The sequence below is a fragment of the Hyla sarda genome, chromosome 1 (genome assembly GCF_029499605.1).
Source record: "Hyla sarda isolate aHylSar1 chromosome 1, aHylSar1.hap1, whole genome shotgun sequence".
NCBI lineage: Eukaryota > Metazoa > Chordata > Amphibia > Anura > Hylidae > Hyla > Hyla sarda.
In genome coordinates, this window is record NC_079189.1 from 217,198,337 (window position 1) to 217,618,594 (window position 420,258).

General features: G+C 42.8%; 1 protein-coding gene and 1 long non-coding RNA gene across 9 annotated transcripts; one reads left to right on the plus strand and one right to left on the minus strand.

The window, feature by feature from the left end:
• Positions 1-141,431: 141,431 nt before the first annotated feature.
• MAPK10 (mitogen-activated protein kinase 10) lies at positions 141,432-412,989 on the plus strand. 8 transcript variants are annotated; one of them, XM_056568752.1, is made up of 15 exons: positions 141,432-141,745; positions 177,552-177,638; positions 262,052-262,123; positions 295,903-296,072; positions 322,744-322,873; positions 328,375-328,433; positions 329,077-329,215; positions 333,329-333,494; positions 335,849-335,920; positions 375,043-375,225; positions 381,409-381,533; positions 387,863-387,925; positions 393,672-393,735; positions 397,362-397,439; positions 409,789-412,989. In XM_056568752.1, exons 3-15 carry the CDS (start codon positions 262,058-262,060, stop codon positions 409,929-409,931), a joined length of 1,458 nt encoding a protein of 485 aa, XP_056424727.1. In that variant the 5' UTR covers positions 141,432-141,745; positions 177,552-177,638; positions 262,052-262,057; the 3' UTR covers positions 409,932-412,989. The 8 variants fall into 8 exon arrangements, with proteins under 8 accessions (XP_056424727.1, XP_056424728.1, XP_056424729.1 ...); XM_056568753.1 differs by lacking the exon at positions 177,552-177,638 and having other exon boundaries at positions 262,052-262,150; XM_056568754.1 differs by lacking the exon at positions 177,552-177,638 and having other exon boundaries at positions 262,052-262,140.
• LOC130363996 (uncharacterized) lies at positions 373,319-407,912 on the minus strand. Its single transcript, XR_008891885.1, has 4 exons — positions 406,533-407,912; positions 403,287-403,372; positions 387,838-387,872; positions 373,319-373,480 (listed from the first exon to the last, which is right to left on the minus strand). It is a non-coding gene; the product is annotated as an uncharacterized LOC130363996 (long non-coding RNA).
• Positions 412,990-420,258: the final 7,269 nt, after the last annotated feature.

Genomic DNA, 420,258 nt, shown 5'->3' on the forward strand with positions numbered 1-420,258 from the left:
CATGCTTCATCCACACACAACACACTGTACACATTATATACTGTACATGCATGCTTCATACACACACAACACACTGTACACATTACATACTGTACATGCATCCTACAAACAACATACTGTACACATTACACACTGTACATGCATGCTTCATACACACAACACACTGTACACATTACATACTGTACATGCATCATACACACATACTGTACACATTACATACTGTACATGCATCATACACACACATACTGCACACATTACATACTGTACATGCATCATACACATACACACTGTACACATTACATACTGTACATGCATCATACACACACACACTGTACACATTACATACTGTACATGCATCATACACACACATACTGTACACATTACATACTGTACATGCATCATACACACACACTGTACACATTACATACTGTACAGGCATCATACACACACACTGTACACATTACATACTGTACATGCATCATACACACACACTGTACACATTACATACCATACATGCATCATACACACACACACACACACTGACTGTACACATTACATACTGTACATGCATCATACACACACACTGTACACATTACATACTGTACATACATCATACACACACAACATACTGTACACATTACATACTGTACATGCATCATACACACACACATACTGTACACATTACATACTATACATGCTTCACACACACACAGATACTGTACACATTACATACTGTACATGCATCATACACACACACAGTACACATTACATACTGTACATACATCATACACACACAACATACTGTACACATTACATACTATACATGCTTCATACACACACACACTGTACACATTACATACTGTACATGCATAATACACACACTGTACACATTACATACTATACATGCATCATACACACACACACACTGTACACATTACATACTGTACATGCATCATACACACACAGTACACATTACATACTATACATGCTTCATACACACACAGATACTGTACACATTACATACTATACATGCTTCATACAGACACACACTGTACACATTACATACTGTACATGCATCATACACACACATACTGTACACATTACATACTATACATGCATCATACACACACACTATACACATTACATACTGTACATGCATCATACACACACATACTGTACACATTACATACTGTACATGCATCACACACACACACACACTGTACATATTACATACTATACATGCATCATACACACACACACTGTACACATTACATACTATACATGGATCATACACACACACTGTACACATTACATACTGTACATGCATCATACACACACTGTATACATTACATACTATACATGCATCATACACACACACACACACTGTACACATTACATACTTTACATGGATCATACACACACACACACTGTACACACTACATACTGTACATGCATCATACACACACTGTATACATTACATACTATACATGCATCATACACACACACATACTGTACACATTACATACTGTACCTGCATCATACACACAGATACTGTACACATTACATACTGTACATGCATCATACACACACTGTACACATTACATACTATACATGCTTCATACACACACAGATAGAATAGAACAGTGCTTCTCAACCAGGATGCCTACAGAGGTTGCAAAACTACAACTCCCAGCATGCCCAGACAGCCTTTGGCTTTCTGGGCATGATGGGAGTTGTAGTTTTGCAACAACTGGAGGCACCCTGGTTGGGAAACACTGGTATACACACATGCACTTTACATATAGTCATCCACAGTAGTAACACACACACAGACACAGTACATAGACATACGTACACACGTATATATCCACACACATGCTTATACACATATATATCCACACACTACACACACACACGCTTATACAGAAATACATGCAGGGACACCTATGTTAGTCAGGCCCCATGTTGAACAGCCTCTGCGGTCTCCTTTCCTCACAGCTCTCTCCTCCCCCCCTCCCCCTCCTCCTGCTCAGATGGCTGAGAGAAGAGTTTGGGCTGAGGGAAGATACCAAGTGCAGCGGGGGTGGGGGGAGCGTGATTGTGGTGAGGTGAGAAGAACTCCAAAGCTGCAAATTAGTTTATTTTAAAAACATGTCAGACATTCGGGGGCCCTCTTGTTTGGGTGCCTGGGGCCCGGAGCACAAACTCCAAGAGCAGGATTGTTAATCGCTACAGGACGGGCAAGCACTGGCTGTGCTCGGGGGCCCCAAGCCAGCTCGGGGCCCCAAGCAATTGCTTGGTTTGTCTGTCCTGTAGTGACGGGCCTGATGTTTTGTTACCCAGAGAGCACCAGGTGACCAGATGACCCGCAGCTAGCCTATGGGCTCCTTGCTCAGCCCCCCTTTATAAGAGGGGGAGGTACTACAATCTCTCTGTAATGTCCATTTATTTGTTTTTGTATTTTTCTGTTTCTGTTTGCTATTTTACCAGGGAATAGTTAATGCTCTGAACGAATGAGATCTCGGATGGAGTTATTTAGCCAGAGTTCTCCTGCATTCTGGTGCTGGTTATTGAGTGCATATAGCCATGGTTATATAGCATGCTCCTTGTATTTTAGTCTGTGTTACATTAGTCGGTTTTAGGATTATGTTTGTTCATTCTGCTCTGTCTGTGTTCACACTGTGTCTGAATCTAGCTTGTACCCTGTGCTCTGTATGTTATTTTTGTTCGGTATTCTGGAGTCTATTCAGACTCATCCGGTTTTAGTCTAGTGTTTCATGTATTATATTTCCGTTTCCTACTGGGTCAGCATTTTGTCCACACAGTGGAGTGTGTCCGCTGGCCAGTAGCCTATTTGGCTTTATTATTAATGGCTACTCCTATAGTGGAGTGGGGAGTCCAGTTTGCATGTTCTTTTTCCCAGTGTGAACAGTGTCCTATATTTATATCCTGTTTGGTGGATCTGTTCTTTGTCCTTTGTACTTGTACCGGTTTGTAAACAGTGTTCTATGTTACCTGTTCAGTTTAGTGTTTTGGCTCTAAGTTCTTTTTGTTTATCCCCTTCATCTCCTGGATTCTGCTGTATACTCATATCATGCATAATCTTGTTCATTTTATCATTTCTGCCATTTATCTGATATCCGGTTTATGAACTGTTTGTTAATTCACTATATTCTGCTCCATTTGCGAATTTGTCAAGGACCTACCAGGGGACAGGGAGAGTGAACCATAAACTGACCCTAAAATTGCTCTCCCTGCCTACTTGTCCATACACCCTAAACTGGGGATTGACAACTGGGCGCGGGTCCCTCCCTGAGCTTAAGTGCAGGGGCCTAACAAAAACGCATACTAATAAATAGTGGGTCACAAACCAGAAACATAACAGGAACATAGAACTCAATAGTATAAGTTCAGAGGACACAGATCAGTGAGCAGCCCAGGGGAAACACTGGGGATCAGCGGTCATGAACAGAGGACACTATAGATCAGCGGACATGAACAGAGGACTCAGTGGTCATGAACAGAGGAGACTATAGATCCGTGGTCATGAACAGAGGACACTATAGATCAGCAAGATCTGAAATAAAGAACTAATAAAAATAGTTCAAAACACCAGACAGGAAAATGGATAAGTCAACAGACTTTAGGAACAGACAGGAATATAGCATAATCCCCCAGAACATCCAGAAACAAAGTCCCCATGGACCAGAAACAGCGATCTATCGCTAATCAAGAATATTTGCATTCCCTATGCAAAACCTCCAGTAGACACAAAGTCCCCATGGACAGGTAACAGGGATGCCTAGATACACAGGATATATTTATAGAACACTGTTCACACTGAGCACAAGACAGGAATAATCGCAATCCCTTCACAACACCTCCAGTAGACAAGTAGTCCCATGGAGCGGTAACAGGGATGCCTAGATACACAGCAGGGGTGTGGGAAAAAAAAAACAAACTACTTGTCCAAGGGTCTAAAGTGGAACACAATCTACTTGTCCCTCAAGAAAATCCACTTGTCCTAGTAGATAAAATAATTTCAACCAAAATAGTACGATCCACCCCACTAGACCACCAGGGATGGTTATAAGATCCCTTTAGACACTGCTGTCAGCTTAGACAGCGGTGATCTAATGGTTTAATAGCCGGCCACGACGATCGCAGCATGCCAGACTATTAGCGGTGGGAGAGCTGTAGCTAGCTCCTTTTTATGCCCGAGGCCAGCCCCTCCATCTGACCCCTGTAACTCCAATTTTACCATATATGCAGGGATGTATGAGGGCAATTTTTGATCACCTTATAAAAAAAAAATTCTCATATGAAGTGACCAAAAATTAGCAATACTTGACTATTTTTTTACATTTACACCATTCACCGTACGGTTTAATTAACATAATATTTTAATAGCCTGGACATTTCCACATGCAGTGATACCACTTATGTTTATTTTTGTACATTATTTTTATTTAAAGAAAATTGGAAACTTTTATTAGGAAAGGGGCTTATTGACATATATACGCACTTTTAAAAATATTTTAACCACTATTTTTTTTATTCTTCTTAGGGACTTCATAGGAGTCTTTTAATTGGAAAACACTGAAGAACGCTGTGTTACTGGGGTGTTCTGCTTCTCCAGTTTATGTGGTGCATTTTATTTACTCTAATTTATGTGTGGTAGCTTGGGGGTGTAGGCAGTGGCGTTGCTAGGGTTGGTGTCACCCGGTGCGGTAGAAAATGGTGTCACCCCATACCTACCCCCCCCCCTCCACTTAATAAAGTTTTTAGCCTGTTGTGACGGATACCACTAGTGTAGCGCATTGTGAAAAATTCCAGTATAATAATTAAATATACCAATTGCCACAGAATGGAAAAGCGCTAAAGAGGTTTCCACCATTTAAAACTACAACTCCCAGAATTACTTAAATGGGTACTCCACTGGAAATGATTTTCTTTTGAATCAACTGGTGCCAGGAAGTTAAAATCTGAATCCTTCAAGTAAGTAATTTACAAACCTGTTTAACTTTTTGGCACCAGTTGATTCAAAAGAAAATGTTTTGCAGCTGAGTACCCCTTTAAGCAGTGGTGAGGTTATGCTGAGAGTTAAGTTTCACTCATCTTAACTGCAGAACTTACAAGTGACTACAGCTCTGATAGGACATAGTGAGGAGAATACACAATGATATCAGTGACTACAGGTGCCGTCTTCTCTATAGTGAGGAGAATACACAATGATATCAGTGATTACAGGTGACGTCTTCTCTATAGTGAGCAGAATACACAATGATATCAGTGACTACAGGTGACGTCTTCTCTATAGTGAGGAGAATACACAATATCAGTGACTACAGGTGACGTCTTCTCTATAGTGAGGAGAATAGACTTATATCAGTGACTACAGGTGACGTCTTCTCTATAGTGAGGAGAATACACAATGATATCAGTGACTACAGGTGACGTCTTCTCTATAGTGAGGAGAATACACAATGATATCAGTGACTACAGGTGACGTCTTCTCTATAGTGAGGAGAATAGACTGATATCAGTGACTACAGGTGACGTCTTCTCTATAGTGAGGAGAATACACAATGATATCAGTGACTACAGGTGACGTCTTCTCTATAGTGAGGAGAATACACAATGATATCAGTGACTACAGGTGACGTCTTCTCTATAGTGAGGAGAATACAGAATGAAATCAGTGACTACAGGTGACGTCTTCTCTATAGTGAGGAGAATACACAATGATATCAGTGACTACAGGTGACGTCTTCTCTATAGTGAGGAGAATACACAATGATATCAGTGACTACAGGTGACGTCTTCTCTATAGTGAGGAGAATACACAATGATATCAGTGACTACAGGTGACGTCTTCTCTATAGTGAGGAGAATACACAATGATATCAGTGACTACAGGTGACGTCTTCTCTATAGTGAGGAGAATACACAATGATATCAGTGACTACAGGTGACGTCTTCTCTATAGTGAGGAGAATACACAATGATATCAGTGACTACAGGTGACGTCTTCTCTATAGTGAGGAGAATACACAATGATATCAGTGACTACAGGTGACGTCTTCTCTATAGTGAGGAGAATACACAATGATATCAGTGACTACAGGTGACGTCTTCTCTATAGTGAGGAGAATACACAATATCAGTGACTACAGGTGACGTCTTCTCTATAGTGAGGAGAATACACAATGATATCAGTGACTACAGGTGACGTCTTCTCTATAGTGAGGAGAATACACAATGATATCAGTGACTACAGGTGACGTCTTCTCTATAGTGAGGAGAATACACAATGATATCAGTGACTACAGGTGACGTCTTCTCTATAGTGAGGAGAATACACAATGATATCAGTGACTACAGGTGACGTCTTCTCTATAGTGAGGAGAATACACAATGATATCAGTGACTACAGGTGACGTCTTCTCTATAGTGAGGAGAATACAGAATGATATCAGTGACTACAGGTGACGTCTTCTCTATAGTGAGGAGAATACAGAATGATATCAGTGACTACAGGTGACGTCTTCTCTATAGTGAGGAGAATACACAATGATATCAGTGACTACAGGTGACGTCTTCTCTATAGTGAGGAGAATACACAATGATATCAGTGACTACAGGTGACGTCTTCTCTATAGTGAGGAGAATACACAATGATATCAGTGACTACAGGTGACGTCTTCTCTATAGTGAGGAGAATACACAATGATATCAGTGACTACAGGTGACGTCTTCTCTATAGTGAGGAGAATACACAATGATATCAGTGACTACAGGTGACGTCTTCTCTATAGTGAGGAGAATACACAATGATATCAGTGACTACAGGTGACGTCTTCTCTATAGTGAGGAGAATACACAATGATATCAGTGACTACAGGTGACGTCTTCTCTATAGTGAGGAGAATACACAATGATATCAGTGACTACAGGTGACGTCTTCTCTATAGTGAGGAGAATACACAATGATATCAGTGACTACAGGTGACGTCTTCTCTATAGTGAGGAGAATACACAATGATATCAGTGACTACAGGTGACGTCTTCTCTATAGTGAGGAGAATACACAATGATATCAGTGACTACAGGTGACGTCTTCTCTATAGTGAGGAGAATACACAATGATATCAGTGACTACAGGTGACGTCTTCTCTATAGTGAGGAGAATACACAATGATATCAGTGACTACAGGTGACGTCTTCTCTATAGTGAGGAGAATACAGAATGATATCAGTGACTACAGGTGACGTCTTCTCTATAGTGAGGAGAATACACAATGATATCAGTGACTACAGGTGACGTCTTCTCTATAGTGAGGAGAATACACAATGATATCAGTGACTACAGGTGACGTCTTCTCTATAGTGAGGAGAATACACAATGATATCAGTGACTACAGGTGACGTCTTCTCTATAGTGAGGAGAATACACAATGATATCAGTGACTACAGGTGACGTCTTCTCTATAGTGAGGAGAATACACAATGATATCAGTGACTACAGGTGACGTCTTCTCTATAGTGAGGAGAATACACAATGATATCAGTGACTACAGGTGACGTCTTCTCTATAGTGAGGAGAATACAGAATTATATCAGTGATTACAGGTGACGTCTTCTCTATAGTCTTTCCTTATCTAATTCAGATGGAACATACCACCAGGTCCAGCTAAATGTTCTCTCTGCAGAACGTGACGCCCAGACGGCTCCTCACTATGTCAGCGCATTCTCATCCTCTATATGAAAATAATAATAATTATTATAAACCTGCCAGACACTGTATCCTCTAAATATAATAAACTAGTATACACTAGGGCTGCACGATATATCGCAAAAACAATCGAATCGCGATTTTTGCTTTTTTGCCATATATCGATATGGCCCCCGGGAAAATTTGCGATTATCTGCCCGGGCGGATCCCGTGTGTGGCTGCAGCGCGGGCCGGCCAGGGCAGATAAAAACAAATTTAAATATTAAAAGTCTGTGTTTCCCAACCAGGGTGCCTCCAGCTGTTATGAAACTACAACTCCCAGCATGCCCGGACAGCCAAAAGCTGTCCGGGCATGCTGGGAGTTGTAGTTTCACAACAGCTGAAGGCACCCTGGTAGAGAAACACTGATCTAAGTAAAGGGCGCAGGGATAAAAAATATTAAAAACATTATGCTCACCTCTTCCTGATCCCTGCATCTGTACACCTCCGTGCGGTTCCGGTGTCTCTATACAAGCTGTAGGACCTTTACCTTCAGCCAATCACTGGCCGCAGTGGTGTCACATGTCAAGCCAGTGATTGGCTGAAAGGTAAAAGTCCTCAAAGGTCTGCAAACACACACAAACCTAGCGTGTGTGCTGCCGGGGAGGAGGAATGTGACTGGAATATGTGACAAAGGGTGGAGGGGGCAGAATGTTAAAGGGGGGGAAAGGGGGAATGTGACAGGGGGGCAGATTGTGATGGGGGGGGGGCAGAATGTGACAAGGGGGGGGGGGAATATGTGACAGGGGGAGCAGGATGTGACAAGGGGGGGGGAATATGTAACAAGGGGGGGATATGTAACAAGGGGGGGCAGAATGTGACAAGGGGGGGGAATATGTGACAAGGGGGGGGGATATGTGACAAGGGGGGGAGGGTGAATATGTGACAAGGGGGGGAGGGGGAATATGTGACAAGGGGGGGAATATGCGATAAGGGGGGGGAGGGGGAATATGTGACAAGGGGGGGGGGGGAATATGTAACAAGGGGGAGCAGAATGTGACAATGGGGGGAGATGTGAAATGGGCGGTGGGCATAAAATGGGTGAATAGTTGTAAAATTGAGGAGATTGGACATGACATAAGGGGATTTCACTATTTATTTATTACATTTCATCACATATCGAAATCACAATATTTAGGCCATAATCGCAATCGCACATTTTTCCCATATCATGCAGCCCTAGCATACACTACACTCTATGAATATAAACCTCACACACCGTGCCCCCAGCAGTAGCACCCCCATCATCCACCAGCTGATGCTATTACCACAGAACAGGGGGGTAGGGGGAATGGGGGGCGGGGGGTGCCCTGGCAACACCCCCCAGCAGTAGCACCCCATCATCCACCAACACCCCCCCCATTCCCCCTATGGTAATAGAATCAGCTGCTGGATTATGGGGGTGCTACTGCTGGGGGAGGGTGCTGGTGGATGATGGGGGTGTTACTGCTGGGGGGGCGGGTGCTGGTGCATGATGGTGGTGCTACTGATGGGGGGGGTGCTGGTGGATGATGGGGTGCAGCCTCATCATCCACCAGCAACACCTCCTCCCCCGGAAATAGCACCCCCATCATCCACCATGATCAGCAACACCTCCCCCCAGAAATAGCACCCCCATCATCCACCAACACCCCCCCCCTGCTGGATGATGGTGGTGCTACTGCTGGGGGGTGCTGGTGTATGATGGTATGCAGCCTCATCATCCACCAGCAACACTCCCCCCCCCCCCCCAGAAATAGCACGCCCATCATCCACCAGCAAACCCCCCCCCATTCCCCCTATGGTAATAGAATCAGCTGCCGGATTATGGGGGTGCTACTGCTGGGGAAGGGTGCTGGTGGATGATGGGGGTGTTACTTCTGGGGGGTGCTACTGCTGGGGGGTGCTAGTTGATGATAGGAGTGCTACTGCTGGTGCACGATGGTGGTGCTACTACTGGGGGGTGCTAGTGGATGATGGGGTGCAGCCTCATCATCCACCAGCAACACCTCCCCCCAGAAATAGCACCCCCATCATCCACCAGCACCCCCCCCCCCTTTCTGGTTGATGGTGGTGCTACTGCTGGAGGGGGTGCTGGTGTATGATGGGGTGCAGCCTCATAATCCACTAGCAACAACCCCCCAGAACTCCCACAGCACCCCTTTTTCTCTCTACCTGGCTGACTGGTGCAGACTGGTTGCTGGCTCGGCTGCTCCAGCTGTCCCCGAGCTCACTAGTGTGGGCGGCGGCGCGTCATGTAAGCGCCGTCCATCTAGCTCCGCCCGCTGACGTCCCGTCACAAGCCGGGACGTGTGCCGGAGCTAGGGTGGGGGTGGAGTTTGGTGCTGTCAGGCGGGGGTGCTGTCAGCGGCTGAGGATCAGGGGGGGGGGGTGCTGTCAGCGGCTGAGGACCGGGGGGGGGGGGTGCTGTCAGCGGCTGAGAACCGGGGGGGGGGGGGGTAGCTGTCAGTGGCTGAGGACCGGGGGGGGGGTGCTGTCAGCGGCTGAGGACCGGCGGGGGAGGGGGGGGCTGCTGTCAGCGGCTGAGGACCGGGGGGGGGGGGGGGTGCTGGCAGAGTGGTGTCACCCCATCAGCCTGGTGTCACCGGGTGCGGTCCGCACCCCTCGCACCCCGGTCGCAATGCCACTGGGTGTAGGGTATTTGGGGTGTAGCTGTGCGGTACTTTAAGGGGGTCTGTTTAACCCTTTCTACTCGTGATGCCAGGGTGAGGGCTCCTCTGCAATGCTTGTCCTACCACCACCCTTCCCAAAAGCGATAGGGAGGTATGAAATAATTGAATGTCCACAACCGGAGAGTTTTCTGAAAACAGTCGGAACTTTTACTGAAGATTTTATGCAAGCTTTATAACCGGTCTCTGTACAAGCAAAGTCTTTTAGATATTGACAGTGGCTGGGACCTTAAGCGTTTTAGAGTCCGTAGACTGATATGCGCTGTTCCGCTGGATTTAGGGGATTTAGTTGAGGTCCAGCAGTCACACTAGCTTTAGCGGGGATTCAGTTTAAGACTCACGTTTTGAGTTCACGCTGAGACCAGCAGGCTTCTGGCCTAGTTTGCCTTGGAAAGTTGCGCAGATCCATCCTAATAGTCCGGCATCCACGAGAGCAGCAACCCAAGAGAGCGATCATTGGCTGCAGCTCCCTGATATGGGCAGGGGCTGGCCTTAAGCTGATTGGTCCAATACTTCTGTCAATTATCTGTACAAAGAGTTATGGGTAATTATGTGACCCAAGGACCTCCAAAGGTCCTCCAACATACTATAGAGGAATTAACAGTCACATGACCGAAGGTCCTGCGACTGTACCAAAGTAAGCATACTAATATACATTATATTAAATATATACATTTAAACATTACAAAATTTAGAAAAGAGAAAGGCGACTAGGGGATGTCCCACCTGGGGGACCCTACCTGAACGTAGTAACTCTGACTTTGGGGACCACCATAGAAGGTACGGTATGCAATACGGTACCGGGACACCACATATGTGTCAGAAAATGCTGGAAGTTGCATTTAGTTACTAGATAACTACAACTCCAAGCAAGCCCTGATACAACCTATGGTTCTGTGGGTGTTGCAGCATGTTGCACTGTATAGTAGTACAGTTAAGGTTATGGTGCAACATACTGGAAATTGTAGTTTTGGGCGTGTTTGCGTGCATCTGTGGGGCTCTTGGTCGGCGGGCGAGTATGAAGGGGGTGGGATTCTGGTGGTGCAATTTAGTGCAGGTAGCCAGAAGCCACAAAAAAAAATGTTAAAAAATTAGAGAGCACAACTGGCGGTGGCAGCAGCAGAGGGCCCCCTCCTCCCCCGTGACACAAGCCCTTGGGCACTGCCCTAGTTTTCGTGTCAGTCCGCCCCTGTACAAAGCATACATACACATATCATACATACACTGGCCACTGCCCCCATATCATAGATTACATACATACACACATCATACATACATACACACCCACCGCTGCCCCCCCATCATACATTACATACACACATCATATATACACATCATATATACACATACACACATCACACCATACATATGCACACATCATACATACACCCGCCTATGCCCCCCACAACATACATTACATCACACATACAGACATCATATGTACACACATACACACATCACTCCATACATATGCACACATCATACATACACCCGCCACTGCCCCCCCACATCATACATTACATCACACATACAGACATCATACACACATCATATATACACATACACACATCACACCATATATATACACAACCACCCTTGCCGCCGCCGTCCGCCACCTGCATGCTCGGCCTCCTCACCTGAGCCGGCCATGAGTGAACTGTAGTCCCGGCACTCAGCCGCTTGCAGCTAGGCCGCATGAACTCTTTTCACCCACAATAAAGATCCGCCGGCCGGCACTTCAGGGGCTAAGAGCAGACTTGTGCACGTCTGCAAACCTGCTCCCAGCAACAATTCAGTAGACAGGCCTGTAACACAGAAATGCCGGCAAGGGGGGGGGGGTGCTCTGAGCAGCATCTTTTTGGGGTCAGTTAGGGCTTACTCTCCCTGTCCCCCCAGTCCATCATGACACTCTCTCTTGTGTTGGTCTTAGATCCTGAGGTCAAGTCCAGTCCAGACGTCTCAGAGCTAGTGTCCAGCACATCTGGAGGCCTCCAGCCTAAATTGCAAGTGAAGTCATATTTGGCTGCTGTCACTATCTTCAGTCAAGTCAGTTATAGTCAGTGTGGCTGCGCTAAAGTCTGTCAAGTCACTGCAAGTCCCAGCAAGCTGCGAGGTCCCCTGTGTTACTGGTCACCTCTCTGTGATCCTGGTCGAGCTGTTAAAACTGTACCATCTGTCTACCTCAGTAAAAGCTACTGTTAATCTTAACCTGGCCTTGGACTAAAATTTGCCCTGCCTAACCCAGGACAAGCGGTGCTACCTTCGGGTGGTTACATAGGCAAACCACGCCCTGGCATCACAAACACTAATGGGTTAACACCATCTACCCCTGGGCAACACCATCTGCCCCTACACTTCACATGGCACCCCGTGGCTCATACCAATCTTTGGGGTCATGAACAGGATATGGGTGTGTGCCATATGCCACAAAGCCACAAGTCCTCCCCCCTAGTCTGAACTATGTCCCAGAAAAATCGAATGCCGTTGCGAAAAAGTTTGCGCCAGAAACTTTTCTAATTGCAATGTGTTTTACTAAAGGCGCTTGTGAAATAGTGGGGGAGAAAAGGAGTTCCCACTCAATGGCGTCGGACGAAAAATAAAGTTATGGCTGTTGAAAAATGAATGTCAGAAAAAGAATTTTGCTCAGAAAAGGAAAAAGAACATAGAAAGCTATATAAAATGGGTATCGCCATAATCGTACTGACCCTCAGAATAAATATAACATCACTTTTACCGCACAGTGTACACCATAAAAATAAAAATAAAATAAATTGGAATTTCACGTTTTTCACAATATTTTGGAGTTTTTCACAAAAAAATGCTGCATGTGTCAACAAAAATGCACCACATATATAAAGTACAATATGTCACGAAAAAACTATCTCAGAATTGCTCAGCTCAACAAAAAGCATTCTAAAGTTATTACCATTTAAAGAGACACATGTCAAAAAAAAAAAAAAAAAGAGCCTGGTCATTAAGGTAAAAAATGGGTCTGTCCTTAAGGGGTTAATCAATTTAAAACCCTTCCCAAAAAGAATAGGTGATAACTTTTGGTAATGAGATTACCCCTTAGAAGCCTCACTAAGCCTAGAAAGTTAAAGGGGTTCTCCGGTGCTTACACATCTTATCCCCTATCCAAAGGATAGGGGATAAGATGCCTGATCGCGGGGGTCCCGCAGCTGGGGACGCCCGTGATCATGCACGCGGCACCCCGTTTGTAATAAGTCCCCGGAGCGTGTTCGCTCCGGGTCTGATTACGGGCGACCGCAGGGCCGGCGGCATGTGACGTCACGCCTCCGCCCCCGTGTGATGTTACGCTCCGCCCCTCAATGCAACCCTACGGGAGGGGGCGTGATAGCTATCACCCTTAGGCCCTGTGGTGTCCCGGTACAGGACATGGTCCTGGACCCTCCCTAAGTCCCCTCAGGAAGAGTCCCTGCAGTCCATAGGGCTCTCCTCATGGGTACAGAAGTACAGAAGTCATGTGAAACACTGTCATGTGACATACCCAGAGTGCCAGGGGCACAGGAACCACAGGCTTTGCAGCCAATGGGCTTTAGTTCCAGCCTCCTTAGTATTTAAGGGGCTGTAGTCTCTAAACTCGTTCTCTTATCTCCTGGATTTCAGCCAAGCACAATACCTGTACTATCTAAATTCATCTTATCTAGGCCAAAGCCTAAAGGACCTGCAGCCACTTCCAAACATGAGTTATCAAGCTCTATCTACAATTCTAGTGACTACTACTCAACTCAAGAATAATATTAGGAGCACAGTGGCCTGCATAGATATTCTCAATACTACAAGTCCCAGCAAGCCTGCGAGGTAGACAAATTGCATAACTGTAAAGACTGTTTCTTAAGAATTACAAGTTCCATTTCTTGCATAGTTCCTGCTGTGGACATTCCTTTATTGAAAACCGTTTTGGGTTGGTTGACGACGGTTACCATACCGGAATAACCACATCCTGGCATCACAAACTTTAAGGCTTTAAGGTGTCAACAACATCTTGCCCCCCCCCCCCCCCCCCCCCGGGTTAAGACCCTGGTACACTATAGCAACACCCCAGCTCACCACAGCCCCATTCACACTATAGAAATTTTCTTGTGGAATTTGATTCTGCTGGAAAATTGAACATGTTTCATTTTTCTGCTTAAAGGGGTGGTCAGGTGAAAACTTTTTTTTCATATCAACTGGCTCCAGAAAGTTAAACAGATTTGTAAATTACTTCTATTAAAAAATCTTAATCTCTCCAGTACTTATCAGCTGCTATATGCTCCAGAGGAAGTTGTAAAATTATTTTCTGTCTGACCACAGTGCTCTTTTGCTGACACCTCTGTCCATTTCAGGAACTGTCCGGAGCAGGAGAGGTTTGCTATGGGGATTTGCTCCTACTCTGGACAGTTTCTGACACTGACAGAGGTGTCAGCAGAGAGCACTGTGGTCACACTGGAAAGAATTATAATACTTCCTCTGTAGTATACAGCAGCTCATAAGTACTGGAAGGATTAAGATTTTTTTTTATAGAAGTCATTTTCAAATCTGGTTAATTTTCTGGAGCCAGTTGATATGGAAAAAAATGTTTTACACCAGAGTACCCCTTTAATCTGCTGGAGAAGTCTCTGCACTGCACTGTAGTAAAAGGAAAGACACTATTTCTAGACATGGGGGGGGGGGGGGGAGTTATGATTGGTTTTACCCTGGTTTTGTGAAGTAAATTAGTTGCATAGTTTGTCTCAGATGCTGTTTAGAGACGTTTCATTGCGACTTTTTCTTTAAAAGGTTTTTTCTAAAAGAACATACCAAACTGTGATTTCAGGTGATATCATGCAGTGCAACTTATGATGTGCAATGATGTGCAACTCTTCAGTTTGTCATTGCATCTAAGATGCAAATCTACACCAGCTCTGACTTGGCTTACAATAATGGCTGTTACACATTTTGTTGCATGGGGCACTGAAGTAGGAAATGTGATCAGCACATTCTGGAGGAGGCTGTTCCATGTGAAATTTTCTCAGTCTGCAATATTTATGTCCTACTAGGAATAGAGCCTTTTTCTGATGCCAATTGTCTTGCCGCAAGAAGATGTATCGGGGTGGGATGGCTGACTTCCTAGGAGTCATAAAGAAGAATTGCTGTAAATTTTTCTACATTTAAAGTCTAGTATAAACTGAGCAATATCACATTTTCATGTTTTTTCTGTTTGCTCTGAAATTTAGAGAGAAGTACTCTTCTGAAAGAGAATAACAGATGACAACGGCACTGTGCGATCTTGGCTATCCCTTCCAAACAGTCAAGCGTTTGGATGAAAATAATATAGGATGCAAGAGTTGTATTCCGCAGCAGTAATTCCACTGCTGAAAATCAGCTGTGGACCGCCGGTGGAGAGCCCGCCTCTTTCAAACTTGCAGCGGGTTTCTTTGAAACAAAATACGCTTGTATGAACGAGCCCCACGGTGGAAAGCAAATCTTGGTCCATTTACCCTAGAAAAATGGGAAATCATATTGAAAGGATACAAACCATGGGGGAGATATTTAAAAACCTCTGTAATTTCTGTTCCAGTGACATTAAACTGTTTTTTTTCTCCTCACATTTTCCAAGGTCTCTTGTGCTGCTTTGAAAAGATGTGAGCGTTCATTGTCGTGCTACTTTTGTTTACTTTTTTTTTTAGCCAAAATTGCCAAATTTGGCACCAAATTCTTTTTGTTGCCGCCATATTAGATTTTTTTGCTGCAAAATTTACGATTTTGGAGCCAAATTTTCAATCCTTGAAAATTCTGGCAGAAACATTTCACGTGTTTACTAGTGCCCATACAAGCGATAACTGTATAAATAGAACATTTCTGTTACACCTTGCTCTCTGGCCACTTCCCCTGGCCATGAGCGGACTGTCCCCCTCTCCCCTGCTGTCATCGGGGCTGGGATTTGCATCGCGGAACGCGCCCGCATGCGGATCCCAGCCCGTCACTTACCACGCTCCTCTGCTGCTTCTTCCTTTGCCTCTCAGCTCCGGCGCACGCGTCCCCGTCTCCTAGGGTGCACGTGCGCCAGAGCTCTGAAATTTAAAGGGCCAGTACATCCATAATTATGTCAAACACCTGACACTATTCTATAATTCCCTGCACCTCCAACTCTTCCCAGCCGGATCTTCAGTGCCATTTGCCTGAGATTAAGCGTTCCATACTGTCTGTTTGCCTTGCCCGTGTTCTGACTCTTCCGCTACGTTATTTGACTACGCACCTTTGACGCCTGCCTTGACCTTCTGCTAAGACTGACTACGCCTCTGCCTCATCCTGCTGTACTTCGCCTCGCCCAGCTACCTGTGTGGTTGAGTCGTATTGGGGGTAGCGACCTGGGTGTCGCCTGCCACAGTAAATCCATCCTGCCTTGTGGTGGGCTCTGGTGAAGACCAGCGGCACGTTAGACGGCCCGATACGGCCAGTGTCATCAGCCACTCAGGTCAGTGGATCCCCATCCAGCACCGTTACAGCAAGATCCGGCCATGGATCCTGCTGGGGAACCTCTGCCTGAGAATCCGGATCTCTCCACCATAGTGGCTCTTCTGTCACAGCAGTTGGCCCAGCATGCGCAGCAGTGTTAAACCAATTGTCCGACATGATGCATCAGCTGCTTACTGCCCAGCAACAACTGCAGCAGCCTCAGCTTCCTCCTGCTGCGGTAATGGCTCCCGCTCCAGTAGTCACCATGGGATCCAAGCTCAGTTTGTCTCTTCCTGAGAAGTATGAAGGGGATTCAAAGTCCTGCCGTGGATTTGTGCTCCATGCACATAGAGCTTATGGCAGAACAGTTCCCTACAGAATGAGCGAAGGTGGCCTTTGTTGTCAGTCTGTTAACTGGAAGGGCTCTGGCCTGGGCAACTCCGTTATGGGATCGCAATGACCCACTCACAGCCAGTCTTCAGGCTTTCCTGATGGAATTCCGAAGTGTTTTCGAAGAACCTGCACAAGCATCTTCCGCTGAAACGGCCTTGCTGAGCCTTTCTCAGGGTAACCCCTCTGTAGGCAAATATGCCATCCGATTCCATACCCTTGCTTCAGAGTTATCAGAGAATAATGAAGCTCTTTGCGCCACTTTCAAAAGAGGACTCTCTAGCCATATTAAAGATGTCCATGCTGCCCGGGAATTGCCATCTACCTTAAAAGATCTTATACAGCCGGCCTCCCGGATTGATATCCGTTTCTGTGAGCGACGTGAGAAACAGCGTCAAGAAAGGGAGTCTGCACTACCTTGGCGCTTTCCTTGCCTGGCACCAGTCTTCCAGCAACCTTCTACGTTGCCTCCCGCAGTGGAAGCTATGCAGGTGGATCGGTCTTGCCTGACTCTGCAGGAAAGAACTGCCGACGAGCTGAGAATCTATGTCTCTACTGTGCCAGTGCAGATAATTTCCTCAAAGATTGTCCAGTCACAGGAAAATGCTTGCACCAAGGGTTTGTGGGAGATTACTCCCTAGGTGTGAACACCACCTCTCCATGCTTGAATTTGTCGGTCCACCAAAAAGAGATTATTTCCATTCTTGCCTTCCTGAATTCTGGTTTCACTGGAAATTTTATTGATGCCTCCATGGTACATAGGTATCATCTGCCGGTGTCTTGCCTTTTGAAGCCCTTGTACATCTCTACAGTTAACTGAGAAAATCTGGACTGTGCCGTGCTATACCGCACAGAACCGAAATCAATGCAGGTCGGAGTCTTGCATAAGGAAAACTTGTCCTATGTGCTTCCTCACTGTACCTCTCCTCTCCTGCTTGGCCTTCCTTGGTTGCAACTCTATGCCCTGCAGCTGGATTGGAAAACTGGAGAAGTTCTCCATTGGGGACCTTATTGCAACAATCACTGCATTCATACTCGTCCGTTTAAATGGGTGCCATCTTCTACTCCTGTGCCCGGTTTGCCTTCGTTTCTTCAGGACCTTGTTGGCGTCTTCAGTGAGAAACAAGCTGAAGTATTGCCACCTCATCGTCCCTATGATTGTCCTATAGACTTATTGCCTAGGACCACTCCTTGTCAGGGAAGAATTTACCCTCTGTCTATTCCTGAAACTCAGGCCATGTCTAAATATATTCAAGAAAATCTTCAAAAAGGCTTTATCAGGAACTCATCTTCCCCTGCCGAAGCCGGATTCTACTTTGTAGAGAAAAAAGACGGTTCTCTGCGACCCTGCATTGACTATCACGGACTGAATAAAATCATTGCCAAGAACCGCTACCCTCTTCCCTTGATCTCGGAGTTATTTGACCATCTCCGTGGGGCGAGGACCTTCTCCAAACTAGACCTTCGAGGTGCCTATAACCAGATTCGCATAAGAGAAGGTGACGAATGGAAGACTGCATTTAATACTTGGGATGGACATTTTGAGTATCTGGTGAGGGCGTTCGGACTATGTAATGCTCCAACAGTCTTACAGGAGTCCGTTAATTATATCTTTCGTGACCTCTTATCGTGTCGTGGTCTATTTGGATGATATACTCATCTACTTGGCAAATCTTCAGACTCATCGTTCCCGCATCCACCAGATCTTACAACGTCTTTGTGACAACCATCTTTGTGCTAAACTTGAGAAGTGTGTTTTCGAAAAGTCCAGTCTTTCTTTTCTGGGTTATTTTGTTACCAGTCATGGTCTACAGATGGATCCTAACAAGTTGTCAGCTGTACTGGACTGGCCCTGACTACCAGCTTAAAAGCTATTCAGCGTTTTCTTGGTTTTGCCAATTACCATCTGCAATTTATTCTGCATTACTCCACCTTGGTAGCGCCCATTGTCACTCTCACCAAGAAGGCTTCTAATCCCAGGGTCTGGACTCCAGAGGCTGAAGATGCTTTTAAACAGTTAAAGTCCGCCTTCGCTTCAGCTCCGGTCCTGTCTAGACCCGACTCTGGCAAGCCTTTTCTTTTGGAGGTGGAGCTGTCTTAACACAAAAGTCCTCTAAGGGAAGAATTGTAACCTGTGGCTTTTTCCCTAAAAGCTTCTCTCCCGCAGAGAAAAACTATTCTATAGGAGACCGTGAACTCTTGGCTATAAAGCTGGCCTTGGAAGAATGGTGTCATCTCTTGGAAGGTTCAGTACATCCTGTTACTATATATTCTGAGCACAAGAACTTGCTTTATCTTCAGACAGCCCATTGTCTCAACCCCTGGCAGGCCCGATGGTCTCTGTTCTTCTCTAGATTTGACTTTTACATCCACTTCCGTCCTGCAGAGAATAATCTTCGAGCTGACGCTCTTTTCAGGTCTTATGATGTGCAAGACTGAGAATATCCTCCACAACATATTATTCCTCCTGAGTGTCTCATCTCCACAGTGCCAGACTTACATGTCTCCCCAATTAAGACTGTGAGTCTTGAAATGGGGCCATTCCTCTCTTCTGGCTGGTCATTCTGGAACTCGTAAGTCCTTACAGCTCATCTCTAGACAATATTGGTGGCCTAGTTTAAGATAGAATGTCATTTATTTTGTCCGTTTCTGTTCGGTCTAAGACCCCTCATTCTAAACCTGCAGGTCTTCTACAGCCTTTGCCTTTTCCAGAGCTTCCCTGGACCGATATTGCTATGGACTTCATTACTTACCTTCCGTCTTAGGGAGGCAACACTGTAGTTTGGGTTGTAGTGGACCGATTTTCTAAAATGGCTCATTTTGTGCCACTGCCTGGACTTCCATCTGCACAACAGCATGCTAAACTGTTCCTTTGCCACATCTTCTGTTTGCATGGTTTGCCCTCACATATTGTATCCAACCGTGGAGTCCAGTTTGTCTCTAACTTCAGGCGGGCCCTCTGCTCACGTCTCCAAGTCAAGCTGGACTTATCCTCAGCCTACCACCCTCAATCCAATGGACAGGTTGAGAGGGTGAATCAGGTCTTAGGGGACTATCTTCACCATTTCATTTCTGCTCGTCAAGACCACTGGGTCAATTTACTTCCTTGGGCAGAGTTCTCAAACATTCATAAGAATTCTGAATCTACTGGAACTTCACCTTTCTTCGTAGTTTATGGCCTTCATCCTTGTCCTCCTCTTCCTTTTTTTTACAAATATATTTTTATTGATTTTTAAGTACATAGAACAAAATTCCACATAAATATGGACCTCTCTCTCCAAAATTACAATTCATCCCAATCACCCATTCTTACAACACACACATCTGCATGGCTACCCTGCTTCTCTTATATATAAGGCATAACTTTTAGCATTAAAGCGTCTTTATCTAGGGGATTCAAGTAGTTTCTTGGTGGTTCCATAATCTCCATCTGTATTCAAATAAGGGAGTAACACACTTTCTATGAGCCACCATTTCCTCCATTTTATAATTCCTATCTACTATCTTCATAACTGTTGTGACTCTAGGTATATCTTTTGATTTCAATCTCCTAGCTATTTCATTTCATGCCACAAAAAGCGTATGGACAGTTATCATTAACACCGGTATAGATAGTATATTTAAAGTTAAAGAGAGCAGGGAAACCTCCGGTCCCCATGGAATTTGAACTTTCACCTTTTCTTGAACCACTGCTTTTAGTTCTGTCCAAAATTCAGCTAATTTCCCACACTCCTACCAAATATGCATATATGTGCCTGGGGATTGATCACATCTCCAGCACTGATTGGAGTTCTGTGGGGACATTTGACTCAATTGGTGTGGGGTTAGATACCATCTGTAGATAAGTTTTCTTGATACCTCTAGATGGTTTAGGCAATGAGAAACTTTAATTGGCAATTCAAATGCAAATTTCCACTCATCCCTAGAGAACTTTCTCCCCAAATCTCTTTCCCATTTTAGCTGAAAGGGAAAATTTTGTGGTGTCTCCAGAGCAATCAAATTGCTGTATGCTAATGATAATCCTTTACAGTTTTTATCTGGGTCTACGAAATATTTCCCAAAGAGGCGGGGCTTCTGCTGGGTCTTCCACTTTACCATTGACATCATGTGTCTTAATTGTAAAATTTTTTAAAAAGTCCTGGGCTGGTAAATCGTATTTGTCCCTTATTTCTTCAAAAGACCACAAGGAAATACCATCCAAGATATCTGACACTTAAAGAATTCCTCTGTTTACCCATTGTTTAAAATCTGTATCTAATACATTTTCGAGAGCCAATAACAGGGTCTCCAGGAAGGTGAATAGGTTGCAGAGACACCTAGTGGCCACTTTTCCCCACACTGACAAACAAGCAGAGACAGTGGGACTTAACGACTTAATCGTCTTTCTAGACAGAGCCTGGGCCCACAAACAAAACCTCATAGAAGCAACTTTCATAAGATCTGTTTCTATTGCGACCCAGGTTCTCTGTTGGTTATTGTGCCACCAATCCTTTATTTGATTTAAGATAGCTGCTTTATAGTATAGCTCAATACTAGGGCATCCAAGCCCACCTTCTACAATGGGAGCATACAGTACTGTGGATTCTATTCTAACTTTACCATTCTTCCAAATAAATTTGGCTATCAAACCTTGTATCTGCTTAATTGTTGCTAGAGGAATTTTAACAGGCATATTTTGAAATATATATATGATAACTTGGGTAAAATAAATATCTTCTTCAGATTTATATATCCTAGCCATGATGTCGGTACCTTAGTGTATCTAACCAGGTCCTCTTTAATATTGCTAAGTATAACATTTAGGTTTACTGGAACTAACTTTGAAGCATTTTTACTAAGAAATAACCCCAAGTTTTTAATGTATTCTATGGCTCTACGAGTGAATAGGTATGAGAAATGTGTTTAATAGTACTTGATTGCAGATTGATTGGTATGAAAAGTGACTTTGTTTTATTTTCTTATAATAACTTACTGCTGAGAATTATTTTAATATATCCATTAATGGTGGTAATGAACTGAGTGGGTGTGAAATTCCAATGAGAATATCATCTACAAAAACTCCTCCTCTTCCTTTATCCTCTTCTTCCGGAGATCCTGCGGTTGCTGAGCAAGTGCGGAACTTTTCCACCATCTGGCAGAAGACACGTTCTTCCTTTTTGCATGCCAGTGAAGTCTCAAGCAGACACAAAAAGATGTTCCCTTCCCGAGTTCTCTCCTGGTAACAAAGTCTGGTTATCTGCCAAGTATATCCGCTTCAGAGTACCCAGTTCTAAACTGGGCCCTCGCTATCTTGGTCCCTATAAAATCAAGAAACATTTAAATCCTGTGGCCTATTCTCTCCATCTCCATCTCAAATTCCTTCCATGTCTCCCTCTTGACACCTGTCGTCCACAACCGCTTCTCTGAAAAAAGACATTTCACCTACTCCCATCTCTGGTACCTCTGATGTTTATGTTGTTAAACAGATTTTGGACTCCAAGTTTATCAGAGGAAAAGGCTTTTATCTTGTGAATTGGGAAGGATTCGGTCCGGAGGAGAGATCTTGGGAGCCTGAAGAAAATATCCTGGACCGTGACCTACTCAGTAAATTTCTGAGCTCCAAAAAGAGGGGAAGACCAAAGGGTGCTGTTGGTGAGGCTGGGATTCGCATCACGAGACGCACACCCGCATGCGAATCCCAGCCCGTCACTTACCACGCTCCTTTGCTGCTTCTTCCTCTGCCTCTCAGCTCCGGTGCACGTGTCCCCGTCTCCTCCACGCGCGCCGGAGCTCTGAAATTTACAGGGCCAGTATACCCATAATTATGTGAAACACCTGACACTATTCTATAAGTCGCTGCACCTCCCACTCTTCTCTGTAAGTCCCTGCATCTCCCACTCTTCCCGTCCTGCTTTGCGGCGTGCTCTGGTGAAGACCAGCGGCACCTTAGACTCCGCTCCCAGATATGGTCCGTGTCATCAGCCACTCAGGTCAGTGGATCCACATCCAGCATTGTTACAATTTCTAAGGCTTAAATGTGAGTTCAGGCACATTAGACAATGAAAAAAAAATGTTTTAAAATGTTTTTTTAAATAACATTATCCACTAATAATTATATATTTTTCAATAATTGATTAAATAACACCTTTTCCCCCAAAAAACTAACGAAAAAAAACAAAAACTAAAAAACTCCAAACATTTCAGTGGTTTCTACATATTACATTTTTTATGTAAAATGGACCCTTACCCCTTTGAAAATATCATGTAAAACATGAAATTTACTTAGCCATGCCTACTTTTGCAAAACTTGTGTGACTAGTGTAAACCTTGGATAATTCTCATGTAAAACACTTTGGATATCTGATGTAAACTTTTTTGCATCAAAATTTTGGCACAAAATGCAACATTTTTGAATATGACCCAAAGTCTCTCTACAATGAAAACCATTAGCCTAAACTGTAATTTATTTATACTAATATGTAAATGATGATATGTTTGTCAATATCATGTTGGCGATGTTTGCCAACAAAATATTGTGAGAAATTTTGTAAAAAAATAAATACATATAAGCAACTAAAAAAATATATATGTAATATATATGTATATAATTACATTCTAAATTCCCATTTGCAACCTGTCATTAGAAGCTTATGATATATATAGAGCACACTATTTGTTTGAGTAGCAGCCATGGCTTTGGCGCAGCACCAGGTTACATTAGGGAAATTGCTTCCCTCCCAGTAGGAAGCTATTTGTACTGAACTATTTCCTCAGCTGCTGCTGAATGCTGGAATAAGGTTGAGGCACTGCAAAGCTGTGAGACTTAGTGTAGAGGCAGCAGTAATGACAGGAATAATGGCTTCTGTACAAGAAGTGGTTTGCAGAACTAGAGATGCTGATTTTGTAAATTTTTTACTCAAAATTTTTATTTTTTATGTTTGCTAAAAAGAATCATGTGGGTAACCTAAATAAAATGAGGGTACATTAAAATGATGCAGTTTTAGAGCCAAAATTAGGATTGCATAAAAGGGGTCAGAGAAAAAGAGCAGAGCACCACTGATGTGTTTGGCGGCAGCTACATCTGTATAAAGAAAGGGTAGTTTCACACAAAGATTTTTGTGGCATTTTTTAAAATGTATTTATTAATCTTTTTGAGCCAAAGTATATTAAAAAAAAATATATGAAGGAAGGACTTCTACTCCTTCTTGCTTCATCCACTTTTGGCTTTGTATAAAAAACCTGAATTAAACAAATCAAATCATTGAAAGCTCTTTTCGTTGTGGGATCCATTTATTGTTTTGGCTGACATAAAAAACAAAATAACTTAAAGCATTAAAAACTCCAGTGGCAGTTTTCCAGACACTCTGTGTGACAGTACACATTTTAAGCCTTATTTTGGTCATTAGTGACAGATATGGAAAACTATTATGGAAAGATCTGCATATTTTTCAGGGCTGAGGACCTACTTCTGGTTTTGGTAAAAATACTGCTTAATATTAAGCCCAAAATAAGGCTGGGTTCACACAGTGTAAAATTAAAACAAAAATACTACATTAAAATAGATGTAAACAGCGTCAGTATTTTTAATCTTTTAATATTTCATTAAAGGGAATCTAACACCTTGTTCACTTGCACTAAACACAATATTTTGGGTTATAGTGCAGGTGAACAGCTTTACAAAGAGGGTCACTTACCTTAATCTGTTCAGTATATGCAGAGTTCTGTCACTGTAAACTTCCTGCTGCATTGCTATCCAGGGTGCAATGGAGGCAGGGAGCCAGCTCCTCCAGCTCCCCTGTCTCCTCCATATTCTTTGTCTGCCCTTCCCCTGTTACGCCGAGCGCTCCGGGTCCCCGTTCCTCCCCGGAGCGCTCGCCTCATCCTCGTTGCTGCAGCGCCCCGGTCAGATCCACTGACCGGGTGCGCTGCGGTACCGCCTCCAGCCGGGATGCGATTCGCGATGCGGGTGGCGCCCGCTCGCGATGCGCACCCCGGTCCCCGTACCTGACTCGCTCTCCGTCGGTCCTGTCCCGGCGCGCGCGGCCCCGCTCCCTAGGGCGCGCGCGCGCCGGGTCTCTGCAATTTAAAGGGCCAGTGCACCAATGTTGGTGCCTGGCCCAATCTTCCCAATTACCAATTAGTGTGATCACCTGTGTACTTCCCTATATTACCTCACTTCCCCTGCACTCCCTTGCCGGATCTTGTTGCCTTAGTGCCTAGTGAAAGCGTTCCCTTGTCTGTTCCTAGCCCGTGTTCCTGACCTCCTGCCGTTGCCCCTGACTACGATCCTTGCTGCCTGCCTCGACCTTCTGCTACGTCCGACCTTGCTTCTGCCTACTCCCTTGTACCTCGCCTATCTTCAGCATCTTCAGCAGTCAGAGAGGTGAGCCGTTGCTAGTGGATACGACCTGGTCACTACCGCCGCAGCAAGACCATCCCGCTTTGCGGCGGGCTCTGGTGAAAACCTGTAGTGGCTTAGAACCGGTCCACTAGCGCGGTCTTCGCCATCCCTCTCTGGCACAGAGGATCCACTACCTGCCTGCCGGCATCGTGACAGTAGATCCGGCCATGGATTCCGCTGAGGTGCCGCTGTCAAGTCTTGCCGACATTTTCACGATGATCACCCAACAAAATCACCAGCTGGCATACCTGTCCTCCGTGGAACAGCAACTGAAGTCACAGTTACAGCAGCTGCTGCCACTGACACTGCAGCTGCAACTGCAACAACCATCTCCTCCGCCGTCTCCTGCAACTCCTCCGCAGCGTCCGGCCATGGATTCCGCTGAGGTGCCGCTGTCAAGTCTTGCCGACATTTCCACGATGATCACCCAACAAAATCACCAGCTGGCATACTTGTCCACCGTGACACAGCAACTGGAGTCACAGTTACAGCAGCTGCAACTGCAACAACCATCTCCTCCGCCGGCTCCTGCAACTCCTCCGCAGCAACCGGCCGCTCCTAACCCCTGCTTGTCTCTGCCGGACAAATTTGATGAGGACCGCAATGATCCTGCCACAGCCACAGTCCAGTCCTTCTTCGCTGAGGTCCGTGGTGTCTTCGAGGAGCCTGCCCGAGCTTCTTCTGCCGAGACTGCCCTGCTGAACCTGGCCCAGGGTGTTTCTTCCGTTGGCGAGTACGCCATTCAGTTCCGTGCTCTTGCTTCCGAGTTGTCCTGGAATAGTGAGGCTCTCTGCGCGACCTTTAAAAAAGGCCTATCCAGCAACATTAAAGATGTTCTGGCCGCACGAGAGACTCCTGCTGACCTACATGAACTCATTCATCTTGCCACTCGCATTGACATGCGTTCTTCCGGATGGCGTCTGGAGCTCCGCCTGGATATGGACTTTGTTCGCACGAAGCGTTTTTTCTCCCCGGCTCCTCTCTCCTCTGGTCCTCTGCAATCCGTTCCTGTGCTTCCCGCCGCGGAGGCTATGCAAGTTGACCGGTCTCGCTTGACACCTCAAGAGAGGACACGACGCCGCATGGAGAATCTTTGCCTGTACTATGCCGGTACCGAACACTTCCTGAAGGATTGTCCTATCCGTCCTCCCCGCCTGGAAAGACGTACGCTGACTCCGCACAAAGGTGACACAGTTCTTGATGTCAACTCTGCTTCTCCACGCCTTACTGTGCCTGTGCGGATATCTGCCTCTACCTTCTCCTTCTCTACTATGGTCTCCTTGGATTCCGGATCTGCAGGAAAATTTTTTTTGGCCTCTCTTATCAACAGGTTCTACGTCCCTGTGACCAGTCTCGCCAGACCCCTCTACATCTATTGTATTTACAATAAAAGATTGGACTGTCTCATGCGTTTCCGCACAGAACCCCTCCTAATGTGCATCGGACCTCATCACGGAAAAATTGACTTTTTTTTCCTCAGGTTCTTTGGCCCCAAGAAGAGGGGGAGACCCAAGGGGGGGGGTACTGTTACGCCGAGCGCTCCGGGTCCCCGTTCCTCCCCGGAGCGCTCGCCTCATCCTCGTTGCTGCAGCGCCCCGGTCAGATCCACTGACCGGGTGCGCTGCGGTACCGCCTCCAGCCGGGATGCGATTCGCGATGCGGGTGGCGCCCGCTCGCGATGCGCACCCCGGTCCCCGTACCTGACTCGCTCTCCGTCGGTCCTGTCCCGGCGCGCGCGGCCCCGCTCCCTAGGGCGCGCGCGCGCCGGGTCTCTGCAATTTAAAGGGCCAGTGCACCAATGTTGGTGCCTGGCCCAATCTTCCCAATTACCAATTAGTGTGATCACCTGTGTACTTCCCTATATTACCTCACTTCCCCTGCACTCCCTTGCCGGATCTTGTTGCCTTAGTGCCTAGTGAAAGCGTTCCCTTGTCTGTTCCTAGCCCGTGTTCCTGACCTCCTGCCGTTGCCCCTGACTACGATCCTTGCTGCCTGCCTCGACCTTCTGCTACGTCCGACCTTGCTTCTGCCTACTCCCTTGTACCTCGCCTATCTTCAGCATCTTCAGCAGTCAGAGAGGTGAGCCGTTGCTAGTGGATACGACCTGGTCACTACCGCCGCAGCAAGACCATCCCGCTTTGCGGCGGGCTCTGGTGAAAACCTGTAGTGGCTTAGAACCGGTCCACTAGCGCGGTCCTCGCCATCCCTCTCTGGCACAGAGGATCCACTACCTGCCTGCCGGCATCGTGACATCCCCATTCATTATAATGCTAATAAATGCCGCAGGTGAGCACATGGAGAGTAGGGCGATAATCTGCGACATTCATTAGCATATTAATAAAGAGTGCGTGGCAAACAGAGAATATAGAGGAGGCAGGAGAGCTGGGTGAGCCTGCCCCCTGCCTCCATTGCACCCTGGATAGTAATGCAGTAGGAAGTTATCAGTGACAGAACTCTGTATTATACTGAACAGATTTAGGTGAGTGACACCTCTTTGTAAATCTGTTCACCCACACTATAACTCAGAATATTGGCGAACAGGGTGTCAGATTCTCTTTAAAGTCTATGGAAAAGGAACCATTAGTGCACACATTGGGGGGCCTTTTTAAAACTTTACCCGCCACTTTTTACCAAGTTTGACAAAAAAATAAAATTTTGCTCAAAACAATCACACTACATTTTTATACCAAAAAAACTAAAGTTTACACATTTATAAATATTTCACTCCTCATATCATTTTCAGTATGTGAAAAAACATATTTTATTCTTTACTTTTAGTTTTTTTAGTATTCGTGTTCTCACTCACACGATTGGATTTAGATTCTGGTCTTGTAGATAAATCTCCTTCAGGCTAGGTTTCCACTTATTTTTATTTTTTTTTACACCAGAAAAAATGACAGAAAAACTGCCAGTGATTTTCCTTGCATTTTTTTTCTGCCGTTTAAACTCTCGTGGAAATTTTTTGCTCCTTTGGCAGGCTTTTTTAAGAATTTTGTTTGGTACCCAAAAAAATAAAATAAATAAATAATGCAGTAGGGATGGAAAAAAATGTAACGCTATCATTTTTAGAACAAAATTTTTATTAACCGCTTCCCTCTTTGCCGATTTTTCATTATTGCACTTTTGTTTCTCCTCCTCACATTCCAAAAATCATAACACTTTAAATTTTCCACCTAAAAATCCATATGAGGGCCTGTTCTTTGCGCCAACGATTTTACTTTGTAATACCAAATACCATTAATAATTTCACCACAGAATCTACTGCGAAACCAGAATCATGGTAGGGATCCTCCTCAAGTTTGATCGCCGTGTCTGAAGTGTTAATGCCGGGCATCAGCATGATCGGCGATGTCCAGCATTGGCCATGGGTCCCGGTTGTTTATAGCAACCGGGACCCACCGGGTATGATGCGCGCGTCATACCTGGGGAGCTGCAAATGGACGTGAATATATGCCCATTTACGTTAAGGGGTTAATTTTCAATCAGGGACCAATTTATGTGAGTTTCCAGGGGCATAAAAATTTTGCCATCAATATAAAAAATGGATAATGGGGCCATTTAATTGTAAAAATAATATATATTTTTAATAAATTTTGTGAAACTTTTTAATAATAATGTATTTTAATAATGTGTTTTATAAAGTGTGTGTGATTTTTGCTTCCTTTCAACTTTATTTGGTATATTTCCGACATTATTTAGGTACCACTTCTCCCACCATGGAACAGACTGTTCCATGCTGGGAGCTGTAGTATCTGCACTACACTACTGTAATTGCAGCAGGTGTCACTCCTGATTCCTGTTGCGATCGTCCTTTATAATCTGGAGAAGTGTCCTTTATAATGCTTTATAGAAGCATCCTTTATAATCTGTAGAAGCATCCTTTATAATCCTTTATAGAAGCGTCCTTTATTATCTGGAGATTATTGGCACCATCCGGCCAATCACAACTCTCAGCGACAAATATGAATCTGTGATGTGAAGAGAACTTCACATCACAGAGTACAGTGGTGGGCAGGGGAGCGGAGAAGTGTGCCAGGCCACCCGCTTCTCCAGATTATAAAGGATGATCGCAAGGGGTGTCAGGAGTGACACCTGCTGCGATCTGTCTATTAATGCAGGTACTAAACCTCGCAGCATGGAACAGTACCTAAATAATGTCAGAATTATACAAAATAAAGTTGAAAAGTAGTAAAAATCACACACTTTATAAAATACATTATTAAAATACATTATTAATAAAAGGTTTCACAAAATTAATTAAAAAAATATTTTTCAAATTACATGGCACCTTTATCCATTTTTATGTCCCTGCCCGCTCACATAAATTGGTCCCTGATGGAAAATTAATAAAAAATGTGTTCAAAATAATATAAATATCGTTCCCTACAATTTTTTCCATCCCTTCTGTGTCTTTTTTTTTAATAAATTTTTTTAATGGTAGCCTTCAAATGTTAAAATCTACATGGCTTTTTTTTTTTTTTTTTGGGGGGGGGGGGGGGGGGGGGGGCGTTTTTTCACTCCCATAGACTTCAATGGGATAAAAACGCCAAGATTTTCACGAAAAAACACAAGGGAGCCCAAAATTGCAAAAATATTCCAAAAGGTTTAAAGAAACACCAAACTGAAAAACGCCAAGTGGATCTGGAATTTTGCAGTTCCCTACTGACTTGCAGCTAACATCTGGCAGCAGCGTTTTTTCACAGAGAAGACGCCATGTGGCAGAATAGGCGTTTTTATTGCTGTTTTTTGCAAAAAGGATAGGTTCTGGAAATGTATCCTCAGTGAATTTTTTTTTTGTGTTTGCCTTTTTGTTTTTTTTGCATATTTACATTTGCAGTTTGTGAAGATGGTGTGTTGGTAAAAGTCGGTGCAGTGTTGTTTTCTTCATTGGTTATAGCTCATAATAGATTTTGCATACATTTTTCAAGCATTCTTGCCATTTCAGCAGGAACTGCTAATTCAATGTATCTAATATGACCTTGAGCCTGTGTTCAAATGTGGAGATTTATTTGCGGTACTACCATGTTACCGTTATGTTTTTACCTGGATTTTTTTCCAAAGAAATTTTTGTAAATCAGGGCCAACATATTTTGTTAAATTTTTTGGGCTTTAAAAGCTCACAAAACTGCACAAAAACCAGGCAGAAATAGTTTGCTTGTTTTTTTTGCTAATTAGTTCTATTAATTTACATGCCCTTTTTATGTAAAAAGGTCTTTTTTTTCATGAAAATCGCATAACTCTTTTACAAGTAAAAATACCATCCGTAAACATCGTATGAACATGGGTTTAATCTGAATGGGACACTTTAACCTCCTGCAGTTCATCAGTAATGGGCTCTAACCACTAGAACATAATACAAGAGCAATAAATCTTATGTATTGTGGCCTTGGTTATTAGTCATGCCCAAGTTAGGAAAAGTAAAAGAAAGTGACTATGATCAAACAGTATATATCAAGGACTAGAAAAAATAAATAATAATAATTATTATTTTTATAATAATGTATGACTAACGAATTTATAAGATGTGTGATCAGTAGTAGAACACTCCTATGTGAAGGCTGGGTATGCTTGGATGCAACAACTACTTCACCAAGAGACAGGCCGCCATAGAAGTAAATTTGTGCATAGTGAAAAAAACACAAAACTCAAAAACAGGAATAACAGATATGATTATGGGAAGTGACTGTACAGAGACTAAAAGACACAATGTAAAGATGTTTTATGTAAAATAACCTTAGTTTTGTTTTCAGCCACGCATATTTATAATCAATTAGCCCATGTATGCATTGCTGGACAAATCTATGGCCAATATCTTTTTTTTCTCTTTTTAGTTTTTTTAAAGGTAGAGTCACACATAGAGCATTCACAGCTTATTTTACGCTGCGGATGCGCTGATGACCAGCGCTAGAGTGAGCTCCCTCACAGTTTACTCACAGACATCGTGGTCGCTCCCCCTGCTCCCTGAGCTTGTAGGTTACCTGGCCGCATAGGCTTAGGTAACCCTGACTCATCAGCATCGAGCGAAGGTCCCTCCATCTGTTGCGGGTGGTTGTTGGACCACCAGGCAGTCCCTGCCACTGGCACGACTTAGCCCTAGCCCCCCGTGTGTTGCTGCAGGCGGGCGGAGGGACCGAGCTGCGGTGCTCAGCAGGGTTTTGGGCTTGGCGCTGCTACTGCCCCGGCCTGGGACTTAGCTCCTCCCTTTCCAGCACTTCCATGAGGCTCCCAGCAGTTAGCAGCGGGTACAAGCGCCGAAGTGAGGAGTAGTGTGCCAGCCAGTATGGGTGCCGGAGAGTGTCTGCCTTCCCAGGCATCCTCGTTGACGGATGAGGTGCCTGACTGGCAGGTATCTCCGGCTCCAGTTAGGCGGGTATCTCGGGTCTGGGCGGACGTCCACAAGGAGGTCTTCTTTTGTGGGTTTAGCTCTTTGGGTGTACATGTTGAGGAGGCAGTTAAAGAAAAGATTTAGGGTAACCAGTATGTGGACTTGTGGTCATTGGTTTCTGTGGACGCGCATACCATAGATAAGGAGCGTAAGCCCCAGTCTGATAAGTCCTTTTCCTGTTATACTTCAGGTTGCCAAGATGATGGGGAATTGGTTGCAGGCATTTTCTGTCTTGGGTTGTATTATGGTTGAGAGGCATCCGGAACGCTGTTCAGAGCTTTTGTGTATATGGACTTGTGTATATGGACTTGTACAATGCCTATAAAGCGCAGGGGGGGGGGGACTGCTTGGTGGCGGTATGACGAAGAATTTCATCGCCGTTTGGCGTTGATGCCAGAGGTGGGTTGCAGTGTCAAGGCAACTGATGTGTGGTTGCGCTTGATGATGGCCCAGAGGGGGCCATTCTTTCAGTCTGGGGCCGCTGGTCAATCAGGGGTTGCGGGGTCAGAGGCCATGTGAAGGCCCGGCACCTGTTGGCTGTACAATGAAGGGCATTGCAGGTTACTCAGCTTGTGCAAGTACAAGCATGAGTGTTCCTTCTGTGGAGGAGGACACGAGGTCGAGGGCAATTTGTCTGTCTCTCTGCTTGGTGTGGTTCCGAAGAAGGAGGTAGGTAAGTTTTGTCTGATCCACCGCCTTTCGTATCTGAAAGGTTCCTCGGTGAATGATGGCATTCCTAAAGAGGATGCTTCCGTCTCTTATGTCTCTTTTGATCGGGCGATGCGGGGTGCTGGGGAATCTGCTTTGATGGCATTTCGGTTGTTGCCGGTTCATCCGGAGTGTTATCATCTGCTAGTGTGCCGTCTGGATGGCCAGTTTTATTATGATGTTTGCTTGCCCATGGGTTGTTTGATATCGTGTCACTACTTTGAAATGTTCAGTACATTTCTGGAGTGGGTGGTGCGTTTCAAAGCGGGTAGTACCTCTATTATTCACTATTTGGATGACTTTTTGTTTGTTGCCCCTGCAGGACCTTCCAGGTGTTGGTTTTTGTTGGATTCGTTTCGTTCTCTCATGCAGCGATTTGTTGTTCCTTTATCGGTGGATAAGACTGAAGGCCCGGCTACAATGATTTCCTGTAGTAGAGATTGATTTGTCAACATGGTTTTTCGGCTCCCGACTGAGAAGTTGGAATGTTTGCTCCAGTTGGTGGAGAGTTTCTGCGAGGTGTGCACGGTCACGCTCCGCCAGCTACAGTTAATGGCTTGTCTTCTTTTCTGTGTTGTCCCTCCTTAGGCATTTGGTCCTTCGGTGCTTGGAGCTGAATATTTGGTTTAGGGCTCAGCATGTCCCGGGGGTTGACAATGTTATTGCTGATTCTCTTTCCCGTTTTCAGTTTCAGGAATTTCAGAGCCTGTGTCTGGCTGAAGCATTGGAGGGCCTCTCCTGCCCACTGTTGGTGTGGTATTTGGTGACAGACGCTTGATGCCCCTTACTTCAGGGGCGGCGGCCACCTGGTCTAGGCACGGTAAGGCGTGGAATGAGTGGTGGATGGCGGTTGCAGGGTGGAACATGGCTGTGAGTGCGGAGGCCCGGTTGTCTGTTACTGTGGATTATTTGTTATCCTTGCACGATGCGAATGTCTCGGCATTGGTAACGCGGCGGCGGCTGTCGGGAGTTTTGGTGTCTGAGATTCAGCGTATGGGGCACTGGCACTCTGCTTGCTACGTGGGATATGTGCGTCCTGAATTGTTGCTTTAATCTGTTTTCTTTTTCAGATCCTCCCATGGCTACAGTTTTCTATTTGCGTCATTCCTATTTCCACCGGGCGGCACCGAGGGCAGACTGCCGTCCCAATGGTAGATTGCTGGGCTTTGGCCACGTCGCTACGCATTGATGTGATATTCCAGTAATGCGATAGCTGCGGTCGATATTGCCGGGAGGGTTAGCTCTGGAGGGATTTTGGTCGTCCACGCGGAGGGAACGACCTTTGCTATTCAAGAGTACCAGAACTGATCACTGTCATGAATGCGGATGTGGAACGGCTTGAGGGCTTTTTCTTCGAGCTCGTGCTGGTATGGTCTGAGATCGTGCCACAAGTCAAGTGGCAGGGGGCTCGTGATGCCGAGGCCATTGAGACGTCTTGCTGTTTGGTTAATTCCAGAATGGCCAGGTTTGTGAGATTCAAGGGTGGGGTGGTGGTCCGTCAACGAGAGCTCAAGGGTGACAATAGGAGGTTCATGGTTGCGAATGGGGTCCACCTCAATTAGATCGGGCTGGATATCTTTTTGTCGGGACTGCAGGATGTGCTGGAGCAGGCGATATTCCTCCTAGGTGGGGGTCGGAGCACCGTGAAGGGGTACCCGGGCTCCTCGGTGGAGAGTATCAACCTGGATGAAAAGGGCCTTTGGAACACATGCCCGTAAGGGACCCAGCCGCTGGCATACCACTTCGGCTAAAGTAGTAAGGCAACTGGTGTTGATGATATGTTTAATTTAACTGCAATGCAGTGGTTTACGGTTATGTATTGTATATTAGAGTGTTATTTATAATAAAGGAGCTGTGACCATCACCCAGCCCAGTAAAATTGTAAACAGTTGTTATGTCTTGATTTGTATAGAAAGGGGGAGAAAAAAGGGGGTCTTTATGGAAAGAGGGGTGTTCCATGTAGTCAGGCCGCAAGCTGCCACAATGTCTGAGAAAAAACTCTACATGCATGTGCAGTTTACTACAGACTTGCAGAACATTTTTTATGTTTGGAAATGTCTCCTCCACTCCTAACATATGGATAAGTAAATAAATAGATAGATAGATAGATAGATAGATAGAAAGATAGACAGACAGACAGATTATAGAAAACACAGACGGTGTTGTAGCTCTATGAATACAGACATGTAAACATCTCTATGCACCAGCAGATGGCGATCTTAACTTAGGAATCAAGCATCTTAAAAAAAAATGTATTCAAAATGATACTAAGTACATAAGCTAAATTGAAAAGATATGAGCAGACATACCTGCTGGATATGTTCTGATCCAATAAGGGAAAAAGGTAGGTCTAGCCTGAGGGAAATAGAAGGTCTCTCACTGTTACAGAGATGCTTGTCAATAACCATCATGATATGATATGCTGTAAAGCAAGACCTTTCTATTGCATCAGTTCAAAGACAAACACAAAACAGTTGAAAACAAATAAATATTTTGACTTTTGCATCACGGCAACTTTGGATATACACACTCACAAATATGTATTCATATTAAACACTACTGTAAGACTGGAACACTTCCCGTGCTCTCTACTAGCTTGATATGTCTGTGGTCAAAGATTACAGTATCATGCTGCCTGCATTGCTGCTAGGGTATATTGGCTGACATCTATCATTGTTTTTAGACAGTTTTTTGTGTCTAGAAAAGGCGTAAAAAAGGCAGAAGCAGGGTTTATTTTGGCAATACACATGATTTATGAACTGTGCCTTTTTGTGAAAAGGTGCAAAAAAGGCGCAAAGACACTGAAAACTCTCTAAAACGACACCAGCCCAGACTAAGCTTAGCTTTTTGTTTTATGTCAAGAGAGAAATTTCAGAAAATGTGACCTGCACAAAATTCATCAAATGCTCTGTGACCATTTAATAAATGTGGTGCTCCTACACATTACCAGCACACAAAAAAAAGTGTAGAAAAATGCTTCACCTAATACTACAATGATAAATGCCGGCCATTGTGTTGCGACACGCTAGTTGTAATGTGATCCTTGAAAGTCGCTGTGCAGTCCAAGCCTTAAAGAGTACCTGTCATCAACAAAAACTTTTAATATGTTGTTCATAATCATTAATGAAGAGATATTGTAATATATCTTCATAAAAAAATATTAATATTTATACCAGTTTTTTCATTTTATACTTTTGGCCACTAGGGGTCTCTCTTCTATGCCTGGTCTGCAAGCAGCATCCTATGCTTTTCATAGTAAGTGTACAGCTTTTAGGACTAATGCTGAAAGGGCTCTGGTCCTTCCACAGGAAATTCAGTACTCTCAGCTCAGGACTCGCTCCCAGCCTGAAGCAGCACTGCGAGCTACAAGCCTGCACATGCCTCTCATATAACAGAGGCCAGTCACCTCCCCCTCCCCCCTGCTCTGTGTTCTCCCTGCCCCTCACCACACGCTATCTTATACATTGTATTATCTCACTGCACTCCCTGCTCTGTGCCCCCCCCCCCCGACATTCATCTTAATTACTGCCTCTGTAATTGCTCCCACCGCCCCTGGTTCTCAGCATTGACTTTTTAGTGCAGAGAGACACAGGAGAGAGAGAGACAGAGGCTGCCATCCCTCCGCTGTACTTAGTCTGTATGCACACTGCAGAGCAGTGTTTCCCAACCAGGGTGCCTCAAGCTGTTGCAAAACTACAACTCCCAGCATGCCCGGACAGCTGTTGGCTGTCTGGGCATGCTGGGAGTTGTAGTTTTGCAACAGCTGGAGGTACCCTGGTTGGGAAACACTGCTGCAGAGGGAGAGCAGCATACAGGAAGACTGGCAGAAGCAGAGTCACGGCCAAGTTTCATGTGACATCATGCCTGACGGGACCCGCCTCCTTCCACCCCTCAGAAAGTCAGTGCTCCTGAGCTAATGAAGAGGGATAAAAAAAAGGTATTTCCACAGCGTTTTAAACCTCAATAAACACAGGGATAGGCATAGTTAGAGTAAGGGACAGATGGGGAGGGGGATCAGGAAAAGTTTAGTTGATGACAGGTACTCTTTAAATCACATATTTAATGGATATGGTAGTGTAATAAGTTAATATTTTAGGCTTATTCACACAGCAGAATATCCACATGGAACAATTGCTGGCGGACATTCTGTGTGCGTCAGACTCCAAATGAATTAGGGAAATTCTGCCACAGAAATTCTACTCTATGCATGGTCCAGCAGAATCCCTAAAAAACAATGAAAGGATGCTGCAATGAAATAAGTGAGAAGAAGGGGTTTGTATCATCTATAATATGCTAGGTATAATACAACTATTGCCTTGTTAACAGACCCTGCATGATACTGCTCCTATCTGACTGCACAGAGCTGTTTTAGCTGCTTGAAAGATACTGCCAGTGGCTTATTTACCAATAGGCCTAAGGCAACAGTTTAAAGCGCAACTGTCACAAAATTTTTACCCTCCAGACTTCTACCCAAATAGTACTGATGTCATAAAAAAAATACAGCCATACCTTTGGCTGTGCTTGTTCATTTTTTTCATGTTTAACATCTTTATGTTCTGCGACAGGGCTTTGCGAACCCCAAGCCAAGTCTATCCGACCGGGTGACTGTTGTATCCTCCTTGTCAGCGCTGGGACCACGGTGTAATAAGACAGTGGTTCGCAGCTCATGCACCCTTTCGTGCTCTGACGTGCGCGCGTGAATTCACAGATCGAGCGAGCGCCGTGTGAAACCTCCATGCGCATGTGCAGTGCTAAAGGCAGGGAGCTCTGTGAATTCCCTCATGCACGCATGTCAGAGTCAGCAGGCGTGCATGCACTACAGACCACTGTGTTACACCGTGGCCCCAGCGCTGACAAGGAGGATACCACAGTCACCCACAGTTAGATAGACTTGGCTTGGGGTTAACAAAGCCCCATCGCCGCCATGCCTATTCGACTGTGGGTGACTGCAGAAAATAAAGATTTTAAACATTTAAAAAAAGATGAACAACTGCAGCCAAAGGTATGGCTGTATTTAGTTTTATGACATCAGTACTATATTGCAGTTCAAAGGTATGACCAGCTCACCGCTTTAGGCCGCCACTCGTCGCGTCACGGACCCAGCGCGGACAATGCTGGCAGACAATGAATGAAAAGTAAGAATATCCAGCGAAACGGAAGCTTGAATGCAGGAAATATTTATTCTGATACAGAAGCACACAGGTAAAATGAACAGCAGTGACGCATTTCAATCGCCTAAGCGATCTTAGTCATACTGGTAGTAGTTTGGGGGATGAAAAATTAATGACATTTGCACTTTAAGGGGGGCGGCAGAAATGCCTCATAACACCACAGATACACCGCTTCTTCTGCAGCCTTCTGCCACCAAGTGGGTGCTGTGCATACCTCATTGGTGGGTGTATGGAGGGAAGAAGTGGAGGCTGGCAAGAGCTGCACAGAGGTATGTGGAGGTGGCTGCGGCTTAGTGCAGAGGCATTGCTAGGTTTCAAAAAGATCGAGGGCTAGATTTCATAGCCCATGCCATATCCCTAACAAAATCCCTAAGTTCCATCCCTAGCCAGGCCCTCGTCCATGCCCAATCACACACAACTTCCTCCTTCAATGTACTCAGTATTACCAGCGGGCAACTGTACAGTGTGATTTCAGCAATCCTACTCCTATCATCCTCAGGTCTCAGCATGTACACACTGCCTGAGAGTGATAGGATTGTAATTGCTGCAATCACACTCCTATCAACCTCAGGCAACCTGTACATACTGAGAGCTCATAGATAGTAAGAAACTATTATTTTAGAACAAAGTAAAAAGAAAAGTAAGAAAATATATGTAATGTTAACATACATCGACCAAATCCAGTATACTGACCCCAATATTACCAATAATACCAGCATACAAGGAAGAACATCATCACCATACATATTACCATCATACTGTTACTGACCAAATCCTGTATACTAAGACCAATAATACCAGTATACAAGGAGGAATATTATCACCATATATACATATTACCATCAAACTGTTATTGACCAATTCCAGTATACTGACACCAATATTACCAATAATACCAATATACAAGGAAGAATATTATCACCATACATATTACCATCATACTGTTTCTGACCAAATCCTGTATACTGACCAATATTACCAATAATACCAGTATACAAGGAATAATATTATCACCATACATATTATCATCATACTGTTACTGACCATATCCTGTATACTAAGACCAATATTACCAATTATACCAGTACACAAGGAGGAATATTATCACCATACATATTACCATCATACTGTTACTGATCAAATCCTGTATTTTGGGACAAATATTACCAATAAGACCAGTATACAAGGAGAAATATTATCACTATACCTATTACCACCATATTGTTACTGTCCAGATCATGTATACTGTGACCAATATTACCAATAATACCAGTATACAAGGAGGAATATTATCACCATACATATTACCATAATACTATTACTGACCAAATCTGACTAAAACTAATAGTACAAAAAACTAAAATGGTCATTATCTTAAAAAAAAATGAAATACTGTATGTGCACAGGTGCACACTGCTCATTATGTGGTTTACCAATAAAGGACAAATAATAATGCCACACCATGACCACCAGAACCACTGGCTAATATATTGTTACTAAAAAAAAATCTACTATACAAAAGACCAATATTCCCACATACATTCATCGTATAGTGGTATATACCAGCTGTGGCAAAAATAGATATAATGCCACACACAAGATTCTCTTTTTTTCATAAATATGCTTTCATGGAATACACAATCCAATTCGTATAAAAAAAATAGTAAAAACATACAAAATCACCCAAGGTGCACCTTCCGGACATAGCAAAAAATGGGGCCACTGGGGACCCCATCAATGTACCCTGCAACTGTAAAAAGTAATCTTTACCAAAACAAAAATAATTTTTGGTTAATATCATCTCCAAAAGGTCCCAAAAATATCTAATCTTAGAATTGTCTAGGGTGACATCTTTAATCAATTCTTCTCTTACCGCTTATAGACCCTCCTCTGTTGGTATATTAGTATACAGGTATCCTCTGTAACCATGTATCCTCTGTAATCTGAACATTTTCTATGCGATCCAAAAAGTCATTTGTATCACGTAGACAATTTTTAAGAGATTGCACAATATTCTGTAATAAACCGGCAAGTGTATAAAGAATGGAGTCCACTCGGGAGAGGATGGGATGTCCCAGGGGGCTTTCCATATCTTTGTGCACTTTAGGTAACAAGTACAGTATGGGCGTTCTTGGATAATTGTTAGTCAGAGCTCAATGTATGTTTGCATCAATAATACCAGTCTCCAGTGTCTCCTGTAACAACATACATATTTCTTTTCTAAATTGGGAAGTAGGATCACCTTTACGTTTTCTATAAACCTTTTTATCTTTACATTTTTCTGCCTCTATCAGATATAGTTGTTTGTCCCATAGCTCTGTAGCCCCCACCCCTTTATCCGCATTCTTTACAACCACCCTGTCATCTCTAGCTAGTTCAGACAGGGCCTGTTTTTCTGATGGCGTTAAATTAGGAGCACATCTGGAATTCACCTTATCCCATTTCTCACATACATCATTAACAACCGCTTTTTGAAAACTTTCAAGTAACGGGGAGTTCACATTGGGATCAAACTGGCTGCGTTTTCTAAGGGCCATGGGATTTCATTGGCCATATCACTATTTCTGGGCCTTCTTGCTCTATTCGTATAGTAGAAAAAAAAATTAAGTCTCAAGGGTCTACAAAACTTGAAAAGGTCAACTTTGAAATCAAATCCATCCAGTTGGTGTGTAGGTACAAAACCTAGTCCTTCATTAATGACCTTTTTCTGACTCTCAGATAGTTCTACCATAGACACATTAATCAGGAGCTCACCTCCTTGCTTTCCTGATGTTTCTTGGCGCTCCTTGTCTTTCCTTCTTTCGGATTTGGATTTTGATCTTGATTTTTCTTCTGTTTTTTTTGCAGCTGTTCCTTTTTAGCGTGCACCTAAAATATCTTTCTTATTTCTCTGTTCTTGCAGAATGTTCCTTTTAACCACCGAACTTGTGTCACTGTCTGAAGAGAAGGTTTCACTAAAGGAGTGTCTTTCAATGTTCCATTTTTTTCTACGGGCTCTGCGTCTTTCCTTCGCCACGATCCAATTGATAATCTCGAGTATCCCTTTCAAACTTGTATAACTTGGTCTGTAATATAGAAGACCTTCACTTAGAGATCGACTCTTCCAGCTCTTTTTGTGTGTTCTCAATCACCTCTAACGTAGATTTTTTTCTTCTTCTATTATTTGATGTCTGGAGATGCTGGACTGTGAGAAACATGAGGTCAAGGGAGTGGCTATTGCAGAATGCATATCACTTCTGTAGGTAGTCACGATCATCAGTGAGTAGGACAGGTGTTAGCGGACTTTTTAGCCCCCGGGGGATCGGCTGGACTTTTAAGTATTCTGTGAGTGTTGAAGCAGGCAGGAGTAGGTTGACTTCCTTTTTCTTTAATTGTAACAACTTTTTAGCACTTAAAAGTGATCCTACTTCCCAATTTAGAAAATAAATATGTATTTTGTTACCGGATGCGCTGGAGACTGGTATTATTGAGGCAAACATACATCGAGCTCTGACTAAAAATTATCCAAGAACGCCCATACTGTACTTGTAACTTAAAGTGCACAAAGATATGGAGAGCCCACCGGGACATCCCATCGTCTCCGTGATGGACTCCATTCTTTATCCACTTGCCGTCTATATAGAAGTTTTTTTTACAGAAAATTGTACAACGTCTTAAAACTTCTCTACGTGATACAAATTACTTTTTGGATCGCATAGAAAATGTTCAGGTTACAGAGGATACATGGTTATCTACACTCGACATAAAAAGCCTGTATACTAATATACCAACAGAGGAGGGTCTATTAGCGGTAAGAGAAGAATTTGTCACCCTAGACAATTCCAAGATTAGATTTTTAATGGACCTTATGGAGATGATATTATCAGAACCTATAGGGTTAAAAGGTTCTGACATCTTCTTTGTTGTTTTTTGTTGCTGGGTTATGCCCGGCTGTCTAGATTGGTCAGCTGACCTTGATTTCAGCACCTGTTCTGGCTCCATATAACCTGGCAATCTACTCCCAATCAGTGCTTGCTATAGAGCTCAGTTTGTACTCTTGCTAGCTGTCTTCTGGATTGGTAATATCTGGCTTTTTGAACCTTTGGCTCCTCACTCTGACTATTCTCTCTGGTATTAGCGACTTTGTACTGTGACATCTCCTGGCTTCAGACACAGATAGTTGACATTGGACTTATGGTGTGAGTGTTTAGTCTTCCTTTGTTAGTCTGTCTGTTCCTACTGTCCCCAGACCTAGTTTGTGTCATTGTAGTTTATTATTTTGACAATTATGCCTCTCATGTATATAGGAAGGGACTGTCTTCGTGATTCTGGACCTGTTGTTTAGGGCAGGTACGTAAGTAGGCATGGACAGGGGAGTGGGCGAGATTAGAGTGCACTCTTTCCCTGCCCATTCCTGACAGATATTAACCAAAAATTACTTTCGTTTTGGTAAAGATTATTTTTTACAATTAAAGGGTACATCAATGGGGTCCCGAGTGGCCTCATCTTTTGCTAACATCTTTATGACTAAATTTGAGGAGTTATATGTTTATTCGTTTCCATCTAATATTTACATCACCACATGGGTATGGATATGTGGATGATGTTTTTATGTTATGAACTGTCACGTGATAAGCTAGAGGAATATGTAGAGTTATTGAATCAATGTCATAAGTTAATGTGTTACATTAGAGGCACATCTCCAAAAGATGCATTATTTAGATGTCGAGGCATATAAGGAGGGGACAGGACTAGCATCCACTCTTTATAAGAAGGAAGCCTACAGATATTATTTACTGTCAAGACAAAGCTTCCATGCACCCCAGACTTTTAAAGGTATCCCCAAAAGCCAGTTCATAGGAGCCAGAAGAATATGGATTATGGTTGAAGAATATGTAAAAAACTAAGAGATGCTGATTAAAAAGTTTGTTGAAAGAGGATGCAGTATAGGGAAGAAGTAGTGAGGAGAGTAGGAGATGAAGTACAGGAGATTCCGAGGGAACAATTAAGGTTGAAAAAGAGAAAGAATAAAGAAAAAGAAATCATGAGCTAGTGTATTTATCTACGTATGACAAACATGCCCAATTTATTTAAAATACAGTATCAAAATATTGGGGATTACTTAAAGCAGACCCAAAGTTTGGTAAGATGTTTAGCAAAGCTCCTCGTTTCACATACAAGAAAGGTAAATCGTTGGTCAATAGTCTGGTCAGAGCATGTATATGAAAAAAATAAAAAAATCTAAACAAATGTTTTAGGGATCAAAAAACAAAGGGACATTTCCATGTCTTGTTCGAATTGTTCTAGCATTATTAAAAGTGATCATATCCTGCATCCATTACATGGGACTAAATTTCCTGTTAAGGGATGGTATAGTTGTGAGACCAAACAGGTAGTCTACCTACTAAAATGTCCCTGTGGAAGGATTTACGTAGGCCAGACAATGTAGGCCAGACAATGCGGTGTGAAATTCCTGATCAACGTACATCATTGTGCAATTCGGAATTCACTGTTCCAAGTCCCAGGTAAAAAAGAATAAATAGAGGAGAGTAACAAGTATGGAGAGACAGGGGTTGCCAGACATTTTGCCGAACAGGGCCATCTAGTAAGTGAGTTACGCTGGATGATCATAGAAGAGGTACAAGGGACAACACAGGAAGGGGTTCAGAGAATATTGTTACAGCGAGAAGTTGGATTGAAATGCTGAACTCTCTTAACCCAGATGGAAGTTAGGTAGATGGTTAGGCATCCAGGTATGTAGGTAGGTAGGTAGCCAGGAATGTAGGTAGGTAGATAGGTGGCAAGGAAGTTAGGTGTCCAGGTATGTTGGTAGGTAGTCAGGTAGCCAAGTATGTAGGTAGGTAGTTAAGTAGTCAGGTATGTAGGTAGTTAGGTAGCCAGGTATGTAGCTAGGTAGTTAAATAGCCAGGTAGTCAGGTAACTAGGTAGATAGCCAGGTATGAAGGTAGGTAGGCTGACTTCAACTCCCCCATCCCCCTTGTGCCAGGGGAAAAAAATGAAAACAACAAAATGAAAACAGATAACCTTTTATCCAATGCAACGATCAGCAGAACAGTCTGGCCGTGTCCTTCTCCCTTCACAGACCAGGTGCCACTGAGTGATAGCGAAGGTCATGGGTCCCCTGTGAGTGTAAGACCCCCCCCCCCCCTTCCCTCCCGTCCTTCCGGCAATGCCACTAGCTTGGTGTAAACCATGAGCACCCTCCAAGGGGTAACACCTTAACTAAAATAAAGCAAAAAAAAAAACCTACACGTTTCTGCCACCAGGAGTGGTGACATCATCAGGGGAGGTAACTTATACCGATGGAATAGGAGATGATCCTGCAATTCAAAAGAACATACGGCTTTATTAAATGTTTTCAGATAAAATCTTGCATCAACTTAACATCACAAATGCCAGCTTGACTCGTTTCGAGCGCTTGCGCTCTTTGTCAAAAGGGGTGACTTATACACAGGGGAATAGGAATACAGGTCTTGATGTTAAAGTGTGTGCATAGGCTGTTGGTTAAGTATAGCATCCATACCACATAGCATGTACCATAAAACCATGTAGTGAATAGGCAAATCCTTACACTTCACAATGCAAAGACCAGATTACAGATACAATGCAGTTTAGACTTGCAGTGCTCATCGTGACCGTATGTCCCATCACTCCACCACAGTGACAAATGCCGGTGTCCTGTCGACAGCTGTGTCCCAGTCTGGAATACTGTTTGATGGTCAGGGTATTCACTCAGCACTGCAAACTGGTCAGTTTGGCGTCTTCACACTATCAGTTTCTGCGTTACCACTCCTGGTGGCAGATATGCTTAGGGAGTTTTTCACTTTATCTTGGTTAAGGGGTTGCCCCTTGGAGCGCACACAATCTAGTTTATCATTCTCAAGGAAATGTTATGATTTAGATATACTTGAGACAATATCTTGGTCACACTACAGGATTGTGGATGAGACCATATTTTATAGGTCCAGGTGATACCAAATATGGGTGCATTCACACCACGATTTCTACATACGGCTGCCGGATACGGCAGGAAAATGTCTAAACCGGCTGCTGCAGTAAACACCAGTGCCCCGCATCTCATTTATTTAAATGAGCTGACCGGAGTCATTTAAATGAATGAGTTGTGTCGCAGATCCAGCAACCGTACAAAGAAATCATGGTGTGAATGCCCCCTAATTATGACTTTTGTGGACGAATTTTAGACTTGTGACCATTAAAAGTTTGTTTTATTTAGGCACTTTTCTTTGACTCACATTATCATTTATAACCCTGCCTGGTAAGAGTAAAGTGTGCTGAAGGGAGAATCAAAGAATAGCAGATAGCAGCAAGAAAGTTAACCCCTTAACCCCTTAAGGAAGCAGCCCATTTTCAGCTCTAGGACGCAGCCCTTTTTTGCACATCTGACCACTGTCACTTTACACATTAATAACTCTGGAATGCTTTTACTTATCAATCTCATTCCAAGATTATCTTTTCGTGACATATTCTACTTTAACATAGTGGTAAATTTTTGTGGTAACTTGCATCCTTTCTTGGTGAAAAATCCCCAAATTTGATGAAAAAATAGAAAAGTTTGCATTTTTCTAACTTTGAAGCTCTCTGCTTGTAAGGAAAATGGATATTCCAAATAATTTTTTGGGGGGATTCACATATACAATATGTCAACTTTATTACTGCATCATAAAATGTACGTTTTTTACTTTTGGAAGACATCAGAGGGCTTCAAAGTTCAGCAGCAATTTTACAATTTTTCACAAAATTTTCAAACTCGCTATTTTTCATGGACCAGTTCAGGTTTGAAGTGGATTTGAAGGGTCTTCGTATTAGAAATACCCCATAAATGACCCCATTATAAAAAAAACTGCACCCCCAAAGTATTCAAAATGACATTCAGTAAGTGTTTTAACCCTTTAGGTGTTTCACAGGAAAAGTAGCAAAGTGAAGGCGAAAATTCAAAATCTTTTATTCAAAATCATTTATTACACTTGCATGTTCTTGTAAACCCAATTTTTGAATTTTTACAAGGGGTAAAAGGATAAAATTTATACTTGAATTTGTAGCCCAATTTCTCTCGAGTAAGCACATACCTCATATGTCTATGTAAAGTGTTCGGCGGGCGCAGTAGAGGGCTCAGAAGCGAAGGAGCGACAAGGGGATTTTGGAGAGTACGTTTTTCTGAAATGGTTTTTGGGGGGCATGTTGCATTTAGTAAGCCCCTATGTTGCCAGAACAGCAACCCCCCCCCACACACACACATGGCATACCATTTTGGAAACTAGACCCCTTGAGAAACGTAACAAGGAATTAAGTGAGCCTTAATACCCCACAGGTGTTTCACGACTTTTGCATATGTAAAAAAAAAAAAAATGTCACTAAAATGTGTGCTTCCCCCCAAATTTCACATTTTTGCAAGGGTTAATAGCAGAAAATACCCCCCAAAATGTGTAACCCCATCTCTTCTGAGCATGGAGGCACCCCATAAGTTGACCTGAAGTGCACTACGGGCAAACTACAATGCTCAGAAGAGAAGGAGTCATATTTGGCTTTTTGAGAGCAAATTTTGCTCGCATGTTGCATTTAGGAAGCCCCTATGGTGCCAGGACAGCAAAAAAAAAAAAAAAAAAAAAACACATGGCATACCATTTTGGAAACTAGACCCCTTGAGGAACGTAACAAGGGATAAAGTGAACCTTAATACCCCACAGGTGTTTCACGACTTTTGCATATGTTAAAAAAATATATATTTTTTACCAAATATGCTTTGTTAAGCAAAAATTTTACATTTTTAAAAAAAGTAATAGCAGAAAATACCCCTAAAAATTTGAAGCCCAATTTCTCCCGATTCAGAAAATACCCGATATGGAGATGAAAAGTGCTGTGCTGGCGCACTACAGATCTCAGAAGAGAAGGAGTCACATTTGGCTTTTTGGAAGCAAATTTTGCTCTGGGGCATGCCGCATTTAGGAAGCCCCTATGGTGCCAGGACCGCAAAAAAAAAAAACACATGGCATACAATTTTGGAAACTAGACCCCTTGGGGAACGTAACAACGTTTCACGACTTTTGCATATGTAAAAAAAAACATTTTTTTTTATACTAAAATGCTTGTTTTCCCCAAAATTTTAGATTTTTACAAGGGATAATAGCAGAAAATACCCCCCAAAATTTGTAACCCCATCTCTTCTGAGTATGGAAATACCCCATAAGTGGACGTGAAGTGCACTGGGGGCGAACTACAATGCTCAGAAGAGAAGGAGCATCATTGAGCTTTTGGAGAGAGAATTTGGCCATGTGCATTTACAAAGCCCCCCGTGGTGCCAGAACAGTGGACTCCATTTTTAAAACTACACCCCTCTCGGAATGTAATAAGGGGTGCAGTGAGAATTTACACCCCATTGGCATTTGACGGATCTTTGGAACAAAGGGCTGTGCAAAATAAAATTTTATTTTTCATTTTCACAGACCCCTGTTTCAAAGATCTATCAGACACCTGTTGGGTGTAAATGCTCCATATACCCCTGGTTACATTCCGTGAGGGGTGTAGTTTCCAAAATGGGGTCACATGTGGGTATTTATTGTTTTGCGCTTATGTCAGAACCGCTGTAAAATCAGCCACCCCTGTGCAAATCACCAATTTAAACCTCAAATGTACATGGTGCACTCTCCCTTCTGAGCCTTGTTGTGCGCCCGCAGAGAACTTTGCGCCCACATATGGGGTATCTCTGTACTCAGGAGAAATTGTGTTACAAATTTTGAGGGCTTTTTTTCTTTTACCGCTTGTGAAATTTAAAAGTATGGGGCAACACCAGTATGTTAGTGTACAAAAATGTTTTTTTTTACACTAACATGCTGGTGTAGACCCCAACTTTACCTTTTCATAAGGGGTAAAGGAAGAAAAAGCCCCACAAAATTTGTTAGGCAATTTCTCCCGAGTACGGCGATACCCCTTATGTGGCCCTAAACTGTTGCCTTGAAATACGACAGGGCTCCAAAGTGAGAGCGCCATGTGCATTTGAGGCCTAAATTAGGAATTTGCATAGGGGTGGACATAGGGGTATTCTAAGCCAGTGATTCCCAAACAGGGGGCCTCCAGCTGTTGTAAAACTCCCAGCATGCTTGGACAGTCAATGGCTGTCCGGAAATGCTGGGAGTTTTTGTTTTGCAACAGCTGGAGGCTCCGTTTTGGAAACACTGCCGTACGATACGTTTTTCATTTTTATTGGGGGGGAAGGGGGGGGGCAGTGTATGTGTGTATATGTAGTGTTTTACTCTTTATTTTGTGTTAGTGTAGTGTAGTGTTTTTAGGCTACATTCACACTGATGGCGGATTACACTGAGTCTCCCGCTAGGAGTTTGAGCTGCGGCGGACAATTTGCCGCAGCTCAAACTTGAAGCGGGGAACTCACTGTAATCTGCCGCCAGTGTGAATGTAGCCTGTACATTTCACATGGGAGGGGGGGGGGGCAAAACTACAACTCCCAGCATTCACTGACAGAACGTGCATGCTGGGAGTTGTAGTTTTGCAACAGCTGGAGGCACACTGGTTGGAAAATACTGAGTTAGGTAATAGAACCTATTACCTAACTCGGTATTTCCCAATCAGTGTGCCTCCAGCTGTTGCAGAACTACAACGCTCAGCATGTACTGATTGCCAAAAGGAATGCTGGGAGATGTAGTTATGCAACAGCTGGAGGCACGCAAGTACAACTCCCAGCATGCCGAGACAGCCTTTTGCTGTTCCTGAATGCTGGGAGTTGTAGTTTTGCAAGATTTAGAGGGGTTCAGGCTGGAGATCACTGACAGTGGTCTCTAAACTGTAGCCCTCCAGATGTTGCAAAACTACAAATCTCAGCATGCTAAGACAGCAAACTGCTGTCTGGGCATGCTGGGAGTTGTAGTTTTGTAACATCTGGAGGGCTACAGTTTAGAGACCACTGTCAGTGATCTCTAGCCTGAACCCCATCTTTCAAAACTACAAATCCCAGCATGCCAAAACAGCAAACAGCTGTCAAGGCATGGTGGGAGTTGTAGTTTTGCAACATCTGGAGGGCCACAGTTTAGAGACTACTCTCCAGATGTTGCTAGGCAACAGACTCCCGGACACGCTGCCACCATACTCACCTCCACCGCCATCATCTGGAGCTCCGCCGCTGGGTAAGTGACCGCCGCTGCTACTATACGGTTCCCCCCGCTGTGCCCGGACACCGATGGGTGGGCATAGCGGGGGGAACCGAACTTTAACACCCCTGCCCCCAGTCTGCTATTGGTCGGTCGCTCCGCCGATCAATAGCAGGGATAGGAGGGGGTGGCACCCCTGCCACCTCACTCCTATCTCTTCAGGGGGATCAAGGGTGTCTTGGACACCCCCGATCCCCCTTATTTTATTGCGGCGCCGCCATTGGTGGGCAGGGGGAGAGCGCTCCCCCTGCAAACACCATAGATGCCGTGATCAGAACTGATCATGGCATCTATGGGGTTAATGCTGGCGGCCCCGGCAGCTGCGGTGGGACTCCGGCTGTGATTGACAGCTGAGTCCCGCCGGCGATCTCCTGCGCTGCCTGCGGCAGAGCGGGAGATCATTTGGACGTATGCATACGTCCACTTGCGCGAACGTGTAGGACGTCCAATAGCGGGAAGGGGTTAAGGACACCTCCCATTTTGGCCTTGAGGACAGGATGTTTGTATTTTGGTCTTTCTTAATCGAGGTATAACTCTTGGCTAAGATCTAGTGTAGTATCTGTTCTTATCAATTCATATCGGTGGATCGGGCACCACTGATGTGGGACTGGTGAGGATGAGTGCTGCATGGAGGGGACAGGTGTACCAGGTAGTTCCGGGGCTGGTTCTGAGGAATCAGCTCAACGGCTGCCGCGATGTGACTTGTTCCCTCCGGGTCTCGCCATAAGGCTGGGAGGGTCTAGAGCCGAAGTACTTTAGTGTCTCGGGGAGTGGTGACCCCGAGGTGACGAAACTCACTGGGTGTACTGGCTCACTGAGTGGAAACACTGGCACCATGAACTCTTCACCTTGTGGCACTCACCTCTTGATTTTCGGCCTTCTGGCTAGGATCAGATTCATTTTTTTAGAGATCCGGACGGATGTCAGGGCAGTATATTTGCGCACATTCACTTATTTATTTATTTTTGTCACTGTGTACCTTTTTGCGTGTTGTGTGTCCACAGGATTGTTAGGATGCAGTAGCCTTTCTGGGTGTCCCTCCTAGCAGTCTAGGGGAGGTGTGTGTGGCCATTAGGTTCCGCACCTCCCTGCAAAAAACCCTGGGTATTCCTGCATGGGCAGGGTACCGACCATTAACGGCTCTGCAGGGAGATACCTTGGTCAAGGGGGATGCCGGGAGCATTTGTGGTCCCTTAGTAGCTTCGGCGAAATGGGACATCGAACCTGGAACCTCGCAGGTACCTTTTGGACCGGAGGCGAAGTGTAAGGTTTGTTGGGGTGCCTGTCGGGCATGCGATAGACCATATCCTTTGTGCATTTTGTTTTTTGTGTAATACGTTTTGCACTTTTTCTTGCACTTTGGGTGATTCGAGAGCACGTTCCTCGGCTCTTAGATAAAAAAATAACTCTTTTATTTTTCCATCCACAGACCCATATGAGGGCTTGTTTTTTGCATGATCAATTGTATTTTGCAATGACACCTTTCATTTTATCATAAACAATTTAGCAACTTTAAGTGAGAGCGGGGTGTCATTTTTACGAAGTGAACTTTATGGTAAAACTGACATGTTATCTCTATTCTGTGGGCCAATAGATTATAATCCAACCCTAATCCAAACCCATATTTACAAAGCCTTTGTATTATTGTACTATTTTTAAAAAGAGTCAACCTTTTTTGACAAAATGAGTATGCTTAAAAATGCCTTTTTATGACCCCCTATAATTTTTTTGTTTTCGTGTATGGGGCTATATGAGGGATATTTAATTTTTTTTTTTTTGCTCTGTAATTTTTGTTTTCTCCCTACCATTTTTGTTTAAATTGGACTTTTTGATCACTTTTTATTTCTATTTTTTTCAGTTATATGGTGTTCACTGTACAGGATCATAAACATTGTATTTTAATAGTTCAGACATTTTCGCATGCAGCCCAAACAAATATGTTTTGTTATAATTTCATTTTTTTTGCATCAGGCAACAGAAACACTAGAATTGACCCTAAGTGTAACCCCTTCCTTTCTGTGCTGCTGCGGTATGTACAAAGTGTTTCCTCTTGTATTTAATCTACCTCCTTCATTTAAGGTGCAGCCTTGTCTTCAGCAGTAGTTCAGTGCTTAGTGTAACTCCTTCCTTGCTGTGTTGTCTTGGAAGGGACTGTCAGGGCCCAATAACAAGAGTAAGAGCAAGAGTAAGAGCACTAACTTCACATTGTCACTACTCTGAAGAATTAATCTATCCAAACCATTTTTATTTGAAATAACAAAAGCAATAGGTAATTTTCAGTGGACAGATTCCCTTTTGGACACATTATTTAAAGAGACATAAAGAAATCCCATCACTGAGCATTTCCATGTAGTGAAATAAGCACCTACTGAGTTCATTCTGCTTCGTAGACTGATATGATATTCACAGCAATTCCACAGAAGGAAGAAGCAAGTGGGGATACTAGAACGATGTTTTGACAAATCTGATAGGCAGGGGACAGCTTCAGGCTACTGCACACTTGACACCTACTGCTTCTGAATTAGAATTCACTTGCAAGTGCTTCTTGTGAGAAATATATCAACATGACGACCCATCTCATTGGGTGTGTGGGCTGCGTTTGATGACCTATTTCTTGTCTGTTAATCTATATTAAAACAGGAATTCACTTAAAAAGTGTTATAGTGCACATGGAAGGACAAAGTAATGTATTGCACTTTAAAAGCAGGCCAGTTCAATATGATCCGATCTGGCTAAATCTAAAACAATTAACTAGTGTCTTTCATTTGCCACATAAATAAGCAATGCATTTAAGACATTTCAACATTTTTCTCCAACAGTGTTGATGGAGATTTTTATCAAAATTAGTTTTGGACAGTGATTGGAAATTTGTTTTCCTATCTCATAAAATAATGTCTCAATAGGATAGGCCATCGCCCTATGATCAGTGGGGTCTGACATTCTTAGATATTCCCTGGATAGCAGGGCATTTGGGCCACCTGACTGTGCAGGGAACTTCAGCTAGCCCCAAGTAAATGGGGCCATCATACAGGGGACACCCCTGTCTCATTCAGTTTCCTATGAAAAATTCACAAAACCCTTGTCATTGGGGAAGAGTACAAAGAAAAATTAGCTGATGAGATATTACCTTCAAACCCCATTTGATGAAGCGAAGCACGGAGAAAGCAAACGACCATCGGAGGCAGTAGAATGCCTTCTCTGCATTTGGAGCAAGCATCACTGCTGGTTCCTTATTCTTCTTAATATAATGCCAAATATTTAAAATTCTCCTCGAGTGGTCACACCCCTGGCGCCCAGCTACAAAACCTTTTTGGCCGAGTGCATCCTGGAACGGAACGTAGCTAGTCAAAATACAAAGATTTGCAAAAATCTTTATGTCTCCATCTAACAGGGAGAGAGGTCTAATATTTTGTGGTTTATCTAAAGTTTTATCTGCTTTAGGTAGGGTAATAACTAATACTTGTAGATTTTCCTTACTCCGGTGGAAAACTTTTTTTTTTTTTTAAATGAACTGGTGCCAGAAAGTTAAACAGATTTTGTAATGACTTCTATTAAAAAAAATCTTTATCCTTCTAGTACTAATTAGCAGCTGTATGCTACAGAGGAAATTATTTGCTTTTGACCATCAAACGATGAAGCTTTATTGAAGATTCATGTAATACAAACACAGTATAGAAACATGGGTAAGAACAGAGGATCCGCAGATCCAACAATAAACAAACATTCCAGGTTTGCATAGTTAGATAGTAATATAAAATCCACGGAGCGGATTACCCGCATCAAATACAAAGAACATGAAAGGACTCGTGGCGTTCAGGTGAGTAGTGACATCATTTAAACAAAACATACATACTCCCCCCAACCCCCCCCCCGGCAGACCCCGGCAAGCCTCAATAAAGCGTAAAGGTATGGGACATGTTGGGACAGTATGAGGAGGCTAACCATGGTTCCCACAGAGTATTAAAGCCCTCTACCCGATCTTCCCTTATGGCCGAAAACTTTTCATTGAGCATGATAGTATTAATTCTGTCTATCACTATAGAGAAGTGTAAATCTGCTTTCTGCCACTGCGTCGCAATATGGATGCGGGACGCCATAAGGACATGTTGGGAGAACTTGAATGTGCGAAATACCATTTGGGAGGGTTTATGACTCAACAGGCAAAAAGCAGGGGTGCGTGGGATCCGAGCCTCCAATATGGAGGAGAGCATGTCCAGAACCTGCGACCAGAATGACTGCACCACTGGACAGGTCCACCATGTATGGTGCATTGTACCCCTGGACTGACAGCCCCTAAAACACAAAGGTGAGATTAAAGGATAGATGGCATGTAGGAGTGCAGGGACTTTGTACGTGCGGTGAAGTATTTTCAACGATGTCTCCATCAGGGATACCTGCCAACTGCCCCTAGTTATAGCCGTACAGCACTCTCTCCACTGTGACATCGTTAGAGACATATTGGTATCCCTCTCCCAATCCAACATAAATTTCAACTTCGACTCTGCCGGGGGAGAATTAAGGTGGGCATACAGGAGGGAAAGTAAACCCGTCGCAGCAGGAGTGTACAACATATGTCTCTCAAAGGAAGTAGCAGTGACGGGTGTGCGATGTGGGATACAAGAGTTATAGTAAGAGAGAATCTGGCGGGCCCTAAAAAACTCTGACATGGGTAACTCGTAGTGTTGGCGCAAAGATTCCAGAGTATGCAATGATTGACCCCTCAGGAAATGGTGCATACAGAATAAGCCCTTCCCATGCCACCACCGAAAGGAGAGGGGAGTACAGCCAGGAAGAAAGGAATTATTTGCTTTTGAATTTCTTTTTTGTCTTGTCCACATTGCTCTCTGCTGACACCTCTGTCCATGTCAGGGACTGTCCAGAGTAGCATAGGTTTGATATGAGAATAATTTCCTGCTGTGGACAGTTCCTGATACGGGCATCAGGTGTCAGCAGAGAGCACTGTAGACAAGACAAAAAACATAGAAGAATTTCCTCTGTAGCATACAGCTACTAAAAAGTACTGGAAGGATAAAGATTTTTTAATAGAAGTCATTTACAAATCTGTTTAACTTTCTGGCACCAGTTGATTTAAAAAAAAAAATGTTTTCCACCGGAGTACCCCTTTAAAGGGTAGCTCCCACCACCCTATTTTTTTTTCTGTCCCTGCCTATTGCCTATCTATCCCTAACCCCCTCCCTGCTTTTAATTTAAATTTTTACTATATTAAAAATGCCTTTTGTCTGCCTGGCAGTGTGCTCACTACCAGGCAGACTTCCCCAGCAGGCACCACGTCACTGATGCCTGCTGGGGGGGACTTCCGCCCTTAGTTCATCTACACAGGGTGCCTCCAGCTGTTTCATTACTACAACTCCCAGCTTGCCCTGACATCTATTGGCTGTCAGGGCATGCTGGGAGTTGTAGTATTGAAACAGCTGGAGACACCCTGTGTACATAAACTATTAGTTAGTTACATGCGGCGCTAGCCCGTCCCCTCCGTCTCCCTCCCCCCCCGCGCCATACCCCGTTCCCTCCATCACCACCCCCCCCGCATACCCCGTTCCCTCCATCACAAACCCCCCTCCCGCATACCCCGTTCCCTCATTACACTTACTACAGAGTCCGGCAGCGGGCGTGCAGGGACAGCGGCGGCAACGAGGCGGAGGCGGCGGCGATGTGCAGGAGGAGTGGCCTCCCAGCCAGTGGCCGGGGAGCCAATGCGCTCGCTCCCTGCCTGTCTGATTGACATACAGGGAGCGAGTGCAGCCTAACTGAAAAAGGACTGATTGCCAGGCCAAAATCAGTCCTTTTTCAGGTGTGACGTCATGCCAGGCTGCAGCCGGCCACTTGGAGGGAGACCCCTAGTGGCCAGTTTTCAAATGTAAATTAAACCATTTTAATTAAAAAAATAAAATGAAAGTATATTAGAGATATGTTGTAGTACATAAGTACTACAACATATCAAAAAATAAAGTTGGTGACAGTGCCCATTTAAGTTATTCCTTGAATAAAATTGAAAAAAATAGGAGCTAGAACATTCCCAAAGGTTTTATAATATCTGTTAATAAACCCATGGGGCCCAGAAGCTTTATGGAGGGGAAGAAATGTAATCACTTTTGCCCGAGACAACAAGAAATAATTAAGACAAATAATAAGATATATCAGTTTCCACTGTAGAAGAGTTTTATATTATTATCTAAATGATATAATTTTGAATAATAATAAGAGAAACCCTTAATAATTTTACTTGCTAAGGGTGCATTCACACCACATTTTTGCAATATAGTTCACGTATACGTTTTCAATGTGAAAACCGTATAGAACCGTATTGAAAATCGTATGCATTGACTCTCCATTGAAAACCGTATTCCAAAAGATGCATCAGGTTGTGTCCTTTTGCATCCAGTATGGTTTTGTCAGTTTTTTTTCCTGTAGCCAAAACCGTAGTCTACCACGGTTTTTGGTCCGGGTGAAAAACTGTATTAAACCACATACGTTTTTTTTAAAAAACATGGGAGTCAATGGAAACCATACAGAACAGTATGTGCATACAGTTCCATACAGTTTTCACCATACGGTTTTTGACTTTGCACAGTTTTTTTTCTTGGAATTTCAATCAAACAAGTGAAACTTTATTGAAAATGGAGTGAAAAGTTAAAAACGTATACGTTTTTTCTTTAAAAACGGATGCAACCGGACATCATTTGTCAAACCGTATACGTTTTTTAACTGTGCACGTGTTGAAATTTGTACACACGTTTTGATACAGTTTAGTCAGGTTTTGAGGAATCCGTTTTTCATCAAAAACCTGATGCGGGAACTGTATTGCAAAAACGTGATGTGAATGCAGCCTAAGTCTGGGCTAGGTGTTGATTTGTTGAGGAGTTGTGTTGCTTTAGGATGCCTACATTCTCAGCTCCTGCCAGTCTAGTTGCAGATCAGTGACTGGGCCACAAGGCAATGTTTGAGTCTGGTTAGGTGAACAAGCCACCAGACACCGGGTACTTGACTCATTCATTGTCAACCAAATAACATACAATAACTAAAAAGGACAGTATTACTCAAAATGTGTAGCAAAACCTGAATGTGATATCTTCAGTTTTGCCATGGACATTTTCCAAATCTGACAATGGATTAGACCCTTGGAAATGCAGATCTGCAGCAAAATATTGTAACTTACAGCACATTTTTCTCTAGAACCTGTGAATAAATTGAATTACTATATATACTCGAGTATAAGCCGACCCGAATATAAGCCGAGGTCCCTGTTATCATCCCCCCCTTCATCATTACCCTGTCATCATCCCCCCTTTATCATCACCCCCTGTCATCATTACCATGTCATCATCCCACACCACCCCCTTCATCATCACCGCTTGTCAATGTCTGATTTAACAGTGGTCCTCAACCTGCGGACCTTCAGATGTTCCACAACTATAACTCCCAGCATGCCCGGACGTTCATGAGCAACGTCCCTGTGCGTCGTCGTCAAGGCAATGCCATTATTCCGGGGCCGGGCCCGAAGCGCGGAGAAGAGGCACCCCCGGTGAAGATGGACAGCCCGGAACGACTATCCCTCCCCACCGGACGGTCCCTGCAGCACAGATGGCCTGGACCAGTTCACCCTAACTGAGTACAAAACTAAAAGGGGGAGGGGGTCTGGATGACGACGAAGGCCTTGGCAGTGGCCTTCAACCTGCGGACCTCCAGATGTTTCAAAACTACAACTCCCAGGATGCCCGGACAGCCGATGGCTGTCTGGGCTTGCTGGGAGTTGTAGTTTTGGAACATCTGGAGGTTCACAGGTTGAAGACCACTGAGGGAGGAGAGTTCACTAGAGTATAAGCCGAGGGGGGTGTTTTCAGCACGAAAAATCGTGCTGAAAAACTCGGCTTATACTCGAGTATATACGGTATAGTGTATTTTGAATGTATATCCACAGATTTGCAGCATTTAAACACATCCTTAAACTTCTTATCTTGTTCTTATAAGTTATTTCTTTTTTTGTAGCCAGCATTTTATCTCACTGCAATAACCCACTCGTTTCACTCAAGCAAAATGGAAGGCGCGATAAATCAAAGAGACTATGTCTGAACTGCAAGGATTCTGCTCATCATGTCTTCAAATAAGTGTCTATAAATATTGAAAGTAATTATACAGTAAATAAATGAAGGCTACAAGGGCTGACATTCAGTTATGAATCATACTATGGGATGATGCATGGTAGATCTTTAATAAATAATAATGGTTTCATCATATGTCAGCTGTGCCAAGGGAAAGAAGATATAAGAAGCAGTTGAACTATAGATTATTTGTGTGTTCCTGCCATAACCACACATTGACTTAACTATTTTCTCATACCAAATTGTATTGTAATTGAATTGAAGTGTCTCATAACAGTAACCCCATTACGGTTTCTCAGGGCTGAAATGATTTTGCATATATAGAAAAGTGCACTTTGAATAGTAATTTCTGAGACTAGTCATGTGAAACAGGCACGGTATGGAGCTACTGAGTTTCAAGGTTCATTAGAGAGCGTCATTGAATATCATTCCCATTTGTTTGCTCTGGTTTCTTGCAATGCTTATTTCTTTGCAAAACTATTAACTGAAATAGTATTGTTGCATATTCAGCACCACAAAACTAAATGTTTACTTACTTTAAGAAGACATGGTACAAAAAAGTGCTCACAGGCTGTGTCAGATACTGCCTCTAAGTCGTATTCATTCTAATTTAGACGATGTAATTAAAACAAATTTTTGCTATTGCACTCCTTATGGTAAATAAAAAATCTTTCTAATGTACTTTGTTTAAAAAAATAAAGTTTTCTATGTTTTATTTGTGTTTAAAAAAGCTGCCACTAGGTGTCTCGCTCTGTGACTGCTGGCAGCGCATCCGCAGCGTCAAATACGCTGTGGATGTGCTTGTGTGTGTCCCAACCTTTTAAAGAGCTTTTCTCCTGATAATAAAAAGGCGAACAGAAAGCAAAATTTGGGGCCCTATTCTGAAGATTATGGGGGTTTCAACTCCCCCAAGCAACACCTGCTCAGACACTTATCCCTGTGGATAGGGGGTACCTTTTTAAATGCTGTAGTACCCCTTTAGGTTTACTCTGACTTATTCAGTTAACTTTTATGGAGATTGTTTCTAAGAAGAATGTAGAGAAAAATCTTGAAATTAGGTATTACCGTAAGTGCTATTAACAATTTAAGAAGACAGCTGGTTACAGTAGGTCCTGACTCTCAATGTAATTGCTATGTCAGGGGAAGGAGAAAGGTTGGTAACAACTACAAGTAAGCAAGACTTGTCAGACAGGGCTACTTATTAATGTGAAAATAATGCTTGAATGCTTCACCATTGGAGCTAATGTGATTATTAACATGCAGTGTTAATTGGTTGCTATATTTAGTATACTTAGTGTGGCACATCTTCTTGGTCAGAGAAGATGTATTTAGTGTTTGGCACTATTCTTTCCAACATTTCGATGAGACAAGGTAAGCTTGGATTAATGATAAATTATTTAAAATTTATATATTAACTAAGGCTCCACTTACATGACCTTTGTCTCCATACAGTAACCTAACTTGACAGATTTACATGAAAGATTTTCTTCATGTCATATAGTGAAAATGTGCTCAATTTATTAAGAGGCTTGCACTATTGAGATTCCAATATATCAAAAGCGTGGTAGATTTTTATTGTTTGTTATTTCCATTTACGCTTAAAGGAATACTGTAGTGGAATATAGATTGCAAGGGATCTGACCGCTGGGACCACCACAATCTCCTGTACAGGGCCGCAGCAGTCCGCATGAAGGGGGAATTTCGTCCCCGCATGACGTGGCAACCGACACGCCCCCTCCATGTATCCCAGTTATAAGTTATATTCCACTGCAGTATTCCTTTAACTTTGTAAATTTAGCCTAACAGGTGAACTAGAACATGCCTATGGTGACTATAGCTAGTGGTCTGTTAACTTAAACTCCTTTGGATAGAGGATATTTAGGGGCGGTGTATCCCTTATACGTATATAGTGTATCCACCATTTCTGGTAACTTTTCAGGACTAACTATGATTAGTGTACATGAATAATTGCACTATTTCTGACCATTATATTACTTATATTTGGCATTTAGCATCAGATTTTTGCTTTGCTGGCTTAATCTCAAATGTTCTGCTGTCCCTGTGCTAAATGGTAGAACCTAAAGTCTATGGTGCCCTCTATACAACACAATCACACAGAAGAGATCTTGCTCTTCTATGTCTCCATGAACACCATGAGAAGAATTCAAACAAAGTGTCCAAGTAATATTTGCTTGTTTGATAAATAATTCAATGCATAAATAAGATACATAGAACTCACCCTTGATTTTCTCACTAGCTTCATCTTGATTTATTGTTACATTCTCATTCCATAGACGGCACTGGTTTGGCTGACACGCCAGGAAGAATCCAAGTGTCTCCCTGTGTCTCTGCTCTCTGAACTCACTTTCTCCATATCCCTTCCCTCTCTATAGACTGGTACAGGGAGCATTTTATGCCATCAGGCTGGTGTCAGGATCAGAATAGTAGCTGAGGCAAGTAGGCAGAAGAAAATGGTCTCTTTTGTAAAAGTGTTAGTGTGCACAAGTAAGTATTGAGGATATGCATTACGTAAAACTTAACTTTTAATAATATGCTTAGGATAAATTACATGGACCCAAATTCTTTTTTTTAAATCAAACAAAAGGAAAGGTGTGCAAAAAACACCATGTGCCACCTACACCACCAAGTATTAATGTGATGTAAAGACCTCTAAAAGGTGAAAGGGAACAATGTATGGTCCATTGTAACCGTTGGGGGTAAAAACTTCCCCTGTAAGGCCCTACTCTCGACCTTTTAATTCCCTTCTTGGCAAGTGTTACTCACCCTAAAAAGGGCCGCCCCACATAGGAAACTCTCTCTATTTCCACCTAAAAACCCTGGGAAATGGCAGTGTTTGTAGGGGGAAATTGGGAGAGGTTCCTGTGTGGGGCTGCCCTTTTTAGGGCGAGCAACACTTGCCAAGAAGGGAATTAATAATGTGAGAGTAGGGCCTTACAGGGGAAGTTTTTACCCCTACCGGTTACAATGGACCATATGTTGTTCCCTTCCACCTTTTAGAGGTCTTTGCATCACATTAATACTTGGTGTTGTGGGTGGCACATGGTGTTTTTTTTATCTATTTTTTTTTTTGCACACGTTTCCTTTTGTTTGATTTAAAAAAAAAAATTTGAGTACATATATTTTATCCTAAAAAAAGTTACGTTTTAGCTAATGCATATCCTCAATACTTACTTGTGGTCTCATGGCGAGGAATATCTGTAACTGGGGAGGTGTTTTTCACTATCCATATTTGTGAAGTGTTGGTGTGGCACCGTGGTAAATCTACTCTGATGCATCAGGCATTGGTGGGTGGAAATCCTGGCTGATCCATGCCTCATTCATCTTCACAAAGGTCAGTCTCTCCACATTTTTGGTGGACAGACGAGTTCTCCTTGGGGTTACTATGGCCCTCGTCACACTAAACACCCACTCTGATGGCACACTACTGGCTGGGCATGACAGCTTTTCCAGGGCAAACTCTGCTAGTTGCTGCCACAAATCAAGTTTGGCTGCCCAGAAGTCCAGCGGATCTTCAAGGTATGTTGGCATGGTCATGTCAAGGTATGCCATCACCTGCTGGTTCAGGTCCTTCTCCAGGTCTACCTGCTGCTGATGAGTTGCTTCACTATGCGGGGGAAGAAAGATACTCATCAGCGACTGTAGACTCAGGATGCTGTTGATGGAGCAGCCCCTCCCCTCCCTCCCCAGCAGCCATGGCAGTGGAAGGTTAGCACAGTGTGCCCCCCGAGTCAGACCTGCGAGAGGATGGACAGAATTAGGGTTATTTAGTTTAGAAAAAGAAGGCTTAGGGGAGACCTAATAATTATGTATAATTATATCAGGGGACCGTACAGTGATCTCTCCCATGATCTATTTATACCCAGGACTGTATCTATAACAAGGGGGCATTCTCTACGTTTAGAGGAAAGAAGGTTTCTACACCAGCACAGACGGGGGTTCTCTACTGTAATAGCAGTGAGACTGTGGGTCTGGATGCATTTTTGGAGAGTAATAACATTACAGGTTATGGATTTTAGATTTATAGGGACAGAACATTGATCCAGGGATTTATTCTGACTGCCATATTTGGAGTCGGGAAGGAATTTTTACCTCTAGTATGAGGGTTTTTTGCCTTCCTCTGGATCAACTCAGTAAGGACTCATTAGGGATATAGGTTGAACTTGATGGACTTTGGACTTTTTTCAACCTTATGAACTATGTTGCTATGTTACTATGACAATGGCGCAGATAGGCATCGGCCAACTGACTATGTAGGATGTCTCTGTAGTAGGTCAGTTTGTCCTTCCTCTCAGTAGGTGTGAAAAAGGCCCCCATGTTGTGCCAGTAGCGAGGGTCCAATAAGGTGGAGAGACAGAAGTGATCCCGCAACTGAATGGTGACATGCATCGTGCCATTTGTGCAAGTGACTCGGAGGGACTCCCTGCCTCCATCTCCACTGCATACTGCCATGGTGTGTCTGGGTCCTGTGTCTCGCCTTCCTCATAACCCTCTAGCTCCTCTAGCTGCTCCTGCTCCTCCTCTGCTGTCAGGTGACTAGAAAACCCACCCATCTTGCGAAACCTAAACTGTCCTCCACTGCCACCTTCTGCCTCCTCCTCTTCCAGTTCAGCCCCCACAGGGACCAGGCATTGTTTCCAACACGTGTTGTAGTAGATGAAGCAGTGGAATCACATTGTTCATCCCGTAATCCTGGCAACTGACTAATAATGTGGCTTCCTCAAAGGGCCTGAGCAAATGGCAGGTGTCACGTATGAGCTGCCAATGATTGACATTGAAGTTACACAGGGGAGTCCCCCTATCCACTTGGATCGTCAAAAAATCGGTGATGGCTTTTCTCTGTTCGTATAGTCGGTCCAACATATGGAGGGTGGAATTCCAACGTGTGGAAACGTCGCAAATCAGACTATGTTGGAGGATGCCTATCTGACGCTGCAGCTCAAGAAGGGTGTGCTTTGCGGTGTACGAGTGGCTGAAAAGTTTCCTTCCCATTTTTAGGATGTCTTGCAGATAGGGGAAACACTTCGGGAACCGCTTGGCAACCAGATTGAACACGTGTGCCATGCAGGGCGCATGGCTCAGGCTTTCTTGTCACAGCGCAGACAAGATGTTCTTCCCTTTGTAGCTTACCATGGTTCCCATTTCCAGTTTCCGTGGAGTAAGCCATGATTCGATTTCTGACTTTTTCTGATATGAATGACTTTTAGCAGTTCCTTCTCTGTGTGACTTCGTTCGCCACAGCAAACCATGTGAAGAACAGCGTGACACCACCATGCCCTGCACAAATGGTATGCTGGAGGGGCACTGATATTTGTCCATGCAGTGGAGGCTGAGGAGACGATGGAGAATGAGGAGGCGGAGTCACAGACTGTCACAGGTCCAATGGCCTGAGAGTGTGGAGGCAGAAGCGGCGTGACCAGTCCAAGTTGCTGTTGTGGCTGTCCTGGAACCACATTTACCCAGTGGGCTGTAAAGGACATGTATTGTCCATGACCGTAGTTACAGCTCCACACGTCGGTGCTGCTGTGCACTTTGGTACACACCGACAGGCTCACGGACTAGCCCACCTTCTGTTCCACAAAATTATGCAGGGCTGGTACTGCCTTCTTCGCAAAGAAATGACAGCTTGGGACACTCCACCTCGGCTCGGCACAAGCCATCAGTCCTCTGAAAGGTGCAGAGTCCACCACTTGAAAAGGGAGGGACTGCAGCACCAGCAACTTGGACAGGAGGACATTCAGCTTCTGCACCGTTGGATAAGTGGGCGCATACTGTTGTCTCTTGGACATGGCTTTGCCGATGGATTGCTGGCGGAATGACTGACTCAAAGTTGGAGGAGCAGGAGCATCTGGAGAGACAGAAGATGGGTATGACACACAGCTCCCTTAGGCTGAGGTAGTGTAGCCTTGGCTGGCTGAAACAAGGAGCAGCGTGCCACTGGGTGATGCAGCAGGCTGGACCACGACATCGGAGCCACGGTTCTCCCAGGCCGCTTTATGGTGATGCTGCATATGTTGACACAGGGCTGTGTTGCCAAAATTGGGACCCTGGCCACACTTCACCTTCTGCCGACACATCTTCCATGTGGCCATGTTAACCTCCTCCGGAGGCTTGATGAAAAACTGCCACACCGCCGAGTAGCAGATTTTCCCACCAACAGTCCGCACTGATTGACAGCTACTGCCGCTGTCTCCAGGACCCCCCATTCCACTACCTCCTGGGAAGGTAGGCTGCCGCAAAGCAGGTGGTCTACCCCGGGCAAGTTTGGCTCCAGACTTTCCACTTCTGCCACCATGCTGACTGCCAACCATGCTACCACCTTGTTGGCTCAGCTGCTGCCTCACGGCAATCTGCAACCCTCTTCTCCTGATGATTATGATGATGAACCCCCTTCTGCACCCGGCTCCCAAGTGCGATCGGCTTCATCATCATTGAGTTGTGTCTGCATGTCACTGATGTCCTCCTCAGGTTCCTCAACAGTGTCTGCTTCAGGAGCCTGAATGCTCGCAACACCACCTCCCACGCCACTCTCCTCATGACTACTTGCCCGCCTAGCGGAGAAAGCAGTGGATGTCTCCTCCACTTCTTGGCTGAGCAGTAGCTGCTGACTGTCCTCTAGTATATCGTCCTCACTAAATAGTGGAGCTGAACCCACAGCGTAAGATACTTCTGTGGGGGAGGGAACAGCATGGGACAGAGGCATTGGGAGGAGAGGGACTGCTCCTGGGCCATGCCAACTGAGGGTAGTGTCTGAGGAACCCACTGACTGTTGACTGGAGGTGTCAGATATCGCTTGTGATGAAGTGGATGACCGTGTTAAACAGTCGACGACGGCAGATGGGTTGCTGGTACCGGGAGCTCAGGCCTCTTTCTGCGACTCCTGCTGTCACTCACCCCTAGTCTGCTACGACCTCTGCCTGATGAATTTAGGCCTCTGCCACTCCTCTGTGCACGTCCTGGCACTTCTCTGCCTGACATAATTAGAGCGTATATGAGGGGAGGACAATACACTCCACTATGCTTAAAAAAGTATTTATGTACAACACCAGCCGGTGTGCACTTTTGCCTGGCCTTTCACAGTATCTAGGCCCTTGAGACTTTAACAGGAACAAAATAGTACACCACTGAGATGTATGTATGTGGTATGCACTTATGAGGGGAGTATAATGCACTCCAGTACGCTTAAAAAAATTTTTGTGTGCAACACCAGCCGGTGTGTACTTTTGCCTGGCCTTTCACAGTATCTAGGCCCCCTTAGACTTTAACAGGAAAGAAATAGGACACCACTTAGATGTACGTATGTGGTATGCACTTATGAGGGGAGTACAACGTGCTCCAGTATGCTTTAAAAAGTATTTGTGTACAACACCAGCAGGTGTGTACTTTTGCCTGGCCTTTCACAGTATCTAGGCCCTTGAGACTTTAACAGGAACAAAATAGTACACCACTGAGATGTACGTGTGTGGTGTGCAATTATGAGGGGAGTACAATGTGCTCCAGTACGCTAAAAAAGTACTTGTGTATAAGACCAACAGTACACACTAGTAGTGCAGCACACAGTCGCTGTGTACTACACCCAAAATTGCACTTTCTCTCTCAGTCTCACTCCCTTCCCTATCAGTTCTTCTAGGCAGGATTTGGGCTTGAGCTGAATCGCTGCTGTTCTGTGCAACACACTGTGCAACCCATTGCTCTCTGTCCCTCTGTACAACAGAATGCTGTGGTGACTAGGAGGTGAATCGCTGCTGGAAAAAAGCTTTTCTGGCCAACACACAGCTCTGTCTGTCCCTATCTATATCTCTGCAATGAAAAGCTGAAGTGACTGGCCGCAATATGGCTGCCGATCACAGGGGTGACTGGCTGGTGATAGGCTGCATGCTGCATGTGATTCAGGGTCATGCCGCCTACCCTTGTTCCCGCCTTCCCCAGCTTCCTTGCCCAATGTTCTCACATGTGGATCTGCCATTTTAGATTCCCTGGAGCCTGTACCGCACTAAATGGAGTTTAATGAAGTGATTTGTGCGATCGAATTGCAGTGATATTCGCATTCGTTGCTAATCAAATTTTTCCTGAAATTCGTTACGAATTTGGATTTGTCAGATTCGATTTGCTCATCCCTAGTATCAATAATTTTTGTGGACATAGTATTCCAGCTGTGGTCTCACTGGAGCTCTATGCAGTGGGATTACAATTTCCCTCGTCCTACTGGTTATACTTCTAGCTATGCAGCCAAGCATTCAAGTAGCTTTCCCTACCTCCTAGCTACACTGTTGATTCATTTTGAGGATGTGAGAAATCACTACCCTTAAATCCTTCTCTGAAGTATTCACTTACACTGAACTGCCAATAATATACTCAAGCAAAGCATTCCTTCTCCTCAAGTTCATTATTTTACATTTTGAAACATTGATTTGCAGTTTCTATAGTTTTGACCAATTATTTACTAAAACTACAGTAAATCATTTTCCATACACCTTCAGGAATATTAACCCTATTGCACACTTACCTTAAACGGGTACTCTGCCGAAAAACATCTTATCACCTATCCAAAGGATAAAGGATAAGATGTCTGATCGCATGGGTCCCACCGTTGGGGCCCCCGTGATCTCTGGGCCAGAAGCGGTGGTGTCCGGAACACGGAAGCTCCCTCCATGCATGTCTATGGGAGTGGCGTGACGGCCCCCTCCCATAGAGATGAATCGAGGAGGCATGGCGGCTGTACTCGCCAGTCATCTGGCATGGAGCGGAGTTCTCTCCATGCTCGGATGACTGGGGTGCCGCTCCGAAGATCGCAAGGGGTGGGATCCCCGCAATTGTACATCTTATCTCCTATCCTTTGAATAGGGAATAAGATGTTTTTCTGTGGAGTACCCCTTTAAGCCTTACCTACCAAATCTTCTCCTATGTCACTTACAAACATACTATACCCAGAACAGACCATTGTGACCACTCGTACATCATTGACCACAACTCTCTGATGAAAAATATTCACCCCTTAAGGACTCAGCCCATTTTGGCATTAAAGGGGTACTCCGGCCCTAGACATCTTATCTCCCTATCCAAAGGTCCTGCTGGGGACCCCCGCAATCTCTCCTGCAGTATCTCTGTCATCAGCCTCACAGAGAGAAGATCGCTCCGTGTCTGATGACTCACGATACAGGGGCCGGAGTATTGTGAAGTCACGGCTCTGCCCCCTAGTGACATCACGCCACACCCACTCAATGCACGTATATGGGAGGGGGCGTGGTGGCCCTAGATGTCTAGGGCCGGACTACCCCTTTAAGGACAATTTTTGTTTTTGCACTTTTGTTTTTTCCTCCTCAATTTTGCACCTACAGACGCATATATGATGCGCCTTACTGCCTCCGATCAACCGGGTGAGTTGCTCCGCTTTTCTCTTTTGTGATTCCAAAATAAAAAAGTCATTTTTAAACTTTTGGGGACTTCCTTTTCTACGCAGTTCACTTTTCAGTAAAAATGACACCTTATCTTTATCTTTTATTCTGTTGGTTCAAACAGTTAAAAGGATACCCAATTTATGTAGGTTTCATTTTATTTTAGTACTTAAAGAACAAATGATAACTACATGCACCAAAATAAGTATGTTTAACCCCTTGGGAAAGAGGGTTTTCCAGTTTTTGCACTTTCGTTTTTTCCTCCTTACCTTTTAAATATCATAACCCTTTCAATTTTGCAGCTAAACATCCACATGATGGCTTATTTTTTGCGCCACCAATTCTACTTTGTAATGACATCAGTAATTTTACCCAAAAAACTACGGTAAAACATAAAAAAAAATAATTGTGCGACAAAATTGAAGAAAAAATGCCATTTTGTAAATTTTGGGGACTTCCGTTTCTACGCAGTCCATTTTTTGGTAAAAATGACATCTTATCTTTATTCTGTAGGTCCATACAATTAAAATAATACCCTACTTATATAGGTTTGATTTTGTTGTACTTCTGGAAAAAATCATAACTACATGCAGGAAAATTTATACGTTTAAAATTGTCGTATTCTGACCCCTATAACTTTTTTATTTTTCTGCGTATGGGTTGGTATGAGGGCTCATTTTATGCGCCGTTATTTGAAGCTTTTAGCGGTATCATTTATGTATTGATCGTACTTTTTGATCACTTTTTATTCATTTTTTTATTATATAAAAAGTGACCAAAAATACGCAATTTTGCGTGTACGCCATTGACCGTGCGGTTTAATTAATGATATATTTTTATAATACGGCGATACCACATATGTTTATTTTTATTAACCCAGTTTTTTTTTAATTGGGAAAAAGGGGGGGGGGTGATTCAAACTTTTATAATGGAAGGAGTTAAATGTTCTTTATTCACTTTTTTTCACTTTTTTTTTGCAATGTTATAGCGGTTATGCGGCGATCGGACAGCATGGAGGAAGGTAGGGACCCTCCTGCTGTCTTTACAGCTGTTCGGGATGCAGCAATTTCACCGCGGACATCCCGAACAGCACCCTGAGCTAACCGGCAGTGCTTTACTTTCACTTTAGACGCGGCGTTCAAAGTTGAACGCCGCGTCTAAAGTGAAAGTAAAGCACTGCAGGTTAGCTCAGGGTGCTGTTCGGGATGTCCGCGGCAGAATCATTGATCAATGGTTTCTGGTCTAAAGGGCTAATAGCGCGCGGCACCGCGATCAATGCCGTGCGCTATTAGCCACGGGTCCCGGCCATTGTTAGAGGCATGGCCCCGCGTTATAGACAGGGAGTTGGCTGAGGGCATATAGGTATGCCCTCCGTCCCCAGGGAGTTAAAGGACGTCTGCAGAAAAAGACAACTTATCCCCTATTCACAGGATAGGGGATTAGTGTTTGACCTCAAGGGCCACGGCTCTGCTGCTGCTCTCCCGTGCAGGAGGCATGATGGCCACAGCATTACGCCATGGCCGACACGCCTCCTCCACGTTCGTGCCTCCCCACCTGTCCCATAGAACTGTATGCGGAGGGGCTGTGGCCACATCGGGCCGTTGCAGGAGATCGCAGGGTTGTGGGGATTGTTTTCTTAACATTTTAGACGCTGCACTCCACTTTGATTTCGGTCTCTAAAGGGTTATTGCTGAGCAGCAACCCAATTGGCAATGTCCAACATTAACTCTGGGTCCTGGCTGTTGATAGCAACTGGGACCCACTCAGTATAATGTGTGTTCAGATCGTGAGCACGCTTCAAACCCCAGTAACAGGACCATGGCATACAAGTATGCCCTGCGTCTTTACATATCAGGATGCAAGGGCGTACCCATACGCCCTGTGTCCTTAACAGGTTTATCTGATTGAGAATAAAACTAATCCACTCTGCAAGCTTCAATTTTAATTTTCAGTTGTCTCTGAGATAGTAGGTGAAGACTGCTATGATGACTGCCATATGCTTTATACATACAGAAGAGGAGATCCTGCTTCCTTGTCTAACTGTAGCACACACTCAGTAGCAGCAGCATGAAGGACATTATAGAACCACTCAATTAGAGAGAAAAATAGGCATCTGCACTACTTCATGGGACATATACTGTTCACACCATGCAGCAAAGGCAAGGCACTGACACAGCCGTCCAGTCAAGTAACCGGTGGTGCTCATGCACACAAATCAGTACAGTAGCAGATAGAAATCATGGCAATCACTCCACTCTGGATAAACCTACATATGCTTTAGTTAGCTTCTGGCAAGACAGGTACACACAGACATGCAAGGGTGTCTCTGGGCTACAGCTGTATCATGCCGCTCAGGCGCTTTGTCTAGCCCATGCAGTGCCGAGTTGTTTTTTGTCTGTTTAGTTGCACATATTGTATTTTTAAGGTATTTCACTTTAGGTTTTGTTTCCTAAATGATTTTATGTCTTCCTTGTTCAACCCCTATATTTTCCATTTTGCAACATTTCTATTTTGTTATTATTTGTGCAAAATTTTTATACACCAATGATTAGGAACAACCAATATCTTTTGTTCTATTGCATGCAGGATTTCCATCTTGAAGGAGTTATTCTTTTTATTGCTTCAAATGACAACTTGTAAGGGCCATGTTTTTTTTTAAGTGTCCAAATCTATAAGCACTTTTAATTAGTGACTAGCTTGTATTTTATGACTTGTGACTGTGTTTCTTTTAGTGAAGAAAAGCACAAGATCATGCTTTGATTTTTTTTCCCCGACATTAAAAGATCCCTGATATTTTTTCTTTTCTTAAACTGGAAAAAACATATGTATTTAAAGGGGTATTCCAGCCAGTATTTCTTCTAAATAGTTATACTGAAGTTGGTGGAAAATAGGACAAATCCTTTGCTCACCTTCTCTGCTCAGCTATTGCCATTGTTCTCATGGAACCTGGTTCTTTTGCGTAGCACTTCCTGGGGTCGATATCGGCATAAAGAATTCCCCAATCACTGGCTGAAGCGGTACACCACTGTAACCACTGCTTGGCTGAGTGGGCAGTTACTCAACTCCAACCCCAGAAAGTGCTCGCTGCTGGACCAGGCTTTTTGGAAATGGAAACTGCAGGGGAACAAAGAAGCTGAGTTTAGAATTTTTTTCTATATATTTTTTTCTATATTAATTAAAAAAACTGTCAGAAATATCCTTTGATCAAAAATTATTTCTTTATAATTTTTTTTCATTATTTTTCATTATTTTTCATTATGCGCAACTAATATATTACAAAATAAACAAGCTGGGTGACCATTCTGTGATTATGATAATTCCATAATATTTGCCAGAGGCTGTATAGGTTAGTATTTTTATTTCTTTTGTATGTATGGAGATTTAGCAGAGGCCATGGAACAATTTTTCCATTAAATTTGTTTTGGTCAATTTTTGCTTTATTTATTATAGTCATAGTTCATCCAGCAAGTATACATCAATCAGAATATTATAAAATACCCAGTTCCAAAACATCAGTAAAATAAATGACATTGAGATCCCTGTTGAAATAATTACCATGGCATATAAAACAGGCAGTGGACCCAAGTCTTGTAAATAATTTATGTTGTGGAGAGTCTTTGTATTTCTATAAGAAGAAGACTCATGTTACTGCTGCTCTTCTGCCTGTCAATGTCTTAGGGGCATCTTTCGGAAGGAATAAAGCCTATTAATGGATATGTCCTTGTGGATATGGAGTCTCATGTCTTCTAATGTTTGGAACTGAGTGTATTAAAGTGCACAGTTCACCAAAGACGAAACTCCTGTTCTTAAGGCCGAAGAGAACAAAAGAGGCCATGATTCATGGATAAAATTCTAGTATTTGTTTGACATAAATACTACAAATAATTGGTTATTTTCTGCATGTGTAATTGATGTTATTGTTTAATATATATTATTTAGTGGGTAATGTGACATAAAGCATAATTGTATCTGTAGCAAACATGAGCAGCAAATAAACCCAAATCACCAAAAATCTAATTCACAATTTGGTCTTCTCAAGTCTACGAGTGTCCCTCTGCACGAGGTTAGGTTATGAACATTCATGTTATACTAGTGAATGAGCGCCATTCTACTATAGTTACCACTAAATCTAATAACATATCCAAGAATCAAGATTTGAGAGAAAGATATATTTGAGAAAATATATTTGTATTACATACATTTTTTTATATTTTCTTAATGATCTTTTAGCTGGTGTAGATAATGAATTATTAGGTCATACCTAAATAACCCATCAACTATAAGCTAAAATGGAGTTTGGCTACATAGAGTATTCTCTGTTCTAGAGGACTAATGCATGAGTATTCAACAGTCAGTCCACTGATTTTAAAGGGAAAAAAGTATAGTGCCCCATATGCGCTGTGTAGACAAACAGGAGTTATTTAGTGCTGATACTGTATAATAAAGAACTTACACCAATCAAAAAAGCTAATGCAAAAAAATAAATAAATAATAATCGCTATTACATAGAAAAAAAAGTGTAAAGCCCCATTTGCTCTGTGGTTGTGCTACTGGGATATTACAGGGGTTACCCAGGAAAAAACGTTTTTTATATATATCAACTGGTTCCAGAAAGTTAAAAAGATTTGTAAATTACTTCTATTAAAAAATCTTAATCCTTTCAGTACTTATGAGCTTCTGAAGTTGAGGTTGTTCTTTTCTGTCTAAGTGCTCTCTGATGACACGTGTCTCGGGAACCGCCCAGTTTAGAAGCAAATCCCCCTAGCAAACCTCTTCTAAACTGGGCGGTTCCCGAGACACGTGTCATTAGAGAGCACTTAGATAGAAAAGAACAACTTTGACTTCAGAAGCTCATAAGTACTGAAAGGATTAAGATTTTTTAATAGAAGTAATTTACAAATCTGTTTAACTTTCTGGAGCCAGTTGATATATATATATATATATATATACATTTTTTCCGGGAATACCCCTTTAAACACTTAGGGGGAGATTTATCAAAGTTGTCTATGTCCCGCATCAATATAGACCAACCTACAGAGGGTTAGGCCGGTCTATTGCGCGCCTAATTTATCAAAAGTCACATGGCTCTTGATAAATTCTGCGCACAGACTGCGGGATCTATGCTTTAGACTGTATTTAAACCGGCTCCAGTATGGTCTGACATTTCAGCGTACTTTCAGCCGATGCGACTTGTCGCCGAAAAGTCGCTTTTGATAAATTCAGCACCAATGTATTTTTCCGTCTAAAACAGACTAGAATGCATCATGTACTAAAAATCCTCTAAAGCAAAAGTCGCAAAAAAGTTGCATATATTTAGACTGCGACTTTCTGTGCGACAATTTTAGACGGGAAAAAACTGTCTAAATCCTTTGATAAATCTTCCCCTTAGTGCCAGGTTCTCCCAAACATTACAACAAATTGCTGAGAGTACCCGCAGCTGAATAACATGATAATCCTCTGATTGGGGCTTTATTCATTTTCCCAAGAAACTCAATGGTTTTAAAATGGAAATTTTTTTTTTTTTAAATCAACTGGTGCCAGAAAACTTGATAAATTACGTCTATTTAAAAATCTTAATCCTTCTTGTACTTACAAGCTTCTGTATACTGCAGAGGAAGTGTATAGTTCTTTCCAGTCTGACCACAGTGCTCTCTGCTGCCACCTCTGTCCATGTCAGGAACTGTCCAGAGTAGGAGCAAATCCCCAAACCTCTCCTGCTCTGGACAGTTCCTGACACGGACAAAACTGTCAGCAGAGAGAACTGTGGTCAGACTGGAAAGAACTTTCTCTGTAGCATACAGCATCTGATAAGTACTGGAAGGATTGAGATTTTTAAATAGAAGTAATTTACATATCTATATAACTTTCTGGCACCAGCTGATTTGAATTTTTCCCCCCCACTGGAGTACCCCTTTAACCCCTTCCCAACCAGGTCATGTAAATTAACAGACTGCTAAACTGGTGCCCACAGAATATAAATTTACATACTTAGTGAGCATGAACCTAGAAAACCCAACGCATAAATTAATTTAGATTGTATTGCATTTATATTTTTGTAAATACATTTATTTATGGGGAAAATAAATTACTTATCCAATGAGCATGTGAAAACTCAGTTAAACATATTGCACCATTTGGCAATTGTAACTACATGACAGTAATGTTTTGGAAAAACTAGAGTATTTTGGTGCGGAAAATGCTTTAGCCTAAGAGTTTTTACCCCAGGACAACGGGATCACCAGTTTAAAAAAAGAAAAATAAATCTTAAAGGGGTACTCCACTAGAATTTTTTTTTATTAACTGGTGGCAGAAAGTTAAACATATTTGTAAATTACTTCTATTAAAAAATCTTTATCCTTTCAATACTTATCAGCTGATGTATGATCCACAGAAAGTTCTTTTCTTTTTTGAATTTCCTTTCTCCCTGACCACAGTGCTCTCTGCTGACACCTCTGTCCATTTCAGGAACTGTCCAGAGCAGAATAGGCTTTCTATGGGGATTTGCTACTACTCTAGACAGTTCCTAAAATGGACAGAGGTGTCAGCAGTCAGCACTGTGGTCAGGCAGAAAGGAAATTCAAAAAGAAAATGACTTCCTATGGATCATACAGCAGCTGATAAGTACTGGAAGGATTATGATTTTTTTTTTTTATATAAAAGTAATTCACACAAATCTGTTTAACTTTCTGGCACCAGCTGATTAAAAAAAATGTTTTCCAGTGGAGTATCCCTTTAACCCCTTAAGGACATGCGCTGTAAATGTACAGAGCTGCATAGCGCTACTTAGCGCACAGCGCCGCGAGCGCAGGAGCTGCGCTTACTTCATTCACGGCCAGTCCCGGTGGTAATGGTGGACATCAGCGATTGCGCTGATGTCCACCATTAACCCCTCAGATGCCGTGATCAATACAGATCATGGCATCTGCAGCAGAACGACACTTAAAATGGCTGATCTGATCGCCCTCGGCACTGCCGAACCCCCCTGCACCTCTCATCACTCCCATAACCACCCTACACCTCTTATCACCCCCATAACCCCCCTGCACCTCTCGTTACCCCCTGCACCTCTCATCATCTCCATAGCTCCCCACACCTTTTATCACCCCATAACCCCCCTGCACCTCTCATCACCTCCATAACCCCCTGCACCTATCACTCCCATAACCCACCCCTGCACCTCTCATCACCCCCATAGCCCCCCTGCACCTCTTGTCACCCCATAACCCCCCTGCACCTCTCATCATGTTCCCCTGAACCTCTTATCACCTCTATAACCCCCCTGCATCTCTTATCACCCCCATAACCCCCCCTGCCCCTCTCATCACCCCCTGCACCTCTTATGACCCCCATAACCCACCCCTGCACCTCTCATCATCCCCCTCCACCTCTCATCACCCCCATAACCCCCTGCACCTCTTATCATCCCCATAACCCCCCCTGCACCTCTCATCACCCCCTGCACCTCTTATCACCCCCATAACCCCCCTGCACCTCTTATCACCCCCATAACCCCCCTGCACCTCTCATTACCCCCCTGCACCTCTCATCACCCCCATAACCCCCCTGCACCTCTTGTCACCCCATAACCCCCCCCTGCACCTCTCATCATGTTCCCCTGAACCTCTTATTGCCTCTATAACCCCCCTGCATCTCTTATCACCCCCATAACCCCCCTGCAACTCTCATCACCCCCTGCACCTCTTATCACCCCCATAGCCCCCCCGCACCTCTCATCCCCCCTGCACCTCTTATCGCCCCCATAACCCTCCCCCCTGCACCTCTCATCACCCCTGCACCTCTTGTCACCCCTATAACCCCCCTGCACCTCTTATCACCCCCATAACCCCCCTGCACCTCTCATCACCCCCTGCTCCTCTTATCACCCCCATAACCCCCATGAAACTCTTATCACCTCCACAACACCCCCCCGACACCTCTTATCATCCCCATAACCCCCCTGCACCTCTCATCCCCCCTGCACCTCTCATCACCCCCATAACCCCCCTGCACCTCTCATCACCCCCTGCACCTCTTGTCACCCCCATAACCCCCCTGCACCTGCCAGCATGTCCCCCTGCAACTCTTATCACCCCCATAACCCCCTGCACCTCTCATCACCCCCCTGCACCTCTCATCACCCCCATAACCCCCTGCACCTCTCATCACCCCTCCTGCACCTCTTATCACCCCCATAACCCACCCCTGCACCTCTCATCACCCCACTGCACCTCTCATCACCCCTATAACCCCCTGCATCTCTCATCACCCTCCTGCACCTCTTATCACCCCCATAACCCCCCTGCACCTCTCATCACCCCCTGCACCTCTTATCACCCCCATAACCCCCCCTGCACCTCTCATCCCCCCTGCACCTCTCATCACCCCCATAACCCCCCTGCACCTCTTATCACCCCCCCCCTGCACCTCTTATCACCCCCATAACCCCCCTGCACCTCTTATGCCCTCCATAACACCCCCCTCCCCCCCTCTGCTGCTGTTCCTGTCACTGCACGGGGAGGATGCTGGAGATCTTGCGGGGACGTAGGCAGGGACAGGTCAGGTGATTGGAGTAGACGTGCGTGCCTGCTACTGAGAGAGTAGTGGATGCATGGAATAGCCTTCCTGCAGAAGTGGTCGCTGCATATACAGTGAAGGAGTTTAAACATGTATGGGATAAGCATAAGGCTATCCTTCATATAAGATAGGGCCAGGGACTATTGATAGGATTCAGATTATTGGGCAGACTAGATGGGCCAAATGGTTCTTATCTGCCGACACATTCTGTGTTTCTGTCATCTTGTGCAAGGAGCGAGCTTCGCTCTGTGCATGATGACTAGGCGCCGGAGGAATGTGACAGGGGGCCGGGGGAACGTGACATCATGGCCCCGCGCCCTCATGACGTCACGCCCCGACCTCTTAATGCAAGTCTAAGAAGATAAGATTTCTAGGGACGGAGTACCCCCTTAAGGCTTTTGGCTGTGGAAGAGGCAGGATATTTTCACTTCCATAGGAGCTGAGCTACAGTTACCTGGCACCACCACTACACAATGAATGACACAGGGCTTCAAGCCCCTATCCACCCCTTTTTATGTTGCTTATCCAGTGTAGGACCAAACAAAATGTACAGAGATTGTCATCATCGACATTTCCATAATGTCTCACAACCTAATTTTTCAACCTAATCTATCCAGGATCTCACATAAGTGAGTACACCCCTCACATTTTTGCAAATAATTTATTATTTCTTTTCATGTGACAAAACTAAAGAAATTACAATCTACTACAATGTAAATTAGTGAGTGCACAGCCTGTTTAACAGGGGTTATCCAGGAAAAAATTATATATATGTATAAACTGGCTCCAGAAAGTTAAACAGATTTGTAAATTATTTCTATTAAAAAATCTTAATCCTTTCAGTACTTATGAGCTGCTGAAGTTAAGGTTGTTCTTTTCTGTCTAAGTGCACTCTGATGACACCTGTCTCGGGAACTGTCCAGAGTAGAAGCAAATCCCCATAGCAAACCTCTTCTACTCTGTGCAGTTCCCGAGACAAGCAGAGATGTCAGCAGAGAGCACTGTTGCCAGACAGAAAAGAACAACTCAACTTCAGCAGCTGATAATTATTGGAAGGATTAAAATGTTTTAATAGAAGTAATTTACAAATCTGTTTAACGTTCTGGAGCCAGTTGATATATATAAAAAAGTTTTTTTCCTGGAATACCCCTTTAATGTTGTGTCCCCATTAAAATTACTAAACACACAGACATTAATGTCTAAACCAGTGTTTCCCAATCAGCGTGTCTCCAGGTGTTGCAAAACTACAACTCCCAGCATGCCTGGACAGCAAAAGGCTGCCACAGACTGTCCAGGCATGCTGGGAGTTGTTGTTTTGTAACACGTGGAGGCACCCTGGTTGGGAAACACTGGTCGAAACCTTAGCAACAAAAGTAAATACACCCCAAAGTGTCGATATAGCCCAGTTAGCCATTTCTGTCCCTAGTGTCATGTGACTCGTTAGTATTACAAGGTCTAAGGTGTGAATGCAGAATAGATGTCTTAAATTTGGTGCAATAGCTATTGCACCCTATAATACTGGTCACTGGAAGATTAACATGCATAGCAAAAAAAAAAAATATATAGAATTTTTGCTGTACATACAGCCTAGGCTATAGGAAGATTGCCAAGACCGTGAAATTGAGTTGCAGCACAGTGGACAGGACCATGCAGTGGTTTCACAGGACAGGTTAAACTCAGAACAGGCCTCTCCATTGTCGACCAAAGAAGTTGAGTACATGTGCTCAATGTCATATCCAGAGGTTGTCTTTGGGACCAGACCATACACTGCATGAAATTGGTCTGCATGGCTGTTGTCCCAGAAGGAAGCCTCTTCTAAAGATGATGCACAAGCTGGCTAAGGACATGGACTAACATCCACGAGGAGTGGAAGAGGACTCCATCTGTATAGCCCTGGTAAACTTCATGCCCAAGACACTTAAGGCAGTGCTGAAAAATAATGGTGGCCACAAAAAATATTGACACTTTTGGCTCAATATAGACATTTCCACTTAGGGGTGTACTCCCTTTTGTTGCCAAGGTTTACACATTAATGGCTGTGTGTTGTGTTATTTTGTGGGGACACAACATTGAACACTGTTATAAAGGCTGTGCACTCACTACTCTACATTGTAGCAGAGTGTCATTTCTTCAGTGCTATCACATAAAAAAATATAATATTGTAGTTTACTCACTTATGTACCTACCTACTTGGCTACCTACCTAGCTACCTACCTGGTTACCTATCTACATAGCTACCTACTTGAATACGTACCTACATAGCTACCTAGCTACTTACCTACATAGCTACCTACTTGGCTACCTACCTAAATACCTACCAGGCTACCTACCTACATAGCTACCTCCCAATTGGTATGAAACAGCTGTCGCTTATCCACGCTCTCCACTGTGTTTTCTACTCTCCCGCTATGCCTTTTTGTATTTTGTCTTGAACAGATGAACAATAAAAGAATAACTTACTCTACAGACATTGAGGATCTTGCATAGTATGTATATTAATAAAAAGCCATAACTCTTGCAACTTTTACTCTTGCCTCATACTAGATTATGAAAAAAGAATAAGTATCAGTATCTGGTTTTAATTGGGAAAAAATATATAGATAATATAGTTTTTTTCAGAAAAGTTCTGTCTGACAATGTTAATGTACAGATACAGTTTGTGAGCCTTCTGCTGGCTCATTTCAGTAGGATATGCCATAAATAATTGGTGAAATAGCCTCTTTATGAGTTTGAGCAGAGCTCCACGTTGTGCGTATGTCAGTTATTGGTTCTGTTTATATCTAACCAAATAAGCAGTGCACTGGACACGGACAATGAACAGCTGTGTATAATTACAGATTTCCTGAATTTGATAAACTGACTTGATCCTCTTGTTGTAAATACATGTTATGTATCTCTGTGCCTGCAACAATCCAGAATCTTCTATTTATTAGGCACATTTGCTTTATACCAGATCATGGGTCAGTTATTACACTATGAATAACTGTTTATAGAGAGTACAAACAATTTAAACACTTCTGGATGTGATAACTGAGACTCATCAATTGAAATAATAACCCTCGTGAAGTGGAGATATTTTCATTATTACGTATACTAAAAGCATTTACCCTTCTGACCTCTTTTCCTTCTCCAATAGTAATTCCCTTATAATGTTATTAGCCTGCCAGTCTGCCCTATAAACACCAGTTGACATGCTGAACAACCCTTAAAGTGAATATCCAGCAATAGTTTTCTAGCTTGATGATTGGTTAAAGGGGTACTCTGCCCCTAGACATCTTATCCCCTGTCCAAAGGATAGGAGATAAGATGTCAGATCGCCGCGGTGCCGCTGCTGTGGAGCCCCTGGATCCCCGCTGTGGCCCCCCGCTATCATTGCTGCACAGAGCGAGTTCGCTCTGTGCATAATGACGGGCGATACAGGGGACGGAGCCGCATGACGTCATGGCTCTGCCCCTCGTGACATCACGGCCCGTCTCCTTAATGCAAGTCTATGGCAGGGAGCGTGACGACCGCCGCGCCCCCTCCCATAGACTTGTATTGAAAGGGGCGGGCCGTGATGTCACGAGGGGCGGAGCCCTGATGTAACGATGCTCCGGCCCCTGTATTGCGCGTCATTACGTGCAGAGCGAACTCGCCCTGTGCTGTAATGATAGCGGGGTGCCGCAGCGGGGATCCCAGGGCTCCCCAGCAGTGGGACCCCGGCGATCTGACATCTTATCCCCTATCCAAAGGATGTCTAGGGGCGGAGTACCCCTTTAACCTCTTAAGGATGCAGCCAAATTGATTTTTAAAGTTTTTTCCTCCTTGCCTTTTATATGCCATAGGTAAGAGCCATAATACCCCACCAATATTCCACAAGAGGACCGCACTCCCAGTGAATGATGTGGGTGCAAGCTGGCCAGGCCTGGGTCAGAGGCCCCCACAGATAACCAGTTGAACAGAAACAGCAGCACACCGGTCTAGATGAATATGTGTCAGGATTTATTCATCAGATGCAGCGACATTTAAACCGTCTCACACAGTCTTTGTCAAGCTTGCTTGAAAAGGACCATGTGAGACGGCTGAAATGTTGCAGCATCTGATGAATAAAGCCTGACAATATTCATCTAGACCAATGCGCTGCTGTTTCTGTTGAACTGGTTAAGAGCCATTATATATATTTCCATTAGCCATATATGGGCTTAGGGAACTAGAGGTACTATTTAATAATATATTCATGTAACCATAAAAATATTGGCAGAAACAAGGAGATGCAGGGGATGAACTGAATGTAAAACACTAACAAGCACAAGACTAACAGTATGAACACAGACTAACATAACAAGGTTAAAGCAGAACGGACATACTAAAAGCCGATAGATGTACTTAAAACCAAGAAAACTAAAATCAATATCATAAACAGGAATCAACCATGGTTAAAACTCAGTCAAACAGACATAGCAAAGATAAAACTACTAACCAGCACCAGAGTTTAGCAGAGCGCCGGTTTAAATAGCCCCACCCAAGTTCCCATTGGCTAATAGCATTAACTATTCCCTATCTGGGGGAATGGCAGATAAAATTGATCACAAATAAAAACAACAGGGTCTAAAACGGAAAAATGCAAAAACACGAAAAACTGACATTACAGTATCCCCCTTTATCCCCTTAACGACCACAGACGTAAATGTATGTCCTGTTGCGGCGGTACTGATGCAAGCACACCAGGACGTACAAATTTTGTCCTGTGTACGACAGTGAGCATTGGAGCGGTGCTTGCATCATAATCTGCAGGTCCTGGGTGCTATTAGTGATCGCGCGGATGTCCGCCATTAACCACTCAGATGCCGTGATCAATACAGATCACAGGATCTGTGGCAATGTGCATGTTAAAATAGATGATTGGGCGGGGCTTGGCTTGGCACCGACGAGAATGGCCGCACATTGAAGTAGTTCCCGCTCCTTGGGCTGTTTAACAGCCAAATACCCGCATTGGTGACCCAGCACCCCAATGGGGAAACACTCCAGACGCCCTAGAACATCTTCCGTACCTGCCAGGCTCTCTGTTCTGGCCCCTGGACCCCTGCAGCGTCTGTGGCGACTCCCTCCTGCTTCCGCTCTGAACTCCAGACCCGCCATTACAGGCCCTGCTCTAGGCCTGCGATCCTGCTCCAGCTGCCACCTCTCCACAGGACGGGACCCATCTCTGGACGGCTGCCCGCCACGATCGGAGACCCTGGGCTCACCTCCGCTCCTGGTCCCGATCGCTCCTTCTGCTCCTGCTGTGCCCGGACCCCGGACCCCTCCGCTGGTGTGCGGCGCTCCTGTGCTGGACACGGGTGCGCTCCTGAAGCCTGCAGTAAGGCTTCAGGGTGCTCCACGCTGGTGGTGGAGGGCTCTCCCTCACTGCCTAACGCTCTCCCTCCTGCTGCATCACCACCCCTCCTGAGGGGGTTGCTACCTGCTCCTCTCCATGGTCTCCCCCTGATCCCCTGGGGCTCCCTACAGCGCCTCCTCTGGACCCCCTAGCAGCCTACTATATGCCTGTTTGCTCTCTTAGACCGCAGAGGCCCCGCTTTGCTGCTCAGATGTCTACAGGATCCGTACGCCAGTCCCCTCCTGGGACCCCTGGCCACCTGCCTCGGCCTCCCCTGACTCAGAGGTGGCGCCACCTTCACCCTCTTGGGATGCTCTCCTTGGCTCTGGCATACCCTGCTCTGGAGGTTCCCTGCTGTCTGCCACTATTCCAGAATTAAGCCAGTTACTTTCCCAAATCCCTTCGAAGGAGGACTTTCGCTCCCTTATTGGGAAAGTCAAGGAGACCTGCTGGGCCGAGATCTCCGAAATGCGCCGGGATCTCCAGCATGTCTCGGACCGGGTGGATGACCTGGAAGATGCCCATGATCAAACGCGGGAATATATTGCCCAACTCCACTCCACCATTGCTTCCCAGAAGGACTTCTTGGGTGATCTCCACACCCATGTCGAGGATCTTGACAACATGGGGAGACGCAATAACATCCAACTGAGGGGATGGGTTTGGTGTCGAGGGAGAGGAGGAGAAAATACTGCTTTATGCAGACGATGTTGTATTGTTTGTCACAGATCCAGGAAGAAAGCTTGTTAGCATTATTGATTTGATAAAGGATTTTGGTAAATATTCTGGCTTTCAGATAAACTGGAATAAATCAGGATTATTAATGTTGTCAGGTGATAGCCAGGGCTGCCAGAGAGTGATACATGTTTTGCAGGAAAACGAGGCCCTAGAATACCTAGGAATTAAGATTTCGAGAAATATAGAAGAGTTTGCCCCGTTGAATATTACCCCATTGAGACAGAAAGTAAAAAACAAAATTCAAATATGGAAAAAGTTGCGTATGAATATGGCTGAAAGAATTACTCTGATAAAGACAATTATTTTCCCTATGGTTTTGCATGTGATTAGAGCAGCACCGGTTTGGTTAGGGGAACACCATTTTAATAAAATACAGAGTGAGATTAATGATTTTTTATGGGATGGGAAACAAACACGGATGAAACACACATTTTTGAGTCCTCCTTTGAGTAGTGGTGGTTTGGGTATACCAAATATGCAACTGTATTATATAGCGGCACAAATTGAATACGTGATAAAGGAAGATGATGTTTTAAAAGTTCTTTTTCTAAACTAGGTATTAGGGGGGATAGCACTTTGGAATTAATTGAAGGGGGAAGATGTATGCACAGGGGAAAAATCCCCACTTGTAATATGTTTAATAAAGTATGGAGATTCATGAGACGTTTATTAGGGATTAAGGGTAGTATGCACTACACACTAATGTGGGGTAATGGAAATTTTCCAGAAATGCTGAAACTAAAGGAATATGTTAACTGGGAAAGAAATGGGGTTATTAGAGTTAAAGATTTTGTGATAGAAAGCACGTTAAAAGAGTGGAAACATTCAATAGGGAATTTAGTATTAGTCAGAGCGAATACTTTGCATACTTACAAATCAAAAGCGCTTTTGAGAAGGAGAAGAACAACCATAGATGGGCAATAAATAGACATGAGTTAATTGACTATATGTTTGGGCTTCGGTCCTGCTCGACAAAGGTATTAGGTAACTTATATAAGGGCCTAGTTAGATTTTCCGTTGAAAAATTTCCTCCAAAGAGTAGGGATAAATGGAAGCAAGTAGTAGGTCAGATCGATGGGGAAGAATGGAGGGAAGTATTTATAAATATTTCCCAATCATCTCTCAATATGAACCATAAAACCTCTGTGATAAAGCTGATACATAGGATCCCATATACGCCGGGGTTCTTGTATAAGATAGGAAAAAGACTTGACTCTGAATGCCCGAAATGTAATATGGAAGGTGCGGATTTGTCACATATGGTGTGGAGCTGCCCAAAACTGCTTTCCTTTTGGACAGGGGTATACAAGATGGTAGAAACGAAATTGGGTACTAAGATAAGCTTTGATATTAAACCGGCCATTCTAGGGATAGGACTTAGGATGCAGTGTAAGAACAGTGTTCTGATAAAGGCTTTCGGAATAGCTAGAATAATTATTCTTAGGAGATGGTTTGCTCCCCAGGGCCCATGTTGGGTTGAGTGGCAGAGGGAAGTTCAACAAATGAGAAGATTTGAAGCTATTTACTATCAGGGAAAAAAGATAGGTCAAAAAGTTGAAAACGAGTGGAAGAAATGGGATGAGGCATCCTAGCTGGTAGTGGGTGGGGGGATAGGGGTGTGGGTGGGATTATTTATATTGTGTAAAGTGAATTTTGAAATGCATTATTGTAATTTTGTAATTTGAAAAAAAAAAAAAAATAATAATAATCCAACTGAGGGGGCTGCCGGAGGCTACACAGGAGGAGGACCTCTTCATCACCTTGGAGGCCATCTTTAATAGGATTCTCGGTGAACCGCCATCACATAAGATTAAACTGGACAGAGCACACAGAGCACTCCGCCCCAAGTCTGCCACAGGCGCTCCTCGAGATTTTATATGCTGTGTCCATGATTTCCAGGTCAAAGAGGCCATCATGGCTAAAGCTAGATCCCTGCGCAATTTCGACTTTGATGGGGCACCTGTCCAGCTTTTCCAAGATCTGTCCTGGCTTACTCTCAGAATGAGACACTTGCTGCAACCTCTCCTGTAAATACTTCGCTCCCATCTTGTGCCGTACCGCTGGACTTTTCCGTTTGGCCTGCAGGCACGCAGGGAGGGATGCTCTGCTGTTCTTCGCTCTTTTTCTGACCTCCAGGCATTCTGCAAGGCTCTGGACCTACCGACTCCGAAGATGGCAGACTGGGACCTGATGTCTCCCCCACCTCCCCTGCCCCCAGTGTGGCAGCCTGTCTGATCATGCCAGGCTGGTGGCCAGCATAATCCCCCTCCTCTACCCTCGAGGGGGCCCCGTCAGGTTCCCCCTTGAGAAGCTGGTCCCGCTTCCTGGCTCCTCCATGTTGGACTCTGCTGGACTCCTCTTGTCCTCCCAGGCCCCCCTGACGTGTGGGGTGGACTTTCCCTGAGATGTTGCATACATGTCCTGGATTGCTTGGGGATGTTCTAGATTGGACTCCTCATCTGACTGTGGGTTGCCTCTTTATTGGGAGGCCAGCACTGATGTTTCTTCATGGTAATTTTTGCTTCTTTGGTGTTTTCAAATTTTTTGGTCACCTGTGGGTTTTTGTATTACTTGTTCTCTTGCCACGGCCTTGGAGTTGGGTGCCCAACTTTTTTGGTGGTTGTTTTTTGTTGGCCTCCTTCCATATCCCATCTTGAGGCTGTGGCAATGGTCTGCCCATGCTTTGGACCATGGCCCACTTTGCTGGTCCTGGCCTCCACATTGGCTTTTTGGTCAATGGTTTATTTCACTGATTATTGTTGTTTTTTTTCTTTGTTTTGAGGTGTCCTGTCTGGTCGTGGTTTGTTTGTTTTCCCCTTTGTTTCTTCTTGTTTTGTCCCTTTTTGCCTCTCCTTTCCTACCCTTTTCCCCTTTTTTCTTCCTGCCTTAGGTTGCCTTCTCTTGTCCGAATAGTTGCTGGTTACTGCTCTTTTAAGGTTCCCATGGAGGTTCCTGTGCTGCCGGCTGTGTCCTCCCGGACTGTTTTTGTGAGTATGCTTCTTATTAGCTGTTTCTTTTTCTCCTTTCATCCGCCATGGTCAAGTGCGTCTCCCTTAATGTTAAGGGGCTTAATTCCCCTACTAAGCGACGCCTACTACAAAGGGAGTTGGTTAGTCTACATGCTGACATAGTTTTCCTTCAGGAGACGCACTTTGACCATTCTGGATCCTTTCAATTTCTTCAATACCTGTTCCCCCAGTCTTACTCAGCTACCACGGATAGGAAGAAGTTGGGGGTGGCTATTCTGGTTTCTAGGTCCTGCCCATTACAAGTCTCTTCCTCTCTTCTTGGTCCTATGGGGCGGTATGTCATACTAGAGGGTACTCTGGGCGGGGTCTCCCTTTTGCTTTGTAATGTCTATGCACCTAACACTTCGTAAGTCCCTTTCCTGCGTAGGGTTTTTACTAAACTCCAGAAGTTTCCCCCGTCTGCATGGTTAGTGGGTGGAGACTTCAATCTCATTTTCTCCCCATTCTTGGACCGCCATTCAGTCACTAGCACTCCCCCTACACCTGCGCAGCTGCGTCTTGCCTCGATTTTTCGACATCTCATCTGTAACTCCTCGCTCTACGATTTGTGGCAGATTGGCCACCCGACGGAGCGCTCTTTTAGTTTTTACTCGCACCCACACAAGTTGCATACGCATATTGACTATTTTTTTGGGAATCTTCCGATGGTGCGCATGCTCTCCGACACCTCTCTGGATCCTATTTCTTGGTCTAACCACTGTCCAGTTCTCCTCTCTTTCTCCTCTACCCCTTCCTCTCTGAGATCTTGTCATTGGAGAATGAATGACTCTCTCCTTAAAACTCTACCTTCCCGCGAGTCGATTCAGCAGTGTATTACTGACTACTTTGCCACTAATGAAGGGACAGTGTCCTCACAGGCTATCCTTTGGGAAGCCCACAAGTCTGTGATCCGCTGCCATTGCATTGCTTTGGGCGCTGGTCTTAAGCGGAATGCTCTGAATCGCTCTCGGGAACTTCGAATGGAGATTGCTCGTCTGGAAGCTCTCTTGCTGTCTTCTCCTTCTGTTTCGACACTGAAGGGGCTTGGTGGTGGCAAGGGCACGACTGGGCCACCTGGCTCTCCATAGAGTTGAGAGGCAATTGCTTTATGCTAAGCAGCGCTTCTATGAAAAAGGCAATAAGGCTCACACTATGCTGGCGAGACATTTACGTGATCGGGCTGCTGCTCAATCCCCCTCTGCTTTGAAGGACCCTAAGGGGGTTCTCCATTACCACCCCGCTGATATCTCTCGTCTTTTTGTTGACTATTACACTGATCTTTACTCACTTCCTTCCCAGTTGCCGTCGGTATTTCCTTACATGATAGGGAATTTAAGGTTTGTCTGTTTGCTGACGATGTTTTTCTTATGCTTTCTCCCTCTACTGTCTCTTCCTTCTCTCTACAGGGTTCTTCATGAATATGGGGTGGTTTCTGGCGACAAGGTTAATCTTTCTAAGTCGGAGGCCCTTCCTCTCAACCTTCCCTCTTCTCTTTCTGCTCTTTTACGCTCTGACTATTCTTTCCGGTGGTCTCCCTCTGCTATTAAGTACCTGGTGGTCTTGATCTCCTCTAACTATTCCTCACTTTATTCCACCAACTATCTCCCCCTCTTTAGGGAACTCCGTGCCCTTATGGAAAAATGTCGCTCGCAATACATCTCTTTTTTTGGTCGCATTGCCGCGGTTAAAATGACTGTTCTCCCGAAGCTCCTCTACTTTTTTGAAACCCTGCCAGTTCGGGTCCTGCTGTCTGCCCTGCACTCCCTACAGGCGGCTATTTTTCGGTTTATTTGGGATGGGAAAAGATATCGGCTCCCGATGTCTGTGATGATGGCCGGGCGGGCATTTGGGGGTTTGGCGGTCTCGGATGTGGTGAAGTATTATTGGGCTGCCCATTTGCGCCATGGTCCACCTATCATGCCTACAGCCGCTGGATGGAGCTAGAGATGCTCTCCTTTGGACCCTTCCTGCCTCTGCTCCTTTTCTTTCCCCTCTCCTGGGCCCTATGGCGTTTTCAAAATATGTGTGGGGTTACTGTTCTGTCAAATTTAAACTACTGTCTGCCTCTTCCCCTCTTTGATCTTTCCTTTATTATCCTAGCTTTCCCCCGGCCGGACTTCTCTTATGGTGAGGGAATGGGGGTCTAGAGGCCTTTTTTGCTGGGTGGATGTGGTTGATCCTTTGTCGCGAACTCTCTTGCCTTTTTCTCAGTTGCAGTCTCGTTGGGATCTCCCCTGAGATCTGAGCATTTTCATTATTCACAGCTACAACACTTTATGTCCTCCACACTCGGTTCCCTGGTGGTGTCCTTGCCTAGGGGCTTTGAAAGGCTGTGTCGTGGTGGACCTTAGGCGAGGGGTCTTCTCTCCGATATTTACTCTTTGCTTATCCAACCTATGGGGGGTGTCCAGATATCTCACCGATATATGTCTCATTGGGAGGAAGCGCTTAATATGGCTATCACTCTTCCTCAGTGGAAAATAATATGGGAGTGGGCCTCTAGGGCATCCATATGTACTGCCTATAAGGAGACTCAATACAAACTGATTATGGGTTGGTACCATACCCCAGAGTTATTGAATAGGCTGAATCCCGATATCCCCCCCCCCCCCCCCCCCAGTGCTGACGTTGTGGGGTGGGATTGGGTACATTGTTTCATATTGTTTGGTCTTGCCCTCCCATCACGGGGTATTGGGAGTTAGTTAATCGCTTACTTTCTGATGTTCTTGGATTATCGGTCCCTCCTGACCCTCAGGTCTACCTTTTGCACCTCTCACACTCTGCTCTACCCAAGAAGCTATTTAAACTGGCTATGCACATATTCTTGGTGGCTAAGACACTAGTTGCTAAATGCTGGAAGATGACTCTTCCTCCCTCTGAGTCAGACTTATTCTCGCGTATAAGTGAAATACGCTCTTTAGAATATCTCACCGCCTCTTTGAATAATACTATCCCCGCCTTTCTTTCAGTTTGGGAACTGACAGGCAACCTCCTTAAGGCGAAACTGAAATCTTGAGGCGATACTGAAAAAAAAGTTGAAAATGTAAAAATAAAATAAAATCCCCTCCGCCAATAAAAACGAAAATGAAAACTTTTTCCATTTTACCCCAAAAAGCGTAAATTTTTTTCTTTAGAAACATATTTGGTATCGCCACGTACGAAAATGTCTGAACTATCAAAATATAATGTTAATGATCCTGTACGGTGAATGGCGCAAACGTAAAAAATAAAAAAAATTCCAAAAATGCTGCTTTTTTGTCACATTTTATTTTAAAAAAAGTTAATAAAAAGTGATCTAAAAGTTTTATATATGCAAATGTAATATCAATAAAAAAAAAAGAACAGATGATGGTGCAAAAAAAAGAGCCCTCATACCGCCTTATATACGGAAAAATGAAAAAGTTATGGGTGGTCAAAATAGGGCAATTTTATATTACTGATTTTGTACAAAAAGTTTGAGATTTCTTTAAGTGGGACAAAAATAGAAAAGTATCTAGCCATGGGTATCATTTTGATCATATTGACCCACAGAATATCATTTTTACTGTAAAGTCTACAGTGTGAAAACGAAACCCTCCAAAGTGTGCAAAATTATGGTTTTCATTTTAATTTGCTCCCTAAAAAAATAATTCTTTGGGTTCGACATACATTTTTGGGTAAAATGAGAGGTTTCATTACAAAGTACAATTGGTCATGCAAAAAACAAGCCCTTATATGGGTCTGTAGATGGAAATATAAAAAAGTTATGGATTTTAGAAGGCGAGGAGGAAAAAACGAAAACGCAAAAATAAAATTGGCCTGGTCATTAAGGTCAAAATGGGCTTGGTCCTTAAGGGGGTTAAAGAGGGGCCACAAGTAAAAGATTTAATCATAATTTTTTTTTTACAAAACCACCTGGGCGCCCAGGTGGCTCCACGATTGCCACGTGGATGCAGATGCTTGGCTCAGGGATGGAGGTACGCCATACTACAGCTTCCAGGACAGGCCATAGAAATCCTTGCATCTGGTCCACTTCAAAAAGCAGAAAAGCAAGAACATGGAAAGTGGCACCAGAGCAAGTGGGTGGGTTGGTTATTCTATCATGACCGGGGGTTGGCAGGGGGTAGTCCCTGTTTCTAGGAACACCTTAGGGCTCACTCTCGCCTGTCCAACCCCAGTCATGACACACTCTGAGGAAGGTAGCCTTAGTAGACAGACATGGAACCTGACCCCATTAGACATAAGGGGCAGGTATTCTTCACGTATCTCTGACTGGACTCTACTACTGCTAAATAACTAACTCCTCCCCATCTAGACAGACCTGGGAGGCCCTGATTTGCCAAAGTGCACATGTGATTCCCTATGCATCCTCCCACACAGTTACAGTTAACACTTTGCATAACAATGAAAATATAAAAACATTAACTGGAGGAAAATACTTTGACATAAATCACATCACATTTAAACCTGGAGCAGTAGGCCGTATCAGACACAATGGAGGACATATTCAAAATTCTTATGGGGAGATTTATCAAAACCTATGCAGAGGAAGAGTGGTGCAGTTGCCCATAGCAACCAATCAGATTTCAATTTTAACCCTTTAAGGACCAGGCCATTTTACACCTTAAGGACCAGAGCGTTTTTTGCAATTCTGACCACTGTCACTTTAAACATTAATAACTCTGGAATGCTTTTAGTTATCATTCTGATTCTGAGATTGTTTTTTCGTGACATATTCTACTTTAACTTAGTGGTAAAATTTTATGGTAACTTGCATCCTTTCTTGGTGAAAAATCCCAAAATTTGATGAAAAAAATGAAAATTTAGCATTTTTCTAACTTTGAAGCTCTCTGCTTGTAAGGAAAATGGATATTCAAAATAAAACATTTTTGTGTTCACATATACAATATGTCTACTTTATGTTTGCATCATAAAATTTATGAGTTTTTACTTTTGGAAGACACCAGAGGGCTTCAAAGTTCAGCAGCAATTTGGAAATTTTTCACAAAATTTTCAAACTCGCTATTTTTCATGGACCAGTTCAGGTTTGAAGTGGATTTGAAGGGTCTTCATATTAGAAATGCCCCATAAATGACCCCATTATAAAAACTACACCCCCCAAAGTATTCAAAATGACATTCAATAAGTGTATTAACCATTTAGGTGTTTCACAGGAATAGCAGAAAATTGAAGGAGAAAATTCACAATCTTCATTTTTTACACTCGCATGTTCTTGTAGACCCAATTTTTGAATTTTTGCAAGGGGTAAAAAGGAGAAAATTTTTACTTGTATTTGAAACCCAATTTCTCTCGAGTAAGCACATACCTCATATGTCTATGTTAATTGTTCGGCGGGCGCAGTAGAGGGCTCAGAAGGGAAGGAGCGTCAAATGGTTTTTGGGGGGCATGTCACCTTTAGGAAGCCCTTATGGTGCCAGGACAGCAAATAAAAACCACATGGCATACCATTTTGGAAACTAGACCCCTCAGGGAACGTAACAAGGGGTAAAGTGAACCTTAATACCCCACAGGTGATTCACGACTTTTGCATATGTAAAAAAAAAAAAATAATGTTTTACCTAAAATGCTTGGTTTCCCAAAAATTTTACATTTTTAAAAAGGATAATAGCAGAAAATACCCCCCAAAATTTGAAGCCCAATTTCTCCCGATTCAGAAAACACCCCATATGGGGGTGAAAAGTGCTCTGCTGGCGCACTACAGGTCTCAGAAGAGAAGGAGTCACATTTGGCTTTTTGAAAGCAAATTTTGCTCTGGGGGCATGCCGCATTTAGGAAGCCCCTATGGTGCCAGAACCGCAAAAAAAAAACACATGGCATATCACTTTGGAAACCAGACCCCTCGGGGAACATAAAAAGGGGTAAAGTGAACCTTAATACCCTACAGGTGTTTCACGACTTTTGCATATGTTAAAAAAAAAAAAATTTTTTTACCTAAAATGCTTGGTTTCCCAAAATGTTTACATTTTTAAAAAGGGTAATAGCAGAAAATACCCCCCAAAATTTGAAGCCCAATTTCTCCCGATTCAGAAAACACCCCATATGGGGGTGAGAAGTGCTCTGCTGGCGCACTACAGGTCTCAGAAGAGAAGGAGTCACATTTGGCTTTTTGAAAGCAAATTTTGCTCTGGGGGCATGCCGCATTTAGGAAGCCACTATGGTGCCAGAACAGCAAAAAAAAAAAGCACATGGCACACCATTTTGGAAACTAGACCCCTCGTGGAAGGTAACAAGGGGTAATGTGAACCTTAATACCCTACAGGTGTTTCACGACTTTTGCCTATGTAAAAAAAAACATTTTTTTTTTACCTAAAATGCTTGGTTTCCCAAAATTTTAACATTTTTTAAAAGGGTAATAGCAGAAAATACCCCCCAAAATTTGAAGCTCAATTTCTCCCGATTCAGAAAACACCCCATATGGGGGTGAGAAGTGCTCTGCTGGCGCACTACAGGTCTCAGAAGAGGAGGAGTCACATTTGGCTTTTTGAAAGCAAATTTTGCTCTGGGGGCATGCCGCATTTAGGAAGCCCCTATGGTGCCAGGACAGCAAAAAAAAAAACACATGGCATACCATTTTGGAAACTAGACCCCTCGGGGAACGTAACAAGGGGTAATGTGAACCTTAATACCCTACAGGTGTTTCACGACTTTTGCATATGTAAAAAAAAATAATAATTTTTTACCTAAAATGTTGGTTTCCCAAAAATTTGAGATTTTTAAAAAGGGTAATAGCAGAAAATACCCCCCATAATTTGTAACACAATTTCTCCCGAGTACGGCGATACCCCATATGTGACCCTAAACTGTTGCCTTGAAATACGACAGGGCTCCAAAGTGAGAGCGCCATGCGCATTTGAGGCCTGAATTAGGGACTTGCATAGGGGTGGACATAGGGGTATTCTACGCCAGTGATTCCCAAATAGGGTGCCTCCAGCTGTTGTAAAAGTCCCAGCATGCCTGGACAGTCAGTGGCTGTCTGGTAATACTGGGAGTAGTTGTTTTGCAACAGCTGGAGGCTCCGTTTTGGAAACAGTGGCGTACCAGACGTTTTTCATTTTTATTGGGGAGGGGAGGGGGGCTGTGTAGGGGAATGTGTATATGTAGTGTTCTTTTACTTTTTATTTTATTTTGTGGTAGTGTAGTGTAGTGTTTTTAGGGTACAGTCGCACGGGCGGGGGGTTCACAGTAGTTTCTCGCTGGCAGTTTGAGCAGCGGCAGAAAATTTGCCGCAGCTCAAACTTGCAGCCGGATACTTACTGTAATCCTCCGCCCATGTGAGTGTACCCTGTACGTTCACATTGGGGGGGGGGGGGAACATCCAGCTGTTGCAAAACTACAACTCCCAGCATGTAGGGTCTATAAGTGCATGCTGGGAGTTGTAGTTTTGCAACAGCTGGAGGCTCCGTTTTGGAAACGGTGGCGTACCAGACGTTTTTCATTTTTATTGGGGAGGGGGGCTGTGTAGGGGTATGTGTATATGTAGTGTTTTTTTACTTTTTATTTTATTTTGTGTTAGTGTAGTGTTTTTAGGGTACAGTCGCACGGGCGGGGGGTTCACAGTAGTTTCTCGCTGGCAGTTTGAGCTGCGGCAGAAATTTTGCCGCACCTCAAACTTGCAGCCGGATACTTACTGTAATCCTCCGCCCATGTGAGTGTACCCTGTACATTCACATTGGGGGGGGGGGAACATCCAGCTGTTGCAAAACTACAACTCCCAGCATGTACGGTCTATCAGTGCATGCTGGGAGTTGTAGTTTTGCAACAGCTGGAGGCACACTGGTTGTGAAACACCGAGTTTGGCAACAAACTGAGTGTTTTGCAACCAGTGTGCCTTCAGCTGTTGCAAAAGCTACAACCCCCAGCATGTACGGACAGCGGAAGGGCATGCTGGGTGTTGTAGTTATGCAACAGCGGGAGGCATACTACTTTGGCTGGGGATGCTGGGGATTGTAGTTATGCAACAGCTGGAGACACACTGGTTTGCTACTTAACTCAGTGTGCCTTCAGCTGTTGCAAAACTACAACTCTCAGCAGTCACCGACAGCCAACGGGCATGCTGGGAGTTGTAGTTATGCAACCAGCAGATGCACCACTACAACTCCCAGCATGCACTTTAGCTGTTTGTGCAAGCTGGGAGTTGTAGTTACACAACAGCTGAAGGTACACTTTTCCATAGAAAGAATGTGCCTCCAGCTGTTGCAAAACCATAAGTCCCAGCATGCCCATAAGTGCATGCTGGGAGTTGTGGTGGTCTGCCTCCTCCTGTTGCATAACTACAGCTCCCAGCATGCCCTTTTTGCATGCTGGGAGCTGTTGCTAAGCAACAGCAGGAGGCTGTCACTCACCTCCTGCTGCTTCTTGATCGCCGCACAGGTCAGTCCCGCCACCTTCGTCGCTCCTGTGGACGTGAGCGGGTGCGGGACGTGCACCCCTGGTGCTGGGGACCCTGATCCCCGGCGTTAATGTTGGGATCGGGGTCCCCAGCACCAGGGGTGCACGTCATGCACCCGCTCACGTCCTCCGGAAGAGGGGCGGAGCGGGTGCGGGAGTGACACCCGCAGCAGGCGCCCTGATTGGTCGGCCGGGAATCCGGCCGACGAATCAGGGCGATCGTGAGGTGGCACCAGTGCCACCTCACCCCTGCAGGCTCTGGCTGTTCGGGGCCGTCTCAGCCAGTAATTCCGGGTCACCGGGTCACTGAAGACCCGATTGACCCGGAATCGCCGCAGATCGCTGGACTGAATTGTCCAGCGATCTGCGGCCATCGCCGACATGGGGGGGCATAATGACCCCCCTGGGCGATATGCCGCGATGCCTGCTGAATGATTTCAGCAGGCATCGGGCACCGGCTCCCCTCCGGCAAGCGGCGGGGGGCCGGGAATGGACAGGACGTACTCCTACGTCCTCGGTCCTTAAGGACTCGGAAACGGGGACGTAGGAGTACGTCCATTGTCCTTAAGGGGTTAAACACCTGGGCCTGGGAAAAAGGAAAGAAGCAAACTGATTGGATGCTATTGGCCATCGTTTGTCGAATCCATCGTATGTTGAGGGATTCGTGCAATGTAAAGTATAGGAAGCGGTACTCCCCTGTCCCCGCCGCTCGAGATGGTGTCCCCGCCGCTCCCAATGGTGATCCCGGGCCTCTGCTGGGCTCATCGCTGTCTTCTCCGGTCCTCCGCTGTCTTCTCTGGTCCTCTTCTGTCTTCTCCGGTCCTCTTCTGTCTTCCGCAAGGCCTTACTGGGCCTGCGTAGCGACGTCATTACGTCATTCCTATTGGATGGCGTGCGCAGCAGCGTATTGACGTCATCGGAGAGGGCCGAGAAGACACCGGAAGGCCAGCGCTGGACCCGGAGGGCACCCCGGAGCATCGTGGAGGGGTCAGTAATACTTACCGCACCACACGGGGAACATTAAGCTGCTATCCAGCAGCAGCTTAAGCATTTGGCGCTGCCGGATAGCACTTAATGCGATGGCATCGACATAAAAAAGCATCGTATGTCGATGCTGACATCGACATGTGATGGCCTCTGAGAGGCCATCGTATGTCGATTTCATCATATGTCGGGGCCATCGTAGGTCGGGGGGTCACTGTATAGTGCACAAAACACAAAAATGGTAGTTTGTTTTTTGTGGGGAGGGGGGAGTGTTAGTTATTCAATGATTAAAATATTAATTATTGGCAAATGATAATAATAATAAAAGAAAAGTTCCCCACAATCACTGCACCTACTCTCACATTTAACTCCTGGACATGTTTCATCCACATGATCATCGCTTGTCTGCACTCTAATAATCATGGAATATTATGTGAGATGCTTCTGCCAGAATTTTCTGGGATTTAAAAAAATGTTGGCACCCAAAAAAAACAAGAATGGCGCAAAAAAACATAAAAGTGGTGCGAAAATGAACTCTCACATACAGTATTTTCAAAGCAGCATAAGGGACCCTAAAATGGATTTCGAATAAAAAGTGAGGTTGATCTTATTCTAACAGAAATTACAGTAGTTCTTGAATATGTCACCAAATGTGTTGCAGAAGTCTATTGCAATTTGATGGTCCAAAAGGTCCAAAGAGCTTGGAGGATCATCTGTACTTAACAGGGTTGGTGCAAGGATTTTTGCCACTCTAGGCAAAAGCTAATTTTGATGCCCCCTTGACATGCCCCGCCTTACTACTGGAGTGACACACTGTAACAAATCCCCTCCTCATGTAATCACCTTATTAATGGGGTGACACACTGTAACAAACCCCCTCCTCATGTAATCTCCTTACTACTGGGGTGACACACTGTAACAAACCTCCTCCACATGTAATCTCCTTACTACTGGGGTGACACACTGTAACAAACCTCCTCCTCATGTAATCTCCTTACTACTGGGGTGACACACTGTAACAAACCCCCTCCTCATGTAATCTCCTTACTACTGGGATGACACACTGTAACAAATCCTCTCCTCAAGTAATCACCTTACTATTGAGGTGAAACACTGTAACAAATCCCCTCCTCATGCAATCTCCTTATTACTGGGGTGACACACTGTAACAAGCCCCCTCCTCATGCAATCACCTTACTACTCAGGTGACACACTGTAACAAACCCCCTCCACATGCAATCACCTTACTACTGGGGTAACAAACCCCCTCCACATGTAATCACCTTACTATTGGGGTGACACACTGTAACAAACTCCCTCTTCATATAATGACCTTACTACTGGGGTGACACACTGTAACAAACCTCCTCCTTATGTAATCACCTTACTACTGGGGTGACATGTGACCTCCTCTACAGCTCAGCCCCGCATCCTCCGAAGCATCACACAAGTCCTTCAGCCACCATTTCTCTTATCCTGCACGGCTCAGCTCCACCCCAACAAATTACTGATCACATGATGGTGCCATCATCATAGGTCCTATACCTTCAGCCTCTAGAGGGCCGAGGTGAGGGGAGGAGGCAAAGGGAGGGGGTGTGCATAATTCTATGTTCATATAGTCATGCCCAGGAAGAGCATACAACGGCGGTATTATGTAATTCTATGTGGCCTGTATTCCATCACAGCGGCACTGCATTCCTCTACCAGACCGTAACATGAAGCTGAGGGAAGAGAGAGATGAATGGTTGCTGTCAGGATCTGTGTCTTTTTTGCACCATGTGCTTTTATGAAGATGGCTTCTCAGCGTTTTGGCGAAGATCAAGTATAGTATATGTTCATACCACTGGATCAGGCACCACTGATGTGGGACTGGTGGGGATGGGTGCTGCATGGAGGGGGTAGGTGTACCAGGGCGTTCCAGGGCTGGTTTGGTGGAATCAGCTCAATGGCTGCCCCAATGTGACCTTTTCCCTCTGGGTCTCGCCATGAGGCTGGGAGGGTCTAGAGCCAGGAGTAGTGACTCGAGGTGCTGAAACTCACTGAGGGGATGGGCTCACTGAGTGCATGCACTTGCACCAACCTCTACACCTGTGGAACTTACCTGTCTGGGATCGGAGAATTTTTTATAGATTGGGACGGTTGTCCGGGCAGTATATCAGTATAATGCACACATTCACTTATTTATTTATTTTTGTAGTCACTTTTTCACTTTTGCTTGTTTGTACAGAGGATTGGCAGGATGCGGTAGCCCTTCTAGGTGTCCCTCCTGGCAGTCTGGGGGAGGTTTGTATGGGCATTAGGTTCCACACCTCCCTGCAAAAACCCCAGGTACTCTTGCATATGCAGGGTACCGACCATTTAACGGCTCTGCGGGTAGATACCCTGGCTAATGCCTAGGTTGATGCCGGGAGCATTTGTGGTCCCTTGGTAGCTTTGGCGAAAAGGGACATTGAACCTGGAACCTCTCAGGAGCCTTTTGGCCCAGAGGGCAAGGTTTGATGGGGGCCTCTCTCCTTTCGGAGAAGGGCTTGCGATAGACCACATCCTTTGTGCATATTTTTTTATTGTAACACGTTTGCACTTTTCTTGCACTTAGGGAGATTGAGAGCATGTTCCTTGGCTCTTAGATAAATTCATGATGCTGTCAGGACCTGTGTGGAGAGTGTGCAGTAACATTCTTGCAGCAGGCAGAGCAGCACCCCCATCAAGAGGGTGCTCTAGGCGGCTGCCTACTTTGCCTATAGGTGGAGATGGCCCTGGTACTTAAAGGGGTATTCTGAATTTTTTTTTTATTTGATGATGCTATAGGGGCTGTAAAGTTAGTGTAGCTCATAATATAGTGTCTGTACCTGTGTTTCATGGTGGTCTCGCAATTCTTCTGTGATTTTTTTACCCCACTGTTTATTTTTAACAGCATACAAAATGAGTGTTTTCCCAGGTTGCCCGAGACATTGCACCACTAGTCAGGTTTTCAGAGGGAGCCTGTCTTTGCTTCAATGGATGGAGTGACAACAAGGTGGGAGGGAGATCATTCTGCAAGAATTGTAGTTTTGCAAAAGCTGGAGGCACTTCAGTCAGAAAACACTGGTCTATTGCATGGAAAAGATTAGGTGTGTTTCAATAGGTGGGGTGGCTGATGTGTGGTAGGGAGAAAAGTGACCTTACACTTACAAACAAGGAATCAAGGGATTTGTTGTTTGAGGGAACAACTCTAACAGAAAATAGCCAGTTCCAAAAAAGATAGCCTTAGCATTATGGTAATCTCACATCATAGTCATTTAGCTTCAAGACAAGCACAGATCCTTCCTAAGCATGTCCATTACTGTCTGGCAGGTATGAACTAAAATCACCTTATGGTGGATAACCCCTTTAATGTATGCTAAAATGGTAATTCCTATACCTTCTAAGTAAGTGTCTCCTAACCAGGGTGCCTCCAGCTGTTGCAAAACTACATCTCCCTGCATACCCGGACAGCCTTTCATGCTGGAAGATGTCATTTTGTATGAACTGGAGACAAACTGGTTGGGAAACACTGAGGGTGCTTTCAAACCATGTTTTCAGCCTATGGCTGCCAGATGCGGCTGGGGGAGGGGGAAACTGTGCGCTCCCGTACCCCAGCCGAACCGGCGGTGAAATCCATCGACTTTAAAGAGCCGACTGGAGTCACCGTTTGACTACCGTCAGCTCATTTTCAACCCGTATCCGGTTTTCTGACCAGTGCTGAAACTGCAGTATACTACGGTTTTAGGTCCGGTCACAAAACCCGATACGGGGCAGAAATGAACCGACCGTTAGCTCATTAAAGTCAATGGATTTCAGCGCCGGACTGGCTGGGGTACGGGAGCGCATGGTTTTCCCCTCCCCCAGCCGCATGCGGCAGCCGTTGGCTGAAAACGTGGTGTGAAAGCACCCTGATCTATGTAGTGGAATGAGAAGGTTTGTGTGTTCCCTCTTATTAAAGAAGTTTTGTAGCACTTTCAGTACACTGTCTGTACTGTTGCTGCATCTCCATGAAATATATAGTAAATGGGATTTAGTGGTAGGATATAACCTACACAGAGAGTATGAAAACAAATATTTAACTGTTGCTACTTTAATATTGCGTTGTGTTATTGCGTTGTGTGTCTTAACAGTGTATAAAAGCTCAATGCACTGAACAAATAACAATAACCGGAGCATGTTTACTCTGCTTACATCATCACGTACACAGCTTTCTCTTCTTGTCTATGGAATTCTGTTTTCATGGATAGACTTATGATAGAGAGACTGCAGGACCACATAGAGACTGTTTAATATGAAAGCACTAGAGTGAAGTTAGGTCCTCTTATGCTTTGCCTCAGGCAGATTTTTACAATTCAATGAGATACCAAAAAAGTAGTTAGGAGTAGAAATTAAATAAAACAGTTTATGTTTTGGTACGAAGTGCACGCTATGCATATACTTGGATGTGCTAAAAAAAATCTAAAAAATCAAATCAGTACCTAATCCTGCATATCATTTTTTATGTGTCTAGCACCTATATTTCTCTTGTAAATATCCTATATCTCTTACTCACTTGGTTTACATCTTTTCTTGTGGAGGGGGCGTGTCCTCACTCTGTATGACTCATCTTCCTCCCTGAGTCTGCTGTGCTGTCCTGGGCAGGGGCGGACTGACCAGCCGGTCTGATTCGACTGCCGCTGCTACTGAGGATTGGGACACTCATCCCGGATCCCCAGCAGACAGCACTGCCTTCTCCTGTATGTGCGGTACACGCACATACAGCAGAATGCGTCTCCTCTGTGTGAGCCGCATCTGCAGCTTAAACAGAGGAGACGTGACCTCCACCCCCCACGCATTGCAGGCGCCGATAACGTCACTCATCGGCGCCTGCACTGTGGAGGGGAGAAGACGCAGGCTCCTGCTGCTGAGGAGATCGCTGTGTGGGATATCAGTTGAGCATAATTTTTTTCAACCATTCAAGGGGTGGGGGGCTTAACTGTTGCCTGCGCCTATGTAGGGGGGGGGGGGCGATTAAATGCTGCCTATACCTAGGGGGAGGGGGGATTAATTGCTGCCCCTACCTATGGGGAAAGGGGGGGTTATCTGCTGCCTACTATACCTATGGGGAAAGGGGGGGGGGGTTAACTGCTGCCTATACCTATGGGGAAAGGGGGGGGGGGTTAACTGCTACCTATACCTATGGGGAAAGGGGGGGTTAACTGCTGCCTATATCTATCGGAAAAGGGGGGGGGGGATTAACTGCTGCCTATACCTATGTGGAAGGGGGGGGGTTAACTCTGCTCCTATACCTACAAGGGAGGGGGGTTAACTCTGCTGCCTATACCTACAGGGAAGGGGGGGGGGGCTACCTAACTTTACACCTGGGTGTCTAACTACTTACCTACATACCTGTCTACCTAACTATGTGCATACCTGGCCTTCATACATAGCTGTCTAACGACCTAGCTAGCCCCCTGCCTACCTACCTGGTTAGTCACCTACCTACATATCTGGCTTCCTGATCTACCTACCTAGTTACCTCTTTACCTGGCTACTTACCTACCTGCCCTTTTACTGTACAGGACACCAAGGAGGGCATTATTACAGTTTGTGGGCCTATAGATGGGCAGATTTTGTAGAGGAGGGGAAGACACTGAAAAAGTGTAGAGTCTGACAGAGGATGCCGCTGATCAGAAAAGACATAATTGTGAGTCCCAAAATGTAACTGTAATCACTTATATGGTATACACATCCTGTGTACAGCTGATATCTACCGCCATATCGTCTTGTATATAATCTCTTATATAGTATACAAAACCTGTATAGTATATTGGTCTGTGTATAGTGGTTTTATTCAGTACAGTATGGCGGTATTATCCAGTTATCGTGTAGCGGCATATATTTACTCCTTGTATATCAGTATTATTGGTCATGGAAATTTACCTACAATAAAGTGTTTCTTACATAAATAAATGTAATTTATTGTGTATGGGATTTCTGTGGAATAGGGGCACGGCAGACGTTTGGCAAGCTGCGGAGCCTTGCAAGGGGCCCTTGCCTTTTCTTTGTCCAGGGGCCCCGAGTGTTGTCATTCCGCCCCTGGTTCTGGGTCTCTTCCTCCAATCACTGCAAGATGCTCTCTAACCCCCTCATCTCTATTTTCATGCTGTACATGTTACACAGAGAGGAGGATTATTGGAGTTTACCTGCAGTATACCTATAACACTATGGTAAGTTTATAACAGGGTAAAATGTGTAAATCTTCCTAAATTAGTGAAAAGGTTTATTATGCATACATTTTCTATCTGTTCGATTCTGTCATTCAGCTTTATCAGACTGGTGGTAGATGGTAGAGAAATTGTTCTAATACAGTGTTTTACAAACGCAAACACAGCCTTCACACATATTGGCCCTGATGTATCAAACTGCATCAGAGAAAAACTGGAGAAATTTTTCCTTAACAACCAATCACAGCTCAGCTTCCACTTTACCAGAGCACGTTAAGATAGGAGCTGTGATTGGTTGTAATGGAAAAATCCCTCCAGTTTTTCTCTCACACAGTTTGGCCAGTCATGGCCATTATTGAGAACTGTGATGTATGCTCCATTAGCTGCTGCTCTGAGCTGCTGACAGGTCACATGGTTAGGGAGCAGTGAATATACATGAGGGAGAAGTGTATGGCCTCAGCCAATCACGCTGAAGAGTGAGCCTGTACTGCACAGATTTCCTATACTGGATACCAAGTCTGTATGGAAGAAGATATATGACTCCTAGTGGTGGCAATTGTTATGATTTTTTTAAAGATATAACTATATATTTAAAAAAGTAATGTTACAATTTAGTCAGCACAATATAAAATGTTTTTAATAATGACAGTGCCTCTTTAGGCTAGGATTCCACTTGGTTTTTTTCTGGCAGTATTTGGAAAACTGCCACTGAAGTTTTTGAGAAGTGAATCCATAAGGGAGGAGAAGTGTAATTCCTTCCTTTATATGTCCCATTCCTTTTGCATACACTTCTGGCTTTGGCTCAAAAACTGCAGTGGCAGTATTCCAAAAACTGCCAGAAAAAAAAAGTGGAAGTGGAATCCTAGCCTTAACATGTCAAATTCCTTTTGGGCTGCCTGTAAATAGGAACATCCAGAAAAAGGAAGCATCAGGTAAACAGAAATAATGTTTTTTTTCCCCATAAAATTTTAAATAAAAGTGAACAAATTCAAAAATCAAAGGGGTACTCGGGTGGAAAACTTTTTTTTTTTTTTAATGAACTGGTGCCAGAAAGTTAAACAGATTTGTAAATTACTTCTATTAATAAATCTTTATCCTTCCAGTACTTATTAGAAGCTGTAGGAATTTCTTTGCTTTTTTAATTTATTTTTTGTCTTGTCCACAGTGCTCTCTGCTGACATCTCTGTCCGTGTCAGGAACTGTCCAGAGTAGCATAGGCTTGCTATGAGGATTTTCTCCTGCTCTGGACAGTTCGATACAGTCATCAGGTATCAGCAGAGAGCACTGTGGACAAGAAAAAAAAGAAATTCAAAAAGAAAATAATTTCCTCTATAGCATACAGCTGCTAAAAGGTACTGGAAGGATAAAGATTTTTTAATAGAAGTAATTTACAAATCTGTTTAACTTTTTGGCATCTTTAAAGGATACATAACCTGCAAATGCTAGTGGCACTGAGAAGTATGGCATGCTTCTATAATAAGGATGAGTGCCTCCCCGATACTCCGGAAACTGAGATTTCCTAGGAGAAGGATGACACAGGTGGATCCTGTCTGCTTGGCAACACCAGCTGTGGACGCAGCATAACTATACTGCTGACATATTAAAGTACAAAAATATTTTCCGATTGTGTTTGTTGCATCACAGAAATAGAAGACATGTCAATGTTTTATTTTATTTTATATTATCATGAGAATTTGAGAAGAACTAAAAAACCTAAATAACACATAGTTTCCCGGTACCAATGGTCCAGCTACTATTCAGAAGAATTTGTGTGAATGAGAGAATTTATTTCTGCAACTTGCATGAAAGAGTATGAAGTATTGGTAGTTTATTACATGTGTTAAGGTTAACTGAAGGGGCAACTGTCCCTACTTAAACCCAGAATATTTTCCTTACCGGCAACATCATCTTAGCATGCCTGGCTGGTCTTGGTTTGCAGCTTTTGGCACTTTGAATTTTCTATCATTTCTGCGGAGCTCCCGTGCCAGTATCTCTGCTGGGAGCAGCATGTACAGCAATGGGTCATGGTAAAATTCACACTGTTTGAGGCAAATGTTGCATGCCGGGCCATGGTGGCTGCTGTAAGGGTATAAAATCTTCCCTGCCCAATGGTCAGTGGGTACAGGGCATCTTTCAGAACTCTAAGTAGGCTGGTACTGGTCCACAGTGGCAGCATGGCTGTTCCTGTATCTGGCACAAGTTGCACCCCAGAGCCTTCTTTCACAGCCGCCTGTACTTACCCCCTGGCAGGGACCCACAAATGCCAGAGTTAAATCTGCAGGAAAGCCACAGTAGCTCCTGCTGAGGGGCAGATACTTGTGGCACCGGGAGTCAGTAAGTATGATTGCTGTGTTGGGGCTTGAATCATGCTGTGTCAGACAGGGCTATTCCCTGCAGCATCTATATTGGAGGAAGATGTGGTGCAGGAAGCTGCAGAGGTAGCTCAGTATAGAGGCTTGTTTTTCGGCGACCTAAGCAGGTGTACATATATGTATATGTGTATATACCATGAACAAGTCAAGCAATACAGATATATACAATAGATATGCCACCAAATTTTGATATTTATATACATCACAAAAGACTTTTCATTTTCCTGGGGACTAATGCCGTTTCGTGTTTTTTAATTTTCTAATTTTGTATTATTGGCAGCCCGGATTCACATCACTTCCTAATAGAAGCAACAGGATCTTTCTTTTAACGCAGTGTTGGCCAAGGTGAATAATATTTTGCTCTCAAAGAAGCTATCCGCCATGACAGAGGATGGGGTAGTACGTACCTGGCAGGCAGTAATGGACATGCTTAAGAAGGATCTGCGTTTGTCTTGGGGCTAAATGGCTATGTTGTGAGATTACCATAACGCTGTGGCTAGCTTTTTGTGAACTGGTATTTCCTGTTTGACTTTTCTTTTTTTGACATAATTCCCACAATTCCATTTTCCATCTCCAGAGATCTAGATTTGCCTTTGTCCACAGTGTGCAACATTATCAAGAAGTTTGCAACCCATGACACTGTAGCTAATCTCCTTGGGCATGGACGGAAGAGAAAAATTTATGAAAGGTGTCAATGCAGGATAGTCAGTAGGGTGGATAAGCAGCCCCAAACAAGTTCCAAAGATATTCAAGCTTTCCTGCAGGCTCATGGAGCATCAGTGTCAGCGTGAACTATCTGTCGACATTTACCGTAAATTAAATTAAACGCTTTGGTAGGAGACCCAGGAGGACCCCACTACTGACAGAAACAAAAAGCAAGACTACATTTTGCCAAAATGAACTTGAGTAAGCCAAAATCCTTCTGGGAAAACGTATTGTGGACAGAGGATTACAGAAAACGGAACAAGGCCTACAAAGAAAAGAACACAGTACGTACAATGAAATATGGTGGCGGTTCAATTATGTTTTGGGGTTGTTATGCTGCCTCTGGCACTGGGTGCCTTGAATGTGTGTAAGGCACCATGAAATCTGAGGATTACCAACGGATTTTGGGTCGCACTGTACAGCCCAGTGTCAGAGTCATCTTCCAGCAGGACAATGAACCCAAACATTAGTCAAAAAGCACCCAGAAACATTCCGACTGAGCGGCATAATAAGCTTATTGATGGTTATAGAAAGCCACTGATTTCAGTTATTCAAATATTAAGTTAGGGGGCCAATAATTTTGTCCAGCCCATTTTTGGAGTTTGGTGTGACATTATGTATAATTTGCACACAAATACACACAAAGGGAATAAACGTGTGTATAGCAAAACATGTGTTACTGCAATCCTTTTCTGAGAGAAATACTTCATTTTCCAGAAACATTTCAGGGGTGCCAACATTTACAGCCATGACTGTGTGTATATATATATATATATATATATATATATATATATATATATATATATACTGAGTTATGAAACAGAAACAGCCTAATATATTGGAATGATTTATGCTACTGTATTCATTCCTCAATTTATTGCTGTAGTTTTTGTGTAGTAAACACTGCAAAAATGGAAATGTAATCCTGAGCTGTCACTCTATTCCACGACTTGTCTATCAGGCCGGCTACATCAAATCATAACTCTTGTCATGACAGCTAAGGGAACCAAAAAAGGATAAGGCTAGCCGTTATAAAAACTGACTTGACTTGCACCACATTTATCATGTGTTTTATCTGGAAACAAACATGACTCAATTTTAAAGGTGGCTTGGCAAAAATGCTATGTTGTGTGTCCAAAATGCACCATCATTGTGGTGCCTAATTTTGGTGTGAAGTTAGACTATATGGTGGATTCACATATGTATGGTGTTTGGCTCAGCCTAAACCGCAACTGATGACAAAAGTGCATCCAGCATTCCATATTGTGCATACTGGACTGGGAAATGCAGCAAAATGTTCCTCGCCCATCTGGTGTGTTCCACTGTCCAACGTGTAGCTTGAGATGCCAGATAAGTGTGATCAAATGAATGGGATCAGTTCTGCAATCAGTTTCCCTCCATTACTTTTTCTAGAGCAGAGGAGGTAAATGCTCTGGACAAATGTGATAGGGGTCTTAGACTAGACAGCCTACAGATGGGCTTTTGGATTCTGAGGCTAGATACAAGATTTCCCGACTTGAACTATCATATTGATTTAACATATATATACTATTCCTTTCTTTTTATTTGAAAATTTATGGTATGCTATGTAAATCCCCTAAACTAGATTACATTCAGGAGCATTTCTATGTAAGGTGGATTTTTTTGATAATAACTAGAACATATAGGGTTAATGCTTCAATTCCCTCAGTGGTGACTCTCAGCTGAATGTAAATGCAGCATATGAAGTTACCTTAGGGGTGTTCACCTTGTACAAACGTCTTTCTGATCATATAGTATATAAGTTGTTGTCAGGATCCGGACTGGTATGCAGAGAGGACACTGGAGGTGGATCCTCTTTGTCAGTGAGGTGATGGCATGGGCCGTACCAGGGGAACGGAATCTAAGGGGTTGCTGGTTTTCACCAGAGCCCGCCGCAAAGCGGGATGGACTTGCAGCGGCAGGTAACCCCCAGGTCTTTCCACCCGATAGCTACTAAACCTCACTGACAGCTGAGTCAGGCGCGGTACAGAAGGACAAGGCAAGAGCAAGGTCGGACGTAGCAGAAGGTCTGGGCAGGCAGCAATGTTTTGTAGTCAGGGGCAACGGCAAGGGTCTGGATACACAGGCTTGGGATTCACAAAACGCTTTCTCAGTGCACTAGGGCAACAAGATCCAGCAAGGACAGGAAGGGGAAGTGGGTTTTTATAAGTATTGAACTGATTGGGCCAGGCACCAATTAGTGGTGCACTGGCCCTTTAAATTTTCTAGAGCCGGCGCGCGCGCACCCTAGAGAGCGGGGCCGCGTGCGCCGGGAGGGCAGTGAAGGAGGACTTGGTGGGTGAGAGACACGGGGCGCGATCCGAGAGCGGGCACGTCCCGCACCTCGGATCGCGTCCCCACCGGGAACATGGAAGCAGCGCTCGCGGTCAGCGGTGCCGACCGGAGCGCTGCATCCAGAAGCACGCCGCGAGTGCTCTGGGGAAGCAGCGGGACCCGGAGTGCTCGGCGTGACAGTTGTAGTGCTGCCACTGTACTAATTGCCATGACTAAGGACCTATAGGTTTGAAATGCGTTAGGAGTTTTGCATAGTTTTAGCATTTCTACTTTTTCTATACTTTTTAATATGACTTAATACATTTTTGACATTTTAATCTATCTTTTTGGGAGCTGGATTATATGTTTTTTTCCTTTTCAAGCTTTGGGGTTGTGCTATCCCGGTTCCTTCACCAACTCCTTACTTTTGTTGTAGGGTCTGTATAGTACTCCTTTTGGTTATTTCTTTATTACTCTGCATGATTTTTGGCATGCACTGCACATAGCACTTTATACTACCAGTAGCTTTTTATGCATGTTACTAATTGGTTGTGTGTTTATTTGTGCTGTTAATTTCCAGTACATAATAAGTACCGTATTTATTATTTTGTTGACATTAGTAGCAACTATACCATATATACCCTGTTATATTTGTCCTTACATGATACTGTGCAGGTTTCCGGTGATGTCGCCCTGTTTTTGATGTATGTATTCCTCCTTTCATATATACTTTTTATAATATGATTTTTCAGTAAAGAGTCATATTTTGTTCTCTTTCGGTTTACGTGTCATACATGGAGTTCACCATACAATGCTGGGTACTTTACAGGGGCTACTTTATGATTATCATTTCTTTAAACTTTCCCTGTTATTCTGTCTGTACTTTTGGTTAATCTGGATCAGATTTGTAGACTCTGGAGTCCAGTCCATCAGGATTAATGGCCCCCTTTTCAGCAGTGACAAGGGATGACAAGTGATGTGCTCACTTACTTAGCTTTGAAAGGAACAGTCAGTTACCAGCTGTATGATATAATATGGAGAAAAATGTCAAGCTTTAGAGATCTCATAAAAGACATAAAAAACATGGCTTTTCTTAACCCCTTTTCTGATTTCTTAGTCTAGTATGCAGCACATACTAGTTCTATTTAGAAGCAGTTTTCTGCTGACTGGGACCAGGTAAATAGTTTCAATTACCAGCTTCTCATCCGAACATGTTTCAGAAAACGTCTGCAATGCAGGATTCTTGTGTTTCGTAAGGTTTGGGTTCTGAAATCTGTAGTTTGGCGAAGATGTTTAATATCACCGAAAACATTGATTGAGATATACGGTACATATGACGCTGGCCCATGGTAAATCTATGCTCGGATTTTCAATCTTATTCTTGTTTTGCTTCAGAAATTTCCCTAAAAGATTTTTTTTTTCTGCAACGTAATCCTCTGAAACAGAAGCGACTGCAGATTCTTTTCCTTGATGTCAGCAATATTCACACTGCACAAGTCGTGCAAATCAGCTTTAGAGTTAATGTATATGTCGGATGATTTTGTATCTACTAACAGAAATAAGTTAGCTTTTCAAAATATTTGATATAAACAAAATTCCTTATCTTGTCAATAAATGTTTAGCCAAATTTGTTTAATGTAAAAGAGGAAAATCTTACAAATTACATGGTGGTTACTGATGTAGGAGCATGGTCTTCCCAATCCCAGTGATCTCATTAATGTTATGTACACACCGGAAAAAAACAAAAAAAAAAAACTAATCTGCTTTGAGACCATTTATTCATCTTAGGCCAGGTTCACACCGCGTTTTTCCAGGCGCATTTTCCTCGTGTAAAGTTGTGGGCGTACTTTGGCATTCCTAATTTTGCATTTATAATTTGCGTCTGTATTTTTATTTTACCTTATGTTACTTTTCATCTATAGCTTTAAAGGGGTACTCCAGTGAAAAATATATTTTTTTTACATCAACTGGTGCCAGAAAGTTAAACAGATTTGTAAATTACTTCCATTAAAAAATCTTAATCCTTCCAGTACTTGTCATATATAAATCCCTGGCGGTTCAACCGCTGGGACCCCCGCAATCTCCTGTATGGGGCCCCTGTAGTCCGCATGAAGGGAAAGTTTCTTCCCTGCATGACGGAGCGGCTGACACGACCCCTCCATGTATCTCTATGGGATACGGGCCCCCTTCCTGACACTGCCGGGGCCTCGCACAGAAAATTGCGGGGGTCCCAGCGGTTGGACCTCCTGCAATCTATAGTTTATCCCCTATCCTCGGATAGGGGATAAGTTATATACCACTACAGTTTTCCTTTAAGAGATTTTTTTTCCACCGGAGTATCCCTTTAAATGTATGTCATGAACAAGAAGCTGGTAGGGACTTAAAAAATGCAAAAAAAAATAATTTAAAAAATAAATAAATAAACATACTTTGTATCACTGTCTGTGGAAAGGGCCGTACTATTAATAAATAATGTTAATGATCCTGTATGTTGAATAGTGTAAATGTAAAAAAAAAAAGTCCAAAAATGTTAATTTTTCATCACATCCCATAAAAAATGAAATTAAAAGTGATCAAAAAGCCACATATGCGCTAAAATGGTACCAATACAAAATACAGATAACAGTGCAAAAGAATGGGCCCTCATACATCTCAGTATATGGAAAAATAAAAAAAAGTATAGGGGTCAGAATGAGGCAATTTTAAGCATGTTTATTTTCTTACAAAAAGTTTTTCTTTTTAAAAGTAGTACAGTAACAGAAAAGCATGTAAATGTAGGTATCATTTTAATCATATTGTCTCACAGAATGAAGTGAAAATGTCAGTTTTACCATGAAATGCCCGAATCCCCCAAAATTTGCCAAACTGCTTTCTTTTTCCAAGTAATAGTTTTTTTTCATTGCACTGTACATTTTAAGGTAAAATGAAAGGAATGATTACAAAGTAAAATTTGTTACACAAAAAAATAAGCCCTCAAATAAAAGCGTTAGGCCTTTTAAAAGGTGAGAAGGAAAAATGTAAACTGGCTGTGTCCTCAAGGCCAAAATGTCCTTAAAGGGGTACTCCGGTGGTCAACGTGTTTTTCCTTTTTTGACTTACCCTATTTGTTTTGTTTCATTTCTATTCTTGTTGTTTAGGCGACTCTCTTTACGTTCTTGTTGTCTTTTTATCCCCCACTTTGTTTTCCTATCTTTGCTTCCATTTCCTGTTTCTTGCTGTGCTGAAAACTACAAATCCCAGCATGCCACATGCCTTGCTGGTTTGGGGCGGCTCCTTTTTTTTTTTTTTGTTCCGCCCTTTACCCACCCTACTATTTCCCCCTTATACACAGCACACTAATATAATCAGCCCTGGTTGGGATACACTGGTATACACACACAAAAGAGACTACAACTCCCAGCATGTGTCATTCAGGAGTCTTCAGTCTGTGGTATAACACCAGCATGCTGCCTCTGTAGTCTCCTGTGGGTTGTAGTTCACCACTGAATAGGCTAGGCCAGTGTATCCAAATCAGTGGGCCTCCAGCTTTTGCAAAACTACAACTCCCAGCATGCCCAAAGACTGTCCGGGCATGCTGGGAGTTGTAGTTTTGCAACAGCTGGAGGCACACTGGTTTGTAAACACTAGCATACACACACATAACAGGGACTACAACTCCCAGCATGTGTCATTCAGGAGTCCCCCCCCCCCCCCTTCACACATAGAAATCATCCCCAGTCCGAGATTTATTCCCCTGCAGTCTATACATCCCCAGCCCTTGCACTTTGTTATCCTCCCCTTCAGATAACACTCTTAGGCGGCATTCACACCACGTTTTGTACATACGGGTGCCGGATCCGGCGGGGGGGAGGGGCAAACCGGGCTCTCCCGTACCCCAGCCGAATCAGCCCGTGACTCCATTTACTTTAATGAGCCGACTGGAGTTAAACGGTGACTCTGGTCAGCTCAGTTTTGACCCGTATGGGTATACTACGGTTTTAGGTCCGGTCACAAAACCGCATACGGGTCAAAACTGAGCAGACTGGAGTAACCGTTTGACACCGGTCGGCTCATTAAAGTAAATGGAGTCACGGGCTGATTCGGCTGGGGTACGGGAGTGCCCGGTTTGCCCCTCCCCCCGCCGGATCCGGCACCCGTATGTACAAAACATGGTGTGAATGCAGCCTTATCGTCTCTGTCTTCTGTCAGTGCAGACCTGCGTCCTCAGAAGTATGTCCTCTCTCCCACAGCTCTGGCTTCTTTCTCTCATGCACACCTGCGACCACCTGGAGGGGGAGATGAGGGGCGTGGCTTATTTCTCTCATGCAGTTCTGAAAGAACAGAGAAAAAAAAAGCCATGACATGTTGTCCACAGCCTAATCCTAACACGTGGACAAGAGATCCAACACAGAACTACAGAACTTCCTGGCCCACAAACAGGTAAGAAAAAAAGACACATGCTACACAAACATATAATACATATCAATTGCAAAAGAAACATGAACATTGAAAGAAGATGCAATATAGCCAAAAATCTTAACCACCGGAGTACCCCTTTAAGGGTTTTCATTTTTGGCATACTTATATTAAAGTGATGCCCAAAACTGGGTTCCCTGGTCAATTAGCTACCCCGCACATCATTATAAAATCAATGCCCCTTTTTATATGCTGTGTGCAGAATGACATTCCCATAGAATTACATAATACAGAATTACACATACCGTGTATACTCGAGTATAAGCCGACCCGAATATAAGCCGAGGCCCTAATTTCACCCCAAAAACCCAGGAAAAGTTATTGACTCGACTATAAGCCTAGGGTGGGAAATACATCATCCCCCCATGTCCTCATCCAGACCCCTGTCATTAACACCCCCGTCATCATCACCCTGTCATCACCCCCCTGTCATCATTCCCCCCCCTCCCCTTCATTATCACCGCCTGTCAATCCCTTTAGTGGTCTTCAACCTGTGGACCTCCAGATGTTTCAAAACTACAACTCCCAGCATTCCCGGACAGCCATTGGCTGTCTGGGCATGCTGGGAGTTGTAGTTTTGAAACATCTGGAGGTCCGCAGGTTGAAGACCACTGCCCCAGGCCTTCATCATCATCCAGACCCCCCCTTTAGTTTCCTACTCACCTCCCCTCGGTGGGAAGGAAGGGTGAGCTGGTCTGGCCCATCTATGCTGCAGGGACCATCCGGTGGGGAGGGTTAGTCGTTCCGGGCTGTCCATTTTCACCGGGAGGCCCTCTTCTCCGCTCCGGGCCCGAACTAGTGACATTGCCTTGACGACGATGCACAGGGACATTCAAGCGCAGGGACGTCCCTGTGCGTCGTCATCAAGGCAACGTCACTAGTCCGGGGCAAGAGCGGAGAAGAGGGCCTCCCGGTGAAAATGGACAGCCCGGAACGACTAACCCTCCCCACCGGACGGTCCCTGCAGCATAGATGGCCCGGACCAGCTCACCCTTCCTTCCCACTGAGGGGAGGTGAGTAGAAAACTAAAGGGGGTGGTCTGGATGATGACAAAGGCCCGGGGCAGTGGTCTTCAACCTGCGGACCTCCAGATGTTTAAAAACTACAACACCCAGCATGCCCAGACAGCCAATGGCTGTCCGGGCATGCTGGGAGTTGTAGTTTTGCAACATCTGGAGGTCCGCAGGTTGAAGACTACTGAAAGGGATTGACAGGGGTTCACTCGAGTATAAGCCGAAAAATCGTGATGAAAAACTCGGCTTATATTCGAGTATATACAGTAATTGTGGATAGAGATTTTGCCAATGCAATTTTAAAATAAATATGCCTGGAAATCCACTGTATGACCATAGCCTTACATTGGAAAAAAGGACATAAAGCAAAAAACGGACCTCATACCTTTTTTTTAAGCCATTTACGGTGAAAAAATGGCCAGTTTTTCGGTGTGTGACTGTGGCCTAAGGCTGGTTATGAATAATCTATGAATTTATCCTTGCTCAATGGTTTTACTGCAGAGTAGCCACAGCTTTTGCGCTCTAAGGAAAATCAGCGGCAATCTTGCAACATAATGACCATGCTAAGAATAGCACAGCAGACCTAACAGAATGGAGAATAGCGCTATTGTGAAAATAGCCTGACTACAACAAAGTCATGGCAGAAGGGAAATAATAAATGGAGCCAGTTCACATAGCCCTGGGACACAGTAGAGTCGAATGATTCAGGGTTAACCGAGCAATTTCTGTTAAACTGTCCACTTATAAGAACTTGTGAAGTCGATCAATCTTTCCCTGTGGTTAGATACTCTATAGTTTTTCTTCAGCTTTATAATGGCCTTTGCCTAATACTATTAATAATCCAATGACATACAGATCCTCCAAAATGATTATCAGGCCAGGTGAGCTAATAGATTATTATAATAAGCATGGCGTGATCTACCGGCAATTACTTGTGTTAGCTGACATTTTCTTATTGTAGTGAATTCAATCCTTCAATAGATAGAAATGTTAATTACCTGCGTGATGTCAACCTGTGTCAGGGAGTTATTAAGAAAGCTGTATTAAAGGGGTACTCCGGCCCTGAGACATCTTATCGACTATCCAAAGGATAGGGGATAAGATGTCTCACCGCGGGGGTCCCCAGCGCAATCTTGTATTCGCCACCCACCTGTTTGAGCTGCACGCCACGGTGCCAGCTCACAAACAGCCGGGTGGCGACCACAGGGCCGGAGTATCGTGACGTCACGACTCCGCCCTGTGTGAAGTCACTCCCTGCCCCAGCTATGCAAGTCTAAGGGAGGGGGCATGACGAATGTGTACTGATTGTTATGTATGTCAAGATTTTTAACCCCTTAAGGACCGGGGTTTTTTCCGTTTTTGCATTTTCGTTTTTTGCTCCTTACCTTTAGAAAATCATAACTCTTTCAATTTTGCACCTAAAAATCCATATGATGGCTTATTTTTTGCGCCACCAATTCTTCTTTGTAATGACGTCAGTCATTTTGCCCAAAAATCTACGGTAAAACGGGAAAAAAAATCATTGTGCGACAAAATTGGAAAAAAAAACGCTGTTTTGTAATTTTTGGGGGGCTTCCGTTTCTACGTAGTACATTTTTCGGTAAAAATGACACCTGATATTTATTCTGTAGGTCCATACGATTAAAATGATAACCTACTTATATAGGTTTGATTTTGTCGGACTTCTGGAAAAAATCCTAACTACATGCAGGAAAATTAATACGTTTAAAATTGTCATCTTCTGACCCCTATAACTTTTTTATTTTTCCGTGTATGGGGCGGTATGAGGGCTCATTTTTTGCGCCGTTATCTGAAGTTTTTAATGGTACCATTTTTGCATTCATAGGACTTATTGATCGCTTTTTATTCATTTTTAAATGATATAAAAAGTGACCAAAAATGCACTACTTTGGACGTTGGAATTTTTTTGCGCGCACGCCATTGACCGAGCGGTTTAATTAATGATATATTTTTATAATTCGGACATTTCCGCACGCGATGATACCATATATGTTTATTTTTATTTACACTGTTTTTTTTTTTTTTATTGGAAAAGGGGGGCGATTCAAACTTTTAATAGGGGAGGAGTTAAATGATCTTTATTCACTTTTTTTTTGCAGTGTTATAGGTCCCATAGGGTTTCTCATAAGAAACCAGAGATCAACGATTCTGCCGCATGAATCTCAGGCACTGAGGCAGTCATTCGGCGATCGGACAGCGAGGTTGCAGATAGGGGCCCTCCCGCTGTCCTGTAAGCTGTTCGGGATGCCGCGATTAGCCGCAGCTATCCCGAACAGCCCGACTGAGCTAGCCGGGAACTTTCACTTTCACTTTTAGCCGCGCGGCTCAGCTCTGAGCGCGCGGCTAAAGAGTTAATAGCGTGCGGCGCGCGATCGGCGCTGCGCGCTATTAGAGGCGGGTCCCGGCTTCACTATGATGCCGGGCCCGCCGTGATATGACGCGGGGTTACTGTGTAACCCCGCGTTATATCAGAAGAGCTGGACCAAGGACGTACCGGTACGTCCTTGGTCCTTAAGGGGTTAAATCAGTTCTGCTTGCTATATAGTTAAAAAAAAAAAGTTATGAAAAATAAGAATAGCATGATGGCCCGTCCAGTGAAGGGAACCAGCCCCAATACCTTGAGTGGTCATCCTGACATACAGAAACAATGCTACTACAAGAAGGCACGATGGTATTCAATGGACAGGGTTCAATATATAAATTAATATTTTATTTTTACAGAGTATATATCTTGTACCAAATGTTGTATATATAAAGTCATAAGCAGTTAGATAGATGCCTTTAACATAGTTTTGGCCAATAGAAACTTAAAGGTACAGCGCTGAGAAATGGTCCTTCTTTTCTACAGATGTAATGTGGGTGTCATATTTGTTTCCTAAAATGCCAGACAAAAATGAGTCATATAAGACAACTGATGCCTCCTACAAGTTAATGGCTGAGATCACAGAATTAAAAATGAGAAGACAAATTTGTCATTCTCCCTAGATGCATATTATGTCAACACATGTGATTCATTGACAAAAGAAGGTCGGCACTTCAATAACTAGTAACAAAAAATGAAGACGAAGACTAAAAACAGAGCTTTAAAAACGTTCCTTAAAGGGGTTGAGAGGGGGTAAGAAAAATAGGTCTAAATTGATGAATTATGTGAAATTAAAAATATTTCAAGTGTACAAGCATTTCTCAAAATGTACTGTTGCAGAGACATTGGGGAGGATTTATCAAAACCTATGCAGAGAAAGAGTGGTGCAGTTACCCATAGTAACCCATCAGATTGCTTCTATCATTCTTCAATGGCCTCCTTAAAAATGAAAGAAGCAATCTGATTGGTTGCTATGGGTAACTGCACCACTATTCCTCTACACAGATTTTGATAAATCTCCCCCTGAGGACCCAATAACACATGCTCCTAAAAGTAATGGCAGTTGGTATGCACTGTATGGTAGGGTCACACACAGTGTATTCACAGCAGATCTGATGCTGCCGATTTCCCTCTAGCAGTCACAAGCTGACACACAGAGTGTTAATAGTTTATTTTATCAATTAAAAAAGGCAAAGTGAATGAACAGAGAAATCTTCAAGGTAAACCTGCAGACATTTTCTGAAGGAACTTGGCAAGGAGGTTGTTTTAAACATCTTGGACTCAGCACAGATCTTCTTTGGATGTAACCTCCATGATTGTATTCAATGACGAATAAGTGTCTGCCTGTATTTCTTAGCATTGAGGACATCATTAATCCTATCCAAGTCCCCAACTACATTTGCTGAAATGCTGCCCCAAACTTGCAAGGAAGCTCCACCATGCAGGGGTACTCCCCTGGAAAATATTTTTTTAATATTTATTTATGTCCTGCGTCAGCTCCCGCGAGATAACGTGTCATATCGGGTCAGTCCTGGCGGCCATCAACGGCCGGGACCCGCAGCTAATACAGGACATCACCGATCGTGGTGATGCCCAATATTAACCTTTCAGACGCAGCAATCAAAGTTGACCGCCGCGTCTGAAGTGAAACCGAAAGCATCCCAGCAGGTCAGACTGTTCGGGACCGCCCCGGTGAAAACGCGGCGTCCCGAACAGCTTGCGGGACACCAGGAGGATCCCTACCTGCCTCCTGGTGTTCGATCGCCGAATGACTGCTCCGTGCCTGAGATCCAGGCAGGAGCAGTCGAGCGGCGATAACACTGATCAGTGCCATGTTAATGCACGGCAGTGATCAGTGTAGGAAATCAGTGTGTGCAATGTTATAGCCCCCTATCGGCTATAACATTGCAAAAAACATAAAGTGAAAAAAAAGTGTTAATAAATGTGATTTAACCCCTTAAGGACCGAGGGTTTTTCCATTTTTGCATTTTCGTTTTTTCCTCCTTGCCTTTATAAAATCATAACTCTTTCAATTTTGCACCTAAAAATCCATATGATGGCTTATTTTTTGCGCCACCAATTCTACTTTGTAATGACGTCAGTCATTGTGCCCAAAAATCTATGGCGAAGCGGAAAAAAAAATCATTGTGAGACAAAATTGAAAAAAAAAACGCCGTTTTGTAAATTTTGGGGGCTTCCGTTTCTACGTAGTGCATTTTTCAGTAAAAATGACACCTTATGTTTATTCTGTAGGTCCATACGATTAAAATGATACCCTACTTATATAGGTTTGATTTTTTCGGACTTTGGGAAAAAATCATAACTACATGCAGGAAAATTAATACATTTAAAATTGTCATCTTCTGACCCCTATAACTTTTTTATTTTTCCGCGTATGGGGCGGTATGCAGGCTCATTTTTTGTGCCATGATCTGAAGTTTTTAGCGGTACCATTTTTGCATTGATAGGACTTATTGATGATAAAAAGTGACCAAAAATGCACTATTTAGGACTTTGGAATTTTTTGCGCGCACACCATTGACCGAGCGGTTTAATTAATTATATATTTTTATAATTCGGACATTTCCACACACGGCGATACCATAAATGTTTATTTTTATTAACACTGTTTTTTTTTTATGGGAAAAGGGGATGATTCAAACTTTTAATAGGGGAGGGGTTAAATGAGCTTTATTCACTTTTTTTTTTGCAGTGTTATAGCTCCCATAGGGATCTATAACACTGCACACACTGATCTTCATCATTGATCACTGGTTTCTCATAGGAAACCAGTGATCGATGATTCTGCCGCTTGACTGCTCATGCCTGGATCTCAGGCACTGAGCAGTCATTCGACGATCGGACAGCGAGGAGGCAGGTAGGGACCCTCCAGCTGTCCTGTAAGCTGTTCGGGATGCCGCGATTTCGCCGCGGTTATCCCGAACAGTTCCCTGAGCTAACCGGCATGCTTTCACTTTCACTTAAGACGCGGACTTCAACTTTGAACGCCGCGTCTAAAGGGTTAATAGCGCGCGGCACCGCGATCAATGCCGCGCTCTATTAGCCACGGGTCCCAGCCGTGGCCCCGCGTTATAGATCGGGAGCGGACACATGACATACCGGTACGTCATGTGTCCTTGAGGGGTCAACCACTTCCCTAATAAAAGTCAAAATCATCCCCCTTTTCCCATTAAAAAAGAAAAAATATGTAAATAAAAATAAATATAAAAATATGTGATATCGCCGCGTGCATAAATGTCCAAACTGTAAAAATATATTGTTAATTAAACCGCACGGTCAATGGCGTACACGTAAAAAAAAAATCCAAAGTCCAAAATAGCTTATTTTTGATCACTTTTTATGGCATTAAAAAATTTATAAAAAGCGATCAAAACAAAAATGATACCGTTAAAAACGTCAGATTACCGTGCAAAAAAATGAGCCCTCATACTTCCTCATATGTGGAAAAATAGAAAAATAACGTTATAGGGGTCAGAAAAGGAAATTTTTATACGAATAAATTTTCCTGCATGTAGTTCCGATTTTTTTCAGAAGTATGACAAAATCAAACCTACCGTATATAAGTAGGGTATCATTTTAACCGTATAGACCTACAGAATAAAGAGAATGTGTCATTTTTATAGAAAATGCACTGCGTAGAAATGGAAGCCCCCAAAAGTTACAAAATTACGTTTTTTCTTCAATTTTGTCGCACATTTATTTTTTCTGTTTTCTGTTTCGCTGTCGATTTTTGGGTAAAATGACTAATGTCACTGCAAAGTAGAAATGGTGACACAAAAAATAAGCCAGTAGATGGATTTTTAGGTGAAAAATTTAAAGGGTTATGATTTTTTTAAATGTAAGGAGGAAAAAACGAAAATGCAAAAACTGAATAACACTGAGTCCTTAAGGGGTTAAATCAACTGGTGCCAGAAAGTTGAACAGATTTGTAAATTACTTATATTTAAAAATCTTAATCCTTCCAGTACTTATCAGCTGCTGTATATTACAGGGAAAGTTCTTTTCTTTTTGAATTTCCTTTCTGTGTGATCACAGTGCTCTCTGCTGACACCTCTGTCCATTTTAGGAACTGTCCGGAGCAGGATAGGTTTGCTATGGGAATTTGCTCCTGCTCTTGACAGTTCCTGACATGGACAGAGGTGTCAGCAGTGAGCACTATGGTCAGACAGAAAGGAAATTTTTTAAAAAGGAACTTCCTCTGTAGTATACAGCAGCTGATAAGTACTGGAAGGGTTAAGATTTTTTTAAAAGAAGTATTTTACAAATCTGTTTAACTTTCTGGCACCGATAAAAAAATAATTATTATTATTTCCAGTGGAGTACCCCTTTAACTGCCTGCAGATCTTTGTACCGCTGTTCAGTCATTCACAGAACATAATGCCTTCAGTTATAGTCAAATATTTTACATGTTGACTGATCAGTCCAGAGCACCTGCTGCCAGTTTTCTGCATCCCAGTCACTGTATTTTGTGCATAGCTGAACACTAAGGCCCCGTTCACACTACGGAATTGCCGCAGAATTTCCGGGAGCAATTCCGCGGTGTGAACTTTAACATTAATGTGAACGGGCCTCCGCGAGACCCATTCACACTGCGGAAATTCAGTGGCGGACATTTCCGCCGCTGAAAGTGTTCCGCGCAATGAAAGAACATGTTCATTCTTTGCGTGGATTCCGCAAGCACTGCATAGCAGTCAATGGTGATGGCTCAGTGCCCCGCGGCCCTAGCGCCGAAGCATCCTCGGCGGCGGCCGCCAGGCGGAACCTCAGCTCGCGGTATTCAGCCGCGAGAATTCTGTAGTGTGAACGGGGCCTTAGACTTCTTTACAAGTCAAAACGTATGACCTTTTGGACGCTTTTTTGACCACTTTGGGCCAGACCTCTCCAAATAGTACAGTCATGGCCGTAAATGTTGGCACCCCTGAAATTTTTCAAGAAAATGAAGTATTTCTCACAGAAAAGGATTGCAGTAACACATGTTTATTCCCTTTATGAGTATTGGAACTAAACGAAAAAAGGGAGGAAAAAAAGCAAATTGGACATAATGTCACACCAAACTCCAAAAATGGGCTGGACAAAATTATTGCCACCCTTAACTTAATATTTGGTTGCACACCCTTTGGAAAAAATAACTGTAATCAGTCTATAACCATCAATAAGCTTCTTACACCTCTCAGCCGGAATGTTGGACCACTCTTCCTTTGCAAACTGTTCCAGGTGTCTCTTATTGGAAGGGCGCCTTTTCCCAACAGCAATTTTAAGATCTCTCCACAGGTGTTCAATGGGATTTAGATCTGGACTCATTGCTGACCACTTCAGAACTCTCCAGCGCTTTGTTGCCATCCATTTCTGGGTGCTTTATGACGAATGTTTGGGGTCATTGTCCTGCTGGAAGATGACTCTGCCACTGGGCTGTACAGTGCGACCCAAAATCCATTGGTAATCCTCAGATTTCATGATGCCTTGCACATATTCAAGGCACCCAGTGCCAGAGGCAGCAAAACAACCCCAAAACATCATTGAACCTCCACCATATGTCACTGTAAGTACTGTGTTCTTTTCTTTGTAGGCCTCATTCCGTTTTCGGTAAACAGTAGAACGATGTGCTTTACCAAAAAGCTCTATCTTGGTCTCATCTGTCCACAAGACGTTTTCCCAGAAGGATTTTGGCTTACTCAAGTTAATTTTGGCAAAATGTAGTCTTGCTTTTTTTTATGTCTCTGTGTCAGCAGTGGGGTCCTCCTTGGTCTCCTCTCATAGCTTGTTTGTGGCTGCTTATCCAACATCCGGACTATCCTGCATTGACACCTTTCATCAATTTTTCTCCTGTAGATTAGCTACAGTGCCATGGGTTGCAAACTTCTTGATAATGTTGCGCACTGTGGACAAAGGTAAATCTAGATCTCTGGAGATGGACTTGTCACCTTAAGATTGTTGATACTTTTCCACAATGTTGGTTCTCAAGTCCTCAGACTTTTTGTTGTCCATGCTTAGTGCAAAGACTAAGTGAACTTCTCTCCTTTTTATCTGCTTTCAGGTGTTATTTTTATATTGCCCACACCTGTTACTTGCCCCAGGTGAGTTTAAAGGAGCATCACATGCATGAAATAATCGTATTTTTCCACAATTTTGAAAGGGTGCCAATAATTTTGTCCAGCCCATTTTTGGAGTTTGGTGTGACATTATGTCCAATTTGCTTTTTTTCTACCCTTTTTTGGTTTAGTTCCAATACGCACAAAGAGAATAAACATGTGTATAGCAAAACATGTTACTGCAATCCTTTTCTGTGAGAAATACATAGAAAAATTTCAGGGGTGCCAACATTTACGGCCATGACTGTAGATGGCTCTACCTGGGTACCACTTATTTCTGCCATCCCGAGCTGTAGACGCTGTAGATCACTGTGTCGCCTGTTTCTTTGTGCTGCTTGTGACATGTTGCTGTGCTGAATCTTGTCATGATGTATAGAGTGGTTACACCAAATATTGATTACATTTCAATTTGTCTACTATTCATTCACTTTAAATTGTGTAAATAAAAAAATAAAAAAAGCTATTAACACTTCTATTTTTTTAAGTATTCTTACCTTGCAGCATTTCTTCATGTGCTCGGTTCCCAGGCCATAGAACAGGAAAACAAGTATACCCTATCATTCTACGACAATGTGTGACTGTCCAGATGATGTTTTTATTGGTAAAAGCTATGTTATGGCATGAGCACTTGCAGTTATAAGCCATGTGAACATGTTCTTAGATTTAGTTTAGATTTAAACAATAGCACCATCTAAATGGCAGCTACAGTATAGATTGGTGGTGGCGTGGTCTGGATCCTCTGCCTGTGACACGAATGTGGACAGAAGAGCCTAGGTTGCTGAGACTGTGATGAACTTGGTTTTGCTGGACACCGAATGTCTGATATTGGAAACGCTGTTCTGTATGTACCTAGGGCCTTTGCATACGGAGAGGCAGTGCCGTTAATCTCTGAATGGTAACTCTCCATACAACAAGTCTACACAAACTGTATTAATCTCTCTGCCTGTGGCACTGTTTAGCATGGGGCAGCTATAAACCTCATTCTTTCCTAAATGCCCCCGTTACATTTACTGCTTCCTTAGCATGACACACCTCAAAAACCACACTGCCACAAATTTGTGTCACAATCCACTGTTCGTTGGGCCACGTGTCCTGATCCTCTCTGGCCTTTCCTGCACATGTGATCTTAAAATGTGACTGGAAAAGGGGTATTCTACACTCACTTTCACACACACCTATCACTACAGGCCCAAAATGAGTTACGCACACCCTAAAACTCACACCAGATGGCAGACAGGACACGTCAGTTCACATGTTAACATACTTGCACTCTGAGCTCACTAGCACTTAAACAGTAACATAGGCAAGCCACAATTTATTCATTATGGCACAAGATTCTTTAGGATACAGCCCATTTTGGCCCTGAGGCCAATGCAATGTATGTCCATCCAGTATATGACTACAATCTACATATATGTAAATACAATTAGTGTAAGTCCATATAATATAGACGTACAATCTACATATACGTACACACAATGGGGGACATCTATCATTATGTGTCTATTGCAGACACAGATCTACCCCTTTAACCCCTTAAGGACTCAGCCCATTTTGGCCTTAAGGACGATTTTTACGTTTTCAGTTTTTCCTCCTCGCCTTCTAAAAATCATAACTCTTTTATATTTTCATCCACAGACTAGTATGAGGGCTTGTTTTTTGCGCGACCAGTTGTCCTTTGTAATGACATAACTCATTATATCATAAAATGTATGGCGCAACCAAAAAACACTATTTTTGTGGGGAAATTAAAACGAAAAACGCAATTTTGCTAATTTTGGAAGGTTTCGTTTTCACGCCGTACAATTTATGGTAAAAATGACGTGTGTTCTTTATTCTGAGGGTCAATACAATTAAAATGATACCCATTATTACATACTTTTCTATTATTGTTGCGCTTGAAAAAAATCACAAACTTTTTAACCAAATTAGTACGTTTATAATCCCTTTATTTTGATGACCTCTAACTTTTTTATTTTTCCGTATAAGCGGCGGTATGGGGGCTCATTTTTTGCGCCATGATCTTTACTTTTTTTTGATGCCACATTTGCATATAAAAAACTTTTAATACATTTTTTATAATATTTTTTAAATAAAATGTATTACAAAAGTAGGAATTTTTGGACTTTTTTTTTTTTTTTACGTTCACGCCGTTCACCGTACGGGATCATTAACATTTTATTTTAATAGTTCGGACATTTACGCACGTGGCGATACCAAATATGTCTATAAAAAATTTTTTTTTACACTTTTTGGGGGTAAAATAGGAAAAAACGGACGTTTTACTTTTTTATTGGGGGAGGGGATTTTTCACTTTTTTTTTACTTTTACTTTTACATTTTTTTTACATTTTTTTTACACTTGAATAGTCCCCATAGGGGACTATTCATAGCAATACCATGATTGCTAATACTGATCTGTTCTATGTATAGGACATAGAACAGATCAGTGTTATCGGCGATCTTCTGCTCTGGTCTGCTCGATCACAGACCAGAGCAGGAGACGCCAGGAGCCGGACAGAGGAAGGAGAGGGGACCTCCGTCCGGCGTTCTGAATGATCGGATCCCCGCAGCAGCGCTGCGGGCAATCCGATCATTCATTCAAATCGCGCACTGCCGCAGATGCCGGGATCTGTATTGATCCCGGCACCTGATGGGTTAATGGCGGACGCCCGCGAGATCACGGGTGTCGGCCATTGCCGGCGGGTCCCTGGCTGCGATCAGCAGCCGGGATCAGCCGCGCATGACACGGGCATCGCTCCGATGCCCGCGGTTATGCACAGGACGTAAATGTACGTCCTGGTGCGTTAAGTACCACCGCACCAGGACGTACATTTACGTCCTGCGTCCTTAAGGGGTTAAACTGCTTGTCTAATTTACATTCTTGTTCAAAATGTACAAAAGTATCACATGTCTTTTGATAAATTTTACGCAAATATAGAAAGGCCCCCCCCACCACTTCGTTCTACCATGCACTCCTTCTCTACCTCAGACTTCACAAAACTGTGGCACTTTCCCGCGGTACACTGCTCACATAGCTAGAAGTGTCAGAGCAGCAGTGCATGCCAAACAAAACTCTGCATAATAGTAAAATCATAAATTTTTATAAAGTACACAGAATGTCTGTGTTTACAAAATATGTAATTATACTAAACAATCTGTCCCCTTACCTCTATATCAGTGTTTACCAACGAGAATGCCTCCATGTGTTGCAAAACTTGACATGCACCAAAGCTGAGTGTGTGATCATGAACAGCAGAAATTTGTGTGCGGCATGTGTTTGGAGCAGAGCTGAATGTGTGATTATGTGTAAGCATGACCACGCACACAATAAACTCTGCTGCATACACACAATCACACACTCAGCTCTGCTGCATACACATAATCACACACTCAGCTCTACTGCATATACACAAAATGACACACTCAGCTCTGCTGCATATACACAATCACACACTCAGCTCTGCTGCATATACACAATCACACACTCAGCTCTTCTGCATATACACAATCACAAACTCAGCTCTGCTGCATATACACAATCACAAACTCAGCTCTGCTGCATACACACAATCACTGAGTATAGTACAGTCCATGAAGTATGCATACACAGTGTATGTCCATAGTACAGTCCATGCAGTATGTATACAAAGTGTATGTCTATAGTACAGTCCATGCAGTATGTATACACAGTGTATGTCTATAGTACAGTCCATGCAGTATGTATACACAGTATATGTCTATAGTACAGTTCATGCAGTATGTATACACAGTGTATGTCTATAATACAGTCCAGGCAGTATGTATACACAGTGTATGTCTATAGTACAGTCCAGGCAGTATGTATACACAGTGTATGTCTATAGCACAGTCCAGGCAGTATGTATACACAGTATATGTCCATAGTACACACCATGCAGTATGTATACACAATATATGTCCATAGTACAGTCCATCCAGTATGTATACACAGTGTATGTCTATAGTACAGTCCATGCAGTATGTATACACAGTGTATGTCTATAATACAGTCCATGCAGTATGTATACACAGTGTATGTCTACAGTACAGTCCATGCAGTATGTATACACAGTGCATGTCTATAGTACATTCCATGCAGTATGTATACACAGTGTATGTCTACAGTACAGTCCAGGCAGTATGTATACACAGTGTATGTCTATAGTACAGTCAATGCAGTATGTATACACAGTGTATGTCTACAGTACAGTCAATGCAGTATGTATACACAGTGTATGTCTACAGTACAGTCCATGCAGTATGTATACACAGTGTATGTCTACAGTACAGTCCATGCAGTATGTATACACAGTGTATGTCTATAGTACAGTCCAGGCAGTATGTATACACAGTGTATGTCTATAGTACAGTCCATGCAGTATGTGTACACAGTGTATGTCTATAGTACAGTCCATGCAGTATGTGTACACAGTGTATGTCTATAGTACAGTCCATGCAGTATGTATACACAGTGTATGTCTATAGTACAGTCCATGCAGTATGTATACACAGTGTATGTCTATAGTACGTCCATGCAGTATGTATACACAGTGTATGTCTATAGTACAGTCCATGCAGTATGTATACACAGTGTATGTCTATAGTACAGTCCATGCAGTATGTATACACAGTGTATGTCTATAGTACAGTCCATGCAGTATGTATACACAGTGTATGTCTACAGTACAGTCCAGGCAGTATGTACACACAGTGTATGTCTATAGTACAGTCCAGGCAGTATGTATACACAGTGTATGTCTATAGTACAGTCCATGCAGTATGTATACACAGTGTATGTCTATAGTACAGTCCAGGCAGTATGTATACACAGTGTATGTCTATAGTACAGTCCAGGCAGTATGTATACACAGTGTATGTCTATAGTACAGTCCATGCAGTGTGTATACACAGTGTATGTGTATAGTACAGTCCATGCAGTGTTACATAGTTACATAGTTACATAGTTAGTACGGTCGAAAAAAGACATATGTCCATCAAGTTCAACCAGGGAATTAAGGGGTAGGGGTGTGGCGCGATATTGGGGAAGGGATGAGATTTTATATTTCTTCATAAGCATTAATCTTATTTTGTTCCAGGAATGTATCTAATCCTGTTTTAAAGCTGTTAATTGTTCCTGCTGTGACCAGTTCCTGAGGTAGACCGTTCCATAAATTCACAGTCCTCACGGTAAAGAAGGCGTGTCGCCCCTTGAGACTAAACTTTTTTTTCTCCAGACGGAGGGAGTGCCCCCTCGTCCTTTGGGGGGGGTTTAACCTGGAACAGTTTTTCTCCATATTTTTTGTATGGGCCATTAATATACTTATATACGTTTATCATATCCCCCCTTAAACGTCTCTTCTCAAGACTAAACAATTGTAACTCCTTTAATCGCTCCTCATAGCTAAGATGTTCCAAGCCCCATATTAGTTTAGTCGCGCGTCTCTGCACCCTTTCCAACTCCGCAGTGTCCCTTTTATGGACAGGTGACCAAAACTGAACAGCATATTCCAGGTGAGGCCGTACCAATGCTTTATAAAGGGGGAGTATTATGTCCCTGTCCCTTGAGTCCATGCCTCTTTTGATACATGACAATATCCTGCCGGCTTTGGAAGCAGCAGCCTGACATTGCATGCTATTCTGTAGTCTTTGATCTACAAGTACACCCAGATCCTTCTCTACCAGTGACTCTGCCAGTTTAATCCCCCCTAAGACATACGATGCATGCAGGTTATTAGTACCCAGATGCATAACTTTACATTTATCCACATTGAACCTCATTTGCCAAGTGGATGCCCAGACACTTAGTCTATCCAAGTCATCTTGTAACTTATGCACATCCTCTATAGACTGTACCGTGCTACAAAGCTTGGTGTCATCTGCAAAGATAGAAACAGAGCTGTTAATACCATCCTCTATATCATTGATAAATAAATTAAACAACAGCGGTCCCAGTACTGAACCTTGGGGTACACCACTAATAACCGGGGACCAATCAGAGTACGAATCATTGACCACCACTCTCTGGGTACGATCCATGAGCCAGTGTTCAATCCAGTTACAAACTAAAATTTCCAAACCCAAAGACCTTAACTTACCTGTCAGACGTCTATGAGGGACAGTATCAAATGCTTTAGCAAAATCCAGAAACACTATATCCACAGCCATTCCTCTGTCAAGGCTTCTACTCACCTCTTCATAAAAGCAAATTAGATTGGTTTGACAACTTCTATCCTTAGTAAACCCATGCTGGCTATCACTTATAATACAATTATCCCCTATGTATTCCTGTATGTAATCCCTTATAAGTCCTTCAAACAATTTACCCACAATGCACGTTAAACTTACCGGTCTATAGTTTCCTGGGGAAGACCTAGAGCCCTTTTTGAAGATTGGCACCACATTCGCCTTGCGCCAGTCCCTTGGCACAATACCAGACACCAGAGAATCTCTAAATATCATGAACAGGGGTACAGATATTACTGAACTTACCTCTCTAAGAACTCTTGGGTGTAGTCCATCCTGTCCTGGGGATTTGCTTACATTTATATCACTTAACTTACCTTGTACCATCTCTACATTAAGCCAGTTCAGTACATTACATGATGTGTTACCAGCACTGACCTGGCCAATGTCAGCTCCTTCTTCCATAGTGTATACAGAACTAAAGAACCCATTCAGTAGCTCCGCCTTCTCTTGATCGCCTGTGACAACCTCCCCATTATCATTATTAAGGGGTCCTACATGCTCTGTCCTTGGTTTTTTTGCATTTATATATCTAAAAAAATATTTAGGATTAGTTTTGCTTTCTTTGGCCACCTGTCTCTCATTTTGAATTTTTGCTGTTTTTATTACATTTTTACAGATTTTATTAAGCTCCTTGTACTGTTTAAATGTTATCGCTGACCCATCAGATTTGTATTTTTTGAAGGCTATTTTTTTGCTGTTTATTGCTCTTTTAACCCCTTAAGGACCAAGGACGTACCGGTACGTCCTTGGTCCTGCTCTTCTGATATAACGCGGGGTTACACAGTAACCCCGCGTCATATCATGGCGGGCCCGGCGTCATAGTGAAGCCGGGACCCGCCTCTAATAGCGCGCAGCGCCGATCGCGGCGCCGCGCGCTATTAACCCTTTAGCCGCGCGCTCAAAGCTGAGCCGCGCGGCTAAAAGTGAAAGTGAAAGTTCCCGGCTAGCTCAGTCGGGCTGTTCGGGATAGCCGCGGCTAATCGCGGCATCCCGAACAGCTGACAGGACAGCGGGAGGGCCCCTTCCTGCCTCCTCGCTGTCCGATCGCCGAATGACTGCTCAGTGCCTGAGATCCAGGCATGAGCAGTCATCCGGCAGAATCGTTGATCACTGGTTTCTTATGAGAAACCAGTGATCAACATAGAAGATCAGTGTGTGCAGTGTTATAGGTCCCTATGGGACCTATAACACTGCACAAAAAAAGTGAAAAAAAAAAGTGAATAAAGATCATTTAACTCCTCCCCTATTAAAAGTTTGAATCACCCCCCTTTTCCAATAAAAAAGAAAACACAGTGTAAATAAAAATTAAAATAAACATATATGGTATCACCGCGTGCGGAAATGTCCGAATTATAAAAATATATCATTAATTAAACCGCTCGGTCAATGGCGTGCGCGCAAAAAAATTCCAAAGTCCAAAATAGTGCATTTTTGGTCACTTTTTATATCATTTAAAAATGAATAAAAAGTGATCAATAAGTCCTATCAATGCAAAAATTGTACTGTTAAAAACTTCAGATCACGGCGCAAAAAATGAGCCGTCATACCGCCCCATACACGGAAAAATAAAAAAGTTATAGGGGTCAGAAGATGACAATTTTAAACGTATTAATTTTCCTGCATGTAGTTATGATTTTTTCCAGAAGTCCGACAAAATCAAACCTATATAAGTAGGGTATCATTTTAATCGTATGGACCTACAGAATACATATCAGGTGTCATTTTTACCGAAAAATGTACTACGTAGAAACGGAAGCCCCCAAAAGTTACAAAACAGCGTTTTTTTTTCAATTTTGTCGCACAATGATTTTTTTTCCCGCTTCACCATAGATTGGTGGCGCAAAAAATAAGCCATCATATGGATTTTTAGGTGTAAATTTGAAAGAGTTATGATTTTTTAAAGGCAAGGAGCAAAAAACGAAAATGCAAAAACGGAAAAACCTCCGGTCCTTAAGGGGTTAACATCATGTGTCAGCCATGTAGGATTTAGTTTCAATCGTTTATATTTGTTCCCCTTTGGTATATATTTAGCTGTATAGTTATTTAGAGTTAATTTAAAGATGTCCCATTTACCTTCTGTATCAGTATTTGAGAACACTTCCCCCCAGTCTATGTCCTGTAGTGCAGCCCTCAGCCCAGGGAAATTTGCCTTTTTAAAGTTATATGTTTTTGCCTTCCCCGCCTGTCTTTGTTTTCTACATTTTAAGTCAAAAGTAACTATATTGTGGTCGCTATTACCAAGGTTTTCCCGCACAGTTACATTACCAACCAGCTCTGCGTTGTTGGAAATGATCAGATCCAACAAGGCATCACTTCTTGTTGGGTCCTCCACAAACTGGCCCATAAAATTATCCTGCAATAAATTTAGGAATTGTCGCCCCTTTGTAGTTTTAGCCAACCCCGGACCCCAATCTATATCTGGATAGTTAAAATCTCCCATTATTACCACTGTACCTGCCCGGGCGGCCCTCTCTATTTGTTTATGAAGCCGAACTTCTATCTCTTCAGTGATATTAGGGGGTCTGTAGATTACCCCAAATATTATTTTTTCAGTATTTCCCTCCTTTTGTAATTCTACCCACAATGATTCCACATCCTCAGAATCATCACACACTATGGCATCGTTCACACTGACTTTCATACCACTTCTTACATACAGACAGACTCCACCACCTTTTCTGTTCATTCTATCCTTGCGAAACAATGTAAACCCCTGCAGATTGACAGCCCAGTCATGCGAGGAGTCCAGCCATGTCTCAGTGACCCCAACTATATCAATATGTTCCTCCAGTATCAAGGCCTCAAGCTCCCCCATTTTATTTGCTAGGCTTCTGGCATTTGTGAACATACACTTTACATTTCCATCCTTTATGTTATTGGGGTTAATGGGATTCAAGGGTGTAAGTTTTATTTTCCTATGAAGCCTATTCCTATTAACTATTCTAACCCCTCCCTCCGCTCCACCCCCAGGTACATTTATAATTCCCACCTCTCTATCTACACTATCTTCCCCCTCTTTGCTGTAGGTTCCCTCCCCCCAAGTCCCTAGTTTAAACACTCCTCCACCCTTCTAGCCATCTTCTCCCCAAGCAAAGCTGCACCCTCCCCATTGAGGTGCAGCCCGTCCCTACGGTAGAGCCGGTAACCGACAGCGAAGTCAGCCCAGTTCTCCATGAACCCAAACCCTTCCTTCCTACACCAGCTTCTGAGCCACTTGTTTACCTCCCTGATCTCCCGCTGCCTCTCTGGTGCGGCTCGTGGTACTGGTAGTATTTCAGAAAAGACTACCTTGGAGGTCCTTGCCTTAAGCTTGCGGCCTAAGTCCCTGAAATCATTTTTAAGGACACTCCACCTACCTCTTACTTTGTCATTGGTGCCAATATGTACCATGACTGCTGGGTCCTCTCCAGCCCCGCCCAACAACCTGTCAACCCGATCCGCGATGTGCCGAACTCGTGCGCCAGGCAGACAGCACACTGTTCGGCGATCCCGGTCTTTGTGACAGATTGCCCTGTCTGTCCCCCTAATAATTGAGTCCCCCACCACTAGTACCTGTCTGGCCTGCCCTGTACTCCTCCCTCCCTCCTTACTGGAGCAGACACCCCCCTGGCGGTCAGAGGCGGTATCCTGCTGCAGTTCTGCTAGCTCTGTAATGGCATCCCCCTCATCTGCCAAGCGGGCAAACTTGTTGGGGTGTGCCAGTTCAGGACTAGCCTCCCTGACACTTTTTCCCCTACCCCTCTTTCTAACTGTAACCCAGCTAACTGCCTGACTGTCCTGCAACTCCGTCCCACTGTCCTCCCCCACCTCTATTCCCGAGAGTGCCTGCTCAGTGAGCAGGAGACTCCTCTCCATGTTGTTAATGCTTCTCATTGTTGCCAGTCGCCCCTCTAGATGCAGGATCTGGGCTTCCAAACGGACAACTAGCACACATCTCGCACAACAATATGCACCCTCAAACTGTTGTTCAAGGATTGCATACATTGAACAGGATGTACATTGGACTGCATTTTCCAACATGGAGGCCATCTAATTATGGGGATTTCACAAATGTATAGGAAAAAACAGACAGTCAAAATGACACTTAAAATTTTTTGTAGACCTTGTGGGTTCAAAAATTAAAACTCACAGCGATCTCAACCTCCTGCTTTCAAACTCCAGTTTTTGAAACTCCTCTTTCACGCCCCCTGTTACACAGCAACACTCAAAAAGAGCAAGCTCTCAATAAGAGTCCCAAGCTAAGATTTATACACCTGTGCCCAATCTACTCCTCCTCCCCCTAGAGGTGGAACAGAGAAAAAAAAAAAAAAAAAATGAAAAAGGGTGTTTAAACTCTAACAGTTATCCCACTATGTGCAAAAGAGAAAAACTTACCCAAAATAAGAATGTGGGCTATAAGCAGTCGCACCCACTCCACAGATTCACTCCGCACAACAGATAATCACAGTTTTTGAAACTCCTCTTTCACGCCCCCTCTTACACAGCAACACTCAAAAAGAGCAAGCTCTCAATAAGAGTCCCAAGCTAAGATTTATACACCTGTGCCCAATCTACTCCTCCTCCCCCTAGAGGTGGAACAGAGAAAAAAAAAAAAAAAAATGAAAAAGGGTGTTTAAACTCTAACAGTTATCCCACTATGTGCAAAAGAGAAAAACTTACCCAAAATAAGAATGTGGGCTATAAGCAGTCGCACCCACTCCACAGATTCACTCCGCACAACAGATAATCACAGTTTTTGAAACTCCTCTTTCACGCCCCCTCTTACACAGCAACACTCAAAAAGAGCAAGCTGTGTATACACAGTGTATGTCTATAGTACAGTCCAGGCAGTATGTATACACAGTGTATGTCTATAGTACAGTCCAGGCTGTATGTATACACAGTGTATGTCTATAGTACAGTCCAGGCTGTATGTATACACAGTGTATGTCTATAGTACAGTCCAGGCAGTGTGTATACACAGTGTATGTCTATAATACAGTCCAGGCAGTATGTATACACAGTGTATGTCTATAGTACAGTCCAGGCAGTATGTATACACAGTGTATGTCTATAGTACAGTCCGGGCAGTATGTATACACAGTGTATGTCTATAGTACAGTCCATGCAGTATGTATACACAGTGTGTGTCTATATTACAGTCCATGCAGTATGTATACACAGTGTGTGTCTATAGTACAGTCCAGGCAGTGTGTATACACAGTGTGTGTCTATAGTACAGTCCAGGCAGTATGTATACACAGTGTATGTCTATAGTACAGTCCAGGCTGTATGTATACACAGTGTGTGTCTATATTACAGTCCAGGCAGTGTGTATACACTGTGTATGTCTATAGTACAGTCCAGGCAGTATGTATACACAGTGTATGTCTATAGTACAGTCCAGGCTGTATGTATACACAGTGTATGTCTATAGTACAGTCCAGGCAGTGTGTATACACAGTGTATGTCTATAATACAGTCCAGGCAGTATGTATACACAGTGTATGTCTATAGTACAGTCCAGGCAGTATGTATACACAGTGTATGTCTATAGTACAGTCCGGGCAGTATGTATACACAGTGTATGTCTATAGTACAGTCCATGCAGTATGTATACACAGTGTGTGTCTATATTACAGTCCATGCAGTATGTATACACAGTGTGTGTCTATAGTACAGTCCAGGCAGTGTGTATACACAGTGTGTGTCTATAGTACAGTCCAGGCAGTATGTATACACAGTGTATGTCTATAGTACAGTCCAGGCTGTATGTATACACAGTGTGTGTCTATATTACAGTCCAGGCAGTGTGTATACACTGTGTATGTCTATAGTACAGTCCAGGCAGTATGTATACACAGTGTATGTCTATAGTACAGTCCAGGCAGTATGTATACACAGTGTATGTCTATAGTACAGTCCATGCAGTATGTATACACAGTGTATGTGTATAGTACAGTCCAGGCAGTGTGTATACACAGTGTGTGTCTATAGTACAGTCCATGCAGTATGTATACACAGTGTATGTCTATAGTACAGTCCATGCAGTATGTATACACAGTGTATGTCTATAGTACAGTCCATGCAGTATGTATACACAGTATATGTCTATAGTACAGTCCATGCAGTATGTATACACAGTGTATGTCTATTGTACAGTCCAGGCAGTGTGTATACACAGTGTGTGTCTATAGTACAGTCCATGCAGTATGTATACACAGTGTATGTGTATAGTACAGTCCAGGCAGTATGTATACACAGTGTATGACTATAGTAATGTCCAGGCAGTATGTATACACAGTGTATGTGTATAGTACAGTCCATGCAGTGTGTATACACAGTGTATGACTATAGTAATGTCCAGGCAGTATGTATACACAGTGTATGTGTATAGTACAGTCCAGGCAGTATGTATTCACAGTGTATGTCTATAGTACAGTCCAGGCAGTATGTATACACAGTGTATGACTATAGTAATGTCCAGCCAGTATGTATACACAGTGTATGTCTATAGTACAGTCCAGGCAGTGTGTATACACAGTGTATGTCTATAGTACAGTCCAGGCAGTGTGTATACACAGTGTATGTCTATAGTAATGTCCAGGCTGTGTGTATATACAGTGTATGTCTATAGTACAGTCCAGGCAGTATGTATACACAGTGTATGTGTATAGTACAGTCCAGGCAGTATGTATACACAGTGTATGACTATAGTAATGTCCAGGCAGTATGTATACACAGTGTATGTGTATAGTACAGTCCATGCAGTGTGTATACACAGTGTATGTCTATAGTACAGTCCAGGCAGTATGTATACACAGTGTATGTCTATAGTACAGTCCAGGCTGTATGTATACACAGTGTATGTCTATAGTACAGTCCAGGCTGTATGTATACACAGTGTATGTCTATAGTACAGTCCAGGCAGTGTGTATACACAGTGTATGTCTATAATACAGTCCAGGCAGTATGTATACACAGTGTATGTCTATAGTACAGTCCAGGCAGTATGTATACACAGTGTATGTCTATAGTACAGTCCGGGCAGTATGTATACACAGTGTATGTCTATAGTACAGTCCATGCAGTATGTATACACAGTGTGTGTCTATATTACAGTCCATGCAGTATGTATACACAGTGTGTGTCTATAGTACAGTCCAGGCAGTGTGTATACACAGTGTGTGTCTATAGTACAGTCCAGGCAGTATGTATACACAGTGTATGTCTATAGTACAGTCCAGGCTGTATGTATACACAGTGTGTGTCTATATTACAGTCCAGGCAGTGTGTATACACTGTGTATGTCTATAGTACAGTCCAGGCAGTATGTATACACAGTGTATGTCTATAGTACAGTCCAGGCTGTATGTATACACAGTGTATGTCTATAGTACAGTCCAGGCAGTGTGTATACACAGTGTATGTCTATAATACAGTCCAGGCAGTATGTATACACAGTGTATGTCTATAGTACAGTCCAGGCAGTATGTATACACAGTGTATGTCTATAGTACAGTCCGGGCAGTATGTATACACAGTGTATGTCTATAGTACAGTCCATGCAGTATGTATACACAGTGTGTGTCTATATTACAGTCCATGCAGTATGTATACACAGTGTGTGTCTATAGTACAGTCCAGGCAGTGTGTATACACAGTGTGTGTCTATAGTACAGTCCAGGCAGTATGTATACACAGTGTATGTCTATAGTACAGTCCAGGCTGTATGTATACACAGTGTGTGTCTATATTACAGTCCAGGCAGTGTGTATACACTGTGTATGTCTATAGTACAGTCCAGGCAGTATGTATACACAGTGTATGTCTATAGTACAGTCCAGGCAGTATGTATACACAGTGTATGTCTATAGTACAGTCCATGCAGTATGTATACACAGTGTATGTGTATAGTACAGTCCAGGCAGTGTGTATACACAGTGTGTGTCTATAGTACAGTCCATGCAGTATGTATACACAGTGTATGTCTATAGTACAGTCCATGCAGTATGTATACACAGTGTATGTCTATAGTACAGTCCATGCAGTATGTATACACAGTATATGTCTATAGTACAGTCCATGCAGTATGTATACACAGTGTATGTCTATTGTACAGTCCAGGCAGTGTGTATACACAGTGTGTGTCTATAGTACAGTCCATGCAGTATGTATACACAGTGTATGTGTATAGTACAGTCCAGGCAGTATGTATACACAGTGTATGACTATAGTAATGTCCAGGCAGTATGTATACACAGTGTATGTGTATAGTACAGTCCATGCAGTGTGTATACACAGTGTATGACTATAGTAATGTCCAGGCAGTATGTATACACAGTGTATGTGTATAGTACAGTCCAGGCAGTATGTATTCACAGTGTATGTCTATAGTACAGTCCAGGCAGTATGTATACACAGTGTATGACTATAGTAATGTCCAGCCAGTATGTATACACAGTGTATGTCTATAGTACAGTCCAGGCAGTGTGTATACACAGTGTATGTCTATAGTACAGTCCAGGCAGTGTGTATACACAGTGTATGTCTATAGTAATGTCCAGGCTGTGTGTATATACAGTGTATGTCTATAGTACAGTCCAGGCAGTATGTATACACAGTGTATGTGTATAGTACAGTCCAGGCAGTATGTATACACAGTGTATGACTATAGTAATGTCCAGGCAGTATGTATACACAGTGTATGTGTATAGTACAGTCCATGCAGTGTGTATACACAGTGTATGACTATAGTAATGTCCAGGCAGTATGTATACACAGTGTATGTGTATAGTACAGTCCAGGCAGTATGTATACACAGTGTATGTCTATAGTACAGTCCAGGCAGTATGTATACACAGTGTATGACTATAGTAATGTCCAGCCAGTATGTATACACAGTGTATGTCTATAGTACAGTCCAGGCAGTGTGTATACACAGTGTATGTCTATAGTACAGTCCAGGCGTTGTGTATACACAGTGTATGTCTATAGTAATGTCCAGGCTGTGTGTATATACAGTGTATGTCTATAGTACAGTCCAGGCAGTATGTATACACAGTGTATGTGTATAGTACAGTCCAGGCAGTATGTATACACAGTGTATGTCTATAGTACAGTCCAGGCAGTATGTATACACAGTGTATGTCTATAGTACAGTCCATGCAGTGTGTATACACAGTGTATGTCTATAGTACAGTCCAGGCAGTATGTATACACAGTGTATGTCTATAGTAATGTCCAGGCTGTGTGTATACACAGTGTATGTCTATAGTACAGTCCATGCAGTATGTATACACAGTGTATGTCTATAGTACAGTCCAGGCAGTATGTATACACAGTGTATGTCTATAGTACAGTCCAGGCAGTGTGTATATACAGTGTATGTCTATAGTAATGTCCAGGCAGTATGTATACACAGTGTATGTCTATAGTACAGTCCAGGCAGTGTGTATATACAGTGTATGTCTATAGTAATGTCCAGGCAGTATGTATACACAGTGTATGTCTATAGTACAGTCCAGGCAGTATGTGTACACAGTGTATGTCTATAGTAATGTCCAGGCAGTATGTATACACAGTGTATGTCTATAGTACAGTCCAGGCAGTATGTATACACAGTGTATGTCTATAGTACAGTCCATGCAGTATGTATACACAGTGTATGTCTATAGTACAGTCCAGGCAGTATGTATACACAGTGTATGTCTATAGTAATGTCCAGGCTGTGTGTATACACAGTGTATGTCTATAGTAATGTCCAGGCTGTGTGTATATACAGTGTATGTGTATAGTACAGTCCAGGCAGTATGTATACACAGTGTATGTCTATAGTACAGTCCAGGCAGTGTGTATATACAGTGTATGTCTATAGTAATGTCCAGGCAGTATGTATACACAGTGTATGTCTATAGTACAGTCCAGGCAGTGTGTATATACAGTGTATGTCTATAGTAATGTCCAGGCAGTATGTATACACAGTGTATGTCTATAGTACAGTCCAGGCAGTATGTGTACACAGTGTATGTCTATAGTAATGTCCAGGCAGTATGTATACACAGTGTATGTCTATAGTACAGTCCAGGCAGTGTGTATACACAGTGTATGTCTATAGTACAGTCCATGCAGTATGTATACACAGTGTATGTCTATAGTAATGTCCAGGCTGTGTGTATACACAGTGTATGTCTATAGTAATGTCCAGGCTGTGTGTATATACAGTGTATGTGTATAGTACAGTCCAGGCAGTGTGTATACACAGTGTATGTCTATAGTACAGTCCAGGCAGTGTGTATATACAGTGTATGTCTATAGTAATGTCCAGGCAGTATGTATACACAGTGTATGTCTATAGTACAGTCCAGGCAGTATGTGTACACAGTGTATGTCTATAGTAATGTCCAGGCAGTATGTATACACAGTGTATGTCTATAGTACAGTCCAGGCAGTGTGTATACACAGTGTATGTCTATAGTACAGTCCATGCAGTATGTATACACAGTGTATGTCTATAGTAATGTCCAGGCTGTGTGTATACACAGTGTATGTCTATAGTAATGTCCAGGCTGTGTGTATATACAGTGTATGTGTATAGTACAGTCCAGGCAGTGTGTATACACAGTGTATGTCTATAGTACAGTCCAGGCAGTGTGTATATACAGTGTATGTCTATAGTAATGTCCAGGCAGTATGTATACACAGTGTATGTCTATAGTACAGTCCAGGCAGTGTGTATATACAGTGTATGTCTATAGTAATGTCCAGGCAGTATGTATACACAGTGTATGTCTATAGTACAGTCCAGGCAGTGTGTATACACAGTGTATGTCTATAGTAATGTCCAGGCAGTATGTATACACAGTGTATGTCTATAGTACAGTCCAGGCAGTATGTATACACAGTGTATGTCTATAGTACAGTCCAGGCAGTATGTATACACAGTGTATGTCTATAGTACAGTCCAGGCAGTATGTATACACAGTGTATGTCTATAGTACAGTCCAGGCAGTATGTGTACACAGTGTATGTGTATAGTACAGTCCATGCAGTATGTATACACAGTGTATGTCTATAGTACAGTCCAGGCAGTGTGTATACACAGTATATGTCTATAGTACAGTCCAGGCAGTATGTATACACAGTGTATGACTGTAGTAATGTCCAGGCAGTATGTATACACAGTGTATGTCTATAGTACAGTCCATGCAGTATGTATACACAGTGTATGTCTATAGTACAGGCCATGCAGTATGTATACACAGTGTATGTCTATAGTAATGTCCAGGCTGTGTGTATACACAGTGTATGTCTATAGTAATGTCCAGGCTGTGTGTATATACAGTGTATGTGTATAGTACAGTCCAGGCAGTATGTATACACAGTGTATGTCTATAGTACAGTCCAGGCAGTATGTGTACACAGTGTATGTCTATAGTAATGTCCAGGCAGTATGTATACACAGTGTATGTCTATAGTACAGTCCAGGCAGTATGTATACACAGTGTATGTCTATAGTAATGTCCAGGCTGTGTGTATACACAGTGTATGTCTATAGTAATGTCCAGGCTGTGTGTATATACAGTGTATGTGTATAGTACAGTCCAGGCAGTATGTATACACAGTGTATGTCTATAGTACAGTCCATGCAGTATGTATACACAGTGTATGTCTATAGTAATGTCCAGGCTGTGTGTATACACAGTGTATGTCTATAGTAATGTCCAGGCTGTGTGTATATACAGTGTATGTGTATAGTACAGTCCAGGCAGTATGTATACACAGTGTATGTCTATAGTACAGTCCAGGCAGTATGTATACAGTGTATGTGTATAGTACAGTCCAGGCAGTATGTATACACAGTGTATGTCTATAGTACAGTCCAGGCAGTGTGTATATACAGTGTATGTCTATAGTAATGTCCAGGCAGTATGTATACACAGTGTATGTCTATAGTACAGTCCAGGCAGTGTGTATATACAGTGTATGTCTATAGTAATGTCCAGGCAGTATGTATACACAGTGTATGTCTATAGTACAGTCCAGGCAGTGTGTATACACAGTGTATGTCTATAGTAATGTCCAGGCAGTATGTATACACAGTGTATGTCTATAGTACAGTCCAGGCAGTATGTATACACAGTGTATGTCTATAGTACAGTCCAGGCAGTATGTATACACAGTGTATGTCTATAGTACAGTCCAGGCAATATGTATACACAGTATATGTCTATAGTACAGTCCATGCAGTATGTATACACAGTGTATGTCTATAGTACAGTCCATGCAGTATGTATACACAGTGTATGTCTATAGTACAGTCCATGCAGTATGTATACACAGTGTATGTCTATAGTACAGTCCAGGCAGTATGTGTACACAGTGTATGTGTATAGTACAGTCCATGCAGTATGTATACACAGTGTATGTCTATAGTACAGTCCAGGCAGTATGTATACACAGTGTATGTCTATAGTACAGTCCATGCAGTATGTATACACAGTGTATGTCTATAGTACAGTCCAGGCAGTATGTATACAGTGTATGTCTATAGTACAGTCCATGCAGTATGCATACACAGTGTATGTCTATAGTACAGTCCATGCAGTATGTATACACAGTGTATGTCTATAGTACAGTCCAGGCAGTGTGTATACACAGTGTATGTTTATAGTACAGTCCATGCAGTATGTATACACAGTGTATGTCTATAGTAATGTCCAGGCTGTGTGTATACACAGTGTATGTCTATAGTAATGTCCAGGCTGTGTGTATATACAGTGTATGTGTATAGTACAGTCCAGGCAGTATGTATACACAGTGTATGTGTATAGTACAGTCCAGGCAGTGTGTATATACAGTGTATGTCTATAGTAATGTCCAGGCAGTATGTATACACAGTGTATGTCTATAGTACAGTCCAGGCAGTATGTGTACACAGTGTATGTCTATAGTAATGTCCAGGCAGTATGTATACACAGTGTATGTCTATAGTACAGTCCAGGCAGTATGTATACACAGTGTATGTCTATAGTAATGTCCAGGCTGTGTGTATACACAGTGTATGTCTATAGTAATGTCCAGGCTGTGTGTATATACAGTGTATGTGTATAGTACAGTCCAGGCAGTATGTATACACAGTGTATGTCTATAGTACAGTCCAGGCAGTATGTATACAGTGTATGTGTATAGTACAGTCCAGGCAGTATGTATACACAGTGTATGTCTATAGTACAGTCCAGGCAGTGTGTATATACAGTGTATGTCTATAGTAATGTCCAGGCAGTATGTATACACAGTGTATGTCTATAGTACAGTCCAGGCAGTGTGTATATACAGTGTATGTCTATAGTAATGTCCAGGCAGTATGTATACACAGTGTATGTCTATAGTACAGTCCAGGCAGTGTGTATACACAGTGTATGTCTATAGTAATGTCCAGGCAGTATGTATACACAGTGTATGTCTATAGTACAGTCCAGGCAGTATGTATACACAGTGTATGTCTATAGTACAGTCCAGGCAGTATGTATACACAGTGTATGTCTATAGTACAGTCCAGGCAATATGTATACACAGTATATGTCTATAGTACAGTCCATGCAGTATGTATACACAGTGTATGTCTATAGTACAGTCCATGCAGTATGTATACACAGTGTATGTCTATAGTACAGTCCAGGCAGTATGTGTACACAGTGTATGTGTATAGTACAGTCCATGCAGTATGTATACACAGTGTATGTCTATAGTACAGTCCAGGCAGTATGTATACACAGTGTATGTCTATAGTACAGTCCATGCAGTATGTATACACAGTGTATGTCTATAGTACAGTCCAGGCAGTGTGTATACAGTGTATGTCTATAGTACAGTCCAGGCAGTGTGTATACACAGTATATGTCTATAGTACAGTCCAGGCAGTATGTATACACAGTGTATGACTGTAGTAATGTCCAGGCAGTATGTATACACAGTGTATGTCTATAGTACAGTCCATGCAGTATGTATATACAGTGTATGTCTATAGTACAGGCCATGCAGTATGTATACACAGTGTATGTCTATAGTACAGGCCATGCAGTATGTATACACAGTCTATGTCTATAGTACAGTCCATGCAGTATGTATACACAGTGTATGTCTATAGTACAGTCCAGGCAGTATGTATACACAGTGTATGTCTATAGTAATGTCCAGGCAGTGTGTATATACAGTGTATGTCTATAGTACACCATGCAGTATGTATACACAGTGTATGTCTATAGTACACCATGCAGTATGTATACACAGTGTATGTCTATAGTACAGTCCAGGCAGTATGTATACACAGTGTATGTCTATAGTACAGTCCAGGCAGTATGTATACACAGTGTATGTCTATAGTACACCATGCAGTATGTATACACAGTGTATGTCTATAGTACACCATGCAGTATGTATACACAGTGTATGTCTATAGTACAGTCCAGGCAGTGTGTATACACAGTGTATGTCTATAGTACAGTCCAGGCAGTATGTATACACAGTGTATGTCTATAGTACAGTCCAGGCAGTATGTATACACAGTGTATGTCTATAGTACAGTCCATGCAGTATGTATACACACAGTGTATGTCTATAGTACAGTCCAGGCAGTATGTATACACAGTGTATGTCTACAGTACAGTCCAGGCAGTGTGTATACACAGTGTATGTCTATAGTACAGTCCATGCAGTATGTATACACAGTGTATGTCTATAGTACAGTCCAGGCAGTGTGTATACACAGTGTATGTCTATAGTACAGTCCAGGCAGTATGTATACACAGTGTATGTCTATAGTACAGTCCATGCAGTATGTATACACAGTGTATGTGTATAGTACAGTCCAGGCTGTATGTGTACACAGTGTATGTCTATAGTACAGGCCATGCAGTATGTATACAGTGTATGTCTATAGTACAGTCCAGGCAGTGTGTATACACAGTGTATGTCTATAGTACAGTCCAGGCAGTATGTATACACAGTGTATGTCTATAGTACAGTCCATGCAGTATGTATACACAGTGTATGTGTATAGTACAGTCCAGGCAGTATGTATACACAGTGTATGTCTATAGTACAGTCCATGCAGTATGTATACACAGTGTATGTCTATAGTACACCATGCAGTGTGTATACACAGTGTATGTCTATAGTATAGTCCATGCAGTATGTATACACAGTGTATGTCTATAGTACAGTCCAGGCAGTATGTATACACAGTGTATGTCTATGGTAATGTCCAGGCAGTATGTATACACAGTGTATGTCTATAGTACACCATGCAGTGTGTATACACAGTGTATGTCTATAGTACAGTCCAGGCAGTATGTATACAGTGTGTGTCTATAGTACAGTCCAGGCAGTATGTATACACAGTGTATGTCTATAATACAGTCCAGGCAGTATGTATACACAGTGTATGTCTATAGTACAGTCCAGGCAGTATGTATACACAGTGTATGTCTATAGTACACCATGCAGTATGTATACAAAGTGTATGTCTATAGTACAGTCCATGCAGTATGTATACACAGTGTATGTCTATAGTACAGTCCAGGCAGTATGTATACACAGTGTATGTCTATAGTACACCATGCAGTGTGTATACACACAGTGTATGTCTATAGTACAGTCCATGCAGTATGTATACACAGTGTATGTGTATAGTACAGTCCAGGCAGTATGTATACACAGTGTATGTCTATAGTACAGTCCAGGCAGTATGTATACACAGTGTATGTCTATAGTACACCATGCAGTATGTATACACAGTGTCCTGATGGCCTCCATGTGATGCTCCTCTGACCAGTCCTCGATGATTCCTCCCTCTCAGTCCTGTGTGCTGTGGTGCAGCCTTCAGTCTCTTCTTCCCTCCCCCTGCTCTCCCACCCACCGCACCCCCTGAGACCTCAATGTGTGACGTCATGTGTGCTCCTTTCAGTTGCCATAGCTACTCCCTTCCCCAAACCCCTCTGCCTGTCTCCTCTGGTAGCTTCCACAATGGTACAGGCAGCAGCATCACGCCGCACAATGCTGTCCGGGCAGTAAGGAAGGTGATTCAGCAGCACTCCGGCTCCCATGCCAGCTTCTTCCTTTCTCTCCATTGCTCTGTTCTGCCTGTGCCCCAGCCCCATCCTGAGGAACCCTGAAGTCACCTGGTCATTCTGATCCCATCCCCCCGTCTGGAATGTGGTGGAAGAAGGACACATAAACGAGCGCAACCTCTGCATCTGGATCCTGGCATTGCGGGCACGGAATGGTGAGTAACCCCCTTAGATGGGCACTGGGTGGGGTGATAGGTACGTGCTTCTTAAAGCAAGATGCTCCATGTTGTTGAGGGGGATGATCAGTCAGTGACATTGCCTGTCATCCTGCTGCACTCCCTATAGATAATCTATATATAATCCCTATGTACAGACATGTATATGGCATCACACATACATGGGCAGGGGGGTGCAGTAGGTGCTGAGCCAGCTGCTGCCCTACACATGAGAGCTGCTGCTATTGATGTACAGACAGGATCTCCTCCTCATTGCCTTTTCTTCTATATGGCCTAATAGCCAGGCTTTCCTAGAGCTCTCCTCCTATGGTCCATTCTGTCAGCCTCAGATGATGGTATTACTGACACACCACTCTTTACATCAGTGTTTCCCAACCAGGGTGCCTCCAGCTGTTGCAAAACTACAACTCCCAGCATGCCCGGACAGCCGTTGGCTGTCCGGGCATGCTGGGAGTTGTAGTTTTGCAACAGCTGGAGGCACCCTGGTTGGGAAACACTGCTTTACATTATCATTGAAGAATTGTATCTCTCTCTTTATTTTCCTATTTTCCAAATAGAAAGCTATTCAGACATAAATACTACCGCAACAGGACCTTCATGTGGAATGCGTGACAACATATCAAAATATAGCCTGGCATCCAAATATGGCAGTTCTTGGCCACATTGTTATTGTAGTACTTCATGACAGGCAATGAATCTAGTCAGATGGCATCTCCAGTGTTTTGCTGCATTGCTTCCGCATCCTCTGCCTCCTCTTCTGTGCTTACCTGCTGACTACCAGCCATACTTATGTACAGGACTGGTAAACAGGTGACCTGAACCAATGGAAGGCTGCGATAGGGAAAATAAATGACAGCTTGCTGCCAACCGGTAGCATGGCACAGTCCACAAGGCCAGAGCCTTGGAACAATATAACGGATGGTAGTTACTGCTGAATTGAAGCCTCCAGTCTAGCGGATTGGCAGATCCATTGGCAAACGTTAGACGACGCTGTGCGGTATGCAGCAGGCCTCACTCCAGCATGGTCTGGGTTAATAAGGAGACTGTGGTGGCTGCAGCATAGTGACGGGTTGTCTTTTCTTAGCTCTGTGCCAAGAGTGCAGCATAAATACCCAATTGGTTTCTCACCAGCTATCCCTACAGCACGATGGACGGGGTGCTGCCCATACATATAAGCAAATGTATCCCTGACAGAACTGATTTGCTGCCTTTTGTTTTTTTTTCTAAAACGTGTCGCCGCTGTACCAATTCTTTTCCTGTCTGCCATGTTTACTGCACAGGTTGCAAACATCTTGCCCTTGGCATTGTCCTGGTACGTATATTTGCTTGTTACTCCCGTATATACTATGCTAGGTTCACCCTCCGATTATCGGACCATAAAATCGGATTGCAAAAAATCGTATGTAAAAATTTCTTTGCTATGCGATTTAAAAATCGTATCCAAAACTCTTACAGATGAAAATTCCATCCGATTTTCAATAAAAAGCTGCTCCTGTTTTCAAAATGAATATGTAAGCCAACGGCGATAAAGTTTTATATATTTGAAGTGTATGTGTTTTGAAGTCTACTGCGCATGCGTACAAAAAAAAATCACGTGCGATTAATCTGATCGCACAGTCACACGATTCCATACGATTTACATAGACATCAATAATAAATAAAAAAATCGGACACGATTTCGATCCGATTTGGAATCTGCCCGCAAAAATCTTGGTCAACCGCGATTTAACCTCCGATCTAAAATCATGCAAAATCGGATGCGGATCAAAACTGCTGCATTTGTTGTCTATCATTAATGAATGGAAGTCAATGGATACGACTTGGCGTGCAGATTTGTACCATTTCAAAGTTAAAAATCGTGAGAAGAAATAGGATGGTAAAATCTAGATGCGAATGCACCCTATGGGGGAGATTTATCAAAAACTGTGCAGAGGAAAAGTCGTGCAGTTGCCCATAGCAACCAATCAGATCAGTTCTTTCATTTTTCCCAGGCCATTTTAAAAATGAAAGAAGCGATATGATTGGTTGCTATGGGCAACTGGGCAACTTTTCCCCTGGACAGGTTTTGATAAATCTCCCCCTAAGTGTTTATTTTTGGTGCCAGGATCATGTCCGTGCCCATCAACTTAATGATATTTTGTGGGAAATATTTGCGCCAATGTTTATTAAGACCGTAGGGGTTAAAGGCAGGCGGGCATAACGCTGTTTTAAGATAAAAGGGGTAGGATGTGGTCAATATGTTGGATGGGTTCATTCTATGGCTATGCAGTGCCAATGAACTACCCTCTCGTCAGAGGCAAGCCAAATTTGTAGCTTTTTGTTCTGCTGTTTCATCCTGGCAGCCGAATTAGGTGACTAGCCTTCATGTCTTCCCTTCCCCCATTAGAATGCTAATCTATTCGGCTCACGGGGGAATTGACAGCTGTCAAATTCTAATGTGTGATGGTGCTGTTGTGTCTTTGCTGGTACAAGCATTCTGCAGCAGACACAAAAAACAAATGGGGTCCGCATGCTGTTCACAAATGAGGAGACTCCATGGATATACACACTAGGGTGAGCTACTATTCCCTTTGTTGTCCCTTTCAAGGATTTTTGTGGATGGGACTGTCCATTCTCGGTGAACAACAACAGATATTACAATTATGGGACATTTCTGAGGTCAACATGTAGCTATAGGCAGCTTTCCCTTTTGTTAGAATTTAACGCATATTCCAATGGCTGTCAATGAATTCACTGAGGAGAAATCTTTAGTTTTTGTTAACCTTTTTTATGTTTAGTTTTTTTTTTTAGGACTTGTTTTCAGGGTAATAATAATGTTTAAAGGGGTACTCCGGTGGAAAACTTTTTTTTTTTTTTAAATGAACTGATGCCAGAAAGTTAAACAAATTTGTAAATTACTTCTATTAAAAAATCTTTATCCTTCCAGTACTTATTAGCAGCTGTATGCTACAGAGGAAATGCTTTGCTTTTTGAATTTCTTTTTTCTCTGTCCATGTCTGGAACTGTCCAGAGTAGCATAGGTTTGCTATGAGGATTTTCTCCTGCTCTGGACTGTTCCTGAAACGGACATCAGGTGTCATCAGAGAGCATTGAGGACAAAACAAAAAAAGCATACAGCTACTAAAAAGTACTGGAAGGATAAAGACTTTTTAATAGAAGTAATTTACAAATCTGTTTAACTTTCTGGCACCACTTGATTAAAAAAAATGTTTTCCAGCAGAGTACCCCTTTAAGGCCTTATGCATGCCCATACTGGTGATTCTATGTAAGATATATATATATATATATACTGTACATAGTCATCAGTATACATGCACATAAAACTTTGAGGAGAATTACTGCTCCACTACTGTCCATGGCCTAACTTAGTTTGTCCCTATTGACTTAGATAGGACAAAACTGCGGTATCAAGTAGGTCCCATAAGCAAAAGTTGTGCTGTTTATGGAAACAAAAATAAAATAAAATAGATGTACGTTTTTGCATCTGTATTATAGACAGCACTCCTGGCCTGACCACGGGTTTGATGACCCAAATTGACAGCTGACAGTTCTAATCAAAACTACGGTCAGGCCAGGGTAGTGTCTGTAATATGGATGCAGAAATGTGCATGTTGTGTGAAACCGGCCTAAATAGATCACTACAGTCCCTTGTCTGTAGTTGTCACAGGTCATCCCACGGGTGCTACTTTCTCATACTGTAGTATACACAGGCACACTGCTGGCCACTACAATTGCAGATCAAGTAGGTTGGCACTTGTTTATGGAGCCTATTACATGACTTGACTATTTTGGTGATAGGACCAGTGTGAACTATCATTGGAGGGTTTATGCAGCCCATTACTTTCATCATTGGTTGCACATGTTCTGTTACATGGGGAGAAATGTGGACATCAATTTTTTTTTTTAACAGCTTAAAGTATACCTGTCAGATCCAACAAAATATTTTTTTTTAAATATATCACTCAGTACCTAATCCTGATCATGTACATCTAATTTTTATGTGTCTAGCACCTTTATTTTTTTCTTACACTTTTAATTTAGCTCACTAGTCTCAATTCCTCTCCACCCCCTCCCTCAGTTTGCTGTCTGCTCACATTTCCCCTAGCATTAGCAAAACTACAACTCCCAGCTTGACCACACTGACAGTAGCGGGACACAAGCTGACAGTGGGAGGATTTATCCTCCAGCTGTGAGCCCTGCACTCACAGCTGTCAATCAAGGAAGTGTGTCCATGACATAGGTGATGATGCATGGACACAGCAGGACTAGTATGTGTCAGGCAGGGGGGCAGTTGTGTGACTGGCTTTTTCATTATGAACTACTGGAAATTTTCTAATGAATGCAATTGCAAAACCTATTGGTTATACATGCTTTACAAGATATCAAAAGTTTTTGTATCTGACAGTGCCCATTTAAAGGTAAGGTCACAAGTAGTGCATCCACCACATATTTGACGCTGCAGATGCGCTACTAACTGCCCCTAGAGTCAGCCTCCTACTATGCCCGGTTGGCCAGGTTGAGCTCAAACTGAGCTGCGAGTTGCGCATGTTGAATGTGCTCAGACATCGCGGTCGCTCCCTCTGCTAGGCCAAGCGACCCCAATGTCTGTGAGTATGCTCAGTCTGTGTCTGCTTGTAGCGGGGGATAGACCATAAGGGTGCCTTCGCCCGTGTATATTTTCTGCTGCATATCTACTGCAGAAGGCCAGCACATCTGTAGCAGATCTACAGCAAAATTCGAAAATGTAAACATACCCTTAGGGTACCTTCACACATACAGGATCTGCTGCATATCTTTGCTGCATATTTTGTGCAGCTGATTTTGCTACCCATTGAAGTTTATGGGTAGCAAAATCAGCTGCGCAAAATATGCAGCAACAATTTGCAGCAGATCCTGTATGTGTGAACGCTAAGGTTGTATTCACATGCACATTATTCTGTGCATATTTGATGCACAGGATTTGAAGCTGTGTTTAGTTCTTTAGTTTACATTGAAATCTTCAGCATAAAATCTTCATCTTCAAATTCTGCACATTAAATATGTGCAGAATACTGTAAATATGAATAGACCCTTTGGGATACAATCAGCTAATGAAGAAGTGTTTGCTCATTCGTCAGCTGATTGCTGGGCCTACTGAATGGGGCAATATCAGCCTGTTTGCCCAGTGATCACCTGTGAACGAGGGCCCACATTCTCTGTGTCAGACCTATATTTAAAGGGGTACTCTGCTGCTCAGCGTTTGGAACAAAGTGTTCCGAACGCTGGAGCCGGGAGCTCGTGACATCATAGCCCCACCCCCTCATGACATCAAACCCTGCCCCCTCAATGCAAGTCTATGGGAGGGTGCGTGACAGCCGTCACGCCCCCTCCCATAGACTTGCATTTAGGGGGTGGGGCATGACATCACGAGGGGGCGGGGCTATGACCTCAGGAGCTCCCGGCTCCAGCATTCGGAACAGCAGCAGAGTACCTCTTTGCTCACTATCAAAAACCAGGATGGTACCAGCAACAGAGTTTAGGACCCACTCAATGACTATATAAATTGTGATATAATGTGTTAAATATGCACGGTAGATTCACCTATACTATTTCCACGGCTAACCTCTAAACATATCATGTCTCTATGTTTACTTTCCAAACGCACTACAGATATTTTCAGTGACCCATGTATGACATTGAAGTTAAGGACATTTGATCAAGGAGTCTTCAGTTTGGGGTATTGAATGCATTTCTAAAACACTGAAAGTTCATCAGGTCAGCAATATATTTCAGTATATTTAGCAGGATTTTGAGGTAAAAACAAAACAATAACAAAATGATAAATGAAACCCAGTGTCCCCCTATGGAAGAGTGCCAATCCCAGTTCCCCATCCTTATGCTATGTTCACGTACTGTCAGTATTTTTGTTAGGGCCCTATTAGATGACCTGACGCTCGCTGAAATGAGTGCGGATCTCATAGACTGGCGCGGAGAGAGCAGCCCTTTGCCATCATTCATTGCTGCTGTTACAAGTGAAGATGTATGGCTGAAGGCCGATGATTTTGTGATGGCTCAATACAACCCTGATCTCTGGCCCCAACAATTGGCCTGTGTAATAGGCCTTTAGTTTTGACAAGAGTAACACAGCATGGGGAGTTAATCCTCTGCTAAGGCAACTGAAACCTCAACAAAACCTGATAACTTAGTTGGGTCGTTCGTGCGCCATTTAAGCCATAGTGCAGATGTGAACAGTACAGGAAATTACAGCAATAGGGTAAGAAGACTGCAAGGTCATTCCACACAATAATAACCCTAACCCTACATCTTTTTTTTTTATCACACTGGTGGTCCCTATCTGCTCCTTCTTAGTGTGGCAAGGGTAGGCCCATGTGGGTAGCAGAATACAATTCCCATCATGCATTGCTGATATCTACCCCAGGTTATTTTTTTCCCCTCTACCTGTGTTTCCTTGATAAAGAGCATGTCTACATACTATAGTGTGGTTCATATTGTGCAATCTCACTGCTGAGATTCTAAGGGTACGTTCACATGAGCGGACCCCCAGGACCGCCGTATGCTGCCTTTACAGGTGCCTGCTTGGAGCGGCAATACGCCACTACGAGCAGTGGCGTATTGCCGCTCCGAGCAGGCACCTGTAAAGGCAGCATATGGCGGTCCTGGGGGTCCGCTCATGTGAACGTACCCTTAGAATCTCAGCAGTGAGATAGCACAATATGACACACTGCGATGTGCGAATTGCGCAGGATTTTCGCACATCGTGGCAGCTCTCGGCCTAGCTCATAAAGCATGAGGAGCGGCTGGGATGTGTGCGAGTACACCGCGCATGCGTAGCGGCTCGCACATCCCTTCAGTGTGTCTGCTTGTAGCAGCGTATTGCCGCTCCGAGCAGGCACCTGTAAAGGCAGCATACAGTGGTCCTTCAGTGGCGGATCCACAGCATAATATACACTGGGGATCCGCTGGTGTGAACGTACCCTTACATTAGTTCCTAGTTCTCATCCTCGTCTGTTTCATAGATAAATTTGCTTACCCTCCTATAACTACTAGTGCTGTAACTCTAGGAAATCTAAAGCTAAACTATAAGACGTACCCTAGATAACAAAGGTAACAAGCTATTAACATCATATTTTGGACCAAGAGGAGGTGAAGATTTTGTAGGAAATTACTGAAAACATTTAATTACTATATATTAAGGAGTTTTACTTTATCATATACTTCAAATGGGGGTCTATGAAGTTTTGTATACCGGAACTCCCTTATAATAGTGGCTGATACAGTGTCCACTCTATAAAGATGACATATATTGTCAGGAGGTGAACATTTTAGCTGCAGAAGCGATCCCTATAGTTTGCAGGCAGGTTGGTCACCGGGCTGTAGGCTGTGAGCTTGACATACTTATTGCACTGACCAAAGAGGTTTCCTGGGATTTAAAGGAAATGACATGGTAGGGCCAACATACTCCAATTTAAAAAATATTCAATAACATCATATCTTGATAATTCAATATTGACATTTTGTCTCAGTGGAATGAAATAAAATATTTATTCAGAGTTGTAATTCTCTTAAAGTGCAAGAAGAATAGACAAGGTTGCAAAAGCACTAAATTAAAGGCTATAAAGAAAACCTCATCACTGATCAGTTAGGTAGGGTTGGCAAAGTAATGGCAGAACATTGATCTATAAAGGAGTAGTCTTGTGGAAAAAAACTTACCTCCTATCCATAGAATAGGGGATATATATGTTTTAGATTACGGGGGGTCTGAGCGCTGGGGTCCCCCGCGATCTCCTGTATGGAGCCTTGGCTCTCCCCTGGAGCAGTGCGCTGTTCTGCTATCTTCGGCTCTCCCATAGAGATATATGGAGGGGGTGTGGTGGCCTCCACCTTGGGCGGGGGTCATGGCGCGCTGCTCCAGGGGAGAGAAGGGACTCCATTCAGGAGATTGCGGGGGTCCGAGCCCTAGGGCCTACGGATAGGAGGTAAGCTTTATTGCATAAGACTGCTCCTTTAAACAGTAGCTATCACTAAATTAAATTTCCCTCTTCCCCCTCCCCATCTGTCCCTGACACTAACTACATCTATCCCTGTCTTTATTTGTCCCCAAATCCACATAAAATTACCTTATTTTGCAGAGCTGCAGGAGCTTAGAGTTGAGCTCTCTGGTGAGGGCAGGAAGTGGGAAGCCTCGGCAGGCGCAACTTCCTCTGAAGCCTGGCCGGGGCTCTCTTCCACCCGTCTCCTCTCTCTCCTACAGCTCATGCGCTGCAATGAATGAGGAGAGGGAGATGCAGGGGGGCGAGGATATAGGAAACAGGCAGAGAACCGTCCCAGTGCGCACACAATTTAAATATCCCCGCCCCCCTGCATCTCCCTCTCCTCATTCATGTGAACGTGCATTTCGGACCACGCTGTACCACGCTACCCGGCCAGCATTGGTCCGAATGTAATCAATATCAGGGGTGGGGGAAAGTAATCCTGAGCCAGGTTTACAAATGTAAAAAACACATGTAAAACATGATTTTTTTTAAAATAAAATATATTACAAAAATCTATCTTTTTACATAATGTATTTAATAAAAATTTTAACCCATTTAAGGTTAAATGTTCTGCCATTACTTTGCCAACCCTACCTAACTGATCAGTGATGCTGTTTTCTTTATAGCCTTTAATTTTTTTTATTTATTTTTTTTAGCGAGATTACTCCTTAAGGGTCTATTCACATGTACAGTATTCTGTGCAGATTTGATGCGCAGGATTTTCTGCTGCAGATTTCAATGTAAACTAAATGAACACAGCTTCAGATCCTGCGCATCAAATCTGCGCAGGAAACTGTACGTGTGAATAGACCATTAAGGCAACACTTTTTTTTTTTTTTTTGCAGATGCTGCCTAGTACTGACATGTGAGATGTTTAAAACACATTCATTTTCTTCCATTATTTTCAAAGTTTCATGTATTTTAAAGAGACTATAACGCCAGTTTATTCTACCCTCTGGTAAGGCACCATAGACTTAGTGACAGAGACGATTTATCACATCCTTTTCTCAGATATCATTAATGGTCCCAAGGACACCAAGTGCAGGGAGGTAGTCCTTGTTATTATGTGCACACACATGGTAGTGTTCGATATTAAAGACCTGCAGCCCACATACTGTGTATAGAGAGACACCTGCCACTCAACATCTGGTAGTCGGAGGGAGCAGGAAATGTTCACGCACATCTGAGGAACAGCTGTATAATACAAGGTAAGTAATGCATAAACCTAGTGACAAAATCCCTTTAAAGTTACCAAAAATGCTAATGATACCTGGTAGATCACCTCAACATCCCAGAGAAATCATTTAAGAACTGTTCTAAGTAAATCTTTCATTGTAAAATCCCGATCATGTCAAGCAATGGAAGACTACCTTCTGTGTGCACTGGGGTCAACTGGAAGAAGTGACCTGCATTATTTTCAATTATACAGTATTATGGAAAGGAAGCTAAAGCAATAAAGTTTTGATCTCGCTCTGTTGGTTGACTATGACATTTTCTATGCTATGCTGATTCCATTGTTTGCAGCATTGGAAGGGCTCACAAGAATTCCTTAGAGTAAGGCCTCGTCTGTAAAACTAATAGGTGTACAGTGAGCCAGTGCGTTTCTTGCCTTCCCCCTATGACTTCCTTACTGACTTTGGTTGTACTATAAAATATATTTAACATGTTTTATTAAGAATAACTGCATGGTTTAAATTACTGTATATACTCGAGTATAAGCCGACCCGAGTATAAGCCGAGGCCCCTAATTTCAACCCAAAATCCCAGGAAAAGTTATTGACTCGAGTATAAGCCTAGGGTGGGAAATACATCATCCCCTCTGTCATCATCCAGACCCCCGTCATTAACATCCTCATCATCATCACCCTGTCATCATCCAGACCCTCATCATCATCACCTGTCATCATCCCCTTGTCATCTTCCCACACCCCCCCCTTCATCATCCCCTTGTCATCATCCCCACCCCCCTTCATCATCCCCTTGTCATCATCCCACACCCCCCCTTCATCATCCCCTTGTCATCATCCCCACCCCCCTTCATCATCCCCTTGTCATCATCCCACTCCCCCCCTTCATCATCCTCTTGTCATCATCCGCCCTCAGTGGTCTTCAACCTGCGGACCTCCAGAGGTTTCAAAACTACAACTCCCAGCAAGCCCGGGCAGCCATCGCCTGTCCGGGCTTGCTGGGAGTTGTAGTTTTGAAACCTCTGGAGGTCCGCAGGTTGAAGACCACTGCGGCCTTCGACATCATCCAGCCCCCTCTCACCCCCTTTAGTTCTGTACAGTACTCGTCTCCGCTCGGTGCTGGTCCGGTGCTGCAGGACTGTCCGGTGAGGAGGTCGTCCGGTGGGATAGTGGTTCCGGGCTGCTATCTTCACTGGGGGCGCCTCTTCTCCGCGCTTCGGGCCCAGAATAGAGACGTTGCCTTGACGATGACGCAGAAGTACATTGGTAATGAACGTACCTCTGCGTCGTCGTCAAGGTAACTTGACTATTCTGGGGCCGGGCCCGAAGCGCTTAGAAGAGGCCTCCCCGGTGAAGATAGCAGCCCGGAACCACTATCCCACCGGACGACCTCCTCTCCGGACAGTCCTGCAGCACCGGACCAGCGCCAAGCGGAGGCGAGTACTGTACAGAACTAAAGGGGGTGAGAGGGGGCTGGATGATGTCGAAGGCCGCAGTGGTCTTCAACCTGCGGACCTCCGGAGGTTTCAAAACTACAACTCCCAGCAAGCCCGGACAGCCGATGGCTGCCCGGGCTTGCTGGGAGTTGTAGTTTTGAAACCTCTGGAGGTCCGCAGGTTGAAGACCACTGCGGGTGGAGAGTTCACTCGAGTATAAGCCGAGGGGGGTGTTTTCAGCACGAAAAATCGTGCTGAAAAACTCTGCTTATACTCGAGTATATACGGTAGTTTGTAATGATTAGGTAAAAAAAATCTTGGAATAGTGAACACCTGAGATAGGCTTTGGAGATTGGAAGGAACTGGCGACAATTTTATGTATCTTTTGCCTAAAACGTAAAACAGTTAGCAAAATATTTACATACCTGTTTAGATGAATTGATTGAGTAATTAAAGGAGAATTCCGGCGAAAGTAAACTTATCCCCTATCCATAGGATAGGGGATAAGTAGCTGATTGCGGTTGGTTTGAGCGATCTCCGGGACGGAACCCGAATTCTCTCAGAGAGGAGCGCATGTCATCTACTGGTAGACGGCACGCCCCCCATTAATTTCTATGAGAGTGCTGATAATTACTGAGTGCTGTACACGGACCCCCCAACGCTCGGACCCTTGCGATCCTGTGGATAGGGGATAAGTTTATTTTTGCTGGATATCTTCTTAAATCTTTGAGAAAGGAAGTCACAGTTGACATACAGTATTGTTCCCGATCTGTAAATTGAGCTTATTGTCTGTGCTCTAGTGGAAAATGCAACACCAGCAATAAAATGTAAAAGTTTTCTTTAAAACTAGACTTAACTAAAATATTGGTAACTGTTGTTTTTTTTTTTTTATCCTTTCTAAGGTAGATGGCCAGTTTTACGCAGCCCACACACAGACTCTGTTCTTTAAGATGGCCAGTTTTAAGCTAGCAGCACAGCTAGTATAAAAGTTTCTGTGCCCATTTGCTTTTAAAAGTTAAAGGGGTACTCCGCTGCTCAGTGTTTGGAACAAACTGTTCTAAACGCTGGAGCCGGCGCCGGGAGCTTGTGACGACATAGCCCCGCCCCCTCATGATGTCACACCCCACCCCCTCAATGCAAGTCTATGGGATGGGACGTGACGGCGGTCACACCCCCTCCCATAGACTTGCATTGAGGGGGGGGGGCATGACATCATGAGGAGGCGGGGCTATGACATCACAAGCTCCCAACGCCGGCTCCAGCGTTCAGAACAGTTTGCAAGCGCTGAGCAGTGGAGTACCCCTTTAACTACAGTCTACAAAGAACTCGCAATCTCACTTATATCTCCCAAAATGTTCTCTATAGAAAAATCTAGAGAGAGGGAGGAAGGCGCCTCATGTGCGGGATCAGTAGATCTTGCAGGTGGGGGTAGGGGACGGTAATTCCCAAGCCGCTTACCAAAGTTGGTTGTGCGCCCACACACAACAAGGTTAAGAGCAGAAGAGATATAGAAGAAGGTCCACTGCAGCCCTCCTGGGTAAGAGTAAAATCAAAACCGAATGACCAGGAAGTCAGGAGTATATCTGGCGCAGAGAGGAACCATCAGGCAGCCAAGTAAAATCAATGGATTTATTAGATGCAACGCGTTTCGCTGCGCATGCGCAGCTTCATCAGGCAATGCCTGATGAAGCTGCGCATGCGCAGCGAAACGCGTTGCATCTAATAAATCCATTGATTTTACTTGGCTGCCTGATGGTTCCTCTCTGCGCCAGATATACTCCTGCAAAAACTACAAAATGACCCAAAAGGGGGCTATGAGGCCAAAACAATACAATTAACCAAACCCCAAGGCCGTAGCCTGGGGTGCAAAACACCTCAATTTTTCCCCTAAAACATAACTTTTAATAGTGTATATCTAAAAAGTAACAATTCCAGAAAGTGATAGTTAAAAAATGCAATGTCACATGGGAGGATAATAGTTATTGGAGCAGCATGGCTTCCAGTATACAGGGCTCAGCAGAAGCCCAAACTTCCCAATAGTGACACTAGTTAAAACACAAAATTGCCGCCTCTACATGTTTCGCCGTCACACGGCGTTCTCAAGAGGCAATATGTGGCAACATCACTCCAAAATGGCGGCAGGGGGTATTCATAGACCATTCCCCCATCATCATCAGTCAGCGACATCTCTATCTAGCCTATCACAAGTATTCTAGTATTGCTCCAATCACGATCCAATAGATATGATGCACTTCCCGAATGCTTCCATTTGGGAACCAATGGGAGAACCTAGAGAGCTCCTTACCTCATCTTCCCTCATCATTCCGATATGTCATGTGATGGAACTACGTAAGCGGGTTCTTCCGCATCATAACAGTGCGCCGCGCACGCGCAGTCTGTTTACCAGTATTACCTTGTCTTCTGTCGGCCGCGAATGAGTCGGCGCATGCGCCCGCACTTAGACACTGTATCGCCTACAGGAGGGCTAGTGCGCATGCTCCTGCACTTAGATGACAACCTAATATCTATAGTGCAACTGCACTTATGTGGAGAGGGGGAGCGAGGTAAAGGAACCTCTAATAGGAGTATGTATAGAGATAAAACCTTAATAGTGATATTAAATAATATTATAATATAATAACCATAGTACATCACAACCATAATGGGTCATATCTTGCGGAATATAAGAAATACAGCGCTAGTATATTAGATTCCAGAGTAGGTTGGGAATATGTCGATAAGTGAAATAAAATAAGAATAAAATAAAATGAAATGAAATATAATATAAATACCCAAAGTGCAAAGATAAAAATAAGACAATAATAATTTATGAATATAAGGTGAATAAACAATCCAACTGTGCAAAGGTGAGTATAGTGATAAAAAATATATTGATAAAAAAAATATATATATGTGATAAGTGGTTTAATTAGTGCAAAGATAGATAAATATGAAGACATAAGTGTAAGATGAGTTTAGCCACAATTTCACACCAATTTTTAAATGTGATAAGTGCTTTATTTGTGTCTGGCCACATATCAACAATTCCCAACCCTCCATATGAATATATAGAGCTCTCAGTCTGAGATGATGAAAATGATAAAAATATATTACAACTAGCAGACTACCATTATTTAAATAGATTGCCATTAGGACTGTGAATTTACACAATCTGGATGTAACATAAATAAATCCTGAATCAAAATAAATAAAAAACAAAAAATATTAAATAATGCTACAGAAATGCTGAAAAAGAAAACCCTTCATTAAGGCCATTTTGATTCAGGATTTATTTATGTTACATCCAGATTGTGTAAATTCACAGTCCTAATGGCAATCTATTTAAATAATGGTAGTCTACTAGTTGTAATATATTTTTATCATTTTCATCATCTCAGACTGAGAGCTCTATATATTCATATGGAGGGTTGGGAATTGTTGATATGTGGCCAGACACAAATAAAGCACTTATCACATTTAAAAATTGGTGTGAAATTGTGGCTAAACTCATCTTACACTTATGTCTTCATATTTATCTATCTTTGCACTTATTAAACCACTTATCACATATATATATATTTTTTATCAATATATTTTTTATCACTATACTCACCTTTGCACAGTTGGATTGTTTATTCACCTTATATTCATAAATTATTATTGTCTTATTTTTATCTTTGCACTTTGGGTATTTATATTATATTTCATTTCATTTTATTTTATTCTTATTTTATTTCACTTATCGACATATTCCCAACCTACTCTGGAATCTAATATACTAGCGCTGTATTTCTTATATTCCGCAAGATATGACCCATTATGGTTGTGATGTACTATGGTTATTATATTATAATATTATTTAATATCACTATTAAGGTTTTATCTCTATACATACTCCTATTAGAGGTTCCTTTACCTCGCTCCCCCTCTCCACATAAGTGCAGTTGCACTATAGATATTAGGTTGTCATCTAAGTGCAGGAGCATGCGCACTAGCCCTCCTGTAGGCGATACAGTGTCTAAGTGCGGGCGCATGCGCCGACTCATTCGCGGCCGACAGAAGACAAGGTAATACTGGTAAACAGACTGCGCGTGCGCGGCGCACTGTTATGATGCGGAAGAACCCGCTTACGTAGTTCCATCACATGACATATCGGAATGATGAGGGAAGATGAGGTAAGGAGCTCTCTAGGTTCTCCCATTGGTTCCCAAATGGAAGCATTCGGGAAGTGCATCATATCTATTGGATCGTGATTGGAGCAATACTAGAATACTTGTGATAGGCTAGATAGAGATGTCGCTGACTGATGATGATGGGGGAATGGTCTATGAATACCCCCTGCCGCCATTTTGGAGTGATGTTGCCACATATTGCCTCTTGAGAACGCCGTGTGACGGCGAAACATGTAGAGGCGGCAATTTTGTGTTTTAACTAGTGTCACTATTGGGAAGTTTGGGCTTCTGCTGAGCCCTGTATACTGGAAGCCATGCTGCTCCAATAACTATTATCCTCCCATGTGACATTGCATTTTTTAACTATCACTTTCTGGAATTGTTACTTTTTAGATATACACTATTAAAAGTTATGTTTTAGGGGAAAAATTGAGGTGTTTTGCACCCCAGGCTACGGCCTTGGGGTTTGGTTAATTGTAGATATACTCCTGACTCCCTGGTCATTCGGTTTTGATTTTACTCTATAGAAAAATGAAGTTTCTTGAAGTGCTATGGCTCAAAGGACATTTCAGTTCTATGCCCGCTCTTCTGAAAACTCAACCATTGTATTTAGCTAATTTCAACAACCAAATTTGTTATCCCTTCCCCAAAGAGGTCATATTGACTTTAAAAGGCCATACTAAAGAGTGCTGTGATAGTCCTATACGTTTAGAACCCTATGAACTATAGATGCAGTCCATTCATCTTCAACAAGGCCTAGCTAAGGTTTATTTTAGCCACCTTTCTTATATTAACTTGCACAGAGATTTAACACTTCACAACCGTGACTATGCTAGCAACCAAATGAAGGTGAAAAAGATAAGAGTAATGTCATTTTCCTGACCTACAAATGAATTTAGGAAAGGGAATGAGGCTATCATGTCACACGATAGTGTGGTGAAAGAAATAAGCATAATGACCCCCTATCCTTATGGCGTTATATTTTGTTTGAGGATGAGACCTCCTTTTTGTAGAGGGGGAAGAAAAAAGTCTGCCAATATAGATCTAAAAGTTTGTGGCTCAGTCAGCTGCCTTAGCTTCTTCTTCTTTTTATTTTTTGCATTTTTACTTTCATTGCTAGTTCTTGAGTAGAAAGTGACAGGATTAAAGGGGTACTCCACTAGCCAGTGTTTGGAAGTATAAAGAAACTAGTACTAGTACAGCGTCACACCCCCTCCCATAGACTTGCATTGAGGGGGCATGGTCATGATGTCGCAAGGGGCGTGGGCAACCCCCGCAGCGCGAAAACAGCGTTCGGAACATTTACTTTCGAACACTGGCCATTGGAGTACCCATTTTAGGACCAGCCCAAATATTTATCTACTACCTTCTAGGACAGAACTGAAGTCTCCTTGGTAATACAGAAACAATTATTCTCATTGTATGGCTTCTTTTTCAAACTATAAATAGTATTAAACCTACCAAATGATGGTATTTTTTTATTTAAAAAAAATGCAGATGATCATTTAATATATGATGCATGTGACACAATGACATTGGTGAAGTATGTTATCTGGAACCATCACAGATCTGCAGAATGGTCGGGCTCTTGCTATGACAATACTTTATAAAGGGAATGTGTCATCTGTTTCACCTGCAATAACCTGTTAGTACAGGCTTGTAGTGTGGGTGAAACTGATGATAATGATACTTGCTTATCTTCGATTCGTTGCCCCGTTTGCCCATTATCCTCCTTATTGAGACGCATGGTGGGTACTCCAGTTGCATACTACAGCTTCTACTTTTTTAAGTCTGCTCACAGCCGGGCTAAGTGAGAAAGCAGCAGCCATGATGTCACCCGTGCACCAATCCAGCTGCCCGATTAAGGAGGATAATGGGCAAACGGGCCGATGGATCCGGGATAGGTAAGTATTGTTATCTTCAGTGACACCCGCACTACCAGCCTGAACTAACAGGTTAGTGCGGTCGACACTGATTATAGATTCCTTTGAAATGAGATCAAGGTGATGCCTTAAATGAACTTTACATGTGATTTTTAGTGCAAGAACTAACATCTTCCCAAACGCTTTATGTGGGGATGAGGTCATGGAAAGTGATGATTTGAATTCTTTAAACCAGAAGAGTGACATATTAGGGCAGAACTGTAACACAAGGTATCCTTTATCTAACTAGTCAAACTCTTCCCTAAATGATGGAAGCATACAGTTGTCTAACATGTCTTGCTATGCTGTATCGTTAAGATTTTCCTGCATTAGAACTAAGCTGTCTAGGTCAACCCCTAAAAAAACAACCCAACAGCATGATTCCTCCGCCACCAAACTTTACAGTTGGCACAATGCAGTCAGGCAGGAAATGTTCTCCTGACATTTGTCAAAACCAGACTAGTCTATAATGCAGCCAATAGTGTCATTCTTTACACCACTCCATCCAATACTTGGCATTGTGCTTGGTCATGGAAACCTATTCAATGAAGATTCCTGATGATTAGTTCTCGTGCTGATTTTAATGCCAGATGAGGTTTAGAACTGTGCAACTATTGAGTCAGCATTCGGTGACCCTGCTCTGTAACTGTACACGGTCTCTACTACACTACTAAATTATTTGCTGTGGTTTCTAAATGGTTCCATTTTTGAATAATACTACTTATAACCAATGGTGGAAGATCTAGGAGGGAGGAAATTTCCCCACCTGACTTGCAGCGGGGACATCTTTTCACAGTACCACAGTGGAATTCTCTTTAGATGACCAAATGTTTGTAAAGGCAGGCTACCTTGGTAGATGCTGGACCTTTTTACACCTGTGACAATTGGACTGAATGAAAAAGCTCATCTCAATGATAAAGAGATGTGTCCCAATACTAGCGTATCAACTTAGGGCAGTGTTTCTCAATTCCAGTCCTCAGGGCCCCCTAACAGGTCATGTTTTCAGGATTTCCTTAGTCTTTCACAGGTGATATAATTGTGATGATGCCTGATTCACTGACCATAATTATGTCACCTGTGAAAGACTAAGGAAATCCTGAAAACATGACCTGTTAGGGGGCCCTGAGGACTGGAATTGAGATACACTGACTTAGGGGAACATATTTTAACATGCTGCACGTTACCTGCTGTACAATAATGTTTGATTCCTGAACAATCCTTAGTCTGACATATTTAGCAATAGCATTGGTGGTGGTACGCAATGATTGTTATATGGCCTGAGCTCCATATGCAAAGGTCTGTGAAATGCATACCTGCATGAAAGTGCTGGGGCCTTGGGTTCAAATCCTACTAAGGACAACAATAAATAAAGACTTATTATTATTATTATAATAACGTCAGCAAAGAGCAGTGTGTTCGTGATGTCATCAGAGAGCATTCCAAAAAGAAAATAATTTCCTCTGTAGTATTCAGCAGCTAATAAATACAGGAAGGATTAAGATTTTTTAATAGAAGTAATTTACAAATATGTTTAACTTTCTGGCACCAGTTGATTTAAAAAAGAAAAAAAAAATTGTTTTTCAACCGGAGTACCCCTGTACATACCTGTACGTCATGGGTGGCAAGGTGTTCCCGACCCATGACATACAGGTACGTCATGAACATTTTTGCCGCTACTCGCGGCATCCCGCAGCGCCCGGAAAGATGGTGGCTATCACTGATAGCCAGCCATCTTACCATGCGACCACGGGGGGTTTCATCCCCCACCCCCCCCCCCCCCAGCGATCGCTGCTATCAGCTGGTCAAATCTGACTAGCTGATAGCAGCGTTTCGCTATGAAAATACTTAGCAGCGCGGTGTGTGAGTCCCGATCACGGGGATCGGGACACACACCGCTCTGCTAAGTGTCCCTGACCCGTCCCCCGGCGTCACTTACCCGTCCGAGCGGTGTCCCGAGCGGTCCCGGCGTGAGCGACGTCCTCCATGCGGTCCCGGCGGCGCTGCGTCCCGGAGGTGAGTTTCCGGCAGCAGTGCGGCATCTTCATTGGCAGCAGTGAGATCGCCGTAAAGCGATCTCACTGCTGCCTCTGGGAGTTTCAAAACTGCAACTCCCAGCATGCCCAGACAGCCTTTGGCTTTCTGGGCATGCTGGGAGTTGTAGTTTTGCAACATCTGGAGGTCCTCTGTATAATGGTCTCCAATCTCTGCTCTTCCAGATGTTGCAAAACTACAAATCTCAGCATGCTCAGTCTGTCCAGGCATGCTGAGAGTTGTAGTTCTCTAACATCTGGAAGAGCACAGATTGGAGACCATTATACAGTGGTCTCCAAACTGTGGACCTCCAGATGTTGCAAAACTACAACTCCCAGCATGCCCAGACTGCCCAAGCATGCTGGAAGTTGTAGTTCGGCAACATCTGATCCTTCAGATATTGCCGAACTACAACTTCCAGCATGCCTGGGCAGTCTGGGCATGCTGGGAGTTGTAGTTTTGCAACAACTGGAGGCACACTTGTTGGGAAACATTGTCCGTTTCCTACCTCAGTGCCTCCAGCTGTTGCAATTGTGGCAAAACTATAACTCCCAGCATGCACTGACAGACCATGCATGCTGGGAGTTGTAGTTTTGCAACAGCTGGAGGCACACTGGTTTGGAAACACTAAGTTTGGTTGCAAAACACTTGAAAGTTTATTACTTAACTTAGTGTTTCCAAACCAGTGTTCCTCCAGCTGTTGCAAAACTACAACTCCCAGCATGCACGGACAGCCAAAGGGCATGCTCGGAGTTTGCAACAGCTAGATGTTTGCCCCCTCCCCCCAATGTGAATGTACAGGGTACACTCACATGGGCGGAGGTTTACAGTGAGTGCTGCAAGTTTGAGATGGCGCAAATTTTGCGCTGCAGCTCAAACTTCCAGCGGCAAACTTGCTGTGAACCTCTGCCCATGTGACTGTACCCTAAAAACACTACACTACACTGACACTAACCTAAAATAAAAAGTAAAAAACACTACATATACACATACCCCTACACAGCCCCCCTCCCCCAAAAAAATGAAAAACGTTTGGTACGCTACTGTTTCCAAAACGGAGCCTCCAGCTGTTGCAAAATAATAACTCCCATTATTGCCAGAAAGCCATTGACTGTCCAGGCATGCTGGGAGTTTTGCAACAGCTGGAGGCACCCTGTTTGGGAATCATTGGCATAGAATACCCCTATGCAAATCCCTAATTCAGGCCTCAAATGCGCATGGCGCTCTCTCACTTTGGAGCCCTGTCGTATTTCAGGGCAACAGTTTTGGGACACATATGGGGTATCGCCGTACTCAGGAGAAATTGCCTTACACATTTTGGGGGGCTTTTTCTTCTTTAACCCCTTATGAAAAGGTGAAGTTGGGGTCTACACCAGCATGTTAGTGTAAAAAAAAAAAATTTTTTACACTAACATGCTGGTGTTGCCCTATACTTTTCATTTTCACAAGAGGTAAAAGGGAAAAAAGACCCTCTAAATTTGTAATGCAATTTCTCCCGAGTACGGAGATACCCCATATGTGGGCGCAAAGTGCTCTGGGGGCGCACAACAAGGCCCAGAAGGGAGAGTGCACCATGTACATTTGAGGCGATTTGCACAGGGGTGGCTGATTGTTACAGCAGTTCTGACAAACGCAAAACAATAAATATCCATATGTGACCCCATTTTGGAAACTACACCCCTCACGGAATGTAATAAGGGGTGCAGTAAGCATTTACACCCCACTGGTGTATGACAGATTTTTGGAACAGTGGTCTGTGAAAATGAAAAATAAAATTTTTGATTTGCACAGTCCACTGTTTCAAATATCTGTCAAACGCCAGTGGGGTGTAAATGCTCACTGCACCCCTTATTAAATTCCATGAGGGGTATAGTTTCCAAAATGGGGTCACATGTGGGGGGGTCCACTGTTCTGGCACCATAGGGGCTTCCTAAATGGGACATGCCCCCCAAAAACCCTTTCAGAAAAACTCACTCTCCAAAATCCCATTGTCGCTCCTTCCCTTCTGAGCCCTCTACTGCGCCCGCCGAACACTTTACATACGCATATGTATTTCCTTACTCAAGAGAAATTGGGTTACAAATTTTAGGGTGATTTCTCTCCTTTTACCCCTTGTAAAAATTCAAAAATTGGGTCTACAAGAAAAATGCGAGTGTAAAAAATGAAGATTTAGAATTTTCTCCTTCACTTTGCTGCTATTCCTGTGAAACACCTAAAGGGTTAAAACACTTACTGAATGTCATTTTGAATACTTTGGGGGGTGTAGTTTTTATAATGGGGTCATTTATGGGGTATTTCTAATATGAAGACCCTTAAAATCCACTTCAAACCTGAACTGGCCCCTGAAAATTTACGATTTTGAAAATCTTGAGAAAAATTGGAAAATTGATGCGGAACTTTGAAGCCCTCTGATGTCTTCCAAAAGTAAAAACTTGTCAATTTTTTTATGCAAACACAAAGTAGACATATTTTATATGTGAATCAATATGTAATTTATTTGGAATATCCATTTTCCTTTCAAGCAGAGACTTTCAAAGTTAGAAAAATGCAAAATTTTCATGAAATTTTTAGATTTTTTACCAAGAAAGGATGCAAATATCAGTGAAATTTTACCAATAACATAAAGTAGAATATGTCATGAAAAAACAATCTCGGAATCAGAATGATAAGTAAAAGCATTCCAGAGTTATTAATGTTTAAAGTGACAGTGGTCAGATTTTCAAAAAATGCCCAGGTCCTGAGGTGAAAATGGGCTGGGTCATGAAGGGGTTAAGGACCAGGCCAATTTTATTTTTGCATTTTTGTTTTTCCCCCCTCGCCTTCTAAAAATCATAACTCTTATATTTCTATCCACAGACCCATATGAGGGCCTGTTTTTTGCGTCACCAATTTTACTTTGTAATGACATCACTTATTTTACCATAAAATGTACGGCGCAACAAAAAAATATTATTTATATGAGAAAATTGAAAAGAAAAGCGCAATTTCGCAAATTTTATAAGGTTTTGTTTTCACGCTGTACACTTTACGGTGAAAATGACATGTTTTCTTTATTCTGTGGGTCAATACGATTAAAATGATACCCATGTTATATGCTTCTCTATAATTGTACCACTTCAAATAAAATCTCAAACAATTTTAACAAAATTAGTATGTTTGAAATTGCCCTAATTTTACCACCTATAACTTTCTCATTTTTCCCTATACAGGGCAGTATGAGGGCTCATTTTTTGTGGCGTTATCTGTTATTTTTATCGGTATCACTTTTGCTTATATTTTTCTTTTTATATATTTTTTATTATTTTTGGGGGGAATAAAATGTGACAAAAAAAAATGCAATTTTGTACTTTTTTCTTCTTCTTATGTTTACACCGTTCACCATACAGGATAATTAACAATATATTTTGATAGATCATACTTTTACACATGCGGCAATACCAAATATGTTTATTTATTATATTTTTTACGCTTTTTTGTAAAATGGGGAAAACGGATGATTTACATTTTTATTAGGGGGAGGAGACTATTTTTTTTAAAAAACTTTTTTTATTATTTTTTTACACTTTCATAGTCTTCATAGGGGACTATTTATAGCAATCACTTGATTGCTAATATTGTTCAGTGCTATGCGTATCTTCTGCTCTGGTCTGCTCGATCTCAGACCAGAGCAGAAGAGCCCAGGAGACGGCCGGAGGCAGGTGAGAGGACCTCCGGCCGCCATGCTGGATGATTGGATCCCCGCGGCAGCGCTGCAGGCGATCCGATCATCCATTTAAAGTACTGCACTGCTGCAGATGCCGTGATCTGTATTGATCTCAGCATCTGAGGGGTTAATGGCGGACATCCACATGATCGCGGATGTCCGCCATTACCGGCGGGTCCCTGGCTGCTAGTAGCAGCTGGGACCTTCTGCGCATTACCCGAGTACCGGTCCAGTGTTCGTGGTCATAGCGGAGCGTAAATGTACGTCATGGGGCGTTAAGTACCACCGCCCCATGGCGTACATTTACGTCCATTGTCATTAAAGGGGTACTCCGGTGGAACACTTTTTTTTTATTTTTTTTAAATGGACTGGTACCAGAAAGTTAAACAGATTTGTTAATTACTTCTATTAAAACATCTTAATCCTTCCAGTACTTATAAGCTGCTGAATACTGCAGAGGAAATTCTTTTCTTTTTGGAACACATAGCTCTCTGCTGACATCACAAGCACAGTGCTCTCTGCTGACATCTCTGTCCATTTTAGGAACTGTCCAGAGCAGCATATGTTTGCTGTGGGAATTTTCTCCTACTCGGGATAGTTCTTTCTGGCACCAGTTGATTTAAAAAAAAATACGTAAATACAACTTACCTAGGGGAAGGGTACCCGCTAACTTTTACTAATAAAGGTGTTTTATATATATATATATATATATATATATATATATATATGATGCCTGCTATTGCTTTACCTCCTAATGCAGCCTTAGACCTTTTCACAGACTATATACATATTAGAACATTAATGGGAAGGTGCTGGCCTTTGCACTTACTGCTCTTGCTGGCATGTACAGCCGGGAAGGCTTTGGGCGTAAAAGCTTCATTAGAAATGAATCTGTATCCTTGTAATTGTGTCTATTGTGTCTCCCCCTGCCCCATCACATCTATAATGCATACAGTCTGTAAAAAATGTATAAATGTATATATATATGTGTGTGAGTTCTGTATATAAGAGCTTATTTGCAGTATAAGATCACTGACCATCCGGAAATTACCAATAATTTGTTCTTTAATGTTTATCAAGTAATTCAGCAAGGCCGTCACTGTGATATGGACTTGTATAAATGATACAGAACATAGCGGTATGTCAGAGTCGTACATGTACATAGTGATGCTGTCTGGTTGGGAATCGGCAGCTCTCTCGGAATCTAGGCTACGGACAGTCTGACCTATTTCCAGAAGCACTTGCAGTACATGAATGAATTCCCACACATCCTTACATTCTATGGTAGCCATAACAACTTGAAGCCTTTCTGAGGCCAAGCAGTTCGGCAATATCCCTGAACCATATGGACACTTTTAGTGTTGCGTTTTTGCAGCTAGTAATGTCTGGAAGTTTCTGGAATGAATAAATGTTGGAGTTTATAAAAAAAAAACAACAACAAAAAAACAACAACAAAAAGATTTCAGCTTTCATTTTTAGTGCAGGTTAAAAGCAATGTTATAATTGGTTGCTATGGGTATCTGGTAAACTTTTTGTCTGTGCTAATATTATTAAATAGGGTATAGTGCTTTTTTTTCATATTGAACAAAACACAAACTTCTTTAATAATTAAGCATTTCGGGTTCCATGCAAAATAACATGCCCGATTCCATAATCTCATGGCCATGGAGTGGGGCGGTAAGTAAACACACAGCTAATTTTCACATAATCTCTTTACTGCACCTCACAAATCTACTTTCCTTAAATTTAAATTCATCTGTCCCTTCCCTCGGCCAGAGCCTTCCATCTCTAGGTGGATTACAAAGGTGTTTTATAAATATACTCAGGTGCTGAAAATGTTTTATTTATTTGGGAAATACATTAAAAGATGGTTTCTTTTTTTTCTAAATAAATAAATCCTTTGGATCGGGGATTAGTTATGTTTCACTGCACTCCTCCTTTAAGTGTGCAATATCAAACAGGGGTTATTACATGTGAGTGAGTAGGTGTTATTATGTTTATTGCCTTAAAGAGTACCTGTCTCTAAAGAAAACTTTTAATCTAGTGTTCCTTGTGTAATTAGCAGACACTTTCCCATTCACTTGCTTTTTAAATTATCTACATAAATATGTTTAAAATGTAATAGAAAAAACGGCCAATAGGGGACTCTGTTCTGCTCCCTGCCACAATTAATACAGTGAGTTTGGTCTCCTTCCAGCCTGGCAGGAGACCAAACTCAGGAAGTGCTTCTTTATGCTCTGAGCTTGATTGACTGCTGCACAGAGCCTCACTGAAAGCTGAAAAGAGCCTCACTGAAACATGCACAGAGCCTCACTGAAACATGCACAGAGCCTGAGGTCTTCTATTCATCACAGCACTGCAACAATGGGAGGGCGGAAGTGGTCCTCCAGCAGGCTTCAGTGATGTCATGCCTGCTGGGAAACGCCCACCTTCTCCTGCTGGGAGATTTCACTATGTAAGCAAGAATAAAGGTAAGATACATAGCTTTTTAAAGCTCTAAAAAAAATAAAAAATAATTAAGAGTGGGAGGAGTTTTAGGAGTAGTTAGGGAACATAGCCTGAGTTAGTTTAGAAAAGTTTATTTGGTGACAGGTACTTTTTAAGTAATGCTTCTTTTTCTTAAGTAAATATTTTCCATAATTAAAGATATATTTAGAGCTTTGCCTGTTCTGCTGTTGCTCACTCCTCCATGTATCCTTATCACCCTTGGCAGACATATTGAGATGAAGGAAGAAGGCAAATTGTTGCTCATGTGGCCTGACCTGAGAGGCATTTATAGCAGATCACAGAAAAATGCAGCAATTCGATAAAATCTTATCTATTTAAAATTAAAAGCAAAAAAACAAAAACTAAAAACATGTAAATTAAAATTCACAGTGTTTTCTCGCTCTGTGGTTAAAAGAACACGTTGCATTTTCCTAGCAATTTCCTTCTCCTTGCACAACTAGCAATCATCAAAAATGTATTAGCAACATGATGCTGCCGTCCTTTTCTATGAAGCAGTATTGATGGGGCTTCTTAATGTCATTTCTTGGAATTGATTCAAAGCTGCATAGCCACTGAGTACATTTGATTTAGAGAACAGTAACGTATTTTCATTCCTTTTTAAATATAGCAGCTTGATGATATTGTACATTGATTGATAAGGCTGAAGTAATTTCCCTGCTATTGCATTCATGAGTCAGCATGCTTTATATAGGTTACATTATTTTATAGGGACGCATGTCGGCCTCTAATGATGTAAAGTCATTGATGAAATAGATATCTTGGTAGTAGGAAAATCAGACCAGAGTGCTCTGAATAACAGCCAGGCTTAAAGGGGTACTGCGCTGCTCAGCATTTGGAACAAACTGTTCCAAACGCTGGACCCGACGTCGGGAGCTTGTGATGTCCCGCCCCCTCCCATAGACTTGCATTGAGGGGGCGGGGCGTGATGTCACGAGTGGGCCGGGCTATGACTTCACGAGTTCCTGGTGCCTGCACCAGCGTTCGGAACAGTTTGTTTTAACCCCTTAAAGACGCAGGACGTAAATGTACGTCCTGGTGACGTGGTACTTAACGTACCAGGACATACATTTATGTCCTGAGCATAACCGCGGGCATCGGAGCGATGCCGGCATCATGCACGGCAATTCCCGGCTGTGGATCGCAGCCAGGGACCCGGCGGTAATGGCAGACACCCGCGATCCCGCGGATGTCCGCCATTAACCCCTCAGATGCCGTGATCAATACCGATCACGGCATCTGCAGCATCGCGGTCACTTAACGATCCGATCATCCTGCACGGCAGACAGAGGTCCCCTCACCTGGCTCCGCTGCCTTCCGGGAGTCTTCTGCTCTGATCTGCCTTCCCGCAGACCAGAACAGAAGATGACCGATAACCCTGATCAGTGCTATGTCCTATACATAGCACTGAACAGGATTAGCAATCGAGTGATTGCTTTAAATAGTCCACTATGGGGACTATTAAAGTGTAAAAATAAAAGTAAAAAAAGTAAAAAAAAATTAGTAAAAAAAATGTGAAATACCCCCTCCCCCAATAAAAACTTAAATTGTCCCATTTTCCCTATTTTACCCCCAAAAAGTGTAAAAAAACATTATTTTATATACATATTTGCTATCCCCGCGTGCGTAAATATCCGAACTATTAAAATAAAATGTAAATGATCCCGTACGGTGAACGGCGTGAATGTAAAAAAAAAAAAAAGTCCAAAATAGCTGCTTTTTTATAACAATTTATTCCAAAAAATTTTTAGAAAAAATGTAATAAAAGTTTTGTATAAGCAAATATGGTATTAATAAAAAGTACAGATCACGGCGCAAAAAATGAGCCCTCATACCACCGCTTATACGGAAAAATGAAAAAGTTATAGGTCTTCAAAATAGGGGGATTTTAAACCTACTAATTTGGTTAAAAAGTTTGCGATTTTTTTTAAGCGCAACAGTAATAGAAAAGTGTATAATCATGAGTATCATTTTAATCGTATTGACCCAGAGAATAAAAAACACATGTCATTTTTACCATAAATTGTACGGCGTGAAAACAAAACCTTCCAAAATTTGCAAAATTGCGGTTTTCTTTTTAATTTCCCCACACAAATAGTATTTTTTTGGTTGCGCCATACATTTTATGATAAAGTGAGTGATGGCATTACAACGGACAAGTGGTCACGCAAAAAACAAGCCCTCATACTAGTCTGTGGATGAAAATATAAAATTATTATTATTATTGTTATGATTTTTTGAAGGGGAGGAGGAAAAAACGAAAACGTAAAAATAAAATTGTCTGAGTCCTTAAGGTCCAAATGGGCTGAGTCCTTAAGGGGTTAAAAGATAAAATACCATTTGGAGGTCCTTAAAGGTGTACTCTCATGAAGACACCATAGAGAGGAGATAAATAAGAGTGGCTTCCATTATGTTGGCTCAAGTTGTCCTTGTATTACACAGATGTACATTCATGTGAGTGGTTGCCATGTTATACTACATTCAAAATGACCTGAATGGTTGCTTGAAGGACAGTCAGGAATTTGGCTATTGCTATCAAAAAGCTGAGATATATTATAAAAAATGACGCCAAACAGAGAAAATAAAGTCCAACAATGCCGGTTGGTTTAAAATCCACTCTTAGTCTTCATTTAAAGTCTACAGCTATAGGCAGCATAATACAGGAGACAGCTCAGCTGACGCATTTCAGATATTAACTCTTTTTCATAGACCTGTCTGAACTATGCACGCGGTTTAAAATAGTACATGACACGTCACATGACCCCACGACACCTGATCATGAACCAAAGGTAAAAGGAAAAACAGGATAAATAGAGTCTAAGCCTGATTGCTTGTAGGACAAAATGTTTTTCACAAAATCATATTAAGACGTTACATAACTACACACTAGTAATTCAATGGCATTTATTACAAATGTAACCATGTTTTGAAAAATAAGTATCAAATCATGTCAGACATTGAACCCCTTAGGCTGCTAGTCACAAGAGCAAAAATATCCAAAATCTCTACCATTTAAGAAGTTTCTTATGTTGGTCACCACCGTATAGTGTAATATTCAATATACACCACATTAGGGGTGCCACCAGTTTATAAAAATTGTGGATCCTATAGCATTTAGCTGTAGCATAAGATTAAAATGTATCACCCTTGACCATAAATGAACTGGGGATGAATCGTGTACGGTGATAGGGTGCATTCACACCACGTTTTTGCAATACAGTTCCCGTATATGTTTTCAATTTGAAAACCGTATGGAACCGTATTGAAAACCATATGCATTGACTCTCCATTGAAAACCGTATGCCAAATGATGCATCCAGTTGCATCTTTTTTGCATCTTGCACGGTTTTGTCTGTTTTTTTCTTATATATACTTTTTTTTAACATGGGAGTCAATGGTAACCGTAGAGAACTGTATGTGCGTACGGTTCTATCCGGTTTGCACCATACGGTTTTTTACTTTATTCATAATGAAGTGAAAAGATAAAAACATATACGTCTTTTTCTTAAAACCGGACATCATTTTTTAAACTGTATACGGGTTAAAATTTGTACACACATTTTGATACTGTTTAGTCAAGTTTTATGGAATCAGTTTTTCATCAAACCCCTGAGACAGGAACTGTATTGCAAAAAGGTGGCGTGAATGCAGCCATATTTATAATTTACTACAGAAGAAAATTGCATTCATAACTAAAACACGCTATAAAGTAAAATTTTCTCATGGAGCTGCTCTCCATTCTGAATTATAGAGGGGCTTCCAAGTGGACAGACCCCATCTATTATGTCTATATGGCTTAGTAAAGTACAGTGACCACCCGAACTACGATGGCCCCGACATACGATAATCTCAGAGGCCATCGCATATTGAAGGCAGCATCAACATACGATGCTTTTGTATGTTGGGACTATCGCATAAACGGCAGCGCAGACTGCTTCAGCTGCCACCGGATAGCCGATTAAAGTGCCCCGTGTGGTCCGGTGATGATCACCTGTCCCGGCTCTCCGGACCGTCCTCTTCAGGATCCCCTGCATTGCCGTCGCTCTCCTTTGTCGTCATCACGTCGCTGCGCACGCCGTCCCGTCATCCAATAGGAGCGGCGTGCACAGCGATGTGATGACGGTGATGAAGAGCGACGATCCCGGGCAGCAGGGACGGTCCAGAGTGGCGGGGACACCCCGGCGACGCGGCAACAACGGAGGAGGGCGACATCCAGGGCAGCGGTGACGGTCCGGAGGGGTGGGGACAGGTGAGTATAACTTCCTATACTTTTCATTGCACGGATCCCTCAACATACGTTGGATTCAACTAACCATGGTTCATTTGGAACGAATTACCATCGTATGTTGAGGGATCACTGTATATAGACAGGGTTTGTCTTCATGAGATAACCCTTTTAATATAGGGAGTTAAACTATATTTATGCCCTTACCCAAATCTGTTCCTTTACATGCATGATGCAGATGTATAGGTATCAGCTATTTGCAAACAACCCAGTTCACCAATTATTTATACAGTGAATTTATGACATTTTCTAGTTTTACCAAATTTTCCTGGATGAAAATGGTGTTACAGCACCTAACATGGCTAACAAGTTGAAAGTCGAAAATATGCAGAAGCATGATATGCTTTGGTTAGACTTTTTTAGCCTTTGGTTCTTGCCCCGTCTCATAAGAAACAGGCCGGATGAACCTCTTAGCAGAGATTAGCTGAGATCCTCTGTTATTGTTGAAGAGGTTATATCCGTTCTGATTTTCATCATGGCTTCTCATTTTTTGTGAGTTAATAAAATCATCTGCTTTTAATGACCTCCACTTTTCCTGTCTAGTTACATTACAGTGAAGAGGTGTTTTGTTCATCTGATATTGATGTGAGATGACTGATGTTAATATACTATAGTTTTCATTCAGCCGATCTGACGCACCTGGGTTCCCAGTTTGCCCTTAATGTCTCGTACCATTTGTAATAAGGGGATTAATGAGGATACACATGGTAAATACAAAACGCAGTGCAGTCAATAAGATCAAATAATATAGAGAATTAGGTAGTTACTGGCAAATGGAGCTTTGTCACAGGAGATGCATTCAACCCAATGAGAATCTTATTTAGGGCTTCACTTAACCATTAATTGCACAATTGTTTTGTTGTCAATAAATTAATCGATGAATTTAGGAAAAACAGCAAAATGACCAAAAAAGGTTTTTTGGGGCTTTACTTAAAAAAAATATATATATGTACAGTAGGCATACCAAAACAAGTGAACAAGGTTTTTACGTTTCCCCTGTGCCCCTAGTATTATTTGGCACAGGGTTTCTCAACCAGGGTGTTGTTTCTCAACCAGGGTGCCTCGAGCTGTTGCAAAACTACAACTCTTAGCATGCCCGGAGAGCCAAGTTGTAGTTCAGCGAGCGGAGATTCAGCCTGGCATCCGGCGGCAGCGGTAGGACCGTGCGGCACTGCCCCGTCACCATTGATTTCCGCGTAAAGAATGAACATGTTCTTTCTTCGCGCGGAACAATTTCAGCGGCGGAATTGTCCGCCGCTGAAATTCCGCTGTGTGAACAGGTCTCGCTGAAGACCCATTCAAACTGATGCTAACGTTCACTGTGCAGAATTCCACTCGCGGAATTCCGCTCAAGCTCCAGGTCGGGGAGCAGAAGGAGCAGAGTGCCGCCTGCAGAAGTGCAGCGCTAACCCAAAAAATTTGTAACAAATGTCATAATGCCGTTATGTAAATTCACAGTAAGTAAAAATGAAGGGAAAAGTTTTTATGTATCTAATTATTATATCTGAGGCACTACTCTATAGGTCCAGGAGTCTCTTTCTGTATGAGAAAATTCTGGACATATTGCTGAAACGCCATTTGAGTCTTCATTTCTACTTTTGTCAGAGAAGTCACTTTTGACGACAGAATAGACTTGACATCGAAATGAAAGAAACCATGGTCGAACCTCAGCAGACCCCATTCTAGGTCACCAGGGTCCATTGCACAACAGGTCTGTCATAGCATCTTGCATTCCATTTTGGAAGCCACAATTTGACAATAAACAGAGCTATTAGCTAGTAGAGTTGTTTTACTTGTGCCTTGTGATAGAAAGTTATTGGGAAAGATATTCAAAGGGAAGATTGGCTTTTGGTCGTAGACTGCGCCAAATTTGCAATTAAATTGGTGTGTGGTATGTACAGCCCAAATTCAAAAAGGTAGCGCCCTGCTCACCACCTCCCAAAAAAAGCAATGTGGCCAAGCATATTACGCCTACACCGATGTATGTTCAAAGCATTACCAGACATTTTAGGAGTGGATCAGTGTCACCGTTCATACCATCCTGTAGTTGATGTAAATAGTGCACATTCAGAAAAACGGCTTCACTGGCTCCATTTTTTCTTCTTCGTGACTTCGGATTAGTGATAGAAATTATAATGTCATCCTGAGCGGATGTTGTTTTATGTTGTTTGTTTGGATATTTTATTTATTTTTATACTTTGTTTTGGAATACTGTTGATATTCTTATTATTTGCATGATGTTCCCATGATTTGGATGATGCTTCAAAGGAGTTATAATTGTGAACTTGGTATGGAACATTGAACTAAATGACACCTGATGCTCTCTGCCACTGAATATGTTGGCATCACTTACTCGGTGGTATCACCATTTAGTGCTGGGATGTAAACACTAAAGCAATATGAGCATAGCTGTGCACCCTCTGGTAATTTTGCTGTATTTATGATTAACTTTATAACTTAACTTAAATTCTGGCCATGATGTCCCTTAAAGGTAATTATATTGATTTATTGGCTGCGGGGGAAACATACAGGGGGAGATTTATCAAAACATGTGCAGAGGAAAAGTTGGCCATGGTAACCAATCAGATTTCGTCTTTTATTTTTGACAGGGCCTATGCAAAATGAGAGAAGAAATCTGATTGGTTGCTATGGGCAACTGGGCAATTTTTCCTCTCCACAGGTATTGATAAATCTCCCCCATATGGTTTGGCCGCATAATCTTTAACTGAGTGTTAAGCACTTGTGTTAAGGAAGGCAGAACATTATTTAGTCTTGATATTGTTGTTATTGGAACATGTTTTGTTTATGTTATAATGGCTGGAATATATTTTATGTCACTCCTAAAAAAAGCTTAAATGGGCACTCTCATTAAAACAAATTTTTGCTATTGCACTCCTTATGGTTAATAAAAAATCTTTCAAATGTTATTTGTTTTAAAAAATTAAGTTTTCTATGTTTAAAAAAGCTGCCACTAGGTGTCTCCCCACATTCCCCCCCCCCCCCTTCCCATCTCTTGCACAGACTTTGGACTCCTTCTGACCTGGCAGAAGTCCAAAATCAGGAAATACTGAAGGGGGTGTGTGCAGCCTTAGCCAATCATAGCTCATCTCACACCTGAACTGCTCTGGGCTGTGTGTAGCAGAGTTTGGACGTTCTCCCCTGTATGGCTTCAGATGATGTCACGCCTGCTGGGTAACGCCCCTTCCCAGTCTGTGAATATGAATGAGACTGAGCAGAAAATACAGAGCAATATCAATGTAGAACACTAAAAAATAATAAAAATAGAGGCAGGGGGTGGTTTATCATGACAGGTACTCTTTAAGTTCCTAAGTAATAATTTTTTGGACAAGATTCTATTCCTTCTGTGACGTAAGAATGAACACTTGTCCTGCTAGCCACACATTTAATTTCCCTTTCCAAAGGCTAAACCAGTTATAAAGCATTTTTTTGGGAAAAAAAATAAAAAAGGTATAATACATCCTGGAGTGCTATAGAGGCGCTTTGAAAAATGTGGAGCTTTTTGTTTTCTTTTTTTGGCCAAAACGGTGGCGTGAATAGCAAACAATTTAGAAAATGACCCCAATTGTCTCTATGCTGCAGATATTTAAAGTCTACCCATACTTTCAAAAGAATAAGAAAAAACACAGATTTTTTTTTTTATATTAAAGCTTCAGGTAAAGAGTGTTTACAGGTGATTTTTGGGTTTCTCTTTTTGTTGACCATTGATAGAAGCACGATGGCACTCTCCCATAAAGGTATTTATGTTTATTGATAAAAATCTATCCTTAAGGGATAAAGGCCGAAGGGCCATTTCTCGCCATGCAGGGCGCTTAATCGTGACCTCTAACAACAGCATAAACCCCTCCCCTTATATATGTAACTTAATTAGTAACAAAACATGAATAACACAGCATGAAAAAACGTAATTTTTCTGTATCTTTCATTCATCTTGTTTCAGGGTTCATTGCACTTTCTGTATTCTCTCATGTATGTAACTATACCTAGAACATAATAGTTCACAACTAGTTAACACTGTTAGTATCCACAGATAGAAAGGAGAAGCATAGGTGTGTTTGGATTAATTAACTCGCACCTGTTATTGAGCAAAGACGCTCAGGTCTCCTCGCTCGTTCAGACTGAGAGGACCTAGGGCGTCTGTTCTAAGTATTAATTCGGTTTCTTATTGCAAAATTTTACATTAGCCAGTATAGATGTCGAGAGCCTATTTCGTGTTTTGGTAGTAATAAAGTTTCATATATAAGGGGAGAAGTTTATGCTGTTGTTAGAGGTCACGATTAAGCTCCCTGCATGGCGAGAAACGGCCCCTCGGCCTTTATTGATTTTTATCAATAAACAGAAATACCTTTATGGGAGAGTGCCATCGTTCTTCGCTTCTATCAATGGTTGGTGAAATCTTCACATCAAGATAGAGCACCTCTCAAGGTACATCTTGGACTGTTAATGTGAACTGTTCCCTTGTCTAAGGTGCACATCACAAGTTAAGGCAGCAGTGCCGACTGTGTGTTTTTCTGAACATTGGTTCTCTTTATATTGACGTCCCGAGTGTCCTCTTCTTGGTATACAGCTATTTCTCATCCACACCATTTCTGGAGTGATGACCAGAGATTGTATGTAAAGCAGAGACGTATTTTATTGCACTTGTGTTCAGTAGTACTTAAGCCTGATCACTAGATGGCATCTACTGGAGCACATCTATGCCTTTTTATTATCTTGTTCCCACAGCACCCTTACTTGACAACCACTACAACATTTCCGGTAAAAAAAATACATTGGAAGAGATTTAGCAATATTATTGTAAAATGTAAATGACATTTGGCATTAACCCCATTGCGATCTAGTCTGTCATGTTGCTCCTGACTCGAGCTCACTCCATTCTTGGTGACCCCTCAGCAGCATCTTCAGCATGGGGGCAGCTCTTTGAACCCCCGCCCCCCACACACAGAGCAATCATGGAGGAGCGATCCAATATAGAGGAGGACTTACCTCTCTTCATGTCCTGGAGCGCAGACTAATAAAGTGTGAAATAAGTTTAATAAAGATTTAAAAAACACATTAACCCCTTTCATATTAAAAGTTCAAATTACCCCCTTTTCTTATTTTCCATGTGAAAACACATGTAAACATAATAAAAATAAACATATTTGCTATTGCACATGAGTAATTGTTCGAACAATTGGCATAAATGGCATAAATGTAAAAAAAACAAAAACAAAACATCAAACCTCAGAATTGAGATTTCTTGATCACGTCATGTTCCCGAAAAAATTAAGGAAAAAGCGATTAAAAAGTCCAATCAATATGACAATGGTACAGATAAAAATAGCAGTTTACAGCGCTCATACAGCCAGATATGGGGGGCAAAAAAAATAATATTTTTTTTAATGTTTATCTTTTTTTTAATTAGTAAAACATGATGGAAACCATAAAATTTGGTATTGCCGTAATCGGGCTGACCGAAAGTATCACAACAATTTGTCGGTTTGACATGGAGAACGTCATAAAAAGAAACTCCCCAAATGTGCAAACCTATCATATCGTTCTTCTTGCCCACATAGTGCAATCTCCCAGCAGAAGAAAGTGCGTGTTTCCCAGCAGGCATGACTTCACTGAAGCCAGCAGGGGGACCACTTCCGCCCTCACATCTGCAGTGCTGTGATGGATAGAAAGCATCAGGCTCTCTGCAGCTTTCAATGAGGCTCTGTGCAGCTTTCAGTGTGGCTCTGTGTAGCTTTCAGTCTATGCAGCTTTCAGTCTGTGCAGCTTTCAGTGAGGCTCTGTGCAGCTTTCAGTCTGTACATCTTTCAGTGAGGCTCTGTGCAGCTTTTAAACTGTGCAGCTTCCTGAGTTTGGACTTCTGCCAGGCCGGGAGGAGACCAAATCCACTATTGTGGATGATTCCTTATTTTTACATTTATATATGTTGCTGGATTAGCAAATTCAGTTCCTTTTGCAAATATTGTTCTGGTTTCGACAGTGTTCAATTAAAACACATATCGTTCATTGTGATGCTAGAGCAGTACTTTCCCCTGTATGACAGGTTCATGAGAACAATGGCACTGAGCTGGAATAAAATCACCCTGACTGAATCAGGTTAGTGTTTCCACAGTTCTAAAATATGTATTCGGAATAATGGGAAATTACATAAAACTATTGTCTGCGGTAAAGTAAATCAGAAAAAAATTATATGAGACTTAACTTTACAAAGCAGCATTACCTCAGGGGAAAGCACAAGTAAGAGACTCCTAGTACAGTAAAACTCAGGCCAGCTGAACAAGTGCTGGAGTTGTGGTTTTTCTGGACCAATAGAAATGTAATGATAGAGTACTATGATATTTACAGATGTTGTCTCTGGCATGTGTCCAGTCCCTGCAAACATATCACCACTACTCCAGGCTGAACAGATGCTACAGTACATATACTTTGTACCACGTTCAATGATCAGTAACTATCTTTCTACTTATTGTCCTGTTTCATTCCCGGTCAATTATAGTGTGCAGAATATATACCAGTGAAAAAGGCTCACGTGTATTAAATGTGAAAGACAAGAGTTGTCAGTGAGAGGACATTATTGCAGGAGGTAAGGAGTCTAAGGACAATTCTGAGGTATAAATTAGATGTGATGTAAACTTTGACTAAGGGATTTTTACTGTATAGCTAAGTGAGTGTCCAAACCCACCAACTTCATTAAGTCTGGCTGGGGATAAATGATTTGGTACATTTAAGTTTGTTCTCAAGGCAGATAAGCCACTGCCAACTTACTACCCTATTGGCCGAACCAAGCATGCATGTGATTGGAAGTTAATTAGTTATAGCTGTTGGCCAAACAAGCGTGTATGGCCTCCTTTACTCAAATAGTGTTAAAAGCTATTAAGGAAAGGTCAGGCAGTATCAGTCTCCTTCCCCCTCTGGCATCTGACAATATTTTCTCTTTTTATGTCTCCTGCAGACAGAGTTTTCTTAGCTACACTATATTTTATTGCAAAAGCTCTGCCACTTTTCGGATAAGCAGGTTAGATTGCTATTTTTATTGGCCAATCTACTACGTGTCAAAGAGGTGGGGCCTAGCTGCTCAAGTGCCACAGCTTTGCATGCTTCCTTGCTTTCTTTCATCTTTTCAACCCTCCTTGGTTGACATACATCAGTTAAGAAAGGATTGGTAGGTGAGGAAAAGCGAGGAGGCGTGCCAGGTTGCGGCACTTAAAGGGGTACTCCGCTGCCCTGCTTCTGGAGCTCCGCTCCCCAGCGTCCGGAAGTTTATTGTTCCAAACACTGTGTGCGGGCTTCCGTGTTCAGGGCCACCCCCTTGTGACGTCGCGCCCGCCCCCTCAATGAAAGTCTATTGCCATAGACTTTCGTTGAGGGGGCAGGATGACATCATGAGGAGGCGGGTGTGACATCACAAGGGGGGCTCTGAACACGGAAGCCCGCATACAGCCGTCGGAACAATAAACTTCCGGATGCTGGGGAGCGGAGCTCTGGAAGCAGGGCAGCGGAGTACCCCTTTAAGCAGCTTGGCCCTGCTTCTTTCCTAGGTTTGGCAACCACTATCATCTTCAGGGAAGGTGCATTTTGCTTTTATAACAGCTATCTAACAGTGTCTGCAGCTGAGACAGCTGAGAGATTACTTTTAAAGGGATTGTGTTTACATCTCAGCTTCTTTATTCTTCATTGTATATATGTATATATGAACCTGCAAATTTGGATGTTGACTACTAAGAGGGTGCTTAGAATTATTCATTGGGATGAATGAAGAATTTCTTAATAAATAAGGAGTAGTTTCCCTCTATATAAATTGTATTAGCCACTGGCTTTGTCATGTAGTATTACTCAAGCCACATTGGAAATTCATTGAATTCCAAAAAATGCTAATGTACCAGCTTCAGAAAAACATAATAAATAAATGTACATTTACATACATAAGAATGCATTATGGTTGTTGTATCTGATAACGGTTTCTTATTTCATACAAGGTTTCTTGTAACATAATCTATAAATATATCTGACATAGTGAAAAAAAGAAATTCTTTTATTTTACATGCCAGTGTAGATAAGAGAATAATATTTTATACATAGTCCCTACTGACGTCCAGATAAACAGGAACAAACAATTGCTAAATTCATGTGAAGCTGGTAATTGATGAGATTCTCATAGCCATAGCTAAACTGGAGAGAAACTGCTTGGTTAGATTTCATTAAATTCATTTTTATTTAAAGAATAGCCATGGGTATTTTTGGTCATGTCATGTGTACCAGCTAACTTGTTTAAAGGGGTTATCCACCATAAGATGATTTTAGTATGTACCTGCCAGGCTTTCTTTTTGTGAACTGGGTATTTCCTCTTCGGTCTCTTAAACTATGCATACATTTTTCATTTTCACGGACCACTGTTCCAAAAATCTGTCAGACACCTGTGGGGCGTAAATGCTCACTGTACCCCTTATTACATTCCGTTAGGAGTCTAGTTTCCAAAATGGGGTCACACGTGGGGGCGGGGGGGTCGATTGTTCTGGCACTATGGGGGCTTTGTAAACACACGTGGCCTTCAATTCCAGACAAATTTTCTCTTCAAAAGCCCAATGGCGCTCCTCCTCTTCTGAGCATTGTAGTTCGCCAGCAGAGCACTTTACATCCACATATGGGGTATCTATATACTCAGTAGAAATGGGGTTACAAAAATTAAGGGTAACACCAGCATTTTAGTGAAAACATTTTTTTTTTCTCATTTTCCCTTCCAGCTTTAACGAAAATTTGTGAAACACCTGTGGGGTGTTAAGGCTCACTATACCCCTTGTCACATTCCGTGAGGGGTGTAGTTTCCAAAAGGGGGTCACATGTGGGTATTTATTTTTTTGCGTTTATGTCAGAACCGCTGTAAAATCCGCCACCCCTGTGCAAATCACCAATTTAGGCCTCAAATGTACATTGTGCACTCTCACTCCTGAGCCTTGTTGTGCGTCCGCAGAGCATTTTACGCCCACATATGGGGTATTTCCGTACTCAGGAGAAATTGCGTTACAAATTTTGGAGGGCTTTTTTTTCCTTTTACCTCTTGTGAAATAAAAAGTATGGGGCAACACCAGCAAGTTAGTGTAAAACTTTTTATTTTTTTACACTAAAAGGCTGGTGTAGACCCCAACCTTTCCTTTTCATAAGGGGTAAAAGGAGAAACCCCCCCCCCAAAATTTGTAACGCAATTTCTCCTGAGTACGGCGGTACGGCATATGTGGCCCTAAACTGTTTCCTTGAAATACGACAGGGCTCTGAAGTGAGAGAGGACTAAATTAGGGATTGCATTGGGGTGGACATAGGGGTATTCTATGCCAGTGATTCCCAAACAGGGTGCCTCCAGCTGTTGCTAAACTCCCAGCATGCCTGGACAGTCAGTGGCTGTCCGGAAATGCTGGGAGTTGTTGTTTTGCAACAGCTGGAGGCTCCGTTTTGGAAACACTGCCGTACAATAAGTTTTTCATTTTTATTGACGGGGACAGTGTAAGGGGGTGTATATGTTGTGTTTTAACCTTTATTATGTGTTTTTATTGTAATGTAGTGTAGTGTTTTTAGGGTACATTCGCACTGGCGGGTTACGGTGAGTTTCCCGCTAGGAGTTAACCCCCCCGCCCCCGATCTGCAATTGGTCGTCGCTTCTGGCGACCAATAGCAGGGATAGGAGGGGTAGCACCCCTGCCAGCTCACTCCTATCCCTTCAGGGGGATCGTGGGTGTATTAGACAACCGCGATCCCACTTATATTCCGGGTCACCATAGACCCGCATGACCCGGAATCGGCGCAAATCGCCAGTGTGAATTCACTAGCGATTTGCGGCGATCGCCGACATGGGGGGGGGGGTGTCTGATGACCCCCCTGGGCATTATCGAGGGGTGCCTGCTGATAGATAGGTACAGGTACGCCCTTGGTCCTTAAGTACCAGGGAGCAAAGGCGTACCTGTACGCCCTTGGTCCTTAAGTGGTTAAAGGGAAACTGACAGGATGTTCACCTGCACTAAACCCAATATACTAGGTTATAGTGCGGTTGGACAGCATTAAATTGAGTGGTCACTAACATTAATTGGTCCAGTATTGGCAGAGTTATGTCTAGGTTAATCCTCTATTGCTATTGTACTTCTCTGCTATTGCACTTCAGTGGAGGGGAGCTGGTTAGCCATACTTCCCTGCCTCCTCAATACCCATCACTCTGCCCGTCCCTTTAATGAATAGCCTGCTGGTCACAGGAGCACTCTGCTGTCTGAGCACCCGGGGGGGGGGGGGGGGGGGGGAATGAGGCAGCGTTGCATGCACTCTATTCAGAGCAGAGGGCTCGCCCTCCGGCAGGCTCTCATGTCCTAGTGACCTAGGACTAAAGACATTTTAAGGGGTACTACACTGGAACTTGCTTCCTGTGGAGCATATAGCAGCTGATAGGTACTGGAAGGATTAAGATTTTTTAAATAGAAGTAATTTACAAATCTGTTTAACTTTCTGGTTCAAGGTGATTTGTTTTCCAGGGGAGTACCCCTTTAAATATACATAAAATGGGCAGGCAGAGAGATGAATATTGGGGAGACACAGTGAGCTAGCTCCCCACCTCCATTGTACAGAGAAGTGCAATAATGATAGAGTGTCAAAGGGGTACTGCAGTGTAGGAAAATGTGTCCTCAATCCAAAAGATCCCCTGCATGGCGGTCCGGTTTACCTCGCACACGGAGCAGGATTCAGGATAGTTAGAAGGATGTCATACACATAGGGCAGAATGGTGGCTCAGTGATTGCCCTGTTGCCTTAGTAAACCTGGGTTCAAATCCCACCAAGGACAACATGTGCAAGGAGTTTGTATATTCTTTCTGTGTTTGCATAGGTTTCCTCCCACACTCCAAAACATATTGAGAGGTTAATGTGAAATGTAACCCCAATGGGACTGGGACTGTACAGCGCTTTGTAATGTATAAGAAGCTATATAGACAACGCAAATATTATTATTATTATACACATATTGGTTGCTGGGCTCACCAATATCAGCAGCTTCAGCCGACATTTATACAATGTGTAAGGCCAGCTTCAGTTGTGGCATTCATCAATGTGACAAGTTCCTTTGGCAGATAAAGACAGGCTTAGTGATGGTAAGTCACTTAGGTTATTTTTTAAGACATGTTAAGTCAGGAGGCCAGAATGAAAATAATACAGCCTTTCGTAAAAGACCAAACCTGTTTAGTTGCAGAGGGAACTCGGAATTCTGTGGACAATTTCCGTCTGCTTCCTAAAACTAATGTCTCCCTTAGTATAAGAAGATTATATGGAGATTGATATCATTGGGGTGGTCTATGACAGATAAGTAGACTCAAAGAATAAATGTTTCATTGTCAATAGATGATGTAAAAAAGATTTGCTTGTAGATTTTTAGGTGGCTGCTTGTAAGCCTGTTTGATATGGATTAAAGTGGTATTAGCATTTTAGGAGTAGTATACTGCTGTTATCTTGTGCTAAAAGCATTTGAGCAATAACTGCCAATAGACCTTGGTGGGATTTAATAATAGAGACTCGTGCCCAAGAAAGCATCTCCCCAGGTGAAGACAGGAAATTATTTTGACTGGGACATAAAGAGGGATACAAAATACTGGTACAGTTGCAACCTGTTGTGTAGCCCACCTATAGTCTATTATTTTAAAGTGCAGCTTGAAAAGGAAGTTGCCTCTGACCATTAATCTGATTAATGGTCAGAGGCAACTTTTTAACGTCTTAGTTTTAGGGTGTTAAGACAAAGGCAGGAGTGGATCTTAGGGCTTTCATTTGTATTAATTTTTGTTTGGGTATATATAAAAAATATATAATAAAAATAAAAGAATTGCATTTGTTAATTAAGTTTAGGTAAATACCCACCAACAGTCTTGTAGAAAGACAGATGGATAGGCAACATTCACAACTTTTTTGGCCAAAGAGTTGATAGTATACTAGCAAGAACCCATGAGGTGTAAAACACATCGGTTCACACTAGGTGCGTTTTCTTCCTGCTCTTTTGTACTTTTTGTTGGTCCAGTATGGAGCTGTCTTGCTAATGACTTGTAGCATGGATTTATTTAAAGCTTAAGGATTTTTTCATTGTATATGCTGGTGTAGCTGTATTTTTTTATTTAAATATACTGTGTGTATATATATATATATATATATATATATATATATATATATATAATTAGGGATCGACTGATTATCGGTTTGGCCGATATTATTGGCCGATATTCACGATTTTGGGCGTTATCGGTATCGGCAATTACCTTGCCGATAAGCCGATAATGCCCCGCACCGCCCCAACCGCACCGCGACCGCACCCGCCACGACCCACCCCACCGCACCCCCCCACCGCACTGCGTCGCACCCCCCACCGTACTGCCCTGGCCCCATTGCCTCCCCCATCTCTGGTGTTATAATTACCTGTTCACGGGGGCCGGGGTCCACGCTACTTCTGGCTCCTGCTGCGTCCTGCGTTACGCTGTGCGCAATGACGAGTGATGTCCTCAACGCGACGTCACCGTCAGTGCGCACAGTGACAGCTCAGGAGGACGCCACCGGAGCCAGATGTAGAGTGGAACCCGGGCTCCGGGAACAGGTAATTATAAAACCGGGGATGGGGGAGGCAATGGGGCCGGGGCGGTGCGGTGGGGGGTGCGGTGCAGTGGGGGTGTGGCACGGTGCGGTGGTGGGGGGGCGGTTGCGGTGGCAGTGATAGGACTCAGGAGGACCCGCTGGACAGGCAGGGGTAGAGAAGCGGGTGGCGGCGGCAGCCTATGGCACTGCAAAAGCCGCTGCAGTTCATTGATTTAAAGCGCCCGCTTTAAATCAATGATCTGCAGCGTTGTCGGGATGGGGGGATAAATAGCCGACAACTTATACCGGAATATCGGTATAAGTTATCGGCTATCGGTCCTAACCTCCACAGATTATCGGGATCGGCCCTAAAAAATGGATATCGGTCGATCCCTAATATATATACATATATTATAAATACATTGTATTTTAGTTTTAAAAACTAGGGAGATGTAAATAAAGTTGGGGCAGATGTTAATAAAGTTGTATGTGTCTGCTATAGATATTTTAATTTAAGCACTTTCCTCCTCAGGACATATACATATGGACATATGTATACATCCTAACTATCTCCTTTTACAAGGGATGGGATGCAGGAGATTGGCGGTGGGACCAGGCTGTCAATCACAGCTGCCGAAAACCAAGATCAGTACAGGCAAATAATGATTTTCTGTATACCAAGTACGGAAGCCTGTGAGGTCCAGCCAACTTACAGTTATACTATGCTGCAGTACAAATGTACTGCAGTATAGTATAACAGCAATCAGATGAAAAAAGTATAAAATACGATGTTTTTCAATAAATAAACAAAATATTTAAAAAAATTAAATGTCCCTTTCACATTATCTTTAAATAAAACAAAAAACAAACCTATACATATAGGTATCACCACGTTCGTAACAATTATAAATAGGTAAAAAAAAAGAAAAGAAAAAAAAAAAGCACAAGAATTAAAAATTTTTATTCTAAAATGAATCCTAAAATAAATATGATAAAAATGATCAAAAGGTAGTATGTATCATAAAAAAGTACAGCTCATCACACAAAAAAAAATAAGCCTTCACATAATGCAGTTGAAAAAAAATAAAAAATAAATAAATAAATATATATATATATATATATATATATATATATATATATATATAATGTTTGCCCAACCAGGGCAACAGGAAAAAGAGGGGGAAAAAAAAGGATTTTGTTGTGAAAAGAAAAAAAAACATAAAAAAAACAATATAAACTGGATAGCGATATAATCGTTTCGATCACCGAATTAGGGTAACATCATTTTTGCCACACAGTGAATGCCATAAACGCCATATAGAGATTTTCAGATCTAGAAAAAAATACAGATTATTCCAATTAGTCAAAATATTTCACAAAAACCGTGGCATGAATCAACATTTTACCACTAATACACAGCTCAAAAAAAAAAGGGAACACTAAGATAACACATCCTAGATCTGAATGAATGAACTAATCGTATAAAATACTTTTGTCTTTTTACATAGTTGAATGTGCTGACAACTAAATCACACAAAAATTATCAATGGAAATCAAATTTATCAACCCATGGAGGTTTGAATATGGAGTCAAACTCAAAATCTAAGTGGAAAACCACACTACAGGCTGATCCAACTTTGATGTAATGTCCTTAAAACAAGTCAAAATAGGGCTCAGTGGTGTGTGTGGCCTCCATGTGCCCGTATGACCTCCCTACAATGCCTGGGCATGCTCCTGCTGAGGTGGCGGATGGTCTCCTGAGGGGTGTCCTCCCAGACCCGGACTAGAGCATCCCGAAACTACTGGACAGTGTGTGGTGCAACATGGCGTTTGTGGATAGAATGACACATGATGTCCCAGATGTGCTCAATCGGATTCAGGTTTGGGGGAAGGGGCGGGCCAGTCTATAGCATCAGTGCCTTCCTCTTGAAGGAACTGCTGACACACTCCAGGCACATGAGGTCTAGGATTGTCTTGCATTAGGAGGAACCCAGGGCCAACCTCACCACCCTATGGTCTCACAAGGGGTCTGAGGATCTCATCTCGGTACCTAATGGCAGTCAGACTAACTCTGGCAAGCACATGGAGGGCTGTGCGGCCCCCCAAAGAAATGCCACCCCATACCATTACTGACCCACTGCCAAACCGGTCATACTGGAGGATGTTGCAGGCAGCAGAAAGTTCTCCACAGCATCTCCAGACTCTGTCACGTCTGTCACATGTGCTCAGTGTGAACCTGCTTTCATCTGTGAAGAGCACAGGGCGCCAGTGGCGAATTTGCCAATCTTGGTGTTTTCTGGCAAATGCCAAACATCCTGCGCGGTGTTGGGCTGTAAGCACAACTGCACCTGTGGATGTCGGGCCCTCATACCACCCTCATGGAGTCTTTTTCTGAACGTCTGAGTGGACACATGCACATTTATGGCCTGCTGGTGGTCATTTTGTAAGGCTCTGGCAGTGCTCCTCCTGCTTCTCCTGCTTCTCCTTGTACAAACATGGAGGTAGTGGTCCTGCTGCCGGGTTGTTGCCCTCCTACGGCCTCCTCCACGTCTCCTAATAGCGCCTCCATGCTCTGGACTCTACGCTGACAGACACAGCAAACCTTCTTGCCACAGCTCGCATTGATGTGCTATCCTGGATGAGCTGCACTACCTGATCCACTTGTGTGGGTTATAGACTCCGTCTCATGCTACCACTAGAGTGAAAGCACCGCCAGCATTAAAAAGTGACCAAAACATGAACCAGGAAGCATAGGAACCGAGAAGTGGTCTGTGGTCACCACCTGCAGAACCGCTCATGCTAATTTCCTATAATTTCCACCTGTTGTCTGTTCCATTTTCACACAATCATTGTATCTTCCTGAGTGGACAGTGTAATTGCACAGAAGTGTGATTGACAAGGAGTTACATTGTGTTGTTTAAAGAGTAGCTCCCACCATCATATATTTATTTTTTTCTGTCCCTGCCTATTGCCCATCTATCCCTAACCCCCTCCCTGCCTTTACATTTTTTTTTTTACTCTCCTAGAAATAACTTTTTGTCTACCTGGTAGTGTGCTCACTTACCAGGCAGACTTCCCCAGCAGGCGTGACATCACTGATGCCTGCTGGGGCTGACTTCCGCCCTTAGTTCACCTATACAGGGTGCTTCCAGCTGTTTCACCACTACAACTCCCAGCTTGCCCTGACATCTATTGGCTGACATCAACCCGCTCCCCCCCCCCTCCATGCACAATGTACAAGACAGCAGCAGCGCCCGCTCCCCCCTATTCCATACAACTCCCTATAAAACATTTACAAAGCAGCAGCAGCAGCGCCCGCTCCCCCTATCCCATACAACAAAACAGCAGCAGCATTGCAAGCACTGCGCGCTGCCGTGTGTATATGTCTGGAGGCGGGGCCAGCGCGAGGCCAGAGAGCCAATGCGCTCAAGCCCCGGCTTTCATAGGGCTCGCTCCCGCCTATCTGATTGACAGGCAGGGAGCGAGCACAGGCTGAATGAATTAGGACCGATGCCCGGCCGGCATCGGTCCGAATTCAAGCGTGACGTCAGGCCAGCCTGAAGCCGGCCACTAGGAGGGAGACCCCTAGTGGCTGCTTTTCAAATGTAAATTAAAGCATTTTAATAAAAATAAAAAAATTATGAAACTATATTAGAGATATGTTGTAGTACAACATATTAAAAAAAAAATGTTGCTGACAGTGCCCATTTAAGTGTTCCATTTATTTTTTTGAGCAGTGTATAAAGTACAATGTGTCACGTAAAAACAATCGCAAAATCTATCCTACACACTTATAAATCAATTTACCTCAGTTTATTTATTTTGTATATGCATAATATACTGTTAGATGTTTAACAACATTTGTAGCCACAACCAGGTAGGTTGTAGTCTGGCATATACTGTGTTAATAGTTTGCAGAGCTTCGGAGTAGCAGCTAATCGCAATGCAGCACTTTTTTGTGAGCCAACATGTTAAATAAGCTGTCTATACAAGCTGCAGTATCTGCAAAAAGAGATGTGCGTGTTTTCTCACTGGCCTTTCATAACATGTATTTTCGTTACAATAACCAGTCATCTACTATTTTTTTTTTTTTACTTTATAATCTGTTCTGCGCCATGATATAAAATGATCCCCAGTGTCAGTACTGTGCTTTACCGCAGCAATATGTAAAATAAGGATCTAAACTTTCATAAGGAGTTTTACTTACTATGGTTTTTATTCACCCAAATATAAACTATAGTATAAAAAAGATATTCAATAGAATCATGAGTTTTTTCATGGTAGAACAGTTGCTGTAATCTGTTGTTGTTTACGGGCACCTTATCTTATAGACTGGTAAGCTGTATTGTTAGCCCAAATGTGACAGAAAATACTGAGCTATTTGGCTAACCGCACCTGAGGATACAATGGATTCTTATTGCAGTGGCAGCAGTTGCCAACCATCAGTGTACGGCTTGTCCTGGAACTCATCACTACCAGCCCTCAATGACTGCTCCACCTCCCCATCCTTCAGTCTCCCTTTTGCTACCTCCTCTGTTGCTGAAGTTCCTGGCCCCATTGAGGTTGTGTACGTGCCGTGGCGCAAGAAAGGCCAGTGCATGCTTCTTTAATTTGTCTTTGACTTATCCCTAGTAGGCATAACCTATTTAAGGCTGCTCCACCCGCCTGAACAATAGTGTGGTTTTGCCATAAAGAAGGTGTGTTGATCCTGATCTGTTATCCGACCTCTTCCTATTTACCTGACATTGCCTCTGCTTGACTCTTGTGGACTACGCTGACCCTCCTGTGTATGATCCAGACCATTAATGCTGAACCTCTGTCCCATGCCAAAACCCTTCTGCCTAGACCAGACTGATGGCCAGCCTAAAACATTCATCTCTGCCAGTTTCCCTGGAGCTTGGGGCCTTTTGGCCTTTTTGGCCAGCTACTACTAATACTGAGACCACTTTAGGGGTAGTGACCTGGAAGTAGAAGTCCAGCTTACACATACCAGAGCGGAACTAAGGAGAAAAGTCAAAAAACACAGAGGGTACTTAGACTTAGGTAATTATGAATTTGGTCCTAAATCAGACTGGTTGTTAAGTTTTACAGTGGATCCTTCTGATTTTTTTTCTTTTTGTTATGTCTCTGTGCCTTCTGTGCCAACTTGTATACAAGGGTAAGGAATCCCTACATTCAGTCAAGCCGAATGTATGCCTTTATAGGTAGGAATGTAAATTCCTTTTCTGCAGGATTCAGTAGAGGATTCAATTTGGAAAGGCCAGTTATCCATATACTATTGTATGCAAAATGTCAATATAAATGGGGAATTCAAACCTTCTATATGGTAAATCTGCATAGATTAAAAATGTCTATGGCAGCCAAATGTCAGTAGTCTTTCCCAGAAATAACTATTGGTTGCAAAGCGGTTTAACAACTTGGCAAAAAGGATTTTATCAGATTTTTTATTTCAGTAGTAAGTGCTCATTGGATTTGTACTGTGTGTATTACAAAGAAAATGATGTTACTCTTTAGTAGGGAGGACTGTGACAATCGCTCAGTCATTTTAATGAAAAAGGTGTCACCATTAATAAATGGATGTCATAGAGCCTGGGCCACAGTGTGAAAGAGGGAATTAACTAGTTCTATCACTTATAAAGAATTATACAATCTAGTCGACGTTACATTTTAATTATAATGTATGGTAGAAGTCAGCATGTAGTTTTATAACCTTGGTGGAAGCACTTGGCAGGCAGCCCCATCCTTATTTTACATTTTTCAACTCCTCAGTGAATTGCAGTGGCTATATTTCATAGAAGGCAGTGTAATGCCCACCATGTAAAACTAGGTGTTTGTGTTAGACCAAGGTAAGTACATGCTATATTACTATAGCCGAAGCATATTTGTTCATTACAGCAAAATTACCGTATTGGTTTTGTGTTGGATCAAGGGTTTTGGTCATTTGCTGCATTCTGTTACTGACAATGCAATAAATACAAGTATGATAATAGTACATTATGCATTCAGAACAAGTATGTCTCCAGCAAAGTCAATTATTGTCGCAGGATAGTAAAACAATTTTCTGTGATTTTTTATTTATTGTAGTTAAACATTATTAGTTCAGTGTATTCAACGGAACACGCCAGGCACTACTTAGCTGGACACTGTTTGTGTAATCTATCTGCACTCAGGGAGAGCTGTATATATAGGATTAGTGTCTGCTTCTACGGGCTGTGGTTCTCAACGTCCCAAATAGACTTCAGTCATGTGACATATATTGCAAGAGAGTAGAAAGGATGGATCACTCACCAAGGCACCGTATCAAAAGATTTCTTTATTCTTGAATCTTTAAAGGGGTACTCCGGCGCTAAGACATCTTATCCCCTATCCAAAGGATAGGGAATAAGATGCCTGATCGCGGGGTCACACCGCTGGGGACCCCCGTGATCTTGCACGCAGCGTGACGTCACACGTGGGCGGGGCCGTGACGTCACAATGCGGGACCCCCATGATCAGGTATCTTATCCCCTATCCTTTGGATAGGGGATAAGATGTCTTAGTGCCGGAGTACCCCTTTAAAACATCTCGTAGATGTATAGGGGTGCAGACAGGTAGGGAGCTAGGTGCAGAGACGCGGGTTACTTGAGGCAACGTCTGTTTTGTTCCAGCATAGAACTTCTTCTGGCCTTCTCCTGAATACTCTAGGGTCTATAGATAGGTGTATGTTCTGCCTTTAGATGTGCCAGCTCGGAGTGGCAATATGCCACTACGAGCAGAAACACTGCTGTGATGTGCGAGTTGCCGCACATGCGCGGTGTGCTCGCACACATCGCCCTGCTCCCTGAGCTAGGCCGAGAGCAGCCGTGATGTGTGAGTATACTGCGAATACGCGCGGCACTGTGTGTCTGCACGTAGTGGCGGATTGCCACTCCGAGCAGGCACCTGTAAAGGCAGCATACAGCGGTGCATCCGCAACATAATACGCGCTGGGGATCCGCTCGTGTGAACGTATCCTAAGGCTTGGTTTTTGGATGATATATATGACACAGCATAGTGGACTAACAGAACATACACCTATCCATAGACTCTAGTATTCTAAAGTAAAGATGCCAATATCATATTAAGAATTAAAACTTATTTCTGCTTATTTTGTAAATTATTTTGTGTTAGAACATTATACTTCCTCTGTCTCCTTATACGGTATTTCTGTATCTTGTTTTTATCTCCCAGTCTTGTGCTTCCTGCTATTGAAATGAATTGAAACAGGTGAGGCTCATGTCATGGAGCATTTGTGTCGGCTGTCTGTGGAGGTTCTGTGAAGAAGAGAGAATAGGGCTGATTCAGTGACTATAGTTCTCAGTAGCCTCTACCTCTGGTAAAGAAGTAAAAGTAGCTCTGGAGCACAGACCGTGGCTGTAAAATGTAAATATGGTGCAACAGCAGAAGAGAAATGGTATTATTTCTTCAAATATTGAGGTATAATGGAGGAGATGCATCAAGACCTGTGCTGAGGAAAAGTCAACCAGTTTCTCAAATCAACCAATCAGATCGCTTCTTTCATTTTCAGAGACCTTTTCTAAAATAAAACAAGCCATCTAATTGGTTGCTATGGGCAACTAGTCGACTTTTTCTTTGCACAGGTTTTGATGAATCTCCCCCAATGTTCAGTATCAGATAGCTAGTCAAAAAGACAACATTAGTAGCTAAACAAGGTTCAGTGCTAGGTGTGCTTGACAGACATCTGGCCACTTATATAGAAGCACTTTCCTTTACAAAGCCACAAGTACCACAAAGCACTACAACTTATGAAGCATTCACACCACAGCTTATGTATATGGCGACTGTATAAGGTTTTAGATAATAAAACTGTATAGAACCATATTTGTCGCCGTATGCATAGACCGGCATTGAGAAACCTTACTAAAAAACTAAGTACAGTTTGGCACGGTTGCGGGTTAGTCCATTTTTTGCCAAACAAAAAAAAAAAGTGTCCCACCATGGGTTTGTCTACTGTTTCAAAACCATATATTCACCATATATATGTTTTTTTTATTTTATGGTATTGTAAATCTGTGTGTGTATACAATTTCATAGGGTTTTAGCTCATAACATTTTAATACTCCTAAACTATATTCTATCGATATGCGCAAACGGTGATGTGAATGCCTCCTTATAACAGGCAATAAATGAATATTGACATTGGTGTAGAGAAAGGAAAGTCTCAAAATGCTCCCAATTGCAGTCATCATACAGAGAAATGTAATTTTTCATAGAGGTTTTGTATACTTTTGTATTGTTTTAATAAAATAAAAAGTTCAAGCTCTGTGGCAGCTCTGTTTCATCTGTAGTTATGGACAGCAAATGGTAACCATAGTCAGACATTTTTTGTAACTATGAAATAAGTGTACAGTACTGGTCACCTAGGAACCTCCTTTATACAAGTATGCATATGTTGTAAGGATTCTCTTTTGTTCCGAACGCTGGGTGCTGGCTGCGGGGGTCGTGACGTCACGGCCACACCCCTCGTGACGTCACACCACACCCCTCAATGCAAGTCTATGGGAGGGGATGTGGCAGCTGCCTCGCCCCTTCCCATAGACTTGCATTGAGGGGCATTGAACGCTGGGGCAGTGGACTACCCCTTTAACCCCTTAAGGACATGTTTGGTGTAAATGTATGGCGCTGCTCAGTGCATCTTAGCGCACAGTGCCGTACATTTACGGTACGGTGTTCCCGGATCGCCACGTCACCGGAAACGGTGTTCGGGCCAGGTTAGCTGCTATTATCTAACAGCAGCCAACCCGGCATATCACCCAGGGGGGTCCTGAGACCCCCCCATATCGCCGGACCCTGATTTCTGATCAGTAATCTTTTTTACTGATCAGCTTTTTGGGGCGGTGTATTTTTTAAAAACAATTTTAGCATTTTATTTTTCTGGTGTTTTTTTTTTCTTACTGTTAAAAACGTTAAAAAACACAACACTAAACTACACTTCACAAACTAGCGTCCCTCTTCCCAGTACCAGTTTCCCTGTCCCCCATGCTTGTGACCCTGTCCCCCTTACAGATGACCCCGTTTGGACCCTAGTTCCGGACAATTAAGAGTCACAGATTCCTGAGTTTGTAGGACATCCAGGAATCCAAATGGACACAACAGGCCTCACTGAAATAGACTTTTTAAAGTTTTTTTTTTCAGTGAGGACTTTGTTAATTTGATGTTTGCACAAACATATCTTTACACCCAACAATTTTTGACCCAAAACCCTGACTGTTTTTTGGCTAGGCCTGACAGATGGACCTCCATCAATGCAGATGAGATGAGGACATTTTGGGGCCTTGTTCTGGATATGGGCCTAGTGAAAAAGCCGACCATTCTGCAATATTGGAGTGTGGATGTTCTTTACTACACCCCACTTTACTGTATGGACATGAAAAGAGATCACTTTGAATCTATCCGGAAATGTTTGCATTAGGCAGATAATGCAACATGTCCACCTAGAGATGATCCCACCTATGACCGCCTTTTCAAAATACAGCCGGTCATAGATCATTTTACCACTAAATTTTCAGAGGCCTATGTCCTCCAAAAATATATTGCCATTGACGAGTCCCAGTACATTCACAGTAAACGGGCAAGGTATAGCGTGAAAGTATACAAGCTCTGTGAGAGCACCTCAGAGTACACTTACAGATTTAGGGTGTACGAAGGGAAGGATTCCCGCATTGAACCCCCAGAATGCCCCCCATCCTGGGAGTTAGCGGGAAAATTGTGTGGGAACTGATGTACCCACTGCTGGATAAAGGTTACCACCTCTAAATGGATAACTTATACAAGCATCCCTCTCTTCAAGTCCCTTTCCGCTAGAGCCACTGCCACTTGTGGCACTGAGCGGAAAAATAAGAGAGGCCTTCCAAAACAACCTATAAAAACGCCAATGCCTAGGGGTGAAAGTAGGGCCCTTACTAGTGCCAATATGTTGCTGGTCAGGTATAAGAACAAGAGTGATGTCCTTATGCTGACCACCATTAACAGTAATGGCAGCACCCCTGTCACTGTACGAGGTACCGCCACACCGGTCCTCAAACCTGATTGTATCCTGGATTACAATCAGTATATGGGAGGAGTTGATCTCTCAGATCAAGCCCTCAGACCATATAGCGCTATGCGCAAAACCAGATGGTACAAAAAAGTAGCATTGTACATTGTCCAGATGGCATTGTACAACGCTTTTGTACTATTTTGAAGCGCTGGCCACACGCGGACATTCCTTCATTTCCAGGAGGTAGCGATCAGGGCCCTGATCTTTAGCGACCAGGAAGGAGCGGGCCCAAGTACCTCTGGAACTGAAGGCCCCCATATTTTACCAGGGCAATATTTTCCATAGGAGGCCTCCACACTGGAAAAAAGGGACGATCCCAAAGAAGATGCTGAGTTTGTTCTAAAAAAAGAATAAGAAAGGACACCATTTTCCAGTGTGACACCTGTCCTGAAAAACCAGGCCTCTGCATCAAAGAATGCTTCAAGGCGTATCATACATCTATGGTTTATAAAATGTATGATTTGCCCCATTTTTATCCTTCCACAAATTAACTGTGCATTGTACACGAGCCATGCAGCATTGTACAATGCGTTTGTTCCTTTCCAATGTGTTGGTGATGTTGTACATTAGCTTGGACCACAGCAATGCACAGCACTTTTCCAATGCATTGGCAACACAGGGACATTCCAATCCCTGGTTGTAATAATGCCCCAAAGTCCCAAGACCGTTGATCCAGGGATTTATTCTGATTGCCATATTTCGAGTCGGGAAGGAATTTTCCCCCCTGGCATGGGGCAAATTGGCATCCGCCTATAGGGCAGTGTTTCCCATCCAGGTTGCCCCAGCTATTGCAAAACTACAACTTCCAACATGCTGCGAGTCACAGTTTAGCAACAGCTGGAGGCACCCAGGTTGGGAAACACTGCAATAGGTGGATATTTCATAACTGCAGTGTTTTGATACATGGCATGTAAGTAAAGCTCTGCAACTATCAGCCGCCCCGTGCAAATCACTAATTTAGGCCTCAAATGCGCATGGAGCTCTCTCACTCCTGAGCCCTTTTGCATTTGCCTGGCAACAGTTTAAGGCATTTCTGGGGTATCTTTGTCCTCGGGAGAAATTGCTTCATAATTTTGGGGAGCTTTTTCTACTTTTACCTTTTGTGAAAAATAAAAGTTGGGGGCATGTTAGTGTAAAAAAAAAATGTTTTCTACATTTTACATTTTAGGCCCAAATTGGTGATTTGCACAGGGGTGGATAATAGTTGTAGCGTTTCTGACACAACCCCCCCCCCCCCCCCAAAAAAAAAGACACCCACATGTGACCCCATTTTGGAAACTACACCCACAGATTTTTGGAACAGTGGTCCATGTAAATGAAAAATTTGATTTTTTATATGCAAAGCCCACTGTTCCTCAAATCTGTAAAACTCCAGTGCAATGTAAATGCTTACTGCACACCTTGTTACATTCCTTGAGGGGTGTAGTTTCCAAAATGGGGCACATGTGGGGGGTGTCCACTGTTCTGGCACCATGGGGGCTTTGTAAACTCACATGGCCCCTGACTTTAATTCCAGCCAAATTCTCTATCCAAAAACCCAATGGCATGCCTTCTATTTTGAGCCCTATTGTGCACCCACAGAGCACTTTACGTCCACATATGGGGAATTTCCATACTCAGGAGAAAAAGCCCTCCAAAATTTGTAACCCAATTTCTCCCATTACCCCTTGTGAAAATGAAAAATTTGGGGTAACACCTCCATTTTAGTGAAAAAAAAAAAATTTTTCATTTTCACGTCCAACTTTAACGAAAATTCGTCAAACACCTGTGGGGTATTAAGGCTCACTGTACTCCTTTTTACGTTCCGTTTTATGCTGTTCTGGCACCATGGGGGCTTCCTAAATGCAAAAAGGCCCCCCAAAACCATTTCAGCTAAATTCTCTCTCCAAAAGCCAACATTTGCTTCTTCCCTTCTGAGCCCTGTAATGCACCCGCAGATCACTTTATGTCCACATATTGGGTATTTCCACATATTGGGTATTTCCATACTCAGAATTATTGGGGTTACAAATTTTGGGGGGCTTCTTCTCCTATTACCCCTTGTAAAAATGAAAAACTTGGGTTAACACCAGAAAATTTTCATTTTCATGTCCAACTGTGGGGTTTTAAGGCTCACTATACCCCTTGTTATGTTCCTTAAGGGGTGTAGTTTCCAAAATAGTATGCCATGTGTTTATTTATTTTTTTTGCTGTTCTGGCACCACGGGGGTTTCCTAAATGCAAGATTCTCCCCAAAAACCATTGCAGCAAAATTCTCTTTCAAAATTCCAAATTTAGCTCCTTGTCTTCTGAGCATTTTAGTGCACCAGCAGAGCACTTAACGTCCACATACGTGGTGTTTTTGCAATCGGGAGAAATTGGTCGTCAAATTTTGGGGTCCATATTCTCCTATTACCCCTTGTGAAAAAGAAAAATTTGGGGTAACACCATCATTTTAGTGTTAAAAATCTAATTTTCGATTTTCACGTCCAACTTCGACACAAAGTCGTTGAACACCTGTGAGGTGTTAAGGCTCAATATACTCCTTGTTACGTTCCTTTAGGGGTGTAGTTTCCAAAATAGTATGTCATGTGGGGGGGGGGTCTTTGCTGTTCTGGCACAATGGGGGCTTCCCAAATGCAACATGGCCATACACTGCTTATTTGACTATAGTCTGACACATAGTCTAGTGAGGTTTGAAGGCGGGTCCACACGTCAGTTATGTTGGTACAGTGGGCCCGCCTCCAGAAATCTTATTGCATACACAGGGTTTCCGCAGGGAAGCTCTGTGAGTTTGCTCATAAAAGAATATGCAGCGTATATCCCGCTGCACAGCCGATTTTGCAAGGCATGAAATACTCTGCATATACGCAATGTGTGAGCCTACCCTAAAAATTTGAAAACATTGGGGCAGATTTACTATTTCAAATGCGCCAGACATCTGGTGTACTAAAATTCTGTCTTACAAGACTTGCATCACATTTATTATGAGATTTCAACACTTTTTAGACACTTTTATGTCACACCTTAAAGGGGGCACGGTCTCAGTAAAAGGGTGTGTCTTGAAAATATGTCAGACTTCTGCTGAAAACTTCTGTCGCAGTTTAAGCTAATAGTTAGTCTAAACTTAGACTAAACAACAGTAGGACAGGTTTATCAAACAGCCTGCACCACTTTGATAAATTGGATTGTCATTCTTTCTAGTCTGAGTTACAATGACGGTTGAGTATGAAAATTCAGATGGATGGTTTGGAAGTCCCATTCTTGAGATCATGGTGAGAACTTTTGGCAGTTAGACACCTATCCCCTTATAGGGTATAACTATTCATGATGGCAAGACCCCTTTATTAGCTTTGGTACTGTTCATTTCTTTGTAAAGGCTTCTGCCCGCAATGTTTTTTATTGACTGGAATGTAGACAAATTCCAGTCCTTATAGAAACTTTAAACAAGTGATTAGAAAAAAATTCAAATAGTATTGCAAAATATATGTTACAGAGGTTTCTTACAGAAATTTTATTTTCCTGCCAGATATATTTAAACCTTGTAAAACAAGTTAGGACCCCTGTAATTCCTTAACTGCATTATTCAGCAGTCAGCAAGGGAATCCATAATCTGAGCTGTGCTTGATGCGATACAGTAGCTTTGCCTTTCAGCCAAGATATCGTCATCATTTCTTAGCATTTTGAATGTCTTATATAAATCCTCCTCAGGATTGCTTTATTTTTTATAGTATAATTTAGAATAACACAGTCTTTGTAACCTTGTTTAGATATATTGTTTGAAAACTGTCCTACACTAAGTAATTTTTTTTACAAAAGTCTATAAAAATGTCAGTAAGAAATAGAGGTAGTGCATTTTGACTATTACCAAATCTTGGCACCCCTTTCTCTGTTTCAGATGAATGCTAATTCAGTTGTTAGCTACGTCGTACCCAATGGTAGCCTAAGTCGTCTAAAAAGAGTGGTTGCTATAAATGCGTTGCATGACAACACCATGTAAAAGGCTGGAGCTAATTTCCATAGAAACCAGTCCATCCTAAATGACTCGGTGGTCCAGATCAAAACTAGGTTTGCACTGGAGAGGCAGTTTATCACCAGTCTTTTTTACCTTAAAGTAGATTTGGTGAGGAACTTCTTTAAGATAAATTTTTAGGTGGATTTATATACACCTGCAGTTGCCACATTCATCTCTTGGGTACTGACTTGTCAATTTTTCTTTGTATGCTTGTTCTCCATCATAGGTAAGGTGCTGCATCAATATCTAATGAATTCTCATAGTACCTATAAAATATATGTCTGGCTGACATTTTTGTAAAGGTCAATTGCTAATGCAGTTTTTAAGTGAGAGAATCTGTCTATAGCATAGACATTTTTTACGTGTTTTATTATATCAGGATGTTCAGTAGACTTGGTTGGTGGCTCTTATCTACCTAAAGATCATCCTTTTATAACTGGTGCCATTAGAAATGTGACCTTTTCTAAATATCTTTCTAGCAATATAGGCTTTGTGGGCCTTAAAGGGTAGCTCCCACCATCCTATTTTTTTTTTTTTGCTAGCCCGTTCCCCCCCCCCCGCTACAGCACTAGCCCGTTCACTCCTCCCCCCCCAACCCCCCGCCCCGCATACCCTGTTCCCTCATTACACTTGCAGTTACTACAGAGTCCGGCAGCGGGCGTGCAGGGACAGCAGCGGCAAAGAGGCAACGGCGGCGATGTGCGGGAGGAGTGGCCTCCCAGCCAGTGGCCGTGGAGCCAATGCGCTCGCTCCCGCCTGTCTGATTGACAGGCAGGGAGCGAGTGCAGCCTAACTGAAAAAGGACTGATTGCCACTCCAAAATCAATCCTTTTTCAGTGTCCAGTTTTTAAATGTAAATTAAACCTTTTTAATGAAAAAAAATAAAAATAAAAGTATATTAGAGATATGTTGTAGTGCATAAGTAATACAACATATCAAAAAATAAAGTTGGTGACAGTTCCCATGTAACCATTGGTTCTTCATAACATAAATAAGTACACCAACACTTCTAGCCGTAAGATTGTATTTAAAAATACAATATTGATATAAACATTTGCATCAAGAACTGTGTCACAACTGGTTACCATAATCTTCTGTCTCCTATGTCATATTCATGGGATCCAGAAGGCTGAAAATTAGATAGCTCTTCTTTTGGGATCTTATATTGGAAAGCTACTTTCATGTTTTTAGTAAAAAAGGCTTTAAAGAGTACCTGTCACCAAACTATTCTTTTAATATATTGTTTATTATGTAATTTACTTGCTGTTAAAATTCTCAACCTTTGTATGTTTTTAATGTGATTGAAAAACCGTCCACTAGGTGGCTCTGTTCTGTTCCCTGCGCAAGTCAAACAGTTTGGTCTCCTCCCAGCCTGGCAGGAGACCAAATTCAGGAAGCGCGTGCTGGGCACAGCTTTCACAGGCTTCAGTGATGTTGCGCCTGCTGGGGAATGCCCACTTTCTCCTGCCGGGAGCTCATACAATGTGAGCAAGGGAAAAGGTAAGATACAGAGCTTTTTAAAGCTTGAAAACATTTTTTTTTAAGGGCAGGATGGGTGTTAGAAGTAGTAAGGGAATATATTCTGAGTTAGTTTAAAAAATATTGTTTGATGACAGGTATTCTTTAAAGAGAGTGTATGGATGGGAAGAAATAGATCCTTATGAAGTATAAAGAGGGCGAGTGGAGTAAGCTCGGGTTACACTTGCTTGCACCACAAGATTGCAGGCACCACTTTTCTTACTGTCAAAACAACGGAGACCTCATTGGAACCTCAATAGAGCTCATTATATGTCAATTAGGGCTGCACGATATGGGGAAAATGTGCAATTGCGATTATGGGCCTAAATATTGTGATTTCGATATGCGATGCCATATAATAAATAAATGGTGAAATCTCGCCATTTCATGTCCAATCTCCTCCATTTTACAACTATCCACCCATTATATGCCCACGCCCATTTCACATCCCCCCATTTAATTTCTATCTCCCTCCTGTCACATTCTCCCCTCATGGTCACATCTTCTCCCATCACATCTTCCCCCTATGTCACATTCTCCCCCCCCTGTCACATTCCCCCCTCCCCCTGCCACATTCTCCCCCCCCCCTGTCACATTCTCCCCCCCTGTCACATTCCCCCCCCCTGTCACATTCCCCCTCCCCCTTCCACATTCTCCCCCCCCCTGTCACATTCCCCCCCGTCACATTCCCCCCTGCCACATTCTCCCTCCCCTGTCACATTCTCCCCCCCCCATCAAATTCCCCCCTCCCCCTGCCACATTCTCCCCTTGTCACATTCTCCCCCCCGTCACATTCCCCCATCATATTCTCCTTCCCCCCATAACATTCTCCCCCCGTCACATTTTCCCCCACCCGTCACATTCTCCCCTCCCCCTTGTCACATTCTTCCCCCTGTCACATTCTCCCCTCCTGTCACATTCCCCCTCCCCCTGTCACATTCCCAACTCCCCGTCACATTTTCCCCCTCCCTCATCACATTCCCCCCCTCCCCGTCACATTCCCCCATCACATTCCCCCCATCACATTTCTCCCTCTGTCACCTCCCCCCCGTCACCTCCCCCCCGGCACATTCCCCCCGTCATCTTCTCCCCCTCCCCGTCACATTCCCCCTGTGACATTATCCCCGCCCCCTGTGACATTATCCTCAACCCCCCCCCCCCCCCCTGTCACATTCCCCCCCCCCCCCCCCCCCCCTGTCACATTCTTCCTCCTGTAGGTAGCTTTTTGTACTGCAGCAATACACTGGGTTTCCCGCGCGGTTTTCAAATCTCCCACCGGATCAGGGAAACCCAGTGTGTTTGCGGCTGAAAAATACCTTTCCCCATCAGCCAATCACTGGCTTGACACGTGACACAGCTGCGGCCAGTGATTGGCTGAAAAGGGAAAGGTCCTACTAGTTGTATGGTAGAGGAGACACCGGACAGCATGGAAACGAACGGCATCTGCAGGGACCGGGAGTAGGTGAGCAGAAGTATTTTTTTTATTTTTCTCCCTATGCCCTTTTACTTTGCTCAGTGTTTTTCAACCAGGGTGTCTCCAGCTGTTGTGAAACTACTACTCCCAGCATGCCCAGACAGCCTTTGCCGGTCCGCGCATGCTGGGAGTTGTAGTTTTGCAACAACTGGAGTGACCCTGGTTGGGAAACACGGACTTTTAGTATTTAAATTAGTTTTTACCTTCTCTGGCCGGCCCCCGCCCACAGCAGCACAAGGTAGCCGGCCCAAGCAGATAATCGCACGTTTTCCCAGGGGGGCCGTATTGCAAAAAGAAAAAAAAAAACGTGATTCGATTGATTTTGCAATATATTGTGCAGCCCTAATGTCAATGGAATTTATCTTGCCATTGATATCCATTGTACAATATAGCATTGTGGTCCAAAGGCCCCTCTGCTGCATATAAAGATATCAGTATTGTTAAAATGCACCTGTAAAGTTTTATGAAAAATGACTATAGTGCAGCATTGTGCTTTCGCTTTAAATCAATGCACTGCAGTGGCTTTTGCGGTGCCATAGGCCGCCGCCACCCGCTTCTCTCCCCCTGCCTGTCCTGGGGTCCTGAGACCTATCACCGCCACCGCTCCCCCCGCCGCGCCTAGGGGTGCCTCCAGCTGTTGCAAAATTACTACTCCCAGCTTGCCCGGACAGCCGCTGGCTGTCCGGGCATGCTGGGAGTTGTAGTTTTGCAACAGCTGGAGGGCCTCAACAGCTGGAGGGCCTACTGTAGGTATCATATATTATACAGACCCCTGTCCATCCCGGAACCCTGACTCACCTTCCCAGTTGCTGCAGGGACCGTCCGGGGAGGGTGGTCCGGGCCATCCATCCTTCCTGTAGTGTCCGGCGGCATTCCGGGTGGAGGGTGAACCGGTCCGGGCTGTCCTTCTTCTCCGGGGGTTCTCTTCTCCACTCTGGGCAGGCTCCGGCCTAGTAACGCTGCATAGACGCCGCTGCGCAGAGACACACCTGACGTCACGGCGTAGCGGCGTCTATGCAGTGTACTAGGCCGTAGCCTGCCCGGAGTGGAGAAGAGGACCCCCGGAGAAGGACAGCCCGGACCGGTTCACCCTCCACTCGGAATGCCGCCGTACACTACAGGAAGGATGGATGGCCCGGACCACCTCCATTACGGGTAAGTTAAATTTTTTTTTATTGACTCGGAGGGTGGGGGAGGGGCCCGACCGGTATAGCGGTAGGGGCAAAAATCCATACCGTGGGAGAAAAAAAAACGGAATCCGGTTCATACCGGTTTGCCGCCCAGCACTACAGTGGGGGGTGCGACGCGGTGCGGTGGGTCGGGGGGGGCGGTCGCGGTGCGGCGGGTTGGGGGGGCGTGCGGGGGTAGGTGGGGCATTATCGGCTTATCGGCAAGGTAATTGCCGATACCGATAATGCCCAAAATCGTGATTATCGGACGATAATATCGGCCATACCGATAATCGGTCGATCCCTAGTTGTGATGTAACATATTAGACAGTTAAACAGAAACCAAAGTATTGTCATGGTCAGATACCGCCCTCTTGCAGTGTGATGCATGAATCCAGTTGGCTTTTCCTTGCAGCTTGACTGATGTTGCTGTAGTAAAGAGAACTTGATATGGTCCTTCAAATCAGGGCTCGAGGGACTTCCTGGTATGTTTCTTTACATTCACGTAGTCTCCAGGCTGTAGCGTGTGGGTTCCTTCAATGCTGTCCGGTCTGGAAGGAAAGACAACACTTGCCCACATGTTAGTTTCAGATACTTTCACAAGAACTGCACATATGAGGACAGATTCTCATACTAATGTTATAACTGTAATACATCCTCCCCATGGGGTAGGCCTCAGGTCAGCCTAAAGAGATCAACACACACCAAGACAAACACATAGCCTGAACAAGGGGTCAAGCTTATGTAATCTACCTGGACACTCTAGAGCAGACAGAGTGGCTTTGGGTATACTTTCAGGGGGCTGGTATAGTCCTCCCTGGATTGTACGAAGCACAGGTCATACAGGCTTGAAGAAAAGCTACTGTGGTAGTGGAGATACCAGGGGCTATCCAGGATTTGTCTATGACTTGCAGCATGGCCCCTTTGGACAAATGTGTTTTACCATGTATTACTTGGACTATCATTGACTAGTTCTAGGCAGGCAGACTTTTGCAGAAGTCCCCCATATGCCGTCTTTCCTCCTCGGTCCCTTAACATCCTCCAAGATTCTTTTTACAGCAACATCTGCCTGTTATGAAGGGTTTTTTCTCACACTTACCTCCATGTCTCTGGCAGATATTACTAGCAGTGCGGCGACTGCCTCTGTAGTGGTGTCAGCCAAACTTATTATTTTTGGCAAGTACCAGTCTTAGTATGGGCCCTAATTTTGACAATTCCCACCTCCTCTGACATTAGCAGCCCCTCCATGAGTGCTCCAACTCTTCTGCATCTTTGATTGGTCTGCCTGAAGAGGTGAGAAAAGTCTTCCAGATAAGTCTGTTAGCGGTTTTACCCCAGCCAAGTCTGTAAGCTCCAGTTAGTGCAGCCAATTCATTACCTTTTTGCCCTGGGCAACCAGGGGGAGTTGTTCAGTTCTTTTGACTACCTGGTGTCATTAACTCTATACAGGCATTCATCATTATTATTCACAGAGTTTGTAATCTTCTCTCCCCTCCTTCTCCCCCCCTTAGAGCAAAAATATTCCCCAGCAGAGAGAGATGGATCCAAGGTTAGAGGGAGAGGAGAAAAAAAATATATAAAAAAGTAACACAACTATCAATGCCGCTCTCACACAGAAAATCTTGAGAGACAGACAGGAAAAAAGGAGGGGGCTGCCCCCCCCCATCTGCAGCGTCGCTGGAAGCTCTGTCAGCCTTGTTTATGGACCGTAAGAGACTCAAAAATACAAACACAGAAAAAGGGGATTCACATAGCAATAAATCACAGATCATGACAACTCGTCACCAGCCTATGTCGGAACTAAAATACAAGGGAAACAAATACAAAATACATACATACAAAATAAAATACAAACAGAACAGAACAGTACATATTAAGAACACATCATAAGCAAGAAGAGGCAAAGGATTAAATGACTAATCCAAGAATGATCAGTGACATACAATTAAAATTACTGATATTAAACAGATATCAAGACACAGGATCAGGATTAGTAAACACAAACATTGAACTTTATCTTTGGAGATCAGAAATCACAACCAAACAAAACTAATAGTGACACAAAGAGATATATATATATATATATATATATATATATATATATATATATATATATATGTAAACATACTCAGACACAAAAGCTTATCAGTAGCCTTCTAAAACAGCCTCACTGAGAGATTATATTCCGCTTCATTCAACTAAAATATTGCATACTCCAGAATTTCCCCTAATTCGGCAACTTTCACATTTACTAAAAAGCATTCATAAACTATCCCATAAGGTAAACACTTATTTCTTTGTCTACAGTATGTGACGTACAAGCCCCTCCTCTTGGAATTTTTGGGCACTGGCTGGTCCCTGGACGCCATTTTTAGACCATAAAGGTATCAGGAGAAGAGGAAAAAAGAAGAGAGGAGAAGAGAAAAAAAAGAGTTTCATTTCACGTTCTCTACCATCACAAGACTCACTTAAAAATGTAGCATGTTAGACACACCATGTCCTGCATACACAGTAGACAACACAACTTGAAAAAAATAATAATAATAACTTGTATGCAAATAACAAACATACATATAGATTTCACAGAAAGCTTCTATTTTCTTCTTTTGTTTTAGTCATCTCAACTTGTCAACATTCCCATAACCTGTTAGTTATGGTCACGGGAACTATAAGGGCAGGGGAGTTGCCCTTTAAGGTGACCTAGCAAATGGCAGGTCAGTCCTGAGTTTGAGCATCTCTTTTTGTCTGATGCTGACTGTCTTTGCCTGTTGTGTCCTCCGTGTCACTCCCCTCGTCAGCAATACGTTTTCTGCAGTTCTTTTTTATGTGTCCTGACTTTTCGCAATAATAACAAATTGGGGGTTTCCGGGGACTGTCTCCTTTGTTATTCTGACCCCCACCTTGGGACAATACAGAGACATATGCCATTGTAGTCTTTTTAGGGGCTCCCCGTAGGTCAGGTTCTATCCCCTGGGCTTTCAGTTGTTCCCTTCTCTGGGGTCTTAGACCGTCCACAAAAGCACATACAAACAGTCTCTGTATTGCATCACTGTTCATGTCCGAACCTTCTAGACTAGGGTAATAGTCAGATACAGTCTGGGTCGGGGTTTGAGTAGCTACTGTTATCGTCCCCCTTTCGCTCTGTCTTTGCGTACAAGAGTTTTTAAGAGAGGTAGTAAACGTTTGTCTGGATGTCTCTATTTTCCATATTTTTTTCTTATCGTCATATGTCCAACCTTCCTCAACACATTGTGTGGAGGTACTGATCAGGCATCTGACTTGATAATCCCAATTGTGATCTTTCACTATGCCTTTCTTTCTCTCTGAAATATTTTTCCAAACCTCTGGATTCAATTGGTCATTTTTTGGAACATGGAACTCCTTCAGTATTCTCCCTAGCTGGACTACTGCATCCTTGCCGTGTAACTCTTCAAGGATTGTTTTAAAGGGGTACTCCGGTGAAAACCTTTTTTCTTTTAAATCAACTGGCTCCGGAAAGTTAAACAGATTTGTAAATTACTTCTATTAAAAAATCTTAATCCTTCCTGTACTTCTTAGCTGCTGAATACTACAGAGGAAATTCTTTTCTTTTTGGAATGCTCTCTGAAGACATCACGGGCACAGTGCTCTCTGCTGATGTTATTATAATAATAATAAGTCTTTATTTATTTATTGCTGTCCTTAGTGGAATTTGAACCCAAGGCCCCAACACTGCAAGGCAGCAGTGCTAACCACTAAGCCACCATGCTGCCCTTAGCATACACCTGCTATGCACGGTTGCTAAAATGGACAGAGATGTCAGCAGAGAGCACTGTGCTTGTGATGTCATCAGTGTTCCAAAAAGAAAGGAATTTCCTCTGTAGCATTCAGCAGCTAATAAGTACTGGAAGGATTAAGATTTTTTAATAGAAGTAATTTACAAATATGTTTAACTTTCTAGCACCAGTTGATTTAAAAGAAAAAAGGTTTTCACCGGAGTACCCCTTTAAGAGCGTGTATCTGGGGTTCTCCGTCTTTCTTGGACATTAGCTGACCCATCCTTAGCCGTCCGGTCCTAAGTAGCTTATTGGGGAAAACCTCTTTCCCCCGTTTACTTCCTCTTAGGCGACTAATAGATTAAAAAGGCTCTCCTGGCCTTTTCCTGACAATTCTGTATTAGACATTAGCTAACTCATACTAGCCATCCGGTCCTAGGTAGCTTATTGGGGAAACCTCGGATCTATTCCCTCGTTGCCGTCCTCCTAGGCGACTAATATGCTAAAAAGGCTCTCCTGGCCTTTTCCTGTAGCTAACTCATACTAGCCGTCCAGTCCTAAGTAGCTTATTGGGGAAAACCTCTTTCCCTCGTTGCCTTCTCCTTAGGCGACTAGTATATTAAAAGGCTCTCCTGGCCTTTTCCTGTGATGTATGACAATTCTGTATCCTATCCACAAAGCGAATAGACAAATGCAACCAAAAGCAATAACTGTCATCCACATCACTCTTATAGGGTCAGTGTCCGTCTAGATGTGTTTTACCACACTTTATTCCCCCCAGACTACACGGGCTTATCACACGAATCCTGTCCTGGACTTATGATTTATTCCAGGCTCATGCTAGCAGCCAGATAATGGTTTATGTGATAGTATGGGATTTAAGCGTAATCTGTGACCCCGTTAGGTGGTTTCACAGATCAGTTCAGCAATACCCTCATGAAATCACATACCATCCTCTCTTGGCTCAGACATTCATGCAGTCACTTAGACTGAGAAAATGGATTCTTTGAAAACAATATGGAGTCTCCTCTAGTCCTATCACTATCTATCTTATCTATATTATCTATCTATCTTCCCCGGACTCACTCCAATCAGACACTTATCCCCTATCCTTCAGATAAGGGATACTTTTAAAAGTTGTGGAGGACCCCATTAAAGTTGTGCCCCCACAGAAAAAATATTAGCGGACACCCATAAATAAAGGACTGCAGAAATCCAAGCCCTTTCTTTTCTACCCCATATAATAAAGGGATGGGCAGAAATGTGGGAAAAACTAAGATTCCACCCCCCCCCAAAAAATTTTGCTTTGAAAGCATAAATAATATACCTCAAATTCCTTGACAGTTTGTAATCTGTATAGAAATATCACTATTGCCAAATTGTTGCATATTTAAAAAAAAAAATAAAAATTATAAAAAGATAATTACTTACTATAATTACAAACGTTATGGTTATTGATTTCTGACCTTTGGGGTCCCCACTGATACCATTTCCTCCATGGCGACCCTTCTTTCTACCTGGCTGTGCAAGGATCTTGGTTGGGCCACAGCAATAAATCAGCACTGCAAGCCCTTCATTGTCACAAATGAGGTTGGGCCCCCACCAATCATATGACATATCCTAATGATATCATTTGTAAGTGTTTCAGTGGTTCTTAAAGGAGAACTACGGGATTGAAAAATGTATCCCCTATCTTAAGGATAGGGGATAAGTTTCAGATCGCGGGGGTCCGACCGCTGGGGCCCCCCCGCGATCTCCCGTACGGGGCCCCGGCTCTCTGGTTAGAGAGGGCGTGTTGACCACCACACGAAGCAGAGGCCAACACACCCCCTCCATACACTGCTATGAGAGAGCCGGAAATTGCCGAAGGCAGTGCTTCGGCTCTCCCAGAGCAGTAAATGGAGGGCTCGTGTCAGCCGCCTCGTGCGGTGGTCGACACGCGCTCTCTATGCAGAGAGCCAGGGCCCCGTACGGGAGATCGTGGGGGGCCCCAGCGGTCGGACCCCCCGCGATCTGAAACTTATCCCCTATCCTTAGGATAGGGGATAAAATGTTCAATCCCGTAGTTCTCCTTTAACCTGTGGTATGTGTCACCTAGTGGATATTTACTGTAGGCGCATGGTGTTCTAAAGCTGCCCTAATATCCAGCAATATATCATTGCTGGTGGTTATTAGGGCACTGATGTTGCCAAAATAAGCTTACAAAGTAAGCACATCAGCTCTCAAAGGTCGCTCCTCTCAAAAAACCCAGTTTACCCACATTGTTCCTGTCATGCCTGTTTCCACTATCTCTGCTGTGCATGTCCCAATTCTGCCATCATTATCCTTCTTTTTTACAGGTTGGCTTACTTTTTTATGGTGGTCTCGATTTTGTAAACAGGGGGCTTGATTCAGGACCTATCATTTTTAGGGTGTCTAATCTGCGGTCTGTAATTCTCACATCTATTTTATGAGTGAGGGGGTGTATATACAAAGGTCGCTGGTGTGGGTAATGCAATTTTTAGGGGGTCTGATCTGTGACCTGTTATTCTCAGAGGTTTGCATATATTTTAATGGGGGGGGGGGGGGGTGTATAAACAAAGTGGTCTGGTTAATGTCATTTTTAGGGGGTCTGATCTGGAAACCATGTACGTGCCATGTACATATCCTAAGACTGTTTCTGTTTGCATTCGTAGGCAATGTCTCCTGCTGAAAATCAATACTTCATTCTCTTTTGACATCTGTGAAGGATCTGGCAATCAGATTTAATACATTTATATTCCTGGCAAAAAATGATAAATTAAATATTGAGCCATGCTTATCATTGCCTTCTTGTTAAAGGGCCATACCATTGATATTTTTTATCGTAATCAAATTAAGGCTATATACAGTCATAAAAGTGTTGGCACCCCTGATATTTTTCAAGAAAATGAAGTATTTCTCACAGAAAATGACTGCAGTAACACATGTTTTGCTATACACATGTTTATACCCTTTGTGTGTATTGGAATTAAACCAAAAAAGGGATGAAAAAAAGCTAATTGGACATAATGTCACACCAAACTCCTAAAAATTGGCTGGACAAAATTATTGGCACCCTTAACTTAATATTTGGTTGCACACCCTTTGGAAAAAATAACTGAAATCAGTTGCTTCCTATAACCATTAATAAGCTTCTTACACTTCTCAGCCGGAATGTTGGACCACTTTTCCTTTGTAGGAACAGCAATTTTAAGATCTCTCCACAGGTGTTCAATGGGATTTAGATCTGGACTCATTGCTGGCCACTTCAGAACTCTTCAACGCTTTGTTGCCATCCATTTCTGGGTGCTTTTTGACATATGTTTGGTAGGGATCGACCGATATTGTTTTTTTAGGGCCGATACCGATAATCGGTGGAGGTTAGGGCCGATAGCCGATAACTTATACCGATATTCCGGTATAAGTTATCGGCTATTTATCCCCCCGTGACACCGCTGCAGATCATTGATTTAAAGCGGGCGCTTTAAATCAATGCACTGCAGTGGCTTTTGCGGTGCCATAGGCCGCCGCCGTCACCACCCGCTTCTCTCCCTCTACCTGTCAGGGTGGTCCGGGCCATCCATCCTTCTTGTAGTGTCCGGTGGCATTTCGGGTGGAGGGTGAACCGGTCCAGGCTGTCCTTCTTCTCCGGGGGTGCTCTTCTCCACTCCGGGCAGGCTCCGGCCAAGTAACGCAGCATAGACGCCACTGCGCAGTGACGCCCGTGCGCAGCGACGCACCTGACGTCACGGCGTAGCAGCGTCTATGCAGCGTACTAGTCCGGAGCCTGCCCGGAATGGAGAAGATGACCCCCGGAGAAGGACAGCCCGGACCGGTTTACCCTCCACCCGGAATGCCTCCGGACACTACAGGAAGGATGGATGGCCCGGATCGCCCCCATTTCGGGTAAGTTTAAATTTTTATTATTGACTCGGAGGGTGGGGGAGGGGCCCGACCGGTATAGCAGTATGGGCAAAAATCCATACCGTGGGAGAAAAAAAAACGGTATCCGGTTCATACCAGTATACCGCCCAGCACTACGGTGGGGGGTGCGACGCGGTGCGGTGGGTCGGGGGGGGGGGCGGTCGCGGTGCGGTGGGGGCGGTGCGGGGAGCGGGGCATTATCGGCTTATCGGCAAGGTTTTGGCCGATACCGATAAGGCCCAAAATCGTGATTATCGGCCGATAATATCGCCATACCGATAATCGTTCGATCCCTAATGTTTGGGGTCTTTGCCCTGCTGGATGACCCAAGATCGCAAACCCAGCTTTCTGACACTGGGCTGTACTGTGCGACCCAAAATCCATTGGTAATCCTCAGATTTCATGATGCCTTGCACACGTTCAAGGCACCCAGTGCCAGAGTGCAGCAGAAAAAAAACAAAACATCATTGAACCTCCACCATATTTCACTGTAGGTACTGTCTTCTTTGTAGGCCTCATTCCATTCTCGGTAAACAGTAGAATTATGTGCTTTACCAAAAAGCTCTATCTTGGTCTCTTCTGTCCACAAGATGTTTTCCCAGAAGGATTTTGGCTTACTCAAGTTCATTTTGGTAAAATGTAGCCTTGCTTTTTTATGTCTCTGTGTCAGCAGTGGGGTCCTCCTGGGTCTCCTGCCATAGCTTTTCATTTCATTTAAATGTCGATGGATAGTTTGTGCTAACACTGATGCTCCCTGAGCCTGCAGGACAGCTTGAATATCTTTGGAACTTGTTTGGGGCTGCTTATCCACTATCTGGACTATCCTGCGTTGACACCTTTCATCAATTTTTCTCTTCCGTCCACACCCAGGGAGATTAGCTACAGTGCCATGGGGTGCAAACTTCTTGATAATGTTGCGGACTGTGGACAAAGGCAAATGTAGATCTCTAGAGATAGACTTGTAACATTGAGATTGTTGATATTTTTCCACAATTTTGGTTCTCAAGTCCTCAGACAGTTCTCTTCTCGTCTTTCTGTTGTCCATGCTTAGTGTGGTTCACACAGACACACAATGCAAAGACTAAGTGAACTTCTCTCCTTTTTATCTGCTTTCAGGTGTGATTTTTATATTTCCCACACCTGTTACTTGCCCCAGGTGAGTTTAAAGGAGCATCATATGCTTGAAACATATTTTTCCACAATTTTGAAAGGGTGGCAATTATTTTGTCCAATCCATTTTTGGAGTTTGGTGTGACATTACATTAAATGTGGTATCAAGTTTCTGGTTTAATAGAAATGTGCACCATCCTGACTATGTTTGGTAGATCTTCTTCTATCTGTGGCATAAGCTATTCCTTTAACATGCCCAGGTGGAGTGGCCAGTGACAGTATCCTCAGCAGAAAAGAAGGGTCCCTAATGTGCTCGATAAGGAGATAGGGGTTTTCTGAGCCCCGAATTCTAAGGTTGTGGCAATTGACCTTCTCACTGAGATGAAAGGTCGTCTCATTGCCAAACACCAGTTAGTGGTTCACTTCTAAGCTGCCCTGCAAGTCAAGGCAAAAGTCGCAACGTTTCGGTTTACCTTCTGGTTTCAGCACCTGAAGATGCAATCTGTATGGGTTACAAGGCAAATGTTTTCGTATGATACACCATACCGCGGTTTTAGGCACCTGTATTTCCATTCCAATCAGCCTGGTCTACTTTCTAGGACTATGTTCATACATGGAATCCTGTTTTCTGTCTCTTCTGAAGTCTTTGGGTGGCCCATGCTTTTCCCATGACATATACACCCAGTGGTGTGGAATTGCTTCATCCAATGATAAATGCAGGATTTACGTGGAGCACAATTACCAAAGTTTATTCTTAAAAGTTTCTGTTCTGTCACAACAGACCTCAATGTTGCAAATTCCAGTACGCGAAAAGCTTTTTCCTGCTGTGGTGTCTCCATCTTATGTCACATTATGGAAGCACATTTAAAAATTGGTACATTTTTGAAAATGAAAACTGACCTTTGATATGGGCAACTATACCAGTTTGCTTTGTATACTGTAATATCAATTTAGTGAAATATGTATAATAACTGATGTTTGCTATGTCTCCTAGTATCATAACCACTTCTCAACGCCTGACGTTGCTAGGCTCTAAAAGCCAGTTTACTGTGTATTTATTGGCAGGCACAAGGTTATCATCTTTTCATTAGAGAGACATGTGATCCACCATTGCCTTTATCACCCTAGGGGTTTTATGTGACCATTTTATGTGTTTGCAGTACTGCAGGAAATGTTCTCACAATATAAATTTAGCTGGAATGAGAAGTAAGATCCAGAATCTACTTCATATTATTTCATTTTTTTTTTTGCAATTTAATTTTTTTAAACTTTTGGATCACAAAAAATTACAGTAAGATTAATGATCATCTAAATGGCTAGTCCTCAAGTAACTAATGGCTTTCTAAAGAAATACTAGCTACGGATCAATAAAAATCCAGAGTGCGTGGTGCAGTGCCGTGTTTGTTTTATAAGGAATTATGTTACTATCCAGCAGTAGCACAGGAAGAAGCAGATAAATTGAATTTACTAGCTGCAGAAAGGGGAAAGTGAAGCTGATGCTGTACAGCGGCCATTATGTGTTCTGTTTGAAGGCTACATTTATTACCTGATTTTAATTACTCCTTTAGATTGATTTACTTGCTGTTTACTGCCTGGAACCTCTACAGGTCAACATACTTTTTAATGAAAGATATATGTGCACCCTGCCAACCTGAGCATCAGTGTAAACTACCTTCAGACCCACAATGTTAGGTCACTGGCAAGACTTGAAGGTGGCGGTGGGGGGGCTACTTAGTTTTCTATTTTGGCACCACTGCTACAAATTTTACGATTGGTGGGCTAGAAAGCTTAGGATGTATGCAAAACATTAAATGAGAAATACCTTTTCATTGCTTGGTTAGCTGTTCCTGAAAAGCCCATAAAATATCACTTTTTAATGAATCTCTCAGGCAAAACTGTTCTACTATAGAAGAATAATTTGTACATATAGAATATGATGGAGCATCGAATTGAAAATGCTTTGTATGCCACTGTTATTGGACATATACAAGGCTACAGCAATGTGGACGTAACACTTATATGTGCACTGTATTACAACAATGTGTACCACTTACAGATTATACAGATATGTATGAGCCCTTAAAGGGATTGACCACATATGTCTAACTTTAGTAGTGTTACTTTAAAGGGGTACTCCCGTGGAAACCTTTTTTTTTTTTTTCTTTTTTTCAATCAACTGGTGCCAGAGAGTTAAACAGATTTGTAAATCACTTCTATTAAAACATCTTAATCCTTCCTGTACTTTTTAAGGGCTGTATACTAAAGAGAAATCGAAAAAAGAAATGCATTTCCTGTGATGTCCTGACCACAGTGCTCTCTGCTGACCTCTGCTGTCCATTTTAGGAACTGTCCAGAACAGGAGAAAATCCCCATTGCAAACATATGTTTCTCTGGACAGTTCTTAAAATGGACAGCAGAGGTCAGCAGAGAGCACTGTGGTCAGGACATCACAGGAAATGTATTGCTTTTTTGGATTTCTCTTTAGTATTCAGCCCCTAAAAAGTACAGGAAGGATTAAGATTTTTTAATAGAAGTTATTTACAAATCTGTTTAACTTTCTGGCACCAGTTGATTTAAAAAAAAAGGTTTACCAAGGGAATACTCCTTTAATCGTAAAGTTATGACAGCTTCTTATAGTGATGTGTTCCCACTGTGACTCATTCTTGATATATGAGAAGTCCTGTCCCCTTTCTGTTCCATCCTTCTTGACACTGGAAATGGCAATCTCCACCATAAGATGAACGAGCGTGGAGAAGCATGGGACATCCACATCAGTCAGTGTCCTTCATGGGCATATACAGGTGCAGTATAAGATTCTGAAGGAGTTGCATGGTCACATGTTCCTCCATGCTCGGCTATCTTTTGGAGGTGATTACTGTTCACAGTACTCAGAAGGCTAGGGCAGCAAGGGCATGGGATTTCTCATATACCGAAAACAGGGCACAGCGGGAGCACATCACTGTAAGTAGCTGTCATAACTACTATTAAAGTAACATTACTAAATTAAGACTAAAAGAGACAACCCCTTTAATAAGTGAAATACTGCAGAGTCTCCTGCTGTGGAAGTCACTGTTGTAGATGAAGAAAAAGTGACATGCACTGTAGTGGAAACCGCTTCAGTAGCGACATTTTTTTTTATTTGCTGCAAAATTTGTAAAAAAGATTGTCACACCATTAACACTTTCCGATTGTGTGACACATTATCACATTAGGTATACAGGTAAAAGCATCTCAGAGCCTTTTTGTCCTTTTTTCCTTTGTTTGTTTGTTTATTACTTTTTTTTGTCCGTAAAAACTAATAATTTTAAAAGTAGTATCATAAGTATAGATTTAAAACAAGTAACACTTAGTTTAGTTACCGTATTTTGCTGGTGAGTGTTTTTAGACTCTGCTGCATTCGGCACAGTGTACTCTTATAGCCATAAATATGGCTGACATATTATGCAAAAAACCCTTGAAAACTAATACTTGTTCCATTAACTATATTTATGATATAACAGTAACAAATATCATAGCAGATAATGGTTCCAAGGCAACATATATAGCTTCATAACATGAACTTATAAAATGAAACTGCTAGCTATATATCTGTCAAGACATGTTTACTACTGTACTCACATAATGGGAAGGGCAAGAAGGAAAGACAATATACAGTAATCTTAATAGTCCAAGAGAGCAAATTTGAAATAGAATATGTCCAAGTAGATTCACGTGAATGATAGGAAAAAAGGAATGCTGGCCCTAAAGTAACAGGATACCATTTTCTGACTCTGTATGAATGCAGGTCAATAAACCTTACTAGCATCTAACTACTGTATGCATATATAAATATAAGTTCTATGAAACTGATTGAAAATGTATGTATGTATATATATATATATATATATATATATATATATATAGTTGGAGAAGGTGAAAGCCCCTTTCACCTTCTCACAGTATATAATTTTTTTTTCAATCAGTTTCATAGTACTTATATTTATATATGCATACAGTAGTTAGATGCTAGTAAGGTTTATTGACCTGCATTCATACAGCGTCAGTGGATGGTCGGTATGTGTCACCGAGGTTCCTGGCCTCAGAGTCAGAGCCGGTAATTTCCCAGTGTCTGCGCTGCAGATTGCAGACTGACACTGCAGTTGTAGTATGGATGTAAAGCTAACTCGGGATGGCTCTTACTGGGAATGGCCAAGTGTTGGGTGGGGGCCATTCCCCACAATCCAGGTCGCCTTTTGTTGGCCTTAAAGGCAGCTTGCTCCACCAGCTGGAGGGGATTGCATGTTTGTAGCCCTGGCTCTAGTCTGAAAGCTGGTGAGCCACCTGCCTTGAGGCCTAAAAAGACTTTGTTATTGGCGCAGGTGTACGTTGTTTTTTTTCCTTTTACTGCACTAAGACTGTTTTGTTGTTGCCAAATGTGAATAAGACACTTGATTTGATTTGAAAATCCTGATTCATTGCCTCTATAACTGCAACCGCACCTGTCTGCAAGAGCGAGTCATCACAATATATATATATATATATATATATATATATATATATATATATCTACTGTATATAGATGGAAAAGGGTGTTGCAATTACCCAAAGTGCCCAACAAAATGGCCATAAGCATCTGCAATACTTTTCCAGTGTACTGGGTTTTAGTCCCCTACTTAATGTTGATATACACCTTTCATATGTTTTTGGCTAAATTCACTCACCTTTTACTTGGATCAACAAGATCCAATCTCTAAGGTTTGTTTTAACTTCCATGTGCAGATAAAACCACTACCTTGGCCAGTGGCCGTGCGATGTTGCCCCTGGAAAGGGTTTCCTTATTAAGATCTTTTAATTTGTATGTCCATCTGAAGTGCCACCAAGTGTTACTATTGGCACAGATCCTACACTATGTGTATCGGAGGTGTTCCTAGATCTCAATTCCCAGTTTATCGTGGCATTGATGGCATTGTTGTGCCAGGAAAAGCCGTGTCTGATAGAACCTGCATAGTTTACCCACCTTGTTTCTCAAGCTATATTACCTTTATGGTTATGTCAGTACTTCACAGAGAACAATACTGCAGCCTTTGAAAACTGTGCATATTTGCCATATAGCGGAAAGATGCTGATAGCTGCTGTAATAAAGAGCTGAGGGAAAGAAACGGGGCACACCAGGTAAGCAATTGCATGTGATTCTGAAGCAGTTTTTTCTTACCTGACATCAGAATACCCCTTCAAGGCTACTTTCACATTACCATCATGTTCCTGCCTTTTGACACCCGTTATTCAGTAATAACGGATCATGAATTAACAGATCAAATAACTGATCAAAACGGATCATAACGGATGTCTAATGTCCGTTATTTTAATGAACATTCTGTTAAAATAACAGACATTGGCTATCCGTTATGATCCGTTATTTTATCCGTTATGATCCGTTATTGTCCGCTAATTTCAACCCAGTTTTGACTTCCTGGTTAAGATGCTTTACTGAGCATGCTCAGTAGCAATAACGGATCATAACGGAATATACAAATAACGAACACTAATGGAAGCTATTTGTGGACAGCTGTCATTCATAGACTTCAATGTAAATTTTTAAAAGTCCGTTATAAGTCTGTTATTTTTGACGGGAGAAAGATTAGTGCATGCACCATTTTTTCTCCCATCAAAAAACGGTCTGGAATCATAACTGACTGCAACTGGTGATAACGGATGCTCAAAAGATCCTACTGACATTAAAAGGGTACTCCACTGCAAAACATTTTTTATAAATCAACTGGTGCCAGAAAGTTAAGCAGATTTGTAAATTATCTCTATTAAAAAATCTTAACCCTTCCAGTAATTTTCTGTTGTAGGATCCACAGGATCTTTTCTTTTTGAATTTTCTTTCTGTCTGACCACAGTGCTCTCTGCTGACAGCTCTGTTCATTTTAGGAACTGTCCAGAGTAGGAGCAAATGCCCATAGAACATCTATCCTGCTCTGGACAGTTCCTAACATGGACATAGGTGTCAGCAGAGAGCACTGTGGGCAGACTGAAAAGAAATTCAAAAGGAAAAGAACTTCCTGTGGATCATACAGCAGCTGAGAAGTACTGGAAGGATTAAGATTTTTTAATAGAAGTAATTTACAAATCTGTTTAACTTTCCGGCACCAGTTAATAAAAAAAAAATTCCAGTGGAGTACCCCTTTAATGGGATCCTTTGATGGCCGTTATCAGGAGTTCAGAATGGGAGAGCATGTCAGGGATCATTTACAGGATGACAACAGCAGTGTGAAAGAGGCCTAACTATGTAACTCCAGCCCTGGGTACTATAGTGTGAGGCATAAGTCCATACAGTTTGCATTGTTTTTTATCCATGTGTTGAAGTTTTATACCTGAATCAGATCTTGCTGTAGATTGCCTTTTTAAAGAATTGACAGGTAGTGCTTGGGCAGCTCTTTGACATAGTGACAAATGTTGTTGCCATGAGAGTAGATTGTGACAGTGAGATGACTTTCATGTTCCCCTTTGCTTTTTGCCCTGATATTCTCATGTTTTATGCATTTACAGTGTTGTTAGGCATTGCTTTTGTTTATGTATTTCAAAACCAATTTCCAAGCAAAGTTTATTACGTCATATTCCATTAACTGCAATGATAGCAAATGTTTGGTGGTGGTGTGTACAATGGCACGACCTGGAACCATGCATTATTTTCTCTTCTTTTTGTTTGCAGTATTACGGTATATAAATAGGAGCATTGGTTGGTTGCTCAGTGCCTTCCAGCATAAGTTAATGTATAAAAAAATGGATTTCTTAGCAGCGAGTCAGACTGAATTGATCAGTGATGATAGAACAATGTTGTTTTTGCAGGGCCAGAACTCCATTAATTCTCTATGGGGCATTTAAGTTTTGCCAAATTCTGAACTCGGCTATGTTTGGTGGCCCCTTAGAGAATGAATAGAATGCAGTGCACTCCGTATATTCCAGGGACTATTTTGTTGTTGTTCTTTGGATTGGTTGGGGTTCCCGTGGTCAGACTTCCCCCTATCAGATTATTATTTTCTGTTCCTGTTGATAGGGGATAACTTCTTTAGATGGGACTACACCATTAAGTATTTTTTTACGTTTTTATGGTAAACATATTTTTAAAACCTTAGTGTTTTCACTAAACATCGTAATAAGTAGGCAGTTCCTTTTCAGTAGAGAACACGTCTCAGCAGTTGTCTCATTATATTCACAGACAGGATTACAATGTAAGGTGACATTGTCACAAACAATGGCTCAAATATATGTCTATATCACGTTGGGGATTGGATGAAATTACTAGTAAAATATAGGCATGATACTACTACAGTGATCCCTCAACTTACAATGGCCTCAACATACAATAGTTTCAACATACAATGGTCTTTTCTGGACCATTGTAACTTGAAACCAGACTCAACATACAATGGACAGACAGTCCAGATCTGTGAAACGTGTCACAACTGGAAGAACTGACCAATCAGAATGGGCATTTTACTGGTAAATCACCTCTATTACCGAAGTACATGCACTGACTGGCTGTCTGGTAGCGCCCCCTACAATACAGGGAGGAACTGCAAGTTCTGTACTACTCCTTACCTGTGCCAGGGTTAGCTGCTCCTTTTGGACACCAAGTAAGGGTGGCTCCATTTGGGAAACTGTGTGTACTGTACAGGACCCTGAAGAAGCTCCTGTCCTCTACATAAACCATTGTTTCCCAACCAGGGTGTCTCCAGCTGTTGCAAAACTACAACTCCCAGCATGCCCGGACAGCCAGCGGCTGTCCGGGCATGCTGGGAGTTGTAGTTTTGCAACAGCTGGAGGCACCCTGGTTGGGAAGCACTGACATAATTAGTGATTTACAGCTCCCAGCAGATCTTTCTTACTTTTATATGTAAGGACTTGCTTTATCTATATTAGTTATCTACTTGTTTTTCTTTAATCCTCACCTTTTCCTATTTTCGGATGACATTTTGGTGGCTTCAGAACCAATTACCAGGTTTCCATAGAGTTATGGTCTCAACATACAATGGTTTCAACATACAATGGTCGTCCTGGAACCAATTAATATTGTAACTTGAGGGACCACTGTACATCGGTAAAAATAGGGGTGTAGACATCTTGATATATCATTGCGTCAAAACATACCAGCTAAGCTGATTTGTGTTCAAATAAAAGTCTGGGAAATTTGATGTACATATCAACATTGTCAGCACAACAGTTAAATGCTTCTTGAAACAACACCCTTGCCAGTCATTCAATCTCCAGAAATCTGCCCCCTAGTGATGAATGGATTGTATTTGAATAGCCCATCTTATCCAACTGGAACAAATGTTTGCGTTTTTCTTGTTTCTGAGATGTTTTGTTCCATTCATGCGAAATATGTTTTCATGTGTCTAGGAAGACAAATCTGTAGCCCCTATCCTTTCTGGTTGGATTCCTCATCATAATCCATCATCAAAGAAGTCCAAACATGCCTAAGCTATCCAAAGAACAGTACCAAATGGTTCATGGTGGAAGATGGAGGCATTTTTCCCATCTCCTAGGCCTAAATGTATGAATACGGGTGGGTGGCAATCTAGAAGCTTTTCAGCCCCTCATATTTCTCCGCTTTGTTCAGCTGAAAGACTGACCAAGAGGTCACAACTGCCAGAAGCAGGTCTCAAAAATCTTGCCTTGAAAGCTGGTGTGCCCTTATATTGGGGATACTAGATTTAAACCTCTCACCAGAAGTCCCCCTGGGTAAATTTCAATACTTTGTATGTAGGATTTTTTATAATTTTTTCTCCCTTTTAGTTTTTTCTGTGTGGTGTACATTGTTAATTTGTATTTTTTGTGTTTATTTTTTGAACATTCATTTATTAAAGGGGTACTTCCCTGGAAAACTTATTTTTTTAATCAACTGGTGCCAGAAAGTTAAACAGATTTGTAAATTACTTCTATTTAAAAATCTTAATCCTTCAAGTACTTATCAGATTCTATTTGCTCCACAGGTAATTTTCTTTTTGAATTTCCTTTTCAGTCTGACCACAGTGCTCTCTGCTGACACCTCTGTTCATTTTAGTAACTGTCTGGAGTAGGAGAGGTTTGCTATGGGGATTTTCTCCTACTCTGGACAGTTTCTAAAATGAACAGAGATGTCAGAAGAGAGCACTGTGGTCAGACAGAAAGGAAATTCAAAAAGAAAAGAACTTCCTGTGGAGCAAATAGAAGCTGATAAGTACTAGAAGGATTAAGATTTTTAAATAGAAGTAATTTAGAAATCTGTTTAACTTTCTGGCACCAGTTGATTAAAAAAAAAAATGTTTTCCAGGGGAGTACCTCTTTAATTTCTGCCTTAGTCTAGTAAAACATACCATATATATTGCTTCTGGAAACAGTCTGTTTCAGTGTTACACTGTAGATTTAGGTTATTCTTTTTCCTTTTTTGTTAACCTACTAAGGATAGTAGATTATATATGGAAATTATACCATATGCAGATTGGATTGGTGGCTTTCTGTCGACTGGAAGTAGCAGGTGGTTGCAGTGGTATATTAAGTGTTAAAGTGTGGGTGGTGTTAAAGAGGGATTTTTTTTTCATAATTATTTCCGGTCTAGTGCAGACATATAGGGGGAGATTTATTAAAACCTGTCCAGAGGAAAAGTTGCTGAGTTGCCCATAGCAGCCAATCAGATCGCTTCTTTCATTTTTCAGAGGCCTTTCAAAAATGAAAGAAGCAATCTTATTGGTTGCTATGGGCAACTCAGCAACCTTTGATAAGGTTTTGATAAATCTCCCCCATAGTAATTTTATAAATCGCCATTTACCCAAATTAACTCACGAGTTTTCTAAAGAGGAGGAAGTTTGTCATAAACATCTCTATTATAAAGCTTAAGACAGATAAGAGGGGCTCCGCCATTAACAATAGATAATTCTCACAGTTCATCAACTCACCCTCCTTGCAAAGTGACTCTGCCAAAAAACAAATCTCAAAATGTTAACAAAACTGCAGCTCTGGCAAAATGGCCACCCCCTTAACCCCTTAACGACGCGCAAAAAAATTCCAAAGTGCAAAAAAGCGTATTTTTGGTCACTTTTTATACCATTAAAAGCTGAATAAAAAGTGATCAAAAAGTCTGATCAAAACAAAAATAGTAATGATAAAAACTTCAGATCACGGCGCAAAAAATTAATCCTCATGCCGCCCTATACGTGGAAAAATAAAAAAGTTATAGGGGTCAGAAGATGACAATTTTAAACGTATAAATTTTCCTGCATGTAGTTATGATTTTTTTTTCCAGAAGTACGACAAAATCAAACCTATATAAGTAGGGTATCATTTTAACCGTATGCACCTACAGAATAATGATAAGGTGTCATTTTTACCGAAATATGCACTGCGTAGAAACGGAAGCCCCCAAAAGTTACAAAATGGGGTTCCTTCTTCGATTTTGTTGCACAATGATTTTTTATTCCGTTTCGCTGTGAATTTTTGGGTAAAATGACTAATGTCACTGCAAAGTAGAATTGGTGACACAAAGAAAAAGCCATAATATGGATTTTTAGGTGGAAAATTGAAAGGGTTATGATTTTTAAAAGGTAAGGAGGAAAAAACGAAAGTGCAAAAACTAAAAAACCCTGAGTCCTTAAGGGGTTAATCATGTACAGAAAGTATAATAAAACAACCCAGATTAATAAAAATAATGTTTCAGATGATGGCTGTAGTAGTATAAAATATGGGTGGAATAGATATGGTGGAATAGGCAATAATGCAGTAGCTCAATGGTCATCACAGTTGACCTGCCACATTGGGATCTTTGGTTGAAATCAGGCCATGGACAACATCTGAATGGAACGAGTGTGTTCTTGCCATATATGCATGGGTAAATCCCATACTCCAAAAAGATATTGAAATTGGCTCTTGTGTGTGAGTTGAGATAGGGAAATGATATTGTGAGTGCACTATTGACAGTGAGTGATGGTACTTTCTGTACAGTGCTGCAGAATATATTAGCAATATTAGCAATGAAAGCAAGTATTAAGAACCTTTAAAGTGAAACTGACAGCCGGTTCATCTGCACTTAACCCAATAAACAGGGTTATAGTAAGGTAAACCGAATAAAAATGAGTTATAACTTAACCGGTTTTGTGGTCTGTGGAACTTTTAATAGCCGGCATTGCTAATATGTTAATCATTGGCTTTGTGGAATGGAGGTGGAATCTGGTATACCGTCATCCCTGTCTCCTTGCCCGGTCCTGCCTCTATTGTGCTAAGCTGGTGATTAACATATTAGTAATGCCAGCTAATAATGGGTCTATCTTCAAAACTGGACCGCAAATCCAAGTAAATTATACTCATTTAAATCCGGTCCACCTGCACAATAACCCTGTGTATTGGGATTAGTGCAGGCGAACCACTTGACAGCTTCCTTTTAAATATATTTAGAAAAAGTAGAAATATTAGAGATTTAACCTTGATGCAAACGTCTTATCATTTTATACAGTATTTTATTTAGCTTCTGCGTAAGTGCTTAACTAGTTGAATAGACATTATTAAAGATCTCTATCAAGGATCCTCTTAGCCATGGGTGACATGGTCAGAAAATATAATAATAATAGCAATAAATACAGGAACAGACCCCAGGGTTCTACATGCACATTTTATCTATGTAATGGCGAATCATTTAAAATTGGGCTTGAAATCAGCTCGTTTTATGTTCTGCGCTAGAGGATCAGCACTTCTCAGCTGTCACCGCTGAAGGTTATTCTCATTTGCCTTGAGCCAAATTCTTATTAGCCAAGACTTTATGACACTTCCTCTAGTTCATATTTAAAAGTCCTAAATTATATAGGAAATTTTATTGCACGTCAAGCTTAAAAGTGAGAAATACACAACTCTAGTTTCCCTTCTTCAACATCTCATGGCAATTTTTATGTATATAGCAACATTTGGGATGCGTGATTCACTTTTACAGTAAACTTAATATAAAGGTGCATCAAGAGAAATGCTTTTGTCCTTATTTTAAAGAATTAGTGTTGGTTTTCTACCATTGAAGAAGCTTGGCCAGGGTACACTTTTTTCAGTTTTTTTCTTCCCTTTGTATTGCACTTTAAGAAAATTGTTACTCAATAAGGGTATGTTCGTACGTACATAATCCGGATTATGTTGCTATCCATTGACTTCATTACACAAGTGGATTTACAGATGTGGAAATCCTGCAGTGGAAAAGCTCATCTGATTTGCTACAGACCTATTGAAGTCAATGGATAGCAACATAATCCGCTTGCAGATTTTTCACAGCAGACTTCTCCAGCAAAAAAACTGCAGAAGATAATGTACATGTGAATGCACCCTGAAGACTGACACAAAGAAAAAAAAAATGGCAACCATAGATAATGCACACCAACACATATGTAAATTAATGTAAATATATCTTTATTAACAAACCCAAAAAAAGTGGAGATCATATTAAAAACACTTAAAACCACATAGTAATGCACAGAGGATTGGGACGTGACCCTACCTTCACCCCCTAACCTACCTAAGTGTTTTTAATATGGTCTCCCCTTTTTTGGTTTTGTTAATAAAGATATATTGACATTAATTTACATATGTGTTGGTGTGCATTATCTATGGTTGCCATCTTTTTTTCTTTGTGTCAGTTCTGTGTTTGGGCAACCTTTTTTGCACCCACATTTATTATAGTCGGGGTGCCCATCCCTCTTCTTTGTTATAGATACACCCTGAAGACGAGATAACAAGAAGAAGTACAAGAAGATGACATTTAGCTTTAATTGACCTAACCTCTAGTCACACAAGTGTATTATTTCTCAAGGATTTATGTCCCATAGATAAGGGTTTTCCTACCATATAAGCAGATGGCATTTGGTCCCCATAATTATTGGTCTCTTTCAAGCATGTACATGGACATTATTCTCCATGAAGGGGTTAAAGGGGTTTCCAATAAACTAGCACTTCATTAAATTTTGTCATCGTTGTATGTTCTATATACACTTTCATTTTTTCTTGTGTTAACAAACTGGGTCACATGACAGCTTTGCCTTTGTTTACTTTATTTCCTGTGTTGTCACGTTTGCTCTGACTTCCTGTTCCTTCCAGTGTGATGTCACAGGTTGATGAGTCATTAGGTGGTTGGGGCAGGCCTCTCTTCCATGAGCTGGCTGGAATCCCACATGGAGTTTAGCCCCGCCCCTAAAGGTGGAGCTAACATCAGAGCCCATTGGAGGCTGCAGCAGTAAAGGCAGTTTGATGTGGAGGAGACCAAGCGCTGATAACTGCCTTCTGAATGGTATGTGAAAAGAAAAAAAAATAGCCAGTGTGGCGCTATCCAAAGGAGGTCCAAGGCTGGATAGTATGGTGGCTCAGCGGTTAGATTGTGAACTCCATTGTGGACAGGGACCAATGTGAGTGATGACAATATCTGTACAGCACAGTGAATATGTTGGTGTTATATAAATAAAATAATAATAATTATTATATTGTATAGATCTACAGTGGAAGGGCAAGGCAGCCCCAGTCTGTAATATTAGGAGGAGCTAGTGAGTACTTCATGTCACCATTATATGTCAGAATCCCAGGTAATTTAATCCCTTAAAGGGGTACACCGCCCCTAGACATCTTATCCCCTATCCAAAGGATGTCAGATCGCCGGGGTCCCGCTGCTGGGGACCCCGGGGATCGCTGCTGCAGCACCCCGCCATCATTACAGCACAGAGCGAGTTCGCTCTGCACGTAATGACGGGCAATACAGGGGCGGGAGCATCGTTACGTCACGGCTCCGCCCCTCATGACGTCACGACCCGCCCCCGTCAATACAAGTCTATGGGAGGGGGCGTGGCGGTCGTCACGCCCCCTGCCATAGACTTGCATTAAGGGGATGGGCCGTGATGTCATGAGGGGCGGAGCCATGATGTCACGCTGCACCGGCCCCTGTATCGCCCGTCATTACGCACAGAGCGAACTCGCTCTGTGCAGTAATGATGGCGGGGTGCCGCAGCGGCGATCCCGGGGGTCCCCAGCAGCGGGACCGCGGCGATCTGACATCTTATCCCCTATCCTTTGAATAGGGGATAAGATGCCAGGGGCGGAGTACCCCTTTAAGGACTATTTCCATTTGGGCCTTAAGGACAATTTTATTTTTACGTTTTCGTTTATTCCGCCTTCAAAAAATCATAACTTTTATATTTTCATCCACAGACTAGTATGAGGGCTTGTTTTTTGCGCGACCAGTTGTCCGTTGTAATGCCATCACTCACTTTACCATAAAATGTATGGCACAACCAAAAAAATACTTTTTGGTGGGGAAATAAAAAAGAAAACCGCAATTTTGCTCATTTTGGAAGGTTTCATTTTCACGCCGTACAATTTACGGTAAAAATTACATGTGTTCTTTATTCTTTTGGTCAATATGATTAAAATGATACCCATGATAACATACTTTTCTATTACTGTTGTGCTTAAAAAAAATCGCTAACTTTTTAACCAAATTAGTACGTTTAAAATCCCCCTATTTTGAAGACCTATAACTTTTTCATTTTTCAGTATAAGCGGCGGTATGAGGGCTCATTTTTTGCGCAGTGATCTGTACTTTTTATTGATACCATATTTGCTTATATAAAACTTTTAATAAATTTTTTATACGTTTTTGGGGGAATTGTTTTTATTAAAAAAGCAGCTATTTTGGACCTTTTTTTAATTTATTTTTTTACATTCACACTGTTCACCGTACGGTATCATTAACATTTTATTTTAATAGTTCGGATATTTACGCATGCGGCGATACCAAATATGTATGTAAAATATTTTTTGACACTTTTTGGGGGTGAAATAGGGAAAATGGGACAATTAAAATTTTTATTGGGGAGGGGGTTTTTCACATTATTTTTTTTACTTTTTATACTTTTATTTATACACTTTAATAGTCCCCATAGGGGACTATTTATAGCAATCATTCGATTGCTAATACTGTTCAGTGCTATGCATAGGATAGCACTGATCAGTGTTATCGGCTATATTGTGCTCTGGTCTGCTCGATCGCAGACCAGAGCAGAAAACCTGTGGAAGGCAGCGGAGGCAGGTGAGGGGGCCTCTGTCTGCCATTCTGGATGATCCGATCGCCATGGCAGCGCTGCGGGCGATCCGATCATCCATTTTAGTGACCGCGATGCTGCAGATGCCATGATCTTTATTGATCACGGCATATGAGGGGTTAATGGCAGACATCCCCACGAACGCGGATGTCCGCCATTACTGGCAGGTCCCGAGCATCAGAGCGATGCTCAACGGTTATGCATAGGACGTAAATGTGCTTCCTGGTGGGTTAAGTACCAGCTCACCAGGACGTACATTTACGTCCGGCATCGATAAGGGGTTAAGCCCTGCCCCAGGACCGCTGAAATCCACCGTGGGTTGGCCCACCCCTTTCTGGGACTATTAACAACTTTGCCTGAGGTCAGTAATGCTTGCGAAGAGGCTGTACAGAGATCTCAAACCTGTGCTTCAGTATTTCAGGTTTCCCACCCAAATTTTTTTTTAAAGGCTAAATACAAAGCCAACATGCTGCTGACATGCACTCATAGTAATACAGAGTCCTATATATCTCTATTGTATGTGAAAACAAAACCCCCTGCATATATGTAGCTCTGCAAGGAAACAGTGCTAATGCTAATCACTTAACCACCATACTACCCTACAGATATATAATTGTAGTTACAGTCCTGTATTTCCCTGCCTAGGGTTATAGTAGGCTACATTTAGAGAGGAGGGTGTAGAGCAGAAGGCCTGTAAGGGTGCATTCACACCACGTTTTGTACATACTGGTGCCGGATCCGGCGGGGGAGGGGCAAACCGGGCGCTCCCATACCCCGGCCGGATCAGCCCGTGACTCCATTTACTTTAATGATCCGTCCGGAGTCAAACAGTGACTCCGGTCGGCTCAGTTTTGACCCGTATGGTGGTTTTGGACCGGACCTAAAACTGTAGTATACTACAGTTTTAGGTCTGGTCAGGAAACTGCATAGGGGTCAAAACCGTTTGACTCCGGTCGGATCATTAAAGTAAATGGAGTCATGGGCTGATCCGGCCGGGGTACGGGAGCGCCCGGTTTGCCCCTCCCCCCGCCGGATCCGGCACCTGTATGTACAAAACGTTGTGTGAATGCACCCTTAAGCTGACTGTAACCTGGATATGATGTCAACAGGAAGTTCTTTCTGTAAATAAACGAGAACACATCAGAAAAGCAGCAACAGAGGATGGAGGCAAAAAAAAACGGTAGGAGGAAACAACTATGGGAAAGTGAGGGATTATAAATGATGGTCTATTCCAGTTATGGACAACCCCTTTAATTATTGGTTCTGGCAGACAGAGAAGAGAAGTGTAGCGCTCCGGGGGGGATTTGTACAGAAAAACAAGTGTAAACATCATGAATAAGCAGCTATGATCACCTGATCAGGAAAGCACCCAGATCAGCCAAGAGCAAACCACTGAGATCAGCTAAGCTTAGTGAGGGATAATATATTTGTAAATGCTTTGTCTAAAACTGAAAAACCCTGTCGCTGTCAATCCTCACAGTATGAAGTCATACGAGATCATTCTATATAATGTCACGATGAATAAATCCCTCCTCATAGCAACATTTCTATGCATGCCTGTCGAAAATGTCTTTGTGTCACTGGCTTTTAGTTCTAAAAATTGTTCCATGCATGTATGTGGATTTCATACACCTGTAAGTAGTTTTTGGAGCGCGGTCACTGAAGCTAGAATGCATAAATATACTAAATGTACAAGGTGCTGATCTGGTCTGTTTTGTATGGTTTGTGATGATGATAAAAATTCCGATATAAGGAAAACTTGCCCAGACAGTCATCATGAAGTTAAGATGCCAATATTGTCCTGTGTAATAGGGCCAGTTATCAGGTGAGCATGACTTCGCTGAATTTCCTCAGTAAATTTGTACCATTTAGAATGGTCCGGAATCAGCACTTATATCTGCAGTAGATCTAAGTGCTGTCCCATTGACAAACAGCACTTCTCTGGTGGATTTCGAGGCAAGATTGAACCTACCTTCTGCCAAAATCCCAATTTTTTTTTTTTACGTTTTGCTACAACATTTCAAACATGTAAACTAAATAGCAGATTTTCCATTGAGATCAGTATAAGGCTTCTTCATGAGGATTCTACAGCAGATTAGGCTTCTTTCACACTAATGAAGAGGCTCCGTTACAAACGAACATTAATGGCTCATTCTGTTATAACTCCGTTATTGCGGCCGAAGATAGCGGGAGAAAAATACGGCGCATGCATAGATTTTTCTGCCGCTATCTTCCTAACAAACGTCACCTACCGGCCAAAAACAGTAGTGTGAAAGGAGCCTAATCTTGTGGGAATTTCATGCTGAATTTGAAAAGTGCAAAGGGACCCTTGCAGTATAGGCTTGAAGTTTGTCCCTCTCTGTGTGTTGTACAATGTAGGCATGTTATACTATAAAAGCATTGAACCATGATAAATATTAACCCCCAAAATGCAGGATAGCAACTTACATACAATGCAAAATCCACCAAAACGGAAGATATGAGTCAAAATGCTATCTCACACAGTTGTAATAAAATCAACAATACTTTATTATTCACATTAAAAATAACATCTCCAAAATATGAGGTGTAAACTGAAACTCAAAGTAAGGTAGTTGCAAACTCAAAAAGTATTCGAAATCATTCACAATGGACCCAAAGTATACATTACATAGTATGAATGTAAAAGCCATAAACTGTCCTTATATCTCAGACCTCTAGGTATTCTATTGGACTTAACTGCGTGGGTTATAATATCGGGATTACCAACATATGACCATAATATACTCTTGTTATGTTGTTAACAGCCTTGTTCATATTCTTCCCCTTGATATTCACACACTGCTGTTGTATTACAATAAAGATTTCCCAACCGAGCTTCCCAATCTCATCTTGTAAAATTCTTGACGGTCCTCTCCCCATATGGAAAAGAGAAGCCTACCTCCCTGCAATAATTGGCATCATTGCCATGAAGTAAATGTCCCTTGTTAAAGTGGTACTCCGCCCCTAGACATCTTCTCTTATCATCTTAGCAGGGAGATCACAGGGGTCCCCTTTTGATAGGGGATAAGATGTCTGGGGACGGAGTACTCCTTTAATATCTTGTCATGTCTAGTTTATTGCGATGGCATTCTGACTATGTAAATAAGAAGCACTTTCAGTATTATATATTCAACCATAAAGGAGGATCATCTTTTTATAAACATAATTGAACAGTTTACCTGGATAGGTTGGAATAGTTTCTAAGTACAAAAAGTCTCATGTTCTTCCATCCATTAAACATCCTCCTGCACGTTGTGGCCAAATGCCAATCTATGAACTCGCTCAGAGCCTTCATTTATCATTTTGTGCTATACTTCTTGACTTCGCTTGCATTTGCTCTTTCATTCCATGGATCAGGGTGAAAAATGGTTGTCTATATACTGTTTACTTATGGGATTGTTTTATCACCACTGTCCATGCTTAATAGAATCCATTTCTCACTCATCCATGAAACCTTTATTCTTCCATTTTGTGGAGTGAACACAAATTTTTCTCTAGGCAGAATCAATGTGGGCAAAGTTGTACGAGGAGTGACAGGTCTCATTTTCTTGAACAAAATGTTATGGAAGGCAGAACTTCACATAGAATGCCTTTCAGTGTACCTTCGAATACCTCTCACCACCATTTACTTTTTACAGTTGCAAGAAAATGTATGTGAACCCTTTTCAATTATATGGATTTCTGCACAAATTGGTCATAAAATGTGATCTGATCTTCATCTAAGTCACAACAATAGACAATCACAGTCTGCTTAAACTAATAACACACAAAGAATTAAATGTTACCATGTTTTTATTCAACACACCATGTAAACATTCACAGTACAGGTGGCAAAAGTATGTGAACCCCTAGACTAATGACATCTCCAAGAGCTAATTGGAGTGAGGTGTCATCCAACTGGAGTCCAATCAATGAGATGAGATTGAAGGTGTTGGTTACAGCTGCCCTGCCCTATAAAAAACGCTCACCAGTTCTGGGTTTGCTTTTCACAAGAAGCATTGCCTGATGTGAATGATGCCTCGTAGAAAAGACCTCTCAGAAGACCTATGATTAAGAATTGTTGACTTGCATAAAGCTGGAAAGGGTTATAAAAGTATCTACAAAAGCCTTGATGTTCATCTGTCCACGGTAAGACAAATTGTCTATAAATGGAGAAAGTTCAGCACTGCTGCTTCTCTCCCTAGGAGTGTAAAGACTTACAAAAGTCTCTGGCATATGCTAACATCCCTGTTAGTGAATCTATGATATGTAAAACACTAAATAAGAATGTATTTCATGGGAGGATACCACAGAGGAAGCCACTGCTGTCCAAAAAAAAAAAAACATTGCTGCACGTTTACAGTTTGCACAAGAGCACCTGGATGTTCCACAGCAGTACTGGCAAAATATTCTGTGGACAGATGAAACCAAAGTTGAGTTGTTTGGAAGAAACACACAACACTATGTGTGGAGAAAAAGAGGCACAGCACACCATCATCAAAACCTCATCCCAACTGTGAAGTATGGTGGGGGCATCATGATTTGGGGCTGCTTTGCTGCATCAGGGACTGGATGGATTGCTATCATCAAAGGAAAAATGAATTCCCAAGTTTATCAAGACATTTTGCAGGAGAACTTAAAGGACAAGTCTCACAGTAAACAATTGTTCAGCTTTTAGTGCAGAAGGTAAAGTTATATAGGTTTGTAAATCACTTCCATTACCAATTCTGCTTAGAAACAAGCTTTATCTGCATTCTTCTGTCTGACAGGAAATTCAGCTGTTCCAGGTTTTCATGACTTTCGACCCCCTATTCAGGCTGTTATCAGCAGCATCCCGGGGGCCGTGACGTAACAATTATCCAGAAAACCCCTGTGCTACAGAGAGCTCCCTGAGCTCGGCCTTAGCCCCTCCCATCTGATGAATATTCACACTGTCCTCCCTCTGTTCTGCAGTGATTGGCTGAGCAGCACTGCCTATATGCCGGCTGATACAGATCATAGCAGAGTCAGCAAACAGGCTGATTCTCTCCCCTCTCCTTGCTAATGTTTATACACTGATAACGGAGGAGAGGGGGGAGGGGAGGGAGCTGTCACACTGAGCACTGGGGAGAGAGGAGTGCAGGGCAGAGAAGGGGGGGAGGTGATTGTGCCACTGTAAAGCAGGAGGGGGAGGGAGTGATTTTACAGTGTAAAACTGCAGCTTCTACTCCAGGGTCCCTTTCTCTGAGCACTGAGATTACATTTTGTTTCCTCGTAGCCACCCTGCTGTATAGGGCTATGATTGGAGCTCAGTGTTATGTGGGAGTGAGCTAGCAGAGCTGTGGGAGGGACTAACATAAGTTAGGGGTGGTAACCAGCTCTCTGCTCAGGCAGCTGAGAGCAGGAAATGTGAGCAGTGCATGCAGGGAAATGTAGTCTTTGAGATCACAGGCATAGCCACCATAACCAGGAAGTAACTGGAATTTATGAGCTGAATAGCCAGTGAATGGGGGCCGGAAAAAAAATCACAAACATGTCAGAGAGGTGGTAGGTGAATATACTATGGAATGGCTAGGTATTTTTTTTTTCTTTGCTGCATGGGATATCTTCTTTAAGGCCATCTGTCCACCAGTTGAAACTCAACAGAGGATGGGTGTTGCAACAGGACAACGATCCAAAGCATAGAAGTAAATCAACAACAGAATGGCTTAAACAAAAGAAAATATGCCTTCTGGATTGGCCCAGTCAGAGTCTTGACCTCAATCCGATTTGAGATGCTGTGGCATAACCTCAAGAAAGCGATTCACACCAGACATCCCAAGAATATTGCTGAACTGAAACTGTTCTGTAAAGAGGAATGGTCAAAAATTACTCCTGACCGTTGTGCACGTCTGATCTGCAACTACAGGAAACGTTTGATTGAAGTTATTGCTGCCAAAGGAGGTTCAACCAGTTATTAAATCCAAGGATTCACATACTTTTTCCACCTGCACTGTGAATGTTTACATGATGTGTTCAATAAAAACATAGTAAGATTTAATTCTTTGTGTGTTATCAGTTTGAGCAGACTGTGATTGTCTATTGTTGTGACTTAGATGAAGATCAGATCACATTTTATGAGCAATTTGTGCAGAAATCCATATAATTCCAAAGGGTTCACATACTTTTTCTTGCGACTATATTTACTGTGCTATTCAAACTCTTCTGGGATTTCAGATTCCTGTTGCATAAAGACTTGAGGAAAAAGGCTGAGTTTCCATGTGAAGGCATTAAGTTTATGTAGCAAGACATATTACTTGATGCCATTGCAAGGTAACAAACAACTATGAAATGGTATTAAGAGTTAGCGATGAAGGCAGTATCAGCAATGGGGTGTGGACCACCAAATACAGTGGGGATCAAACGTTTGGGCACCCCAGGTAGAAATTTGTATTAATGTGCATAAAGAAGTCAAGGAAGGATGGAAAAATCTCCAAAAGGCATCAAATTACAGATTAGACATTCTTATAATATGTCTACAAAAGTTAGATTTTATTTCCATCATTTACACTTTGAAAATAACAGAAAACAAAAAAATGGCATCTGCAAAAGTTTGGGCACCCTGCAGAATTTATAGCATGCACTGCCCCTTTGCAAAGCTTAGACCTGCCAGTGTTATGGATTGTTGTCAATCATCTGGGAAGACCAGGTGATGTAAATCTCAAAGGTTTCAAATGCCCAGATTCATCTGACCTTGCCCCAACAATCAGCACCATGGGTTCTTCTAAGCATAAGGTTATTCTGAAAATAGTTGACACTCTCAAAGCTGGAGAAGGCTATAAGAAGATAGCAAAACGTTTTCAGATGTAAATATCCTCTGTTCGGAATGTAATTAAGAAATGGCAGTCATCAGGAACAGTGGAAGTTAAAGCAAGATCTGAAAGACCAAGAACATATCAGATAGAACAGCTTGCAGGATTGTGAGAAAAACAATTCAAAACCCACGTTTGACTGCACAATCCCTCCAGAAAGATCTGGCAGACACTGGAGTTGTGGTACACTATTCCACTATAAAAAGATACTTGTACAAATATGGTCTTCATGGAAGAGTCATCAGAAGAAAACCTCTTCTACGTCCTCACCACAAAAATCAGCGTTTGAACTTTGCAAATGAACATATAGACAAGCCTGATGCATTTTGGAAACACGTTCTGTGGACCGATGAGGTTAAAATTGAACTTTTTGGCCGGAATGAGCAAAGGTACATTTGGAGAAGAAGGGGGACAGAATTTAATGAAAAGAACCTCTGTCCAACTGTTAAGCATGGGGGTGGATCAATCATGCTTTGGGGTTGTATGGCAGCCAGTGGCACAGGGAACATCTCACGAGTAGAAGGAAAAAGGATTCAATATAATTTCAGCAAATTTTGGATGCTAACTTCTGTGAAAAAGCTGAAGTTAAAGAGAGGATGGCTTCTACAAATGGATAATGATCCTAAACACACCTCGAAATCCACGGGGGATTACATCAAGAGGCGTAAACTGAAGGTTTTGCCATGGCCTTCACAATCTTCTGACCTCAACATAATTGAAAATCTATGGATAGACCTTAAAAGAGCAGTGCGTGACAGCCAGCCAAGAAATCTCAAAGAACTGGAAGACTTTTGTAAGGAAGAATGGGCAAAGATATCTCAAACAAGAATTGAAAGACTCTTGGCTGGCTACAAAAAGCGTTAACAAGCTGTGATACTTGCCAAAGGGGGCTGTACAAGATATTAACTCTGCAGGGTGCCCAGACTTTTGCAGATGCCATTTTATTGTTTTCTGTTATTTTGAAAGTGTAAATGATGGAAATAAAATCTAACTTTTGTTGACATATTATAAGAATGTCTAACCGTTAACTTGATGCCTTTTGGAGATTTATCCATCTTTCCTTGGCTTCTTTATGCAAATTAATAAAAATTTTTTAACTGGGGTGCCCAGACTTTTGATGCCCACTGTAGCTGGAAACATATATCTATTTAATGGCTTATAAAAATTGTGATAAATACTGTCAAGATTATGTATTTGTTTACTGGTTTCCCAACCCTTCCACCATCATGGACATTATAGAGCTGAATGTGTCCGTTTATAACTTCTTATTAATATCAGTTGTTAGGGCTTGTTCACACTGCAATTCTTCTCCTGTAAATGCAGCCAGTTCGTCTGAACGACATGAGTTAAAGGGGTACTCCAGTGGAAAACATTTTATTTTTTATTTTTTTAATCAACTGGTGTCAGAAAGTTAAACAGATTTGTAAATTAATTCTATTAAGAAATCTTTACCCTTCCAGTACTTATTAGCAGCTGTATGCTACAGAGGAAATTATTTTATTTTTGAATTTATTTTATGTCTTGTCCACAGTGCTCTCTGCTGACACCTGATGCCCATATCAGGAACTGTCCAGAGAAGGATAAAATCCCCATAGGAAACCTATGCTACTCTGGACAAGACAAAAAATACATTTGAAAATAATTTCCTCTGTAGCATACAGCAGCCAATAAGTACTGAAAGGATTGAGATGTTTAAATAGAAGTAATTTACAAATCTGTTTAACTTCTTGGCACCAGTTCATTAAACAAAAAAAAAGTTTTTCACTGGAGTACCCCCCTTTTCTTTCCCCTCTGCTTGACTTCGGTAAAATACTGCATCCCTGACGGACCCCAATCAAGTCAATGGGATCCATCGAGACCCGGTGGTGTCGGTTGTGCTCCAAACCATTCTGGGTCAGTTCTATTTCTTGGAAGTGATCGTCCATCAGTTGATTATTTGTTCAACTTTGTTCAACCATCACCCTATTTCTGTGTAAAGTTCATAGCAACCTTTAAATACTTGTGATAAACACAGTAAAAATGAGTGAAAAGAACCTTAATTTAAATGGGTATTCCAGGAAAAAAACTTTTTTATATATATCAACTGGCTCCAGAAAGTTAAACAGATTTGTAAATTACTTCTATTAAAAAATCTTAATCCTTTCAGTACTTATGAGCTTCTGAAGTTAAGGTTGTTCTTTTCTGTCCAAATCCTCTCTGATGACACCTGTCTCGGGAAACGCCCAGTTTAGAAGAGGTTTGCTATGGGGATTTGCTTCTAAACTGGGCGTTTCCCGAGACAGGTGTCATCAGAGAGGATTTAGACAGAAAAGAACAACCTTAACTTCAGAAGCTCATAAGTACTGAAAGGATTGAGATTTTTTAATAGAATTAATTTACAAATCTGTTTAACTTTCTGGAGCCAGTTGATATATAAAAAAAAGTTTTTTGATGGAATACCTCTTTTATGGTTGTGAGATCTACCATTGATACAGCATTCTCTTTTTTTTTGTTTGTCTTTGTATCTTTATTTTTTTAAGTTTTTCTTTGTTTGTATGTTCTACGTAGATCAAAATAAAGCAATAAGTCTTTGTACATTTATACAACATTTGACACTAAAATCTTATTGATCTGACTCCATATGCTTTATTAGGGAGTATGGTGTTTATGGTGGTAGGGAAGTATTATACTAAGAAAACTCTTGTAACACTGCTGGTTGGCAACCACTAGCGTATCATGTGCCCTGGGTCTTACCAGCGTTGGGTGACATTTTCTGTGTCCTATGTCTGCTGTGTTTCCTGGTCTTCCTGCTCTGGTGCGTCTTCTGCTGTTTCCTTTCTGTTCACTAGGTGCGAGCACTGGCGGAATTTTATAGAGCTAGCGTGCATTTCCTAATGAAATGTTCCTCCAATCCCTGCAAGACACTCCCTATATAAAGAAGCCACATCTTGTCACATGATGCCTTAGCAAGGTTGTGTATTACTGAATTGCTAAGGTCCCTGAACCTGAGTTCCTGATCCTGTCTGTTTGCTATTGCTGTCTGCTCATCCCTGCCTGTATACTGGACTTTACCTTTGCCTTGCCCTTGGACTCTGACCTGCATCTCATGTGTATGGACTAGGACTGTCTACCACGATTTCTGTCTGCCTGCTGCTTGTTCCAGCCTGCACCTGTAGCCATCTTGGCTAGCTGTTGTCACAGTACCTGCTCTGATAATAAACACCTTAATCAGCTTTGCTGCATCTGACACTATCGTTAGTGTCAGTTTTCCCCATTCTGCCTGCCTGGCCAGCTGCCACTTGTGGCACAGTGGGTCCACACCATTACAACTCTGATGCATTTGACTTTGCTATGTACTAACAATTCCCTTAAATGGGCACCATATAATACTATATTTTTCTTGCTACAAGGAGCTTTATTTTTGCCTTGAGATGGCTCTTACAAGTCACCTGTTGGACAGCAATGCCTTAAAGGAGTACTCCGCCCCTAGACATCTTATCCCCTATCCAAAGGATAGGGGATAAGATGTCTGATTGTGGGGTGTCCTGCCGCTGGGACCCCCGCGATCTTCGGTGCGGAACCCCAGTCATCTGATGCACGGAGGGAATTCCGCTCAATGCCGGATGACCACAGCCGTCATGCCCCTTCCATTCATGTCTATTGAAGGAGGCATGATGGCTATGTACTAGTCATCAAACCCCCTCCCGTAGACTTGAATGGAGGGGATGTGGTGTGACGTCATGTTCACAATGCCGCAGTACCAGCCTAGATATGGCAGGGGTCCCAGTTTGACCCCTCGCGATCAGACCTTTTATCTCCTATTCTTTAGATAGGGGATATGTTGTCTAAAGGCTGCATTTACATTCACCAGATGTACCACTGATAACTATTATTGCTTGGTGACATGATTGATGAAGATGTGATAGTTTTATCAATCATTGATGGTCTTCTCATTCACTCACTCTGGATAGCTATGATCCCTCAGGAAGGAGAGACTTATGTCAATAATAATCTAGAGAATGAATAAAAGACTAAACATTATTTCTGCTATCAGATATGGTGGTATATCATTTTATGAATGAGCATTTAAAACTAGGAATACTTTGAATTGTTAATGTAAAATCAATTAGAAAATAATTACAGTAAAATAAGCGCCTGGACGAATATAATTAAATATAAATATTCTTTTCACTTGACAAATGAATTAAATGAGCATGTAATTGTTATCACTAGAAGGCTACAGAAAGTAGATGGGACCTCAAAAGATGTATGCATGGCAATCATCAAAGCTTATTAGGAGGAGAAGAGAGCTAGTCTAGGAAACCATCTGCCCCAAAGTCAGGCCTGGATCTATCGCTATGGAGCAAAGTCTGCACAATGGCTCAACATTCAATTTGGCACATTCCTATTTTACATGTTAGCTAATATAAACATATCAAACATTCTCATATGGAAGATAGTCACAGAAAGACAGCATTCAGCATGGCAGGGGGAAAAAAGGTATTAACTGTCTTGCTATCCCTTTTAGTGTGTGATTTAATGGTTTCTAAAGGACACATCCACTGTCCATTGTGCCCAGGCTGCAAAAAATAAAATAACGAACTGTAATTCACCTCCTGTTGCTCCCCTGATGTACCAATATTGGTCTTTAAGTCGTCTGTCTCCTGGGCCCCACATTTTGGAGCCTGACACGTCACACTGTGATGAGCTTATCGCTGGAACAATGTCCCGCTGCAGCCGGCGATAAGCTGATCGCAGTGTGATACGTCGGGCTCCATGATACGGTAGACAACCAAGCCCAGGAGACAGAAGACTTATTTCGGCACATCGAGGGAGCGACGGAAGGTGAGTTGCAGTTTGTTATTTTAATTATTGTAGCCCAGGCACAATGGATAAAAACTAAATTCCACCGGACATCTCTTTTAAGTTCTTCCGTGGTGCTCAGCTTTGAGAGCTTGTCATGCCTCGCGCTCTGGCCGCCTGCATCGGCCGCAAGCGCATTGTTCCCTTGTCCCCGGGTGCCGGCGAAGCTGGGATTCGCATTGCGGGACGCACCCGCATGCAGATCCCAGCCCGTCACTCACCCCTCTCCATTGCTGCCTCCGCTGTGTCTCAGCTCTGGCACGCATGTCCCCGTCCCTTAGGGCGCTGTGATCAAGCAGTTTCACTGGGAAATGATTTGTTGCACTCAGCCAGCTCCACGGAGCTGATGTCTGCTCCCCTCCCTTCCCTCCAACCTGCTTTGACTGTATAGCACTTTGTATTTACGAATATACCCGGATTTGAAAACTTCCATACTGTGTCTTGTGGTGAGTGCAACGTTATTTTTTCTATTACCTGTATACCACAAATAGCTTTTTACTTCGTTAGCACCTCCACTCTTGCCGACACACCTGGCCACCCGCAGCACGGGCTTCGGACATTGTTCTAATTATTTTGAAGGCTTTCTGGTGCCGGTTGGCTTGTTTCTATACAGAAGTATATCCTATAAGTCTATGCACCTCCCACACGTCCCTGACAGATCTTCAGTGCCCCAAGCCTGAGATTAAGCGTCCCTATAGCCTGTTAGCCTTACCCGTGTATCCAGACCTTCCGCTACGTTATTAGACTCTGCACCTTTGCCGCCTGCCTTGACCTTCTGCTACGTTTGACTATGCTACTACCTTATCCTTCCATACCTCACCTTGCCCAGCTACCTGTGTGGTCAGGCCATGTCGGGGGTAGCGACCTGGGTGTCGCCTGCCACAGCAAGCCCATCCTGCCTTGCGGCGGGCTCTGTTGAAGACCAGCGGCACCTTAGACTCCGCTCCCCGATTCGGTCCGAGTCATCTGCCACACAGGTTAGAGGATCCACATCCAGCTCCGTTACAGAGCATAGTGTGTACACAGTCCAATAATGCAAATAGAAAACTGCCAGCGTTGTTGTTCCCCTGTTTTCTTGTGACACTGCACTGAAAATCTTTAAACCCTCTTCCACGGAACTGGTAAGTGCCGCCTCATTTTCTATTTGCATTATTGTTTTTATATGGAAGCCCATGGATTGCCTACTGTCTGCCTAGTTGCTTTCAGCCAAGTAGTGAAATTATAACCCACACAGTATGGTATATTTTGTGTCTAGCATTATAGGATCCAGAGGCACTTTTTTTAAGCAATCTATTGATTCAGACATTCATTACTGTTTTCCCGGTGTTTGGTTGCCAATAGTATAGCTCTCATTTTCTGATTAGCCAACTTCAGGTTTGGTGTCTACTCCTTGGTGACTGTCATTTTTGACCTGAAGACTTTTTTTCTGGTAGTTCACTACAGACTGGAACTTGAGTATAATACCATATTCACCCCCATATTTTTTTGCTGCTCTGGTGTTTCCCATCAGAGGTCGTTCATGTAACTAGAAACCTTAACCTTTAGTTAACCAGTGGCTGATGCTACCAATGGATTACCAAGGACTAGAGACAATGACATTGAAACAACAGGCACTAAGAATGGCATAACTGGTTAATCAAGTACAGAGGAACCAGTCAGTCACTAGGCCACTAGATCAAAGATAAAAAGAAGAGCGCTCCAAAGGCATAAAACCACCTTTGGGTAAGCCAGTAAGATAACTAGAGACTCTTACCAACTCTTAACTTGACATTTCTGGTCCGGGTCAGCGCCGTTCAAACCCATCCATTCCTTGGAAGTCCTTTCTCTACTACTCGTCCACTAGAGATATAGACAGGCATTTATCATTGTAGGTGTAAGTGAAGCATTTTTCTACACTTTTTTTGTGTGCTGGTAATTTGTAGGAGCTCCACATTTATTAAATGGTCACAGAGCATTTGATACATTTTGTGCAGGTCACATTTTCTGAAATTTCTCTCTTCACATACACCAAAAAGCTAAGCTAAGTCTGGGCTGGTGTAGTTTTATAGACTTTTCAGTGGCTTTGCTCCTTTTTGGTGCCTTTTCACAAAAAGGTGCAGTTGATAAAACCCTTCTATATCATGTGTATTGCCGAAATCAGTGGATTACAACTCAAAATCAGCAGGAATGTGTAAACCTAAAGGTGCAAAAAAGGCGCAAATAAACCCTGCTTGCACCTTTTTTGCACCTTTTATAGACACAAAAAACTGTCTAAAGACAATGATAAATGTTGGCCATAGAGTTCATGGGGACTGGACAGTATTACAGTGCTATGAAGAAAAGAGGATCAAGTGGATAAAGAAAATACCAAAGATAACAGGGGGAATTTATCATTGTCTTTCCTAGGCACTAAATGTTTGTGCAAACCTCTTTGTTGCAAAAAATGTTTGCATCTTTTTAACCTTTACCTAAACTATTTCAGGCAGAAGCATTGCTAACAACTGTATCTTGGATCATTATCATTCATGAAGCTACTGTACCTAAAGAAATAACAAACCATTCTTGGAAACAGTACATTTTATCAAGACACGAATGTGACAGCAGTGACATGAAGGTATCGCTGACAGCTCCAGTAGGTCAATTTCCATGTGCAGGGTCTAGAAACTACAACTATATTCTGTCATTCTGAAAAGTAGACTGACATTTATAATAGAAGTAAAAAACACATTTTTGCTATGTAGATTGAACTTGTTATGTAGAAATTGGATTCTACTTATAATACATTATTTAAGGAGTATTTATTTTTTTTAAGTTTCTCCAATTGTCCTTGTGGTTTGGCATTTTTTCTTTATGGTGTTTGACCTTTTTAAAGTAGAGAGCTTTTTATGTGTATGTATACACACATAGAAACATATATACTTATATAAAATAACAAAAATAAAGCCTTATGTATCACAGATGTATCTGTGGAAAAAAATGTAAATCTTTTTGACAGAATTTTAAACTGAATGAGAGAGAAACTGTTCATCTTTTAAACCTGCATGTGCCAAAACAACTAAAAAAGTGTGTGATCATGAGCAGGCGACGCTGGCTCAGTCTTGAAATGGTTAAGAAGATAAAAGATTTGAAGTAGATTTATGTGTTGAATTTGCATTGATAGCTGTCTATTGGAGCTCTCAATGTTTGGTCCTAGGAGCTGTATTACACAGCCTATCCCCTGCCCGATACGAGCACCAAGCCCCTGAATCGGTACTTGTTCAATGAGTCTATTAGATGGCTCGGATATCAGATGGGCAGGGCCCATGAAGACTACTGGATCGTTTGTGTGGCCCTTTCTCCCCCCTAATCCTGCACTTCTTTAACTGAATTTGTCATAGATCTCTTTAACCATATAGATCCATATCAACTCAGCTGGAGCTTTGATCTTAGAGCTTTCCCAACAAAAAACATGGACACTACATTTAATAAAAAATAACCATAGCAATCTAAATATGATATTACAGGCACTAATAGAAAGTGCCTCGGCACCACCAAACAAGGTCAGCAATATGGTGTGATCTCCCATGGCAACAATGGAGACTCCGCTTCAGGTGCGTTCAACATGTAAGTAACCAATACAATTGGAGAGAAAAGAAATGCAGAGCACTCACCCTCAATTCTCTTGATTAAAATGTAGCTTTTATTTCTTACATCATCTTGGGCGACAAGGGAGCGGAGAGGAAAGGGAGCGTGGAGGAGAGAGAGAGAGACGGCCGACGGTCCCTTATTGCGCTGGCAGCGTTTTGTCAGGCCTGATGAAGGCCTGACAAAATGCTGCCAGCGCAATAACAGACCGTCGCCCGTCTCTCTCTCCCCCACGCTGCCTTTTCTTTCCACTCCCCTGTCGCCCAAGATGATGTAAGAAATAAAAGCTACATTTTAATTGGGAGAATTCCGGGTGAGTGCTCTGCATTTCTTTTCTCTACAATTGTATTGGCTAAATATCATAATTACCAGTACACAGCTTTAAAGGAGTTATCCAGGAAAAATCTACTTTCTTTATGCTTAGCAACATTGCTGCCTACATTTAAATGGGTACTCCGGTGGAAAACATTTATTTTTTTATCAACTGGTGCCAGAAAGGTAAACAGATTTGTAAATGACTTGTATTAAAAAATCTCTACCTTTCCAGAACTTTTTAGCAGCTGTATGCTACAGAGGAAATTCTTTTCTTTTTGAATTTCTTTTTTGTCTTATCCACAGTGCTCTCTGCTGACACCTCTGTGCGTGTCAGGAACTGTCCAGAGCAGCATAGGTTTGCAATGGGGATTTTCTTCTGCTCTGGACAGTTCCAGATACGGGCACCAGGTGTCAGCAGAGAGCACTGTGGACAAGACAAAAAAGAAATTCAAAAATAATTTCCTCTGTAGCATACAGCTGCTAAAAAGTACTGGAAGGGTAAATATTTTTTAATAGAAGTGATTTACACATCTGTAGAAATATATATATTAGGGCTCAGGGTTTGAGACAACTTGACAGGTTGTGTTCAAAGTAATATTTCAATTTATTGATTGTATATAATGTGACAATTGAATATTAGATAAAATGTAAATAGCAGCAACTGCGTCTCACAGGGCCCTTGTGTAGGCGCAGCACCAACTATTAAGAACTATAGCATATGTATAGTACAGTATATAAAATATAAAAATATACTTGTAAAAAATGTATAAAAGATATAAAATAAGAATATAGAGACCACCATAAACATATATATAGAGAGGGATCTGGGTGGGAGAGTCTTAGACCATCCTCTATGGTAAATAATCTCTTCTCATAAAAAAGTCCTGCTCATATAGACCGATTCTGGTATTGTGGTAACCAATGGCAACCATAAGGTTAGTAACCCGTAGCAACCGTTCTGATGAGTCCGGCTATTTAAGCACTTCAACGATTAAGTAGAAGATAAACTTGATATTTGTAGACAATATTCAACATGAGCAGCTAGTGTGCAGTCACTATTAATATGCATGCATATTTGTATGATACTTTGTATCTCACCGCTCCCGAACACTGATGCGCTGAACTTCACGGGGATGCTGCGATCTCCTCCTGATGCGCTGTGTAATCCTGCAGTGTATTAGCACTGAGTAGCTGTCTTGGTAAGCGGCAGCATCACCAGAGACTCGGCCGTCTCCCACAGTGGTGATGTTGGTAGATGGTGGGTTGCGGGTGGTGTTGTCGCAGCGGTTCTGCGGATGCGCACGTACATGTGCCGGTGGCGTCCGCGTGGCAGCGAGGCGCGGATGTCTCCTTCACCGGGTGTCGGGTGATTGACAGTTTATTGTCCGGTATCGGACTGCTATTGACTTAAGCAGGGCAAATATACTGGTGGTCTCAATAGGTATTGAGGGGACGCTGGACGCGTTTCAGGACTGTCTCAGTCCTTTCTTCAGCAGCAAAGAATAAGTGATCTTTGGTGGGTAGTCAGACAAGAGCCTCTCCAACTCTTCTATATGATTTACACATCTGTTTAACTTTCTGGCACCAGTTGATTTAAAAAAATGTTTTCCACCGGAGTACCCCTTTAACTGTAATGTGCACCAGCAGGTTAAAGGGGCACTCGGGTGGAAAACTTTTTTTTTTTAAATCAACTGGTGCCAGAAAGTTAAACAGATTTGTAAATTACTTTCTATAAAAAAATCTTAATCCTTCCAGTACTTATTAGCTGCTGAATACTACAGAGGAAATTATTTTCTTTTTGGAACACAGAGCTCTCTGCTGACATCACAAGCACAGTGCTCTCTGCTGACATCTCTATCCATTTTAAGAATTGTCCAGGGTAGGAGAAAATCCCCATAGAAAACATATGCTGCTCTGGACAGTTCCTAAAATGGACATTGATGTCAGCAGACAGCACTGTGCTCGTGATTAAGCAGATGGTTGTGTGTTCCAAAAAGAAAAGAATTTCCTCTGTAGTATTCAGCAGCTAATAAGTACTGGAGGGATTAGGATTTTTTTATATAAATCATTTACAAATCTGTTTGACTTTTTAGCACCATTTGATAAAAAAAAATAAAAATAAGTTTTCCACCGGAGTACCCCTTTAACCCAATGATATCATCTATTTTGATCATAGATAGAGGATTTGTCGATTAGGATTTCTCTATTTCTCGGTATGCATGACCACACGAATAACTCACTGCAGAAATTCTCTGCTGCTGAAACTCACTTCCTAAATGATCACGCTGAGGCAAAATGAAGTTTACAGTGACTGAATAATCGGCACTTTAGAATTTCATTATATATTAATGAAATTGTAGATTGCCTCTGTTCTAATTTCATTGTAATTTACAATGACTTTTCAAGAGAAGGAAAAATTCAGCAATTTGTTTTCTTTAAATTTAAAAATCACCATTTCAATATCAATTTACATGTTCTAGCTTGCTGTAGTTTCCATACTTCGACCAAGCTGTGGATCCCACTTGGCTAAAACATAAATTTTTTTTGTTCACTATTAAACAAAGTATATTCCAGTTATGGCTGAATTTCCTTATCATTAATTCTAATACAAATTAATCTGAATAAATAATTCAGTTATGAAATAATAATGATATAGAAGGAATAATGTATCATAAAAAACGCCTTCCTAAACAGTTTACAGATGTGTCCATTTTCACCTTTCCTTTAGTTTAGTTAAAGGAAAACGGTCACCCGTTCACCCGCACTATAACCCGATACACCGGGTTATAGTGCGGGTAAACAGGAGACCGATGTGGGGTCTCGGACTGCTATATGTACCTGCAGTCCGGAGCCCCGATCCCCCGAAGGTCCCCCTCTTCCAGCGTTGACATGTGCTTTGAGGCGGGCCCGCCAGCTGGATTTAAAAGTGTACTCCGGCACTTAGACATTTTATCTACTATCCAAAGGATAGGGGATAAGATGCCTGATCGCGGGGGTCCCGCCGCTGGGACAGCTGTCACGCCCCCTACCATAGGCTTGCACACGGAGGCAGAGCCATGATGTCACAATGCTCTGGCCCCGTGATTGACAGTAATCAGACCCGGAGCGAACACGCTCCAGGGACTGATTTTAACGGGGTGCGGTTTGCAAGATCACGGGGGTCCCCAGCGGCGGGACCCCCGCGATCAGGCATCTTATCCCCTATCCTTTGGATAGGGGATATTTGAATCTAGCCTGACGGATGTTTGCCGACTGGGCACAATGGCAGTGTGAAAGGGGCCTTAGCCTGTGAAAAGGGAATGAGTTGTTATGGTCCAATTTCTCATGAAATTAGTTCAGAAATCTTACAAGGCTACACTTATATAAGTGTCATCAGGTCATGTCATAGTGAAAAGCTGGTAATCCCAAACCATACATTTTAGGGCTCATTCACACTACGGATTTTCCAAGTAGAATTTTGCTCTGGATTTTCACTTGGAAAATACAGTACAACGTCCTAAATAAAGCCTAATTCACCCAATGTGAGGGTCAAAATCATAACATTAACACCCGTAGGCAGCACACCATCCATAAAGAAAATACTGATTAAATCTTTATTAGATAACATACCATAAATTTCATACAAATGAGGTATAAAGGAGAAAACTTCTAGTAAAGACAGGTCACTCTGAAAGCAAGTACATATTACACTATCATCAGACCAAAAAATGGTTCATAGTAACTGTTACGCCGAGCGCTCCGGGTCCCCGCTCCTCCCCGGAGCGCTCGCTACACTCTCCTCACTGCAGCGCTCCGGTCAGATCCACTGACCCGGGGCGCTGCGATACCGCCTCCAGCCGGGATGCGATTCGCGATGCGGGTAGCGCCCGCTCGCGATGCGCACCCCGGCTCCCGTACCTGACTCGCTCTCCGTCGGTCCTGTTCCGGCGCGCGCGGCCCCGCTCCTTAGGGCGCGCGCGCGCCGGGTCTTTGCGATTTAAAGGGCCACTGCGCCGCTGATTGGCGCAGTGGTTCCAATTAGTCTGATCACCTGTGCACTTCCCTATATCACCTCACTTCCCCTGCACTTCCTTGCCGGATCTTGTTGCCATTGTGCCAGTGAAAGCGTTTCCTTGTGTGTTCCTAGCCTGTGTTCCAGACCTCCTGCCGTTGCCCCTGACTACGATCCTTGCTGCCTGCCCCGACCTTCTGCTACGTCCGACCTTGCTTCTGTCTACTCCCTTGTACCGCGCCTATCTTCAGCAGCCAGAGAGGTGAGCCGTTGCTAGTGGATACGACCTGGTCACTACCGCCGCAGCAAGACCATCCCGCTTTGCGGCGGGCTCTGGTGAAAACCAGTAGTGACTTAGAACCGATCCACTAGCACGGTCCACGCCAATCCCTCTCCGGCACAGAGGATCCACTACCTGCCAGCCGGCATCGTGACAGTAGATCCGGCCATGGATCCCGCTGAAGTTCCTCTGCCAGTTGTCGCTGACCTCACCACGGTGGTCGCCCAGCAGTCACAACAGATAGCGCAACAAGGCCAACAGCTGTCTCAACTGACCGTTATGCTACAGCAGTTACTACCACAGCTTCAGCAATCATCTCCTCCGCCAGCTCCTGCACCTCCTCCGCAGCGAGTGGCCGCTTCTGGTCTACGCCTATCCTTGCCGGATAAATTTGATGGGGACTCTAAATTTTGCCGTGGCTTTCTTTCCCAATGTTCCCTGCACTTGGAGATGATGTCGGACCAGTTTCCCACTGAAAGGTCTAAGGTGGCTTTCGTAGTCAGCCTTCTGTCTGGAAAAGCCCTGTCTTGGGCCACACCGCTCTGGGACCGCAATGACCCCGTCACTGCCTCTGTACACTCCTTCTTCTCGGAAATCCGAAGTGTCTTTGAGGAACCTGCCCGAGCCTCTTCTGCTGAGACTGCCCTGTTGAACCTGGTCCAGGGTAATTCTTCCGTTGGCGAGTATGCCGTACAATTCCGTACTCTTGCTTCAGAATTATCCTGGAATAATGAGGCCCTCTGCGCGACCTTTAAAAAAGGCCTATCCAGCAACATTAAAGATGTTCTGGCCGCACGAGAAATCCCTGCTAATCTACATGAACTCATTCACCTAGCCACTCGCATTGACATGCGTTTTTCCGAAAGGCGTCAGGAGCTCCGCCAGGATATGGACTCTGTTCGCACGAGGCGTTTCTTCTCCTCGGCTCCTCTCTCCTCTGGTCCCCTGCAATCCGTTCCTGTGCCTCCCGCCGTGGAGGCTATGCAGGTCGACCGGTCTCGCCTGACACCTCAAGAGAGGACACGACGCCGCATGGAGAACCTCTGCCTGTACTGTGCTAGTACCGAACACTTCCTGAAGGATTGTCCTATCCGTCCTCCCCGCCTGGAAAGACGTACGCTGACTCCGCACAAAGGTGAGACAGTCCTTGATGTCTACTCTGCTTCTCCACGTCTTACTGTGCCTGTGCGGATGTCTGCCTCTGCCTTCTCCTTCTCTACTATGGCCTTCTTGGACTCCGGATCTGCAGGAAATTTTATTTTGGCCTCTCTCGTCAACAGGTTCAACATCCCAGTGACCAGTCTCGCCAGACCCCTCTACATCAATTGTGTAAACAATGAAAGATTGGACTGTACCATACGTTTCCGCACGGAGCCCCTTCTTATGTGCATCGGATCTCATCACGAGAGGATTGAACTTTTGGTCATCCCCAATTGCACTTCTGAAATTCTCCTTGGACTTCCCTGGCTTCAACTTCATTCCCCAACCCTGGATTGGTCCACTGGGGAGATCAAGAGTTGGGGGCCCTCTTGTTCCAAGGACTGCCTAAAACCGGTTCCCAGTAACCCTTGCCGTGACTCTGTGGTTCCTCCTGTAACCGGTCTCCCTAAGGCCTATATGGACTTTGCGGATGTTTTTTGCAAAAAACAAGCTGAAACTCTACCTCCTCACAGGCCTTATGATTGTCCTATCGACCTCCTCCCGGGCACTACTCCACCCCGGGGCAGAATTTATCCTCTGTCCGCCCCAGAGACTCTTGCCATGTCTGAATACGTCCAGGAAAATTTAAAAAAGGGCTTTATCCGTAAATCCTCCTCTCCTGCCGGAGCCGGATTTTTCTTTGTGTCCAAAAAAGATGGCTCCCTACGTCCTTGCATTGACTACCGCGGTCTTAATAAAATCACGGTTAAGAACCGCTACCCCCTACCCCTCATCTCTGAACTCTTTGATCGCCTCCAAGGTGCCCACATCTTTACCAAACTGGACTTAAGAGGTGCTTATAATCTCATCCGCATCAGAGAGGGGGATGAATGGAAAACGGCATTTAACACCAGAGATGGACACTTTGAGTATCTGGTCATGCCCTTTGGCCTGTGCAACGCCCCTGCCGTCTTCCAAGACTTTGTTAATGAAATTTTTCGTGATCTTTTATACTCCTGTGTTGTTGTATATCTGGACGATATCCTGATTTTTTCTGCCAATCTAGAAGAACACCGCCAGCATGTCCGTATGGTTCTTCAGAGACTTCGTGACAATCAACTCTATGCCAAAATAGAGAAATGTCTGTTTGAATGCCAATCTCTTCCTTTCCTAGGATACTTGGTCTCTGGCCAGGGACTACAAATGGATCCAGACAAACTCTCTGCCGTCTTAGATTGGCCACGCCCCTCCGGACTCCGTGCTATCCAACGCTTTTTGGGGTTCGCCAATTATTACAGGCAATTTATTCCACATTTTTCTACCGTTGTGGCTCCTATCGTGGCTTTAACCAAAAAAAATGCCGATCCCAAGTCTTGGCCTCCTCAAGCGGAAGACGCCTTTAAACGGCTCAAGTCTGCCTTTTCTTCGGCTCCCGTGCTCTCCAGACCTGACCCTTCCAAACCCTTCCTATTGGAGGTTGATGCCTCCTCAGTGGGAGCTGGAGCTGTCCTTCTACAAAAAAATTCTTCCGGGCATGCTGTTACTTGTGGTTTTTTTTCTAGGACCTTCTCTCCGGCGGAGAGGAACTACTCCATCGGGGATCGAGAGCTTCTAGCCATTAAATTAGCACTTGAGGAATGGAGGCATCTGCTGGAGGGATCAAGATTTCCAGTTATTATTTACACCGATCACAAGAACCTCTCCTACCTCCAGTCTGCCCAACGGCTGAATCCTCGCCAGGCCAGGTGGTCTCTGTTCTTTGCCCGATTTAATTTTGAAATTCACTTTCGGCCTGCCGATAAGAACATTAGGGCCGATGCTCTCTCTCGTTCCTCAGATGCTTCTGAAGTTGAACTCTCTCCACAACACATCATTCCTCCTGACTGCCTGATTTCCACTTCTCCAGCCTCCATCAGGCAAACTCCTCCAGGAAAGACCTTTGTTTCTCCACGCCAACGCCTCGGAATCCTCAAATGGGGTCACTCCTCCCATCTCGCAGGTCATGCGGGCATCAAGAAATCTGTGCAACTCATCTCTCGCTTCTATTGGTGGCCGACTCTGGAGACGGATGTTGTGGACTTTGTGCGAGCCTGCACTATCTGTGCCCGGGATAAGACTCCTCGCCAGAAGCCCGCTGGTTTTCTTCATCCTCTGCCTGTCCCCGAACAGCCTTGGTCTCTGATTGGTATGGACTTTATTACTGATTTACCCCCTTCCCGTGGCAACACTGTTATTTGGGTGGTCGTTGATCGATTCTCCAAAATGGCACATTTCATCCCTCTTCCTGGTCTTCCTTCAGCGCCTCAGTTGGCTAAACAATTTTTTGTACACATTTTTCGTCTTCACGGGTTGCCTACGCAGATCGTCTCGGATAGAGGCGTCCAATTCGTGTCTAAATTCTGGAGGGCTCTCTGTAAACAACTCAAGATTAAATTAAATTTTTCTTCTGCATATCATCCTCAATCCAATGGACAAGTAGAAAGAATTAACCAGGTCTTGGGTGATTATTTACGACATTTTGTTTCCTCCCGCCAGGATGACTGGGCAGATCTTCTTCCATGGGCCGAATTCTCGTATAACTTCAGAGTCTCTGAATCTTCCTCCAAATCCCCATTTTTCGTGGTGTACGGCCGTCACCCTCTTCCCCCCCTCCCTACCCCCTTGCCCTCGGGTCTGCCCGCTGTGGATGAAATTTCTCGTGACCTTTCCATCATATGGAGAGAGACCCAAAATTCTCTCTTACAGGCTTCATCACGCATGAAGAAGTTCGCGGATAAGAAAAGAAGAGCTCCTCCCATTTTTTCCCCTGGAGACAAGGTATGGCTCTCCGCTAAATATGTCCGCTTCCGTGTCCCTAGCTACAAGTTGGGACCACGCTATCTTGGTCCTTTCAAAATTTTGTGCCAGATTAATCCTGTCTCTTACAAACTTCTTCTTCCTCCTTCTCTTCATTCCTAATGCCTTTCACGTTTCTCTTCTTAAACCACTTATCATCAACCGTTTCTCTCCCAAATCTGTTCCTCCCACTCCTGTTTCCGGCTCCTCGGACATCTTCTCCGTCAAAGAGATTCTGGCATCCAAAAAGGTCAGAGGGAAAACCTTTTTTTTAGTGGATTGGGAGGGTTGTGGTCCAGAAGAGAGATCCTGGGAACCTGAGGACAATATCCTAGACAAAAGTCTGCTCCTCAGGTTCTCAGGCTCTAAGAAGAGGGGGAGACCCAAGGGGGGGGGTACTGTTACGCCGAGCGCTCCGGGTCCCCGCTCCTCCCCGGAGCGCTCACTACACTCTCCTCACTGCAGCGCTCCGGTCAGATCCACTGACCCGGGGCGCTGCGATACCGCCTCCAGCCGGGATGCGATTCGCGATGCGGGTAGCGCCCGCTCGCGATGCGCACCCCGGCTCCCGTACCTGACTCGCTCTCCGTCGGTCCTGTCCCGGCGCGCGCGGCCCCGCTCCTTAGGGCGCGCGCGCGCCGGGTCTTTGCGATTTAAAGGGCCACTGCGCCGCTGATTGGCGCAGTGGTTCCAATTAGTCTGATCACCTGTGCACTTCCCTATATCACCTCACTTCCCCTGCACTTCCTTGCCGGATCTTGTTGCCATCGTGCCAGTGAAAGCGTTTCCTTGTGTGTTCCTAGCCTGTGTTCCAGACCTCCTGCCGTTGCCCCTGACTACGATCCTTGCTGCCTGCCCCGACCTTCTGCTACGTCCGACCTTGCTTCTGTCTACTCCCTTGTACCGCGCCTATCTTCAGCAGCCAGAGAGGTGAGCCGTTGCTAGTGGATACGACCTGGTCACTACCGCCGCAGCAAGACCATCCCGCTTTGCGGCGGGCTCTGGTGAAAACCAGTAGTGACTTAGAACCGATCCACTAGCACGGTCCACGCCAATCCCTCTCCGGCACAGAGGATCCACTACCTGCCAGCCGGCATCGTGACAGTAACAAACAAAGTGCAATGTGCATAACTAGATTAATGGATTTCATATGCAGATACCTGCAAACCTGCAACAACTGCAATGAGTAAACCCCATAAAAATAAAACATTGCACCAAACCCACCATTACTTACAATCATTACAATGATCCGTGACATCCCAACACCATATTTCGAAGGAGCTTTGCCTGGGGTCCGGACCCCAGACTATTGCAGTTTTTTTTTTTTTTTTTTACGGAATCCGCTCTGAAATGCGTTGCCATCTATTGAGCGCATTACCGAGCAGCTCAGTAGATGATAGAAAAAAAAGGCCCAGAATAAACAGGTTATATACATTTCTGTTTGTTCTAGATTTATAGCTTGAATCACAGTACGTGTGTTTTGTTTGTTTGTATTTTAGTTTGGATCCTAGATTCTTATTATCTTCAAAGACTAAGTACCTGATTCTTGTCAGAATTTGTAATAACCAAACAAAATGAGTGAGTACTGAGATTTTATGGGTACCTGTGTATTTTCTATTATTGGTTAGATGATTTACATTAGTCGGTAATGTTTGTGGTTAAGTCACTGAAGCGTACTGATAATGCTGATTAGTATAATTACAGAACAGGTTCAGCAATGTGTTTTTTTTATCGCAGGAGCAAACACATACTGGGTATCTGGACGCCGTGTATGCCAGCTGGCACCCTAACATTTCCTGCTTATTCTTTGGATTCAATTTTACGTTATCAAAAAGAAACAACCTTGGTAAAATATATTTCCCTGTACACTGCAGTGTACATTGGATTTTTAATATTAAATGATGTATTATTCTAGTCCATATAATTATGGATATGAACAAAACCCTAGTCCGTACATTTGTTAGCAATCATATGTTGTATAATACAATAATGATGTTAATGGTTTAGGACTAAGAAATGTTTATGTATGTTTGGTTGTGTCTTATCCTGTAGGTCTAGCTATCCAAGCTAGCAGGAGATGGGCAGCAGTACTAGGTATGGCACATGTGTGTTGCTGAGCTAGCGCTGCAGTGGGGCAACCATCAGTCGAACAGTGACAACCTATAAAAATGATTTGCTATCAGTGTAAAATTTCATGAGCTTTTAACCCTTCTGATGGTGCAATAAACAGGAGTTATAAGAGGGTAGGGCTTCCTTTGCCTCCACCCGATACTCTCACCCCCCCCCCCCCCCACGTGTCCACCAGTTTTAAGTGACAGCCCTGGACTTACAAATGCCTAATGCTGTTTTGTTTGAGTCCCTATTGGGTACTGTATGTACATTTTACATGCATAGGGAAATTACCTATTGTTTAAAGAAAATTTTATGTGAAACCTTTTTTTTTTGTTTTTTTTGTTGATGATTTTTGTAAAACTGAGACTTTCTGTTCTGTCTGTCATAATAGGAAAGGCTGCTGAAGAGGGACAGCATTACAATAAAATGTACATTGAGATGTACAGTGGGGATCAAAAGTTTGGGCACCCCAGGTAAAAATTAGCATTATTGTGCATAAAGAAGCCAAGGAAAGATCTCTAAAATGCATCAAATTACAGATTAGACATTCTTACAATATGTCAACAAAAGGTAGATTTTATTTCCATCATTTACACTTTCAAAATAACAGAAAACTAAAAAATGGCATCTGCAAAAGTTTGGGCACCCTACAGAATTTATAGCATGCACTGCCCCCTTTGCAAAGCTGAGACCTGCCAGTGTCATGGATTGTTCTCAATCATGATCTGGGAAGACCAGGTCATGTCAATCTCAAAGGTTTTAAATGCCCACACTCATCTGACCTTTCCCCAACAATCAGCACCATGGGTTATCCTAAGCAGTTGTCTAGATATCTGAAACTGAAAATAGTTGACGCTCACAAAGCTGGAGAAAGCTATAAGAAGATAGAAAAACGTTTTCAGATGTCAATATCCTCTGTTCGGAATGTAATTAAAAAATGGCAGTCATCAGGAACAGTGGAAGTTAAAGCAAGATCTGGAAGGCCAAGAAAAATATCAGACAGAACAGCTCGCAGGATTGTGAGAAAAACTATTCAAAACCCACTTTTGACTGCACAATCCCTCCAGAAAGATCTGGCAGTCACTGGAATTGTGGTACGCTATTCCACTATAAAGAGATACTTGTACAAATATGGTCTTCATGGAAGTCATTAGAGGAAAACTTCTTCTACGTCCTCACCACAAAAATCAGCGTTTGAACTTTGCAAATGAACATATAGACAAGCCTGATGCATTTTGGAAACAAGTTCTGTGGACCGATGAGGTTAAAATTTAACTTTTTTTGCCGAAATGAGCAAAGGTACATTTGGAGAAGAAGGGGAAAATAATTTAATGAAAAGAACCTGTTACGCCGAGCGCTCCGGGTCCCCGCTCCTCCCCGGAGCGCTCGCTTCACTCTCACTACCGCAGCGCTCCGGGCAGCTCCACTAACCCGGTGCGCTGCGATACCGTCTCCAGCCGGGATGCGATTCGCGATGCGGGTGGCGCCCGCTCGCGATGCGCATCCCGGCTCCCGTACCTGACTCGCTCTCCGTCTGTCCTGTCCCGGCGCGCGCGGCCCCGCTCCCTAGGGCGCGCGCGCGCCGGGTCTCTGCGATTTAAAGGGCCACTGCGCCGCTGATTGGCGCAGTGGTTCCAATTAGTGTGTTCACCTGTGCACTCCCTATTTATACCTCACTTCCCCTTCACTCCCTCGCCGGATCTTGTTGCCATTGTGCCAGTGAAAGCGTTTCCTTGTGTGTTCCTAGCCTGTGTTCCAGACCTCCTGCCGTTGCCCCCGACTACGATCCTTGCTGCCTGCCCCGACCTTCTGCTACGTCCGACCTTGCTTCTGTCTACTCCCTTGTACCGCGCCTATCTTCAGCAGTCAGAGAGGTTGAGCCGTTGCTAGTGGATACGACCTGGTCACTACCGCCGCAGCAAGACCATCCCGCTTTGCGGCGGGCTCTGGTGAAAACCAGTAGTGACTTAGAACCGATCCACTAGCACGGTCCACGCCAATCCCTCTCTGGCACAGAGGATCCACTACCTGCCAGCCGGCATCGTGACAGTAGATCCGGCCATGGATCCCGCTGAAGTTCCTCTGCCAGTTGTCGCCGACCTCACCACGGTGGTCGCCCAGCAGTCACAACAGATAGCGCAACAAGGCCACCAGCTGTCTCAACTGACCGTGATGCTACAGCAGCTACTACCACAGCTTCAGCAATCATCTCCTCCGCCAGCTCCTGCACCTCCTCCGCAGCGAGTGGCCGCTTCTGGCCTACGACTATCCTTGCCGGATAAATTTGATGGGGACTCTAAATTCTGCCGTGGCTTTCTTTCCCAATGTTCCCTGCACTTGGAGATGATGTCGGACCAGTTTCCTACTGAAAGGTCTAAGGTGGCTTTCGTAGTCAGCCTTCTGTCTGGAAAAGCTCTGTCATGGGCCACACCGCTCTGGGACCGCAATGACCCCGTCACTGCCTCTATACACTCCTTCTTCTCGGAAATTCGAAGTGTTTTTGAGGAACCTGCCCGAGCCTCTTCTGCTGAGACTGCCCTGTTGAACCTGGTCCAGGGTAATTCTTCCGTTGGCGAGTACGCCGTACAATTCCGTACTCTTGCTTCAGAATTATCCTGGAATAATGAGGCCCTCTGCGCGACCTTTAAAAAAGGCCTATCCAGCAACATTAAAGATGTTCTGGCCGCACGAGAAATCCCTGCTAACCTACATGAACTCATTCATCTAGCCACTCGCATTGACATGCGTTTTTCCGAAAGGCGTCAGGAGCTCCGCCAGGATATGGACTTTGTTCGCACAAGGCGTTTTTTCTCCCCGGCTCCTCTCTCCTCTGGTCCCCTGCAATCCGTTCCTGTGCCTCCCGCCGTGGAGGCTATGCAGGTCGACCGGTCTCGCCTGACACCTCAAGAGAGGACACGACGCCGCATGGAGAATCTCTGCCTGTACTGTGCCAGTACCGAACACTTCCTGAAGGATTGTCCTATCCGTCCTCCCCGCCTGGAAAGACGTACGCTGACTCCGCACAAAGGTGAGACAGTCCTTGATGTCTACTCTGCTTCTCCACGTCTTACTGTGCCTGTGCGGATATCTGCCTCTGCCTTCTCCTTCTCTACTATGGCCTTCTTGGATTCCGGATCTGCAGGAAATTTTATTTTGGCCTCTCTCGTCAACAAGTTCAACATCCCGGTGACCAGTCTCGCCAGACCCCTCTACATCAATTGTGTAAACAATGAAAGATTGGACTGTACCATACGTTTCCGCACGGAGCCCCTTCTAATGTGCATCGGACCTCATCACGAGAAGATTGAATTTTTGGTCCTCCCCAATTGCACTTCCGAAATTCTCCTTGGACTACCCTGGCTTCAACTCCATTCCCCAACCCTGGATTGGTCCACTGGGGAGATCAAGAGTTGGGGGCCCTCTTGTTTCAAGGACTGCCTAAAACCGGTTCCCAGTACCCCTTGCCGTGACTCTGTGGTTCCCCCTGTAACCGGTCTCCCTAAGGCCTATATGGACTTTGCGGATGTTTTTTGCAAAAAACAAGCTGAGACTCTACCTCCTCACAGGCCTTATGATTGTCCTATTGACCTCCTCCCGGGCACTACTCCACCCCGGGGCAGAATTTATCCTCTGTCCGCCCCAGAGACTCTTGCTATGTCTGAGTACATCCAGGAAAATTTAAAAAAGGGCTTTATTCGTAAATCCTCCTCTCCTGCCGGAGCCGGATTTTTCTTTGTGTCCAAAAAAGATGGCTCTCTACGTCCTTGCATTGACTACCGCGGTCTTAATAAAATCACGGTAAAGAACCGCTACCCCCTACCCCTCATCTCTGAACTCTTTGATCGCCTCCAAGGTGCCCACATCTTTACCAAACTGGACTTAAGAGGTGCTTATAATCTCATCCGCATCAGAGAGGGGGATGAATGGAAAACGGCATTTAACACTAGAGATGGACACTTTGAGTATCTGGTCATGCCCTTTGGCCTGTGCAACGCCCCTGCCGTCTTCCAAGACTTTGTTAATGAAATTTTTCGTGATCTCTTATACTCCTGTGTTGTTGTATATCTGGACGATATCCTGATTTTTTCTGCCAATCTAGAAGAACACCGCCAGCATGTCCGTATGGTTCTTCAGAGACTTCGTGACAATCAACTTTATGCCAAGATAGAGAAATGTCTGTTTGAATGCCAATCTCTTCCTTTCCTAGGATACTTGGTCTCTGGCCAGGGACTACAAATGGATCCAGACAAACTCTCTGCCGTCTTAGATTGGCCACGCCCCTCCGGACTCCGTGCTATCCAACGTTTTTTGGGGTTCGCCAATTATTACAGGCAATTTATTCCACATTTTTCTACCGTTGTGGCTCCTATCGTGGCTTTAACCAAAAAAAATGCCAATCCCAAGTCTTGGCCTCCTCAAGCGGAAGACGCCTTTAAACGGCTCAAGTCTGCCTTTTCTTCGGCTCCCGTGCTCTCCAGACCTGACCCATCTAAACCCTTCCTATTGGAGGTTGATGCCTCCTCAGTGGGAGCTGGAGCGGTCCTTCTACAAAAAAATTCTTCCGGGCATGCTGTTACTTGTGGGTTTTTTTCTAGGACCTTCTCTCCGGCGGAGAGGAACTACTCCATCGGGGATCGAGAGCTTCTAGCCATTAAATTAGCACTTGAGGAATGGAGGCATCTGCTGGAGGGATCAAGATTTCCAGTTATTATTTACACCGATCACAAGAACCTCTCCTATCTCCAGTCTGCCCAACGGCTGAATCCTCGCCAGGCCAGGTGGTCTCTGTTCTTTGCCCGATTTAATTTTGAAATTCACTTTCGGCCTGCCGATAAGAACATTAGGGCCGATGCTCTCTCTCGTTCCTCGGATGCCTCGGAAGTTGAACTCTCTCCGCAACACATCATTCCTCCTGACTGCCTGATTTCCACTTCTCCAGCCTCCATCAGGCAAACTCCTCCAGGAAAGACCTTCGTCTCTCCACGCCAACGCCTCGGAATCCTCAAATGGGGTCACTCCTCCCATCTCGCAGGTCATGCAGGCATCAAGAAATCTGTGCAACTCATCTCTCGCTTCTATTGGTGGCCGACTCTGGAGACGGATGTCGTGGACTTCGTGCGAGCCTGCACTGTCTGTGCCCGGGATAAGACTCCTCGCCAGAAGCCCGCTGGTTTTCTTCATCCTCTGCCTGTCCCCGAACAGCCTTGGTCTCTGATTGGTATGGATTTTATTACAGACCTACCCCCATCCCGTGGCAACACTGTTGTTTGGGTGGTCGTTGATCGATTCTCCAAAATGGCACATTTCATCCCTCTTCCTGGTCTTCCTTCAGCGCCTCAGTTGGCTAAACAATTTTTTGTACACATTTTTCGTCTTCACGGGTTGCCCACACAGATAGTCTCGGATAGAGGCGTCCAATTCGTGTCAAAATTCTGGAGGGCTCTCTGTAAACAACTCAAGATTAAATTAAACTTTTCTTCTGCATATCATCCTCAATCCAATGGACAAGTAGAAAGAATTAACCAGGTTTTGGGTGATTATTTACGACATTTTGTTTCCTCCCGCCAGGATGATTGGGCAGATCTTCTACCATGGGCCGAATTCTCGTATAACTTTAGAGTCTCTGAATCTTCCTCCAAATCCCCATTTTTCGTGGTGTACGGCCGTCACCCTCTTCCCCCCCTCCCTACTCCCTTGCCCTCTGGTTTGCCCGCTGTAGATGAAGTGACTCGTGATCTTTCCACCATATGGAAAGAGACCCAAAATTCTCTTTTACAGGCTTCATCTCGCATGAAAAAGTTTGCCGATAAGAAAAGAAGAGCTCCCCCCATTTTTGCAAGGCTCTCCGCTAAATATGTCCGCTTTCGTGTCCCCAGTTACAAACTGGGTCCACGCTATCTTGGTCCTTTCAAAGTCTTGTGCCAAATTAATCCTGTCTCTTACAAACTTCTTCTTCCTCCTTCTCTCCGTATTCCTAATGCCTTTCATGTCTCTCTTCTTAAACCACTCATCATCAACCGTTTCTCTCCCAAGTTAGTTTCTCCCACTCCTGTCTCCGGTTCTTCTGACGTCTTCTCAGTGAAAGAGATACTGGCCTCCAAGACGGTCAGAGGAAAAAGGTTCTTTTTGGTGGATTGGGAGGGCTGTGGACCTGAAGAGAGATCCTGGGAACCTGAGGACAACATCCTAGACAAAAGTCTGCTCCTCAGGTTCTCAGGCTCTAAGAAGAGGGGGAGACCCAAGGGGGGGGGGTACTGTTACGCCGAGCGCTCCGGGTCCCCGCTCCTCCCCGGAGCGCTCGCTTCACTCTCACTACCGCAGCGCTCCGGGCAGCTCCACTAACCCGGTGCGCTGCGATACCGTCTCCAGCCGGGATGCGATTCGCGATGCGGGTGGCGCCCGCTCGCGATGCGCATCCCGGCTCCCGTACCTGACTCGCTCTCCGTCTGTCCTGTCCCGGCGCGCGCGGCCCCGCTCCCTAGGGCGCGCGCGCGCCGGGTCTCTGCGATTTAAAGGGCCACTGCGCCGCTGATTGGCGCAGTGGTTCCAATTAGTGTGTTCACCTGTGCACTCCCTATTTATACCTCACTTCCCCTTCACTCCCTCGCCGGATCTTGTTGCCATTGTGCCAGTGAAAGCGTTTCCTTGTGTGTTCCTAGCCTGTGTTCCAGACCTCCTGCCGTTGCCCCCGACTACGATCCTTGCTGCCTGCCCCGACCTTCTGCTACGTCCGACCTTGCTTCTGTCTACTCCCTTGTACCGCGCCTATCTTCAGCAGTCAGAGAGGTTGAGCCGTTGCTAGTGGATACGACCTGGTCACTACCGCCGCAGCAAGACCATCCCGCTTTGCGGCGGGCTCTGGTGAAAACCAGTAGTGACTTAGAACCGATCCACTAGCACGGTCCACGCCAATCCCTCTCTGGCACAGAGGATCCACTACCTGCCAGCCGGCATCGTGACAGAACCTCTGTCCAATTGTTAAGCATGGGGGTGGATCAATCATGCTTTGGGGTTGTATTGCAGCCAGTGGCACAGGGAACATCTCACAAGTAGAAGGAAAAAGGATTCAATAAAATTTCAGCAAATTTTGGATGCTAACTTGATGCCATCTGTGAAAATGCTGAAGTTAAAGAGAGGATGGCTTCTACAAATGGATAATGATCCTAAACACACCTCAAAATCCACTGGGGATTACATCAAGAGGCATAAACTGAAGGTTTTCTCATGGCCTTCACAATATCCTGACCTCAACATAATTGAAAATCTATGGATAGACCTTAAAAGAGCAGTTCGTGACAGACAGACCAGAAATCTCAAAGAACTGGAAGACTTTTGTAAGGAAAAATGGGCAAAGATACCTCAAACAAAAATTGAAAGACTCTTGGCTGGCTACAAAAAGCGTTTACAAGCAGTGATACTTGCCAAAGGGGGCAGTACAAGATATTAACTCTGCAGGGTGCCCAAACTTTTGCAGATGCCATTTTTTTGTTTTCTGTTATTTTGAAAGTGTAAATGATGGAAATAAAATCTAACTTTTCTTGACATATTATAAGAATGTCTAATCTGTAATTTGATGCCTTTTGGAGATTTTTCCATCTTTCCTTGGCTTCTTTATGCACATTAATACAAATTTTTACCTGGGGTGCCCAAACTTTTGATCCCCACTGTAATAGTAGTATATAAATGAGACAGTTGCAGAGCACTAGTTGAAGCTCACACTCCAGCCTCCCCCTCCTTGTGCACCTTTGTAAAGATCACAGTGAATGCCCAGCTACGTTTCTGATTCATGTGAATATGACAGTTCTTGTCTACTGTTGTTCATGTCTATGGGTCCTGCTGTCAAGGATATCTTTTAATGCTGTTCAAAACGGCTCAGGCAAGATGGCAGCCCCCATAATAATGTACACATCTGTGTCTAATTGGTAAAAAAAATTGAGGCGATTCATTCACTTTAAAGGATTTGTCCAGTTAAATAAAATAAAAACATATTGAAATTGATATCTTATGATATCTTTTTACATACAAGATTGAAAAAAAAGGATAGACCCTGAGATGCATCAATAAATTTATGGCTTTTAAAAAAATATAAGATGCTGTGTCCTGATGTTCAAAATGAGTCACATCTATCACACTTATTTGTAATTGACCAATCCAGAAGAATTTATCACTAGTGCTCCTACTATATAGACCTATACACATGTACTATCTAGTATACTAGTATACAGTTTAGAGTGTGTAATAGACAAATATACCTCATATCTTCATTAGAACAGAACCTAGTGTTGTATAATGAATTGACACTGTTAGTCGAGTCTCAGTCATGCTCTCTATAAAAGAAGGCAGAGCGTAGCAGCCACATATATTACCTGCAAAGAACGATTCTAAAGTTCAACATTCTGCAATTTCTTGAAAGGAAAACTCTATTATTTGGCCACTGATAGGGAACACAATCTCCATCAAATCTATCATGAATGTGAAACATGGCCCTCATGGAAAAGATCAATTTATTTCTCTTGCTCTATCTGCAATCTCAGCTACTGAAAAATCTAATAAAGGCTCCGGAAGAAGCAAATCCCCTACAGAATGTTTAATTTTAAGTCAGTGGAGAAGTTGAAAAGTGAAAATTTTCATGCCTGGCAAAGTGCCAGTCTGAGGAGAAAGAACAATTGCCACTCAGTGAGCTGTAGACTTTGATGTAGTAAGGTAGATTGGCATTCTGTGTCCTTCATTACTATGGCACCTCTCAAAAAATCGGAATGGGCATGCCACATTTTGTTTCTTTTAGAGATACCGTATATACTCGAGTATAAGCCGACCCGAATATAAGCCGAGGCCCCTAATTTCACCCCAAAAACCCAGGAAAAGTTATTGACTCGACTATAAGCCTATGGTGGGAAATACATCATCCCCCCATGTCATCATCCAGACCCCCGTCATTAACACCCCCCTCATCATCACCCTCATCATCACCCCCCCCCCCCTTCATCATCAGCACCTGTCAATCCCTTCATCAGTGGTCTTCAACCTGCGGACCTCCAGATGTTGCAAAACTACAACTCCCAGCATGCCCGGACAGCCGATGGCTGTCCGGGCATGCTGGGAGTTGTAGTTTTGAAACATCTGGAGGTCCGCAGGTTGAAGACCACTGCCGGGCCTTCGTCATCATCCAGACCCCCCCTTTAGCTTTCTACTCACCTCCCCTCAGTGGGAAGGAAGGTTGAGCTGGTCCGGGCCATCTATGCTGCAGGGACCGTCCGGTGGGGAGGGTTAGTCGTTCCGGGCTATCCATTTTCACCAGGAGGCCCTCTTCCCCGCTCCGGGCTGGCCCCGGACTAGTGATGTTGCCTTGACGACGACGCACAGGGACGTTCATGCGAGTAGAAAACTAAAGAGGGAGTCTGGATGATGACGAAGGCCCGGCAGTGGTCTTCAACCTGCGGACCTCCAGATGTTTCAAAATTACAACTCTCAGCATGCCCGGACAGCCGATGGCTGTCCGGGCATGCTGAGAGTTGTAGTTTTGCAACATCTGGAAGTCCGCAGGTTGAAGACCACTGAAAGGGATCGACAGGCGGAGAGTTCACTCGAGTATAAGCCAAGGGGGGCGTTTTCAGCACAAAAAATCGTGCTGAAAAACTCAGCTTATACTCGAGTATATACGGTATCATAGAAATGTATTATTTTAGCACAATATAGCTACAGATACTGCATTATCTGTATTCTTTATTCGCATTCCTTTACCTTACAGTATATGCTGTCTTGTTAAAAACTTACAGAGAATACATCTGTCAAGGGGGTTGACTAACATTAGCAAAAATGGGCCAAGTTGGCAACCAGACACAGCCAGTGGATAAATGTAGCACTATTTGTGGAACAAAGCAGATCCTTTGTACTTAATATGGGACAACCCCTTCAGTTTCCTCCTGAGCTTTTCCATTTTAAGCATGGAGTTTGCATAGATAGGCAGAGCTTATGGCTTGTCTACTTTGGAGGGTTCTGTGGGACCAACCCAGACCAAGGGTTTCTCAAAGGACAGCAGTAGAATATCTGTACATAGATACTTTGAATAGTGGAAGGCAAATGACGGCAAGAACATAACACAGAACATATCTAAGAATTATTAAATACCTAGTCCACCTAACCCCAAACACACAGATCTTCTTTAAGGTAGTGAAAGAACGTTTTGTGGGTTCCATCAAGATTACCAAAGCTAGGAACATGCAGTACTGAAATATACAAATAACCTGTCAGATAAATCCAGTTCCATAGCTTTATTTTGGCCAATGAATCGAGGAGAACATTGTGATCATGTATTGGCCACCTATTTCTGTATGGGCCTATCTAATTATTTTTGTCTGTTTTTCCATGCAGGTATTTATGAGCCGACATTTCTTGTACAACTTCAGTGAACCTACCCTGGATGTAAAAATTGCCTTTTGTCAGGTGCGTGTTCCTTACAGGTAAAACAAGGTACCGTATGAATTTGTACTTCCATTTTTCCTTCCAAAATATTCACTCATTCACAATTCATTTGTGTCGCTGTCAGTGATATATTGTAATGCAAGTTACACACCATGTTTTTCTGGCTATAAGAAAAAGATTACAAAGTATTGTACTGTAATAGAAACCAAAGTTAACTGATACTAAGATGTAAATGGAAAGATTTAGGATAATATTTATTCTATGGCAAACCCAAGTAAAACAGACAATATAAGCATGTTTCAGAACATGAGGAATGTTTATTATATAATGTCTTTAAAGGAATATTCCATGTCTTTTTTTATTTTAGTCCTAAAATATATATATATATATATATATATATATATATATATATATATATATATTTACATATTTAAAGGTTTGGGGGGGGGGGGGGGGGTTAATGTATTGGTGGCCCATCCCTGAAATATCCATCAATATGAGTGATCCTAGTTAAGGGACCATGACACTTTCCTAGGAAAAGCTTGAGGCTGGGTTCACACATTTTGGTCAGTATTTTTAGGCAAAGCCAGGAATGGTTTCGAGGACATAGAAGAAGCTGCAAATCATTACATTTTATTTTTCCTCAGTTCTACTCCTCGTTTTGGCCAAAAAATACTGATAAAAATACCGGGGGAGATTAATCAAAACCTGTGCAAATGAAAAGTTGCCCAGTTGCCCATAGCAACCAATCTTATCGCTTCTTTCATTTTGCAGGGGCCTTGTTAAAAAGGAAAGAAGCGAGCTGATTGGTTGCTATGGGCAACTGGGCATCTTTTCCTCTGGACAGATTTTGATAAATCTCCCCCACTGTGTGCGAACCGAGCCTAATACATTTTAACCCCTTAAGGACTCAGACAATTTAAGGACTCAGGACCCATTTTGGCCTTAAGGACTCAGACAATTTAATTTTTACGTTTTCATTTTTTCCTCCTCGCCTTCTAAAAATCATAACTCTTTTATATTTTCATCCACAGACTAGTATGAGGGCTTGTTTTTTGCGCGACCAGTTGTCCTTTGTAATGACATAACTCATTATATCATAAAATGTATGGCGCAACCAAAAAACACTATTTTTGTGGGGAAATTAAAACGAAAAACGCAATTTTGCTAATTTTGGAAGGTTTCGTTTTCACGCCGTACAATTTATGGTAAAAATGACATGTGTTCTTTATTCTGAGGGTCAATACGATTAAAATGATACCCATTATTACATACTTTTATATTATTGTTGTGCTTAAAAAAAATCACAAACTTTTTAACCAAATTAGTACGTTTATAATCCCTTTATTTTGATGACCTCTAACTTTTTTATTTTTCCGTATAAGTGGCGGTATGGGGGCTAATTTTTTGCAACATGATCTGTACTTTTTTTTTTATACCACATTTGCATATAAAAAACTTTTAATACATTTTTTATAATTTTTTTTTTTATAAAATGTATTAAAAAAGTGGCAATTTTGGACTTTTTATTTTTTTTTCGTTCACGCCGTTCACCGTACGGGATCATTAACATTTACGCACGCGGCGATACCAAATATGTCTATAAAATGTATTTTTTACGCTTTTTGGGGGTAAAATAGGAAAAAACGGACGTTTTACTTTTTTATTGGGGGAGGGGATTTTTCACTTTTTTTTTACTTTTATATTTTTTTACATTTTTTTTTACACTTGAATAGTCCCCATAGGGGACTATTCATAGCAATACCATGATTTCTAATACTGATCTGTTCTATGTATGGGACATAGAACAGATCAGTGTTATCGGCTATCTTCTGCTCTGGTCTGCTCGATCTCAGACCAGAGCAGACTACGCCGGGAGCCGGACGGAGGAAGGTGAGGGGACCTCCGTGCGGCGTTCTGAATGATCATTCATTCAAATTGCGCACTGCCGCAGATGCCGGGATCTGTATTGATCCCGGCACCTGAGGGGTTAATGGCGGACGCCCGCGAGATCGCGGGCGTCGGCCATTGCCGGCGGGTCCCTGGCTGCGATCAGCAGCCGGGATCAGCCGCGCATGACACGGGCATCGCTCCGATGCCCGCGGTTATGCACAGGACGTAAATGTACGTCCTGGTGCGTTAAGTACCACCGCACCAGGACGTACATTTACGTCCTGCATCCTTAAGGGGTTAAAGTGGTCAATACAGCTTGGTTCCATTAAAAATATAATTAAAAATGAAGCTGAAGTACTAGACACAGCCACTAGAAATATATGATGCTATGCCTGGTGAACAATGAAGTGGATGTGTCACTCAGCTGACAGGGATGGGCCATCAATTTTGTAATCCCGTATTTTTAATAGAATATACTATGATGGTGGCCATTTCAGATGTCTGCACTACTTCCCTGTATTGTCTGTAGAGACAGTGTTTCTGGGTATGTGCCTTATAGTAGCTGTAATGAATGAGAAATGAGAAAGTACAGGAAGTGACAAGGGCTTGCCATACAGAGCTGCAGCTAGACTTGTCTGGTAGTTTCTTATCTCCAGTAGGAACAAAGTGGGAAATTTAAAATTGGTCACAGGACAAATATTTGGTGGTAATTGCACATAATTTATATATAACTGTCGCTTCTCAAAAATTGGATGTTGAGTTCTGGTTTCGGACACATATAATAAGTTTGCGTACAAAAAATTTCAGGTATTTTATAGTGCACTATATATTAAAAGGAATTGATTTGCAAATGAGTTGCAAAAGAAACTTGTCTGACAGTATTGGAAATTTCTTCCAAAGTTTTCAGCTAATCCTATGAGTTCAGCCTATGTTTAATATTTGTGGCCACCTTTGATTTTACTTATTGTGCCTCAGCAAAAATGATTTGAGAGCAGAATGGATATCTCAGTCAGCTGTGTCTCTTCTAGTGACCAGTGTATCCTCTGGAATATTTTAAGTTTTTTTTTTTTTAAATAGATGAGTTAAAGGGGCACTCTGTCCCTAGACATCTTATCCCCTATCCAAAGGATAGGGGATAAGATGTCTGATTGGGGGGTCCGCGATCTCGGCTGTGGCACCCCAGACATCCGGTGCATGGAGTGAACTTCACTCCGTGCCGGCTGACTTGCGATGTGGGGTGGAGGCTTGTGATGTCACGGTCACACCCAGTTTGTGACATCACGGCCATGCCCCATCAATGCAAGTCTATGGGAGGGCTGTCACGCCCCCTCCAATGTCTGATTGGGGACCTCCGCGATCTCGGCTGTGGCACCCCAGACATCCGGTGCATGGAGTGAACTTCACTCCGTGCCGGCTGACTTGCGATGCGGGGTGGAGGCTTGTGATGTCACGGTCACACCCAGTTTGTGACATCACGGCCATGCCCCATCAATGCAAGTCTATGGGAGGGCTGTCACGCCCCCTCCAATAGACTTGCATTGAGCTTGACATCATGAGATGGTGGGCATGACGCCACAAAGGCGAGTGGCGACCCCCAAAGCCAGCTTCCAGTGTTTGGAACTAAATGTTCCAAATGTTGGGGAGTGGAGTACCCCTTTAAGGCCAAAAAGTTAGATCATGGTATCATCAGACCATAAAATCTTGTTTCTTACAGCCTGGGAGACTTTTATATGTATTTACTGAGAAGAGGCTTCTTTTTGACCTTGCCACCATAAACCCTAAGTTCAGCCAGAGTGACCATTGGTTCCAGCCAGCTCTAAAAAGAGTTCTGTTTGTTCCAAACTTCTCCCATTTAAAAATTATAGAGATCACTGTGCTCTTGGAAACTTTCAGTGCAGTAGAAATGTTTCTGTACCCCTCTCCAGATCGTGTCTCTGAGCCCTACAGGCAGTTATTTTCGCCTCATAGCTTGTTTTTTGCTCTGATATGCATTGTCAGCTGTGAGACCTTATATATACAGGTAAGTTTCTGTCCAAATCCTGTCCAGTCATCTGAATTTAGCCCAGGTGACTCCAATCAAGGTGTAGAAACAAATGATCAAGAGAAATGGGAGGAGCCAGAGCTAAATTTCAAGTGTCATGGCTCTGAATACTTGTGTTCTGTGTAATTTTATTTTTTCCCTATTAATAAATTTGAAGAAAAAATTCTGTTTTACCACTCTTATTGTGAAGTATTGAATGCAGATTGATGGAGAACATGTGAAAAGTTTTTGATTTTAGCAAAAGGCTGCAACATAAGAGTGTGAAAAAAGTGAAAGGATCTGAAGACTTTCCAAAATGCATTGTAGGTTTCCAAAAAGTGGGGAACAGATAGCAGGGAGTTTGAGTGCAGGTTCAATTACTCAGTTTTGCAGTATTATTTCGTTGAATAGGTCTGGTAAAAACTTTCTACACAAAATTCCTGATATTTTTGTGGAACAGTAGAGGGGTTGAATAGTAAAGTAGCAATCTTTGCAGATAATACTAAACTTTGTAAAGCGGTAAACACAATAGAGGACAGTGAACTGTTACAAATGGATCTGGATAGGTTAGAGGTTTGGGCTGGGAAGTGGCAGATGAGGCTCAACACTGATAAATGTAAGGTAATGCACATGGGGAAGAAAAATCCGGGCTAGGATTATGTATTAAATGGGAGAACACTTGGTACGACTGATGTGGAAAAGGACTTGGGAGTCTTAGTTAACAGTAAATTTAGCTGTAGTGACCAGTGACGGGCAGCTCCTGCCAAGGCAAAGAAAAACATGGGGTGCATCAATAGGGGCATAGATGCCCAGGACAAGGAAATAATTCTACCGCTGTACAAATCACTAGTCAGACCACACATAGAATACTGTGTACAGTACTGGGCACCAGTAAAATATAGTGGAGCTGGAGAGGGTTCAAAGATGGGCAACCAGGGTAATGGGAGGACTACAGTACCCAGAAAGATTATCAGAATTGGGGTTATTTAGTTTAGAAAAAAGAAGGCTTAGGGGCGACCTAATAACTATGTGTAAATATATCAGGGGAAAGTACAGAGATCTCTCCCATGATCTATTTATACCCAGGACTGTATCTATAACAAGGGGCATCCTCTACGTCTAGAGGAAAGAAGGTTTCTACACCAGCACAGACGGGGTTCTTTACTGTAAGAGCAGTGAGACTGTGGAATTCTCTGCCTGAGGAGGTGGTCATGGTGAACTCTGTAGAAGAGTTCAAAAAGGGACTGGATGCATTTTTGGAGAATAATAACATTACTGGTTATTTATACTAGATTTATAGGGACAGAAGGTTGATCCAGGGATTTATTCTGAATGCCATATTTGGAGTTGGGAAGGAATTTTTACCTCTAGTATGTGGGCTTTTTGCCTTCCTCTGGATCAACTCAGTAGGGACTCATTAGGGTTATAGGTTGAACTTGATGGACTCTGGTCTTTTTTCAACCTTATGAACTATGCCTAGTTTTATTACTAGTTTTAGATAAACTTTACCAATACACAATAAAATGTGGACTTAGGCTTTGGACATCTGTTTATGGGGAAGGGGTTGGGGTACTAGTTCTCATTAAAGAGGTCCAGCTAATGTTTGAAGTAGTTAATACTCCTGTCATGACCGACTGGGGGACAGGGAGAATGAGCCGTAACTGACCCTAAATGATGGATCAACAACTGAGCACCTGTCCCTTCCTGCGCTAAAGTGCTGTTACGCCTAGCGCTCCGGGTCCCCGCTCCTCCCCGGAGCGCTCACGGCGTCTTTCTCCCTGCAGCGCCCCGGTCAGTCCCGCTGACCGGGAGCGCTGCACTGTCATGGCCGTTGGGGATGCGATTCGCACAGCGGGACGCGCCCGCTCGCGAATCGCATCCCAGGTCACTTACCCGTCCCGGTCCCCTGCTGTCATGTGCTGGCGCGCGCGGCTCCGCTCTCTAGGGCGCGCGCGCGCCAGCTCTCTGAGACTTAAAGGGCCAGTGCACCAATGATTGGTGCCTGGCCCAATTAGCTTAATTGGCTTCCATCTGCTCCCTGCCTTTATCTGACCTCCTCCCATGCACTCCCTTGCCGGATCTTGTTGCCTTGTGCCAGTGAAAGCGTTTAGTGTGTCCAAAGCCTGTGTACCTGAACTTCTGCTACCCATCCTGACTACGAACCTTGCCGCCTGCCCCCGACCTTCTGCTACGTCTGACCTTGCCTCTGCCTAGTCCTTCTGTCCCACGCCTTCTCAGCAGTCAGCGAGGTAGAGCCGTTGCTAGTGGATACGACCTGGTTGCTACTGCCGCAGCAAGACCATCCCGCTTTGCGGCGGGCTCTGGTGAAAACCAGTAGCCTCTTAGAACCGGTCCACTAGCACGGTCCACGCCAATCCCTCGCTGACACAGAGGATCCACTACCTGGAAGCCGAATCGTGACAGTAGATCCGGCCATGGATCCCGCTGAGGTGCCGCTGCCAAGTCTCGCTGATTTTCCCACGGTGGTCGCTCAGCAATCGCAGCAGATTGCCCAACAAGGACAGCAGCTGTCGCAGTTGACCGCCATGTTACAGCAACTTCTGCCTCTGCTACAGCAGCAACCATCTCCTCCGCCAGCTCCTGCACCTCCTCCGCAGCGAGTGGCCGCTCCTAACCTCCGCTTGTCCCTGCCGGACAAATTTGATGGGGACTCTAAACTCTGCCGTGGATTTTTGTCTCAGTGTTCCCTGCATATGGAGATGTTGTCGGACTTGTTTCCTTCAGAACGGTCTAAGGTGGCGTTCGTAGTAAGCCTTCTTTCAGGAAAGGCCTTGTCTTGGGCCACACCGCTCTGGGACCGCAATGATCCTGCCACAGCCACAGTCCAGTCCTTCTTCGCTGAAGTCCGGAGTGTCTTCGAGGAGCCAGCCCGAGCTTCTTCTGCCGAGACTGCCCTGTTGAACCTGGTCCAGGGTAATTCTTCCGTTGGCGAGTACGCCATACAATTCCGTACTTTTGCTTCTGAACTATCCTGGAATAATGAGGCTCTCTGCGCGACCTTTAAAAAAGGCCTATCCAGTCGCATCAAGGATGTGCTGGCCGCACGAGAGATTCCTGCCAACCTCCAAGAACTCATCCATTTGGCTACCCGCATTGACATGCGTTTTTCTGAGCGACACCAAGAGCTCCGCCAGGAAAAAGACTTAGATCTCTGGGCACCTCTCCCACAGCATCCTTTGCAGTCTTCGTCTGGGCCTCCCGCCGAGGAGGCCATGCAAGTGGATCGGTCTCGCCTGACCCAGGAAGAGAGGAATCGCCGTAGAGAAGAAAATCTCTGTCTTTACTGTGCCAGTACCGAGCATTTCTTGGTGGATTGCCCTATCCGTCCTCCACGCCTGGGAAACGCACGCACGCACCCAGCTCACGTGGGTGTGGCGTCTCTTGGTTCCAAGTCTGCTCCTCCACGTCTCACGGTACCCGTGCGGATTTCTTCTTCAGCCAACTCCTCCCTCTCAGCCGTGGCCTGCTTGGACTCCGGTGCCTCTGGAAATTTTATTTTGGAGTCGTTTGTTAATAAATTCAGCATCCCAGTGACCCGTCTCGTCAAGCCGCTCTACATTTCCGCGGTCAACGGAGCCAGATTGGACTGCACCGTGCGTTACCGCACAGAGCCCCTCCTCATGTCTATTGGACCCCACCTTGAGAGGATTGAGTTCTTCATTCTCCCCAACTGTACCTCTGAGGTCCTCCTCGGTCTGCCTTGGCTCCGGCTTCATTCCCCCACCATTGATTGGACCACCGGGGAGATCAGGAACTGGGACTCTGCCTGCCACAGGAAGTGCCTCTCCCCCCCTCCCAGTCCCGTCAGGCAAGCCTCTGTGCCTCCCCATGGCCCCCGTCCTGGTGTCACACTGCCCCGTGCCAGGCCTCGCCCTCTGCCCTCCCTCCCCATCCCCACTCCTGCTGTACTGCCTGCCGTTGAGGAAACCCTCCATTCTTTCCCGGTGTCCTCATCCCAGGGGAGGCAGTTACCGGACAAAGAGAAGGGGAGACCTAAGGGGGGGGGGTACTGTTACGCCTAGCGCTCCGGGTCCCCGCTCCTCCCCGGAGCGCTCACGGCGTCTTTCTCCCTGCAGCGCCCCGGTCAGTCCCGCTGACCGGGAGCGCTGCACTGTCATGGCCGTTGGGGATGCGATTCGCACAGCGGGACGCGCCCGCTCGCGAATCGCATCCCAGGTCACTTACCCGTCCCGGTCCCCTGCTGTCATGTGCTGGCGCGCGCGGCTCCGCTCTCTAGGGCGCGCGCGCGCCAGCTCTCTGAGACTTAAAGGGCCAGTGCACCAATGATTGGTGCCTGGCCCAATTAGCTTAATTGGCTTCCATCTGCTCCCTGCCTTTATCTGACCTCCTCCCATGCACTCCCTTGCCGGATCTTGTTGCCTTGTGCCAGTGAAAGCGTTTAGTGTGTCCAAAGCCTGTGTACCTGAACTTCTGCTACCCATCCTGACTACGAACCTTGCCGCCTGCCCCCGACCTTCTGCTACGTCTGACCTTGCCTCTGCCTAGTCCTTCTGTCCCACGCCTTCTCAGCAGTCAGCGAGGTAGAGCCGTTGCTAGTGGATACGACCTGGTTGCTACTGCCGCAGCAAGACCATCCCGCTTTGCGGCGGGCTCTGGTGAAAACCAGTAGCCTCTTAGAACCGGTCCACTAGCACGGTCCACGCCAATCCCTCGCTGACACAGAGGATCCACTACCTGGAAGCCGAATCGTGACAAGTGCAGTGGCGTAAAAACACATAATACACATAGTCACAGACCAGAACAGAAACAGAAAACTACTAGACAACCAGATATACCAGACAGAATACACATACTAACAGGGCAGAATATAAACTCATAAACAGTTCGTAAAACGGATATCAGATAAACGGCAGACATGATAAAATGATCAAGACTAGGCATGATATGAGTATACAGCAAAATCCAGGAGATGAAGGTACAAGTACAATGGACAAGGATCAGATCAACCAAACAGGATATAAATATAGGACATTGAAACACTGGAACACAGAACATACAAACTGGACTCCCCACTCCACTATAGGAGTAGCCATTAATAATAAAGCCAAATAAGCTACTGGCCAGCGGACACACTCCACCGCGTGGACAAACTGCTGACCCAGTAGGAAACAAAAATATAATACATGAAACACTAGACTAGAACCAGATGAGTCTGAATAGACTTCAGAACAGGAATATAACATACAGGGCACAGGGTAGTACAAGCTCGACTCAGACAGTGTGAACACCGACAAAGCTGAACAATAATAATATAATCCTAAAACCGACTAATGTAACACAGTCTAAAGTACAAGGAGCATGCTATATAACCATGGCTAAAACCCAGATAAAAGGGCAAGATAAATACAAGGTAAATGATCAAGCAGACAATGTCAGAATATAGCACAAACAGACATAGTAGTATTGCACTCAATAACCAGCACCAGAATGCAGCAGAACTCTGGCTAAATAACTTCACCCGAGTTCTCATTCGCTCAGAGAATTAACTATACCCTATCCAGGTGGAATAGCAAACTGCTCTGAACAAACTACCTAAAGAGAAAAATACAAAAACAAATACATTACAACTCCATTGGAAAAAGTATGCAAATTAGCAGTCTTCCAGAAGTCTCCATAGGCTTGTCAAATCCAAACATACAATACACTGTGATACAGCATAAGGTGAACGGGAGTACAGTAAATAGCGTATGCATATAGAGTAATACAAGAGCATAATGTAAAGTACAGGACAGCTATTTTGTGCTCCTTTGTCAGTACAGAACAGGATACTGGTGGGCTTGGCAGAATGTCTGCATCAGACTTTTACTTTATTAATGTCCTCACTAGGATAATTGAATCTTTCTATTTCTATAGAAAATTGAAATTGAATTTAGGTTAAATATGTCAAAAGCATCTGTACTAGAATTCAAAAGACAAGTTTACTATTTTCTTTATACATAGAGGACTGAGCCTATAAAATGGTTCTCATAGATTTTTATCTGGAACAAGATTTGCTAAGAAACATATTTCTGGTGATTAATAACATCATGTAACCAACATTGCTGCAGTTTAATCAATGACTTGATAAATCTCATTTCAGAAGCTAAAATATGACATCCTAAATCTAGCACCCTGAAGAAGGAAAGTCATAACAAATTTCTGCATTAGTTACGTCTTATGAAACACTTGTAATAAATCACATTCGTGTTTCATTTCCATCAGATTAATGTATATACATTTATTTTAAAACACAAAAGTACATTGGTTACACAATATAAGGTCACTCAATGTGCTACAAGAACAATCCTTACTGCTACTCCCAGGACTTACTATTAACACCAAAAGAAAAGAGCCTGAAACATAGCTAATATGTATACTGATCAGACTTGTACTCTTCACGTCATGCATTAATATGGTGTAGGAAGGGGGAGTATAACATTTGTTTAAAAAATTTATTTTTTTTGGTGGTCGCAAAATTTTGCTCAAGGAGTAAACCATAGTAAATGGTGTACTGAAGTGATATCATGAAATGTGTGGGCTATCTGCTATGCAGTAATATCCTGCCTCGGCCGGTGATAGGCTGAGCGCACTGTCATGTAAGGAGCTCTGGCCGGCTCCTTACATGACAGTGCGCTCAGCCTATCACCAGCTGAGGCGGGAAATCGATGTGGCCGGCGATACGCTGAAAGCGCTGTGACGTTCTGAGCCTAAGAAGCACAGAGCAGAGCAGCGCCGGAGGAACAGGATGCCCATATCTCCGCAACGGGGGAACGTAGGAAGGTGAGTTATATATATTTTTTTTTTATATATTTGCAGCCCGGACACTTAAAAGATTTTTGGCGCATATCTCCTTTAAAGGCCATTATTGGGCAGTACTGAACAGTGTAAGCTTTGAATCAAACACTGGAGTAAGACTTCTGTTCCCTCCTCCCTGTCTGCTCTCCAAAGACTTTTATGGGCAGAAAGTAACATGATCCCTTAATGAGTTGATAGTTTAACTCAATTCTTTTTTTCAGTGAATGATAAGTTTAGGAGACTAAAAAAAACAAATAAGTTCAGTAAGAGTAATTTCCCTAATTTAATATAGTGTACCTTATGTTCACCTGTTATGTTAAAGGGGTACTCCGGCGGCAAACTTATATATTTTTTTTTATCTTTTAAAACTGGTGCCAGAAAGTTAAACAGATTTGGAAATTAATATTTTCAAACAGTAACCAACCCCTCAAGACTAGTATCCATTACCTGATACATAGATGAAAAATAGTATAAATAATAATAGTAAATAGCTGGATCGTGCTTCAATTATAAAATACAATTTTATTAAATATATAAAATATTAATTGTTGCAACTTGACCTCATGGCACAGGGCCCTTGTGCCGAGGAAAAGAGATATACATGCTTGAACATAAGGATACAATAAAAACTAACACCAATATTTAACATTAATGAAAAAATATAAAAATAAATAAAATTTGTGTCACTTTCGATAATCCAGCAACTGATAGTCCAGAATTGTATTAATGTCCCGTAAATGATATTGGATCCTGATGTATTAAGAAAGATGAGTAGGTTATAGTTACCAGCCTGATATAAGTCCCACTGTATCGTCACCTGAGGATGAATATTGAGGTACGCAAGTCTCGGGTGGTGAAAGACGCTGGCATGCGTCACCGCGGCGGTCTGCCTGCCACAGACCAGTTTGGATGGAAGCCGCTCCCGGGATCTCTCGCTATAGTTTGAATCTAGCGGTGATCCAGTGCAGACCTCGTGGTATCCTGATGGCGTGTGACGTCTCAGGCGCTTGGCAATGCTGCCTGGATGTTGGACTTGGATGGTAGTGCTGGTTTAACCCAAAGTCAATCCTTCAAAATAAGTGAGTATTGAATATCGGTGATGTAGTCATACACCTAGATGCGTTTCAGGGCTCTTATAAATAGAACACAGCCCTTTCCTCAGTAGGTATGTATACTAGATTAAAGAAGCTGATCCTTTATACTCTGGTTGTAATCAAATCAATTGCACATGGGTGATGTTCAGGATGAACTAAGACTTGGGATGGATTACTGTGTAGGCTGATTTGTTTGTAAAATCCGAACTGGCATCGGTATCAATCGATGATTAGATGATTGATTTTTGGTCACACGATTTTGGTTTTACATAGGATTTATTCATTATCAATCATATTTATATTACTTGTATTTTTATTTTTTTATTTGTATATTTATTTTTATTATTATTTATTTTTATTTTCTACTTTTATAATGTTTTATTTCTTAATTATTCTATTTTACATATATTTTTGTTTAATTTTACTTTCATATTTATTTATTTTTATTATTATTTTTATTATTTTCATTACTATTTTCATTTTATTTTATTTTTATTTTCATTTTTTTATTTATTTTTTATTTTCACTAATTTTTATTCTTACTTTTTTATTTATTTTATTTTATTTAATTTTAATTTCATTTTATTTTTATTTTCATTTTTATTCTTATCCTTATTTACGTTAATATATTTTAAAATATGGAACATTTTGCAGCGTAGGGATTTAACATACTGTGTATTCACTCAATTACTTATGATGTCTTTATTATTGTTGTTTATATGCTTATACACATGATGCGGTAGTTTACATCCGCAGGTATTCATCTAATCATCGATTGATACCGATGCCAGTTCGGATTTTACAAACGAATCAGCCTACACAGTAATCCGTCCCAAGTCTTAGTTCATCCTGAACATCACCCATGTGCAATTGATTCGATTACAACCAGAGTAATATATAAAGGATCAGCTTCTTTAATCTAGTATACATACCTACTGAGGAAAGGGCCGTGTTCTATTTATAAGAGCCCTGAAACGCGTCTAGGTGTATGACTACATCACCGATATTCAATACTCACTTATTTTGAAGGATTGACTTTGGGTTAAACCAGCACTACCATCCAAGTCCAACATCCAGGCAGCATTGCCAAGCGCCTGAGACGTCACACGCCATCAGGATACCCCGAGGTCTGCACTGGATCACCGCTAGATTCCAACTATAGCGAGAGATCCCGGGAGCGGCTTCCATGCAAACTGGTCTGTGGCAGGCAGACCGCCGCGGTGACGCATGCCAGCGTCTTTCACCACCCGAGACTTGCGTACCTCAATATTCATTCTCAGGTGACGATACAGTGGGACTTATATCAGGCTGGTAACTATAACCTACTCATCTTTCTTAATACATCAGGATCCCATATCATTTACGGGACTTTAATACAATTCTGGACTGTCAGTTGCCGGATTACCGAAAGTGACACAAATTGTATTTATTTTTATATTTTTATATTTTTTCATTAATGTTAAATATCGGTGTTCGTTTTTATTGTATCCTTATGTTCAAGCACGTATATCTCTTTTCCTCGGCACAAGGGCCCTGTGCCATGAGGTCAAGTTGCAACAATTAATATTTTATATATTTAATAAAATTGTATTTTATAATTGAAGCACGATCCAGCTATTTACTATTATTATTTATACTATTTTTCATCTATGTATCAGGTAACTGATACTAGTCTTGAGGGGTTGGTTACTGTTTGAAAATATTGCTTTAAATTTACAACACCTGGTGTAGGAGTACAACCTCCTTACCTCGGCTAGTTAATTGTGAGCTGCACAACCCTTTGTTTTTTATCTATTGCAGATTTGTAAATTACTTCTGTTAAAAAATCTTAATTTTTCCAGTACTTATTAGCTGCTGAATACTACAGAGGAAAATATTTTCCTTTTTGGAACACAGAGATCTCTGCTGAATCACGAGCACAGTGCTCTCTGCTGACATCTCTGTCCATTTTAGGAACTGTCCAGAGTAGGAGAAAATCCCAATAGCAAACATATGCTACTGTCTAAGCAGTAAAGGTTTGCTATGAGGATTTGCTTCTTCTCTGGACAGTTCCTGACATGGACAGAGGTTGCAGCAGAGAGCACTGTGGTCAGACTGGAAAGAACTACACAGCTTCCTCTTGAGCTTACAGCATCTGATAAGTACTGGAAGGATTAAGATTTTCAGACAGAAATAATTGACAAATCTTTATAATTTTCTTGCACTAGTCGATTTGAAAAAGAAATTCACTCCTCTGAAGTACCCCTTTAACTTCTTTGCAACTCTACATTACCCTAGGTTACCCAGAAACTCTAAGGATGGAGTCACACGTGCATATTTTTTGCTGCATATTTGCTTCAATTAAAATTTTTACTTGTTTTTTGTTTAATCTCTGGTGTATATTATATTCTGATCTATTTTAAAGGGGTACTCTGGTGGAAAACATTTTTTTTTAAATCAACTCGTTCCAGAAAGTTAAACAGATTTGTAAATTACTTCTAATATATTTGTCCTTCCAGTACTCATTATCAGCTGTATGCTACAGAGGAAATGCTTTTCTTTTTTAATTTCTTTTTTGTCTTGTCCACAGTGATCTCTGCTGACACCTGATGCCTGTATCCGGAACGGTCCGGAGCAGGATAAAATCCCTTTAGCAAACCTATGGTGCTCTGGAAACTTCCTGACATGGACAGAGGTGTCAGCAGAGAGCTTTGTGGACAAGAAAAAAAAGAAATTTAAAAAGAAAAGAATTTCCTCTGTAGCATACAGCTGCTAATAAGTACTGGAAGGATTAAGATTTTTAAATAGAAGTAATTTACAAATCAGTTTAACTTTCTGGCACCAGTTCATTTAAAAAAAAAAATTTCCACCAGAGTACACCTTTAAGGTCTAAAAAGAACAGTATAAACACATAAAGAATCCACATTGGTTCAAGACTTCATTCAAAAGCTTACCTTAAACTAGCTTTTACGTTTAAATAATGTACTACCTCACCTTTTTTGTTTTATTTTTTGTTCTTCCATAGCACAGTATAGCTTTCCACATTGTCCCACAGAATAAACAAAACATCATATTTAACGTAAATTGTACAGCTTGTGGTTTTCTTTTCAATTTCCCCACACAAATTGTAATTTTTTTATTTTATTTTGCCATACATTTTATGGTAAAGTGAGTGATGTCATTACAAAGGACAACTGGTCACGCAAAAAATAAGCCCTCATACTAGTCTGTGGATGAAAATATAAAAGAGTTATGATTTTTAGGCAAAGGAGGAAAAAACGAAAATGCAAAAAGAAATTGGCTGTGTCCTTAAAGGGTTACTCTGGTGAAAACCTTTTTTCTTTTAAATCAACTGGTGGCAGAAAGTTAAACATATTTGTAAATTACTTCTATTAAAAAATCTTAATCCTTCCTGTACTTATTAGCTGCTGAATACTACAGAGGTAATGATTTCCTTTTTGGAATGCTCTCTGTTGACATCACGAGCACAGTTCTCTCTGCTGATGTTATTATAATAATAACACTTTATTTATTGTTGTCCTTAGTGGGATTTGAACCCAAGTCCCCAGCACTGCAAGTCAGCAGTGCTAACCACTGAGCCACCATGCTGCCCTCAGCATACATCTGCTATGCATGGTTGCTAAAATGGACAGAGATATCAGCAGAGAGCACTGTGCTTGTGATGTCATCAGTGTTCCAAAAAGAAAGGAATTTCCTCTGTAGCATTCAGCAGCTAATAAGTACTGGAAGGATAAAGATTTTTTTAATAGAAGTAATTTACAAATATGTTTAACTTTCTGCCACCAGTTTATTTAACCTGTTGGGGACGAAGGGCGTATGCATATGCCTTTGCATCCTGGTACTTAAGGACGAAGGGCGTATCCATACGCGGGGACCGGGCCGGGGTGACTGCTGATATCTATCAGCAGGCACCCCGTGCAAATGCCCAGGGGGGTCATTAGACCCCCCCATGTCGGCGATCGGCGCAAATTGCAAGTGAATTCACACTTGCGATTTGCGCCGATTCCGGGTCATTACGGGTCTATGGTGACCCGGTGACCCGGAATAGAAGGGGGATCGCGGGTGTCTAAGACACCCGCGATCCCCCTAAGGCGATAGGAGTGAGGTGGCACCTATTAGCCTGATCTGGGGCGGGGGGGGGGGGTTACTTTCGTTTTCCCCGTCCTGCCCTCCCACAATAGGCGGGGCAGAACGGGGAAAACGAAGAGGAGCGGCACCGGAGTCCACTTACCCCTCCGGAGGCTGCGGAGCGACGGCGATTGGCGGCGGCGACGGAGATCTGCGGCTGCGTGCGGCAGAAGAGGACTGCCTCGCAACATCTAGAGGGCTACAGTCTGAGACCATTATAGTGGTCTCTAGACTGTAGCCCTCCAGATGTAGCAAAACTTCAACTCCCAGCATGCCCAGACAGCTGTTTGCTGTGTGAGCATGCTGGAATTTGTAGTTTTGCAACAGCTGGAGGTCTGCAGTTTAGAGACCACTGCACAGTGATCTCTATACTGCCCTCTAGATCTTGCAAAATTACAACTCCTAGCATGCCCACACAGCTGTTTGCTGTCTGGGCATGCTGGGAGTTGTAGTTTTGCAACATCTGGAGGTCCACAGTTTGGAGATCACTTTGTAGTTTCTCTAAAACTGTAGCACTCCAGATGTTGCAAAACTACAAATTCCAGCATGCCCAAACAGAAAACAGCTGTCTCTGCATGCTGGGAGTTGTAGTTGCGTACCTCCAGCTGTTGCATAACTACATCTCCCAGCATGCCCTTCTGTGATCAGTACATGCTGGGAATTGTAGTTTTGCAACCGCTGGAGGCACACTGGTTGGAAAATACTGAGTTAGGTAACAGAACCTAACTGAAGGTTTTCCAACCAGTGTGCCTCCAGCTGTTGCAAAACTACAACTCCCAGCATGTACTGACAGACCGTGCATGCTGGGAGTTGTAGTTTTGCAACAGCTGGAGGCTCACTGGTTGGAAAATACTGAGTTAGGTAACAGAACCTAACTGAAGGTTTTCCAACCAGTGTGCCTCCAGCTGTTGCAAAACTATAACTCCCAGCATGTACTGACAGACCGTGCATGCTGGGAGTTGTAGTTTTGCAACAGCTGGAGGCTCACTGGTTGGAAAATACTGAGTTAGGTAACAGAACCTAACTGAAGGTTTTCCAACCAGTGTGCCTCCAGCTGTTGCAAAACTACAACTCCCAGCATGTACTGACAGACCGTGCATGCTGGGAATTGTAGTTTTGAAACAGCTGGAGGTTTCCCCCCCCCCCCCCCCCCCCCATGAGAACGTACAGGGTACATTCACACTGCGGGTTTACAGCAAGTTTCCTGCTTCAAGTATGAGCTGCGGCAAATTTTTCGCACCCGCCAGTGTGAATGTACCCTAAAGACACTACACTAACACCTAATAAAGAGTAAAACATTACATATACACCCCCTTACACTGTCCCCCCCCAATAAAAATGAAAAACTTATTGTACGGCAGTGTTTCCAAAACGGAGCCTCCAGCTGTTGCAAAACAACAACTCCCAGCATTTCTGGACAGCCACTGACTGTCTAGGCATGCTGGGAGTTTAGCAACAGCTGGAGGCACCCTGTTTGGGAATCACTGGCGTAGAATACCCCTATGTCCACCCCTATGCAATCCCTAATTTAGTCCTCAAATGCGCATGGTGCTCTATCATTTCGGAGCCCTGTCGTATTTCAAGGAAACAGTTTAGGGACACATATGGGGTATCGTCGTATTCAGGAGAAATTGCACTACAAATTTTGGGGGGCTTGTTCTCCTTTTACCCCTTATGAAAAGGAAAAGTTGAGGTCTACACCAGCCTGTTAGTGTAAAAAAAAAAATTTTTACACTAACATGCTGGTGTTGCCCTTTACTTTTTATTTTCACAAGAGGTAAAAGGAAAAAAAGACCCCCAAAATTTGTAACGCAATTTCTCCTGAGTACGGAGATGCCCCATATGTGGGCGTAAAATGCTCTGCGAGCGCACAACAAGGCTCAGGAGTGAGAGCGCACTATGTACATTTGAGGCCTAAATTGGTGATTTGCACAGGGGCGGCTGATTTTACAGCGGTTCTGACATAAACCCGAAAAAATAAATACCCACATGTGATCCCATTTTGGAAACTACACCCCTCACGGAATGTAATAAGGGGTACGGGGAGCATTTACGCCCCACAAGTGTCTGACAGATTTTTGGAACAGTGGTCAGTGAAAATGAAAAATGTAAGTTTTTTGTTTGCACAGCCCACTGTTCCAAAGATCTGTCAAACGCCAGTAGGGTGTAAATGCTCACTGTACCCCTTATTACATTCCGTGAGGAGTGTAGTTTCCAAAATGGGGTCACATGTGGGGGGTCCACTGTTCTGGCACCACGGGGGGCTTTGTAAATGCACATGGCCCCGACTTCCATTCCAAACAAATTATCTCTCTAAAAGCTCATTGGCGCTCCTTCTCTTCTGAGCATTGTAGTTCGCTCGCAGTGCACTTGACGTCCAAACATGGGGTATTTCCATACTCAGAAGAAATGGGGTTACAAATTTTGGGGGGCATTTTCTCCTATTACCCTTTGTAAAAAAGTAAAATTTGGGGAAAAACCAGCATTTTAGTGGAAAAATATTTTTTTTCATTTACACATCCGACTTTAACAAAAATTTGTCAAACACCTGTGGGGTGTTAAGGCTCACTGTACACCTTGTTACGTTCCTTGAGGGGTGTCATTTCCATAATAGTGTGCGATGTGGGGGGTTTTGCTGTCCTGGCACCATAGGGGCTTCCTAAATGGGACATGCCCCCCAAAAACCATTTCAGAAAAACTCACTCTCCTAAATCCCATTGTTGCTCCTTCGCTTCTGAGCCCTCTAGTGCACCCGCCGAACACTTGACATACACATATGAGGTATTTTCTTACTTGAGAAAAATTGGGTTACAAATTTTGAGAGGATTTTTTTCCTTTTACCCCTTGTAAAAATTCAAAAACTGGGTCTACAAGAACATGCCAGTGTAAAAAGTGAAGAGTTTGAATTTTCTCCTTCATTTTGCTGCTATTCCTGTGAAACACCTAAAGGGTTAACACACTTACTGAATGTCATTTTGAATACTTTGAGGGTGCAGTTTTTATAATGGGGTCATTTATGGGGTATTTCTAACCAGAAGACACTTCAAATCCACTTCAAACCTGAACCGGTCCCTGAAAAATTCCGATTTTGAAAATTTTGCGAAAAATTGTTGCTGAACTTTGAAGCCCTCTGATGTTTTCCAAAAGTAAAAACTCATCAATTTTATGATGCAAACATAAAGTAGACATATTGTATATGTGAATCAATTTATAATTTATTTGGAATATCCAAATTCCTTATAAGCAGAGAGCTTCAAAGTTAGAAAAATGCAAAATTTTCAAATTTTTCATGAAATTTTTGAATTTTTCACCAAGAAAGGATGCAAGTATCGCCGAAAATTTACCATTAACATAAAGTAGAATATGTCACGAAAAACTATCTCGGAATCAAATTTATAAGTAAAAGCATCCCAGAGTTATCAATGCTTAAAGTGACAGTGGTCAGATTTGCAAAAAATGCTCCCGTCCTTAGGGTCATAATGGGCTCCGTCCCCAAGGGGTTAAAAGAGAAACGGTTTTCACCGGAGTAACCCTTTAAGGTCAAAATGGGCTGTGTCCTATTTGGTTAAAGCTCTTTGACATCATGTAAAAGCAGGTTAGCTCTTTAAGGAAATTATTGATTATCATTATAGCATGTTCTGTATGTTCTCGCCTGTGGAATAAGAAATGATCTACTGTATTCTTCATGCTGCGGCCTTATGAGGAAATGTCTCTATAATTCATTTAACAAGCACCACTGGGACTTGGCATTTTAGAAAGTTCACACTATTTGCAACTTTCGTTCCTTGTAAGGTTTTAGATGTGATTACCATGGTTGGATACACAAAGACTAACATCAGGACTATCAATGCGGTTTAATTCACCAGTGTTAAATTAATGTTTGCAACCGCAGTATAGTTCTGGAGTAGTATAAGGTTGGCAATGCTGTCTTACTCCGGTATATTCTACACTAATATATGAACTCTTCTGATGTGTACAGAATGTGTATTACCCATGGTGTGGAAAAAATCCCTTAAATCTACAGCATCAAGCAAAACATGTTTAATACAACTTTCTTAACTTCTGTAGAATTCTTCATAGGTGGCAAACGCACGAAAAGATATTATTTGCATTGTGTTCATTATTTTTCAGTCTTTTCTTACAGACCTTATTTTATAAAACTGATGTGAACCTAATAAAGTCACACCTCACAAGGTGCAATAATAGCAGAGCTTTTTACAGTTGTGTAAATGCATATATTTCTCATAACAATCAGGATCTAATATCCTCCTTATGACCTCCCGTTGTGAACTTGTTGGGTTCTACCGTTAGTCATGTTTGTCCATGTTTGACAACCCTAGGATCTGTGCAAATAAAACTTTCAGATGTTATTTATAATCAATTTGCAAATAATGCTTAAATCTATAACTCACGTCCCTTATTCTTTACATAGTGAAGTACTGTAGGATTGTAATGTTCTTTCATCTGTCCCTCAATACAACATAGTTAGGGGGACGTGTTTTAAATGAGTTAACTGAGTTTAAAGCCTGAACTAGAGCTGTAAAAATCCTGGGACCCCAACTGACAATGCACATAGAACTTTTATGAGAGGTGTTTTGTTACGATCTATAAAAATTCTTACTACTAAAAAAAAGTATCTGGCTCCTGACAAGTCAAATTCAAACTAAATCCTAAAGTCTATACTTCTTTTTGCACCCCCGATATGGCCCAACCTAGATTGGTGAAAACTAATTTGACCTAATCTACCCTTTTTTCATCTTGTATTCTATAGACATATCCATGCGCTCTCATTTTCAGGATTGTTGCCACTTTTTAGGGTATCATGTGGGTTCTCCTGTAGCTGTTTAAAGGAGTTAGCTAGCATTTTTTTTGTGCCTGGGCTACCATAATAAAAACATTAAACTTTAACTTACCTACCACCATTCCCCCGGAGTTGCTGGCCACAACGATGTCCCACCTCGGGCGGTGATAGGCTGAGCGGCAGTTTGATGTAACGAGCCTGGGCACCGAAAGAAGGTTGGGCCCAGTCCTGTTAATGACTCTGCCGCTTAGGCTATCACCGGCCGAGGTGGGAAATTGCTTTGGTCGGCAATTAGCTTGGTGCATTGTTACTTGTTGGACCCCAGAAGCCGATAAAAGATCAACTGGAGAATGAGAGACCAATTACATTGGTGGTGGAAGGTTTGTTCTTCTTATTGCGGCAGCCCTGGCAGTATACAAAAATAAAAAAATCACTGGAATACTCCTTTAACTGGCCCTCTACCTTATTGCAAGATCATGCTAGAATAGGTGATGAGCCGTCCTCAAGATCTCGAAATGGTCAAATTAAATATTGATTGACTTGTAGTTAGACATCTCTGTACATTAGCGTAGTATTTTAGCATACTGTAGAAGAATATTCTGAAGGCTTACATCAGATAGCATTTTAGGAATTATATTATTGTATCATGGATGGCATAACAAAGCTATGGTCCATTTGCCTTCTAGCTCATTTAACAAGATTCATCATCTTATTTAAAGGGGTATTCCAGGCAAAAACTTTTTTTTATATATATCAACTGGCTCCAGAAAGTTAAACAGATTTGTAAATTACTTCTGTTAAAAAATCTTAATCCTTTCAGCACTTATGAGCTTCTGAAGTTAAGGTTGTTCTTTTCTGTCTAAATCCTCTCTGATGACACGTGTCTCGGGAAACGCCCTGTTTAGAAGAGGTTTGCTATGGGGATTTGCTTCTAAACTGGGCGTTTCCCGAGACAGGTGTCATCAGAGAGGACTTAGACAGAAAAGAACAACGTTAACTTCAGAAGCTCATAAATACTGAAAGGATTAACATTTCTTTAATAGAAGTAATTTACAAATCTGTTTAACTTTCTGGAGTCCAAGTTCAAGTAACTAAAGTGACAAAAAATGAAAGCAAAACTGGCTTAGTTGCCCATAGCAACCAAATACAATACAGTAAGCCCATGGTATAGCATACATCTTTTCTTAGGAGATTAACCCCTTAAGGACTGAGCCCTTTTTCACCTTAAGGACTCGGCCATTTTTTGCAAATCTGACCACTGTCATTTTAAACATTAATAACTCTGGAATGCTTTTAGTTATCATCCTGATTCCAAGATTGTTTTTTCGTGACATATTCTACTTTAACGTAGTGGTAAAATTTTTTGGTAACTTGCACCCTTTCTTGGTGAAAAATCCCAAAATTTTATGAAAAATTTGAAAATTTTGCATTTTTCTAACTTTGAAGCTCTCTGCTTGTAAGGAAAATGGATATTCCAAATAATTTTTTTTTTATTCACATATACAATATGTCTACTTTATATTTGCATCATAAAATTGATGAGTTTTTACTTTTGGAAGACACCAGAGGGCTTCAAAGTTCCGCAGCAATTTTCCAATTTTTCACAAAATTTTGAAACTCGCTTTTTTTCAGGGACCAGTTCAGGTTTGAAGTGGATTTGAAGGGTCTTCATATTAGAAATACCCCATAAATTACCCCATTATAAAAACTGCACCCCCGAAAGTATTCAAAATGACATTCAGTAAGCGTTTTAACCCTTTACGGGTTTCACAGGAATAGCAGCAAAGTGAAGGAGAAAATTCACAATCTTCATTTTTTACACTCGCATGTTCTTGTAGACCCAATTTTTGAATTTTTGCAAGGGGTGAAAAGGAGAAAATTTTTACTTGTATTTGAAACCCAATTTCTCTCGAGTAAGGACATACCTCATATGTCTATGTTAATTGTTCGGCGGGCGCAGTAGAGGGCTCAGAAGGGAAGGAGCGTCAAATGGTTTTTGGGGGGCATGTCACCTTTAGGAAGCCCCTATGGTGCCAGAACAGCAAAAAAAAACACATGGCATACCATTTTGGAAACTAGACCCCTCGGGGAACGTAACAAGGGGTAATGTGAACCTTAATACCCCACAGGTGATTCACAACTTTTGCATATGTAAAAAAAATATATATATTTTTTTACCTAAAATGCTTGGTTTCTCTAAAGTTTTACATTTTTAAAAAGGGTAATAGCAGAAAATACCCCCCAAAATTTGAAGCCCAATTTCTCCCGATTCAGAAAACACCCCATATGGGGGTGAAAAGTGCTCTGCTGGCGCACTACAGGTCTCAGAAGAGAAGGAGTCACATTTGGCTTTTTTGAAGGAAATTTTGCTCTGGGGGCATGCCGCATTTAGGAAGCCCCTATGGTGCCAGGACAGCAAAAAAAACCCACATGGCATACCATTTTGGAAACTAGACCCCTCGGGGAACGTAACAAGGGGTAAAGTGAACCTTAATACCCTACAGGTGTTTCACGACTTTTGCATATGTAAAAAAAATAAAAAAATTTACCTAAAATGCTTGGTTTCCCAAAAAATTTACATTTATACAAAGGGTTAAAGCAGAAAATACCCCCCAAAATTTGAAGCCCAATTTCTCCCGAGTACGGCGATACCCCATATGTGACCCTTAACTGTTGCCTTGAAATACGACAGGGCTCCAAAGTGAGAGCGCCATGCGCATTTGAGGCCTAAATTAGGGATTGCATAGGGGTGGACATAGGGGTATTCTACGCCAGTGATTCCCAAACAGGGTGCCTCCAGCTGTTGCAAAACTCCCAGCATTCCTGGACAGTCAACGGCTGTCCGACAATACTGGGAGTTGTTGTTTTGCAACAGCTGGAGGCTCCGTTTTGGAAACCGTGGCGTACCAGACGTTTTTCATTTTTATTGGGGAGGGGAGGGGGGCTGTGTAGGGGTATGTGTATATGTAGTGTTTTTTACTTTTTATTTTATTTTTTGTGTTAGTGTAGTGTAGTGTTTTTAGGGTACAGTCACACGGGCGGGGGTTCACAGTAGTTTCTCGCTGGCAGTTTGAGCTGTTGCAGAAAATTTGCTGCAGCTCAAACTTGCAGCCCGATACCTACTGTAATCCTCCGCCCATGTGAGTGTACCCTGTACGTTCACATTGGGGGGGACATCCAGCTGTTGCAAAACTACAACTCCCAGCATGCGCTGAGAGACTGTACATGCTGAGAGTTTTAGTTTTGCAACAGCTGTAGGCACACTGGTTATGTATCACGGAGTTTGTGACCTTACTCAGTGTTTCAAAACCAGTGTGCGACCAGCTGTTGCAAAACTACAACTCCCAGCATGTACGGTGCATCGTGTAAGGTGACTGCTGGGAGTTGTAGTTTGCAACAGCTGGAGGCACACCGGTCGTGAAACAATGAGTTAGGTAAAAAAAAAAACTAAGTTTCACAACCAGTGTGCCTTCAGCTGTTGCAAAACTACAACTCTCAGCAGTCACCGACAGCCAACGGGCATGCTGGGAGTTGTAGTTATGCAACCAGCAGATGCACCACTACAACTCCCAGCATGCACTTTAGCTGTTTGTGCAAGCTGGGAGTTGTAGTTATACAACAGCTGAAGGTACACTTTTCCATAGAAAAAATGTGCCTCCAGCTGTTGCAAAACCATAAGTCCCAGCATGCCCATAAGGGAATGCTGGGAGTTGTGGTGGTCTGCCTCCTGCTGTTGCATAACTACAGCTCCCAGCATGCCCTTTTTGCATGCTGGGAGCTGTTGCTAAGCAACAGCAGGAGGCTGTAACTCACCTCCTGCTGCTGCTCCATCGCAGGCTGTCCCACGCCGCCGCCGTCGCTCCTGGGGCCCCGATCCCAACATTAACGCCGGGGATCGGGGTCCCCAGCACCCGGGGTCGTCTTCCCGCACCCGCTCACGCCCTCCGGAAGAGGGGCGGAGCGGGTGCGGGAGTGACACCCGCAGCAGGCGCCCTGATTGGTCGGCCGGTAATCCGGCCGACGAATCAGGGCGATCGTGAGGTGGCACCAGTGCCACCTCACCCCTGCAGGCTCTGGCTGTTCGGGGCCGTCAGAGACGGCCCCGAACAGCCAGTAATTCCGGGTCACCGGGTCACTGGAGACCCGATTGACCCGGAATCGCCGCAGATCGCTGGACTGAATTGTCCAGCGATCTGCGGCGATCGCCGACATGGGGGGGCATAATGACCCCCCTGGGCGATATGCCGGGATGCCTGCTGAAAGATTTCAGCAGGCATCCGGCTCCGGTCCCCAACCGGCTAGCGGTGGGGACCGGAATTCCCACGGGCGTATGGATACGCCCTGCGTCCTTAAGGACTCGGGATGCAGGGCGTATGGATACGCCCTGCGTCCTTAAGAGGTTAAAGGGGTATTCCAGGAAAAAACTTTTTTTTTATATAACAACTGGCTCCAGAAAGTTAAACAGATTTGTAAATTACTTCTATTAAAAAATCTTAATCCTTTCAATAATTATCACCTGCTGAAGTCGAGTTCTCTGCTGACATCTCTGCTCATCTCTGGAACTACACAGAGTAGAAAATGTTTGCTATGGGGATTTGCTTCTAAACTGGGCTCCCAAGACAGGTGTCATTAGAGAGCACTTAGACAGAAAAGAACAACCTTAACTTCAGCAGCTCATAAGTACTGAGAGGATTAAGATTTTTTAATAGAAGTAATTTGCAAATCTGTTTAACTTTCTGTAGCCAGTTAATATATATATATATATAAAAAAAAGTTTTTTTTTCATGGATATCCAAACACAGTGTATTGACTTAACCCCGGGTATTCCAGGAAAACATTTTTTTTATATATCAACTGGCTCCAGAAAGTTAAACAGATTTGTAAATTACTTCTATTAAAAAATCTTAATCCTTCCAATAATTATCAGCTGCTGAAGTTGAGTTGTTCTTTTCTGTCTGGCAACAGTGCTCTCTGCTGACATCTCTGCTTGTCTCACTGCACAGAGTAGAATAGGTTTGTTATGGGAATTTGCTTCTTCTCTGGACTGTTCCCGAGACACGTGTCATCAGAGAGCACTTAGATAGAAAAGAACAACTCAACTTCAGCAGCTCATAAGTACTGAAAGGATAAAGATTTTTGAATAGAAGTAATTTACAAATCTGTTTAACACTCTGGAGCCAGTTGATATATAAAAAAAAGTTTTTTTCCTGGATAACCCCTTTAAGGGTCTCTTATAAATCTTATACAACCTGTCTTGCTCTTTCTTCAGTCATGTTGCCAGTTACAGGATTGACAAAATATTTGATTTTGTCCATTGCTACAAAGATTTCCTTTGCAATAGACTATAGACTACAAACACTACATTTGAACCTTAATCTGTTAATTCTTGGGACCTGTGCTCAATTGGTCCTATTTTGTCTATTGACAATCCGTATTTGTTACAAATCCCCTTGTAAATAGGTATAGTCCAGTTTGCCTTACAGGGGGGAAAAAACATCCTTGCCCCCCTAATGTGTCAGCATTCTATAGTTTTATTTTTTTCCATTTTTTTAATTTTTATTTCACTTATTATTTATTCATCCTACAAAACATTATGGGGGACAATTATCAAGGTGTTTAGAGCCTTTTTTTTCCCTTACAAAAGTCGTACAAAAAGTCTCACATGCGCCTAAGCACTTTTTAGTGCGACTTTTGTGAGTAAGCAAAACGTTACAAACAGCCTTACCTAAGCAAATTTCACGTTCTCACGTTGCAGTGGTCAGGTATTTATGATATGTGAAAGTCGCACATAGGGGAAAAAAAATTCTCAAACCCCTTACAAAATGTCGCAAGTCTGCTCCTGGTCTGACCTGGAATACAAAACTCCCGTACGTGCGCAAATTTAAAAAGTCGCAAAAAAGTCTCACAAAAGTCTCAGCTGCGACTTTGTTTTGCTTATGTGCTCCAAATTGATCAATTCCCTGTGATAGTATGATAAACATGTAGCACATAAGCATAACTAAGGAAAAAAAAAATTACTTCTGAACTTGCTTACCAAAACGCACAATGATAAATGTCCCCTATATCAGTATATACTTATTCAACAATAATAAGAAACATTTTTATATATTATATCTCTCCCTCCCCTACCTCCCCTCCAACACATAAGATAGAGAGCCCATTTTTGTAAAACAGTCATATCATCCCCAAGCTTTATTTTTTCTAATGGAACCATGATAGCAGATGCCTTACCAGTTTAGTTTCTCCAGTTCCATGAAATACAGTGATACCTCTCCAAAATGCCACCACTTTGAGAACACCACCCCCTTATTCAGACTAGATTTTGTGTTGTGGATTTTCAGTCCACCATACTTTTTGCATTGTGAAATGTTTTTTAATTTTTTTTAGGAATACCATTTTAGGTGGTCATCTTAAAGAAAATAGATTTTATATTTAAGGTGCAACTTTGGATGGTCTTCTCAAAGAAAATGAATTCATATTCAAGATGTAGCCACATTATTGCCTTACACAGTGGTAAACATTATATTGCTTGTGCTATAAGAGTGTTGAGAAAGGTCAGGGGTCATGGTTCACAACTTGTGCTCCATATATGTCTGAAAATATCTATGAATAAACATAAATAGTTTTGTCATTTTTAACTTGGATTCTCTACTCCACTTGTACCGTGGAGAGTTAAAGTGACGATCGTGAGCCTTGCGTTTTTAATGTGACAGGTTCCCTTTAAGCCATGCCCATGTAATATGTCCCTTGGGAGGAAGTAGAGGTCTTAAGTTTTGTTGCCAAGACTAACATTTTAGTTGTGGCAATGACCTTTTGTCATCACAGAGTTTTTATAAAATTAAAATGAATAAAAGTATTTAGACGCTGACGTTCCGAGGGTGACTTTAATTACTTTTTTGATTTAACTAGAATTCTTTATATTTAACAGAAGAAATTGTAGCTGTGGCATGAGTATTTCCACAAAAGAAAGGTCGCTGAATTTTGTTCCGGTGTGACACGGCTGACAGTCTTATATTACATTAATTGAGAAGAAAATCTCTTTATGTGTCACCTCCCAGACAAAAGCACTGTTCTAAATCTCTGGATGGATAAGTACAGTATATTCCACCATGATAGACATAGTGGTATGTATGATTCCCTCACATCCAGATAATACATAGACATACATAACTCAAACACCTGGGACATTCGATGATGTGACTTTCAGATAGTTCACCTAAGTGCAGTCATTTTGTTTCATAGACTACCTATTATCAACTAGACTTTCCCTAATCCCCCTCCCCATCTGTCCCTGTCTCTAACTCTATCTATCCTAGCGTTTATTATAAACCACATAAAAATACCTTTTTATGTTCATCTTCGGTAGCTCAGATAGGAGCGTCTGAGAAGGGAGGAAGTGGGCGGGGCCAGGCAGGCGCAAGGTCATCTGAAGCCTTGCCGGGCTGCTTCCGCCCTTCTTCCTGTATGCCAGACCCAGAGTCAAATAAAAGGAAAATATCTTCTCTCTTGAAGAGGTGCACTCAACTGACTCTGGGCCAGTACGCCCAGGCTCTCCTAGTCAGAGGGAGGAGCCTGAGACGCCGCTGGCCGGCAGAGTCAGGAGCACGCCTGTCAGGAATGCGCGCACAGCGCTCACTCCCGCCTGTCTGATTGACAGGCAGGAGCTGCGCTGAGTATCAGATTTTGGACTCAGCTGCCAGGCCAGCGTGAGTCCGAAATCTCCAAAAAAGGGACTCCTAGGGAGACCCCTAGTGGGCAAAAGTTTAAACACCAAAAACACATAGAAGAATACTTTTTTTTTTTTTTAAATAGAACCCTATTAGAAAAGTGTTCTATATATTATAAACTATAAAATATTTTAAAAAAATTTGATGAGAGGTATTCTTTAAGTATAGCTCCATGGGCTGTAAATAAAATAAAATTGGTCCAGGGATGTGGATGGAGTGCAGATAACATTTTCCCTTTTGGATAAAAAAAACAATTAAATTTTTCCAAGCAATAATGAGTTAAAGGGAATGTATAAATAGAAAATTACATTGTTGGTGTTATTTATTATTTTATGCGACTGTGGTGAGGGTGTTGGATGAAGGGCAGATGTTATTACCCTAGGGGCAGATGGCATTAACCCCTTGTGTTCGTGATGCCAGGGCGTAGTTATCCTCTACACCACCCGAGGTATGGGCACTGGTTCCTGGGCTAGGCACAGGGCAAATAATCACTCCGATTACGGAAGGTTACGGAACAACGGCAGCTTTACTGAGGCAGACAGGTGTTATAGTTTTTAAAGCTCAGTTAGGCCCAAGGAGATGACCAGTGACTTTAGGAGACTTGAGGGTTCGCTGAGACTTGTAGTGGACTTGGACTTAATTATGCAATCCCATGCTGACTTTAGCAGGCTTGATAGACTTGACTATAACTGACTAGACTTCTGCCCTATGGTTGATTACCAGGTTTTGACTTTCACCTAAAGGGATTCAAGGTTGGTGGAAGCGTGGCTGCGTGACTAGGCCTTGGTCTCCCTTAGGACACCAGACACTCTCAGGTCTTGACTGTACTGTAGCTCAGCAAGGTCTAAACTGAAACTAAACTAGCTCCTCCCAGGTATATAACTGAGCAATTTGGAGGACTCCCATAGGTCACCCACAAGTCACCTAGTCACTGACACCTTCCTTGGTTACATGACTTAACAACAGAACTTAAAGACATATTAACTTAAATACAACATATTAACCCTTTTGATAACCATAGTGTGACGAGAGTCCTGAGGAGTGTGGGGCCAGAGGACTGGGACTGAGTCCACCTGAAAGGACCAAACAGTGTACAGAAGGGCCACTTCTGTACTGGACCACCACACGACTATTCATGACTAAAATATTTAAATATTGTCACCTTTGCTGTGTAGACTGGAACAGGGACAACAAGAGCAGAGGATTCAACATCTTCTTCCTGACACAACCCTGTTTTTCATTTCTGCCTTTTAACCTCTTAAGGACACAGGGCGTACCTGTACGCCCTGAGCCCGGTCCCGGCATGAAAAACGGGGTCACGCCGTGACCTCGCATCACACCGGGTCAGTCCCGGCTCCTAACGATAGCCGGGACCCTGGGATAACAGCGTGCGGCACCGATCGTTGTGCCGCGCGCTGTTAACCCTTCAGACGTGGCGAAAACGAAAGTAAACGCGTCTGGAAACGAAAGTAAACGCTTCCCGGCAGCTCAGTCGGGCTGATCGGGACATCGCGATAATATCGCGATGTTCCGATCAGCTGGGACGCAGGCGGAGGTCTCCTTACCTCTCTCCTGAGCTACAGGCTTGAGCAATCGAGCCCCTATCTCGCTGAGCTGTGCAAAGCTATGGCTTTGCAGGGATCAGGATAAGAGATCAGTGTGTGCAGTGCTACAGCTCCCTATGGGAGCTATAATACTGCAAAAAAAAAAAGTTAAAAAAAAAAGTTAAAGGGGTATTCCAGGAAAAAAATTTTTTTTATATATCAACTGGCTCCAGAAAGTTAAACAGATTTGTAAATTACTTCTATTAAAAAATCTTAATCCTTTCAGTACTTATGAGCTTCTGAAGTTAAGGTTGTTCTTTTCTGTCTAAGTGCTCTCTGATGACACGTGTCTTGGGAAACGCCCAGTTTAGAAGAGGTTTGCTATGGGGATTTGCTTCTAAATTGGGTGTTTCCCGAGACACGTGTCATCAGAGAGATCTTAGACAGAAAAGAACAACCTTAACTTCAGAAGCTCATAAGTACTGAAAGGATTAAGATTTTTTAATAGAAGTAATTTACAAATCTGTTGTGTTTTACAACTTTTACAAATTAAAAAAGGGGAATAATTTCTTTATGTCGCCATATTTTGACATTTATTACTTTTTTGAGGGGTGAGCTGTAGTTTTTTTTTTTGGCACCAATGTAGGATATTTACTTGTTTTCATCTCTTTTTACCGTATCTTTTAGAAAGATTTCAGACCATTTTACCCTTTTTTTAATGTTTTGTCGTGTTGCGACCTTGTGCTAAAATATTGCAATGACATAAGTATTCAGACCCTTTACTCAGTACTTAGTTGAAGCACCTTTGGCAGATATTACAGCCTCTAGTCTTCTTGGATATGATGCCACAAGGTTTGCACACCTGGATCTGGATTTCCTACCATTTTTCTCTGCAGATCATCTCTCTGTCAGGTTGGATGGGGAGAGTCAGTGGAAGCCAATTTCAGGTCTCTCCAGAGATGTTTGACTGGGCTCAGGGCTCTGGCTGGGCCATACAAGGACATTCACAAAGTTGTCTTGTGTTATCTTGGCTGTGTGCTTAGGGTCATTTGGGGAGCTTTATCAAAACCTATGCAGAGGAAAAGTTAACCAGTTGCCCATAGCAACCAATCAGATTTCTTCTTCAGTTTTTATAGCGGCCTCTCAAAAATAAAAAAAACTATTTGATTGTTTGCAACGAGCAACTGCTCCAATTTTCCTCTGCACTGACTTTGATAAATCTCCGCCAATATCTTGTTGGAAGGGGAATCTTTAGCCGGTCTGTGGTCCAGATCACTTTGGATCAGATTTTCATTAAGCCTAATTTTGTACTTAGTCCCATTTAAGTTTCTATACACCTTGACCAGTCTCACTGTCCTGGCTGCTGAAAAACACCCCAACAGCATAATGCTACTACCCCCATGCTTCACTGTAGGGAAGGTATTGGGAAAGTGATGAGCAGTGCCTGGTTTCTTTCAGGCATGATGTTTAGGATCGACAACAAAAAGTTTAGTCTTTGTTTAATCAGACCAGATAATCTTGTTTATCACAGTCCTGAGGTGTGAGATTCATCTATTGTCTTACCTATCTATTGGTGTCACCTGTCAATGTAATGTTGCGCACATCACTTTCCATCAGCCTTATTAGCTGAGTTTTTGTAAAATGTGAAATTAGAAATAAAAGGACCAAACATAAAAAAAAATATGGGGGAGATTTATCAAAGTATTTCCAAAGCAAATTTTAGTTTTCACTTTGCAGTGGTCAGGCATTTATCAAGTGCGAAAGTCGCCCAAAAAGTCGAAACCGCCTCCAAAGCAGCGTAAATGTAAGCAAGCCTGGAGCTGGTTTACATAACTTACTTTGAAGAGCGGAATTTCATATTTCCCACTGGGAGCTGAGACCACAGCTCCAGCGGGAAATAGTAAATCACATGGCATCACTGTGCAGCCGCCTGGGCTCCGTTTTACCCCCCACCCCATGGTCATCTCACGCTGACTCCCCCACCACCCCTCATCTCCCCCTGGTCATCTCTCCCCCACCCCTGCTCATTCATCTCCCCCCTGCCCGGTAATCTCCCGCAACCCCCCTGCTTATCTTTCCTCCGCCGCTTATCTTTCTTCCGCCACTTATCTTTCCTCCACCACTTATCTTTCCTCCACCGCTGGTCAGCTTCATCTTGCCGCCTGTACATCTACCACCCCGCCGCTTGCTGTTACAGGACTAAAACGCCCAGCATGTCCTTTCAGTGAGGACATGCTGAGAGTTGTAGTTGCAGTGGTGAGCGGGCCGGTGATAGATGCAGGCTGGCCGGCTCCCTGGAATATGAAACTACAGTGTAATCTCATATTTACCGGTCTGAGCTGTGATTGACCAAGACGTGTGTACTGGCACGGCCCCATAGACTTTAATGGCTCGAATGTAGTCAACTTTTTTTTTTTTTTTTAAAGATTATACTTGTATTTTCTGGGACTCGGAAGCATGGTGTGCTCCACAGATATGGCTATAGTGAAGAACTCTTGTAAATTCTGTCTGACATACTCTGTAGTAGGGATCGACCGATATCAATTTTTTAGGGCCGATACCGATAATCTGTCACCTTTCAGGCCGATAGCCGATAACTTATACCAATATTCCGGCTATTTCAACCCCCTCCGGCGGGGCAGAAGCCGTTGCAGATCAATGATTTAAAGCGGGCGCTTTAAATCAATGAACTGCAGCGGCTTTTGCGGTGCCAGAGACCGCCGCCGCTGCCCGCTTCTCTCCCCCTGCCTGTCCTGAGTCTAACCACCACAGTTGCCCCATCGCCTCCTCCCCCCCCATCCTCTGCCCACATACCGCCGCCACTGCCCCATTGCCTCCCCCCATCTTCTGGCCACATGCCCCTGCCCCATCGCCTCCCCCCCATCCTCTGCCCACATACCGCCGCTGCCCCATCGCCTCCTCCCCATCCTCTGCCCACATACCGCCACTGCCGCCTCCCCCCATCCCCGGTGTTATAATTACCTGTTCCCGGGGGGTCCGCGATCCTTCTGGCTCCGTCGGCATCCTGAGCTGTCACTGTGCGCACTGACAGTGACGTCGCGTTGGGGACATCACTCGTCATTACGTAGGGCAGCGCACAGCAATAGCGCCAGAGCCAGACGGATCGCGGACCCCGGGAACAGGTAATTATAACACCAGGGATGGGGGGAGGCGATGGGGCAGCGGCGGTATGTGGGCAGAGGATGGGGGGAGGCAATGGGGCAGCGGCGGCGATAGTCATCTCTGGCCAGGGGCGGGGCATTATCGGGATATCGGCAAGGTAATTGCCGATACCGATAATGTCCGAAATCGCGATTATCGGCCGATAATATCGGACAAACCTATAATCGGTCGATCCCTACTCTGTAGTAATGGTTATGGTAAAGAACCCATCTAAACCAGTCTGATATATTGCATGGTAATGGTTATGGTAAAGACCTCCTCCACAGCCAGCTTGCCATATTGTGTTTCATAGTAATGGGTATAGGGTGTGTAACTTTTTCATTGCAATCTCCTTTTGTAGTGTCGATGTGTAAATGTTTTTGTATGTGCAGCTTCTTGTGGCTGCTAACCTCTACTATGGTATAAATAATGTGCTATGTAGGGAGTCTAATGCTAGAAAAATGTGTGCTTTGTTATAACTACTTTACTATGTTACAATGTTTTTTTACTTATCTTAATGTTTTAGCAAGCTTTTGCATGATTTTATACTGAAATTTGAAAAAAAAATTGTTGCTGTGATACTACAATAATCTGTTATATTTTTATTTTCATTAGGGATTCAGTAATCAAGTGGATGTGTCATATATTGCCAAACATTACAACATGAGTAAAAGCAAGGTTGACAACCAGTTCTACAGTGTGGAAGTAGGAGACTCGACTTTCACAGTACTGAAACGCTACCAGAATCTCAAGCCGATAGGTTCTGGGGCTCAGGGAATAGTTTGGTAAGTAAACTGAATATTCTTTTTTACCAGCTGAACACTGAACATACACATGAGATTTCATAAAGCAATCCTTTTTTCCGTAGTCTGTCCTGGTCCTGCCCACGACCATGTGACTGGTACTCATTGTCGCTGAAACTTGCAGCAGGTTGTGCCTGCACTCTCTCTGTTTATTTAATGAAAGCATCAATTTGATTGTCATTAACTCCTTAACGACCAAGGACGTAAATGTACGTCTTGGTGTGGCGGTACTTCGCGCACCAGGATGTACATTTACGTCCTGTACATGACCGCGAGCATCGGTCATGTGCGGCCGGTCCCAGCTGCTGATAGCAGCCAGGGACTCGCCGGTAATGGCCAACATCTGCAATCGCACGGATTTCTGCCATTGACCCCTCAATACAGATCATGGCATCTGCGGCAGCGAGGCTACATTTTATGCTGATCTGATCGGCCGCGGGGATCAGATCAGCTAACATGGCGGACGGAGGTCCCCTCACCTGCCTCCGCCTCCTTCCCGGCTTCTTCTGCTCTGGTCTGAGATCGAGCAGACCAGAGCAGAAGATCGCCGATAATGCTGATCAGTGCTATGCTCTATGCATAGCACTGAACAGTATTAGCAATCAAATGATTGCTATAAATAGTCTCCTATGGGGACATAAAAAATGTAAAAAAAAAGAAGTAAAAACAAGTTAAAAAAAATAAATAAAAAATTTGAAAAATCCCCTCCCCAATAAAAATGTTAAATGTCCCTTTTTCCCATTTTACCCCCCAAAAAGTATAAAAATTTAAATAATTAATAAACATATTTGGTATCGCCACATGCGTAAATGTCCAAACTATTAAAATATAATGTTAATGATCCTGTTCGGTGAACGGCGTGAACATTAAAAAAAAAGTCCAAAATTGCTGCTTTTTTGTCAAATTTTATTTAAAAAAAAAAATGTATATAGCCAAATGTGGTATCAATAAAAAGTACAGATCACGGTGCAACAAATAAGCCCTCATACAGCCGCTTATACAAATTTTTTTTAAAGTTATTGGTCGTCAAAATAGAGGGATTTTAAACGTACTAATTTGGTTAAAAAGTTAGCAAATTTTTTTAAGCGCAACAATAATAGAAAAGTACGTAATCATGGTTATCATTTTAATCATATTGACCCACAGAATGAATAAATCATGTCATTTTTACAGTAATTTGTACGGCGTGAAAATGAAATCTTCCAAAATTTGCAAAATTGTGGTTTTCTTTTTAATTTCCCCACACAAATAGTATTTTTTTGGTTGTGCCATACATCTTATGGTAAAATGAGTGATGTCATTACAAAGGACAACTGGTCACGCTAAAAATAAGCCCTCATACTAGTCTGTGGATGAAAATATAAAAGAGTTTCCATTTTTAGAAGGCGAGGAGGAAAAAACTAAAATGCTAAAATAAAATTGGCCTGGTCCTTACGGTCAAAAAGGGCTTGGTCCTTAAGGGGTTAAAGAAGGTGGCACACATATTTGTCTGCTGGTCACTTGGCCCAGGGCAGGACCAGAACGGAAGAGATAACCGGTTAAGGCTACTTTCACACTGTGAGTATTCATCCGTTATTAAACAACCGTTTTCTGTGTAAAAACAGATGTATAATAAGGGATGAAATAACGGATGCTAACGGCTGAATAATGTCTGTCAAAATAACGGGCATATTCATCCGTTAAAATGCGCTATAAAAGAGCCACACCATGTACAGCCGTTTTAACACCTCTGCCTACAGACTTCCACAGCCGGGACTACTACTACTCCCATCATGGAACAGACTTGTTTCCGTGATGGGAGTAGTAATTCCCCAGCTGCGGGAGTCTGCGGGTGGCTGGGGAGACTACATTAGTGTTTGCACTACTACCCCCATCATGGAACAGTCTGTTCCATGATAGGGGTTGTAGTACACATCTGAGCCCCCATGCGATCAGAAGTTATTAAGCAGGGGAGCGGGCAGCATGGTCCGCAACCCTGCGATGTATTTTGTGTTTTTACTTAAATTTTTTAAGTGCTTTTAATATACATATGGCCCCGCTTAGACTTATAGCATTATTTTCCCCCACAGCACTTCTATATACATATGCCACTGCAGCGCTTTATGTGAAAAATATATCTATCAGCAGCTAACCGGCTGATGCTGATAGAAATACTTTTCCTTCATATCGCTGCGGCGGCATATGTATATAGAAGTGCTGTGTGTGGGGGTGCAGATAACTCTATATGTCTGCCCCCCAGTGCTTCTATATACATATGCCCCTGCAGAAAAGTATTGTATCAGCATCATGGGGCTGGCCGGCTGCTGGCCCGATGCGCTGCTGATAGAAATACTTTTCATTCATACTTTTCACATATATTCTGTTCCATGATGGGGGTTGTAGTACAAATACTAATGTAGCCTTCCCAGCTGTCTGCAGACTCCCGCAGCCAGGGAATTACTACTCCCATCATGGAAACAAGTCACTTCCATGATGGGAGTAGTAGTCCCTCAGCACTGCAGGAGTCTGCTGATGTCACCTCTTCTGAGCATGCTTAGAAGTAATAACGGATATTATAAACCAGGTGCAAACGGATGACATAAAGGCTCATCCATCAGCCATAGACTTCAATGTTAAAAATAACGGCCGTTACCCTTTTCTTGTGACGGAAGAAAAATGAGTGCATGTGCCGTTTTTTCTTCCGTCACAAATAACGTCCGTAAGTCATGACGGGCTATAACGGGTCATAATGGATAATCAAAAAATCCCATAGACTTGAATGGGATTTTGTAACGGATGTTTAACATCTGTTTTTAAGGCTTTTCTAACGGACGTTTATAACGGATCTTTTAAGGGAACAACTTTATAGTGTGAAAGGGGCCTAAAGACACCAGTAAGTAAAATAAGTGCAGTAAAATGTACACAGTGGAGGGGGCTAATGGCCCACAGAAGGAAACTTTTTTGTGTAATTTTTTGTTTTCTGCAAATAACATTTCTGGTCTTTTTTTTTTATCTGTTTCACTTTTATTTATAAAACCTTCCCTGGGACAGGCATATTGGAGACAGACACTTCCTTCATGTATTGTTTAGTCAGTGAAGCGAGTATGTGCAGAGGTGTAAGCTGTAGCTCCTGGGCTCCAATCGAAAATCTGAAAGTGGGCTCACCATCTGTCATGTGTCATTTCTAATACTGGTGTCTTCTTATATGGCCTTGCGGCTCCCACTGGGTTCATTAAATTTGTCCCAATGGCCTCAACATTTTCTAAAATTGTAAAGTAAAGGTTATGTATGAAACATTGTGGTGTGTATATTGATTTCAGTTTTAATTGAGAAACTATTAGGTGTCAATTTATCTGCCAAAATCCATCAGACATAGGTTGACATGAGGAGAGTGCATTTATCCATAAAATACTATATAAAAGGGGTTATCTGAGATCATAAAGCATTGGCCAAAGGGAGGAAATGTGAAAAAATATCATTGTTTTTCCCTCAATATGACTATAAAGCATGTGGAAAAGTAAGAATGTCGCCTATAGTCACTCAGCCTTCCAATCCAGTAGAGCCACATAATGTGTTTTCAATGCTAATGTGCCCTGGAACTGGAGTTGGTTATATTCAGCATACGAATAATGTCACAATGCATTTGAGGTTTTTTTGATGTTGTTGAAGACACTAGCATTTGACAAAAGCAATTGACTAGTATAGGGTCTAGTAACTATAAGCGCTAACCTATACCACTCACTGTCAGCTCAGTTTAGCTTCATATTAGCTGATCCAAATATCAGTTGGTTTTATTGATTTTACATGACAAAAACAAAAAACTATATAGCATTCAATAGCAGTTAGTGAAGAAAATGTAAGTGTCCTTTGGTGACATTCACATATCACCAGTGTCTGATCTTTAGGGATATGACTGCTGTGACTTCAGCTGGTTGGTGCATGGACGGACATTGACTATGATAGGCTGACCGTGCTACCTCTGAAGGAAGCTCAGCATGGCTAACAGTAGTGCCACTACCACTTTAGTCTAATGATTGACAGAGGTTTGACCACTATGACCCCAGCCGATTGGTAGATCTAGAGATATGCCAGCAATGTCTATACTTAGTCATGTCTATATGTGTGATGTCATGTGATGTCATGTGATGAACATTTGTGATTAGTTTTTGCTGAGTTATGAAACTCCCACAATGTATAACACATCAGCACCCACAGGCTGTACATAGGACAATGGTAGACTTAAAGAGGTACTTAAAGGGGTCATCTGGCTCCAGAAAGTTAAACAGATTAGTAAATAATGTCTATTAAAAAAATCTTAATCTTTCCACTACTTATCAGCTGCTGTATACTACAGAGAAAGTTGGATAGTTCTTTTCTGTCTGACCACAGTGCTCTATGCTGAGTAGGAGCAAATCCCCATGGCAAACCTCTCCTGCTCCGGACAGTTCCTGACATGGACAGAGGTGACAGCAGAGAGCACTGTGGTCAGATTTACATATCTTTTTAACTTTCTGGCAACAGTTGATTTGAAAAAAATAAATTTTATTTTTGCATTTTTGTTTTTTCCTCCTCGCCTTCTAAAATCCGTAACTCTTTCATATTTCCATCTACAGACCCATATAAGGGCTTGTTTTTTGCGTGACCAACTGTACTTTGTAATAAAACCTCTGATTTTACCATTAAATGTATGGCGAACCCAAAAAATATTTTTTTAGGGACGAAATTTAAATGAAAACCACATTTGCATATATAAAACTTTTATATCATTTTTTATTAATTTTTTTTAAATAAAATGTGACAAAAAAAAGCAGCATTTTGGGACTTTTGAAAACATTTTTACATTTACGCCGTTCGCAGTACGGGATCATTAACATTATATTTTGATAGTTTGGACATTTACACACGCGGTGATACCATATGTTTATAAAAAATATTTTTATGCTTTTTGGGGGTAAAATGGGAAAAAACTGACTATTTTTATTGGGGTTGGGTATTTTTCACTTTTTTTTTACATTTTATTTTTACATTTTTCAACTTATTTTTTTTTTTTACACTTCTTATGTCCCCATAGAGGACTATCTATAGCAATCTTTTGATTGCAGGCTATCTTCTGCTCTGGTCTGCTCGACCTCAGACCAGAGCAGGAGACGCCGGGAGACGGCCAGAGTGAGGGGACCTCCTTCCGCCATTACAGATGATCTGATCACCGCGGCAATGCTGCGGGCGATCCGATCATCTATTTTACTATGCGCATTGCCGCAGATGCCATGATCTGTACAGATCACGGCATCTGAGGGGTTAATGGCGGACATCCGCGCGATCGCGGATTTTTGCCATTACCAGCGGGAACCTGCAGTGTATGACACGAGCACCGCTCCGATGCTCGCGGTCATACACAGGACGTAAATGTACGTCCTGGTGCGGGAAGTACCGCCAAACCAGGACATACATTTACGTCCGTGGTCATTAAGGGGTTAAAGGGGTACTTCGGGGAGCTAAACCTATCCCATCCTTTCCCCCTCATCAACCTATATAATTGTCTAAATATCATTCATAAGCTATATAGAGCAGTTTCCCCTCTTTGGTTGTCACTTACATGCATGTAGTGACAGAATTACATCATCCAGCCATCCATTCTGTCTCTGTCCAAATCCTTCTCTGAAAGCAGACCCCACCCTCCTGAGAGACACAGACCATATGGTTTCTGGCCTGCACTGATGAGTCATGCTCCTTGTAGTGCTGAGAACTGGGAGGTGTGTGCAGCATTAGCCAATAAGACAAATTCTCCTAGTGGATGCTGCTCTCAGACAGTGAGCATGCTGGCAGAGCAAAGCTGCAATGATTCATGTAGGCAAGGGGAGGGAATGATGGCAAATAATATCAAGCAGACAGAAAAGACAACAGGCGCCACCGGAGCCATGCATATCAGGCAGGATGGTTTACTGGGAACATATCCAGGTAGTGTGGTGGCTTTCGAGCAGTGACGTCCAAACTGTGGCCCTAAAGATGTTGCAAAACTACAAATCCCAGCATGCCCAGACAGCAAACGGCTGACTAGGCATGCTGGAGGCATTCTGGGAGTTGTAGTTTTGCAACATCTGGGGGGCCACGTTTTGGACATGCCTGCTTTAGAGCTATATACTTCCTTGGAGTACTCCTTTTATTAAAAATGAAAAGAAAAAAAAGGTGCTTTGGTTAAGCATTTTCTTATGGGTGGTAGGGGCTGGTTTTGGATTATCCCAAATTTACATTTTCCACACCTGCACCTTATGCCTTACCAGGAAAAGGTGAGTAAAAAAAAAGTTAAGCCTTGTAATAATTGATGAATTTCCCCCCTGTGAATCAGTGGTTCAGGCTGTTTGATAAATTTGGTGCAACTTTGCAACTGTTAGTTGGCTTAGTTTGCACCTGAATTTGTATTGTATCGCTAGCCATGCTTACTTATAGCTAAGGCTCCTTTCACACTATGAGCATTCATCTATTAAATGTCCGTTTTCTGTGTAAAAACGGATGTATAATAATGGATGAAATAACGGGTGCTAACAGCTGAATAACATCTGTCAAAATAATGGGCATATTCATCTGTTAGGACCCGTTATAACATCCGTCATGTACAGCCGTTTTAACACCTCTGCCTGCAGACTCCCACAGCCGGGACTACTGCTACTCCCATCATGGAACAGATTTGTTTCCATGATGGGAGGCAACATAATTGTGTGTACTATTACAGTTAGTCTGTTTCATGATGGGGGTTGTAGTACAGAGGCTGAGGGATTGATCTCACCGGGTTTCACGGAGACCCGATGCGATTAGAAGTTATTAAACAGGGGAGCTGGCGGCATGATCTGCAACCCTGGGATGTATCATGTGTTTTAACTTTCATTTTTAAATCCCCCGCCCTGAATGGCCGGTACCGAGGAGCCAATCAGGGCTCTTCGCTGGGTTTTTAAAATTAACATTTTTAGTGGTAGCGGGGGCCATATCTATATTAAAAGCGCTGTGGGGAGCAAGATATATAGCGCTGCAGGGGGACAGACATATAGCCTAAATATCTAGCCCTCCAGCGCATTTATATTATGCCCCCTGCAGCGCTTTAATAAAGATATGACCCCCGCCAGCACATTTAGATATATATATATATATATATATTAGGGATCGACCGATTATCGGTATGGCCGATATTATCGGCCGATAATCACGATTTTGGGCATTATCGGTATCGGCAATTACCTTGCCGATAAGGCCCCGCACCGCGACCGCCACTCCCCCGACCCGCCGCACCGCACCCCCGACCCACCGCACCCCCGACCCACCGCACCGCGTCGCACCCCCCACCGTGATGCTGGGCGGTATTTTTGCCCATACCGCTATACCAGTCGGGCCCCTCCCCCACCCTCCGAGTCAATAAAAAAATTAAACTTACCCGTAATGGGAGTGGTCCGGGCCATCCATCCTTCCTTCCTGTAGTGTCCGGGGGCGTTCCGGGTGAAGAGTGAACCGGTGCGGGCTGTCCTTCTCCGGCAGTCATCTTCTCCACTCCGGGCAGGCTCCGGCCTAGTACGCTGCATAGACGCCGCTACGCAGTGACGCCCGTGCGCAGCGACGTCTATGCAGCGTACTAGGTCGGAGCCTGCCCGGAGTGGAGAAGATGACCGCCGGAGAAGGACAGCCCGGACCGGTTCACTCTTCACCCGGAACGCCCCCGGACACTACAGGAGGGAAGGATGGATGGCTCGGACCACCCTGACAGGTAGGGGGAGAGAAGCGGGTGGCGGCGGCGGCCTATGGCCCCGCAAAAGCCACTGCAGATCATTGATTTAAAGCGCCCGCTTTAAATCAATGATCTGCAGCGGTGTCGCAGGGGGTTAAATAGCCGATAACTTATACCGGAATAAGTTATCGGCTTTCGGCCCTAACCTACACCGATTATCGGTATCGGCCCTAAAAAAACGATATCGGGCGATCCCTAGTATATATACACCCCCCGCCGGCGCATTAATAAAGATATGACCCCTGCAGCGCATTTATATATATATATATATATATATATATATATATATCCCGCCGGTGCATTTAATAAAGATATGACCCCCGCCAGCTCATTGATATATATATATACCCTGCCGGCATATTAATAAAGATATGACCCCGCAGCGCATTAATATATATATATATATACCCCCCGCCGGCAAATTAATAAACATATGACCCCCGCCACCGCATTTATATATACCCCCCACAGCGCATTAATAAAGACATGACTGCGCATTTATAGATAGATAGATATATATATATATATACCCCCCGCAGCACATTAATAAAGACATGACGCCCCAGCGCATTTATATATATATATATATATATATATATATAAATACCCCCGTAGCGCATTAATAAAGACATGACCCCCCCAGCGCATTTATATATATATATATATATTATTGTCATAATATGCCACTGCAGCGCTATATGTGAAAAGTATTTCTATCAGCAGCGCAAAGTACCAGCAGCCGGCCGGCCCGATGATGCTGATAGAAATACCTTTCATACGTAGCGCTGTGGCGGAATATGTATATAGAAGCGCTTTATGGGGCACATAACGCTATATGTCTGCCCCCCACCCCCCAGCGCATCTATATACATTTACCCCTGCAGCGCTATGAATGAAAAGTATTTCTCTCAGCAGCGCAAAGTGCCACAATGCGCTGCTGATATATATACTTTTCATTCATAGCGCAGCAGTGGCATATTGTGACAAATGCTCTGGGGGGGGGGTCACATTATAAATGCGCTGCGGGGGAAATATATATATATATATATATATATAAATAAATATAATATTGACCAAGAGGGAACCTCTAAAATATTACTTTTATTATGTCCAATAAAATAAAACACAGTGGGAAAAAGGTGAAAAATTCAAGAAAAAATTATGGAAAATTTTTTCTCAAGCATCCATCATAAACTTCACAAATTCTAAATCCTTTAGACACCACACATTCAGTATCCACAAAAATTAATTTCCATCTTCAATCACTGTACTGATCGTTGTGAAGATATATACTATTTCAAGTCACAGTTCACACAGTGTAGTACCAATTATGTTCACTTCCAAGTCGCAGTTCATGCAATTCAGTCACGTTCAAAAGTCTTATTCCTGTTATAAATGTGCCGCTTAATATATAGCCAAGATCGGTATGCATAGAAGTATGAATGTTTCAAACTGTAAGACTTATCTATAATATACTGTATCACAAATGATTTATTACACAGTAAATACTATTCGGTGAACTTATAGACTTCATAAGCCGCAACTAGTTTCCTTACATTACCGCATCTCCCTGCCGCACAAGACTTGATCCAAGCACCAATGCACACTGCGATATTTTAAACAGTCCATCAATCACTTGCAGTTTACATACAGATTTAACAATGAACTTTAAGCTCGCAAATTGGGTGCTTGAATTACCATAAATTCCTGCCGTACAATTCTAAGTCAGGGCAACTGTACACACTCTGCGTTGGACCACTTGCAGAGAAATTGTATTTCTTCCAATAATCACTGATTCTGCTTAGGCTGGTAACAGTATATACAGAACAATCACTGATTCTGCTTAGGCTGGTAACAGTATATACAGAACAATCACTGATTCTGCTTAGGCTGGTAACAGTATATACAGAACAATCACTGATTCTGCTTAGGCTGGTAGCAGTATATACAGAACAATCACTGATTCTGCTTAGGCTGGTAACAGTATATACAGAACAATCACTGATTCTGCTTAGGCTGGTAACAGTATGTACAGAACAATCACTGATTCTGCTTAGGCTGGTATCATTATATACAGAACAATCACTGATTCTGCTTAGGCTGGTAACAGTATATACAGAACAATCACTGATTCTGCTTAGGCTGGTAACGGTATATACAGAACAATCACTGATTCTGCTTAGGCTGGTAGCAGTATATACAGAACAATCACTGATTCTGCTTAGGCTGGTAGCAGTATATACAGAACAATCACTGATTCTGCTTAGTCTGGTAACAGTATATACAGAACAATCACTGATTCTGCTTAGGCTGGTAACAGTATATACAGAACAATCACTGATTCTGCTTAGGCTGGTAACAGTATATACAGAACAATCACTGATTCTGCTTAGGCTGGTAGCAGTATATACAGAACAATCACTGATTCTGCTTAGGCTGGTAACAGTATATACAGAACAATCACTGATTCTGCTTGGGCTGGTAACAGTATATACAGAACAATCACTGATTCTGCTTAGGCTGGTAACGGTATATACAGAACAATCACTGATTCTGCTTAGGCTGGTAACAGTATGTACAGAACAATCACTGATTCTGCTTAGGCTGGTAACAGTATATACAGAACAATCACTGATTCTGCTTAGGCTGGTAACAGTATGTACAGAACAATCACTGATTCTGCTTAGGCTGGTAACAGTATATACAGAACAATCACTGATTCTGCTTAGGCTGGTAACGGTATATACAGAACAATCACTGATTCTGCTTAGGCTGGTAGCAGTATATACAGAACAATCACTGATTCTGCTTAGGCTGGTAGCAGTATATACAGAACAATCACTGATTCTGCTTAGTCTGGTATCAGTATATACAGAACAATCACTGATTCTGCTTAGTCTGGTATCAGTATATACAGAACAATCACTGATTCTGCTTAGGCTGGTAACAGTATATACAGAACAATCACTGATTCTGCTTAGTCTGGTATCAGTATATACAGAACAATCACTGATTCTGCTTAGGCTGGTAACTGTATATACAGAACAATCACTGATTCTGCTTAGGCTGGTAACAGTATATACAGAACAATCACTGATTCTGCTTAGGCTGGTAACAGTATGTACAGAACAATCACTGATTCTGCTTAAGCTGGTAACAGTATATACAGAACAATCACTGATTCTGCTTAGGCTGGTAACAGTATGTACAGAACAATCGCTGATTCTGCTTAGTCTGGTATCAGTATATACACAACAATCACTGATTCTGCTTAGGCTGGTAACAGTATATACAGAATAATCACTGATTCTGTTTAGGCTGGTAACTGTATATACAGAACAATCACTGATTCTGCTTAAGCTGGTAACAGTATATACAGAACAATCACTGATTCTGCTTAGGCTGGTAACAGTATATACAGAACAATCACTGATTCTGCTTAGGCTGGTAACAGTATATACAGAACAATCACTGATTCTGCTTAGGCTGGTATCAGTATATACAGAACAATCACTGATTCTGCTTAGGCTGGTATCAGTATATACAGAACAATCACTGATTCTGCTTAAGCTGGTAACAGTATGTACAGAACAATCACTGATTCTGCTTAGGCTGGTAGCAGTATATACAGAACAATCACTGATTCTGCTTGGGCTGGTAACAGTATATACAGAACAATCACTGATTCTGCTTAGGCTGGTAACGGTATATACAGAACAATCACTGATTCTGCTTAGGCTGGTAACAGTATGTACAGAACAATCACTGATTCTGCTTAGGCTGGTAACAGTATGTACAGAACAATCACTGATTCTGCTTAGGCTGGTAACAGTATATACAGAACAATCACTGATTCTGCTTAGGCTGGTAACGGTATATACAGAACAATCACTGATTCTGCTTAGGCTGGTAGCAGTATATACAGAACAATCACTGATTCTGCTTAGGCTGGTAGCAGTATATACAGAACAATCACTGATTCTGCTTAGTCTGGTATCAGTATATACAGAACAATCACTGATTCTGCTTAGGCTGGTAACAGTATATACAGAACAATCACTGATTCTGCTTAGTCTGGTATCAGTATATACAGAACAATCACTGATTCTGCTTAGGCTGGTAACTGTATATACAGAACAATCACTGATTCTGCTTAGTCTGGTAACAGTATATACAGAACAATCACTGATTCTGCTTAGGCTGGTATCAGTATATACAGAACAATCACTGATTCTGCTTAAGCTGGTAACAGTATGTACAGAACAATCACTGATTCTGCTTAGGCTGGTAGCAGTATATACAGAACAATCACTGATTCTGCGTGTACTGGTAGCAGTATATACAGAACAATCACTGATTCTGCTTAGGCTGGTAACAGTATGTACAGAACAATCGCTGATTCTGCTTAGTCTGGTATCAGTATATACACAACAATCACTGATTCTGCTTAGGCTGGTAACAGTATATACAGAATAATCACTGATTCTGTTTAGGCTGGTAACTGTATATACAGAACAATCACTGATTCTGCTTAAGCTGGTAACAGTATATACAGAACAATCACTGATTCTGCTTAGGCTGGTAACAGTATATACAGAACAATCACTGATTCTGCTTAGGCTGGTAACAGTATATACAGAACAATCACTGATTCTGCTTAGGCTGGTATCAGTATATACAGAACAATCACTGATTCTGCTTAGGCTGGTATCAGTATATACAGAACAATCACTGATTCTGCTTAAGCTGGTAACAGTATGTACAGAACAATCACTGATTCTGCTTAGGCTGGTAGCAGTATATACAGAACAATCACTGATTCTGCTTGGGCTGGTAACAGTATATACAGAACAATCACTGATTCTGCTTAGGCTGGTAACGGTATATACAGAACAATCACTGATTCTGCTTAGGCTGGTAACAGTATGTACAGAACAATCACTGATTCTGCTTAGGCTGGTAACAGTATGTACAGAACAATCACTGATTCTGCTTAGGCTGGTAACAGTATATACAGAACAATCACTGATTCTGCTTAGGCTGGTAACGGTATATACAGAACAATCACTGATTCTGCTTAGGCTGGTAGCAGTATATACAGAACAATCACTGATTCTGCTTAGGCTGGTAGCAGTATATACAGAACAATCACTGATTCTGCTTAGTCTGGTATCAGTATATACAGAACAATCACTGATTCTGCTTAGGCTGGTAACAGTATATACAGAACAATCACTGATTCTGCTTAGTCTGGTATCAGTATATACAGAACAATCACTGATTCTGCTTAGGCTGGTAACTGTATATACAGAACAATCACTGATTCTGCTTAGTCTGGTAACAGTATATACAGAACAATCACTGATTCTGCTTAGGCTGGTATCAGTATATACAGAACAATCACTGATTCTGCTTAAGCTGGTAACAGTATGTACAGAACAATCACTGATTCTGCTTAGGCTGGTAGCAGTATATACAGAACAATCACTGATTCTGCGTGTACTGGTAGCAGTATGTACAGAACAATCACTGATTCTGCTTAGGCTGGTTACTGTATATACAGAACAATCACTGATTCTGCTTAGATAGGGGATAAGTGTTTGATTGCGCGGGGTCTGACCGCTGGGACCCCTAACCCCCCCCCCCCCCCCCCGATCTCCCTAACTGGGCGCCGGTGTGAGGTGAAAAATTCAAACCTGTGAAAAAAACGGACCGCCCCTTTCCGAAGTTTGCCGAAGCTAGAAGGGGGAGGAGCAAGTGTGCCGAAGCTACAGCGGGGAGGAGCGAGGGCAGAGCGCGGAGGAGCGAGGGCAGAGCCATGGGTTTGATTTTAATCAAACCCATGTCTCTGCCCTCCACGTGCGGTGAAAAAATCAAACCCATGGCTCTGCCCTCGCTCCTCCCTCCTGTAGCTTCGGCACACTTGCTCCTCCCCCTTCTAGCTTAGGCAAACTTCGGAAAGGGGCGGTCCAATTTTTTTACGGGTTTGAATTTTTCACCTCACACCGGCACGCCCCCTGCACGGGACAGCCGCAGCCCCGTACAGGAGATCGCCGGGGGCCCCAGCGTAATCAAACACTTATCCCCTATCTTGAGGATAGGGGATAAGTGTTTGTAACGCTGCAGATGTCCTTTAAGCTAGTAGCAGTATGTACAAAAATATTCTCAGCCGTATATTCACAATGCTGGAAACGATTTTATTCTGCTAATATAGCCATCAGCCAGAGTCCCTTCATTTAGAACTTATCATTCGGATAGACCTTCAATATATAATCATTTAGTGATGTGTGCCAGTTCAACTAGATACTAGTCCATTTCACTTTGCAGGTGTGGTATAGATATTTGTGCGGTAATATAAAGTACTGTTCAGACTGTCAATGTCTTGTTATGGACACAGTATTTTGTGGATAAGGTACGTATATATTGGCTATATGTCTTCCCCCCCTGCAGTGCATATATCTTGCCCCCCACAGCACTTTTAATATACATATGGCCCCCCTGCTACTCACAATGTTCATTTTAAAAACTCTGCTTAGAACCCTGAATGGCTCCTCGGTACCTGCAATTCAGGGCTCCCCGCAGGGGATTTAAAAATGAAAGTTAAAACACACAATACATCGCAGGGTTGCGGACCATGCCGCCCGCTCCCCTTCTTAATAACTTCTAATGGGAGGTCGGGTTAGGAGGTCGGGATAGGAGGTCGAGATAGGAGGATGGTATAGGAGGACGGGATAGGAGGAAGGGATAGGAGGACGGGATAGGAGGTCGAGATAGGAGGATCGGATAGGAGGAAGGGATAGGAGGAAGGGATAGGAGGACAGGATATGAGGACGGGATAGGAGGTCGGGATATGACAACAATATATGAGGACGGGAAATGAAGTCAAAAGCTTCCTCTGTTGATTTTCCTCCCTAACAAGGATTAGGAAGGAAAAACCAGGCAACGCCGGGTACTCAGCTAGTATATATATAAAACCCTGTATAACTAACAATAGTATTGCAGTTTTCCATATGAAGTTCATTCTAGCTACTTTTACTGGGTGTTCAATATTCCCAGTGATTAATGGTATATGTCAGATCTTCCTGCTTGATAAATTACTTGTCTTCTTGCTTCTGAAGATTAAAAAATATTTACTTTGTATACAATAAAAAAGACAAGATGGTGCTCTGATTTTACCGAAAGCTTGATTGTCTTTGTGTTTATCTTATATCCAGATCTATAGTTTATAATATTGCAGACACTGATAAGGTATGAGGTTTCTATCTGTCACAAATGAGCCAAGTTTGCATACAGGAGTAAAAATATTATACAGTATGTAGGAGATTTGCCTCATGTATGTTTGTAGTATACCATTTGGTCAAAAATTAAAGCGTACCTGTCAGATCACACACACACACAAAAAACGAAACTGTTACATGTTACTCAGATACATAAAAATGTACATGGATTAGGTACTATCACTGATAGCATTTTACAGCTGCCCACTATTCGTTCTCATCTTCTCATAGGGAGGGGGCATGCCCCTCTCTTGCCTGCACTGTGATGACTCCTCCCCCTCCCTCACTCTGCAGACTCACTGCTCTCTGGAGTGAGCCTGGCAGCCCTGCTATGTAACCCTTTCCTCTCTAGATTTATGCTGTACAAACACACACACACACACACATACACACACACACACAATGATTATTGGAGATTGCCTGTACTCTACCACCAAAGACAATATGGTGAGTGTATAACTTACATCTTCCTAAATAAGTGCAAAGGATTAGTGCTAAAATTAGAGTGTTTTTGTGTGTGCATACATTGTCTATATGTTGCTATGTCATTCATGTGTATCATCCTTTGCCAGTCCTGTAATGCTGAGACTTGTAATTTTTGAATAGTTGGAGGTACCGTGTTTGGATAACTCTTTTTTGCACCAGTGTTGCCTTCAGCTGTGTGCCTACAGCTTTTGCAAAACTACAACTCCCAGCATGCCTTGACATCCTTTGACTGTCCAGGCATGCCTGGAGTTGTAGTTTTGCAACAACTGGAGGAACATGTTAGGTAAAATTCTCTGTTACACCAGTGTGGCTGCAAGCTGTATTTCTCCTGCGGCCTTGTCAATCCGCCATCTCATGTCCATGACCCTTGGACACCCTCATGCTGTTGTGGGACTCATCAGTGTCCCAGTAGGTATGGGGACCCCTATTGGTGAGATTATCAAAGGCAGTTTTCTTTAATAAAATGTGAAATTTTTTAATGAAGTATATTAGAAAAACTATTGTTATGTTGCATAAGACAGTAGTGTTACGTTATGTGCTCCGGCCACACACGCTGGCCATGAGCGCATGGTCCCCTTACCTGCTGTAGCCCCAGTCCGTCACTCTCCGGGTGTTTCTCCTGCCTCCGCCTTTGCTTCTCTGCTCTGGCACACGTGTGTCCATCCCCTAGGGCGCGCGCGCCGGAGCTTTAAGATTTAAAGGGCCAGTACGCTCATTAGTGTAATCCACCTGTGGTTCCTCCACCCTCCTCAGTTTCCTGCCAGATCTTTGTTGCCTTGAGCCTGAGAGAAAGCATTCCTGTTATTGCCTTGCCGTGTATCTTATCTCTTGCTTTGTGACTCGACCTTGCTCCTCTGCCGCCTGCCTACTGACCTCCTGCTTCACTTTGAATACGCTACTGTGCCGCCTGCCCTGACCTTCTGCTATCCAGACTACGAGCTGCATTATCCCTCATGTGCCTCGCATCTCCTCAGCCGCCTGTGTGGTCAAGCCGTGCCAGGGGTAGCGACCTGGGTGTCGACTGCAGCAGCAAGTCTATCCCGCTTTGCAGCGGGCTCAGGTGAAAACCAGCGGCACCTTAGACTCCGCACCCTGGTACGGTCCGAGTCATCTGCCACACAGGTCCAGCAGATCCACATCCACCAGGGTTCCTGTCTTCAGAAACTTGTTACAGTACGATCCGGCCATGAATCCCGCTGAGGTTCCCCTACCTGAAGTCGTGGATCTTCCCTCCGTTGTGGTACGTCAGTCGCAGCAGTTGGCCTGACAGGTGCAGCAATTTTCTCAACTTTCAGACATGATGCAGCAGCTTTTGGCCTTGCAACAGCAGCAGGTACCACATTCTGGCCCTCTCCCACCTCCAGCTCCTGCAGTGTCTTCTGGTTCCCAGTTGCGCCTGCCTTTGCCTTCCAAGTATGATGGGGATTCCAAGTCGTGCAGAGGCTTTGTTACACAGTGCTCCATGCACTTGGAGCTCATGTCTGAACTGTTTCTGATGGAACATAGTAAGGTGGCCTTTGTCATTAGTCTACTGTCCGGAAAAGCCCTGGCTTGGGCTACACCCCTTTGGGAACGTGGTGATCCAGTATCCTCCAATTTGTTGGCTTTCTTGGCAGAATTTTGCAGTGTCTTCAGCTGAGACGGTGTTGCTGAACCTCTGTCAAGGGAATGCTACCATTGAAGAACTGGAGAAATAATTCGCTGGGGACAATCCTGTCAAAATTTTTGCTTCCAACCTGTTCTGCGTAAAATTGTTTCTCGTCTTCTTCTTTTACCTGGCCTGCCGCCACCTTACCAAGATTTCTCTGATGTTTTCTGCAAGAAACAGTCTCTGCCTCCACATTGTCCTTACGACTGCCCTATTGATCTTCTGCCTGGTACCACTCCTCCTCGTGGAAGGATATACCCTCTATGAGTTCCTGAGACCAAAGCCATGGCTGAGTATATCCAGGAGAATCTCCAAAAGGGATTTATCTTCTCCTGCTGGAGCAGGTTTCTTCTTTGTAGGGAAGAAGGATGGCTCATTCCGTCCATGCATTGATTACAGGTGACTTAACAAAATCGCGGTCAAGGACCATTACCCTCTACCTCTTATCTCAGAACTTTTTGACCGTCTACGTGGTGCCAAGGTCTTCTCCAAGTTGGACTTACGCGGTGCGTATAACCTCATTCATATCCGCAAGGAAGATGAATGGAAAACGGCCTACAATACTCGTGACTAACATTTTGAGTATCTTGTAATGCCTTTTGGTCTCTGCAATGCTCCAGCAGTTTTTCAAGAGTTTGTCAATGACATCTTCCATGATCTTCTCTACACCTGTGTTGTCGTATACCTAGATGACATCCTGATCTTCTCTTCCAACCTAGAGGAGCATCGTACTCATGTTCGTCTGGTTCTTCAGCGACTACAGAAGAATCATCTCTACACCAAACGGGAGAAATGCCTATTCGAGAAATCTAGTCTTGAGTTTCTTGGCTACATTGTCTCTCATCATTGCCAGATAAGTTGTCTGCAGTATTGGATTGGCCTCGTCCTTCGGGCCTACATGGTATTCAACGCTTTCTGGGTTTTGCTAACTATTATCGTCAGTTTATCCCACATTTTTCATCCTTGGTTGCTCCTATTGTGGCTCTCACTATTTAGGCATCTAATCCTAAATCTTGGCCTCAAGAGGCTGAAGAGGCCTTCTCCTGTTTAAAGTCTGCATTTGCAGAGGCCCTTTGCTTTGGAGGTTGATGCCTCATCTATTGGAGGGGGTGCCGTTCTCACTCAGAAAAACGCCAAGGGCAAGAGTGTAACTTGTGGGTTCTTCTCCAAGACATTCTCTCCTGCTGAGAGGAATTACTTCATTGGAGATCATGAACTCCTCGCTATCAAGCTAGCTTTGGAAGAATGGCGACATTTATTGGAAGGCTCTTCTCATCCGGTCAGCGGCGGGCTCTGGTGAAAACCAGCGGCACCGCAGACTCCGCTCCCTGGTACGGTCCGAGTCATATCCCACACAGGTCCAGCGGATTCACATCCACCGGGGTTCCTGTCTTCAGAAACGTGAGTGTTACAAGTAGTACAAGTGAATATTTTAATATCATAAACTTTGTAATACAGTATATCTTATTTGAGAAAAATACTTTGTTCATCACTTATCAATTTTATTTGATCTTACCCCTCCCCCTAAAATGCTAAAATCTCTGTCAAGATAAATCAGCTTTCTGTGGAATAATGTTTTATGCTACCTATAAAATTCTATGAAGAGGGAAAGGGAGTAGTATGTTGTAGAGTGAGACACAGTCTAAGTTGTCAGGGACACAACTGAAATCTCTAGTAATTGTTATAATCTCATCTGAGTGTTTGATTCACAGCTTAGACTGCTCTACACTGCTCTGTAATGTTTTCCATGCTGCTTATTCTAATGGTGTGCTGTAGAGCCATAGGGAAGCAGGATATCTTATTCTATATGTGCAGTGTATGGGAGACATATATTATTTATATGTAGTGTCCACCCACTAGCTCAGGGGCAAACCTGCCTAACAAAATGTAATATACAAGTTATATAATATATGCACACATGTGCAAGCACTTCACAGGCAGTATAGGGAATAACTAGCAAGAGTCAGATTACAGGGCCCCCCAAGATCATTAGAACAAAAGCCTCTTGTTCCCGGAAGTAATGGAGGACATGTGGTCAGCCACTGCTTCATTCACTCTATATCGGAGTACAGCACTCAGCTATGTTCGGAGTTCCCATAAAGAGTGTACTTCTGATGTACAAACATTCTACAGGACAGGAAATATTTCGCTGAACGGAGGGGTCTAATTTCTGTTACCCCAGCTGTTCAAAAGAACAGAAGCCCCTTGTTCCCTGAGTGAATGGCCGTTGCATGCTCAGCCACCATTCCATTAACACTCTGTGAAATCTGAACATAGTGGAGTAAAGTGCTTGGCTTCATTCGGAAGTCCCATAGAGAATGAATAGAGTGGTGGCCGAACATGCACACTGCCGCTCCATTCACATGTGGTAATCGGACTGACCTGGAGAATAAACTTATCAGAATAATTTTACTGTGCAGTAAACACCATCAAAATGAAACCTATAACACAATGGTAGAATTCCCTTTTTTATTTTCACGCCAGGTCGGGGAGGAAAAAATAAAAATTTTGCCACCAGAACTGTCTTTGTTGGGAAGAGGTTTACTATAGTGGTATGTGACACAGCCTATTCTGAGGTATTTAGAGGACAGGTTGTGGACTGCCTTGTGATGCTTTAGATAGTATACAAAATAAATAATTTAAATGACCACCAAACCGTTTTACTCAATTTCAAGCCCAGGGCTGGTGCCAACTATAGGCAAGATAGGCCGCCGCCTAGAGCGCCCTCTCTCTGGGGGCGCCACTCTGTCCCTGCAAGGAAGTTTACTGTATGCTACTTCACTGAGGGACACCACCACCTCCGCCCAGGCTGGTAGAAGAGCACTCATCACGCAACCCCCAACTCCACCCCGCCTAGCCACTGTTAATGATGCGGCAGAGGGACCAGGAGCACAGTGGCAATCCTGCAAGCAATTCTCCCCCCCCCCCCCCCCGGCAAGATGATCCTGCAAGCACCCCCCTCGGGATCGGGAGCACATATAAATACTACCGCCCCCCCCCATCCATGGTATATGGGAGTTGTAGTTTTGCAACAGTTGCTGGCACCCTGGTTTGAAAATGCTGAGATATAAATATAATGGATAGTTGAGGGTAATTATATATACAGCAGGGGAACAACTATGGAAAACTATTATTCAGTCATGGTATGGCAGTATTGTTCTGTTCTGATATGGCGTAATTATTCAGTCACGGTATGGCGTCGTTATTTAGTCATTATATGGTAGTATTGTTCATTTCTGGTATGGGGTTGTACAGTCACCGTATGGTGGTATCATTCTGTTCTGGTATGGTGGCTTTATTCAGTCACGGTATGGCAGTGTTGTTCTAGTATATGGCATATGGCATTGTTATTCAGTCACGGTATGACAATACTGTTCTGTTCTGGTATACCATATATCTATGGAAAGAAATGGGATTGTCCAGCGCAGGATGTCAAGCAATACGGTTTTTATTCAGCAGTAACAGTGGGTGATGACAAGGTGACGCATTTCAGCCGCACTCAGCGGCCTTAGTCATACCATATATCTATATATATAAAACTCAACGTGTGTGTGTGTGTATGTATGTATGTGTGTATGAATGTGTGTATGTTCCACAAAAACTTTCAAGATATTAACATGAAACTTGGCACACATGTTACTTTTATGTCAACAACAAACATAGGATAGGTGATTTAACCCTTACTCAACCCCATTTGCCAGGGGCGGGGCTTATGTTTAAAGTCCCATGCAAGTCAATGGGAAATATATGTAACTGCATAACTTCCAAACGGCTGGGGATATTTCGATAATACTTGGTCACATGTTACTGATATGTCCACTTAAAATATAGGATAGTTAATTTAACCCTTAACAACCCCCATTTGTGAGGGTCGGGTTTTTGTTTAAAGTCCCATGCAAATCAATGGGAAATGTATTTTCCCATATAATTTCCGTACGGCTGGAGATATTTCAATACCTGGTACACATATTACGAATCGGGATAGGAGGACGGGATGGGAGGTCGGGATAGGAGGTTGAGATAGGAGGTCGGGATAGAAGGTTGGGATAGGAGGTCAGGATAGGAGGACGGGATAGGAGGACGGGATAGGAGGAAGGGATAGGAGGACGGGATAGGAGGTCTGGATAGGAGGTCGAGATAGGCGGTCGAGATAGAAGGTCGAGATATGAGGACGGGATAGGAGGTCGGGATAGGAGTTCGAGATAGGAGGTCGAGATAGGAGGTCGAGAAAGGAGGCCGGGATAGGAGGCCGGGATAGGAGGCCGGGATAGGAGGACGGGATAGGAGGTTGGGACAGGAGGACGGGATAGGAGGTCAGGATGTGGGGTTGGGATATGACAACAATATATGAGGACTGCATATGAAGTCAAAAGCTTCCTCCTTTGTTGATTTTCCTCCCCAACAAGCATTAGGAAGGAAAAACCGGGCAACGCCGGGTACTCAGCTAGTCTATATATATATAAAACTCAACGTGTGTGTGTGTGTGTGTGTGTATGTATGTATGTGTATATGTTCAACAAAAACTTCCAAACAGCTAAAGATATTAACATGAAACTTGGCACACATGTTACTTATATGTCAACAACAAACATGGGATAGATGATTTAACCCTTACTCACCCCCATTTTCCAGGGGCAGGGTTTATGTTTAAAGTCCTATACTAGTCTATGGGAAATATATGTTACTGCATAACTTCCAAACGGCTGGAGATATTTTGATAATACTTGGTCACATGTTACTTATATGTCCACTTAAAATATAGGATAGTTAATTTAACCCTTAACTACCCCCATTTGTGAGGGTCGAGGTTTTTGTTTAAAGTCCCATGCAAATCAATGGGAAATGTATGTTCTCACATAACTTCTGTACGGCTAGAGATATTTCAATACCTGGTACACATATTACAGTTCGGGATATGAGGACGGGATGGGAGGTCGAGATAGGAGGTCGAGATAGGAGGACGGGATAGGAGGTCAGGTAGGAGGTCGGGATAGGAGGACGGGATAGGAGGTTGGTATAGGAGGTGGAGATAGGAGGATGGCATAGAAGGACGAGATAGGAGGACGGGATAAGAGGTCGAGATAGGAGGACGGGATAGGAGGAAGGGATAGGAGGTCGGGATAGGAGGTCAAGATAGGAGGTTGAGATAGGAGGTCGGGATAGGAGGTTGAAATCGGAGGTCGAGATAGGAGGACAGGATAGGAGGTCAAGATAGGAGGATGGGATAGGAGGACGGGATAGTAGGAAGGGATAGTAGGAAGGGATAGGAGGTCGAGATAGGAGGTCGGGATAGGAGGATGGGATAGGAGGAAGGGATAGGAGGTCGGGATAGGAGGTCGAGATAGGAGGACGGGATAGGAGGTCGGGATAGGAGGTCAGGATAGGAGGTCGAGATAGGAGGGCGGGATAGGAGGTCGGGATAGGAGGTCGGGATAGGAGGACGGGATAGGAGGTCGAGATAGGAGGACGGGAGAGGAGGTCGAGATAAGAGGACAGGATAGGAGGTCGAGATAGGAGGACGGGATAGGAGGTCGAGATTGGAGATCGGGATAGGAGGACGGGATAGGAGGACTGGATAGAAGGTCGGGATATGAGGACGAGATATGGGGTTGGGATATGACAACAATATATGAGGACGGGATATGAAGTCAAAAGCTTCCTCCTTTGTTTATTTTCCTCCCCAACAAGAATTAGGAAGGAAAAACCGGGCAACGCCGGGTACTCAGCTAGTGTATATATATATATATATATATATATATATATATATATATATTACAGCGTGGGGGGTCAGGATAGCACATAATAGACATCCTACAATGTGGTAGCTTCAAGAAAAATTTAGAAACTGACTTCGGAAGTTGTGGTCTTCTTGCTCATCATAGTACCAAAGGTTTATGCCTGGTTACAATAATAATACCTTATTTTTCTCAGTTCACTAAAGAATATCCTAAGCCTGAGAATGACATTATTAATGCTAACCCTTTAAAATGTATCTGGGATCATTTTCTGTAATATTTCACAGTGTTTAAGCAGAAGACATGGCACTGCTGCAGTGCAGCAATTTTTAACATAGCATGTTATGATTTTTCTTCTCTACAGATGGACTGTGTGCTGCCACTGCAGCTACTGTAGCTCACCATACATTTATCTACGCTGTACAATGTCATGAACACTCCATTAGTTGCAGTTATATTACAGTCTGCCATGTACTATCATTCTTAGCTCAGAAATAACAGTTATAACATCTTTGCGGTAAAACACAGTAGATATTTTCCAAACAATGGACAGCTTTGTCTTTTCCTGGCAATCCCTCCTCTTAAAGGTTGCAGAGGCATACAGAATCAAGGACTGCTGGGAATTGCAGTTCAGTGCACTTAAATGGGTACTCCGGTGGAAAACCTTTTTTTTTTATTTTTTTAAATGAACTGGTGTCAGAAAGTTAAACAGATTTGTAAATTACTTATATTAAAAAATCGTAATCCTTTCAGTACTTTTTAGCAGCTGTTTGCTGCAGAGGAAAATCTTTATTTTTTAAATTTCTTTTTTGTGTTGGGCACAGTGCTCTCTGCAGACAATTGATGCCCATACCAGGAACTGTCCATAGCAGGAGAAAATCCCCATAAAAAAACAATGCTGCTCTGGACAGTTCCTGACACGGACAGGGGTGTCAGCAGTGAGCATTGTGGACAACACGAAAAAGAAATTCAAAAAGTAAAGAATTTCCACTGTAGCATACAGCTGCTAAAAAGTACTAAAAGGATTAAGATTTTTTTAATAGAAGTAATTTACAAATCTGTTTAACTTTCTGGCACCAGTTCATTAAAAAAAAAAAAAAAAGTTTTCCACCGGAGTACCCCTTAAAAGTAAGGATATGTTGAGGCTTGTTGTTCTGAGTCCCCGCTTGGTAGCAGCTGCAGCATCCATTTCGTATCCTCTGCACAGGGATTACACATGGTTAAAGTGGACCTCTCAGACGAATACTGGGTGTAAATAAGCCAATGACTAGGTAGGGCTAGTCATCAGCATTCCGGGTATACCTTTTTAACTCCATAGCCTTTTCCTGGGCTAGGCAAATGAGGCTCAAAATCCCAGGGGGCATTTTCCAGCACAGTAGAAGTCCAGCTCTTTATCACCCTTTCTGCACGTTGCATCTGCCAACTCTATCTGACTGACAGCCACTTGATAAAGAGAGCATGGGTTAGACTTACCTGGGCTTTTACCATGCTGGGAAATGCCCCTTGGCTTTTGAGTCTCATTTGCATAATGACAAAAAGGCTTATATCTCAACACTAGAAAGGACTATAGAAATAAAAAGGTATATCCAGAATCCTGATGACTAGCTTTATCTAGCCATGGCTTATTTACTCCCGTTTTCCTATTGGCAGGTCTGTTTCCTGTAGCTTCTATTATTGATGGGCATATAACCTGCTGTAATGATGACCCTGGGCGAGATTTATCAAAACCTGTGCTGAGGAAAAGTCAACCAGTTGCCCATAGCAACCAATCAGATCACTTCTTTCATATTTCAGAGGCCTTTTCAAAAATTAAAGAAGAAATCTGATTTGTTGCCATGGGTAACTGTCTGACTTTATCTCAGCACAAGTTTTGATGAATCTCCCCCTCTGTGTCTATAGATACAAATACAGTTCTCACCAAATAAATGAATTTGATTCATGATATTATGGTTAGAATTTAGCCAAACACCAGGACTTTATCAAGCATGGTACTATGCTTCATAAATACCTTGAAATGTTGCCAAATTCCGGCAGAAGGATCCACCGCACTTTCTTACTGTAGTAGTTACCAATGCTTTATTCCATAAGGACACACAACGACATCGGGAGGGAAAGAATCGACGGGACGACAAATGTTTCACAGCGCTTGCCGCTTCAACTGGTCCCTCTAATAAATACAGTCATGGCGGTAAATGTTGGCACCCCTCACAGAAAAGGCAGTAACACATGTTTTGCTATACACATGTTTATTCCCTTTGTGTATATTGGAACTAAACCAAAAAAGGGAGGAAAAAAAGCAAATTGGACATAATGTCACACCAAACTCCAAAAATGGTCTGGACAAAATTATTGGCACCCTTTCAAAATTTTGGAAAAATAAGATTGTTTCAAGCATGTGATGCTCCTTTAAACTCACCTGGGGCAAGGAACGGCGAGGGCAATATAAAAATCACACCTGAAAGCAGATAAAAAGGAGAGAAGTTCACTTAGTCTTTGCATTGTGTGTCTGTGTGTGCCACCCTAAGCATGGACAACAGAAAGAGGAGAAGAGAACTGTCTGAGGACTTGAGAACCAAAATTGTGGAAAAATATCAACAATCTCAAGGTTACAAGTCCATCTCCAGAGATCTAGATTTGCCTTTGTCCACAGTGCACAACATTATCAAGAAGTTTGCAACCCATGGCACTGTAGCTAATCTCCCTGGGCATGGACAGAAGAGAAAAATTAATGAAAGGTGTCAACGCAGGATAGTCCGAATGGTGGATATCAGCCCCAAACAAGTTCCAAAGATATTCAAGTTGTCCTGCAGGCTCAGGGAGCATCAGTGTCAGCGTGAACTCTCCGTCGTCATTTAAATGAAATGAAACACTATGGCAGGAGATCCAGGAGGACCCCTCTGCTGACACAGAGACATAAAAAAGCAAGACTACATTTTGCCAAAATGAACTTGAGTAAGCCAAAATCCTTCAGGGAAAATGTCCTGTGGACAGATGAGACCAAGATAGAGCTTTTTGGTAAAGCACATCATTCTACTGTTTACCGAAAATGAAATGAGGCCCACAAAGAAAAGAACACAGTACCTACAGGGAAATATGGTGGAGGTTCAATGATGTTTTGGTTTTTTTCTGCTGCATCTGGCACTGGATGCCTTCTGAGGATTACCAATGGATTTTGGGTCGCACTGTACAGCCCAGTGTCAGAAAGCTTAAGTTATATTAAGTTAAGCTTAAGAAATATTAAGTTAATGGTGCCAATAATTTTGTGCATCCCATTTTTGGAGTTTGGTGTGACATTATGTCCAATTATTATTTTTTCCTCACTTTTTGGGTTTAGTTCCAATACACACAAAGGGAATAAACATGTGTATAGCAAAACATGTGTTACTGCAATTCTTTTCTGTGAGAAATACTTCATTTTCTTGAAAAATTTCAGGGGTGCCAACAATTACGGCCATGACTGTAAGACTGCATTTATTAAGTGAGTGCTATCTGTACTACTGCAAAGTAGGAGATACCGCCAATAGCCTTGATATACGGGTACCACACCATTATTATTACAAGCCTTAGAAATTCTATTCAATGCATCCTTTCGTGACCATGCGTCTAGACATCCCACCATCAATATACCGTAAATAGTATCTGATATTTTTGCATTTCCATATAACATAATAATTTGTGTTTTTTACTTAATGCCTTTCAAAATGTAGTATTATCAGAAAGAATGGTTCTCATTTTGTTTCTCGTTCCTATCTTTCAGTGCTGCTTACGATGCTGTCCTTGATAGAAATGTGGCCATTAAGAAACTTAGTCGGCCATTTCAGAATCAAACACATGCCAAACGCGCATACAGGGAGCTGGTCCTAATGAAGTGTGTAAATCATAAAAATGTAAGTTGTTCTACCACTCGCTCCAGTCTGTGATCTTTCTACACATTGTCTTGTCTAATCTAATTCTGATCTTATTTCAATGTATTGTGATGTTGGATTTTAAATACTCTGTATTGTTCATACATACTGTATCTTAAATCTAAATTGACAATATATTCAGGCCTGTGGCTGGGTTTACACTACGGAATTTCCTAGCAGAATTCCATTTTGAAATTCCAGGAAATTCTGGTACAGCAGAATTTCCTCCACAGCTGAAATTCGTTTGCCAGAAGATCTTGTTCATTCTGTCCATGGATTCAGTGCGGAATATGGCGCCAGTCACTATCGATATCTCTGTCCGGAAGTATGAACCTAGCCTAATAGTTAGGCTCTTCCGGCCTCTACGTTGTGTTCTGTCTTTTGTCCTGTAGAAATGTCAGGCTAAAGAAAGTTTGAAGGGGTACTTCGGTGGAAAACTTTTTTTTTATCAACTGGTGCCAAAAAGTTAAACAGATTTGTAAATTTCTTCTATTCAAAAATCTTAATCCTTCCTGTACTTATTAGCTGCTTAATACTACCAAGGAAATTCTTTTCTTTTTGGAACACAGTGCTCTCTGCTGACATCATGACCACAGTGCTCTCTGCTGACATCTCTGTCCATTTTAGGAACTGTCCAGAACAGCATATGTTTTCTATGGGGATTTTCTCCTACCCTGGACAGTTCTTAAAATGGACAGAGATGTCAGCAGAGAGCACTGTGGTCATGATGTCATCAGAGAGCTCTGTGTTCCAAAAATAAAATAATTTCCTCTGTAGTATTCAGCAGCTAATGAGTACTGGAAGGATTAAAAAAAATTTTTATAGTAATTTACAAATCTTTTTAACTTTCTTGCACCAGTTGTTTTAAAAGAAAATGTTTTCCATTGGAGTACCCCTTTAACTTTTTAGATCAATATTTTGAGATTTGACAGAGGATATTGTTTGTTTACTATAACTCCTGTTTTACGCCGTGTTTCTGAAAGCCAACTCTCCCCCTGCCAACACCTGCATGTTTTTTAGTGGTAATAGTCTTATTGCTAGAATATACAGAGGTAAATGTTATCTATACATTATATTTATTTATAATACATGCTGCATGTAAATTCCAATTATATGTACATATATATATTTTAATATTGACATTCTCAATGATATAAAATTGTACATCTGTGAATTATATCAAACTGAGGTTTTTCTATAATTTGGAGGAATCTCCTAATTTGGCAGATTATTTCAGGACTGTATAGCTTTAGTTGGCTACAACACAATAGTGGGTGCCATGCTGTGTTCTTGGTGTATTATTATCTGTGAATGACAGCCATTGTTCAGCCCCCTTTCCGATTTTGTGTTGACTATTTTCTGCACCGTCACCTCAAAGAATTGCAATTCCCTAATATTCCCATATGAATAGAGGCAAGGATTTCTCATACATTCTTTCTTGAAAAGATTTAACAGCTTCACTGCTGGTTGCTATAAAAACAATTCATTTAAAATGCAACCAATACTTCTTCTAGTCTTTTCACATCATGACATGCAGCTTTTCTATAGGAATGTTTCCAGTAAGGCAGTGTCTGAACTGTCTGTTGTCAGCAGAATAGCCCTCATGCCTTCAACCTATGCTTCCCGTACAAGTAATTTGACATAAAGTAAAAGCCATGTGGATGATGTCATTGCATCATCATGAAGTTGCTGCAAAACCTAAAAAAAAAAACTTTAACTCATCTTCCTACGTTCCTCCTTTCCTCCGGCGGGGCGGCTCCCTGCTTTTTATCCTCGGAACGTCACACTGCGGTCAGCGTATCGCTGGCTGCAGCGATGTCCCACCTTGGCCAGTGATAGGCTGAGCGCACTGTTATGTAAGGAGCCGGCCCAAGCTCCTTACATGACAGTGCGCTCAGCCTATTACCCCATGAGGCAGGACATCACTGTGGCCGGCCATACGCTGACCGCAGTGTGACGTTCCGAGGATAAGAAGCAGGAAGCCGAGCAGCGCCGGAGGAACGGGACGCCAATATCTGCACAACAGGGAAAAGTCGAAAGGTGAGTTAAAGTTTGTTTTTGTAGTTTTTGCAGCCTGAGCACAGGGGAACTTAAGTTTTGCACCGCATTTCTCCTTCAAATTGTCTAACATGGTTCAGACTATTTGGGCAGCCCTCCACAAGGATCTCACAATATATTACTGAAACTATATCCCATTCCTCCTGACAGAACAGGTGTAACTGACTCAGATTTGATAGCCTTCTTGCACTTTCAGTTCTGCCTGTACATTTTCTATAGGTTTGAGGTCAGATGGCCAATTCATTTTATTGTCCCTAAAGGGGTACTCCACCCCTAAACATCTTATTCCCTATCCAAAGGATCACTGGGACCCCCTGCAAACTCCGGCGCAGCACCCCAGTCATCCGTTGCACCCCAGTCAGCCGGATGACCAACGACCACAGCTGTCATGCCCCCATCCATTCATGTCTAAGTAATCACTCCGCTTCCCATAGACATGAATGGAGAGAGCATGACGTGACGTCATGAACACGGAAGCTCCAAGATTCCATGTCCATAACGCTGCGGTGCCGGCCTGGAGATCGCAGGGGGGGGTCCAGCGGCCAGACCCCCCACAAACAGACATGTTATCACCTATACTTTGGATAGGGGATAAGATGTCTAGGGGTGGGGGACCCCTTTAAACCATTTTGCAACAACTTTGGAAGCAGAGTTGGGGAGTCATTGTCCCTCTGGGAAATATTTAGTGTCAATATACAATGTTGGGAGTATAGTAAGTTAGAAGTGTATCCCTGTCTATCTATCTATCTATCTATCTATCTATCATGCATTTATTTTTATTGTAGTGATAAGTGTGACGACATTCCACTTAGCATCTGTATAGGCAATATGGTGTTTGTTTTATTTTGTTTAGCACTGTAACGTCCAATGTTTAATTCAAAGAATGATCTTTATGCACTTGTGCATTGAAACCCAAGGCACATCTTGTGCTAGTGCAGTGTTGATATGGATTTATTTAATTGTAAAGGTAAAGAACCCTGCAAAGAAACAATTGATCAGATGAACACTAAAAGCATAGCCAGACATTGCTGCTAGGAAAATTATAGAGAGAAACAAGTACTCCAAGCTGTTTGTGATGTACAGTAAATAAAAGGATTTAGTGAGTCAGTATGTTCGCCTTAGTCCACGCAACTGAAATACAGAATTTTATCTAACTGAAAACATGTTCTGGTTTCTTAGCATTGTTTTTCCATAGTAATGGAACATGTTATCTTCTAAATAACCTAATTAATTATAGGAAGTATAACAAACTACGGAAAAGCAACACAAACCAATCAGCATTAAAACAATGACCAGTGTAAAGTGAATACCATTGTTTGCTGTCTGATAATGGCGCCTGTCAAGGGGTGGGATATATAAGGCAATAGGTGAACAGTCAGGTCTTGAAGTTGATGTTTTGGAGGCAAGAAAAATGTGCACGTGTAAAGATCTGAGCAACTTTATTAAGGGCCAAATTGTGATGGCCATTTTGGTCTCCAAAATGGCATGTCTTTTTGGGTTCAGTATGCATTGATCAGCACCTATCAAAAGTGGTACAGGGATGGACAGCTAGTGAACAATGGGCACCCAAGGAACCTTGATGCTTTACGGGAGCAAAGGACAGTTCCCTGAATGGGAAATTGCTGCAAGAGTTAATTATGACTGATAGGAGCTTGTCAGGATACACAGTGCACTGCAACGTGATGCTTATGGAGCTGCATAGCTGCAGACTAGTTAAAGTGCCCTTACTGATCCCTGTCCATTGCTGAAAGTGCCTGCAGTTGGCAAACGAGAATCAGAAGTGGACTATAAAACAATAAAAGATGGTGGTCTGATAAATTACATATTCCTCCACATAATGTGGATGACTGTGGGTGTGTCACCTACCTGTGACAGATACCTATTGAAAGAAGGAAAACCAGTGGAGGCAGAGTGATGCTCTGGGCAGTGTTGGTACAGGAAACTACGGGTCCTGTCATTTCTGGTATTTTGACTCTTTTCACTTGAAAATGTTTTTATCCTTTTTACTAAGTACCACTCCGTTTTGTGGAAATAATACTGATCATACAAAAAAAAAAAAAGCCTTTTATGTAAGAATACTGATCCTATGAAGCCAATTATTATTACAAAGTTGTTTGGCTCCTTTATAAATTATAATGATACCAGAATTCATCCGAGTGGCCCTGATCAAAGATTTACATACCCTTGAAAGAAATTAAGCTGTAATTTAGTGCATGCACAATTTTATTTTCTCCTTATCAGGTCCTCGATGGACCCTATTCAAATCAATGGGATCTGTTGGGACCAGGTGGTGACTCGGTGGAGTCAGCTGTGCTCTGACCCATTTTGGGTCCATTTGATACAAAAAAAGAGATGAACGGAACAAGAACAGGATGGAGCAGATTGGCAATGTGAAGCCTTAAAGAAATATGTTTTGCTTTCTTTAAAAATAGTACATATCAGTTCTATGCATACTTCATCAGTTCTATGCATACTTTATAGTACAACTGTACAGTTTGAGGAACATGACAAAATTGTAATATATTGACTTTATCACCAGTTTATCCAGATCTTGATCCAATCGGTCACCTCTACAATGTGGTCAAAAAACAAAACCAATCCATAGAAACCCCACTTTACTATGTCTAGGTGATTGATGGCAATAAACAGTCTTTAAACTAATATACCCCAAAAGACAACACCTAGTGAAAAAAAAACATGCTTTAACTAGATTTTTCTGACAGGTGACTAATTCCCTCAAATCCTATTTATGTTCAGCTCCACTAGTAGATGATATGTTATGTTACGGACAATATTTGTGGTCACCTGAGCAAGGAGCCCTAACATAGCTTTCAACTTTGGTTATGAAAAAATGATTCATGGAGTTGTGCATAAGGTGCCACATGTTATTAGCTCAGCATGAAGACAAAAGAGGAGAGATTGTCTATAGATGACTAGCAAATTTTATCCCATTATATTTCTTGCTGGGAAATGGTGTCAGTGTCTTGGCTTTGGGATCTGGCCTCTGTTACCCAAGATGATTTCTGAGATGAAGTAGCAGTGTTGTTAGGTAAACATTGTTCCATACTGGACCATGACAATTTTGCTCTCTAAGTTAACGTGACCAGTACATTATAGTAAATGACCAACAATGTGGCCTCAAAAGAAGTAAGGCCAAGTGAGGCACAAGTGATATGGCTGCTTTGCTCTAGCAATGGGCATGGGTTAAACCCAAAAGTATATAGTCAATATTCCCTTTGTTAACTTGATAAGTAGATAGAAGGATCTGGAGTTTAAGCTTAAAGATATCCCCGGTGCCTTTATTTTTTGTGTGACTACAGCAAGTTGTTATTAAACTTCTATTTGCATAATGATTTTGTAAATGAAAATATAATTGCCTCTTCCTTCTTATCATTTGCCTGTCTTTGTTTTCCCTTCTCTTTTAGATTATCAGTTTATTAAATGTCTTTACGCCACAAAAATCTCTTGAGGAGTTCCAAGATGTGTAAGTAATGCCTGATTAAATTAATGTAATCTTCAGAGGCGGAGAAAGTACTTTAATTTATTAGATAAAATCAGCCCGGTATTGATCGAAGGATGCTGTTGTACTTGTAGGTAGTTTAAAGAACAGTGGTGAGGGCTGCAGTTATATTGACGACTTATTTTGTAACGAAGCTGGAGATCTAGTTGCAGTTGATGGCACGTGTACATGTTTTATGAGTATTATTATCATTATTATTTGTATGTAAAATCTATTTCAAAGATCAAAGAGAATTCTAAGTAAACATTTATATATCCGGCCAAACATATTTAAAATATAACCAGTAATACCACATACAAGATATATAGGACAAAATAATACTCTATGGGGGAAATTTATCAAACCCTGTCCAGAGGAAAAGTTGACCAGTTGCCCATAGCAACACATCAGATCGCTTCTTTCATTTTTAAGTCCTCTGCAAAATGAAAGAAGCAATCTGGTTGCTATGGGCATCTGGGTAACTTTTCCTTTGCACAGGTTTTGATAAATCTCCCCCTATGCTTCCATTCACAACTCCTATAATATATTTTTATATTAGGAAAAGTGTCTAGGCAACATTCTAATCATGGGGATCTGTTTGATTCGCACAACTATTGCTGTTTTCTAGTTACCTAGTAATGGAGTTAATGGATGCCAACTTATGTCAGGTGATTCAGATGGAATTGGATCATGAGCGAATGTCTTACCTCCTGTACCAAATGCTCTGTGGCATAAAACATCTTCACTCGGCTGGAATCATACACAGGGTTAGTAGTTATCTGACAATAGTTACTACCTTCTCGCTTTGTCTTCTGTGTTTAAATCATGATTATCCTTATTTGAATAGTAAAAACAGAAGAGTCAGACCTCAAGGTACCATTGGAAAATGTGATATATATATATATATATATATATATATGTGTGTGTGTGTGTGTATATGTGAGAAATAAATGGAAAGAGATGTAGCTGGTATCTAATACGTATTCTTTTATTTAGATAAAATAAGTAATAAAATATATATGATGTACCCAAGTCTCTGAGCAGGGCCCTTGCTACATAGATGGTAAATTAGGTGGTATATAAAAACAGTTCATGCGCATTAAGTCATTTGCGATAATAATGTTATTTATATAATTCCAGTTCCAGTAATATCATTTATATCATTCCAATTCCATAACAGTCATTCCTATTTTGCCATTGAAAAAGGGGATTCTCCCCAAAACGCGTCTGTCTATTGCCCCTAGACTTTCAGTAGTCTTATTTGCCGCCACCAGCTACTGATAAGCTACTCTTTTCCATTCACAAGCGCTGGAGTCTCACATCAAGCGGACCACTGTGCAGCAAGTTACGCACTCAGAGAGAATCTGCTACTGCACGAGGACGCAGTGCCGAGAGTGCTGTGCATATTCACACTCCCGCGATTCCAATCCCTCGTTGCTGCTACATCACCTACCAAGGGCCGGACGCAGCTCCGAGCCATCTACTCACCAGACCAACGTGCCAGGATAACATATACTGCAACAACAGACGGGACAATCCATAAGAAGTACAGGTACTTTCACCAGCGCCCGTGCCAACCTGCATATTGTTTCTTCTACTCCTAAAACAGACTACATTTACTGTTTCAACATCTGGCACTAAAAGCTCTTTGGATATATCATCTTGTTTTCATTATCAGTGCTGCAACTATTTTTTGTGAATGTTAGAGAGTAGCAGTTTTATATTTACTAGTATCACCATTGGCTAAACACTATATTATTATCGCAAATGACTTAATATGCATGAACTGTTTTTATATACCACCTAATTTACTGTCTCTTTAGCAAGGGCCCTGCTCAGAGACTTGGGTACATCATAAATATTTTATAACTTATTTTATCTAAATTAAAGCATATGTATTAGATATCAGCTACATCTCTTAACATCTATTTCTCACACACACACACACACATATATAAATATAAATATATATATATATATATATATATAACATTTTCCAACTGCACCTTGAGGTCTGACTCTTCTGTTTTTACTATTGACATTTTTTGGCACTACAGGTATAGTGTAACTCAGTACCTCGGCTCAGTTCATTACACTTTTTAGTGTGTAGCCTCCCAACTATTTTGATATTATCCTTATTTGATACCGTAGCTTTTATGTATTATAGGTGTTGAATAAACTAAACCATAAAAAAAATTTAAAACGCTGTGGGGTACTTAAATGGGAATTCCCCCTTTATAGAAAGTAACATTTGGTGACAATAAATGAGATTAAACCCTCACTGATTCTTGAACAAAAGAGCTGCTGTGATTATAAAACCTTCTAAAGAAGCCCTGTGTAGGAGATTTTGTGTTACGGAAAAATCAATTGAGCTCCAAATGAGGTTTAAGCTTTTACTGAATTAAAAACCCAAGAATTTAAGGAAATGTACTTACTTTTCTTTAAAAAAATTTAAATGATCAACATGGATGTAAAGGGGTTGGCAGGAGTTGGTAAAATATGGCTGTAACATTTGAAAAACACTACTGCTGTCCATGAGCAGTATCTAGTATTGCTATTTATCTCCACCAATCTGTATACAGGTATTATTCTGTTTTTTGGGGGAAAAAACTGCTGTATTTTTCAAATCCTTGAAATCTCCTTTAGGGTCTATTCACACATAAAGTATCCTGCGCAGATTTAAAGGGGTACTCCACCCCTAGACATCTTATCCCCTATCCAAAGGATAGGGGATAAGATGTCAGTAGGCCGCGGTCCCGCTGCTGGGGAGCCCCGGGATCGCCGCTGCGGCACCCCGCTATCATTACAGCACAGAGCGAGTTCGCTCTGTGCGTAATGACGGGCGATACAGGGGACGGAGCCGCGTGACGTCATGGCTCCGCCCCTCGTGACATCACGGCCTGTCCCCTTATTGCAACCCTCGTGACCACCGTCACGCCCCCTCCCATAGACTTGTATTGAAAGGGGCGGGCCGTGACATAACTATGCTCCGGCCCCTGTACTGCGCGTCATTACGTGGAGAGCGAACTCGCTCTGTGCTGTAATGATAGCGCAGTGCCGCAGCGGGGATCCCAGGGCTCCCCAGCAGCGGGACTGCGGCGTACTGACATCTTATCCCCTATCCTTTGGATATGGGATAAAATGTCTAGGGGCGGAGTACCCCTTTAATGCTGCAGATTTCAGTGTAAACTAAATAACAGAATACAGCTTCAAAATCCTGTGCATCATATCTGCACAGAATACTGTATGTGTGAATAGGCCCTTAACGTTCTGTACACAGATTTCTTGGTCACCGAGATCATGAGTTCTGTGTCATGCCAACAGTAAAGCATCCTGAGACCATTCATATCTGGGTTGGCTTTACATCCAAGGGAGTGGGCGCACTCACAATCTTGCCTTAGAAGGGTGCCAATAATAAAGAATAGTTTCTAAACCTCCTCCAAGAGCAACCTTTACCAACGATCTAGGAGAAATTTGGTAGTAAAAAGTGCATTTTCCAGCATTTTGGACCACCATTTCATGTACTTTTACAAAGACACAAGTAATTAAACACTTACATTGATGTGATCTAAGGTGATACAAGGTGCTCAACTCCAAGTGCAGTTGTGCACCTACGTTGGAGTGGAGGACCTGCACCTATGGATCACAATGGCTAACCCTCAAAACTGATGTAAAATTGAGACATTAGCCAGTATATCCTTATATGAAGGACACATTTGAGCCCGCACACCACGCCAAGGTTTCTCAAATGGTGCAGGTCCTATCAACTAACCTACCTGGCCAGATAAATAAAACCAGGAACCAAATTACGGCAGCCATAGGCCCGACTTGCAGATTGCTCCTCAGTCACCTCCAGTGTGACTAAGCACACATACAATGGGAGGGAGTAGACAAGCTACAAGCCCCACCCTGGTTGGTTCATTTATAGCAGGCCTCACAGGTGAAACCCTAATGCTACCCAGCAAGATAAAATGGTGCATTAGTATAAGCCCTAAGCAAAGACATAACGGCTTATATTTGCATGAACATGGTTATAGCAGGAAAACTCAACCCCAAGTGCAGTTGTGCCCCTTTGCTGGGGCGGAGGTCCTGCACTTGTAAACCGTTGCTAAGTAATAACTTGTGGCTTGGTGAACAAAACATTGAAATTCTTCAGATCTCAATCATTGAGAATCTGTAGTCAATCCTGAGGCAACAGAATTTCCGTGCGGAAAATGGTGGAGCAGTACTCCCAATGTATAAAAGAAATGCAGCGTTAACATAGCCTTATAGGAAATTGCAGTAAAGAAAAAGTTTTCAGACAGAAATCCAGTGATACATGAAACAGCAGTAGATGTAGAACCTGAAAAGGTTCAGTGCATATTATATTGTCAGCTAACAGTTTGAAAAATAAGTATTGTTTAAAATTTTTAGTAAAAAAATGATCAATAAATTTGAAGTCATAAGGAAATTGGATTTTTTAAATGATTTAATACAAAAAAGAGTTCTGTTTGGATAAAAATAAGCAAATAGCATCCTCTGTACGTTAGCAAAGAAACTTATTTTTTCTTTTTTTATTACCTTTCATACCCCCACCAAACAGCTTATTATATTCATACTTTTTTCCCCCCATTATCTGTTTGCAAGTGTATAACTCCTGAACACCTGACCTTATCCACTTACAAAAAACATAGCATAAAAAGTACCCCTAATAACCCAGAGTTGGTCTTTACCCATTTTCGATTACCCGAGAATCATCAGATCACACTTTCTCAGAATACTATATTTAAATAGGAAATTGGATATTCATTTAGCATAATTACTTTTTTTTTGTCAAGTAACAGTTGAAACTTTATGCTCTTACTGTACACATTCAAAATGTATTCATGCTTTCAATGCAGGACTTAAAACCAAGTAATATTGTTGTGAAGTCAGACTGCACATTGAAGATCCTTGACTTTGGTTTGGCAAGAACTGCCGGGACTAGCTTCATGATGACTCCCTATGTAGTAACGCGTTATTACAGAGCGCCAGAAGTCATACTTGGAATGGGGTACAAGGAAAACGGTAGGCTGTACCATAGACACAGTATTTAAGCAAATGCAATGCTATTAAATGTAGGTATCATGTATTTAAATTAATTATGTAGAATTAATTTAAATATGAGTGCATCAAGTTGTTAAAGGGGTTCTCTTGAGAACTGAACTTAGGAGACACTTTTCTCCTATCCACAGGATAGGAGATAAAAAGTGTCTGATCACGGGGGTTTGACTGATGTAACTCCTGTATGTGGCCCTTCCTAGGGGATAAGTGTCTAATAAGTTCAGTCTCCTAGAGTGTCCCTTTAAGTTTGAGGAGGAAAGACCAATTTTCTAGTGTTCAGAAAAAAAAAAAATGTGTCCTCTTAAAATGAATCCATGGCTTGAGTTTATCTTGTTATTAAAGGGGTTATCCAGGAATAGAAAAACAGATCTAATTTCTTTAAAACAGCAGAACCACATGTGTCCAACACGTTGTGTTTCATTTTACAAATTGGCTCAATTCACTTCAATGGAACTGAGCTGCAATACCACACACAACCTAGGGACAGGTGTGTTGTCATTTTTTTTTAAAGAAATCAGCTCTGTTTTCTAGTCCTGAATAACTCCTTTAAATCCTACAGTAAGTCCATCTAAAAATCTAAATTCACATTAATATCCCAAGCATTTAAGATAAGGAGTTCATTAGTGGAGTTCTCCCAATGTAGGATTTTACTGCCCCTATGACATGCCGGGAACATTCATATATATATATATATATATATATATATATATATGTTTACAGAATGCTTGTGAATATAACTTGCAGTGAATGGGAATACTGGAGTGATATGAAGGGGTGCTCTGGAGGAAAAAAACTCAAATCAACTAGTGCTAGAAAGCCGCATTCCCCAGTTATTTGTTTGTTACATACTATAGTGTAATGTAAGTATGGACCTTGGGCGTATGGATCCTAAAATAGTGGCTGTATATGTTTCAAAGGGATATCATACAGGAGCTGCGGCAAAAAAATTGTAAAAAAAGGAATTTTGTTTGAAAATTTTTATGTGAAACAACCCATATAGCATATCTACCTTATTAGAGATTAGTTGACTTCCAGCATCCAGTAGTGAGAAAAGTCTTGTCTAGTCTAGTATGCTTGTTCAGAACATTTGTTAGTACATTGCTGGTCCCTGGACTATTTATATATAACTGTATTATCTTTGCAATATGGTGTACACACACAGGATGATGTGGATGTTCTATATACATATTAGTTTACATCAGTTATTATTTATTATTTTAGATCTATTTTGTCTCTTTTTTTTTAATATCACACTGATATTTTGAGCACCATAATGGGATACTAAATAAAAATGCAATCTCAAAGAATATTGCCTTGGTCTTTCCATCATAACACACTTTTCTGGACTAATAACATTCATTATATTTCAATTCAGAAAATGACATGTCTTTATGAAGATCTTTCCACATCCATCATTTCACTAAAGCTTATTGCCTTATTTTCTGACTGTCATCTTCAGTATATCCATTCTCGTAGATCTTACCTTATCCCCATCTGTACAATTACAAGGTGGCATTTAAAATCTGTTCACCTATTTGCTTATATGGGTAATTTTTGTTTACACAGATGACTTTCCTTTAAGTTGCTATTTCTGCTCTTATAATTTGCTTTATAATTTAAGTGAAAACTATTAGGAACCTTTATGAAGACTGACAAGATAAAAACATCAATTATCAGTATCTAGTAGTTTCTGTGACTTAAAGGGTACTCCGCTGCTCAGCGTTTGGAACAAACTGTTCCGAACGCTGGAGCCGGCGCCGGGAGCTCGTGACATCATAGCCCTGCCCCCTCATGACATCCCGCCCTTCCCCCTCAATGCAAGTCTATGGGAGGGGGCGTGGTGGCTGTCACGCCCCCTCCCATAGACTTGCATTGAGGGGGCGGGGCGTGACATCATGAGGTGGCAGGGCTGTGACGCCACGAGCTCCCGGCTCCAGCATTCGGAACAGTTTGTTCCAAACGCTGAGCGGCTGAGTACCCTTTAAGTCAATCTCCAGTTGTATTATTTTACCATAGTGTTTTATAAAAAATGGAAAACTCTGCTATGGCAAATGGCAATGGCAACATTCTCTTTGGTTTAATGGCACCTCTAGTGTCACATATCTCTAACTGATTTGTTGTTGCCTGTCAGTCTCTCTCTTGCTAATAGTACATTAGCCCTCATATGTACCAAACTGCACATATGTGGGGGTGGGGATAACTGGATTTTTATGCATTTCAGTCTGCACTTTTTCCACATGCTTCAGGAACTTACCTTCCTAGCTAACCTTGCCTTTTCCTCTTTCCATATCTTAACGGCCTTGTTTCTGCACTTCTAGTGGATATATGGTCTGTGGGATGCATTATGGGAGAAATGGTCCGCCACAAGATCCTCTTCCCAGGAAGGGACTGTATCCTTGTACTATTCTGGAACTTCAGTGTATTCATCGAAACATACCTTCCAACTTACCTAGCTTACATGTCTGATTATTAACCACCATATCTGTTGTCTACTAACTATTCTCAATATTATTATCTTTGTTTTGTAAAAGACAATTTTTTGTTTTAGATACCCACGAGTATACAGGTGTAGAATGGTCACTGGGTCGGTAAAGAAAAAGTTAACTTATACATTGATATGCACTTCTTGCATGGGATAATCTCTTTATACCTATATACTACAGGGTATTGTAATTTATAATATCATGCTTGGTTTCAGAACGTAGACTCTACTAATGTTAACATTCAATATCTCATTTTATGTTAGCTAGTATATATCGTACCATGAAGAAAGTTTGATAACATTTCCTGTATACTTGTTTGTATGATAAATGAAGGAGACAGACAGTGAAAAACATTTTAGTCCAACAAACAATTCAACTATAAGTGCACATTACTTCTCATGATAGTAAACATTGATAATTATTATAAAGGAAATAATAGATACAGAATCTTCTGTCTTCATTTAAAAAAAGACTATGGTTTCTGGTAGAATGACAGTTGTATAAAAGTATATAATAACTAGGCAGAGTGCTTATAATGGTCATATACCTTGAGGTTTCCACCTTGACAGTCTACTGATCACTGGGGTTCGAAATAATGCATTCTCTAACAATTAGCTTTTGACCATGGGGCTGCAATCTAAGAAGTAGTCTACTCAACCCATTTAAGCTGTAGGATTGAGTTAAAAGTGATTTATTATAGATAACTGGTCATGGCATGTTGGTTTTGTCACACCATCCCTCCATACCAGCAGTCTGCCTGCATACTCTGGACCTTCTTCTGTAGCAGCAGTCTGCCTGCATATTCTGGACCTTCTTCTGTAGCAGCAGTCTGCCTGCGTACTCTGGACCTTCTTCTGTAGCAGCAGTCTGCCTGCATACTCTGGACCTTCTTCTGTAGCAGCAGTCTGCCTGCGTACTCTGGACCTTCTTCTGTAGCAGCAGTCTGCCTGTGTAGTCTGGACCTCCCTCAATAACAACAGTCTGCCTGCAAAATCTGGACCTCCCCCCTACATCACCAGTCTGGTTATGTAGTCTGGACCTCCTCTTATAACAGCAGTCTTGTTTGCAGACTGGTTGTGTAGTCGGGACCTCTTCTCTAATAGCAGTCTGCCTGTTTAGTCTTGACCTCCGTCTATACCAGTGATCTCATTGTGTAGTCTGAACCTCCCCTTTTAAACAGGAGTCTGGTTTTGAAGTGTATACCTCCCCCTATAACAGCAGTCTGCTGTGTAGTCTGGACCTCCCCTTTATAACAGGAGTCTGCTATGTAGTCTGGACCTCCCCTTTATAACAGGAGTCTGCTGTGTAGTCTGGACCTCCCCTTTATAACAGGAGTCTGCTGTGTAGTCTGGACCTCCCCTTTATAACAGGAGTCTGCTGTGTAGTCTGGACCTCCCCTTTATAACAGGAGTCTACTGTGTAATCTTGACATCCCCTTTATAACAGGAGTCTGTTGTGTAGTCTGTACCTCCCCTTTATAACAGGAGTCTGCTGTGTAGTCTGGACCTCCCCTTTATAACAGGAGTCTGCTGTGTAGTCTGGACCTCCCTTTATAACAGGAGTCTGCTGTGTAGTCTGGACCTCCCCTTTATAACAGGAGTCTGCTATGTAGTCTGGACCTCCCCTTTATAACAGGAGTCTGCTGTGTAGTCTGGACCTCCCCTTTATAACAGGAGTCTGCTGTGTAGTCTGGACCTCCCCTTTATAACAGGAGTCTGCTGTGTAGTCTGGACCTCCCCTTTATAACAGGAGTCTACTGTGTAATCTTGACATCCCCTTTATAACAGGAGTCTGTTGTGTAGTCTGTACCTCCCCTTTATAACAGGAGTCTGCTGTGTAGTCTGGACCTCCCCTTTATAACAGGAGTCTGCTGTGTAGTCTGGACCTCCCTTTATAACAGGAGTCTGCTGTGTAGTCTGGACCTCCCCTTTATAACAGGAGTCTGCTGTGTAGTCTGGACCTCCCCTTTATAACAGGAGTCTGCTGTGTAGTCTGGACCTCCCCTTTATAACAGGAGTCTGGTTTTGTAGTGTGTACCTTCCCCTGTAAGGCTGGGTTCACACCACGTTTTCTTAAATACGGCTCCCGTATACTGTTGGGAGGGGGGGGCGGGGTTTAATCGTCGACCACGTTTTTGCCTGCGGTCGGGAAACCGCATACGGCCGAAAACGAAGCCGACCGGAGGCTGCGGTTCACTCCGGTCGGCTCATAGACTTGCATTAAATACGGTTCCCGAATACGGCTGAGTGCGGGTGCCGCTATTAAGCCCCGCCCCCCCTCCTCCCAACCGTATACGGGAGCCGTATTTAAGAAAACGTGGTGTGAACCCAGCCTAACAGCAGTCTGCTGTGTAGTCTGGACCTCCCCTTATGACAGCTATCTGGCTGTTTAGTCTAGACCTCCTCCTGTAACAGTCTAATCTGGACAATCTCTATAACAAACTTTAGGTTGTTGTAAGTTCAGAATAAAAGACAGACAGCTACTATGTGTGTACTCTAGTGGAAACTTTACATATCTATATTTGCCATCACATTAGAAACTGGAATATAAAAGAAAGGAAAATACGCTTAAAGAGTAACAGAGTTACAAAGTCAGAAAAGATTTACACATGGAATACAAACACTATTCACCTACAGATCTAGCTAGCTGCCACTATTATAGTTTATGTTCTAAGTTTGTCACAAAGTGCGCTGCAGCATAGCCTGCTTTACATTGAGCAGAGACACCTGCGTTTGACAGGAGTCTGTGCTCTCCTGCATACTTTCTATGGCACCTTAGCATTGAGCACCATGGAAACAGGAGCAATAACACTGTTAGTAGATTCCCTAGACCTGGAATATTATGTATAACCCATGGGATCTGTCCTTCTTAGAAGTACTGTATGCCATCAATGCATTATGCATCGCTATCTAAAAAATCTCTGGGCATGAGTGTTACGCCGAGCGCTCCGGGTCCCCGCTCCTCCCCGGAGCGCTCGCTACACTTCCCTCACTGCAGCGCCCCGGTCGGTTCCACGGACCCGGGGCGCTGCGTTACCACCTCCGGCCGGGATGCGATTCGCGATGCGGGTAGCGCCCGCTCGCGATGCGCACCCCGGCTCCCGTACCTTACTCGCTCCCCGTCAGTTCTGTCCCGGCGCGCGCGGCCCCGCTCCCTAGGGCGCGCGCGCGCCGGGTCTTTGCGATTTAAAGGGCCACTGCACCGCTGATTGGTGCAGTGGTTCCAATTAGTGTTTACACCTGTGCACTTCCCTATATCACCTCACTTCCCCTTCACTCCCTCGCCGGATCTTGTTGCCCTAGTGCCAGTGAAAGCGTTCCTTGTGTGTTCCTTGCCTGTGATTCCAGACCTTCTGCCGTTGCCCCTGACTACGATCCTTGCTGCCTGCCCCGACCTTCTGCTACGTCCGACCTTGCTTCTGTCTACTCCCTTGTACCGCGCCTATCTTCAGCAGCCAGAGAGGTTGAGCCGTTGCTAGGGGATACGACCTGGTCACTACCGCCGCAGCAAGACCATCCCGCTTTGCGGCGGGCTCTGGTGAAAACCAGTAGTGACTTAGAACCGATCCTCTAGCACGGTCCACGCCAATCCCTCTCTGGCACAGAGGATCCACTACCTGCCAGCCGGCATCGTGACAGTAGATCCGGCCATGGATCCCGCTGAAGTTCCTCTGCCAGTTGTCGCTGACCTCACCACGGTGGTCGCCCAGCAGTCACAACAGATTGCGCAACAAGGCCAACAGCTGTCTCAACTGACTGTTATGCTACAACAGTTACTACCACAGCTCCAGCAATCATCTCCTCCGCCAGCTCCTGTACCTCCTCCGCAGCGAGTGGCCGCTTCTGGAATACGACTATCCTTGCCGGATAAATTTGATGGGGACTCTAAGTTTTGCCGTGGCTTTCTTTCCCAATGTTCATTACACTTGGAGATGATGTCGGACCAGTTCCCCACTGAAAGGTCTAAGGTGGCTTTCGTAGTCAGCCTGCTGTCTGGAAAAGCCCTGGCTTGGGCCACACCGCTCTGGGACCGCAATGACCCCGTCACTGCCTCTGTACACTCCTTCTTCTCGGAAATTCGAAGTGTCTTTGAGGAACCTGCCCGAGCCTCTTCTGCTGAGACTGCCCTGTTGAACCTGGTCCAGGGTAATTCTTCCGTTGGCGAGTATGCCGTACAGTTCCGTACCCTTGCTTCAGAATTATCCTGGAATAATGAGGCACTCTGCGCGACCTTTAAAAAAGGCCTATCCAGCAACATTAAAGATGTTCTGGCCGCACGAGAAATCCCTGCTAACCTACATGAACTCATCCATCTTGCCACTCGCATTGACATGCGTTTTTCCGAACGGCGTCAGGAGCTCCGCCAGGATATGGACTCTGTTCGCACGAGGCGTTTCTTCTCCCCGGCTCCTCTCTCCTCTGGTCCCCTGCAATCTGTTCCTGTGCCTCCCGCCGTGGAGGCTATGCAGGTCGACCGGTCTCGCCTGACACCCCAAGAGAGGACACGACGCCGCATGGAGAATCTCTGCCTGTACTGTGCTAGTACCGAACACTTCCTGAAGGATTGTCCTATCCGTCCTCCCCGCCTGGAAAGACGTCCGCTGACTCCGCACAAAAGTGAGACAGTCCTGGATGTCTACTCTGCTTCTCCACGTCTTACTGTGCCTGTGCGGATGTCTGCCTCTGCCTTCTCCTTCTCTGCTGTGGCCTTCTTGGACTCTGGATCTGCAGGAAATTTCATCTTAGCCTCTCTCGTCAACAGGTTCAACATCCCGGTGACCAGTCTCGCCAGACCCCTCTACATCAATTGTGTAAACAATGAAAGATTGGACTGTACTATACGTTTCCGCACGGAGCCCCTTCTAATGTGCATCGGATCTCATCACGAGAGGATTGAACTGTTGGTCCTCCCCAATTGCACTTCTGAAATCCTTCTTGGACTTCCCTGGCTTCAACTCCATTCCCCAATCCTGGATTGGTCCACTGGGGAGATCAAGAGTTGGGGGCCCTCTTGTTCCAAGGACTGCTTAAAACCGGTTCCCAGTAAACCTTGCCGTGTCCCTGTGCTTCCTCATGTAACCGGTCTCCCTAAGGCCTATATGGACTTTGCGGACGTTTTTTGCAAAAAACAAGCTGAGACTCTACCTCCTCACAGGCCTTATGATTGTCCCATTGACCTCCTCCCGGGCACTACTCCACCCCGGGGCAGAATCTATCCTCTGTCCGTCCCAGAGACTCTTGCCATGTCTGAATACGTCCAAGAAAATTTAAAAAAGGGCTTTATCCGTAAATCCTCCTCTCCTGCCGGAGCCGGATTTTTCTTTGTGTCCAAAAAAGATGGCTCTCTACGTCCTTGCATTGACTACCGCGGTCTTAATAAAATCACGGTTAAGAACCGCTACCCACTACCCCTCATCTCTGAACTCTTTGATCGTCTCCAAGGTGCCCATATTTTTACCAAACTGGACTTAAGAGGTGCTTATAATCTCATCCGCATCAGAGAGGGGGATGAATGGAAAACGGCATTTAACACCAGAGATGGACACTTTGAGTATCTGGTCATGCCCTTTGGTCTATGCAACGCCCCTGCCGTCTTCCAAGACTTTGTTAATGAAATTTTTCGTGATCTACTATACTCCTGTGTTGTTGTATATCTGGACGATATCCTGATTTTTTCTGCCAATCTTGAAGAACACCGCCAGCATGTCCGTATGGTTCTTCAGAGACTTCGTGATAATCAACTCTATGCCAAAATAGAGAAATGTCTGTTTGAATGCCAATCTCTTCCTTTTCTAGGATACTTGGTCTCTGGCCAGGGACTACAAATGGACCCAGATAAACTCTCTGCCGTCTTAGATTGGCCACGCCCCTCCGGACTCCGTGCCATCCAACGTTTTTTGGGGTTCGCCAATTATTACAGGCAATTTATTCCACATTTTTCTACCATTGTGGCTCCTATTGTGGCTTTAACAAAAAAAAATGCCGATCCCAAGTCTTGGCCTCCTCAAGCGGAAGACGCCTTTAAACGACTCAAGTCTGCCTTTTCTTCGGCTCCCGTGCTCTCCAGACCTGACCCATCTAAACCCTTCCTATTGGAGGTTGATGCCTCCTCAGTGGGAGCTGGAGCTGTCCTTCTACAAAAAAACTCTTCCGGGCATGCTGTTACTTGTGGTTTTTTTTCCAGGACCTTCTCTCCGGCGGAGAGGAACTACTCCATCGGGGATCGAGAGCTTCTAGCCATTAAATTAGCACTTGAGGAATGGAGGCATCTGCTGGAGGGATCAAGATTTCCAGTTATTATTTACACCGATCACAAGAACCTCTCCTACCTCCAGTCTGCCCAACGGCTGAATCCTCGTCAGGCCAGGTGGTCTCTGTTCTTTGCCCGATTTAATTTTGAAATTCACTTTCGGCCTGCTGATAAAAACATTAGGGCCGATGCTCTCTCTCGTTCCTCAGATGCCTCTGAAATTGAACTCTCTCCTCAACACATCATTCCTCCTGACTGCCTGATTTCCACTTCTCCAGCCTCCATCAGGCAAACTCCTCCAGGAAAGACCTTTGTTTCTCCACGCCAACGCCTTGGGATCCTCAAATGGGGTCACTCCTCCCATCTCGCAGGTCATGCGGGCATCAAGAAATCTGTGCAACTCATCTCTCGCTTCTATTGGTGGCCGACTCTAGAGACTGATGTGGTGGACTTTGTGCGAGCCTGCACTATCTGTGCCCGGGATAAGACTCCTCGCCAGAAGCCCGCTGGTTTTCTTCATCCTCTACCTGTCCCCGAACAACCTTGGTCTCTGATTGGTATGGATTTTATTACTGACTTACCCCCATCCCATGGCAACACTGTTATTTGGGTGGTCGTTGATCGATTCTCCAAAATGGCACATTTCATCCCTCTTCCTGGTCTTCCTTCAGCGCCTCAGTTGGCTAAACAATTTTTTGTACACATTTTTCGTCTTCACGGGTTGCCTACACAGATCGTCTCGGATAGAGGCGTCCAATTTGTGTCTAAATTCTGGAGGGCTCTCTGTAAACAACTCAAGATTAAATTAAATTTTTCTTCTGCATACCATCCTCAATCCAATGGACAAGTAGAGAGAATTAACCAGATCTTGGGTGACTATTTACGACATTTTGTTTCCTCCCGCCAGGATGACTGGGCAGATCTTCTACCTTGGGCCGAATTCTCGTATAATTTCAGAATCTCTGAATCTTCCTCCAAATCTCCGTTTTTCGTGGTGTACGGCCGTCACCCTCTTCCCCCCCTCCCTACCCCCTTGCCCTCTGGTCTGCCCGCTGTGGATGAAATTTCTCGTGATCTTTCCACCATATGGAAAGAGACCCAAAATTCTCTCTTACAGGCTTCTTCTCGCATGAAGAGATTCGCAGATAAGAAAAGAAGAGCTCCTCCCATTTTTTCCCCTGGAGACAAGGTATGGCTCTCCGCTAAATATGTCCGTTTCCGTGTCCCGAGCTATAAGTTGGGACCACGCTATCTTGGTCCTTTTAAAGTTTTGTGTCAAATTAATCCTGTCTCTTACAAACTTCTTCTTCCTCCTTCTCTTCGTATCCCTAATGCCTTTCACGTCTCTCTTCTTAAACCTCTCATCCTCAACCGTTTTTCTCCTAAATCTGTTCCTCCCACTCCTGTTTCCGGCTCCTCGGACATCTTCTCTGTCAAAGAGATTTTGGCCTCTAAAAAGGTCAGGGGAAGAACTTTTTTTTTAGTGGATTGGGAGGGTTGTGGTCCAGAAGAGAGGTCCTGGGAACCTGAGGACAATATCCTGGACAAAAGTCTGATCCTCAGGTTCTCAGGCCCCAAGAAGAGGGGGAGACCCAAGGGGGGGGGTACTGTTACGCCGAGCGCTCCGGGTCCCCGCTCCTCCCCGGAGCGCTCGCTACACTTCCCTCACTGCAGCGCCCCGGTCGGTTCCACGGACCCGGGGCGCTGCGTTACCACCTCCGGCCGGGATGCGATTCGCGATGCGGGTAGCGCCCGCTCGCGATGCGCACCCCGGCTCCCGTACCTTACTCGCTCCCCGTCAGTTCTGTCCCGGCGCGCGCGGCCCCGCTCCCTAGGGCGCGCGCGCGCCGGGTCTTTGCGATTTAAAGGGCCACTGCACCGCTGATTGGTGCAGTGGTTCCAATTAGTGTTTACACCTGTGCACTTCCCTATATCACCTCACTTCCCCTTCACTCCCTCGCCGGATCTTGTTGCCCTAGTGCCAGTGAAAGCGTTCCTTGTGTGTTCCTTGCCTGTGATTCCAGACCTTCTGCCGTTGCCCCTGACTACGATCCTTGCTGCCTGCCCCGACCTTCTGCTACGTCCGACCTTGCTTCTGTCTACTCCCTTGTACCGCGCCTATCTTCAGCAGCCAGAGAGGTTGAGCCGTTGCTAGGGGATACGACCTGGTCACTACCGCCGCAGCAAGACCATCCCGCTTTGCGGCGGGCTCTGGTGAAAACCAGTAGTGACTTAGAACCGATCCTCTAGCACGGTCCACGCCAATCCCTCTCTGGCACAGAGGATCCACTACCTGCCAGCCGGCATCGTGACAATGAGGCTGTGTTGGGTAAGGTACAGGATTTCCTGCATAGGATCAGAAGGTGCACTAGACTGTCAAGAAAGCATAAAAGGTATACAGCATAAAGGTGCCAAGATGGCACCAGCCACAAACATTATAATTATCAGAAAAGAAGCAACAACACTAATACAAAATATATTTTTTAAACCCATTAAAATAATAAGAATATATATTATATCATGACACAGTAGAGCATAAAAGTACATGACTTGGATCACATGCACAAATATATATAAATCAAATGTACATAAATTGATCACTGTATTTTATATATGTATTTATGTATTATATGCAGTGATTTATTCATGTACTTTTATGTGTGTTTTTTATTATCCTAAGATCACAATTGACACTTAATTTGTGAATTGTAAATATATGCAGTATGCAATAAAGCTACCAAACAGAACAAAACACACATTTCTCAATTCTAGCTTAAAAACTGGAGGTATGCTTTATAATCTAGCCATTGTAGCATCAATAGTTAAAGTTTAGCATGAAAATATTTCTGGCCCAAACATTTTCCTGTCCCTGCACAGTTGTACATATATATATATATATATATATATATATATATATGTACAACTGTGCAGGGACAGGAAAATGTTTGGGCCAGAAATATTTTCATGCTAAACTTTAACTATTGATGCTACAATGGCTAGATTATAAAGCATACCTCCAGTTTTTAAGCTAGAATTGAGAAATGTGTGTTTTGTTCTGTTTGGTAGCTTTATTGCATACTGCATATTCCCCCCCAAAAAATATTGGGTTGAATAGGAAGTGACTTTACCATGCGGATAGACAGATAGATAGATAGGAAACCATAAACTGTCTGTGCCTGAACGTAACAAAGTCCTCTTATTATTGCATCATAATTGGCTCTGATTTTAGAAAGCTATCTATCTGCAGTGCGAGAGAGTAGGAAGGAGGACAAATGGTTGTGAGCCAGTAGGCGTGTAAAAGAGTGACTTGGGCCAGGCTGCAGCTCAACTGTATCTGTAACATGGCAGTCAATGGTAAGAACTTCTTGTTAGTGATTACGGAAGAATAAAACATTTTTAACTCAAATAAAGGACATGTTCACCGCATGGTTTTTGGTGCCAATTTCCACGCCACAGCCATGTGCTGTTGGCTTTAAAAACCCTGATCATATTAACTTCACTGGGAGACAGGGATCCAAGCAGAAGAGAAATAAAGTGCGATTTCTTTTCCATGTGGTTCTGCGCTGAACCTACCATCAAAGTCATTGGAAACTTTAGGGCTTGCTCATCCTGCATGGTAGCGGCTCCAAGAGAGCTCTGCACACAGACAGGGATATGTGTCTCAACTCTGCTTTGAAGAAAGAGGCATCTCCACAGGGTACTGTTTTGTGAGAATCTAAAAGCATTATGAAATGTTGAATTTTTTTTACTGGAGGAATGCTTTTAGTCACTATAGTCACTAACTGATAAAGCTCCCTGTGTAATATAGGCCAACATTGTAAAAAAAAAAGTGTCTAAAGTTGGAAAATGGCATCAAATAATTAAAGAAGTATTACTCACATGATAAATCCCGCACCAATCCAGCATTGCCACTGCATGACACTTCATTACTTGGCTGCACCAATGATGTACCCGAATACCAAGGTGATCCCCACAGCCGATCACTGGCCTCAGTGGTGTACAGCTCAATACCTGTAGACTAGTTAACAAAGACCAGCAGAAACAGAGTTGGAGGATTGGTCTTTTGAGTAATACTTTTTTTGTTTTTGACATATCCCTCTTTAGCCAAGCTTTTACAGAACCCAGGAAACCCTTTAATGTTCCATTGTCTCATGTGACACATCCAAGGGTCTCACGTGGTTAGCAGGCCTTGTAGCAATAAGAGCATTATACAACCCTTGAGTTTCTTTTACAGATAGACGTTGTCATGGCCCTTACTCTTCTGAAGGCCCTCCTCCTATATTGAGTGTATTTTAGATTACTGACAGTGTTGCTCTCTAACATTTTCTTCTTCAGCAGGTCACAGAAAACGTAACCCCTGTTTTTCCTGTTCACTCTCAGAATAAGTCATTCTACAGTCTCCTAGCTTCATTAGTTTTCCTGTAATAGTCACTATCACAGAGCACTAGGTTGGAAGGTATGTATGTTATAGGGGAAGATGATTATTATACCAAAAGTAAATCAGTTACTAACCAAACTGGAATAAGACAGATCATGAAACTGTATACAAATGTCTCCATTATAGTCATTTGCTTATTTATTTCTATTGCTTCTATTTTTCATTATTTATGGCGTGCTTTGCAAGTTGCCATCAAATCCATTTGCAGTATCAGTTATCAGAGATGCAACATTTGGAGGAGATCATGGCTGTGCAGATGCTACGTCTTGTTTTCCATATAGATGCTCGCAGCTTGGCTTACTTATATGTTTCATTTAACAAGTGCATTTGATTCTAAATTCCACTGTGAAATTGTATAACCATTTCTCACATCCTGTTCTCACTCTATTGCCATCATTTATCCATTCTTACGTACATTGTATGCACATTTATTTGCTTGGAGTCAACATTAAAAACAAATATTTAGGTCAGAGGAACCGCGGAGTAAATGTAGGAGTTTAATGCGTCATCTGTTATGGCATAAGGAATATAGGATGGTTTTGAGTGTAAAATAATACAGTTAAGGTAGAGCTATAAAACTTTGGATTTTATTTCAAAAGACTGTAACTATTTCAGCTCTTCAGTTTGGAAACACAAAATGAACAAAAGTGTAATATGTTTTCTATTGTCTAATGTGTACAGTATTTGTGATTGAACCAGTATAAGTATGTACGTGTCTATGGCAATATGATTTGTTGATGCACTTAATGGCCCAGGGCAGTAAATGCAGTGTTGCTAATCTTGGTAATGGCTATTTTATTTATCCAACAGTCAAGCTTAGTTTTCGTTTTCTATTGGTAACACATCTGCTATATTATAATGTAATTTGGTACACGAGGACCATAGGGGCTAAATCTCATTACCTCTTCTCTGACCACAGTTCAGTGGACATTCTGCCTTGAACTGAAGGCCTGAGAAACCTGAAACAGACTGTTTGAGGATGTGCTGTCTAGCAATCCTTTTGAAAAGACTATGGTAGCAAGACAGTGTATCCTGGGCAGTCAAGACTGCAAATTGTGTTGGCTTTACAATGTGCAGTTGCAATTCTGTATGCACTGTCTTTAGTCAAAACCAGGATTAAAACATACACAAGTCTGGCATAACAATAAAACCACCTATAGGTGAAGCAAACGCCAATGATTATCTCATGGCAATGGAATCTGTTATGGGATAGAAAGTGAAACGTTAATGTGTTGGAAGGAGGAAAAAGGAACGAGCGTAAGGATCTGAGTTACTTTGACAAGGGCTAGATGACTGGGAGCATCTCATATATGGCACGTTTATGGGGTGTTCCTGTTATGTGGTGGATACTAACTACCACACACAGGATCATAGGCACCCAAGAGTCTTAGATGCCCTTGCCGAGCAATGCCGAGCAGTCCAACAGAAGAGCTACCGTAGCACAAATTGCTTATAGGTACCAGAACTGCCACACATCAGGCAGAGTGCCTATGGTTCCCACTGTCCACAACAGAAGAACCTGGAACTAGAGCAATGGAAGAAGGTGGCCTGGATAGATGAGTCATTTTTTTTTAACATTATGTGGACAGATGGATATGCGTGCGTAACTTTCCTGGGGGTGCACTGTGGGGAGAAGACAAACTTGTGGAAGCAGTGTGCTGCTCCGGGCAGTGTTTTGTTGTGAATCCATGGATCATGGCATTCATGTGAATGTTATTTTGACATGTATACCTTACCTAAACATTGGTGCAGACATAGTCAGACATACTTCATTGCAAAAGTATTCCCTAATGACAGTGTTCCCTTTCTGAATGGTAATTCACACTGTCACACTGCAAAAATTGTCCAGGAATGGTTTAAAAAAAACTAAAGAGTTCAAGGTATTGATTTTCAAAGATCCAAATCAAGTCAAGCATCTGGGATATAATGGAAAAACAAGTCTAATCCATGCAGGTCACACCTCACAATTTACAGGACCTGTAGGATCTATTTTTAATATCTTAGTCTAAGATACCACAATACACCTTTATAGGTCTTGTAGAATCCATTTCTCAATGGGTCAGAGCTGGTTTGGTGGTGCCCGGGGGATCTACACACTTTTAAATAGTTGTATTTAGTGTTATAGCTGATCTGTGTAAAAGGAGAAGTAGAAAGGAAATAGTTGTTCTCATTTTTGGATTCAGCCCCAGTTTTTGCTAAAGGAAATGTATTTAGAGACTGAATGAGACCTGACAACATAAAAGGGAAAAACAGCATGTTCCGAATCGGCAATGCCATTCCCATGCTATAGTATTATTTAATTGTAATACTGTACTCTCCTGTTTTAGTGTATCTAAACGTTTGATTCTTAGAGAGATAAGCCAAATTACCCATTTACCTTTTGGTTTGAAATAATAGCACAGTTGATCAAGTTGGACAAGGAGTGTTAAAGGAAATCTGTCAGTAGTATCACCCGCACTAAACCTGTCACACAGGCTTGTAGTGCAAATGATGCTAATTAAAACGGTACTCACATTGTTCAGATTCGCCCAGCCGATCTGCCGCAAATCGTGTTTTTCTATTTATGCTAATGAGGGCCTTGGGGCATAGGCGGAGCTCAGCTCCGCCCAACTCATCAATATTCATAACCCCCCTCCCTGCTCCCTCGCCCATGTTAGCTTACTGTGTATTCCGGGAAGCGGCGTTCCCCTCGGCTTCACTGCCGCAGCCATCTTTGATGTTCATTATATATCATATGGCTGCGGCAGTGAAGCTGAGGGGAACGCCGCTTCCTGGAGTACACAGTAAGCGCCACATGCGCAGTACACTAACACGGGCGAGGGAGCAGGAAGGGCGGTTATGAATATTGATGAGCTGGGTGGAGCAGCCACCCGGCGAAAATGACGTCAGCGTGCCCCAAGCTCGGATCGGAGCTCCGCCCATGCCCCAAGGCCCTCATTAGCATAAATAGAAAAACGCGATTTGCGGCGGAACAGCTGAGCGAATCTGGACAATGTGAGTAACGTTTTAATCAGCATCACCCAAACTACAAGCCTGTGTGACAGGTTTAGTGCAGGTGATACTACTGACAGATTTCCTTTAAAGGTGATCATGGATGATACCTACCAACTTTATGATTGGTGGACAAAGGACTAATAGTCACCTAATATCTTTTTTTCTATAGATAAAAATAAATACTTTTTTTATAAAGAATTTTAAATGAGTAGTCTTTATCAGTACAGTCATCATACCTAACATCCGGGTGAAATGTAAACAGACTCCCTTTATCTACTACATTCTTGTCTGTGAGCGTATAATGGCATTATGCGTTTTTTATGGGAGAGTGTATGATTCTTTTTTCACTATGCAGTTAGTGAAATTTTTAATATTCAGATGTACTGGTTTGAACTCTGACATTTAACAGACATCTTAAAGTGATATTCAGATATTACAAAATTGCATTTAAATAAAACTATCCCCCCAAGATATGTATCTTACTAATATTGTGCTATCACAAATTTCTTTTGCGTGATTCACCCCTGACAGAAAGGTGTGTAGCTCTATCATTTTCACTGTGGTGTTGTCTCAGCAGCTCCCTGGCTCCTCTCTTTCCCAAGATGATGCATCATCCTTTTGCTGTCTCAGGAGGCTTGGCTGGATCTTGTTTCTGAGCTGCCTCCTGAAGGATGTCATCACCTTTGACCAGCCCCCATCTCTCATATACGAATGTCATATAGAGAAAATGAGGTGTGTTTACAGCATGCTGCCTTGCACTAAAGATTGCTAAATGCAGAGGAACGGACAGGTAATGAAGAGCAGGTGCTACAACCTCACTGATAGGCTGGTGTAAAAATTAGATGTTCCGCAACAGCTCTGGGCGAGAAATTAGCAGGATTACTGTGGGAGGGGAGTAGGCAGAGTAAGAGGGCTGTCAAGAGCCGAGGAGGAGCTATGAATTCTGGGAATTGTGGGGCTGAGCAACTGCTCAATCAAGAAGTACATCCAGAGAGTACCGGACTAAATCCCTCAAAACAAATAGATTTTTGGTAGTTTCAAAACAGTGGCATATAGGTATGCAATGCTATATGCTTCTGTAAATTGTTATATTATTTTACCTGATGTCAGAATACCCTTTTAAAATACTGCTAGCCATTGTAAATGTTAGTCTGGGTTCACATCACGTTTTAAGCAATACGGGACTGCATACGGCTGGGGGGGAGCTAAAACCGGGTGCTCTGGTTGGCACATTTTTACCCTGTATGCGGTTTTCCTACTGGACCTAAAACCGTGGTCTACCACGGTTTTAGGTCCGGTGGGAAAACCGCATACGGGGCAAAAGTGAGCCGACTGGAGTCAGCGTTTCCCCAATCCCCCCAGCTGTATGCAGTCCCGTATTACCTAAAACGTGATGTGAACCCAGACGGAGTTTATGTGGTAATGAAATGTGGATATTATGACCCTCCACAATGGTACCATATCTCCATATGACTTTTCTGTTCATGCTCTTTTTATTATATGAAAAGCAGTGTGCCAACTAAAGTGGAGCAAAGCATAATTCTGCTCTCTGAGATTAGGGATATTTACTTGTAATGTGCTCAGCATTCATCCAATTCTGTGGGAAATTAATTTTGCAGATATATGTAATATTGAAGGCTTTATTTGTTAAGCAGGGCTCTGTAATGAAACTTCTCAACTGCAAACACAACTCTGAGAGAGTCTTATATTCATTAATAAAAAAAATCCACTTCTTGCACTGAAGTAATTCCAGAAATTAAGTCAGAAAAGTAGATCAATAACATTAACTTAATTTCTACCAAGTTAGTGCGACTCACCATGAATGCTGATATACACCAGTCAGCTTTAACTCTTAAAGCACTATTACCTGGAACTCTTTTTCATGTTCCTCAAACCATTCCTGGACAATTTTTGCAGGATGGGTGGGGTATTATTCTGCTAAAAGAGGCTACTACCAGTCAGGAATAAAGGAGTACTCGTGATCTAAGTAGGTGGTGTGTGTCAAAGTTACATGCACATACATACCAGGATCCAAGGTTTCCCAGTATAACATTGCTCAGTACATTATACTGCCCTACTGCCATGTATTCTCCTGATAGTTTATTATAGCGCTTTCTTTTCCTGGCTGTCCGCATGATATCAAGAAAAATTGTGATTACTAAGACCATTCGGTATCCTTCCACTGCTCTATGGCCCATTTCGAATGCTTAAATGCCTATTTTAGACATTTTTGGTGATGAACAGGGGTCATTATTGGCAATCTCACCAATGTTTGTGTCACGATGCCGGCTGGCAGGTAGTGGATCCTCTGTGCCAGAGAGGGATTGGCGTGGACCGTGCTAGTGGATCGGTTCTAAGTCACTACTGGTTTTCACCAGAGCCCGCCGCAAAGCGGGATGGTCTTGCTGCGGCGGTAGTGACCAGGTCGTATCCACTAGCAACGGCTCAACCTCTCTGGCTGCTGAAGATAGGCGCGGTACAAGGGAGTAGACAGAAGCAAGGTCGGACGTAGCAGAAGGTCGGGGCAGGCAGCAAGGATCGTAGTCCGGGGCAACGGCAGGAGGTCTGGAACACAGGCTAGGAACATACAAGGAAACGCTTTCACTGGCACGATGGCAACAAGATCCGGCAAGGGAGTGCAGGGGAAGTGAGGTGATATAGGGAAGTGCACAGGTGAACATACTAATTGGAACCACTGCGCCAATCAGCGGCGCAGTGGCCCTTTAAATCGCAAAGACCCGGCGCGCGCGCGCCCTAGGGAGCGGGGCCGCGCGCGCCGGGACAGGACCGACGGAGAGCGAGTCAGGTACGGGAGCCGGGGTGCGCATCGCGAGCGGGCGCTACCCGCATCGCGAATCGCATCCCGGCTGGAGGCGGTATCGCAGCGCCCCGGGTCAGTGGATCTGACCGGAGCGCTGCAGTGAGGAGAGTGTAGCGAGCGCTCCGGGGAGGAGCGGGGACCCGGAGCGCTCGGCGTAACAGTACCCCCCCCCCTTGGGTCTCCCCCTCTTCTTAGAGCCTGAGAACCTGAGGAGCAGACTTTTGTCTAGGATATTGTCCTCAGGTTCCCAGGATCTCTCTTCTGGACCACAACCCTCCCAATCAACTAAAAAAAAGGTTTTCCCTCTGACCTTTTTTGATGCCAGAATCTCTTTGACGGAGAAGATGTCCGAGGAGCCGGAAACAGGAGTGGGGGGAACAGATTTGGGAGAGAAACGGTTGATGATAAGTGGTTTAAGAAGAGAAACGTGAAAGGCATTAGGAATACGAAGAGAAGGAGGAAGAAGAAGTTTGTAAGAGACAGGATTAATCTGGCACAAAATTTTGAAAGGACCAAGATAGCGTGGTCCCAACTTGTAGCTAGGGACACGGAAGCGGACATATTTAGCGGAGAGCCATACCTTGTCTCCAGGGGAAAAAATGGGAGGAGCTCTTCTTTTCTTATCCGCGAACTTCTTCATGCGTGATGAAGCCTGTAAGAGAGAATTTTGGGTCTCTCTCCATATGATGGAAAGATCACGAGAAATTTCATCCACAGCGGGCAGACCAGAGGGCAAGGGGGTAGGGAGGGGGGGAAGAGGGTGACGGCCGTACACCACGAAAAATGGGGATTTGGAGGAAGATTCAGAGACTCTGAAGTTATACGAGAATTCGGCCCATGGTAGAAGATCTGCCCAGTCATCCTGGCGGGAGGAAACAAAATGTCGTAAATAATCACCCAAGACCTGGTTAACTCTTTCTACTTGTCCATTGGATTGAGGATGATATGCAGAAGAAAAATTTAATTTAATCTTGAGTTGTTTACAGAGAGCCCTCCAGAATTTAGACACGAATTGGACGCCTCTATCCGAGACGATCTGCGTAGGCAACCCGTGAAGACGAAAAATGTGTACAAAAAATTGTTTAGCCAACTGAGGCGCTGAAGGAAGACCAGGAAGAGGGATGAAATGTGCCATTTTGGAGAATCGATCAACGACCACCCAAATAACAGTGTTGCCACGGGATGGGGGTAAGTCAGTAATAAAATCCATACCAATCAGAGACCAAGGCTGTTCGGGGACAGGCAGAGGATGAAGAAAACCAGCGGGCTTCTGGCGAGGAGTCTTATCCCGGGCACAGATAGTGCAGGCTCGCACAAAGTCCACAACATCCGTCTCCAGAGTCGGCCACCAATAGAAGCGAGAGATGAGTTGCACAGATTTCTTGATGCCTGCATGACCTGCGAGATGGGAGGAGTGACCCCATTTGAGGATTCCGAGGCGTTGGCGTGGAGAAACGAAGGTCTTTCCTGGAGGAGTTTGCCTGATGGAGGCTGGAGAAGTGGAAATCAGGCAGTCAGGAGGAATGATGTGTTGCGGAGAGAGTTCAACTTCAGAAGCATCCGAGGAACGAGAGAGAGCATCGGCCCTAATGTTCTTATCGGCAGGCCGAAAGTGAATTTCAAAATTAAATCGGGCAAAGAACAGGGACCACCTGGCCTGGCGAGGATTCAGCCGTTGGGCAGACTGGAGGTAGGAGAGGTTCTTGTGGTCGGTGTAAATAATAACTGGAAATCTTGATCCCTCCAGCAGATGCCTCCATTCCTCAAGTGCTAATTTAATGGCTAGAAGCTCTCGATCCCCGATGGAGTAGTTCCTCTCCGCCGGAGAGAAGGTCCTAGAAAAAAAACCACAAGTAACAGCATGCCCGGAAGAATTTTTTTGTAGAAGGACAGCTCCAGTTCCCACTGAGGAGGCATCAACCTCCAATAGGAAGGGTTTAGATGGGTCAGGTCTGGAGAGCACAGGAGCCGAAGAAAAGGCAGACTTGAGCCGTTTAAAGGCGTCTTCCGCTTGAGGAGGCCAAGACTTGGGATCGGCATTTTTTTTGGTTAAAGCCACGATAGGAGCCACAACGGTAGAAAAATGTGGAATAAATTGCCTGTAATAATTGGCGAACCCCAAAAAACGTTGGATAGCACGGAGTCCGGAGGGGCGTGGCCAATCTAAAACGGCAGAGAGTTTGTCTGGATCCATTTGTAGTCCCTGGCCAGAGACCAAGTATCCTAGGAAAGGAAGAGATTGGCATTCAAACAGACATTTCTCTATTTTGGCATAGAGTTGATTGTCACGAAGTCTCTGAAGAACCATACGGACATGCTGGCGGTGTTCTTCTAGATTGGCAGAAAAAATCAGGATATCGTCCAGATATACAACAACACAGGAGTATAAGAGATCACGAAAAATTTCATTAACAAAGTCTTGGAAGACGGCAGGGGCGTTGCACAGGCCAAAGGGCATGACCAGATACTCAAAGTGTCCATCTCTGGTGTTAAATGCCGTTTTCCATTCATCCCCCTCTCTGATGCGGATGAGATTATAAGCACCTCTTAAGTCCAGTTTGGTAAAGATGTGGGCACCTTGGAGGCGATCAAAGAGTTCAGAGATGAGGGGTAGGGGGTAGCGGTTCTTAACCGTGATTTTATTAAGACCGCGGTAGTCAATGCAAGGACGTAGAGAGCCATCTTTTTTGGACACAAAGAAAAATCCGGCTCCGGCAGGAGAGGAGGATTTACGGATAAAGCCCTTTTTTAAATTTTCCTGGACGTATTCAGACATGGCAAGAGTCTCTGGGGCGGACAGAGGATAAATTCTGCCCCGGGGTTGAGTAGTGCCCGGGAGGAGGTCGATAGGACAATCATAAGGCCTGTGAGGAGGTAGAGTCTCAGCTTGTTTTTTGCAAAAAACATCCGCAAAGTCCATATAGGCCTTAGGGAGGCCGGTTACAGGAGGAACCACAGAGTCACGGCAAGGGTTACTGGGAACCGGTCTTAGGCAGTCCTTGGAACAAGAGGGCCCCCAACTCTTGATCTCCCCAGTGGACCAATCCAGGGTTGGGGAATGAAGTTGAAGCCAGGGAAGTCCAAGGAGAATTTCGGAAGTGCAATTGGGGAGGACCAAAAGTTCAATCCTCTCGTGATGAGATCCGATGCACATTAGAAGGGGCTCCGTGCGGAAACGTATGGAACAGTCCAATCTTTCATTGTTTACACAATTGATGTAGAGGGGTCTGGCGAGACTGGTCACCGGGATGTTGAACCTGTTGACGAGGGAGGCCAAAATAAAATTTCCTGCAGATCCGGAGTCCAGGAAGGCCATAGTAGAGAAGGAGAAGGCAGAGGCAGATATCCGCACAGGCACAGTAAGACGTGGAGAAGCAGAGTAGACATCAAGGACTGTCTCACCTTTGTGCGGAGTCAGCGTACGTCTTTCCAGGCGGGGAGGACGGATAGGACAATCCTTCAGGAAGTGTTCGGTACTGGCACAGTACAGGCAGAGATTCTCCATGCGGCGTCGTGTCCTCTCTTGAGGTGTCAGGCGAGACCGGTCGACCTGCATAGCCTCCACGGCGGGAGGCACAGGAACAGATTGCAGGGGACCAGAGGAGAGAGGAGCCGGGGAGAAGAAACGCCTCGTGCGAACAGAGTCCATATCCTGGCGGAGCTCCTGACGCCTTTCGGAAAAACGCATGTCAATGCGAGTGGCTAGGTGAATGAGTTCATGTAGGTTAGCAGGGATTTCTCGTGCGGCCAGAACATCTTTAATGTTGCTGGATAGGCCTTTTTTAAAGGTCGCGCAGAGGGCCTCATTATTCCAGGATAATTCTGAAGCAAGAGTACGGAATTGTACGGCATACTCGCCAACGGAAGAATTACCCTGGACCAGGTTCAACAGGGCAGTCTCAGCAGAAGAGGCTCGGGCAGGTTCCTCAAAGACACTTCGAATTTCCGAGAAGAAGGAGTGTACAGAGGCAGTGACGGGGTCATTGCGGTCCCAGAGCGGTGTGGCCCAAGACAGGGCTTTTCCAGACAGAAGGCTGACTACGAAAGCCACCTTAGACCTTTCCGTGGGAAACTGGTCCGACATCATCTCCAAGTGCAGGGAACATTGGGAGAGAAAGCCACGGCAAAACTTAGAGTCCCCATCAAATTTATCCGGCAAGGATAGTCTTAGACCAGAAGCGGCCACTCGCTGCGGAGGAGGTGCAGGAGCTGGCGGAGGAGATGATTGCTGAAGCTGTGGTAGTAGCTGCTGTAGCATCACGGTCAGTTGAGACAGCTGTTGGCCTTGTTGCGCTATCTGTTGTGACTGCTGGGCGACCACCGTGGTGAGGTCAGCGACAACTGGCAGAGGAACTTCAGCGGGATCCATGGCCGGATCTACTGTCACGATGCCGGCTGGCAGGTAGTGGATCCTCTGTGCCAGAGAGGGATTGGCGTGGACCGTGCTAGTGGATCGGTTCTAAGTCACTACTGGTTTTCACCAGAGCCCGCCGCAAAGCGGGATGGTCTTGCTGCGGCGGTAGTGACCAGGTCGTATCCACTAGCAACGGCTCAACCTCTCTGGCTGCTGAAGATAGGCGCGGTACAAGGGAGTAGACAGAAGCAAGGTCGGACGTAGCAGAAGGTCGGGGCAGGCAGCAAGGATCGTAGTCAGGGGCAACGGCAGGAGGTCTGGAACACAGGCTAGGAACATACAAGGAAACGCTTTCACTGGCACGATGGCAACAAGATCCGGCAAGGGAGTGCAGGGGAAGTGAGGTGATATAGGGAAGTGCACAGGTGAACATACTAATTGGAACCACTGCGCCAATCAGCGGCGCAGTGGCCCTTTAAATCGCAAAGACCCGGCGCGCGCGCGCCCTAGGGAGCGGGGCCGCGCGCGCCGGGACAGGATCGACGGAGAGCGAGTCAGGTACGGGAGCCGGGGTGCGCATCGCGAGCGGGCGCTACCCGCATCGCGAATCGCATCCCGGCTGGAGGCGGTATCGCAGCGCCCCGGGTCAGTGGATCTGACCGGAGCGCTGCAGTGAGGAGAGTGTAGCGAGCGCTCCGGGGAGGAGCGGGGACCCGGAGCGCTCGGCGTAACAGTTTGGTCTTTATAGACCCTTACACAATAAGCTGAAATTGATTGTGTATCCTGACACCTTCCTATCACAGGCAGCAGTAATGTCTTTAGCAATCTGTGCTACGGTAGTTTATAACAGGTAGACTAGACTGTTCTCCCTGTGTACAGATCAGTCTTGGATATCCTTGGCTTTGTTATTTCTTTGGGTAGGTAGTGAGCACTACGTACCTGTAACAGACCCATGTCAAAGCGGTTCAGATCCCTATACTTGCCCATTTTTTCTATGTCCAACATGACAACTTCAAAAACTGAATGTTGACTTGCTGCCTAAAATATCCCACTCCTTGACAGGTACCATTGGCATGAGATAGCCAATATAATTTACTTCACCTGTCAGGGATTTTCATGTTATGGCTGCGCAGTGTGTGCTCCAACAGTGAAATAGTTAGTGATCCGCCGAGCAAGGTTAGATAGTGTCAGTAACACTAGCTACACCATAGAAAACATGCAATAATATTGCTTAACTTGAAAGTTATAATGTCTCGGGGAAAAAACCCAGTGTTTTGTGCTGATAACCCTTAGAACACCCTTTTCCCATAGAGCTCTCTTGAGAGTCACATGGTCCAAGATGTAACTCCATTATGACCTTGGGAATTGATCATGAACTATATCTCAAATGCTGTTCATAAGGAAAAATGCACCAAAGGAATGCCAAGAGAGGCAAGCCTATCAATAAATTTGGCACATCTTTTACTGTCCATGTGCCACGCTTTTAAACGTGCACCAGCTGCAAGTTTTTCTCTATCATTCCATCATTTATGCCAGTTCTGGCATATAGGAGGCCACACCCCTTGTTAAAGAAGACTTGAACCCACTGTCATTAAAAAGCTTAGGGTGCCCTGATCACCCACTTTTTTATATAGTTTCTAGAGGGCTTACAGTTTGTCTTACAATTTGGGACATCATCAGATGGGTGTGAACCTCGTTTAAAAATGTAGGTGATGGGTGGGATTATATAGTCAGGAGGTGTATTAAACATGTAAACCCCTCAATGTACAACATTCACACCCCCTAACTGTAAACCCCACCATCACCTAATAGTCACTCCCAAATTAAGTTCACACCCATCTGATAATTCACTATCATCAGTTATCAGACAAACTATAAACCCTCATACCTCAGGAAAGGGCTAGAAACTGTAAACAGGTGTTATAGTTGTTTAGTTACAGGTGTTAAGTTCCCCGGAGTACCAAAATCATCTTGGTCCTTAAGGGGTTAATAAGCAAATCAGTGGCCAAGATAAATCAGAGAATGAGAGATGTGACAAGAGTAAGGGCAAAAACAAAAGCGAGCTCACATTGAAGGTCAAGTGTGACACAAACAGAACAGAACAGAGTAAAACAGAAACAGGAACATCAAAAGTTTAATTCATTTGATTTTATTCTAATAGATTTTGGACACAAATCAATTATCATCAGATCTTTGCTGCGAACAGTTAATATTTAGCCTTAGAGGTACTTGAGTATTGAAGATGATGACCATTTACACATTTGTTCACAGTTTTATTTTTTAGATCAAAAAAGAATGAATTATTTGGCTTCCCAGGGTAAATCTGGCGAGCAGGGCAGGCACGCCCCTGCGGCCATAGCCACACCTCTTCCAAACATGACGCATAATAAATATCCCTCTTAGTATTTTGGTCAGTATTTAACAGTATTTTTTAACCAAAACTAGGGGTGAAGCCGACACAGAGAAAAACTAGATAGGACAGATTTGTACCTTTTTTTCGGTGTTGGTTCCACTGCTGGTTTTGGTTCAAATTACTGAACAAAATGCTATGTGTGAACCCAGCATAAATGTGTAATCTTAAGTAATTTTAAGCAGTAATGGTGGCCAAAAATGTAAACTTTATTTGTAAATATTTTTTTTTATTTTGTACATATTTACATACATATAGTAAAAATTTTTTTTTTTCGATTATACTGTTATTTATTTACTTACTTAATCTGCTTCAGATACTTTACATGCGTTTAATTCCCTTAAATATTTTCTTAGTCTTAGGAATAGTAAACATGTTTGTCTTCTATAGTGTTTGATTATGTACAATGTGTATATTGGACTATTTTTATACAGCAGTCAGGAAGTCATAAAATGTTTTCATAAATTAAAGGGAGTTTTCTTGGAACTGATAAGCCTATTATTGTAAAGGTTACTTATGTGTTCCAGTAGTGCACTGGTAACTTTCTTGCAGTACCACCTCAAAAACGCTGTACTCAAATTGGTGGGCAACATGTGTATATTTATGGGAGAGCCGTTGAAACAGCGTTCGGGTATCTCCGGCTCTATCATAGGGATGCATGGACTGGGTGTGTTGGCCACAGCTTCGTGCCGTGGTTGACACAATCCATTCATGCATAGAGCCAGGGACCCGGAAGGGAAATCGCGGGGGGTGGAACTGCAGATAGGGGATGAATTTTTAGATACTGGACTACTCCTTTAAGAATATATTTTTTACAGTTATTGTTCTACAAACATTCAAGTTAATGGGCATAATAGGGGTGTCCTCACTACAAATTTCACCTTTGCACGTTAACTAGAAGAGACAGCAGGTAGGGGTCTGAAGGGAACAGGGATGGAGTATAGAGTTAGAGAAGTAGGCAGGCGCCGTATAGGTGATTAATGAGTGTACTGTAAATATGTAGATATTTCCTCCTTCAAGTAACAATACTAAAGAAGAAAAAGAAGCGTTCTGCCCCCTAGCTGGGAGTGCTCACACTGCATGATGACCCTTCATGTGCATTGTTTTCTGTTGACTTGTTGCTGTTTCTTCATTCCATTATTTTTATTTGTTTTCAGTTGACATGTGGTCTGTGGGGTGCATCATGGGAGAAATGATTAAAGGTGCTGTGTTGTTTCCCGGCACTGATCGTATCCTTCCTAACAAAAAAAAATAAAATATTCACTGCTGACTGCCAGCTGCATTATTGGCTGTAAGTAGAACAAACAGACTATATGACAGAAGTAGCTAAGGGAACACTTCAAGTGTCTTTTTAGTGTTTCTCATCTGCATCTTAGCCTTTTTCACATCGGCCACCATAGGACCACAATTCATGAAACAGAGGCTTTGTGTTAGGGCTTGTACTGCCTCCATCAAATCCTATATAAAGTAGAACTGTCATTATATCAATATACTGCATTTATTAATAACCAACAGCATCTCATTATGCAAGTGTTTTCCAAACAGTGTGCCTCCAGCTGTTGCAAAATTACAACTCCCAGCATGCCCTGGACAGCCAACAGCTTGCTGGAAGATGTAGTTTTGCAACAACTGGAGGCACCTTGATTGGAAGACACTGCAATATGCGCATGGCAACCTTTGCACTTGTCCTTATGGATTAAAACACAGTTGTGGGCTATATTGACGTGGGTTAGGGTGCATTCACACCACGTTTTTGCCATATAGTTCCCGTATCAGGTTTTTGATGAAAAACGGATTCCTCAAAACTGTACTTAACTGTATCAAAACGTGTGTACAACTTTTAACCCGTATACGGTTTGAAAAATGATGTCCGGTGGCATCCGTTTTTAAAGAAAACATATACATTTATACATTTTTAACTTTTCACTCCATTATGAATAAAGTTTCACTTGTTTGATTAAAATTCCAAGAAAAAAACCTGTGCAAAGTCAAAAACCATATGGTGAAAACCAGATGGAACCGTAGGCACATACTGTTCTCTACGGTTCCCATTGACTCCCATGTTAAAATAAACATATACGGTTTCAATACGGTTTTTCACCCAGACCAAAAACCATGGTAGGCTACGTTTTTGGGTACCGTAAAAAAAAATTGACAAAACCGTAAAAGACGCAAAACCGGATGCATCGTTTGGCTTCCATTTTTCAATGGAGAATCAATGCATACGGTTTTCAATATGGTTCCATATGGTTTTCAAATTGAAAACATGTACGGGAACTGTATTGAAAAAGCGTGGTGTGAATGCACTTTTAGACTCAATAGTAATAAATTGTATGCAACAACCAAAGCCTCTTTCAGTCAGTCTCTATCTCAAAACTGAAAAGTAGCATAGCTTGAGGTTAGACATCTTAACCCAAATTCCTTCTCAGTTGATAAATCAGGTATGCAGACAGTGCAGACAGGCAGAAGTACGGTATGTAGATATAGACAGGCAGACGTACAGTATGAGATATAGACAGGCAGACATACAGTATGTAGATATAGACAGGCAGACGTACAGCATGATATATAGACAGGCAGATGTACAGTATGTAGATATAAACAGGCAGATGTACAGTATGAGATATAGACAGGCAGACATACAGTATGTAGATATAGACAGGCAGACGTACAGTATGAGATATAGACAGGCAGACGTACATTATGTAGATATAGACAGGCAGATGTACAGTATGTAGATATAGACAGGCAGATGTATAGTATGTAGATATAGACAGGCAGATGTACAGTATGTAGATATAGACAGGCAGATGTACAGTATGAGATATAGACAGGCAGGTGTACAGTATGTAGATATAGACAGGCAGATGTACAGTATGAGATATAGACAGGCGGACGTACAGTATGAGATATAGACAGGCAGATGTACAGTATGATATATAGACAGGCAGATGTACAGTATGTAGATATAGACAGGCAGATGTACAGTATGAGATATAGACAGGCAGGCGTACAGTATGTAGATATAGGCAGGCAGATGTACAGTATGAGATATAGACAGGCAGATGTACAGTATGTAGATATAGATGGGCGGAATCTTATCACTTAGTTCTATAATTGTTGGTATAGAAAATGGAGATGCCCTGACCCGTGTTCTGCAAACCAAGACCAAATGGAGTAATTGCCATGTATGTGAGCTGCTCTGACCATTGAAGTACAGGCGAGGCATAGGCATACACAGTACAGGAAAGGCATACACTGTAGGCATCACTGAACACTTTGCATTTGCTGGGCCGGGTGCCAGAATGTATGCATCACTACTCACAAACACATTTGTCTGAATTGCACTTGGCACTGAGCAGATTAAAGAGCTGTAGTGCATTGGAATGCTGTGGTACCATGATGTAGCCCACACTCATGATGGTGGGAGCTGCATTTGTACATGGGAGTTACAGAAAGAAAAAAACATGAGCACCCACCTCAGCACAGGGTATTATCAACCCAATTTGGAGACTTGGTGCATAGACACAACTTGTGGCAGATCCAGGGGAATGCAATCCAAAAGCCAAAGGGAACAATTTGTCCAGCAACCAAACAGTCAACTAAAACTTACTATTCGTATATATAACTTTTTTAACTTTATTCTTATAAAAACAGAAAAAACATTGACATGCTTCTAAGGCTAAATTCACATCAGCTACAATGTCCGTTCAGCTTTTTTTCTTTGCATTGAACAGACCTTGAAACGGTCAGAGCAAAACAACTATGCTGGCTCCGCTGTTTGTGGAATGTCCGCACTGATTGTTTCCATGTGGACATTCTACCATGTAATCATAGCCTAAAGGTCTATGCACACTACGGAAATTCTGAGGGCTGCAGGCACTATGACTGCGTGGACAATGGTTGTCCCATAGCTGGCAATACGTTCCGCTGGGTATTCTACCGAAATAATAAATATGTTCATTCTTTCAGTGGATGAATTTCATTGACATCAGAATTTCTAAGTGAAATTTTACTGGAAAATTCCATAGTGTGCTTAGGCCCAAAGACCGGGCCACACTGCGGAATCTCCGGCTGGACGAAATACGTCTGGAGATTCCGAGTGCTTGCAGCACTGATGAGCACCAACTGATTCACTCGGGGCTGGTTGGTTCTACCAGCACTCGGAATCTGTCCCCATATATGGCAATTTCTGTGGAGCAGAGATCTGCCGAACATTGAACAAGTTCAATAGTCAGAAATTTTCGGGGTTTTTTCCGGGAATGTCCACACTGGGTAGCGGAATCCCATTGTGCACAATAATAACTGCATAGGTTCTGTACAGATAGACAGCAGCTCCTCTGTTTCCACTGGTGGGCAGAAGGCAGAACAGTCCAACAAAATATGCAGATATAGCAGAGAGTATTGTTTTTTTTTTATAAAACAGCTTGTCTACAAAGATCTTCAGCATACAATAAAAACTTAAAGGTTTTGGCCCTTAGGCTTAGTTTCCACTTGTTTTTTTTTCTGGCAGTTTTTGAGCCAAAGTCAGAAGTGGATCTATAAGGCTAAGTTTCTACTTGTCTTTTTTATTTTTTATTTTTTTTAAACGCCAATTCTGCCACATGGCATTTTTTCGTCCAAAAAACGCTGCGGCCAGATGTTAGCTGTAAATCAATGAGAAATCGATAAATTCTTTTTCCACTTGGCGTTTTTCAGTTTGGCGTATTTTTTTTTTTTTATCCTTTTGGCATTTTTTCACTCTTTTTTTGGCGTTTTTCAGCTCCTTGGCGGTTTAGCAAAATCACAGCATGTTGAGCCACTGGCGTTTTTCCCCCTGAAATCGTGACGTTTTTCCCCCATAGATGTCTATGGGAGTAAAAAAAAAAACGTCAAGAAAAACGCCATGTGGGTTTTTATTCTCTTTTGGACTTTACCGATCAAAAAGTGATGGAGATATATTTTTTAATCATTTTCATAGGGTACCATTAAAAAAATAATAATAAAAAAGATACAGTAATCATGGAAAAAATTGTATTTATAGAAATGTATCCTTTTATAACAACATTTTTATTCATTTTTAAACAGGGATCAATTTATGTGGGCGGGCAGAGCACTAAAAATATAGCCGGCAATAATAAAAAATGTAGTGTGTGTGTTTTTCACTTTTTGTTCTTTATTTTTTAGGTGGTACTACTAGTCCCAGCCTGGAACACACTGTTCCATGATGGGAGTAGTAGTACCTGTACTAATTGACAGATCGCCCCGGGTTCTGTTGCGATCCTCCTGTTTAATTTATAGATGCGGCTGGCTGCTCTTCTATGGTCCCCTGCACTGACGTATATATCCAGCCAATCACAGTTCTCTGCGGGAAATATGAATAGGTGTATATATACGTCAGTGCAGGGGACCATAGAAGAGCGGCCGTCCGCATCTATACATTATACAGGAGGATCATAGCGGGTGTCAGGAGTGACATCCACGGTGATCTGTCCTTAACTGCAGGTACTACAGCTCCCAACATGGAACAGAGTGTGCTCCACGTTGGGAGTAGTAGTACCTGCAATTAAGGACTGATCATAGTGAGTATCACTCCTGAAATCCACTGTTGCAGAGATGTGGAGCGGCTCTGTACAGCGATCGCATCTCTGCTCAATTCTCTGGCCTGTGATGTGAATAGAAAAAACACCAAATGGGCCATACATGCAATAACAACACAAATGAAAAAAAGCCAGAAAAAAACGCCAAATGCCGGAAATTGCACTGGCGTTTTTTCAGGTGTTTTTTCTTTCGTTTTTTTCACACCAAAAAGAAACTTAGCCTAAGGGAGGAGAAGTATAAGTCCTTCCTTTATATGTCCTATTCATTTTGAATAGACTTCTGGCTTTGGCTCAAAAACTGCAGTGGAAAAACCAAGTGGAAACTTAGCCTAACAGTACTGATGATTAAAAGAATGGTGGCTCTCAAGTGCCTCTTGTGAATGGGTTAGTAGTGACGGCCACTCCATATACCTATGAATGGACCGATCAAGAAAGCCATGCACAGCAGCATCTTAATAAATATAGGATGCATTTTTCAGTGTATCCCTCAGATTGTGCTTTCCTGTACAGTAAAAATGTGTCAGTGCATACTGGCCCAGTATATCCTAAAAAGACACTCCTATGCTGGGTACATGGGAATCGGGGGGATAGATAAGGTGCATGCACCAGCACAGTTACAAGTGTTTTTACATATTAAGATAAAAACAGGATCCTTATTATACTACTCTATTCTCCGTTCTTTGCACTGCCACTCTGCTTGTTCACATTTCTGCATTTACACTATATTCTCTGTAGTGTGAATGCACCCAAAGAGCCTATTTACTTGTCAGAATTTCCAAGCAGAATTCTACTCCGAATTCTACTCTGGTTCAGCAGCCAACCATTGTTTTTACCGTATATACTCGAGTATAAGCCGACTCGAATATAAGCCGAGGCCCCTAATTTCACCCCAAAAAAACTGGAAAAGTTATTGACTCAACTATAAGCCTAGGGTAAGAAATACATAATCCACCATTTCATTATCCCCCCCCCCCGTCATCATCCAGACCCCCGTCAATATCACCCCTGTCATCATCACCCCGTCATCATTACCCCGTCATCATTACCCCGTCATCATCCCCCTCGTCATCATCCCCCCTCGTCATCATCACTGCCTGTCAATCCCTTTCAGTGGTCTTCAACCTGCAGACCTCCAGATGTTACAAAACTACAACTCCCAGCATGCTTGGAGTTGTAATTTTGAAACATCTGGAGGTCCGCAGGTTGAAGACCACTGCAGCTTTCGTCATCATCCAGATCCCCCTTTTGTTTTCTACTCACCTTCCCTCGGTGGGAAGGAAGGGTGAGCTGGTCATGGCCTTCCATCTTTGGCCATCTATGCTGCAGGGACCGTCCGGTGGGGAGGGTTAGTCGTTCCGGGCTGTCCATCTTCACCGGGAGGCCCTCTTCTCCGGGCCGGCCCCGGACTAGTGACGCTGCCTTGACGCCACCGCGCAGGGACGTCACGGACGTCTGCTGCGCACGGACGTCCCTGCCCATCGTCGTCAAGGCAACGTCACTAGTCCGGGGCCGGCCCGGAGCGTAGAAGAGTGCATCCCTATGAAGAAGGATAGTCCGGAACGACTAACCCTCCCCACTGGACGGTCCCTGCAGCATAGATGGCCAAAGATGGATGGCCTGGACCAGCTCACCCTCCCTTCCCACCGAGGGGAGGTGAGTAGAAAACAAAAGGGGGGTCTGGATGATGACGAAGGCCGCAGTGGTCTTCAACCTGCGGACCTCCAGATGTTTCAATACTACAACTCCCAGCATGTTTTGCAACATCTGGAGGTCCGCAGGTTTAAGACCACTGAGAAGGGATTGACAGGCGGAGATGGACGGCCGGGACCATCCCCTCACAGCTAAAGCCAGAAACATTTTTTTGTTCACTTGAGTATAAGCCGAGGGGGCGTTTTCAAAACTCGGCTTATACTCGAGTATATACGGTAGTCGGATTCTGCTGCACCATGCACAATGCCGAATTTCTGCAGCTGAAAATTCTGCTGCAGATATTCAAATTCTGTCAGAGTCTGCTCGGAGATGCATTGCTGTCAATGGAGATGGTGCATGTCGGAGCGGTCCTAGCCCCACACTTATTCAGTCTGCACCTGCTGCTCACGGAATGTCGGTCCGGATATTCTGCTGTGTGAATGGGCTCTTAGAGTAAAAACAAGATTCCGATTTAGCCCAACCTGTCAAATATTCTGTATGTACATATTGTACTAGGTCTGGCATATAATAAATGTCCAGACAAATAACACATAAATGCATTTAGGATGGATAACATTTATGTACAATTTAGAAAATTTCGGCTTTTAACAGTGCTAATACATATAACTGTTTCCAGAGCCAGATTCATTGATCTGTGCATTCTCTATGTAGACAGTGTTCCTGTCCTCCAGGTGCACTGTAATCCACCAAGTACTATTGTCTAGAAAAGATCTCAGTTCATCAGCAGAGTTTCAGAGCTCAAGGTTAATATCTGCAGCTTTTCATGTGTGTCTTGGCAACCACTTCCTCCCACATACATCCATTCTTACAGCCAAGCACAATGCATACTTCAATAGTAGGGGCTCCACCTACTGGTCATAAAGTAGAACACAATCGTGGACTATGGTTTAGTTCACTATTTTTCTGTTATTCTTTGTGTTGGCTCATAAGTCATAAGTTACAACTCTGAATGTAAAGGGGTACTCCGGTGAAAACCTTTTTTCTTTTAAATCAACTGGTGGTAGAAAGTTAAACATATTTGTAAATTATACAATGAAAAGAGGTAGCGTGCACTCACCGCTGGTAAACAGCTGCCGGCCCGAGGTCCGGGATCACCACGGCATAGACAGAGACGGTAAGGGGTAATTTGTAAATTACTTCTATTAAAAAATCTTAATCCTTCCTGTACTTATTAGCTGCTGAATAGCACAGAGGAAATTCTTTTCTTTTTGGAATGCTCTCTGATGACATCACAACCACAGTTCTCTCTGCTGACATTATTATAATAACACTTTATTTTTTGTTGTCCTTAGTGGGATTTGAACCCAAGTCCCCAGCACTGCAAGGTAGCAGTGCTAACCACTGAGCCACCATGCTGCCCTTAGCATGCATCTGCTATGCATGGTTCCTAAAATGGACAGAGATGTCAGCAGAGAGCACTGTGCTTGTGACGTCATCAGTGTTCCAAAAAGAAAGGAATTTCCTCTGTAGCATTCAGTAGCTAATAAGTACTGGAAGGATTAAGATTTTTTAATAGAAGTGATTTACAAATATGTTAACTTTCTGCCACCAGTTGATTTAAAAGAAAAAAAGTTTTCACCGGAGTACCCCTTTAAGTTGCAGTACTCATCTCAGTGCAGCACATCATAATGGGGTATGAAGAGGCAGTATAAGTGAATGTATAATTTTAAGTCATGAGATAGTCTCACTGGGGGACATGTATCATTATTTGTGTATGGTAGAAGCATTTTACCCCTTTTCCCGAACTCTAAATTATGCGCAGAAGCGCTAAATTTATCAATCAAGCGCAATGAGCTTCATAAATTGCGGGTAAATATAGTAATCTCCTAAATCCACTCTTTGGAAAATAGAATCAATGATTTAGAGCATCTTGCTACGTTAAGTCCAAGATGGCTTATATTTGCGCAAAAAAAAAACCCAGCTCTTGCGGCAAAATTTTGGGTGTAAAAAAAAAGGATGCAGTTAATAAATCCATGTGTTCTAGAGATGTCACTCCAAGGTACCCTGATTCAGCCACATCTGGAGGACATGCTCTACAAAAAACGTTCGCGTGTGCAAAAAATACACACAAAACAGGGGTAAAATCTTTGATACATGTCCCCCACTGAGATTAGTAAAATTTAAACAAAGGGTCAGATTTTTGGGTAAGATATTTTATAGCAATCAGTACCTTATAGACAGATAATATAGAGTTGAATTTGTCATTTAGCTCTCTTTTTAATGTTCACTAAAGCGACCATTCACAGTATATAGCTAACAGCTTTCTCTTTCTTTCCCCCAAAACACATGCACATCCCCATGCTTGTGTTCTGAATGGGGATCAGGTCGTAGACACCCAACACACCGGGTGCATTCACACTACGTTATTCCCGCTGAATTATGCAGGGTGAACTTTAACATCAGTGTGAATGGGTCTTCCCCGAGACCCGTTCACACTAAGCAATTTCAGCGGCAAACAATTCCGCCGCTAAAATTGTTCTGCCCAAAGAATTGTTCTGCATAGCCGTCAATGGAACAGTTTCGGCGGCTGCCAGACTGAATCTCCGCTCACTGAGATTCAGCGGGTTTTACTCAATGTGAACCCTTATACTTCATCCCCCTGACATCTGCCATCAGTAGAGAGAGGCCACCATGCACATTAGATGAGCGGCTGATTGTTCTAAAAAATGTGCTGCAGATGCGCTGTGTGTGACCCTAACGTTATTCCAGAAAACAGACTCTGGATATACATTAGTGTAAACTAAACGTTACAATTTGCAAATGTTCAATTTCAATGCAGAAAAATTGTATTTACAGATTATCCACTTATCAGAAACAAAGCACAGACCATTCAGGTGCCATATATGCTGAACAAATGTGTATACCTAAGCATAACCCTGCTATATATATTTAATGCCGAATCGTCATGCTGGAACAGATTCATATTTCCTAAATGCATGTTTTTTAGTGCTTCTATGTCTTATGATGCCTAAATATTTAATCACATCTTATGAATTATTCTCCTCTGGACCATGCTTTTACTATTATTAAAGAAATATTTCATACCTGTCTAGTTGCCCTGAAGGAGTACAATATTCAATTGTCTTTGTGGTGTCATTTCACTAAAGGATCATGATATTTTACTATAACAATTTACGGTGAACAGTTTTCTATGCATCTGCCTTTGTCTTGCTTTTTGTTTCATGTTCTTATGTTGAGAGGTTCAGACGCACGGAGTGAACTACAAGTGACAGGACAGCAGTAGAGATAAAAGTAGGAGCTTTATAGAAAGGAAGTAAAGTTTTATTTATTATTTCTACAGTATGTACAATTAAGTGTATGAACATGTTTATAATGATATATTTTGATTTTAGATCTTTACAGGAAAAAATGTATATGTCTTAGATTTGTAGCTACTTTATTCTCACGTGTCTTCAGTGTCTAAATGTTGGTAACATGTATGAATAAATATATACTTGAGAACCAAAATTGTGGAAAAAATATCAACAATCTCAAGGTTACAAGTCCATCTCCAGAGATCTAGATTTGTCTTTGTCCACAGTGCGCAAGTTTGCAACCCATGGCATTGTAGCTAATCTCCCTGGGCGTGGACAGAAGAGAAAAATTGATGAAAGGTGTCAACGCAGGATAGTCCAGATGGTGGATAAGCAGCCCCAAACAAGTTCCAAAAATATTCAAGCTGTCCTGCAGGCTCAGGGAGCATCAGCGCGAACTATCCGTCGACATTTAAATTAAATTAAACACTATGGCAGGAGACCCAGGAGGCCGTCACTGCTGACACAGAGACATAAAAAAGCAAGACTACATTTTGCTAAAATGAACTTGAGTAAGCCAAAATCCTTCTGGGAAACATCTCATGGACAGATGAGACCAAGATAGAGCTTTTTGCTAAAGCACATCATTCTACTGTTTACCGAAAACGGAATGAGGCTGTCATGTGTGTATTGGTCTGTGTTCACACACAGCTATTGCATTGCTTGTGTGTGAACAGTTTCATGTTTCCTGGCCAGGGAAAGGTTAAATGTTTATGGCCTTTTCAGCCCAGGCCTCTGTTAGGGTGTGTCTATTTATTGTCAGCCCAGCATAGCCTCTGTGCTGGTGATTATAGATAACTTCTTTGTACCCTGTCTTGCTAACATGTTGGACATATGGCTAATGGAGGCTGGGTGAAACTCTGTTTTGTGCTTTTATCTACTATATCTGTTTTAGCATGCAATTTGTATTTTCTGGTTTTAGCCATGTTTTGGCATGCTCTTAGTAGATTTTAAGCTGTATTTGTTTAGTCCGTTTTAGGATTTATTATACTTACTATTATGTGTCTGTTCACACTATGTCTGTGTATGCTCTGTATGTTATCCCTGTTTGGTATCCTTGTTTTGTGTTCCAGTGTGTACAGCGTCCTATATTTATATTCTGTTTGGTTGATCTGATCTTTGTCCTTTGTACTTGTACCTGTTCAGTGTGAACAGTGTCCTATCTTGCATCCCTGTTTCTGGTCCATGGGGACTTGGAGTCTACTAGACGTTCCTGAGGGATTGCGGTTTCCTGTCTTGTGTTCAGTGTGAACAGTGTTCTATAATTATATCTTGTGTATCTAGATATCCCTGTTACCTGTCCATGGGGAATCTGGGGAATTGAGAATTAGTACAAGATATCTCCGTGCTCCAACGTGGACTCTGGGAGATAGCGTTCTAGTATCAAGACATTCCTGTTTCTACTGGAGGTTATCTTGGGGATTGCAATAATTCCTTTTTAGCTATAGATCCCTGTTTCTGGTCCATGGACTTGGAGTCTATTGGACGTTCTGGGGGATAATACAATATTCCTGTCTGTTCCTATAGTCTGTTGACTTATCCGTTTTCCTGTCTGGTGTTCTCTTTGTTATTTAGTTCTTTATTCAGATCTTTGGAGTTCTGTTCATGATCACTTATCTATGAGTCCTCTGTTCATGACCACTGATCTATCGAGTCCTCTGTTCACGGCCACTGATCTATGGTGTCCTCTGTTCACGACCGCTGATTTGTGTCTTCTGTACTACTCTCTGATCTGTGTCCTCTGAACTTATATACTATAGAGTTGTAAGTTCCTATTAGTTTTCTAGTTGGTGACCGACTATTTATTAGTGTGTGTTTTTATTAGGCCCCAGCACTTTAGTTCAGGCAGGGACTGGTGCCCAGTTGTCGACTCGCCGTTTAGGGTGAGTGGGCAAGTAGGCAGGGAGAGATGGTTTTAGGGTCAGTTTAGGACTCATTCTCCCTGTCCCCCGGTTGGTCTCTAACAGAGGCCTACAAGGAAAAGAGCACAGTACCTACAGTGAAATATGGTAGAGGTTCAATGATGTTTTGGGGTTGTTTTGCTCCCTCTGGCACTGGGTGCCTTGAATGTGTGCAAGGCATCATGAAATCTGAGGATTACCAATGGATTTTGGGTCACACTGTACAGTCCAGAGTCAGAAAGCTGGGTTTGCGTCCGAGATCTTGGTTCTTCCAGCAAAACAATGACCCCAAACATACATCAAAAAGCACCCAGAAATGGATGGCAACAAAGTGCTGGAGATTTCTGAAGTGGCCAGCAATGAGTCCAGATCTAAATCCCATTGAACACCTGTGGAGAGATCTTAAAATTGCTGTTGGGAAAAGGCACCCTTCCAATAAGGGAGACCTGGAGCAGTTTGCAAAGGAAGAGTGGTCCAACATTCCGGCTGAGAGGTGTAAGAAGCTTATTGATGGTTATAGGAAGCGACTGTATTTTTTCCAAAGGGTGTGCAACCAAATAATAATTTAAGGGTGCAAATAATTTTGTCCAGCCCATTTTTGGAGTTTGGTGTGACAATATGTCCAATTTGCTTTTTTACTCCCTTTTTTGGTTTAGTTCCTATACAGACAAAGGGAATAAACATGTTTATAGCAAAACGGGTTACTGCAATCCTTTTCTGTGAGAAATACTTTCAGAAAATTTCAGGGGTGTCAACATTTACGGCAATGAATGTATATATATATATATATATATATATATATATATATATATACTTATATTATACTGCACATGCTACTTCACCTTAAATAATGTGGCTGAAAATTCAACAGATCTCCTACTTCAACAGATTTCCTACTGACTACAGTATAGCTTTTACCTACTCTCAAACCCTCACAACAACCAATGTTACATCAAACAATGTAACCATTCTTCTATTTTAAATGAGAAAATCAAAGCTTGGAGGGGGCGTGGCGTGACGTAACCTCCCCAGTCCCAGAAACCCGGAGGTTTCCGAAACTGGAGATTCAGCACCCGCATAGAATGTGAGGGCTGCAGGGAGATCACAGGGGGTCTCAGCAGCTGGCTCCCCGCGATCAGTCATCATTATAAATTTTTTTTGCCTGGAATACCCCTTTAAGTCTCCCTTGTAGGCACTTTTGGCGGTGGATATTGGCAGTAAGTGATGCTGTTTTGAATGAAGCTCCACATACAACAAGCTGTCCTATCTATCATAGCCAGGGTTATTTTTCCAGTAGTTTGGGGTACTGTAGCGACCTTGTTACCAGTTCATCGGTTGCCCTTGGACCACTTTTGGTAGGTACTTAGCACTGCATTCCAGGACACCCCCACAAGACAAGTGAACCTGTGTTTTGGAGATATTCTGACCCAGCCATCATAGTTTTGCCCTTGACATTGTCTCTCAATTCCTCACTTTTGCTCATTTTTTCCTGCTTCCAATGTAGCAATCTCAAGAACTGTCTGTTTATTAGCTGCCTAATATATCCCACCCCTGACAGGTACCATTGTCACAAAATAATGAGTTATTCACTTCATCTGGTTTTAATGTTATAGTGTAAAACAATAAGCCATGTTAGGTTCTTTCTCCCCTGGGATCAATGATGCTTGGAGATGTCTGGCAGCCATTCACCTTTCCTCCTAACAGAGATTTAAAAAAACAAAAACATAAATTGTATTAGTTTTGGAATCGAGGTAGAGAGTTGTAACAACCATCTGTTGAACAGTTGATATTGTAGCAAACAACTATGCCAGAAGCATAAAGCTTTATTGTAAATTATATGAACCATTTAACGGGAGATCTATTTAGCTTTTTATATGCTTTCTTTTTTCTATTGTTACATCTACTGTATCATTATAAGAGTGAGAAGAGATGATGAAGAGATTAAGAAGAAAGTTGGCAATTAATTCATGCTTTACGTGTGTTAAAGTATATAGCAATAGAGTTAGGGTATGTTCACACGGCGGAATGTCCATTCGGCTGCAGCAGAGTCCCATTGATTACAATGGCATTCTGTTGCACTGTGCACATGGTGGAATTCCTGCGGCAGATGTTTCTGCCGCGGAAATTCTGATTCAAGCATCCACAGAAAGAATAGACATGTCTACTCTTTCTTCGGATTTCATTTGGAAATGCATTTCCATCTAAGTGCATTTATTTCGAGCTGGCCTAGCGCCTGCTGGATTGGGAAAATGTGTGGAATGCCCTGTTTTCCGGCAGACATTCCACACATTTTATGCCATGTGAACATGGACTTAGGCTATAATACAGCTGCAACAGCTCCCTGTATCATTTCACCTTTGGGTCGAATGCTGATATAATCTTATGGCTGTGTGAGCGTATTTTAAGGGACTGTTAGGACATGTTCACACAACGGAATTTCCAAGTGGAATCCGGTGGAAAAATTATACTTGGAAATTCCTTTGCAGCATAGTCCCATTGTATTCAATGGGATTTCGCAGCATCATGGACACAGCGGAATTTCTTGTGACAGATGTTTTTCGCACACACAAAAATTCCAATTAAGGTGTCCACCAAAATAATGAACGTATTTATTCTTTCTTCGGAATCTGCACAGAAAAGCATTGCTGTCTATGGAGAAGGCATATTTCTGAATGTTCCTGCTGGCACCCGATAGTTTCCGCCGTGTGAACATAGCCTAAGGGATCTTGGTGTTGCAGCCATAATATACATAAAATACTTTTTAAATGCAGCTATATTGCCACATTTAAGTAACATACTGATAAGTGAATTAAGATTGTGAGCCCCAATGGGGACAGGGAACCAATATAGCAAAATCTGTGCGTGCTATATAAATAAAAAAAAAATATTATTATTATTAGGTCATGTTCACAAAATGGAATTTCCCAGCAGAAATTCTGATTCCAGCGTCTGAAGAAAGAGTAGACAAGTCTATTTTACCTGCGGATTCCACAAGGAAATGCATTGCTGTCTGTGAGTCGACGCATTTCCGAACAGTCCTAGCGTCTGCATGTTCTGACGGCACTCCGCTGTCTGTGGAATATCCACTCGGAAATTTTCCTTGTGGACATTCCACCATGTGAATAATAATTTAAGGAAATATGTTGAACAAGCTGAAGAAAAAGCTGTAGCTGTTTGTAGCTGTCATTTATTTTCTTCTGTTATTTTTCTATTAGCAGTAAGAATAGAGAGTACTGTTTATTCCTTAACATATGTTCAGACATTGATCAGTGGAACAAAGTCATAGAGCAGCTGGGAACACCCTGTCCAGAATTTATGAAAAAACTCCAGCCAACAGTCCGGAATTATGTGGAAAATCGGCCCAAATATGCTGGTCTCACATTCCCAAAGCTTTTCCCAGACTCTCTATTTCCAGCAGATTCCGAGCATAATAAACTCAAAGGTAGGTTCATAACATATATTACATCCGATATTTGAATGACTGTTCTGTAGATGTCCTATATTGATCAGACGTACTGTATGTGACCACAACATAAATTTGTAAGGCTAAAATTGACACCAATCTATCTAGTTTACCCTGTTAACCTGCAGTGCTGATCCAGAGGAAGGCAGAAAACCCCTTAGGGCAGTGTTTCCTAACCAGTGTGCCTCCAGCTGTTGCAAAATTACAATTCCCAGCGGAGTTGTGGTTTTGCAATAGCGTGAGGCTTACTGGTTGGGAAATACTCCAATAAGGGGTAAAACTCAGTTTTTCAGTGCTTCAGTTTCCTTCCCAATAGGGAATTCATTTAATGACATTTCCAAGGGGATAAAGGCAGGAACATTTGCTTCTCTTCTTTTACACGTTTATTATGGAGATGTGTAAAGGTCAGCTAAGGATGGGATCCAATAGCTCAGATCCAGAATGCATGAACAGCAACACAAGTGTGACAGCATGTAATGACTTGGAAAAGGGAGTCAGTCAAAATGACTCATACAGTGACTTACAGTGAGCTGAAAAGATCATGTGATTTTTTTTTCCATCCCTATTGCATCCTTTTTTTTTTTTGGTACTCAACAAATTTGGAAAAAAAAACGTCAAAGTCAAAGTCAAACGTCAAAAAAAGGCAAATTCCACACAAAGGGAAAAACGCCAGAAAAAACGCCAAAACGCAGGGGAAAACAGGGGCATTGTTTCTGGCATTGTTTCTGGCATTTTTAAGCCAAAAAAAAAAGCACTGCAATAGCCTCAGTGGAATCCTAGCCTCACAGCATATACAGGTAAAATCCTCTACACAGGCAAGCAGGCTTACTATTATCAATAAAACTGGACTGATTTACATCTTAAAGGGGTACTCCGGTGGAAAACTTTTTTTATTTTAAATCAACTGATGCCAGAAAGTTAAACAGATTTGTAAATTACTTCTGTTAAAAAAATCTTAATCCTTCCAGTCTTATTAGCGGCTGTATACTACAGAGGAAATTCTTTTCTTTTTGGATTTCTTTTCTGTGATGACCACAGTGCTCTCTGCTGACACCTCTGTCCATGTCAGGAACTGTCCAGAGCAGGAGAAAATCCCCATAGCAAATATATGCTGCTCTGGACAGTTCCTGACATGGACAGAGGTGTCAGCAGAAAGCACTGTGGACAGACAGAAAAGAAATCCCAAAAGAAAAGAATTTTTTCTGTAGTATACCACCGCTAATACGTACTGGAAGGATTACAAATTTTTAATAGAAGTCATTTACAAATCTGTTTAACTTTCTGGCACCAGTTGATTTTAAAAAAAAAAATGTTTTCCTCCAGAGTACATCTTTAACCCCTTCACGACCACGGACGTAAATGTACGTCCTGGCTTGGCGGGACTTCCCGCACCAGGACGTACATTTACATCCTGTGTATGACCGCGAGCTTCGGAATGGTACTCGCGTCATACACGGCAGGTTCCAGCTGCTAGCATCAGCCGGGGACCCGCCTGTAATGGCCGACATCCGTGTTAACCCCTCGGATGCCGTGATCAATACAGATCACGGCATCTGCGGCATTGCGATACTTTGATTGGATGACTGAATCGCCCGCAGCGCTGCCGTGGCGATCCGATCATCTGTAATGGAGGCCGGAGGTCCCCTCACCTGGCTCCGGCCGTCTCCCGGGGTCTTCTGCTCTGCTCTGAGATCGAGCAAACCAGAGAAGAAAATCACTGATTAATACTGAGCAGTGCTGTGTCCTATGCATAGCACTGCACAGTATTAGCAATCAATGGATTGCTATAGATAGTCCCCTATGGGGACATAAAAAAGTGAAAAAAATCCCCTCCCCCAATAAAAATGAAAATTGTTAGTTTTTCCCATTTTACCCCCAAAAAGCATAAAATATTTTTTTTTAATAAACATATTTGGTATCACCGCGTGCGTAAATGTCTGAACTATCAAAATATAATGTTAATTATCCCGTATAATGAATGGCGTAAACGTAAAAAATAAAAAATAAAAATCCAAAAATGCTGCTTTTTTGTCACATTTTATTCCAAAAATTTATAAAAAATGATCTAAAAGTTTTATATATGCAAATGTGGTATCTAATAAAAGTACAGATGACGGCGCAAAAAACGAGCCCTCATACCGCCCTATATATGGAAAAATGAAAACGTTATAGGTGGTCAAAATAGGGCGATTTGTACAAAAAGTTTTAGATTTTTTTTTAAGCGGTACAAAAATATAAAAGTATCTATCCATGGGTATCATTTTAATCGTATTGACCCACAGAATAAAGAACACATGTCATTTTTACTGTAAATTGTACAGTGTGAAAACAAAACCCTCCAAAATGTGCAAAATATGGGTTTACATTTACATTTCATCCCTAAAAATGTTTTTCGGGTTCGCTGTACATTTTATGGTAAAATGAGAGGTTTCATTACAAAGTACAATTGGTCACACAAAAAACAAGCCCTTATATGGGTCTGTAGATGGAAATATAAAGGAGTTATGGATTTTAGAAGGCGAGGAGGAAAAAACGAAAACGCAAAAATAAAATTGGCCTGGCCTTGTTACTGGACCTTACCAGCCTAAATAACGCCAGCCTGTTACCACCTAGGTCCAGTAGTGCCTTTTTTGACGCTCTGGGCCTGTTGGTATCGGCTCTTCCCGACATCCCTGTGGCGGTGGGTACCAGGGTAAAAATTGGGGGTAAGCGCTAGCTGTTAAGCCGAATTGCGCCTGCAATGTTGAACCTAGCCTCACAATCAGCATTCCAATAGCTTCTGAATGGCAAGGAATGTGTCAGTGTTAGTCAGATCAGGTGCCATTCAGAAGCTTGGAAAAGCTGTGTGTGAGAATTCAAACTGTCTAATTATTCATGGCCCTGTAATAATTGCAACCAGGGTGCCTCCAGCTGTTGCAAAACTACAACTCCCAGCATGCCCGGACAGCCATTTGCTGTCCTGGCATGCTGGGAGTTGTAGTTTTGCAGCATCTACAGTGTTTCCCAAACAGGGTGGTATACTGTATTGTGTGTGCACGGTATTCTGTATGCACAATATAGTATTGTATGGATATGGCGGTATTGTGTATGTACAATATAGTAGTGAGGAGCGGGCAGTGAGGAGTACAGGAGCGGGCAGTGAGGAGCGGAGAAGCGGGCAGTGAGGAGCGGAGGAGCAGCTAGTGAGGAGCGGGCAGAGAGGAGTGGAGGAGCGGGCAGTGAGGAGCGGAGGAGCAGGCAGTGAAGAGCGGGCAGTGAGGAGCGGAGGAGGGGGCAGTGAGGAGCGGAGGAGCAGGCAGTGAGGAGCGGGAAGTGAGGAGCCGAGGAGCGGGCAGTGAGGAGCTGAGGAGCAGGCAGTGAAGAATGCAGGAGCGGGCAGTGAGGAGTACAGGAGCGGGCAGTGAGGAGCGGAGGAGGGGGCAGTGAGGAGCGGAGGAGGGGGCAGTGAGGAGCGGAGGAGCGGGCAGTGAGGAGCGGAGGAGCGGGCAGTGAGGAGCGGAGGAGCAGGCAGTGAGGAGCGGGCAGAGAGGAGTGGAGGAGCGGGCAGTGAGGAGCCGAGGAGCGGGCAGTGAGGAGCCGAGGAGCAGGCAGTGAGGGGAGGAGCGGAGGAGCGGGCAGTGAGGAGCGGAGGAGCAGGCAGTGAGGAGTGCAGGAGCGGGCAGTGAGGAGCGGAGGAGCAGGCAGTGAGGAGCGGAGGAGCAGACAGTGAGGAGCGAGCAGTGAGGAGCGGAGGTGCGGGCAGTGAGGAACCTAGGAGCAGGCCGTGAGGAGCCGAGGAGCAGGCAGTGTGAAGCAGAGGTGCAGGCAGTGAGGAGCGGAGGTGCGGGCAATGAGGAGCCTAGGAGCGGGCAGTGAGGAGCCGAGGAGCAGGCAGTGTGGAACAGAGGTGCGGGCAGTGAGGAGCTGCGACGTTAGAGCAGAAAAGTGTGTGAGAGACTTTAGGTAGTCTGCATTTATCAATCACTGACAAAATGGCTCTGGCTAGTGGAATACAGATTCCCATCCCCCGCTCTACTTGCATACAGACACAAGAGGGAGTTGCAGGAAAGCAAGGCCACATTTTACAGCAATTCCTTTCTATTCATCCAATCCCTCATGTTAGCTCCCTCTGCTGGTCAAGAGTGGGAAATATGACAAGTTATTTTTAAATTTTTCATATTTTGTCACAAATAAAAAAAATTAAAAATATTTGCAAAAATATTTTAAAAAATTTGAAAAATTTATTAAACCTCTAAAAAAAAAATTACAAAATTTGGTGACCCATTCCCTTTAAGGTGAAAATGGGCTTGGTCATTAAGGGGTTAAGTACATTCGTCACCATTGGGCCATAAATGATTCAGTGATGAGGGCATTGGCATCTCGTGACAACAAAATTAATCTTTTATGTCACTCTTTATAGTTCACCATCTTGAACAAACATTCTTTGGTGTTAAATATTGGCATATTTTAACATGTCCATAAGTGTGCAGATGTCATAATGGTGCCCATGGCCACTAAGACCGCTACTAATCTTCAGACTTAAATTCTACTACTGTACCAGTATCTCATAGTTCTGGCCATCTTATGTGTAATAAATGCTAACAGAAGTCACACAGACACTGATTCCGACCATTTCTGTAGATCAGAACATGTAATAGGACAGTGGATGACCTTCAACTGCCCAAATAAAAGCAAACAAGATAAAAAATAGTTGAAAATAATGTCCTACAAATAAGAAGTACAGAAATATTTGTACAGTGACAATATTTTTGCCATTTAGCCTCCGTTGCCTTGACTACATGTTGTGAAGAGTGTTTTTCTTTACTAAAGAAAAAATTCTCAGATCATCCACTTCTTTGTTAAAATCTCCCAATTTGTTGATTTGGCCAATCCTAAAATTTGGAGATCAATTTGGCAGTTGGATGGGTGCCCTACTGAACCCCAAACATTCCGTCAGTTGTTCACTTGCACGGACACATGTATCTGCGACATATTGAGAGCTCCCATCAACAGCAACCAAATGCAAATTTAAGACTTGGAATCAACTCTCCACTTTTTATCTCTTTAATTTGTCACAGAATAAGGAGGTAACAGGTCTCAGTGGACCATGAAAACGCTGTACACTCAATTGTCCAATTACTTGTACTGGGGCCTGTGAAAATGGAGGAACTATATACAGTGATCCCTCGACTTATGATGGCCCCGACATATGATCATTTCAACATATGATGGCCTCTCAGAGCCCATCGTATGTTGAAGGCAGCCTCGACATATGATGCTGCTGTGTGTCGGGGCCATTGTACAAACAGCTATCTGACAGCGCTGACAACTTCAGCAACTGACAGATAGTTGTTTAATGTGCCCCGTGTGCCCCGTTCTGCCTCCTGTTACTCACATGCTGTCCTGCTAACTCACTGCAGGCTTCCACTGTGAGCTCTGTGTAAGCCCCGCCCCCCAGTGCAGCCATAGCCAATAGCCTGCAGCATCTTGCTGCAGGCATCCAATGAGCTGCTCCCCTTCCTTTTCTATAGAGCTGTAGTCGGCAGGATCATAATGGAGGACATTCTGTCTCCCCTGAAGGTATTTAAAGAACTGTACAGTATTGTATGCAATGTCACACATCACATACAATACATATACACACAATACACCCCTTACATCAATGTTTCCCTATCAGTGTGCCTCCAGCTGTTGCAAAACTAAAACTCCCAGCATGCCCAGACAGTCAATGGCTGTACATGCATGCTGGGAGTTGTAGTTGTGCAACAGCTGGAGGCACCCTGGTTTGTTAAACACTCCCCATACACTCCACATACAGTGGTCATCCCAGAACCAATTAGCAGTTTCCCATAGAGATATGTATTCAACATACAATGGTTCGGAGGCCCCAGAACTATTTTTACATAGACATATGTACTCGACATATGATGGTTTCAACATATGATTGTTCTCCTGGAACCAATTAATATCATATGTTGAGGGACCACTGTATATAGCCAGTGTCATATTTTATTTTACATAATCTAAAGTATGAAAATAGTGTCACGTCACTTTCCAGATACTTCTGGACTCGAACAAATATTGTTATATTGTTGTTTTTTTACATGGTTACATCTGTAATTTTAGAACTGTTTCAATGAGCCTGTGACTGGAATCACATTGTCACCATTATCTCTCATTCAGCCAGCCAAGCAAGAGACCTTCTATCAAAGATGCTAGTGATCGACCCAGCAAAGAGAATATCAGTGGACGAGGCACTACAACACCCCTACATAAATGTTTGGTATGACCCTGCGGAAGTTGAAGCGGTAAGATTTAGTATTCTCCTTTGTAAAATTGATTTAAACATAGAAAAGATACTTTTATTTAAATGTAGTGTTACTGTATTGTTAAGTTTGCTTTGTTTTCCTACGTATCTCACTGAATGTGTTAGCTGAAGTGACTGTGTGTAATCCAATTTGTCCTTACCCAATCATCTCATTTATAATGGAGAATATACACCTATAGGTTATGATGAGAAAACACGCTGTCTTTCTTCCAATGCAAGCAATACACACAGTAAGCAAATGTGTGACTAGTTCCGAAGTAACAAAGTAATAGAATTATATTTACTGAAACTATTGTGGTGACAACCAACAAGAACTCTCCCTGTTTATACTGAGTCCCTACTAAAAGAATTGGTTTCTAAGTTGGCGACACTTGGGGGTGCATAAAGCAGTTGTGTTGTGAGGACAGCAATGTTACATATATTCTGTTAGGACATAAATGTAATTCAGGAACTGAGTAACCAGGAGTCAAGGCTGCAGTAACATGGAGCCAACTACCTACGATCCCATTACCCTGTTTAGCATCTTGCCAAATAACTATTGATGCGACCGGCAGCATCAGCGTGATCCCATTGCTTCCACAGGATATATGTGCACATTCCGGAGGATTCTGCCGTGATCCCGCTCTCTACGGCAGCCTCTGGCTAATATCGATAGCTAATGGCTAATAGCCTGCAGGGATTATCTGCACTGCAAAGCTATTAACCATCTAGTCACCGCGATCAAAGTTGGTGCAGGTCCTATAGTGAAGCTGATCAGGATCACCGTGTAATGTCTGCATGGATTTTCTGGCCAGAAATTTCTCTTGGTGGATATTCTTTAGTGTAAATCTGCCTAAATGTTCGCAGCTCCAGAACATTTCGGAGAGAAATTAAATCATGGGAATTACAGCATGTCGCTGCCAACATCATAAAATCCCTTGAAATATGACAGCGGCAAACAAAAGGGAGTAAACTGTCTGCATGGTATGGTTGGATTCAAAGGACTAAGTGACCCCCCACAGTGCGAAAATGTCTGTTTGACATTTCAATAAATGGCATCTCCAAGACATCAAAGGTGGAGCATTTTATGTAGACGTTAAAAAAAGCTTCAAATACTATTTCCTCAAGCAATAGGATACATTTGGAAATCCAGAAGCAAAAAAATGTTAGCATAGACAGAATGGAACTGTAGAATATTTAATATATATTAGACAGAAGGATAATTGGATGGATGTGGTCCCTTAGTCCCTGTCTCATCTCATTATTGCCTTGGAGCCTACACACATGGCAGTACATGATATTTTTAGCACAAAGCACTGAAGTAAATGAGAGTGTGCATCACATAAATGTCACATAAACAGATCAGCATGAGGCTCACAGTCGAGTGTTGCTTCTCGAACTCGTTCTTGCTTAGAGCTGTTGACAGTATTTGGTTAAGAAGACAACTTGTATTGGAGAAAGTGACTCCATTGAGGTACCAATGGTGCCCAACCACATTCATACACCATTGTAGATTGCCTGCTATACAGTAAGTATAAAACAAATGATGCTTGCTATCAGGAACTTATCTGACCGAGAAAGCACTTTTTAGGCCCCAATTCATGTGCAGCCTTGTGTAAAGTTGTGCTGTAATACACAGCAGATCACTCACAGTGTCACTGTGTGACTGTGCTGCTCTGTGTTACTACTTGCATGAGCCTCCTTCTCTAGTCCTCCCCCTCTAGTGTATTTTCTTCTCTGACTGACTCCTCTGCTGACACCAGGTGCCTTTAGCTCTGAGTCACTAGAGGTGAATCGCGTGTGGCTTGTAGTCCTGGATCCTGGCAGCATGGAGGGGTGAAACACCATGCCCTGCCCTGCCCACTAAAAAACTTGCAAGTAAGGAGATTGAGGGAGTGTTCCATTTTTGCTAGTGCATCACATGCTCACCAGCCATACTTTATAATTCCTTGGGTGCACCACCACTTCCTCTCCCATCCTTTTACCGGCAACCACACAACATCTTCCATCCTTTATAGTGCACCTCCCCTTCACCCACAGGGCAGTATAGAGGATGGGGCAGATGGTGGATGCTGGGACCATTTAAACACATTTGCATAATTTCTTATGGGTAAATCCTGCTCAGCATTCAAACTGCGTGGTACTCAACCAGACTTCTAAAATGGATTGTGGTTGAATACAGATGTTCAGAAGTACAGAACCTATCACTAGACAAAACATTATCAAGCAAAGAGGAACACATACTACCTCTTAAAATACTGCTCCTGACCATGTCCGGGAGAGCTCAATTCAATCCCACAATTTTCAGAAAATTTACTTTGAAACTGTCATGTGCTGTATGCTGTATGCTAACTAGTCATTGGGGTGGGCAGTGAGTCATGGTCTCACTGCTGTAATTACACCTACTAAGATGTGATTGACAAGCCAGTGAACCTCCCTACATCAGAGCTCTGATGTAGGGAGGTTCACTGGCTTGTCAATCACATCTTAGTAGGTGTAATTACAGCAGTGAGACCGTGACTCACTGTCCACCCCAATGACTAGTTAGCATACAGCATACAGCACATGACAGTTTCAAAGTAAATTTTCTGAAAATTGTGGGATTGAGTTGAGCTCTCCCGGACATGGTCAGGAGCAGTATTTTAAGAGGTAGTATGTGTTCCTCTTTGCTTGATAATGTTTTGGATAGGGGATAAGATGTCTTGGGGTGGAGTACCCCTTTAAGGATTTGTAACCATATAGTATTATTGAATAAATATGCATCAGTTCTTTATTTTCTTTATTTAGCATTCATTGTGTAGTGCTGAATAATGTTGCAGTCAGTTTAGTATAAAGTAGGGGGTTTCTTATCAAATTCACTTTGCATGAGGTCTTTTTTTTACAAATAGAAAATTGGTTAACAATAATTTATAGCTTGTGTCGATTGTGTCTATATAACTCTGCCCCACTACATTTAGTTAATAAGTGTATAATTGTTGTAACTATCTCATGGGGATATTGATGTTGATAGTAATCCAGTAAAACGCTCTGATCTAGAAGAAGAATATACAGTATAAATCTCTCCATGTAGTGTCTTCGATTATCCATTATCCATTACCCATTAGGCAATACAGATAGGCTGGTAATGTGCATGAAGCTCTGTCAAACAAAAGTATTTTTCGTGCCTATTGTAAAGTATACTGCAGCTCAGGCAATGCCCTGTTATTTTCAGGAATAGCATTAATAATGTAGATTTGGTCAGTATAATGTAAGAGTTGGTAGGATTTTAAGGAGCCAGTGCTTCATCTGACATCAATAAAACTATGCTCTACAAAAGGCAAGAAAGCACTACAGTTTAGAGTAAGTGTCTATGTAGTTCCAGAGATTTGTCCTTGCAATGTGTATTGCATAAATGACGTCTATGTATAGTTGACTAATAGTACATGCTACATAGTACATGCTACTATTACAAATGATATAGTAAGTCACAAGCTTTCAAATCTAAAGCTGAGATTTAAAGAAGTCCCATGCCTAGAAGTACAGAAAAACGTATCCCCTATCTGCAGGATAGGGGATAAGTTTTAGAATACGGGCGGTCTGACCACTGTGGCCCCCTGCGATCTCCTGTACAGAGCTCCGGCTCTTCCCCAGAGCGACGCGTCACAACCCCCTCCCGAAGCGAGGGCTGCCACCCCTCTATGGTTGAAATTAATGGAGGGGGAGTGGCGAACCCCACTTCGGACAGGGATCATGACGCAACGCTCTGGGTAAGAACTGTGGCTCCGATCGCAGACCCCTCACAATCTAAAACTACGTATAGGGGATATGTTTATCTGTACTTCTAGGCATGGGACGTCTTCTTTAAGTCAGTTAAAAGCACACGTTTTATCAGTGTTTTCACTCATTAATGCAATGAACATAAACATTTCCATGTTATTTTATGGGGAAATTGGGTGAGATAGCAGGACGTCTTTGACATCTACCTACTGCTTAAATTGACATCTGGTTATATGGTATAATATAGTGTGGGGTCACACACAGAACGTACACAGTGTATTTGATGCTGCGAGAAATCTCCCGGGCAGCGGGAAATACACTTTGTATGCGCTAGAAGTAGACACACAGGGCTTTCCCCTGTGTGCAGTGCGATTCGGAGGCTGGCCGCGCATTACAGGTACGTTGGTTCGCTCGCCCAACCTCCAAACCTCACTGAACACACAGGACTGCAGTGGGGAAAGCCATGTGTGTCTGCTTCTAGTGCATATGCATCGCATTTCCCACTGACCACTAGGTTTCTTGCGGCGCCAAATGCGCTGAGTATGCACTCTGTGTGACCCTACCCTAAGGGTGTATTTACATGTACAGTATCCTGCGCATATTGGATGTACAGGATTTGAAGCTACACATTTCAGTATAAACTAAATGACTTTTAATCTGCAGCTTTAAATTCTGCACATTAAAAATGCACAGTATCCTGCGCATAGTTGATTTGCAGGATTTCAATATGCGCAGGATACTGTGTGTGTGCGTGTGAATAGACCCTTATATATTGTAAAAAGTCAGAAAAGAAAGGCATTTTGTATAAAACAGACATGGTTTACCGCTTCCTTTTAGCTACTCTCCATGGTGCTGAAAGAAAACATATCTGCTTTACTATTGGAAGGTTTTCCACTTCCAAACATTAACAGTCTTTCCTGAACTTTAAAATCTAGAACTTGCGAGACAGCGCCATTGTTCAGCCTAATACTGTAGATATATGCAACTTCAACATAAAGATTTTTGTGAGGCTCACATTGATCGCTATCATTTTCTTCATGCATCTACAATGATTTAGAAATGTCACATCAGCTGTGATACGGAGAGAAAAGCTTTTTAGAAACTTATTTTTTATTGAAGGTTCTTTGATGTGCAGCAGAAAGTAATCCAAGTAGTATTTTCTTTTCTTTCTTTTATTTATGTCATTTTATATTGAGGGAGTTACTAATAGTAAACTATAGGCATGTAAAAGCAACATGGTAGACTAAGGGGCACGTATTTAAGTGTACTAATTTCAATAGCAATTCCTCTGTGTTGTTTCCCATGTCTGTCTTAAGCTTTGTGTAGGGATGAATTATGCAGTATTTCTGTATCCTGGTGTGTCTTGTGGCCTGCTTTCTGTACTAAGCATGGATGAAGCCGAAATCTGTTTGTCATTCATGTTTGCTGCTGCTGTGTTTTGGTCCTGACCATGTTACTATAAACCCCAAGATTTTAGGGAACCCTTGTTTCCAAAGCCATTTACCTAAATTATAATGTGATCTATACCGTTTTATGTTTTTTTTTTTGCAACAGCTTTACTTATTTACATTGCATTCTGTTGCTTAACATTTTTATTGACCCTGGCTACCAAGCCCATAACAAACAATTGTCCAGGATTCATGATGACATGGCTGGATTACATTCACTTTCCTGGAACATCCTATGTCTGTCCTAATAGAAGAGATCAATCCATTGCTGATATCTAGAGAACTGATTGTTATACTAATTTAGCTGTTTATTGGGAACTAAATGTCATTTCCGGTTAGCGGAGCAGAGCTCACTGTGTGTTATGTGGTGGGCAATATCTTATGGGTAACTCTCATTGGGAGGTACGGTGATATGGGCAAATGTTTATTTATGCCCCGGTACTGTAGAGTGGAATATCTCTAAAGTGGCACAACTGCATCTGTATTATTAATACATATACTTGTATTTTGCCACTATAGTAATAACTGTTAATTGATATAGATATATAATGTAAAATGAACAAGTCATATAAACAATCTATAAAATTGTTGTTCTAAAGTGTTGTCCTAAACTGTATATTTTTCTGACATTTTCATCGATAAACTGTTAAGCCTGTAAACCCGTCCCCTCCTTTATTTTTCCAGAATTATTAATTTCAGCACCCTCTTCTCCCCTTCTTGCGGATAGATTTGCAGGACAATTGTTTTGGCAATTAGGCTTAGGGTTCTTTGTCTGTGGCTGGAAGTTAATAGAAGCCTTGTATAACTACAATAGGCCATGTGCTTTACTGAAAACCAAGGTGTCAAAGAATCAGGCTTCTCTGACGTGTTTCTCAAGTCTGACCCTCAGCAGAGTGTCCATGCAAGCATTTTGTTTTTTGATCTTTTCTGTGTTTCCTAAATTTAAATATTTTACCATGTCCAGTTAAAAATATGAAAATAGTTTTACAGTTAAGCAATATTACAGACCAGTGAAAATAAGTGATAAGTAAAAAACAATGTATATTACCCCAGAGCTGCAGAGAGTTTTGTGTTATGCATTATATGATTTCATTCACTTACCCAACCCATTCTCCTCCATTTTCAGCCTCAGGACCCTATGAGGGAGAGATGGAATGGACAATCAGTCAAAACACAGAATATTGAAAAGGTTATTTTCTACATTTGTAAAAATGCAATTGTTCAATGTTGAATTATAGACTCAGGCTGTAAAGTTAGTCAAGCTGGACGCAATCTTACCGTGTAATATGTAATACTCAGGTTTTTTTCCCCCAATGTTCTGTGCATAGAAAATACTTCTATGTATAATGTTTTTTCTTTTGATCTAAGCACATTTATTAGATTGCAGTTTTCAGCTACTATTAACAATTTAGTGCAATGCTGTCTTATTGGGTGAAATGTATAAACAGTATACAGTAATCTCCTGAGCTCCCTCTAGTGTCAACAGAGGGCAGTCAGAATTTTTTTAATGCAACTCTGTCCATGAAGGGAATCTAAGCTCTGTTTTAGGAAACCCTGATCTCCTACTGTGATAAAGAATACTTGAGAATTAAATCAGTGTTAAGGTATGAACATTTTAGAATAAAACAAAGCAAAATGGGGTTTAAAGGGGTATTCCAGGCCAAAACTTTTTTTTATATATCAACTGGCTCCGGAAAGTTAAACAGATTTGTAAATTACTTTTATTAAAAAATCTTAATGCTTCCAATAGTTATTAGCTTCTGAAGTTGAGTTGTTGTTTTCTGTCTAACTGCTCTCTGATGACTCACGTCCCAGGAGCTGTGCAGCTCCTATGGGGATACTCTTCCATCATGCACAGCTCCCGGAACGTGACATCATCATTGAGCACTTAGACAGAAAACTTCAGAAGCTAATAACTATTGGAAGGATTAAGATTTTTTAATAGAAGTAATTTACAAATCTGTTTAACTTTCTGGAGCCAGTTGAGATATATATATATATATATATATATATATATAAAGGTTTTGCCTGGAATACCCCTTTAATTGTTAACTTTCAGGAGTCCTTCAGACAACCTAGGGAAATATTTTGATAAGTAGTCTAATAAGCAGGGGCTTAGATATGATCATGATGGACTCAATTCTAAGGCTTTCCTTACATTTCAGATACCTGTTAATTGAATGCTTGTTCAGCCAACAGCTACCTCTCTTGATCCCTACAAATGCACAGTGGGCCTATGGGTATTTAGGAGGAAGCTGTTGCCAGACACCTCTGGTGGGGGCGTATCTTACCAAGAACAAAAATATAGGGCATGTTGAAATCTAATAGGACTAATTCTTCTCTTCCTCAACATATGCTGTCAGAGGGAATCAGGAAGGCTTTATACATAATAGATGGTTGGTCAGTCCTGCCAATGGTGGGTTTGGCTTACTTTTATATTATGTCTATGACTGGTGTTAAGACTGAAGATACCTTAGACTTGAATATCTAATTTAAAAAAAAAATTTTTTTTTAATGGTGAGCATATTTTGAAAGCAGATGAGCAATGAGCTTTGCTCCCACCTTAAACTCAAAGAAAGAAGTCCTGAGCATAAATACTCTCACCTCAGCTAAATGTAATGTACCCTATTAGGGTATAAATATGAGGTTGCCAACTATAGACAATCCCTTTAAAATGATCTATTTATGATGCTGCTTAGGTATATTTCATATAATTACTTTTTTTTTTCTCGTTCTGTTCCATCACAGGAGCAGAGCAATGAAAAAAACTGTGGCATTAAAATCACACATGATGGACCCCTGTTGACTTGTCAAGATTTTCCTGGACACAATAGTTCAACATGCTGTGCTTTTTTTGTCCTGAATTTTTAGCAGACTCTACACAGACCCCAACCTCCAACACAGATGAGAACTAGGCCTTAAATGGGCACTCTCATTAAAACAAACAAATTTTTGCTATTGCACTTATGGTAAAAAAAAAAATCTTTACAATGTACTTTTGTTTTAAAAAAAGGAAGTTTTCTATGTTTTATTTGTGTTTAAAAAAGCTGCCACTAGGTGTCTCCCTACTTGTCCAGAGTACATTTTCCCCCATCTATTGCACAGACTTTGGACTCCTGCTGGCCTGGCAGAAGCCCAAAATCAGGAAATGCTGAGGGTATGTGTGCAGCTTTAGCCAATCATAGCTCATCTCGCAGATTTTTCACAGAACTGCTATGGGCTGTGTGTATCAGAGTAAGGGGGGGGGGGGGGGGGTGGAATTCTCCCCTGTCTGTGAATCTGACTGAGCAGGAAATACAGAGCAATATCAAGGTAGAAAACTAACAAATAGTAAGAATAAAGGCAGGGGGAGGTGTATCATGATGGGGGCAGCAAACTGGGAGGATTATAAAATTAAACAAGATCATGAGAGGGACTCTTTGACTAGCAATATTTCTTACATTGCTATGATATATTCTACTGCTTCTGTCAGATTTACCTTGATAAACATTTGTGGCTAGGAGTACACTACTGTTTAATATCCAACATTGCATGAATCAAATATATCTTTCCTAGATGCTTCTCTAGATGTGAGCACATATAGAGGATATTCTAGTACACGGTTATTGCTATCTACTATTTTTATTTGAAAGCCATGTAGACTTCCACATGTTCAAAAACCAATCAGATTTCATGGCTTATATGTAGAAGATCAATAATATGCGGTGCTGCAAACTTAACCTTTCAAGTGCTAGGGCCCTATGCTGACAGCTTTGAGATTGCTTACTATGGAAAATTGTGTAGAAAAATGAACAGAAGGGGAAGAATTATTGATGTTTTATGTATTATAGGGTTGCAGTGCTTTAGGTTATATTTATGCTTTTCGTAAGCATGTTCAACATCTTAATCAAAGTATCTAGAAGTATCTCAGTATAGTGGGAATTATAGCAGTATGGTTATAAATTGTAGAGCTTGCTATAAATCATTATACAAATAGATAGAAAAAGGTATTGAAGATCCAGTTTTTACAAACAACACAGAAGACGAATTGCAGTGTAAAAAAGTGTAGAAACAGACAAACCTTTCTTTTAGTTGTAAGGGAATATTGTGGAAAAATTTTCATTAAAGGGGTACTCCGCTGCTTAGCGTTTGGAACAAACTGTTCCAAATGCTGGACCCGACGCCGGGAGCTTGTGGTGTCATAGCCCTTCCCCCTCATGACGTCACACCCCACCCCCTCAATGCAAGTCTATGAGAGGGGGCGTCACGCCCCCTCCCATAGACTTGCATTGAGGGGGTGAAGCGTGAAGTCATGAGGGGGAGGGGCTATGACGTCACGAGCTCCCGGCGCCGGCTCCAGCGTTTGGAACAGTTTGTTCCAAACGCCAAGCAGCGGAGTACCCCCTTTAAGGGTATCAGTTATTAAAATGTTGGAAGCGAGTCTATCATTGTCTCATATGTTTGTAGTGGCAGTAAACTCAGTGAGAAAAGCTTCATGTTATACTGGTATATATAAGAAATATTGGGTATTCACTTGGTACATACCTGTTAAGTAGTACGTGAAACACTTAAGTGTTATAATTGGATCTTAGTGCTTTTATAGTCTATATGAGTTTACCTTAAAATGGCATTTGGATAGTGCTTTTCTTTGTCCTGTTAGGGCATATGGAGAGCACTTTTTGTTTGCCTGCAGAGAGCTACTGCACAAATAAATGGGTATCATTTGATGCATGTAGTGAACCATGCCAAGTAGTCCCCCGAAACAAAAGCTGATCCATGGTATTCCTTAAGAATTAGTCTTTCCAAAGAGGCAGCAATAAATGTAAATGAACGTTAGCTGGTATGCACTGTGTTATCTACTTACATATATTGTACCTTCTGCCATACTTCCTTGTATTATTTAGTTAGTGGTTGTAAATTTTGTTGGTGTTGACTCTAGTCTTTTACAATGGTAACAGACCTCAGGGGCCCCCAACATAATTTGAGGATATGCCATAGGTAGAATATTTGGCAACTACTGATACCCAACAATATTACTAATACTCTTGAGATGTCATTAACATCTTGTAAACATAACCTGTTGGGAGTACCTGAGGCCAAAAGTTAAAAATCACTGTAACACAGCATTCATATGAATTATTAAGGCATGTGTTTGTCTGACATGACAAATGTCATGTTACTTGTATTTATTTCCATTAAAGGGGTTATCCAGGAAAACACTGGCTCCAGAAAGTTAAACAGATTTGTAAATTACTTCTATTAAAACATCCTTTCAGTACTTTTTAGCTGCTGAAGTTGAGCTGTTCTTTTCTATCTAAGTGCTCTCTGATGACACATGTCTCGGGAACTGTCCAAAGTAGAAGCAAACCTATTCTACTCTGTGCAGTTCCCGAGACAAGCAGAGATGTCAGCAGAGAGCACTGTTGCCAGATAGAAAAGAACAAGTCAACTTCAGCAGCTGATAATTATTGGCAGGATTAAGATTTTTTAATAGAAGTAATTTACAAATCTGTTTAACTTTCTGGAGCCAGTTGATATATATATATATATATATATATATATATATATATATATGTATATATATATAAAAATAGTTTTTTCCTGGAATATCCCTGTAAGTGATGTTTTCATAATTGGCATAATTCATTTCACGACTATAGCTTGTAAGACTTTTTTCACAATATGTTAGCAGTGCCCACTTGGCACGTGGAGTTAGAAATCTTCTGGCATATGCATCAAATTTAGCCATAGATAAGGGTTACCAGACAGAGGTGTCATTTTCCACCCCATTCATTTAACTTACAATATGGTTCATGTTTATTTGCTATGTGGAGTACCACAAACTGCTGCACTTTCCATAAAGCATTACATAGTAAACGAAAATGTATATAAAAGTATACTTTTTATAACATAGAACCCTGTGTATGACCGATGCCACTAAGTGCTATATATCTTAGGTATACATTGGTAAAATTCTTCTGATGTATACCTCCAATGGATACTGCAAGACGCAGTGTGAAAAGAGACTATTTTATGAAGCCTGTGATGTTCGAGGCATAGTTGACTGTATGTTAATAAATATTTTACAACTATCAATGTATTTAAAGCAGTTTTCTGCCATAAATACATTAAGTATAGCATTCAAGCTAAGGGCCATGTGCAAATCTGTTGAGAAAAGTGTGAGGGGCTTCAGAAAACAATTCCAGCTGCATTGGGAAAAAATAGCGGTGCATTACGTGATTTGGAGGGATAGTTGTAAATAAGTTGTCTTTGTGCAGATTTGATTTTAGGTTCTTACACCTAAAATAAATATCACTTATCAAAGGTTACACCGTTGTATAGCTGATAGAGTAGAAAACTGTACCTTTCATGGAGATGATGGTACTTGCCAAACATATTAAATAGCATTTATAGTGTCGAGGAGGTGGAGCCCAAGCTGATCATTTGCTCCTACCTCCCAGCCCCACCTTAACTGATGTACAGAGCACGTTATGTCAGTCAGGGCGGGACTAGGAGATGAGGGTGAGTGTTGTGCATAAGAGGCATGCCAGGCGGTGCCAAATACAGCAGACAGATTCCTTCTAAGGTATTACCAAAATTGTTTAAGGGTATGTTCACACAGCCAGTAACCTGCAGGGTTTCTAACTTGGAAACAGTATTGGTTTTCATGTCAAATTCCATGTGATTTTGCTTGAAAAACTCAATCAATGGGAGTTTTAGGACAGGACCCCTTGTGCTGATGGTAGCTGACAGAAAGCCATGGCACAGCACTGCCCACGGGCATGTGCACATACCCAGAGTTTACCTTTAAGTAGATCCATCTGTCAATTTTGAGATTGGCATGGTTACTGAAACCACAAGGGTAGGGGTCGTAAATGTCCCTTTTGGGAAAGACAAGTAAATGCTATAAGATGTGTAACTGTAATTAATATTTTATATTATTTTACTTTTTACAGCCACCTCCTCAAATTTATGACAAGCAGTTGGATGAAAGGGAACATACAATTGAAGAATGGAAAGGTATGCTATTTTTGTTTTACTCCATATATATGGACATTTTGTTGTGTTGAAATAAAAAAAAAAGTCAGAAATCATCTATTAAATACTAATATTATTATGGTCAACGTTAATGAACTCTCCTCTAAATAAATGTACGTATATAGTAATTATATTGGTATAATGGTACAATGCATTTTTAGCTACTGGATTGCACTAGTTTGTATCTGGCCATGTTGAATTCTCCAAAGTTGAACATTAAAGTGGTATTCCTGTTTCAGAAAACCAGTCACCTCAAGATATAAACCTTACCAATATAGTGTTACCACAAATGATACTAGGTTCATTTTGCATGATTTACCCCTGACAGGAAGTTATGTAGTTCTTTCATTGTCAGTGTGGTGTTGTCTCCAGCTGGGGAAAACAGGTAAGCAATACTATATGCTTCTGCAGCATTTGTATTTTTTAAATACTATCAGAATACCCCTTTAAATAGGTCAAGTAAATTTTTATTTTTATAGACATATAACAGCTCCATACATACAGAGATTTATAGGGCCCCTGTCCACACGATTCTGTCAAAAATCATAGCCTGTTCCATGCAATGTCATATTATGGAGAATTTTATGGAAATCATGCAATGTAATCCATTGCTACATATGGTGCCTGTGACTGCATAGTACAGGGCTCCAGGTACCTTGTGTGACTTTATACAGGCCCAAGAAAACAGCTCTGCCAAGAGTAAAGCAGTTTGCATGTTAATCTCCGTTATTTTTTATACATAAAGTACTGTGCAAAAGTTTTAGGCAGGTATGGAAAAAAACAACAAAATGCTAAGAGAATGAACAGAAGAGAAATCTAAATGAAACTAATATTTGGTGGGACCATCCTTTGTGTTCAAAACAGCATCAATTCTTCTGGGTACACCTGCATTAAAGGGGTTATCCAGGAAAAAACTTTTTTTTATATATATATCAACTGGCTCTTGAAAGTTAAACAGATTTGTAAATGACTTCTATTAAAAAATCTTAATCCTTTCAGTACTTATGAGCTTCTGAAGTTAAGGTTGTTCTTTTCTGTCTAAATCCTCTCTGATGACACCTGTCTCGGGAAACGCCCAGTTTAGAAGCAAATCCCCATAGCAAACCTCTTCTAAACTGGGCATTTCCCGAGGCAGGTGTCATCAGAGAGGATTTAGACAGAAAAAAAACAACCTTAACTTCAGAAGCTCATAAGTACTGAAAGGATTAAGATTTTTTAATAGAAGTAATTTACAAATCTGTTTAACTTTCTGGAGCCAGTTGATATATATATAAAGTTTTTTCCTGGAATACCCCTTTAAGGCCGGGATTTTGTAGGATTTTTGTCAGGTGTATGATTAGCTAATTATAACAGGTGATAATGATCATTATTTTCATATGTAGGTTGAAACGCAGTTATTAAATGAAACAAACACAGTTGTATAGAAGGCTCAAAACTGGTGAGGAACAGCCAAACTCTGCTACAAAGATGAGGTTAAGGAAGACGTTGTTGTGTCACAGGTCAAACACCATAGCAAGACTACACACATGGCAAGATTGCACAGTAACAAGACACAATGTAGTTTTACTGCATCAGCAAGTACTCTTTCAGGCAAATATTTCAAAGCAGACTAGGGTTTCAAGACGCACTGTTTTGAAGAGGCACAGAGAAATAGGCAACATTTAGAACCATAGTCACAGTAGTTGGCCAAGGAAACTTAGTGCAGCAGATCAAAGACACATCATGTCAGCTCAGTAGTGGCAGAATCCAGTGTTACCCAGGTAAACCCATCTACAGTTTGGAGAAGTCTGGCAAGAAGTTGTCTTCATGGATAAATTGCAACCAAAAAGCCATGCCTTTGATGCCTTGGAAACAAAGCCAAGTGACTCAATTATGCACGAAAACATAGGAACTGGGGAGCAGAAGGTGCTCTGGACTAATTGGTCATCAGGGGAAAAGAAAGCATGTTTGTCCGGTGACAAAGGACTGGACAGTGGTGCAATAATAAGTGTCTGCAGGTAACATTGAAGCATGGTGAAGGTTTCTTGCAAGTTTTTGGGCTTCATTTGAGCAAAAGAAGTTGAAGATTTGTTCAGGATTAATGGTGTCTTCAATGCTAAGAAATATTTATTCATGGAATACCATTAGGGAGGCATCTGATTGGCTCCAAATTTATTCTGCAGTAGGACTATGGGGGAGATTTATCAATACCTGTGCAGAGGAAAAGTTGCCCAGTTGCCAATAGCAACCAATTAGATTGCTTCCTTCATTTTCCAGAGGCCTTGTTAAAAATGAAAGAAGAAATCTGATTGGTTGCAATGGGCAACTGGGCAACTTTTCCTCGGCATAGGTATTGATAAATCTCCCCCAATGACTCTTAACATACAGCCAATGTCATTAAGAACTGCCTTCAGCATAAAGAAGAACAAGGAGCCCTAGAGGTCATGATATGGCCTCCACAGAGCCCTGACCTAAACATCAACAAGTCTATCTGGGATGAAGAGACAGAATCGCTGGTGATTTTTCCAAGATGTTTGTAACAACCTCCATGCTGAGTTTCTTCAAGTGTGTCTAGAAGAATTGATGCTGTTTTGAAGGCAAACGGTGGTCACACCAGGTATTGGTTTAATTTAGATGACTTTGCACCTTCCTAAAACTTTTGCACAGTACATAGATATATTCAAGGATGAACACAAGGGTGGTTACAGTGTTAAAACCTACCACGTGTTTTTCGTGGCTTTCATATTTCTGCTGTTTTACACCTTTTACCAGCAAATTGCAGACAGCATTACATACGGACAGTAGTGGAGTTAGAGATAAAAAAGAGAAGAGGGAGCGTTTTTGCAGTTTCAGGATCTGCACATAACTGTTAGAAGGTGTAGTTATGTCCAGGTGTGACTAGTCCATTTTATGTGAAAAATTCAACACTGAATATAAATAAATGTGTCACATTGTATCTAAAGGGATTGTCCCATCTGGTTACTTCCAGGTGTTCCAGCTCCTCCAGCCTGTTTGCAGCCGAAGCGGAGACGTTACTTAATTTGCGTAACTCCCATTGACTTTATTGGGAGATGTGCAAACTGTGTAGCCCTGTGGGTAACTCTTTTTGTAAATCCAGGAGTTATGTAAACAGCATGGCTTGCGGGGCCACGACATAATAAGAAGTTGGGTCAACCCCTTTAACTGTGTGTGTACTATATGGAATGTTGTATGTATATTTATTTGTCACAAATTTGTGTATGAACGTGTGTGTGTGAATCTATGCGTATATGGGTATATTTGAATGTTTATTGTATTAGTTTTTTGGGCATTTATTTGCCAGGCAAGTTTGATCTCTAAAGACCCCCCTTTACAAAAAACAACTGTGTGTGCATTTGGGTAGGGGTATTGTCACAAAGGTTTCTTTCAGTATGAAGCAGAGCACCACTCTCCTGTTACTGTTTAGTGCTTACAGTAAAGCAGTATATGACAATACTGGAACAGTAGCCAGAAATAGGAAGTGACATATAAACAGCAATGTTGCCAATATAAACAATAAATGAAAGCTTAAAGGAAAACTATATTGAAGATAAAGGACAAATGATTTCACAGATTAATATCTGTAAGTGTTTTTTATTTTTTATTTACAGAGCTCATCTATAAGGAAGTTATGAACTTTGAAGAAAAAACTAAAAATGGTGTAGTAAAAGGACAACCTTCTCCTTCAGGTACTCTTTGTAAATAGCAATAGTGTTCTCCATTGTAACACTGATTTACCATGAACTATTATTTTTTGGGTGCATAATTATATAATAGGCATAAATGCATTGAGATAGTAGAGAAAGGTCCTATACAGACCAATATATCTCCATGGTAACAGACTACAAATAAATCTTGTGTAGTCTGATCCTACACACTCTTTTTTACCTGTCCCCAACTCTTAACCAACCTACATTCAGTATTAGTTTGATAGGAGGGTCAGACATTGTAGGGTTTGTTTGAAGCTGTTACCATGAAGACACATAGGACTGAATAGGAGTCATAGACACAAAACTATAGGAGATTTGTATTCTGAAAATGTTTCTCAATTCTAGATGCATTATTTTTGGAGCAATCTGTTTTCAGTGGTACCTTTCTATTCATTGAATATTGCATGTTCATCTTGTAAGCACATGATAATGTCCTCATGAAAACACATTTATTACACTGTACACAAGCATTGTTATACATAGCAACCAATCAAAATTCCAAGATTCCTTTGATCAGTTGCTATGGCAATGCCACTAGCTTACGTAACTGATTCAGGTGTGCTTTATCAAAGCCTTTTTCTTTTGATACTGTTAGCTGTGTGCTTTCACAGTTCTTACGACAGGGCAGGAGCCATGCCACCTCACCATCTCTCTGCTATTTTCACTGTATACAGCACTCAACTAAAAGCTTTCGGTTGGGGTCTCAGCAGCTGCGTCCCCCATCAGTCACACTATGGCAGAAGTTGGATAAAAGTTGTGGTCCACATTAATTGTACGGCTGTAATAATGACAGCTGTAAAATTAATAGATGCTTGCAGAAACAGCCATTTTTTGAGTGACCTCATTTTTTCAGCTGTAAGCCCTAACATAGCCTCATAGAGACATGTCCGGCACCTTATTCTGGCTTATTAAAATTCACAGCTTTATTTTAGATCCATAATGCAAGACATCATTGCTATCAAACCTGATACCTAACCGGACTGCCAATCCTACGTGTCTCTGAAGTTGGAGGCGAGAGCTGTGCCCCATACACGAAATTGTGAGGACCCTAGTGTTCAGAAGAACACTTTGCAATCAGACAGTTATCCCTTATCCATTTTGTTCTCTGGATTTCCCCTTTCAGTATAATATATACATCTGGAAATTATGCTAGGACATGACAATTGTAATGTCTCCTCTGGTCAGTTTGTGTATGCTGCACTCTTGCCAGTTTAGTGTTAATGATTCTAGCCATTCAGAACCTAGGTGGGGTTATATCAGGCCTCTAGCCTTTGTGGCCTGGGCTGCTGATTTGACCTGAGTTTTCGTCTCGCCTTGTCTGTGTTTGTGCCGTGGCTTTTTGTCCTGTTATGCTTTTAGACCTGTTATATATTCTTGTTATTCTGTGTACTTAGTTGGTTTCAGTCTGTCCTGTTAGTATCTTGTTATGTATTCTTGGTTGGTTTGTGTTCTTACCTGCTGTTATTTATCTGTTTAGTATCTTCACCCATGTTTAGACGTATTTTAAATTTTGAGTTTCCTCCAAGGTCTTGGTTAGGTCCTGTTTCACACAGTAGTGTGCCCTCTGACTTGGAGACTATTTGGATTTATTATTTTGTGTCTCTCCATTTTATTGGAGTTTTGGTGTTGTAGTTTATCCAGTTACTCCTAGTGTTATACCTGTTAAGATTCGGCAGGCTGGAGGTGGATCCTCTGTGTCAGAGAGGGATTGGCGTGGACCGTGTCGGTGGACCGGTTCTAAGTTGCTACTGGTTTTAACCAGAGCCCGCCGCAAAGCGGGATGGTCTTGCAGCGGCAGTAGCAACCAGGTCGTATCCACCGGCAACGGCTCAACCTCTCTGACTGCTGAGATAGGCATGGTACAAGGGATAAGGCAAGAGCAAGGTCGGACGTAGCAGAAGGCCAGGGCAGGCAGCAAGGATCGTAGTCAGGGGCAACGGCAGAAGGTCAGGAACACAAGCTAGGAACACACAAGGAAAGGCTTTCACTGGCACAAGGGCAACAAGATCCGGCAAGGAAGTGCAGGGAAAGTGAGCTAATATAGCCAGGGAGCAGGTGGAAGCTAATTAGGCTGATTGGGCCAGGCACCAATCATTGGTGCACTGGCCCTTTAAATCTAGAGAGCTGGCGCGCGCGCGCCCTAAGGAGCGGAGCCGCGCGCGCCAGGACGTGACAGCCGGGGACCGGGACAGGTGAGTGACTTGGGATGGGATTCGCGAGCAGGCACGTCCTGCTATGCGAATCGCATCCCCGCCGGCAATGTCATTGCAGCACTCCTGGTCAGCGGGTCTGACCGGGGCGCTGCAGAGAGAGGGACGCCGCGAGCGCTCCGGGGAGGAGCAGGCGTAACAGTACCCCCCCCCCTTGGGTCTCCCCCTCTTTTTGGGACCTGAAAATTCTTTAATCGAGAAGACATCTGAGGACCCGGAGACAGGAGTAGCTTTCTCTCGGCACTTGACTTCAAAGTGTCCAAGATAACGTGGTCCCAGATTAAAACTGGGGACACGGAAGCGGATATACTTGGCGGAGAGCCACACAAAGACAGGAGGACTTCTTCTTTTTTTGTCGGCATGCTTCTTCATCCGGGTTGAGGCTTGTATGAGGGATTTTTGAGTCTTTTTCCAGACGGTGGAGAAGCCCCGGGAAGCCTCATCAACAGCGGGCAAACCAGAAGGCGTGGAAGTGGGGAGGGAGGGAAGAGGGTGAAGCTTGGCACGGGGCAGAGTGTTAACAGGACGGGGGCTATGAGGAGGAGACACAGCATAGTCCTGATAGGCCTTGGGGAGACCAGGTAAAGGAGAAGACACTGAGGTTTGACTGACGGGACTGGGAGCAGACATGAGGCATTTTTTGTGGCAAGAAGTACCCCAGCTCTTGATCTCCCCGGAGGTCCAGTCAAGGGTAGGAGAGTGGCGTTGGAGCCATGGCAGACCGAGGAGGACTTCAGAGGTGTAGTTGGGCAAAACAAAAAGTTCAATTTTTTCGAGATGCAGTTTAATGCTCATGAGCAGGGGTTCTGTGCGGTAACGCACAGTGCAGTACAGACGTAAATTTTTATTTCTGCGGCGAGTCCTCTCTTCAGGGGTCAGGCGAGACCGATCCACTTGCATAGCCTCCTCGGCGGGAGGCACAGGGGTAGATTGCAAAGGATACTGTGAGAGAGGTGCTCCGAGCGGTGTGGCCCATGACAGGGCCTTCCCAGACAGGAGACCACGGCAGAGTCTAGAGTCCCCATCAAATTTGTCCGGCAGGGACAAGCGGGGGTTGGGAGCGGCCGCTCGCTGCGGAGGAGGTGCAGTAGCCGGCTGAGGAGATGGTTGTTGCTGTAGCAGCTGCTGTATCCGCGGTAGCAGCTGCTGTATCTGTGACTGAAGTTGCTATGTCACGGTGGTCAAGTACGACAGCTGGTGATCTCGTTGGGCGATCAGTAGGGATTGCTGGGCGATCACCGTGGAAATGTCGGCGAGACTTGACAGCGGCACCTCAGCGGAATCCATGGCCGGATCTACTGTTAGGATTCGGCAGGCTGGATGTGGATCCTCTGTGTCAGAGAGGGATTGGCGTGGACCGTGTCGGTGGACCGGTTCTAAGTTGCTACTGGTTTTAACCAGAGCCCGCCGCAAAGCGGCGGTAGCAACCAGGTCGTATCCACCGGCAACGGCTCAACCTCTCTGACTGCTGAGATAGGCATGGTACAAGGGATAAGGCAAGAGCAAGGTCGGACGTAGCAGAAGGTCAGGGCAGGCAGCAAGGATCGTAGTCAGGGGCAACGGCAGGAGGTCAGGAACACAAGCTAGGAACACAAAAGGAAAGGCTTTCACTGGCACAAGGGCAACAAGATCCGGCAAGGAAGTGCAGGGAAAGTGAGCTAATATAGCCAGGGAGCAGGTGGAAGCTAATTAGGCTGATTGGGCCAGGCACCAATCATTGGTGCACTGGCCCTTTAAATCTAGAGAGCTGGCGCGCGCGCGCCCTAAGGAGCGGAGCCGCGCGCGCCAGGACGTGACAGCCGGGGACCGGGACAGGTGAGTGACTTGGGATGCGATTCGCGAGCGGGCGCGTCCCGCTATGCGAATCGCATCCCCGCTGGCAATGTCAGTGCAGCGCTCCCGGTCAGCGGGTTTGACCGGGGCGCTGCAGAGAGAGGGACGCCGCGAGCGCTCTGGGGAGGAGCAGGGACCCGGAGCGCTCGGCGTAACAATACCCATTTCCTGAACTTTGCCTTGTCCCTAACATAGGAGTCTGTTTGCTTTGTAGAAATCAATGTATAGATCAGCTCACCTCAAAGCCACAGAACTCAGAACGGAAGGGAATGGACCATTCCCAATTAGCAATGCAGAAAGAGAGAAGGGTTCCAGCTCGTTCTTAGATCTAATAGCCGTCTTTATTCACACGTAGTTACTCAGATCACAGGTACAAGACAGGATGTGACGCGTTTGGGCCAGGTGCTGGCCTTAGTCATACAGGCCAGCGTATGACTAAGGCCAGCACCTGGCCGAAACGCGTCACATCCTGTCTTGTACCTGTGATCTGAGTAACTACGTGTGAATAAAGACGGCTATTAGATCTAAGAACGAGCTGGAATCCTTCTCTCTTTCAGTTTGCTTTGTGTCTAGTTTTGAATTAGTTCTGTGTAATCCAGTTCTTAGTCTATGTTCAGACCAGTGGTGGTTTTGTGTTTGTTCTTGTTATCTATTATTTGCATATCTTGAGTTATAGTGTCTGTCCTCAGTCTAACCTTGTTCATCCCTTGCATCCCTGGATACATTTTGCTCTATATATTTCCTAGTTTACCTCTCTAGTTCATATTTCATATCTGCCGTTTATCTTGTGTTGGTTCATAGGCTGTAGTCTATACGCGATATTCCTGTTACCGTGTTTCCTGTTGCCTGATGTCTGTTTTGTGTTACTTTGTATTCTGTATTCTGGTTTATTGACTTTGTCCCCGACCTATACAATACTTGTTTATTATGTGGACTATCAAGTCCCCTGTACTGTTGTTAGCCGCCAACAGAGCGGTTAAGTAGGCAGGGAAAGAGGTTCAGGGTCAGTTTAGGGCTCACTCTTCCCTGCCTTACATGACATATGTAGGTGACGCTCTATCATGACAAAAATCTTTCATTTGTGAATATTTTGCCTAAAGATTTGTGAAAATAGATATCTGGGGATGTGCATTTTTGATGGTTCCTGTTTTTAGATGACATTTACTGCATATCCTCTAGACCAGTGTGTATAATCCATCTGGAGTGGTTGTAAAGCAGTTATTATATTCATATATCCTAATTTATGTCAGAGTACTGCTGAGTGAACAGCATGTACATTTATTGGACATAGGCCATCTATCACGTTTTTTTATTAGGAAAGTCACTCTAGACAAGTTCTCTGGAAGATGCTTAAAAATGTGTTCTACAGTAAATGAAAAGCAAGCACAACCAGGGCCTTTATATATATATATATATATATATATATATATATATATATATACATATAGAATGCTTAAATCACATCATGAAGTCTATATAATATGTATACTATGGTCAGATTTACTAGCACTGCTCAAGCATATTCCTACTGGTATACCGTATATACTTTTATCTCAATGCACATGATGTCTGCCTTGTTTTTTCTGCCTTGTTTTTAATGATTTTCTCTAATTGTCTAAATCTCTTTGTTCATTTCAATAAAAGATGCAGCGATGTTATCCAGGAATGTGTACACAATCCAATAGAACTGAATATATGCCTTTAGATGAACTAGATTAGGGCCTCTTTTATCAGAGTGTATCAGAATCTGACAGGCAATACCTACATAAATAAACATACTAACATTATGCTTCAAGGCTCCCAACACACATACAATAAGGTTTATTAGCTTCTTCTGAGGTGTCTGTCATTTTGATGGTGGAAAAAGCACTGCAAAACAACAGAATCTATGACTGAGGTTCCAAGCAAAGCCTTTCATGCCAGTGAGCATAGTCTAACAAACTAGCAACCTTCGCTTGTGCATTTTCTCAGGCATCTTTTATTCCCAAGTACCAAATCTCTTGATAGGTTTAAAATTGTCAAAACCAACTAATAACCTCATGACCGTAATGAGCAGCCACTATTTATCAGTTTTGTTTTTTAATACTTACAAAAATGGCATCGTTTCCATTTTTGTACCTCTTTAAATTTATATAAATAAGTGTCTCCCTAAAGTCTTGAAGAGAGAGGATACCCAGCACTCACCAGTAATGCACAGTGAAGATTTATTATGCCATAGTGTAGTACAAGGACGCGTTTCGGCCTATAGGCAGACAGCTGAGGAAGGCTCCCACACCGCAACGTGTCCTTGTACTAAACTAAGGCATAATAAATGTTCACTGTGCATCACTGGTGAGTGCTGGGTGTTAGGATTTGGCAGGCTGGAGGTGGATCCTCTGTGTCAGAGAGGGATTGGCGTGGACCGTACAGGTGGACCGGTTCTAAGTTGCTACTGGTATTCACCAGAGCCCGTCGCAAAGCGGGATGGTCTTGCTGCGGCGGTAGCAACCAGGTCGTATCCACCGGTAACGGCTCAACCTCTCTGACTGCTGAGACAGGCGCGGTACAAAAGGACAAGGCAAGAGCAAGGTCGGACGTAGCAGAAGGTCAGGGCAGGCAGCAAGGGTCGTAGTCAGGGGCAACAGCAGAAGGTCTGGAACACAGGCTTGGGACATACACAAAACGCTTTCTCTGGCACAAGGCAACAAGATCCGGCCATACTGGGAAGGGGAAGTGAGGTTATATAGGTGTGGAGCAGGTGGGAGCTAATTACAGATTGATTGGACCAGGCACCAATCATTGGTGCACTGGCCCTTTAAATCTTAGAGAGCTGGCGCGCGCGCGCCCTAGAGAGCAGAGCCGCGCACGCCAGAACGTGACAACCAGGGAAGGGACAGGTAAGTGGCTTGGGATGCGATTCGCGAGCGGGCGCGTCCCGCTATGCGAATCGCATCCCCGTCGTCAGTGTCAGTGCAGCGCTCCCGGTCAGCGGGTCTGACCGGGGTGCTGCAGAGAGGAGAACGCCGCGAGCGCTCCGGGGAGGAGCAGGGACCCGGAGCGCTCGGCGTAACACTGAGTATCCTCTTTCTTCATTCCTGTGGCTTTACCCCACCTCGTGCACCACTGTAGATTCCACAGAAGTGCCGACATATCCCTATATTAAACTCCCCAAAGTCTAGTCTTCATATTGGTTCCCCTTGTGTTGATTTTTATCTATTTATTTATTTATTACATATAACGTGTTGTTAAGTACTGTAGCTTTAGTGCTTGGACTATGAAAAGAGTTAGCAGGTACTTTTTTGTATTAACTTTATATGTATTGACCTTGTTTTTGTTTGCTATTAGTTTTCTATTCAGTATTGTAACAGTTCCCCCAAAGGTCCACAATAAATGTAAGGCTAGACATGGCTTAAAGGGGTACTCCGGTGGAAACCTTTTTTTTTTTTTTTCAAATCAACTGGTGCCAGAAAGTGAAACAGATTTGTAAATTACCTCTATTAAAAAAATCCTAATCCTTCCAGTACTTATTGGCTGCTGAATACTACAGAGGACATTATTTTCTTTTTGGAACGCAGTGCTCTCTGCTAACATCACAAGCACAGTGTTCCCTGCTGACATCTCTGTCCATTTTAATAACTGTCCAGAGTAGGAGAAAATCCCCATAGAAAACATATGCTGCTCTGGACTGTTCCTAAAATGGACAGAGATGTCAGCAGAGAGCACTGTGCTCGTGATGTCAACAGAGAGCACTGTGTTCCAAAAAGAAAATAATTCCTCTGTAGTATTCAGCAGCTAAGAAGTACTGGAAGGATTAAGATTTTTTAATAGAAGTAATTTACAAATCTGTTTAACTTTCTGGCACCAGTTGATTTAAAAATAAAAATAAAATTTTTTCCACCAGAGTACCCCTTTAATTATAAATATAATATACTTAACCAGTTAAACTGCTGGTTATTCCCTGACTGCTATGAATAAATAATGTATATTCTCATACTTCTTGCAGGGTTTATGTGCCTACCATTACTTTATTTTTCATTCAAATAATATGCAGATTTTTTTCTTTGGGGCATGATAGTAGTCAAATCTCAACCACACCCCTATTATCCACCTTGGCTGTTGTATGAAGAACCATGCGGCTGTTCCCTGCAGTTGGTTACATAATAGTCTTTGGTAACAAGAACAAGCAAAAGCCCCACTTCATGTGGGAAAATGACTTGCTTTTACCAACTTATTTGCATTCAGACTGACCCTGTGCACAGTCACTGTATAAGCAATGGTAATGGTGCCAGCTTCACCCCAAGAACAGTCAAAGTTTGAAAGAAAGAAAAATGTCCTTGTCATCCACCATCTACTGTACAAGATGTTACTTTTTCCTAATGAGCGAGGAATCGCTGAACTGTTACCAAGGACATTTTAATATATTGCCACTCGGTCATTTGTTATTCTAGCAGTGGCATAAGTAGGCACCCATGAGTATCCAGCTATTATGTAGGGGGCTGTGCTGAGATACGTCGTGAACCATTTCTTTCAGTGCACTGGCATCAAAGTCATAGGAGCGGTGCTTTTAAGAGAGCTAAAATATTACAAAATGTCAATTTCTCATACACTCGCTTCTTATTCTTTAGTGTGCAATTTAAAGGCATTTCGGTTCCGTCTTCGAAGCGTTGCTTTCTCACTTTACATGCAGAGTTTGTCTCCATCAAAAGCTTCCAATTATATTCCACAGTGCATTGCTGTTGTTACTAGAGGACTTATTGCATGCTGTGCTTTATTTATCTGGTGCCCTGTGCAGTCTGCGTGCCTCATCTATTGTGCTCAGTGAATTCTCTTCCAGAGGTGCGCATGCATACTAATTCCGCCATTCAGCCAATTAAAACACGCATTCATGACTTCATAATGAAACTTTAAAGAGCCTGTTTAGGGGGGTGTTAAGGGGAGCGCCCCATTAACATTAAATAATTACATTCCGCTAATCTTTATATCTAGTTTCCACAATTCTATACCACAGAGAACAATTACTCCACATTCAGCTCCAAATGTGTGTTCTTACTTTCCTCCCAGCAGTCAGTATTGATGGAGAAATATCTCAGGGATTTTCCCAGAGCAACCAATCACACCTCAGCTTTCACTTTACCTCAGCTCATTAGCTGAGCTGTGATTGGCTGCTGTGGAAACATTTCTACAGTTTTTCTCTCACACAGTTTGATAAATCTGGGCCTTTGTGTCTATATTCGGTTCCTTTTATTATGTTACTGTAAATTAAGCACATATAGCGGACTCGGCAAGTCTGCAGATAATCATCTTTAAGCATTTAAGTATTTTGTAGAGTTCATTTCTTTTAACCATTTAATTTCCCTCCTTTGATCACAGATCAATTTCCTCCCTAACACCCCTTATGCTATATTCCAAGAGTATCCTAAGATCCTGGATCCCAGCATACTTTCTGCAGAAAATCTTCACAATTTACGTAAAGGAGGGAAGGGAATTTGATCTAGTGATCAGTCAGTCGCACTCTTGTGACAACCCGTCTTCTAGAGAATGCAACCTAATTGTTTCCGGCCTTTGGTTTTGTAACTCTTCTGGAAACAGCAGATCTAGATTACACAATACGGGATTATTATGTTTATGAAAGTCCTTTTGCAGTTTGTTAAATGTGAATTTATAAAGTAGGGACACTATGCTGCCGTCTAGATAAAGCATCTCTAAGTTGTTTTTTGGAATGCTTTAAATTCACCGAATACCCGAAACTTTAAGAAATGAAGATTTTAGTAAGCTGCTGTTACCATCCAGGAAAACTCTAGATAGCATTACATGGCCATTGTAGAGGGAATGTACCATCTTATGCCAATCATGCCAATCTGCTCTGCCCTGGCTCATAGATAGGGTCATATGATACCTCTTTTATTAGGTTTACTTTACGAGAATGAACAGAGACATGCTCTGAACATGAAACATATCCCTACATTATAGAATGTTTTTCCTTGGGGATATAAGCCACCATCATAGATGTCTGTCAGCTGTTTGCTCCCTTCTCTACATTAAAAACATATGCAAACTTGGCAGAGTGTGTATGTGTGGGTCAAGATTAATACAGTAGCTGTTGATATTTAGTAAAAAGTCAACTAAAGTGTATGGCCCGTTTTAGGGTAGGGTCACACGTGCCGTATTTTCTTCTGCATATTTTCCTACCCATTGAAATCAATGGGTAGCAAAATACGCAGCTGGTTTTGCTACTTATTGACTTCAATGGGTATAAAAATATGCAGCAGCAAATATGCATCAAAATATGGCCCATATAAAGTGGGAGATATTGTCCTATATTGGTAGGTCAATAGAGCATTACCGTATATACTCGAGTATAAGCCGAGTTTTTCAGCACGATTTTTCGTGCTGAAAACTCCCCCCTTGGCTTATACTCGAGTGAACTCTCAGTCTGTCAATCCCTTCATCAGTGGTCTTCAACCTGCGGACCTCCAGATGTTGTAAAACTACAACTCCCAGCAAGCCCGGACAGCCAAAGGATGTCCGGGCATGCTGGGAGTTGTAGTTTTGCAACAGCTGGAGGTCTGCAGGTTGAAGACCACTGGTATTGGAAGTTATACTCGTGTGTCCCCGCCGCTCCGGACCTCTGGAGGTCCGCAGGTTTCAGACCACTGCGGCCTTGATCATAATCCAGACCCCCCCCCCCCCCCCCTTTGTTTTGTACTCACCTCCCCTTGGCGGGAAGTTAGGTCCGGCCCCGGAGTAGTGACGTTGCCATATATACTGGATATATACTGGAGTACATAGGTGCCATTGTCATTCATCTACTATTGTCTATAAATGAAATAGTCCATCTACAAACCAAGAGCATTGTAATTTCTTTTGTCATTTACTACAACTGTATTTGGTAGGTATTACTCAGTATTAAGTGATGTTATTTACTACTCAAGATAACTAGCCATTCCAGTTACCTGATGCACTGAAGAAACCACGTAGTTGATTATGACTGCCACACTCAGATACACCATAACCCTTACAGATTTAGACCTAGCAAAAGCCAACATGGCGTCAAACACCATCACAATCATTTGTGTCTATTTCATCCTTCACGAGCACTGTCTACTCTGGAAGTCAAATAGAGAAATATATTTAGAAAAATGTAGAAAAGAGCATCATAGCACTTACTCATTAAAACATCAATGCTTTATGGTTTCATTTGAAAAACGGAGCAATGGTAGGTAGATGGATTATCTGAACACCGCATCAGCCGAAGCTGAACGGGGGAAGTAAACGCAACAGTTTAGTGAAGCTGAACGGGGGAAGTAAACGATGGAAGTAAACGGCAACAGTTTCGCGGTCAACACCCGCTTTGCGGGTGTTGACGCGAAACTGTTGCCGTTTACTTTCCCCGTTCAGCTTTGGCTGTGTTCAGATAATTTCATTTGAAAAACAGAGCAAGGGTAGGTGGATGGATTATCTGAACACTGCATCAGCCGAAGCTGAACGGGGGAAGTAAATAGCAACAGTTTCGTGAAGCTGAACGGTGGAAGTAAACGGGGGAAGTAAACGGCTACAGTTTCGTGGTCAACACCGCTTCGTGGGTGTTGACCGCGAAACTGTTGCCGTTTTCTTCCTCCGTTCAGCTTTGGCTGATGCGCTGTTCAGATAATCCATCTACCTACCCTTGCTCCGTTTTTCAAATGAAACCATAAAGCATTGAAGTTTTAATGGGTAAGTGCTATGATGCCCTTTTCTACATTTTTCTATTGCATGAAGTCGTGTTTTTGTCATTTGCACCCGATTGCACTTTATTCCGATCCTGGCTTATATTATTAGGGCATTAGATTGTGAAGATTTTTTATAGATAGTGGTGCCACCCGTATTTCTTCCTGCTGTGCCCAACAGAAATATATACAGTATATTGTTTCCTTTTCTTTGAAGGGGTTGCTGAAGCAAAACAGAAAAACATGGCTGAGTTTTTCAAACAAGAGTGCCGCACCTGTCAATAGGACTTGCTGCAATACAACCCATGGGCAGGTGTTTCTGGAAGGATGCAGCCTTGTTTTCCTGGACAACCTCTTTATCCAAGATTATAAAAACAGCACCGGTTTCTTCCAAAAACAGAACCACACCTGATTGTGTGTGGTATTACAGCTCAGTTCAAGTGACCGGAGCCAAGTTGTAATATTACACACAACCCGAGGAGAGTTGTGGTGCTGTTTTCAGAAGAAATTAGCTCTGTTTTTCTAGGCCTGGATAAATCCTTTAACCTTGTTTAAATTTACTAAGGTTATATTACTTTGTTGTTCATTTTCTTAGCACAGGTGCAGCAGTGAACAGCAGCGAGAGCCTCCCTCCATCCTCATCTGTCAATGATATATCCTCCATGTCCACTGACCAGACCCTGGCATCCGATACAGACAGCAGCCTGGAAGCTTCCGCTGGAGCCCTCGGTTGTTGCAGGTGACTAGCCGCCTGCCTAAGAAACCCTACCTTCTTCAGACGATGATGTGATTGGAAAAGAATCAGTATATCTATATTATTGCAAGAAAGGAAAGAAAGGAAGTAGAAAGTAAAATTATTTCCCTTCTAGCCTGCTTCTCCTACAGAGTTATGTCATGAAGCTAAGCTCAAATGTATATTTAACTTATAGTTGCTCCGCTTTGGTCTTCTGGTTATGCTTATCGCAAGAAAAAAACAAAAAAAAGGAATATTAAAAAAAAAAAAAAAATTCTCTTTGCATACATTGTAAATTTAATGGCTGCAAAACCAGCAAGATCCAGTTATCTTTTCTCATCATGACATGACAAAAATGTGCAGTAACCATTGAAGCGTGTGCGTGTCCGTGTGAACGTATGCGTGTACTGTACGTATTTTTCTCATCGGAATTGTTTGAATATCTGTTTGAAACCCTTCCATCTCTCCAGGTAGATGGATGTAGATAATCTCACACTTGTACATCAGATGTACTGTATACATGCAAGCATATATGTATATTATTAAAAGAAGAAAACACAACTGTACAGTAGTTATTACATAGAGCAGTATATATATAGTATTAAAGGGCCTGTTTTGTGTTAGCTACTTGAATTATCGCTGTAAAATAAGGCTAGTACTGTATGTAAGATGTTTAGTTCATACATTTGTCAAATGATGATAAAGAAAAACAAGAAAAAAAAAAAAAAAACAAAGCAAACTTTGTATTCTACAACCAGAAAGCATCTCTAGCAGAACGGAGCATGACAAAGCGGTGAAAAAAAAATCATACGGATCATGCAACGACACGAACTCTCCAAACACTTCTTCACAGTTCGAATAGCTATTTATTTTTTTACATGCACAATATTTTTTATTTCCGACCAGATGTGCTGAATTAAACCAGCAGTTGAGGTAAAGTAAACTTGTATACAACTGTATATTTTAGTTTTTTTTTCTTTATAAGGGACAGGAGTAGAAATAATGTTGGCTTTTTGCAGTAACCCCTGAGCGAGAGTGGTGGACACCACGTGAAGAGCCTTGCTTAGGTTTGAAGTCACACCTGCTATAGAGAGCAGCATGTAACTTTTCAGTGGCTTATGATTTTGTCACATTGTACATTTTTTTCATAGTTTTAGGTATATTTGGGGAAAGCAGTCTTTTTAAAGTGAAGTGCATTCTGAAAATGGAGCTGACTTGAGATATCTAGTGATCGGAACTGAAGACTTGGTGAGACTTGCCAATGAAATCTTGTTAAGACCAAAAGAGAAGGTGTTGCCCATAGCAGCCAACTACACCCCCCGATTCCGGCTATTTCCATTAATGGGTGGCAATGGACATCTCCTCCACTTTTTGTCTGCAGTAGTAGTCATACATGAGGGCTGTTCTTTCATGCAGTATAATTTGTATATTACGCATCAGGGATGAAATGTATCATTGCTATGTTGTATGTTTTAATCCTCAGGAGAATAACACTTGAGAGTCTTTTCCTGTTTATTGACTGAACATGTTTTGTTAGATGTTGGCATTTTGTGGACTGAGTATATACATCTGCAAAATAAACTTAATTCACGCAAAATAGCTGTCTAATGGAACGAGGCTGGGCATGGTGTAGTATCATTGTATTATGGGTAACACAGATTTGGAGCTTCATCTGTATTTCACACATGGCAGACAACAAAAGAGATGGCTAAGTCTAACCAAACACTTCATTAGATGTTCTGTACAATGGTGTCGGCTTTTAACCTTATTTATGAGAATATACCGTGAAAACAAATTGCATTGTTACATGTGTCTACACATGGACCTAGTGAAAGTAAAGATACCATGGGCCTAATGTATCTTTGGGTTTCACTGGTTCATATATACAATTGCCCAATATAAGAGATACATTAAAGCCTTATGTCACCTTACTCTTACGCTGGGTGCGGGCTTCAGGGGTCGTGACGTCATGATCACAGCCCCTCGTGACATCACGCACCCTCAATGCAAGTATATGGGAGGGGGCGTGGCAGCTGTCACACCCCTCCCATAAACTTGCATTAAGGGGGTGTGGTGTGACGTCAAGGGATGTCACGACCCCCACAGCCAGCGTTCGGAACAAAATGTACCGAATGCTGGGGCAGTGGAGTTCCCCTTTAAGAAGTATCATCCTGCATGTTTTGTGCAGCAACTCACCTATGACATATACCTTTAACACCGTACATGGGGCCAGTATTAAAAAATTATGACAATCCAAGTGATAAAATCGAAAGCATTGTATGCCTGCTTGGTACAGCGGTGCTAATATGTAATATTACTCGCTGTAGTAGATGTCTCCAATGACCTATGGGAGAAAGCTATGGTGGCAATATACAAGTACAGAAACTTTATAAAGAATAAAAGAATCTGTAAATGCAGTAGTTACATTTCAGAACCCACATTAGAATAAATTAAACGTAAGTCTTTCAAACTTTTCATATTATATTATAAGTCCATTAAGATTTTTTTATTTATTTATCAGGGATGTCAAAGTCTTAAAGGAAATGGTAGTAAATATGCCGCACGTACACATGATGAATGGTGCCCTATGAAGCAGCAGTAGGTAGCTAATAGAAAGATAAGGAGAGAAAGACAGACTTGGAAGGAGAGATGTAGAATAATAAAAGGAAAAGCACATATAGATGCACATAGATTCCGGTCCTAGCAACAGTCTACCATTTGTTCTGTGAACTCACATTGTACCCTCTCTATACATGATCTGACTATGGCTTCTTTTACACTGTGTTATGCAGTGAATATAGACATTCATGCTTTGGGGGAAGCACCCAGTATGTACATCCAATGTATGTTTACATAGTGTCCCAAAGTAAAAGGCTGTATACTGCAGCAGATGCTGCTGCATACATCCCAAATGGGTGCCAAAATGACACACGTTTGGCCTCCGTGGGGCATATAGGGGTGTATGGATCTGTATTACACTAAGCAGAGCCTGCTATATACTGCTTAAGGGTACATTCTCACTTAGCGCATACGCAGCGTATTTTATGCTGCGCAAAATCTGAAGAAGCAGCGGGAAATATGCTGCGTATCCCTCGCTCACCATACACATAAGGCTTTCTGGCAGCAGCCCTATGTGTGTAGTGAGTTTTGGAGGCGGAGCCACGTGTCACAGTCACGCTGGCACACTGCCCCTCCTCCAATACTCACTACACACATAGGGCTGCCGCCGGAAAGCCTTGTGTGTATGGTGAGCGAGGGATACGCAGCATATTTCCTGCTGCTTCTGCAGATTTTGCACAGCTGGAAGTAAGCTGCGTATGTGCTAAGTGGGAACGTACCCTAACACAGGGTGTAACCAGCTTATGTAAGTATCACAATGGTTTTCTCTCCTCTAGTTGTGTTTCCCAGCCAGGGACCCGCTGACTTTGGTCAAGAAAGTAGCACACCATGTTATGGGAATGAAGTAAAAAGACAAACACTACATTGGTTATACGATTTATTGAATGGAAAATTCATGTTTTTTTTCTCGAATTGAAAATGTTTTGTATAGTGCTTTATATATTTAGGGAATTGCTCTGCAAATAAGACACAGCAGTGTGACGTCCGCGGGGGAACCCAGAGAGAATAGCGGGAGGAAAAATACATCATGCAATGTTTTTCCTCCCGCTACTCCCGTCAGAAAACAACTGTGCCCGACGGACTTCATGATAGTAAATGGGATCTGTCACGACCCGTTGTTTCCCGCTGTGCCCGTCAAAAATAACATCTGTTAAGGCACAAAAAAAAAAAAGCACCTGATGGACGTTTGCCGACGGGGCACAACGGCAGTGTGAAAAGGGCCTAATGCTACATTCACATCACGATTTTGCAATACAGTTTTGTATCCGTTTTTTTTAGCCCAAAATGGGAAATGAAAAACTGAAAGAACCGTATGCAAAATTGTGCATTTTAACAACCGTAAACGGTTTTTGTATAGATGAAATAGCCAATCCACAGCCATGAACATACTCCCACAGCCGGGGGTAATTCTACTTCTATCATGGAACAGACTCTTTTCCATGATGGAAGTCGTAGTGGGAGACTGGCTTCAATACATGTTTCTTATTAACCTAATATTCCATTTCGAATATCATTTTGACAATTTTCGTTGTCTAAGTTTATATCGTCATTTGCCCACTTAACTATGTTCATTTAGCATACCTACTTTATAACCAGATCAATAAGCAGTTACATTACACATGAAGCAATTCAGTGGGATTAGGTCTTGTATATTGTGCAAATTACACCTCATTCACATCTGCGTAGAAGGTTCTGTTTAGGGCCTCTGTCACAAACTCCATTCAGAGCCAGAAACGAAACCTGGTGTTCCACTTTCTTATCTGCTGATATCCCAAATTGAATGGATTCTGCAACAGAGCCCCCCAAACAGAGCTCCAACACAGATATGAACATAGCCTTAGCTTTTTTCTGTAACACCAATGCTGGTTGAGCTTCTGCATTGAATGATAGTTCCACAAAATCATGAAGTTTATTGTTAACTGTTTATTTTTAGCTGTTTACTGATCTGAGGGTGTGTTATTTTTGATGGTGGCCCAGTTGGCCTCTTGACCAGCCTTAACTACTGGTTACTAAGGAATAAATACAAACTTAAGAATGAATTATAAGATACAGTATATCTTTCATTTTTTAAATTTTACTTGTGAAGTGTGTTCACAGCTACCAAAGACCCAGACCTTATCATTTTTAAGGTGCCCTTAGGGCAACTGATATTCATTCATCGTTTTAAGTTGTGAGTTGGTTAAAGTTTATCTGTCATGAGAATCACCCCTGCTAAACTTCCTACACAGTCTAGTAGGAATTAGTGTCATTATTCAAGGCTTACGTTTTAGAAGTGGTTTTGTTTTTTAGATGGTCCACTGTCTGAGAGGCGTCGCTAAGGGTTCGCTATGCCCCAGGGTCGCAACGCCTCTCCCCTCTGTGTAGATGCTTGCGCATTTGTCGTCAATGCGTATTGCTGGGTGTGCGCTGTGAGTCTAATGGGGCACAAACAATCTACACGGCCACTGCAATGTCAGTCAACAGGAGAAGCAGGCATAATGTCAGAGGGGAGAGGCGTTGTGGCCCTGGGGCATAGTGGATGCCTCTTGTGGATCTACAAAATGGTTTTTATACAGAATAAAGGCATCAAAATCACTTCCAAAAGGTAAGCCTTATCCAATGACACTAATCCCTGCTAGACTATGTCAGGGCTAAATCACAGGACAGATAAACTTTCATATTTAGGGGCAGATTTAGCTAAAGACCGGTGTTTTACAAACCAGTCTTTAGCTTATCTACAGTGGAGTAAAGTGCTCCTAAGGAGTGCACCTTCTGGTTGTCCATGTGCCACAAACTGAGCTCTAGCTGGTGTAGACTTATGGGGAGATTTATCGAGCTGTCTTATAGTGACATTCTCTTTGTTGCCCATAACAACCAATCCCAGCTCAGTTTTTATTTCTCATATTGTTCTGGTAAAACAAAAGCTGAGCTGTGATTGGTTGTTATGGGCAACAAAGAGAATCTTACTATAACTGGCTTATAATGTTGACAAATTGTTTAGGCTTTCACAGCATGTAGTCATAAATAACTAAGTATCACAATTTAAGGCCCTAAAGAAGTTATCCACTTAAGGATAACTTATGCCCTATCCACAGGATAAGTATCGGATCTGGGGGTGGGTGGATCGGATGGGGGTATAGGAGGTGGGGGGTGGGGGGGGGGTTCTCTTGCTCGGCTCCCTGGCTCTCCCCATGAATGAAGCTGGGTCGACCACAGCACAAAGTGGTGGCCGTACCGCCTCCTCCATGCATCTCGATGGAAGGCCGGAGATACACGAACGCTGTATCTTCAACTCCCCCATAGAGATGCATAGAGGGGTGTGTCGGCCACCACTTTGTGCTGTGGTCAAACCAGCTTTATTCATGGGAAGAGCTGGGGCACCGGGCAGTAGATCGCATGGGTTCCAGCGGTCGGATTCCCCCGGGATCAGACACATTCCCTATAATGCGGATTGGGAATACGTTTTCCACTGTCCACTGTCTATTAGCAGACCTGCAGGTCCTGAATCCTGATTCTCCAACACAGTGCTTCATTTAACCATTTCTACTCAATCTTGCAGTCAATGAGAGAGCAGAGCAACAGTCTTAGGCTAAGTTTACACAGCAGTTGTGCTCCAATCCTTTCAGGATCCATTCGGCTCTTTTTTTTTATTGCGCAGAAGGGACCCTGAACAAGTTGAAGCACAACTGACACCACCGGGTCCCAAATGATCCTATTGACTTAAATAAGATCAATCAGGAAAAAAAATGTGGGGACAAAAATCGGACATGCAGTATTTTTTTTCTCCGCTCAACTCTCGTCTTTCTGACGGACTGACGATGGAGCTCTCTTCAGCGGAGTACAATGGCAGTGTGGGCGAGCCCTTAATGAGAAGACGCTGCTATTTTTTATTATAGAACTATAGTACAGTAAGTAGTTTAGGAACCTATACTGCTCTCATCTTAATATCATATTTTTTTCAGATTACAGAAGCATGATATACAGTACGTGCAGTTCATGACATTAAATGTACTAGTAACAGTCATATCTGACTACATAACACTTCCCAACCAACACATTGCTGCAGTGTGTGCCATTTATGAGCACTAAAAGATGTGAGTATCCTGAATAGATATAGACAAATCTGTAATCCTTGTCATTATCCAGGCAAACATAGGTACGACAAGTGTATTGCTAAAACAAAATACCTTCTTTATCTCAAATCCAGTGCCCAGAAATATTTTTTGAGTGATAATGGTGGCCATACACTTTCAATAACTGTCAGTCAAAAAAAATTAGTCAGACAGCTATTTCTCCTGGCATCCCCATACACGGCCAAATGTTCATGTTTTCTTAATAAGTAGGGGCAGGATAAGCCGATGTGGCAGCATCTTATCTTTTCCAGAACAATACAGTCAGATGGTAAAAATCCAACGCTTCCGACCCTTCTCTCCTCCGACATCTGATGTCTAAGGTTTATGAATACCTCAAGAGACTTAGCCATGCAAAAATAAAGTAACTTAAGAAAAAAAGTATCTCTGCAATGAAAGCAGCCACGGCCAGTAGACTATAGAGATCAAACCTTACTAAGGTGCACACCACTTCACTAAAGTGCATATTATGGCATCATTAAAGGGAATATGTCAACTGCAATTCAGGTTCCAAGCTGCTGTCACTTTTAGGACAAGGACACGCATGGTACCTTTCATATATCTGTCTTTGCTTCCATAACATAGAAAAATGGTTTTATTCTACGTTGTCAAGTGTCAATGATGTGTCCCCAAGCCTGTGAAGTGCTGAGGGTTGGAACTCCTCACTTTCTCCCATTCTTGCCCCTTCTTTATTGACAATCCACTGGAAGCTGAGCTCTGTTTTCAAATCTTGTTCTTGCTCTGTGCTTGCAAATTGTGTGCAGGTACGAAATCTGAACCACCAAAAAATGGGCATTCAAATAATAAATGCTTATATGGGCCACAAACATGAACATAAACACACTAATGAAAAGTACCAAAACCATGATTAAAACACTGTTGGAAATCAGAGAGATGCAGATAACAATTACACTGGACTGTTGGTACTTAAACCACTGTAATATGCATACTACAGACTGCATTGACTTTGGTGTACTAGTTAAATGACAATAACAAATGGTATACAAAAATAATAACAACTCCATTTGGATTTGGAAACAGGGCTTGGCTTCCAGCTGACTTTCAATCATGCAAGCAGGGACAGGACATGGATTGAAGGGAGGAGCCATCCCATCCTTTATCACTTCAGGGGCTTGGGAACACCTTTTTGACACTGTATATAGGATATTAAAAGCATTTTCCTAAGTTATGGAAGCACAGATATATAAATAGTACCATGTGTCTCCTTGCCTTAACAGCTATCTAAGAGTGTCAGCAGTTTTAAATGTGAATTGAAGCTGACAGATTTCCTTTAAAGCGGTACTCCCGAGTAAAACTTTTTTTTTTTTTTTTTTAAATCAACTGGTGCCAGAAAGTTAAACAGATTTGTAAATCACTTCTATAAAAAAAACTTAATCCTTCCAGTACTTTTTAGGGGCTGTATACTAAAGAGAAATCCAAAAAAGAAATGCATTTCCTCTGATGTCATGACCACAGTGCTCTCTGCTGACCTCTACTGTCCATTTTAGGAACTGTCCAGAGTAGGAGAAAATCCCCATAGCAAACATATGCTGCTCTGGACAGTTCCTAAAATGGACAGCAGAGAGCACTGTGGTCATGACATCAGAAGAAATGCATTTCTTTTTTGGATTTCTCTTTAGTATACAGCCTCTAAAAAGTACTGGAAGGATTAAGATTTTTTAATAGAAGTGATTTACAAATCTGATTAAAGGGGTATTCCAGGCAAAAACTTTTTTTTTATATATCAACTGGCTCCGGAAAGTTAAACAGATTTGTAAACTACTTCTATTAAAAAATCTTAATCCTTTCAATAGTTATTAGCTTCTGAAGTTTTCTGTCTAACTGCTCAATGATGATGTCACGTCCGGGAGCTGTGCATGATGGGAGAATATCCCCATAGGAACTGCACAGCTCCCGGGACGTGAGTCATCAGAAAGCCGTTAGACAGAAAAAAACAACTCAACTTCAGAAGCTAATAACTATTGCAAGGATTAAGATTTTTTAATCGAAGTAATTTGCAAATCTGTTTAACTTTCCGGAGCCAGTTGATATATAAAAAAAAGTTTTGGCCTGGAATACCCCTTTAACTTTCTGGCACCAGTTGATTTAAAAAAAAATAATTTCCACGGGAGTACCCCTTTAAGCTTTGTTTTACTGTGTCTGTCTTATTCCATTTGAGCTTTAGCACATTCACATACAGAATAGAGTCCATCATCCAGTAATGTTTATTTTTATTATATTGATTTCTTCTAGCACTCATCCTACCAATGTTAGGACAATGCATACATTTTGTTCTTCAAATAGGGACTTCTGGCCAGTAATGCCATTAATACAGTATCCTATGAAAACATGTTCTTCACCGCATATTAAATAAAGATTATGCTTATACACTGCTCAAAAAAATAAAGGGAACACTTAACACAATGTAACTCCAAGTCAATCACACTTCTGTGAAATCACACTGTCCACTCAGGAAGCAACACTGATTGACAATCAATTTCACATGCTGTTGTTCAAATAGAACAGACAGCAGGTGAAAATTATAGGCAATTAGCAAGACACCCCCAATAAAGGAGTGGTCCTGCAGGTGGTGACCACAGACCACTTGTCAGTCCCTATGCTTCCTGGCTGATGTTTTGGTCACTTTTGACTGCTGACGGTGCTTTCCCTCTAGTGGTAGCATGAGATGGAGTCTACAACCCACACAAGTGGCTCAGGTAGTACAGCTCATCCAGGATGGCACATCAATGCGAGCTGTGGTAAGAAGGCTTGCTGTGTCTGTCAGCGTAGTGTCCAGAGCATGGAGGCGCTACCAGGAGACAACAACCCAGCAGCAGGACTGCTACCTCTGCCTTTGAGCAAGGAGGAGCACTGCCAGAGCCTTGCAAAATGACCTCCAGCAGGCCACAAATGTGCATGTGACCACTCAAATGGTCAGAAACAGACTTCATGAGGGCCCAAAGTCCACAGGTAGGGGTTGTGCTTACAGCCCAAACCATGTAGGACGTTTGGCATTTGCCAGAGAACACCAAGATTGGCAAATTCGCCACTGCCAACCTGTGCTCTTCACAGATGAAAGCAGGTTCACACTGAGCACATGTGACATGTGAGTCTGAAGACGCCGTGGAGAATGTTCTGCTGCATGCAACATCCTTCAGCATGACCGGTTTGGCGGTGTGTCAGTAATGGCGTGGGGTGGCATTTCTTTAGGGGGGCCGCACAGCCCTCCATGTGCTTGCCAGAGGTAGCCTGACTGCCATTAGGTACCGAGATGAGATCCTCAGACCCCTTATGAGACCATATGCTGATGTGGGTGGCCCTGGGTTCCTCCTAATGCAAGACAATGCGAGACCTCATGTGGCTGGAGTGTGTCAGCAGTTCCTGCAAGAGCTCGCCCATTCCCCAGACCTGAATCCGATTGAGCACATCTGGGACATCATGTCTCGCTCCATCCACCAACGCCATGTTGCACCACAGACTGTCCAGGAGTTGGCGGATGCTTTAGTCCAAGTCTGGGAGGACATCCCTCAGGAGACCATCCGCCACCTCATCAGGAGCATGCCCAGGTATTGTAAGGAGGTCATAGGGGCACAAGGAGGCCACACACAC

Excerpts from the sequence above, each read along its gene's own strand:
- MAPK10 (XM_056568750.1), top strand. Across the intron at positions 328,434-329,076 it reads CTTGAGGAGTTCCAAGATGT|TTACCTAGTAATGGAGTTAA; the intron begins GTAAGTAATGCC and ends GCTGTTTTCTAG. Across the intron at positions 375,226-381,408 it reads CGAGCATAATAAACTCAAAG|CCAGCCAAGCAAGAGACCTT; the intron begins GTAGGTTCATAA and ends TCTCTCATTCAG.